This window comes from Ambystoma mexicanum, chromosome 8, assembly GCF_040938575.1.
Source record: "Ambystoma mexicanum isolate Mex_15411 chromosome 8, UKY_AmexF1_1, whole genome shotgun sequence".
NCBI lineage: Eukaryota > Metazoa > Chordata > Amphibia > Caudata > Ambystomatidae > Ambystoma > Ambystoma mexicanum.
Window position 1 is genome coordinate 922063923 of NC_090929.1, and position 576716 is coordinate 922640638.

The following is a 576716-nucleotide window of genomic DNA, read 5'->3' on the forward strand; positions in this document are numbered from 1 at the left end:
AGAACATGTAGAATGCCTTTTACAGCAGATAGTGGGGCTTCTTGGAGTGGTCTGAGATGTAGATGTAGAAGGAAGAGTAGAGTCGAAGATGACCCCCAGATTTTTAGCCTCACTGGTGGGTGAGGGCGCTGAACCAAGAGAGGCCAACCAGAGTGAAAGTGGGAAAGCGGGAGCAGTGTTCCCAATGAGGATGATCTCTGTTTTACTGACATTGAGACAGAGATCATTAGCAGCACACCAGTACTGAATTGTGGTCAGACAGTCAGGAATGAGTGAAGAGGAGGAGGAGGCCGAGGGTAGCCTGAAAGAGAGCTGTGTGTCATCCTCATAGCCCTGACAGTTGGAGGTCAAGGCAGAGATCTTGCGGGCCAAGGCGGCCATGTAGACATTGAACAAACAGGGGGATAGATTAGATCCCTGGGGAACACCACAAGTAGAGAGAGTGATAGCAAAGAGAAAGGACGCAAATTTCACCTGGGATGGATGGTCACAGAGAAAGGACGCTAGCAACGCCAGGGTCTGATCTGTGATGCCCAGAGTATCACAGAGATGGGAGATCAGGATGTTGTGGTTTACCATATCAATATCAGAGGAGATCTCAAGCAAGAGGAATGAGGACAGAGGGAGAGTTAGATTCAAGGTTTCAGAGAAGGTCTTCACAGGTGTTCAGAAGAGCAGTTTCTGTGCCTCTGGCTGCTCTAAAACCAGACTGATGGTCATTGAGACAACCAACAGATTCAGTTTGGAGGGTAAACTGAGAGATAGCTAACTTCTCCAGGAGTTTGCCCAGGAAAGGAGTGATAGATAATGTGCAATAGTTTGCTGGAATAGAGGGGTCGGAAGATGGTGCTTTGAGCAGAGGGTGTACAAGAGAATGCTTGAGAGAAGTGGGGAAACCTCCAGTGGTGAAAGAGAGGTTGCAGAAGTCTGCTAAGACTGGAGCTAGAGAGTCAATGTTGTCCTTGATGGTTTTGGAGGGGCAAGGGTCTACCTGTTTGGATGGTATCAGGTAATATTATCCCTTTAAATAATGTCACCATAAATCTAGTTGCTGGGAAAAGGCAAAAGCAACATTATTCAGGGGGATAATATGTGGGGTAAATGATAGCAGGTTTTGCTTGGGTGTCCCCTGCTCCGTTTAAAAAAAATGTGGGGGTTGCAGGGGTGTCCCCCACACATTCCATGGGCTATATTGCTGCAAAAAAGGCGCTTTCTTGCATGGCTACCTTTTTGTGGGGATATTATCACATGCAATGGTTTGGAGGAGATTTTCATAGACTGGACTTGCCTAGAGACCACCTCAGCAGTGGTCGAAGTGAGCGGGAGCGGTCAGGAGCGGTGCTCCTCTACTTTCTTTAATTACCTTTTACAGCTCCTATACCTTTATTTTAAAAAGAAACCGTTCTGCAATGGTTTCGTTTTAAAATAAAAGTGTAGGAAGAAGTTGAAACTTGCACTTTCAGTGCACTGCACGCAACGTTCCCTTAAACAGCAGGTTCAAGTTTTTGGGGGGATGTATTGTATTAGGGAGGGGACGTGGCGATGGGGTTTGTGGGGGTGGGGGTCAGGCCAGCTGGGAACATAGCTCCACTACTTCTTTTCGTACACTTTGACCACTGCTCCTCAGGTGTGACAGGGGAAAGGAAGGAGAGAAGAGGGGGAATGGTGGGGTGGCCATGGGTGGCCCAAGAGATGATAGTGCACGAGTGGGTGCAGAGGAGAGAGAGGACAGCAGGTTGTCCTGTGTTTTGACAGTCAAGTGTGCAGTCAGGGCTTGTTAGGCAGAATTATATGCAGTACCCTTTAGGAACACTACACAGAATTAAGACTACAAGTGACAGTACAAATTCCGCTTTGTACAAGCCTGTACTACACAGTAAAGTGGTAGCGATGGCTGAGCAGCCAGACTTATCTCAAGAGCAAGTGAGCAGTATAAATAGTTACACAAAGGACAGCAATTACTAATATTCAAACAAACACTGACTCAAGGTTTCTGAGTAAAATAATGTACATTTATTTACACATCAGTTATAAAAAATGTCACTATTATCAAGCAGTTTAGAAATCACAATCTTAATACACCACACCACTCCCAATAGATTCTGGACAAGTTAAGCTCAAAATGAAGTGTGAGTAAAATGGCACTCCAATAATTTAAAAGGGAGGGAAAGACAAAGTTAGACAAAATTGAGCAGCACCAACAGGTAAGTAAGCAGGGCAATCTAGAAAAAGCAACTACAGTGAGGGAATCAAATCAAGAGGCTTAGGGCCAAAGTGAATGGGACAAAGGTCTCTTGCTCAAGAACACACCGTTCAGGGTAGTTTGCGGTTAAGTCTTTGCCAAGAGTTCAGAACAAAGTTGGTCAGGTGAAAAGTTACTGTAAATAATAGAGAAAGACAAGCCCTCGGATTGGTAAAAGCTTTGACACACTTGCACCGTGGATGGACGAAACGAACAACCGGATTTGGAACAATACCTTAAATGGAGAAGAAGCAGTAGCTGAGGCGGACGTTCCTGGCAGGTCCTGCATGCTCACGGTTCCTGAAGCGAATGTCAGACTGACACAAAGTACGAAGATTGGAGGGTCCTGCACTGCCCAGGGAAGAAACCAGCAGCAGAGCCATACGACAAATAAAAGGTGCGCTCCTTAAAACCCAAGCAGGGTCCGACTTTCCTGGCTATCCGGCTCACTGTAGCTCTGTACAGCAAAATCGACCAGAGGAGGGAGGCCTGGCTTGCAGTTTGGTAAACTGGTTGTTCCTACCAGCTCAAGGGGAGAAGATTCTTTGCAGATCTTCCCTGTCAACGAAGTTTGAAGATTCAGACCTGCAGCATGTCTTCACCGGGAGGTTCAATCGTGGTAGAGGTACTCTTCTGTCTGCTTCTCTTCGGGTTCTCTCGATCCAGTGGTGACTCTGCCTTTCCAGCCCCAGCGACCTGCTTTTTATGCAGTTTTCCCCCATTAACACAGCCTGGCTGTCAATCAGACAGCAGGGTGCTGTCCTGGCGGGACAGTCATCTAGCCAATCAAATAGGAGTGCGACTTGGGTTACCAAGGGAACCCATGGCAGGGGTCCTAAAACCCCTCTCTCACACCCTGCCTACTCAGACTTTTAGGTGCCTAAGGAGGGCTTCTGGGCAGAAGCCCGTGAAAGGGTGGTGAACAAAGGAACCAAACCTGGTTTGGCGCACAAAGAAAAACACAAGAAAGACTTTTACAAAAAGAAATGGCGAATAAACCCAGCCAGAACCAAATTAAAACACATATGGTCCAGCGGGTTTAAGTTCGAGGCTACCAAGATAGCCTAAAACAATATCAGGGCTATTTACAATAACTGCGATAGGAAAAATAGGGTAGTTACCACTGCCACCAGCCAAGTCTTAATGAAAAGGGAACGAAACAATGTTCCATGAGAGACACACAAAAAGGGATAACTAGTAACCCTTTCCAGAACTCTATGTAAGATAGTTTGTGGATTTAAAGAGACTAATAAAGTCAATGGCAACTTTACATGTTCTGAGAGACAGTAGTCAGTCCCAGAAAAAGGAGTCTGAGTTGTTAAGTCTGAAAGACAACCCTGTGTCACTGCACTGAAGGTGCTGTGTAACACACAGTAAAAGGATGATGCCTATGGAGTAGGTGAGGCTCCACAGTCTATGAACACAAAAATGTTAAACACACACAGCAAAACACATGTAAGAGTGGGAAAAAAGGTTCACATTCTTATCAGGTGAAAATATTAAATCCTAGAAATCCAGCAAAGCTGCTGAGGGACTCGGTATTTATTAGGACTCGGAACTTATTATTATTATTATTAGTAGTAGTAGTAGGTAAGTTGAATTAGCCCTTTTGGAAAATTCTCCCTATCAGGGTTTAGCAAAGGGCCTGGTTGGATGCAATAGGGTTGGCCAGTTCCTTGCAGACTTTGAAAAGTTTGGCCGTGTTTCTGAATGTCATGGAGATGCAGGCCTGAATATCGACTCTTTTCTCGGCCTGGATGCAGAGTCTATATTGGCTTTGCAGAAGGCAGTAGGCCAGATTGTTAGAGGGTGCGCCTTAAGATCCCCCTTTCCGTTCTGCTGCCCTGCAATTGCTTTTAAGGTCAGCCAAGTCAGAGTTGTACCAAGAGTTGCACTTTTGGCAGGCTTCAGTTGGATCCTCATGATAGGGGCAAGGATGTCCAGAGTATTGGAGATGGAAAGGTGAAGGTTAGAGAGGGCTGTGTCAGAGAGGGAGTCAGCCACAAGAGTAGGAGGAGGCGAGTAGGTGGAAGCAAAGGAAGCCACTGATACTTTTTTCATGGGTCGGGTGATCATGAAGGTGGGAGGCAGTGCAGAGTGTAACAGTGCTAAGGGAGAATAAAGCTTCAAGTGAGTGGAGAGAAGAGAGTGATTGGTCAATAAGAATGAGGAAATGATAGGGATAGAGAGAGGGATGTGTGTGGAGATTTGATCATTCAGGTGGTGGCCAGAGGTGTGCATCAGACCAGATGGTAGAATGGAGAGAGAGAGAGTCACATAGGTTGGGGAAGGCTCCTGAAGAGTCAGGAGAGCCAAGATGGATGTTAACATCCCCCAGCAGGAGGAGTTGGAAGGAGGGGGGAAGGAGAGAAGATGACATGTCAGCGCTTTCCAAGAGGAAGAGGGTGGAATGGACCGGTGTCTGATATAAGGTGGCCATGGTAAGAGAGGAGACAGAATAGAGAATAGAGATCAGGCATTCGAAGGAGGAATATGCCTGAGTGGCAATGGTGGAACCAGGGATCCACTCTGGAAAGATCAGGGTAACTCCCCCTTCTGGCATGTTGAGCTCAGGCTAAGAGAGGATCTTTTAGCCTTCAGGGAGAAGTGTGTAAAAACTTGTGACAGAGCTGTCCTTAAACCAGGTCTCAGTGAGAGCAAGAACTTCAAGGTTCAGGTTTACAAGTAAGTGGCATATGTCAGAGGAGTGCTTGACAGCTAAGCGAGAGTTAAGTGTGGCAACATGGAGCTGATTGACATTTGTGAAAGACCTTCAAGGGGGTGCACAGGATTTACAGGGGGTTGCAGGGGACAGAGCCCCCCCCCCATAAGCGGTGAGGGTGCCTGAGAGATAGAGGCAAGAGAAGGCAGAGGGGCTTTCTCTTGCCTCTAGAGAGGCAGTATGACCAGGTAGAGGAAAGGTAGCCAAGGTGTGCTTAGCAGGTAGGGAGCCAGAGAGGCCGTAGGTGCAGTTGGCAAGGGAGCCATTAAGGAGGAAGGTGGAAAGTTCATAAGATGAGGGAGGAGCTTATAAAAAAGAAGGCAGTTGGTTTGAGACCCTTATTCCAAGAAGGTATCATTTCGATAGACATTTATGATTACCCTGGAAGTCGAGGAGAAGGTAAGACGGACCTCCCAGTGGGTGCCACCATTGATGTGTGAGGAAGAGTGGGGAGAGAGCAGAGTGACTATATGTAGAGTCCATAAGTCAGGAGAAGGAATGACAAAGAGGATTATCGGTGAGAGTCTCTCTGGCGGATGCACTTACGTATGTGTCAGTGATAGGAAGGCCTGGGCTGGAGCCAAGTGTGTCCCTCTTGAGTTTCTTCTGGCCAGACTTAGTGAGTGAAGAATAGGAGATAGAAAATCAGTTAGAGAAGATAGGAGAGATAGAGAGCAGCATAGCGAGGGGGCACCAATTGTGGTACACTTAACCAGGCTGAGCAGCTGGGGCACAAGGGATGGAGTTAACATGAGGGCACAGGCACACAAAGGAAGCACCAACAGGAATTGGAGGAACAAAAATAGTAAGAGGGCAAGGGAGTGAAGTAGGATTTTTAGCTGGCAGGGCAAAACACGTTCATAATGAAAGCACACCTACATTGTTTATTTTTAAACTGACAGTCACAGCAAAACAGGACACATGCACACCTAAATTCGATGTGTAGACTAACAACAGCAAAACAGGATGAAAGCACACCTACATTTGATTTGTATACTGACAACAGCAAAACAGGATGAAAGCACTCATAAATTTGATTGCACATTTGCTGTTATAATCTGTGGGTGTCTTTTATACCCATGGCGGTCCAGCCTGTGTGAACTTTATCAAAAGCGATCTCTATGCCCCCGCAAATCTGCAGGAAACTTTGGTAGGAGTTTGGGCAGGTTCAGGCTGATTCTTGGGGGACCAAAATGCACAAAATGACACAAAAGGCTTTAAGAAGTGAGAGAAAGGGTAGAGAAAAGGGAGGGGTTGAGTGATGCTGGGTGGTTGGCTGAAGGAAGTTAAGTCTTGTTCATCTATGAATATTGTCCCAATACGAAAGCAAAATAAACATTTTAGCAAGATATTTTAGTAGATTATTTCACTTTATTGCAGCCATCTCTGAGTAACATACAGTTCCCGGTTTGAATATGGGCAAGAAGAACTCAGACTTGTATCTTTCTGAAGGTGATCAAATTAGTAAAGTTTGAATAGGTAATTGCATGATTGCATGCCAGTACAGCAGTCGCATGCCTGGGTCTGCTTCTGACCATTCAGATGTCAACACATTGAGAACTATATTGAGGTTTACAATACTACAATAAAGAGAATTCTTAACAGACATGAACCTATGAAAAGTCCATAGGGCTGCGGAAGAGTATGTCATCCATCAGGGTTGCATTAAGTTTCATCCTTTTGAGTTTGTGTCCAGGAGTACTGAGGTTGTCACATTAAATAATAGGGTGAGTCCAAGGGTTCACGTCAATGATGTCAGAAAGGCCATCAGGGCTGAAGCAGCCTACATCAAAAGTCAATTGTTCCTGATGCAAGTCTGTGATGTTCCTTTAAGTCCTATTCCCCAAGCTTTTATTGGCCCAAGTGGTAAGATGTGCTAGTACATTTCATCACGTGCACGCACAAAAGATGTGCCCTATTCAAAAAGTGTCTATGACTGTGTGCTTCATAGATGCACTCATAAATATTCTGTATTGTGCCACCTTCTCACATTTGCAGAAATATGGGGGTGTTTCTGGGCCAGAATATCAATAACACAGAAATGTGCATATCTGAGATGTGCAACAAATGTAACAAAAATAAATGCACCAGTTTTGCAGAAATTCACATGTCAGAGATGTGCTACATCGACACACAGGTTCACATCCCAAAAATGGTTGATCCAGAAGGTATCATGCTGCTGTGCTTACTGATAAGGATCAGGAGAATGAGAAGGGAATGCATCTCTAGGAGGAGAGTCACTCTCTTTCAACTGGCTGGTGACATTGTTACCCAGAGGTACCAATTCCCACCCTAGGTCATACTGGAGATGCTCACTGTATCACCTACCTGCACTTAAAAATGTCTAATGTGGACTGTCCTTAATCTATGCTTGTCCACCTATGCATCATCCCTGGTGAGTGTTTCAATTACTTGCTTCCACAACCTGGTCATAATATAACTGGAACCCACCCCTTTGTAAGATGCACACTATTTCCAGTCAAATCTGATATTTTATCAATCGTGCATGATATTTTATCTATGGTATGTTTTTGTGATCAAAAGAGCATTGTTTGTGCCTGTACATAAATGAATACATAAAATATGGTGAGTAAGTGGGGGGTGGGCCCTTACCACACCCACAATGTGAGACCATGTCATACCTCCTCTAGTGAAGGCATGTCAGCCTTGCATTTATTTGATCCAGGCTCTTACCAGAGGACCATTGATATTGATATTGATATTTTATTTCTATTGAGCTCGTACACAAGTGTTTCAGAGCATGACAAGGCAAGGGAGGGGAACGGGGGAGAACAAAACAGCGATCTTACTATGCCCAATGACATTGAGAACATGCAAGTGCATGGGAGAGGGGGAGGGGAAAAGTGCATGGAAGGGGGGAGTAGTGGAAAGTGTGAAGCAGAGGAGAAACAGATAAATAACAATAAATAATAAAGGCAACAAATATTGGTAGTGCAGAAAGAAATTTGCAAGTGCTAGGTTTAAGGCAGCAGACATGATAGGTCTGATAAGTGCATGAAAAACAAGGGGGGGCTGTATGGGTACAGACACAGACCCCAGTGCAAGGGGTGGCCCAGAGGCAGTGCGGGAGGGTGGCAGGGTGAGCAGGTACCTGGGCCTGGAGGATAGAGGGTGGCCAGGTGCCAGGTGCCAAGAGAGAACAGATCAGCATGGGAGAGGGGGAGCGAAGGCAGAAGAAAAGAGGAAGGTCTTGAGGTGCTTCCGGAACCGGAGATGGTTCTTCTTATGTTTTAGAGTAGCAGGGAGGCTGTTCCAGAGTGAGGCCCCAGCCGAAGACAGAGATCTACCCCCAGCTTGTTTCTTTGAAAAACGACTGACCCCGTGGAAGTTGGAGGTAGAGGAGCAAAGAGCTTGAGAGGGGGAGGTATTTGGGAAGGGATAGCTGAAGGTATTTTGGACCCAGGCTCCAGAAAGCCTTGTGGACAATGCAAAGGGTTTTGATTGTAATCCTTGCATCCACTGGGAGCCAATGGAGAGATTTCAGAGCTGGAGAGATACAATCCTAGGGCTTGAGGCCAAGGACAAGTCTCGCAGTCCTGTTCTGGATTAGTTGCAGGGGGCGGAGAGTAGAGGCAGGTAGATTTAGAAAGAGGCTGTTACAATAGTTCAAGCTAGAGAGAACCAGAGCGTGGGATACCATGAGCTTCTGGGGGAAGGAGAAAGAAAGGCAGAGTACCTCTGAGGAGGTGCGGTAGGAAATTTGACTTTTTAGAGACCTCAGAGTTGTGGGCGGAGAAGGAAAGGGTGGAGTCAAAGATGACCCTGAGGTTCTTAGCCGCACAGGTGGAGGTAGGAAGAGGGCCAAGGGAGGCCGGCCAGGGAGTAAGTGGAAAGGATGGTGAATGTGTGCCGATGAAGAGGATCTCTATCTTGCTGGCATTCGAAGATCATTGGCGGCGCACCAATCTTGAATGGCAGTTAGGCAATCAGATGTGAGAGAGGGAGAGGAAGTGGCAGAGGGCAGCCTAAAAATGAGTTGAGTGCCGTCAGCATAGCACTGGTGAGCAGAAAGTGGCAATGCTCTGGGTGAGAGTTGCCAGGTATTGGTTGAAAAGCCAGGGCGAGAGGTTAGACCCCTGGGGAATACCACAGTTAGAGAGAAAGATAGATGAAAGGAAGGACCCAAGTTGGACCTGGGAGGGTCGATCTGAGAGGAAAGAGGTCAGCCAGGCCAGAGCCTGATCAGTAATACCCAGGTTTTCACGGAGACGGTTGAGCAGGATGGTATGGTTGGCCAGGCAGAAGAGAGATTGAGGAGGATGATGGCAGAGGGAATGTTAGAGTCAAGGTTGGAGAGCAGATCTTCACGGATGTTCAGGAGAGCAGTTTCCATGCTTCTGGCAGCTCTGAAGCCAGACTGGTGGTCATGGAGACAGCCAACAGAATTGGAATGAAGGTTAAGCTGAGAGATGGCCATCTTTTCCAGAAGTTTGCCCAGAAAGGAAGTAATGGAAATTGGGCGATAGTTCGCTTGACAAGAAGGATCATCTGTGGGTTTCTTGAGAAGAGCATGCACAAAGGAGTGCTTCAGAGTGGAGGGGAAGGATCTTGAGGCAAAGGAGTGGTTGCAAAAATCAGCACGGGCTGGAGCGAGGGTGTCAATGTGGTCCTTGATGGTTTGAGAGGAATAAGGATTAACCTGTTTTGACGAGGCTTTCATAGATTGGACTTGTCTAGCCACCTCGTCAGGGGAGAAAAGAGGAAAGGACGTGAAGGATGTTGGGTGAGTGGCTGAAGTAGGGTCAGCAAGCAGAGCTGGAGAGGGGAGAGAAGGGGTGTGGGTGGAGAGGGTGGACAAGATGTCCTGGGTTTTTTAAATGAAGTGAGAGGCAAGTGCATTGCAAAGAGCCTGGGAGGCAACAGGAGGGGTAGAGACTGCAGCAGGGTTGGCCAGCTCCTTGCAGATTTTAAAGAGTTCGGCCGAGTTGTTAGATGCCGCAGAGACACAAGCTTCAATGTGGACTCTCTTCTTGGTGAGGACAGAGAGTCAGTATTGCCTTTGTATCAGGCGACAGTCCAGTTTGTCAGAGGATGAACAGGAAGTCCTCCATTTCCTCTCAGCCGCCCTACACTCACGTTTAAGTGTAGCTAGGTCAGAGTCATACCAGGAATTGCATTTGACTTTGGACTTCAAACGGATCCTCATGACAGGAGCAAGAGCATCAAGCGTATCAGAAATTGAAGAGTAGAGCAGAGACAGGGCTGTGTCAGGATGTGAGACAGCCAAAGGTGGATGGGGGGAGAAAGTGACGGCAAAAGTCTCAACTGACACACGCTTCATGGGCTGGATGTCCGAGAAGGTAGGTGGCAGTTTTAGGGTAGGCTTGGCTTGGGGGGAAGAGAGGGAGAGATGAGTGGAGAGGTGGGAGTGATTGCTCCAGGAGAGAGGAGAGGTTAGAGGGATGGAGAGGGGGAGGTCAGAGGAGATCAAGACATCGAGTGTGTGCCCTGCAGAGTGATTCAGGCCAGAGGGGAGGATGGACAGGGAGAGGGAGTCGCAGAGGTCACGGAAGAGTACAGAGGAGGAGCACGGAGAGTCTAAATGTATATTGAGGTCCCCGAGGAGGAGGAGTTGGGTGGTAGAGGCCAGGAGGGAGGAGGAGAGGTCTGCCCACTTAGGGAGAAATTAGGTGATTTGACCATCACCTCAGGGATCCCCCAGTCATCACAGTCAAGGGCAATACACCAGGTCATGAAGGTGATCCTTACAACAGCCAGACAACACATCACAACGCCCCATGAGGCATGCACAAGTGCTGCCATACTGAGGCAATTCTATGATAAAAGTGTCCCTCAAACCCCTTGCAGATAACGAACATAGTGGCACTAGGTGACTGTACATGGCTACACATGGATCGGCAAAGCTGGTAATGCATTAATTTACTGATGGTGTGAGATGTTGCAAGTATCATCATGATTATGAATGCCAACTATCCTTTATCTACACATAACAGCTACATCTACTGACACTCCTCCATTGCACGACAATTTGATCCTGGAGAATATAGAGAAACCTGGTTTCTAAATAAGCTCAGACAAACCAGACACAATGCATCTCCATTCACACCATTCATAAGGATATCACATAAAGCCTCTTTCATTTACAGGTAATAATGGCTCTCCTCTGAGAAAACACCTTCTGATGAGCTATCGGAACCCTGCGACTGGAGCCCAGCAGTGATACAATGCAGTAAACACATCCTCCCAGAGTTCAATTGAGTGTACCTTTGGGATTCTCAAGTCACAGTTCATGTGCCTGGACCACCCTGGGGGGCTGCTACTGTACAATACCCTGATCTTATGTAACAAAATGGTAACCTGTGCAGTCCTCTTTAATATCATTTGCAGATGTGGTTTGCACATTGAAAGCTGTCCTGAATTGCAGTCACAGCCACCAGTCCCACATGATCATGCTGATGGCCACAGGGATGTGGCATCTGCATAATGTACTGATGTGGTTGTCAGGTATTTGGCACAAGCTGACATGAGTGCTGGTCTGGCCCCCCTTCATGTAGGCCAAGTGCATGTATGATGAACAGATGGTCAGGTACCAGGGCTACATTGTGTTCCCGGGTGCCTTGCCTTTCTCTACTGCATCCTGACTGTCCATGGTCATTGAATATATTTCCCACTTTATCACCTGCTCACCTACCTCTCACTTATTTACATATCCCCAGCTGGCGAAACACAGTGTGCCCATCCACCAACATGTGCTACTACACTGGTGCTTGTCTTGTGGGTTTTTGTATGGCAAGGCATGTCACGCTACAGTGTGGAGTGGTTTGACCACTGTGCAGGTAATGCAGTACTGGATTGTAAGTTTGCTTGCATGGATCTTATTGCCTTATAAGGGAACAGGGAGTGCATACAGACTGCCATGATATTGATTTACTCACTTTGATCATGTGCAGATGTGTCAGGTCCACCAATGCACCCAGTTCCACTATGTTAATCTTGCCTGCTACTGTCTATTCTGCTGGGGTCAGGGTGTTGTGTGGTAGTGGGCCACCTCCTGTGCCATGCCATGCACATTATGTTCTTGAACATAAACAACAGACACACTGTGGTTGTCCTACTGCATTCTAATTGAGTAATATACTATATCCTGGGATCTTCTGACTTGTTTAAGAACAGTTTTGTTTCTCTTCAATGCTAACGAAAGTCAAAAAACAGAAAATAAATAACCTGATTCGTTCACCATATTTCATTTCATGTGTGCACATTTCATAAAGATGTCATACATGCATTCAGCAGAAAAAAAATGTTTGGTTAATACATTATGCTACTCATAACAATAATCTTTTGCCATTGCCTGCCTGTATATAGTTCAACGTTTCAATGGTAGAAATATTCTTCCTTATGATTCTTTCTACTCCTTCAAAAATATATGACCATTTTTGTCTTGTCCATCGGGTTTTGAATATTCATGCATTCGTGAACAGGGGAGCCGTCCTGTATGTTAATCCTACAACTAATAAAATAACTATTTAATAACTTCACTTAACTTAGGTTGACAAATAAAATGAAAACTCACCCTTCACTAACCTGATGAGAAGTATTTGTATTCCCTCACTGGAGCAGTCACCTTATTGACATGAAATATATTCTGTTAACAAACATTCATAAGTATTCATCAAACCGCCATAAGTATGTCGCTATACATGATGACACACACATCCTAAGAAATATGTCACTCGCTAGCGGTTGTTGTAAGTGTCATGTGCTCACATTTCCATAATGCTTTTTTGTAGACAGCTCCATAGGATCAAGTAAATATGTTCTATTCTCGTGTTAACAAACTAGGGATAGGTCTTAAATCATTACTTAGCTCACAGTCAAAGTTAACAGAACATTTGATTTTGTCTTATTTAGAAATGTCTGCACAAATGACATGCTTTCACATAGAAGCTGCGCTGGTAAAAACCAAGCGTAGAATACAGAGATGTTTAAATAGAACAGAGATGAGCATGCCAGCGCCATTGCCGAATATACATATAGTAAAGCCGAAAAAGGTCTTCTAATTCGTGGTGTTGCTACAAGCTACATACTATCAGCTTTATTTTGGAAGGGATTCAATAACGTGTATTTACAGCCACTTTAATATTAACAGCACTATTTACATTGTTTAGAGATTCCCTTCCAAGTCGGAAGTGTTGTTTTCCAATATGTACAAAGAACACAATGGGCCTCATTAGGAGTTTAGAGGTAGCCATGCCGTTCTTACCGGCATGGCTACCCCCAAACTGGGTACCGGGTCTGGGTTCCAAAAATAGGAAATTACCGGGCCATCCCGATTTAGCGGGCCCGGTAATTCCCATTCTCGGGACCATGACCCGGTACATCCCATTCCCATTTGAACCCCCATAGGGCTCAATGGGAATGGGGAGGAGCTAACAACGGACCTGTTAAGTTAATGACGGGTTCGTTGTTAGCATCCTGGTTGCTCGCGGGTGGCAGTATGCACATCTTGTCTGGACCAGACGTCCATTCCGCCACCCGTGAGGAAACCCGTAATGTGGCGGCCCGGAATGAACGTGCCGGTACCTTACCAGTACCATTCTTTCTGCAGCCGCCAGCCTCCTAATGAGGTCCAATGTATTTTCAACTATATTCACATTTAAATAAGTTAAGATCCCCCTTTCGTCTGATTTTAACGCTAATCATGTTGAAACGCTAAACCTATTCCGTATATATCAAAGGTCTCAAAAACTTAGAGGAAATTATTCGGTCACTTCACTAAATTTACAGAGCAGTTCATAAACAATCCTTAAAATGACTAAGTAACACTTGAGTATATTTAGCACAGCAAGACTACTCCTTAGACTCACTAAAATAGAACACATCACACGAGCACTGAGAAACCCTATATTGGCTACCAGTCAAAAAAATAATCTTCTTCAAAACACTCTGAATAACACACAGAGCAATCCACGGCCAAGGAGCAGAATTCATAAAAACTGAACACTGAGGTCCAGCAACATTTTCCTTTGTCTAAAACAATACTCAAAGTGCAAACTTGGTGGATCAGCATTCTCCTCCATCTCAGTAAGAATTTGGAACTCATTCCCAAATACACAACACAAGAGAAATTGCCAAAATAACCGAACCGAAACCCAATTAAACTAAAACTGGATACCCCAACAAAATAAAGCATTTTAACACAAACCATCATAGAAGAATATTAACCATGCCAGACCAACAACACCATCACATAAAAGGACACAGTCTACTAACATTACTAATGAACCCTAACAAAAACTTTCCGAGATCATGTATTTTACCCTCAAACACCAAACAAAACACACACACACGTCTACTGCAGTAGAAACCTAAAACCACCACAAAAGGTGCATACTCAGTAACACCCAACTAGACACAACTCATTACAGAAAACAATATTACACACAATCATCCCACACACACTCATAAAACAATCACCACATAACCATTACCAACTATAAACAAACCCAGCACACAGTGACCATTTTTTCCGAGCTGAGCTACCAACAGCATGTCAAAAATCTCTTGCACTTTCCCTCTCTTTCACACTAACTAATCCTTCAATGTGTGGTAGAAATCACAATAACATTACATAAAATAACATATATGTTCACATATAAAACCTAATGGTTTGCATGAATCTGTGCCTTATTACCCCAGAGAACACAGTCATCAATACAGACACTTTACTTCAATAAAGGATATTAAAGCAACACATCTAGGTGTAAAACAATCTATATCTCCTCATATATGAGAATCAGTGTTTGAATAGATTCAATCATAGCTAAATTCATTCAAACCTAGATAGATCGTATGCCAAATTCATAGCTCTAGGGGCTTACGAATTAAGATTTTAATCAAGTGTTTTAATCCAATAGATTTCTTTTCTGGCCAACTTTTGTTAGATGTTATCGATTCTTAATGGTAATTTCGTGTTGATTCAATATGATAAATCTAATCTGTGAAATATCTTGTCTCTTCTATATCAAATGTACTCACAATGGGGATTTGTGTTTTTTGTATTCATATTTGACCTACATTCACCCAATCAGATCTTTACTTTCCCAGTTATCACTGCTTCGTAGTAAATGCCACATGGGTATTTAATTCTGTACATGACATTACTTTTTTTTTTTTTATTTAATTTGGTTGGTTGAGAAAATCAACCTTTCAAATTTACAAAAGATAAAACATTTCAGCTCAATTCAGTACTACTATATATAATACAATTCATTTTTTACAAACATACAAATTACAAACATCAATATCAACAATCGAAACAGTTAAAAGGTATGACCTAATTGTGATTTTATAATTTAGCAAGATGTTTGAGGAAAAATCGCGTCCAAAAAATTGACAATTGTGATTTTTATGGCTAGACTAGGTGAGGAAAATAGTCGAGGCCAGATGTCAATTACAGGAAAATGATTCAAATCAGCAAAGAAGTTACCAAAAAGAAGTGATCGTAAGGGAATGAGATAAGAGCAATGAACAAAACAGTGCTGTAAGGTTTCTTTTTGGTTTAAAGTCCTGCAGAATCGGCAAATATTTTCTTCCTGTGTAATCAGTTTCCTTCTAGCTAAAACATCTAAAGTTGGCCATAGATTTAAACGAAAACGTAGTAGTTTATTACGAAAAATGGGTGATGGAAATTTTAGTAAATAGTCTGCAGTGCTCTTATAGGGTTTGTGGCCAAATGTTCTGCGGTTAAAGTCCTTATATCGTAAACAATTAGATTGATTGCTACACCAATCATACTGCAGAATTTTAATTTTGGCGCGATTTTGGTGAAATAACAATGTATCAAGATTAACTGATGCGTCCGCCATGGCATCTAAAGTGAATTTACACCAGCTCTTGGTAAAAGCGGATTGTTGAGACAATAGATGAGACGCCACTTTACCAAGTATATCTATCTGGGTGAAAGATAGCAAGCATTTCCAAATAACATATGAAAACATCGATACAGACCCCAACTCAAACCGAATTAGAGGGAGAGGGGTACAGTTCGGAAGATGTAATACTTGTTTCCAAAAACTGGCCTCTAAGCTGTTCCATAATGATACATTTTTCATAGGTAATGATTCTGCACCATAAGTAAGCATTGGAATAACTTTTTGCTGATAAAAAATAAGAACAGGTTTTATTGAAAATTTGCCAAACTTTCCCAACAGAATTTTAGCTTGAGAAATTAGGGAACGAAGTTTACCACAAAGATTTAATTCATGGTCAAGGCTGGTGACAGATGTTGAAATTAATAAGCCCAGATATTTATATTGTGCAACATTGTCTAACACTACGTCGTATATACTCCAAGTAAAAGGTTTAATCTTCACAGACTGGAATGCTTAAAAGATAAGTGTTTGGGTTTTGGTTGTGTTAATCACAAGTTGATTATACATTACATAAATATCTAGACCATTTAATAATTTTTGTAAGCCTATTGGAGTTTTTGAAATAAGAACAAGACCATCAGCATAAAGTAAGTAAGCAATTTTATGAGTGCCCAAGGAGGGGGCATCACTCTGGATGTTATTCAGGGTTATTCCAAATCGTAGATAAATAAATTGAATATTATTGAAGCTAGAATACAGCCCTGTTTAAGGCCTCTATGAGTAGAACATTTTGACGAGAGGGCACCCGCCATGGTCAATCTAACTTGCATTGATGTATTAGTATGAAGCAAAACAATTAAGGAAATTAAGGATGATGGACACTGATATTCGACTAATTTGTTGTACAAAAGCAGACGGTCTATTGAGTCAAAGGCGACTCTAAAGTCCACAAAGGCTAAGTACAAATTTTGTTTCCTAGCGGCATAGTCAGCCTGGAGCATGTGTAAGGATATAATGTTGGGTATAGTGCCTATGCCAGCAATGAAACCTGCTTGATTGGGGTCGTTAAGATGAATTTTAGATGTCCATTTTCTCAACTCTCTGAGAATAATACGACAAACATTTTTTGCTGGCGCATCCAATAGGGCAATTGGCCTGTAGCTCGATGGCTCTTTCCTATCGCCTTTTTTATAAATAGGCACAATAATCGAATGAGTCCATGTGGGTGGTAAGGTTTGGTTTTTAATAACCATATTGAAAATACTGAACAAAATCTTTGACCAAATTACGGGATGAGCTTTAAACATTTTGTTGGATAAACCATCCGGGCCACATGCTCCAGACTTACTAGGGTTATTAATAAATAATCGAATATCTTCTAAATCAAAATCTAAATGAAAATTGTGTGAACGATTAACTGTTTCTAAGGCGAATCTCCCATCAGGGATTTTGTAGAGGTTGGTAAAATGGGTTATCCATTTGTGTTCGGACACTTCATTTGTTTGAGCAACAACTTGATTGCCAGTTGCGACTCCATTAAGTAGTGACCATGTTCTAGCAACATTTTTACTGGAAATGGTGTTAAGCATCAGTTGGCCATCAACTTGATAGAGTTTTGCACGATGATACTTGAGCCAGTTTTTGTATTTAGTTTTAATATTAATCAGGGATCTTATCCTTTTTTCCATGGGCAGGGACATTGCTTCACGCTTTTGTTTTCTATATGCCTTTTTCCGGAGATATAACTCCATATTAAACACATGTAATTTGGGGGTGTGTTTTCCACATGTTAAACCTGAAGTAATCGGAGTAGTACAAAATGCTTGCATCAAGTCAGAGTATACTATATTGTTAGGTTTGTCATTGGCACATTCTCTAATGGCGTTAAAACTGAAACAAGAATAAAAATTACTCAAAGACTCGGCTGACCATCAGAGTCTATCCCCTGCATTATTTACAGTCAAAAATTCTTGAGGTAATTTATCTCGAGTTTGAGGAAGATGACATTACTAGTGTCACAAGTAAATTGTCAAGTCTAAGAAGGGATGAAAGGGTTTCAACCCCCTCTCCCGAACCACAGAAGCCGAATAGATCGACCCTCCCACTGTGGTTGGCACGGGCGTCTGAATGTAAAAACACAGATAACCACGTGGCAGCCAATGGGGGGAAGACAGAGTTAGGGAAAGGGTGTGGATTGACAACGGGAAGATAGGGAATAGAGAACATGCATATATATATATATATATATATATATATATATATATATATATATATATATATATCACACAGAACACCAAATACTGAAACCCCTGTATACCTGTCTCCTGCCTGAATGTACTAACGCATGAACTTGAGTTCTTAATTACCCTAAACCATACCCCTGACCATACTCATGACTCTGACCATGGAGATATCACATATAGCAGACATAAAGCAACACCAACTGTATGGTACACACCAGGGAATACTCCCTACATGAATTCAACATGACACATGGCCCTGTGGGCTGACATTTAACAGAAGCAAACAGAAGCAAAGCACAGACATCGTGACATTCCTGTCTTGCCCCTTCCCATATGATAGTGAATCTTCTCTGCAAGGAGAGTATTGCCTCATACTCCCAGTGTAACCCGTGTAACTTGCACTGGTTTACATTAACTCATAAGTCTCTCAAACGTAGCACACCATATAGTGTTCTCAAGATTCACATGAATACTACGAGGTACTTATCTTAGCGCCCGGGTGCCTCGCAAGAACACCCGGACATCAGGATCTGTCGCCGTGAAGCGCCGTAGCCTCAACGTGCTACTGCCGCGCATAGTCTGCAGGCAGCGATAGTAATGAAGTCACAGCCGCGGCCCGTGTAGACAACAACTTGCCGGAGGCTGCTGCGGGACTCACGAACACTAGAGTCAGACCACAAGGGTCCGCGAGTGTGTACCAGCAATGCTCGCTTTCCCTGTCATGTTGCCTTTCGTTCAGTTCACCTCCGTGAACACTTCTTCCCGCTCGTCATCAGCTCATCCAATGCTCCTCAACCGCCATCATGACCGCCCGTGCTGCATAACCTTAATTATCGGCACCTGTGGCCGGGCGGTCAACGGCTAAATACTCTCTTAATGGCTCAGCTGTTCAAGGGCGCGAAGTGCATAGACTACAACATCGCTCATTAAGCATGCTGGGAATCGTAGTTATTTTCTCGTATAATGTCTCCTGGGCTTGCCCCAGACCCTACTCCTGACATAAATGCATGATTCAGACTGATCTTTTGACATGTGTATGGATATTGGATGGTGTTTCCTTTCACAACATTATGACAATTTTGGCAATTTTGACACAATATATTGCTTTCCTTTCCTATTAACTATTCTGTTCCGTGAAATATGCCACTTGTACCTAAATATTTAACAGGTATTGTCATTTTCTATATGCCACAGTCAGTACATTTTGAAACAACATGCAAGGTTTAAATCAATTTCAAGAAGGTTCCAATTTTCTTCAATACTTTTACAAATTTCTTTACTCTGCTACGAAAATGTTGTTATACGCACCATTGCTGGTGTGGTTTTCCATATCGGCTATCATCACATCCAGTTCTTGAGGGTATAAGTTTGGTGCACGGCATGCATTCTCACCTTTTTATCTACCTTCACAGTTGGTGGATGTACATTTGGAGCTCTGAATGTTCCTCGATGGAGGTAGATGACTTTTCAGTGGTCATGCTGGTGTTCTTGGACTTCTTCATGCTTCTTCATCTTTTTCACCATTTTCCGTGGTGAGTTATGCTAATTTTTTTAACAAATAAGATGACGCTCAGGTTTTTAGGCCTGCATCACATTTTTTGCCTTACTTTTGCGCACATCTACTATTTGCAATTCAGACATGCACATTCCCAGATACTGCCTTTTTTCTTTATTATTTGCACTTCTTTTGTGAAACCTTTTGAGTTCTGGTGCAACTAGAACATTTTTAATCTTATTTTGTGAATATGTGCAGCACAATGAGATGCGTAATGGCACAGGCAAGTCTTTGCCATTGCATAGCTCATTGTGATGCCCACCTTTTGAGAGTCTGACTCAAAAGGCGCATGCTGCATTTAGAAACAGAATGCATACTAACATGTGCAGAAACCAAACACATTCCCCTGTGCCTCTATGCATTGGAACCCGGGGAAGTGCAAAGCATTACAGGGTCATTTCTGGCAAGCGTTCATGAATTGTTTTCAGTGTGGAACAGCAGAAGCATGAACTGGTGCTATTCCAATAACATTACGATCACTGAAATAGGAAAATAAATACTTTTATCTTTGTATGCACAAATTTACAAAGACAAGCCTTTTAAGGGTCCATCATGATAAAATGCACTCTCAACATCTATGTGGGTGCAGGGAGTGCCGTACATGCTCCCATGATTAGTATACATGAGGGGCTGTCCAATGCAACATTTGTGCTGCATCAAAGCTCCCTGAAACTATGCAGTGTACATTTCTCAAAGTAATGCAAACAAAAAATGCTTCCTCTTCACAATTGTTATTTGAATTAATTTATGTGAATGTGGCATTTTTTTTTTTTTAAAATCACACTTTTTTGTCAGGTGCAAACAAACATTTAATTTTGGTTTCTACATTCAAGAATCATCCATGCAAAAGTAATTTAGGCAATGTGCTCTGTTTGAGCAACCCTGGCAGTAAATGTTCTGACTAACCCACTACATTTCTATGTATGTTGCTTTAATCATGAACTAGTAAGAAAAGGTCTGACTTCTTCAACAAAATGTGTACAACAACATTTCATCAACACTGAATGTTCAGGGACTTAACCAGAATATGTTGTTTGACTCCAAATAAATCCAGAAAACCATAACGAGGTGCACAAATTGCAGAAAAATGGATACCTCTAAACTCGTAATGAGGCTCATTCTCTTTAATGCATGCAATTATTGCTGTGAGATCAATCAGTCTCAAGTGAACAAAAGGTTAAGGGCGTTCGACCCATGTATGCTGCTGCACCCCGTTGGATGTCTGTGAGATCAATCGTCCTATCACACTGTTTGCTAGTGCCCACAAACAGACTGCCATTGCTTCTGAAACACAAGGTAAATTGTGTAAGTATTATGATATTTGTCGGGGGTTATGTCTGATGTAATTTTCTCAGATAGAAGACCATGTTTCATTTATTTGTAGTACTGCACTCTTTGGTAATCAAAGCAACACTCTTGTTTTGCTCCCAATCAGCCTTTGGCCCATTCATTTTTGTAAAAAGTAGCACCTTTTATCGTAATCGTTGCCTTTTACTGTAGTGAAGCTACCCCTGTTCCACTTTGTTAGGCATAATCACATGCAGTACCCTTTGGGAACACTGCAATTAGGACTACAAGTGTAAGCACAATTTCACCTTTGGTACAAGCCTGTACTACACAGTAAAGTGGTAGCGATGGCTGAGCAGCCAGACTTATCTCACAAGTTTAAGTGAGCAGTAGAACAAGTTACACAAAGGACCAACTAATACAGTGATTCAGGCAAAGGCCCTCATTATGACCCTGGCGTTGGACCATGGTGCTAATAGCACCATGGTCCATGACGGTAACTTACCGACTCCGCCATGGCGGAATAGGGAATTACCGCCCCATTCCGAGGTTGGCGAGGCGGTAATTCCCCATGCCGCCATGGCCCTTCCCCATTCCCATTTTTGCCCCATAGGGCTCAATGGGAATGGGGAAGGCGCTAAGTACGGTGCCGCAAATTGCGGCACTGTACTTAGCACCAAGGTCCCTTTGCGGGTTGGTTTTTAACGCCTGCAAAAAGCAGGCGTTAAAGTCTCCAACCCGCAAAGGGACCTCGTAATCAGCCGTTAAGGGTTTAACGGCGCCGCCACCTTTTAAGGCACCGTTAACCCCTTAACGCCTGGGTTGTAATTAGGGCCAAACACTTACTCAAGGTTTCTTGGTAAAATAATAGACATTTATTTACACAGTCAGTTTGAAAACATTACACTAGCAAGAGCAGCTCAATATCACACACTAATAAACCACAAATACACAACCAATAAGTAGATTAACAAGTTTAGCTCTCCTGAGGTGGGAGCAAAATGACACTTCATATAGTTTAAAAGGGGGTAAAAGGATAAGGTTATAGAATCAAGAGCACAAATTCATTCATAGGCAGGGCAAAGGGTTTCAGTAAACAACAACCAGTCTTTGCCACAGAGTTGAGAAGAATTTGGCTAGGCGAAAAGTTTGACAAATGTTTAGGGAAGGAAAAGCCTTCGAAGTTGAGGAAAGTTCCACAAACTTTCACGATGGCCAAAAATATTTCCGGACCGCGTTTGCACAGTATCTTGTTAGTGAAGAAGAGCTGTAGCTGAGGCAGTTGTTCCTGGCAGTTTGAGGAGATCTCGCTGTTCCTGAGCTTCAGTCGTGGGGACAAGAAGCAGGACGTCAGAGGTTCCTTCACTGCCCAGGGATGAGGCCAAAAGCTTAGCAAGACGTCGGTTTAAGGTGTGAGTGCCTTAAAGTCCACGAGCTGGTTTCCTTCCCCTCTGGCTATCCGGTTTTGAAAATTTGACCAGATGGGGACGGTGTCCAAGTGGCTTGCAAGTTTGTTGTTCCCACCAAACTCAAGGGAATAAGTTAACATTGAAGGGCTTCTCTGTCGATTGGAGTTTCAGGCAATTCGGTCTTGCACCAGGGCTTCAATGGTCGTCCAGGAGTTGCACCAGTCCTCTTCCTTCAGCTCGTCTTTGGTTCTGTTGTTCCAATGCTTGACTCTGCTTTCCAAGTCACTACACTGAAGGTGCTGTGTGACACAGAGAAATGGATGATGCCTGTGGAGTGGTTTTTAAAATGCCATAACCAAATAACACAAAAGTAAAACACATTTAAAATGAAAAGTTCAAAGCCCCAAACTATAGCAAAAGGGCTGTAGGGCTCTAAGGTAGATGGAATTATGCACTTGTGTGAGAAATCTCCCTAACACACTTCATCAAAACACCTCAATGTGGGTGGCACCATAAAAACAACTCCATTCTTCCCCTCTCCATTTGTTCGATAGCTAAGTATAACACTATTGAAACTATCTCTCTCTATCATCTTTTTCAATTTTATGTTGTTAACGCAATACACTGTTGTGTTAACTACTACCCACTGAACTTGTGTCTCTGATTCAACAGTCACACTCTAAATAAGGCCAGGTGCACTAAATACCACACCCCTTATTGTGTTCATTCTGGTGGTAAACACCATCTAAGAGTGGCTGTTGCTTGAGGGATGAATGAACAAAAAAACCAAGGTCCGTCCACTCAGTTTCTCTTTTTTCCACTGCTCGCACGTGGCGATACCACATGCTGTGATCTGCATGGTGATGTACATCCTTAGATCTACCAAAAATAATACTTGGGTTAGGAATATCGCCTCCAATTATAGTCATAATAAGACTAATGTTTACTGATTCATTTGCAATGTTAATCTCTTCATTGGACGAACCCTAGGAAGAAACCATATGAATTTGACCATGAAGAAAGATAAACATAAGAGAGAAGAACAATATAAGGCATGTATTTGTTTATTTTGCCAGTAGTTTTTGCAGGCTGTGAAGAAGCCTGTGAATTCAACTGCCCAAATGGACTAATTGATTTTAAAATAGTTAAAGGAGTGGCACTTAATTAATATTCCCCCCTCTTCTTCCGGATGCTGTTGGGAGGGGAGGGCAGATCTTTTCTCTATCCTGACAATGACGATGTAGATCCATGTTCTGCGGCCGACGACTTTGACGGGTATGTGTGTGGCATAACTGACATTGTACGGTCCTTCAACCATCGGCCCCATCCACTTGCGCACGAAGTGCCATATCCAAACACAATCACTTGGGAAGAGCTGTAGTGGCTATAGCTGTGATGAGTCTTGCTGTTGCTTTGATGAGTCGATCACTGGTGGAGCATGCTCTTTTTGGTGGGGCTCAATCTGGCAAGATGAAAGTCTGACAGATTTAGTTTGTTCCCTAAGAAACACCAAAATTCATCAACTAAAATCTCAGCATAATGATGTGCATCGGAGGCTGTGCATGCGGGTTTGAGGGGTGTATGCAGCTCATGCAGTGTAAGGTGATGATCAGACCCAGGATGGTATCATGAAGTGAATAAGATGAGTGGCAGACAGTGTAGCCAGCACTTGTGCAAAGATTTGCATAACTTAGCAAGTCTACGTTTCAATAAACCATTTAAACTCTCCACTATCCAATTGGCCTGGGTAGTAGATTGACCACAGTTTCTGCTTTATGCCCAATGAAGGGGAGATTTCTTTAAACATCTCATTGAAAAAGTGAGTACCGTTGTCTGATCTCATGACATCACATAATCCCCATTGGGGAAATACTTCATGCACTAGAAATGTGGCTGCTGATTTGGTATCAGAGTGAGCACAGGGACATGTTTCAAGCCATGTGGTAAATCGGCAACCAACAACAATTACTTAACAAAAGTTACTGTACTTTTATATATGTCCACATGATCAATGTGCAAGTGTATAAAAAAAGGCCCAGATTGGCGGGTCGATGTGGCTTTCAGGGTCCAGAGGGTACGACCTGTGGTGTAAAGTTGGCATGTGATACAATTAGATATGGAATCCTCAATGTATGCTTGAAGGTTTGGAATGAACCAGTCTTCCTGTAACTCAGCTGCAATGTACTGTTTCATTATGTGTGTTGATAAGCGCCACTGGTTCAGCTGCATGAGCAGAGTAACCTGATGGTAGGGGCTCTTTTTCCAGTAAATCGTATCCCCCTAACTCAAGGCTCACCATGGCTGCTCCTGTGTTCCTGTGTCCCTGTTCTGATTGATCATAAATTAACATCAATGAAGCATACCTTTCCTTCCATGAGGGCATTTTTCCTAACTTGGACAGTGTCGCCTGTAGCCTCTTCATATGTAGTGCAATCATGCATTTTGTCAACTGGCTGTACTGGCTGTGCAATGAATGTTGCTGAGTTGACAGTGTGGCACCTGACAATGTCAATGGAGGCGTTGGACAAAATTACCTCATACTCTGATGCTCGTTGTGTGGTGAGAGTGGATTTCGATTTTCATAATATTGAAAAAACACCATGTTCCACTGATAAGGTGACCTTGAATCCCTTAGTGATTGCGGATGACTTCTGTATAGCAAGATCAGCTGCTTCCAGCACTTGCTCACATGGGAAGTGTCCCTGCATGACTGGGTCTAGGAGCTCACTGTGATAAGCCAGAGGCTTATTTCCCATTGCTATTTGTTGGTTTGTTAGTTGAGGACATTCATCATCGCTAGGCCATTAGAATGGGAGAACAGGAAGAATTGTTTTTTGTAATCTGGTGTTGCTAAAACTGGTGCATAACTGATTGAATTTCTGAATTCCTGAAATGAATAAATCATTCCATCTGTCCAAACAATTGTTCTCCTAACTTTCCTTCAACCATTGCAATAGGAGTTTGGTGTATGTAGAGTAATCAAATATCCATGCTGAACAGTAGTTGCATAACCCTTTGGAAATGTTGCATCTGTTTGATTGTGTTTGGCTCTGATGTGTAGTGTACTGCTGCTGCCCTTTTTGGAGTTACTCATCTCCCTGCATATGATATGATCTGCTCTAGGTACACAAGGTCTAGCTGGCAAAACTGCATGTTATATTTGTCCACTATGTAGCCTTTTTCCGCCAATAAAGTAACATGTTTTACTGAATCTCATGTACATTAGTCTACATACTGAATCACTATGCTCTTCACTTGTAAGTTTCCTAGGTACATTTTCAATACTCTATTAAACATACTAGAGGATTCGCAGTACCCTTGTGGCAGCCGAGTGTGTTGTAATTTCTGGCCCTTATAAGTAAATGTTGTGAGAGGCTGGTACTCAGGATGTAATGGGATTTAGAAAAATGTATTATTGAGATCTACTACAGTAAAGTCAGTTGCTTCTGTGTGGATGTTACAAATGAGAGTGGTTGGGTTGTGGACCACTGGGAATTCTGCCTCCACAATGTTATTCAAGGGGTGGAGGTCCTGAACCATCCTCCAAGTTGTCTCTTTCACTTTTTTGACAGGGTGTACAGTTGTATTACATGGTGACACTGATGGCATAATTAAACCCTGCTGCCATAAAGCTACAATAGTGTCATAGATCCCCTCCTCTGCTGCTTTGAACATGGGATACTGCACCTTGTTTCAATTGTACATGAACCACTCCTATGCCCTTTAGCAGTCCTACTTTGTGGAGGCTACTGGTCCATAACTCACTGGGCACCTTCTCTAAATCTTTCTGTATGCGCAGTGGCAATGTCTCGGCAAGGTGCATGGTGTGGGGAACTTCTCTGTGTTCTACAATTATCTGGCAAAGTACGGAAATTTCAAATATCTCTCCTTCATCTTCGGTGTCTTTGAACAGCTGATAGATGGACACATCCCTCAATTGCTGTGTTGGGTAAAGGCCTTTATTTTTTCCAACAAAGGGAACCTTCCTTCCATAATACAGTGCTTGCCATCGCTATTTTGATCAAAAAAGCAAATGTTTGATCTCCTAGCTTCACTCCCACTTGGGGTTATTTATCCGGGTCAGCAGTTACTGATAGTCAGAAGTTTGTGTGGGCTGTCCAATTGTGGGTCACCATTCGTACCTGGGAGGAAGGGAATGCTCCCAAACACGCTTGCTCCTGTGTAGTGACTTATCATCCCCTGTGGCAAGAGTTTCTTATCCCACCTCTGAGCAGGCAACAGCTGCATGTGTGACTGGATACAATTTGGTGACGGTATGGTACAGGCTGTTGTACATTTGGTTCTGGGTATTGTACTGGCTGCGGCTACATGGCGTTTGGGGCATATGGGCCAAACTGGTGTTGCAGGAATTGGGGTATTGGTGAATGGGGGGCAATACCCTTGGATGTTAGTGTGGTGGGACATGGTCATTCTAATTCTGCACTCTCGTGCAAAATGGCCTGTCCTCCCACAGGATCAACACTGCCCCCCAAATCTCGGTCTCATGCAACCAAATCCTCCACTCTACCACTCTGAAAACCTCCAATTTCCTCTCTACTATCTATCCGCACTTACATCCTTCCCTGTATGGGGCTGTGTTCAGGTTGCACTTCCATGGTATGGGTTATTACTGCCCCTCCTAATCACAACTTTTTCTGCACTAGCTGTGCTTTTGCCTTCTGCATTTGCTCTGTTCTATCCTTATCCTCCTTCTGTTTCTGTCTGCAATGATTTATCATACGTGCCGGTATCTTGGGCCACCCCGTTGCTTCGATCCCAACCACCTTATTCAAATTGGCTTGTACTTCATCAGGGAGACCCTTGTGTAACAAGTGATAGAAAACAGCAGTATTTTTTATCCCAAATCTCTCCCGTATCTAGCTGCCGTATTTCTTGTATCTGCTTGATATACAGTGCAGAGTCCTCATTTGCCTTCATCATGCGAGTCAAGATAAAATGTATGTCAAGTCTGTCGGGGTAGATGGCTCTCAAAACCTTCCATTTGTGTGCTCCATGTTTGTTAAACAGAGCACCAACATGGGTGGTGTCACACAATGTCACCCCCCATACCATTACTTTTTCCATATTTCGTTAGCCTGCTCTCCCAACAGGGAGGTGAACAAACTCTTTATATCTCCTATAACTAAAATTATTCCTGCTGTGTGCTTCTCTAGGGCATAGATCTACTTGCCAGATCCCGCAGTGACAGAGGGCAAGGTGTGCATTAAATTGTCCCGAATCATGTGGGGCCAGAGCACATGATGAGATCTCCACAGACACTTCTGCAGCAATGGGAACTGAGTTCAATGTTTTTTGTACTGAAGTACTTTCCATTGCTTCTTATCCCTGGCTATGGCCATTCGGCCAAACCATAGTCTAAGCGTGTGGAACCATGGTGTTATTTCTCCTGGGTCCTCTGTCTCCCACCCATCATCCTTGCCCTCTAATTCTCCATCGGTATATACTGAGTCATAGTCTACACTGTGGTTGCGCCCGTCCATATCTTGTGGATCCTCTGTAGCATCCCCTAAATTGGGTATTTCCTCATTTGCAGGATTCTCTTAGGATCTTCAATAGCTTTACTATCAATCTTAACAATAATCTATCCCATCCTCCATTGGTCTTTTCTTATTGATGCACACTGCCCCTCCCCTTGCCCCTGTGCTGCTTTTGCCAGGTCCTCCTCTGCCTTCTGTAACGCTGCTTCTAAATGACGGCTAGACTTATCCTCGATTTTCAAAATCAATGGCTCTCTGGTGGTGTCCTTGGGTTTCCCTAATGTTTCCTTTGTGTCTTCAGTTGGGGTGTGAACGTGGTGTTGGTGTATTCTATGTCAGGCTGTAGGGGGTAGGATCAATTAGGGGGTGTGTTGCTGGCCCCACTCTGCATCTGACTGGATCCCTCGTTACCATTATTGGGGACATTACCTTCCTCTGCAAACGGTTACCATAAATCAAGTATGCTCTATCTATTTTCCAACTCTTTCCCTCAATATATCAACAACAAATACATGTGCAGATGGTCTAATACATATTTTATGTGCATACCCTCTTCGGGCCATGGTTCAAGCAGTGTACACACTGTCCACTGAACCATTATTTGTGTTTTTCGTTTTTTAAATCAATTCCTTATATTGTGGAAGTGCTTTACACATATGCTCCAATGGAGTATCCATAATAACAAAAGTTTCCAACATCACTCAAAGCTAAAAATGTACAGACACCAAACCAACAGTGCCTTAATTCCAAAGCTCACAATAGACCAATAAACTGGAAAAAAAATACCAAATCCCTAGCAAAACAATAGAGTTGATGGCTGCATGGTTTTCAATTAATCCTAACCTCTGGCATTGCTCTGGGCAACCCTCCAGACCATCGATCTTCGACTGCCAAGCGAATACAAAAGGGGGAAGACCATATGCAAATCAGGCTTGGTCCCTCCACAAAAGAGGTAGTCCAGCCCAAACTGCTTGGTCACATCCCTTCTGCATGAGGCCACCAGCATCCCCAAACATGCTTCAGTCTTGTTGGGCCTCATCAGTGAGGAGTAGCTTAGTTCTCTGGGCCAGCAGGCATGGGACTCACATCTGGACATAACTGTCCCACTTGGGGTGAGAACACAAAACAAAAGGGGTGATGGCTGGAAGGTTTTGAATTAATCTTAATCTCTGGCATTGCTCTGGGCCACCCTCCAAGTCATCATTCTTCACCTGTCGAGCCATGAAAAAAGGGGAAATACCATATGCAAATCAGGCTTGGTCCAACCACAAAAGGGGTTGTCCAGCCCGAACTGCTTAGTCACATCCCTTGTGAACGAGACCACTAGCAACCCAAAACAAGTTTCAGCCTTGGTTGGCCTCATAAGTGAGGAGTAGCTTGGGTCTCTAGACCCAGCAGGCATGGGACCCAAATCTGTGTGGTATAATGCCCTTGCATCGCCGGGCTTTATAACGTCTGCTTTTAAACATGGAGAAAAAGAAAAAAAAGTTCATAAAAATACATTTTTTTTGGGATGGGTTGGAAAGGGCAGATAAGGGATTTTAGGGTTGGGAATAGTTAAAAATAGGTGGGGGAGGGGAATTTAGGGTGGACCCCACAAACAAAACAAAAGTATTCAATTAACTTTTTCGTTATTTTATCAACATTTAAAAGGCAGTCATTAGAAAGCCTGACGATGAAAGAACATGGAACTGTCTGGGCATACCCGACCCACTCGGGGTGACAAAGCAAAACAAAAGAGGTGATGACTGGAACGTAAAATACCAAATCCCTAGAACACCTTCACTTGTGTAATAGCCAAAATCTCCCTACCTACAAACACCTATATATGCACGATGTTCTAACAATACCTCACAATGAATGACTCTATTTACACAGCTATTAACAATAACTGCAAAAAAAATTAATGTATTTACAGACTGTTGTAGATCCTTCCTCTGCCTCCTTACCTCGGGGTGAGGGTACTCAAACCTCCTCAAGTTCAGAGGGATAACTTGTCCCTTCCTCATAGGACCATCACTTTATATACAGTGTTGTCGTTCCCGTTTTAAGATGAGCTACCCCCACATTAATTCATCACTTTTCATCACTTTATGATGTCATATTTTCCTCCGTATCATGGGAGATTCACCTTAACACTTCATTAATATTAATGCAACATTGTACAATGTTGTCTTTCCTCATCGAGGGAGCTTTTCCCCGCTACTTCATCAACTCATAAACAATAGCAATTCACAAGCAATGGTAAAACCAAAAGAAATATTTCAAAAACACTGTTTCACTCAAAATGGGAAATCTCTTACGAGTCTCCAGATGTCGTTCCCCTTTTAACCGCCATTACATCCTGGCACAGCACCCCCAATCCGCTCAGACAGACATTTAGAGATCACAGCGCCTGCTCACCTACTCTGTGTAAACAGAAACTGCTCCCTGAACAGCAGGCACTGCGACAGAGGACGTGCGGCGGGGGGCTCCAGAGACTGGGGGGGTGGGATGGAGATCATGTCAAGGTCACCATCTGTTTGACTCCAAATAAATCCTGGAAACAATAACAAGGAGCAACAATTGCAGAAACACAGCCCTTTAATGCATGCAATTATCGGCCAGGAGATCAATCATTCTCAAGTGGCCAAACGTTTGAGGAATCTCGACCTGCTCACATCAGGCCACAGTTTGCATAGACAGACACCACAACATTACAATAATATTCCAGACATTAAGTGAATGCAAATCCCTATTCTCTTACTGGCTCTTGCCATTGACAAACTTAAAGATCAACATACATTGTACATCACACGTGACGTCCAAAATCCTTCCTCCTGCAGGAGACCTAACAGGACAATTAGTGAAAAGTGAAATCAGCAACTTGTGACAACAAATAGTAGATACACTAACATCCTTTCCCATAACACCAGACATCTTGGCACTCTAGACCATTTCCAGACCTTGCAGCTTCCTCGCTGTGAAACATTTCTTTGCAACTACCACATTGATACATTGATACATGTTGATGTCCCCATTACTCAGCTAGACCAAGGACAGGAACTGTTAGTTTTCAGGACATTCATCCTGCTTGGGCAAGAGAGATGCTCATAGAAAAGATATGTAACAGAGGTCTCACTTTTTAGAAGGAAAATCTTGTAATATGTGTACTACCAAGCCACTGTGATACAAACTCAGCAGTCTGATGACTTCATTACAGGGCAGTCAATCCAAAGCCTGATTCAGTATTTTGCCAGAGCCTCAACCTGAGGCCTAATTCTGACCTGGGCACGACTTTTTCAGTTTTTGTATTTCCGTTTGGCTAATGCTAAAAACGTAAATCGTTATTATACTGTGTGTTCAAATTCCCTGCGAAATTATTCATGAGACAGGATAACAGGAACTTCATCTTTGAGGCAATAGCTAATATGATTCATATTTGCACTGACTGGCAATCCAGCTGGGTACTTGGCAAATTTGCAAGTTGTCTTGGATGCAGCGGAAACAAGGCCTAATTCAAAAAATGGCAAAACACTAAAACAAGAGGGAACCCTCACACTTTGAGTATTCTCTCAAGCCTGTATTTTTCCTTGACGTTTTGGAAATTGCACTTCCACATTAACAATGTCAACAAAAGCAATTTGTCCAGAAGCTATTACTATTTATTCATTTTATTTTTATTCTGTATTTTGTCATGGAGCTAACACAACAAGACCAACAGAAACACACATAACAAGATGTACAAAACATTAAAGAAAACAACCAAAAACAGATTATACACAATGGACTAATCGTTCCAAACCATATCAAAGCATTACGCAGAGGTAACTACCAATTTCAAATTAGATGGGCCATGGGAAATATATTATAGATGCTAATAAAATATGGTAGGTTGCTGCCACCACATCCGGCCAACTCACAATCTCTTTTTTCCCGCATGCACCAAGGGTTAAACTCGCCTGGGAAGGGAAGTCCACACTCCTGGTTGGTGCTTTGTGAGTTATTAATAGAGGTCAAAATGTTAACTGATCCTTATGCACCAGCCATCAAGTCCCAAAATCCACTCTTAATAGCTACGGGTGGATAAAAGGGGGAAGGAAGAGAAGACGGGTGTTTAATTCATTTGTTGGAGGTAAGAAGGTGGTAGAGAAAATAAGGCATTGGTTAAGAAGAAGCAGATGAGCTTTCTGGAGCATGAGATCGACAGACGAGAGTGGTGGAATGGTGGTGAAGGAGTAAAGGAGATGTTTGGAGGAGGAGGAAGGGAGGCCCCAAGGAGAGAAAGTAATTGGAAAAGGAGTTGAAGAAGGTAGAGAGACACACAGGAAGATCAGATCATTTTTTAGGAGAAAGAGGGAAGATCACCAGTAGCAAGGAAAATAGGTGGGTGGTAGAGCTGAGATGAAATAGTTAGGAAGAATAGAAGCAGACCACATCAGAAAAGAGGGGAGCTAAAGAGTATACAGAAGCAAAAAAGAGATGTCAGGATGAAGAGAGGAGGGAATATCACTACAGAGAGGAGTGGCGCTAAAGGAAGTTGAGAAAGAACATCAGAAAAAGAGATAGATTCAGAGGAGGTGAAAGTGCTGAAAATAATCTTACACAAGAGGAGTGGATGCCAGCCAGGTAGTGGGAGAGGAGGAGCAGCACACCAGTACACAAGAGGAGAGGACAAATCAAGAGAAAGAGAGTAAATGGTGGATAGTTGAAAATCTAGTTAATTGCTAAATGTACAGAAGGAGAGGTGGAGAGTGAAAGATACAGGAGGAGGGAATAAAGGGCAAGGGGGTTAACAGTGATAAGGAGATGGAGGTGACCATTGATAAATATCAGGCTTGGGATGGCTGGCTAAGACCTGAGACATTAGGGAGGCACCTGGCATTGTGGCAGAGAAGGACCAAAGGAGATCTTTGTCACCCTGTGAACAGGTTAAACTCAATAGCCATATGTCAGATTACTGGATCACATATAGATGACCCAAGACACCTGGGTTAGTTGTGTTGGTATTTCTTTAAGGAGAGGGGCAATTTTATGAAAACAGACAAGCAAACATGTGCAATGACCTTAAAACCCCAACACCAGTTGACGACTATTTGTTTCCTGCCAAAATAGGTGGCGTCTACGGGAGAAAAGGAGGGACTGAGGATCCCACTTCTAGAGAGTAGGCTTATTTGTGTTGTTGTGCTGAATCCCTTTCCTGTATCTTCAGATATACCCAAACCCTTCATTTTCTTTTTTTTTTAATAAACACCCTTAAACCTTACAACTTGGCCTTGGGTCTCATGGTCATCCTTTCGCCCTGTGATAATTGTCACTGAGGTTTGATTCCAAAGGTATTACACTTTACTTCTATATCTCTCCAGATGCTATTTCCTGCTTGTTTTAATTCTGATGATATACCAACAATGTGCATTGACTAGGAGGTGTGCCTATATTAAGGGTGTGGAAACGTCTAAATTATTTTTATTTTATCTCCAAACATATATTCACACATATGTTGATGCAGACTCTGGAATCTGATCATCTATTATCAGACTGACGTTCAAAAAAGGCCTCACAGTATAGGTTTTAGGGCCCACATCCTAGCGTTTCAGATGATTTAAGTGTACATTAAAAAACATCTGCCACCTATGTGAAGTGATCCGCCTTAGTTCTTCCTGCTTTTCTGGACACATTTACCTCTACCCAAGTAGTAGTGGTAAACATTTCTTTACAAACCCTGCAGCAAATTAATCCTTTTTTCCAGTGAAAGAATGTGATAAGGTGCAAACCTTATAAATGGAGAGACCGGCAAAGGAAGTGAATTTGAAGGACACAATCTGGCAAGTGTGTACGAGTCCTGGATTTTTGGATTTGTATTAACAATACGATTATGTGATTAATCCATCCCATAAAGGGTGGTCTGCTAAACAAAAACCCCGTTCAGAACACTCCATGCCTAAATCATAATGTATACCTGTGCTCTGCTGCATTAGTCCTCCTGATTTGCAGCTCCTGCTTTTCAGTGACACAGAGCAGTTTCAGAGGTCATAGGTTCCCTGTTTGAGAGCTTCTGTGACAGTAAAGTCACTTCTGACAGAGGAAACATTAAAATATGTAGTTCTGATACAAAGCAATAATAATTATGATAAACAATTGCCTGTTATCAGGGTAATGTTGCAATATATAAGCTATGCCTGTGTTTTACTATGATGGCTGGTAGTTTATGCTATTAAAGCAACATCTGATTTATACTTTGAACCCAGGACATCCAGGATCTGTGAATTCTCTCTAGACTGCCTGTGTCTGTGGCAGCCAGCAGGACAATATGCAGAGGAGGAGGTCTCTGTTCGATCCTTTGTAAGGTTGGGTAACACCTCTCTCAAGTCCAAGATGCTCTCAGCAGGGGAGTCCGGAGATACAAGCTTGAAAGTGGTGCACCCTAAACAAAAGTACCACCTAAACAAACGTTCCAGCCTAACACCATGGTGCTGTACACCAAGGGCTCCTTGAAGGTTTAGGCTTGGGAAGGGGGCAGGAGTTTTTGACCACACCCAATTGGGGTTGCAACGATTTATAGAAGGCTTAGAAACATATACTGACTCTAATGAATTTAAAATGAACCCATCAAAAACCAACATTTTGGGTTTTACAAGAACTAAGGGAAAAAAATGATTGTGATATTGCTGGAAGCAAGGAGAAGTTAAATTGGTTGTGGCTGATGAACTAAAATAATTGGGGTTTGTCTTAACTACTAAATTGTGACGCAAAGTGGCACATGATAGGCTTCATAGGAAGGGGGAGCAATTCAGGTCATACATGCGATAGATTGCAGGGAGGTATTGCAGGTTCACTCTCGTTTCATTGATAAAGTATTACAATGGAAAAGTGATTCCAGAAATGTTATATGGACTAGATATACTTGTGCTCTATCTGAGGATTTTAATTTGACGTATTAGAGGGAAACATTGTGTCTAAAGTCCTTGGCACTTGCACTTCCTTGTACCAAGTGCAATATTAAAGTACGAATTTGGATTACATTCTATGAATGTATTTTATGTTTGCAGGGTTATTTCGTCCGATAGAAATATTTTAATGGCGACAGCATACACTTTGTATCACGTTGTATTCCGAGAGATGGAGAAGCCTGATTCAGGATGTATGAAGCACGTGAAAGAGATCTGTCTACAACATGTTAAATGTTTTAAATGTCAGTAGTGAAAATGTAATAATGAATCCTAAAGCTGTCAAGGTAAAGCTTTAAGAATGGGACTGGTGTGAGACATGCAATAAAAGAAGTTGTTACAAATGACATAGGGACATAGCAACTGAGAATAATTAATATGGTATTTTACCAAGATACCTGGAAATATGTCCCGATAGACGCTATACAACGTTTTTTTAAAAGGTTTAGACTCAACCTCATTGATACAAGAGAAGTGGAATACACTCGAAACTTGTGTATACATAATATATGCAGATTGTGTAACTCTGATATTGAATCTCTGCAACATGGTATTACTAAATGTTCAGCCCTACTGAATATGAGAAATGCTTTTGATGTTATGAAATGAACCTGTGAAAACATTTTTATATTTTTATAATGAAATATGTAAACCTTTTTTCTTATAAGGTTTTGTATAAACTAATACAATACAAGAAAATAAAGGTTAAAAGTGTCATAGTTTAATGAGATGGTGATGTGCTTGGACAGGTAGCATTTTGCCTTTAGTCACACTAGCAGTCAGTAGTAGAGCCCACAGACAGTCCCTTCAGGAGAGTCCCAGCTCATACTGATCTCATATGTCTCTATCACTCCCTCGTTCACTCTCTCTCCACGACACACCCGCATACTCTCTCTCTCTCTCTCTCTCTCTCTCTCTCTCTCTACCCGCATTCTCTCTCTCTCTCTCTCTCTCTCTCTCTCTCTCTCTCTCTCTCTCTCGCTCATCTAGCTCGGAAACGTTCTTACAAGTGGTTCAACTTGTATTTATTATGGAGCTGATCTCTGTTTCTGACCGTATGTGATCTGTGTTGTTTCATCAAAAAGGGCTTAGCCATGAAACAAAGTCTATAAAGCTCCAACTACACTGTTTTCATGACAGCGAGTGCCGCTCACATGATTAAGGACCACACCATGCCCAAAGTCTCACAGAAGCTACATTTATGGTGTGCATTTGAAATCTAGAACACATAGGTTAACAGAAGGCTTCTGTTCTCTGGGTCTCCTCACATTAATTGAGATCAATCACACAACTGCTAAACAGGGAAAATGTGAATAAGACATTAACCAGTAACGTGAACGTGGGTACCCCTCAACCAGATAACATACCACATTCCCGAGCTTTAAAATGGGTCATGTCTTTGGTGCCAACATATTTATGTAACAGGAAATCAGATGGAAAATCCCCATTGTTGTTCAAGAAACTAAAATATTAGCACTCATGTGTTGTGTTCAATGGATCTCACACACCAAATCTCATCAATGTCCTCCAATGCAGCACACTCGCATTCTTATTTTTTAGTGAGGAACTGATATGATGTTACTGAAGTGCCCCACGTGTGATGGAGCATATGTTTATGTTTATTGATTTTATATAGCGCTTTACACCAAAGTGCTTTACACTATAACAACAACAATACAAAAGAAAGAAGCATATTGGAGCTAACCTGCTGCTGAGAATCAAGCATACATTAGAGGGGCGTGTAGGTGTGCCAAACAAATTCTCCCATGAACAGGATATGCAAGCAAATCACCCAATCGAAACTCCTTTTCTAGTGAAACTGGTGATGTATTCATTAAACAGCAACATTGAGTCATGGTTGAGGAAAGTGATGCGCTTGAATCCATTAGTTTCCCCGTAGAAACAACCCCTGCTATTTCATGAAGTTAAGTGTTTATTGGTGACCTGGCATACATCGAATCAGCACAACCATTGAATTATAATAAGCGACATGACCATTAAGTGAAAAAGTACATTAGAGCATTCCTCCAGCATGGACACACTATACGCCTCCCAGCGAAACCACGCTTCCTCTAAGGGAAACGTTACAGTGCCTAAACATGACAATCATAATTCATTTCTCTGGATACCCTTTGGGGCTCTCAGAAAGCATTGCTGGTGTAGCACTTTATTGAAAGAACCACTCTTTTTTTCAGTATCATCCATGGGGAGCTCAGTCAGCAGAGCTTGTGTGGCAATTAAGTGACAAACGCTACCTTTTCTCAGGAGCTCCAGTGGGACACGCAGAACAACTAAAGTCTGACATGTTGTGTTAAGTAACTGGGATTGTTATCATACACCACTGCCATGTCCATGCTCTCCAGATACTTTGTTAGATTGGGACGGGAGGGGTGTTGGGCTAGTGAGCAGGGAGCGAAACGGCAAGGTAGCTTTGCAGTTGTGTTGATGCACGCACATCGGAAATACCCTCAGCACTGTTTGTGGGTTGATTCTATGGGTTCTGTGCTGAGAGGATAGATACATTGCTGGGCATTGCGGAGGCTTGTGCCCTCATGATGCTAGGTTGCATTGGCCAGGACTCTGATATTTAAGTGTAAAATGTAAATGCAATGGGATATTTATAATGTGCTTAATACCCAGAGTTTTCCAAGTGCATGCGTGGGACTCGAACCCTATGTTGCTCAGCGTTGTCTAGGCGAGCGAGTTGCCCCTGTTGCATTCTGTTGTTTGATGTCTGTTGGGAATGTTATTCAGTCAGTATCTGCAAGTGGCTTAGTTGGTATGTATATCGATTGAGCACAGAGGTTAAAAATGTGCACAGGCGTAATGGGGGGCCAAGTGGGCAACTTGGAGCAGTCACCTGATGTGGCAATGGCCAGATCTCAATAGGGATGCCTCTTGGGCGTCATTTCGTTGTGGTGCCTTTGTGGTACCATACTGTGAGAAGATGCATTGACACATTGCAGTATGGGCAGGAATGATATGATATATGATATGATATGATATGACATGATATTTATAACGTGGTTAATACCCAGAGGTTTCTAAGCGCGGACCCGAGGATCGATACTGTGTTGCTCTGCCGTCTTGCTTCCAAGTGGCATTGAAACATTTTTGATCAACTGGCACTCGACTAGTCTGGGTGTGAATGGGGAGTAGCAGTTACATAGGGAGCATTCAGAAGTGGGTATCAAGCAGAGACTTGGCAAGCATATTTTCCAAGGAGAGTTCAGAGTAGGGATTGCAGAGAGTCCTGATGGAGTCTCAAGGAGCAACTTAGCATGCTATGAGGTAAAGGTACAATATCTAGGGGTCAGTCACACAAATTGAATTGGGCAATGGCGATCAAAACCACAGTAAGACACTGATTGCAAAGGCACAACGGGACACCAGGGAGCAAAACCACAGAGTGAAACATGTATAATGGGGCAGCCATGAGCAATACCACAGCAGGCAGATTTACAGTGGTACGCACAGGTGTAAAACTACAGTGGGAGACATGGGGGCAAACTCCAGTGGCAGATTCGCAATGGAACAAGTGGGAGCAGGATAGTGTTGGATAGAAATTAAAATGGTCATCAAGGGCAGAACCAGTTAGAAAGTCAGAAATAGCAAGAAACAGAATTGCCTTGAAATGCAGAATAGGGACAAGGTAAGGAATGAAAGGCATTAGAAGTCATATCGAAGCATAATATGTTCTTATAGGACAAAACATACTGGACCACTCACAGCACTCCAACCGCTAGCCTCTGCAAACAAATCCTAATTTCCTCCCATTTTATTTTTCCACTTTGCCACTGTCAAACTCCTTCTTTGTCTTGTTCTCTTCTTCTCGCTCTCTCTCTCTATCGCTCCCCCTCTCTCTCTAGCTCCCTCTCTCTCTCTCTTCTTTTTGTTTAAAGATGCTTGATTTATTTTTAAAAAACTGCAGGCATTCACTTCACCTTACTTAGTGTGTTGGCCGCCAGGTTAAGCATAGTCTAAAAGCTCTGTATCTCTTACTTGGGTGCTGGGCTCAAAGGGCCCTGTGGTGGAATTTCTGTGATCAGGCCACAAATGGAGTTTTGCACGTGTCCTTCGATCGAACTAATCACTGTGTCTTTGTTGTACATTTTGACTTTATTTTATCTAATATAAACGTGATCCTTTTGTGCCCGAGATTCCAGACGTGACATTTCATTGAATGCTACAATAACTGTGTTTGTCACTGAAGTAGTTTGCGTTATATTTAGAACAGGCATTTGTAAATGATGGTCTATGTATGGATGTCTGTTTCAACAAGTGTTGGTATTTTTGTGTCTCGTGATTTAGCAACATACATAGATGTGACCAAATTAGGCAGGTTACAAGGTGTTTTGTATGTTTGTATTTCACGACAGCCTGGATTTATGGGTCACATTTTAATGAGCTGCATTGTGGCAAGGTAGTTGCCATCTTCATTTAAATGTGTTTATAAACAACCATTAAAGGTCAGATTCACAAAAAGTAGCACGAATGAAAGGAGCCCATTTGTACTCCTTTTAGAAACGCGAAGGTCACCTTATTCTAAAAGCATCTTTGCTCTACTCTCCAGCCCCCTTGCAAGTATGACAATCTCCCAGGATCCACGTGGTTGCTAAGAGCTCATTTCACAGATGGATCCATCTCGGTGAAATGCTAGAAAAAAATAAGAAAAATAAAAGCATGTCCATCCCTGCTTGGACCACAGCTGTTACACTTAACTTAAAGAAAAGATCATGATACGGTCAGAAATGACCCTGCAAGGATTGCGCCTCCCTCTGTGCCTGTTCGCAATAGGCACAACGAGATAACCCTCATTTCTGCCCATTCGTGAATTCGGAATGTGCTTTCAAATGTGCAGAGACACCCCATTATTTGTGCAAATGCACAAAGAGACGAAAGGGGCATCTGAATGTGCGCCTCCAAGGTGAGAATGGGCCTACTCCTTTTTTTTGACTCATCACATCGCTACCTTGCACCAAAAACAAACAAAAAAATAGATTTTGAGAATCTGAATGTAACTAATTTAACCAAAACAGTGTCTTTCCGGGCCCACATTTAGAGGTGGGATTTGCATCATAGGGATCATTAAACTGGTGATAGTCTCATCCGTTAAGGGACCTGAATCAGATGCGATGGGCCTCATTACGACCCAGGCGGTAAGTTACCGCCTGGGTCGTACCTTTACCACCACTACGTTTACGCCATGGTGGTTGGCGGACTTACCGCCGCATTGCGAGGTGAGTGGGGCGGTAAGTCCCCATTAACCCATTTACCCTTCCCCATTCCCATTTTTGCCCCATAGGGCATAACGGGAGTGGGGAAGGCGTTAAAGGATAGTTCCGGGACTTTTTTTTATTGTCCCTACGGTTCGGCCATGTGTTTTTAAGCATAAATCGGTAGATCGTAGAAAACTTTCCTATGGACCTTACCCGACTTTTCGTCCATTAACGCACTCGAAATCAGCCGCCATTTTGTGATAATCCTATCATTTCCCCCCATCGACCTGGTTCACCTGCGTTTGCGGCACTAAATCATATCCCCCGCCCCTGAAACAGACTTTATCAAAACATTCATATTCCCCGCCTCTATCCGTGACGTGACTGTGCTGCGTAGGCAAACGCGCCCAGGCGTCTTCTACGCGACTCTACACAGAACCCGGAAACAACACAGATTAGCTCACAACACAGCGCGCCACAATTCGGAATATGAAACTGTACTTTTAAATCAAACCGCAAGATTGTAAATTTGGTAAAGTACATTTATTTGACATCAAATGTTTAGAGAATATTCAGCGATTTGCATTTTTCTTTGCTCTCGATCCAAAATAGTTCGTCTTGAGGCAAGCGATGTTCGTGTGCAGTACACAGGGTGTTGGTTTACGATAAAATAAGCTCTTCGGTCGCACTGATAATCGCATGGCTGTTCCAACAACGAGGCACTAGGCCACCACAACGGTATGTATGTTGCATCTAGCCATTAGTACCGCGTAAGGGCATACTTGTACTTGGCGATCGTCCCATAAAATGGTCAGGGTGGTAACGTTGTTCACGCGGAGAAGCAACTGGCGGTTGTAAAAGCCATCCGCCGGTGTCTGGTACTTGTGACACACACAATAATGAAGGATGTACCTGTTTTAAAAACATAAAAAATGAAATTAGTCTCACCATCAGATCTTTATTAAAATTATTCATTTTATATATTAGGTCGGGAAATTATTTCATAGCTAGGACAGTGCAACTGGGTATTATACGTCATTTCCAGTAACCCACCCCCTCTCCTCCGCCTTTTTCAGAGCCACCTGAGCGCCAGTGGACCACTTTGTCACTGATATGATATAATATGGCATTTGCAACGCGCCTATACACAAGTGTTTCAAGGCGTGGCGAGGCAGGGAGGGGGGGGAACAAGGAGAAGACAGACAACGATCCTACTAGGCCAGGTGTCATTCAGATCGCGCAAGTGCAGGGGTAGGGGGAAGGTAAAAGTGCAAGGGGAAGGGGAGGGGGGAAGTGGAGTACAAGGTAAGTAGCATAAAATAATAAATACATAGGGCCAGCTGGTGGCGAGTGCAAGGTAAGTGCAGAAGAAGTGCTGGGAAGGGGGGGCTGTAGGATACTGAGACAGTCCCCCAGTGCAGGTGTTGACAGGGAGGCAGTGCAGGTGGAGACTGGAAGGGCCCAGGACCGAGGTCGCAGACAGTGGACCAGTTGTAGCAGGGGAGAGGGAGAGAGAAAGCAGAAGCAAAGAGGAAGGTTTTGAGGTGCTTCCGTAAAAGGAGATGGTTCTCCTCAAGATAGTGCGCGGTACAAAACAATATGCCACATAGAACGAACAAGTACAACTTAACCCGTCTTTAAAGCTACTGTATAGTAAATAAATTGCGGTATAAACTCATCTAAAGAGTTACTTACATTATATTTGCATTTTCCATTGTGTCTGTGCGTAGGGCAGCCCCGAAATACCACTCCTTCTATGCCGACGTTATTTCTTCTAATGAACGAACATTAAATGGCTTTCGTTTCTGAAATTATATTCATTATCGTTTCTTACGTTATTGCACCACACCCCCAAAAAGAAGTCTTTCGGGATGGTCCCGGCCTGTCAAGGTCAAATAACAATAGAACCTTATACTGAGTCGTGGGCCATTCCGGCACCCGAGCAAAAAATCAAAGCAGCTGACCTTCACTTTGAACGAGCACACATTCCTAGTTAGCTACATACAGTGTAAGGCCATCTCACAGGACTTGAAATTTACACTCCATCTTTGCATTTTGTCTGCGTGCATTTGCAGCCCCAGAGAACCATAAATACGGAGACATTCTATATTTTTTGAAAAATGATTTATATTACTGTTTGGTTTAATTTAATGCGCAAATGAACAAGGTTGGATAGACACATTGCATGTACACTGAGCAATCACTTTTATTTACACAATACATAGCTACACATATTCAATGGGCCTGCGACATGAGGAGACTCCAGAGCAAAGTCACAGGTGACACCCGGGTGGTTCGCACAACTGCACGGTGAAGGGAGGGGCAAGGGTGGAGAGACACATTGCATGTACACTGAGCAATCACTTTTATTTACACATTACATAGATACACATATTCAATGGGCCAGCAACATGAGGAGACTCGAGAGAACAGACAATCAAATTACAATCATTTAAACCGTGATGTGTATTTCTCAATGAGCTCTGCTTTAGGTGGACATGGAACAGAGGCAATGTTGGGTGGCAATGCAGTTGTCCCCTGCACAGGTTCGTTCACAACTCCATGTATGTGCCTATCTAGGACATCAACAATAAGTCTCTCAATAAACTCATATTGCATATCCTCAAACACTGGTTTGATCACCCATTGTTTACTTCTTTTAGTGAAGGCCTTATTGTAGCGAAGCGTCCCTAAAGTTCCGGTCGTCCTACTTTGTTGACGGCCAACATTATGGTTATGTGCCAAGACCACTAGAAGAGTCCGATTTATCATGCCCTCCATGCCAAAATGCAATCGTTTTGGCCTGTACTTTAGGTACATATTGTGGAACACCTCCAAATCTCCTGTGTGGCAGAATTCCGTGAGTCCCCTCAAATCTCTTGTTATAGTTTTATCAAATACAATCTTTTCAATGGCTTTGTGAGTGGGTGATGAAGGAATCAACCACTTCTTCTTCCGTGCCTCCTCTGTGGACAAATGGCCATGTTCACAATTGTGGAAATGTTGGTTTGTGGTCCAGCGGTGAACGTTGCTACAGTGTAGCATTACTGACCGCCATTTTTCCAGTAGAATTTCCAACGACCCTCCACATGTTTTTGAGCTCCACCAAAGATGGTTGCTGATTGACTTGGACCACTGTGAAATACCTTGCATATCTTTTTTTTTACCTGCAGCCGACATTTTTTTATTGATTGTTTTTGCAAGATGCCATACGTCATATTGGTGATTTATATTTTTGTACTCTTCTCTCATTGTCTTGGCAATTGAAATGTGTCTGTCCGTGGCTATCAGGTCGATCACCATTCCCCGCGATTGTAGTTCTTGCAATGATGCTACAAAGCCAACTTTCTCCATGGCCACTGAGGATGTACTTTGTGACACCTGCACGACCACCGAACTCACAATTTTCTTACTTTCCATGTCCTGAAAGTGGTAGGTGCAGTACTTGGCTGAAAATCCTGGGCTGTCGCACTGTCCATCACCAGCTAGCCTGAACCGTTTGCCCGCGAATGTACTATCAATAGACATTTTTTCCATTCTCCAAGACGACAGAAGGACATATCAATGGCTAAAAACGAAAGAAACATTGTGTGTAACAATCACGCTACAAGAATGCAAGATCTGATGATCTCCATCGATGGAACTGTCCGGAAACATACCTCGAGCATCTGAGTGACATCAACGGTTGTCGTCAATGAGTTGGACTCCTCAGCATCTCCCTGAAAGACAGTACTTCCAATATTTTGGCTAACAATAATTATAACTGAAAACAAAGACTAGAGGACGAGTACTAGGGTGTACCATTAGGTAAAATAATTACACGATAAATTAAAACTATTGATTTACATGCCTAAAACAAGTCAGTGGCAGAATAGCTAAGTAAGATTACCCGATAGGCGCTTGAAGTGGCTGATGACTGCAATAACGACACGGATGGAGAATCTTCCGCCTTCATATTGAGTGGATACATGAATGGGGAAATTATTGTTAGCTAATGCTACACACTACCACAAGGCCGAGAGCTAAATCCGTAAACTTGACTCACCAGTGGAGGGATGTGGACGAATAGAGTGGGAATAGCGGTTGAGAGCAATTTTCGCTTCGCTCGCGGTGTGTTCTTCTTTATTAGCAATGATGTGGAGTACATGTCTGAGCTAAAGTGCCTGCTGCAGATGCGGTATTGATCACCCCTCTTGCCCGCAAAGACTTCTAGGACTCTACTTTCAAGCTCAGACGGTGGATATCCGCAATATCGGACCCATTCTCTTATCTGATCTATTGTCTTAGGGAAAACATGCATTATAGTACCTTCAGATTTTTTATGGGTCTTCGCAGGGCAACCGCCAATGGAACAGGCAGGCATTGTGGAAAGTTCTGAAAAGTAAAGATCAACAATTCTCTATGAATACCAATGTGTTAAAAAATTAAATGACACATAAAAGGTTCAATGCAAGGTTCGTTTTGGTTCTTGGAACTATACACGTTATTCACATGCGGATAAGTATTTGAATAACTTTAGAAAAATAGAAAAATAATTTGACTAAACTCAGAACATGTGACTAGTTCCTTGCATGTACTGTCTTGAACGAAAAGAAAACATGGATGCAATTTGATGACTACTAGCAAATAGATATAAATTAAAAAATTGGACGCAAAATGATTATAGTACATGGCCTTACCTTAATAATAATAATTTGGCATTTATATAGCGCTACAAACCCTCAGGTATCTGAGCGCTGCTTATTATTACCCACGGTGTGTGGTGCTCATTTATCGACCTCGGAAGGATGAAAGGCTGAGTTTGGCCCCGCCGATGTCAAAGCGAGCGCTCTACTCGCTGTGCCACTTGACCGGCTAAAGATCAACAATTCTCTATGAATACCAATGTGTTAAAAAATTAAATGACACATAAAAGGTTCAATGCAAGGTTCGTTTTGGTTCTTGGAACTATACACGTTATTCACATGCAGATAAGTATTGACGAACAAACAGTTAGATGCAGGGATCAGAGTAGTTTCTTGTCGTAGAACAGGGAGCAGTTCACAGGTTGCAAACTGACGAGTTTGCTCGAAGTGGTCACAGAAGTTCACAGAGACGAAGAGCAGATAACCAGCACCTTCACGGGTTGACTAGCAAAGCGCAAAGAAGTTCTCATTAGAAATATGAAGTGGGTTATAAAGAATTTCAAACAGGGGTGTGTTTGTGAATGAATGACATGTATATGTCGTGGCATTATGCGGTTTGCAGGGGGGCGTCCAGCGTGAGGGGGGATGCTTGGCAAGAGACACGGGGTCTGGAGGTAGACATGGGAACAACAACCCATGCTCTATAGACCACTTTGAAGTGTACATGGTCTTTGGCACCTCTTGGCCTTTATCGCTCCCTGACAGCTCCACTTGCCAGCGCAAGTACCCCGGTGCGAACTGCCTTTGATAGGGCGGGGGGTGGATTGGGGCGGTGGCCGTGCAGACAAGACACAGGAAGACTTGTGAATGGAGACACACTTATGTGGATTGCAGGGGGGCATCCAGCGTGAGGGGGGATGCTTGGCAGGAGACACGGGGTCTGGAGGTAGACATGGGAACAACAACCCATGCTCTATAGACCACTTTGAAGTGTACATGGTCTTTGGCACCTCTTGGCCTTTATCGCTCCCTGACAGCTCCACTTGCCAGTGCAAGTACCCCGGTGCAAACTGCCTTTAATAGGGCGGGGGGTGGATTGGGGCGGTGGTCGTGCAGACAAGACTCGTTTGCCGCAGGGCCTCACCAAGGAGAGGCCATCTAACTGCATGTAAGAGGCAGGCTGCAGGATCTAGTACATGGAAGGCAGGGGGGTGAGTTTATAAATACCTCACCCTCCCAGGAGAATATATGGGTGCAGTTCACCCTGGAGACCCTGGATGCCTAGGCAGTTAGTCAGCAGCAGGCTGGCCTGTGGTGGCAAGGCGGCACGGGCCAGAGGGGGTCATCTCTGTACCCGGTGCCCAAAAGGATGATATATTATGATCAACCATATTGATTATTTACCTATAACCATGTTTTGTATCAATAAAATCCAACGGCCTTTTATTGCCAACGCTTGAAAAAAGTGGTGTGGTAAGTATTTTTGGGGGAGGAGGCAAGGCCGGGAGGCTTGATGCCAACCCGCAAAATAACATATGTATGTCTGCTGCATATGGGTTCAACGGTTATGTGGATTGAAGGTGGGCGGCCAGCGTGAGGGAGGATGCTGGCCGGAGACATGTGGTGTGACAAGACAAGGCACAGGAAGACTATTCAATGGAGACACACTAGATTCATTTAAAAAATCAAAACAACCATTGTTAAAATATATGTTGGGTTTTATTTTAGATCTTAATTTCAATTGAACATAAATAATAAACATTACACATTGTAAAGTTCCGGTTGCAGCACATCCAGGGAAAATCTGCGGTATTGTCCACTGTCGCTGGGGAAATGTTGTCTAATGGCAAGTACCGCACAGGCAGGTATTACTCTCCGAACGCGGTGTCCGAGCCTCCCGTGAAGCCACCAAGTGAAGCAATGATAGGCCACCAGCCTGTACCACCTGTGAAAAAGAAAGATGCAAACTGTATTAAAATGACAAAACTTTCTTATCAATGTCGATTCAGGTAAAAAATGTCATTCTGCTTTGAAAAAAATTCTATCTAGAAAATGCACTATATGGAACCAATTTACATGCGTTCGAATGATATGTAGATGTAATTTTATATGTGGGAGACGACCATGAAATAGTAGTGGCATCACTGACATCACAACCAGAGTATACTTACTCGTTACTCGGATTATGCGGACGAACAGTGCCGCGAAGTTCGTGCATAAGCACCATCATCATCCTCAACACGGTCCGTGAGAGGCAGGCTTCCCTGAACTCTGGCAGCTCGGTGATGCATTGCGGACTTGGCTCGCCTTCCGAAATGTAGGCCAAGCACCCGGAATTTTCACGGCAGCAGCAGTTCTCCTCCTCAGTTGGCATTAGCTCGCACCGATTGCACGTGCACCAGGTGGAGACGCCGTCCATGCGACATGGTCCAGGCTCTTCATCCGTTGACTGGTCCTCCCAACTGCCGTCCGAATCCCCATCGTTTTCGCGTGCTTGCCTTTCCAGTAGTTCCTCCCCGGTGTACTCGGGCTCGTACATATACGGCATTATTGTAGCCATTGTGTGGTAAAGAAAGTAAAATAATTTACAGAGATGGTACAGGTGTTCACAAGGCCTAGAAGCGGCGAAGGTAGCTGACCAGAGCACAGAAACGAGTCACAGAATACTCAAAGTAACACAGAGAGAGTAATGGAATCGAAAATCTGCTGCTGTGTGTTGTGAAACGGTGTGTTTATACTTATTGAGGAAAGAGGCGTCCTGCCATTTCCATGGCGAAACTTCATTAGCTGAGGCGCAGCGATTGTTGACACGAAACGTGCTTTGGCGTTGGGAAATGGGCGGTACGCGTCTGCTGATGTCAGGCTCAGGGGCGGTGGATTTGATTTAGTGCCGCAAACGCAGGTGAACCAGGTCGATGGGGGGAAATGATAGGATTATCACAAAATGGCGGCTGATTTCGAGTGCGTTAATGGACGAAAAGTCGGGTAAGGTCCATAGGAAAGTTTTCTACGATCTACCGATTTATGCTTAAAAACACATGGCCGAACCGTAGGGACAATAAAAAAAAAGTCCGGGAACTATCCTTTAATTACGCCACCGTAAATTACGGTGGCGTAATTAACAACAAGGTCCCTTAGCGCCATGGATTTTAACATCTGCTAAAAGCAGGTGTTAAAACCTCCATGGCGCTAAGGGACCTTGGAATCAGGCGGTAAGGGTCGGCGCTGTTTACGCCGCCGTAAACCCCTTACCGCCTGGGTCCTAATGAGGCCCGATGAGTGTTATTTGCCCCCTCCACCCAAAATATTCTATCTGTTGTGCATTGTGCCAATCCAGAATATCACACACTGATTCACACTGTCCCAATCTAGTAAGAAAGAGAAACGCTCACACACATTGCATGCCCTCTGTTTTGTAGCAGGAATGTGTATCTGGTTTCGCTACACTAGTTAATATCATAGGTGTATTCGTTGTACTTCGGTGTGCCGTAGTTTGTTGACTTCATTTGTGCCACAAACATGTTTTTTTTTCTGTGGGAATAGGCCACCGAAATGGCAGATGTGAGCTATACTTTAGTACATTAGATAAGACTGGTTTGGCTTGAAAATGACCATGCACTGAAAATGGACCAAATGGCCAAAACAAATGTAATTTCAAATGGTTTAATTATCTTCAAAATGATGCAAATGAAATGTAATACTCATTGTAGAAAGCATATAAAACTGCATAATAGTACAATTAATGGATACAAATGTGTCATAGCCATCCTTAATAAAGACGGCGGACCTTTCTCTCACTTTTTACTGGGAAAAAAGATGTCTCTCTGACTCCAGGATATCCCTGTGCAAGAGCTCACACCTTTTGCAGTTAATCCCTGACAGTTGCACCCTTTCTCAAGCTGTCTCTTGTACCCACCCTCTCACAAAAACACCCCATTAGGCCATTAAGTTAGATAATGCCTGCTTAAGAATGCATGAGTTTTTTTTAGAACTGGGAACACCTAAATGATAGCCCTCATGGGATGTGGGCATCCCTCTTTCCTTACCTGTGGGGGTAAAATGTATTATTCTCAAGTGTAATTGAATTGTGCATCCTAGGTTTTGTGCCATGGTTCAAATTTAGTTTATGGTTTAAACTTTCCAATTAGATCATTACCTAGTAAAGGGCTATAGGTATTGCAAATGCAGTACTGGAGTATCGCAGTATTGTCCATTTTAACTAGGGGTGTACCAAACTTCGACTTCGAGTAAGTAATCGGCTGAATTCCGGCTGAAAAAAAGCTATTCGGCTCGGGCCGAATAGTTTCTTGCTATTTGGCGGTTGCCGAATACTTTGTCATTCTCATTTGAATACAATACAACAAGAACTCAGAAAGGCAAGTATAGATGTCAGTTTGCAAAACTGAATAGAATTAGACCAGGCACTTAGCCAGAAGACCAGACAAATGACTATCACACAGCTGTAAAATATCTTGTATTGTAATATGATCTTTAGGGAATGTTTTGTTACATATTCTTAGACATAAAAGGTGCTCACCTTTTATACTTAGCCAACAACAATACAGGAACGTCTTTTCTTTTGGCGAATGTTTATATGCAATGTGCATTTTCTTCAGTTGGAAAAGACAATGTGCATATTTCACTTTAGGATACATTCAGTTCCTGTCATGTCACTTCCTATTGCGTACGTCATAGTGCCCCCTTCTTTTTTTAAGGACTTGAGTCCTGAGTTGAACATTATCTGATATTTTATCAGGAATTATAAGGTGCATATGTTTGTGTATTGGGGAGAAGAATTGGCGAGGATAAGTGAAAAGTGAGCAGCATTTGTTCCTATGGGCCATGCCCATAGAGAAACATTAAGAATTCACAATAGGTAGTGGAGACTAGTAGGTATTGGTTATGTCAGGCAGAGTAATATGCTCCCACCTAACAGGCCTCTCAGAGGAATTTATGTTGGGTAATCTCTCCAATTCCAAAGTAGGACAGTGTGTGACAGCGGATTGCAAATTCCAAAATTAATTTTGTTCATTGCCACTGATTCCTTTTGCATTTGTGAAACCGCCTACTTTGATTGGCACTGGTTTTGAATATGCAACAACATTCTGTACATATGGTCCCTTCATTTTGGTTAAATCTGCTTTTTTTCTGGCTATTATACTTTAAATAAAGATGATGCATTGAATACAATGAAGAGAAATAAATACATTTAAATGCATTTAAAATTGTATTTATTTAATAAGTGTGTTTTTTCAAGTTTGGAACATGTTTATTAAATAAAGCAACTATTTGGCTTGATATTCGGCTTCAGCCGAATAGTTGACAAACTATTCAGTATTCGGTCGAATACTAAATATGCTATTTGGTACAGCCCTAATTTTGACTTCTCTTCATCACTCTTTCTTTCACTTTCCTCATGGTACTCTTCACCTCCCTGCAGCATCCAAACACCCTATAGACCAAGGGATGGTCCATCCCTTCTTTGGATGCTTTGAAGAACCACAGTCAGCATGTTATCCTTCTTTCTCCTCTTCTCATCAAACTGCTCATGAATAACTCTGAAGTTGACACCAACATTCTGAAATTGAACAAAGAACCTGATCAAGTTAGAGTTAGGTTTGTGTGGCTCTTGGGCTGCAAAACACCTTATTAAGAGAAGTGAACAAAGCACCTCTGCCTTTCATATCAGGCAAAGGGCATTGTGTTGAGTGCTGCAGGTGCGCAGGAAGCGCTGCTCGATCACCCTTCAAAATTTCCCACTGTGCACTACGCAACTCAACATCACTTGATCCGCCTCCACCCTTAAAAACCTGTCTACTGAGACATTGGTGGCAAAGCCCACACAGGCAATCGTCGCTGTGTAGAGCAATACAGGTGCGCAGGAAATGTTCCCTGATCGCTCATCGAAAATTCTGCTGTGAACTACGCAATGCAATGTTGCTTAATCCACCCCCAACCTTAAAACCTGCCTACCAAACCTACCAAGCCCTCTGCAGCTAAGCACGCACAGGCAAAGGGTGCAGTGTTGAGCTCTGCAGGTGTTGGTCCAAAAACATCACAGATCTTCGGAAATGGCCATCAACACCGCACACCAACCTCTCTCAGCAAGGCCATCCTCCTTCGGCACCCGGCCTAGGCTGCAGCTACCTGCTTCCCTCATCACCCCCAGAACAAAAGGTAAGTGCCTGCACGATTCTACAATTACTTTTGACTTCTTATGCGAACCAGTCAAGCTTTGTACTAGTTATACTTTTTCATGATATACATAATCACATGTATTAATTTTGCTTGAATTATTTATGTGATTGATTACAAAACATTCCACACATCACATTCAGTTTTATCAATTAGTTTCAGGATTCATTGATAAGTTTTTTTTCTTTAGTTGTTCATCTTTAATGCCATTTATCAATTCTATTTTCATTGATTGTTTTTTCTCTCAGGTTCTATTGTCACCCATTCAATATATCTTTATTGGTATGTTCCTATAGTTGTTTTGTACTCTTAATTTTCTTTCATCAACTGCATTTTCATTGATAATGTTTTTTCTTAAGTTGTTTGTCCTTAATATCATGCACCAATTGTATCCTCATTGATTAATTGATCGCTCATGTTCTAATATCACCCATTCATTATGTCCTCATTGATTAATTTCTATGGTTGTTTGTCCTCATATTCCCTCTCGACACGTGTTTCTACATGGATGTATCTCCATGGCTCCTCAGGAGAGAAACATGTTTGATAGTTTTTTTTTAATCATATTCTTATGCTTTCCTTTTATCCACTTTGCACTGTGGCACAGGTTACATTACTCCTCCTTATGGTCAGGTAATTTTCTCAATTCAAGTATTTTCCCAGGATGCGATTGTCCTCAGCGTCCTTCCCGTGCACGAGGACATTCGCATCCTGGGAAAATACTTGAGTGCAATGGTGCCCAGAAAGCTTTCCTAGACAAAACAGCCAAACTACAGAGCAAGATTCAGCTTAAATTGACCACTATCAACACCACCTCCCAGACCACTACCAGCCCTCACCTGCAACCCGCAGTCTACTCCTCTATTCAGCTTTCACTCAGTCACAATGCTAGAGGGCACTGACATCCTCAAGGGTCTCAAACCTTCCAGATGTAAAGCAGACATCTGCCCTGCAATCCTACTCAAAGAGTGCACGGATGCCCTAGTTCTGCAAATCATGGAAATCATTAAGGCCTCATTTGCCTCTTGCTCCATACCATTCTCTCTAAAAGAATCATAGATCTCACCCCTCCTCAAGAAGCCTTCTCTCAGCCGGATCATCCCCATCAACTACAGGCCAATCACCACAGTTCCCTTTCTCTTGAAGATCACAGACTTGTCTGCCTACCTCCGAATTCAGCAACACCTTGAACAATATCACATACTGAGCCTACATCAATCAATCTTCTGTCCCGGCCATGGAACTGAGTTGGCACTCGTTGACCTCAAGAACCTCAAGAACCAGCTGGATGACACAGAGATTCAGGAAATATCTCACTCCTTATGCTTTTGGACTTATCTGCAGACTTTGACCTAGTTTATCACTCCATCCTCTGCTCCCACTTAACTGCCATCAAAGGCGGTTACATCATTCCTGGCTGATAGCACTTCACAGGTTTTTGCCGATAACTACTCCTCAAACTGCACATCAATCACCTGTGGATTTTCTCATGCTTTCTGCATCTCCCCCACTCTCTAAAATGTCTATAGTAAACCCCTCTTTGACCTCCTTGATTCTATATCAAGTATACAAATTATGTCGACAATACACAGATCATCCTCCTCCTCACTGGTGATTACTGCTGAACTCTGAAAAAATCAACACCACAAACAAAACCATCCAAGGATGGATGTCTTTGTATGACTTGTGCCTCAACGATGTGAAAACTGAACTCCTTCTCATTGGTAACCCCTGAAGGCACCCACTCCCTCACATGTGATACAAAAAGGACCAAATCAAGGATGCACTCCACTATGGAATGATATCAGGAGATGGATTGAAAGGGAAACAGGTTTATATAGATATATTGTGCACGCAGAGAACTCTGCTGCCTGGAGAGCGCTCTCCCAAACATTATACGGGCAGCACATTATAAGTCAAAATCGTGTCATTCATGACGCCACACTATAGATATACAACTCTGCAAAACAATTGGTGAGACGCAACGGTAGACTATGTATCCATACGTAGTGACCACATTGGATTGTTTGTTGCTTGGGTGTTGATCCCACAGCACGTGGTTCAGCTGGGCTCATCTCTGTGGGGTGAAGGTCGTGTCGGCAAAGTGCTACATTCCTAACTGTTTAATCTACAATAACATTATCTGAGGGCATGAGACAAATGGCAAGCATAAAAGTTTGACATGAATGGGGTGCTTTGAGAGTTCACTGACAGGTTATATGGTCATTCTACCCTGAGCACCCAGGTACCCATAAACACAGTGCCCCAGGCCCAGGTGCTTGTCTTGGGTGGTTTTGATCTATCTGACACCTCATGATACAAATAGACATGTGTTGTTTCTACGGAGGATATACTGATGCATGGGATTAAAGCTATGGTGGGTGTCCTCCTCTGGTCACTGCAAGAGGTCGGATGTGTATCTGTATCAAAGAGTAGAGGGGCATGGGCCCAGTGGACTGTGGCTGGGTGGGGTGGGGGTTGAGGGAGCACAGGCAGGTTAATGCAGCTGGATGTGTTCCTGGGGTGAGGCCTGCTCTGTTCTCACACAGGGCAGTGAGCTCATCTTCCTCGGCAATGCTAAGTGTTGCAACAATGAATAGCTGGACTCCGTGAGAACAGGACTTGTGCGGAGCTGGTAGGAGGCGGGGTGGCCTGGACTGTTTGTGCAAGGCACTGGGCAGGGGAGAGGCAGGTTTCTAGAGATCAATTTCAGGCTTAGTAGAACATGGCGCCTGGTGTGTCCCAAGATGCAGTCTTTGGCCTGCAATAAGGCTTGGTTAGGTGTCAGTCTTTGTTAGTGGTTAGAGGGTGATTAGTACATATTACACACAGGAGAGAGGGGGTGTCTCCCCCTTTAGCATACGTGGGATTTATCCAGTGCGGGAATGGTAAGAGGGGTGGAAAAGACCACCTCTCCCAAACATTCCCAACTTTTGTTACTACTAAATTAACAAATACCCCCCAATACGTCTACGTTCCTCTGCCCTTTTTACTGCCTCATCCCAGGTAGGAGTGCCTTTTATTGCCATCCAGGCTCTGCACACATTTCTTAGACTTTCCACACATCGTGCATACTCTGCAGGGGTGCATGTCATGTAAATACAGTCCACATCCCCGTCCACGTCGACCCACACCTCTTTGTAATTTTCAAGATCTTGGGTTGTTTAATGACTGTCTGATATAAATTATCCACTACGTCCCCGTTATTATATATTGCCACCATGCGATACTTGGGCTCATCACTCTCGCCAGTTTGTACTTGGGCTTCCCTAGTATCATGCGGCATCTTCCCATTACCCTTTTGGTTGCCTATAGTTACCATCCTCATCACACTACTAGGAATTGCTTCTGCACAGCATCGAACCCCGAATTGACACACACAGAAGATCAGCAGAAGGAAGACAATGATGGTGACCAGAAGCTTCATTGCAGTCCTGAGCCATGAGCATACCCAGTCGAACACCATGTTGAACAAGTCACTGGGTTGGACACCATCTTCCTTTTTCATTCTCACTTCAAGTTCATGTACTGCAGCAATTAAGTGTGAAAGTGTCCCATTATCTGCATCTGAAGAAGGAATAGAAGTGCAACATACACTCCCGATTTTCTGGCAAACACCGCCCTCCATTGCTGTGAGGAGGTCCAAGACATAGCGGTTTTGCATCGTTATCAGTCTGAGTGCTCTTAATTCTACATTGATGACATTGAACCCTTCCTCAGTATCGTTGGCCAGTTGGATCAGCGCCAAGCGAATTATCTAGAGCCACTTGGCCTTTGCTCGTGCTTGGATGCTGGGGATCAGTGATGTAAAATAATTCTTTGCAGAGTGGAAAAGTTTGTATTCATCAGGAATCTGTGCCAAGAGGTCAGAAGTCTCTTTAGAGAGGTAGTTGGAGGCTCTCATTTTGCATGACACTTGATCTTGCAGCTTGTCTTCTAACAGTATATCATAGATGGGGGGGTTTCATTTGTTGGTTGGGGTGCCAGTTGCTGTCTGTTGGGCACCCCTTCCCCCTTGATGTGTTTCTCCAGAATCATCAGCAGTGCAGACTGCAGCATTGCCAGAGCACAGTAGCCCCTCCATGATGACGGGAGGTGCAAGTATGCTTTTGCCACACACCCAGTAGTGATCCATCAGGGCAGCCGATCCTTTCCGAAGGTCAGGGGAAACAAGGGTTTATTGCAGCGACTGTTCAAACCTATGGGTACTTTTCCTTCCCCACGAAAGCACAGTTCAAATTGTTCTACATGCTGGATCTTGATCTGTTTTTCAAGTGGAGTGACCCATGTCAGCTTTGTGATGTGTTTGCTCCAGATCGGGGCCCATGTGTCATCCATCCATTTCAGCCTTTCATCCGACAAACCACACAGCGCTTCAGCTTTGCACATGACAGTTGCCTCTTGCCATTTATTTTCTGAAAGCAATGCTCCTTTTATTTCAAACAGCGGCTCATTGAAACACGTTGCTCCTTTAGGTTTGCTCTTGCATATTTTCTCATCTGGAGGAAGCAGTTGGAAGGTGCTCCTGATTCTACATAGTGCGAGATGAAGGAAATATTGAGCTTCTACTATTGGGGTCTCTTGAGGTACCAATACCTTAGGCATCCCTGATGCGTGTGGTATTAGTGAACAGACATAGCAGCTGCTGTTTTTGGCCTGTCTTCCCGTGGCACTCATGTCAGAGTATCACTTGTTAGACTGGTCTGGATGGCGGAGGTCTTCTACCTTATCCAACCCCAACCCATGATAAGCATCTTACTTGTGCTTGTATTTTTCATCTATTCAGAAATGTATATTTATCGTCAGCAAATGACCTTCTGTACTGTTTATCAACAACAACTGAGGTTTTGGGTGCATTTATTGCATTTAGGCGATAAATAGGAAAAATACCCGTATACGAGTTCACATTAGTGTCACTACTAAGCTGCCAGTATTGGGAGGTAGGAAGAGCATCTTTTGTGTCAGTGGGAGGCAGAGTACACACAATTTCAACATTTGAAGTAGGTTCTTCAGTTTTCTATGAATCAGTTTGTGGCACTGTAAACATTGTTGGGATGGACAAATCATCATTTTGTACATACATTACTCTTTCACTTTCATTAGTTACCACTAACCCATGCTGCAGTGCTAACTTTGTGTAATTTCTGTCTAAGGTAGTGAGGTTTGAGAATATGTTGTGGTCCTAAATCAGTTTTACACCATCCCATATTAGCTTCACTCCCTCTGGTATTGGTTTTCCCCCTCCCCCTTCTTTTATGTTTCCCACAATAAAAGATATACTCCAATACATTCCTAAACTTAGAAAAATGATTGAAAACACTATTGCTGTGAAGTAAAGTCTGCAGTTGTATTAATGCGCTCTGGTGGCACTTATCCGATTCCTTAATTATAAAGGGAGGAAACCTGGTTTTACACTGACTTGAATAAGTTAACAGTGTTTACTCTGTCTATATCCGGTAGGATAGTAGTCAGTATATATTGAAAGACAAAGCTATTGTACAAATGCTAGAGTTTAAAAACTATAACTCAGGTGAGAAGGGGACCAGTCATAGTTAAAAGATCAATATCAATTTTAATAATTAGTCATAAAAGTTAAAACATATAATTAAATAAGAAGGTCCACAATACAATACTTAACATCCAATATAAAACAGGGGATACTTAACAGGCTTAGCTAGCGAGTTAAAACAAGTTCACAGAAAATACATACACAGTTGGTACTTGTAAAACAAATTGTAAAGTACCAGATTCTATTGAAATTAATGTGTCATAGATTTATATCTCTGTTTTTAGTCCAGAGAATTGTCTCAATATGTTTCTGTTCTTTTAAACATTAATATAGAACATTCATCAGGAGGAAGTAGATTTTACGACATAACCTAATTCTTATTGGATTATGAATATAATCAGCGTTTGTCTCATAGCATCTGTGGGGTTAAAAACATAAACGAAAGGGTCAGTTTATGGGTAGCTAAATACTTTGATGAGTTCAAATGAAAGAACTAAGGCACCATGTAATGTGGGATAATTACCTTTAATGGTGCTGGTGGGGGCTCTCTACTTCTGTCAGTAGGTATAGGAGGATTAATCAGTCCTATAAAGTATATATTTTACACATTATGCATTTGAAATTGCTTAAAAAAGAAGCCTTATTTGTGTTCACAACACATAAACAGAATAAGTTGAACATCCTGCTATAAATAGCTAAGTCGTGCAATAGCGTAGAGTGGCGTTTAGTTAAGCTTGCAGAGAGATAGATACCCAGTGCTGAGAGGTTGACAAAGTACGGTTCCATGGCGCGCTTGTGCACAGTTGAATAAATGTGGGAAGTGTGGCTACTGTAGACCTTGTGAATAAAGTCATATTAGGTCAGAATAGTGTATAAATAGAGCTGTTAAGTGAGCAAAAAGTGAAAAGAGAAGTTGTCCCCCTGGACATAAAGTAATGTGAGGGGCATGGTACACGCATACGGTGTATCACTAGCTAGATCATTGAAAAATGCAAATCCGATACTCGCAATATCAGTGTAAAGGTCATAAACACGGAAGGTACAAGTGGTAGCATAGTCGTACCTGTAGTCTGGAACTAGAATAGTCCAGTCGGGGTAGTCACCACAAAGGTATGACAGGCGTACGGAAATAGATCCCTCGCTCGGAGCTGTAACAGAGCGGAAAATAGCACGTTTAGTAAAAGGATAAAATGAAAAGTATAGAGTTATAGGAACCGAGCCCGTAGCAATAATCTATGAGGCTTACCTATTAAGGAGCGATCATTGCGTGTAGTGCCGGTTGTTGGTCGGTGAAGCTCCGTAAAGACGACTGATAGCGCGAGCAAGCCGATGCCTCAGAGTAGTGATGGAGACGTGGGTAGTCCTTCCTTGATGATAGTCATGCAAGGAAGCGCAGGGAGAGAGGCCAAAAAGTGGCGGCCATGTTAGTCAGGAATGTGAATGAGAAAAAGTCAATGTCAGCTATGTACGAATTGCGTAGAAGGGATCTGTGAATCTGATACTAAAGGTAGTTAAACTAGCAATGCTAGATAGGAAAGGGTCGTGCAGCTGTGCCACAGCACGCAAACCAAAAAACAGAAATAGACAAAAAATGAATGAATATTAAACTTTGGAGACAGGTAGTAGGCAGTAGTGTACGGAGGCATAGTAGTTAAAAAGGAATATAAGTCGTGGTAGCGAAGAGTAAGGTACTGGATAATGAGAGATGGAAAAAATGGTGGGCTAGCGTAGGTCTCTACAGTCTAAGTGTGGAGGGTCCACACAACAAACCTGCTACTTTCCCTCAAAAATGCAATGCACGCGATTCCATACAATGGGCCTCATCACGACTTCGGCGGTAACCCTTAAATCCGGCGGTAGCGCTATTACCGCCGGATTTAAGGGTCCGCCAAAACAGGACTTTGGCGGATTTCTCCCCAGCTCTGAGCTGGGGGGAAATCCGCCGAAAATTCACGCTATTACCGCCGGCGGGAAATCCGCCGGCGGTATTAGCGCGAAATTTCCCCATTGAGCCCAATGGGGAATGGGGCATTCCCGAATGGGCTCAATGGGGAATGGGGATTGACATTACCGCCGAACTCGTGATCCAGCGCTATTAGCGCCGGGGTGTTCGGCGGTAGGGCTAATACCGCCCGCGCTAATAGCGTTACCGTTACCGCCCAAGTCGTGATGAGGCCCAATGTCATTTTCACCCGCCCAATCAACTTTTTTGGTTTTTGGTAACATTAGTGGCTGATGGCATGTTAAACTGCAGGACCGTTACTGATGCAGGAAACTCATCTATTTGTCTATTGTTGGGCTTTAGCCAGAATGAACTACATAGACTACAAGTGGTACAGAATAGGGTGGTTAGAGTCGTCCTAGGACTACCAAGGCAAAGCCATGTATCTGAGGCCAGGTGGTCGCTGCACTGGCTTCCCATCGAATCAAGGATTACATTTAGAGTCCTTGTAATAACTTTTAAATGCAAGTTTCAAATTATGCCTTCCTATTTGCAGTGCTACATTAAGGACAAAACCAACACCAGGGCTCTGAGGTCCGGAAAACAAAACTTGATAATACAACCAAGATGCAAAACCTCAAAAGCAGAAAATGGAGCGTTCTATTTGAAAGCTCCTATTCTATGGAACCAACTCCCAGAACGTATGCACAGCCATAAAACTCTTTAGGTCTTTAAGAAAGACATAAAAACGTTCCTGTTCTCTTAATATCACTACTAATTCGGATCCCATTTCAGCAACCAAAATAGAGATATCCGGCTAGACATTTCTGTATGTTCCTATCTGGTCATCCACTTTATGTATGTTATGTTCCATATGTCCGCGCCTTCATGCCTGCGGGTCTATAGTGCACATTATAAATGAAATATAATGTAATTAGAGCTATGTAGGGCACAATATATGCAAACTTTGTAATTTGCATATGGATTGCACTAACACAGTGGGCCTCATTACGACGTTGGTGGTAGCCATGCCGCTATTGGCGGCATGGCTGCCACCAAAATTGGGACTGGGTCCGGGTTCCCTGAATGGGGAATTACCAGGCCATTCCGAGTTCGGAGGGCCCGGTAATTCCTCCCTCCAGGAACACGGGCCCGGACCTTCCCCATTGGAATGGGAGAGGGAGCAAACAACAGGGCGATTACGAGCGGCCTGTTGTTTGCTCCCTCTTCCCCTCGCGGGACCCGGAAAGGATGCCTGGTTTGACCAGGCGTTCCTTACCGGGTCCCGCGAGGGGAGCTTGTAATGAGGCGGAACGGGTTTAACGGGTCCCGTTAACCCATTCCACCTCAGTTGTAATGAGGCCCAGTAACTTTGCAGAAAAGGGCATTACAGGGAGCATCATTAGTCTTTGATACCTGGAGGCACCATGAAAATTACTTCAGAAAACAGACTTCAAAAAAGTTGCCATAATTACGCCAAGTGGCAAATAACTGTGGTGCAAAACACCTATATTGCACTATTATTGAGTATGAAACAACTCAATAGCCATTCAAGTTTTTTATGATGGCGCGATATATAGTAACATAAACTATGAAGTGAATCACTTACAGAGCTGCATATAAGACACAGTGTGATCAAATGATTTGCCCAGGATCACACACTTTGATTAAATAGTGAAACCGAGATGTGGTCAATTTAAGCAACTGAATACATCTTCTCAGGTTTAGTTGATATAGATATTTATTAAGGTAATGCTTTGTATTGTACTTGTCATTTGTATAGCACAAGTTTACTAAAATTACAGCTCCAATGCATTTCAGGTGCTTAAATAATACTTTATAGCAATGCCTTGGAATCTCACCACATTTCATAATAAACTAGCCTTTCATATTAAACGAACTGTGCACTATATACATTGGGCCTCATTATAAGCATGGCGGTCCCGGAACTACGGTACCGGTAAGTATGCCGGTACTGTAGTTCCCGGAACGCCATACTATGAGCTGTGCTCGCGGGCACCTATCAGCCGCCAGGTCAGGCCTGGTGGGCAGAGCAGCACCCGCGAGCGCATCATGCCGGTGTATCTGACGTCCCCATTCCCATTGGGCCCTATGGGAATGGAGACCCTTAGGGGCTCAATGGGAATGGGGACTGACAGGCACTGGCACCCGGCAATGCAGGAATTACCAGGTCCGGCAATGTCAGAATTACCCGGCAATTCCTCATTGTCAGGTGCTGGAAAAATTACAACTCCGGTGGCACCCATGCCTGTTTTACAGGCACGGCTACCGCCAGGGTTATAATGAGGCCCATTGTCATAAAAATACGCTGGGCAATAAGAGTATGACTTTCTCCCTATCCTGCATATAAAGTCACAATAGCATTAAAGTGAGCCTAGCAAATCCCCCTTGGGTTTTAAAGCCACAGTAACTATTTCATAAAGCATGCAGCAATATGCTGCATGATGCTGCATGCTTTGTAATATAATGACTGTGGGCCTCATTACAAGTTTGGCGGTAGCCCTGCCGGTAAACAAAGTTTAATAATATCTGGCCACTGACACACCCGCCTACCTGGTGTCTGGCGGAGGAGAATCGTTCTAACTATTTGGGTAAAGCATTTGTATTTATTGTGCATTTGTACGACACATATACATCAAGAAATTGTGTTTCAAAGCACCCAAAGGTCAAAGGGGGTGGGGATAAAGGGGAATGAAAGGAAAATACAATAACAATGAGAAAAAAAGACAGAGCCGGTCCTACTAGGCCTTGTGAACATTCAGAATGTGCAAGTGCAGAGAGAGAGAAGGGACAAGAAAAGGGGGTAGGTGCTGGAGTTACCACAGATGTGGAAGTGCCAGAGAGTCAGTTGTAAGGCAACAGGTAAGTGCCTGGCAGAGACCACATGGTAAAGCGTGGTCACCTGCCAATACAATAACAGCAGACCTATGGGACAGCACAGACCAATAGATGCCAAAAGGCAAGTGCAGGGGGAGGGCGGAGACTGAAGGTGATTGACATGCAGAGAGTTGGATCCGGAAGATCGTAGGGATCTGTAGGAAAAGTATGCGGTGTGAGCAAATTGTAGATAGCATGGTCCCTGGCCCCAGACAGCCTTGTGGATGATGCAGAGGGATTTGAATTTGATCCTTGCAGCAACCGGGAGCCAGTGGAGAGATTTTAAGGCTGGAGAGATACGGTCCCTGTGCTTGAGGCCAAGGATAAGCCTTGCAGCCCTATTCTGGATTAGCTGGAAGGGTGGAAGATAGGAAGAGGGTACATTAAGGAAGAGGCTATTGCAGTAGTCTTGCCTTGAAAGTACCAGAGCTCTAGAGACATTGAGCTTCTGATAGTAGGTGCCCTGATGCAAGTGTCTGGTCCCACTGTGTGTCTGAAGGAGTTAGTGGTGACTGATGTGGCTAGTGATATTTTAATTTTACTCTTGGTGAGAACAAAATGGTGTGCTATGTGGATTTTTACAACTGAGGTGGCAAATTACTTTTTAGCTAGCAGCTAGCAAACTGAATTGTTGCGACCTGATAATAAATGAGTTGGGAGATGAGAGAAACCTCTGGGAATGCACATGCTTAATGTGATCACTAAATGGCATGCTAAAAATTGTGAGACACAGAGGGGACTGCATATCTAAGGAGGGGGAATTTGGCCAGGTCCTGAAATACCTTAAGATGGTTGTTGCTTTCTAAACTGTATCACGGCTACTCCTCTCACTCCATCCGCACCCACTCTCATTACTGGGTTGGTCTTAAATATCACTGTGAATATCTTATAGGTTAGAATTGCTTTGACGTCTGAGTTATGCGAGTGACACTTTGCAATATGCTTGTGCCTCCACCATCTATCCTTCTCCAAGTTAGGTCTGCCAAGTTTAATCATGTACCGGAAGGTCTAAAATTACCGAGTGATTGGTGGCCTCTAGTTGTGCGTAGTGTAATGTAATTGGAGAGAGACTCTAGATGCGGGTCAATTGGTTGGGGTGAAGTGAGGGTTTGGGAATAGTGAGGACTCCTTGTTGGTATATGGAGTATATGTAATTGGTTGAACTGTTAGTCTGCTGAGACATGGAGACTGGAGAATTGAAATCAGCTGAAGTGTGATGGGCAGGGATTGTGCCTCTTTTGTAAGACTGACCTTTCTTCTCTCTATGGTTTTGGAATTACTTCACTGAGAACGGTGGCTGTGGATGTCAAGACATACTACCAGATCAATTTGCAGGCAAGAGTTGAAGATCATTCAAATCAACTCCCAGGTAAATCGGTGACTAGATGGGTATACCTACTTTGTGGGCACCATGTGGTGATGAAGCATGGTTTACTTACTTGGAATCCAAGTTTATTACCTGCACTCTTCTTGCTCTATGAATGTGATTAATATTCTCTGGTTTGTCTGCTCCTTGTAAAATGATCATTTATATGAGGGCTTGTCACTAGAGTAGGGCCATGCAGTTTGCATCTATCCATCAGCCCTTTGGAGCACCTGATGGCACAGTGACTTCTCCCTACTTGCGCTCCCCTGGGCAGCTGTTTGATGGCAAAATCTCTGCAGCCGTCTTTTCTCTTGAAGGTAGACCAGTAGATTGTCTGCACCACATTCAACACCACAGACCAGGGCTCGCCACTAGAGTAGGCCCATGCAATTTGCATCTATTCCATCCCACCCATTGAAGCACCCAATGGGACAATAAGTGCTCCTCCCTTGTGCTCCCCTGAGCAGCTGGTTGACGGCAAAATCTCTGCATCAGTTTTTTTTTTGCAGGTGGACACGGGCATCATCTTCTCTTCACCCAACACAGTAGACCAGGTATTGCCACTAGTTTAGGCCCATGCAGTTTGCGTCTATCCAACCTGCCCATCGGATCGCCTGAAGGGCAGTGGGTACTCCCGCCTTGACTCCCCTGGGCAGCTGGTTGACGGCAAAATCTCTGCATCCATTTTTTTTTTGCAGGTGGATCCCGGGCATCGTCTTCTCTACACCCAACACAGTAGACCAGGGATTGCCACTAGATTAGGCCCATGCAGTTTGCGTCTATCCAACCTGGCCATCGAAGCGCCTGACGGGCAGTGAGTTCTGCCGCCTTGCACTCCCCTGGGGTTGATGGCAAAATCTCTGCATCTGTCTTTTTTTTGCAGGTGGACCCGGGCGTCATCTCCTCTAAACCCAACACAGTAGACCAGGAATTGGCACTAGATTAGGACTATGCAGATTGCAGACTTCCAGGTTGCCCATAGGAGCGCCTGATGGGGCAGGAAGTGTGCCCCTTGCGCTCCCCTGGCAGCTGGTTGACAGCCAAATATCTGCAGCTGTTTTTCCCTTGCAAGTGGAACCGGGCATCGTCTGCTTTACATCCAACACCACAGATCGGGGCTCACCACTAGACTAGGCCTCAGCAGTATTTTAATTAATGCATTTCTAAATATGTCAGTAAACTACTGGTTGCTTGCAGTAATCTTAGTTTGATTTTCAGCATCTATTTTTCAATTTCTTTATTTCTTAAAATAGTTTGGTGTTGGGGTTTAAGGGAGGTGTGAGGGCATGGGTTAGGTGGGGTGGCATTGGTGTGGGGAGTTGAGGGAGGTTGGAGGGAATGGGTTTGGGGGATTTATGGATGTGTGAGGGCTAATTCCTCAGTTTGTCACTTGTTTTACCATACACAGTTACTGTAACGCTCACCTGATTCCCACGGAGGCGCTGATCCCGGCTGGGCTGCTATCGTTTCTTCAATTGAGAAGCGTAGAGCTCGGACGACTCTCAGGACTGGGCTTCCTCTTATCGAATGTCTGACTTGCAGTGTAAGTTTTCTGCAGGTGGAAGAAAAAGGGTTAATCACCGTTTGATGGGATTCCTTCTCCCACCAATCGCCAGTTTCTCCCACAGCCTAGCTTTCTACTTGTCTCGGCGAGCTCTCACCTTAGGCGTATAAATGCTAAGCTCTCCATCCTGCGTCTGGTGCAGGGGTGCGTGGATTCCAGTTACGTCGCTGGAGGAGTTCAGTGTTGAGGCTCAAGTCTTTTGTGGCCTTACTTGTGGCACTGGTGCTGGGATGCCGAAGAGCGATGCCGCCGTTACTGCACGAGCGGATGCCTGTAAGTATACTGTAGTCTTTAGGCTTTAAAAGATGGGCACCTCAATAATGTCCCTTTTCCTTTGTTTCAGGCCTTGGGATGCTGTGGGCGTAGTTTTCAGTTGCCGCTGCACGTGCCGATGCACATAAGTATAATGTTTGTTGGCCGCTTTTAATGGCACCTCTAATAATGTCCTTTTTCTAGTTTTCAGGTGCCGGGATGCTGCGGGCTTTATATCCATTGCCACTGCACGTGCCGATGCACGTAAGTATAATGATCGTTGGCCGCTTTTAATGGCACCTCTAATAATGTCCTTTTTCTAGTTTTCAGGTGCCGGGATGCTGCGGTTGATGCGGCCGCTTCTGCGCGTGCAAAAACTGGTAAGTTAAGATGAATGCGACTGCCTTCACCCGAACCCCTTTTTAATTATGTCCTTTGCCTTTCAGGTGCAGAGAAGCTGCCGAAGAGAAGGCCGCGGTTAGCTCCATTGCAATCACGGATGGATCAGGTAAGCGGGCGCGGCTGCGAGCGAGTTGCACTTTTCTAACCTTATGTTTATTCTTTGCAGGTTTTGCCGGTGACTGGATTCCGGGATCTGGTAAGTATTGTTCTGTGTCTTTCTTCATCCGCAGGTTGCTGCGCGGAAGCTGAAGATGACTCTGGACCTGGAATGCAGGAGCCGACTCGGTGAGCGTCCTGCTGCTGCTGCAGAATAACGCGAAGCACGTGTTTTCCATCGGGCGTGGTTTAAATAGCAGAGAAGTGCTTCCAGTGTGTGTTCTTCCACCGGTTTCACCCAGGTAAGAAAAGAGTTCGTGAATGGAGGGAATAGTTCCTCCCAGTCCTGATGGCTGGGGACTTCAACCAGACTGGATTGTTCTTGGTAAATATGCAGCATGGTCTGCCTCAGGTAAGTCCACCCAAGCATTATTACACTGTTTATCAATATGAGCCCGGCGCCTATGGCGCCGGGACTGAAACCCTTCAAGAGCCTAGCGCCAAAGGCGCCAGGACACGGTCCAAAGGCCCCTGTAGGGGTCTGCTGGGTCCGGAGTAGTGGAAGACGGGTCTGCTTCCGAGGGCGCTGGGCCAGTCCTGGCCCCTCGGGAGTAGCGCCCATGACAGCACCCCCCCTCAAGGCCCCTCCCAAACTTGTCCTCCCCGGGGGTTTTGGTTTATCGGGAAAGGTTCGGTGAAATTTCTGGACTAGACGAGGAGCATGGACGTGGTCATAGGGTTCCCATGACCTTTCCTGAGGTCAGTAGCCTTTCCAGTCGATTAGGTAGAATAGCTTCGATCTGATGATTTTAGAGTCCAAAATGTCTTTTACTTCAAATTCGGGCTCCCCATTCACTTGAATGGGCTCTGGAGGATTGGTCAATCTGGTTCCAGGTTGCATGGGTTTCAAAAGAGATACGTGAAATACAGGATGTATTCTCATATGGGTTGGCAATTCTAATTTAACGGCCACTGGATTAATTATGGCCGTAATTGGATATGGTCCCAGGTATTTGGGGTTGAAGGTGCGAGGCCCTTTAAGCGATAAATGTTTGGTGGACAGCCAGACTTGATCCCCAACCTGGTATTGAGGGGCATTGCTTCGGTGTTGATCTGCTCCTTTTTTGTACCTCTCTTTAGCTTGTTGTAGATGTGCAGTCGCTTCCTTAAAAGCTTGGGTAATAACGGTGTGCAATTGATCCACGGCGGTTGTTCCAAGATCTTGAGGTGGATCAAGGTTGGAGGTTCGAGGATGAATCCCATACAAGATGTAGAAGGGACTCTTCCCGGTACCCGAATGAACTGAATTGTTGTAAGCATATTCAGCTATCCAAAGGATGTCCTTCCAGTTACACTCCGACTGTTGTAGCATGCATTGTAAATATTGCTTGAGAGTCTGGTTTGTTCTCTCTGTTTTCCCGTCGGTCTGGGGATGATGGCTGGTCGAAAGTCTTACATCGATTTGAGCTAATCGACAACAGCTACGCCAAAAGTGGGAAATAAACTGGCTCCCCCTATCTGAGATTAGTACTGACGGGAAGCCGTGTAGCCGGACGATGTTTTCAAGAAATACTTTGGCTAGGACTGATGCTGAAGGTAAGCCTTTTAGCGGAATGAAGTGGGCTATTTTAGAAAACAGGTCCACAATAACAAGAATGGTGTTGTACCCCGAACAGGAGGGTAAGTCTGTGATGAAGTCCATGGAAAGGGTATGCCAGGGACACGGTGGGCTGTCTAATGGTTGCAGAAGACCAGCCGGCCTCTTCTTCTGACCCTTGTTTTGAGCGCACACACCGCAGGACATCACAAATTCCTTTATGTCTTTTCTCCACGAAGGCCACCAGAAGTGTCTCTTCACCTTTTCTGTGGTTTTGGCAATGCCAGGGTGACCCTCAATTAATGAATCATGATAGCAGGAGATGACCTGTCTTTGTAAATCGGCGTGTGGTAGGAACAATCGTCCTTGGAAATAAGGCGAGTCATTGCTTACGGTGAAATCTTTTCCTTTTTGTAACCAGTTCAGTAAGTCTGGTGATGTTACAAGTTGTTTAGTTTTTTCTTCAATATCCTCAATGGATTGTGAAGAAATCAGACCCACGATCCTTTGTTCAGGAATTATTGGTACAGGTTCTGGATTGGCAACGTTATCTCCCATTCCAATTCGGGAAAGAGCATCCGCTTTGCCGTTCTTGTTGCCGGGGCGATAAGTGATCACGAAGTCAAATTCAGCAAAGAATAGAGCCCAGCAAAGCTGTCTGGAGGATTGAGCCTTGGCGGTTTTCAGATACTGCAGATTTCGATGATCGGTGATCACTGTGACGGTGTGTCTGGCCCCGAGGAGATAATGCCGCCATGCCTTAAAGGCTGATTTAATCGCTAGAAGCTCTTTGTCTGTGATGGTGTAGTTGATCTCAGGCGCTGAGAACTTCCGAGACCATTATGCCACAGGATGCAGTTGGTTAGTCTCTGGATCTCTTTGTGATAGGACTGCTCCCATTGCTAAGCTGGAGGCGTCGGTTTCAACGATGTAAGGGAGGTCCGGGCGTGGGTGTTTCAGTATTGGCGCCGAGGTGAATTTAGCCTTTAGCTCTTGGAAGGCTTGTTCTGCTTCTGCGGACCATTCAAAGCGTTTATTTTTTCTTGAGAAGGCGGTGATGGGTTGTACCACTCGTGAAAACTCTGGAATAAATCTACGGTAAAAATTGGCAAAGCCTAGCATGCTTTGAACGCCTTTCATGGAAGTAGGAGACGGCCATTTGAGGATAGCGTCTACTTTTCTCGAGTCCATGTGGACTCCTTTGTGTGTCAGAATAAATCCCAAAAATTCGACCTCAGTGACATGAAAAACACATTTTTCGAGCTTGGCAAAAAAGTTTATGCTGGCGAAGTTTTTCAAGGACCGCCCTAACATGATTTCGATGGTCAGCTTCTGAAGATGAGTACACAAGAATGTCATCTATGTAGACGACAACGCAGACATCAATGAGCTCTCTGAAGACATCATTCATAAAATATTGGAAGGCGGCCGGTGCATTGCATAGTCCAAAGGGCATCACTTGGTATTCAAATAGCCCATACTTAGTGCGAAAGGCCGTCTTCCATTCATCTCCTTCCTTGACCCGTACCAAGTGATAAGCTCCCCGGAGATCAAGCTTAGTATAAATACAGGCGTTTTTTACCTGGTCAAGGAGTTCTGGGATCAGAGGTAAGGGGTACCGGATTTTTACTGTTATCTGGCTTAGAGCACGATAATCTATACAGGTTCTGAGGTCACCTTCTTTTTTTGGTACGAAGAACAGAGCCGAGGATGCAGGGGACTTCAACGGACGGATAAAGCCATTGGCCAGGTACTGGTCTAAATACTGTCGCAGATGAAGGTTCTCAGGCTCGGTAAGGGCGTAAATCCTACTGCAAGGGGGAGTTGCACCGGGTAGCAAATCTATCTGACAATCGTATGATCTGTGGGGTGGCAAGGTTTTAGCCTGTTCCTTTTGAAAAACATCTTGGAACTCTCGATACTCTAGAGGTAATTGTGGACCGTCAGCCGTTACTGACGCTAGGCCAATGTTGGGTCGTGGATAACAAGTTGGTGTGCACTCTGGGAACTTTATCGTCTTTGCTCACCAATCAATCTGAGGATTGTGTTTCTCCAACCAAGGAATCCCTAGAATTACTTGGAATTGAGGAGCCTTGATCACGTCGAACACAATTACCTCCTGATGCCCGTCTTGGCCTAGTATCGTCACTTCAGTAGTGGTATTGGTCACTGGTTCAGAGGCGATTTCCGTCCCATCCACCGTGGTAATGACGTCTTTAACCACCTTTGGACAAAGAGGTAAGTTCATCCTGGAAGCCAATTCGCGGTCCACATAATTTCCAACTGCTCCGCTATCAATGTATGCCTTAATTGCATGCAAACGATCCGGTTGCTCTGGGTTTACGAGGACCATTGGCATTATGAAGTGCGAGGTCAAACAACTGGTTTTTACACTCGGCAAGCGGACCTCTACACTTGTCGGGCGAGGTCGTTTCCCGGCTCAGGCTTTTCAGAACTCTTATCAGAAGCTCCCACTGTTTTCTTAGGTGGTTTCACCGGGCAATCTCGAAGAAAATGTCCTGAATTTCCACAATAGAGACATAGTTGCATTTGTCGTCTCCTGTTGCGTTCTTTCTGGGTTAGGGGAACCTTTACAACCCCAATTTGCATATGTTCGACGGCTTAAACTCCTTTGGTGTGACTTTGAGGCTTAGGGAACACTCGTGTTTCAAACCTGGATCGATCCGCCTTTCTGTTTTGTAGTCTGTGATCCAATTGGACCACCAAATCAATGTACTCTGAACAATCCTGAGGAGGATTCACTACCTGGGCAAGGACGTCTTTGAGTTCGCCACGCAAACCCCTGTGAAAAAGCGTGATTCTTTTGTCCCCAGGCCATCTGGTTTCCACGATTAGCCTATTGAATGATGCAATGTAGGCCAAAAGATCTTGATTGCCCTGTCGTAGGGAAAGGAGTTTGTTGTCCAGGCCTGCCCCTGGGAATGCCTTGCAAAAAGTCTTTCCATATTTGCCTGGAAGGTCGGGAAATCACGAAGGATCGGGTCATCCTGTGTAACCAGAGGGATCGACCAATCAGCGGCACTGCCGCTAAGATACGAAAGCACAAAGGCTACCTTAGTCTGGTCAGTCGGAAAGGCTGCAGGTCTACAAAGAAAGTGCAATCGGCATTGATTTATAAACACCGCAAACCTTTTAGGGTGACCAGAGAAGCGTTCAGGCGGTGCCAATGGCACATTTCCGGGTAGGTTGATTTGAACAGGATTGGCTGAAGCCGCTGGGATATAGCTCCCTCCTGTATTAGGTAGCAGGGTTTGCCCCGCTTGTGTCTGTAATAACTGTCTGGCGAGATCATCAGTTCGTTCTTTTGATATTATCAATTCCCTCCTAAGGCATTCGTTTCCTGGCGGGCAGCATGAACTTCAGCTCTTAAGTCCCCTAATAACTGGGCCAGTTGGTATGTGTCGGAAGTTTCCATAGCGCCTGGGTAGGAGGTTATTGGTGGTCTTCGCGTTCTGTAACGCTCACCTGATTCCCACGGAGGCGCTGATCCCGGCTGGGCTGCTATCGTTTCTTCAATTGAGAAGCGTAGAGCTCGGACGACTCTCAGGACTGGGCTTCCTCTTATCGAATGTCTGACTTGCAGGGTACGTTTTCTGCAGGTGGAAGAAAAAGGCTTAATCACCGTTTGATGGGATTCCTTCTCCCACCAATCGCCAGTTTCTCCCACAGCCTAGCTTTCTACTTGTCTCGACGAGCTCTCACCTTAGGGATATAAATGCTGAGCTCTCCATCCTGCGTCTGGTGCAGGGGTGCGTGGATTCCAATTACATCACTGGATGAGTTCAGTGTTGAGGCTCAAGTCTTTTGCGGCCTTAGTTGTGGCACTGGTGCTGGGATGCCGAAGAGCGATGCCGCCGTTACTGCATGAGCGGATGCCTGTAAGTATACTGTAGTCTTTAGGCTTTAAAAGATGGGCACCTCAATAATGTCCCTTTTAATTTGTTTCAGGCCTCGGGATGCTGTGGGCGTAGTTTTCCGTTGCTGCTGCACGTGCCGATGCACGTAAGTATAATGTTCGTTGGCTGCTTTTAATGGCACCTCTAATAATGTCCTTTTTCTAGTTTTCAGGTGCCGGGATGCTGCGGGCTTTATATCCGTAGCCACTGCACGTGCCGATGCACGTAAGTATAATGATCGTTGGCCGCTTTTAATGGCACCTCTAATAATGTCCTTTTTCTAGTTTTCAGCTGCCGGGATGCTGCGGTTGATGCGGCCGCTTCTGCCCGTGCAAAAACTGGTAAGTTAAGTTGAATGCGACTGCGTTCACTCGAACCCCGTTTTTATTATGTCCTTTGCCTTTCAGGTGCAGAGAAGCTGCCAAAGACAAGGCCGCGGTTAGCTCCGTTGCAATCACGGATGGATCAGGTAAGCGGGCGCGGCTGCGAGCGAGTTGCACTTTTCTAACCTTATGTTTATTCTTTGCAGGTTTTGCCGGTGACTGGATTGCGGGATCTGCTAAGTATTGTTCTATGTCTTTCTTCATCCACAGGTTGCTGCGCGGAAGCTGAAGATGACTCAGAACCTGGAATGCAGGAGCCGACTCGGTGAGCGTCCTGCTGCTGCTGCAGAATAACGCAAAGCACGTGTTTTCCATCGGGCGTGGTTTAAATAGCAGAGAAGTGCTTCCAGTGTGTGCTCTTCCACCGGTTCCACCCAGGTAAGAAAAGAGTTCCTGAATGGAGGGAATAGTTCCTCCCAGCCCTGATGGCTGGGGACTTCAACCAGACTGGAATGTTCTGGGTAAATATGCAGCATGGTCTGCCTCAGGTAAGTCCACCCAAGCATTATTACACTGTTTATCAATATGAGCCCGGCGCCTATGGCGCTGGGACTGAAACCCTTCATGAGCCTGGCGCCAAAGGCGCCAGGACACGGTCCAAAGGGCCCCTGTAGGGGTCTGCTGGGTCCGGAGTAGTGGAAGACGAGTCTGCTTCCGAGGGCGCTGGGCCAGTCCTGGCCCCTCGGGAGTAGCGCCCATGACAGCACCCCCCCTCAAGGCCCCTCCCAAACTTGTCCTCCCCGGGGGTTTTGGTTTATCGGGAAAGGTTCGGTGAAATTTCTGGACTAGACGAGGAGCATGGACATGGTCATAGGGTTCCCATGACCTTTCCTGAGGTCAGTAGCCTTTCCAGTCGATTAGGTAGAATAGCTTCAATCTGATGATTTTAGAGTCCAAAATGTCTTTTACTTCAAATTCGGGCTCCCCAGTCTCTTGAATGGGCTCTGGAGGATTGGTCAATCTGGTTCCAGGTTGCATGGGTTTCAAAAGAGATACGTGAAATACAGGATGTATTCTCATATGGGTTGGCAATTCTAATTTAACGGCCACTGGATTAATTATGGCCATAATTGCATATGGTCCCAGGTATTTGGGGTTGAAGGTGCGAGGCCCTTTAAGCGATAAATGTTTGGTGGACAGCCAGACTTGATCCCCAACCTGGTATTGAGGGGCATTGCTTCGGTGTTGATCTGCTCCTTTTTTGTACCTCTCTTTAGCTTGTTGTAGATGTGCAGTCGCTTCCTTAAAAGCTTGGGTAATAACGGTGTGCAATTGATCCACGGCGGGTGTTCCAAGATCTTGAGGTGGATCAAGGTTGGAGGTTCGAGGATGAATCCCATACAAGATGTAGAAGGGACTCTTCCCGGTACCCGAATGAACTGAATTGTTGTAAGCATATTCAGCTATCCAAAGGATGTCCTTCCAGTTACTCTCCGACTGTTGTAGCATGCATCGTAAATATTGCTCGAGAGTCTGGTTTGTTCTCTCGGTTTGCCCGTCGGTCTGGGGATGATGGCTGGTCGAAAGTCTTACATCGATTTGAGCTAATCGACAACAGCTACGCCAAAAGTGGGAAATAAACTGGCTCCCCCTATCTGAGATTAGTACTGACGGGAAGCCGTGTAGCCAGACGATGTTTTCAAGAAATACTTTGGCTATGACTGATGCTGAAGGTAAGCCTTTTAGCGGAATGAAGTGGGCCATTTTAGAAAACAGGTCCACAATAACAAGAATGGTGTTGTACCCCGAACAGGAGGGTAAGTCTGTAATGAAGTCCATGGAAAGGGTATGCCAGGGACACCGTGGGATGTCTAATGGTTGCAGAAGACCAGCCGGCCTCTTCTTCTGACCCTTGTTTTGAGCGCACACACCGCAGGACATCACAAATTCCTTTATGTCTGTTCTCCACGAAGGCCACCAGAAGTGTCTCTTCACCTTTTCTGTGGTTTTGGCAATGCCAGGGTGACCCTCAATTAATGAATCATGATAGCAGGAGATTACCTGTCTTTGTAAATCGGCGTGTGGTAGGAACAATCGTCCTTGGAAATAAGGCAAGTCATTGCTTACGGTGAAATCTTTTCCTTTTTGTAACCAGTTCAGTAAGTCTGGTGAGGTTACAAGTTGTTTAGTTTTTTCTTCATTATCCTCAATGGATTGTGAAGAAATCAGACCCACGATCCTTTGTTCAGGAATTATTGGTACAGGTTCTGGATTGGCAACGTTATCTCCCATTCCAATTCGGGAAAGAGCATCCGCTTTGCCATTCTTGTTGCCGAGGCGATAAGTGATCACAAAGTCAAATTCAGCAAAGAATAGAGCCCAGCGAAGCTGTCTGGAGGATTGAGCCTTGGCGGTTTTCAGACACTGCAGATTTCGATGATCGGTGATCACTGTGACGGTGTGTCTGGCCCCGAGGAGATAATGCTGCCATGCCTTAAAGGCTGATTTAATCGCTAGAAGCTCTTTGTCTGTGATGGTGTAGTTGATCTCAGGCGCCAAGAACTTCCGAGACCGAATGCCACAGGATGCAATTGGTTAGTCTCTGGATCTCTTTGTGATAGGACTGCTCCCATTGCTAAGCTGGAGGCGTCGGTTTCAACGATGTAAGGGAGGTCCGGGCGTGGGTGTTTCAGTATTGGCGCCAAGGTGAATTTAGCCTTTAGCTCTTGGAAGGCTTGTTCTGCTTCTGCGGACAATTGAAAGCGTTTATTTTTTCTTAAGAGGGCAGTGATGGGTTGTACCACTCGTGAAAACTCTGGAATAAATCTACGGTAAAAATTGGCAAAGCCTAGCATGCTTTGAACGCCTTTCACGGAAGTAGGAGACGGCCATTTGAGGATAGCGTCTACTTTTCTCGAGTCCATGTGGACTCCTTTGGGTGTCACAATAACTCCCAAAATTTCGACCTCAGTGACATGAAAAACACATTTTTCGAGCTTGGCAAAAAGTTTATTTTGGCGAAGTTTTTCAAGACCGCCCTAACATGATTTCGATGGTCAGCTTCTGAAGATGAGTACACAAGAATGTCATCTATGTAGACGACAACGCAGACATCAATGAGCTCTCTGAGGACATCATTCATAAAATATTGGAAGGCGGCCGGTGCATTGTATAGTCCAAAGGGCATCACTTGGTATTCAAATAGCCCATACTTAGTGCGAAAGGCCGTCTTTCATTCATCTCCTTCCTTGACCCGTACCAAGTGATAAGCTCCCCGGAGATCAAGCTTAGTATAAATACAGGCGTTTTTTACCTGGTCAAGGATTTCCGGGATCAGAGGTAAGGGGTACCGGTTTTTTACTGTTATCTGGTTCAGAGCACGATAATCTATACAGGTTCTGAGGTCACCTTCTTTTTTTGGTACGAAGAACAGAGCCGAGGATGCAGGGGACTTCGACGGACGGATAAAGCCATTGGCCAGGTACTGGTCTAAATACTGTCGCAGATGAAGGTTCTCAGGCTCGGTAAGGGCGTAAATCCTACTGCAAGGGGGAGTTGCACCGGGTAGCAAATCTATCTGACAATCGTATGATCTGTGGGGTGGCAAGGTGTTAGCCTGTTCCTTTTGAAAAACATCTTGGAACTCTCGATACTCTAGAGGTAATTGTGGACCGTCAGCCGTTACTGACGCTAGGCCAATGTTGGGTCGTGGATAACAGGTTGGTGTGCACTCTGGGAACTTTATCGTCTTTGCTCGCCAATCAATATGAGGATTGTGTTTCTCCAACCAAGGAATCCCTAGAATTACTTGGAATTGAGGAGCCTTGATCACGTCGAACACAATTACCTCCTGATGCCCGTCTTGGCCTAGTATCGTCACTTCAGTAGTGGTATGGGTCACTGGTCCGGAGGCGATTTCCGTCCCATCCACCGTGGTAATGACGTCTTTAACCACCTTTGGACAAAGAGGTACGTTCATCCTGGAAGCCAATTCGCGGTCCACATAATTTCCAACTGCTCCGCTATCAATTTATGCCTTAATTGCATGCAAACGATCCGGTTGCTCTGGGTTTACGAGGACCATTGGCATTATGAAGTGCGAGGTCAAACAACTGGTTTTTACGCTCGGCAAGCGGACCTCTACACTTGTCGGGCGAGGTTGTTTCCCGGCTCAGGCTTTTCAGAACTCTTATCAGAAGCTCCCACTGTCTTCTTAGGTGGTTTCACTGGGCAATCTCGAAGAAAATGTCCTGAATTTCCACATTAGAGACATAGTTGCATTTGTCGTCTCCTGTTGTGTTCTTTCTGGGTTAGGGGACCCTTTACAACCCCAATTTGCATAGGTTCGACGGCTTCAACTCCTTTGGTGTGACTTTGAGGCTTAGGGAACACTCGTGTTTCAAACCTGGATCGATCCGCCTTTCTGTTTTGTAGTCTGTGATCCAATTGGACCACCAAATCAATGTACTCTGAACAATCCTGAGGAGGATTCACTACCTGGGCAAGGACGTCTTTGAGTTTGCCACGCAATCCCCTGTGAAAAAGCGTGATTCTTTTGTCCTCAGGCCATCTGGTTTCCAAGATTAGCCTATTGAATGATGCAATGTGGGCCAAAAGATCTTGATTGCCCTGTCGTAGGGAAAGGAGTTTGTTGTCCAGGGCCTGCCCCTGGGAATGCCTTGCAAAAAGTCTTTCCATATTTGCCTGGAAGGTCGGGAAATCACGAAGGATCGGGTCATCCTGTGTAACCAGAGGGATCGACCAATCAGCGGCACTGCCTCTAAGATACGAAAGCACAAAGGCTACCTTAGTCTGGTCAGTCGGAAAGGCTGCAGGTCTACAAAGAAAGTGCAATCGGCATTGATTTATAAACACCGCAAACCTTTTAGTGTCACCAGTGAAGCGTTCAGGCGGTGCCAATGGCAGATTTCCGGATAGGTTGATTTGAACAGGATTGGCTGAAGCCGCTGGGCTATAGCTCCCTCCTGAATTAGGTAGCGGGGTTTGCCCCGCTTGTGTCTGTAATAACTGTCTGGCGAGATCATCAGTTCGTTCTTTTGATATTATCAATTCCCTCCTAAGGGCATTCGTTTCCTGGCGGGCAGCATGAACTTCAGCTCTTAAGTCCCCTAATAACTGGGCCAGTTGGTCTGTGTCGGAAGTTTCCATAGCGCCTGGGTAGGAGGTTATTGGTGGTCTTCGCGTTCTGTAACGCTCACCTGATTCCCACGGAGGCGCTGATCCCGGCTGGGCTGCTATCGTTTCTTCAATTGAGAAGCGTAGAGCTCGGACGACTCTCAGGACTGGGCTTCCTCTTATCGAATGTCTGACTTGCAGGGTAAGTTTTCTGCAGGTGGAAGAAAAAGGGTTAATCACTGTTTGATGGGATTCCTTCTCCCACCAATCGCCAGTTTCTCCCACAGCCTAGCTTTCTACTTGTCTCGGCGAGCTCTCACCTTAGGCGTATAAATGCTGAGCTATCCATCCTGCGTCTGGTGCAGGGGTGCGTGGATTCCAGTTACGTCACTGGATGAGTTCAGTGTTGAGGCTCAAGTCTTTTGCGGCCTTAGTTTTGGCACTGGTGCTGGGATGCCGAAGAGCGATGCCGCCGTTACTGCACGAGCGGATGCCTGTAAGTATACTGTAGTCTTTAGGCTTTAAAAGATGAGCACCTCAATAATGTCCCTTTTCCTTTGTTTCAGGCCTCGGGATGCTGTGGGCGTAGTTTTCCGTTGCCGCTGCACGTGCCGATGCATGTAAGTATAATGCTCGTTGGCCGCTTTTAATGGCACCTCTAATAATGTCCTTTTTCTAGTTTTCAGGTGCCGGGATGCTGCAGGCTTTATATCCGTTGCCACTGCACGTGCCAATGCACGTAAGTATAATGATTGTTGGCCGCTTTTAATGGCACCTCTAATAATGTCCTTTTTCTAGTTTTCAGGTGCCGGGATGCTAGGTTGATGCGGCCGCTTCTGCGCGTGCAAAAACTGGTAAGTTAAGATGAATGCGACTGCCTTCACCCGAACCCCTTTTTAATTATGTCCTTTGCCTTTCAGGTGCAGAGAAGCTGCCGAAGAGAAGGCCGCGGTTAGCTCTGTTGCAATCACGGATGGATCAGGTAAGCAGGCGCGGCTGCGAGCGAGTTGCACTTTTCTAACCTTATGTTTATTCTTTGCAGGTTTTGCCGGTGACTGGATTCTGGGATCTGGTAAGTATTATTCTGTGTCTTTCTTCATCCACAGGTTGCTGCACGGAAGCTGAAGATGACTCTGGACCTGGAATGCAGGAGCCGACTCGGTGAGCGTCCTGCTGCTGCTGCAGAATAACGCGAAGCACGTGTTTTCCATCGGGCGTGGTTTAAATAGCAGAGAAGTGCTTCCAGTGTGTGTTCTTCCACCGGTTCCACCCAGGTAAGAAAAGAGTTCCTGAATGGAGGGAATATTTCCTCCCAGCCCTGATGGCTGGGGACTTCAACCAGACTGGATTGTTCTGGGTAAATATGCAGCATGGTCTGCCTCAGGTAAATCCACCCAAGCATTATTACACTGTTTATCAATATGAGCCCGACGCCTATGGCGCCAGGACTGAAACCCTTCATGAGCCTGCCGCCAAAGGCACCAGGACACGGTCCAAAGGGCCCCTGTAGGGGTCTGCTGGGTCTGGAGTAGTGGAAGACGGGTCTGCTTCCGAGGGCGCTGGGCCAGTCCTGGCCCCTCGGGAGTAGCGCCCATGACAGTTACTTAAATTGTGCATACTCTTCTAGAGACTAGAACAACATATGCTGTCACTGATTGGTCTTCTAATGTGCTGTGGTTAAAGTTCACAAAAGGATTTTGGCCTACTTTCACCCCCATTTGGAAAGTATGATGGAAAGGTGAGGTGGGCTTCTGTAGAGAGTGTGTGTTGTTATTTCATATAAACTGGGGTTATTGGGTATGGTGTGTATGATATGATATGATATGACATTTGTAACGTACCTATACACAAGTGTTTCAAGGTGCGACGAGGCAGGGAGGGGGGAACAGAGGGAAGACAGACAACGATCCTACTAGGCCAGGTGTCATTCAGATCGCACAAGTGCATGGGTGGAGGAAAGGGAAAGTGCAAGGGGAAAGGGAAGGGGGAAAGTGCAGTACAGTGTAGTGGAACAACAGATAAATAATAGGGCCAAACTGGTGGCAAGGTAAGTGCAGACAAGTGCTGGGAAAGGGTGGCTGTCGGGATACAGAGACAGTCCCGTAGTGCAGAGGTTGCCAGCGAGGCAGTGCAAGTGGAGAGTGGCCCAGTTGCAGGTAGAGTTCAGTTTCAGTCAAGAATTTAGCAGGGGAGAGGGGGGGAGAAGGCAGAAGCAAAGAGGAAGGTTTTGAGGTGCTTCCAGAACCGGAGATGTTCTCCTCAAGTTTCAGGGAGGCAGGAAGGCTGTTCCAGAGGGAGGCCCCTGCCGCGGAGAGAGATCTACCCCCAACTCGTTGCTTGGAGAAGCGGCTGACCAGGAGGGAGTTGGAGACGGATGAGCGAAGAGCTCGAGAAGGAAGATATTTAGGAAGAGAGAGTTGAAGGTATTTAGGCCCCAGAAGGCCTTGTGGACAATGCAGAGGGTTTTGAACTTAATCCTCGCAGCCACTGGAAGCCAGTATAGAGATTTCAGTCCTGGAGAGATACGATCCCTAAGCTTGAGGCCAAGGACAAGTCTCACAGTCCTGTTCTGGATAAGTTGCAGAGGGCGGAGAGTAGAGGCAGGCAGATTTAGATAGAGGCTGTTACAGTAGTCCAGCTTCGAGAGAACCAGGGCTCGGGAAGAATACCTCTGAGGAGGTGCAGCTGGTAGTTGGACTGCTTAGAGACATCAGATATGTGAGGAGAGAAGGAGAGTGTGGAATCGAAGATGACCCCGAGGTTTTTTGCCTTGCAGGTAGGAGCTGGAGGAGGGCCAAGAGAGGGAGTGGGTGTGCCGATGAGTAGAATCTCAGTCTTACTGGCATTAAGGCAGAGGCCATTGGTGGTACACCATTCCTGGATAGCAGACAGACAGTCAGAGATGAGGGAAGGCGGGGAGGAGGCTGAAGGTAGCCTAAAAATGAGCTGGGTATCATCCGCATAGCACTGAAAGTTGGGGCAGAGAGCGGCGATGTTGTCGGCAAGGAGTGCCAGATTTTGGTTGAACAGCCAGGGAGAGAGGTTAGATCCCTGGGGGACACCACAGGTAGAGAAAATGATGTAAGAGAGGAAGGACCCCAGTTAGACCTGGGAGGGTCGATTGGAGAGGAAAGAGGTCAGCCACGCCAGAACCTGACCAGTGATACCCAGGTTATCACGGAGATGGTTGAGCAGTGTACAACATGTTCGTAGTCACCAAGCAGTAAATAGAACACTATGAATTTGTGTGCAACACTTTTTGCACCATAGAAGGTTGTTTATATGTGACATAAAAAGTATGCCTCTTTTCAAGGATGGATGTATAACCTCGTCCAAGTTGACCCACCTTTCCATTGGTTATGTGGCAGGTAAGAAGAAGGACAGAGACTGGGATCTTCCATTATCAAGTATTTTATTGCTCAAATGAAAAGGTGTAAACACCTAACTCCCAAAATATAAGAGGTTAAAGTGAATGTACAAAAAACAAAGCATTCTCCCAGCACGAAGACTGCTTCCCCGCACCACCTTCTTACTCCCATGATCCCCAGTCCTAAGGTCATTGTTTCCTCCCCCACACACCCTCTTATCCCACTCAGCTTCTTCTTTTAGCTGCAGCACAAATTACAACGCCACCCCAGCCTCCATACTGAGCCATGGTGGAAATGGAAGAGGGACTGTGCATGGAGCACCACCTTCCATCTTCATGCTCACCATCTTAAGTCAGTCTTTTATTTGAATGAACGGGTGGGTGCGAGACGTCCCATTTATTCCTACAAATATCACCCTGGGTTTACTGATTGGAAAACTGAGATGCTACTGGCAATAACACCAGATCCGGCAGGCCGAATCCTGTCGTTATTTTGCCTTGGACAATTGTTGAGGCCCTCACTGTGCTTCAGTCTATAACTTGGGATTGGGGCCGTTGCCACACAATCCTGCGCACCGGATCTGGTGTTATTGCCATATTACAGTTATGTAATTATGTAACTATGAAATCTTTAATGCTCCCAGATGCCTACTGGCCCGGTGCACTCTATAAATGAATAAACAATACAACAATACAATACAGTGACATCTCTGTAATGTATCTCTCATCAGTTGTTTTTAAACAAAAATAAATTACTTTTGGGGAAGTGATTATGAGGTCAAAGATCAAATATTCAACATAGCTGTACCCTTAATAGAAAAGTATGTACAATGGCCTTGAGTTGACACCAAACATATCTGTATTGATTCTACAGTTTCAAACAATTGCCAAAAACTCATTAAGAATGATTTTTCTAAGATGAAAGGTCAACAATGATTGCCACTTGACTAGGTCAAATTAAGTGGCCGGTCTGACTATCCAGAACATTATGTTATGTTATGTTAACACATTTATAATGCACCAAAGCCCAACGGCATCCAGGTGCCCATTGATGAGAAAGCAAATACCATAACCTTTACAGTGATACCACACTTACTCAAATCAATGGTCGCTGAGAATTTACAAAAAAACAGTTTGCAAATGCTAATTTTAAGGTCAAAGGTCAAATTTCCCACCCCCCTATGCCCTACTTGATGCATAGAAGACAGGACACATGACACAGCCATGTCAACAACACCACCCTTGCGTAAATGTTAAACATGGTAGAAGAATAAAACAAAAACAATCATTTAGGTGAATAATTTAGAGGTCAAAGGTCAAATTCCAAAGCATCTCAACTGAACTGTAGCTTTTATACGAAAGAATGTACAATGAGTTTAAGTTGACACCATCTTTGTGTATATCGAACCCACAGTTACAAAGCAATTGGGAAGGATCGTTCTGAAGGTCAAAGGTCAACAAAAATGTCCACTTGATTTATGTATCCAATGCATGTGATAATACATGGCAATACATTTGTGTTGGCTTCACACTTTTCTAAACTGTTCAAGAGTTATCATAATATAACAAAAAAATCATATTTAGAATCCTTTTTCTGAGGTAAAAGGTAAAATGAAAAGGCCCCTTTGACCCATTGTGGTGATACCCCACACATCTAAATCAGATGAATGGTTGCTGAGAAATTACAAAACACCTTTTAAATGCTCATTCTAAGGTCAAAGGTCAAATGTCATACCCCCTACACCCTTCTTGAAGCCTAGAAGACAAAGCACCTAACGTAACTGTTCCAATAACACCTCTCTCATATAAATGTGCTAAATGATAGCGGAGCAACAACAACAAACACTTTTGGGTGGGAGATTCTAAGGTCAAAGGTCAAATGACAAAACCCCAGACCTTATCTGATCCATACATTAAAAAACACGAATCAGGTATTTCGAGGAGACACCGTCTTGTCAAAATCGGTACCACGGTTGTACAACAATTAACCGAAATGCACTTTGCACTTGATTATTGTGAGGTCAAAGGTCAAAAGTCATAACCTCTCAACCTGTTAGAGTAATTGATTACAAAGAGCATGTCATTACCTTTCAAAAGACACCACAATCAGGACAAACAGATCTAGGGTTAGAAAGATATGGTGCCAAATCATTTCATGTAGAGCATTTTAAGGTCAAAGGTCAGATACAACAACCATGTGACCCATTAGCTCACATGCAGAGATAGCACATCTGAAAATTGTCTGAAGACTAAACATACATAGCAGAAGAAAACATGTAAAAGCCTTTATTGAATTCCAGTTCTTCAATAGAGATTCTTGCCTGAAAAACAGCAAAGGAAATAAAGAATGTAAGCCATTTTGAAATGAATGTAAGACTAACCAGAAGCAATGAGAATATTTATTTTCACTTTGCATCACATTACCACTAAGTAAAACATGCTTTCTCTAATGATGCTTCTAAATTATTGATATTTTCCTTTTACTTTTTTATATAATATTTGTGGATTGGAAAAAAGTTTACATATGACACTCAAGGGATGCACTGACTATTTACCCCCAAAAATAAATAAATAAAAATAATACATGGACATTCTGATTTTTTTCTGAGCAGCAAACATAATGTGCATGAAATGTGGCCAACTACCTACTGAAAAAAATATGTTCTGAAAGTGCTATCTTTGTGGTCAGTGAGACATAGGGCCTCATTACACGTTAGGCGGTAGGGGTTTACCGGTACCGGTAAGGGCACCGGTACCGGTAAACCCCTACCGCCTTACTACGAGTGCCCTTTGCGGGACCCGACTTTAATGGCTGGTTTTACCAGCCGTTAAAGTAGGGTGCCGCAAAGGGACCTCAGAGCTAATTACGGTACCTCAATTTGCGGTACCGTAATTAGCACCTTCCCCATTCCCATTATGCCCTATGGGGGCAAAAATGGGAATGGGGAAGAGCCTTGGTGAATGGGGAATTACCGCCCCCGCTCACCTTGGAGTAGGGCGGTAATTCCGCCATCCACCAAGGCGGACACGGTAAAATACCGGCGGCAACCATGGCGCTAATAGCGCCATGGTTACCGCCTACCGTGTAATGAGGCCCATACTCTTTACAGTGATATGTGTCCACCATATTGAATTATGTCATGTGACCTTAGGGTGTGACGCAAAGGTGTACGTGTTGGCTCATTTTATAGAGAAACATGTACTGAAACAAAAAATATATGGTTATCGTATACTATTATCGGTTTCTAGAGAGCTACAGCAGTTTGAGATGAAACAGCTACAAATTGGAGAAAATAGCATGGTATTGAGTGTTTTCCAATGGGCACTAATAGGGTTAATGTGAGAACAGGAAAAATGACCCCTCATAATCAGGTGTGGCTGGAACGGGAGTCGTGCATATCAATTCTTTCAATGTCGTGAAGGCAGTATGCATTTCAGGTGTCCGTAATTGTGGTGTTGACTTTTTGAGCTTCCTTTAATGCTTGTAAGAGGGGTTATGTGTAGGCAGCATAGTTACATATGCCGAGCAATTTCTGCATGTCTTTTACCGTATGGGGCCTGTTTGCTGCTCACACTGTTTCTGCTCTGTCAGGTATCATTTTTTTTACCATCTTTTGAGATCAATTGACCTAGATACAACACTTCTGTCAGGGAATATTGGTTTTTGTTCGTATCTAACTTGTATCCCTTGTGGGCCAACAATTTGAGGAGAGTAGCAGTCTTCTCTGCAGGTTTCTTCCCCCTTACTACATATCAGGAGGTCATCAACGTATTGAATGGTGGTGCTCTGAATATCAATATTGTTGAGGTCATCGTGCAATATTCTTTTGAAAATGTTTGAGCTTTCGCAGTACCCCTGGGGCAGTCAGTAATGTTTGTATCTTTTCCCCCCTAGAGTGAAGGCTGTTAGACATTGTGACTCTGGGTCAAGGAGAACTGAGAAAAGGGCGTTTTTCAGGTCCACCACTGTGAAGTGTGTGGTCTGTTTTGAAATACTGCATAAAATGGATGCCGGGTTTGGGACGTGAAGGAACTCTTTTTGGACAATGTTATTAAGTGGGTGGAGGTCTTGGACCATACGCCACAACCCCCTTTCGCTTTTTTAATCGGATAAATCACAGTGTTGCATGTGGAGTTGGAGGGGTCGATGATGCCCTGTTGCAATAGTGCACGTATTGTGTCTTTTATTCCTTCCTCCGCTTCTCTTGATAAGGGCTACTGTCTGACCCTGGGCAATATTGACCCTGGTTTAAGCCTCATTTTTATTGGGGTTACTTCTTTCAATAACCCTACATCATGGGGGTTCGAAGTCCATAGACTTATTGGCACTTGCTGCAAATCCATATCGCAAAAAGATGGTGGTTCACTGACAATGGCCATGAGGGGGTTTGTCACTCGTCTTTTTTGTATCATTATATCAGATGGCATGCACATTTCCATTATTATTTCCCCACCAGTGTCATTGTCAGTGAACAGCTCTTCATCAGTTCATTCACGTAGTGGTATGTTTGGGTCAATACACAGTACTGTCTGCCCTCACACCCATGTGTGACCAGGCATATTGCCACAATTTGTTTCGTGGAAACCTGTACTCCTTGCAGATCAAGGGATAGGACAGTACCGGGCAAGATCTCGGGTGTGGCCACGGGGCAGAAAACAAAATCAGAAGGTACCCACCAGTCTTTTCCTGTGATTTCTGGCACTAATCTTGCAATTACTTGTATGCCATAAATAAACATGTCTGCATTGGTTGGTATTCCTCGTATGGCTGTCTCGTTAGCTATTGTTTGTATTAGTAGCATTGCTCGCATTCAGCACATACGAGGGGTAGAGCACGCTATCCCTCTATCTGTAAGTGAAATTGTCATATTCAGTTTACTGAGCAAATCTCGTCCCAACAAATTTACAGGCGAGTTCTCATTGTAAAGTAGGGATGATCGAACTGTTTATTCCTCCAATTTTTACATCTACCGAGTCCACCATAAAGATGGGTCTACTGTAGGGCTGCCCATCTGATTTGTAATTTTCTATGGGCAGGCCGTACAGGCTACCCGGGTGTGGGTGGCCGTGCTGTTGTTCATTACTGTACCTCTGATTATTTTGATAATTGGCCACAGGTAGAATGCAACATTACCTTGCAAAATGCCCCCACCTCCCACATGACCAGCATAGTCTGGGTCCAGTCCCCCTTGGTGCTTGTCCTCCATATCCCCATCCTCATCCCCTCAGGACCCACCACTCCCTCTTGCTGGTCTTCCTTGCCATTGGGGTCCCATGTACCGTTCCTCTCCACCTGATTGTTCCTGGCCATTGTCTGGCCATTGTCTGGCCATGTAGCTGCCATCCTAGCCTGCAGGGCTACTGACCCCTCCCCTTCTTCTCCCTGCCATTCTGGGGGAAGCACTGCACTTACTGCTGCAACCTTCACTAATTTACTATATACAAGCTTTGCTTCATCCACTAATCTCCTCTGAGCTATTTCTTTTTCCCTTTCTTTGATCATTTTGCAATGGTGTACTATGATGCTTTATATCTCAGACCACCCTTTAGCTCCTATCCCTGCTATTTTATCAAGGGCCTTCTGTACCTCCTTCGGGAGGCCTCTCTTAATGATGAAATACAATAGGAAGGTGGATTGGTCCCAAGCCGTGCCCGTCTCCGCGCGCCACATCTCCTGCACCCGAAGATTAAACTACGCAGCATCTTCCTCGTCACCCATATTGCATTGCATTACAGAGTGTAAATCTGGGGTGTCAGGGAAGGTCCTCAACAGTGCATCCCATACTTGTGCTCTTACGTTATTAAAGGATGCCCTGACATGCATGTCGTTCCCCATGGTCACTCCCGGAAAGCCCGTCTTCACCAATACTGCGTCTAATTGTTCTCCTAGTGCGGCTAATAAGAGGCTTTTAATGTCTCTGATCGCTAATGGGAGCCCCGCTGTATTCTTTTCAAATGCATATATCCATTTCCCTGCACCTCCTGAAAGTGGTGGAAGTGCTGGGAGGAGAATGTTCTTGTCCATCAGTGCCCAAGGCACATAATGGGGTCGTCCTGCTCCCTTGTGGATGACGGGCATCTGTAGTTTTGATCTCACTTTTCCCTTACTTACCTTTCCTCCTTTCTTTTTTGCCAGTGCCATTCTCCCTATCCTGCTTCGGATCCTACCCTCCCATTCTTCTTCCACTTCAGTTTATTTTCGAAGTTGCCCACTGGATCTGCCTTACCCCTCCTACCACCCCTCCGTTGGACTTATCAAGGTCACTCCAGCATTCCTCTTATCTCTCTGAGGCTACTGTATCTTATCCTATACTTTCTATTTCACCTTCTCGTTCTACCCAGACCGGTTTTAATTGGGGTACTGTCTATTCGTTAAAGGAAATCCCCAGATTTAAATTCATCTTCTGGCAACAGGGAAACACTCTTTACTGGGGGTTGTAATTGCGGTTGTCCTCCCCCAGGTAGTGGTGGTGTGGTTTCACAAAGAGTTCTCAATCGGGCCAATTCTGCCTGGGTGGGTGTTAATACAATTTCTAAATCTTGGGTGGTGGGCCCTGGGGTGACAGGAGTTGTGTTTCTGGAACATATAGAGGGGGTGGAGAAGTGACTGGCGTGGCTGGCACACTCCCCACTGGCACATACACTGGGTCTGCATACCCTTCTGCAGGTTTTGTGAGTAATGGGTATATTTTCTTTGGTTCTTCACTCTCTCTCACCTTACCTCCCATTTCCTCATTCGGCACTACCAGGGGCCCTGTCTCCTTCTCCTTGTTATTTGTAGGTGGTGTTTCCTCAGACATCCTCCACAAATCTAACACTTCTCGTCTGTTTTAGAGCTGTTTCCCTTTGTATTTTGCCATTAAATAAGTTGCTACATGGTCCAATATCTCTTTGTCAAAAGACCCATCCTCTGGCCAGGCATGAGGTGACCCTTCCTTTTATTTCAGCTACCCATTGCCCATGGTATTTCTTTATTTGCTCGCTGCACAAGGGGAAGTGCTTACAAATATGTGAGAGTGGCGTGTCTATTTCCGTATTCATCAAAGGACCTTTCTTTCCCGCCATGTCGCCTCTTTACCTTCAAACTTCAACCTTTGGTGTATCCATCCCAATTTTCTATTTTTCACTTCAAAACATTACTTGTACATTGTCATAACGGACACATAAAACATTAACCATTGAACATTTCAACAAAACAAACCAACAAATATACTGACACCAAACATAAAACCTAGAACCTGAAATATCCCTTGTGCCCTTAACCTCTTATCACTTAACCCTTTTCCCCTTCTTCCACACTCAGCACTCACATCACCTCTGCCCCCCCCTGGGCCTACCACCACAAAGTTATAGAACACTAAAAATAATAACCACTACTGTTTTCCGAGCCTACTAAATAGACGAGACTCCCACATTTTTCCTTTTCCACACTTATTTCCAGAACTGGTCGAGACAATGCTCTGCAGTGTCGCCTTCCACACCCTTTCGGGGCTAGGTTCCTGTATCTCCTCTTATTTTATCACCTTACTCTTCTTTGTATAAAAAAAAAAACCTAATGGCCATGAAGAAAGAAAAAGTGTTTTGTTTTCCTCAATCACTCTATCGATTCACTCCCAACCCTTGCATGTTCCCTTTAATTAATCTGCTCCACACCTCTCCACGTCCCCTCCTTTATTTTCCCTTGCAATCAGTACTCACATGTCCATGGTCTTCCAAGAGCTCCGTTTGCGGTCTATCCACAAACGGGTACCTCCCTTTTGCAGCCCCGCCTGGCTGTGGCGAGCACTTGGGTATTCAGAAAGACGGGACCCACAAAATCTTCTCAGCAGCGTACACGTTTTTTGTTTGGGGCCTAGTCAGCCTTAGGTGGGAGGCGGTCTTTCTGGGGAAGCCCTGGATCTCGCCGCAAGTACGGGGACGTTAAGGAATATCATGTTGGACGGGTCACCAAATAAAGGTACCCACTCCCTCACACGTCATACAAAAAGGACCAAACAAAGTACACACCCCACTAGGGAATGAGACCAGGAGATGGACTGCAAGGGAAACAGGTTTATATAGATAAATTGTGCATGCAGAGAACTCAGCTGCCAAGAGAGTGCCCTGCCAAACATTACACGGGCAGCACATTATAAGTCAAAATCGCGTCATTAGTGACGCCACACTATAGGTACATAACTCTGTAATACGATTGGTGAGACACAACGGTAAACTATGTATTCATACGTGGTGACCACATTGGATTGGTTGTTGCTTGGGTGTCGATACCGCAGCACGTGTGTTAGCTAGGCACATCTCTGTGGGGTGAAGGTTGTGTCGTCAAAGTGTTACATTCCTAACTGCCTAATCTACAATAACAGGATCTGAGGGCATGAGACAAATGGCAAGCATACAAATTTCACATGAATGGAGTGCTTTCAGAGTTCACTGACATGTTATATGGTAATTTTACCCTCTGCACCCAGGCACCCATAAACATAGTGCCCCAGACGCAGGTGCCTGTCTTGGGGGTTTTGATCTACCTGATGCCTCATGATACAATTTAAAAAAAATGTTTTATATGTTTTATTGGTTCAAACATTGTAAACATTTAACATTATTTCATCCGATATTTAAAACATTCAGTTCATTCCTTAATTATGCTACTCCTCACAAATGTTTCCCTTCTTTCAATCCTTTATCTGGATTACTTCTTCCAGTAGCTTCATCCCAGCGATTGCTATGCCAAAGTTCTCTGCTGACATTATTCCCTCCCACCACATCTCCTTCGACATTGATTGATAACGCTGCACATAAGTGGCCAGCAGTTTTCCTCGAATCACATTAACGGCATCTAGAGTCTTTCTCCTCAATCTGCTTTCTCATAAATCTGACCTCTGCCGTAGGAAGAATGTTCAGCCTACTTCTTATGAGCAGATCCCGATAGTGTGCTGATGGGAATTTTGTTTGGTACTTCAAGGATTAATTTAGCTTCTTACATTCCCAGATGATGTTAATGCCTAGCATATATCGAGTCCTTTGCTCTAGGGAATTCTGCCAATGGTTTCTTTGCAATTTCTTTTTCACTTTTAGAAGGTCGAACATTTCCTCTGTAATATAATCACTTTCCAGGAATTCACTGCATCTCTTTTTTCAGTGGTGTCGTTATTCACTTGTGGGTTATTAATGATATTATATGGTAGCAGTTAAGATCAATTATACACTTCCGGTACATGGATATAGTTTTCCACATCACTGTTGACGTCAGAGACTGTAGTCTTAACTCAACTCTAATCATATACCCTGGTAATGAATTAGGGAGCCTCAAAACCCTTCACCAGAAAAAACATTCACAGATTTCCCATACCTTCCAGGACAGATTTAATATTGGCTCTGCTCCATAAGTAAGGAATGCTACCACCTTTTGCTTATAAAAAGTCAATATGGGAATCATAGAGTAAGTACCATACTGGTTGTAGATGGGTCTGGCTTGAGTTGTCAGCTTAGTTACTTTCTCCTTAATAACCTGGTAATGGCCAGACTCATTTATATTCTTGTTAATTTTAACTCCTAGGTAGGGTATAGTATTCACAATTTCCAGCTTTTTGTTGTCCAGGAACCACGCATACAATTCTCCCTTTCTCTTATGGCCACAAGCTGTCTTCATGATCAGGATTTTAGATTTTTTAACATTTGCCTTCATTTGATTTGCTTCTAGGAAGCCTTGGAAAGTGTTCAGACGTCTTTGCAGACCGATAGACGTCTGGTCCATAAAGACCAGATCATCCATGTATAATATCCAAGGAATGGGATCTCCATTTATTTTCGGGGGGAATGCTGGTATTTGATTTTGTAAGTCTCTCATATCTATCATGTAAAGGACAAACAGAAAGGGTTCCAGGGCATAGCCTTGCTTTATACTGCGGTATGTATTTATCTTAGTTGATAGAAGACCTTCTCTCATTAAATATATACGGATTGAAGTGTCCATGTATAAGGCTTGCATTGCCCTTGATTAAATCCTTCGGGCAACCCCATGCTTCTAGCTTTTTCCATAACTTACCACGGCATACCATGTCAAAAGCCTGCTCCAGGTCGATAAACCCGAGATGACTTGGGTCTTGGTGTCTATAGCCCTCTGCTTCAGCAGGCTTAATATAAAGATATTCAACACAGTTCCTACTCCTGGCAGAAAAGCGGTTTGTTGTGGATCCAGGATACCTGCCATATGCGCCCACCTCTTTAGATCCCTCAGGAGTAACATGGCAAATAATTTGCCTATAGAGTCTAGGAGGGAAATAGGGTGGTAGTTACGAGGGTCCCCCCATCACCCTTTTTGTAGATTGGGATAATTATCCCTTCTTTCCATGATAGCGGAATTGTTTCAGTTCGTAAAATTTGGGAAAATAACAGGAAAATCATTTCTCCCCATTTCTCTTTATTCGTTTTTATTTCCATATTAGAGATGCCGTCTGGTCTGGCTGCTCTTGAAGTACTAAGTTTTTGAATGAGCAGCTTGATGTCTAATTAATCAAATTTTATACTCCAGGTTTTAGTGTCTATTCTCACATTATCAATGTCAGAGCCCGGCTTTCCTTTCTCTTTAAATACTTCTGCATAATATTCGATCCAGGTGGCTTCCGATACCTGATTTACTGACAACACAGCTTGGAAATCATCACCTCCATTAATTGTTTCCCATAAACTTCAAGCATTACTGGCAAATATCACCTTCAGCATTTTCTCCGCATCAGCTTGTTCTCTTCTCGCCTTGGTGGCTCTCATCCAATTTGTATACGCTTGCTTACACTTTCAGATTTTTCCTTTCCTAGTTTTGCTATCTTCTTTCTGAAAGCATCTAATCTCTGATCTATATTGTTTCCTTCTGGCTAGTACCTGTTGGTCATATGCATGTTTTCTTTTCACCTTCCCTTGGTTAAATGGCTTTTTTCCTATTTCATAATCCTTCAACAGCCAATGATATTCCACTGCCTGAGGGTTTTCCTTTACATGAGCTGCATATCGCTTAATCACAACAGGTATTACCTTCTGTTTTATTCTCACTCTTTTTAATCCCCCTGCAAGTTCTACTCGTCCCATCCTTCTTTTATCCTCATTAAACAAGGGTATAGCTGTTTCTATCTTCTAGAGGTTGTGATCCCTTGCTGCTTGTTTTACTACTGCAAAACTTTCAGTCCAGTGCAGCATTTCTTTTAGACATATCAGGAATCCAGACATGCTCAGCTTTTCCCCCTGCCCCATGTATCTGAACCAGCGAGATCACCGTTTATGTGGCCGTTCAGCATTCTCATATCTCTTACTGCCATTTCATCTGACCATCGTTTAGCTCTGCCCCTTAAGCTAGAATTGGGGACTAGCTTAATCTTTAGTGAATAACTTCATGTTTAAATCCCTGCATAGTAGAATCAGTTGATCCTGTTTCATTATCATTGGTTGATCTATTTCTCTAATTATATCATTTAGATAAACCTCCGACATTGGATCCTTCCCACTCCAACACATATTGATGAGCAGCAGTTTAAGGGTCTGGTTGCCTAGTAATTTGGCAATTTTCAGTATCTGTACATCAGGGTTTGGATTCCTGCAGTCTGTTATCTTTAAGTTACTATTAGTGTTTACTAAAGTTAGCAGGCCGCCTTTACTTCCTTTGCTTGCTGGATTAATGAAGACTTCATAATTTTCACAGATAGGCTTTGTCCTTATCCAAGTTTCTTGGAGACACAGGATCACATATTGACCAAGAAAATCATCCTCCCCATAGAATAGATTTAAGAAGCCACAGGTATTCCAGGATGTACAGCTTAAATTTGTCCCTTCATTTTTTGTCTCAGTCTAAAGCTTCTTTTTGGATGATAAAGCTTCTGCCATCCAAGACCAGTATCTGGATTTCGCTTTATCATCTTGTTTTGCTTTTACAGATTTAAATTACTTGCTTGAATTGTCGATTGTAAATTTCATCTTTAGTTCCAAATCCTTCTCATTTCTTTGGTCAGACTCACTTCCTCTTTTTGTAGCTGCGTCTGACCGGCTAGATTTATTATTCACAAATTCAGCTTGGGTCTTTCCTGTGCTCTTGTGTGAATTTTCTTAGCTTCGTTCTTTTTCTTCCACAGGTTTGAGTTTAATTGATACATCTTGGTTTCCCTTCTCATTACTTCGAGCATTTACATTTGATCTCTTTGTTATTATTTCAGCAGATTCCTTCCAGTGTTCTTTGTGGTTTCCGTCCCTTAACTCATAGACTAATAAGGCTATCTTCCCTTGGGCTTCCATCAATGATTCTTTAATTATCTGTAATTTCAAATGCAGCGTAACCCAGTCCAACCTTCGTTCATTGGCAAACTCCACTATCCGTATATCGTCCGATAGTATAAATTTGGTTGCTGGGATTTGCTGAAAGACTTTCATCACATGTTCTCTGTTCAGTATTAATCTTTTAGATTCCTTTGCTATTCTTTCCAAAGTTATCCTATAACCGGATTTTACCTTTCTTCTTTTCTTTGAAATGAGGGGGGGTCTTATTTGAGCTCTTCTCACAGTCGATGTTGTGGCTTTTCCTTTCATCTAACTGCTGACTTGGCCTTCTTTTATTTTCCTGCGACAATTTGTTTGAGTTTTGTGAGATCTTTCTCTTTTCCTCCATTGTTTGAAATTTCTCTCCCTTTTCTAATCTTACACTTTCCACCCCCCCCACATCTCTTTCTTTTCTATCCAGAGGTAAATTATTATTCCCTCTCTTACAGTTCTTTTTCTGGGGGCCTGCCATCGATTCTTTAGCCTCCAAATTTCAAACCTTTTTTTTCGATTTCCTCCCATTCTGAATCTCTCAAATTGCCCCATTCTTCTTCATCCTTGCTGTCTTCTAATAGCTGGATCAGATCACTCAAATCCGCACTGGATTCATCGCTACCAAAGTCTTCCTCAGCTTGATCTTTTATTTGAACTTCTACTTCATCCTCTTTATCTGCTCTTTCTTCACTTTCTTTGGGCATTGTCATTTCTCTGCGCGCTTTCTTTGTGCAGTGCACTGTTTCCAGTCTTGGAGGAGTTTTTATATTTCTTAGAAAGGATCTTGATCCGTTCAGTTTCCTTTTAGCCGGCTTTTTCATATTTTTGGTTTTTGGGAGATCTTTAGATTTAGCTTGGGCTATTGACCTTTGTACTTAGTCCGGCAAATTTACTGCATCTGTCTTTTCAGAGGGTTGGAAAATCGAAAAATGTTCTTTTTCCTTTCCATCTGAACCTGGTTAGGGTGTTGAATGGGATATTATATCGTGCCTCCCTTATTGTATACATTGGCCTAAGCCCAGTCGCTCTGCGAAGAAATCCGCGTTGCAAGGTTCTGAACTTAGATCGATTAAGCCACCATTTTAGGTTCATCCACCATTTTGATTCTCGCCAAAGTCACCCTGTGTTCTAAAATGGTGGACAGTGTTCTTCTGTTCGTAACATGGCCTTCTTGACCTTTGCTTACAAGTTAATGCCTAAACTGCCCGTAGGCCAAATGTTAGGGTCATGTAATGAGACCTTGTCCTTTGTTGACCTATAGATCGAGGATTACCTGTGCCAACGTAACTGATCCGTGAGCATATATTAAGCACAATGTTGTGTAAATATTTAACGTGAACACTTGTTGAACTGCATTGTATTAAAATATGTACTAAGGCTTATGTTAAATCCGAGAATATACTGTTGCCATTGTGATTTGTTGAACTTGTAAACTGAAGTTGATCCATAAGCATATAGCTGGGCGAGTCAGAGGTGAACTCGGCACAAACCCTAGATTGGGAATTATTAACGTACAGAGGGGCTGAACATCATGTTACAAAACTGTTTTAAAGAGCGAATATTCTGATGTACAGTCCCACTCGCTTCTCACACCGAACAGGGCTGGTATTCGCTGTGATGTACTGAGGGCCTGATAGCTATCTGTTGCTTTGTCCTTTGAAAACTGTTCAGTTATAGAATAAAGATCTGTGTATCTTTTTGAACCCGTGTTTGGTGTATTTCCTTTTGTGGTACTCAGCCTCGATATTCTCTTTTTGCTTTTATATGGGTATCTTTGCCACTGGTATTTACAGGGTCAGCGCTGAGTTTTTCTCATTTCCCTCCATTGGCTCTTTCCCCAAATGGTCAGCTACTTTTGTCTCTGATTGTCCAGCCTGAAGTTGAATTGTTTCTAATTTTTTAAAATGATGTCTCATCCACTTGCAGTCTTCCAACACTGCTTCAATTAGAATGGTCTTATCATTCTGTTAGCTTCTGGCCAGATCACATAGGCGGTTTTGCCACGTATTTGTCTGCTCAGCTTCTTTATCCATACACTGCTCCAGTTTTTTCATGAAGTTTTCCACTGCCTGGAGTTTCCTTGTAGTCATTACATTGCTGGTTTGCAGATCTTGCAATTATGTATTTAAACTCTCATAGAGTTTTAAAAAGGGGGCCACCGATACCGTTGTGGCCATCATTACCATGTTATGCATATGGGCCAAATCGTTTGCTTTTTCCTTTTTGAACTCTTTTTTGCTGTTTCTTTCCATCTCTTTATTTCTGGGGTTTCCATCTGATTGATTATTCAGTGACTTTACCTGAATCACATATAAGCAATTTGCATTATCCTTGCCTGCTGGAGTTGTTTTACCAGTTGGCAGATTTTGCGGAGCTTTGGAGGAAATCGGTCCTTTCAGCAAGCCTCTTTTGTCCTCTCTTAGAGGCGATGATGTCAAGATTTTGTAGTATAGGGCTGCAATTTTTTCTGTTAAAAACGACAAACTTTGCCATTTTTCCCCGGCTATTTTTCCATTTAAGGCAGTTACATCAAGAATACTTTTTTCGGCCAGGTGTGAATTAGAAATATTGTCTGCTGGCAAATTAGTGGAGTGTTTTCCTATTTTCATAGCATCTTCGGCCAGCTCTTTCTCCTTCATCTGTTCCCTCGGCACTGCCCTGCTTTTTGCAACAGTGCTTTTCTTCGTTGGCATGTAGCTCCTCTGTATTTCAGCTTCGCAATCACCCGCAAACACCAGTAAACACCACTTTAACTCCACTTCCTCTCCACTTACGCGGGGAAGGGAGTTTTAGTAGTGAAAGCAACAAAAAAAAGCAGCTCCTCCTCAGGTTAAAGGGCCAGCAGTGCTCAGCCCTCTGTAGTCAGTTCTCCGGTAATCTGCCATGCCAGCACCAGTAAACACAACTTTCACTCCACTTTTGACATGATACAATAGACATGCATTGTTTCTGTGGAGGACATACTGGTGCATGGGATTAAAACCATGGTGGGTGTCCTCATCTGGTCACAGCGAGAGGTCAGATGTGTATCTGTATCAAAGAGTAGAGGGGCATGGTCCCAGTGGACTGTGACTGGGTGGGGTGGGGGTCGACGGAGCACAGGCAGGTTAGTGGAGATGGATGTGTTCCTGGGTTTAGGTCTGCTGTGTTCTCACACAGGGCAGTGAGCTCTTCTTCCCGGCAATGCTAAATGTTGCAACAATGTATGGCTGGACTTCCGTGAGAACAGGACTTGTGTGGAGCTGGCAGGAGGCGGGGGTGGCATGGGCTGTTTGTGCGAGGCGCTGGGCAGGGGAGAGACAGGTTTCAAGATTTCATTTTCAGGCCTAATAAAAGATGCCATCTGGTGTGTCCCAAGATTGAGTCTTTGGGCTGCAATAAGGCTTGGTTACATGTCAGTCTTTGTTAGTGGTTAGAGGGTGATTAGTACATAATACGCATAGGCGAGCCGGGGACATATCCCCCCTTTAGCATACATGGAATTTATCACACCTCGCCAAGCTTAGACCAGACTACCAGCTGTTTACCATTGACAATCACACCATCCATATCTCGTCAGCTGTCAAAAGCTAGGCTTCCATCTCGAAGTCATGTTCACACTGTGCCGTCATCTCAACTCCACTGCCTCTTTGGCTGCCTACGTGACCAAACTCATCAACGCAAACCAACCCTTTCTCTCAACTGACAATTAACTGAACATTCTTCAAACTTAATTAGGACTGGGGCTTTTTTGGAACAGAGGACAAGACCATGCCCCTTACACACACTAGAAATTTACAAAGTGGTCTTGTTGCCTCTCTTTTGTTCCCCTTTCCAATGAGAAATTTCTCACAACACCACCATGAGGATAAGCAACATCACATCGAACAACATAGTACAAGATTGTACCCGTCAATTTAGAGAAAATATATATATATATATATATTATTTAGTTTCGTTATATCAAATTTCATGCTGTTCTTAAAATTCACCTGGAATAAGTTTCCAATCTTTTTTATAAAAATCAGAACACAAAATCAATCAAAGAAAACATTTTTATAGAACAATACAATGAAAAAAAGGGGAAAAAACAATTTTAGGAAAAAAGAGGGCCACAATTAAACCTCCAACTCGAATTTCATCTCTAACTTGAATGTCAATTTCAAAAGATCATTATTTCAAAAACACCACTATACAAATCAAAAAAAAGCAACTTTGATTACTAGCAGATCTATACAGATGTGATGTTCAGCTGTCTAGTACTTAATCCTTGTTTGTTAATAGGATAACTTAGTATCTTTAAATGGCTATAATCATTGCCATTCTTTTGTCATGAATTGTTTTGCCATGCGATACCTTGCTTTATGTGGTTACTTAAGTGTTTGATGCTCTCATTGATCTGCTCACCATTCTACTTTCTACATTTTACTATTCTGCTCCCAGTTTTCCCATGTTCTTTGTGCGCCTTGGTGCCCCAACGATCTTGCTGCGTGTCCCACTGCAGTTCTGCTTCTAGGTTTCCCATTCTTATTTTGCCTGTCATCGATTTTGCTCCTAGTTGTCCCAATCTAAAATGGTCCCATTTTGACTTTGCTCCTTGAAGTTCCTTTGTAGTTTTTCACCACTGTAATTTTGCTCCCTATTGTCCCACCGACATTCTATGTGCAGGTGCCATCTACAGGTATTTTTCACTCAAACGACTTCTCTTCAGTGTCTAATTGGTACCCACATATACCAATTTATGCAAGGGCTCCCCTATTATTCTCTAATGTAATTTTAGATCAGCAGCTGCATGCCATTCACTCCTCTGACACTAGGCCATTCAAGAGTGCCTTAGGACTTCTTCTCACAATTATACGACATAGAGTGCACCACTACCAGGAGGTCTGCATGCCTTCAGCGAAGGGGTGCCCCAGATACCTTTCAAGCTTGTCGCTGACTGTAACCCTCACTACCACACTCAAATGACATGCTTGAACAAACAATGAGCATACCAATAAGACCAACCACACATGGCGACAGAAAATCTATCCCAACAGGCATTGGACACCAGAACGCTACATCCCTCTAACCAACGTATACATCACAATCACGAAGAACGTATTCTTACACTATGGGTAAATACATGAGGCTCCTCTCTGGACCGAAGTAGAGCAAGTGCTCTTGACACAAACAAACTTAAAAAAGAGCCACAACACATTACCTTGGCAACAAGGGACATCATTTAGGGGTCCCCAGAGATCGCAACTGCAACCTCTGAGTTCTCCCTTGTGACCTCTGTGGTCTCCCGTGCGACCGCTAAAAAAAAGAATAGGAATACCAAATAATGTGTCTTTCTGGATTTCTATACAATAATTGCTAGACTCATTAAAGGTTTATTTCAGGCACACTTCAGGGGGTGAGTCACTGATTTATTCGTTCTTAAATGCCTAAACTCAGCCTTTCATCCTTCTGAGGTCGAGAAATGAGTACCAACACAGGTTGGATGATATTGGGTGTATATTTTTTCTATATAAAGCGCTTAAGCATAAGTGCTATATAATAACACATCATTATCATTTGGTCATGGACGTCTGCTTGCAATCACAGTAATTTGGTAATATAGACCTATATACACACTGATCTTAATGATACATATGGCTATCCATTCATATATGAAAAGTACATCACATTATAGTGATATTGTAACCATATTTTTGTAGTGTACAATGCTATGTGATGCCACTTCGTGTTTTGTCAATGGGTGAAAGGTGTTCCATCGCTTCCCGCGATATCACTTCGGGGTGGGGTGAAATGACATCACTTCCTGTGTTCTCATCAGGGAGTCAAGGGTCGTGTGATGTCACTTCTGCTACCCATGGCATTTTGGTGAAATGACGTCCCTGTTGGCAACTCTGAATTGCACTTTCCGTTGAAAGGGCAAAGCTATTTCCCACTTGCCAAATCCAGGCTCCTTGCTTTCCCTGTCATCCAGAGTGCCAAGGCAGCATACAAATGGTAGCACAAAAACTCAATGTCATATTATAACAGAACATTAAGCTATCACATTTCTTGACATGGCATAGCGGTTTCTCTGCAGGGTGTTGCTGCTCTTGATTTTGTGCATCATCAGATAAGGACAATCAATTCTGCACAGCGCCGCATTGCCTTTGTGTTGGAGCTATTTCTAGCACTGCTGGATAGACAGGACCGTGCTTAAATGAGAAGTGTCTGTGATCAAGAATTGGTCAAGTCTGCGGAAGACGGTCGCTTATTTTTTCAGGGAATAACATCCCCAGCGAATATAAACAACATGGGCTCCGAGCTGTGTTATATGGCTGCCGCAGTTACAGTCACTCACGTCCCCGCTCCTCCTAGCCAACCAGCATGACACGACGTCTCTCACAGCATCAACGTCATTAACTTAGCCTTCTTGACAGAAGGCTAACCGGATTCCTCCTCTGCGCTGTTAATGCGGGATGCTGTGGAATTTAGTATGCAAACGGCATGCGGCTTCGTCTTTATTGCCGTGCCCATGCCGACATCACGCCGCTACTTTATACCTACACCACAGCATTTTGACAATCCAGAAATTGGGTACTTGCGTGCATTCAGGTCAAGACAGTAAATCCTGTCTCCCAGGAGCATCACGCCGAGCGACTGACATTTCAGCATCGTTTTTCACACAGAAAGATGCAATTTGTTCTTTAAAGGCAATCGGTAACCCTTTGCTAAATACTAGTGTCCGCGCGCTGCGTCTACCGTGATGATTATTCAATTGCAACTATACGTCTGCATAAATGAACGTGCGAGGAACAATAATCACACCTTGAATTCGTTATGTGTTTAATGAAATAATAGTGTAACAAACAAAACGCCACGCAAGAGCGGTTTGAAATGACTTACACAGCCACGGCACCGGAAGCAATACAGACTTGTGTACAAATTAGCAACGCCTTTAGTCCGGCGCAGCACGCCTGCGTGGACCCATCGCGCGGGGTCCTGCAGATCAGGCTGATTTGGGCATGCCCGCTCTGGCTCTGGGCCTGTTCACCTTCAAATGTCGAGGTAATTGGATAACGTGAGGGATGTGAGCAGGAAAAGGAATATGTTAATGCGGCCCACAAATCAAAATGCTTTGCATCTGTCTCCATATAGAAGGCACAGGCACATGAACAATGCGTTTACAATGGAGGGCAAAGATGGTCAAATCAAAGAGGATTCACTAAAATAGCCAATAAACAAATTAAAACAAATGATCGCGCTTAGTGTCCAGGCATGATTAATACGCGCCCGGTTATTACCCACAGTTCCAAGGCTCTTCGTTAACAATTTACTATTGGAGCAGACGGAGCTGCTGCTCCGAGGCTTTTTCAAGGTGCTGGGATCAGTGTGTTCCCCTTTACAAGTGTGGAATCTGTAATCCTTTAGTTAATAGCACAGGCGATACACGAGCGTCTAAAAGACCCCTTCTGCTTGAAAGGGTCGACTGTGCATATCTGGTACCATGGCATTCGGTGGGGACATTAGTGCTGATCTTTAACCAGCGTGTGCACTCGGTTGCAGTTTTGATTAATGCCAAAAAGCATTCATTATATCGGCCTAAAATTATGCATTCATCGGTTCAGCATGTGGTTTTTTTAATGGTTGTATATGGAACACGTATGCAATTGTTCTTTAGTAAGCACTCACACGGTCGGCCTATATTATTCTGGCATTTAAAATCGGATCTGTTAAGACCACACATTAATTTGCAGGTGTTATTCGAGTAGCCCTACCTAGCGGGTAAACTACTGCCCGCTGCAGTGCTGTGCTCCTCCTAAAAATGTGTGAAATCTAAAGAGCAACACTTGCACTATATATTTAAAAGGAATCAAGGTACGTTAAGAACGCCGCATGAGTCCGGAGAGCTCCACTTTTAATGATAAGAGTGCTTTTAGACGCACACGATCCCCTCTGCATTACATGCCAAAATGAAATGTATTTAGGTAGCATTGACACCCTCGTTCACAGGCAAGCGTGGCCATTGCAGGGCAACCCCAGTCAAAGTAGAGCCAAGGAGAGCAGATTCCTTGTTAACAGCCAGGTGTGCTCCACACACACGGCTTTTAAGGCAATTAGTATTCCAGAATGTTGCTTGGGTGCTACTTCTTTGACATTTTTTTTTCTCTTTAAAGAAGGGGACATTTTGGACGTGAGCCTCTTCATCAGTGGGACAGTGGACCTGTCTGAAAGTGAACGCCATTAAATTGTCTGTGACTTGAGACCTAGTCCCTAATCACTGTCCATGGAAGCTGATCAATGGTGTGTGGTGGCATGGCAGCATGATGCATGAAAATACAGGCAGCAGTTTGCAGTATTCGGGGTGCCAAGGAGAAGGTGGTGCTTGCGGAATGGGTATGAAGACAGCTTTTGTGCACGGCAGGACCTGCAAGAGGAGAACAGCTTACTGTGGGGGAGCCAGCAGCTCTCTATGAATTTCGGCCGTCACTGTGTGCTCAAGCTAGGCGTTGGATTGGCTGGCACCCTCACACCAGGCGTTAATGTGTTATGCAACTTCTCTTTCATTCAAGATGATTATAACCCAAACCTCATGATCCCCAGGTCATTCCCTGACTCTTGTGAAGAGGTTTGTGCATAGTTGTGCGCGTGCGATCCAGTTACTTCACTGACAGTGTCCCAAATAATATCTTTCAGGTAGGTCTTATTGTGGTTTATAGAGTTGTTATTCTTGCATGCCTTTTCTCTGTTTGATAATGTCTCTTTTTATCTCCCTTTGGTGCGCGGGGCGTCCGCTTGGCGAACTGGGTAGGCTGGTTCTCTCCGGTAAATGATGGCGCACAATAGCGCTGTGATGTGGTAAGTAGGCGTTTTGTACAGCGCAGCGAATTCTTGTCTTCACTGACCTGTGTTTTCTCTTTTTCGTAGGTTGCAGTGTGCTCCCAGCGCGGATGGAGTTCCGGAACTATACCGGTCGATTAACCACCAGCCAGGTAAGTCTCTAAGCAATTTTTGGTTGAAATGTCTCTACTACCCTCTTTAATGATGTCTGTCTTCCTTACTCAGGTCCTTCGATCCGGGTGGCGAACCATCCACACAAAGCTGCCCAGGAGCTGTGAACAGTGAAGGATGGAGACTGCAGGTAAGATTCTGCTGCTAACAATGTTCTTTGTTGTTTTCTGCAGGTCCAGATCTTGCCAGGTTCGTGAGAGTGTCACGTTGCTAGTAGCAAAGTAACGCAAAGCGTGTTGTCTTGTTCGGGTGTGGTTTAAATAGTCTCTGCAATGTAGTCAGGGTAAAGTAGTCCCTAGTCCACCACACCCAAAACACTATACCGCATAGCTTGGTTCTAGGAATCAAGCTATGTGGATGCCTCCATGTTGGCTGAAAGCCTGAATAAAGTAGTTCCCTTAACTGATGTCTTTCCCTATTTATGAGCCTGGCACCAAAGGCGCAAAGACTGGCCCCAAGAGGGCCTGTGAAGCGGATGCCAGGCCTTATTTGCGATCCGAAGTCTGATTAAACCTGGCCAATGGGCGTGCCAGTGGGGATCTGGGCTGAGGGTCGTGACAGTGATACCCAGAGTATAGCTAACACTTTAGGTGATGAATTTCATGACTGTTTGACATGTATGAACTCTAGCATCTCTCTCATTTCAGATTAACACAAGTGCCAGGGGGGTCGGTCTCAGAACACAGATGAAGAAAATTCAAGATCCATCCCAACTGAACTCCTATAGGCCCCTAAGTTATATGTTTGGTGACCATATCCCGATCAAAAACAAAAAAGCTCTAAAGGTCAAAGCAAGACGAGCTTGACTTCACTTGGGCGATGTAAATATCTACAGAGGTAAGAGTATCCCTCGCCCCATTGCCAATCCAGAAGCCCCATTGCCAAGACAGCAAGAATTTCAGCGTGTGCAGATTTGATCAATGACGAAGAAGAATGATGACAAAGCAGTGACTTGTGAATGTTACAGATTTAGCTTGGATTAGAATTTGGAGGACATATTTTAGCAAGGACTTGCTGAGAATTTTAGTAGGCCAAAAAAATGAACTTTAGAAACACATTGAAGCATCAAAGTTATGCCTATACGTCAGTTCTCGATCAGAAATTAAATATGAGATCAGTATCCACATTCATTTTGTGATTCTCTCAGGTTCAGTTGGTTTTACACTAGGTATTATACCCTGGTCACTAGCCCACTCCTCACCTGAGGTCTCTGTGTTGAATTCAGAGTCTTAAGAGCTTGTCTCCTTTGTCTCCAGGCACTCGTAGTCTTCTTCTTTACGGTTGTTTCTTTCTTCTTGAAGAGATAGGGACAGGCTCCCCCGGAGGCGACTTTGCCAGTAAGGCTATTTGCCTGGCAGCGGGGACTCTGGGGAGCCCGCCCCAACCAGCGAACAAAGCTTTGGTTTAAAAAAATCCTGGAATGATGATGTGAAGTTGGAGGTGGCTTGATTCTGCTGTAGGCTTGAGGGTGGTGCAGGTAGCAGTAAAATCCTTGTTTTGAATACAGGTTCCAGCATGCACCAGTAGTTAAGGGAACCCACAACAGCCAAGAGATGTGGGGTGTTCAGATGGAGCAAGGAGTGTATGGATAATTACAGAAGTAGAAGACAGGGCAGCAACAGACGGGTAAATGCAAACAAAAGAAGTTAACTTGTAACGTGACTGGAAGACAGGCAGCTGCGAGTGTATTAATTCAAACAATCGCTTGTCTGCAATGATGAATGGGCTGCCCTGAGAAGTCCTTCTGCAAACACGGCAGCAACAAAGGAAATGCGAACCGAGGAGTCCGTGGTCCCAAAACAAAGGCTTCACTTCACAATGCTGCAGCAACCATAAAAAGAAATAATCTGCCAAGGTAATTTACTGCTGTGGAGGTGTGCCGGACCAATAAAGCAAAGGTCCCAAAAGAAAGGTGCCGAGCAGAAAAAAAGGCAAGCTGCTAAGAAGGGGAGTGAGTGAAAGCAGCTGGAAAAACACACAGAGGAAAGGGAAAGCTTTGGAAGAAAACACACATGAAACAAGAGTGCTGTCTCACCAAGCCTGACTGCAAAGAGGAGTTGCAACGCACCGTCTTGAACACCTGGTGCCTAATTATAGTGCTGCAGGGAAAACCGAAAAGGCTAGAGCGTTGCCACATGTTCCCTACGGAACGTGATGGGGTGCCCAGTACCTCCTCACTCTATCCCATAGCTTCCAGGAGCGAGTCATGACAGGTACATACCTGTTCTAAGCAGTTAACCCTATTGTACTTACTGATAGTGATATGCATCGGCTTGGCCAATGCCAAATGGTTACAAATTACCAGATGGGAGCTATTGCAGACAATCAACACCTCCATAAAGGGATTCAAAGCCATCAAAGAAGAGCTGAGCGCCATACGACTAATGACTCTGCAGAACAGATATGTACTTGACCTGATCACAGCGAAGGAAGAAGGAGTTTGTGCCAAAATCAGGCCATCATGTTGCACGTTCATACCTTCTCACGATGACAAAAATGGGACCTTGAAAGAGGTTATAACACTGTTGACTAACCTGCTGACTAACCTGCTTAAGCAGATGGAAGACGAGACAGCAGACATTATGGATGACACTTGGTTTGTTTCCATATTCTCATGGATTCCGCATTGATGGCAAACATTTTCAAGTTTCTTGGAGCACTATTGATCATGGTGATGTTTGGATTTTGTTTGATCAAGATAATAATCGCCCAGTGCAAGTCAACAGCAAAGAAAGCAGTAGGAATTAAGATCATGATCGATGTTGAATCAGGGTTTGGACCCAACAAATTGACTGATGAAGATGTCAGAAAATAAATAGAGGCCAGCATCATAGCACCTGGAGTGACGAAGTTCCTGTATCCGAAGAACCATATGAAGTACATGGGACAATGTGTCTATTGTAATCCGAATGGACAGTGCAACTACATGACCTGGAGTGTGGATGAACATGTCAAATCAGCCGGCACCCTGAGGAGGGTGATGAAGATCTGGACACCAAAGAAGCACTTCTACAAGAGAAAATATCAAGATGCAGTGGTAATTGAGGAGGTGTCGAGGACTTAACCAGAGGTGGGAATGAAGAGGAGCAGTTGCATGCCTCTGCAGGATGTTCCTCCCCCCTACCTCCTGTATGTTGGAAGTCTGAGATTGTGCCATGTTTCACACCAGCAGTTCTGAACATACCCTGGTGGATATTCGAGAGAAGATACCCATTGAGAAAGCCCTACCAAATGTTTTCCCGAAGAGACGATAATCTGAGGGAGGAGCTCCCTCAAGGAATATGAGAACGAATGAAAGAAGAGCTGGTGACGTCACAAGAGACGAACATGACACACCAAGAATACTGGCTGAAGAGAATGCACAAACCTAATAGAAGCTGATGACGAAATTAAGAATCGAGTAAGCTTTCATTTGCTTTCATTTGCAAAGTGAAGTTGCCTGTGTGTGACGCACTGCAGAAAATACAAGCCGTTTAATAATTATATAGATGCAGCAACGCAAGTAGACTAAGAAATTTTAGAAGCTGGCTATATGTAGTGAATAGAATTGCAAGCAAAGCCGTCATTGTATAGAAGCTGGAGAGTGGTGTCATGAATTTAGTAAGCCTGGGACCAAGGAGAGGAAAGGCCGTGAACTGAGTCGTAGCAAGAATTAGGTGAGATTGTGGAAACAAATGGCAAGGGTTTTTGGCTTGGTGTCAAAACTGAGGCAGTCAAGGCCGGTTATCTTTTCTAAAAGGCAGTGAACGTGAGAAGCTGGATCATCCCTTGTTAAGGTGCAAAGAAAGAACACCATGCGTGCCAAGTTTTATTCATTTAAGACATTTAAATCCTGCAAAATGGAGCAAATCGTGGTCTCCTGTAACGTGAGCCAAGGATGGAAACAGAGTTGAACTTGGAGTCCTAGAACAGCGATAGTGTGTGCTTACACTCCCTCATATTCCCAGAGACAAGAATACTTTGCAAGGCCAAGTTCAAAGACAATCTTCATGGCAGAAGATAGGGGTGATGAGAGATGATGGGCTAAATTGGTGGTGAGGAAAAGTCAAGTCCACCTCCTGGCACCTGGTTCTGAGCTCACGTGCTGCTAAGTGAATCGAATGTTCCAGACATGGCACGAGTGTGCCAACTAATTGTAGTAGGCCATATAATGAAGGGCCTTATAGTTTGCGAGCCAATGATATACTGTGTACTTAATAGTGTTGAAGATGACGGCCCTCATTACGACCCAGGCGGTAAGTGAAAAATGATGCCGGTAAATGATTACCGACATCGTTTTCCGCTAGGTCCGATCATGACCCGTGACCGTTAACTACGATGCCATTAGCGGCATCGTAGTTAACGCTGCCGTTAACTGCACCAAGGATGCGCGCACGCGACCTGCCACACCGCAAATACCAGCATGGCGCAAAGCTACGCGAATGACGACCCAAGCGGACATGCACCTAACGCCATCACCCAGCCCGTTAAGTACCTTACCGCCATGGTGCTGATTACGCCATCGCGAACCAACCGTAAAGGGCCTTGTGCAGTGAATCCAGCTGCCACAGGTGCACAGAATCAGCACAGGTGGAGGCAATACAGACCCAGGAAGTACAAAAAGAGCACACCCAACCCCTTCCCACACCCAGTCACACTCCACAATGATTCCAATAGGACTAGCAATGTTGGGGCTGGAGGACCTGATAGCAATGCAAGTGCTACAACTTCAACTACAACAACAACAACAACAACAACAACAACAGGCTGCACAGAGGAGACGCATGAGGAGAAGGAGGGCAAGGCAGGGCCAGCAAGCCCCACCAGCACAGCCAGTGGCACCACGCAGGCAGCCCACAATCCCACGCATCAGAGCCAGTCCATTCAATCTCACCGCTGAGCAGATCCACACCCTGTACCGTTTGGACCGGGACACCATCACCGCCATCGTAGACATGATACACAACAACATCGTCAGCATGATAGAAACACCAACCGCCATCCCACCCCTACTGAAGGTAGTGTCTGTACTCCACTTCCTGGCCACAGGCACCTACCAATACACAGTGGGACACTTGCATGGCATTTCACAACCATTATTCTCACGTACACTGATCCAAGTGCTTGATGCCCTCCTCAAGCACACAGACGACTACATCTCATTACCACGGTCTGCCCGGGAGATTGCAAACACCAAGGTGGGTTTCCATGCACTAGCCGGCATACCTGGTTGCATTGGTGCCATTGACTGCACCCATGTGGAATTGGTGGTGCCACATGCCATGGAGGTACCGTACAGAAACCGTAAACTATTTCACTCAATCAACGTGCAAATGGTCTGTGACTCTAACAGGATCATCACACATTGCTGTGCCAGATTCCCCGGAGCAACCCATGATTCAATGGTCCTTCGGAACTCCACAATACCACGCTACATGGAGCGGCATGCAGGGCCAAGATCCTGGCTACTCGGTGAGTCACATGTCATGACCATGGAAATGTGAAGTGGGTAGGTGAACGACGTACCAATGCATACTCCACCTGGCTGAAAGGGGGGGGATCATGCATACTCCACCTGGCTGAAAGGGGGGGGATGGTGCATACTCCACCTGGCTGAAAGGGGGGGAATGATGCATAGTCCACCTGGCTGAAAGGGGGGGAATGATGCATACTCCACCTGGCTGAAAGGGGGGGGATGATGCATACTCCACCTGGCTGAAAGAGGGGGGAATGATGCATACTCCACCTGGCTGAAAGGGGGGAATGATGCATACTCCACCTGGCTGAAAGGGGGGGAATGATGCACACTCCACCTGGCTGAAAGGGGGGGAATGATGCATACTCCACCTGGCTGAAAGGGGGGGGGGGAATGTTACATACTCCACCTGGCTGTGAGTAGCAGAGACAACGGAGCCAGATCATACCCTAAAGCAGCACAAACTTCAGCTGACACCACTAAACCTAATGCCCGATGTATGCAGCCCCACCACATGAATGAAGGTGTGCCCCAACCATGACACAACCATCTGCAAGTGCATTGTACCAATTCACACCACATTAACCTCAACGAAATGCACCTACATGCACGTCACCAGACACCATCAACTGAAAGGCCTGTCCGCCATAACTGCGCACGAATGAGGCACATGACGGACAGAAACATCAACACACCATCACACAGACAGCAAGGCCCACAAAATGTCCCTATCAACATCAGTATTGCTCACTGGGGTCATGATGAGGCTGACAGCAATGTTGCAATGATGTGAGCGTTGACATCACAGGACACGTGCCAGGCCACCAAAACAAACGGCATGAACGAACACAGTGGATGGGCCCTCACAAGGCACTTGACCCCCCTGCATACATTGGTTGATGGCATGCACAACATTCCATAAGAGCCATGAGCAGATACTGGTCGCATAGTGTGAATCAATTAGTGCATTTAAAAGAGGTCCGAAGTAACAGTTGGAAGCAAGCCATGGTGGCACGTCATGTTTTGAAATAGACGTCATGACTGACACATACATTCTCGCCCACATACAGGTGATGCAGGCTATCCCCTGAAGAGGTGGCTCCTTACACCAGTCCGGAACCCACAGAGCCAGCACAAGGAGGACTTCAACCGTGCACATACACGTACCCGTGTGGTGATTGAGCAGGCATTTGGCCTATTGCAGGCACGGTTTCGCTGCCTCAGCAGGTCTGCTGGGGCACTCCTGTACCGCCATGAGAAGGTGGCAAAGATCATCATGGCATGTGTCATGCTACACAATATGTGCGTCAGACGCAATATGCCCCTGCCCCCTGATGCAGAACTGCAACCACCTGACGATGAGGATGATGAGGGTGGGGATGGGGCAGCACCTCATGGAGGCGGCGATGCACAGGAGGGGCGTGAAATGTGTAGTACTCTGATCAATCAATTATTCTAGCACACTCGGATGGGGGGTGTCACCTGGAGATGACGATTGTGGCACTGTGTGCGTCTGTTATATGGACACTGGGGACTGTTTACCAATAAATCACACATACGCAATGAGCAATGTCCACACATGTGATTTGTGCAAATATGAAAAGTGTATTGTGAAAGTGATTTTGTTGAACACACCCACTCCCCCCTCCCCCCTTCCCCCTGAACTCCCCAACACACCCACTCCCACCTCCCTCCTCCCCCCTGAACTCCCCAACACACCCACTCCCCCTTACCCCTCCCCCCTGAACTCCCCAACACACCCACACCCCTCTCCACCCTCCCCCCTGGAATCCCTACAAAGGTGTGAGTAAGTCTTTGCAGCAGTGTCTGATGTAGGATTTCTCCACTGTCCGGCCACTATTGGCAGCCCCCTCCCCTGGCCCCCGGGGCACCCCTGCTTGTGCTGCGCAGGCTCCTCCCCGATCGGCGGATGGGGCTGCTTGGTGTCGAACTGGCACCCGAGGAGGTTCCTGCCTGCTCATTTGGATGCATGTCCCGAATTGTCTGCACTAGTTCAGAGATGACGTGCCGCACAGCGGCGAGTTCTGCGCAGATGTCCTTTGTGGCGGACTCTATAGCAGCCTTCACTGTCTCCGCACATTTCTCCATTGCTGCCCTTGCCCCCCCACATTCTGCAACATGCTCATTAAGGAGCGAGGATAGTTGCTGCTGCCGGGTGACGATCTCCTCAAGTGTTTGTTGGTTTCTCTGGCCCATGGCTAATGGCAGTGGTATTCCCATTGGGCTGCTCACCTCCTGCAGCGAGGATGGAGAGCCTGGCCAATCCTCATCCTCTAACTGCCCCTGTGTGGCATCTGCATGCGAGCTGCTTAGGGACAGGTAGGGGGAATGAGGGTGGGCAGTGGGGCTTCCGACATCAATCTCCTCAATGATCCCTGCTTTGCTATCGGAGGAGGCTGCAATGGCAGCAGTTTCCCCAATAGCACTGCTTGCAGCAGAGCCTGTCCCTTCTCTGGGCACGATTTGGGTAATGTCAGCTGCTGCTGCTGCTTCTGTGCTGCCTGCTGGGGTGGCTGTCAGTGCCCTGTCCTGTTTTCTTGGCACGGATTTTTGGCTGCTGTGGGGTTTTCCTCGGTACAGCAGAGGTGGAGGGTTGTGGTGTTGGCACAGTTGTCCTGGCCCTCTTGGTGGGTGTGGAGGCAGTGGTGTCCTCATCCTCAAGGTCGGAATTTGAGCCTGTGGTGGAGCAAAGGAGGGAAAGTGTTATTGATGGGTCTGCGGACATAAGGCCGGGCATTGTGACGACTGACATCTTATCAGTTAGTACATGCGGCACATTTGAGGCAGGGGCATACAGGTTGTCTCCCTTTTGTGTGGAAGTAGCATGGAGGTATGTGGGTGCCTGCAGTTAGGGTGTGCATACTGCATGTGTACAGGGTGGAGATCAGATGTGTCTGTGGGCAGTCTCCTGCTGATGTGTTGCATTACCACTATGGGGCAACATTGTACTTCACATGAATGGACTCTGGTGAATTTTGCATGGCTTGATTTGAGCCACCTACCTGCATCGCCTGATGTCGGGGCTCCTCTCTCCATTCCTCCTACTCCTTCTATGCTCTCCATTCCGATTGTGGAGGCACAGATTTCCTCCCATGGCTGCAATTTAATAGGGGACTCCGATCCTCCCCCGGTTGCCATGCCCAGGTTCCTGTTTGCCGATAGGATGCTCCTGACTCTGAGCTGGAGATCGTCCCACCGCTTGCGGCACTGTCTCACATTGCGGGGTACTGTTCCCACGGCACTAACCCGCTGAGCTACCAGTGCCCATATGGCCTTCTTCTTGGCTATGGCAGGTCTGGTCATTTGGTTGGAGAATACCACTGCGGCGTTCTCCTGGAGGGTCTCCGCAAGCATGGTAAGCTCCTCTCTGGTGAAGCGGTCTTGCCGCTGGCGGTCACAGGCTTTTTTAACCACTTTAGGCATTTTCTTGCAGGAAGAAGGTTGCTGATGGTATTTGCCGGGTCTCAGGCTCGCATGTCCAGTGGTTGCGGAGGATGCCAATGGATTGTGTTTTTAAAGATGGCCACCGTGCTCTTTCCCGTTCCGCCGCGGTGACGCTACTTCCGGTTCCGCTCATTTACGGTCACCGCTAATTGCATTGACCGCTAACTACGGTCACCGCTATGAACGGTGGTCGGGGTGGCGGTAGTGCACTTTGCGCGGCATACGATGCCGGTAGGTGCCGTTTTGGGGGCATTAACGCCATGGCGCAGTTTACATTACCGGCATGGCGTAATGCTTGTGCACAATGGGTCGTAATTTCCCGCTTTTTACGGCTTTGACCCAGCACGTAAACGTTAGTTACGCCATGCCGGTAATGTCGTATACTTACCGCCTGGGTCGTAATGAGGGCCGACGTGTTTTAGAGGTAGGCATAAGTTGTTTACCTGACAGTAGACATCCAATCACAGTCCCACACCGTATAGGAAGTATACTTAGATATTCCCCTTGAGCCTGGGCGTGGTTTGGTAGTCATGCTTTGACGACATCTTCTCGTGGAACTCCCTACGATCCATACTTATCCTGGCCTACAACTACTATGGACCCAGCTGGCCCCGGCCCATGTGCAATATAATATTGGATGTCTGATGAAAGCTGGCATAATCGTGCATCGACATATTGGTGGTGGCTTGTGTTGCGGTGAAGATCGAGCTTGTGACGATTTAAGAACCTGCTGTGTAAAACAAAATGGCAGTCGTAGCAGGATACAAAGGCAAGCAAACAGCATCAGAGAACTGGATGACAGAGGAGCAGGTCACTTAAAACCGGATTGCAGAGGGCACTGAACCTGGCTCTAACGGTGGTCCGGGCCGAAAAGAGAGAACATGGGGTGTCGGGAAGACTCGCTGTGGAAAGTGCAAGGGGTTAGATAAGTGCCATAGCAGAGAGGAGCTGATTGTTTCCACTACGGGTTCACCCACATTTAAGAGCCTCATTAGCAAGGACTGCCGCCATGGTGTAGCAGGCTCTGGGCCTGAACTAAACAGATTGCACCGAAGTTGTTTCCCTCTAGGGTCCGGCCCTAGCACACCTACAGCATAAGAAGAAGTGGCATTGGGATGCAAGCTGCATTATTCTGAAATTACAAGCCAACATCCAGTTCCCAGTGTGGTCCGCCTGCTGAAACAAAGTCCGATATAATGGTGCAAGCTCTGGACCTGCATGCAAAAAGCAGAGCAAAACGCTGTTTCCCTCCAGGGCCCGCCCTCAGCACACACCAGTGTGAGGAGAAGCGGCTATGAGACGCATGTCACATTATCCTGTAACAGTGATCAGATACCCAGTTCCCAGTGTGGTCTGCCTACATGGACAAAGACCTGTGTGTAGAGGAGGAGCACTTAACAATGCACAGAAGTAATATAGGACTTGTTACCAAATCTGGGTGCTGATTTTCTATGATAGCTCGGCCCAATAATAGAACATCCAGGACACAGTCAGCATCGCTGCAAGACATGCTGAAACACTGATGCTGCACCCTATAACATGTGGAAGGACTGCCAGGTAGTGGGCAACAGTGCTGCATCAGTGGATAGACAATTCTGGCTGTCACACAGAAGGGAGTACATGCTGGAATAGTTGAAGTCCCTGGCAGGCGTGCAGAAGTGGGGAGGCATAAGGAGGAGGAGCCTAGCTGCTCAGCTGTCCGGGGGTTGGTGAGTTAAACTATAAAATGGAAGATTATTGCCTTCTGACAATACAGGCCGATTCAGATCAAGGCCTACCACCTGGCTGCAAGTTTCAGTGCAGCTGCAATTGTATAAAAACGGCACAGAAGAGGGGATGCATATGATCAGGAAGTCACGCAAACGCTCTTTGCAGAAGTCAGACAGCTACAAATCATGAAGCCCTAGCTAGAACTGCCTGGCACAACCTAGCCCAAGTGCCAGAAGAGGAGTTGGCGCTGTTTGTCTCCCTGGTTGCTCAAACAGCCTTACACAGGAGTTGTGCAGAGGTTCTTGCAGTAGCTGGACCCCTGAGGAACATAAGTAGATCAGGGCAATAAATGGTGCCAACAGCAAAGGCAGACGCTTTCGGTAGGTGGCAGCAATATTTGGGAGCTGAGTTGGAGAGGCGAAAATCCACTGGAACACACAGGCATGAACAGGACATTGGCACATAGGTACACATAGCAGGATGCTGCCTTTCCTTTAGCATACTCACAACAAGTAACGATTGGGACACAACATCTGTACCAAGAGAGCCCGCAAGTGGGGGAGCCGCCTAGACAACTTGATGCAAAGGGGCAGCAACTAGTTACCTGGTGGGGGCTGGCAGCAGTGACGTCACTGAGCTAATATTCGTCCATGAACGCACAGTGAATAACCCACACTGAACCATTAGTCAACCAGTGGAAGGTCTGTACATATAAGGTGGCCCTGTGGAGACCAAGACAACAACAGAGAAGTATAATCATGGCATCCAAGTCACAGAAAATTAAGGCACAGCAGCCCAGATGGGACACCTTTGCTAAGTCTACAAATCCAGCAGAGAACAATGGCTCAAGTGCCTCGTCCCCCAAAGGAAGAGCAAACATATATAAAGGGAGACCGACAGGTACTGGAGGCCATAGCAGTATTGAAGATTGCGCTGGAGTCCAAAATGAATGCCATTAGCCTGGATGTAAACCTACTACGGCAAGATTTCCGGTCACTCAGAGAGCGCACAGGCGTGCTTGAGAAAGAAGTTGCCACACAAGCCACCAGTTTTAAAGATACCTCCAGGGATGTCAAAATCCTACAGTAGAAAGTGCAGAAATTAGAAGAAAGAGCCGAAGATGCAGAAGGACGAGTCAGGTGTAATAATGTACGCATAATCAGACTTCCAGAAGGCAAAGAAGGTGACAATACCGCCAACTTTATTGAAAAAGATTTGCTTCAGGAAATTGGCTCAGGTAACCTCACTCAGGGCTTCACGGTGGAAAGAGCACATAGATCTCTCACACGAAGTCCGGCACCAGGTGCCCCCCCGTGACCAATAATAACCTGTATTCTGAATTATAAAGAAAGAGAAAAAATCCTTGAATATTTCGGGAAAAGGGGAATGGTGCAAAAGGCGTTTGCGTATTTGATGGCAAATCCGGATAACAATCTGCAGGTGCAACACCAAATAATGAACTTTACGTCAGTCAAGAGGAGGCTACGACAAGGAAACTTCAAGTACATGCTACTCTACCCGGCGAAGCTGAGAATGATATACAAAGACAGAAGCACCTTCTTTGACAATCCTGATGAGGCGCATAAATGGATGGACACTGAAAATGTACTGATTGAGACGAAACTCCCGCCCACCCCAAATAGTGATGTGGTCTGAGGAGTGCAGGCGAGATTGGACGAAACACAACAAGCTGATGACACCTGAAGACAACGCAAGGCATCCTTTTATTGACATGCTCAGGCATTATTATTGTGTGCAACACAGAAGCTTACAGTGGAACCCATTTGGGAACGCACTGTGGCAGGACGTCCTACGCCCATGTGGAGATTGTTCCTCGGATACCGTTTGTTTTTGGAGTATCCACCTGCTGCACTCCTAGCAGAATATACACCAAGGCAGGAGTCAGAAGCAGGAGTGCCTGAGCATGAGGTATTGAGCTGGGCATCTGTTGGGGGTGAGGAATTTGGGGTTTTTAATGGGAAGTTAGCCTATAGAACTGCACACACAAAATATATTATGTACACTCAGAGGTGTTGCTAGGGGGCTGAGGGGGCTACAGGCCCCATGTCTTTTGGTTGTAGCCCCAGATAGAAACTCAGGAGCTTCAACCAAAATGCTAGCTAGCCCCAAGCCCGCCAGTCTTGACATTAGCTTAGCCCCTGATCTTTTCCAGACCTAGCAACACCCCTGTGTACACCGGACTGTCAAGATAAGCTAGATCACTAACCAGGGATGGGGGAACTTAAAATAGTTTTGTGGAACATTAGAGGGCTCAATAGCTTTATTAAACAAAATAGGGTCATGCAATATTTAAGGCACAAACAATAGACATCGCTCTCCTCCAAGAAACACACTTAATGGTGGACAGACCAGCAACAGTAGCAAGGAAATGGAGAGGGTGGACCCTGGGCTCGTCATAGTCTGCATTTTTCAAGAGGAGTTCTAAAATGGGTTGTGCCGTCAGTCCCGTTCAAAGTTTTGAAGACCTATAAAGTCACAGAGGGCAGTATGGTTACAGTGCTGGGTATGGTGCAAAGAAGGGGCTTTGTATTATTAACACGTAGGCACCAAATCAGGGAACGCGGACAACTTTAGGTCACTATACCCCCACCTGGCCAAGTATAGGGATGGCATGCTGATATGGGGATTAATTATTAATTGCACCCTGAACCCTTAATTGGATAGATCAGATGATAAATTGGCACGGCCAAAGTATTCAATACAATACTATGAGCATTTACATTGTCAGATGTATGGTGATCCGTACACCTACAAACTCAGGGATACTTACACTTCACTGCCCCAAAAGACTTATACACTAGATTAGAATATTTTTATTACAGGGGAGAAAACACTGGGAGAGTTTACAACAGCAAAACATAAAGCACGAGTATTGTCAGATCATGCTCCTCTTTTGATCACATGGCAGTACTCGCCCTCGAGAGCACACATCCCAACATGGAAACTGAGAAGTGAATCTATGAAAGACGTGAAAAATAGGGAACGCTTAAGGCAGGGGGTCAAAAACTATTTCAGAAATCATACAGGAAGTGTATGTTCGGCTAGCACACTGTGGGAAACATTCAAAGTGGTGAGCAGAGGGACAGTGATAGGCGCAGCCAAGGGCATGTAAGCTAAAATAGAGAGGGGTTTGATCAGAGCATAGGTCAAACTGGAGGCTCTCGGCAACATGGAAGATACAACCGCAGAGAGCGTCTGGGAGGAAACCCGACTGCAGCAAGAATGTTTAGATCACTGGGGTAGTCTGGGTAACTTGAACTATAGTAAATGCATAGAAAAACAACATGCTGAAGGAGATAAGCTTGGACGTCTGTTGGCCTGGCTTTATAAGAGTGAGTTTAAGAGGGACTTGATGCAAGAGGTCAAAGGGAGTAATGGAAACGCCTACATTACACAGGAAGGCATAAATAAATGCTTTTATGATTATTATAAGGATCTATATGCAGAAACGTTGATGACGCAACAATCAGATCAACGAGGCGATGGAACAGATAGAGATCCTCAAACTATAGGCAGAGGCAGTGTGCAGGCTGGAGGCACCTATAACGGCTTAGGAACTGGAATCCACCATACAGGTGTTGCCAACTGGCAAAGCTCCTGGAACGGATGGGCTACCCAGCAGATTCTACAAATAATTTGTGACAGGTGTGGTAACCCCATTGTTAGAAATTCTAAACAAACCGTTGGAGAAAGGCATATTGCCAACAGAATCTATAATTGTCCCATTGCTGAAGCCTAACAAGCTGGAAGACGACTGTCGTTGCTTAATCAGGACGGGAAGATACATACAGCCTTATTAGCCAACAGGCTAAAGCCAGAAATATCTAAACGTATTCATCCAGACCAGTCCGTGTATGTTCCAAATAGAAACATTATGTGTAACATCAGGACGCTGTATCATATCATAGACTGCACTCAGGATAGTACATACCAATATGCTCTGCCTTGACTGGATGCAGTTAAAGCATTTGACTTGGTCAGATGGCCATGGCTGCTAGCAGCATTGAAGGGCTTCGGTATGGGACCAACATACATAAAGTGGGTACAGCTACTCTACAGTGGTCCAATGGCTAAGATTAAGACCGGAGGGTGTATTTCAGAGCAAAGGCAGTTAAGTAAAGGGATCAGGCAGTGGTCTCCTATGCTATTTATGCTAGCCTTGGAGCCGCTCGCAATATTTCTCCGGAAGGAATATCAGGGCGCCAGTATAACTATATGTGGCAATAACCATTTGCTTTGCCTGTATACCGATGATATGCTCCTATACGTACAACATCCCGAAATTAATATCAAGTGTATTCAAGATGTTTTGGCACATTACACAGCCCTATCAGGTTTTACGATTAATGCCTAGAAATCAAGCTTGTTCCCCTTGGCAGGATACAAAGGGAAAACCCTAGACAGGTTGCCAATACTGCCCATTGCATGGGAAATAACCACATTCAGATATTTGGGGGTAGATATTTATCATGACCCTAAGACGGAACACTTGCAAAACACTGCGAAAGTGGAGGAGAAAATAGAGAAATCCATGTTTTTTTGGGGGCAGCTGCTGCTTTTGTTGATGGGGAGAGTGGCAGTGTTGAAGATGGTGTTGTTTCCAAGGCTCCTCCATTTCTTCATCAATGTGCCATACATACAGTGATGGATTTCGACACACTTGCCTCTGCCACAGGAATATATGCAGGACAATCTATCACATATGCAGCACTACTTCAGAGAGTGCAGAGCAGATGGCCTGCCCCGGATTGTCACGGCTCGCTCCCTTCGCTCCCGTTCCCGCCACTTGGGGGCATGTTTTGGGGTTTATTCCCTACTGGACATTTCCTCCGAACCTTATGCTACAGTGTCCTGATGAATTGGGAGCGCTAAAACCTTATTTTCCAAATTACTTCCCTTCCGGATCCATTCCAGGTTTTTGGCAGCCAGCATGCTACTTTAATCAAATGACTATGCTTCCCAGAATGCCTGGCTCACTGCTTCACCTCCTCCCTTGCAGGACAAGGCTGGGTGGAGGATAGGCAACACCTGTGGCTGCAGGTGCAGCAGGCGGCACGCCTGAGGGGTGTGCTCGTTAAGCAGCTTTAAAAGCCTCGGTTTGCTTCAGTCCAGCGCTGGTCATTGTTGCTGTGTTCCTGTTGTGACTGGTCCCTTGTTCCTTGTTCCTAGCTTTTGTACCTAGTACCTAGTTCTTGTTCCTTGTTCCTAGCTTTTGTGCCTAGTACCTAGTTCCTGTTCATTGTTCCTAGCGTTTGTGCCTAGTACGTAGTTCCTGTTCCATTCCTAGCGTTTGTGCCGAGTTCCTAGTTCCTGTTCCTTGTTCCTAGCTTTTGTGCCTAGTGCCCAGTTCCTGTTTCTTGTTACTCTGCCCTGGATTTCGGATTCTTGTGCTTAATTGATTTCTGCTCACTGGATTTCCTTTTCTGTCTTCCTCTGTCTGCAGGCAGCCTGTCTCTGTGCTTTACCCTTTGATGCTGCCCAATTCGCCTGTGTTTTCTGTTTCTTTGTTGCTGTCCTTTGCTACTGAAAAACCTGATGCTTTAGTCTTTCCCTTTATAGATTTAGCTTCCTGCCTCAAGGTTTCCTTTTGTGATATCATTTTCCCTGCTCCTGATCCTTACTTTCTATTGGGATCCATTCCATGTTTTCCATCTCACTTCTGCATTCATTTCCCATGGATTATTAGGTGTGGGTGTTATTGTAACTAGTCCCAGTGTAAATGCCCTTTTGTTTCCTCACTATTTTATATCACTATTTCTAATCGCCCCTTGACTAGGGTCTTATGTATTTAGTTTCCTCCACCCATTGCTGTTATAGCCTTCAGGGTTCCTGTTTGATCAACTGGGTTCGTGAGTTTACTGACATTCAAGTGGTCTTTCCGGTCCTCGTGAGTACAGTTTCTAAGTTCCTTATTCTGTATCATCCAGAGTGTCAGCTCACAGATCCTGTCCTTGCTTGCCCTCTACGTGGGTTTAGCGCTGTCAGTATCTATAATAGCATAGTTGGTAAGTTTGCCGACTTTCCTTTCAGTCATAAGGAGGTTCTAAGTGCTTACCCCACATTCCTTTTCATATATAGGTATTATTGTTTCTCCTGGGTTTTAGTATACACAAGTCTTGGGTTTTGTATGCACATATTTAGATTCAAAGTTGTACACTATGAGATTCCGTGCACATTGCCTTCTTCCTTTCTTAACACGGATGGGATATTAGAGGTGGATGAGACCATAGAAACATTGTATGACATTTCAGAGGGGGGACACGAGGTGTAACGGCTATACGAGCTGTTAATGTCACGACTGGATGATGTGCTGGTGCAGACCACGCGCAGTTGGGGGGCAGATTTACAGGAGCAACTGACAGATACAACCTGGGGCAGAGCTTTAACCTATCATAAAAAGGTTTCTAGAAACACAAAAAAACTCCAGTTGATCCAATTGTATGTCACCCATAGGGCACATCTGACGCTGAAAAAGATTGCCAAATTTAGCAGCGCAGCAGAGCATGTTTGTCCGAAATGTGGAATGATCAATGCGGATTTACTACACATTTTTTGGGCATGCACAGAGATTAGCCATTTTTGGGAGGAGATAGCTCAGGCCCTGGCCGCTACAGGTACAATTTTTGAATTGGCTTTCTTGTATAGCACCATTGGCCCATAGGCCTCAAGGCACTCAGACAGAGACATGCACACACAACATAAAGTAGCGGGAATCTAGTATTCTAAGATAGAGTTAGAGCTAAATGACTAAGCTGTCCCACCATCGAAATACCATGTCTTCAGTTGTTTTTTAAAGATGGTAGTTGACACACAGTTCTTAAGATCAGGGGGGAGGGAGTTCCAAATTGTAGGAGCCCAAAAAAAATTGAAGATGGTTCAACCAAATTTTTTAAGAGGCACATTAGTAAATTAAAAGACCTAGCATACATACTGGCGAAGCAGAGGATAGCTATGGGATGGAAAACATACAAGGGACCGGAGATGGGCCTGTGGTGGAGAAACCTCCAAAAGTGGTCTAAAGAAGAAACCGCAGTATGGCAAGAGGCGGCCCGTAGTGGCCAAGATGAACAAAGTGTATCTCTAGATTCCTGGAAGCAACTGGTACAAGATTTGTTGCTATCAGTGTATGGTGAAGCCCGAGAGGCGGTAGTTTCCCCAGTGACGTAAAAGGCATATACCAATGTATAGTGTGCAACAGATGGATGAATATGGTATGGTATAGTGGCTGAAATGGGCAGGCGGTGGGTGGGGGAGTTGGGGAGGTTATGTAGACAGACACTATTGATGCACATTGTTGTGGATAATGATGTCTGTAAGTTATTCTGTTGTTTATAAACCAATATAACGTTTTTTTTTTTAAATATTCACCTTGAGCCTATCACAAACCTTCGTAGGTTTTTCACATTAGCCACGTAGTGTGACGTGACCTATGATGAATTATTATTATATAAATGTGTTTTTATGTAAAATATATTGAGAGCTCGAACGAACGTCCGTTGATGTCTGTTGTACTTCCCTGTTTTAGATAATTTATATTAAAACAGCAACCTTTGCCATCTTCCTGAGTTGATTCAATTATTTGCTGTCAGAGTTATTTTGCATCCCTATCCATTGTATGCACGTTACCCAAAGGGCTCTACACTCGATGTGATACAACAAGGAGCATCACTAACAGAAATTGCAAGTTCATCTTCTACCTAAGAGTAACCTAAGCATACGGCATAATGCATTTGAAATATACAAAATAGGTGGCATGAAAAGCTGGTTTTGGAGGAGGTAAAGAACTAACATATAATTGAGTAATTTGTAACATCACTATCTTTAAACCTACAGAGTCATGTTCATTAACTCTAACAACCTACTCTTGAAATGTCTATTATAGCTGCTGCTGCCACCAGCCATCCGCATCCCAGCAATGGAAATGACTGCAGCCTGAGACCATGTCCAGGAACCACCCTCACATTAAGTGATCTATTTTGGACAACATCACTTTTTGGGCTTAGACAAGAGCCTCTCATCAGACCTAATCTTTATCTGAGTCCCTTGATTCAAACACCCAACCTACCCAAACCCAAGATACAGAAATATCAGGTTTCAGACTACAATTCTGTGAGTTGTTATGCCTGTGAGATATTAGGGCAGATGGCCAAGAAGTGTCCTAATACTGCAGCACCTGAGATGATTTATACTAGGTATTCACGCTAGTGATGCTGTGGAGAAAGGGAGAAACCTTGTGGTGGAATCCCAAGTTCCAGGAGTTCACAGATGACCCTGAACATAAGAAGAAGTGAGCATTGAAAGCGGCTCCTCCCTCATTGTTGTGTGGCTTGATGTCAGGATCCACACTTTGGGTCCTTTCCTCACCATTCTTCTCTCCTGTTCTCAGGTGTTGATCCGGTGGATTTGTGGATCTGTGTGTAAGTTCATAAGTATTATACTATGGAAACCAAATGGGATCACAAGACACACAAATGGATATTCAAACGGAAAAACAGTTTATTGTGCATGGCATCAGGGGAAGTCACTTGCTCACTAATAAGCCAAGCCTCCAACACTTGGCACTAGCATTGAGAGCTCCAGCAAATGAGCAATTAGCACCCTCTATCAATGAGAGCTTCCACAATACTAGCCCTCCCAGCACACCCTAGTACTGAAAGCTCACTCGCTCCCTCCCTCCTCTCTACTGAACAGAAATCCACTGTGAAACATAGTGTCATTGAGGTACATTACATGCATAGAAGCATTTTGTCATAGCATTGCTTCTACCTACGTGCACACATACGTGCATACATTTCAACATAGCCGTGTACTGTGCTGCAACATATTCTAAGAAAGCAAGGCATATTGAGCAAACATTCTTCTCTCGTTTGAGACATCCTAACTCTGCAGCAGCAAAAACATTCATGCTATCTCTTCAGTCCCACAGTCAAGGCTATATTCTCTGTGCTAAAGCATAGCTGACAGTCGGACAGTCTGCCAAGAGTCACGTTGTTATAATAACATCTCTACACTGTGTTCAGCTGCATGAACACATTTCCTTTCGCACTCAGAAAAACTTGATCCATAATGGACAAAAACAGACCACAATTAGTGATTAAAAAAACAGAATATGCGCTTTCCAAAATAACCAGTATATCTACATTATATCTTTCTGCACGACTCTCAGCAAATGTTGATCCATGATAGCTCAGATCTAACTATATTGCTAAACAGATTTTATATTGTTGCATGAATGGATTAGCTCAGGCTGACTATAAAAATATGCAGATTGACATGTGAATGAGCGATTAGATTTGGTGTCCTTTTGCGAGGCAGCCTCCTGCACTCTCACAACCGTCACGATAGCTTGGACACCCCTGGACATCCTTGGAATGAGATGAAGGAAGAGGGAAGGCAGTGCCGCTATGCGCAGAATAGAGTTCAGCTCCCAAAGCCCAGCAATGGCCAGGGGGGGTTGAGGTATTCGGGAGAATCGCCTTTGGGGGGTTTAAAGTTGACATCTATCCGAATCCTCGTGGACATGGTAAGCGCAAAGGATTTAGCAGTGTTGCCCTGCAGGGCCAAGCTCTGGGTGGAACTCCTGGGGTCAGCTGCCCACCTGTCCCCGTCTTGTACAAACTGCTCTGTTTTGGTTGTGTGTGAAGGGCCTTTGCTAGAAGGACATTGGTTAAATTCAGACGATGTGGGTATCTATCGACTAAGCTGTGGCTGGTGCATTTAACAGGTTCATGTAAGCACACCACCTCTCTCCCCTATATTCACAAGAACAGGATACCTGGCTATTGGGATACTGACCTAGGATGGACAAGTCTCCCAGCTGGCCATCACCTGTACCTCTGAAATAGCACTGACATTGTACACCCTAGTTTCAGGGATGGCCCAGAGGCCAAAAAGTACGAAAGTGGAGCCAGTAAAATGCAGAAGAGAAAAACCACCACCTCCACTCTCAAATTTCAGGGGCACAAATAAATATACTGAGTCTACAATAAAATTGGGTTTGAGAAGTCAGAGACTGCTGAATCAAAAAAGCACCTTGCTTGGAAATATTCTGAACACTCTGAATACTTTAAGTGGTTCAAATATTAATACTGATGTGCTTGATTTGTTGCACATCCCAGGTGTGGGTTTATCAGGGTTGCATGAGGATCCCCAACAGCTGCTACACCTGCATACGGAAGATATAGAAGATATAGTAGAGGAGGAGAACTTAACCAGGAGTAAAACCTTGTTTCTGGATACAGAAACAATGGATGGGTGAGATATAGCAGAGATAACTATCCATTGGGCAGAAACTGCATCAGAAAGGTCAGTCAGTTGCTCATGAAACCAGCTGTGCAACCAACGCCCCAATTGGGATATATGGAGCGCTCTAGTGACAGATTGTATGCAGAATACTGTCAAGATGATCTGAGACTGCATCCACCTGTAGCACACGCCCCCAGTGACAGAGTTTGACTTTTCTGATTTTCACTGTAGGTTCACTGTAGGTTGGTGGTTATATCATCTCCACCCAGAGGCCCCAATTGCATCATTGAGGATGTCATATCAAGGGGAAGTGTGACTCCCGCAAAGACGGAGAGTAATACGGACAAAGGGAGTCTATCTGAAAGTGCACATGCTCAAACGATTGAATTTAGATGAAGGTCGAGCTCCAAATCATTGGTCTGCCCTGGGTTGGCGACAGGCAACATCAATTTTAGCCAACAACAAGCAGTGTGTGACATTATCATGACGTTCACACCACAATTAATGGATATAGGTTCCTCCCTAAGGAACCTTGAAGGAGCTATAAGTGTTAAAAACGGCAAAAGGAACTATTTAGCCTGTGTGGACAAATGTATAGAGTATATTGAAAGGCTATTAAAGTGTCCCAATGTGACACTCCGGAGCCATTTTAATGGCCAAAAGGATGAAAGCAGATTGGTGGATAAAGCCTTCCAGACCTTGGTGGAGGCACCCCCTGAATGGTCAGGTTTGCCTAAAGAGGTGGTGCCATCAAGCAAATCAGTATCACTGAATTTAACAGGGGGAGCAAGGAAGGAAGGCCTCCCTGTCTCAAGAGAATCTATTTGGGTCTGTCGGTGCATAAATGAAGAATCCATGGGGCCTGTGGCTATTGTTAAAAGTGCCTATAATACTACTGCTTCCATTAAGGTCGACGGGCGTCATCGATTTCCTGATGCTGCTCATAAGGAAATTGGATCCCTCGATACCCTTGCTAAAGAAAGTAATCAGTCGGATGGACCTGGAAGAGAGCTGAAGCAACTAAAGCCACTGGGCCAATGGATGCCGATTCTGGGAAAGGAAGTCATGCCAGCTCCAAGTATCAGACATGTTATGTTATGTTACTTGGCATTATATAGCACCTTATGTATCATTGGTATGAACTCAGAGCGCTGGTAGGTTGAACGCCCTCGGGAACCGCAGTTCAAGTCAGTAGAGAGAGAGAAAGAGTTGTATGGTGTGAGTGCGCACTGGATATGTGTGCAGCTGGTGTGGTTGTTGCATGATAGCTGCTTCTTAGCGGTACGTGTGGTGCTGAAGAAATCAGTTGGATGTGTTCAGTCTGGACGGTGGACATCAAGCCAGAGTTCTGGCTGCATTAGGCCTAAGGCGATACCTAAGCTACCCAGTATGTGCTCAGCTAGCTGTGTTTTATTAGGAAGATGAGGTATTTGTGGGGTCATGTTAGTATGAGAGCAGCTAGGCCGAATGTGTCATAGTATAGCTGTGTTCTAGTTGAATGATGGTGTATAGGAGAGAGTAAGCATAGTAGTGATGTGATATGGTGGTTATCAGTAAAGCACCTGCGACCAAGCACGAGAATAGGGCAGGGGGTGTAGACACCGGCATACATATATAAAGCAAAAGGATGGATAGGGTAAACATGTGATACAGATAACATGGGGATATAGGTTCCATCCGTTCCGTCAATTCCATCCATTCATTCCATCCCATTCCATCCATCCATTGCATCCATCCCTTCCATCTTTCCCCTTAATTTCCCATCTTTTCCATCCATTCCATCCACTCTATACACTCTATCCTTCATCCACTCTATCCTCCATCGACTCTATCCGCTCCGTCTGTTCTATCCACTTCCCCTGTTCCATCCTCTTCACCCGCTCCATCCACTTCACCCGTTCCATCCACATAGAGTGTCAACACTAATAGACCCCCTAGAATACTGGCACAACTTAAATCTGATCTGTGTGTTCAAAGGAAGGACACATTGAAATCAAAATTCTTATAAGCGCACTTTTGTGAAAGCACTCTCAGAGATCCTGGAGGTGAACAGCATTTTGTGGAGAATCTTTACTAGGTGTCGAATTCTCTCCGGCTGCATGTTTTGTAGAGGCTGTAATGTCCATTTCGGGATAGCAAACACATACATTAGGTCTTGCTTGCAAAGACGGCCTTACAGCAAAATGATTTGAAGTGTTTCCAGAGGCCAATTTTAAACACTGCAACTTACATGACGCATGGCTGTAACCCATCACTGGTATTACCTTTTCAACCCATCTGCACAGGGGTCTGACTGGCAAGACCATCAGACACACCTTGATTGCCCTAGCTATGAGCTGGAACACACATTAAGAGAAGCAGCCCACCAGCAGCACAGTGTCATCTCGAGAAATTTAACATGAAAGTGTGTATTGCTGCATGTCTTTTGCTGCCCCCCCCCCCCTCCATCACATGTTTAATGTATGAGTACAAACAAGGAGCGGTCCTACAAGGATGAGTAAGGCTTATTGCTTGTGCCACCCATGAGAAGAGTCGACAGAGCTGAGGACCGGTTACAAGAATTCTTCAAGATGGCAAAGTATTGGGTATACAGGAAAAGTTGTTGGTGCCCATGACTTACGGGAGGTAGCCCCCCCCGCGAGTTCGAACACCTGTTGTGCTCAATCTATACATTTGCTTCTACAATTCTGAGAGCACCAAGGTGACAGAAAATGTCTTCCAGAAATGATGTGTCCCAGTTTTATGCCTAATGTAGGCTGAAAAAAAGGAGCCTGCAATTGGCTACGCAGGAGAGTGTGGTGAACGTAGGGCAAGTATTTGCCATGAAGCTGCATGGATAGATCACATCCAAGGAGTATTATTCTAAGTAGAGAAAAAAGGATCATCAAGTGTGCTAAAGGGATGTAAGGCCCAAGAAAACATACATTTTACTTGGAATGAAATTGCTACCCAGCTGAAAAATCTGAAAAAGGGCAAAGCCACTGGTCTGGATGGTTTAAGGGCCAAGATATGTGTGTGGGCCCAAGAATAGTGGTTACCAGTGCTGAACTTTCGTTTTAATTCAATTGCTCACAACCTCTTGGACCTCATGGAAAATCTAGGCTATCCAGGCTACTCATTAAAAATAATATTTGTACCAATTATTTAGGGTTCATAGATTATTTATATGACTACAACTGGAAGAGAGTCTGATAACTTATTAGGAGTGTAGCATTTTGTTCACACACCTGTGTGTGCGCACTCCGGAAAAGAAACCTGCTTGTGGTGTTGTTCAAAAAAGGCTCTGACGTCTCAAACAAGATTTCCGCAGAATGTCTTGCAGCAAGACTGAAACTTCTCCCTGATACCCAGGGTGGTTTCTGAAAGGGCTTCTCCACCATGGACCAGTGTTTCGTGTTGAACACCACTGTGGAGAAGTATACAAAAAGGAGAGATTTTCAAATTCTTTGTGGCCTTTTTAGATTGGTCAAAGGCATTCGACTCTATTAACCAAAATGTATTATATTATGGAAAACGATTGACTGCCTCTGGGTCCCTAAAAGGCTTCTCAAGTTATTGCAGCTGATGTATGTGGATACCTCACCTGCGGTCAGGTGCTCCAGAGTTAATGAGTATTCAAGGGACTTTTGTACAAACAGGGGCGTGAATGAACGATGTCATTTAGTGCCATTACTATTCACCCTGTTTATATATGAATTTAACACACACTGCGCTTTGGGGAAGCTAATCCCTCCACTTTTAAATTGGACCAAATTCATCACTCTCCTTTATTCCAATGATACCGTCATAGCGGATCTTACACCTGATAAGTTTCAGCAGAGCATCATTTACGCCAACTCCTTTATTAATGACCACAACCTGAAACTGAATATTTCAAAAACAAAGATCCTGTTTTTTGGTAAGGGAGGTTTGAAAGCAAGTTAATGTATTGACAGGGAAAATATAGAGGTTGTCTGTACCTATAAATATCCAGGCCTGATATTCTCAAAAAATAGGTAATTGGCTGAGCCATATAAATATGTTGGCTAAACAAGCTGCCTCAGGTTTCAGAGGGCTGCTCCGTTTTTACCATCTTTATTTAGGTAAGAGGCTCTATAAAATCCTTGTAGTGTCAGACGCTAAAATCCACACGGCTGTATTATGCAGCAGTGATAATTGGAGGTCTAGAGGTCTTGCAGGGTTCTAGAGGTTGGGCAGAACACCTTCCTGAAGAAGGTCTGTGGGCTATCCCCCAGGGCCCTGGGAGATGTACTGAGAGTTGAATTGGGAGTTTTGATGTTCCACCTGCCAGGCTCAAAGGACGTTCCTAGAGTTCTTTCTCAAGGTGCAGCTTGATACTCCAGCAAACCCATCTAGGCCATGTGCAGCGAAGTCGTTTCCCTATTAAAGACCCCCCCTAGTTGGTATTCTAGCGGATTAGCTCTGTTGAAAAGCTGGGAGATGGGGGCCATAGTTGCCCTGATTGAACCTTCAAACACACAGTGCAAGTCCCTTTTAAAACAAGGGGTATTTGAAATAGAGTTTAATTCAGCACAGGACAGAATTTGCACATTGTCCTCATTAAAATACTACATTCCCTTCTGTGTGCACTTAATGGCAGCTGCTTTTATAGGTAAAATAAAATCCTCTGAATATCGAAAAAAACACTGATAGGCTAAACCTGCTCCCTCTAAAAGCAAGGATGAGCTGGCTTAATCCAGACAGGATATGCAGGTGTGGCTTGGGTAGAGACTAAGATGTAATACATTTTTTACAATATCTAGATTTTTTACTCCTTTTCAGAATAAATGATCCAAGTCGTATTTTATTCAAAATAATATGAGGACATGTTCGTATGCCAGGTCTTTGTTTCTGACTTATAATGATCCCGTTTTTTGTATGATATCACGCATTATGTGAAGTCCACATCCAGGCAAGATTGATTAAAGGATGGATTTGTATGATTGCTAGTCTATTTCGTTTTATGTTTTGTTTATAATCTTTGTTAATTTATAAATTCAGAATAAAATTGTTAACTAAACGTACAAAATGGAACGGAAAAATATGTGCCAGAGAAATTAGTCCAGGTGGCATGTGTCCAATTCGAATTTGGAGGTTATTTCCATTGCCTGATTCTGTTTCTACGATGGAACCCAACCATTTAAAACAGAAGTAGGATCCAAAGGAGGTCATACTAGGAAGTGAACTGAATCATTTCAATGAGTGGGTCAGGAACATCAGCAAAGCAATCTCAAAACCATTCAACCCTTATGTGTAGCTGACAAAAAAGGTGCTCTTCTGGACAGCGATCCCTGTGGGCTCTTGTGAGTTGCCATCACATGTTCTGGGGTTCTCATAACAATATACAAACCCTGTTGTGAACAATAACCTGGGGAAATTAGTTATTCACAGCGTGAGGGAGTTTTGAGGAAAGCGTCTGTATATGTGACTCTGCTTGTCCTGGGAGCAGTGGGGTGGATCCACTGGCTTGCCCAATGCAACTTAGTCTATGGCAAAGGTTTGTCACAAGAAGCAAACGCATTGTCTGGTCCCTTTAAGGAACTTCTTCGGATGGTGATATATGTTGAAACCACAACTCTTTATGGATGTTCAGAATGTCAAATGATGCCTCACCCCACAGTTTTCATCCGTCCGCAAGACCATTTCAGAGTAGTGAGACTGCCCGGTACGGGATTGCTGGGTACACAGGGATTAGGAAAACTCAAAAGCAGTTTGGAAATAAGCATAATTGTGTGTGCCAGTCACTGTGGCAGGGAGGATATCTCAGCGGCAAAGCACTTGTCTTGGAAACAAGACAGCATGTTTGATACCTGGTCCCATGTTTAGAGGCTGGAGTCTGACAGGATGCATGTTATAAAAAATCAAATACATTTTTTTAATCTTCCAGGTTAAATCTGAGAATGGTTAAGGTGAAATGAGATGATGGAGCATGTAACTCGACCACATCTGCTCCTTCCTTCATATTTTGAACTGGAAATCCAAGAAATGCATGATCCAAGAATTGGCTGAGACCCAGAAAACCACATTACCTCAGAATTATCTGTAATGATAGAAGGGGAGATCAATGGGCTGGAGGAGGGCTATGGGTAGACCCTGTGCACTATTTCCTTATGATCTGACCACCATCCTGTATAAATACTTGTTTAAATGTTCATAATTGGCACCTTAGTGTCATTGATCTCGCTTGGCATTGTGACAATTCCAATCAAGCACTCACCTGTTGTCAGCCTGTTGTGTTGGGCTATTTCATGTTATAGCCACTTTTACAGAAACAATTTCCCCGACATGCTGCATTAATTAAATGGCGGCCCACTGGGAAACAGCGCAAGACTAGGCAGAATAGTGGATCAGGAATAGGCGGACAACAATGATAGAGGTAGCAGGTGGATTGTGTTCAGGTGTGTGCATGTGTTGGGGAGTTGGGGGATGCAGGATGGGGATAAGGAACAGGACAGGGTTCAGACCAGGACACCTGAGTTTATGGTGCTATACCCTGCAGAATAAAGGGAAATGGGTGAGTGGATGAGGGTGGGGGACTGAATCGGGGTTGCTGGGATATCCCCCAAATTGGGTGAGGGCAGACAAGCGGGTAAGCTGAGTGATTATATTCCATGCAGCACTGACACTGGGCTCAGGAAATTGGGCGTCTGTAAAAACAGCATGCGTGGAAACATAATAGATTAATATTTTAATCTGTTTTTCAGTGTACCATACACTGTTTTGTGGGTTTTCTTTTTTTCTTTTTTTATTTAATTTGATTTAGTTGATACACAACTTTTCAAATATATACGAAAATACACAATTATACAGAAGCAGTAAAAGCAGAAAAAAGGAGAAAAGAGAATAAAATACCAGGGGTACAAAAGATAAACATATTATACACAAACAATGAATAAAAACAAAAATGCTTTACATTTCTTAAAATGACCAAGCACAACGCCTCTCATGAACCAATGGGAACCCATACAAAATTAACTTGAGGCAGCTACAACAGGCAAAACCATTCTTAGTATTGGACAATGGCGATCTGTACTTTTTCTCTTGAGGTAGAAAACATAATTTGCCATTTGTAGTCACTTGAAGTGGATGTGTAAAAGGTGAAAATGTTCTGAAAGTATCTTTCTCTCACCAACATTAAAGACGGACAATCCACTAGCAGGTGTTGCAGAGTTTCCTTTTGCTGTACATCAATGCAATATCTGCAATAGTTCTGTTCCTGCGGGATCAGTTTCCGTCTAGATAATACATCTCTCGTACCCCATAGATTAAATCTAAACCGTTGGAATTCGGATCGTATAGCTGGAGATGGACATTTCAGCAGGTACTGAGCAATGATACCATAAGGCTTGAAACCAAACACCCAAACGTTGAAATCTTTATAAAGCGAGCACTTCGCTAGAGTCCCCGCCCAATCGGCGCGATAGAATTTTACTTTGGCACGGTCAGAGTTCTGAAGTAACAGCTCTATTGTTACATTTGCCTCACTCATATGGCTAACTACACACTTCCGCCATTTCCTTGGGTATGTGTTACATGATTTTAGCAAGGCCAAGGTTAAGACCTCTAGAATTGACCCACTATTTATACCCAGCAGGCACCTACGTAGCAGGGCATACTGTATCCACCTTGCCTGTGCATACAGAGACACCAACCCCAACTCCTATTACACCATAGTGATCGGGGTCGCTTTAGGTAAGCCTAAGATAGCCTTCCAATACTTGGCCTCTAAGGCCTCCCAGGCTGAGCCTTTGTCTAACACCATACTCTCCACACCATACAATACAATCAGGACGACTTTCATTTTGTAAAAATCTACTGCATGTTTCAGGGAGAATTTACCAAATTTTTTTATGATGATTCTGGACTGTGAGGTCAATTGGAGTAACTTACTCTGTTCCATTGTTCCTATGTCGCCCTTGGGTTGCCTGTTTGAAATTTCTATCCCCAAATATTTGTATTCCGGCACCTTTTCCAACTTGATGTCTTGTATCGACCATGTGTGTGTAAGGGGGGGCCTCCTTTTAATTCCCCACTTGGGGGGACAGGCAATTACTTGTGATTTACTTACATTAATTACCAATCTATTTTCGCAGGCGTATTCCCCAAGCCTTACGAGCAACCGCTGTAAACCTTGTGGGTTCTGGGACAAGAGGACAAGGTCGTCTGCGTACAACAAGTATGGGATCTGCTGGGCCCCAAGCCTTGGGGGATTGCCATTACAATGCAAAAATTAATTTCCAAGATCTAAGATGAAAAAGTTAAACAAGAATGCAGCCAACGCACAGCCCTGTTTCAAGCCACGTGATGTTTCATTTTCTGGAGACAGCTTCCCATCTAAGCTCATACGAACCCGCATTGATGTATTAGAGTGGAACAAGATGATCAGGGACAGTAGGGAGATCGGGCACTCATACGCTTTCAATTTCTTAAACAGCAGAACGCGATCCACAGAATCAAATGCTGCCTTGAAATCTATAAAGCCCATATATAGAGGTTGAGACCCCTCTAGCTGCTGTGCTTGGAGGAGATTGAGTATCATTATATTAGGAATTGTTCCTAGACCCTTTACAAAGCCGGATTGTAAAGGATCAACCAGTTTTTTTGATGGAACCCAAGCTTGCAGTTCCTTCAGAATTAGCGTACAATATAAGTTTACCGGGACATCGAGCAGCGAGATTGGCCTATAGCTGCTCGGTTTCAGTCTATCTCCTTTTTTATAAATGGGGATAGTTATTGCTTGTGTCCACAAGCTTGGGAGACGCTGCAATGCATTTATGGTCTTGAAGATTTTATAAAGGACTGTCGCCCATGTTTTAGGGAATTTTTTTAACTCGAAGTTTGACAGACCTTCAGGACCACAAGCTTTTGAGTTACAGGCAGTAACAATCAGATATATAATATCATCTAAATCAAATGCTAGATGAAAGGGCGCCAAGGGCCTGGTGACTTCTCTAATGATCGTAGGGGAGGGGCAGGCATAAAGAAGGGAGAAGTAATCAATCCATTTCTGGGTAGACACTCCATTCACCTGTAAGCTTATCTGGGAACCTGTGGTTGCATGATTTATAGTTGACCACATTTTCGCTATGTTCTTACTTACTAAGGTTTTTAGCATGCTGGCCCCATCCTCCTGCTACAGGATCGCTTGATGTCTTCTGCCCCAATTTCTATACCCTGTTTTTGCTCTCATAATCTGTGTTTTCCTGATCAGGAGAGGTGCATTACGGGCTACTCTTAGTTCATAATGGAGTCTTGATTTCATTTTTTTTACATCTTTATCAAAGACATGAAGATGTAGCGATTATTGCTTCGATTCGGTGCCTTATTTTCGGGGCATTTGTATTAAATCTGGATGTTCATTCAACCCGTTTCTAAGCAATACGGTGTAGTCATGGTGGCCTTTCTCTAACAAACAATCAAGGGTAGTTACATCATTCTCTGACATCATAGTTTTTTCCCCCCTGCATAGACTGTACAGACTGAGCCCTTGTATATATCTACTTTTGAGCCCTTTAGCAGATCCCATCTCCATTGGGTTTCCAGTTTATTATGGTCGCTCACCGCTGTTTTTGACACACAAAAGTTCAATACCGCAGGCCAGAGATCCATGCTTACATAGATATAATCAATAACCGATTAACTGTCTCCTTTTTGCCATGTCGAGCCGGAGGTATATCAGATGGGAAGGCACCATTAAGGAGTATCAAACTTCTGTCCTTAACGAGGGTGTCCCATCTTTTCCTTCTGTGTTTATTTTTGTTACCCGCCATACTCAAACAGTTTAGATTTAAATCGCCCACCATTATAATTCCCCTTATCTTTGGGTCCAACACCACGAGATCTAGAATATTATTTAGATCTTTAAAAAAGGCATCATCCGACATGGCAACGGGGTTCCAGTAAATATTCACAAGAGCATAATCCTCTATCCCAACCGTTAATTTTGCCAACAACATATAGCTATTTGGAATGGCCCAAAGCGCAGAGCTTAGGCCTCTGTCCCTTTTGCCGGCTATCAACAGTCCTGACATTGGGCGTCCCATTTGAGGTTTCACTGCCGGATTTAGGTGTAGGTCATAATTATACCATATTGGGACATGTGTGAGCCACGTCTCCTGTAAGAATACAATGTCATATTTATACAACTCTTCTGGTCGTTGTTTATGAGTTGGGAAAAACCTCTGGTGTTCCAGCTTACCATTGACAACAACTCCTCCCTCCCCCCATCCTCACACTAGTTCGGTCCAGCGGCCTTGGACCTCGAACCATGGGGCAGGCCCTCGTTTGGTGTGTTCAATAGCGGCTCAACCACAAATCCTAGTGCGAACAACTCATCCTTCGCCTGCCAGGTTACATTTTGTACCACTCTTGATTTGAACCACAAAATTACTGAATTTAAATTGGCGCGCACAGGGAACTCCACTAATGATAAGTCCGATGAGACTATATCCTGTAGTTGATGGATTTCTGAGAAGATAGCCATCACCGCCCTCCTATTAAGATCATACTGCGTGCAAGGGGGACTTCTGCATGATAACCTCAAGGGAAACGATGTAGGCAGATTTTTCATAGGTGGTTTAAGTTGGGTATTGTTCATCTGCTTTCCCCTAGCCTGCATGGGCTTTTCTTCTATATGAGCTTGAGGACCTTGCAGTCTCTTAAGGGCACTTTCAATCAAAGAAATGATCGGCCCCATTATTTGTGTCAGATCCCCAATATTGTCTTTCTGTGCCATATTTCCTTGGGGTTGATCTGCCAGGCCAATCACTTGGGGGTAATTCGGTTCCACTGCCCTTTCAGGGCTGTGGGGGACTCTAGCCTGACTTACTTTTTCTAAACTCAAATTCCGCGGTTGAAATGGCTCAGCACCCACAGCTCTTTCCAAGGCCAATTTACTTTGCCCATTGTCGGTCTTTTCGATTGCACTCACCAAGCTCGGTTTATCAGGTGGCAATAGTGTAGCTTGTGAGGCTTTTGCCATATAGGCATCTACCGCTTTCCTGATCTCTGCCCGGTGTACACTAAGGGCCAGATCCTTGGCTTCCAACTCTGACAAAGATTTAAGGGGGGATTGCCCGAGTTGGGTTCTTCTATACCTTTATCCGAGATTGCCAACTCCCCCACTAGATCGTCTAAGGGTTGGTAGTCCAAGACTTGAAGGGGCATAAATTTAAGGTCCCATTTTTCCGAACAAGGGCTCGGGCTAAGTATGTTTGTTTAATGGCCTCGGATGCAGCTATGGTAGTGCGCTTGGGGAGTGAAATTACCTTAAAAAAATGTTTGACCGACGATTTTCCTATCGTCTTAGGGGTCTGCTGGTTTTTTGTTAATTATTTCTCGGGTATTTTTGGGGTCTGTTTTCCTCGCTTGCTTTTCTGTTTGTCGGGGGATATATCTACTTCAGGCATTTTAGCTTTCGGCCGTTCCCCTGAATTTCCTCAGTGGGTGATTTTAACATTTTTAAGCTATCTTCCCCTTGAGCCAACTGCCCGCCTCCCCCTCTCATGGATACATGTATAACATCATCAAAGTACGGAATCACTGATTCAACCACATTTGATTTTAAGGTCACATTTCTAGCATGATTCTCTCCTGTGTTACAGTCGGTAGGCATGTCAGTTTTAATCGCTACAGAGATTACTTGTGGTTTCAGTTCCCTTTGTGGGTTTTCATCAAGGCTAACATTTTTAGGAGAGTGACAGAACTACAATTCCCATCAGGCACCCCAACTGTCAACGTGCCACACAGAACTTTTTGCACTTTCGCTTTACATTACCATACACTAATGTACTCATTTTCTGAGATCTTTGGCATTGATTTTGGTGTGCCAGAACCAATAGCTCCATCGGACACCTAATTGGTTGACAACATTTCTCCATCACACACCCAACATGTTGATATCCAACATGATGACATGTGTTTATATCCCTATGGGATTCAGTTCACAAGGTGCTGTTTTCCTGCTTTCCTTTGAGGAATAGAGTTCATTGTGGAGTGACACAACTACAACACTCATTCATCATTTCAAATGTCATGTTTTATGTTGGTTTGCAGACCATGGCTAATTGCCTCTTTTTCACTGGGACCTTATGCTATATACATCTGTCAGTAGAAACGGCATGCTCTTCCTTCTTCTCTGATGTTAGAAGTCCATACACTACAGCAACTATCTGCTTTGCCTATTTCTTCACTCCCAGTCTTCACTAATTCCATGAAGATGTTTCCTTTTTGTAAATCACTCTGTCTGCTGACTTTTTCAGCTCCTTGTTTCCCTTCTTGTTGCCTCTTTCTCTAGTAGGTTCATATTTTCCATCCCTTTGGAGACACAGCTCTAAATATTTGAAAAAGATTAAAAAGACTTAATTGGTAGTTGTTTTGGTTGCATTTGCAAAGTCACTTTACCCCAATATATATACTTTTTACATTGCTCTTAAATGTCCAGAATGACTCTAGTAATAGACACTTGATGTGTCCCACAAAATATAGAGGACAACCATTTTATCAACTAAAGCAAATAACAATTCACAACTGACCTGGTGGAACGCTTATTGAGCATCCATAAAATCAGGGAAAGTTGGATGTTTTGATGTCTTGCTAGATGCATGGCTGCCACTATTATTATTTTCTTCAGTGGTGTTCCTTCCTACTTAACAGAAGGGCATGTTGTTCCTTGCAGACTAAAGTTGGGTTATTGTTAGCCAGTCCTCATACCAGCACTTATGTGATCATTTTGCTTTTAATGTTTAACAAAATAAAATGCATGCATGATGATGTAAGAATGCTGTGCTTTCTTTTCTTGGAACTGTTATCCTAAAATGTTTTAAAGATTCTGTTATTTCAGAATCTAAGTTAATGTTCAAGCATTATCTTTGATTTGCTGGCTCAAGAATGTTACAGCAACATTTCTTCTGTACCTCTTAGATTTTCCATTTCTCCCCTACCACTTTCTAGGCTGATGGACTGGAGCAAACAGGCACAGCCAAGAGATATTCCAACTTCACCTTTTGTAGTAAAGTGGGCTGAGGGAAGTCCATACTCTCAGAAAAGATGTGAAGGAGAGACAGTAGCCAACCAAACAACAAAAGTACAACAGATCTAAAATAAAAGAATGCCTGATCAAGGTTATATAACAATATATATTTGTATTAAGCAAATCACTTATATAACTATTGAAAAGAATATACAATCCAATTTCTTCAAGAAGACTGAACACGCAGCACAAACACATTGTAGGCGTTATGAATACTTTATGAGGGAGGAAAAAGATAAGTAATGCAATAACGTCACTCAAAGGATATGTTTCTTACATATGGTGCACAAGGCCCGGTTCCTAGGGCCTGAAAGAGCACAGGGATGCTCGACGCTGCCTGATTCTAGGTGTTAGGTGGTTCAACCTGAGCCACCAAGTGAAAATCACCCCAAACCTCTGATACAAACCAGCAGTGGTGTCAAATCACAAGGACCCAAATAATTTTCAAAACCACTGAGATAGTATAAAAGAGAATTAGTAAATGCGAATAAGCCAGCAAACTTTCTAATGTTTCTTGATTCTGGGAAGAGGAAGATCATGTTTTAGAAGCAGTGCAACAATTACAATGCAAAGAGTGTGGAAGTAATTTGATCCATAATAGGTTAGGCTGAATAAAGGGATGGACATAGACCAAAATCCCCAAGCCAAGCTGTAAAAACAAAAGCATAACAGAAAGCAAGGACTTTACTTGAGACTTCTAGCAAGAGATATCTCTTGTAGGATGGTAAATAACATGGTCTGTCTGAAACGGATCATGATTGAGGTGGGAAGAAATACCCATTGTTGCTAAAGTGAATGCTGAGAAACCCAAGCCTGGGGGAGACCTGACGTGAATCCTGAGAAACCCATGTTCTAATAGAGACCAACAGTAAATTCCTGGTGTGTCATGGATCTCTGTCGCCAAACCAAGCATAAACTGGGGGCACCAGAGGCTGAGGAGAGTCCTGAGAAGAGAAAGATGAGAATCTTGAAACCTGAAAAAGGCTCTAAGAGATTATGTGGAACCAAGAAGACCAACAATGTGTCTAGCCTTTGATTAATCCTTGGAAACATGGAATAGCCCTTCAGGGAGAAACGTTTGTTATGTTGTGTTAGACTTTGGTAGGATTATTAATAGTAGAAATTGAGACCATTAAGCAAAATCGTCTAGTGTCGAGTCCCATGCGGTGTGTCCAGAAAAAAGCCTCTAGATCTTTCCTGTCCTCTGGGCCATTGCTTACGCCTGACGACAGACCTCAGAAACCGGCCCCTAAAGTCAGTTCAGACACGTGCATAAAAAAGGCCTTACTTTTGCGCACCGAAATACAGGCAGCGAAAGGCACTTCAGCGTCGCCTAAACATACACCGAAAATGCAAGAACTAATTAAAAAACACATCCTTGTTAAAAACAGTCACTGAAAAAGTCAGAATCCTCAACGCCTTTGTCCTCAAAGCATTCAGGTTATAGAGTCTCTCTCCCCTGTAGACCAACTCTCAGTGGCTATGCATCACAAGGATCAGGCACCCTCCCAAGCCACTCCTACCATGTCAGGCTTCCCACCTTCATGTGACTATACCCCTAAACAATTTAACAGAATTCTTAAAAGAATGTCATGCTTTGTTGACTTCATAGACCAGCATACAGAAGAATTAACCTCCCTCAGAGATGCCACACAGCCTGGGTCTTCAAAACATCAATCCCCTGCCAAGAAACCTTGGATGGACCCACCGCCTAGCACTTCTGCCCTAGGCCTCCCTGCCTCCACCTACCAAGATCTCTCTCGACATGCATGGTGTGGATCTCTCAGGGTCACGACCCTGACTCTCAAGGGGACCTATACAGTCAAAGACCAGCCTGTAGCAGATCCTCCCATAGACAAAAAACTACAATACAATGAACTACTGTTGAAGGCTGCCCAACACTTTAGTATTGATGCACAAGTAGACAAGGACTGTGTGAAGGACATTCTTGGAGACAGAGTCCGCCACTCAGTTTATCCCACGGTTACATTCTGTATACAGATGTATACAGCCCTCCCTACTTGTGCCTAGCCTCACAAGGGAAGTTAACCCCACAATTGAGAAATTATTCAGGCCAGCGCCCACAGACCCCTGTATATTAGTGGTCAGCTAAAACCTGATTCACTAGTCGTCGCCACTACCAGAAAGAGTGCGGGCACTCCTCTGCCTTCGGATGAAGCCCCACCAGACAAAGCAAGAAAATCTACACTTTCGGAAGGAAGGTTGCCTCCTCAGCGGCATATCAAGGTAGAATCGCAAACACTACACTCCTGGTAAGTAATGGCTGCCGCAAGTGGGATGACTTGGAACACCAGGTTGAAGCAGTTCCGGAACCCCTAAAATCACAATTGTTAAGCACTATCGCAGAGGGCAAGAGAGTATCAAAATGCATGCTCAAGAATAATCTTGATGCAGCAGACAATACAGGCTGCATCATCGCAGAAGGCACGCTCATCAAGTGCCACGCCTGGCTCAGTCTGGTTTTAAATTAGAGATTTAGGCCACCCTCCTTAACATGCCGGTGGAACCTAATGTACCTTTTGGTAAGGCTGTCAAAGACGGTCTCGAGTGCAAAGGAGCAGTATGACTCTTAAATCCCCCTGCCAGCTAAACAACAAGCCCTACGGGTCTCCTCAATCTTCAGAATGATGCAGGGTCAGCATTCACAATGCTCTTCAGGATACATTCAAAGCCCTATGCATTACACACCGAGCAGTGCACAAGACCGGCCCAGCATACTTACAAGAGAAGATTAAACTCTAAATCCCATCACACACTCTAAGATCAAGCACTACCCTCTTACTAGTGATTCCAGCCTCCAATTCAGCCAGGATTGGATGGTCTGCCTTCTCAACCTTGGCTCCAACTCTGTGGAACTCACTCCCTCCACACATTCAACACAACCAAGACCAAATGGCCTTCCGTAAAGCTCTAAAAACCTGTCTCTTTCCGTAAATCTGACTGTGACCATGTAGGGCCGCATCATGGATTGTGACTTTAATGACGGTGGTCAGTTATAATTTCGAAAAAATAATGTCGAATGATAAAAATGTCGGAAAAAAAAATGTCGAAAAAAAAATGTCGAATTCTGTTTTTTTAAATTATATATTTATTTTGGGGTCCGGGAGTAAAAAAAATGGGTAAAACAAAAAAAAATTTAAAAAGAGGGGTTTGGGGGGAACCCCCCATTTCGAAAAAAAAACATATTGAAAAAAACATTCGACTTTTTTTTTTTTACATATTTTTTTCGAAATAATGACTTTCGACATTATGTTTTTGAAATTATCACTATAAACCTTCAATGACATTACAATGGAAAGTAATTACAGCCTGCAGACTAATGTTCAAAGAGATACCGAGCAAAGAGACCTTGACCTCAGAAATCGACAAATGAGTCACCAAGACAGAATTATGAAATGGATACCACTGATCCTTAGCATCCTGCAGGCGTTAAGATATATAATTGCTGATTCCCTGCTTCCTGAGTCTACTACAAAGGCCTAGCAGCCTCTCAGGCCTTTTACCCAGGAATACCCGTTCGCTCCATACCCTGTCCCAACTACATACCTAAGACACAATCCCCCCTAGGCGCTAGAACACCTTGACTCTACACTCCCTCTATCCAGTCTATCCTTTAATGTCACTGCCTCGATGTTACTATGCTGGTGCAAATTAACTCCTGTACTACTACCAAATACCCTGCCTAGACCTACCCTGCAACCCACCATTAACGACAACCAGATACCTGTAGAATGAGCCCGATGTGACTACATTAGTACGAGATAGCTCCTGCCCTTTAACCAAATATCCTGCCTAATTTTCTCCTGCAACCCACCATAAATCACTACCAGTGACAAGGTAACCCGGGCCCCTGAGATGCATAGTGCTGATCCTAAGAATAATAAGCCCTGTCTGTGAAAACATATCTTACTCTGCTCCTAGCTCTGAATTCTACCTCAGAGTGCAGTGACCGCAAAACATGAAGACGATGGCTACCAGCTCATCCAGAACCAGAATGAAATCCTGAAACAGTGGGCTCATAAGAATAGAACATCCACTCCAGACACTCACTTCTCCTACCACTATGCTCACTCTCTACTTTACACCAACACACAATAGAGCGCAGCTATACCCCTCGGTCAATTTTGGCCTAGCTGTTACATATGAACAATACTCGATGAACACCTCAACATACTGCTAAAATGCACCACGAAAAAAACAGGCCTAGCTGCACACGTAACGTCTTACACAGGCCTAAAGCTGCCAGAATGCAGTCTTGAAGACCAACCACCAGACTTCCCATATTCGACTGAGCTCTCACTATCACCACACCTAATGTTAGGATACAGCTACCACCAGGCAATCGCATTAGCTGCTCACATAATTGAGTGCACCCAAGCACCCTATGCTACCCTACTCACTCTACTGACTTGGACTATCGTCCCCAAGAGCATTCAACCCACAGGCACTTTGGAATCATGCCAATGATAAATAGAGCGCTATATAAATGCCAAATAACATAACATAACAGGATTGAAAATGTCAATGGCAATGTCTTTCCGCAGGCAGAGTGTTTGGATTTTGGGGGACTCTTGGGTCCATTGGATGAAGGTGAATGCTGAGCATTGTGGAATAGCCAAAAATCTTGGATTCCCTGAATTCGAAGTGTTCTGGTATGAAGTGTGAGGCATGAAGTGGATGGACTTGCTCTCATTTTGGCAAATATGGTTCAATTGAAACATCCTGACATTATTATCATTCATTGTGGTGGGAACAGTTTGGGGAACGTGATTGGAATTTCATTGCAGTTTGCAGTGAAGGACACATTGAGAACCTTGAAGGAAATATTCGCTAATTAAAAAAAAAAGTTATCACGCATTGCGCAGAGACAGATGTGTATGCGTACCAGTTAATTTGTCCTGCAAATGTAAAATGTGAGGCACAACATCAATAAAGCTCTGTGTGCTTTTGTTTGAGATGTTGGCATGACATTGTTTCATAATCAGAAAATTACATTTGATAGGGCCAACATTTAATGGTGAGATGGAATTCATCTAATTGATGTGGTTAATCAGATTTTTGTGAAAAACATTCATAATATTTTGAAGCAGTTTTTGTGAAAGTGAGAAGAAATAATGAAATTCAGTGAAATGTTTCTTAGTTCAGTTTGAAATACCCAAAAAATTGTAAAAGCCAAAAACATGTTATTAAAGGATATTTTATTTGTTTATTATTGTTTAAATTGTAATACAAATTTTCAATCATCTCAGAATTCTGGACAGCTTGGGTAGATTAGTGACATAGTAGCATCCATGATTCATAGAATGTAATAAATATGGGTTTTAGGGAATAAATATAGGTGTTAAGATTCAATCCACTACACAAGAAAGAGCTAAAAAAAAGCTTTTTAAGAGACACTCTTTTTGAACGGAAAAACATTAAAATGATTTCAATTGTCCCACACCTTGAATTTTTAGATGTCCTTGAACTATTGTGCTGTCCACGGACTATGCAGGCTGCACAGGGGCATGTGACTTTTGTTCGCACTTCTATTTTTAATTGGATCCAAAAGGAATACTTTATAATATTTCTTTAAATTTTGTATTTTTTTATATTATTTTGCCATTTGTTTTCAGGTGTGGCAAGGTAGGGGAGGGAAGGGACGTAAGAGGCACCAAACACAGAGATGAAGAGGCAGGTGGAGAGCGGAAGATGTTGGCCGTGCCTTAATCAGGTAGGTGGCAGTATTTCTCATGCTCCTTGACCGCAGCCTCGAAAGCACTCTGTAACTGTTCCGCCCTACAGATCGGTGCTTCACAGTACATGCATAGCACTGTGACCCTCGAAAGGTAAGGGTCACCATCGTTATGTATGGCCTGTGAAGCTGCCACTTTGATCCTCTGCCCCAAAGGAGTATCCTTTGCGGTGACAGGAGCAGATGAAGATGATGGGCTGGAGGAAGTCAACCTGCCCTTACCTGAGAAAGGTTTCACTTTTTTTCTCAGAGCAGTCAGGTGGGGCGATTGGTTGTGGCGTCCTTATGATGGAAGTAGTCCTGTAGGAATACAAGCCAGGTTTCCTGGCACTGAGTACAAGTTTGCAATGAGTGCATCGAACTTTGCTTGCATGAGCCTTTGAGACATTTCCAACGGTCATCAAAAATTGCCATACCCAGGACTCCCTCCAAATACTGAAGACAGGGACTTCCTCCACTGCATCCTCTTCTTCCTCTTGATCCTCCTCTTCTGTATCACCACGCCTGCTCCCCTCTCCAGCCCCTCCAGATGATGATGGTGATGATGGGGGTGGTTGGGAAGCAGAGATGGCCATAGCAGATGCCATTGATGCAGTATTGTAAGTTATCTTCAAATGAGGTGCTGCAAGATGCTCTCTCCTGGATAGCCAGATTGAGTTTGAGGAAAAGTAATTGGAGGGTCCTTTCTGAGGAACTGTTCATGGACAGTTGTGCTGTCCATAGAATACAGAGTCGAAAATTGACTTTGAAAAGTTGTACAAAGTTGCCAGATCAATCAAGGATGGGTCTGGAAGCTCTACAAGGGTAACGCTTCTGCTTGAAACAGCCTAGATTGGCAAAAAATGCAGTTTTAAACTGTCCGCAGTCATGAACACCGTTCGCGGCCAACCCCGTCACGCCGCATTGGGTGCAGTCGGATATATTTTGTGGTTATACCGATGCCTTTGTGGTATTTTTTTATTATGGTGATAAAGAGTGGTATTCTATGGTAGTATATTGTGGTAATTTGTTGGGTTATTTCTATTGTGGTGAGACTATTTTCAGAATATTACCTAACAATTGTTTTTACCAGGGTCACTCACCATAACAGACTACTGGACTTGATACAATCTGGGCAGATATCTGATTCCTCCATCTGCAGTATTTTATGTACAATACTGCAATATGCCCTTGTGGCTGAATTTCAAAATACATGAATCATTCCACAACCACCTAATTGTACTCACACACACATCTAGCACTTCTAAAAACTAAATCCACAGAAAAACGATTTAGCTTATGTTTTTCCACATGTGGTAATATGAATTACTGTCTGCAGTAAAATAGGCTTACCACCTGTTGGACCTCAGTCTATGTGCTAGCAACAATTCAGACACATAATGAAAAAACAATCCCAATTTGTTTTCTCTTTTGTGGCTTTATAAACATTTTAACATTTTGAAAGTCCAAACAGTTGTATTCTGCTGTACCATTTAAAAGTGGTTTATACTTGGACATGGACAAAATGCATTTCATTAGAGAGCTCACACAAATTAAACAGCTTACACTTACACATTTGTTCCTGGCTGGCCAGCGCATAGTCTACCGGCGAAACCTTGAATATTTCTCACGCATTAACATGCTCCTGAATTACTGCATAATTATCTAAATTTGTTGAGTTATATTTCTGTCTCAGCTTGGCCTGGGAATCTCCATCAGCCTCCTCGCCTTTCCTACTGAGAGTCGCTCAGATAAGTACATACTCCACATCAAACGGCCCCTGGCTCTGGATTCCCGCCTTTCCTACTGAGAGTCGCTCAGATAAGTACATACTCCACATCAAACGGCCCCTGGCTCTGGATTCCGCCTGCTTACCAGCCCCTTGCCATCTCTGTTTCAGCCCGAAGAATCTCTCCTAGCACTCTGTGATGTCTGCCCCCAGGGTCAGTCACACAGATAAGGACTACTAAAGCACAAGGCAGCTCACCAGCACTGAACTCTGTTCTCCATCCAGCTCCCTTTGCAGTGTCCGAAAATGTCTGACCTGACTACACCCACTCAAAGCCTTTTAATAGGTTCTCCTGTCAGTCAATGTAACACCTCCCCATCTAGATCCACTCACATCACCCGATCTGCTCTGTGTATTTTCCCCATTATACTAACTGCATCTCTGACAAATAAATGTAACATTTATTTGTCTGCTTCCTAATTCCACAATGCTTCGCCTCAGCAGAGCGGAACTTCATATTATCAGCTAGCCACACAAGCTCCAACTTACTGCCATTTAACAATCCCATTGTAAACAGCATCATGCATTTTCGTAATGTCTTCAGATCATTTCCACATAGACTAATTTGCACTAAATGTTGTTAAGGGACAGGTTACCTGTTACTGGGAATGGATTAGTATGTTAATGTATATTAGATATTATATTTGGTAGAACTCAGTCAATTGAAATAACATCCTGAGATAAAATGCAAATTTAAGCATGTGCTTTTTGCATTTCCCATCATGCGCCTTTTGTATTAGCAACCATGTGCCTTGTGCATTTCTGAGATTCACATTCTGAGTCCAAAATAAGTTTCACCCCCTGATCTCCTATTGCAGTTCAAACACATGCTAAACTGTTTGGGTCAGAGTGCCTTCCATTTAGAGCCCCTACATTTTAAAGCCCCAAGCTACTCCTACAGGTCACATGATGACGTCTGCGGCCGTCTGCGGCCCTGACGTTCGTCCACGGATAACCTCCAGATGAGAACATGGACATTGTGGACATGCACAGTGTTGCTGGTCTAATTAAAAGTGTGTCACATAAAAATGGACATGTTCGGACATCACGCCAGTCTGGGGGCACCTCCATTTTGAGTGCAGATACACCGGACAGTCGTAGTGTCTGCGGACTTTTAATGGGAGTTTAAAAAAATTGAAAACATGACACAAAAATAAACAACACATTTATAGTACAAAATATATATTTATTCAAAAATGGATGGGGTATCAGAATGGGAAATATAAATGGGAGAATCAGGAACTTTTGTACAACAATTATGAGGGGAGGAAGGGAGTGTGGTATCAACAAAGCACATTTCATTAAAATTTTCAGATTTTGCTTGGGATGATTGCGATGATTGCTGGGACAAGGGGGACAGGTGCAAGAAGGGCAGTGATAGGGAACATTTTTAATCAGATCATTTTTCACATACTGTACAAGCTCTTTCAAATCATTACTAAGTTCATCTATTTTGTTGGACACGTTCATGATTTGATTATTTACAGTTGGGGATAGGTCTTCTGTTTGTGATTCTGGCGATTGGGTATAATTCAACTGGGGCGTGATTTCTTTATGAAAACTATGTACTGTAAGAAAAATTGTAATTACTATTTTAGGAATTTGTGTACAAATTACATTATTTGTTTACATTAAAATATATATTGTGTAGCATTTGAGATGTTATCGTCACTCATTTCTTTTTTTGGGAAGTTCTCCTGTAATTATTAAAGTGTGCTTGCCATTTCTGTGAGAAAAAAGGGCTTCTGTTTTATAACACATGTTAATATAATGAAAGCTAATAATAGAGAACTACATACAATGCACTTACTATTTAGTGAGAATGTGTGGTCCAATAAGCAACTGGTTTTTCTCAATCTGTAGGCAGAATTGTAATGAGGAGATTATATGAAGTGTACAATTATGGTTTGTGATTTTAGGTACATCTGTTTATTGGTTGCTGGTACATCTTTTTTGTTCTCCACTATGGTTCTGAGACTGTCACGCCGTCCGTGGACTCCATATTTAACATATTGGGGGGGGGGCATATAGTGGGCCTGATCACAACTTTGGCGGTAATGCCGGTGGTATTACCGTGGCGGTATTAGCGCTACCGCCGAACTCCCCGGCGCTAATAGCGCCGGATCACGAGTTTGGCGGTAATGTAATTCCCCATTGAGCCCATTCGGGAATGCCCCATTCCCCATTGGGCTCAATGGGGAAAATTCACACTCTTACCGCCGGCGGATTTCCCGCCGGCGGTAATAGCGCACATTTTTAGCAGATTTCCCCCCAGCCAGAGCTGGGGCGAAATCCGCTGAAGTCCTGATTTGGCGGACCCTTAAATCCGGCGGTAATAGCGCGACAGCCGGATTTAAGGGTTACCGCCAAAGTCGTGATGAGGCCCAATATAGGGAACTTGTAGCAGATCAATGGGGCACTAGTAAAGAACTATGAAATTCACACAAAAAAAACATACATTTTTAAAGGGACATTATGGTTAAGTTCTACTTAAAAAAACCTATGAAATTCAGTGAAAAAAAGTTAAAGGGACATTATGGTTCCAAATAAAATGGAAAAACCCTTGAAATTCGCCCGGTATGGTACGCCAAGCAACCACAAATCATGCCACCTCCGTGCACTGCTAAGACTAACACCCAGGACATCAAAGATGACATCACAAATGTCATTGAAGACATCACCGATGACATCACATATGAAATTAATTGTGATTAAAGTCTCCAAAAGGGGTTGGGTTTATAATGTTAGTAACACGATGAGAGGGGTGATTGGGAGATCCATCATGAACTACTTAATGTATTACATAATGAAATCATCTCAGCAAAACATAGTATTGGAGTGTTGCTGTTAATACGGGACCCTAATTATACATACACATGGGCAATGGCTGCAGCATGCACTAGAGAACTACAATATTGTTAATTTGGTAATTTTGAATAGTAAAATAATGAATGGTACCTTATCAGAGTTTTCAGTAATGATAAAGATGGAATACATTGCTAATAGCTAACAATTGTAGATTTACCACTTACTTATGTTAGTACAAACAACACACATCAAGACCTAGAATGCATACAAATCCGAGGCACATACAAGGAAACTTAAGTAGGAGGAAAGAAACAACACAACCGAAAATTGACAATAACATTAGGCTTCATCTTGAAGTACACAAATGATTTGTGTGTTTGAGGCTTGCTTATTTCACCATGTATGTCTACCATGATCTGAGGCCAAATACTAAGGGCAGTGCATTAACAACATAAAGGAAGGTTAATGCATACATATGTAACACTTTTTAATTTGTAAAATTGTCTCTATCAGTGAACAAAATCATGTGGCCTGAATATGCCAGTGAACAAAAAGAAGTGGGCCAGACATGTGATGTCATCGGTGACGTAATCAATGACAATTGTGATTTCATCTTTGATGTCCTAGGTGTTAGTGTTAGGAGTGCACAGAGGTGGTGTGAGTTATGGTTGCTTAGCGTACCATAACTGGCGAATTTCAAGGGTTTTTTGGTTTTATTTGTAACCATAACATCCCTTTTAACAAAGATTTTTCACTGAATTTCATGGGTTTATGTTAGTACAACTTAACCATAACATCCCTTTAACAAGGTTTTTTCAGTGAATATATATATATATATATATATATATATATATATATATATATATATATATATATATATATATATATAATTATATATATATATATATATATACATATGTTCAAGGAAAAAACTTTAGGTGCAGGGATGTTAAATTGAGAACTTAATGCAACAAAACCCTTGAAATTCAGCTAAAGCCACCTTAACTTCATGCCACCTGTTGCGCAGCCTATGACCACAATGATAACATCACAGATCACATCACTGATGACATAACTAATTACATGTTGTATGAGAACACTGATGACATTACAAATCACATCATCACATCACTGATGCCATCACTGGTGACAACACTAATTACAAACGTTTTTTTTTTAATGCATACATAAATCGCATTAATAATACAGACCTACACCTTAGACAATAGAGCACAAGACAAAATAACATTGGACTTTAAAAAAAAAATGTTCCAATAAATATGCTAGCAAAGTATAAAAGGTGCTCAACTTTAAAACCCAGCAATCTGTCATGAACTATTCCCTGGAAAACGAAATCCCAATACGAAACAAGTGCTTGTGGTCTTGTGAGTAAGCATCTGCACTGGGAACATGACAGTAAGATCCTGGTAGCCAAATACTTGAGCAAGCTTGCCAACCTAAAAAAAAAACAATGGGTTGTGTCCACTCTCTGAAAAAAATGTACGCTCTTCACCCATATGTGTCCTTTACTTGTGCCTTGAAAAACAGCCACAATCAGGGAAAAATAACTGCACCAGTGTCCAGGATTGCAACCTCTCTTGCCACATTGTGGGCAAATACTCATGACTTATTTGCCCTCTCATCATTTCCCCTCCTCACCCCCATGTCTGGCTTTCAACACTACTCTGCTTTATAAAGCTAGCTTGAAAAGTACACATACCATAGTGTCACTCAAATATATATATCCTTACAGAACTATGTTAGGCAAAAATCGTACAATTGTGTCATATTTCCCCCATCTTGACTATGAGACTACAAATAGCAGAAAGCAATTCAGCAAAACTTTCAAGGACTGACAGTAGCACAGCTTAAAATGAAAATGCGGATCCTGTGAGTCATGAGATATTTAAAACTTTGAGAACTCACTATGTTTTTAGGCAATGTGCAGTGATTATTTGCCATGGAGCACACACTTTTGTTAGTCGCGTTCTCCAAGCGGTACACCCCTTTTCGGTGCCATCATTTTAGCACGGGCTGATTTGGCATGGGCATTCCACACAGTGCCCAAATCGGTGGACCCTTTTCTTGTCCGTGCGAAAGCCATTTTGTTGCCGTTATTTTGGCGCAAGGGATGTTTGGACATGGCTGACATTGCAGATGAAGCATCACAGGACTGAATTGCAACAAACCTCACCAAATCCCACTTGCGTTGCTTTTTTAAATGAAATTAAATTTGTTAATAAAAAAAATACAGCCTTGAACATTGCTCTGCCAGAGTTCGAGGCCCAGCATTTAACCAGCAGACCATAATGGTTTGGTGATTCAGGCGGCATACATTTCATACTTAGCCTATAATTATTTTATATGTTCAATGATAAAAGGCTAGATATGAAAATTGTGAAAGTCCAAATAATAACATCATTGTAGCATAGTGGTTACGTGCTGCGTCTCAAACATCTTAAGGCCGGGGTTCTCTGATAGCAGTGTTCAACAAACATGTAATTTCTTTCATTTATTTTTTAATTTAATTTTTTCTGTTTTATAAAAATGTGGATGCCGTGTGTTAGGAGATATTTAAAACTAAGAAAACACACAGCATTCAGGACCATGGACAGTCTGCCATCCATGCAGTAACCAGGACGGGCCCTGCTTAGTTTCAAAGCGAGGAAGGATCCAGCCCTCAGGCCATGCTTCTCTAAGTTTTCTTCTAAGGGATGACTTATATATTAGGCAACATGACCTTTGTGGGCTGACCCCTTTCTCCCTTGGAAGCTAAGCAGTGTTTGTCCCAGTTACTGCAGGGAGCGACACTCACTGTTGGTGAAAAGATATCTGTTTTTTTTTTACATTTTTTTATTATTGACACGGGGACTACAAATACCAAAATGCAATTCAGCAAAAGGCAGAAAAGTTTCCCTGAGTGCAAAACATTCAAGTTCTTACAGTAGCACCGTTGCAAAAAGTTAATTATTCAGATGCCTATTCGGTCGCCTATCCATGCAGTAACCAGGATTGACCATGCTTAGCTTCAAAGCAAGAAAAGGCCCGGCCCATTCCTCTAAGTGTTCTTGTTAGTTTTGCGCATTTATCCGGCAACATGGCCTAGGAGGCTGGCCCCTTCTTCACTTTGAAACTAAGCAGAGTCTGTCCTGGTTATTGCATCAATGGATGACCTGGATCAATTGAATCACTAGCCATGGCCAATTCAGCCCTGACATCACTATTGTTATAAAAATATCTTTAAATAAAAATTAAGAAATGTAACTGCGGGTACCGAACTACACATACCTGTGGCTATCTGTAGTCCTTTGTAACTTCGGATATAGCTGTGAATATCGGCAAAACAGCTGGAAATGTTTTTTTCCGAGCCATCACCAAGTGGCCCCCCCATCTCTGCCTTCTCCCCCACGCCCCAGACAACCTCCCCTTCCCTCTCCCTTTCACCCCAGAGCACATGCTGCTTCTGTGATGCAGTTTGCTTTCACTTTTTTTGGCTATTCGAGGCTACAGAGTGCTTTGTTTTGCAAACTCGGTCCCTGGACCACCTCCAAATCCCAAATATCAGTAAGTGCTTTCTAGCCAACCCCCACCTCTACCCTGATAGTATTTGTATGCTTTTATTTAACTGAAAATAGATTTGTACTGCATTTCATTTTCCCATAACCTTGCCTATAGTTTCAAGTTTCAAGTTTATTAGATATACATATAGCCAACTTGGGCTTTGTATAACACAAGACAAACAACAATTTAGTATTTTCCAATAAAAAAAGATAAAAAGGAGAATGAACACAACACTATGGTACATGACATACATCTTAAAATAAATTATTCAATGCATCTTAATATTTCCACAATCTTCATATACAATAACACAATACAATATATTAAATTGATGTCATTCCCTCTCATAAAAAACATCAATAGATTATGGACTTCCATAGTGTCAATAGCATTATCGTAAGATTTAAAATACCTATTACGCAGATAAATTATGCTTTCACATTTCATGATCAAATGCTGTAATGATTCCATTACTTGATTACCACATAATCTGCATTTTCTTGAACCGAACGATAGTCCTAGTCTGTTGCCTTTGGTCTCCAATGCCTCAGACACATTACATTTTAAGAGTAGGTAAGTTTGAAAGGTTCTTATACTTGGGTAGGCTAGTGTATACATTGGGGAGGCGCTCTACACAGTACACGCCACTATGTGCTTGTGATGCTATCTTTATCACATTGTGTTCATATGTAAAGTCATTCAGTCTCCTGTTTAGCCACTTTTTCAGAGCACTTATTGTGCAGACAGAATCACTACCGATAGTCCACTTCTTGTGTATTATATGTAATGTACCCATGGTCCCAAGTGGCACATTGCCTTCCAACCGCAAGAATGCTTTCACATATTCTACAATTATTGTATCTATTTCCAATGTACACATCTTTCCATAGGACATAAAACATTGCCTAATATATGCATACCAAATGCCTTTTATATTGAATTCTAAATACAGGAATTCGACACTCAAGCATTGGGGAAGTCGCATGAATTTTCTCAATAGTTTTGCTTCAAAGGGTGCAAGATGATTTTTGTACTTATGGCCCCAAATCTCTACGGCATACAATAGTACAGCCCTTACTTTTGCCATATAAATAGTGATAACCGCTGACACAGAGTAGACATTATTTCTTCCAATATATATACTCAAAGCTTGTGCAGAAATAAGACACTGTTTCTTCAATGCCAACCAACGAGCTTCCCAATTTAACTTATCATTGATGATGATACCAAGGTATGTGTATGTACTGACTTGGTCAATCGCTTTCGAGTCAAGTGTCCACCTATAAATCTTTGGTTTAAATATTTTTAAAAAAAACATGATTGGCGGAGTCGGTGCAGAGTCTCGTGAGTCTGCTTTGCCTGCTGGACTGTTGGACTGCTGTTGGAACTTTACAGTCCTCTTTCTATTTCTATCAACTGAGAGGGCTGTGCTTAAAACCCCCTGTACTCCGCGGAGCGGCGCGGAGTCGGTGCAGAGTCTCGTGTGTCTGCTTTGCCTGCTGGACTGTTGGACTGCTGTTGGAACTTTACAGTCCTCTTTCTATTTCTATCAACTGAGAGGGCTGTGCTTATAACCCCCTGTACTCCGCGGAGCGGCGCGGAGTCGGTGCAGAGTCTTGTGAGTCTGCTTTGCCTGCTGGACTGTTGGACTGCTGTTGGAACTTTACAGTCCTCTTTCTATTTCTATCAACTGAGAGGGCTGTGCTTATAAACCCCTGTACTCCGCGGAGCGGCGCGGAGTCGGTGCAGAGTCTCGTGAGTCTGTTTTGCCTGCTGGACTGTTGGACTGCTGTTGGAACTTTACAGTCCTCTTTCTATTTCTATCAACTGAGAGGGCTGTGCTTATAACCCCCTGTACTCCGCGGAGCGGCGCGGAGTCGGTGCAGAGTCTCGTGAGTCTGCTTTGCCTGCTGGACTGTTGGACTGCTGTTGGAACTTTACAGTCCTCTTTCTATTTCTATCAACTGAGAGGGCTGTGCTTATAACCCCCTGTACTCCGCGGAGCGGCGCGGAGTCGGTGCAGAGTCTCGTGAGTCTCTGGAGGCTCCCGAGGCTCAAGGGGTTCAAGGGGCACAACCCTCATGGATCGAGGGAAAATATCCAAAGTGTCGACAAAAATCGTACATCGCCCCCTTATTCGTATGCAGCTGAAGCGTGCTGAAGAGGGATCGGAAGGAACTTTACCTGCGTTTTGGAACCGCTTTGCCGTGTCTACTACAACAGCGGGGCGCAATCAAGTAAGGAAATCCAAATCCCATTCCTCTCCAGTCGCACGCACAATATCATTGCCGCGCGTGTCAATGGAGGACATGAGCGTTTGTGCTGGCGACATGCAAACCACGCACGCTGTTGTCTCTTGTGTGGATCGATCGTGCAGTGAGCCATACTGCAGCCTTTCCGCCGATAGCCTATTGAGCTTGAGGAAAACGGGAAATGTTTCTGTTAGTTCTGCTTGCAGAGTGAATGAAGGGGGGCCCTGTGACGGTGAAGTGTGGAGAGAGGATGATAGTGTCCCATTAAGCGACACGAATGTGAGTGCAGGTTGTCTTCCTGGGCGTGGTGTACAAGCGCTGGGAGAGTCCTCATGTGTAGAGGACGTTCCCAGCTCTGATGGAGTCCAACTCCCATGCGTACGGTCCGTTGATTTGGCTGGGCCTGTACGCTCACCGGGAGATGTAGAACTGGCTGTCGATATGCAGGGTTCAATGAATCGCAAATCGCAACGGCTAACCTCAGAAGCCACTGGATCATGGCTTGAATGTACTTCTGATACCACTTCCCTGATAACCATGACCTCCCATGCCGGGAGTCCTTCACTGTCCCTCAAATTTTGTGCCACTATTCACTGCCAGACGCTACCAGCCCCTCGTCTTCCAATAAAACTTCCTCCAATGTGGAGAAAAGAGTCCACGTCAATGAAGCACCGTCAAGTAACTTGGCTGATATTATGACAGAAGTAGAGGAACGAGGTGTTAGAGAAGCTAAATGCAATTATCCCTCTTCTAACTGTATCAACCCTAATGTCTCGAAATCTCATTACGATGAAAAAACCAATTCCTTGGCCATAGCGAACAAACTCCTCTTAGATCTGACAAAAATGAACAGCTCATTGAATGCCAAATCAGTATCAAATGATAGTGATCCGAATAGTGGACTAACCACCATTGAAACCCGTTCCATAGCAAATGAGCTGGAGGTTAATGTACAATCAAGTAGCGATTGGCCTAGGGGTCCTAGAAAAAGAAGACGAATGGCTTCCAGTGCATCTCCCCCCATACCATGCTCCCAAAATAGAAACCAACGGAACCGAATTTCTCTGTCTCAAACCTCCCCAGCGACACCCAGAGGTTACACAAAAACCATTACAAGGCCACCTATAACCTCATGTAATGAGGAGCTGTCCGACTTTTCATCTCTGGACGAATCGCTGAGTGCCTTCCCTGTTAGACATCAGCTTCTCAAAGGGAAATCAACCAACTACAGAAAAACTGCCTCCCAAACATTGAAAGACCTCAAGCTGCAAAACATGGTGAAAGAAGCCTTAAATGATCTTAGACCGTTTGTTTTATCCTCACTGACCATAGCTATGGCTCCAATGCTCAAACTGTATGAACAATTGAATGACAATGTCAAAGATCTAACTACACTAGCAGCATTGACAAACTCTAAACTGGCAACAGCAGAATTATCGCATATTGGAGGAAATTCCAAAATACAGGATTACATCCAAAGATTTGAAACCTTAACCAAGGATCTTGCGGATCAGAAACGCTCAAACGTTGATGAGAAACGCCTAATGTCTGAAATAACATTGGAAGCGTTAAGCCTATTGAAACAGGCTCAACCACCAAGGAGAATGCACGACGAGTCCCAACCAGCTTCTTGGGAGTCTGTGACGGCCCCTCTAATGGCAGATACCTTATCAACTGAGCGGGAAGGCTGTGTCTTTCGCAAAAATGATCCAGGACAGTCATTGAGGACAATTGTTCCATCCTCTACAATGAATGGACGAAAGGAGCCAAATACCTCCAGGCCTCAAATAATGCAGCTGAATGGGAGTATTCCACAGAGGGCTCCCCTGGATGATGAAAGATCTACGAGCGAGGGAGACAATCTCTCGGATGTGTCTCACTCAGACTCGTCACAGAAGCTACCACCGACTATTCGGGTTGCAGATGTTGTTATTCGTCTGCCAGATGTAAACATCATATCATCTCATATTGAGCAATCAGAAACCCCAATGAAATCCCCCTCAGGTATTCCATCGACTCAACCTGACAACAACCTGTTGGATGTAAGTATCCCTGTGCCATCTACGTCTGCAAATACTGAAGGAATCACTGGACTTTCAGAACATGAAGCAGACCGCTGTTCTGAAACAAAAGATAAAACCTATGAAATATTCCAGAAAGCACATATTACCGATGTAAGCAAACTGCAGGAAAAAAAACAAAGAATCAAAAATGCAAACGAAAAGGCAATAACATGGGATCAAGGAAATTTCTAAGAAATCTAAAATCAGTCAATGGCCCTCATTACGACCCTGGCGGAAATCGAAAAACGATGGCGGAAATGCAATACCGCCATCGAATACCGCTCGGTGCGATTATGACCCGTCACCGTAAAGTACGATGCCATTAGCGACACCGTAGTGAACGCCAACGCTAACTGCACCAAGTACGCGCACGCGCGCACTGCGAAACCGTAATTACCACCATGGCGCAACGGTACGGGAATTCTGACCCTAGCGGACATGTACCTAACGCCATCAAGCATGGCGGAAAGTACCATTCCGCCATGGTGAGAAGTACGGCATCGCAAACCAACCGTAAAAGGCCCTACTGAGTGCCTGTACACCACTCCCTGGCCACATTGCACAACTCCTCGTAGGTGCAATGAAGTCACACAATGCAACCAGTGAAATGTACAAGTCACCCATGCATGCCAACGAACAAATGAATGTAGGGGCTCCAAGTGCCTTGTGAGTGGCCATCCATATTAGCCATGGCACCATTGCCGTACTGATGCAGCACAGGCATGTGAAGCTTCAAGTACAGCAACATGAACTGAAAACTGAGACAAACAAAAACAGGCCCCCCATCCCTTGACACCAGTGTAAGGCAACAAACAAAGCAGTATCCTGAGTGAGACTGCACCAGCCCTGTACTCCTGCCAGTAAACAAACCAACCATCAGCATAAGCATGTACCACACAAGTTGGCAGAGTGACTGAGCAGCCAGGCACATCTCAAGAGGGGCCAATGGGAGCAGCAGGGCACAGATGGCACGAATACAGAAGCTATTCCAATGGACATGACCTCAGTCTCCCTCCAAGAAACGCACGCAAACACAGGCACCTGTGACCAGCCATATTCTGAAAATCACATCATTCCACCAATCCACCTGGCTGACCGGCATCTGTTACACAAAAGCTAATCCCCCTCCCATGAGCATGACATCATCAAAACAGACATATTGCAGCCCCTATCCCTGACCTTACTGGCCTTCGTAGGCTAACGCGCCCAGTACAGTACCACGCAACTATACTCAGAAGGCCGAACCCAAAGCAGATCTCCTCACAATACATCGCTCCACAAATAGGAATATGCTACATTACTTGCAAAGAATAACGCTACACGGTCAATATCATAATCAAAATTTAATGCACAACAAAATCACCCAGGCCATACAGCTATTAGGTCATGAACTACAAATCATATCTCATAATTGTGGGCTGCATCCGCAATAAATGACCAGCTTCTTCTTGTGTGACGCCCTGTTCCTCCATGGTACACAGGGGCTACATTCACATTCAAAAAGGCAACATGGAAGCGCCTAGAACCGCAGGGCCGTCCCATTAGGTAGGCACTAGTCCAGCTGAAAGCTCGAAATGTTGCTCCTAGCCACTAGTACTGCGTAAGGGCATGTGGGCCATTGGCGATCGTCCCATAAGATCGTAATGGTGCTCCACTGATTAACACGAAGCAGCAGGTGTCGGGAGTAAAAGCCATCTGCAGGAGTGGCATACAGATGGCAGCGGCAAAAGGGGAGGAGATACCTGTCACCCAAATGAAACGAAAAAGAATAGTATGGGCATCTGAACTCCATTTGAATTACTCACTTCAAAGATCACACTAAATCCACAGCCATATGCATGCTAGCCCACTCAAAAGGATTATTCGCACCCAGAAATCACTTGCGAATCATAACTATATAAATCGAGGTGAAAACACTATTACAAACGAGTGTTTGTGTGCATGCGTCTGTTAAAACAGAATCCATTAGATGGGATTAGTAACGTGCATAGACACAAGTGTTTGAAGGCGCATCGAGACAGGGAGGGTTCAACAAGGGCAGATAGACGATGGTCCCACTATGGCAGCCCTGCATCACATAGCGCAGAGGAAGTTGATAGATTCCAAAAAGCCATGTACATGGCAAACTCTCTATTAAATCATCTGTCCATGCATCCATACATCATTCCCTCATCCCGGTATAAAAACGCCTGATCATTTACTCACATAACATTTGAAATTTCCATTGAGTCTGTGCTTAATGCAGTCTGCAAAATCCACTGTGCTTCAGGCCGGAATTCTAGTGTTGTGAAGTAGCATGTATTTGGGAACGTCCTGCCTTATCCTCCACTACGCTATTGCGCATCCCATACTATTCATATCAATCATTGCATTCTCGGCATGGCCCCTGTCCCAAGGACATTAAACAATAGAACTTTCTATCTGCAGTCAGACCTGTGGGCGTCTCCTCGCCGCTAGCTGGAAACCGAAAGCGCTGTCCTTCGAATTCCTCATTTGCAACATCACGTCGAAAAGGCATCTGTGACCGCTTGAAATCACAAATCCATCCATTTAGTGCGGCAGTGTGTGAAAATGGCAACTGGCTTCACTCACAAATGGGACGCCCCGCCCGTCGGTGAACCGCGGTACAGCGCTGCATGAGGGTCCACCGTTAATCGAGTACTACATTCCACTGACCCTTCACAAGTTTGTTCCCGACTGCAAAGATAGTATGTGAAACAATGGGACCATAGCAGAATTAACATATGAAGCAATATCTCACTGCCATCGGGATGAAATACATGATTGTAATAGCAAGATGCCATGCGTCGATTTGCAGCGTTGTGTGCGGGACGTGCTCGCCCAAAGGGGATTGCAGCTTGCACAGGTGGAATGAATCACCACAGGTGGAGGCTATACAGCTTGAAAACACATAAATTGCACACCCAACCCCCTCCCACAACCACACCCACTCCAAAATGCTACCGGCAGGACTAGCGATGTTGGCCCTGGGGGACCTGATAGCACTGCAAGTACTCCAACTTCAAGAAGAAGACGAACACCAACTACTACAACAACCGGCCGCACAGAGGAGACGCAGGAGGAGGAGGAGGGCAAGGCAGGGCCAGCAAGGCCCACCAGCACAGCCACTACCACCACGCAGGCAGCCCGCAATCCCACGCCTCCGAGCACATCCGTTCAACCTCACTGATGAGCAGATCCACACCCTCTACCGTTTGGACCGGGACACCATAACCGCCATTGTGGACATGACACACGCTGACCTTGTCAGCATGATAGATAGCCCAACCGCCATCCCACCCCTACTGAAGGTGGTGTCTGTACTCCACTTCCTGGCCACAGGCACCTACCAGCACACAGTCGGACAGTTGCATGGCATTTCACAGCCACTGTTGTCACGGACACTATTGCAAGTGCTCGATGCCCTCCTGAAGCACGCAGACGACTACATCTCTCTACCACGCTCGGAGCAGGAAATTACGAACACAAAAGTGGGATTCCATGCACTTGCCGGCATACCGGGTTGCATTGGTGCCATCGACAGCACCCATGTGGAATTGGTTGTCCCACATGCCATGGAGGCCCAGTACCGCAACCGAAAACAATATCATTCTCTTAATGTACAAATGGTGTGTGACTCAAACAGGATCATTACACATTGTTGTGCCCGATTTCCTGGATCAACCCATGATTCCATGGTCTTACGGAACTCTACAATACCACGCTACATGGAGCGACATGCAGGGAACAGATCCTGGCTACTCGGTGAGTCTCATTTCATGCATGATAATGTGGGGTATGTGATGCGGCAATGACCTGGCAGGAAGGGGGGGGGGTGCTTACGTAGCAATGTCATTCCTCAAACATCCTTTATTGTCCACATACAGGTGATGCCGGGTATCCACTGAAGAGATGGCTCCTTACACCACTCCGGAACCCACAGAACCAGCATGAGGAGGACTACAACCATGCCCACTCACGTACCCGTGTAGTCATAGAACAGGCATTCGGCCTACTGAAGGGTCGTTTCCGCTGCCTCAGCAGGTCTGGCGGGGCACTCCTGTACCGCCATGAGAAGGTTGCAAAGATGGTCATGGCATGTGTCATGCTACACAACATGTGCATACGTAGAAATGTGCCCATGCCCCCTGACGCAGAACTGCAAGCACCTGAATATGGTCATGATGAGGGTGGGGATGTGGCAGCACCTCAAGGAGTCCGCGAGGCACAGGAGGGCCGTGAAATTCGTCAGATTATCATAGATTCATGCTTCTAGCACTCACGCCTGGTGGCTGATACATGGACACGGGACTTGTGGCACTGTGTGTGTCTGGAACATGCACAATATGGACTGTACGCCTATAATGGCCTCGTACACAAAGATCAATGTCCACACATCTCATTGGATGATTGTGAAATGTTTATAGCATATGTGAAATTGTGTTACACACCCCATCGACCCGCCACCCAAGTAAGCCCAACACACCCCCTCCACCCTCCTACCTCCCCCCCGAACACCAGTGTCCAAGGATGCTCATTGTCAGTGGGCAGACGCTATTGCAAGCCCCCTCTCCGGGTATCAGGGGCACCCCTGCCTGTGGAGCGCAGGTTCCTCCCAGATCTACGTTGGGGGCTGCCCTAGACGGAACTTGCAACGGATGATGTCTCTGCCTGCTCACGTCCATGCATGTCCCTAAGGGTTTGTGAGAGCTCAGTGAGCACACGGCGCACAGCGGCAAGTTCAGCACATAAGTCTTTGGACGTCGCATGCAGTTCCCCCCTCAAGCTCTCTGTGCTTCTCTCCATTTGTACTCTCAGGCTCTCGGTGCTTCTCTCCATTTCTGCCCTTAGTGTCTCTGTACATGTTTCTATGGCTGCCTTGGTACCCCCACATTCATCAGCATGGTCCTTGAGGAGCGTGGCCAGTTGCTGCTGTTGCACGATCACCTGGTCGAGGGACTGTTGCCTCTGCTGGGCCATGGCCATTTGCGGTGGTGTCACAGAGGGGCTGATCACCTCATGTTGCTTTAACACAGGGCTTGTGGGGGATGGCAAGTCGTCGTCTTGTGAGTGCCCCTGCGTGGTATCCTCATGGTGTACGGGATGAAACAAACAGGGGGATTGAGACAGGTCATGGATGGATCGTACATCGACATCACCGTTTTCTGTGTCGGAGCATGCTGCCATTAATGCAGTGTCACCTATGGTGCTGCTGCCACCAGAAGCAGTGCCTTCTGTGGCATCCATTGGGGGGGCCTGTGGTGGTGGTGGTGTTGTGGCCATGCTGGCTGCTGGGGTGCCTGTTGAAGTCCCCTCCTGTGTGCTGCCACTTGATTTGTGCTGCTGCCGTGTCTTGATCCGTGCAGCTGAGGTGGAGGGTCTTTGGCCGTTGGTCTTGGCCCTCTTTGCAGGTGTGCTGGTAGGGGTGTCCTGGAGCTCGTCGTTTGAATCGGACCCTGTGGTGGAGTAAAGGAGGGCGAGCGTTATTTATGGGTCTGTGGAAATTGGAATGGCAATGTATCACATGCATTGGGGTGGTACCTGAGGGTGATTTGGGTCAGGGCCTTGGAGGTGGTTTCATTTTTGTGTGGATTGAGGGTGCAGTTGTATTGCAGCCTGCAGTTAGGGGGTGCCTGCTGCACGTGTAGAGGGTGTTTTTAGGAATCTTAATTATTTATGTATTTAATTTGACTTTTAATGTGCGCTATCAGGCCAATGTAAGTGGACGTTCTCCTGGACATTTGTTTCTGTTGCACTATGTGGACACATGGTACTTCACATGATTGGACATTGTGGTTTTAGCATAGTTTTATTTGGGACACCTACCTGATTCTTCGGATGTCTGCACTCCTTTCTCCATCCCTCCGACTCCCTCTATGGTCTCCATTCCAATGGTGGAGGCACAGATTTCTTCCCAGGGGGTCAACTTGATGGGTGATTCCGATCCTCCCACGGTAGCTGTGGCAATGTTACGGTTGGCGGATAGTATGCTCCGTACGCGTATCCGCAAGTCGTCCCATCGCTTTCTGCATTGCTGTGGGTTGCGGGGTGCGGTCCCCACCGCACTTACCCGCTGTGCCACCAGGGCCCATATGGCCTTCTTGTTCGCAAGTGCCGTCCTGGTCATTTGCGTCGAGAAGACGACGGCAGCATTCTCCTGGAGGGTCTCTGTGAGCACCGTGAGTTCCTCACGTGAGAAGTGGACCTGCCGCTTGCGGTCGCACGCTTTTATCGCTACTTTTCCCGTGTTTTGGTTTCACTAGGTTGGATGACGGGTTGGGATGTCTCTCAGGGTAGTATTTTTAATGGTTGTGTGATAATTCGGATTTTATAGGTGTACGGCGTGCTGTTTCCCGTTCCGGGACCATGTTTTTGCTTCCGTTTCCGTATATTTACGGTCACCGTATTTTCCGATTGCCGCTCATTACGGTGACCGCTATGTCCGGTGGCGGAATTGCACCTAGGTCGCCGTACGACGGCGGTGAGGGGCGTTTTGGGGACATTTCCGCCATCGCGGACTTTGCACTTCCGCCAAGGCGTAGTGCTCGTGCCCGATGGGTCAGAATTAGCCGCACTTTACTCCGTCGTGCAATGGCGGAAACGCTATTTACGTTATGGCGGTCAGGTCAGTTGCTTTCCGCCAGGGTCGTAATGAGGGCCAATGTATTTGTTAATACAGAAAAAGCAAATGAATCATCTAAAAAGACCAATATAGAGGTCCAGCAAAAGTGCCCGGACGATTCTGAACCGACAATTGTGATAGATGAAAGTGTCGAAACTGTTGAGCAAGAGCTCTTAAACTTATCAGTCTATGATGATGTGACAAATGCCGAAATAGACGATGAGGAGTCGGCACACAAAACCACACGTCCTGAGGCCTTGGCAAAAATTGACTGGTCAAATTCTTCGAATGGGGCCCCCCCAGCCAGCAACGGGCGAGTTTGCGAACTAATACTCCCGCCAACAGAAGTGATCGTGTTGTCCCCCACTGAAAACTCCACCAAATTTGAAACTATGGCCGAAAAAAGAAGACGCCTGGGAGCTCGGAAAGAAACCCTAAAATCTGGAACTGAAAATAGCTCAGCAGCGGAAATGTTCATAGCAAAACGCAGGCTGAAAAACTTGACAAACCAAAACTTAACATGACAGACATGGTTAGTACAATTCAGCCCATCCTGCAGGATCCCAAAATAACCACAACATCAAATCTAGCTAATAAAAACCAACGAAGCTTGCAACAAAACCTTTTCGAAAACAAAGACAAACTGGCAAAAACTGCGAAGTATATGCTAATACTGGAAAGAATATTGGACACTAAAGATGGACTAACTTTGAACCGAAACAATGTCCTTAGACTTTTACATCATGTTCCAGGACTCCGATCAATTGAGTCCAATGACATTCAAACAGTGGCCTTTATCAACGATCATCAGAATGACAAAGTTGCACTGCATATAAATTCCAGACTTGTCTGTGATTCACTCCTAAATGTCTCGTTCCTGCTATCCTTAGGCTTTGACATTCATGAGGTCTTCCAAAATAATACTTCAGACTCTAGCTCCACAAAGGCAACGGTAGCACTAGATAACAATTCGTCCTCAACCCACAAGGTTATCTTTGGAAACAATGCTAATCTAAATCCTTCCACTAAAGCTGCCATTAAGACATCGAACAATAAGCCACAAATCAATAAAGAATTAAACAGCCTTCCCCAAGAAGGAAAATTCTGTAACTTGGGAGAAAACATCAAAATTACAATTCTTGGAACAAATTCTGCAGTTGTAAGCGAGCAAAACAACGAATCACACATTTTGGATGATAATAACACGACAAAAAACTGGAATTGGTTAGCTGGCGTTCTGGGAGGGCAATCTAGCTAATGCCACCAGGGACACTGTAGTCCCTACATGAATGTCCTCTCATGGAACACCAGAGGATTCATGCATCTATTTAATGAATCAAAAATAAATCCATTGAATCAAACAGTGATTTGTCTGCAGGAAACGTGGCTGACTCTGAGCCCATTATCAGATGAGTATGAAATAGTTATGAACCCAGCCATAGTGAGAAAAAAAGGTCGCCCATCTGCTGGTCTAATAACAATGGTGAAAAAAAACTCGGGTTGGACAGTGAAAAGTGTCTGTAATTATACTCCCTACATCCAACATACAATTGCAGAGGCTACTTCAATGAATCCCGGGAAAAAAATCCAGCTCAACATAATCAATTCATACTGGCATCATAAAGAAGCCGGTACATACAAATTTATGAATACAGTATTGGATCTAATTGATGCGATTAATAGCGAGCAACAAGTACCCAACGTAATTTGCTGTGGCGATTTCAACTTATCATGCTTGAGGAATGCGCAAGATTCTGCAGCATCAACCACACCGCAAAAGTCGGCAGAAAAGTGGTGCTCGGCCCTACAAGAAAGAAACATAGTAATGGCAAATGGGAACACTTGTGGAGACATTCCAGCACAAACAACATGGAAAAGTGGAAAGGCAACCTCCACTATAGACTATTTCTTTATTTCTGACAATCTGAGCCAACGAGCTGTGGAACTAACGATACTAGAAGATCCAAATAGTGACCACAGTAAGTTAACACTCACTCTGCTTTCTCCGATAGTAGTGAAGCCAAACATCTGGAGGAACCAGGTTGAAGTAGAATCTAACAGAATTCGCCTGAAAATAAAGCCATCTGAGGTGAAGCAGATTACAGATTTATACTATAACCTCATAACAAACTCAACAGACGTGAACCCAGAATACACTGTTGTATTAGAACAGTTTACGACCATTCATAATGGTTCAATAAGACCGGACTTTGCTCCTAAACACTGTTACAATCACGAAATTGCAGTAAGAAAGAGGCAATTAAGAAAAGAGCTAAGACATCACGCATAAGTTGACACTGATCAGCGACAGCTTGCAAAAAAAGCCTCAATGCAGAAATACAAAAACTGGCTAATCTCGCATAAATCCATCCAATACCAACAGGATAGCGAAGCCATGTTAGCGGTGCTTAGCAATAAGAAGTCAGCCGACTTTTGGAACCTGATCAACAACATGAACTGTCAACAAAGCGCAATTCAGACAAACATGGTCCCACAAGCCGAATGGGTTACTCATTTTGATTCGGTATATAGAAAAAACAGCTCAACAACTGAACCTAAATTTCCGAAGCTCACCAAATGGGACTTAAGGTTCGACAAGGAGAGCATAGCACAGAGCATCCTACGAGCTTCCTCCTCAAGAGCACCGGGTCCCGATGGACTTACCAACCATCTAATAAAACAAAACCCAGAGGATTGGTCTGAGTTCCTCATGTTATTGTTCACACAGATCATGGAAGAAGCCACTATACCATCTAGCTGGAAATCAGCAATTATAATTCCAATCTTCAAGAATGGAAACAGAGCAGACCCGAAAAACTATAGGCCCATAGCATTACTAGATGTCCTAGGAAAAATCTTTGCTACCCAACTACAAAATCAACTAATGAAATGGATTGAATCTACAAATCATCTACACCTCCGGCAAACTGGTTTTGTCCGAGGTGTTGGCTGCGGACTAAATCTGCTACTGTTGAACATTTTGAAAATGGAAACTATAAGAGCAAACAAAAAAATCTATCTTGCATTCGTGGACTTATCCCAGGCATTTGACAGCATTGACCGAGAATTATTATGGAAGAAAATGGCTACCTGGAACTGTCCTCTCAGTCTACTCTTGGCTATTAAAGCACTTCATACCGACACAGTGATAAGGGTGAGATTGAATCAACAAGGACTCCTCTCCGAGCCAATAAATACTTATAGAGGAGTTAAACAGGGCTGCCCACTTGCTGCTATAATATTCAATCTGTTCATCTCAGACCTGGGGGCTGCCTTTGCAAATATCAACGCCTCTGCGCCAAAAATAAACGGAAACGAAGTAAATTGGCTTCTGTATGCGGACGACCTAGTTCTATTGGATTTAACACCAATAGGACTGCAACGGAAATTGCAGATTCTTGATCAATATGTCACGCAAAACGGCTTAGTCGTGAACTCGAAAAAATCTGTAATTCTAACTCTGCAAGATCTTCAAAAAAACTAAAAGAGAGAGGGCCGGAAAAAATTTAAATGGAGAATTGGGAACGAGGTCTTACAATGCGTTGACCAGACTATGTATCTTGGCATGTGCATTAGCTCAAGTATCAATGAGTTTCCTTGGGTTGCGAAAACAAAGGATAAATGTAAACAACTAACAGCACAGGCCTGTATACTTAATAAAAAGTTTGGTAAACATTCATTAAAACCTGTCATGGACTTCTATAAAATGAAATTCATTCCGGCAATTACACATGGAGCCAATAGTGCTCTGGGATGTCCAGACACATTATGGTCATCGCTTGAACATCACTTCTGGTCCAAAGTTTTGCGCCTTCCAAAGGGTGTACCAACAGCTTGCATAAGATACGAGCTAAGTCTCTTGTCAAACAATGCAATTGTAACGTGGACCACTCTAAATGAATTTAGAAAAATAACCTCTGAGCCAACTGCTCCTCAATACCAGATTCTAATAAGTGCCGACACAGGACCGACAAACTGTATTCTGTCCCAATGGATAACATGCTGTGACACTATCCTCAGTGATCTATGCACCAACAGAGAGTTACTCCATACAAATCCTGTCAAAGTAAAATCACTATTATGGCAGCAAGATTGGATTGACACAGGGGACATAAGAGGAACTCATAGAATTATGAAAATATGTCCAGCTGAAGCAAGAAAATTAAATGACCCTCAATCCTACTTGCTTAAGTTCCCAGACACTGCCCGTAGACTTCTTTACATGAAATTTCGCTTGAACCAATTCCCAACAAGAGAAATGTTGGCAATTCGTCAAAAAGATGGAGCTCCAATATTGACCTGTCGCTTATGCGGGGAGGAAAATGAAACACTGAAACATCTTACTTTGTATTGCACACAATTGCGACAAGAACGATCTATTCATCTGAGAAAATATATTGTGGCAAGACCAACCCTGTCTGCTGAGGACTGGTGGGATATGATGCATCAAGACGTGGAACGCAGTCAACAATCGAACTGACTTTCCTTCTTGAAAAGATGATCGAAAAGCTAGAAAAATATGAAAACGACATCAAAGTCGCCGTAATCTCTGCTCGAACATTGGCAATCTAAGAGTGCTTTGGACTCCAAACGCTCCTTACTTAGTCTTATGCCTCTCCCTTTTGCCTTCCTCCAGTCTATCTGTCTATCTATCTGTCTATCTTTGCCCTTATACTTCGATTGGAGCTCCTTCTGTAAATCTCTTTTCTTTAAGAATGAATATTTCTAATGTTTTTAGAGATTTTTCTTTTTTCCTTTTCCCTTTCTTTACTTTTTTAAAGGTTTGTAACAAACCAATAAAAAAAAAAAAACAAACAAAAAAAAAACCATGATTTTATTTTTTTCCATATTTATTACCAATCCGTTAACCTTAGGGTATAGGACGAGGGAGTCGAGCATATGCTGCAGACCAGCGGGCGTATAATCAAGTATTAGCAGGTCGTCTGTGTACGAAAGCCATCCTCTGGTGACACTATCAATCTTTGCTGGATTTGCTTCAAATAGATTAAATGCATCTTTCATATCAATCAGCCAGGTATAGGTTGAACATTATGGCGGCAATCATACACCCTTGCTTAACATCACAACAGGTTGATATATAATGAGATAATTTCCCTACTGCGTTTAGTCTAATTCGGATGGTGGTATCTGAATGGAGTAACATAAGCATTTTTAGGCGACCTTGTGGTATTCCCCACATACTCAATTTCTGCCACAGTCGGTTGCGTAACAAAGTATTGAAAGCTGCTGAGAAATCGATATATGCACAGTAGACATATAAATGGCGTCTTTCCCATGTGTGTTCTATGATAGATGTTAACATCAACAGATTGTGTGTAGTACTAGATTGGTCTATAAAAAACAATTTGATTAGCGGGTAGTATCTTTTTTTCATCAATCCATGCATTTAGTTCTCGTAGGAGAACTCTAGTGAAAATCTTGGAAGAAATGTCCAAAATAGCGAGCATGCAAAAGTTTGATGGTCTATCCCATGCCCCCTTCTTATGGACCATTAAGATGTTACTTGATTTCCACGAATTAGGGATAGCTCCTATATTGCCTATTTGCTTAAACAATAGAAGTAGCGCGGCCCGCACCCCATAGCTCGCGTTGTCGCTTAATTACTAAATTTCATAACCATCAGGTCCTGCCGCTCGCGATTTCTTGAGTTTTTCGATGATGACAATTATATCCAATTCAGATTACTTACACTCCCAAATGGCACTGAGGATGGGAAAGACATGATCTGACTGCTCAACTCTACCCAGAGCTTTCTTTATATACACCTCCCACCCATCTTCCGTGATGCAATTGATGGTCAGTTCATGTTTTTTGTTATTATTAAGTAATTGCCATATGCCCCCACTGTTATTCTCTAGTGCTAAGGTTGCAATGTTTTGCCACTGTTTCAGCTGACAATCTTTTATATGCTTTTTTTAGCCATTGTTTATATTTCTTTTTTAGATATTGGATAGAATATGGATAGAGACTCCATTTGGCACTTGCAGATTACTACCATTTTTTAGGACGTTCCTGATTTCAACACAAACGTTCTTTTTGGCATCTTTTATCATATTATCATTGCCTTTTCTACTAGGTAGAGCAATATTAGATTTTGCACCAACTGATTTATAAATCCTTTTTTCTGCAATTTGGGATTGTATAGTTTCCATCATCTTTGCAAAGCTATTCACCATTAGATTATCCGTGTTTTTCCCCAACACTCCCTCTGTTATGAATTCAGATTATAAGGTGGGTGCCACTTGACTCGCCTTCTCGATATTTTAATGGTGCCAGAGTATCCGATTTTTACCTTCACTTGCGTGAACTGCCCCATTACAATCATAGACAATATCCTCATTATTGGGACTCGGGGACACAAACAGTAGGCATAGTGGTATATGGTCACTTTCCTCCCGCTCTACAGTGCTCATATCTATATATTGCATTTCCATTTTATTAGAGAAAATGTAGTCGAGGTTAGCCGCAGATCTGCCCTCAATTCTCGTGAAGGCCCTATTTGCGTCCCCTGGGGTGTGCCCATTTAATTTCACCATAGTGTGGGCAGAGAGCATTTTTTGCCATTTCGAACCTTGCCTGTTACAGGTCATATTGTAAGAATTTACTGTCTCAGACCTAACAGTCATTTCATTCTTAGTAGTGAAATCCCCAATTTTAGCATTAAAGTCGTCCATTACCCAAATTGGTAGTTGGTGATTTAAGGTTTTCAACACTTTATCCACAGTCCTTAATGTTAGTGTTGTCATGGCCATGTTAGGGGGATCATATAGATTCATCACAATTATTGATAGGGATAAACATGTGAGTTTGGTTACTAGTACATTCTGGTTTGACAAGGACAGTTTCACTATTTTCCATGGTGTTTAAACCAAAACTAGTAGTCCACCCTTGGGTCTTCCAAGTGGACCCTTAGTGGCAACCTGGTGGACGGTACTGCGATCATCTAACTGAACCTCAGCTGTAAACCATGTCTTTTGAAGAGCTACTATTTTGAATGGCTCCATGTTTGCTATTAGCCCATCATTTTACAATAAATGTGAGTGCCCTCTAGTATTCCAAGAGTACAACAGTTCACAAGTAGTTGGTCATTGCCGAGTTTCGGTGAAATGCGATTTAAAGGTTAGCGGTAGCCATTGCCAATACCCCTCTGGCAACACTTGATGGCTGTCATTCTGCAATGACTCATGAGGGTGTGCTACCCTAGCAACCCTGAGTTCATCAGAGCTGTCAGGGCTGGGCAGGTTGGCAGCACTTCATGTAGGAAACTAGTGTCCCACAGTCACCAAAGCCTTGTGAAACCTCTGTGTAAACCTTATATGCTGTACATAAGGAGGATGTTTCATCCCTATTGCAGGCAAAGTATGCAGAGGCTAAGAAACATCAAGAGACTACATATCCCAGCAGGCCGTGTGCTTCACAAGTCTGCCGGGTGGAAAAGATCTGCACCGGAGCTACGCCCAACGAACAGCGCATGCGCGAACCGCACCCACGCTTCCCCGCTTGCTATTCCGGCTTCAGAGGAGAACGACGTGTTTCCCAGCGCTCCGCTCAGGGCCAGCCTTCGCGGGGCATTTTGCCCGCCTGAACTCAGCACAGGCCCCGCACCAACTTAAGATAAGTGCTTCTTGATATTTTCCGTGTGCAGGGAGAAAGACTAACGAAGCGGCTGAGGTCGCGGTGCATGCAGACATAGGATTTGGGCGGTTCGGACCGCAACGTATGGTTGAACAATAACCCGCATGCAGAGTGCATATGTAGGGGTGACTGAGGGTAACGTTCCGGGTTAGGCAACCCGACACGTACAATTTCAAGTCTCCTACGGGGCAGGGCAGGAGGCACGTGTGCGGAACCACGGGTGAAGACAACCCGATTCGAGCACACCAGCGGGTCACGTAGTTCATTGGTTTGGGAGCACAAGTTAGTATAAGAACGTGTAGTCTGACCCAGCACACGCTCATTGTATTTTTGGTATTTTCCAGCGGAGCTCACTACGAACGTTCAGGGACTTCCCATGCCGCGTCAAGGAGAACAAGATCACGACCCACAGCTAAGTGCATTTCTGGTTCTTTACTAAAGTATATATTGTCTAAGCTGCCAGGTACTCTGTAAAACCCCAAGGTGCTATGTAATAACAAGTGATATCGTGTAATTGCGCACGTTAGCACAAGCTTTTGATAACTGCTTGAAGCGAATGCAGTGGGAAATACAAAGCTCATGCTAACGCTATTTTGGTGCAACAAGTTGTGGTTAGAGCTCCAAGCAAAAGCTCCTGTAGTGGTTCCAAGCTCCACCACAAAGGCTCCCAATTGCTGGTTATGGTATGACTGAGGATTGAATGAGTGGGCGGAGAACTCACCACGAGAACGACCAGTGGATGGGGCGGCAGGAGCTGAGGAGCATCTTTCCCTAAAATTCCCATTCCCATCCTTAACCTCTCCCTAAACCTTTTCCCGGTGAACCTACAACCCCCTACCCATCCACTCTACAGACTCTAACCCTCTTTCCCCGGCGGGTTGCGGTAGCCTGTGTTTCCTATCAGGTCAAGGTGCAAAGACCTTACGGGGAGGCAGGTGTTCGTGCTGCCTCTGCGCCGGACAAGATTGAAAACGCCTTGACAGAATAGCAAGCCCACGTATATTCAGGCGCCCGGGCAGCACGACCAACCATGGCTGAGGTAGTAGTTTTATTACAAGAGCTCAAACAGGAGCTTGCAGCAACTAGGCAGGAATACTTAACTCTTGCAGGGCAGGTCCATACCCTAACAGTTCAAAGTCAAGCCCAAGCAACCACCTTTACCCCGCGAACCCCCGACTCCTGTCCAAGTACATGTCTCTAGCGAACCCCCGCTACCATTGGCAGCCCCAGAACGGTACCAAGGTGACCTTCAAAAGTATAACCAATTCATCATGCAATGCCAACTACATTTTTTAACCAAACCCACGGTGTTCCGGACAGAACAGGCCCGCACTGCCTTTGTAATATCCTACTTGAGTGGGGATGCAGCTTCTTGTGCTACACCATTGGTTCGTAAGGATGATGCCCTTTTATATTCTTGGGAAGACTTTCTTGAAGAATTTGGCCGGATTTTCGATCGGCGTTCAGCCGCCCTGCAGAAAGACATGGAGTTGTTGACTCTACGACAGGGAAGTAAGGAGCTGGTCACTTATGTTACCGCATTCAACAGATTAGCCGTAGAAACGGACTGGCCCCAAGATAAAAGAATGGCGCTTTTTTATCAAGGCCTTCGAGAAGACCTTAAGGATTTAATTGCGCAAGTAGATCCACAGCCAGGTGACTGTTCAGGGATGATCGATCTAGTATTGTGATTAGACCAACGCAAATTGATCGGCGTCAAGAAAGAAGGAAGTGGGATACCAAGCCAATGGTCCGTTTAGATCAGCAAAAACCCAGTAAACCCTCCGAAAGGAGTACAGGCTCAAAAGAACCTATGCAAATTGGGACAATACGGGGACCATTGTCCAAGGAGGAGAAGGACAAGAGGAGACGAGACAAGCTCTGCTTATATTGTGGTAAGGCAGGGCATTTTGTGAGAGAGTGTCCCACAAAGCCAAAAGGTAGTCAATCGGGAAACGCCACCGCTCGCCAGTGAGGGTGGTCCAGGCGAGCCTAGTAGAAGACACCCCAAAGAGCTTAGCTAACACCTATCAGAGACAGGAGGCTCATGTATTGCTTAAAGGAGAGCTGCGTTGGCAGGGTGAACAGGTCCCAGTAACTCTCATGGTCGACTCAGGCGCCACGGGTAATTACGTTGATGCACAGTTGGCACAGAAGCTAGGACTTCCCCTAGTCAAGAAAAGACCGGAAGAAGAAGTGAAGGCAGTGGATGGGTCTCCGTTATCTTCAGGACTCATCACGCACCCGACACAAGATCTACAGTTGACATGCAGAGTCCACCATCATGAGCAGGTACGATTCGACGTCATAGCAGCTCCGCATTTCGGATTCATTTTAGGCTTACAATGGTTACGCATACATAACCCTAGGATAAACTGGACCTTAGGTTTAGTCCAGTTCTCATCAGACTTTTGTGAAAAATACTGTTTGGAACCACATAGCAGGCATATTATTGGGAGTACGTACATGGCGCTACCCGCAGAATACACAGAGTTCAGGGATGTCTTCAGTAAGGCCGCGGCAGAGACTCTACCACCACATAGATCATTTGACTGCCACATTGATTTGGAAGCAGGAGCTGTGCTGCCATGTAGCAGAATTTACGCTCTCACGGAGGCTGAAAATGAACACATCAAGTCTTATATTGACACCAACCTGGCAAATGGATTTATTAGACATTCAACTTCACCAGTCTCTTCTCCATTATTCTTCGTCCCTAAAAAGACAGGAGATTTACGCACTTGCATCGACTACAGAGCAATAAATCGGATAACTATTAAAAACTGTTACCCGTTACCACTGGTACCAGTATTGCTAGATCAAATGAGGGGGTCCACGGTATATACGAAATTGGACCTACGTGGAGCGTACCATCTAGTTCGCGTAAAACAAGGAGATGAGTGGAAGACCGCGTTTCGGACCAAATTTGGTCTGTATAAATATCAAGTAATGCCGTTTGGACTCTGCAACGCCCCAGCAGCGTTCCAACATTTTTTGAACGAAGTCCTGCAAGGTTACCTAGATGTCTTCGCAGTTGTATATATCGACGATATATTAATATATTCACAAAGCATGGAGGAACATCGAGAGCATGTACGAGCTGTCTTGTACAGGTTAAGGAAACACCAACTGTATGCAAAGCTAGAGAAATGTGAGTTCCATCGGTCAACTGTAGAATTTCTAGGATATGTCCTATCGCCTCAGGGAGTCACCATGGACAAACGAAAGGTACAGGCCATTGTAGATTGGCCATCCCCTGGCTCAGTTAAGGAAGTCCAAACCATATTAGGATTCGCCAATTTTTATAGGCGATTTATAGGCGGTTTTGCTCAAAAGGTACTTCCAATCACTCGTCTTCTCAAGAAAGGAGTGGTCTTCCGTTGGGATTCAGCCGCCGAGAAAAGTTTTCAAGCACTTAAAAAGGCCTTCACCACAGCTCCAGTACTTCTACACCCAGATGCTGCTAAACCCTTTATCGTTGAAACGGACGCATCAAGCTATGCTATTGGGGCTGTTTTGTCGCAGCGCGACGACCATGGGCAACTACACCCTGTAGCTTATTATGCAAGAACTTTACTACCAGCTGAACAAAATAAAATAATAGCTGACCGGGAACTACTGGCAATCAAGACCGCATTCAGTGAATGGCGACACTATTTAATGGGAGCCAGGCATACCATCACCATTTACACAGATCACCGGAACTTGCAATTTCTAAAGTCAGCTAGAGCACTAAGCCCACAACAATTAAGATGGGCAATGTACTTTGCAGAGTTCGACTTCGTAGTCACGTTTCGGTCTGGCGCAGAAAATAAAAAAGCCGACATCATGTCTAGATATCCAGAGTCTTCATCGATCTTGGCAGAAAATCCGATTGAAACAAAACCCATAGTTGACCCAGCTCGGATAATTGGAAGTATTACAGTGGATGATATGTTCCAAGTTATCAGAGAGGTTATGACTGCACAAGAACTAGCACAATGGAAAGAACAAAATGTGGATCAAACTGTGAAAGAAGGATTACCATTCTACAAAGACTGTCTTTATCTACCCACTGCCCCATTACGAAATAAGGCCCTTCGGTGGTGTCATGACTCACCGTTCGTGGGACATCCTGGAGTAACTAAAACACTTGAACTCTTGCATAGACATTTCTGGTGGCCTCACATGACCCGAGATGTCCAAGCATACTTAAATCAATGTGAGAACTGTCTACGTAATAAGGCTGATCATCAACGACCTGCAGGCTTGCTTCAACCCTTACCAGCACCGCCGAGGCCTTGGCACACGATTTCATTAGATCTTATCGTCGAACTACCTGAGAGTTGAGGCTTTACGTCTATTTTAGTGATCATAGACTACTTAACTAAAATGGGACACTTTATACCGTGTACTGGAACACCCTCTGCTAGCGGCCTCACCAAGTTCTTTTTGAAGAATATAGTGCGATTCCATGGTATCCCTCAAGGAATTATTTCAGACAGAGGTCTGCAATTCACCTCCCACTTCTGGAATGCCTTTTGTAAAGCAGTTGGAATCGAAATGCATCTGTCCACAAGTTACTATCCCGAGACGGACGGTCAAACTGAGCGCCTAAATCAAACTTTAGAACAGTACTTACGATGTATGATACACAGCCAAGGAAAATCTTGGGCCGAGGTGATATGGCTGGACGAGTTTGCATATAACAATGCAGTTCATGCATCCACTAAGGTGACTCCTTTTTACGGCACGTATGGATTTCATCCGAGATTTCAACCAGTACCCAACCTTGCTCCAATGGCACTAGCTGTGGAAGCACGAAGGAAACAACTCATCGACATTTGGCAGGTCATGCAAAACAACCTGTTCTCAGCAAAACAAAGCTATAAGAAATACACTGACAAGAAACGCAGCCCAAGCCCACTTTACCACATTGGGGATACCGTCTGGCTGTCTACGCGAAATCTGCACCTCCAAGGACCAAGAAAACTCCAACCACGATTCATTGGCCCATACCCAATAGAAAAATTAACAAGTCCTGTGGCAGTACGTTTGACACTACCAAAACACATGCGCATACATCCAGTCTTTCACATGTCTCTTCTAAAAGCAGCACCCCCGTCCCTGAAACCCAAGAAACCCCCGCCTCTTATTGTTGACGGCAATCCCGAGTTTGAGGTTAAAGCTATTCTTGACTCACGTGTTAAACACAATGAGATCTGGTACCTGGTAGACTGGAAAGGGTATGGCCCGGAGGAACAATCCTGGGAACCTGCTTCTAATCTGCATGCTCCTCGGCTCCTCCGTCAGTTTCATCATATGCACCCTTCTAAACCTGGGCTAGCGAGAGGGAGGGGGAGTACTGTCAGGGCTGGGCAGGTTGGCAGCACTTCATGTAGGAAACTAGTGTCCCACAGTCACCAAAGCCCTGTGAAACCTCTGTGTAAACCTTATATGCTGTACATAAGGAGGATGTTCCATCCCTATTGCAGGCAAAGTATGCAGGGGCTAAGAAACATCAAGAGACTACATATCCCAGCAGGCCATGTGCTTCACAAGCCTGCCGGGAGGAAAATATCCGCACGCAAGCTATGCCCAACGAACAGCGCATGCGCGAACCGAGCCCACGCTTCCCCGCTTGCTATTCCGGCTTCAGAGGAGAACGGACGTGTTTCCCAGCGCTCCGCTCAGGGCCAGCCTTCGCAGGGCATTTCGCCTGCCTGAACTCAGCACAGGCCCCGCACCAACATAAGATAAGTGCTTCTTGATATTTTCCGCGTGCAGGGAGAAAGACTAAAGAAGCGGCTGAGGTCGCGGTGCATGCAGACATAGGATTTTGGCGGTTCGGACCGCAACGTATGGCTGAACAATAACCCGCATGCAGAGTGCATATGTAGGGGTGACTGAGGGTAACGTTCCGGGTTAGGCAACCCGACACGTACAATTTCAAGTCTCCTACGGGGCAGGGCAGGAGGCACGTGTGCGGAACCACGGGTGAAGACAACCCGATTCGAGTACACCAGCGGGTCACGTAGTTCATTGGTTTGGGAGCACAAGTTAGTGTAAGAACGTGTAGTCTGACCCAGCACACGCTCATTGTATTTTTGGTATTTTCCAGCAGAGCTCGCTACGAACGTTCGGGGACTTCCCATGCCGCGTCAAGGAGAACAAGATCACGACCCACAGCTAAGTGCATTTCTGGTTCTTTACTAAAGTATATATTGTCTAAGCTGCCAGGTACTCTGTAAAACCCCAAGGTGCTATGTAATGAAAAGTGATATCGTGTAATTGTGCACGTTAGCACAAGCTTTTGATAACTGCTTGAAGCGAATGCAGTGGGGAATACAAAGCTCATGCCAACGCTATTTTGGTGCAACAAGTTGTGGTTAGAGCTCCAAGCAAAAGCTCCTGTAGTGGTTCCAAGCTCCACCACAAAGGCTCCCAATTGCTGGTTATGGTATGACTGAGGATTGAATGAGTGGGCGGAGAACTCACCACGAGAACGACCAGTGGATGGGGCAGCAGGAGCTGAGGAGCATCTTTCCCTAAAATTCCCATTCCCATCCTTAACCTCTCCCTAAACCTTTTCCCAGTGAACCTACAACCCCCTACCCATCCACTCTACGGACCCTAACTCTCTTTACCCGGCGGGTTGCGGTAGCCTGTGTTTCCTATCAGGTCCAGGTGCCAAGACCTTACGGGGAGGCAGGTGTTCATGCTGCCTCTGCGCCGGACAAGATTGAAGACGCCTTGACAAGAGCTAACTCGAATAGTTGGAGACACATCATCCCTTGGGTTTAATTCATACGGATATGTTCGTCCCATTTGTGACCAAGGTATTATTACCTGACTGTGGGATACCAGGTGTAGGGTGCACCAAATTAGATTGCTCACTATGTGTTTTCACCACCGGTATCTCCACTCTTTGTACCACATACCCTAGACGCAATAGATCTTCTTCAAAATTGATAATGTAGTTCAAAGTTGCCTCAAATTCAAAACATATATTAGTTATGTATTGGTTTTTGAGTTATAACTGATCCACAATTCTTATATCTTTAGATGTTATGCATCTCAGAGGCACAATAGATTTAAGGATACATAGTATGGCTGACCTGTTTAAGGGTTGAGATGGCTTTTCCTAATGGACATGGGAGATTTGCAATGCCACCATCATGTCTTTATTCACATTCTTTTGTAGACCACCTTGAGGAACCTCCTTGATTGAATTTTGCAATACCCATCCCCCCGGTATAGTGGTTTGAGTCTTACCTACTGGGCAGTTTAACTAATTCTATTGCCCCAAAGTTGATTTCACATTCTTTTTGGACTTGGTTATCTTTGCTACTGGTGATACAATTTCAGCTGCCACATTCTCACATTCACTCTCCACCACATGGACCGTATGATTTAGTTTAGCACCAGATGGGATCATGTTGATGTACCCACAACCTTTGAACTCTTTTTCTTCTTCACAGTTCTTTTGCTATACATGAATGCTTGGTGTACACATACATGTTTCTTTTTCAGTGGACGCAATTCATTTACCTTACTAGTTTTTTTAACATGATTCGTCACACATTCATACACTTTAGAGTGAGTGTTTTTATTGTCACACTCAGATCCTAGTTTTCTTGGACATGTAGAACAACGTTGCTCCCTTATATTGGTGTGAATTAGTAGTGACTGCAAATCTATCTTAGTTTCCAGGTGGTCACATTTCTTAAGCAGCATGGACAACAGATTTTCCAGAGCATTAAACATATCATACGAATTCATACTATGAGGCCTACAGCCTGGGATATCTCTGGCATCGAGAAAAAAACAAGATGGCGGTCATTTAATTTCTGAAAACCGTGATCTTGCAATGCACCATGTGAGATATAATTATCATTTATGGAGAAGGGGGCACCCCCTTCTCCGTAATATTTTCAAATAATCAAAGCATGGAAAAACCCCAAACCATGCCTGGCGTGCAAGTCAATGCTTCGTGCCCAAGTAGTTTCAGACCTGATCCAAATCCGTCCGGCGGTTTTGGCTGTGTGTTCTGGGAAAAATGTCCCCTTTTTGTCTATGGAAAAATGAATGGGAAGTAGGCCACATTTTTTGAAAAAAAAACGTTTTGGATGCTTAATAACATTTTGGTTTTTTAACAAATCTTTACGATACTTGGCAGTCTCGAGGGGGGGTGCAGACTTTTATTCACTTTCGGAATTTCAGCCAGATCCGTTTCTCGAATCAAACGTTATATAGTTAAGGGGAGTCAGAATCCCATCGGAAAACCTCAAAAGTCTATCTTTAATAACTTTTGATTTTAAGTTACAAATGTGACCAACATTTCGAAAGTGATTAAGGACTTGCGCACCCCCAGACTGCAAAATTTCATAAAGATTTGTTAAAAAATATAAAAGTTATTAAGAAGATAAAAAAATAATTTTCTCCAAAAGTGCGGCTTATTTCCCATTCATTTTCCCATAGAAAAGCAAGATCAATGTTTGTCAAACGCACAGCCCAAACCTCTGGACGGATTTGAAACAGGTCCGAAACAACTTGGGCAAAAAGCGTTTACTCGCGAACCAGGCTTGGTTTCGGGTTATTCCGTGGAGTAGTTTTTTAAATATTTGATGAAGAAGGGGTTGCCCTCTTCTAAAAAAGAGATAGCTATATCTCAGGGATTCAACCAAAACTGGTTGTTTTTAGAAATGAAACAGTCGCCATCTTGTTTTTCTCTCAATGTGAGAGATAACTGCAGCTATAGCCGAGGATATGGGAAAATGAAACGCAGGAAAAAAGCTATTTGCAGGTCAAAAAATGGTTAAATGCAATCCGGATAGAGGTGGGTAATGGCTAAAGGGCACCAAGTGAAATTTGGGATTTAGAGGGGGTCTAGGGACTGAGTTTGCAACATAAATCTTTCTGTAGCCTCAGCTGTAGCTTTGAATAACCGACATCTCAAAGAAAACTTTGTCACAGAAACAGCATGTGTTGTGGGGGGAAAAGGAGAGGGCAAGGGAGGTGAGGAGGCCATCTGAGGAGTCGGGGTAGGTGGCACAGATGAAGGAGGCACTTGGTGAGGGCCAGGCAGGGGCGGGAAAGCATTTTAATTTTCTTGTGTTTTTTTATGATATTCACAGCTATATTCGAGGCTATGAAGTACTATGGATAGCCGATGCTATGTGTAGTTCAGTACCTGCGGTTACAGTTTTTATTTTCTTCGATTTTTAAAAGATATTCTGTTTTGCCAGCATTGTGGTCATAGGCTGGGCAAGGGGGCTCGAAGTTAAGGTGGCTTTCACTGAATTTGAGGGGTTTTGCTGCATTAAGTTCTCACCTTAATGTCCCTGCAACTTAAGTTATCTCCTTGAATATTCAAAGTTATATATATATATATATATATATATATATATATATATATATATATATATATATATTCAGTGAAAAAACCTTGTTAAAGGGACGTTATGGTTAAGTTGCGCTACTAAAAACCTATGAAATTCAGTGAAAAAACTTTGTTAAAGGGACGTTATGGTTCCAAGTAAAACCGAAAAACCCTTGAAATTCGCCAGTATGGTAAGCTAAGCAACCATAACTCGCGCCACCACCGTGCACTGCTAAGCCTAACACCCAGGACATCAAAGATGACATCACAAATGGCATTGATGACATCACTGATGACATCACATGTCTGACGCCCCCTTTTTTCCTTTCCTGACATATCTAGTCCACATGATTTTCTTCAGTAACAGTCAGGAACTAAAAATTGTAAATGTACTATATTTGTAGACTTATCCTTCAAGTATGTTCTTACAATAATTCTCTTATGGTCCAGTCATATCATATGAAACATATACATCGGGGAAGACACAACCTTGAAAGACAGCAATCCTTTTTGTGCATTAAAATTATCAGTAGAGTTATCAGCACTTTCTGATAGTTTTGATGTTTTTTTATTACTGTACTTTCTCTGTATGTGCTCCTATTTTTATATGTTGTACTCACACTACTTTCCTTAGAGTCTAGGCACATCATGTGATATATATATACATAGGGTAAGTAGCAGCTTTGAAACAGAGCAATCATTTCTCTGCATAAAGGTAATCAGTTAGGTTATGAACATTTTTTGCTACTACTGCTGTTTTTTTTCTTACTTCAATTTCCTTGTATATACTCATATTTGTGTGTGGTGTTCTCTCTTTGTGTTTTGTCTATAATAATGCAATTATGTAGTAAGTGGGTTTTATTATCTACTTATCACATGTTTCACAGTATGCAAAAGTCTAATAAGAAAACAGTTATCATTTCACTATTCAACATGGCAAGCTTATGAATATTGCACCTCCATCATGTATGCTGCACACAATGCCTATGTTTCTACATGAGCACCTTAGTATACTGGATCGACTAATTAGCACTTGATATTTATTACAATGATCCTTGACACTTTTTTTTTAATTAACATTACAAATAAGAAACCCTTGTACAGACTTTTCATATAAGGTAAATGCACATGTGATGTCATCAGTGATGTCATCAATGCCATTTGTGATGTCATCTTTGATGTCCTGGGTGTTAGTCTTAGCAGTGCACGGTGGTGGCGGGAGTTATGGTTGCTTAGCTTACCATAACTGGCGAATTTCAAGGGTTTTTCGGTTTTACTTGGAACCATAACGTCCCTTTAACAAAGTTGTTTTCACTGAATTTCATAGGTTTTTAGTAGCGCAACTTAATCATAACGTCCCTTTAACAAAGTTTTTTTCACTGAATTTCATAGGTTTTTAGTAGCGCAACTTAACCATAACGTCCCTTTAACAAAGTTTTTTCACTGAATTTCATAGGTTTTTAGTAGCGCAACTCAACCATAACGTCCCTTTAACAAAGTTCTTTCACTGAATTTCATAGGTTTTTAGTAGTGCAACTTAACAATAATAACGTTGACTTTATGTACATGTAATATGGAACATACTGAACCTCTTTTACTGAACTTGATGTCCGCGAACTCTTTTTAATGTCCGCGGACATGTGCGGAAAACAGTACCACTACCTAAAAACTCTGGGAGGGTATATTTGATTGTTATATCATAACATTGGAACATTTAACAAATTCAAAAAGCAGGACACATACACATTATATGTAGTAATACATAAGAAATGTAAGCCATATATGTAACACACTAACCATTCATTTAAATACAATAATATGTTCTAAAATGGAATATACCAGAAGAAGATAAATTGGCTTCCAATATAATTACCTCACAGACACTCCACAACTAAGAACAAGACCAGACCTACAGAGTACTTTGAACATATCTTACCTGAAATAGTAAGTTTACTTCATTTTACTCATATATTTATAAACTTTCTGTAGTAGATACAAAAGAATGTATTATCTTTTTTTTTTCTCACAGAAATGTCTAGTACTCTGGAATGGCTAGAGGAGCATTTTCCACATGAGGAAATGTCACAAGATAGTGAAACTAATGGTAAACACTTTACAATATAAACCATTTCATTATTATATTTATCATATATATATTTTTTTTGTACAGAGCATACCAAAATAGAAAATACCTCTGAAGAAACTGTTATGGATAACACCCTTGACAGCATAAAAGAAAAAATGGATTTATTGTTGACCAATGTTAATAATTTGAAAACTTTTGTTGAAGATCATTTTAAAACAAAAACCTCATACCATTGCCCCACATGTACGTGTCCCCCCTCACCATATCCCAGTCAATTATCCCCAAATCCTCTCCATAACTGAAAACGTTTTGATGAGACTTCATCCCTTCTTCACCTGATACCAATCATGTTGAAAGCCCTAATTCTCCTGTTTTTGTTTCCGTTCTACCTCTCCTTCTCTGTCATAAATTATTAATATATGTTAAATACAGTTACATTTTTATATTATATTAGTTTCCGTTTTTTTAAAAAAAACAATGTAAGTGTCCGCGGACAACGCGGGTGTTCTGAAATGTCGTAAATAAACGAAAATGGAGGTGTCCTGAAGAACACTATACCTGTCCGTACTGTTCGCCAGCAAGTTGAAACTGTTCTAAGAACACACGCGGTGTCCTGAAATGTTCGTAAAGAAACAAAAATTAAAGTGTCCTGAAGAACACTATACCTACCCCTAGTGTTCGCTAGCAAGTTGAAACTGTTCTAAGAACACAATTGGTGTCCTGACATGTTCATAAATAAACGAAAATGGAGGTGTCCTGAAGAACACTATACCTATCCGTACTGTTCGCTAGCAAGTTGAAACTGTTCTAAGAACACACGCGATGTCCTGATATGTTCGTAAAGAAACAAAAATTAAAGTGTCCTAAAGAACACTATACCTGTCCGTAGTGTTCGCTAGCAAGTTGAAACTGTTCTAGAACACAAGCGGTGTCCACAAATGTTCGTTTGACGTGTGACGCAATTTTAATTACTTCAGGACCTGAACAGTGTCCGTAGAACATCAACGCGCATGCGCAAACCAATGTCCGTGCATTTGGTGTCCTGCGGACAGGCGCTTCCTTCGCTGACATGTTCGCGAAGGGATCATGTGACCACGCCCACACTAATTGCGTGTTCTGAATGCAGACACTGTTCATGTCCCCGAACAATTTAAAAGTACATTTTCAAGTAATCCACAATATTTTTCAATAAAAACTCACCATAGCACAAGTCCCACATACTAATCATGAGTTTCTACATACTTTTTGAAATTTTTTGAACCCTTTTTTGTGTTCGATCTGTCTTTGGACAGCGCGCATGTCCGCGGACCGCGTACAAGCACCCCTATAAAAGACCACGCCCTACAGCTTATTCTCATTGTGTTTCTGACTATTCTTCAGAGCACTTCGATTTTTCCTGCCACTTGCGGATATCCATCATCAACCTGATGGCAACTATGGCTCCACTGTTGCCAGCTGGTGCTGTATCTGCCTCAGCACCACCCCCTTCACCACCACCACCTTCCCAAGGGCCTGAAGAGGGGAACAGGAGTGAGGATGCAGAGGAGGAAGAAGAGGATGACGAGAATGAGGTAGAGGAAATCCCTACTACCCGCATTAGGTGTGAGTCTTGGGTGTGGCGGTTGTTTACCATTCATGGGAAAGGTCCTAAGGCTTGTGCGAACCGTGTCACCTGCAATGAGTGCAAAATGATACTCAGTCGCGGGAGGCACGGTTCGTACAGCTTTGGGACCACGACCATGAAGCGACACCTGAGGTCATTTCACTCTGGGGCTATTCGCAAGTTGTACCTTGCGAAGAACGTAGTAGGTTGATTTCCTCTACTTCATCCTCCGTTTCTGATCCTGTCACCACAAGGACCACCTCTGTGGGACAGCATCTTCCTCAAGCTGCCTCACAGGCCATACAGAATTCTGATGACCCTTACTTTTCGAGGGTCACAGTTGTATGTATGTACTGTGACACATTACTCTGCAGGGGGGAGCGATTTTGGAGTGCTTTTGAGACTATCGTCTCAGAGCACGAGAAGACCTGCTCACTACCCAAATAAAACCCACTCTACATCTTCCTCTCTCAGCTCGCCCTTTCTTATCCCTGTGGTTGGTGTCCCCCCCTTTACCCTCCTTTCCCCTCTTCTCCTAGTGTGTCGTGTATAAAAAACCAAAAAAATACAAAATAACAAAAATCAAAAAGAAATAAGGCTCTTTTCAGAGCCGCCTTTCACAGTTAAAAAATAGAAGTGAAGATAAATGAAGCAGGGCCCTTTGTATTTTTTAGAAGTCCGCGGACAGTTCGCGAACATCTAAAAAAATTGGGGTGCTACCTTATTATAACCATTGCAATTTTCTCTGGGAGGAAGTGGTGGCTCTGAAAAGAGCCTCTGGGAGGTGTTTGTATGTCAAAAATTATAAATACTTAACAACTACTTCAAAATGGATGCTGTAATTCTAAAAAAGGTCGCAGTGCATTTTGAACATTTCTCAGAAAAATCTGATTGCCAGCATAAGTAAGATGGACTCCATCTCTGCGAAAAATGGATGTACAACGAAACGTAATATTTTCATTGTGAAAAGAGGACATGCCAAAATCTCTTAGAAAGGCACAAACAGCCTTATTGACATTGCACCTTGCTTTTTCCATTTGTGGACCAAATGAAGAAGAACGAAGCCACATTTGTCTCTGCGCAATCCGTGAAAATATTACTTGAGAATTAGGAAACATGTACATAACCTTCCCAAGTCCTTCTTTCATAGCAAATTGTAAAGAAATTCCAGACACATGTCCTAAACTGTTCCCTCCACAATGAATTACAATTATGTCTGGATGTTGCTCTGTCTCCAAAGTAGCACAGAGAGGTAGCAAGTCCAACCTCTTCATTCCACATACTCCATGCCAATGTACTTCCACATGTGGAAATCCAAGATCTACAGCTACTCCACAGCTTTCTGCATGCACCTTCATCCAACGTATCCACGAATCTCCCAAAATCCAAACAATCTGTTTTCTGAAACACACAGCCATAGCTATCTGTTGTTCTCTCAGCAAAAAGAGTATCTGAGAAACTCTCTCCTGGCACAACACACCCACAAAACTTTCCTGACCAATCCCTTTCAGTGCTCATTCTCATTTGCATGACTTCTGAACCCAGAAATCCCCGGATGCAACACCCGGTGCAACACCCGATGTCCGCGAACTACCGCCATGTCCGCGGACATATCGTAACATGAACAGCCCTTCTACCATTTCCAGTTCACTCTCTGTGCCATTCCGTCATTGGATGTAGCTAAGAGGTCACATGACCATCCACCAATCACATTCAAGACCTCTACATCTAACTGCATCATCATAGATCAGCACTGAAAATGTATTGTGAATCTCTCTGAGTACAAGTGTCACATCATTGGCAAGCCCCATCTACAAGAAATACTGTACAAGTCTCCAAGATTTCTACTTGCAGCTCCATGCATATCCATATGCATGAACACAAACTACATGTATGCATATTTTCTGTACAGTACATGAACACATTTTCAAACTGACTTAATATTTTTTTTATTTCTTTATTTATTTAATTACTTTAATTTAAGCATGACATTGAGGGACTATTACCTGCAAGAGCTTAGTTATAGAAATAGTGGTATTCAGTGTTACAAAAGAAAGTTATTTATTTTAGTGTTAAACAAAATGAAACTACTAACAAAACTATTAACTAAATTACAAAAAAGACTTCTCAATAAACGAAAATGTCAACAGAAAGAACTTCTTAAGTATCTGCAGAGGTGAATGGAATCCCACTACAAACACAGAACCATACTTTAATGAAGAAGCGTACAAACAAAAGCAAACGAATACAATTGCCATACATAGCAGTGGTCGAGGTTATGAAAAAGTGAATAATACCATAATGGAACAAGAAGTACTCTTTACAAAAATATGCCCTGAAAACTTCAAACTGACTTAATATTTATTTTATTTCTTTATTTATTTAATTACTTTAATTTAAGCATGACATTGAGGGACGATTACCTGGAAGAGCTTAGTTATAGAAATAGTGGTATTCAGTGTTACATTATCAATTTCACAAGACATAGTAAAGATATTTTGTTTGCTACAGTTAGTCATTGCAATACAATTTGTTCATTAAGAACATATCATATGTATTGAACTGGTGCGACGTATCTTATGTAAATAAGATAGTTTTAATGGTTTTGAGGAAGGCGCTGAGGATTTCAATAAAAAAAATCAATGTATAAATTAAAACAGTGATATATACAAACAAAATTACTAATTTGTTTCTTCTACAATTGCAGTGAAGACCATTCTCCTGAAAAGAAGCAGCCGAATTTGAAGAACAAAGAAGAACTAAGAAGTAACCTGTTCATTTTAGAAAAAAAGTAAGTAGAATATCACCATAATATTTATATTATTACTGAAACACACTGTAAAGTTAATTCATACTATTTCTGTGGCTAAAAATAGAGATTGTGCACCATTCTGTCCAAAAGTCCCCATGTCTTAAACAGCAATTTACAGCCAGAATGGCCCACAAATTCCTACTTTTGGACACACAAATTACCCAACTCAACCGCTAGAATCTTGATATTATAGAACAAACAACTGTTTTAATTGTATACATTAGATTTACTATTTGTACTTCTCCACACCACTAGCTTACTTTTTTCTGTCATCTAAACCCCAGTTTAGTAGCACATAAATTCAAGAATACCCATCCCTACTAGTTGTAGTTCCCAATGCACAATCACACACCATTACATACATCTTTATCATCTTACTCAAACACTCATGCACACAGCACACATACATTACAGAACACCCCAACCCATACCTTCTTTATTTTTTTCAACAGACCCTAAAGAATCACTACCCAAAGTCAAGTCTGTATAAAGCAACACAAAAGTAGAGCAAATGAAAATAAAAGTGTCCAGCATAAGCATCCATCTCCAGCAGAATTTGTAAAAAAAAGTTGAAACAAAACAGCTAAAACAGTCATTTAGTGAAACACAAGAAGTTTCTAGTACAAAAACTTTGCCTCCTCTATCAAAATGTAAAACAAACCCAAACACAATTAACAGAAAATCAGCTATCACTACAGAAAAAACTGCTTCTTTAAATTTTGATATAGTGCAAAGTAAGCATACCAAGAAAAGTATTTTAGCCAAAATGTACCGTCACAAAGTCCTTCAAAATCTTATAAAAACTGGAGAGAAATCAGGTTCAAGCTTAAAACCTATCATAGGAAATTAATCTTAGAAGCGTTGATAGACAGTGCAATTCTTCTCAAAAGAAAGTTATTTATTTTAGTGTTAATCAAAATGAAACCACTAACAAAACTAATAACTAAATTACAAAAAAGACTTCTCAATAAACGAAAATGTCAACAGAAAGAACTTCTTAAGTATCTGCGGAGGTGAATGGAATCACACTACAAACAGAGAACCATACTTTAGTGAAGAAGCGTACAAACAAAAGCAAACAAATACAATTGCCATACATAGCAGTGGTCGAGGTTATGAAAAAGTGAATAATACCAAATGGAACAAGAAGTACTCTTTACAAAAATATGCCCTGAAAACTTAGAATTACCCCTCCATTCAACTGAATCAGAACATCTAGTGTACAAATGGCCATGCACGTCAATGTGTAACATTCCCAAACAATTTTTGAAGTCTTTACGCCAATTCCTCAATCAATATGTAAAAAGCAAAGACAAAATCAAAATTAAACTACTGCAAAATATGGATACCTGTCCAGTGCGCAAGTACATAGGACTACAAATACATTCATTGGCCTGCATTACAGGACCTACTTGTAAAACCACCTTCCATGATATCAAAAGGATATCAACACATCATTCAACTATAAGAAATATAGTCTATAAACTGTACTATGATAAAAGTCCTGCTTTAGCACTAGCAAATTTAAATAACATTCTTCTACATGGTACAGCAAAATACCTACTTGAAGAAATTGACTATATCCAGAAAAAATATTTTGGAAGTGAAAGCCACTTACAGAATGAAATAGCTTTAAACCAAATTAGCAACAATTCTACACATGGCAACCGTTTACTAAACACATACCAAAAAAAAATACTAAAATTTAAAAGTACATCAGCTGAAGTACCAAACCATGTGTGTGTATGTTGCCGCAGAACTTTTTATAAAAGTAACACAAAAATTGTAGACCTATCATACAAAATAGAAGACAATGAAGATTCTAAATGGTTTGAATTAGCTCTCTACCTTGTAGCAGAAAACAAATACGAAATAACTGACCCCTTAATACTTTGCAGTTACTGCACTACAAAACTTGACAACAACCAAACTCCTTCATGTGCTATCACAAATAATTTGGAATTATACCCACTACCAAAACCCCTACAACAACTTAATTTATATGAGAGCATCATAATTCAAACAGTGCACCCATTTCAAGCAATAATACGCCTTCAACCAAAAACAGCAAAATTACCTCCCTCTGAATTGGTAAAAGGCATTTGTGGAAAAGTAGTTTATTTACCATTAGATTTAAAAGAAAATGTGCATACTCTAGGAGTGCAACTTCCAATGCAGCAATCTTTAATTATCTTAGTAAATGGAGTACCTACAAAAGACAAAATAATATGGCAGCAGCTGGTAGATTTACATAAAGTTAGACATGCCTTGCAATATATTAAAGAGAATAATGAATATTACAAAGAAATTAATATTGAAGAAAAGTTGAAGGATACAACTGAAATGATTCAAGAAACACAAGAAGCTGGTCAATTTGAGCTCCTAGATCCTGCTACAATATCAAATACTTTAGACCATTAGACAATTCATCCTTTGCACTCTAATGACACCATAGAAGATGCACTGGAAACGTACCAAATGTGTCAAACAAAAGGATCACCAATCAGCATATGGGAAAAAAGTATAGAAGCACGTGCTTTTCCTCTACTCTTTCCTACTGGCAAAGGAGGAAGGTACGATGATAGACTTTTTCAAATATCAGCTTCAGAATACCGCTCATTACGGATGTATTCTGAAGATCCCAGATTTAGACAAAATGTGGAATACATATTCCACCTACTCTTTGAAAGTGAAATAGCAACTTTATGTTACGGAGTTGCACACATATCAAAATCAGGATCACACTTTCAAAATATGACAGCTACACAATTATTACAAAAAGTGCAACAAAAGGATGAGGTTTTACAATCAAATATTACAAATCTATTAGCAAATATAATAATAATAATAATAATAATAATAATAATAATAATAATAATTAGGCTTTTATATAGCGCTACAAACCCTCAGGTATCTGAGCGCTGCTTATTATTACCCACGGTGTGTGGTGCTCATTTATCGACCTCGGAAGGATGAAAGGCTGAGTTTGGCCCCGCCGGGATTCGAACCTGCGTTAACAGGCTCTGCACGGGTGTCAAAGCGGGCGCTCTACTCGCTGTGCCACTTGACGGCCGGCTATGCGTGGTACTAAAGAGTACTGGTTTCGACGTCATGGAGATATACGTTGTATGATCAGAAACCTTGGCCCACCCACTTGGTTTGCTACATTAAGTTGTGCAGAATATACATGGGAAGATTTACATGATTTTCTACGCATATCAAACAAAAACAAAACAAACATAGATATACTAACACCTGGAGAACTTTGTTCTTTGGATCCTGTTAATGTTTCAAGATATTTTCACCATCGCTTCATTGCTATGCTACATTTTATTTGTAATAAAACTGGTTCTCCCCTTGGAGAAGTGCAACACTTCTTTTGGAGAAAAGAATACCAAGCCAGAGGAGCACCACATATCCACATGCTTTTATGGATTAAAGATGCTCCTAAATTTGGTGAAGACAGTAATGCCACTGTTTTACAGTTTATTGAAAAATATGTCAGTTGTGAAATTCCATTAGAAGCAACAAATAGTGATCTTTTACAATTTCAAAGACACAAATGTGGAAAATATTGTTGTCGCAAATACAAGAACAAAGGGAAATACTACACCAAATGACGATTTGGTTTTCCTAGACCAGTTACAAATACAGGTCAAGTGAACAACCTCATGCCTTCAGTTAGACATAGGGCCTCATTAGGACCCTGGCGGAGAGGGTATTACGCCAGCGTAGTGCATGGCGTACCTCTCCGCCATACTACGAGTTCCCGTAGCGCCATGGAGGTTTTCTCCGCCTGGTTTTACCAGCCGGAGAAAACCATGGCGCTACGGGACCTCGTTGTTAATTACGCCACCGTATTTTACGGTGGCGTAATTAACTCCTTCCCCACTCCCATTATACCCTATGGGGCAAAAATGGGAATGGGGAAGGGCAGAATGGGGATTGGGGATTTACCGCTCCGCCGAGGTCGGAATGGGGCGGTAAATCCGCCAACCCCCATGGCGCTATCGGCGGCTTTCCGCCATGCTTCGCGGTGCATTTAGCACCGCGAAATCCGCCTGGGTCGTAATGAGGCCCATAGTGTTAAAGGTAAGTCACCTAAAAATACATATTACATAAAAAGAAAAGAAGAAGAAAAATGTATAAATGATTATAATGCAATCATTGCCCACTTATGGAATGCAAACATAGATGTACAGTACATTTCAGACAATTCTACTGCAGTTGCACGATATGTCAAAGCATACTTAACCAAAGCAGAAAAGACAGAGCTCCATGACCTCTGGAATGACCTGTCATCAGATAAAACAGTGTTTCAGAAATTATACAGTTTGGGCATAAAAATGCTCTCCCATAGAGAATGTGGATCATATAAAGCAGCTGATCGTTTAACTGGTACTGCATTGTATGGTAAATCTGAAAATATAGTATGGCTAAGTCTTGGTCCAGCTAAATCTAGAAAAAGAGTTCTAAAATCCTACGAAGATATAGAAACAATAGCCAAACATGATCCCAACAGCCAAGACATTTTAAGAAAACAATATATTGGACACATACTACCCAAACTGAAGTAATACTTTGGAAACCGTGTGTCTATACCACATAGCCCAAAACTACACATACAAAAATAATATAAAACCTGATGAAAAAAAAGTTAAATACAGAGTGACAAACTGTGAAGGCAGCTTAGTTAAACTCACTAAACCAAATTTAATTAATCATATCAAATTGTCATTAAAGACTCCTCAACATAAAGAAGTATATAACATGTCCCTGCTACAACTCTTTAAACCATGGAGAAAAGAAGAAGAAATAGTAGATAACTATGACTCATATGAAGATGCTTTCAAAGCAAATGAAAGCACTATAACTGATGTAAATTTTACACATTACAAAACAATGTTGCACAATGAACAGCAACACAAAGAAGAACTCCAGGCCCAACTAGATAAAGAAACTCCTGACAGTAGTCAACCTTCTGTAACAGGAAGCCAAGAACCACTGGGAGAACCACTAATAATAAATGAGGCAGAATTAGCTATGACAGAAGTAGAAAACACCATGTGTCAGTATGAAGATAAAGAAGACTTAACTATACTACAATCAAAACTAAACAATGAGCAACGTAGCATTTGTCAAGAAGTAACAAAACAAATTGCACATGGTGTACAACATGAAAATAAAGAATGATCCTGCCATAATTATAAACCTATACTACTGTACGTCAGTGGTGAAGCTGGTTCTGGCAAAACATTCCTCATCAAAATCATCAGTAAGTTCCTTCAACAATTGACAAACAAACTGTCAGCTGTTGTCACTGCCCCCACAGGTTTAGCTGCCTACAACATAGGTGGTGTCACGTTACACCGATTACTACTATTGCCAGTAGAACACCAGAACAAATTAGACTATTACAAACTTTCTGCAGAAGCTGCAATCGAACTACGCAGAGTATTCAAACAAATAAAATGGTACTAATAGATGAAGTGAGCATGGTCTCCAATCTAATGTTGGCTTTGATTCACCTCAGATTACAAGAAGTACTCAAAACAAACTATGAGGAGCTCTTTGCAGGAAAACACATTATTGTTTTGAGAGATCTTCTTCAATTGACACCAGTAAAAGGTGAGCCTATTTTTACAACATTAGGACACAAACTCTGCCGTAAAACTGTTGGCAGCATTGGAAATGTCAACCTTTGGCAACATTTCAAATAATGTTAAGTAAAGAAATGCAACCAATAATGGAAATTAGCGCCACAGACAAACTAGATGTACATGGTATGACACTACCTATGTGTGACCAAACCACCACAACAAGACTAAATAGTTTAGAAAAATCAATCTCAAACACAGCAGGCTTAGAAAAGATATTAAAATTATCCTTAAATTGCAGAGTAATGCTTAAACGTAACCTTGATGTGGACCAAGGACTAGTTAATGGAGCACTGGGTACAGTTGTTGGCTTTAAAACATACCCATGTGACAACAAAATTCAGTTGTCAATATTCTCTTTGACAAACTTTCAGAAGTAAAAAGTATAAGATGCTGAACAGCTCAATTCCTTCTCTTTAAAGACATGTATGTACGCAGAGAACCATTTTCTCTAACTCTTGCATACGCAGTCACAATTCATAAATCACAAGGGCTTACCCTAGACAAAGCAATGATAGATATTGGTAACACAATCTTTAAAGAAGGCATGAGCTACGTAGCACTATCACGCTTACGTACACTTGACGGTCTATTTCTAATCAACTTTGATGCAAGTAAAGTAAACACTGATATTCCTTGCATTTTAGAATACAATAGACTTCGCTCACTATACACACCCATCTAAACACATAACGTTATAAAAGAAAAATAAATCAAACAGAAATGCAACAGGATGTCACTGCAAATCCTCCAAAGAGAGTAAAAGAAACTAATACTTCATCAAGTACCACAAGCAAAAAAGAATCAATTAGGGAAAGTAAACCAGGTACTTCTTCAAAGAAGGAAGACAAACTCCAAAAAAAGAAGTCAGATACAGAACTACCTGGTCCATTTAAACTCTCAAATATAGTTGGTGTAAGTTGCTACGGAAATGTAGCAATGAATATTCTATTTCAATTACCACCAATTGTTGACAACATTTACTTACACAGTACAGACCCATTGTGTTTGCAAATGTTAGTACTTCACAGAAATGCAGCAAACAATCCTGATAACACATATAATGTTTATGGAATAAGACAACAATTGGACTACTGTGCTGGAATGGTGAAATTCACTATAAACTCACAGGAAGATGCACAAGAATTTCTAATGTACTTACTACAAGTACTGGAAAACAAAAACATACCTATAAATGAAATCTTCCAGATTTCATACATGTGGAAACATACATGCAGTCTCTGCAACAATGTGACACAAGAACAAATCCCCAATGAACGCTTTGTATATATATCAATACCTAATTGTGAATCCATTCCATTTCAGCAACTTGTACAAAATGCAAACCATGGTAGATTATCTTCTACCTGCAATTCGGATAACCGCTCCACGTTACTAATACAAACACATAGTAAATACGTAATACTAATGCTTCTACGTTACAATGCAGTTGGTACCAAAAACAACTGCAAGCTGACTGGATTCAAACATGGTCAAATATCACTTGGTTAGAAAACCTTCACAACAATAGGTATAATCTACCACGCAGGAGCCATAACCAATTCAGGGCACTACACTGCATATATAAAAAAGAAATGTGGATGGTTTAGAATAGGAATAGTACTATTACTGTAAAGCAGAGATTACCAGCAAATCTTACAAACACTTATTTACTGTTCTTAAAACCAAAATTTGATAACTAAACTACTTGCCAGCGAACAATACGGACAGCGTCTTCAGGACACCCCCTACGAACATTTCAGGACAACGCGAGAGTTCTTAGAACACTTCCAACTTGACAACGAACAATACGGACAGCGTCCTCAGAACACCCCCATTTTGTTTATTTGCAAACATTTCAGGACACCACGAGTGTTCTTAGAACACAATCAACTTGACAAAGAACACTACAGACAGTGTCCTCAGAACACAGCCATTTTGTTTATTTGCGAACATTTCAGGACACTGCAAGTGTTCTTAGAACACATTCAACTTGCCAGAGAACAATACGGACAGCATCCTCAGAGCACCCCCATTTTGTTTATTTACGAACATTTCAGGACACTGCGAGAGTTCTTAGAACACATTCAACTTGCCAGAGATCAATACGGACAGCGTCCTCAGGACGGACAGCGTCTTCAGAACACCCCCTACGAACATTTCAGGACACCGCGAGTGTTCTTAGAACACATTCAACTTGCCATCGAACAATACAGACAGCGTCTTCAGGACACCCCCTATGAACATTTCAGGACAAAGCGAGAGTTCTTAGAACACTTCCAACTTGACAACGAACAATATGGACAGCGTCCTCAGAACACCTCCATTTTGTTTATTTGCGAACATTTCAGGACACCACGAGTGTTCTTAGAACACATTCAACTTACCCTCGAATAATATGGACAGCGTCCTCAGAACACCCCCATTTTGTTTATTTGCGAACATTTCAGGACACCACGAGTGTTCTTAGAACACAATCAACTTGACAAAGAACACTACGGACAGCGTCCTCAGAACACCCCCATTTTGTTTATTTGCGAACATTTCAGGACATCGTGAGTGTTCTTAAAACACATTCAACTTGCCAGAGAACAATACGGACAGCGTCCTCAGAACACCCCCATTTTGTTTATTTACGAACATTTCAGGACACCGCGAGAGTTCTTAGAGCACATTGAACTTGCCAGAGAACAATACGGACAGCGTCCTCAGGACGGACAGCGTCATAGGAACACCCCCTACGAACATTTCAGGACACCACAAGTGTTCTTAGAACACATTCAACTTGCGATCGAACAATACAGATAGCATCTTCAGAACACCCTCTACGAACATTTCAGGACACCGCAAGTGTTCTTAGAACACATTCAACTTGCCATCGAACAATATGGACAGCGTCCTCAGAACACCCCCATTTTGTTTATTTGCGAACATTTCAGGACACAGCGAGAGTTCTTAGAACATTTTCAACTTGACAACGAACAATATGGACAGCTTCTTCAGGACACCCCCTACGAACATTTCAGGACACCACAAGTGTTCTTAGAACACATTCAACTTACCATCGAACAATATGGACAGCTTCTTCAGAACACCCCCATTTTGTTTATTTGCGAACATTTCAGGACACCACGAGTGTTCTTAGAACACAATCAACTTGACAAAGAACACTACGGACAGCGTACTCAGAACACCCCCATTTTGTTTATTTGCAAACATTTCAGGACACCGTGAGTGTTCTTAAAACACATTCAACTTGCCAGAGAACAATACGGACAGCGTCCTCAGAACACCCCCATTTTGTTTATTTACGAACATTTCAGGACACCGTGAGAGTTCTTAGAGCACATTCAACTTGCCAGAGAACAATACGGACAGCGTCCTCAGGACGGACAGCGTCATCAGAACACCCCCTACGAACATTTCAGGACACCACGAGTGTTCTTAGAACACATTCAACTTGCGATCGAACAATACAGATAGCATCTTCAGAACACCCTCTATGAACATTTCAGGACACCGCAAGTGTTCTTAGAACACATTCAACTTGCCATCGAACAATACGGACAGCGTCTTCAGGACACCCCCTACGAACATTTCAGGACAACGCGAGAGTTCTTAGAACACTTCCAACTTGACAACGAAAAATATGGACAGCGTCCTCAGAACACCTCCATTTTGTTTATTTACAAACATTTCAGGACACCGCGAGTGTTCTTAGAACACATTCAACTTGCCATCGAACAATACTAGTTGTCTGATCCTGGCCTTAATACTTTCCCAACTTGACTATTGTAATGCCCTCTATAGTGGTGCCAACAAAGTCACTACCCAAAGACTCCAAACCATGGGCGTAATTTTAGGGGGGGACTTTCATGGCACACGATTTTGTCCCCATTCATTTGAATGGTGCATTTTTTTTTCAGATGACATGTCCCCCCCAACATTTTCAGCAACGTTACTCCACTGCTCCAAACTTTACAAACAATGCTCTCAGAGCTGCACTTGGCATAAAGAAGAGGGAGCATATCTCCTCTATTAGGCGGCAACACAAATGGCTCTCCACTGATAACAAAATCCACCTAAAAATGATCTCCTTGACCCATAAAGCTCTTAATAATGCTGCTCCTAGTTACCTGACAGACAAAATAAAAAGAAAAACATCCAATAGACCTATGACACTTGCCAACTCTAACTGCCTGGTAGTACCCAGATTTAGACTTGCCAAAATCGGTGGCACTAGATTCCCTGTAAGAGCTGCTAACTTGTGGAACGCTCTGCCACCCAACCTAAGAGTAGACCAACCTTTCTCACACTTCAGAAGGAACTTCATTAAACACATTACCGCTAACAATGCTTAGACACCTGTAACGACCCCCTCGCACGCTCAGCCCTACTCAATGTACATAGTTGTTATTAGCTACCCCCTTTATGTTTATAACTGCTAACAAGGTATGTATAGTCCTGTACATTATATAGTTTCTCCTGGTAATCTCTCTAAATAGATTGTAAGTATGCAATTGTACATTCATGTAATATAGTAATATTGTGATATTGTACATTTATTCATGTAACATTGTAAGTCTTCCATATACTTTCTGCTGCGCCCGGTAACCTATGGGTCTGGAGCGCATTATAAATAAATTAACAAACAAACAAACAAACAAACTACGGACAGCGTCCTCAGAACACCCCCATTTTGTTTATTTGCGAACATTTCAGGACACCATGAGTGTTCTTAGAACACATTCAACTTGCCAGAGAACAATACGGACAGCGTCCTCGGAACACCCCCATTTTGTTTATTTACGAACATTTCAGGACACCACAAGTGTTATTAGAACATATTCAACTTGCTATCGAACAATACAGACATCGTCTTCAGAACACCCCCTACGAACATTTCAGGACACCGCAAGTGTTCTTAGAACACATTCAACTTGCCATCGAACAATACGGACAGCGTCTTCACGACACCCCCTACGAGCATTTCAGGACAACGCAAAAGTTCTTAGAACACTTTCAACTTCACAACGAACAATACGGACAGCGTCCTCAGGACACCCCCATTTTGTTTATTTGCAAACATTTTAGGACACCACGAGTGTTCTTAGAACACATTCAACTTGCCATCGAACAATACGGACAGCGTGTTCAGGACACCCCCTACGAACATTTCCGGACAATGCGAGAGTTCTTAGAACATTTTCAACTTGACAACAAACAATACAGACAGCGTCCTCAGAACACCCCCATTTTGTTTATTTACGAACATTTGAGGACACTGCGAGAGTTCTTAGAACATTTTCAACTTGACAACGAACAATATGGACAGCGTCCTCATGACACCCCCATTTTGTCTATTTGCGAATATTTCAGGACACCGCAAGTGTTCTTAGAACAGCTTCAGCTTGCTTCCGAAAAAAACTGACACATATTGAGTCCTCAGAACACCCCCTATTCAGTTTATTTAGAACATTTCACAACACCCGTGATGTCCACAGACAAATCGAACACAACAAGAACGTCTACCATATGAAAAAACACAACTTTCAACCTATCTCATACTCTCCCACCCTCCCCAAACACTCCTACACACCAATACACTCTACTAAATACAAATTTTGAACCAAGTTTCACCGCGCTGTCCACGGACGTCCGCGAATCCAAGATGGCGGGCGCCACCGAAAATCTGACGTGCTTCACGCTCCACACTGTCCAATCAGCGAACACGTCGCATGTCCGCGGACATGACGTAAGCTGACTGGCCAATCAGGACACTGTCCGCGGAGTGAACAGGGAAGTGTGTCCGCAGACCGAACACAGAAATCACTAATTTTTTATGACCCACTTTTTGGTCATTTTTTAAAAAACTACTAGATGGATTTTCACCAAATCTGCGAAAGCACGCTTTCGGGACCACGCCGCTGCTCCTGGTCCAAATTTGATGAAAATCCGTCCAGCGTTTTGGGCTGTAGGCACGAGCAAAGTTTTTTTCCCATTCAGTCTATGGGAAAAAAAGAAATTTTGGGACCCCCCCTATAGCTTTTTCCCCCCTGGACAAATCCTCACCAAACTTTGCAAAGAAATTCAGAGTGGGCCATATACTTTATTTGCAAAGTTTGGTGAGGATTCGTCCAGGGGGAGCAAAGGTTTATATATATATATATTCAGTGAAAAAACTTTGTTAAAAGGGACGTTATGGTTAAGTTGCGCTACTAAAAACCTATCAAATTCAGTAAAAAAACTTTGTTAAAGGGACGATATGGTTCAAAGTAAAACCGAAAAACCCCTGAAATTCGGCAGTTATGGTAAAATAAGCAACCATAACTCGCGCCACCGTGCACTGCTAACACTAACACCCAGGACACATTCAACTTGCCAACGAACAATACGGACAACGTCCTCAGACCACCCCCATTTTCTTTATGTATGAACATTTCAGGACACCGCGAGTGTTCTTAGAACACTTTCAGCTTGACAACGAACAATACAGACAACGTCTTCAGGACACCCCCTGCAAACATTCCAGGACCCCACGAGTCTTCTTAGAACACTTTCAACTTGACACCGAATCCATTCTGTTTTTTTACGAACATTTCAGAACAGCCGCGTTGTCCGCAGAAAAATCGAACACAACAAAAGTGTCTAGTACATAAAAAAAACAGAATGTTGAACCTATCTCATACTCCCCCACCCTCCCCAAACACTCTTACACACCAACACACTCCACTAAATACAATTTTGAATCCAAGTTTCACTGCGCTGTCCGCGGTCGTCCGCAAATGCAAGATGGTGGGCACCACAGAAAATCTGACGCGCTTCACGCACCACGCCATCCAATCAGCGAACACGTCGCATGTCCGCGGACATCAAGCAAGGCGCTCGGCCAAACAGGGCACTGTCCGAGCAGCGAACCGGGAAGTCCATCCGCGGAGCGAACGGAGATATCACAAATTTTTTTGGCTTAAATTTTGGTCATTTTAAAAAAAAAACTACTGGACGGATTTACACCAAATTTGAAAAAGCACGCTTTTGGGACCAAGCACCTCTCCTGCCACAAATTTGGTGTAAATCCGTCCAGCGGTTTGGGCTGTAGGCGTGCGCAAAGTTTTTTCCCATTATGTCTATGGGAAAAAACAAAAGTTTTGGGACCCCCCCTATAACTTTGCCTCCCCTGGACCAAACCTCTCCAAACTCTGCAAAAAAATTCCGAGTGGGCCATATACTTTTTTTGAAAAGTTTGGTGAGGATTCGTCCAGAGGGAGCGAGGTTATAAGCCACCCAAAAAATGCTCTTCCTATGGAAACACCAATTTAACCATAACTACATGGACGCTACTGCGTCCATGTAATAACACGCCCCACAGTAGCGGGGTGTAGTTATTGTTAAGTTGCTAAACCCATAGGAAGGCCACTTTTTCGGCGGCTTATAACTTTGCTCCCCGTGGACGAATCTTCACCAAAAAAAGTATATGGGGCCCGCTGAATTTTTTTGGAAAGTTGGGCGAGGTTTCGTGGAGGGGGGAAAGTTATAGGGGGGATCCCATTGACTGAATGGGTTAAAACTTTGCGCATGGCTACAGGGCAAACGGATTTTAACCACATTTGCAGCAGGACCGGGGGCTTGGTTCAGAAAGCGTGTTTTTGTGTGTTTGGTGGAAATTCGACCAGCAATTTTGTTGCAAAGAACTGAATTTTACGTCTCAATAAATTAGTGATATCTGGCTCCGCTCCATGGACCCATTTCCCTGTTCGCTCCGTGGACAAAATGATCATTGGCTTGCAGTACGCCGTGATGGAGGGAAGCATGCCGTGCTTCAACATTTTTGGGAAACGCCGCCATGGTGTATCGCAGGATAGTGCCGCGCTGTAAGGGGTTACAAAACATGGTTTGCAAGATTGGGTGGGTGAAAGAGGGGATGAAAGGTTTGGGGGAGTGAAAAGAGGAAAATATGATATATTTGTTAGGTCAAAGAAGACAGTGGTGTGTGAGTGGTGTATGCAAACACTGCAGCAATGTTGCCACACCAGAAGGGGTTCCAAAACATGGTTTGCAGGATTGCGTGGGTAAAAGAGGCATGAAGAGTTTGGGTGAGTGAAAAGCGGAAAATATGGTATATTTGTTTAGGTCAAAGAAGACGGTGGTGTGTGAGGGGTGTACACGAGTAATGCAGCAATTTGCTGGTAGCACCTCAGGCGACAACTTTCTCTGGCAACTGCATGGATGCTCCATTGGGAACGGGGACTGCATTGTAGAAGATGCAAAGAAATTGACAAAGTGTTGTGCTGTTGGCTAGGGGTGTCGGTGCTTATGTTGTCTTTGTGGGTTTCCATTGTACTATGGCGGTGGGTGGGGGTGTCAGTGGCAGTGGTAGGTTTGGCAAGTATGGTACGTGGCCAAATGTTCCCATGCATGCCTCCATTGCCTTGTAGTGGTTGTGGGCAAGGACTAGGCTTTTGGGTGCATCCGCATGTACCCAAGAGGCTAGGGCTTAGGTACAACCTTGATTCAGGGAGGGCAGTAAGACATTGCCATATGGAAGGATATTTTACCATCACAGTTTTGCGATATGGACCATTCACGCAGCTACTCACATATACTTAATTGGCGGGTAGCTGCACAGGCGACTATCATTTTTTGGTGAGTGCAGGCAGACTCCATATGGGATGGGGAGTGCATCGGAGAGAATATGAGGATATTTCCAGTTAGTGTACTATGTTGTGTTGTGCCTGCAAAGCCCCTACTGCCTTGTGTGCAGGGCTAGGGCCCTTGGAGCTAACAGTCTGGCCACTGGTTGGAAGGAAGTTTGAGAATGTTGCTTTGTTTGTGTCCCTTACTATACCCATACGTACCTGTAGTCCGAAAGCTATGTGACCACATGTTCCCATGCATGGCTCTATTGCCTTCTAGTGGGTTTGTCCAAGGACTAGCCCTTGGGTGCATGGGCGGAGTCCATAGGATGTTGTGGTTCCCATTGTGTTGTGGGAGTGGGTAGGGGTGTTGGTGGCTGTGGTACGTTTTTCAAGTATGGTATGTGCCGCCATGTTCCCATGCATGCCTTCATTGCATTTTAGTGGTTGTGGGCAAGTCCTAGGCTTTTGGGTGCATGGGCAGAGGCCATAGGCCTCTGCATGTACCCAAGAGGCTAGGGCTTGGCCACAGCCAGGGCCTTGCTTCAGGGAGGGCAGTAAGACATTGCCACATCACAGTTTTGTGATATGGACATTTTACGCAGCTACTCACATATACTTCATTGGCGGGTAGCTGCAAAGAGGACTATCATTTTTTGGTGAGTGCAGAAAGACTCCATTGGGGATGGGGAGTGCATTGGAGAAAATATGAGGATATTTCCAGTCAGTGTACTATGTTGTGTTGTCCCTGCAAAGGCCCTACCTGTGGTCAGGAAAGCTGCGCGACCACATGTTCCCATGCATGGCTTTATTGCCTTCTAGTGGGTGTGTCAAAGGATTAGGCTCTTGGGTACATGGGTGTAGGCCATGGGCCTCTGCATGTACCCAAAATCCTAGGCCTTGGGCACAACCTCCGCAACACAAGGCAGCCATGTATGGGACTACTGTGATATTGGTATGTGGATTGCATACATATGTATAAAGAGTGCATTCCCTTTGCCTTAGCTCATTTGGATAAGTTATTATAACAATACCTTCTGACATCGCACAGACTTTTAAATATGTAAGTGTCCTAAGGTACTCACGTTTGCAGATTCATTGTGGAGGACATGTTAGACTTCTTACAGCAGCAGTGGTGAGACATGCCACCATTTGCCATTGGTATCGTGTGGCCGTGAATAGAGCTTTGCTTCAGGGAGTGCAGTAAGACATTGGAGAATGCATGGGAGCACTGTGATAATGGTATCTCGATTGCACACATATGTAAACAGAGTGCATTTAATTTGCCTTCGCTAACTTTGGTAAGTTATTATAACCATACCTTGTTCCATCCCACATACTTTTAAATGTGTGAATGTCCTAAGGTACTCACATTTGTAGAATCATTGTGGAGGACTTGTTACACTTGCTACAGCAGCATTGGTGAGATATGCTACCATTTGCGTTTGGAATGGTGTGGCCATGAACAGAGCCTTGCTTCAGGGAGTGTAGTAAGACTGAAGTGGGAGAATGGAAGACCAGGCTCCCGTCCTTCACCTCTCGCGCTTGGCCTAAAGGGTCACGACCCAGACACCCGCCACGAGAAGAGTTTGTCCATTTACCAGACGACCAGATACCCTGGTACAGGAACATACGGATGTGTCCATCTGCCTGCCCAGCAGCCCGCACTGGCCATGCCGACACCTGCGGCACGGACCAACTAGACTAAAATCTACACGTCGTTAGAGATGCCATGACGACCTAGACAACGGGAAGCACATCTGTACAAATATACACACTGGACATTCCCACACCGATCTACACGAAGAATATACTCAGTGCTATGACGTAGGCGACAGGCATATTCACGGACGTGCATCTTTATTATTTTTACATAGGCTTTCAGAATGCAGAAACGCAAGACGCGTCATGAACTCATCTACAAAGCTTGCTCACGCTTCTCTTGAAACCAGTTACCACCATGAGAGGTATAATGAAGACACGATACTGGTCATGGAACTATATGCTACTATAACCTAAAGCACCTATGCACCAAACGGACCACTTATGCACCAGGCCCAAGTAGGCCTCAAACAAGAGCTCCCGTGGACATTAACAAAGCAAGAGTCAGGTTGCTGATCCTGCAGAATGAGCCCAGTGAAACAACCAGCCAAGGTCGCAATGTTGCAAACCCACATTCCAAGAACAAATCATCAAAGGCACGATGTTGCAACCTCGCACTCCGCGCACCAACGTTAAGGTCACACCTGCAAATTAAACCAGACACACAGTGGAAAAGCAATATTAATTGTGCAGAATTCTGCCTCAAACACGGTCCCTCCCCATGTGACCAAGCCGAACCTGACGAGATGCCAAACCCAGGCGAGAAGAGGCGTCTGGATCCCTCGCTACGAGACACAGGCAGATACACTTGAAAGGCTCAATGGACATCTGCGACAGTGGGAGCGGTCAGCCTTCCAGCTATGAATAAATCCTCACATTGTCTGCACGTACCCATAGTGAAACATTGTTGCAAATTGCAGGTACACCGAGAGCTGGGAACAGCGGTGGTCCCAGGCTGGGAAGCTCACGGGCGCACCAATCAGAACATGGGGCTCTTATCACTGACGCCAGTAATATTAACCAATCCTCAGGAGTCTTCATGTAACAATTCTCATGTATCTAATTGTAGGGACAACCCAGATATATCACCTGACTACCCTTTGTCCACTAACATTGTTCTCTATATGTGTGCTATACTAACCCTACCACTCGAGCAACCAATTAAGAGTGGCGATAGGTTTTTTGTTAACTTTCTGATGTGACGCAAGTAGCGCGTCATAATACAGTAAAAAGGGCCTGCGAGCCCCACGATTGTGTGTGTGTCAGGACGGACGCGTACGCTCCTTGACCCATCCCTGCCGTTTTGTCTAATAAACAGCAGAGTCACCTTGCTCCTTGTGTGTGTCTCATACTCTATCTCATCTGGGATACACGGGAGGAGTTGGGGCCTCCCTGCCTGGAGGTCTGCGGACGGCCCGGCCGACCCCGGCAGAATTTCCCCCCGACAAGTTGGAGGCACTGCTGAGATCTGTTTAAGATCGACTTTTTATTTTTTACTTTTTCCAGGCACTCCCATTGCGAGGAGGCCCGGCGGCGCGGCCCCCTCTGCCGTTGCCCCCTTCTGAAGACTAGAGGACCATCGCGGAGCTGCGAGAAGACCGGACAGCGCAATCCGGATATTGGCCCTCGGGAGCCGGTTGAGAAGTATCCCGCCCGCGGTTGGAGAGTGTCCAGACGTGGTCCAGACGAGGGGAGGTGGCGAGCCGCTCGGAGGGGTGCACGCAGTCGAGCGGCCCTGCATCGAGAGAACTTGGTGAGCATGACACGCACAACAAGCAATGCGAAATTGTGAGGGAGGAGGGAGGAAGTAAATAAGGGAGGAGGGAGGTGTTGTACAGATGCACGGCGAAGGTCTAACAACTTAGTGTTGCCAATGGAATGAATGGTAGCGAAACGAGTGCGAGAGCAGTCGGCTACGTCACGCGAAAGAGGGGGGCGGAGCACGAAAACATCACGTGCGGCCGCTCGTAAGACACTGATTGGCCTAAGTCGCGACTACGTGTAAGGGTGGGTGTGTGTGGTTTCCTACGATTTGGCATTTATTGATCAATGAGTAGACGAGGATCCCTATTGTTCGAGCAAGAAACTCGATAGGTAGATGACGTTTCCCTGTAGGCGGTAGCTAGTTGCCTAGTTGCCCAATACGGAAGATAATTGGCTGGTTAAGCCCTCCTGTTGAGGGGCGTATCACACGCGAGGCGACGCAGCGTGCGCAGTCCGATTATATTATTGATTTGATTACCTTGTTCCAGGAGTGACAGGAAGACAGCTGTAGGGTTAGCGGGGGTAGATTGCAAGTGTATTTTGAACTTAAAGAACATATGAAGAATGTACCAGTAGCTCGAAGAGATCGGTGACGTCACCAGTAGGGCTTTAATAGGATATCGCGAGCACGAGGAACTTTGGTTTTGAGAGTGGTGGGGAAGAGAAATATGATAAGGGAGCGGACACGGAGATAAACGATAAACGAGTGGATCGGGAAAAGGAGAAGGGGAGAGGGGCGTGGCTGCGCACGGAGAACGCCGGCCACGGCAAGTGTAAAAGGGGGAGGAGAACGGGGAAACAGGACGACTGTATAAGAGCGTCGTAAAGGGTACGCAGCCGCAGGGGGCTGCGTGCGCTTCGGCCGCAGGGGGCCGTAAGGGAGGGAATATACAAATGTAAAACCATACATATATATATATATATTTTTTATTGCATAATTTGTCAAAGGATTGTCGTAAGTCACCACACTTGCGGGGCCAGATAAACAATATAAGGTTGTATATTGTAAACTGCTAGTGAAGGGAAGGGTAACAAGTGGAGCGCCACTATGTCATATGGGACAGGGTCGGGAGGGTGGGGGAACACCCTCACTACCCCACTACAACACATATGCACCACACTGCCACCCCATAGGGAGAAATTAATTAAGTACAGCATAGAGTGGACCCAGGGGACAGATAACAAAATGTTAACACCATGGCCGCCTAATGGTAGTTTCGATCCATATGCCCAACATTCACTGCTAAACCATCTGCACAATACATACAAGGGGAAGAAGTTGGCAAACCATGTGGAGGTGTTTAACTTATGGAGGATGTTCCAGGGGTCCCGACCAGGACCAAATGGAATGTTCACTATGGGGGAAACACCGGAAGAAAAGGAGATTAAGAAAGAAGGAGAGGATGGGGAAAAGGGGCGTGAAAGCACAAAGAATACGGGGAACGGAGGAGAGGGAGGAGAAAAGATTGATAAATCAGACGACATAAAAAAGGAACCGAGCAACGAGATACCCATAACACCGGGAGTGAAAACAGAGGGAGGAGGGTTGTACCCTTTAAGAGAATTAGGAGAAATAGAAGGACAGTTAAGGGCGGCTGAAGGATACTCGAACCCGGCATACAGCCCTCCACCATATGTGGCTCATAGGAAGATGCCAGTGGGGGAGGGGAGGATTGGAGAAGAGCAGACTGTAGAGATAGGAAATGATGAGTGGGTAGCTGCACAGATATTATTAAAATTACGAGGTTCACTAACTGGAGAAGAGAGGGAGGTAGTAAAGAGAACAGACGAGGATAGTGCAAGAGAGAGTGAAATGAGGGGGGAGGAGCTATTACGGCAAAAGGAAGAGATTTTGGAGGAAAGATTAGCAAAGCTAAGGGATGAGCAGAATGAATTGATCAAACAGCTTGAGAGGGAGGAAAGAGAGAGAGTGAGGAAAAGGAAAGAAGGTAAGAACGAATTGGAAAAATTAAGGGAACGAAATGAGGAGCAAAGGAGAGAAGCTGAAAGGGTAAAAGCAGCAGCAGACAGGGTATCAAGAGTAGTGCTGAGAGAGAAGAAGAAGGAAGAAGAAGAAAAGGAAAAGGAAATGGCAATATGGAAGAGGAGGGTACTATCAGAAACAGCTAAGAAATATGAAGAGGGGAAAGTAATAGAAAGTATAGTAGAAAGAGAAAGGGTGAAATGGGAAAGGAAGAAAGAGGATGAAAGAATATTGGAACAGATGAGCAACGAAGTGATGGAGGAATTGAAAAGGAAAAGGGAGGAAAATAGTAGGGAGATGGAGGAGAGAAGTGAAGGGGAAAGAGAAGGGAGGAGTAGGGAGAGTGAAAAATGGGGGGATGTATATAGAAGTAGAGAAGTAGCAACAACATCAGCACTAGGGGGAGCAGTTGGTAACAAAGGAAAAGGAGAAATAGACCTAATAGACTTAGAAACAGTAACAATAAAAGGGAAAAAGGCAGAGTGGGGGGTGCCATTTATGAATGATTTTTGCAGTGAGGAGGAAGAAGGAGTGGAGAGGGAAGGAAGAAAGAGTAAAAGGGAAAGCTTAGATAAGCTATACCTCACTCGAACAAACATAGACTCGCCATGGATCAGTGGGAGAAGAGAGGACATGGAGAGAAGTGAGGAGGGAGTGCAAGGACTAGTGGAAAGACAAACCCATGAAACCACACCATCCCCATCTCCATCACGCCCTCCCCCATCGCACCCTACATGCTCAACCACCGCACGCTCGCTGCGCAGAATAAAGCTCGCGCCCTTCATGGACGAACTGACACCCTATGCATGTCGGCTTAGAGACCTCCCTAGTCGCAGGCAAGACAGACAAATAAACACGCCCACATTAAATACAGGAAATGACGAAAGGAGGGGAAAGGATGGAGAAGGAGTTAGGAGCAGGGGTAATAAGGACGAAATTGAAGAGGTAAAGGAAACGGAAGAAGAGGAGGGGTGTGAGGACTCGATATTATGGAACGTAAAGGGTGACACAAGACACAACTTAATGCCACTGTTGGAGAGAGGAGGGGTTAGACCACAGTACGTCCCTTGGAAGCATACGGATAAAGAAAATATAAAATGTAGGCTCCCATCACTAAGTGGAGGTGCGGGTAAGTGGATATATGAAATGGAAAACCCACCGCAGGTCAGAAATTAGCAGTAGGAGATGTGAAGGGCCTGTTAATATCAATATTAGGGGATAGAGCGGATGACATTTGGAAGAGAGCGGGATTCCATGGGGTAACAATAACAAACACATCGCATGATGGGTCACCATTTGCAAACTGCAGACATGCGCTATGGCAGGCACTGAGAGTACAGTACCCCGACACTTCAGACATAGGAGCAATTACTTCCCGTAAGATGCGTGAGAATGAGGATCCTGTTGATTATATCCAGGATATCCAAGAGAAGTGGCGCATGGAAACTAGAGAACAATGGGACAAAACACCAGCCATATTTTATCATATACTAGTACAAGGGCTCCCAGAAGGAGTTCAGAAACAACTAAAGAAAGTAGTGGGAATGGAAGCAAAACCATGGCCAGAAATACAACTGACTATAGTACATCACTGCAGGACATGGCAAGGGAAAATGAAACAAAAGGAAGAGGACAGGAGAACAGAAGAGGCTAAACTAGTACAGAAAAAACTTACTAAATACACAATGGAAGGGGCACTAATAACTACGCCCACACCAATGGCCCAAAGCCCCACACAAGTAGTGGCTGCACAAGATCCCGCTCAAATAGCACCTCCACAGACTATAACACAACAAGTGCCGCCACTGCAATTACACGCACCAAACATGGGAGGAGGGTACCCAATGCAAGGAGCTGGGTATTATAGTTATAACAGGGGGAGAGGAGGATTTATGAGAGGGAGAGGATACGGATATAATACCCAACAGCAGGTGGGAGGACTTAGAAATTCCTACCCCACAGGGCAACCAGTATACCAGGACAACACAGGGAGCTTCCCATGGCAAAGCAGGGAACCACCCGTGTGTTGGAGTTGTGGATTATTAGGACACATGTCACGTACGTGTAGGGTCAGGCCAGGAACACCAGTCTGGAATGAACAGGCACAACCTAGGACCTCACAAGAACAGCAGGGCATACAACAACAGCAGACGTTACAACAAGGAAGTGACCCACAACAACAAATAACACAACAACAGCCACAAACATATTCACTGCCACAACAACAAATAACACAACAACAGCCACTGCCACAACAACAAGTAGCGCTAACACAACAACCCCAAACTCAACAAACGCAATTGGGTAGGGTGACGGTCTTGGGACACAACCCTTACACAGGGAATGGCCAATCATTGTACCCCCAATAGGACAGCCCACAGACGGCCTTGGTGTGTCCCATCCTGTCAGTAACACCAAATAGTGCGGAGGAGCCACGCATAGAGGTAACGATAGGTGACAAAAAATTATCATTCCTTGTTGACACCGGGGCAACCCGGTCTTGCATAAGGGAAGGTAAATTTAAGATGTCAGGCGAAGCCATGAACACCCAAGGATTTTCTGGGGCTAAAGGGTTGGTTCCCTTTACTGATAACGTTCCCTTATCTATTGGAGATTATGATCTGTCGGTTCCACTTTTATATTATAGTGCCTCACCAGTAAATATACTGGGGAGGGACATAATGAACAGGTTGAATAGGACGATCTCCTTTACAGAGGATGGCATAATTTGCTCTACTCCAGGGATTAACATGCTCGCAGCACGACAGATTATGCAAGCATACTGTGGACAGACAGCGATTAGGGCGGAACCAGTAGATGGCGAGCTCTTCCAGTATGGAACAGACATGGCATTTGCATGGATGCCAGGGATAGAAGGGAAAATATGGAGGAGGCCAGCAGCCTATCTGTTCCGACCAGAAACACCTGTTAATGAACCAGAAGGAAAGGTGTTTGTAATGGACATTGAGAGCATTATTGCAACAGCTGATTATATTGCTGTGCACGCCCAAGATAAAGAAGGGAGAGCATGGAGGGCAGTGATAGCACTAGCAGAAGGATGTAGGCTGACCCAGGTGTCAGATGAGGAGCTGTTCTCAGAAGAAAAGGAGGAAGGTGAAATGGTGTTCATGATGAGTGTAGAAATATGGCTAAGAGTGGCTCACAAACAAGTAGCACAGAAAATTGCAATGGCACTTGAGGCACCCGCATGCACCCCAGTCCCCTTCTTTAAGGAGGATATGTCAAGGGTGCCCAAATCATTATGGACTATTAGCCCTTATGACGTGGGATGCATAAAAAGCATAGGGGGTGTAAGGATAAAATTGAAAAAAGGTGCCATACTACCAAGAGTGAAACAGTACCCACTGTCAAAAGAGGCAGATGAGGGCATATATGAAACCATAACGGCCCTTATAAACAATGGCATATTGGTCCCCTCAGAGTCACCATGTAACACGGCTGTGTACCCAGTGCGCAAGGCTAAAGGGGGGTCTTGGCGCTTCATACAGGACCTCAGGCCCTTGAACAACATAGTAGAAGCAGAGTATCCAGTAACAGCAAACCCGGCCACAATATTGTGTGGCATTCCAGCAGAAGCATCACGATTTACAGTGATTGACCTTAAAAATGCTTTTTTCTCAATACCATTTCACCCAGACTCACAAGATTTGACAAGCTTCACTTACCGAAATACAAAGTGGAAACATACCAGATTGCCACAGGGGTATTGTGAATCACCCTCAATTTTCAATAGAGTAATACAGATGGATTTGGGTAACGTTGAAGTGGAAAGCACAGTGTTACAGTATGTGGATGACATAATAATTTGCAGTACAAACGAAAGTAAATGCAGAGAGGACTCCTTAAAAATGTTGACGATATTGGCTGAAAAAGGGTACAAGGTAGACATGGAAAAGATACAATACTGTCAGGAACAGGTACTTTACATTGGCCAACTGATATCCCAACATGGAAGAAAGATTGCACCACAAAGAGCACAGGCCATTTCAAGCACTCCAATGCCACAGACTGTGAGAGAACTGCAGCAATTTCTGGGGCTGTGCAACTACTGTAGAGCATGGGTATTTGATTACAGTTCATACATAGGACCCCTGCTTGAGGGTTTGAGGGAAGCCAATAAAGGGGAGAAAAAGTTGGGGTGGACTATGGAAATGAGGGAGGCCTTTGATGAATTGAAAGACGCGATATCAACTGCTCCAGTACTGGCATCCCCAGACTATGAGCGACGATTTTTTATATTTTCACATTGCGACTCAGCAGTGATGAAAGCAGTATTGGCCCAAAAAACGAGCATGGGCTATAAACCAGTAGCATTTTACAGCGGTCACTTAGACCCTGTGATGTTAGGTCACTTCCCTTGCGAACAAGGTCTCGCTGCAGCTGCTTTTGCAGTGGAAAAAGCATCAGCAATAACCATGGGGTGTCCAACTACACTGTTTGTGGAACATGCACTATTTGCAATATTGAATAAACCTAAGTCCACACTAACAATGCAGAGGGCATCAGGTTATGAGATCATTTTGTCTAGAGCTGAACTAGCAATTGTTAGATGAAGCACGGTTAACCCTGCAAGGTTCCTAGCAGAAGTAATTGAGGATGGAGATTACGCCCATGACTGCACCCAAATAACTGAAATGTACTCATGTACTAGAAAAGTTGAAGAAAACGCACTCGAGGGAGGTGAGCTTTTGTTTATTGATGGGTCATCAACTATTGATCAAGGAGATGGGATACGGAGGACTGGGGCAGCAGTGGTAAAAATGATGGAGGCGCCGGTGTGTGTGGCTATGAAATGTGTACAATTACCACAGCATTACTCTGCTCAAGCCGCGGAACTGGTTGCACTAATATTGGCATTAAAGGAAAGTTTTGACAAACGAGTAACCATATATTCCGATAGTGCATATGTTACATCCACTGTCCACTCAGGGCTATCAAAATGGAGAAGAAGAGGGTTTAGGAGAGCTGATGGCACTCCAGTGCAACATGCCCTCTTATTGGCTGAACTAATTGAAGTAATAAACGACCCCCAAGAACTAGCCCTAGTAAAATGCACCGCACACACCAATGGTGAAGACCACGTCTCAAAAGGGAATGCAGCAGCAGACGCACATGCGAAATATGCTGCATACGTTGGTGAGATATGGAACCCCACAGACTCACAGAGAGGGAGAGGGAGGGGAATGGCTAGGGAGATGTTGATAAGAGAAGGGTACACCCATCTCCCAGCCACACAGATTATGGAGCTACAAGCGGCTGCACCAATGGCCGAAAAAGAAATATGGGTAAAAAGAGGATGTACAATGTCACCAACCGACGCACTATGGCGCCAGGGTGGCACTGGAAAAGTTGTAATACCGTTGGCACTTTTAAACACCGCCCTGAGCCAATTACATCACCCAGCCCATACAGGCAAGGAAATAATTGCAGCACGAATTAGAGAAGATTGGTTCTGTCCCGAGTTAAATTCTCATGTGTCGAATTTTATCAGCAATTGTCTCACATGTCAACAGTTTACGGCCGGTCATACCCTAAAAGTGATAAGAGGTACCATACCCCGGCCAGAGGGACCTTTTCGGCACCTTCACATTGACTATGTTGATATGATCAACATATGTCAAGGTAATAGGTATATGATTGTAGTAGTATGTCCATTCTCTAGGTGGATTGAAGCAGGGCCCTGTTCACACCCAGATGCATTTAGAGCAGCCAAATTCCTAGTAAGGGATGTCTTCCCCAGGTGGGGAGTGTGCGAGGTGTTAAGGTCAGACAATGGCCCGCATTTCGCAAACGAAATGTTCCAGCATATCACATCCTTGCTGAGCATAAAACACAAATTTGCATGTGCATACCACCCACAGGCTAACGGTGTATGTGAACGCCTGAATGGCCTATTGAAGGAGGCAATTGCAAAAATACAACAAACAACAAAGAAAAGCTGGTTGTATTGCCTTCCATTAGCCCTATTTGAATTAAGGAATAGGCCAGGGTCCGACCACCACCTCACCCCTCACGAGGTGGTTACTGGACGTCAAATGCGCCTTCCCCTAACGCCAACGTCAAGGGCATTCACTGACCACGAAAGTTCAGCGAGTGTGTTCGGTGATGAAATGTATCAATATGTGTCTTCTTTGATTACTAGTGTTGTGTTTGTGTCTCAACAGCTCGAGCGCACACGGGGCGGGTCTACCAGCAATCAAGAAGAAGGCGCCAGTACAGAATTGGAAAAGGAGAACTTGTGCAAACTTGCCAAAGGTGACCACGTGCTACTTCGCAATTTCAATAGGAAGTGGAACGATAAGCGGTTCACTGGCCCCCATCTGGTAGAGGACGTATCAACAAGAGCAGTAAAACTAAAGGACAAGCGTGCCTGGAACCACCTACATGATGTAAAGATCTACAAACTGCAGACCCGCCCCAGCGCCAACGACAGGTCCATTGGAAGAACAGCAACAACATCCCGACAGCGGAAGGAAGTTCTACCACAGACAACGACCCAATTGTTCCCTTACCGTGTCACTACCCAGCTTCCCCGGAGACAATAACTGACGAAGAAAGGGGTGATCCCCATACTGCCCACCCCATGGTCACACGCTCAAAGAGTAAAAATACTTCCGCCATCTGAGCCCAAACCCCCCGCCCATTGACCCCCAAGTATAGTTATAACTGAACTGAAGGACATTGCCTGCACAAATACACATGTAAACACGTGAATGTTCTCTTTTTTCTCTCGCACATACAGGAACTGCGTATTATTGTATTGTTAAGAAAATAGCTAACTAACAAGTTCACTGCCCAGGCGTAGATGGTACTCCCAGACGATAACTACCCAGAAGAATTGTCACACCAATTTGTATACGAAATAAAAAGGCCAACGTACCTAAAAAGGAGAAGGGTACGTGTCTACTACACAGCATTCCTCTTGGCCATAGAATATTCCATGCCCCACCTCCGCCCATACTTGCCGGTCCTAAGAGACAGATCACTTAGAGTAGCGTGGGAACAGCTCTTCGCCTGGGCACTGAATGACTATTTGATAGGGAGAGCTTAAAGGAAACAAACAACTAACATTTAATAACAAGCATTTTGAGAATTTTTAGGCGGGCAACTTTAACGTCGCAAGAATACGCTGCCAGGACTGCAGCAAGGTAAGAGCAAAATGCCGGTGAGATTAGCATATGTAATAAAAGTAATAGGGATTTTGATGATCACCGGGTTCTTGGCTGCCTCTGTATGGCAGTACAGCTATGCTATTAATTTTATTGCTGCACCCAAACCTAATATACCCCCGTCCCCTGCTGCAACAGGTGTTACGTCAGGTGATAGTAGTAACATTGCACCCAAGCAAAATAGAGTTAAACGCAGCACATACTCAGACAATAAAGGTATTGATAATTATATACAAGATTCAGCACACGTCACAAACAACATATGGTACCAACACATGACCCGCATTGGTAAGCAGACAACTGAGGACAGCTGCTACGTTTGCTCATTAATACCATACGCCATGAGTGCTTCACGAACATTTGTTGCCACAGAAATAGATGAAAAGACAGCACAGTGCATAATATACTTGGCACTGTTCCAAACGAAAGGAAGATTTCAAGGGACAGTAGTGCACATGACATGGAAAACACGAGACTCATACCCATATGAAAACAACTTCCTCAAGACCTATTTGAGTACCACAAGAGCAGTTTACATGCTGAAGCATTCAGATACATAACAAGTGGCCCTGCAAAAGGAGAAACAAAGAAAGTAACACTGCAGTATCTACCATGTGATTGGTACGCCACTGAAGTTCCGGGTAAACAAGGATGTTGGGAGAGGCCGCTGGTGACGATAACAGGAAAGGTGTATCTGGACAACAGCTGGGAGATAGGAGTGATTGGCAGCAACATGGTAACAAAAGAAACTATCTCAACTATCGAGGCACACAATCACCGATGTTGGACGACGTGGATCAAGTATGTACCAATGCTCACGTGGGTAGAAACAGATGAAGACCCAATAACAATACTACCGCTGACTGCGCCCAAGGTATGTTACCAGCATAAAGGAGAGGTGGACGTAGGATATAACACCAATTGTGCAAGTGTGATGGAGTTACCTGAGGGGGGAGCAGGAACAGCAGTAATAATGGACCATTATTGGGCCTGTGGAGAAAAGGCATACCATACACTGCCTCCCCTGTGGAATGGTGTGTGCACAATGGTGCACGTCAATGTACCATCACTAGTGGTACCTAAGAAGCATGTCAATGTGGCGAACTTTCCCAAAATGGATGAAGGGGACAAGAGAAAAAAGAGATCTGCACCACTTCAGGAGGAGCAAGGGAACAGGACCAACAGCAATGATACTGTCCTAAATAGAAGAAAAAGACAAGGAGAGCCACTGACAGGAAATTACCTTTGGGGAAGGTCGGAAACGGCACTAACCTCAATACCGCCAGAACACAGACTATTCAGCAGAGCAGCAATGTTCTTCTCCTCAATAATACACCCGGGACTGCAGGCTTACGCAAACGCAAAATGGCTCCAAATAACTAGATGGGAACTAATGATGACCATCAATTCTATAGTAAATGGGTTTAACGCAATAAAAGAGGAGCTGCGAGCTATAAGGATGGTAGCACTGCAGAACAGATATGTATTGGACCTTCTCACAGCAATGGAAGGAGGAGTTTGTGCAAAGATAGGACAATCATGCTGCACGTTCATACCTGCCAACGATGCTGACAATGGTACACTGACAGAAGCAGTTTCACAATTGGCCCAGATGCACTCCAAAATGATGGATGAAAGTAACGGTGTAAACAAGGATAAGAGCTGGTTTTCACTATTATGGTCATGGATGCCATCCTGGCTGTCAGATGGACTGAAAATAATAGTGGGTTGTACTATTTTGGCTGGAGCTACGCTGATCATAATTAGATTTTGGAAGGCCCGGAAGGCACGTACCACTGACGAGTTGCTCGAAATGGTGGGAATGCACCCCTTGATGCCAGCAGATGACGGCCAACATACAGGTGTGATAATACAGGAAAGGGAGAAATTGCGCACCCAAATCATCACCAACCATCTAGACCCACCATCAGTGAAGATCGAGAACCCAAGAAACCCCAGGAGCTACATAGGAAAATGGGTATACTGTACTCCTGGAGGAACCTGTGAATATATGTATTGGTCATTTGAAGATCATGTAAACCATTATGGACATCTAGGAGGAATAACTAAGATATGGCGAGTAAGAGGAGATAACGAGAAGGATATGTTTGTGGTCGACAAGTCGACCAGAGGGGGGACTGGAAGTGGAGAATGGAAGACCAGGCTCCCGTCCTTCACCTCTCGCGCTTGGCCTAAAGGGTCACGACCCAGACACCCGCCACGAGAAGAGTTTGTCCATTTACCAGACGACCAGATACCCTGGTACAGGAACATACGGATGTGTCCATCTGCCTGCCCAGCAGCCCGCACTGGCCATGCCGACACCTGCGGCACGGACCAACTAGACTAAAATCTACACGTCGTTAGAGAGGCCATGACGACCTAGACAACGGGAAGCACATCTGTACAAATATACACACTGGACATTCCCACACCGATCTACACGAAGAATATACTCAGTGCTATGACGTAGGCGACAGGCATATTCACGGACATGCATCTTTATTATTTTTACATAGGCTTTCAGAATGCAGAAACGCAAGACGCGTCATGAACTCATCTACAAAGCTTGCTCACGCTTCTCTTGAAACCAGTTACCACCATGAGAGGTATAATGAAGACACGATACTGGTCATGGAACTATATGCTACTATAACCTAAAGCACCTATGCACCAAACGGACCACTTATGCACCAGGCCCAAGTAGGCCTCAAACAAGAGCTCCCGTGGACATTAACAAAGCAAGAGTCAGGTTGCTGATCCTGCAGAATGAGCCCGGTGAAACAACCAGCCAAGGTCGCAATGTTGCAAACCCACATTCCAAGAACAAATCATCAAAGGCACGATGTTGCAACCTCGCACTCCTCGCACCAACGTTAAGGTCACACCTGCAAATTAAACCAGACACACAGTGGAAAAGCAATATTAATTGTGCAGAATTCTGCCTCAAACACGGTCCCTCCCCACGTGACCAAGCCGAACCTGACGAGATGCCAAACCCAGGAGAGAAGGGGCGTCTGGATCCCTCGCTACGAGACACAGGCAGATACACTTGAAAGGCTCAATGGACATCTGCGACAGTGGGAGCGGTCAGCCTTCCAGCTATGAATAAATCCTCACATTGTCTGCACGTACCCATAGTGAAACATTGTTGCAAATTGCAGGTACACCGAGAGCTGGGAACAGCGGTGGTCCCAGGCTGGGAAGCTCACGGGCGCACCAATCAGAACATGGGGCTCTTATCACTGACGCCAGTAATATTAACCAATCCTCAGGAGTCTTCATGTAACAATTCTCATGTATCTAATTGTAGGGACAACCCAGATATATCACCTGACTACCCTTTGTCAACTAACATTGTTCTCTATATGTGTGCTATACTAACCCTACCACTCGAGCAACCAATTAAGAGTGGCGATAGGTTTTTTGTTAACTTTCTGAAGTGACGCAAGTAGCGCGTCATAATACAGTAAAAAGGGCCTGCGAGCCCCACGATTGTGTGTGTGTCAGGACGGACGCGTACGCTCCTTGACCCATCCCTGCCGTTTTGTCTAATAAACAGCAGAGTCACCTTGCTCCTTGTGTGTGTCTCATACTCTATCTCATCTGGGATACACGGGAGGAGTTGGGGCCTCCCTGCCTGGAGGTCTGCGGACGGCCCGGCCGACCCCGGCAGAATTTCCCCCCGACAAGACATTGGGACATGAAAGGATTTTTGTTACCGTCACACTTTTGCGACATGGACCATGTACGCAGCTACTGACATATAATTCATTGTCAGGTAGCTGCACAAGCGACTACCTTCAGAGCCCATTGGGGATGGGGAGAGTATTGCAGATTTTATTGGGATATTTCCATTTGGTGTACTGTGTTGTGTTGGGAGTGGCAAGCCCTTACTGCCTTATGTGCATGGCTGGGACCCTTTGAGCTAACAGTCTGGCCACTGGTTGGAAGTAGGTTTGAGAATGTTGCCATGTTTGGGTCTGTTACTCTACATATACGTACCTATAGTCAGGAAAGCTATGTGGTCACATGTTCCCACAGCCAGGTCCTTGCTTCAGGGAGGGCCGTAAGACATTGCCACATCACAGTTTTGAAATATGGAACTTTTACGCAGCTACTCACATATACTTCATTGGCGGGTAGCTGCAAAGGGGACTATCATTTTTTGGTGAGTGCAGGCAGACTCCATTGGGGATGGGGAGTGCATTGGAGAAAATATGAGGATATTTCCAGTCGGTGTACTATGTTGTGTTGTGCCTGCAAAGGCCCTACCTGTAGTCAGGAAAGCACCGCGACCACATGTTGCCATGCATGGCTCTATTGCCTTCTAGTGGGTGTGTCAAAGGACTAGGCTCTCGAGTGCATGGGCGGAGGCCGTAGGCCTCCACATGTACCCAAGAGCCTAGGCCTTGGACACAACCCCCGCAACGCAATGTAGCCTTGTATGGGACTACTGTGATATTTGTATGTGGATTGCACACATATGTATAAAGAGTGCCTTTCCTTTGCCTTAGCTCATTCGGATAAGTTATTATAACCATACCTTCTGACATCCCACAGACTATTAAATATGTAAGTGTCCTAAGGTACTCACGTTTGCAGATTCATTGTGGAGGACATGTTAGACTTCTTACAGCAGCAGTGGTGAGACATGCCACCATTTGCCTTTGGAATGGTGTGGCTGTGAACAGAGCCTTGCTTCAGGAAGTGCAGTAAGACATTGGACCATGCATGGGAGCACTATGATAATAGTATCTCGATTGCACACATATGTATACAGAGTGCATTTCATTTGCCTTTGCTAACTTCGGTAAGTTATTATAACCATACCTTGTTCCATCCCACACACTTTTAAATATGCAAATGTCCAAAGGTACCCGCCTTTGTAGAATCATTGTGGAGGAAATGTTACACTTGCGACAGCAGCTTTGTTGAGATATGCCACCATTTATGTTTGGAATGGTGTGGCTGTTAACAGAGCCTTGCTTCAGGGAGTGTAGTAAGACATTGGGACATGAAAGGATGTTTTTACTGATACACTTTTGCGACATGGGCCATGTATGCAGCTGCTGACATATAATTCATTGTCGGGTAGCTGCACAAGTGACTACCTTCAGCACCCATTGGGGATGGGGAAGAGTATTGCAGATGATATTGGGATATTTCCATTTGGTGTTCCATGTTGTGTTGGGATTGGCAAGCCCCTACTGCCTTGTGTGCATGGCTGGGGCCCTTTGAACTAACAGTCTGGACACTGGTTGGAAGTAGATTTCAGAATGTTGCCTTCTTTGGATCCGTTCCTATACTGATATGTAACTCCAGCGTACAGTCTTGGAAATATGCATGCCTCCTGTGGGTGCTCACCATTACAGAATGATTGTGGAGGACATTTCGCAGTTGGTACACCACCAGAGGTGGCACGAAGTGCCTGCTCTTGCATATGGTGTATGTCATTGGACTTTTTGCCGTTCATGGACTGACATGCCACCATTTGTGTTTGGTATGGTGTGCTCCTAATAATACCCTGTGCTTTGAGAGTGAAAGAAGATATTGCGACATGACACGAGTTACTAAACATTACACATTTAAAGTATGGATCACGTACAGACTGACACACATACATTTGCACTGGACAAAATCATCACACCGTTAAGTCCCGCTATATACAGGACAGCAGGCCATCTGACTATTAGCTTTCTTTTGAGTACTTGTTGAGATGGCCAACAAACGCGGTTGGCATTCCTATTGTGTGCAATTGTAATGTGTGCATCGCTTCCATTACCTATACGTGTGGGCGGCATACACCATTGCAACAGGCACTATCATAGCTGACTTTAGATGTGGAGAGTCACTGCTCATGGCGTGCACTCCGGGTATTTTCTTTACGTGCTTGCCAAACATAAGCGAAAGCAGACATGCACACACAGAGCGTACGGTTCCAGAAAATTCCCATACTTTACCTAAAACACTGTGAATTTTTGCAAGTGCTTTATTTTGCTACAGAATGCTCACCAGAACGTGTCAAGTGGCTGGAATCACTGCTCTTTTATTTCGCAAACAAATTCCAGAGTGCAATGATGTCTGTGCACTTCTGAACTTCGTTTGTCGTCTAGCAAAGTGGGAAAAGGATTACTTTGTGGTCCTTTGCGGGCCATGTGGAAGAACACGTTTTCTGTGCAAGTTAGACAAGGTACCGGCTGTTGCCTCTGGGATGCCATACATCATATACATTTGCAGGTTGGGTCGTATTGCAGGAAACTGCAAATTGACATACAGGCTCATATCGGTCGGCCCAGATAACAACGACGGAAAACACATTGACTATGGTAATCTTGCAATACTTGGTCCACCACCTGTCTGTTGGAAGTGGAAGGGGAGGCACGCGTAGTAAGGTGCAAGGTATCTGAGAAGAAAGAGGAATAAGAATAGATGTAAGTAGCCGTTATTAGTGGCAGCAAACAGGACAAGAGTTTGCAGGAAGGATGTCATAATAGGTGGCTGCCTCATGGACCATGTACTGTGTGGTATTGAATAGCGTCATATGTTAACCCACTGCCTTGCTCTCTGTTTTGTAGGTGATACTGTCCTTGTACGGCTCCACACAAGCAAAATGTCATTGAAACATTGCCACCAGACGTTGATTGCAAGTGTTTCCTTTTTACAAAAAATGACAGTGCTAGCGAATGTTGTTAGACCCACGGCACAATGTCTCTGTGTGTATCCAAAGATAAAAATAAAAAAAAACAACCCTCATGGGGGTCCCCTCGGATTGCATGAGAATGCAGGAGCTGGCTTGCTAAAAAATGCAAAATTAAAATGTGAGCTGGTGGGGTTTTGTGCTGGCTGACTGAAGCTTTCTGATCGGTCTGGGTAGGATTATACACCACAAGCAGCTATAATATTTCAATATAAGTCTTTATGCATACCATGGTTCAGAATGAGGAGACTTAACAGGATACATGTTTCAAGCCAGTTTATTCACTGGTTTCCTTCTCCTCCTTACTCGGGAAGGGGCTGATGCAGACTTCAACTGAGGCCATGCAAGACATGTTTTTACAAATACGGTGGAGATATTAAGGATCAAGGATAGAAATAACCAGTAAAACTCACTAAAAGCATGCCATTATTAATTAACTGTTTTGCAATCAATCGTAACCCAAACTGCACAAGTGGATGGGACCAAACATTATGTTTTAGGCAAGTGGATCTTAAACTAATCTCAAAATCAAAGGCAGTTTTACGTTTGTTTGAACAATGATACATAATGTTGAGTTTATGTAGGCATTCTTAAGATTTTTGACAAGTCTACCGTTGCTTGAATTAACAATGTTTAACATTTCTTATTTTGAATTCACTTGTATTTTCTTTCCTTTTTTGCATTTTAATTGAGTAGTTATTGTTGACTGCGCAATACATTTCTGAATGCACATAGTTTCCAGGTTTAATGTACTTTGAATTGTAGAATAAATATATATATATATATATATATATATATATATATATATATATATATATATATATATATATATATATATGTATATATATATATATATATATATATATATATATATATATATATATATATATATATATATATATATATATATATATATATATATATTACATGGCCACGGTAGTGGCCATGTAGTTATGGTTAAGTTGCTGTTTCCATAGGAAGAGCACTTTTTGGGCGGCTTATAACTTCGCTCTCCCTGGACGGATCCTCACCAAACTTTGCAAAAAAAGTAGTTGGGTCACTCTGAATTTTTTTTTGCAAAGTTTGGTGAGGATTCGTCCAGGGGGGGCAAAGTTATAGGGGGGGTCCCAAAACTTTTTTTTCCCATAGACTGAATGGGAAAAAACTTTGCGCACGGCTACAGCCCGAACCGCTGGACGGATTTACACCAAATTTGCGGCAGGAGCGGCGGCCTGGTCCCAAAAGCGTGCTTTTGTAAATTTGGTGTAAATCCGTCCAGTAGTTTTTTTAAAAATGACTAAAATGTAAGGCAAAAAAATTAGTGATATCTGCGTTCGCTTCATGGACGGACTTCCCTGTTCGCTCCGCCGACAGCACCCCGATTGGCCCGTGGGCTTGCGTCATGTCCGCGGACATGCAAAGTGTTCGCTGATTGGATGGCGAGGGGCGTGGAGCGCGTCAGATTTTCTGTGGCACCCGCCATCTTGTATTCGCAGTCGACCGCGTACAGCGCAGTGAAACGTGGATAAAAAATTGTATTTAGTGCCGTGTGTTGGTGTGTAAGAGTGTTTGGGGAGGGTGGGGGAGTAGGAGATAGGTTCAATGCTTTGTTTTTTTATGTGCTAGACGTTTTTGTTGCGTTCGATTTGTCCGCAGAGAACACGGCTGTTCTGACATTTTGTAAATAAACTAAATGGTGGGATGTTTAGAGGACGGAGTATGTGTCATTTTTGTTCGCAAGGAAGGTAAAAATGAGCTATGAACACTCGCGGTGTACTTAATTGTTCGTAAATACACAAACTGGGGGTGTCCTCAGGACGCTGTCCGTATTGTAATTTGTCTAGTTGAATGTGTTCTAAGAACACTCGCAGTGTCCCGAAATGGTTGCAATTACACAAAATGGGGGTGTTCTGAGAATGTTGTTTGTATTGTTCGTTGTGAGGGTGAAAGTGTTTTAAGAGCACTCCTTTTGTCCGCTAATAGTACAATTTCCTAGGGGCGTCAACCGACTTTTTGTCCACTAAAGAAACGATAAATCCGGCTGGTGTGCGTCGACATTATGTGATAATCCTATGACTGGCGCTATTGACCTGGCTGACTTGCTTTTGCGACACTAAATCATATCTCCCGCCACTAAGCCTGATATTATCAAAGCATTCATATTCCCCGCCTCTCTCCGTGACGTTACAGGGTGCGTAATGAGACGCGCTGAGTCGTCTCTAGTACTACGCGACTTTACACAGAACCCGGAAGACAACACACATTATGTCACAACACAGCGCGCCACAATTCAGAATATGAAACTGTGTAAATGTTGTAAAGTACATTTATTTGACATCAAATGTTTAGAGAATATTCAGCAATTTGCATTTGTCTTTGTTGTCGATCCGCAAAAGTTCATGTTGAGACATGCGATGTTCCTTTGCGGTACAGAGAGTGTTAGATCAGGTTACAACTCAGTGTGTCACAATTTGGAATATGAAACTGTGGTTTAAAAGTAAACAGCAGGATTGTACACTTGGTAAAGTACATTTATTTCACATGAAATGTTTAGTGAATATTCAGCGATTTGCTATTGTCTTTGCTGTCGATCAGCAAAAGTTTATTTGGAGCCGCGCGTTGTTCCTTTCCGGTAGATAGGCTGTTGGTTTATGATAAAAGCAGTAAATGGTCTCTCTGATAATCGGAAGGTTGCTCCAACAACGAGCCATTAGACCACCGTATTGGTTGGTATGTTGTTTGTAGCCGCTAGTACTGCGTAAGGGCATATTGGTCCTTGGCGATTGTCCCATAAAATGGTGAGGGTCATGAAGTTGCATATTTGGACTTGCACCTGGCAGTTGAAGACCCCATCCGCTGGAGTCTGTAAATTGTGACATAGACAAAACGGGGCCACGTACCTGTTTTAAAAAACATAAATTAGTCTCACCAGCCGATCTTCATTAAAAATCATCATTTTATTTATTAGGACGTGAAACTATTTGCTATCGAAGATAGTGCAACAGAGTATGTTAATAATAAAAAAATAATATTTTCCCATTCATATAGCGCTAAGAAATGTGAGGTATCTAAGCGGTGCTTATTATTAACCACGGTGTGTGGTGCTCATTTATCGACCACGGAAGGATGAAAGGCTGAGTTTGGGTTTGCCTGGATTCGAACTTGCGTTAGCAAGGTGTGCACGGATGTCAAAGCGAGCGCTGTACTCGCTGTGCCACTTGACAGGCTACAGTAAAGTGGCACAGCGAGTAGAGCGTTTGACTGCCTATAGACCGGTTAAATTATTTCTATTAATCCACTCTGTGTCGTCTGCCTTTTTTGAAGCCCTCTAAACGACAGGGGATCAATTCGGCGGTGATAGTACGCAGTAGAAAACATTATGCCACTTTCAACGAACAAGTTCAACTTCAGCGGTCTTTAATGCTACGCTATTGTAATTATATTTGGTGTAAAGTAATGTAAAGGGTTACTTACAGTACAATTGCAATTTCCATTGTCTACGAGTGGTGCAGTCCAAAAATAAGACTCCGCGTGTGCCAACGAGCTTTCGCATAGTGATATAATATGTAAAAGTGGTTTTGTTTCAGAAATGTCATCTTTATCTTCTCTTACGTTTTAGCAACACTCCTTCAAGAGAAGTCTTTCATCACAATCTCTGTCTGTCAAGGTCAAAACACAATACAACCTTATAGTCTGCTTCGTGAGCCTCTCCGGGGCCCGAGAAAAAAATGAAGCAGCTGACCTTCACTGTGAACGAGCATAAATTCTTACTTTGCAACATTCTGTGTAAAGCCATCTGTAGAAGTTGGTTTTTGCACGCCATGTTTGTATATTGTTTGCATGATATTAAAAAAAGTTTGTTTAAAGGACGTTATGGTTCTAAGTACAGCCGAAAGACCCCTGAAAATAGCAAGTTATGGTAAGCTATGAAAAATAACTCGCGCCAACACCATGCACTGCTAAGACTAACACCCAGGACATCAAAGATGACATCGCAAATGTCATTGATGAAATCACTGATGACATCACATGTGTATGTACTTTTCATGGAATTTGTGTACTAGGGATTTTCATTATAATGTTCCGAAAAAAGTGTCAAGGATATTGCAATAAATATCATACCGTTATTAGTGCTTTGCACGATGCATTTATATAAATAAATAGCATTGTATTATGGGATTCTATGTAGTATACTGAGCTGCTAATGGAGAAAGATAGCATTGTGTGCAGAGTACAACATAAAAGTATAATATTTGTAATGTTAATAGGTAGAATAATGAAATGATAATTGTCCTGAAATGTTGGAAATTTCACAAAATGGGGGTGTTCTGAGGACGTTATTCGTATTGTGTGATTGCTTAGCCGTATGCAATGAGGGAATGGTACAGAAAGTAAAGTGGACGCCGTCCACGGACACCGCGGCTGTTCGTGGACAGGGCGTGGTAAATCCGGGTTTTTCCAGGAAATCCAACATGGAAAGAAGACTGTACGGATCAGCCAATCAGATGTCGAGGTTGTGGATTTGTGTTGAAAGAGACTGTGTGTGGTGAAGATGGCAGAAGTGGAGAAAGTCAGGGTGTTGGTGCTCGGAGATATGTTTGTGTATGGTTTACAGCAGTATGCTGAATGCAGGCATGTTGCAAAGAACTTTGATATCAAAGGAGTGGAGGTGGTGTGGAGCACTGTGCCTGATTGCAATGTACAGGGAAGTGTACAAGTTTGTGCGGATATGGCCACGATGAACAGTCCGCATGTGGTAGTTTTGCACTATGGTGCTTTCCATTTAGGCAACGTCAGTGCCCCTACTTTGTTGGCTGATTTGGAAGGCTTGGTTCAAGCCGTAGTGAAGATCGTTCCAAATGCGAAAGTAATTTTTTCTGGATTACTACCTAGGGCAATATGGGACAATAGTTCAGTTTTTTGTCCTCAGCAAAACATTGCTAGGTGTGTCATCAACCGAGGCATGTGTGCCTTCATGCTTAGAGCTGGTATGTTCTTCTGTAACAATGAGAATATTGATGCCAGTAATGCTGTTAATTTTAAAGAAGATGGCATTTCTTTACCTTTTACCGGAAATGCCTTTTTATTTTGGAATTTAAGGGTTGCTTTGGAGAAGGTTATGTGAAGATTTTAGGAGTAAAGTAAGAAAAAAAAACAAGAAAAAAAATATAAAATAACAGGTGTCTGTCAAGCATCTGTAAAAAAAAAAACGGCTCTTTTCAGAGCCAACTTCAAAGGGGAAATGGGGCACACTATTTAAATTTACATTCACCACGCTCAGATTTTCGATGTGTCCGCGGACATGGCGGTAGTCCGCGGACATGAAAATCAATACGAGGGGGTTAGTATGTTCTATGTTACATGTCAGGGATATTATGGTTAAGTTGTGTTACTAAAAACCTATGAAATTCAGTGAAAAAACTTTGTTAAAGGGACGTTATGGTTCCAAGTAAAACCGAAAAACCCTTGAAATTCGCCAGTTATGGTAACATAAGCAACCATAACTCGCGCCACCGTGCACTGCTAACACTAACACCCAGGACATCAAAGATGACATCACAAATATCATTGATGAAATAACTGATGACATCACATGGCTGGCTTTCCCTTTTTATCCTTTACTGACATATCGAAGCCACATAGTTTTCTGCAGTAACAGTCAGGAAGTAAAAGTTGAAAAGGTACTATATTTGTAGACTTGGGTTCCTGTCACATCATATATGAAACATGTACGTAGCGGAAGATACAGGCTTGAAAGAGAGGAATCCTTTCTGTGCATGAAGATAATCATTATGGTATCAGCACTTTGTCATAGTTTTAGTTTGTATTACTCTACCTTCCCTCTATATGCTCATATTTGTATACATTATAGTCACTCTCCATAGAGTGAATGGGAAAAAAATTTTGCTCGCATCTACAGCCCAAACCGCTGGACGGATTTCCACCAAATTTGGACCAGGATCAGCGGCTTGGTCCCGAAAGCGTGCTTTTGCAAATTTGGTGAAAATTCGTCCAGTAGTTTTTTTTTTAAATGAGTAAAAAGTAGGTTAAAAAAAATTAGTGATATCTGTGTTCGGTTTGCGGATACACTTCCCTGTTCGCTCCGCGGAAAGTGTCCTGATTGGCCAATCGTCTTGCGTGATGTTCGCGGACATGCAAAGTGTTCGCTGATTGGACGGCGTGGAGCGTGAAGCGTGTCAGATTTTTCGGTAGCGCCCGCCATATTGGATTCGCGGACGTCCCGGACAGCGCGGTAAAACTTTGTTCAAAATGTGTATTTTTTAGAGTGTGTTGGTGTGTAGGAGTGTTTGGGGAGGGTGGGAGTGTGTGAGATAGGATGAAAGTTGTGTTTTTTATGTGTTAGACGTTCTTTTTGTGTTCGATTTGTTTGCGGACATCACAGGTGTTCTGAAATTTTCTAAATAAACTGACTAGGGGGTGTTCTAAGGAGTCAAAATGTGTCCGTTTTGTTCGCAAGCAAAGTGAAACTGTTCTAAGAACACTCGCGGTGTCCGGGGAGTGTTCGTAGGTGGTGTACTGAGGAGGCTGTCCGTATTGTTCTCTGTCAAGTTGAGTCTGTCCTAAGAACACTTGCGGTGTCCTGAAATGTTCGCAAATAAACAAAATGGGGGTGTTCTGAAGACGCTTCTAAGAACACTCGTGGTGTCCGGGGACTGTTCGTAGGGGGTGTCCTGAGGACGCTGTCCGTGTTGTTCTTTGTCAAGTTCAATGTGTCCTAAGAACACTCGCGGTGTCCTGAAATGTTCGCAAATAAACAAAATGGTGGTGTTCTGAAGACGCTTCTAAGAACACTCCCGGTGTCCGGGGAGTGTTCGTAGGGGGTGTCCTGAGGACGCTGTCCGTATTGTTCTTTGTCAAGTTGAATGTGTCCTAAGAACACTCGCGGTGTCCTGAAATGTTCGCAAATAAACAAGATGGGGGTGTTCTAAAGACGTTTTTGAGAACACTCCCGGTGTCCTGGAATGTTTGTAGGGGGTGTCCTGAGGACGCTGTCCGTATTGTTCTCTGTCGAGTTGAATGTGTCCTAAGAACACTCGCGGTGTCCTGAATTGTTCGCAAATAAACAAGATGGGGGTGTTCTGAAGACGTTTTTGAGAACACTCCCGGTGTCCTGGAATGTTCGTAGGGGGTGTCCTTAGGACGGTGTCCGTATTGTTCGTTGTTAAGTTGAAAGTGTTCTAAGAACTATCGCGTTGTTCTGAAATGTTCGTAGGGGGTGTCCTGAAAACGGTGTCCGTATTCTTCACTGGCAAGCTCAAAGTGTTCTAAGAACACTCACATTGTTCGCGGACATTAAAAGTTTCCCATAGATCATAGTTGAAATGTTTGACTCTATGGATGTGATATTCTGCGGTGGTTGTTGCCAGGGCACAGAGTTGGCCATGCACCCAAGACTCTATGCCCTGGCAACAACCACCGCAGCATATCACATTCATATTTGTTTATAAGTTTGGGTGAAAAACAAATGTATAAGGAACAAAGGTATTAGATACTATGGATGTGATGTGCTGCTTTGGTTGTCCTTATTATTGTATACTTACTGTTTGGTCTAGTAATGGGAGTCCATGTTTTTTTTCTTCATTTCTGTGATAAAAGAAAATAGCATGTTAGTATTAGTATTTTGTAATGACTTATTACATTGTATAAGCAATATACTTTTATTTTTTTTGACCCTCATATTTAGTAGAGTACAAATCAGAGTACTGAGCAATTTGCTCAGTTTCTGTATTTGTTGCTAAAATCATTGGGTCTGTGGTAGAAAAAAAAATCCATGTTGGATTTTAAAAAAAACCTTTTTCTGTTATGCTACAGTTTATTTGTTTGTTTGTTTTCAGTGTCACTTGTTGTTTCTGGCTAATGCTTTATACTTTGCTTTGTTGTATTTCTTTTGGAACAGTAACAGATTCTTCATTTGTTTTGATATTATAAAATTTTGGAGCAGTTAGATACCAATTGGCGTATTCTAACTTTCTATTTTTTTAATATTTAGTAGTGGTTTTCATTTACCTATTTGGATATTGTTAAATTTTGGGACAGTTAGATACCAATTAGCGTATTCCAACTGTATATTTTTTGGTCTAATTTAGTGGTATTCATTTATCTGATTAGTTGTTGTAGAATCTTTGAGCAGTTAGATAGGTTTTGGAGTATTCTAACAGTTTATATTTTTGTAACACAAATATACTGAAAGGTTTAAATACAGTTTATTTATCAAATTTTGGTTTTAAGAACATCAAATAAGCGTTTGTAAGATTTGCTGGTAATCTCTGCTTTAGAGTAATGGTACTATCATTACATTCAAACCATCCACATTTCTTTTTTATGTATGCAGTGTAGTGCCCTGAATTGGTTGCGGCTCCTGCGTGGTAGATTATACCTATTGTTGTGAAGGTTTTCTTACCAAGTGATATTTGACCATGTGTGAATCCAGTCAGCTTGCAGTTGTTTTTGGTACCATCTGCATTGTAACGTAGAAGCATTAGTATTACGTATTTACTATGTGTTTGTATTACTAACGTGGAGCGATTATCTGAATTGCAGGTAGAGCATAATCTACCATGGTTTGTATTTTGTACAAGTTGCTGAAATGGAATGGATTCACAATTTGGTATTGATATATATATATGAAGCGTTCATTGGGGATTTCTTCTTGTGTCACATTGTTGCAGAGAGTGCATGTATGTTTCCACATGTATGAAATCTGAAAGATTTCATTTATAGGTATGTTTTTGTTTTCCAGTACTTGTAGTAAGTACATTAGAAATTCTTGTGGATCTTCCTGTGAGTTTATAGTGAATTTCACCATTCCAGCACAGTAGTCCAATTGTCGTCTTATTCCAAAAACACTATATGTGTTGTTAGGATTGTTTGCTGCATTTCTGTGAAGTACTAACATTTGCAAACACAATGGGTTTGTACTGTGTGAGTAAATGTTGTCCACAATTGGTGGTAATTGAAATAGAATATTCATTGCTACATTTGCATAGCAACTTACACCAAATATATTTGAGAATTTAAATGGTCCAGGTAGTTCTGTATCTAACTGCTTTTTTTGGAGTTTGTCTTCCTTCTTTAAAGAAGTACCTGGTTTACTTTCTCTAATTGATTCCTTTTTGTTTGTGGTACTTGATGGAGTATTAGTTTCTTTTACTCTCTTTGGAGGATTTCCAGTGACGTCCTGTTGCATTTCAGTTTGATTTAGTTTTCTTTTACAACGTTTTAGTTTTTGTGGAACAGAATATGTGTTTAGATGGGGAGTGTATAGTGAGCGAAGTCTATTATATTCTAAAATGCAAGGAATATCAGCGTTTACTTTACTTGCATCAAAGTTGATTAGAAATAGACCGTCAAGTGTACGTAAGCGTGATAGTGCTACGTAGCTCATGCCTTCTTTAAAGACTGTGTTACCAATATCTATCATTGCTTTGTCTAGGGTAAGACCTTGTGATTTATGAATCGCGACTGCGTATGCAAGAGTTAGAGAAAATTGTTCTCTGCGTACATACATATCTTTGAAGAGAAGGAATCTAGCTGTTGAGCGTCCTATCCGTTTTACTTCTGAAAGTTTGTCAAAGAGTATATTGACAAACTGAATTTTGTTGTCATGTGGGTATGTTTGAAAGCCAACAACTGTACCCAGTGCTCCATTAACTAGTCTTTGGTCCACGTCAAGGTTACGTTTAAGCATTACTCTGCAATTTAAGGATAATTTTAACATCTTTTCTAAGCCTGCTGTGTTTGAGATTGATTTTTCTAAATTATTTAGTCTTGTTGTGGCTTGGTTACACATGGGTAGTGTCATACCATGTACATCTAGTTTGTCTGTGGCGCTAATTTCCATTATTGGTTGCATTTCTTTACTTAGCATGATTTCATTGAATTTGAAACAGCTTGCAAGAGTTGGCATTAAGGCCATACAATTGACATTTTTGTGGGCTAATTGTTCCATAACATCTGTAGCACATGCATTATCGCCATAAAGTGCATTAATGTGCCGGATTTTCAATGTTGCTTCTGCTTCTTTAGAAAGTATACCAACTCTCAAACTTTTTAAAATGTTGGCATAAGTGAGATCTGCAGATTGGCGCATGTTTTCTGTTAATTCTCTGTATTGGAAATGTTGCCAAAGGTTGACATTTCCAATGCTGCCAACAGTTTTACGGCAGAGTTTGTGCCCTAATGTTTTAAAAATAGGTTCACCTTTTACTGGTGTTAATTGAAGCAGATCTCCAAAAACAATAATGTGTTTTCCTGCAAAGAGCTCTTCATAGTCTGTTTTGAGTACTTCTTGTAATCTGAGGTGAATCAAAGCTAACATCAGGTTGGAGACCATGCTCACTTCATCTATTAGTAGCATTTTCATTTGTTTCAATACTCTGCGTAATTCCATTGCAGCTTCTGCAGAAAGTTTGTAATAGTCTAATTTGTTCTGGTGTTCTACTGGTAATAGTAGTAATCGGTGTAATGTAACACCTCCTATGTTGTAGGCAGCTAAACCTGTGGGGGCAGTGACAACAGCTGACAGTTTGTTGTTTGTCAATTGTTGAAGGAACTTACTAATGATTTTGATTAGGAATGTTTTGCCAGACCAGCTTCAACACTGACGTACAGAAGTATAGGTTTATAATTATGGCAGGAACATTCTTTATTTTCATGTTTTACACCATGTGCAATTTGTTTTGTTACTTCTTGAAAAATGCTACTTTGCTCATTGTTTAGTTTTGATTGTAGTATAGTTAAGTCTTCCTTATCTTCATACTGACACATGGTGTTTTCTACTTCTATTATAGCTAATTCTGCCTCATTTGTTATTAGTGGTTCTCCCAGTGGTTCTTGGCTTCCTGTTACAGAAGGTTGATTACTGTCAGGGGTATCCTTATCTAGTTGGGCTTGGAGTTCTTCTTCATGTTGCTGTTCATTGTGCAACATTGTTTTGTACTGTGTAAAGTTTACATCAGTTATAGTGCTTTCATTTGCTTTGAAAGCATCCTCATATGAGTCATTGTTATCTAGTAATTTTCTTCTTTTCTCCATGGTTTGAAGAGTTGTAGCAGGGACATGTAATATACTTCTTTATGTTGAGGAGTCTTCAATGACAATTTGATATGATTAATTAAATTTGGTTTAGTGAGTTTAACTAAACTGCCTTCACAGTTTGTCACTCTATATTTACCTTTTTTTTCATCGGGTTTCATATTATTTTTGTATGTGTAGTTTTGGGCTATTTGGTATAGACACATGTTTTCCAAAGTATTACTTCTGTTTGGGTAGTATGTGTCCAATAAATTGTTTTTTAAAATGTCTTGGCTGTTGGGATCATGTTTGGCTATTGTTTCTATATCTTCATATGATTTTAGAACTCTTTTTCTAGATTTAGCTGGACCAAGACTTAGCCATACTATATTTTCAGATTTACCATACAATGAAGTACCAGTTAAACGATCAGCTGCTTCATAAGATCCACATTCTCTGTGGGTGAGCATTTTTATGCCCAAGCTGTATAATTTCTGAGATACTGTTTTATATGATGACAGGTCATTCCAGAGGTCTTGGAGCTCTGTTTTTTCTGCTTTAGTTAAGTATGCTGTGACATATCGTGCAACTGCAGTAGAATTGTCTGCAATGTACTGCACATCTATGTTTGCATTCCATAATTGGGCAATGACTGCATTATAATCATTGATATATTTTTCTTCTTCTTTTCTTTTTATGTAATATGTATTTTTAGGTGACTTACCTTTAACACTATGGGCCTCATTACGAGGTATACCGGTAAGGGAAAAATGATGCCGGTATGTAAATACCGGCATCATTTAACGTTCTGTAGCATTCTGACCCACAAACCTGGTATTAACGGCACCGTTATTTACTGTGCTGCAAATAGCGGCATAGGCGCGTACACGCGCCTCTTCGGGCAGGAAATACCGGCATGCCGGTAATAGGTGCCAATTACAACCCACGCAAACATGCACATACCGGCATCGCGAACCCGGTAATAATGGGCTGCATGATGCCGGCAAAACAGGCATCGCGGACCACCCGCAAACAGCAACCAAGATACAAGGCAGCTGCCACAGGTGCACACAATCCCCATAGGTGGAGTCAAAGGAGGCTGTGCCAGTATGAACTGAGCACACCGACACACCACACCCCCCCCACGGGTGTAGGCAATGTAGAGTGGCCCAGTACAAAAGGAGTACACCTACACACCACACCCCTTCCTACACCAAAATGCTACCACTAGCATTTGCAATCATGGCGCAGGAGGACATGCCTATACTGCTACAACTACAGCAACAACAGCAACAACAAGAACAACTACAGCAGCAAGAACAGGCAGCACAGAGGAGACGCAGGAGGAGAAGGAGGGTGAGACAGGGCCAGCAATTACCACCAGCGCAGCTACCAGCGCCTCGTATGCAGCCACCAATCCCTCGCACCAGACCCAGCCCATTCAACCTAACCCCTGAGCAGATCCACACCCTGTACCGGTTGGACCGTGACACCATCACCACCATAGTGGACATGATACAGAATGACATTGCCAGCCACATACAAATACGCACTGCCATCCCCCCACTACTAAAGGTGGTGTCTGTGCTACACTTCCTGGCCACAGGCACGTACCAACACACAGTGGGCCAGCTGCATGGCATTTCACAACCACTATTCTCACGCATGCTGAACCAAGTGCTGGATGCCCTCCTGAAGCACGCAAGCACCCACATATCCCTACCACGGACTGCCCAGGAGATAGCCGAAACCAAAGTAGGCTTCCATCCACTGGCAGGCATGCCCAATTGTGTTGGTGCCATCAACTGCACCCATGTGGAATTGGCAGTCCCCCATGCCATAGAGGCGGTGTACCGCAATCGCAAGCAATACCACTCCATCAATGTGCAAATGGTATGTGACTCCAGCAAGATCATCACCCATTGCTGCGCCCAATTTCCTGGATCCACACATGATGCAATGGTACTGCGCAACTCCACGCTACCCCGTCACATGGAGCGACATGCCGGACTACCTGCCTGGCTTCTCGGTGAGTTGCACAACAGGCCCATGGCCATGCTGTGGGGTACTCATGTGTGCGGATGCAGAAGGGGGGGGGCTACTGCACCCGGGTGAGAAAGGGGGGGATAGTTCACCAGGGTGGGAAAGGGGGGGGATACTTCACCAGGGTGGGAAAGGGGGGTTAATAGTACACCTGGGTGGCAATAGCCAGTGAGTGGAGAATGAATGCAGAGCTAAACACTCCTCACCTGACCCAGCCAAACGGTACATGACACTTCACTGGGCCACATATCACAAATAATGCATATCGATGAGAACAAGTAAGAGGCACAACCAGGCCACCCTGGTGATTGCAAGCAATGCATGAATGAACAGGATGGCAAGTGTGGCAATGTGGGAAGTGTGACCATGCATAGTAAATAATGAACAGCATGAATTGGAGTCAAAACATTGTTGCACTACCACAGCATATCTGCCTCAGCATGCATGATTACACCCTGCATCATCTATTGAACGCCATCCAGACTACCACACCTCATGACAGTATAGATTGCACCTAGATAACATTTTTTCATGCTTACAGGGACATGTTCATGGCCACACCAAATAGCTGCCGCCATGACTGTGCTCCCTGAATGTGGCAGTTCAGAGTGACACACACCTATTTGAATCTGCTTGCAGGTGATGGAGGATATCCCTTGAGGCCGTGGCTACTCATCCCTGTGCGTAACCCGCAGAACATCCATGAGGAGGAGTACAATTGTGTGCATACCCGTACCCGTGTTGTGATTGAGCAGACCTTTGGCCTGTTGAAGGGGTGGTTCCGCTGCCTCAGCAGGTCTGGTGGGGCACTCCTATATAGGCCTGAGAAGGTGGCAAAGATCACCATGGCCTGTGTCATGCTGCACAACATGTGCGTCTGGAGAAATGTACCACTGCCACCTGACATTGACATGCATGGGCCGGGTGAGGATGTTGAGGATGGAGACGGAGGTGAAGTAGCCCCCCTGCCAGTACGTGATGCACGGGATGGGTGTGCTCTACGCCAAGAACTAATTCACAAATACTTCTGAAATACAGGGACTATGAAAGACTCGTGTCAGTCAGACACTGGCCCAATGTGGAAATGCACACAGGGAATGTTGGGAGTTAGGCACTCAACACCGTACCACATTAAATGGATGCACACAAAAATAACAATGTCCAGCCATGGATTTTTCTTATCACAACGTGTGTATTATTTACAACAGCAAAAATGTGCCCACTCCCCCCTCCAAGACTCCCCCAACAAACTCCCTGACCCCCCCAACAAACTCCCTGACCCCCCAACAAACTCCCAGTCCCCCCAACAAACTCCCTGACCCCCCCAACAAACACCAACACCCCCAATAGACTCCACAAGAGGCACCCCTTCACCCCCAACCTTGTGTCCCACTACCATTGTCCCCCACACTACTTCCGGGACTTCTTCCTGTCCAGAGGCAGCATTTCAGTGTGCCTTGCACTCCTACGTGTGTGGCGCACTGAGCTGGTGGGGACAGATGAAGCTGGTGTGGAGGTAGTAGGTGATTCGCTGGCAGGTTCCACACCTCCTGCAAGCCGTGGCCGCTGCATATGAAGCAGCATTGAGGTCAGCACCTGTGTCACCGCCCCCAGGCAGTCCCTCATTAGCCGAGCCAATATAAAACATAGTGTTTGCTTCGATGGCCGCTGTGGTCCCTGCAACTGCTGTGACAATACCCCGCCTGGTTTCCTCCCCGTCTGCTATGTCCTGGCAGAGTAGGTCTAACATGGCCTCCTGTTGGGCCTCCACCATCGACAATCCTGTCTCCAGGGTTCTGGAGGGGGCTGGAGTGGTGGGTTGTGCAGTCACGTGGTTGACATTTTCATGACTGGACTCCTCAGAGGTGGGTAGGTCACAGTCACAGAGGCAGGGATCAACTTCACTGCAGGTGGGTGACTGCAGGTGTTGGGGCGAGGGGGTGGGCACGGGGCGCGGGGTGGCCGGGCATGTCACCTCAGTGTCTCCCTCAGGCTCCACACTGGCATCAAGTTCTTCCCCAGTGGAGGCGGGTGCTTCCAGGGACTCACCTTGGAGAGGTGTGGGTGTGGCCTGCTTGTCTCCAGCGGAGGTGGTGGTTGCCCTCTTCTTATGGTGTGAGGTGGATGCCCTCGCAGTTGTCTCCTGGGTTGTTTCTTCCTCATCAGTGCCTGGGGGGTAGAAGAGATGCAGGGCATCAGTGATGGTGCGACATGGCAGTGGCGGTGCTGTTCATTATTCATTTGATCATGCTTTCATGTCTTACAGGTGTGTCACGCAGGGTATTCAGAGGGGGCATGTAAGCATTCACTGCATGGCAGGTGGCATGCCATTGATTTTGGGTTTGTGTGAAGTATCACATGGGCAAGCTCCAGGTGTGTTGGCTGTGTGTTGGTTAAGGGATGGGCACTCAGCATGCATTTCAGTGTGGCAGCCTTTGGCCCGCCATCTGTATTTGGGTATGGTCTTGTGGGTGTTCGGACATGTATTGCCTTGCCTAGACTCTCTACCACTTCACTTGTGCTACTTCATGGTCTCCCCTACTGGGATCTGCAAGGTCACTCACCTCCTTCCGCGGTTGATGCCGCACCCGTCTCCATCTCGCATAATCCCTCGATGGACTCAGGACTGATGAATCTGCTGGCCGTCTCCTCCCAGGGCATCAATTTGGCAGGGGGGTGGGCATCCCCGCCTGTGGCCATGGCCTCCCTCCGATTGGTGGCCATGATATTGTGTACCCTCAACCGGAGGTCATCCCACCGCTTCCTGCAGTCCCTCACACTGCGCGGGGTGGGACCTACGGCTGATACCTTGCGGGCTACCTCCTGCCAGATTTGCCACTTTTGTTGCTGCACCTCCCGCTTCTTGTCGTGGGATTGTATTGTCTCTGCATGTGCAGCTAGAGTGTCCACTAAATGGTGAGCTCTGCGTCTGAGTAACGCTGTTAACGCAACCGGGGGGTGGTCTTCCTGGTAGCCTTTGACATCCTCTATGGATTTCCACTGTGCTCTCCGAGTATCGGCTCGTGGTTATGGAGGATGGCAATGGATTGTGTTTTTAAAGATGGCCGCCAGCCCATTTCCCGTTCCTGCGCGATAACATAATTTCCGGGTCAGTTTTTTGGCAAACACGGTATTACCATGCCGGTATTACCATGCCGGTATTTAGGGGTTGGTATGAGGCGGTACCGCTATGGGCGGGTGCCGCGATGCTGGCATAAGGGAGTTGGAGGCCCTTTAGCGGCATGGCGGTATTGCCACTACCGGCATGGGGGGACGCGTGTACTCCCGCACTCGTAATCAACCGCTATTAGCGGGTTCATACGAGAACGGACCCGCTCATTCCGGCATGCCGGTAATGAACCCGGTTTTACCGGGCAACTCGTAATGAGGCCGTCTAACTGAAGACATGAGGTTGTTCACTTGACCTGTATTTGTAACTGGTCTAGGGAAACCAAATCGGCATTTGGTGTAGTATTTCCCTTTGTTTTTGTATTTGCGACAAAAATATTTTCCACATTTGTGTCTTTGAAATTGTAAAATATGTGCATGAAGATCACTATTTGTGGCTTCTGATGGAATTTCACAAGTGACATATTTTTCAATAAACTGTAAAACAGTGGCATCACTGTCTTGACCAAATTTAGGAGCATCTTTAATCCATAAAAGCATGTGGATATGTGGTGCTCCTCTGGCTTGGTATTCTTTTCTCCAAAAGAAGTGTTGCACTTCTCCAAGGGGAGGAACAGTTTTATTACAAATAAAATGTAGCATAACAATGAAGCGATGGTAAAAATATCTTTGAACATTAACAGGATCCAAAGAACAAAGTTCTCCAGGTGTTAGTATATCTATGTTTGTTTTGTTTTTATTTGATATGCGTAGGAAATCACGTAAATATTCCCATGCATATTCTGCACAACTTAATGTAACAAACCAAGTGGGTGGGTCAAGGTTTCTGATCATACAACGTACATCTCCATGACGTCGAAACCAGTACTCTTTAGTACCACGCATATTTGCTAAAAGATTTGTAATATTTGATTGCAAAACCTCATCCTTTTGTTGCACTTTTTCTAATAATTGTGTAGCTGTCATATTTTGAAAGTGTGATCCTGATTTTAATATGTGTGCAACTCCGTAACATAAAGTTGCTAGTTCACTTTCAAAGAGTAGGTGGAATATGTATTCCACATTTTGTCTAAATCTGGGATCTTCAGAATACATCCGTAATGAGCGGTATTCTGAAGCTGATATTTGAAAATGTCTATCATCGTACCTTCATCCTTTGCCAGTAGGAAAGAGTAGAGGAAAAGCACGTGCTTCTATACTTTTTTTCCCATATGCTGATTGGCGATCCTTTTGTTTGACGCATTTGGTAAGTTTCCAGTACATCTTCTACGGTGTCATTACAGTGCAAAGGATGAATTGTATAATGGTCTAAAGTATTTGATATTGTAGCAGGATCTAGTAGCTCAAATTGACCAGCTTCTTGTGTTTCTTGAATTATTTCAGTTGTATCTTTCAAGTTTTCTTCAATATTAATTTATTTGTAATATTCGTTATTCTCTTTAAGATATTGGAAGGCTTGTCTAACTTTATATAAATCTACCAGCTGTTGCCATATTTTTTTGTCTTTTGTAGGTATTCCATTTACTAAGATAATTAAAGATTGCTGTATTGGATGTTGCACTCCTAGAGTATGCACATTTTCTTTTAGATCTAATGGTAAATAAACTACTTTTCCACGAATGCCTTTTAACAATTCAGAGGGAGGTAATTTTGCTGTTTTTGGTTGAAGGAGTATTATTGCTTGAAATGGGTGTACTGTTTGAATTATGATGCTCTCATATAAATTAAGTTGTTGTAGGGGTTTTGGTACTGGGTATAATTCCAAATTATTTGTGATAGCACGTGAAGGAGTTTGGTTGTTGTCAAGTTTTGTAGTGCAGTAACTGCAAAGTATTTAGGGCTCAGTTATTTCGTATTTGTTTTCTGCTACAAGGTAGAGAGCTAATTCAAACCATTTAGAATCTTCATTGTCTTCTATTTTGTATGATAGGTCTACAGTTTTTGTGTTACTTTTATAAAAAGTTCTACGGCAACATACACATACATGGTTTGGTACTTCAGCTGATGTACTTTTAAATTTTAGTATTTCTTTTTTGTATGTTTTTAGCAAAAGGTTGCCATGTGTTGAATTGTTGCTTAATTGGTTTAAAGCTATTTCATTCTGTAAATGGCTTTCACTTCCAAAATGTTTTTTCTGGATATAGTGAATTTCTTCAAGTAGGTCTTTTGCTGTACCATGTAGAAGGATGCTATTTAACTTTGCTAGTGCTAAAGCAGGACTTTTAGCATAGTACAGTTTATAGACTAGATTTCTTATAGTTGAATGATGTGTTGATATCCTTTTGATATCATGGAAAGTGGTTTTACAAGTAGGTCCTGTAATGCAGGCCAATGAATGTCCTTGTAGTCCTGTGTACTTGCGCACTGGACAGGTATCCATATTTTGCAGTAATTTAATTTTGATTTTGTCTTTGCTTTTTACATATTTTTTGAGGAATTGGTGTAAAGATTTGAAACATTGTTTGGGAATGTTACACATTGACGTGCATGGCCATTTGTACACTAGACGTTCTGATTCAGTTGAAGGGAGGGGTAATTCTAAGTTTTCAGGGCATATTTTTGTAAGGAGTAATTCTTGTTCCATTATGGTATTATTCACTTTTTCATAACCTCGAGCACTGCTATGTATTGCAATTGTATTTGTTTGCTTTTGTTTGTACGCTTCTTCATTAAAATATGGTTCTGTGCTCGTAGTGTGATTCCATTCACCTCCGCAGATACTAAAGAAGTTCTTTCTGTTGACATTTCGCTTATTGAGAAGTCTTTTTTGTAATTTAGTTATTAGTTTTGTTAGTGGTTTCATTTTGTTTAACAGTAAAATAAATAACTTTGTTTTGAGAAGGATTGCACTGTCCATCAACGCTTCTAAGATTAATTTCCTACGATAGGTTTTAAGCATTGAACCTGATTTCTCTCCTGTTTCTATAAGATTTTGAAGGACTTTGTGATGGTACATTTTGGCTAAAATACTTTTCTTGGTATGCTTACTTTGCACTATATTAAAATTTGAAGAAGTAGTTTTATCTGTAGTGATAGCTGATTTTCTGTTAATTGTTTTTTGGTTTGTTTTACATTTTGATAGAGGAGGCAACGGTTTTGTACTTGAAACTTCTTGTGTTTCACTAAATGACTGTATTAGCTGTTTTGTTTCAACTTTTTTTTACAAATTCTGCTAGAGATGGATGCTTATGTTGGACACTTTTATTTTCATTTGCTCTACTTTTGCGTTGCTTTCTATGGACTTGACTTTTGGTAGGCATTCTTTAGGGTCTGTTGAAAAAAATAAAGAAGATATGGGTTGAGGTGTTCTGGAATGTATGTGTGCTGTGTGCATGAGTGTTTGAGTAAGATGAAAAAGAGGTATGTAATGGTGTGTGATTGTGCATTGGGAACTAGAACTAGTAGGGATAGGAATTCTTGAATTTTTGTGTTACTAAACTGGGGTTCAGATGACAAAAAAAAAGTAAGCTAGTGGTGTGGAAAAGTACAAATAGTAAATCTAATGTATACAATTAAAACAGTTGTTTGTTCTATAATATGAAAATTGTAGCGGTTCAGTTGGGTAATTTGTGTGTCCAAAAATAGGAATTTGTGGGCCATTCTGGCTGTAAATCGCTGTTTAAGACATGGAGATTTTTGGACAAAATGCTACACAATCTCTATTTTTAGGCACAGAAATAGCTTGTATTAACGTTATAGTATGTTTGAGTAATAATACAAATATTATGGTGATATTCTACTTACTTTTTTTCTTAAATTAACAGGTAACTTCTTAGTTCTTCTTTGTTCTTCGAATTCGGCTGCTTCTTTTCAGGAGACTGGTCTTCACTGCAATTGTAAAAGCTTCAAATTAGTAACTTTGTTTGTATATAGTGCTGTTTTTAATTTTGATATTGATTTTTTAATTGAAATCCTCAGTGCCTTCTTTAAAACTATTAAACTAATTTATTTACATAAGATACATTGCATCAGTTCAGTACATATGATATGTTCTTAATGAACAAATTGTATTGAATGACTAACTGTAGCAAAAAAATATCTTTACTATGTCTTGTGAAATTTATAATATACCAATGAATACCACTATTTCTGTAACTAAGCTGTTCTAGGTAATAGCGCCTCAATGTCATGTCTAAATTAAAGTAATTAAGTAAATAAATAAATAAAAACAAAAAAATATGAAATTGTATAAGTATTTTTTTTAAAGATTTAAACATAGATTGTGCTTGCATGCAATTTTGTTTGAATTTATGTAGTCTATATATTTCATTTAAAAAATGTTAGTTTAATATGATTTGAGTGTGTGTGTATAAAGAAAGTAAATAGTATAAAGGTTTATAAGTGATAGTTGATTTTAGGAAATTGAAAAAAATACAGTAAATTCATTTTTACAGATTACACAAGCTAAACGTCTGTTTGAAAATGTGTTCATCTACTGTACAGAAAAAATGCATACCTGAAGTTTGTGTTCATGCATATGGATATGCATGGAGCTGCAAGTAGAAATCTTGGAGACTTGTACATTATTTCTGGTAGATGGTGCTTGCCAGTGATATGACACTTGTACTCAGAGAGATTCACAGTACATTTGCAGTGCTGATCTATGATGATGCAGTTAGATGTAGAGGTCTTGAATGTGATTGGTGCATGGTCATGTGATTTCTTAGCTACATCCAATGAGGGAATGGCAGAGAGAGGGAAGTGGAAATGGTAGAAGGGCTGTTCATGTTACGATATGTCCGCGGACATGGCGGGAGTTCGCGGACATCGGGAGTTACATCCGGGGATTTTTGGGTTCAGAAGTCATGCAAATGAGAATGAGTCCTAAAAGGGATTGGTCAGGAAAGTTTAGTGGGTGTGTTGTGCCAGAAGAGAGTTTCTCATATACTGTTTTTGCTGAGAGTACAACAGATAGCTATGTCTGTGTATTTTAGGAAAAAGATTGTATGGATTTTGGGAGATTCATGGATATATTGGTTGAAGGTGCATGCAGAAAGCTGTGGAGTAGCTGTAGATCTTGGATTCCCACATGTGGAAGTACACTGGCATGGAGTACGTGGAATGAAGTGGTTGGACTTGCTACCTCTCTGTGCTACTTTGGAGACAGAGTAACATCCAGACATAATTGTAATTCATTGTGGAGGGAACAGTTTAGGACATGTGACTGGAATCTTTTTGCAATTTACTATGATAGAAGGACTTTGCAAGGTTATGGACATGTTTCCTAATTCTCAAGTGATATTTTAACGGATTGCGCAGAGACAAATGTGGCTTCGGTCTTCTTCATTTGGTCCACAAATGGAAAAAGCAAGGCGCAATGTTAATAAAGCTGTTTGTGCCTTTCTAAAAGATTTTGGCATGTCTTCTTTTCACAATGAAAATATTCTGTTTCGTAGTACAAACATTTTTCGCAAAGATGGAGTCCATCTTATTTATGGTGGCAATCAGATTTTTCTGAGAAATGTACAAAATGCGTTGTAACCTTTTTTGGAATTACAACATCCATTTTGAAGTAAGTGTTAAGCATTTATAATTTTTGACTTACAAACACCTCCTAAAGGCTCTTTTCAGAGCCACCACTTCCTCCCAGAGAAAATTGCAATGTTTGTGATAGGGTAGCAACCCAATTTTTTAAATGTTCGCAAACTGTCCGTGGACTTCTAAAAAATACAAAGGGCCCTGCTTCATTTATTTTCACTTCTATCTTTTAACTGTGAAAGGCGGTTCTGAAAAGAGCCTTATTTCTTTTAGATTTTTGTTATTTTGTATTTTTTTTGGTTTTTTATACACGACACACTAGGAGAAGAGGGGAAAGGAGGGTAAAGGGGGGGACACCAACCACAGGGATAAGAAAGGGCGAGCTGAGAGAGGAAGATGTAGAGTGGGTTTTATTTGGGTAGTGAGCAGGTCTTCTCGTGCTCTGAGACGATAGTCTCAAAAGCACTACGAAGTCGCTCCCCCCTGCAGAGTACTGTGTCACAGTACTTACATACAACTGTGACCCTCGAAAGGCAAGGGTCATCAGCATTCTGTATGGCCTGTGAGGCAGCCTGAGGAAGACGCTGTCCCACAGAGGTTGTCCTTGTGGTGACAGGATCAGAAACAGAGGATGAAGTAGAGGAAATCAACCTGCTACGTTCTTCGCAAGGTACAACCCTGCGAATAGCCCCAGAGTGAAATGACCTAAGGTGTCGCTTCATAGTAGTGGTCGCAAAGCTGTACTTACCGTGCTTCCCATGACTGAGTATCATTTTGCACTCATTGCAGGTAACACGGTTCGCACGAGCCTCAGGAACATTCCCATGAATGGTAAATAACCGCCACACCCAAGACTCACGCCTAGTGCGGGTAGTAGGGTTTTCCTCTACCTCATTCTCATCATCCTATTATTCCTCCTCTGCATCCTCACTCCTGTTCCCCTCTTCAGGCCCTTGGGGAGGTGGTGGTGGTGGAGGGGGTGGGGGTGATGCTGAAGCAGGTGCAGCACCAGGTGGCAGTTCAGCATCCAGGGATGCCATCTCGATGATGGTGTAATCTGCAGGTGGCAGCAATAATCGCTGTGTTTTGAAGAATAGGCAGAAACACAATAAGAATAAGCTCTAGGGCGTGGTCTTTTATAGGGGTGCTTGTGCGCGGTCCGCGGACATGCGCGCTATCCGCGGACAGATCGAACACAAAAAAAGTTTGAAAAGTTTCAAAAGGTATGTAGAAACTCAGGATTACTATGTGGGACTTGTGCCATGGTGCGATTTTATTGAAAAATATTATGGATTAATCAAAAATGTACTTTTAATTTGTTTGGGGACCCGAACAGTATCCGCATTCAGAATACGCGATCAGCGTGGGCGTGGTCATATGATCCGTTCGCGAACAAGTCCGCGAAGGAAGCGCATGTCCGCAGGACACCAAATGCACGGAGATTGGCTAGCACATGCGCGTTGATTTTCTACGGACACTGTTCGGGTCCTGAACTAATTAAAATTGCGTCACACGTGATACGAACATTTCAGGACACTGCGTGTGTTCTTAGAACAGTTCAAACTTGCAAGCGAACAGTAAGGACAGATATAGTGTTCTTCAGGACACGTTCAATTTCGTTTATGTACGAACATTTCAGGACACCAATTGTGTTCTTAGAACATTTTCAACTTGCTAGCGAACAGTACGGACAGGTATAGTGTTCTTTAAGACGCCTCCATTTTCGTTCAATTACGAACAATTCAGGACACCGCGTGTGTTATTAGAACAGTTTGAACTTGCTAGCGAACACTACGAACAGGTATAGTGTTCTTCAGGATACCTCTATTTTTGTTTACGTACAAACATTTCAGGACACCAATTGTGTTCTTAATCAGAGTTTAAACTTGATAGCGAACACTACGGACAGATATAGTGTTCTTTAGGACACTTTAATTTTTTTTTTTACGAACATTTCAGGACACCGCGTGTGTTCTTAGAATAGTTTCATCTTGCTAGCGAACAGTACGAACAGTTATAGTGTTCTTCAGGACACCTCCATTTTCGTTTATTTACGAACATTTCAGAACACCTGCACTGTCCGCGGACACCTACATTGTTTAAAAAAAAAAAACGAAACTATTTACAACACAATATAAAAATTAAACTTTATTTAACATATATTAATAATTTATGACAGAGAAGGTGAGGCAGAAACAGAAACAAAAACAGGAGAATTAGGGGTTTCAACATGATTGTTATTAGGTGAAGAAGGGATGGAAGTCTCATCAAAACGTTTTGGGTTATGGAGAGGGTTTGGGGATAATTGACTGGGATATGGTGAGGAGGGAAAAGTACATGTGGGGCAATGGTACAAGGTTTTTGGTTTAAAATGATCTTCCACAAAAGTTTTCAAATTATTAAAATTAGTCAACAATAAATCAATTTTTTCTTCTATACTGTGAAAAGTGTTATCCATAACAGGTTTTTCTGAAGTATTTTCTATTTTGGTATGCTCTGTACAAAAAGAAATGTATATATGTTAAATGTATACAAAATAATAATAATTAAATGGTTTATATTATAAAGTGTTTACCATTATTTTCACTATCTTGTGACATTTCTTCATTGGGAAATGCTCCTCTAGCCATTCCAGAGTACTAGACATTTCTGTGAGAGAAAAAAAAAAAGATAATATATTTTTTTATCTAATACAGAAAGTTTATAAATATATGAATACAATTAAGTACACTTACTATTTCAGGTAAGATATGTCCTATGTACTCAGTGGGTCTGCTCTTGTTCTCAGTTCTGTCGTGTTTGTGAGGTAATTATTTTGGAAGCCAATTTATTTTCTTGTGGTATATTCCATTTTAGAACAGTGCATTTAAATGAATGGTTAGTGTGTTGTATATATCGGTTAGATTTCTTATGTATTAGTACATATAATGTGTTTGTGTGCTTCTTTTTGAATTTGTTAAATGTTCCTATGTTATGATATAACAATCAAACATACACCCCCAGAGTTTTTAGGTAGTGGTACTGTTCTTCGAACATGTCCGCGAACATTAAATGAGTTCGCGGACGTCAAGTACAGTAGAAGAGATTCAGTCAGTTCCATATGATATGTATATAAAGTCAAAGTCATTATAGTTAAGTTGCACTACTAAAGACCTATGAAATTCAGTGAAAAAACTTTGTTAAATGGATGTAATGGTTAAGTTGCACTACTAAAAACCTAAGAAATTCACTAAAAAAACTTTGTTAAAGGGACGTTATGGTTAAGTTGCGCTGTTAAAAACCTATGAAATTCAGTGAAAAAACTTCGTTAAAGGGACGTTATGGTTAAGTTGCGCTGCTAAAAACCAATGAAATTCAGTGAAAAAACTTTGTTAAAAGGACGTTATGGTTAAGTTGCGCTGCTAAAAACCTTTCAAATTCAGTGAAAAAACTTTGTTAAAGGGAGGTTATGGTTAAGTTGTGCTGATAAAAACCTATGAAATTCAGTGCAAAAACTTTGTCAAAGGGACGTTATGGTTCCAAGTAAAACCGAGAAACCCTTGAAATTCGCCAGTTATGGTAAGCTAAGCAACCATAACTCGCGCCACCACTGTGCACTGCTAAGACTAACACCCAGGACATCAAAGATGACATCACAAATGTCATTGATGACATCACTGGCGAATTTCAAGGATTTTTCGGTTTTACTTGGAACCATAACGTCCCTTTGACAAAGTTTTTGCACTGAATTTCATAGGTTTTTATCAGCGCAACTTAACCATAACAAAGTTTTTTCACTGAATATATATATATATATTACATGGCCACGCTAGTGGCCATGTAGTTATGGTTCTGTGGGTGTTTCCATACAAAGAGCACTTTTTGGGTGGCTTATAACTTCGCTCCCCCGGGACGAATCCTCACCAAACTTTGCAAAATAAGTATATGGCCCACTCTGAATTTTTTTGCATTTGCATAGTTTGGTGAGGATTCGTCCAGGGGGGTAAAAGTTATAGGGGGGGGTCCCAAAACTTTTGTTTTTTCCCATAGACATAATGGGAAAAAACTTTGCTCACGCCTACAGCCCAAACCGCTGGACGGATTTACACCAAATTTGCGGCAGGAGTGGCAGCTTGGTCCCGAAAGCGTGCTTTGCTTTATTTGGTGTAAATCCGTCCAGTAGTTTTTTAAAAAAATGACAAAAATGTAAGTGAAAGAAATTAGTGATATCTGTGTTCGCTTCGCGGACACACTTCCCTGTTCGCTCCGCGGACAGGACGGTGATTGGGCAAGCAGCTTGCGTGATGTCCGCGGACATCTGACCTGCTCTCTCATTGGATGCGGTGAAAGCGTGCAGTGCGTCTGTCTTCAGAGACCCCCGCCATATTTGTTCCTCGCATGAGAGGCTTTGTCAGCAGGAGCAGGATCTGCCGCCTGCACAGCAAGTCTTTCGTGTCTGTCGCTTGTTCCTCCCACCCCCGCTCATGCCCCATGTGTCCTTCTTGTCCCTCCACCCCCACTCATGCTCCGTGTCTCCCCTGTTCCTCCAGCCCCCCGCTCACGCCATCGGCAAACGGTGGCCAGTGGAGGGCCGAGGAGCGGGATCTGCCGCCTGCACACGAACGCTGTGTGTCTCTCTCTCTCCCAAAAAACCCCCGCTCATGGCCCGTGTGTCTCTCTCCTTCCCCCCACCCCCCGCTCATGCCCTGTGTGTCTCTCTACCTCCCCCACACCCCCGCTCATGCCCCGTGTGTCTCTCCCCCTCCCACCCACCCCCTGCTCATGCCCCGTGTGTCTCTCCCGCTCCCACCCACCCCCCGCTCATGCCCCATGTGTCTCTCTCCCTCCCCCCACCCCCGCTCATGCCCCGTGTGTCTCTCCCCTCCCGCCCACCCCCCGCTCATGCCCTGTGTGTCTCTCTCCCTCCCTCCCACCCCCGCTCATGCCCCTTGTGTCTCTCGCCCTCCCCCCACCCCGCTCATGCCCCGTGTGTCTCTCTCCCTCCCGCCCACCCCCAGCTCATGCCCCGTGTGTCTCTCCCCCTCCCACCCACCACCCGCTCATGCCCCGCGTGTCTCTCTCCCTCCCCCCATCCCCGCTCATGCCCCGTGTGTCTCTCCACCTCCCGCCCACCCCCCGCTCATGCCCCGTGTGTCTCTCTCCCTCCCCCCCGCTCATGCCCCGTGTGTCTCTCCCCTCCCGCCCACCCCCCGCTCATACCCCGTGTGTCTCTCTCCCTCCCTCCCACCCCCGCTCATGCCCCTTGTGTCTCTCGCCCTCCCCCCCACCCCGCTCATGCCCCGTGTGTCTCTCTCCCTCCCGCCCACCCCCAGCTCATGCCCCGTGTGTCTCTCCCCCTCCCACCCAGCCCCCGCTCATGCCCCGTGTGTCTCTCCGCCTCCCGCCCACCACCCGCTCATGCCCCGCGTGTCTCTCTCCCTCCCCCCATCCCCGCTCATGCCCCGTGTGTCTCTCCCCCTCCCGCCCACCCCCCGCTCATGCCCTGTGTGTCTCTCTCCCTCCCCCCCGCTCATGCCCCGTGTGTCTCTCTCCCTCCCCCCCACCCCCGTTCATGCCCCGTGTCTCTATGCCTCCCATCGCCCACCCCCCGCTCATGCCCCGTGTGTCTCTCCCCTCCCCCACCCCCACTCATGCCGCGTGTGTCTCTCCCCTCCCCCCGCTTATGCCCAGTGTGTCTATTCCACCCGCCGCCCACCCACCGCTCCTGCCCCGTGTCTCTATCCCTCCCGCCGCCCACCCCCAGCTCATGCCCCATGTCTCTATCCCTCCCGCTGCCCACCCCCCGTTCATGCCCCGTGTCTCTATGCCTCCCGTCGCCCACCCCCCGCTCATGCCCCGTGTGTCTCTCCCCACCCCCCACCCCCACTCATGCCGCGTGTGTCTCTCCCCTCCCCCCCGCTTATGCCCCGTGTGTCTATTCCACCCGCCGCCCACCCCCCGCTCATGCCCCGTGTGTCTATCCCTCCCGCCGCCCACCCCCCACTCATGCCCCGTGTGTCTATTCCTCCCGGCCACCCCCGCTCATGCCCTGTGTGTCTATCCCTCCCGCTGCCCACCCCCCGCTCATGCCCCGTGTGTCTATCCCTCCCGCCACCCAACCCCCGCTCATGCCCCGTGTCTCTATCCCTCCCCCCGCTCATGCCCCGTGTCTCTATCCCTCCCCCCGCTCATGCCCCATGTCTCTATCCCTCCCCCGCTCATGCCCCCTGTCTCTATCCCTCCCGCCGCCCACCCCCCGCTCATGCCCCGTGTCTCTATCCCTCCCGCCGCCCACCCCCCGCTCATGCCCCGTGTCTCCCTACTGTTCCCCCCACCCCCGCTCATGCCCCGTGTCTCTCTCCACTTCCCCCCACCCCCCGCTCATGCCCCGTGTGTCTCTCCCCTTCCCCCCACCCCTGCTCATGCCCCGTGTCTCCCTCCTTTCCACCCACCCCCCGCTCATGCTCTGTGTGTCTCTCCCCTACCCCCCACCCCCCGCTCATGCCCGGTGTCTCTCTCCCCTTCCCCCCCATCCCCCGCTCATGCCCCGTGTCTCTCTCCCCTTTCCCCCCACCCCCCGCTCATGCCTTGTGTGTCTCTCCCCTTCCCCCCATCCCCCGCTCACGCCCCGTGTGTCTCTCCCCTTCCCCCCACCCCGCGTTCACGTCCCGTGTGTCTCCCCTGTTCCCCCCCACCCCCACTCATGCCCTGTGTGTGCCCTGTTCCCCCCACCCCCGCTCATGCCCTGTGTGCGCCCTGTTCCCCCCACCCCCGCTCATGCCCCGTGTCTCCCTCGTGTTCCCCACCCCCCCCGCTCATGCCCCGTGTCTCCCTCGTGTACCCCCTCACCCCCCGCTCATGCCCCGTGTGTCTCCTGTTGCCCCCACCCCCGCTCATGCCCCGTGTCTCCCTCGTGTTCCCCCAACACCCACTCATGCCCCGTGTCTCCCTCGTGTTCCCCCCACCCCCGCTCATGTCCCGTGTCTCCCTCCTTTCCCCCACCTCCCGCTCATGCCCCGTGTGTCTCCTGTTGCCCCCTCCCCCCACTCATGCCCCTTGTCTCCCTCGTGTTCCCCCACCCCCGCTCATGTCCCGTGTCTCCCTCCTTTCCCCCACCTCCCGCTCATGCCCCGTGTGTCTCTCCCCTTCCCTCGCTCATGCCCCGTGTCTCTCTCCCCTTCCCCCCCACCCCCGCTCATGCCCCGTGTCTCTCTCCCCTACCCCCCACCCCCCGCTCATGCCCCCTGTCTCTCTCCCCTTCCCCCCACCCCCCGCTCATGCCCCGTGTCTCTCTCCCCTTCCCCCCCACCCCCCGCTCATGTCCTGTGTCTCTCTCCCCTTCCCCCACCACCCGCTCATGCCCTGTGAGTCTCTCCCCTTGCCCCCACCCCCGCTCATGCCCCGTGTCTCCCTCCTTTCCCCCCACCCCCCGCTCATGCCCCGTGTGTCTCTCCCCTTCCCCCCAACCCACTCATGCCCCGTGTCTCTCTCCCCTTCCCCCCACTCCCCGCTCATGCCCCGTGTGTCTCTCCCCTTCCTCCCCACCCCCCGCTCATGCCCCTTGTGTCTCTCCCCTTCCCCCCAGCCCCCGCTCATGCCCCGTGTGTCTCTCCCCTTCCCCCAACCCCCGCTCATGTCCCGTGTGTGCCCTGTATCCCCCCGCTCATGCCCCGTGTCTCCCTCGTGTTCCTCCCCACCCCCCGCTCATACCCCGTGTCTCCCTCATGTTCCTCCCCACCCGCTGCTCATGCCCCGTGTCTCTCTCGTGTTCCCCCACCCCCGCTCATGCCCCGTGTTTCTTTCCTTTTCCCCCATCCCCTGCTCATGCCCCGTTTGTACCCTGTTCGCTCTCACCCCCCGCTCATGCCCATGTGTCTCCCCTGTTCCCCCCACCCCCCGCTCATGCCCTGTTGTGTTCTCTTTATACACCCCACCTTCCCTTTCCATGGTGGCCATCTTGGTAAAAGATTTTCCTTCCTACACCTACATAACATTTTTAGTTTCTGACTGTTACTGAAGAAAACCTTGTGGCCTAGATATGTCAGCAAAAGAAAAAAGAGTGAGCCAGACATGTGATGTCATCAGTGATGTCATCAATGACATTTGTGATGTCATCTTTGATGTTCTGGGTGTTAGTCTTAGCAGTGCACGGTGGTGGCGCGAGTTATGGTTGCTTAGCTTACCATAACTGGCGAATTTCAAGGGTTTTTCGGTTTTACTTGGAACCATAACGTCCCTTTGACAAAGTTTTTTCACTGAATTTCATAGGTTTTTAGTAGCGCAACTTAACCATAACGTCCCTTTAACAAAGTTTTTTCATTGAATATATATATATATATATACATACTATAGCTAGAAATTGGAAAAACACTTGGAACCAGGTCTTTAGGGGCATTATAATACAACCAAGGAATTGAACATTAAAGGACACACCTTTAAAGTAGATCGTTAATGTATTGTGTTTATGTTAAACACAACTGTCATTTCCACTAAGGTGTTTCATTTAGCAATGAAATGACCCATGTTACACAATTTTGATATGTGCTGCATTCATAAAAGTGAATGCATTACAAGCAACATTATGGACATGAACATTGATACTGACTTTAGTGACTCACAGATATGCTCTTTTACTTAATTGTTCCCAACTGGGGATGTTTTTAAAAACATGTATCTTTCCCATGCCTGTTTTTAGTGTAACTGGAATGCAAATGTCTTTGTTCTTCATTTCAGCAAGTATCTTTTTCTGATTTCTGTTAATAGAGTGTATTTTATTTTCTATCAGCTTGTATGTCATTTCACCAAACTAGTTGATATCTGTGAACAGCATTTGCCAGTTACTTGACACCATCACTTTGAAAATATGATGCAAATATTTCCAGTTCATAGTTCACCTTAGTGCAACTCCTAATTAACCTTAATTTTCTCCAGCATCAGCACTACGTGCAAAGCAGCAGACCTGGCACTTTAAACTATATCATATGAGTCTCAGCAAAGGAGGTGCATGGATCACGTAAGGGATTTGTTTTTTGGCTCATTACTAGACATTTTCAGATACTTTTTGCATTCATCAAATAAAGCCTGATTTGATTTCATCATGGAATAATTATGGTGCAGGTTTGTGAAAATACTGCCAGGAGTTTCTGAAAGACAGGAAGGAGAAATCATATAAGGAGAGGAATAGAAGAACTAAATGAATAACTTGCCTAAAGAGCGCGAGCACAAAGTGAGGGTGTGCCAGGTGTAGGGACTGTATGAAAACATAATCTTTCTTGTCTGCCCTCAGATTTAGTCGGTGGCAAGATCAGCAACAATTGTGAGATGTAGTTAGCAAGTAAGGCCCCACTTTGCCCATCATATAGGAACAACATAAACTATTAATGCACTTAAAAGTAAGGCATTTGGTTTTGAAAAGGACAGGGCTATCATCTGTAAGCCAGTGTTAAGAGCAAGCAAAAGGGCCGATAGTGCTAGACCACCAAATTCTGCACATTCTGAAAACTTTGTATTTGGTAGGCGAGAAGGCCCACATACATGTCATAATGGTAGTTAAGTTTAGAATTGATAACATTTCCCACAAGACAGTGGTGAAGATTGGTGAGAATATAGGGCAAAATGAAGATGGGTTAACAGGCTTGAAGAAACATCTCTTGGGAATAGAGTTGATTTGATCATGCATTTCCAGACAACTCACACATTATTGACCTTCTCTACGAATGTGAGCACTAAGTCAACATTTTTAGGAGCAAAAGGAAAAAGGAATGGGTTCAGTGGAATATGATGCAGCCCTTATGAGTGCACCTCCATTTTAAAGGATTTACATATTAATCTTCCATCTCTTATCATCTTGCCAACCATTCAAGTCCAGAGAAGAATGAAACAAAATCCTTATATGAGCTATCAGCATGCACATTAATCTGCAGGTCATCAATGTTTGCAAGATACCAAATGTTGAGAGAAGCCAGGAGATCAAGCAGGGGAGAAAGATAGATATTAAAGCAAAGGGAGATCATTGAGCCCTGTGTCACCTCACAGCTCAGCTCACCATTAAGGTACTTTGGCAAGGACCAGTAATTCACTGTTTTGGCCCCATGAAAGCTGTACTGGAAGAGGTTCAAGATCGATGAATTTTCTGATTGTGACCAACAACAGCAGGTCTAGAATCATAGAGAACCACTAGAGCCCTGCAATGGAACAGATGTTATTTAGAACAATAGGATCTGAACACTTGTTTTAAAGAAAAGTCAACATGGCATGCTTGAGAGAATGAGAAAACTCCTGTGGACAAAGAAAGATGTGTCAATGCTGTGACATTGGTGGTGGGGGGGGGGCAGGATTCGGGCATAGTAATGAGGAGCAACACATCGTGTAGCATATTCAGGATTGATGGTGGGACCAAGCTCTTTTAGCAGAATAGTAGGCAATGTTCTTTTGACTTGAAATAGTGGGGACAAGAATACGTTCCGCAGGGTACTCATTAAGGCACTTGTCTGGGATATCTTCTATGCTCTTGAGGAAATAATAAATGACATGCCTCATAGTGAACTTGAGAGCGGTTAAACTCCCATCAAGTATCGGGACAAGCAGGAAATCCTGGATAACTTTAAACAGGTTTTTATGATTATTTGTAGTCCAGGATTTAAGTCAATAGGAATGTTTTGGTCTTCAAAGGTGTATTTGTGTGTATGTTGTTTGGCCCAGTATAGCTTTGGCCTTGTCTGAGTCAGATACTGTCTTCCTCCATGTTATCAAATTACCTATACAAATTTGTTTCTGAAAAAAATCCAAGGCATGAGCAATAAGGAAGGTTGGCTTCGGTTCTGGAAAAGGCTCAAGGGAATTGGTGGCTGTCTCTGTAGACGTGAGTCCAAAGTATATGGATGTTATGCAAAGTTACAATTGTGTTTCATGCCCAGAAAGTTTCATAGATGCCTTCACAGTAATGAAAGATCTCTGATATGTATTAGCAGCACTGTACTGAGAGGTGTTGCATATTCTAGCAAGTACACAGATGAAACTTAAGGGCCTTTATGGAACTTAGATGGACCTCAAGTTGTTGTACAGCAGGCAGTAGCTAACTCTAGCAAAGTGTTTCCTGCTTACTGTTCTCAACTTAATCATGCATTTCTGAAAAAGGGTGAAGAAGAGCGAAGTTTGGGTGAGGAGATATAAAGGGGAAACTTTTTGGTAAGCTGAAGAACAGGCATGGGTCGCCATCCAGTGAGAATGAAATGTTATCATTTTTTGCACCAGCAGCCAGTACAGAAAGCTGAGAGTTGGATGATGTGCTCTTGCTGTTCAAGACAGAGCAGCTCGTGAGCAGCTGCCTTCTATATGTGGTGCAAATTCTAAGCCAAAAAGGCTTAGAGACCCAGATAGACGTTATTGGCAAAATTGACAATCACCATTGCCGATTGTACTTGTTGGTTAAAAGCTAGAGAGGGTTAGATCCTTTTAAACATGTGCAGGGTGTAGGTTGCAGCAGCAGCAACCTGTGGGGGCAGAGAGAGAGAGAGGAGCATCATAATTTCAAATGACTTGAAACACACAGTGCCAAAGAAGAAGAATTGATGCAAAACATCCCTATTAACAAGTCATGTTATGTTCACAAATACACTGGAATAGTTTGCAAAAGAAAATGTAATCAGGTACAGGACAGCCGACACGTGTTTTGAGCTAAAAAGGTCGTTCTCAAGGCTGTGTAATTTAAAACACAAGAGTGATAACCAAAGGTGATTGAAGATAAGCAATGGATGGACAAAGTAAAAAGACAGCAATTCACATGTTGGTTGTTATATGTAAAATCCATTACAGATTGACATGCACATTGTACATCAGAAACAAGAACAAAAACAGAAAGATAGTTATCAGGCTAATTTGAAAATAAAGACAAATGCAACATACCGCACAACAGAGGTTGGGTTCAGGGGATGCGGGAGGCATACATGAAAAACAGAACAAATAAAAGAGAAAAGCAACTAAAAATGGTAATCATGTAGAGAATCCATCAGTACTATGATAGATCTGTGAGAAAGGAAATTGCAACTCATTTGCCCCAAAGTCACTGGCCCTCATTACGACCCTGGCGGAAATCGCGGTGCAAAATGCACCTTGGAGCACGGCGGAAAGCTGCCGATAGCGCCATGGGGGTTGGCGGATTTTCCGCCCCATTCCGACCTTGGCGGGGCGGTAAATCCCCATCCCCCATTTTACCCTTCCCCATTCCCATTTTTGCCCCATAGGGTATAATGGGAGTGGGGAAGGCGTTAATTACGCCACCTCAAAATACGGTGGCGTAATTAACGACAAGGTCCCGTAGCGCCATGGATTTCTCCGCCCGGAAAAACCAGGCGGAAAACGCTCCATGGCGCTACGGAATCTCGTAGTAGGGCGGACGGGTCCGCCGCGAATAACGCTGGCGTAAACCCACTCCGCCAGGGTCGTAATGAGGCCCACTGTGTTAAAGGGGATTGCAAGTCTAACAATTGGACAAACCCTGGTTGGCGGGCTCGGGCCATTGTGCTAGGGGATGGTGAATGATAGACTGTGGATATGAAGAGTAATGCGAGAGAACACAGACAAACAATCTCTCGTTTACGTGAAAATAAGTGCAGCACCTATTTAAAACATGCAGCTGGTAACTGGCACCTGGTTTCAAGGATGTAGGCTTACCCTTGCCAAATTAAGGAATAAATACCTGTGTGTCCACGAGCACCAAAAAGAGAGAAGGAAAGGAAAAAGGAGGGTTAAAGGATTACTGATTGGCTAGAGCAGAATTGCCAAAAAAGTGTAAACAAGAAAGCCCAGAAAATCAGATGACACGTAGCAATGGAAAATACCAAATAATGGTGTTGTCAGGAAAATGACTTTAAATAGCCTCTGTAAATAATTGGTTGAGGAGAAAGTTGGTCACATAAGACACCTGTCAGCAGCGGAGTAACTTTACTCAAAATGTTGGGGGGGACATGATAACTGAAGGAAAGGGGTGGGGTGGAGGAAGGGTGGATGGTGGCTCTGAGGGATAACGTTAAACTACGACACCACAAGAGTACTGTGCTGATGCTCTGTTGTAACTTGCATAAGATTGATGCTGTATCTTTAAAATTAAATTTTAAAGACAAGAATTCACTGCATTGACAACACAAAAAAATGCCAGTCTAGCCAATTAATAACACAACCATACTTGCTTTATCAAGATGGCAAGAATAAAGTTATGTCACAGAAAGAAAGGGCTAGACTGGCAGCCCAAAATCCCAGTCTGAGTCTAGCCATAAAATATATTTCATATTTGCCTTCTCAATGCCCATAACCAAGTGCTGCACCTACCTACATACCTATACACACACTAAAAATGCATGCCAATTCACCATGGATGGCATCCGGTCCTTTCAACCTTTTCAAATAAAAGAGGACTTGAGCCTCAGGGGTGGCCCCCCAGCACCTGCCCCCATGTTGCCAGTCAGCAATCAGCGGTCGTGTAACACAGCATTATATTCATTTCTCTCTATTTTAGTTCTAGGGCTATAAATGTGCACTTTCCAGCGCTTGCATTACAAACTGCATTTTTTCACCTCTTTGCCTTCTAACACTGGTTCCTCCACATCAGCCACATGCTGTCAAAGAAGGGTTTAGAGCTCTTCAGTAGGCATTTAGCTGCCATGTTCGCATCAAGATAATTGACGGCTATTAAAATTATCTTTGTCACCATTTTAATGTATGCACCCCAGGGGTGCCTCATACTGTTTTTGTTCTGATCAGGGGGCCCGAACCATCATGTTGAAAATGGGCCCCCACACATCTTCATTCCTGTCTGCCAACCACCTAGTGACACAACATAACATTCACAAACTTCATTTAACCCAGAACAAACAAACCATGTATTATTGCTCATTCATTCAGACACAAAAGTCAACACACATATGCTTGTACACAACCACCTACTCACACACACATGCACCCAGCCCCTCCATTGCAATGCAGTGTGTGTCCACAACATTCATATGTACATTACATACACAATAACACATGCAAACTGCGGCACAACAGCCATTGAGCAGACCATGCTATACCCCCCTGGCCCTTCCACCCAAAATTTTGGGTACATTGACTTGACCTGGCTGAACTACACTGCCACAGCAGGACAGGACCTGACAAACAGTGCTTGGGGGGAGGGGTGCACTTTTAACAAAGGCTAAGCAATTAACAACAATTTAGTGCATTTGTTAGCACCTGGATGTGTATGTATACATTTTTAGGCAATTGAAATCACGATGATTGACTTGGTACTTGCATGTCAGGGGAGTGAGCAGGACATGGGAGAAAGAAGGCAGCTCATTCTCACAGTTCTTGAGTAAGTGTGTGTTTCTGACACAGAGAGTCAACATCTTTTAACAATTAAGCTGACTAGAATAGTCGCATTCGAATATGCAGAGGCACCCACAAAGTTTGTCCCTCTCCCGGCGACTCACTACAAGGTTAGCCCACCGTCCGGGCCAACCCTAGGATTTGCGGGACCCTGGGCGGCAAAAGATGTGTGGGTCCCCTTGTAAAAAATTATGTAAAACATTAGTCATTAATATCTGTAGGGATCAGATAAACTGGCGCTCAATATCAGAATGTTTACTGTTAATATTACGGTTGTAGCAATATCAGGAGTGAGTCTTATTTTGGAGTAGCGGACCGAGTGAGCTGAATCATTTGTAGAGATGGGGACCTCAAAAGAAAATAATGTGACGAGGAAGATGTCATGATGCCTGCCCCCGGGAAACCAGACCAGGCCCAGCAACCCCAGAAGCAGGCATCATGCCATTTGGAACAAGCCCAAAAACCCCAGCTAGGGGCTGTTTGGGTGCAGTCCTGACACCTATGGCGCCAGGCTCATAAGAATAGAGTCAGTCCTGGCGCCATGGGCGCCAGGCTCATAGTAGAAAACCTACCTGATGCAGACCATGCTGCAAGAAGCCACAAGCCAAATGAGGCTTAGGAGGGACTATTTTACCTAAGGGACTACTTTTTACTCGGGTGGGGCTGTGGAAGAATATTTACCCAGGACTACTTCCAAGGCTATTTAAACCACGCCCGGACCGCAGCACACGCTTCGCGTTATTCTGCATCCAGCAGCGTAACGCTCACCGTGCCTGCAGCAGCTTCCAGTCTTCAGGCACGCCTGCCTCGAGTCCGGAGCTCCTGGAAACAAGAAGAAAGAAGGAGGAAAGGTCAGAACAGGAGTTTTACCTTTAAACCTTACCTGAATCCTGATCCATCACGCCACGGAGCTGGAGAAGAAGTCTTTAAAAATGCCTTACTTCGCATCCTGCAGCGCCTCGCTGTACTAACCTGCCTTGCAGCACTACAGCATTCCATCACGCTCTTCTCCATCTCGCGGCCGCTCTCCGACACCTAAGGAGACAAAAACAGCAAGGTGAGCCAAGGGGATACTCTAAGACTGTACAAGCTACCCCCCAAGACTTACCTGATTTACCACAGGGGGTACTTACCTCATTTCGGGTCGGCGCAGCCTCCGCTGCATCTCCGCCGTGCCCGGCCCCTATGGGGAAACAACAGAACAGCAAGACGCAATAAGGGGAAACCGATTTTTTCCCAATAGACTTACCTGGTTTTACCGCTGGAGGCATCAATCCTCAAGACGTCATACGACATCAGCGCCTGACTGGGGGAAAAGCCACATGTTGTACATTGACACCATTTTATCGAACTGAGCCGGATAATATAAACCCTTACCTGCATCTTACCGGTTGCCACGTGGAACTCTTCATAAGGGCAATACAGCAACCTAAAAGGAATTGGACAGAGTGAAGGTCAGACGTGTTTTGAACTCTTACGAACTACAGACTTACGGCGTCTCACCGGCATTCTTTGAGTCAATACCGTTCTGGAACTCCCCAACTCCTCCACGCCAGTGAAGAAACTGGTCATCTACGTGCCCCTGCGCTCGATGCAGGATGGAGAGCTCATCTTTCCAAATCATCAGGTGAGATCATAGAGGGAATCCAAAAGTGACCTGTGGGAAGAACTACGGGAGAGGGGAAGGTGGGGTTAGCGCTCGAACTCCACAGGTGGTTAATTCCCTTTCTCCATTACAGAAGGATATTCCTACGAGTCAAACAAACGAAGCTGGGTGGGCCAGTCCAGTCCATCATCTCGGCACTACACGTCTCACTAGTGGAAACAACAGCTGGCCAGTTCAGATCGACGCCCCCGTGGGAGCCAGGTGAGCGTAACAGAAGATCAGGGCAAAGAGTAATGAAGATCACCGTTAAGTAATCCAAACATACCTAAGGTGACTGCACATTCCAAGGATGTAAGGGCTGGGATTGGTCCTGGGCCAGACAGGGCAAAGTGATTGTGTTGCAGTATAGTGCAATCGTAACAAAGCCTATTTACCCGAAAGGTACTAAAGCAGTTGGAGTAAGCAATCAGGCAGGTCTTCAAATGTCATCAATAGGTGGCAAGTCCAGAAAAAAAGTGTGGGAGTTCATTGCCATATGCATAGGGACTGAACGTATCCTACAGTGAAAGACGCACATTTAATTCAACTGCCCTTGCCTAATGGAAGAAAATTAAAAATAGAAATGAACATTGTCTTTTACAAAATGAATCATCAATACCCGAAAAAAACAAAAAAAAAAAACAGCTAGAGGAGATTTTACTAGAACATTGCTGGCAAGGTGTAAAACGTGTGCACCTTTTAACCCAAAAATGTATATTGAAATATTCTATGGAAAGCAAAATACCAATACAAGATGTGTGCTTTGGGGACACTTTCATGTGGTTGTGGGGGTTCAAATCCTGGTGGGTGAAAACTTGAGCAAACACGTTTTTTTGCATGCTGGCTTCAAAAACACCCCAGGGGGATGGAGTCGGCACTGTGAAAAAAGTGAGCGGACACAGTCATCCCACATGTAATCTCAACTTGTATCCTGAAAATCAACACAGAACCAGTGAACATCTTCAGTCTGGCAACCTCTCTTCCCACATCGATGGACCTGGTAAATCATCACAACAAATGTGCCCTCTGATCCTTTCCCCTCCTCACCATGACATTTGGCTTTCAGCAATAAGATTCTGGTTTATAAATCAGACCTGAAAAGTATACACATCATAAATACTCTAGCAATATAGGAATCCTTATTGAAATATGTCAAACAATAAAAGTACAAATGTGTTATTTTCACACCATCTTGAAAACTACAAATACCAGAATGCAATTCCACAACATTAATAAGAGTTGCTTGTTGGCTGTCTTTCAAGACTTAATCATAAAAAAAAAGATAATGTGAAATGGTAACCATTTGAATCTTTTGACAAAGGCATGCTCCCCAAAAAATAAAAAAAATGTATTTAACACACTAAATGCGAACATATGAACACTAACAATGGATACTATGAATTCCAGCCAGCTCAGCACCCTGGCAGTGGCTGCTGACTTTGGGAACTCTAGACTCATTTATTTGTTTGTGATGTTTGTGAGGCACAACCTCTGGGACGCTTTTGCTCATCTCCCAGCACTTTAATTTAACCTGATGGGTCTTGTTTTCATCCCTTATGGACATGATGTTATTTATTTACAAATGATGTCACACGCCTGCTGGCGTGTGTCACGGCATGACGTTTTCCTCTTGGTACCAAACCCATCTCATACGTACATCGGTACTGGTTTCAGGCTTCCAGAGTGACCTGTTTAGGGATCTAACCGTTTTACTCTGTCTCAAACTCTACCCAAGACGCCATCAGAGGTGAGCCTGTTTCGTCCTGTTTCACCCTATCCTTAGCAACAATCTTATTTTGTCTCATTTTGGATCTCCGGGATCTGCACATCCCATTGCCATGTTGTTAGGGCCTGAGCTTACTCCAACCATCATCTTATACTGTACAAACTTTCATCTGTTTGCTTTGAACAGGCACGACATTTGTTTTTTCACACAACTTGAAGAAACTATTACTTGTTACCACAAGGGTTCTTCCTACCTGTAATTACCAGACAAGTTCCTTTTGTCGCGACACAATTGGTGAGGAACCTCATGAACTATAATATGAATTGGTTTTATGATGCGTTCTTTGCCAAGATTCTAGTGTTCTTTTCCAATTTGGAACTTTCAGGAAACTGATTCTGTTCCTTTTGTTTTGTTTTTCCTTCTTTTCCGTTTGTGGCTTGACTTGCACAGAACCTAATCAGTAAGTCACCAACTCCTGACAGGTCTCTTATGGGACCAACTTTTTCCTCAACCAATTATTTACAGAGGCTAATTAAAGTCATTTTCCTGATGACACCATTATTTGGTATGTTTCATTGCTACATGCCAACTGATTTTCTGGACTTTTTTGTTTACGCTTTTTTGGCAAGTCTGCAATAGCCAATCAGTAATCCTCTAACCCTCCTTTTTCCTTTCCTTCTCTCTTTTTGGTGCTCGTGGACACACAGGTACTTATTCCTTAATTTGACAAGGGTAAGCATACATCCTTGAAACCAGGTGCCAGTTACCAGCTGCATGTTTTAAATAGGTGCTGCACTTATTTGCATGTAAACGAGAGATGGTTTGTCTGTTTTCTCTCGCATTACTCTTCATATCCCCAGTCTACCATTCACCATCCCCTAGCACAATGGCCCTTAGCCCGGCAACCAGGGTTTCTCCAATTTTTAGACTTGCACTTCCTTTTAACACAGTGACTTTGGGGCAAATGACGTGCAATTTTGTTTCTCACAGACCTATTATAGAACTGATGGATTCTCTACATGATTACCATTTTTAGTTGCTTTTCTCTTTATTTTGTTCTGTTTTTCATGTACGCCTTCCGCATCCTCCGGACCCAACATCTGATGTGCAATATGTTACATTTTCATTAATATTTTCAAATTGGCCTTAATACTATCTTTCTTTGTTTTTGTTCTTGTTTCTGATTTACAGCTTGTATGCCAATCTGTAATGGATTTTACATATAACAACTAACTTGTGAATTGCAATCTTTTTACTTTGTCCATCCATTGCTTATCTTGAATCACCTTTGGTTATCACTCTTGTGTTTTAAATTACACAGTTTTGAGAACTACCTGTCTAGGTCAAAACGCGTTTCAACTGTCCTGTACCTGATTAAACTTTATTTTGCAAACTATACCAGTGTATTTGTGACCATAATATGACTTGTTAATAGTATTGTTTTGCATCAATTATTCTTCTTTGGCACTGCACGTTTGAAGTCACTTCCAAACCAATCCTACTAACTTCTTTCAGATCTGGGCTTTGTTTGGGGGAGCCAACTGGAAGTACCTACGCAGCAGGCCGCCCCTTCCACCTAGCTTTTTTCTTCAGACAATTTTTAAAGTGGTGATCCTAGCGCACCGGTAGCTTTTGGCGAAACCCTTACTTCTTCAATCCTTCATCATTTCAAATATCTGTGCTTCAAAACTGGGTGGGGACAAACACATACTACTTTAGGCCAATTCTCCAAGGACCACAGCTGTGCAACAGTTGGTGTGCCCACTATCATAACATCCATTTCACGGGTATCTAATTTCAGTTTTTTTATCTGGCAAGCTGGGAGTTAATCTGGAGAAGATATTTGAGTTTTGTGGATTTCAAAATAATTTTTGAATTATGTAGGGTACGGAAAGGATATGTTACGCTCACCTGGGCATCCACAGGGGCGCTGAACGGAGCTGGATGGTCCGGTGTTGAGTGGTTCCTTGTGACCCCCTCTGATTTCCCTTTTTTTCACGAAAGCAGGTTGCCTAAAATGTTAAATCAAATGTTACCCAACAATAAAGAAGAGGGCAACTCCCGCCTCCCGTGACCTCTTCTTGCACCCCTTTGCTATGTCTCAACTTTATGTTATGAATGGCAGACTATCCATCCTGCGACTGTGTGCAGGGGTGCATAGTAGTTCAAGGATATAGTTACTTCACTGATCCTGCAGAGTTCCAGACAACTGTAACTCAATGGGTAAGCCTTTATTCCAAAGTATGGATTGCTTAAGAGTCCAAGTTGCCAAAGGTTCACTCCTGTGCCTCTTCCTTACAGGTTTCCCCTCGGTACATAATATGGAGCGGGGTCCTTTCCGGAAATGGTAGCTGGCTTACAAGGTAAGTCTAGCGCCAGCGTTATGCAATAGTCTTTCCACACGATATTGGTTCTCTGCGCAACTAACCTGCTGTTCTTTGTATTCTGCAGGTGCGGTATATCCAAGGCTGAGATTGCGTGGTGATGTCTTGCGGCATCGCGAGGAAGTGCTGCTTTCAGGTGAACCTTTCCCCACTGCGCGGCTAACCTGATGTCTTCTTTTGTGTTCTACAGATGCGGCAGCTCCGAGCTGCGATCGGATGATGGAGCGGTGATCGAGTGATGGTGCTTCGATGGATTGCTGGAATGAGCAGCCTTCTGGTAAGTATTAGCGTTACGCAGCTAACCCGGTGTCTTTTCCTTTGCAGCTCAGCAGAAGCAGAGATTCCAGAGTGACCGTGATGGAGCATCAGGTAAGAGTCCTGCTCTGTTCTCTTCTCTCTCTTTCTTCCTTGCAGGTAACTCGAGAGGACTGGACGGGCGTGGCTGAAGACAGGCCTGGAGTTTGCAGACACGGTGAGCGTTATGCTGCAGGAGTGCAGAATCACGCAAAGCATGTTCTGTACTGAAAGCGTGCTTTATATAGCCTTTAAGAAGTAGTCCCTAGGTAAAGTAGTCCCTCCAACCACACCCTAGCAAGTAGTTCCTTGGTAAAGTAGTCCCTTCAGCCTGCCTCAGACTGGTCTGCACGTGGTTCTCGCTCCTTGGATATCATGAGTGGCAATTAAATCTACAATTCTGCCAACCTATAATTTATGAGTGTAGTCCAATGAGAGGTTAAACTCATTATGGCTCACAAGTTGGGGATGTTTAGAGCACTAAACAAAAGGAGCTGGGGAAGCTGGACAAAAGGTTGAATTTGAAGAGGAAAAGGCTATGTCTAGATGTTTGCTAAAGAAAACCACCATGACCAGCCCTCTTTATGCTACTTCTTAATCAAGTGAACAACATAGTTGTGGAGTACCAACGTGGACAATACCGTGAAATAGGCATCTTGAAATCAAACCTCTGTTATAAATAAGATTCCTATGGCATATAGATATGAGTCTGTTTTTTCTTTCCCTGATGTTATGTAGCTCCGGTAATGATTTGGGTTTTTAGTCACAGTTCCCATTATTGAGACAATACAGACACTTTCCGGTTAAAAAGAGAAAGATATTCCATGTCAAAAACATGGTGACAGTTCATACGCAAATAATACTGCACCTATCTGGACCAACAAGGGTTTGTCAGTTGAGACCAGTTAGAGTAGTGGCCAGTGTGATGAATCGCGGGAGTCAGTTGCTTCTCCCCAGGTGGGATCCTTTCCTTATGAGGATAAGGATGTGAGCTTGCAATATTCCCGCTAGGGGTGATGGCAAGCGGTATGTCAAAGGGAGAGACTTCCTTTCTGCTGAGGTACTCCCAAAATCCCTCACTATTGTAACAACAGAAATATCATAGCATCAAAAAGACCCAGAAGGGCAAGCAACTGTTTATTATTGTGGCATAGTATCCATAATCCAACCTGAAGAAATACCTGGTAATAGAAGAACAAGATTGAGCGAGTAATACTGATCGCTCACAGGATGGAAACCAGCAATACTATGTGATGAGGAGGAATGAGCAAGTGATGGAGAGCACTCAACTGGAAGAGAAAAGGGACTTTAATACACGGCTTGGGAGGACCCAACAATTAATCATAGAAAGGAAAGAAGGAACATTATCAGTGAGAAATGAAACCAGGGAGTTTCAAACCAGCGTTGCTGTGGATGCTGATCATAATTTGATGATCCTCCATGTTGAGGAAGCAACCAGTTGGTGTGCGAGGGAAGCACCAGGATAGCTGAAGGAAGAGGAGAGCAGGGGAACGAAGCCATCAATAAAAGAGAAGGTTATGAGTGGTGGGTTCACCCAAGAGAGGTGGATTGTTCAGTTTGGGAACTACGCTGAAACCACTGTAATGCTGGCACTGCAGGGTCGTGGACCAGAAGGAGAGAGAGTTGGTGAGAAAGCAAAAGGTATCCTGATTGAATGAAGAGAAGTCTCTATCCAGCAAGCAGGCCTGGTGATGCCAAACCATGGAATGGAAGGTAGCAGGGATGGCGGGAGACCATGAAGGGAATGAGAGTATTATGTGTACCAGAATCATACTCATTACAGTAGCAGTGATGTAAGAAAGGCAAGCATAGCATATTATTGGCACAATCCTCACTGGACTCGTCCTACTTGTCCCAGTGATACGAGAAAAGAACTGAGAGAGGGAATCACCACAGGACTCAGCCTACTCATCCCAGCGATATGAAAAAAAATGAGAGACTGAGAATCATTACAGAACTCATCTTCCTCATTTCAGTATTACCTGAAATAACCCAGAGAACAAGAAATATTACTAGAGTTATCCTGCTTGTCTCAGTAATACACAAAGTGGCCAAGGGAATTAGAATAATTATCGGGTCTATCATACTTGCCCCAGTCAGAGAATCAGTGTAACAGAAACAGGGAATACTGATACAGGATATCTTATTCAAAATGAGTGAAGCAACAAGAGGAAGACTTAGGATTGGAACTACATAAAGACTGGTTCTATTTCCCAGTGATAAGCGAGAAATAGAGACATCGGGAAAAGCACAATAAAAGAAATTCAAAGTTGTATGAAGTTGTGGACCTCGTTTTGGATGGAAAATGATTCTGGTAAATCAAAAATTGTGTTATGGATTTTGTGATTTTTAACTCTGATTTTATATTGTTAACATGACTGTATTATGATGAGAGTCTGTGTGTATATGTATTTATGAAAGGTTTGTAATAAGCCAACCACAATAATAAAAAAATAACTAAAAAAAGAAACTCAAAAGCCAAGAATGCTGAAGTAAAGGACTTTACAAAGTCAAGAGACAGGAGAACCAGGGCGTTGGAAAAGTCTCCAAAATGAACTGAAAGAGTTGTCACAACAGATAGCCTAAAACCATTTAAGAATTATATATTAAGGATTGGGATGCATTTCCAGGAGTAGGTAGTCATTCCCCTGGGATTTAGCTGTTTTGTCTTAGTGGTAGGGTCAGTGCAGCTTAGTTTTGGATGAAGGACAGGCTGGTTACTTTGGACTTCACAATCAACGACAAGCACCCTAGTTAGTTGTGTTAGTCAGAAAATTCCACAGATTAGGGACAGAAATGCCCTTTACTTTTTATTTTCAATAAAACATCTTGTCATGATTCCTGCCCCTCATGTCCCCATCCCTCCAAGATGTCAGGCTGGAGCCAGGCCACAATCACCTACATGTCCCTCAAGGTCCTCTCCATCCCTCCAAAGACCCACTTGGAGTCAGACATGGCGCTTGTGGCACCAGACTCACTCACTCCCATAGGGTAACATTGGGGATTGGACTTGTAGTGCACTGATGGGGACAAGATGGATGTCCCCACATATTTTGGTTCCCAGAACTGCATGTGCAGTCTAGTCTTTTGGGTGTGGTTCAGCCCAGAGGCATCTTGGATACCCAGAGACTATTTAAGCCACACCCAGGCTGAAAAACATGCTTTGTGTTTTCTGCACCTGCAGCGTGACACTTACCGTGTTCGGATCGGTCTCCAGTAGGCCTGCATCTTTCTTTTGCGCTCTGCTCCTGCAAGAACAAGAAAACCGTTAGGAACAGCCTTACCTTGTGGCGCTTCTGCCCATTAGTCATCGCTCCTTCTGTTCTGCTGGCATCTTCGGCGGTGTCATTCCCATCCTGGCACGCCGCTTCCTAAGGAAAAGGGAAAAGAACAGAAAAAAGGCATTAGTAAGCATTCTGCAAATCTTCACTTATTTTTAAATACTTTACAAGCTTCAAACGCTTACCTGAATCCCAGCCGCTCTGGGGGAACTCTGTCTCCGGAACATCTCATCCATCTGCAAGAGGGAAAAGACACTCCAGGTTAGCGTGGAAACATCTAGAGGCGCCGCATACTGCGCTTACCCACCGCATTTGTTCTTCATAACCGGCATCCATGCTGAAAACGTTGCGGCACCTAAAAGACACAGAAAAATAACTCAGTTCAATGGAAATACGAAAGGGGTGAATCGCACATCGCACTCTCACTCACCTTCAGCACTACTCATCTCAGCAGCACGCTGCCACCCTGGGAGGCCAGCCATCATCTAAGGAAAGAAAGGAACTAAGTTGGAGAACTGTTCAAAAGACTCATTATACTTACCTGTCAGACTGCCAGTGAAGTAACTAGGCAGCAACGAGCCCGCATCAATCAACGCGCCCCGCGCTGAAGGCAGGATGGAGAGCACACTATCCAAGAAAACAAGGTGAGCTGTGGATCAAAGGGAAGGGTTGGACCCCGGGGAAGAAGGGGTTCAAGCACACAGAGACAATAGGGAGTTAAACTCTACCAATCTTGTGTTTCAGGCCCAGTCTCCAGTCGAACAGCCTCCAGGGAAGGGTTAGAGTTTGTAAGAGCTCAGAACAGGCTGAGTGACGTCCCCGTGGATACCAGGTGAGCGTTACACATCTGCAAGAATGCCACAAACTGGTCTGTCTTCTCCTTCTGACCTACCACACCAGGAATGGGTAAAGCAATAGCTGGGGCAGTGGGTGAGAGCAGACACAGCTATTGTGACAAGTCAACACTGCATTGTGCATATTTAGGCTTTAACAGGCTTTTTAAGGGAGCTCCGCATGTGCATGTCTCTTATATGGCCTTCAGGTTCCTGAAGAAGGCTGAAGAAAAGGACTTTACAAAGCCAAGAGAAAGGGGAACCAGGGAGTTGATAAAGTCCTTAAAAGGAGCTGAAAAAATGTAATACACCAAATTGCCAAAAACTATCTAAGAATTATATATTAAGGCTTGGATAACCTTTCCAGGAAAAGGGAGTCATTCTCCTGGGCTTTAGTTGTTTCATCTTAGTGGTAGGGTCAGTGCAACTTAGTTTTGGAAGGGGGACTGACTGTTTACTTTGGACTTCACAATCAATGACAAGCACCCTAGTTATTTTTTATTAGGCAGGGAAATCCACAGATTAGGGACAGTAAGGCCTTTTACTTATTATTTTCAATAACTCATCTGCAAGAATGCCACAAACTGGTCTTTCTTCACCTTCTGATCTACCACACAGGGGGCAGCGGGTGAGAGCTGAAATGGCAATTGTGACAAGCTAATACCACATTATAACCAAATAGGCTCTAATAGGTTTCTTATAGGTGCTCGGCATGTGCATGTCTTTTATGGCATTCTGGTTGCTGAAGAGGATGAAAAGCCAAGTACTCCTGCAGGATCTATGGGAGAGTATGTTTATTAGGTCCACTAGTTGAAATCCTGTGACAGCAACACATGCCAACGCGATTGAAAATTCAATGGTCTCTAGTGACAGCCAAAGCAAAAACAAGCACTTTGTATGATAATGAATGCAGTATTACAAAACCAAAATAAAAAAATGCAGATAAACTATAAAATCAATTACAATGACTAAAAATGAGGACTAACATTTTAAGAAACACAATGCACTTCATCAGAAGGCAGCTTCTGCAAATTCCTCAACTCACACAAATGCCACAAACCATTCTTGGTACTGCGGGAGCTTGAACTTTTAGAAAGCACTTGATACTTATAATAATCTCGATAACTGCATTTTTCGGAACACACTTTATTCACCTTAAATCACTCACTTACCCATGCTTCTTCAGAGAACATTTTATCTTGCCTGCAACTAACTGTATTGTTCCATCACCTTCCACATAATGACATTTTGAATGCCCTCAACTAAACTAAGTTGGTTTACATACTTCAGTAACTGTGTGCACATGAATTCAATTTTCATTAATTTCATTTCATTTAAAAAGTTTTATTTGGTTTAACTCTTTAGCACAAATGCTTTACAACAATCCCAAGAAGAAGGATAAAAAAAAGTTAATTATACATTAAAAAACAGATAATCATTCAGTTAAAAACCAGTATCATTAAATAATCAATCAAGTTTATTCGGAAACACATTATGCATCAACTGCAAATACAAGATAAAAATACATAAGACACTACAAAGTTCAATTCTACATTTTAAAAATCCATGATATAAACTTACAAACATTGCATATAAAAACATTTAAGAAGTGCATGTGTGTATTTCAATTAGTATCTACGAAGAGAGGTCTAGATTATTCATTAAGTTTTCAATGTTCAGTCAAATTCTGAGAAATAAATTTAGTTCTCCAATGCCAGGGCCTTCTCAGATAGTCCACCGAAACCCAAACCACTGGCATCGTGGCAGCTGAGAGCAGATAGCATAGAGCAGGCCTAGCCTGAGAAATGCCAGCAGACCTGAGTAATGGCAAGAGTGTTTTCAGTCTTAGATCTGCATAATGTGGACAGAACAAAACAAAGTGTAGAAGGTCCTCCACGGGCCACTGACAGCAGGGGCAGGCTGTAGATTGTACATTGTGAGCCCAGATTTTTGTTCGAGCCCCTAACCATAGGCAGTCAAATCGGGCTTGAGTCAGGGTCCAACGGTCTGTTGGTTTGTCACTGTGGAGCAGGTATTGTTGAATGGCATCTACGGTTGTCAAAACAATGTGCCTTCTATTTGCAGAGATGCCCAGGGTGGAGAACTCCCTATTCACCACAAGGATGGATTTAAAAATGTGCTTATATGCCCTTACATTGCACAGGGTCAAGAAGGTTGAAGGGCAAATGAGGTTAACAAAATGTAGCTGTCTGATACATTTCTGGATATATATGAATCACAGAATGTTCTTTACAGCTGGGCTTCTCACCAGGGCTCATATGATCTTATGTGAGAGAGTGGCTTTCTGGTTTGACCATAAAGCTAACCAGCGCGAAACTGGGGCCAGTAACCACTCATCAGGAGTGTGTGGGCACCCCAATTCCAAATCTATACCATAATTTGGCGTAGACTGCGGTAGCCCAAGTAGTTTTTTTAGAAAAGAGTTCTCCACATTTGCAATATCTGAAATATTGTCCATACCCCACAGTGCAGCCCCATAGTTAGTAGCATTTTTTGTTTGTGCCCTATACACTTCAAGGATTAGTTTGATTGTGTGCCCCACACAGTTATGTTGAAAACAGGAAAAGCACCCACGAGCTTGTCTCATCCTCATGCATTGTTTATCAACATGGCCAAACCCTCGCCAATTCTAGGTAAAACAGATTCCCAGGTATTCAAAACTAGTAACCCTAGGAATGGGTTCACCTCCACTCCATATCCTGTGCATCTTGAGGTGTCTGACACCCGTGCTCCTATATGTTATGACGGCTGATTTTTTGGAGTTCACCGACAACCCATGGATGGCCATAAATTGAGTGTAAACATCCACCAAGCATTGTAAGGCTCTGGGTGCATGAACAATTAAAACCATGTCATCGGCATAGCCTAGTACTGGAAGGGGGATGCGTCCTACCCTGATATAGTCAGTGTTGTATTGGCCAATGCCTGATAAACACAGTTTATGTGGAGGGAAAACAATACTGGTGGCACAACACAACCCTCGCAAATGCCCAAAAAGGTTTTAAAAAAAGCTGTACACTGTCCATGGTCGCCAAATCTAACAGAGGCTGATGTGTGTTCATGGATTATCTGGAGGACCTTGACCAAATCCTCTGGGCAACACATGGAACTGAGCACCGGCCAGAGCATAGCCCTGTCCACTTTATCAAATGCGGTGCTCAGGTCCATGAATGCTAAGTATAGTGGCTCACCCCGCACATAAATAGAAGTAGCAGCCACCAAATACAGGTTCAGAGCCTGGTCCCTAGTTCCCAGACCCGGACGAAAACCATATTGTGTCTCTGTAAGGATCACTGAATCAAAGATCCATTGTTTCAGCCATGCCAAAACCGCGCAGCCGAAGATTTTAAAGGAGGTGTCCAACAGAGAGATTGGTCTATAAGAAAAGGGGCTACCAGGGTCAAACTTCTTAAAAATGGGGAAAATGATTGCCTACCTCCATGTTACCGGATAGGTCCCAAGCTCCAAAAATACATTAAAGCACTTGGTCAATGTTGGGGCCCATAGGTCCACCTCATTGCAGAAAATATCCGCGGGAATGGCGTCTGGTCCGGGAGCTCGGTTTGGTAGTTGCTTATTAATAGCCATCTCTACCTCTTTTATGGTTAAACGCAGAGGAGAATCACTGGGACCGCTATAATTAGTGGGGGGATCTGCTTTATACAAGGTGCTAAAGTGATTAGACCAGAGCAACGCACTTACATGGTTCTCTTTATGAGTTTTTACTCTTTTGTGGGGGGGGGCATTGGCCACAAATTCCCAAAATCTTTTGGAATCCTTTGACTGTACAGCCTGAATGAGATCCACCCAGGCTTGCTCTTCTAATTGGGTCTTCCTTTTGGCCAGCACCCATTTATAATACGCCCAGGCAATGATTATCTCACGTCTGGTACTATCCTTTGCATCCAGAATGCCTTTGAGGTTTTTCTGTGCGGTTCGACAGGATGCATCGAACCAAGTTTCTGTGTGTTTTTCCCCTGTTTTAAAGTCTCTTTGAAAAATAGCAGACATGGTGTTCCAAATTTTTTGTGACGCTAGTATTATGGAACCTAGGGGGCATCCATTTGACAGGATGGTAGTGAGTTCCTCCATATTTAGTTTGCAAACAGACGATTGTGTGTCCGCACGGTCCAATCTGGGCCATTTAATTCTGTTTACATAGGGGATTAATGTCACAATGGCCCAGTGGGGGAAAATTAACAATTGGGAACACCGACAAATCTGTTCCCATGACCAACCACAACGCGTGCTGGTCACTAAATAGGTTCTTGAGGACCTCAAACTCCTTGATTAGATGGCAATCCCTCATGTGGGCACAGACGTAATCAATCGTAGACGATCCCTGTGTGCCCACGAAAGTTGGCTTCCCAGATCGATCCACTCCCACATGGCCATTCAGTGACAAATGCCTCACTCCAAAAACCACTCACAGAACTGCAGTCCCCTTGCACATATTCTTTCATCCACCAATTGTGCAGGAGCTACCCCATATAGAAAATGTTCACCAGGGTCTGTGTTCTCTGTCCGGATCCCCACCCCCAATTTTGCATTAAGGTCACCTCCCAGAATTAGCAATGATGCCTGGCTCCCATTGGCAATTCCATATGCTTCAATAAAGTCTCTCAGCGCCCCTGGCCACCCTTGATTAGCAGTATGCGGGCTATTGTAGAGGTTAACCAAAAATATGGGGCGATCACTGACAGGACCGGCAATAATATATTGTATGTTCAGATTTTTGGTTTCTCTCACAATTAGAGTTAGGTCTAAAGACGTTTTCACCGAGATTGCCAGGCCACCAAAACATCTCCCAAATCTACCCTTTTCCGCTGGGACACACTCTACAACATAACCATCAAAACAAATTGGAGAGAGTGCCCAAGTTTCCTGGAGGAATATGATATCATATTCCTTCAGGATGGTGGCTAACTCCCTCTCAGAGAGCTTGGACGCGGCACCAGCTATAGGAGAGAGAAGTATGGGAGAGCATCTGTTCATTTGTAGAGGGGTTTTGACCGGGTTCCCTTCCTTTTCCCGATTTGTCCTCGGTCTGGGCTGCCTCCCCATCGGTAGTTAGTCAATCCAATTCTTCAATTTCCTCAAGTGCCTGAAATCGATTTGTCAGATCCACAGTAGCCACTGGTATTGTTGGTACCAACATGCTCCCTCCCCCAAGGCCCTCCAAAGCAACACGTGGGTTTGGAGTTTAAGTAGTGGTCCAGGGTTCAGACAGAGGGGGTTTGTGGGATAAACTGCTCCTAAGGGGAAAAAAGCACTATTTTGTAGATAGAAATTGAGAGAACGTCACTCGGGGTTAATAGATGAAACCCAATAATTAAGCATGGCTGGAGCAGTCATAGACACCACCACACTGTCCCCCTCTGCCCATTTAGGTTTCTTCCCCAACCATGAAACCCTTCTGGCCATGAGGATGCCTCTAGGGTTCACCTTCATCCCTGGCAAGCGTGTATTGATCCATTGTGCTGTTTTGTTTAAAAGAGAGGAAGTAGATTCCACCTGGCCTGGCTCCAATTCGGGGAGCCCCATAATTACTCCGACCAGTTGGGCAGCCTCTGGGGGGAGGTTCAGCAATACTTGCTCACTGGTGGGATATTTGTCCTTTAGGATCTTATGTGTGCCCACAGCTGAGACCCCCAGACGGCTCTTAGTCCTCTTCCATAGGGTGCCCTCCAAAAGGGAGACATTATGACGTATTGAGTGCGAGATTGGTGTGGCTGAAACTATGGTATTATGAACTACGGTCCCACCCATGTGTGGTTTATTGGGAATATGTAAAGGGTGGTGAACAAGCTTTTCTGGGAGAATCCCAGGTACTACTGGCCCTGGTCGTTCTGCAACCAGATCTTTAATTTCCATGATATTTTTTTTAAGACCTCTTATTAGGTCATCCATAATGCAAAGGGTTGTACTTAAAGAAGTTTCAAGAGCCCCTGTTTTATCTAGGACTGGTGCAAGCTTTCTATCCAGCACTGCATCCAGGATTTTTATGTCACTTGATGCTGACTCCATGGAGTCATTTAGAGATACCACCAGATTGGGATTCTGTCATATATCCACCGACTGTCAGAAGGTGCAATTATGTTTGGTTCCTCAAATGCAGGATCCCCACTTGGGGTCCCCACACTGCCACCTCCCAATAAGTCCCTTTCTGGAGGGTTATTATTTAGTGTGGTTTCAAGACATTTCGAAAGGCTGGGAAGTGAGGAGCTTGGAGAGAGTGGGGGGCATTCTTTTTTCACCAGTTACACTAGATTGTAAGCTTGCAACTTCAATGGCTGTGTGTAGGATACAATCTTTGAGTTTTCCTGCCATTTGTTTAAGGTATTCATTAAGAGTTGATTTACCTGGTGAGATCTGAACACCCTTATTTTTCTGGACTTTGGTTTAGAGATGTGGTTGCTTAGCTTACCATAACTTGCACGTTTCTGGGGTTTTTTGGTTTTACTTCAAACCATAACATCCCTTTAACAACATTTTTTTCACTGATTTTCATAGGTTTTTAGTAGTGCAACTTAACCATAACGTCCCTTTAAAAAAGCTTTTTTCACTGAGTTTTGTCGGTTTTTAGCAGCGTAAAATCACCATAACATCCCTTTAACAAAGTTTTTTTCACTTATTTTATATATTTATAAACTTTCTGTATTAGGTACAGTAAAAATAATATATACATTTCTTTTTACACAGAAATGTCTACTACTTTGGAATGGCTGGAAGAACATTTTCATTGTGATGAAATAAGTAAAAACAATGATGCTAGGGCCAGTCATTGCATAAGGCCATGCAGGCGGCTGCCTGATGTGCCAGCCTCCAGGGGGCGCCACCACCAATAGGTGTGAATGGGAGTGTGAATGAGTGTGAATGGGAAGCAAAATTAACACACAGCATTAAAGGAAGTGATTTTAATCCTGCAAGTTAATTTTAACATTTCAAAAGTACATGGCCTGATGCAAAGCCTGGCATTGCCCACACACACACACACACATGTGCACACACACACACACACACACACAAGCACATGCACACAAGCACAACACAATACCCACACACACTCTCAGACAAATGTACACTTGACGCACTTCAAAACTCTGACGCCTATGCTAAACCTTCAGACACGAAGGAACGCCTGTGGCATAGAACCAAAATGCTGTGTGGAGACTCGGAATGTAGCACCGGACCACACGTGTGTCTGGGGAGCAGGACTGGGTCCCCATCACGTTGAACCTGCCTAGTCACGTGTCTCGTAGCACTTAACTTAAATCTCTGTGCCATCTAGAATATGTACTATCATGCATTTATAACCGGAAATGAAAACCCTAAGAACCTGAATTTACACTGATAGGACTTAAGAAAATAACTATTTACCGAACGTCTCACTACTGTGGGAACCATGAGGTGTTCTCAGAAATAAGGGACAGTCTTCTTAAAAATATAGGGCACACACATGCTTTAGTTTACCTAATAATACACATGTGGTAACACATCTGCTACAGGAGCATTTAAAAGCACACAACTGGGCATAGCAGAGTGTGAAAAGCAGTCACAAAACCTGCCGGGAGCATGAGTTTTTGATGAATCCTTGCATAGCTGTCAAGTGGTCCCATATCATGCCCAATAACATGAGCCTGTCCTTGCTTTTGACTTTACATGCTTGAATTTGTAGGCCCATACTTAGCAAGGGAAACATGAAACTACAAATCCAATCATGCAACAAGAAAAGCCAGGAATGGCTCTTAGTGGCTCACATCGCAGTCATGCACTTGGACATCAAGTAGTGGCATGGAGTTTAGAAATGCAAGCAAGGATCAAAAGTGCACTGACTGGACAGCAGGATACAAAGACGACCATTAAATGTAGCGAGGAGCATATCGGACTGAAACCAATGTTTGGCAGCCTAGTTACTGATACAGTGATTGGAAGCATGTGTGTATTTATGCATTGAAAGGACTTCCTTTATAGCACAGAAATCCTCCTTCGTCGTGTTTAAAAATTCCACCATACTCAGTTGTATACAACCTCTTAGCAGAAATCTGCTAAGCAGGCTCACAGTGTGCACCCTCTCAAGCAACAATTCAGTGGCATTCCTTTTGTAAATGCCTGCGCATTTTAAAGGTATGTGGACATTGGACCTATAAAAACACCTGCGATGACGCTTGTATCACAGTATTGCCAAGCAATATGATTTACCCATACCTTTTACCTCTCTCCATTTTACGAACCTTACATTTAGTTGATGTAAGATCCACATTTGTATAGTGAACTGTAGAATTGAAGTCAAACTAACATGCCTCTTTTTATAACCAGAATGGATAACATATTTATATTGGTGAATAATGCATTGTATAGTGGGAATATTATGCAGGGAAGATCATGCAGGTGTAATTAGTTTATTAATTCTAAACATAGCCCACCCTGAATCATGCCTCTAAAATACTATAGTAAGAGGGTCTGTGCTCATCTGCACCCAAGTTATGTTGTTGTCATTTTTTGTTACGGGGAGGGGCAGCAATGATGGTTCCCTGCCTGGGGTACAATCAGGTGTAAGAACGGCCCTCCTAATGGAAGACACCACACTTCTCTATATAAACATATTATTACCCATTACTTTATGTGTATGTTCCAATTTTCTTTTTTAAACACACCATGCAGACATTAAAAATAATACAGAAACAGACCTTAGAAAATCTTCTGCAACAAAGGAAGCAAAAAATCGATCTATTAAAATAATAGTGCACTCAGAAATATTATTTTCCCAAGTGTTCGGGCATGTACTTCTAAATATACATTGATCGATCATACAAACATTTCCTATGCACCTTACCATACTTTTCCTATTTTTTACACATGTGAAATCAGGCAGCAGGGTCCGGCCATCTTGTGATAATCTTATCCGTTCCCGCATCGCCCAAGGTGGATGGCCCTGGCAGCACTAATTCATATGCCCCGCCCCTGAGGCTACCATCACCAAACCTAGTGATATGCTCCACCTATCGCCAGAACATTACTATACAACGTAGTAAAACAAACTGAATCATCACCTACGTCATAACGCTACTTGACGCAGAACCCGGAATATCAACACACATCATCTCACAACACAGCGCGTCCCAATTTTGAATATGAAACCATACTTTTATATGAAATAGCGAAACTGTACAATTTGTAAACTACTTTTATTTCACAATAAACGCTCCAAGAACATCCAGAGACTTACATATGCAAGCAAATAGGTAATAGTTTTCTTCGTTCTCGACCCACAAATGTTTATCGTGAGTCACGCAGTGTTCCTTCTTGATATAAGAAAGCATTGGACGCACTGTGAATCGCAAGACTTTGCCATGATCTTTGCGCTATGCCACCATAAACAATATCAGGTTGCTCCTTATCGCTAGTATGGTGTACGGGCATATGAGCCTGGTCGATCATCCCAAAAAAGAGTCACTGTGATCCACCAACTGTTGTTAATCTGTAGCTGATGGTTAAATAAATTGTCAGTTGGTATCTGGAATCCATGACAATCGCAGAAAGTCAAGATGTAGCTGTTTAAAAAAAGATAACAGAAATGTGTCTAAGTAACCAATCTTATTACAGTTTATCATTTCAACCATTAATTTGGGCCCCTGTTACAACTATTGATAAACACGGACGTCAAACAATGATAACTCAAACAAAAAAATGTGCGAAGTACTCTTCAGTTTGCTGTACAAGTTACTGCTTCGGAATATGGTCAGCTGTAAATGGGATGCTAAAGCTGACGCTGCAATCAGCGAGCTAAATAAAACTAAGAACAACACATACATGAAATTTTAATTAAATATTAGCGTTCAATTACGTGTTTGTGAACCTGGAGGAACCCACTACTGAACTACACCCATCTTGATGCTGCACTGCCCATGTGCCCACAACAAAACAAACTACACACACAACCTGTAATTGCGTGTCATTGCAATATACCACACACAACAAAAAATACAATTTACCCCACCAATAATGTCACTGAATGATAATTTGACTAGTTCGTGTATAAAATTGTCAAAAGTAAAACTTACATAATATTCAGCATTTCCATTCTATCGGTGTTAAACACACAAGCTGTTCACTTCAACATATTTTTGTCAAATGAAATTACATGTTCCTTTGTCCAATTTTTGAATGGTCAACATTATCATATTTGAAAGTCTTACATCCCTCCCTTCATGCATTCCGTTCACAATCCTCCTTTTGTTTCAAGGTCAAAAAACAATTGAACTGTGGGTTTGCTCAGCTATGATCCAAAAATGCAACGGCGCTGACCTTCACTCAGAATGGGAACCGATATGCACTTCACACCACAGTGGCATTACAAATATTTTTGAAAAACATATAATTTGTTAACTACCATGCACCAATGCGGACAACATTTGTACGTATTTATTTTGTTCCTCTGGAGAACTTCGCATTCTCCCAGCAACTCCTGCAGTCAGGCCACACCACCTGTCACCTCATCGCATCTCCTCTTCACACGGCAACTCACGTAAACATTTTTGAAAGAAGCAAGTCTCGAGCCCTGACAAATGTGGTTGTATGAGAATGTCCGAACAAACCCTGCTACAAGCCCCTCCACCCATGCCACCAACCCTGACCCCAATGACCGCACTTATATATTAATGGCCTATAATATTCACACGAGTATTTGTACTATCCCACTTTCGGTCACTAGCGAAATTAATGGTGTGGGCATCTTACCACCTTACAAATACAGACACTTAGTAAATACATAATAGTAATGCTTTCACGTTAGGATGCAAATGGTACCAAAAATAAGTGCAGGCTAACTGGATTTACAAAGAGTAAACTATCACTTTGTAAAAAAAAAAACATCACACCATTAGGTATATTCTACCACACACCACCCACAACCAATGCACGTCACTACACTGCATATATAGAAAAGAATTGTAGATGGGTCAAATATGATGATACCAACATGACTGTAAAACAGAGAATAAGATGTTCTGCCACCTACCTCAATAAACCAAAACCATACTTCTTCTTCTTTCCACCTACTGAGCACAAAAAACATAACTATTGTCCCATATTGCCCTAGGTACTAAACCAGAAAAAATAACCTTGTCATTTGGAATTATTTTCATTACTCCCTGAACCAAATATTCAAAATCTGCCAACAATGTAGGGGCACTGATATACCCCAAATGCAAAGCACCACAGTGCAAAACAACTACATGTGCAATGTTTACCCCGTCCATATCTCCACAAAGTTGACCAATTCCCTCTGCATTAAAACCAGGCATAGTGCTCCACACCACCTCCATTCCTTTAACATCACATTTTTTGCCACATTCCTACATTTAGCATACCACTCCAAACCATGCACAAACATATCTCCAACCACCAACATCCTGCTTTTCTCCACCTCTACCATCTACACTACACACAGCCTCTTTCAACACAAACCACTACCTCAACATCTGATTGGCTCATCCCCACAGTCCCCTTTACATGCTGCATTTGCTGATAACCCCATATGTAGCACACTCTGCCCGCGGACACCCACGATGTTGGAGGAGAGCGTATCACTGGGCAACCCTTCTACTCTTTCTACTTCACTCTCTGCACCATTTCCTCATTGGATACTGTTAAACAGTCACACAATCATCCACCAATCACATCCAAGAACTCAACATCTAACGCTATCATCACACGTCTGCACTTTAGATGTACTATTGATCACTCTCAGTACAATTCCGCTGTCACTGCAACAGACCTACAGCAACAACTACTATAAAACTGGCCAATATTTCTACTTGCAGATTCATGCATATCCACATGGATGAACACAGGGTAAATCTCTTGTAACCAGGACTAATGTCTGGCAGAGGGACTCCCAGGACCCCCCTTGTAAATTTGCATATTTAAATAACTTTGGGTCTCACCCTAAGTTACTAGGGGAATCCAGACGTGGACCCCTTGCTCAGTATTCTTAGAGAGGCACAGCTCCACCCTACTGATGAGGTCCAACCAGACCGAAACACGTGTCTGGGGTTGCTGTTGGTACTCTTGTTCAGAAGAAAACTGCCTAGCATTTTGGTGATGGATTTCCCCAGGGCAGGACAAAGACTGATATGTTTGGGATATTTCTTCTCTGTGAAAGATAGTGAGCTAAAGACTCTGGGTAAGTCTCTCGTAACCAGGACTAATGTGTGGCAGAGGGACTCCCAGGACCCCCTTGTTAATTTGCACAGACTACAGGCATGAATATACAGCTCTTCTAAGAATACATATAAACAGAGTAAATTCCACTTACCCTGCATAAACTGTAAAATGACCTTACTTAATTTATCCCATCTGGTATAATGAAGTATCAATTGCAAACCTGTCTCCTCTTCAAAGTTTTGTTTACTCACAGAGCTATCTAAAAAAATGCATTTCATATTAACAGATGGGAGAAATTACAGTATAATTATGAAGGTCCAGTGTGTTATAAAATTACATGCAGCCAGGATGAGTACATGCATGTTCATTCAAGCACACACACAGACAATATAATTAAAAATGATCCCTGCTCAAACAACACCACTGCCTCTATTTGAAATCCTACTCTTTATTTCCCATCACACCTTCACAAATGCATACATTGTGTGCTTCTCTGTACAATCTCTGCCATTTACCCTGTAAAAATAGCAAAAAATGCATATGATTATTTCTTCCACCTCTTACCATCCAATAACATAACATTAAAAAACAGGTGTGCTCTATATGTTTACTATTATACTCATTTGTAAAACATATTCAACTAACAGATTTTAAATAAAATATACAAAATGCACATACACAAAGGAAAGTGCATATGCATACTATGCTCACTTGTAAGAAAACACTACTACTACAACAACAACAAAAAACAATGTCTACATTAACAAAAGTGCTACATCACACATATTCACTAACTTCTTTCTTTTACAATTGCAGTGAAGACCACTCTCCTAAAAAGCAGCAGCGTCTAAAGTGCGAACAACGACTTCGAAGAAACCTACTCTTTCCATACAAAAAAGTAAGTACAATACATACTTACATAGTTTTCTAACTATTACTCAAACACACTAGCATTTTACTGTGGTAGAACAAAGAAGTGTATTTACCCTGTCCCATTAGATGTATTATTACAGCTTCCCCTTACCAGTTGCATACTTTATATTGTCATCTCAAGCCCAGTATACTAACACACAAATACAAGAATAACCTTCCCAACTTAATACAGCTGCCCATTGCACAATCACACACCTCCACAATCATACTTACCATCATACTCAGACACCCACGAACAAAGCACGCATACACTGCACAACAACAAACCCCAAAGAATGACTACCAAAAAGCAACTCCGTAGAAAGCAATGCAGAATTAGACCAAATCAAAACAAAAGTGTCCAAAATAATCATCCATCTCTACCAGATTTAGTGCAAAAAGTTCAAACAAAACAGCTAATTCAGTCTTTATGTGAAACAAAACAAGCTTCCAATACAGAAACTTTCCCTAAAAATGTAAAAGAAAACAAAAAGTGATTAACAAGACTTCACTTACCACTACTACTAACGCTGCACCTATAAATCTTGAAATAGTAGCAACTAACCATACCAAAAAAAATATCTTCAAAAAATGTCCTGCCACAGACTCCTTCAAAACCTTATAAAAACAGGAGAGAAATCATGGACAACCCTTAAAACCTACCATAGAAAAGTAATGCTAAAACCTCTCATAAACAGTGCAATCCTTCTGAAAAGGAAGTTATTTATTTTATTTTAAACAGAATGAAACCACTAACAAAACTAACTACAAAATTACAAAAAACACTTCTCAATAAACTGAATACAAACAAAAATAACTCCTTAAACATCTATGGAGGTGAACAGAGTCACACCACGACCACAGAACCATATTTTCATGACGAAGCATATAAACAAAAGCAAACAAAACCAATTACCATATATAGCGGTGGACGAGGTTATGAAAAACATAATGACACTATTATGAAAAAGGAAACTCTGCTCACAAAAATATCCCCAAAAAACTCAGTATCACCTCTCCATTCTAATAAACTAAAACGTCCTGTCTGCAAATGGCCGTGCACATCAATGTGTAACATTGCCAAAAAATCTTTCAAATCTTTACGTCACTTCCTCAATTAGTATGTAAAAAATAAAGAAAAAATCAAAATTAAACTACTACAGAACATGGATACCTGTCCAGAGCACAAATACACAGGACTACAAGCACATTCATTAGCCTGCATTTCAGGACCTATTAGCAAAGCCAACTTCCATCATATCAAAATGATATCAACATATCATGCAACTATAAAAATCTGGTCCATAACCTCCACTATGCTAAAAGTCCTGCTTTAGCACTTGTCCGTTTAAATAACAATCTTCTACATGGTACAGTCAAACAACTATTCGAAGAAAGAGCATATCCAGAGAAAATATTTTGGAAGTGAAAACCACTTACAAAATGCATTAGATCTACCACAAAACTTCCAACTACTGTACAAATAGCAACTTCTACTAAATACATACAAAAAAGAAATACTAAAGTTTAAAAGTACCTCCGCTGAAGTACCAAACCATCTGTGTGTCTTGCATAACACACCTATAATAAATACCAAACATTTTGACTATGGTATGTGAGCTCCTTATTGGGGATATTAATTACAATCAATCCTCTACTAACAACCCAAAATCAACATCATACTAAAATGAAATAGCCAGTAGTGCATTGATTTTATCCGCGAATAGCAGCTATGACTGCAGACATGGCGAACACATCAAGGACACCTGACACCTAAACGAATACAGTACTTGACCCACCTCTTACTCCCCAACCCTCCCCAAGCACTTCTGCACACCAACACACGCCTCAAAATTGCATTTTGCCCCTGTTCGCCGCCACGCTGTCAATACGCCTTCAACAAAAACAGCAAATTACCTCCCTCTAAATTAGTGAAAGCCATTCATGGCAAAGTAGTTTATTTACCATTAAATCTCAAAGAAAATATACACAATCATACACCACAATACAAAATATTTACTTCCAAAGGTATCTTATAATGCAGTCCTATTACAAACTCTACAATCTTAACTGCATAGCCTAGCCAAAACTTTACATACAAACTCTACAAATAAAACAGTACACAAACTTTTGCGTTCTGGATATTGATGGGTGTTTGATTCTATGGGTGCTTTATGCTGTGGTGGTTGTGTCCTACGGCCTACGGCCTTCCACCATGCATCCAAGACTCTAGGCGCTGGCCAAAACCACTGCAGCAAAACACACCTTTAATAACAAACATTTTCACTGTGGTGTGTGGGCTGCTTTTAGGGGATATTAATTACAATCAATCCTCTACTAACAACCCAAAACTAACATCATATTAAAGTGAAATAGCCAGTGGTGCATTGACTATATCCGCGGACAGCCACTATGACCACTGACTTGGCGAATACATCAGAGGCACCTCTCACCTAAACAAATATAGTATTTGACCCATCTCTTACTCCCCAACCCTCCCCAAACACTTCTGCACACCAACACACGCCCCAAAATTGCATTTTGCCTCTGTTTGCCGCTATGCTGTGGCGGATCCAAGATGGTGAGCACATCGAAACAATGTGATGCACCTCACGCCTAACCCCAGCCAATCTGAAAACACGTAGCTTGTCCACGGACATGCCGCAAGCCGATTAGCCAATCGGTGTCCTGTCCGTGGCACGAACAGGGAAGTATGTCCACGGAGCGGACATAGATATCACTAATTGGTTTGAGGTCTGAGTGCCTTAAAGACCCCAAACTGGTATCCTTCTCAGTGGCTATCCAGTTTTCAACAGCACTCAGAGGGAAATTCGACCAGCATAGAGATGGTGTCCAGGTGACTTGCGAGTTGGTTGTTCCCACAAAACTCAAGGGAAGAAGTTAACCTTGAAGAGCTTCTCTGTCGATGGAGTTTCAGGCAATTCAGACCTGCAACAGGGCTTCAACGGTGGACCAGGAGTTGCAGCAGTCGTCTTCCTTCAGCTCATCTTCAGTTCTTTCGTTCCAGTGGTCGACTTTGCTTTCCAAGTCCCAGAGGCCTGTTTTTAAACACTTTTACCCCATCCATTCCAGCCTGGCTGTCACTCACACAGAAGGGTGGCTGTCCTTGCCAGACAGCCAGCTGGCCAATCACATCAGAGTGCATTCAGGTCTCCTAGGAGACTCAGCACAGGGAGTTTTGGACACCTACCTCAGATCCTGTCTACCCCAGACACTCAGGCGCCAGAGGAGGGCTTCCAAAGCCCGCCAAAGGCCAATGAACAAAGGGACCAAACCTGGTTTGGCACGCAGAGTTAAACACAAGAAGGACCTTTCCAAAAAGAAATGGTGAAAAAAGTTGACCAGAGTTTTTACAGATAGGTCTTGTGCGCCATATTGAAAAACATGGCTGCCCTGATTTTTGGCTACCAGTATTCGCTGTTGGGAAATATCATGGTAGCTTGTTCTAAACCACTGCCACCAGCCATTTCAAGAGGGAAAGGGTAACATTTGACTGTTACGTGAGTTTTTATACTCACCAGATGCTAGACAACCCCTCCTGCACTATATAGGAAGATAGTGTTTGCTGGGGCTGTAAATTTAGGTGCTGTGTGACAAACAAGAAAAAGATGATGCCTATGGAGTTGTTTTAAATCACCATATCCAAAGAACACAAAAGTAAAACACACATCAAAATACATGAAAGAGTTGGAAATAAGGCTCACACTCTTTCCAGGTAAAAAAATAAAATCCTAGAAATGCTGGGGGTCTCAGAAGGTAAGGGAAATTAGCACATTCTTGACTATTCTCCCTAACAGTAAGCAGACAAAACCAATAGCAATGCTGATAACACTGCACTCAGACAAATATTCTTGTATCTATCATACTGGGGCTATTCAATAATTTAAGGATCTTGCCTTGCCAAAGGTTTTCAATGGTCTGTCAGCAATGGTTTTTCCCATGTCTACATCAGCACATAGAATAGACCAATGTTAAGATATGTCTTATTTAATTTGCTTTATTGCTAAATTTGCTATTAAAACTAATGGGTTCTGCATCTTGAGTCTTAGGCAATTTTCTAGGATTGTCAATGCACTAGCAATTTAATTGCTATCCATGTACATGTTATTGGAATGTTGGAATGTTTAACTGCAGCCCACTTGATTTCTTGTTGATATAAGAACATATGTTTAAATATGACAATTAATACAGTACAGGTGCAAAATCCTCCGGATTAGGAGGCATGTTAGCACATTGACACTTTAAATGTTTCATGTTATGCATTTGCCAACACATGGTAGAATGACCATGTGTTGTTTTATCCTTCTTTTTAGAAGATGTGGATTTAAATTGAACATTTTGTTGGAATCCGGTAGTTGCAGCCCACTTGATCTGGATTTGCTGAGCTCTGATACAAGAATATTTGTCTGAGTGCAGTGTTATCAGCATTGACTCGGTTTTGTCTACTCACTCGTGCACAATTTTTGGGATTATTTTTTGATTGAAACAGGCTTTGTGTTGGTGCGAGTCTCTTGTTTTTAAAAAGGTTACAGTGGGCAGAACCACAGCCGTGCAGGATGCACTGCATTGGTTGAAATTCTAATAGCGATATTATACCTTTTTGGGCTATATTGCCAATAATATATTAATTCATTGAATTTAATGTGCAGGCTTTTTACTCAAATTCCAACTTACATTATTATTTACAAATTGCATATGATAAAGATACTCACATATACAAGATATTTAAAACATACACTAAGGACTATATCTAAACTTGCATTCATTACATCATTTTTTTTACAAAGGAATTTTTATAAAATTCAAATCTTACAACAATTTTGAAAGTGTAATAGACAAACAAATCTCCTTTCCATCTGACAGCCTATGCCAAAAATCCTGTGTAACAATTCAGTCTATATTATATACAAAATTCAAGTATTTTTCTCTAAGTGCCGGTGTAGATATACACGCTATTAACAGATGTTTCATGTCCTGAAGGAACCCTTCGTCACACAGAGTACACTCACCAGCAGAGTACTCTAGATGTTGCCAAATTTGTTTAGTTTCTTTTGTTTTAATCAAGTTTAAACGAACACGTAATAGTTCTGCATGCCAGATTGAATTGGGAAATCTTCTTATGTACGGAAGTGAAATCTTCTTACTAGATTTCTTACATAAGGTTACATTTTTGGTGTTTTTTAAATCGCTAAATGCAGCTCTGTTTTGTATCTAGTCAGCGCACATTAGTGCAAGTTTCACCATATATGGACTTTCTATCAAGATTTGACTGGTAGATTCACACTCCTGTAAGATCCTGTTGGCATCATTTTGAATTTTGGCCAGATAGGTACTCTTCTGCATGAAAATATGATCTTTAATATCCCCATACAGAGGGCGCTCATGGGGGATTAAGATTGAGCTATAAAGGGCGAGGACGTTCCAGTTGAAATACGTGTGTAGAGATTGCAAACCCGACTCATATCTCAACCTTGCTATAGGTAGGGACGTAGGCAAAGATAGTGTATTTTTCCATAAAGATCCCTCAAAACTATGCCAGTTAATATTACGAGCACTGGGATTACACCCCATTCCATATAAAATAGATGGAATGACTTTGCTCTTGTACAATTGATCCTGTGGACGCTTTCCCGTGCAGTCTCTTTTCACTGCTCATTGCTTAAAACCTCTGTGGTCCGTGTATGCGGACTCTGATGTCAAGTCTTTGTGCTGGTCTGTGCTGAGGATACCCTGTGGACGCTTTCTTGTGCAGTCTCTCTTCACTGCTCCTTTCTTAAAACTTCTCCAGTCCGCCGGAGCGGACACAGAATCTGATGTCGAGTCTTTGTGCTCGTGTGTGCTAAGGATACCCTTTGGACCCTGTGGACGCTTTCCCATGCAGTCTCTCTTCACTGCTCATTGCTTAAAACATATCCGGTCCGCAAAGCTGAAGTGGAGACTGATGTCGAGTCTTTGTGTCTTCGTGTCAGTGTGGAGGCCGGGTACCGGAGCACTTCTTAGCACACAGATTTTAGCTCATCTAAAGGTTTGGCACTTGGGCTACATTGCCCCAATTGTTTACTTTTGCCCGCTCTATCCGAGGAAAAAGCGAGAAAGAAAGCAACAATCCAGGAGGCGGGTCTGCTAACCCGCCAGAAGCTTCTACTCCAGCAACGTAGGAGAGATCTAACCTGTAACAGCAACAGCGATGCTACGTGTGACCAAGGTGAGGGTGAGCGAGATGTTGATAACAGTGTTTTAGAACAGCTTGAGTGCTTTCACACTGCTTTTCATTCTACCACTGGTATGCTTCAGCTGTAGCTCTGTGTTGCCCAAATTGCATTGACTTTAAAGAAACGTTGAATAAATCCTGCCAGCCGCCAAGTAAAGAAATGGCTAATTATAATCCAAAATCAATATCCGCTCAAGAACAACATGGGCCGACCCCTCCTTCTTCCTCGTCCTCCTTGTCAAACGAGGAAGAAGTAAGTAAATGCATTGACGATCACATAGGTCGCACAATTGTACAAGATTAACTTGTTTTACAGATCATGCCACTCAGTGCAGTGGAGAAAAATGTGGCTCTAGACAATTGCGATGACCGAATCGATCTTATTGGGGGAAGCAACAGTAGGGTTTCTGTGTCCTGCCTCGACAGTCCAAAGAATGGGCATGACATTGAAAATGAAGTAAATGTTCCCAAGGAAGACGCCATTTCTGTTGCACATACGCCACATTCAGAGGTTACTGTGAATACTATAAAGCCAAATAATGCTGTTGAAGCCAATTTAACTTCAAAGACTGCTCAACCAGCAGACACTGGCCAACGGCAAAGGACTTCACTAGCAGGAATAATAAGCGTAGTTTGACCAAAGAAATTCATTTTGATAATTCTGCATCGCTTTTGAACACTGCTCAAGGAGGCAGTGATGCAAAGCTGCTGCGGTTTTATTTTGATGACGCAGCTGCCAGAGAGGCTTGATTGGCAGAGCATTTAAAACCTGACTTCCTCAATATCAAACACACGTTAATAAGCTTAAGTGTTTCTGCCGCCAACATAAACGAGCAAGAAGTGTCTGCCACTGCAGGCCATCGCTCTTTTCTGACAATCCCTGCTATTGTCAGTGTGGGAAACCAAAATTCTCCATCTGTCAACTCTGGTCACAAACCTAAAGAGTTGACCAGTATGCCGTTGAGTACCAAAACCTTTGTTTTCCCGAAAATAACAGAAAATTGCTTGTTACAACCGGGCACAACGGAAATCCAAAAGACTGTCAACTGTCTGCTCAGTTCGAAAAGCTCCAATGCGGACAAGCCTATTATCCACTCTAATACATCAAAACAGGATATAACTGAGAGTGAGCAAGCTAACAAACATCACCTCTCTGTAGCATCAGGCTTGCAAATCTACAACAATCTACAACAATGTCATGGCAGCGACTTCAACAGTCCTGATTCCAGTTATGAAACTGTATGAAGCCTTACATGAATCCTTGAAAGACCAGAACGTACTGCTGGGAGTGGTAAACTCTAGGATCAACGGATTGGAATCATTGGCAGACCACACCTCTAGATGGTTAGACCTGGAAGCAGAGCTATCGTCCAAGTGGCAACATCAGTTGAGGAACTTAGCAAAAAACAAATTAATCAAAAACACCAAGCTTACAGATGTGGTCCTTGAATGTGAGAAATGGATGCAACACAAAACCACAAAACATCTTCAAACAAAGTGCATTGCTGATGCAATTGTAAATGGATCCCCTTGCGGATGACATACCCTAACACAAGTTTGGTACTGAGCCGCTGGTGCAGCCTGCTCGAGATAAAGGATCTAAAATGCAATCAACAAGCATTTAATCTCTTGATTTGGGGAATCAAATGGGTGCAGTCTTTGCATCTCCAAAGACAGCAGGAACTAGTACATGTATGGTGGTCTCAACGAACCAGAGTCAGTGTTGAGTGCTTCTAATTCCTCTACTCAAATTCAAGTTAACAATCCGTTCCCATCTACTGTTGGTTATACAGCTCTGGCATCTTCCAAAAGTGTGGGGGTGGCCATAGGAGGACCCCAAGTGCCTCAATTCTCAGCTGCTGATCAGATGATTAACTCCAAAGTAATTTATTTTGTTATCTTTGCCGATGGCAAAAAAGCTACAGTTGCGAAAAGCAGTGATTACAAGACAAACAACAAGGTCAATGCTAAAACTGCAGATCGAGTGAGAAGAGGCGTCCTTACATCCAAGTCGAATGCTTCAAAGAAATTTGTTAGGATGTTAACGGCCCCCCACCGATTTCATTATTTAAGCGACCTGAAAAAACATATCTTTATTGGACAAACCCACTCAAGACAATCAACTGCTGGACAATGTGGCAGAGACACATCGCTGTGCCATCAAACGACCCTGCATTGAGTCAGATGTTCAAGAGGAGTCATTTACATCAGAAGACCTCGCAGATCTATCCACCTCGATGATGAAATGGAAGATGCCTGCTAGATGACTAGCCTGCTCTGATGACGAGGATGGAGACAATGCTTTTCATGAATTGATTGAAACCAACACACAAGGTGGCTCTATACACTCACTAGCGTGAGAAAAATCAAAAGGCACAAAAGGGAAATGTGAGGTTGACCATATCACAACCTAGTTGCTTACCAAAACGAAGAACAAAGTGACAAAAGTGTCTGAAGACGAGCGTCCCCCTCATATTGGTTTGAATTTGAATCCCAAATATACAACCTCTCAAGCGGAAAAAACAGGGGGGTCAAAGAGGCCTCATGTCAGTGAGTTTGTGAACAAAACTCTTGTATTAAAAACTGCAACTCGAATACGTCTTACATGATAAAAACACAGTCACTTTAAAAAAGACGAAACATTATGAAGCTTCCAAACTGTGTTCCAGCCTTGAGTTCATTCTAGTCTGATGACATTCAAATAGTAGAAGACATGTCGGAACAACGTTTAGACTGGGTCATGCTCCATGTATTCTCACTCCTCGTGGCCAATACCTTGAGAGCTGCTAAGGTTGATCTTTTACTATTCGGCTACGAAATAAATGATTTTACAGGCCCTGGAACAAAGCTGAATATGGAACCCTTGGCTTTGACTCCGTCAAGTTTGAACAATCTTTAACAAAATTAAATAAGAAGGTGTTCTTTTCAGGAGCGCCTGAGGGGAGGAAGAGAGGACCGGGATCAATGAAAATTGTCTTGTGATCGGAATCAACAGTCAACTGCTCCAAGAGGATCCTACCCAAACCATCAGTAGCTGCTCTGACAAAGTGAACGGGCAGCCTGTTCACTAATTTCATGGAACACCAGGGGCTTTATTCATTTATTTCAGGACAATGAGCTGAATAAGGAAACTAAACACCTGATCTGTCTACAAGAGACTTGGATGAGAACTGTGCCGACTTGTGAAGGATATTCGGCCATTTTTAACCCAGCATTGAAAAATGCGACTGGCCGCCCCATCTCAGGGCTATTACTTTGGTTAACAATGTGCCTGTGTGGATAGTTCTTAAATCTTTCCATCCAAACGCCTTTGTACAAGGCATCATTATCCAGGTTTCTTGTGGGACGGAAGGCTTAGATGAGTTCCTTTTATTGGTTAATGTCTACTGGAATCCTGCCAAAGTGTCATCAACTAAATTCATGACTTCAGTCACCCTTATTATAGACAAATTTATGTTGGACCATCATAATTATTTTGTCATCATAGGTAGAGATCTGAATTATTCATGAATGGATCCAAGTGGACATGTAAAAAATGTCAGTCAAGATCTCCAAGGCAGCCGGAGCAAAAAATAGAGGAATGAACTTGCAAATAGGAATCGCGAAATGTTGAATGGGTAAACCTCTGGCGACATTCCTGCAAGTTCTACCTGGCATGGAAATACCACTCATAAAACAATCGACTACATTTGGGCCTCACGTGAATTTATCACTAAAATAAAGTCCCTTGAGATTTTAAAGATGAGAAATAGTGATCATGATGCAGTTAATCTTCATTGGGTAATGGAAACAAGAGCCTTGATTATCACCTACAGTGTACAATTGGAGATACATCAAGGCTTAAACTGGCTGCAAATAAGAGCTTTAGAAATCTCCAAGCTCACTTTTGCCTTGGGTTTGGGACTTGTAAATGAGGCAAGTACTGCTGAGTACATGCTGTTACTAGCACAATTTGTCACAGTCAAAACTGGATTTAGCACTGACAACCTAAAACATAAATATGTGTTTAGTAGAAAAGTCAATCACAGGAAGTAAAAGCTACATGATGATTTGAAAGTTCTTCAAATGACGCACTCATCTGCCCACTTCCAAGAAGGAAAAGCACTTCTCTATCAAAGATATAGAAATTGGTTGTTTTCATTTAAATGCCACTGCGAACAAGAACAGGCGGAAACAATGTTAAAACTAATCTCCCCCAGAAGAACCGCAAAACATGGCCCATCATAAATGCTGAGTCCGAAACCAAGTTGGCCAATTTAACAGTTGGAATAAGTGCCGCCGCTTGGGTGAAGCACTTTACGGCGTTTTACAAATACCCAAACACACAGGATTTGAAACAATGGAACAATTTGTCTATTGCGTGGGTGCTGGATTATAACAGGGCAAACATAGAAGTGGCGATTGAAAGGCTCAAAAACTCTGGAGCCACAGGTGCAGGTGGCATTTCTAACATAACCTTTAAAAAAAAAAATCCAATGGGCTTTGTTTATCGAAACCCTGTTTAAGAAAATAGTCGAGACCCTGAAGATCCATCCTCGTGGCAATTGGTGGTAATTGTGTCCATATTCAAAAAAGGTGATCGATCTGATCCGGCCTACTACCACCCGATTGCCCTGTTGGATGTACTCGGAACATTTTTTGCTTCCTTTTTACAGAAAAGACTGATGAAATGGGCAGCGGAGTGTAACATCATTGATGAAAGACAAACTGGCTTCACTAGTGGTGCAGGTGTTGAATTAAATCTTACCCTACTCAACTTTTTGAAGCTAGAAGCTCTAAAAAACAACAAATCACTCTTTTTTTCCTTCTTTGAACTACGACATGCATTAGGTAGGGTAAATCGGGCAATTTTGTGGGAAAAACTGTCAAAATCACAATGCCCGGCTGACCTGTTACAGATAATCTATATGCATACAAATACATCGATCATAGTCAGACAGAATTCTAAAGGTGAATTGTCGGATGGTATTGTGACGGAGAGGGGTGTTAAGCAAGGCTGCCTGTTGGCTGCTCTAATTTTTAAGTTAGTCCTTGCTGACATGCCTGAGGCATTGATAACTTGACTCATTTGCTCCAAGCATCAATGGCCACCAAATCAGCTGGGTCACTTATGCTGACAACGTGGTGCTAATTGATTCCACTCAAATTGGGTTGCAACATTTATTAATGAACATAGACACCTATTTGCAAATGATTAGTATGGAGATCAACGCTGACAAATCAAAGATCATTGCATTTGGTCCACAACTCGGCTCAAGAGGAAGAAATTTCAAGTGGATTGTGGACCAAAAAATTATTGAAAGAACAGACAACATTAAATACCTTGGAGTCCCTTTCAATAAATCAATCAGAGAATGGGAATAGACAAAAGATCTGAAATCTAAAATGGCTAACCTTGCCCTACAAGGTGCTAAACTGCATTGTGAATTTGGTAAATGTACGTGTATGCCTGTGATTCTGTTTTATCGCCAAAAGGTGGTGGCAGCGATCACATTTGGCAGCGAATTCGGCCTCAACATAGATTCTTCCTTGTGGAACAAGTTAGAAGTGCAGTTTTGGAGGAACGTGTTATATCTGCCAAAATATGTATCAATCACCTCAATTTGTTTTGAGTTACGCCTTCAATCACTGGGCAGATCAATTTTATGGGAATCCTTGTTGAATTACTTTGCAATAATCCTTTTGCAATGAAAAATAAAAGTTTGTAATTGTGATTGGGGCACAACTATTGAAAACTGACTAAGAATGAAAACAAGCCTAATACAAAGCAGTAACTTCCGTTCAGCAAATCCGGTTCCGAAATACTTACAATTTTTTCCGTTGAAATACCATTGTGATAAATTCATGCAGATGAGACTCAATTGACTGCCAACAAAAGAAATGTTGTTCCTAAAACATGATAACAATACTATTGACAATCGCTGTTGTTTCTGCAATAAACAAGTGGAGTCTTTGCAACATTTGGTTGCTGAATGCTCAGCGTTAATCGCAGAAAGAACCACAGCTGTGGGGAAGTTCGCTCTGCGAAATGATGACATGGCTGAGTGGTGGTCCACACTGATAGCTGGGCATAACTATATGTTGATCTGTGCTACCATTTACTTCTTGGATAGATTATTGGTCCCAGAGTGTGGAAGTTGAGTTTAACTAGTCCTGTTTGGGGAGCTAGTTAGGTGTTTACATTTTTAAGATGATGTGTGTAAAAATTGTTGTGATGTTGAATGGAATGATAAATGAAAGGTTTTTATAAAAAGTTTCACAAGAAACTATGACAATAACATTTTTTTTATTAATGTCATGAGTGAGAATCTACAAAACAAATGTAGATGTTTTTACAATGGGCACATACATTGATGTATTTTTCTCTTGAGGTCTGCTGTAACATCCTTTGCTGACTGGGTAGATCTAAAATGAAAAGCAAGATATTTTTCCTTTTTTACTACTGGGATTACCTGTTGTTCGGTTCTCCAGGGTATTGTGGGTTTCCTTACCGTTTGCTGAACAAATCTTAGTATATTTGATTTGATTTGACAGTATTGCTAACTAAGTCATTTTCTTTGGCATTTACCTCCATTGCGGTGATTAGGTGTTGAAGCCCTAACGGAGTGTTATCAATGAGAGCTATATCGCCAGCATAAAATAGGACATTGATTTTACATTGACCTATGGAGGGAGAAACTAAGATATCATTTTTCAAAAGTGTGGCAAGGTCAGCAAGGTACAAGTTAAACAAAAAAATTGCTAAAATGCATCCTTGCCTTACACTCTTTACTGTAGGTGGAAGATAGATTGCCCATTAGATTTAATCAAACTTGGATTATATAGGCCGATGATGATTTGCAACAAACCTTCAGGGATGATCCAATATTTTATTTTACACCAGAATTCTGTCATGTTGACTAAATCGAATGCCTTTGATAAGTCGATCATGGCAATATAGGTCAGCACCAACTTCTTTCTTGAACTTTGTTCTTTTTAGGTGTTAAGAATGACACTATTCAGAATAGTAGAAAGCCCTTTCCGAAAACCTACTTGGAATTTTGATAGTATCTGATGATTAGTCACCCATTTCTCTAGTTTTTTTAAGACTAGACCGGAAAATATCTTGCTATCATAGTCCATCAATGCAATTGGGCAGTAATTTTCCCGGCAGTAATTTTCCAGGTTAGATCTTTTGCCTTTTTTGTAAATGGGAATTACTATTGCAAGTTGCCATGAAATCGGTAATTTGTGTGTCTCAATGATGTTACTAAAAAGTGTACTCAATGTAACTGCCCACATTAGTTACACCATCTGGGCCCGATGCACAGGAGTTTGCAAATTTTATAATTAATCTTAATATTTCATCTTCGACTCTATATAGCTCCCATGAGATGTTATGATCTATGTAGGTCTTATCTGCCCCCTCATGCTAATTCCACTTTTGTTGCAGTCTTTGTATAACTTGCAGCTGATTTACAATTCCGCTTTACCAACCTGTTGATAGTTGGTGACTTTAATATTAAGGTTAATGCCTCATCTGAATCTCAAGCCAATGTCTTACTTTCTGGTATGCACAACTTAGATTTCCCACAGTTAGTAATGGAACCTGCACACATAAATTTCTAACAAGACGTGTTTTGATAACTGGTTCCCCCCTCACATTCTAACATGTATGTATGAGCTATGCTTTTTAGACAAATATTTGCCCCACTTTAGTACTCCATCTGGTAAACCTGTTTATCTCGCTCACCTAAATGCATACAAATTCTAACCCTGAATGCCAAAAGAATATTCTTTACTATGAGGATTTGTCGCTCCCCCAATACTTCTAAAGATCTCATCAAACTCCTAAGAAAACTCTCAACTCTAATTTCCCCACTTCACCCCCTTCACATCCACTGCTATGAGTGAAGAGCACTGCACCTTCTTCATCAGCAACATTTCAACCATTCACCACAATAGTATGCTGACAAATTAGTCATTCATTCCCCAGTGAAGCAGTGCCTTAATTTGCACTTACAGCAAGCAACGGCCCTTCTGCTGTCAGTCAACCTTATCTCAGAACTTGAACAACTGGATCTTCTCAACTTCAGAAGGAACTATCATTCTGCTATTGGCTCTTGCCTGCCCTCCATATTCAATAGACCATATCTTTCATTCCCTACTCTATACAACCCTACTGAACTCCTTCCTTGCATTTGGTAACAACCCCACTCTCATAAAGCAGGATGTTGTTAATCTTCATTTAAAATAGCCTTCAAAGTTCTTGGCAATGCCTACAATTTATTACCCAATCCTCTCCAAGCTGAACTACTCAGAGGAATTGCAACAAACCAACTTCAGTTCTTCTTATGAGGTACTGCAATTCAGATGACAATCAAGTTGCATTCCACTGCCTCCCTCTAACATGGTACCAAAGTTCTAATCATCTCGGATTACACATATATGTTGAGCAATAGTGGGGGTGCCAGCACATTAATACTCCTTAAATTGATGGATACTGTTGGCAGTGCAGACCAGTAGATTCTTCTGTCTTGCCTTCAGCAATTGCTGGAAGCCTAAACTATGAACTCTCCTAAGTGATTCCTTCTTCTCAGCCATAGCTCAGATCATCACTTCCCCAAGTTGATTCCAAGTTGAAACTTGTATCCTGCAGAGTTCCACAGGGTTCCCACACTCCCCAATCATGTTGTGATTTATCTTCTCTGTTATGATGCATTTGCTTGTTTGGTTTCATCATCCCTACTCCTACGGCAACAAGAATTGGGTCAGCAAGTGCAAAGATCCCAAAGTCTCCTTCTGCAAACTCGACCACTGCATGTCTGCAATCCATAATTCAAGGCTTTAAACAGAACAATTATAAAACAGTTGAGGTCTTACTCTTTAACCACAGCACCCAACATTGACCTAAGCCAATGTTTCCTTTCACTTTGATCTTCCGCACCCAGCTCACCATTAACCAACAGGGATCACTACATAAAAACAGGACGTCTCATGTACATCTCAATATTCCACGGTGCACAGGCCGGTTTAGTACAACTCTGGCATCATCACTTGGGCCCTCCTCCAAAAAACCTATCAGCATGAGGGATTGGGTATTGAGAGTTCAATAACCTATACTGTCACTTATAGATGGTATTCTACTGGCTGTTGCATGTCAGGTGGCTGGCCTGTCCCATCCCCAAGAAACTATCTATTACAGTGTTGCAGAGTAGTGGGCTTACCATTGGTTCTTGCCCCTTGCCATCCAGCCGTGGGATTCTAAACTGTGGTTGGTTAGAGCTGACATCCCAAGGCCTGGGACTCAGTTGAGTTCTCAGCTCGCTGTGCACCTTTTCAAGGTGATGTGAGCGACTATGTGTTCGTATTGTAACGTTTGTGTACCACCTTTGCCTATGCGAATATGCTCCTTATGTTGCAACATGTGTTAGAGTCTGTGTCTGGCTTGCTGGGATAGGCTCCTCTTTCCCAGCACATAAAACTGTCCATTGTCTCATTTGGCTGCACCATGTATTTAGAGAACACAATATTGAGCTCTGCAGCTCACAATTATGAGAATGTATTCTGCTTTTCTGCAGCTGGTCCCTTTGTCGTCTGGAGATTGGAAAGTGTCCTCGTATTTCTGACCTTGGCTGTGCGGTTGTCTTGCACGTCTTTCTCCCTGTGCAGCCTGAATCAGCGTGGCTCATCTCATACTCAGGGGCTTTAAATCTGCTGTAATTTTCCTAAACCTTATAATATGGCTTCTACATGATCAGGCTCTATATGCACTCCTTTATGTCCAACTGGCTTTAACCATCAGCAAGCTTGCTCAGGATCTCTTGTGTTATGCGGTTCTGCATTGCGGCATTTGGCTAATGGCAAAAATAATAAAAGTGATGACAATACGTATATATATATCTGTCCTCTAGCTATAGGAATTTGTACTCATGTTTTTCATGTATACAAGTGTGTGCATGTGTGGAGCAGTGCAGGACTGTGAGTGTGCTTCATGTCTAATGCTGCTACGTGGTGGTGTCACTAATATTGTCAAGAACATGGCTTCTTGGTGCTTAGTCGAGGCTGTCCATATAGGCAACTTTGTCCTCGTCACAGGCTCTTCTCCAACACATGAAAAGATTTGAATTTTTTTCAGTCTATATGGCTGGCTGAGAGGATAACTTTCAGTGTACTTGTCAATCATTGGTGCTCTCATGATCTGCTCGAAATAAGACGGGTGGCTGCAAGCATTTCTGGCCTTTCATTTCATCATGAACTTAGAAGGGGCGAGGGGGGTGGTCTTGGAACTCTGACCCCCTCTTCAGTCCCTCCTCTGGTTAACCTGTCAAATCCCAATATGTTAAGTCTTTAGCTCTTGTCTGCCATATCTTAGTAATTCCTTAGAGGTTGTCCAAAGTAATTCACATGATTATCAAAAGTCTATTCCATATAACAGCACACTCCTTCCGGGTTGCACCACACCCATTTTCCTTCATAATACTTTTCATCAAATGGATTATCTAATTTCATTGCCTCCAGTGGGAATATTACACTGTTTGCTATTCTCTCTCTTAGCTTGTCTCCTTCCTCCACTATCTTCTCCTTTGCTCTTCCTATGTTTACATCGATCAGGACCTTCATTCTAATGGTCTGCTAACTATCCGCACTGGATGATACAAATCCTAGGCATAGTGTCACTTCTGCCAATATTAGTGCTCCCAATAGCACCTTCAGACCGTCTGTTAGCCATGACAGCATCCATGACCATATGTATGCTGTCCAGCTCTGGTCCTTTACAGTCCCCTTGGCTTCTTCCTCCATCTTGGCATGCAGCTGAGATAGCTGAGTTATCACTTCTGCCAGTGTACCATCATCTTTGTCATTGGCAGCTATGAATATGCACCAGGAACTCACAATTTTTGCACAAACGCCTCATTCCATTGCTGCAAGTAGATCCAGAACATATCTATTCTGGAGCGCCACCAGCCTTATTGCTCAGAGCTCTTACTTTATTGCATTGAACCAATTCAATGTGGAGTTTATCATCATCATCAACTCCCACCAGGTAATCTGAAACCACTTTGCATTTGTATATGTCTGTACAGATGGAATAAATGATGCAAATAACATTTTCATTCTGCTGAACAGGCTGTGTTTTGCTGGCACTTCATCCAGTGCTGTTTCTGATGCTTCTGCAAAGTAATTACTGCCTCTCTTTACTCTACTTCATTCTGCCGGATTTTCACTTTTGCTTATCTCTTCTCCTTCCACAGACCTTTTCTTTCTTCTGCTGGTGCCCATTTTCAGTAAATCATCAAGCTTCACATCTTTCGTGGCACGACCAATGACGACATATTTATGTGTACCAATGAGTAAACTCCTCCCCAGTTGGGTGGCAGCTTCTCGTATGCCTTGGATCCACCTGCAAAGTAGTGATCCATTAGTACTGCAGTTCCTATCTTCATTGCTGTGTGCTTTCCTATGCTTCAGCATCCTGTATTCTCCCCAACTTCTACTACACCATCATTTTGGTAACAGAGTGTTGGCATCTTCAAGGGTATTATATGCATTGGTCCAACTGCATTCTCCACCCAAGTGAGAAACTTTTCACTTGCATCCCATTCCTTCAGGCATTTGTCATTCTCCTCTTGTATATTGTTCACTGGTGATTGTGCTTGGGTCAGTGCCTTGCTTCGCACCACTCCATCCTTCCATCCTTCCTCTGTGTATACTTGACCATACACGAGAAGTTGTGGTCTTTCCCAGCACCCAGATTCTCCTCCTATCTCTTTTTCCCTTGTCCAGGGGCAAGGCAATGGTTTCAACGTTATAGTCCTTGTGTCTCCTTTCTGAGGCCCATCAGTTATGTATTGTATTGCTTCATCTAACTGCCGGTAATTGTTCATCATATTGAGAGTCTTTATGTAACTGTCCTCATACGGGAACGTCGCTTGAGACATCCATCTGAGTGTCACTGTTTTCCCTTGAAATTTCCCTCAAGTTGTTACCATTGCCAGGCACATCAGGCATTGTGCTCTTGCTGCTGGTATTTCAGTTGCTATAAACTATCTGTTGGCACTCATGGCCTAGGGGATTAATGAGCAGACATAACAGCTCTCCCCAGTGGTTTCCTCACCTAATTTTGTCATGCGCTTATACCACATGTTATTAGACACTCGAGCAATGTCAGTGAGAAAGATATCTACCCCCTACATGTCTGTGTCCACACTGCACTTACCTCTTCTTACTGTGCTTGCAGTGCTCTCTTGTCCACCTGACATGGTTGTTCCACATGCTTGGGTTGGGGCAACCAGTGATATTCTCCTGAAAATAACTACAAATAGCCCGCTTGGAATAAAGAGACTGAACAATATAATCACACTTTTTATTTTATTACCTATCTTTACCTGTGCTTCTTGATCCTTGCACAGCTTGATTAAATAGTTGCCCACCTGAAATGCACAAAAATTAGCATTATTTTTAGTATTGTGTTAGTCTTTAAGCCCCATGCACCATATAATCATTAACAACGAATATGAATAACTGCTCCCACATGCCTCTAATTCCAGGTTCCCTAAGTATGGAAAGAACAGAAGGATTCCTTCATCCAAGATGTGAGTACACTTGGGTCAAATATTCTATAAAGGCAAGATAATATACACTGGATTAACTGGCCTGAAATCTGCTGTGTTTTTTCACATTGTGAAAAAATTGGTTGGAGAAAGTATCAATGTGATAATCAGCAGGTAACATAAACAATCATCAATTATTACAGTCGGTTTTCTCGAAGAATGAATGTAGAGAATAAAATAACAAACAGACACTTTATGCTCACTCTAGGTGTATGAGTAGTTTGTTCCCTAGTTCTGCTGCCCTTGAGCGAGTAACCATTGGGTGTTCTTCACTCAGCAGTGTAATTTCAAAATCGTTGTTTTGCTGCTCTTGCTGACGGCCGATGGCCCTGTTGAACTCGTTGCCAGGCGAGGCCGCTCCATGGTAGGGCTTGAAGTCTGAGAGGTGATTCCACACTGTCCTTCCCTCGAGCTTCACATCTCTGTCTGCTATTTTCTCCATGGTTTAGGGACCAGTGAACCTAGGTATGACGTTCCTCAGCAAAACCAAGTCCTCAAAGCTAAACTGTCTTTTAATCTCAGTGTCTTTTGGTTTGTTGTCGCTGTTGCCTTCTCCACCGTCTTCTGGGCTTCCCCGGTGTCGCTCTATCTGGCGAGAGATAAAAAGAAGCACTAGCAATCAAGGAAGTAATGTAATCATACATTTCCTGACCTAACACAGCTGCACTACTCTCTGCATCCTTCTATGCCCTTGTGGGAGGAGCCAGTGCAAGTTACATGCATCGTCCTGTCACCACCTTGTGGGGTGTTAAATGGTGGTCATACCTGGGATTATTGCGCAATGCAAACAATGCATAGGTAGGCAGTGAAGCCAGGTCTTCTTTGTGCTCTGCTTTGTTTTAGCTATTGCCTCCTTCAAAATGCCATTCAGGCATTCACACATCCCATTTGCTTGTGGGCTATATGCACAAGAGAATTTGTGTTGAATGCCCAGCAACATAGTGATGTTCTTGAACATCTCATTGGCGAAGTGAGGGCTGTTGTCATACCGCAGGACCTCACACATGCCCCATCTTGGGAATACTGCCCGGACCAAAAACTTTGCTGCTCTGAGAGCACCAGGTTGTGAACAGGGACCTGCCTCATTCCATCTCGAGAATGGGCACACAACCACTATCTTGTAGCGGTACCCTTGACAGACTTGATCATGTTAACATAATTGACATGCAGATGTTGAAATGGGCCTGCTGGTCGGGGTATGGCTCCTCTCGCAACTCTCGACGCATGTCCAACAGTGAATTGGTTACAGATTAAACAATTGCTTAAAAATTCAGCCATGTGTTCCGCCAAATTAGGACAGAACCATGTTCCTCCTATATGGGTAGCAATGACCTCTTTTCCTGTGTGTGTTCTTTCTCCTCCCTGGGAGCAGCTTCATGCAACTCCATTATTGGTGTCTCTGGTAATGCATTATACACTTCCTTCAGTACCATGTTCCTTGCATAATTTTAAGCATTTGATGCAGTCTCAATTTCTAATAGTTCTCAAAAATATGCTGCACATTATGCTTCTGAGTCTGCTGCTTCATTTCCCCTTGAGATAGGATCTTCCCCTTGTGTGTGTGCCTGGCACTTCACTATTGCTGTCTGCACAGAGTACTGAATAACTTCAATCAATTTGCCCAATAGTAGTGCATGCTGTACGTGTGTCCCATCTGCTCTCCTGAATCCTCTCCTCATCCATTGATACAGGGCCACTAACTCTGCTGCTTGTGCTGAATAATGTGATGGTAATCATGCACTGGCCACTACCTCACTTGTGCCATCTTCCCTCAACCTTACCACTGCAGTTCCTGTATGCCTGAACCCATCTGTCTGGTCAATTGTTGACGACCCATCAATGTACAGCATGTCTCCCCCTTCAAGTCCGTCCTCATGTACTTGGCGAGTGTCACTACATTCCTATATGTTTTCTGCACAGTCATGTGCACAGTCACCTTCTGGTAAAATGTCATCCAGGAAAATTGCTGGGTTAACAAGTCAGCACCTCACTACCTTTAGTGATTCATTTAATAGTAGTACCTCGTACCATGATGCTCTCTGTGTTGTCAGTGTGCTCTTTGGCTTCTGCAGTATCGCAAAATGGCATGCTGCACGTAAAGAGTGGTAGTGCACCCCATGGTAATTCCTGCTGCTTTCTCTAATGGGAATATGGCAGCAGCCAAAGCCTGTTTGCAATGGTAGTGTCCTTTAATTACTGGATCCAGTTTCCCATTGTAGTATGCTATTCGTTTGTTTCCCAAGCTTGTTTTCTGTGACAGTACTGCTTTCATCACTACTGCATCAGTCTGTGAGAACAGGAATAATTCCTTTTTGTAGTCTGGGATCCCTAACACTGAAGCTGTGTGTATGGCTTCTTTCAGCTCCTCAAATGCCTCAGTCATCTCTGTCATTCAGTTTGTTACCTTGTGTCCCTTTTGTGCTTCTTTCAGAGTGCCCAGTAAAGGCCTTGTGTATGGACTGTAGTCAAATACCCATGCTCTGTAGTAATTGCACAACCCCAAGAACTGCTGCATTTCTCTCACTGTTGTGGGTTTGGCTGTCTTGCCTATTGTCTCTGCCCTTTCTTGTGTGATCTGTCGGCCATTGTCCACCTTGTATCCTTTGTCATCTAACACTGTCAGCATGTGCACTGAGTCTTTTCTACAATTGTCTTCTGTTGTGTTGAAGATCAAAATATAAACTACGTACTACTGGACCATGCTCTCCATCTGTATATTGTGTAACTCCATCTGGACGACCCTGTTAAAGCTAGATGGTGACTCACAGTACCCTTGAGGAAGTCTTGTATGTATTGACTTCCGGTTTCTATACGTAAAGGAATTCAAGTTTTGTGATTCTGGATTTAATGGTACTGAGAAAAATGCATTTTTCAAGTATATGACTGTGAAGCAGGCAGCATCTGCCGGAATGCTGCACAAAATTGTCACTGGATTTGGGACCATGGATTTGCTGCTTCTACAATGTGGTTTAGGGGGCATGAATCCTGTATGAAACGCCACAACCCGCCTTTTGATTTTTTGACTGGGTATACCACTGTGTTGCATGGGGATTCTCATGGTACTAAAATGCCTCGCTCCACTAGTGCTGCAATTGTTTCATAAATGCCTTTATCTGCCTCTTTTGATAGTGGGTACTGTTTTACTCTGGGTAACATTGCTCCTGGTTTTAGCTTTATTGTCACTCCCCCTATTCCTTTCAGAAGCCCCACATATTAGGGACGTGTGGTCCATGGGATGCTGGGTACCTTGAACAGATCCTCCTCGCAGAAGGATGGTGGTATTCCAGCACCATTGCCATCCTCTGTGGCCCCTCTCTGTAATGTATTTTCTGCCAATACTCCACACTGATTTCTAACACCATAACTCTCTATGATCTTACATCCCTGAATAGTTCTTTGTCTGTCACTGTGGTTAGCCTGCACCCTTCTGCCACTGCGATCACTGCTCGCCATGGTTGTCCTGTCATTCATCCCATATACTGCTATCCACTTGTCCCTCACAACCAATGTCTCAATTTCTATTGGCACTATTGTCCTTTCTGCCTCGTCCAATGGTATTTCAGGTCTGAACAGATACTCGCTTGGAACATGCCACATCTTCCATGCAATCCCTGGCAGCCAAGCATTAGCAATCTCAGTCCCATACTCGAGCAGCTCCTCGTCCACTGGCACCTCCATCCGTACCTTACATCCACAATAGGCTTGAATTGTTTCTCTTACATTGAGCAATCTAACTGTTCAATCTCGAATGCTGGACCTAGTTGTCTCTCTATCTTCAAGAATGGAAAATGTTTTGTCACCTATCGCCACCCCTTGCGAAGTTAGTCCACAGGGTTGCGGTTAGCGACAGGATGGAACACATCAAGTCCTTCTGTGATTTTTCTGATTGAGGGTATCAGGACATCCCATTCCCTGAAAAGGGGTTGTTCCCCACCATGGTGGCCCCTCCCAGTTTTTTTAATGGGGACTGGTGCCATGGACTCCATGTGTGACACTGTACTGTCATTTTGCTGCATGCTGTCTTGTATCTGTGGCAACTGCTGTATGATTCCTCAGATCTATGGTGCTTGTAAGTATTGTGGTGCAGGTGCTTGCATCTGTGGTGTCTGCTGGTGTGCGCTCTGTATCTGTGGTGCCTGCTGGTGTGTGCTCTATATCTCTCCTTGCTGTTGTTGTTGTTGGTCTTGTGTGTAAGAGTCGTCCTGCTCCCCCTGATATGCATGCTGGTACTTTGCTCCCCAGTTCTGCTGCATCCCACTGCTTCTGCAAGCTCTCGAAATGTGTCCTAACTGTCTGCACATCCAACACTGTGGTGACTCACTCCCTTGCCCTTGGAACCCCCTGCAAAATTCCCTAGGGCCTACTGTACCTGTGGCTCATTTCCCCGAAACCCTCCAGGTAAGCTCCCTTGGTTTTGATGTATCTGTGGCCCATACCCGGATCCTCTCAATGCCCCCCTCTTCTTCAAAACACTTGCTGCATGTTCCCCTGCCCCATGAACCCTCTGCCATGGGTGGTGGTGTGTACTGCCACTGCTGTGTCCCCAGTGTGCTCACGCTGGTTAGTACCGCTGCTTCCATTGTATACTTCGAAAGTTTTTCCTGTTCTAGTTTAGCTTCCTCTAACTTCCTTTCATCTGCCTATTTCTTTACTTTCTCTTGCAACAGCCTACAATGATGAGCAATTGTAAGCTGTATTTCTGGCCAAGATGTTGCTTCCATTCCTATTAATTTCCTTAGGTGTTTCTGAACTGGCTCTGGCAGCCCCTGAGGATCGCTACCAACAGTCCTTTCACATCCCCCACTGGTAACCTCTGGCCTGCTGTCCTACTTTCCATCTCATTTATCCACGCCCAGGCACCCACTGATAATGATGGTAACCTACACCTCACGTTTTCCTTGTGAATGTGGTTCCATGTTATATATTGAGGTCGCCCCCCTCCATTTTCTAGTGGGGCATCTGTGTGAACCCTACCTCCCCATTTGCGCTTCCAGTCAGTCTGACCTGTCTTTCCTCGTTCCTAATGTCAGTGTACATGTCTACTGGTTTTGTTAAGGGTATTCGAATGTCATCATTGTGCCTCTCCGGTATCCTTTCCCGGGAACATACTATAGCTGTCTCCCCCTGCCTTCGTCCTGGGAGGTCTCTGAGTCTCATTACATAGCTCATCTACTGACCATGGTGTGCGCTCATCCTTACTGCTTCCTGTTCAACCATGTATCTGGTCCCTTTCTCCCACGTCACCCACTTGTCTGTACTTGTCCTTGTTGATTGGAGCCTACCTTGTTCCCTCTTCTTGTCCCCACTGTTTCATCCTTCGTTGTTGGACCCCAAGCGCATGTTACTGCAAAAGTAATCTACAAAGCTCAGTCTTCTTGTGGTTGTGTCCGTGTTGGCTTTCATGTTAATGTCGAGGTCACAAAAGTCATACCTGCTACCTCCCACCCAGCACCTTAGGCCTGTCGTCTTTGGTTCTGTGTCACCCCTGCTCTGTACTGTTGTGCTATCTGGCTCTGCTTGTCCGCCCCCTCACGTTTGTCATCTCCCCATTCCATTGTCCATCGTGTCTTTACTGCCCTTATTGTGCGCTCGTCCTCCTCTCTGCGCGTGTGCTCTCTTGCCAATCTATCCACCTGCAATTTTCTTTGTTTCCTCTCTATCAACGTTTTTCCTGCTACACTGCCTCCCTTCACCTCTCAATCTCCACCAGCTCTCTTATCCTCCTGCCCCGCTATTCCCCTTTCCTCTCACTTCTTTTCAATGTGTTCCCTTTCTATCCTTTCTTTTCTTTCTTCTCTTTCTTTCTTCACTTGTTCTTTCTCTTCATCTCTTCTCCTTTCCCTGTTCTCTCTCTCTCTAATCTCTCCTCTCTTTCCTTGGCCTTGTTTTCCGCTTCCTCCATTATCTCTGCCCAATCACCAGCTTCTCTGCCCCCTCAAACCTTCCATTGCCTTAGTTAACCCATCTTTCTCCCCATCTGCCATCCCTTCTAGTTTCAAAAGAATCTGTCCTCCTATCCATTTTTTCGTGGCTATGCTCCCTGCCTCCTCCTTCGTGTCCTTCAGTGCTTTGCCGCTTGCGCCTCGCCCACTGGTAAGCTGCCCTTCTCCCCAATGCCCCTCTTCCCTAGTGTATGGTGGTGGTTTATATGTCATATTTGAATACACCTCTGCTGCTCTTAATTCTCATAATGGGTTCTTCCCTTTCTCATCATCTGTGTCATCAGAGACCACGCTCGGAGGGACTGTGTGAGGGAGAGGAAGGTGGGGTCGAGGGCCCCTGCACCTCTTGCTGGCTCAGCATCCACTGACGCCTCCCTTTGCCCCCCTCGCCCTCTTGGATCATTCTCCAGAGCTCGAATATAACTATGCGGCTTGCTAGCTTCTACCCCTTATAGGCGCCCTGTATATGCGTCAGTAGTGATTGCTGCACATTTTTGGAGAAACTTCTGCAAGGTGGCCATGGTTTAGTTAGCTTCCCATCAGTGCCTTTAGACCACTCTGTGCTATACTTGAAAATGTTGTCCTTATAGGGTGGGAACATCTTAAACAGGTGCTGTAGGGGTGTGTCAGCCCCGCACTTCCCTCAATACGTTGCTCTTGCATTTACCTGACCTCAACTTGAGGGTTTTGATAGTCCACTGTTAAGGGAGGAACACCATATAATCACAATACTTTGATAATTCACTACAAACCTCTCTGGTTCTTCAACCTGTCAGGCGTGCTCCGCGCACCACCCTCCTTCACACTCACTGCCTCCTCAGACACACCCACACTGTTGCGCGTGCACCTTCTACGCACCGCCACTTGTTCACCTCATCTGCCAATCCCATGTTTTCCAATGCTAGCTCCTCGCCATCTCGTACTCTCTGTATCATAGGTGCAATCCTACAGGTGATGTCACCTATTTACTAAACATGGTAGTGCTAAGACATCAATCACAGCATGCACAATGCTATAACCCATTACCCCCCAATACACACAACCCCAAAACCAACCCCACAGCTGTCTCCCTGCCTCCAGGCAGAGTATACCACTATCTGCTTATGTTCGAACTTTACCTGCTGCGTTGACTAGCAAATAATATGCCTCCTCTCGAGACTTAACTAGTCAAATCACCTTCCGCAATCTTGGTCAGCTCCCTTGCTAAACCTTATGGGGACACCGTCATCTATGACCCCAGCTAAAACGCCTAACCCAAAGGAAACCAATATTTACATACTTCTGTCATCTGTGCTTTCGAGTCAATAATCTAGGTTGTTGAACAGAACTGTTTACCTCTAAACACGAATTTGCCCTTACCACATATAATGGCGTGGATTACAAAGAACCACAAATAATGACGTCTACCTCCGCTCCTGTCCCTACTAAGTGCAACAATGCCAAATAATACTTTGACAATGCTCGAAAAAACTAAACAATACTCCACAATACTCAATACCATCCCTCACAACCACATTTCCTGTGTAACTGTGTCAATATTTACACTCTGTAGTCTGCTGGCGCTGCTTGGCTGCCGCGACCCCCAAAGCTGCCACTTCCCCCTCCTATTCTGCCTGGATGCCTCGCTGACCTCGGCCAGGATATTTTCCAAGGTAGCTCCTGATGGTCTTTCCATGGAAACCCGTTCCTCGTCTTTCTCGAATATGTGAGGGTCCTGCAGCCTCTAAGGTTCTGGACTGGAGGAGATGGCTTTTTGCCAGGCTGTCGCAGCAAACCATCAACTCTGCTACCAACATGTTGGGTGGGACTCCCAGGTATACGAGAGCGATGCTGGGGGTCTGTGGACTCAGAGGGTCCAACACCCTCCCCAGAAAAAATGGAGGACTCAGTCAACGGCAAGTAGAAACTGCGGTTTATTGCAAATAAAAGCAACAGGGATCAATACACGGAAACAGGACGTCTCAGGTACATCTCAATATTCCACGGCATGCAGCCCAGTTTTTTACAACTCTGGCATCATCACTTGGGCCCTTCTCCAAAACCCTATCAGCATAAGTGATTGGGTATTAAGAGTTCAATAACCTATACAGTAACCTATAGATGTTATTCTACTGGCTCTTGCATGTCAGGTGGCTGTCCTGTCCCTAAGAAACAATCTATTACATTGTTGCAGAGTAGTGGGCTTACCATTGGTTTTTGCCCCTTCCCATCCACATCTGGGATTCTAAACTGTGATTGGTTAGAGCTGACTTCCCCAGGCCTGGGACTTGATAGAGTTCTCAGGTCGCTGTGCATCTCTTCAAGATGATGTGAACAATTATGTGTCTGTATTGTACCTTGTGTGTACCACCTTTGCCTATGAGAATATACTCCTTACGTCGCAACACTTGATGCAGTCTGTGTCTGACTTGCTGGGATTGGCTCCTCTTTCCTACCATGGAAGACTGCCCATTGTCTTATTTGGCTGTACCATGTGTCTAGAGACCACAGAATTGAGATCTGCAACTCACAATTATGATGATTTATTCTGCTTTTCTGCATCTGGTCCCCTTGTCGCCTGGAGATTGGAATATGTCCTTGTGTCTCTGACCTTGGCAGTGCGCTTGTCTTGCACGTCTTGTTCCCTGTGCAGCCTGAATCAGCGTGGCTCATCTCCCAAAGGCTTGAGGCCTGCTGAAATTTTCCTAACCCATTAAATACGGTTTCTACATTGTCCATGGTATGCTACATTCCTTATAGGTTAGCTATACATGTTCGATCAGGCTCCATATGCACTCCTGTGTGTCCACTCGGTTATTGGCTTTAAGCATTAGCAAGCTTGCTAGGATCTCTTGTGGCGTGCGGGTCTGCATTGCCGCATTTGGCTAATGGCAAAAATAATAAAAGTCATGACAGTAGGTATATAGACAGGTGTTACCTGTTTTGCTTGATTCTTCTTTCCTTTTCCCCCTCCCTACCCTCCAGCCTACTTCTGCAGGAGTTTGTCCTAATAAATTCTGGTTTTTCCATCACCGTCTTGTGGCCAATGCTGGATTTGACTTTTATGGACATCCTTGATTCATGGTGCGTCGCCCTTTCTCAACTATAATGCTGGACTTCCTTTGCATCTTGTACTCATGCTGGCCCTGAACTCATGCTGTTCTTATCTTCATTGTGTATCCTGGCTTGCAACATTATGTGTTACTACTGATTTCTGCAATTGTATTCGCTCACCCCTTGTTCTTATCCACTCTCTCTCACTGCTTACTCTCTGTTCTCTCCTCCTCTCCCTTTCTCCCTTTTCCTTTTTCCTCCCATCCTCCCCTTACTTTCTTCTACGCACTTACTCTATCAGAATTGTTCCTGGACCTAGTTTGATAGCAACGTTTGCTCTCTCCCCCCCCCCTTGCTTGTTCCCCCACCAGCACTATCTGAAATGTTGTCAGGCCTAGTATGATAGTTGCTTGTTTTGTTGCTCCCCTCCCTTTCTTCACCCCACTCCCTCACCTTTTGTTTTTCTGTGGCTCTACCAGAAATGTTGTCAGGCCTAGTACGGTAGTCTCCTGTCTTTTTCCATTTCCTTCCCACTCTCCCCTACCCTTCCTTATCTATGTCTTAGCTTTTGCACTATCTGAAATGTCGTCAGGCCGAGTACGATAGTTATCTTCACATCCTTACTGTTGGAATGTCTTTGTATTTTCCCTTGTTCCCTCCCTTGACTTGAAGCACTTTGAAACACATTGTGTATAGGCGCTATATAAATAAACTATCATATCATATCTGTCCTCTAGCTATAGAACTGTGTATTCATATTCTTCAGTGTTTAATTGTGTGGAGCAGTGCAGGACTGCGAGTGTGCTTCATGTCTCACGCTGCTATGTCGTGGTTTCACTAATGATGTCAACACCATGACTTTTTGGTGCTTAGTCGAGGCTGTCCATATAAGCGTCTCTGTCCACGGTCACAGGCTCTTCTCCCACACATGGAAATATTTGCATTGTATTCGGTCTGTATGGTTGGCTGAGAGGATACCTTGCAGTGTACTTGACATTCATGGGTGCACTCGGGGTCTGCCCGAAATAAGATGGGTGGCTGCAAGAATTTCTGGCATTTCATCTCTTCATGAATTTAGGAGGTTAAAAGGGCTGATCTCGGGACTCAGACCCCCTCTTCACATCATACAATGTTGCCGTCATGCATAAACAGCACACTTTCAGATACCCTTTTTCCACTAATGTGCATAATTGTGCAAATCAGGGCTATGATGGTAGAGTTTCTGTGCATTGAACAAGTGCCTTGCAGTTCACAATGGGGCTCACTTTTAAATGATAATACATCCACCTATCCCTGCTCTGAACATGTGTATGTGCAAAATTGCCAGAACTATGATTCTTTTACCTTTATGTGCATTTGTTTTTCAGCGGAAGGCAGCAGTATGAAACACTTCTTTCCCAGCTTCACTTTTATCACTCAAACAGGGAAAGACACCATTTTGTCTGTGGCCATTTCACAATGACAGGCTCAATAAGTGCCAATCATTGTGATATGTGCTCCCAGCATCTAGGTGGGTTCTGGGATTTCATCATATATTACGGTGAGGCACACATGCCCACAAATATTGTATGTAAGACCAGCACATTATTTGCATTGTAGCAGGGCCCTTGGAGAAATGTGCAGGTCACCTTTCTGACGAGCACAATGCTTACAATTGGTGATATAACCAAAAAAACATGCTTTGGGCAATTTTTTGTTTACCAAGTCTTTACTATTGTAATTGGTTATTCATTAGGCGCTTAATGCCCAGAGGTTTCTAAGCGCGAACCAGGGATCGAACCTGTGTTGCTTCCAAGGCGAGCGCAATGCCCCCTGGCTATCCTCCCGAGACTATCCTCCCGAGATTCGGTTACATGTGTTGCATGCACTCTCCCTTCTACAATGCATGCCAAATATTTACCTCTTCAACAACATCTTCCCTCCACCCTGATTTCGACAGATCGCGCTCAGAGTTTGAACATGCATTGGGGCGTTATGCATTATAAAGTCAGCTAATGGTTTTGTGCATTAGTTTTGTACTTTGATAAAAGCACATGGAATGAACAATATAAAAATAGCCCAAAGACTCCACATACGCTGTTTAACAGGTTTAACTTCGAATCTACAGACTTTGATTGAGAATAACATTTTAAGATACTTATCTATCAAACAGAATGAGTGTCATGCCTCTGGATCTAACGTCATGAAAGTGTTTTATGTGAATTTCTCGAACGGTAGAAATGTGAATGAAAACATGTAATGAAGGGTTTCAGGTATTTTTCTGTGTTGCCATGAACTTTCCATGAACAGTTGCGGGGCTAATGTCTCAATTATAATCGGGGAACCAGAATCTGAACGCCAACTAACAAGATCCATCAAATTATTTGCTTTCAGAATGTCGGCTATTCGTTCGTGGGCCTCCGTTCATGTGATCTACCTGTGAGAAAGTTGTGTCCCAGTAATAGTGTTTACTTGCTTTTATACCCTATCTATAAGCAATGCTAGCATTGAAAACACAACTTCTACTTACCAGAAGCAAGTGTTTTTTTAATCGAAATGATTAGTAAAACCCTACCCCGGGGTATATAAATAGTGTTACCCACCAAACAGGTATTTGCACTGGATTCCTGAATTAATGCTTTTCTAGAGAACAATAACGCCTGTGTAATTGTTGAAATTAGAGTTTTCAGTGAGGAGAGGCTCAGAGCCAGGCATAATCCAGGAAAGACTTGATGGACATGCATTCTGGAAACGACAAGCTGAGCACATTTAGACTTAGATGTTTGTTTTCATGCAGGCTGGTGATGGAAAGGGAATAAGGGGGTGATGTCCTTGGATAAGACAGCTGGTTGGTATTGATTCAGTTTTGAGTGTGGGAAGGACTTGCGGTAGTCGCTGGTGCAAAGGTTTGTCTATGGCATCTTGATTCTCTGGCATGGAGCTTTCATTCAGGGTGCAAGGCTGTTGAAGAGATATTGGGCCTCATTAGGACCCTGGCGGAGAGGGTATTACGCCAGCGTAGTGCATGGCGTACCTCTCCGCCATACTACGAGTTCCCGTAGCGCCATGGAGGTTTTCTCCGCCTGGTTTTACCAGCCGGAGAAAACCATGGCGCTACGGGACCTCGTTGTTAATTACGCCACCGTATTTTACGGTGGCGTAATTAACTCCTTCCCCACTCCCATTATACCCTATGGGGCAAAAATGGGAATGGGGAAGGGCAGAATGGGGATTGGGGATTTACCGCTCCGCCGAGGTCGGAATGGGGCGGTAAATCCGCCAACCCCCATGGCGCTATCGGCGGCTTTCCGCCATGCTTCGCGGTGCATTTAGCACCGCGAAGTCCGCCTGGGTCGTGATGAGGCCCATTGTATCGAAGTTTGTGTAGAATGAATGCTATTTGAATGACAAAAGAGACAAAGAACATATCAGTGTACTCATTTCCTGTGCAGAAAATGTGGGCCATTCTCAACGAAGTTTGTGTAGAATGAATGCTATTTGAATGACAAAAGAGACAAAGAACATATCAGTGTACTCATTTCCTGTGCAGAAAATGTGGGCCATTCTCAACTACGAACCACCAAAAGCTATAATAATCTGTCATTTGGGCTCTGCCTCACTTGAGGGAATCTAAATCACGTTCTGGTTCGGAAGATTGGACGTTGGCTGAGACTAGTGTATGTGGTCAATTAGACACAGCCTTTTTGCTATCAACTAAGAATAGCAGGGGATGCACATTGAGTGTTCCTATGGAATTCCTGAGGGAATCTTGGTGTAAGATTTGCAAGCTATTGAATGTTGACATCTATGGCGGGAAGGAGGCCACTTTGTGTCTTAACCCTTTGTTTAAGGTTAATAAAATGTTACTTTAGTCCACCTGGTATGCGGCAGGTTTACTTTGAGTTGATGATCTGCTTCAGGATGAGAGATTAATCCCTGTTAAGGAAATCAAAGAGGTCCATGGGCTTCAGAGCTGCACGTATGGGGAATACAGGACCCTAAGGTCTGCTTTGAGCTGCAGTGTCGAGGTGATGATGCTGTCTCAGTGAGGGAGGCCATTAAGCAATTGGGAAACCAGAAACATATGGCCTCTTTGTTTACACACTTGTGAGCAGTTATCAGAATGATAATGTCAGGTTGCTGGAAGCCTGGACAGACGTCCTTGATTCTGAAATGACCCAGGCCAGATGGCCCGCTATTTGTGGGAACATTGCCAGAATGTCCTTTAGTGTGCGAGAACGGGTGAGGCAGGTCAAATTGATGAACCAAGTTCATTGGACAAAGAAATGTAGTTTCCCCCCAGAATGCTGGGGTTTCAAACATGTGTTTAGCACGTTAGAGCATGTGTTCTGGGATTGTCAGAAAAGTGCATAACCTGTGACATTGGGGATGTGTTGAATAGTGTTTTGTGTGTGGATCAAGAATATGACTTTGTCACGTTAATGTTGGGAGAAGGAACCTTGCTGGAGGATCTTCCATATCCACAAAAGTGCCTGGTTTTTAAGGTGTCATTGGGCCTCATTACGACCCAGGCGGTAAGTTACCGCCTGGGCCGTGACTTTACCACCATGGCGTAAACTACGTTTACGCCATGGTGGTTGGCGGACTTACCGCCCCATTCCGACCTAGGCGGGGTGGTAAGTCCCCAATCCCCATTTACCCTTCCCCATTCCCATTTTTGCCCCATAGGGCATAATGGGAGTGGGGAAGGCGTTAATTACGCCACCGTAAATTACGGTGGCGTAATTAACTCCATGGTCCCTTAGCGCCATGGATTTTAACACCTGCTAAAAGCAGGTGTTAAAAGCGCCATGGCGCTAAGGGACCTCGTAATTGGCGGTAAGGGGTCGGCGCAGCTAACGCTGGCGTAAACCCCTTACCGCCAGGGTCGTAATGAGGCCCATTGTCTGCTAAGAAGCTCATTCTATGACAATGGGAGTCTCCCACCTATGCAGATTGATCGGCTTGGTTACAGGAGATGCATGCTTTATCTCTCATTGTGAGGGTTCTAATGAGACAGGAAAGGAAAAGCAAGGTTTTTGATGAGATCTGGGGGAGATTTTTGGACTTAGATTTGGGATGAGTGTTGTGTAACCTTTTGCCCTAATTTATGCTTTGATTTTGGGTTCTGATGAGAGGGGATGTAGGTGTAGGGGCTGAACGGCTTTTTAATTGGACTTTTTATGTATTTATGTATGATTTTTCCTCTTTTTTCTCTCATGTAACTGTTTATGGAGAGGCCTCCTTCAACACAGGAAGTTCAGTCCCTTGCCACTCAAGGCATCATGCAACAAACTGTGTAATGGATTCTTTTTATTCAGCCCTACTTCAGACGCTTATCATGCCCCTTTGATCCCTCCGCCAGTGAGCCAAGAACCAGGCCGGTGTACAGAAAATATATTTGTATTTTTTTAAATTAAAAGTAATAGAAATCACACTAAACTACATGTGCCACCTTCTTTGTGGCTCACCATTAACCTTCTTGTTATTCAAAACAATTACACCCATTCTCCAAATTTCACTTCAAGAAATAATGAAACTGATTAAGAACCAAAACAATTTTAAATGTTGTGCTGTGCAATTCTGATTTTCCTGCACACTTAAAAGACTAGCAGAGGGTTTCAAGATTAGTACAAATACATATGGCAATTATGATTCCACCCAAATGTTTGGTTTGTTTTTCAAACACCCTTTACTTTGGTCTTTGTTGGGGAAGTCAGACAGAAACATTTAAATGATTTGGGGAATTTTGGATTTCAGTCCTCTTCCACTGAAAAGCTGGATGGTAAACATTGGGATGATTTGAGAATGCAGGATTTTCAGCCCCCGCCCCCTAAATGGGGAATTCATTAAATTAATCTTTTAGTCAAGTAGGCTAAGGATCGACATAGTTTTGCCCCCCATAAAGGGAAAGGATTTAAGGTAAGAAGACTCCTCCACCTTTCAGTTTTCCAGGGCTCAGTTCTACTAACATAGAAAGTCTCTTTTTAAAGTTCAGGAAAACCAGCTGCATTTCAGGACACTCTGGAAAGATAGGGCAGGGGTCTGGTCCCTCCACTCTAAGGATGGCCTCCCACCCTCCACCATAGGCCCCAGTCAGCAACTAGGCCTTCCTAGAAATAGACATCTCCACCCAGTTTCACTCTCAGTAATCTCCTCTGGTGTTTCCTTGCACTTCTCAGATGGTATTATGCAGCAGCACTCTTTGGATGGTCAATTTCAGCATCTCGGTCTCTTCCACTTATTGCTGGCCCCCTTATAAAGCAGCAATAACACCACCAATTTTACAATCTTGGTGAAGTACCATGCAAGAATTCTCACAACTAGGATTGGGCAGTTACCCTTCTCTCTTCTCCCAAACCCAGCCTCCTCAACGGATTTGTTAAAGAGTCCAGAGCATACATATGGCAGCCCCATTTGCAATCCCCAATTGTTTTCCTGTCATTTTTTGTAAAGAAAACTAGTTATGTAGCAAAACTTCATAACAAAAAAAATACCCTAGAACAGGGAAAATCGAGCGGGTTGCACTCCCGAGAGTAGCTTGAGAAATGGAATCCAGTCTCAGCAAGGAAAAGGCGCAACATAAGGAAAAACCCGGAATGCAGACGACTCGTTTTGCGGTGTTCTGACCGCTTGTTCACGAGGGTAGGGAATAATATAGAAAAAGGACTCCTTAAGAATGCTTAACAAACTCTATGATAGCAGTGCATAGAATGTCCCCATTCACAAACAAGTAAAATGTAGGAAACAATTGGCAGCCATGTTACAACAGTAAAAAAACACCTCGGTTTAGTGTGTACTATAGAAATAAAGTACACACCACAGTCATAAATACATTATAACAATGCTCTATAATTCAAAATATTACAACACGTGCGCAGATACTATAATTGCATAGACTGAGGAGCAAACAGTGCAAAACGCGGGGGAGTGACAGTGGGTGAAAAAATAATAAGAATGAATCAACCGCACTAAAAGTAAAACAGTGATATCAAAAAGCTCATACCTCGAAAGCTGCGACATAATAAAATACTATGTCTATGGATTCTAATATCTCCAGATAGCATCAGCCAATGAGGAGCCTCCGAAATAGAGTGATGCATGCTGGCTGTACTTGCTGCTGCTGGCCTCTATGAAATAAACAATATATAATATAAAATATTCAATGCAAGAAGCCTAGCCAGAAAACCCAAAGCATGTATGTGTCCCATCTTGCCAAAAATATGCACAACCGCTGTAAAGCAGCCATCTTCTCAACTCAGTCCTGCAATCTAGATATTGTACGTGCAATTTACTAACTGATGTAAAAACATGACAAATGATCACCTCAAATCTTAAAAATGCATAGAAGCACATTCATATTGGTCTGAATACTCATATGCATGTTGGACAAGTCAAGCTGAAATATGCAGTATAGTAGCAGTATAAAGTGCATAGTGCTTAGCAGCAGAAAAAGTGCATAGTGCTTAGCAGCCAAAGAAGGGGAGTGGGATAAGGGGAAAAGTTGTTCTTTCAACAGTAATAATAACATGCACAGTGCTCTACGACCATGGATGCACATATGCATTCCAAAATACGCATAGATATATATATATTCAGTAAAAAAAAAACTTTATTAAAGGGACGTTATGGTTAAGTTGCGCTACTAACAACTTATGAAATTCAGAAAAAAAAACATTGTTAACGGGACGTTATGGTTCGGAGTAAAACCGAAAAACCCTTGAAATTCACCAGTTATGGTAAACTAAGCAACCATAACTCGCGCCACCACCGTGCACTGCTAAAACTAACACCCAGGGCATCAAAGATGACATCACAAATGTCATTGATGACATCACTGATAACATCACATGTCTGGCTCCCCCTTATTTCCTTTATTGACATATCTAGGCTACATGGTTTTCTTAAGTAACAGTCACGAACTAAAAATTCAAAATGTGCTTTATTTGTACACTTATCCTTCAAGAATGTTCTTACAGTAATACCCTTAGGGTCCAGTCACATCATATGAAACATATACATAAGAGAAGACACAGAATTGAAAGACAGAAATCCTATCTGTGCATGAAGATAATCAGTAGGGTTATCAGCACTTTCTAATAGTTCTGTTGTTTTTTTTTATTACTGTACTTTCTCTGTATATGCTCATATTTGTATACATTGTACTGACAGTACTTTCCTTAGGATCCACTCACATCATGTGATACATATACATAGGGGAAGTAGCAGCTTTGAAACAGAGCAATACCTTCTTTGAATAAAGATAATCAGTCACGTTATGAACACTTTCTGATACTACTGCTGCTTTTTTGCTGAGTTCACTTGCCCTGTATATACTCATATTTGTATGTGTTGTTGTCTCTTTAGGGGTAATTCATAGAATTTAGCGCACAAGTGGCTCACGTGGCTGGCGCACAGTGTGCGCAAGCGAATCTCTGCGCCAGCCACGTGCGCTAAAATCCATTTCCGCGCACAGCGTATTCATGGATTTCAGCTACCAAAACCAGCCGTGGCACACAGTGGCGCAGCGACCCTGCAGCAGCGACTATTAGGCCCCCAAGAACATCCCTCGCGCAGGGAAAAGCCATCAAAATCCCCAATCCAGAGCAAAGGGCTGTGCTAACCCTGTACCAGCACGGCAAGCGGGGTATGTGTATTACTGGGGTTCGCGGGAAGTTTCACACGCGATTGGCCCTGTGCGAGCGGGGTACGTGTATTACAGGGGTGTGCGGGAAGTTTCACACGCGATTTCAGCAGGGTACGTGTATTTCAGGGGTGCGCGGGAAGTTTCACATGCGATTTCAGCAGGGTACGTGTATTACTGGGATTCACGGGAAGTTTCACACGCAATTGGCCCTGTGCGAGCAAGGTACGTGTATTACTGGGGTGCGTGGGAAGTTTCACACGCAATTTCAGCAGGGTACGTGTATTTCAGGGGTGCATGGGAAATTTCACACGCGATTTCAGCAGGCTACGTGTATTTCAGGGGTGCGTGGGAAGTATCACACGCGATTCCAGCAGGGTACGTGTATTTCAAGGGTGCACGGGAAGTTTCACACGCGATTTCAGCAGCGTACGTGTATTACTGGGGTTCACTGGAAGTTTCACACGCGATTTCAGCAGGGTACGTGTATTTCAGGTATGCGCAGGAAGTTTCACATGCGATTCCAGCAGGGTACGTGTATTACTGGGGTTCACGGGAAGTTTCACACGCGATTGGCCCTGTGCGAGCGGGGTACATGTATTACAGGGGTGTGCAGGAAGTTTCACACGCAATTCCATCAGGGTATGTGTATTTCAGGGGTGCGCGGGAAGTTTCACACGCGATTCCAGCAGGGTATGTGTATTTCAGGGGTGCGCGGGAAGTTTCACACACGATTTCAGCAGGGTACGTGTATTACTGGGGTTCGCATGAAGTTTCACACACGATTGGCCCTGTGCGAGCAGGGTACGTGTATTTCAGGGGTGCGCGGGAAGTTTCACACACGATTCCAGCAGGGTATGTGTATTTCAGGGGTGCGCGGGAAGTTTCACACGCGATTTCAGCAGGGTACGTGTATTTCGGGGGTGCCGGGGAGTCCTACACGTGATTTGGCATTGTGGGTCCTCCCAGGTGTTCCCTGTACACCCTCCACAGCCCCTGCAGGCAGCCCACACCACAGGGCACTACCCTGCACCCCTGGTGATGTACCGCAGACAGCCCACCCAACATGGGCATGCCCCCCAGCAAAGGCACATGTCTCCTTGCATTACTGATCACCAACTCATGTCCCCTTGCACCCCCACCCCCAGCAGTGTGGGGCACCTGCCAGCAGGCCCCCACTCATGTCCCACTCATGTCCCCTTGCACCCCCACCCCCCAGCAGTGTGGGGCACCTGCCAGCAGGCCCCCCACTCATGTCCCACTCATGTCCCCCTGCACCCCCACCCCCCAGCAGTGTGTGGCACCTGCCAGCAGGCCCCCACTTATGTCCCACTCATGTCCCCCTGCACCCCCACCCCCCAGCAGTGTGGGGCACCTGCCAGCAGGCCCCCACTCATGTCCCACTCATGTCCCCCTGAACCCCCACCCCCCAGCAGTGTGGAGCACCTGCCAGCAGGCCCCCACTCATGTCCCCCAAACACCACACCATGACTATACAGACCCATGGCCCTAATGCCAACCCAAATCCCACCCCACCACCCCCCAGTGCAAACACACAACGAACCTCTGCACCCACTCCCTAGTAAATCACCCATTCCATGATAGTCTGAAAAGAACTAGCATGCCCATCAGCAAATGTCCTACAGAGCCACACAGTTGCAACACATGACTGTGCCAATGCTCATGGAGACATGCACCAAAATCATCACTGTACACCACACCAATAATGTTGAATAAAGAAATGTATTAAAAAGTATAACAAATGTCAAAATGAAAAGCACACATGCAAATGAAGAAATAATATTTGAAATAAGAAAAAGAAAGTCAAATCCAAGCAAGAAAAGAAATCCAAAACATGAAAAAAATAAGTGGTGCATCCCCAAAGTCCATAGAACAAAATCTAAAAATGGAAAGCATAAAAAAACATTACTCCATACAACTATAACTATATACAAAAAGTGGAACAAAGTCTGTGGACTCCAAATCATAATAATAAAGAAATGAAACCTAAACCTAAATAACTATATACAAAGGCGGCGGGCTAGTCTGATGGCTCACTGGTTGATGTCATGGGCCAGGGCATCATCGAACTCCTGTTCAATGGCTTGGAGGCGGGCATGTTCCCTGGCCCCGAGGTCTCGCAGGGATAATGCGGTGTCCAGCTCCAACTCCCTGCGAATACCCTTGAGGCACTCAGCCGCCCTCAGCATGGAGTTCTCTGCCCTGACCATTGTGAGCCGTTCCTCCTCCACCCGCCGCCGCTCCGCACCTATCTGCTGGCACAACCGCTCCCACACGGAAGACACTCCCATTCCAGGGTTCTCCTGCCCTCCGGCTGATGCCTGCCCCCCTGATGTTGATGTCCCCGAGCCATGATGCCTCCCACCTCGAACCTGCCGCTGCCTCCGATGCAACTGCCTCTGCCAGCACGACGGCATCCAGGCTGATGGAATCCACCGACGCCGTCGTGCACGTGCCCTGCCCGATGATGCCGTCACATCCTCCATCTGCTGGGGTCCAGTTGCTGGTGTGTCCACCCCTGCTGGACCTCCGACTCCCGACTGTGGCAGGGATGGGATCCCCACTGAGTTTGCTGCGTTGGTCAGGGCAAGGTCCACAGGGGGCCCTGGTGGCATCTGGGCCGGAAGACAGCATGGAGAACGACTGGCGCATAGCCTCCACAGAGGAGGAGAGGGTTGACAGAGTGGCCGACACATGTACGAAACCCCCGACCATGGGCGCTCCCAACTAGGCCATGTTGGCACGGTGCTCTTCGTGATGACGTGCGTGCTCCCCCTGGGAAGCACGCACGTCATCACGAATGTCACGCGTGCGCAACGCGACACCAATCAGGACCTTCTCCATACGGCCAGGGGTCCCCTCGTCCGCAGGTGGAGGGTAGTGAGATGACATGGACATCCCCCCTACCTGCGGACAGGCCTCGGATGGGGCATCCCTGCTGGTGCATGGGGGTCCAGTCACAGTGTCAGGGACAGTAACATGCAGAGGCCCCTCCAGGTGACCTGTGCTGCCTCCTGCCCCTGCCCCTGGACTGCAGCACTTGCACCAGCAGGGATGCCCCCACCAGGCCCAATGTGCGGCTCAGTAGCGGCCTCCTCCTCCTCTGTGGAAACCACCAACCTGGATGGCTCCACACCGTCTTCCGCCGTTGCAAGCCCCTGTGGGGGCTCAACCACCCCTTGCACTGCAGCCATGGGGGCAACCCCGCTGCTTTGCTCCACAGCGCCTTCTCCGCCCTCTTCTTCACTTGGCGCTGTGTAGAGGGAGACATAGAACACAAGCATCAGGGTACTGTACAATGGTCCCCTAGACAGGAAGCAATAGCAGATGAGTGGCACTGTCAAAGATCACTTCCATTATGTCCCTCCACAACACATGGGCCAGTGCAGGCAAAACACATGCAGTAACAGGCATGGCGCATGCTATGGACATTAGCATACATGTCCAAGGGACTCTTGAAACATACAATGTTGTTTTGGAACTCACATGCATCATGGGTCATGCCTATCACATGCACAGAATTCACCGTAGTTTCATCCATCTGGCCTTGTACACCCCAGACACAGTGGATGCAAGGATAACTAGGCTTCATCAGTGAATCTGAACATTGTCACAGACATGTGTCATGCATCCATGGCATTCACAAGTCACAGACACGTAGGTCAGACACACAGACATGGACCTCATACATGTACATGGCATCAGCCCCCATCGCTCACCCCCACCCATGTCCAGGAACAGAGATTGGCATGCTCTCATGTGTCCATTCCGCATAGGGCTCCCCATGTTGCATTTAAACACATGCACCAACCGTGTGGTTCACACATTACTGGTCTCACATGCATGACCATGATGTCCCTGCACACACACATGCGTACATGGCCTATGTCACACATACAGACATATCAGACAACCAGCACATTGCAACACGCCCTGTCTCACACAGCAATGCTTGGCCACTTACCGCTCGACTCCAGACGGGTCTGCCTCTCAAGGATCTGGGCATAGAGCGCTGGGCGTATGCATTCCAGGACCCTCATCTGGATGGTACTCATGCTGCCCCGGCCCCCCTCCACGAGGCGCCGGGCTTTTATGAGGGTCCTAGACCTCAAGTCCTCCCAGCGCTTCTTGACTTGCTTGATGTTGCGGGTTGCCACCCCCTCCGCGTTGATGGCAACCACAAAGTCGTCCCAGATCCTTTCCCGCCCTTCCTTGTCGGCGCGTGATGATCCGAAGAGGGCATCATAATGCCCCAGGACAAACTCCACCAAGACACCAACTTCCTTCTGACTGAAGCTGGTGGTCCTCTGCCCCTCTGGCTGGGGGTCGCCAGTGGTCTCAGATGGTGTTTGCCCGACATGGCGACCCCGGAGGCAGGCGTGGGTGGGCAACTGGGTCCTGGGGCTGGGCTGTGTAGCGATGGTATCCCAGTCGGGAGTCTTCTGTTCCAACAGGGGTGGGCACCGCAACTGGACCCCTGCAGATGGCTGATGTGCAGGCACCAAATGGCAGGGCACGAGGGCAACAGGCAGTCAGGAAGCAGCAGATGGCAGGTGGGAGCGTGCTCGGGGCTCTGGGGGGCAGTGATTCGGCCTTTTGGGCAGGAGCGTGGTCTTCCGTGGGTTTTTGCGTGGCCAGCTTGATACGGAGTGATTTGGCACATGAAAATTACACAGCGTGTAATTCGTGTAATTCGAGGAAAGGCCATCAGCGCGTAAGCGCGTCTGCACGCATACACAATTTAATTGGACCAAAGGCCCTTAGCACGTAAGCGCGTCTGTGACGTATCGCGCACGGGCGTTGCCCTGGCAGGGCTTGAATATCCCACGTGGATTTCCATTGCTCTCTACATGCTTTCCGTGGGGTGCGGTGCATGTGTTTTCCAGGCGTTGGGGTTCACGCGCTATTACTTCACAGCGGGTGGGTGTTGGCTACGCATTCTTGTACACACAGATGGTGAGTGGTACCCTGCTCGTTCAAGGCCTATCGCGTGTGAAACTTCCCGCGCACCCCCGAAATACACGTACCCCGCTTAATCGCGTGTGAAACTTCCCGCGCACCCCCAAAATACACATACCCCGCTCAATCGCATGTGAAACTTCCCGCGCACCCCCGAAATACACGTGCCCCGCTCGCACAGGCCCAATCGCAGTATGGGACATTCATCATTGCTGTTTATTGCCACTTTTGTAATGCGCAGGGACTCTACCGCCTGCCTTCATGTGGCGGACGTGTTTCGGCTTGTGCTAGTCTTTGGCTGTGCGCGGCTTTGCCCTATTCGATTCCATGAATACGTGTGGTTCGAGTGCGTGTGGGCGTTCCGTCTGCTTCCCTGCAGTACATCCCCAGTTACGCCCTTATTTTCGCGCGTTTATCCCCATTCCGCACATTACACCCCGTGTTCTGCCCACTTTCTGGTGTATGCGCCGAGGTTGTGTGCTTTCACTGTGCGCGTCGTGCATGCTGTTCGGGATGTTGCAGTGACGTGTGCGCCATGAACGGGTTTGGTGCACATCCCGAGGAAAACACGCGCAGGGACTTCCATGAATCGCAAGCGTGCGCATGCGCCTGTTTTTTCACGCTTGCGCCTGCTTGATCCTGCTTGCGCCAAAATTTTCGGCACACGTTTGTTCCATGAATCGGACCCTTTGTGTTTTGTCTGTAATGTAATTATGTAGTAAATGGGTTTTAACAGCTACTTATTACATGTTTCACAGTATGCAAAACTCTAATAATAACGCAGTTATCATTTTAGTACTGAACATGGCAAAATTATGAATATTGCACCTCCATCATGTATGCTGCACACAATGCCTATGTTTCTACATGAGTAGCTTAGTATACTGAATAGAACTTCATAATAGAATGCTATTTGTATCAATGCATTGCTTAATGCACTAATTAGCTCATGATATTTATTCCGATGACCCTTGACACTTTTTTGTCAACATTATAATAAGAATCCCTTGTACAGACTTTTCATGAAAAGTAAATGCACATGTGATGTCATCAGTGATGTCATCAATGACATTTGTGATGTCATCTTTGATGTCCTCTGTGTTAGTCTTAGCAGTGCACGCTGGTGGCGCGAGTTTTTTTTGTGAATTTCATAAGTTTTTAGTAGCGCAACTTAACCATAACGTCCCTTGAACAAAGTTTTTTTACTAAAGTTCATCGGTTTCTGGTCATGTGGCGGAGAATGCCACATGACCATATGCTGGCGCACAGCACGGTGACGTGTCTGAAAATCCGTACACACTTAACAATAACATGTATTCCTCTTGGACAGTGTGGAAATACATTTTTTACTGATGTAGGAACTTCCACCTTCAACATTTCCCTTGCACAGCTCCAACACGTATTCGTAGTCAGCCATTAACAATGTAGTACAAGGTACATACTCTTAGCAAAAGTACTATTTATCTGAAAACGACATGAGCTAAGGCCATCCCTCCTCCCCAAGAAATAGTACCACTGCTGTAATGAAGGAGCATGAGAAACACTGCCCCTACCCTACTAATAACACACGCACAACATTTTCCCCCGTCCACATACCCCCCCATATTACTGTTTGGTGCCTCTTTGCTCATTTCCGTCCGCAACTTTCCTTCTTAGCTGTCCTTGCAAAAAAAAAAAAATCCGTAAACAAAGTAAATGTTCCTTTAAGAACCACCTTTCACAGTTTAAAAATATATATTTTTTTAAATCGCATACACTCCATCTATTTTATATCTCTCAGTAAAGGACATAGACGGAATAAGATTTTTCCCATATTACGGTTTGGTGCCTCTTTGGTCATTTCCGTCCACTACTTTCCTTCTTAGCTGTCCTCCCAAAAAAAAAGCCATCCGTAAACAAATTAAATGTTCCTTTAAGAACCACCTTTCACAGTTTAAAAATATTTTTAAAAAATGTCATACACTCCATCTACTTTATATTTAGCAGTAAAGAACATAGACGCAATAAGATTTTTCAACATTTCCATTTGCAGTTTGTTTTATGCTAATGGGAATATTGTAGGGTTCGTCCTCCGTTCCAGGGACTGGAATGGTGAATAAAGGGCCAGCAGGCCAAGTTATCAGGCCAATCGAATCGAGAGTGCATAACGCGATCTCTGGATCATTACCCCCCCTTCCAACCCTACAATGGGGGATGAATGCCATTAACAATCTAGATTTGCAAAGCAGTAACGTGTGGTACTAAAAAAGAGGATTTGTCGTTCTAACCCGAGACGCCTGTGGCATCCTGGATTAGAAAACAAAATCCTTTTCCAAGATGGCCACCATAGAAAGGGAAGGCGGTTGTTCCACACATGGCCCCTCTTTGCTTTCCATGGCAGCCTGCAAAAAGCAAACCCTGTTAACATATTACCACAAGAACTTTTTTCCTCCCTTTGAAATGTATCCTAATGTCGAACAACTTTACCACAAAGCCAGTCCCAGGTGAACATGGCCACTGTAATCCTATCTTTTCTCCCTTCTGGTCATGGCCAGTAGCCACATTGTGCGGATCATGACCTTAAACCATGACACGACATTCTGCCCACTCCCCATGGCTGCAGCCTACCCCTCAGTCAATAAACGTATATCGCTACGTTTTTTAACTACATTACGACACTTGTGTAATACAAAAACACTCCCACATCTCGTCACATAACCAACCCTAATAATATTGTACACCTTTTTTCGGATGAAGTTCCTCTCCATCGTAGCCAAATGCGCCCACAAGCACCTACGTGCCGTGATGCAAAACCTGAAAATGAACACACAGCGACATACAACGTAGCCCGTTACATTTTGAAATAATAAACTGGTTTTTAAAAGAAAACTTTAACATTTTAGAATTTGTAAAGTACTTTTATTTTACAATAAACAGTCCGAGACCATTGGACTATTCGCATTTTCAATCAAATAGTAACTTTGTTTCTTCGGTCGTCATCGAAAATGTTGTCCTTTTTGCATACACAAAGTGTTCGTTTTCGAGAAAGCTACCGCTTCGGTCGCACAGTGATTTCCAAGACGTCGGCATGAACTTCGGCCTACACCACCATGAAAGATGTTATGTTACTCCTAATGGCCACTACAGCGTATGGACAGATGGGGCTGGCCCGGTCGTCCCACATAACAGTGACGGTTAGGTAGCCGGTCATGAGTACGTGCATCTGGCATGCAAAGAAGCCATCACTTGGCATCTGGAATCCATGGCAATCGCAGTACGGCAGAATGTAGCTGTTCGGAAAACATAACAGAAAATACGTATCAATACCCAACCTTTACCAAACAATTTCAATAAAGAAATAAAGAAAAAAATGGATGTGGTCATACATGACATTTTAAAGAAATATTAGCATTGAACATGGGTGAATCTAGTGATAGCCTACAAACGCCGAAAATCTGCACTCTCCATAAGTTAAAAAAAAAATGACAACTACACAGAAAGATATTACCTCAGTTACATTGCCAAAATTATTGTTCTGGTAATAAAAAATTAAAACTTGTTCCGGTGTAGAGTCGTCAAAAGTAAACTTACACGATATTTACTGTCTCCATTGTCTTCGTTAAACTCAGACAGCAATGTACTTGCACCAAAGATTCTTCTTGAACTAATATTACATGTGTCTTACAAACATTTTGAATACATAACCTTATAAAATGGTATTTTTTACAAACTTTCACTCCCTGCATTCTTACTGAATTTTGCCTTTCGCTCAAGGTCAAAAAACAATTGACTCTTATGGGTTCAATCTGATGCGTGGGCCTACTGAGCTTGCAACCAAAAAAGCAAAGCAAGTGACCTTCACTCAGAAAGAAAATACATTCTGATTCATCAAACAGTGCAGGTGGCTGCCTCAGATTTCAAACTCTCGGACACCAGTCTGACTGCAATATCATTTTAAATACATTGTAACACAGACGCTGTAAATCTTCGCCTGTACTTAATGGACACTATATTGAACAGCAACTTCCAATTTACTGTATGACTATGGTGACAAGAAAACACCACTTTTTGACTTCCTGCTGCCACATCCCATCCCAGCCTCATTAACCCTCACCTTCTGAAACAGTATTTCATAAGTTTAACAAGTGCAATGGTGTGTTGTTTTATATGTGTCTGTGGCGATGTCCGCGTACACCAAAACACGAATGAAAAATGGCGGGCGCAGCAAAAGAATCTGATGCACTTCACGCTGTTCAACATCCAATCATTGAAGCCGTCACATGTCCGCTGACATAACGCTACAGATTAGCCAATCAGAATCTTGTCCGCGGAGCGACAGAGAAGTGTGTCTGTGGAGCAGACATAGATATCACTCATTTTTTTAGACCTACTTTTTGATGGTTTGGACAGATTGGCACCAAATTTACAAAAGCATGCTTTCGGGACCATGCTCCTCCCGCAAATTTGGTGAAAATCCATTCAGCGGTTTGGGCTGTAGGTATGCGCAAAATTTTTGCCCATTCAGCCGATGGGAAAAAAAGACGTTTTGGCCCCCCCTATAACTTTTCCCCCCGCGACCAAACATTGCCAAACTTTGCAAAACAAAATCACAGTGGCCCATATACTTTTTTTGCAACGTTTGGTGTGGATTCATCATGGGGAAGCAGAGTTATAAGCCGCCCAAAAAGTGCTCTTCCTATGGAAACAGCAACTTAACCATAACTACACGGCAATTACCATGGTCGTGTAATATATATTCCTTTTTGGTTAATCATGGGGAATTAAATAATACAACAGTCAGGTCTGCATCATGTTGCATGGCCATTTAGAGAAAGAATAATAATTGTGAGCATGTCATGTATTACCCATATTCCTAATTTTATCCTCTGGCCGTTCACCAACTCTCACATTTGGAACATTTTCAGATTAGCCAGAAGCCCATTTTAGATGGCCATTACAGTTTCCTGAGTCGCAGGTGGATGGTTTTTATAGCACTACAATCACCTGGAATTTATATTTAAAAAAGTATGGTTGCTGGGAAAAGGGGCTAAGTTATATTAGTCCTTTTAAATTAATTGTAAATCTGTATAATCAGCAAATGGGTGATCTGTTTCATACAGCAATTTGTCTCTCTCGGTCAGCCTGTGAGTTTTTTTTCTGAGTCTCTTTGTGTTGGATGCTTGCTCTTTGAAGTTGGCCATTCAGCCTCTCTTAATGGTAGCCCCCATGCTCCACACCTACTGTCTACATTCTGGTCATGCATTAGCCAAGGGAAATGGTCCTGCAGAGACAGCCAGTCTAAGTAATACGTGATTGTCCACACCTTCCAGAGCAAGCCACATTGTATTGCAGTTATAAACGTTAGGATGCCAGCCTTCCAGTATTTAAATTCTTTGTGACAGGTGTGCCAAAGTCAGCAATATGGTTTGCCTCTGGCCTACAGAACCTTTTCCATGGTAAACAAAGTGGCCTCAATGCCTACATGCTGTATGTGCCCTTTACAAATGAATTAAATGAATAAATACGTCTGTTGGTATTTTGTATGCTAAACATAATATCCATTACTTTTTGTCAACACGCACCATGTCTTTTTCCCTGATAATTTTCTGTTTACAGTGGTACAATTTTCACATTTCAAATGCAAACACCCAAAGCTGTTTTTATGTCAGTGTTTAAAAATCCTGTTTTTCATGTGAGAGGGACATTTTATTCCTTCTTCTTTTGTGGATTAAAATGCTGTTTCTTTGGGTAGTGACAGGTAGGCCTTTTCCACATGGCCCTTCAATTTTTACTTGAAAAACACAACCATTTTTGAGTCAGTGTTTGAAATCCTGCTTTTCATGTGAAAGGGGCCTTCAGTTTAGGGCCTTTGAATGCACACCACACTCACATGACTTGTATTGCATTTCATCTTAATGTGACTGTTTATGCAATTTTACTGCACATTTCTAGAAATTGCTAATGCAAAAAAAAACATGTTTTAGCTCTCGGTAACTTCACTGTCTGCGTGATACGCATTGCTGGGGTTCAAAAATGTATAAGTCATGAAAAATAAAGATCACCACATACTTTGGAGGAGACAGCACCAGTTCAGGAACATAGTTACAACTGTTTATGTATGCACTATGAACTGTTATGTTAAACTTTTTGTTGGTATATCTTTTTTTATTATGATGAAATGTTGTAAGTTTACACATGCACAAAAATTGTTATACAGAATCAAAGATTAGGCTATCCACATGTTAGTTTTGCAATTGGGCTCAAGGTGCTAAATAACGTGTTTATGATATTAAGTAGAAGGTTTTCTAATTAAATGTGTGGACATATTAATCAGGTTCATGCTGAATTATAACATATCTGTACAGCTTAAACAATGTATCTGAATGTTAAGGGACTATCAGTGGAGATTTCGTTTTTGATATAGTAAATTCCACCCTGAAATACAGGAAGTTAAATAGGTACACCTGTATTTTGATTTTGATGTTGCCTAACGTAGCCTCAGTATATCAGAAGCTAAAGCTCCATGTAAGTCACAATACTTTTCTTAAGTTATGACACAGTTGTATGCACATGCTAAAAAAAGTCCCTCCAACTGCATGATGTTCCAGAACAAGGAAGGAATAGCAATGGCCAGTTGTTGACCACCTCTAAGAGCAATTTATTTGAATATAAGATGGCTGGTGGGTTAGTGTGTCACTAAGTGAGTGGATCAATAAATTTGAATTAAGGAATGGGAAAAATGTAATTAGAATGACACTTAACGATAAGTGAAGCAAATGTGAAGCAGAAAAGCTAGCAGTGCTTAGTGGTAGTATTGGGCAGGATTGTGAGGCTTTTTGGGGGAGCCTTGACAGAAGTTGCAAGTATACCTTTTTCAGCCTCAGAATATTTACATGAGATGGGCAGGCAACCTGTCATCCAGCGATGGAAGGAGAAACTATAGCTGTCATATCCTCAGAGAGAGTGACAGAGTGAGTGAGAAAACAAGTCATATTCCTAGATACCCTTGTGCAAAGGTCTTTGCCTAATTGTTTATCTCCCAGAGCAAGTTTAAATGTGAAACCACCATCATTGTGGCCAAAGTAGGGTGAGTCTGCTAACAAAGGAAGGAAATGACCTATGGGCATTATGGGTGAATGAGAGAGGGCAACAAACCAAAGGAGTGAAGTAGGACAAGAAGAGGGATGTGGGCAGTAAAATGTGGCAGCAGAAGATGAAAAGAGATAAATGGTGAAACGATGTAGAGACCATATTCTCTGAGGATATGCATTTGAAAATGACAGTTCCTATTGTATACAAATAAAGGGCGCTTAGTTCCTTTTCCCCATGGCAGCGGATATTTTCCCCCCACCCTCCTCATGAGATTTGCGTCTCTGAGGGAAAAGAAAAAAACAATTGCACGTTGAGGTGAACACTTTTTACTTATGACTATGCTGACAGTGGACATGTCCTGAGAAATGGTGATGGCATGCTAAACTCTAAAGGCAGGCTCATTTGCAAATCTCCACCAAAGTAAACCAGACATGGCTGGCATTAGATGCACTTGACACAACATTAAGTATCTGTTAAGTATCTTTATGCCTGGTGGACACCTCATGTTCTGTGTTTCCTCTGCAAGAATATCAACTAATATATATTTGTATGAGTCTCTGATTGATGTTATAGTTTTTTTTGTTTTATTTTATGGTTGAAAATCTGCTTTGTATTTTTTATGTACTGTTCTGTTTTTATGGAATGTGAATTCTGAAAGAAATGTGAATTGAATTGAAACAAATATAATTTTGTAAAAAAAGAGAATTCCCGAAAAAAAGTCTAAATATCCCTAGGTGTAACAGTAGATAACAAGAATCAGAGTAAATGTTGACATTTAATATCTAAAGTGCAGGCACAATAATTACAGCATAAGTCAGTGCAGATGTCATGCAAGGATACAACCATCCTGGCTCTACGTTTGGCTATTGCATGGGCAAACATGCATTTTTCTGCCATACAAATCAGGCAGCAGGCAATGTCATGTTTGCACTGGGTACTGTCTGATTTCTCTGATGGTCCCTGGGCCTGACAGAATCCCCCTTCCAACCAGTCCTATGCAAACATATGCTATTCATTCGCCTCTACTTTGAAATGTCTTTAATGTGCTAGCAAGACAATTGGCATACCAGAGACTTGAGATTTAGCTGAAATGCTTTGGCTACACTAACAGGTCCAGAAGAATTACACACAATGCTTCAAGCAAATATCCCTATTAGATTTCCATGGCAAGTTAGTTTGGATGCTGCTTTTGCTCAGATTACTAAATGGGGCAGAAGAGAAGGTTACCATATTTTAGTGTCAACTAGGTTTTCAGAGAGGAAAACATACAATGGGCTAGTGTTCAACTCCACAATGTCCAGTGTTGAAGTATTGTAACATGAGAAATGAGAACATATTGCTTGAATTCATGGATCTCGCTAATGTCAATAGGGACAAGCTTTAGTCCTCCATCAAATTTTGGGGGTGCCAAATGGCCTATTGAACTGTATTCGCACCCGGTGAAGGGCACTGAGCCAATCTGGTTGCTGGAAACCAGGCGAGAATAGACCCATCCAGGGCACTGGGACTTAACCCAAGATATACTGCATTAGAAGCAACGCTTTATCATGATTGGAATATTAAGCATAATAGGAGGTGGGCTTAACATTGTACTAACTGCATGATATCATGCACAGAGAGTTAAATACAGTGCACACTTACTGACAATATTATATTTTAAACACATATTTTGAAGTTTAAACATAGGACAAGGGTAAGAGAATCACCAACACAATGGATAGTATACAGGGGAGCACTATTTGGGTGCCACATTTAATTCGGATTTAAGTTTGGATTAAGTTATCACCATGAGGGTTTGGGAGATTAAGAACTTGGATAATGTACAAATGGTAGATGGTTGCATCAAACGCATGTTCCCAAAAAATGGATTATGGACCTCGTTATTCATAAGCTAATAAGAATGGACACATGCCACTAGACAATATTTCATAAGAACTGTGTGAAAATGCATGCAAATTCCAGACGTAGTTAACTGGGAATGCTTTTATTTTGTTCTTCGCCGTGATTGCAATGGATGCTTGCATTTGCCAACCCGCAACAACCTGTGTGGTATGTTTTTGATATGGTTTTGACAATTTGCTTACTCTTTTAATGTTGTTAATTATGATTTGCTTTTATTGGGCACCATCATATGGATTTGCTTTGAATGATAATCTTCATCATTTTTTTGGCGGTGCTTTAGCATGGTTTTCATGGACATAAATAGCCTTGAGGACGACCGCACTGGTCGAAACACGTGTCGGCTATACTATTGTTGTAATACACGACAACGATATAAAGAAAACATAATTTTGATCTCAATGTGTGGACTTTATTGCTTTGAATGGAATAATCTGATGACTTGTCACTCAATAGAGTTTTATGGATGAGGAATACTAGTTTCAAGCGCGGTAACAGTCTTGCAACAATTTAGTAATTATTGTCATTGTAGGATGAATATTTTGTGGAGGATTCTCAGACTGTGAGACTCCCGCAGCTAGATGACATATAACTGACAATTACAATAACGAAATAGGCCGGGTGAATAGCGCACAGGACTAAGTATCAATCCACTGCAATTTAATAACTCTGTTTCTTGGATACAATATTGTGCCTGCTCACAACCTTTGGCAAACATGACATTATATGTTAAACAGGGATGAGGACAGGGCTGCACTTTTTGCACAAATCGGTAGCATGGCAAATCCATTCAAGAGCAATTATGACTCAGTAGAGACATTGAAGCAAAAATGCATCAGATTGGAAAGACTTTCCAAAAAAGAAATAAATAAATACTGGGAACAAGCATCACTAGCTAATTATTTGGAGAACAACATTGTTCCCCGTGGTTTAAGGATCCTCATTTTTCCAAACTTTGATAAAGATGAGGATGCAGATTTAGCAGAGAAATGGGAACACAACTTAAGTTCCAGTTCTAAAAACATGTTGGAACTATTTATTATGCATGCCACCAGAGAACATACCACAGAACAGATTAACCAAGTAAAGGAGGAAATAAAGAACATGACTAATGCAGAAACAACCAAACAAAAAAAATATGATAAAATGAATGAAATCCTTCGGGAATATCAAGATGAGATTAAAATGAGCAAATTTAGAAAGTTTTTCAGGAAGGAATGATAAGGACTATAGACCTGATAGGATCTATACTTTTCAGACCAAATACGACAACAGTGGCCCTAAAGCCAAACCCAGTTCAACTCACACTACTCCTGTCAGCTCTGACCCCGATTCAGAGGAGGAGATCCGAGATAATCCAAATCAAGATCTGGCAACTAATACAGCAGATAAATCTGAACCAGCAAACCAATGCGGTTTTACTTTTTTAGAAGAAATACAGAGGCACAGAAAAGGAGATCAGAAAAGATTTCTCCAGAAACAAGTCAGATTCCAGACCTCTCCAGGAACATCTACTCCAATAGCCAATACCACACAAAGGGCCGGCAGGGGGGGAAATGCAAGCGGAAGTGGCAGCTCAGATGAAGACACAGGCCGACCAGGAATCTTGATGAGATCAACTGTCAAGAAGAGACTAGCACAGCAGCAACACCAGATTTAGTCATTAACTTATCAGACCACAATTTGACCAAAGATGAGATTGCCATACTCAACAAGGGACTTTCCTTTGCACTAGCAACAAACACTAACTATGTCAATTTTCAAATTGATCTGTTTAAATTTGTGTGCAAACTTAGATAAAAAAAAAAATTGCAACACAAGTTTGCACATTTATACCATCAGCAACAGAAGAAACTTTGAGTACCTTAACTATGGCAGATCTTAACAGTATAGAAATGTTGACTTCACTTTGTACAGAAGGGAATTCAGACGTGGATTCAACTTGTTTGGATTTGGGAGTACATCCTAGGAACTTGGAAATTCGGGAATTAAAAAACCCATCTAAATTCACTCCACAAATTACTTTAGATAACGTTATAGATATTTTTCATAAATCTATGATCAAGGACATACATTGTATAATGGATAAATCTTTGAATCACAATCCCAAAAAAATTGACAAATCAAAACATAATTTCACCAAAGATGAATGCAAAGCGCTGAATTCCCTTTCTAAGAACCACTTGATTACTATTAAAGAAGCAGACAAAGGGGTAATATTGTGGTGCTCAACACAGTTGACTATCTAAAAATGGGAATGATTCACTTGAACACACCGCAATGCTATAGGACTCTGAAGTGCAACCCCACAAAAAAAATAGTCACTGAGTTGGTCAATCTAGTCTCTAAATGGCATACTATGGGACTTCTTATGGATAAAGAAAAAATGTTTCTAATTGTTACCAATCCTACAATAGCAACCATTTATTTTCTACCGAAAATACATAAAGCGTACCAAAAACTGCTATAAGTAAGGCCTATCATCAGTGGCATAGGATGGGCCACAGAGGGCCTTTCACAATATTTAGATGAGGCCCTCAAACCATTTGTGGTGAAAATAAGATCATATATTAGGGACAGCACGCATGTACTTAAGTTTCTAGAATCTATTGAATGGCACACAAGCTAGTTATTAGCTACTTTGGATGTTACAGCGCTATACACTAGCACTGGACTTAACTTAGCAGTGAAGGCATTGGAATTTACCTTTAGAAATTGTTCGGCTTCACATTGGAAGCATGTTGAAATGTTGAAAGAATTTTTAATTTTCACACTGAAGAATAACATTTGTCTATTTAATGACCAATTCTTTTTGTAAGAAAGAGGAGTAGCTATGGGCGCTAAATTTGCACCCTCTCTGGCAAACCTATTCATGTCACAATATGAAGAAGAGCATATATATAAACATTTTCAGGCCGTTTCATGGAATGAATGTGCGCTGAAAATTCCCGTGCAAGCATGCGACACCGTGCGAATCGCAGCGCAAGTGCGGAAATCGCAGCGAAACCCACACACAGCGATTCATGGAAGTCTGTGTGCGTGTAAATCCATGGATGTGCGCTAAAATCCTGCGTGGCGCATGCGGGCACACACGTCATCAAACAGCGTGTGCTATGCGCACAGCAAAAGTGCACTTAGCGCAGGGCACACAACAAAAGTAGGTGGAACACAGGGCGTAACACGCGGAATGGGGAACAATGTGTGAAAATGTGGGTGTTACGGGGTAATTGTGCGGAACGCCCACACACGCGCCTACAACATGTATTCATGGAATCAAACGGGGCTAACGCGTGCGCCAAAAAAGACGCGCTAATCCGGAAACACGTATGCCAGCAGGAAGCAGGCGTACGTGGACCCGCGCAGCATAAAAGTGCACGCAAACAACAAACAAGCTCAGACACTACAATGAATATACCGTTCCTCGCAGCAGTGGTCGTGAGATACCGCAGGAGGAGGATAGTCAGGGCAAGAATTTTTACACCCAGAACCAGCCTTTTGGGATGCCTGATGACCAGGTGAATGGGAGGTACAGGTTTCCACCTCAAATAATACTCGACCTGCTGAGTGAGTGGGAGGATGACCTCACGTCACCCAACCTGTGCACCCAAGCACTGAGCCCCTTGGAAAAGGTGCTCAATGTACTGCACTTCTTGGCTACTGGGTCATTACAGCGGACAAGTGCCATAGTGGGGGGGGGTGTCACAGGCCACGCAGTCACGCTGCCTACACCAGGTCTTGGCCATCATGACTGCACGCCCCTCAGTCCGCAGGCACATATACCTGCCCAGAACACCTGCAGAAAGGCAGACGGTTGCCCAGGATTTTTATGGGGTGGAACACTTCCCCAAAGTGCTAGGTGCCATTGATTGCACCCATGTGGCTCTACGTCCTCCCAGGGCATCAGAGCACATCTATAGAAACTGCAAGCACTGTCATTCCATCAACGTGCAGGTAGTATGTGATGCCAACGAAATCATCACCTCAGTATATGCCAACTGTCCAGGGTCCACCCATGACAGTTTCATATACAGAATGTCACCCCTAACCCGGGACCTAGAAGCTGGGCGGCATGGCGATACATGGCTGCTTGGTGAGTATAAATGCTACTGCACATGCCTGCATGTCAGATACTGAGTAATGTCACAACCCCACTAATGATACCCATCATCACCTCCCCAGGGGACAGTGCCTACCCTCTGAGCACCCACATGATGATGCCAATTCGGAACTCCACCACACCACCCGAGGTAAGATACAACACAGCCCATATTGCAACCCGGGGCATAGTGGAGCGCACATTCGGAGTGCTCAAGTCACGCTTTCACTCCCTTGACCGTTCTGGTGGGCAGCTGCTATACCCTCCCCCAGTAGTGTGCAGGATCATAGTGGCAGCATGTGTCCTGCACAACGTTGCAACACGCCGGGGCCTGCCGGTGGACATGGTGGTGCCCCCACATCCCCAACCACATGCACGGCGCATGGGAGGGGAAAGGGCACATGGTGAGGCAGCCCGTACGCAGCTGGTGGCTAATTACTTCACCTAAAATCACACCCCTGTGGAGTGCACACAGCCCTGGCACATACCAGCTGACAATCAATGATGATGACATAAGGGACAGTCAACTGTCACAACCATACCAGCCTGAGATTGGTCACCTGGAAGTGTGACATTGTGTACATCCCTACATACCCAAAGACAACCAATGCTGTGTCATTAAAAGACATACATTCATGCTGCATGAATAACTACCGCCTATCAAAATACAACATGAAAATAGTGCCATGTCACCCAACCCCTCCCCATCTCCACCACCCAACACACCATGGCATATCATGCAATGTGAAAGCAAACAAAGCAATGCACAAGACCTGACCAAGTGTCAGAAAGTGCTCTGTCCCAAATGGAAACAGCCCACAGACAATATGCTCCCAGTAATTAATCACAAACAGCAAACATGACCAAATGCTTACCACTGACACAATACATCAACACAGCATAAAACATTGCAAAAACTTGGCAGTACAAAGTCAAAGTAGTGGTAGTCTTGCAAACTAAATAAGCCAGCACATTGACCCCTTCCAACTGCAGAGTGTTGCTGCCACGCAAATGTGTCAGTGTACTGCATACAACATGAACTCCATCTGCAAAGGAGATGGCCTTGTGAAGACATGGAGAAAGTACCTACAAATTTTGAGGAAGACATGGATGCACAAGCACATATCAATACACCATGCAGTGTTAAATACAACAACAATACCCACTAGGGATGTCCACACAGTATTGACTACAGACTGCCCACACAGCTCATGGGATCCCAATGTCACCATGTAACACCCTTTGCAAGCCCATGGAAACGGGAAGCAGGAGGGGTGTGTGTGTCACGAACCCAAGCATCTAACCCAAACTCAGGACAAGCTTGCATGTGCCCAGCCGGAATACACAGTGGATGCCCACGGGAGCCACACAAGGCAACACACTGTAAAAACAACAAAAAACAAAAAAATGGCCATGTGGGGGCAAGGGGGGGAGGCCACCCAGGACGTTCGAGGACAGGGTGCACACCAACACCCACCTGCGTGGATGTTGGGAAAAAAAATACCTCCAGGGGCTCATGGCCTGCACGGCTATGCCATTGTGGGAGAACTGCTGTCGGCCACTTCACCCTCTGCTGCTGCATCAGGAGGTGGTGGTGCAATGGGAGGCAGCCCACGCAAAGCCCTGGTATGGTCCTCCATGGCAACAAGCATGCAGGTGTTGAAGGTCTGATTCTGGAGGATGATAGTGCAGAGATCCCCATGCAGCACCTCACGGGTTGCCTGCATTTCTGCACGCATGGCCTCGCATGATGCCCGGATCTCCTCACGGGTTGCCTACAGCTCAGCTGAGAGTGAACGTGTGAGCTGCTCCAGCTGCTGTTCTGCCCTAAAATTTCAGGAAGCCTCAAGTTCAAGCAGAGTCTCCCTGATGTTATGGAGTTCTACCCTCAGGGCTTCCCTGTGGCCCTGTGACTCTATTGATATGGCTTCACGCAGAGTCTCCAGTGCCGCCCGTCGGTCCCTGTTGGACGCCAGCATGTCTTCCCTGTGTGATTGGCAAATGGAGTCTGTTGCCTGCTGTTGTTGTTCCATCTGCCTTTCAGGGGGGATAATGGAAGTGGCCACCCTCTCCATTGCCTGACCATCATTTCAACTGATGCTGCCTGTTGGGTTGCCATACCGTACATGGAGTTTTCCCATACAGTATTGCCTGGTGGCGCACGCCACCGCGTCGGCGGGCACCGCACCTGTTTGGGGCAAGGCGATCTGCACCTTGCTGTGCTGGCACTGCCTGAGGCTGTAGGACTGCATACCCCCTCTGATCTGCTGGCCCAGGAACAGGATCAGATGTGAAGTGTGACCCTGCATCCGTAACCGCCAAAGGCAGACCTACAAACACTGACACCCCAATGGAGAGTTCTACCCCTGGTGCAGGTGGGTTGGACAGAACAGAATCCCTGCCAGAAGCACTCACCTGCGACAGCACATAAGTCTCATCATCCGATTCAGCACCTGAATAGAGGTCTGGGGAGGTGCACCCAGAGGCACCCCTGGACAGAATGGTCTGCAGTAAGATTGGGTTTTCACCCACCACCACACCACGTCCTCCACTGGTGCTCGGTCGTGGCTGAGATCCCTCCTGGGTCTGCACCATCTCCTCAACCTCACCAGCATCAAGTGCATCATCACCTGCAAAAACATGAAATACAACAAATGCAAACAGGCATGAGCACCATAGCACACACATAGGCCTGACAAGACAGAGATCCTGTACATGATTTTTACATGTCCCACATGACTATAACTCTGGCATGCATGCACTGTCAATGAGTTGGAAGGGGAGGCAAAAAGCAGACACTGAGGACACCAGGATGGAAAAGCAACACACTTGCTGCATGGTGGGTAGAACTGGCACCACACATTAGCCTGTGAGTGGCATGTCCAATACACATACAGTCACAGTCAAACACCTTTATTCGGCCAGAAAAAAGACCATCAAAGTACATCCTGCAAAAACAATTCTAGAAATAAAGATGCAAATCGGGAACAGAGTTACAGAGAAACAACATTAAGGAAAACAATAGGGCAATATGAACATGCCACCCCCTCCAAAAGAGACCCTAGACAGATCTTTGAGACAATGGTCTAAACCCACCAACCCCTTACTTCAACCATTTCCCATGGCACCTCTGGCATTGCAAAAGACCGCCCCCCTAATAAAGGCCCCAAACAGATTGCTAAACAGGTGGTCAGGCCCCGCCCGCCCCTAACCCCTGGTGGTTTCTAGACCGCCTCAGACCCAAGGTGGTCAGGTTAGCCCCTGAGAGGGGCTTGTTGCCAGGAGTGTCCACGGTGTGCCACACGTGGGCATGAATGGGAGATAAACTGGCTGTAATGCCACTTTTCCAAGACTGCCTGTGACCATTACACTTTTCCAAGACGGCCCTTGCCATTTGGCCGTCCCCAAAGACTAATTTAACAGTATCCAACTTTCCTGAGGAGTTGGGCAGTCTGATAGACTCCAACAAAGAGCCCCCGGACACAAACCCACATTCCCCCACTGTCCACAGCCAATGAAGACATTTATTCCGAAGGGCATCCCTTGGTTCTCTTGAATCGATGGATAGTTTTGGGACACCATGGAGGAACAGCCTATAGCTACTGCAACCTTTACGTAAATGGTGCCCAGACAGAGGCTTAAAGAGGCCAGGGGTTGTGGCACCGGCCTCCCTCCCCGCTCGGCGTGAAGGGCCCTGGGCTCTCCTAACGGATTTCCGCAATGGTGTGGACTCGGTCCCCAAGTCTGTACATCCGGTGCATTCACTGGTCTCCCTTCGTTCGGGGGGTGCTAGGGAGAGGGCTGCCTCTGGTCGGCTCCTCAAAGTAGGGGGAGGCCTAACCACATAGGCATGGGGCAGTCCAGGGTACGAGGAGTGGTTTCCTTTTGCAAAGCCAGGAGTCGTTCGGCCTGGGCCGACCCCTGGAGAACCCATTCCTTCCCTTCCCACACCTCCTTCCCCTTTGTCCCCCAACAACCTCTTAATCAGGACAAGAAGAAGGTTTTTGACCTCAGCCAGCTCAGGGAGCAGGAGGTGACAGGGACAACTTTGCGGCTTGGTGGAGTCGATGGAAGGTGGAACTGAAGGGGAGTGTACTCCTTTCAAGGGGGGTTTGGAAGACCTAAGAGGGCTAAGACAAGACAGAGAGCCAGCCCCGCGCATATGCTGGCTCCCAGGGCAGGGTGGAGAGCTGGGCTTCACCTCCACGCCCGGCCCCAAACCATCAATAGCCACACCGCCGGCATCCAGAGTCATGGGCACGGGAGGCGGACATGAGTATACTTCGGGAAAAACCAGTGTCGGGTGCAGAACTTGGGTATCAGGGCCTGGGCCAGAGGTTGAATGAAGGGGGGCCAGTTCCAAAAAGGGAATGCTGCAAGGGACCAAGGGTGGGGTCAGCAGGTTCAGCGGCACAGGGGCAGGACCACCAGCAGGACCACTGGTCAACTTCATTATGCCCATTGAGATTCTCTTACAGCCATTAGCCAGATTATTCAGAAGATCAGCAGAGGCCACACAGTCAAAACCCCCGCCGGGAGTAAGCAGGTTTAAGGGAGAAGCAGATCCCTCCCGGGCGGAACATGCCGAGCTGATAGTTGGGGGAGGGGGCAGCATGGTGCCACAAGTCCCAAAGGGCCGAGATAGAGGGCCTGCCAACAGGCTGTGGATGGGGGCATATAAAGGTAAAGGCTCCCCAAAGGCTCCTTCTACGGCACTCTTTATCCCACAGGCAGTGTCCAAAGGTGCTCCACTCCCACAGAGACTCCCGTTACACGCTCCGCTTCCCTGCACAGCCCCCGGAGCCGTGCACTGCAAACCCCTTTTCATTCTTCTTCCCACAATAGGTTTGCGATCTGCCTGAGGGACCGGAGTACCCTGGATTCTCGAAAGAAGAGTGGATTGAAGCAGATGGTGGGGGGAGAAAGGGGAAGAGATTTCTCCTTCGTCCGAAGCTCCTAGGGAGGGGTCCCTAGGAGGGCCAACCATCATGTGAATTGAATAGTGGAAAGCCCTGCGTGACCGCTCCAAGAAGAACAGAAAAGTTCCAAGGCACTCAAAGTTTGTTTCGTAGCTGTGCAGCTCCCCCAACGCTGAGACCCACCTAAGGCTCACCCCAACAGCAGACTCACCACAAAAGCCAAGCCCAATCCAATCCAGGCTGGTCCAGTCCAGTCTAGTGGGTCAGATCCCCCGCGGAGCGGAGCCGCTAACAACCCCAGCGGGCCGCCAACACCCCGCGCCCTTTCCCCGCGGGCTTCACCCGTTCGGGCTGGGGTCCGCGGCAGAAGTAGGTGAGGGGGCGTGGCCAGGAGTACGGCGTCCCTCCAGGGACAAAGAAATCAGCAGCGGGCCGCCAACACCCCGCGCCCTTTCCCCGCGGGCTTCACCCGTTCGGGCTGGGGTCCGCGGCAGAAGTAGGTGAGGGGGCGTGGCCAGGAGTACGGCGTCCCTCCAGGGACAAAGAAATCAGCAGCGGGCCGCCAACACCCCGCGCCCTTTCCCCGCGGGCTTCACCCGTTCGGGCTGGGGTCCGCGGCAGAAGTAGGTGAGGGGGCGTGGCCAGGAGTACGGCGTCCCTCCAGGGACAAAGAAATCAGCAGCGGGCCGCCAACACCCCGCGCCCTTTCCCCGCGGGCTTCACCCGTTCGGGCTGGGGTCCGCGGCAGAAGTAGGTGAGGGGGCGTGGCCAGGAGTACGGCGTCCCTCCAGGGACAAAGAAATCAGCAGCGGGCCGCCAACACCCCGCGCCCTTTCCCCGGATGGCATGTAGTATAGCTATGGTACATTGCACAACTACAGCGATATGTCAGTGAATGTGTACTGTCACCCATCCATGTGAGATGGACATGATGAGATGAAAAATGGTAAATAGTGTGTCAAAAGATGCATGTGCCACACACTGAAACACATCCAGTGTACAATAATACAGTGATTGTAGGCAGATGTACACATCAATGGTTGGTCACGTTAACATGACAGCAAACAACTATCATGTTCCACATTCCAACAGGCCCCAAAAATTAATGTGAGCAGGCCAATACTCAATCAGCCTGAATGGTCTAATCATTCACATAACAAGGCAACAAATGTGGACCAATGTGGGGTGTAATCAATGACAGAAGCATGTCACATTTGTGGCATTAGTGCTGAAAAATGTGTAGCAAAAATGGGTGAATTGAAACAATCAGCCAGAATGAACACTGAAAAAATCTGAACAATGTTGTTGCAAGATGACAGGTCAAGGGCAACTGCAGTAATGTGGCGCTAATTGGCTACTGTGGGCAGAAGGGATACTGTCGGTGTCCAGTCAATTCGTCGACCTCAAATTGGTCGTTTAGGCAAAAAAAGGTTTTTTAAGTCAAAAAAGGGGGGTTGGGTGAGGACCCCCCCAAAAAAATAAATAAATAAAGGGTTAAAATAGAAAAAAAAAAATTTCGACGAAATGGTTTTCGACCAATTTGCTTCGACCATTTGTCTGGTCGACCAATTTTTTTCGACGAATTGACTGGCAACCGATACTGTCATACCCAAATCCAAGGCACGTTAATGTATTGGAGGAAGCACATGGGTGACCCATACTACTCTGGAGTACACACCCTCACCTGGCACTCAATCAGAACCCGTCACCCAAACAACATACACATGGATTACACACACATGCATAGGCACTCACCGGACAATGCGTCGTAATCAGGTAGGTCTCCCACTCCTTGGATCTGTTCCTCTGTGACGAAGGTTCCAGCAACAGACTCATGTTCAGTGAGTTGGTTGTCCTCTGGTGGAGACCCACCGCCAGTCACCAGAGTAGAGACATGATTTGAGGCCAGCTTGTTCTTTGCTCTGCGTTTCAGGTCATTCCACTGCTTGTAGCAAACATCAGCTGTGCGCCTCACAAATTGAGGTCCACGATGGTCTGCCAGTGTGCCCTACGTTGATCAGGTGTGGTCTTGCACCCTGCAGTCACCACCATTTCGCGGCTATGTTCCGATACATAGATCACAAGTGCATCAAGTTCAGCATCATTAAAGCTAGACTTCCTCGACGTGCCAGAGTGTGTAGCCGTGTCTGGGGTCTCAGCCTGTAGTGCCAGAGCACCCTTATTCTTCTTTTTCAAAGGTGGTGCGGATCCTGAGTGGCTTACGCCGCTCTGGTCAGTAGGGGCAGAAGTGACGGTGGACTGTGTACTAGGAGTGTGTGAAGGCACAATGACCATAGGTTTTGGTGCAGGCATTGGCTGCAGGGTGATGTTGGCAGGGGCAACGTCGGTCTGATGGACCTGGACCGACACTGTCCCAGCTGGGAGACTCAGAGCTGGGGTGGATAGAGATGCAGCTGCCCTGCAGCCTCCGCACCCTGCCTACTTGGGGCAGCAGATGACATTGCTGCCCCAGATCCACGTCGCCTGGTGACAACAACTTGCACCGCCACACGTGGCTTAGTCTTGCTGACCTGGAAGTCAGCCTGGGAGTCTTCCTGTGCCAGTTCAGGTGCCACAATGGGCCGGTCCAAAAAGGGCTGAGCTGGGATGGTGTCAGCTACGTTTCCCACAACGATGGGGGGGTGGGGCATGGGTGTCCCTGATTGGTCTTCCACACATGGGGGCCTAGGGGCACCCTGCAAATCCTGGCCACGTCGCCTACCGTGCCCACCACGCCCACCTTTTGAAGGTCGGCCACCTTTGCCTCCCTTACCGTTTGGTCGCCTCCCAACCATGGCACTGATGTTGTTGTGCGTATGGGAGTAGCAGTAAACTATTGTCCTGAGGAATTGGGGATGAAAGGGTAGGTTACTAGATGGAATTCGTACCCTAGTGCTCTACAAGGCTGCCTGTGACCCCTGGGGGAAGATGACGGGTCACGCAATGCACAGGCACCCCGAAAACAAAAATGAACATGCACACAACCCCTCATAGACCACGTGCATGGAAAAATAAACCTGCACTACGCTGTGGCACCCAGAAACACAAAAATAAGCGTACACGTAATACACGCAGCCTACAATGACCTCTGAAGCGGTACGCAACACACGGGGCAAGCACAGTTGGTAAATACATGCGCGACTCACCGTATGCCTGGAAAAAGAAAAGTTATCTCACGCGCTCTGAACCACTATGCCCACGTCACGAGGGAAATGCCAGCGCGCTTAACATCACAGAAGCGCTTACGAGCTAAGGGCCTTTCCTAGAATTACACGGAGACGTTCAAGATTTTCATGTGCCAAATCACTCTGTATCAAGCTGGCCATGCAACAACACACGGAAGACCACGCTCCTGCCCAGAAGGCCGCATTACTGCCCCCAGAGCCCCGAGCACGCTCCCACCTGCCATCTGCTGCTGTCTGCCTGCTGCCTACGTGCCCTGCTATTTGGTGCCTGCACGTCAGCCAGGATTCCAGTTGCTGTGTCCACCCCTGCTGGAACAGAAGACTCCCGACTGGGATACCATTGCTCCACAGCCCAGCCCCAGGACCCAGTTGCCCACCCACGCCTGCCCCGGGGGTCGCCATGTCGGGGAAAACACCATCTGAGACCACTGGCGACCCCCAGCCAGAGAGGCAGAGGGCACCAGCTTCAGTGTGAAGGAAGTTGGTGTCCTGGTGGAGCATGTCCTGGGGCATTTTGATGCCCTCTTCGGAACATCACGCACCAACAAGGAAGGACGGGAGAGGATCTGGGACAACGTAGTGGTTGCCATCAACGCGGAGGGGGTGATGGCATCAAGCACGTCAAGAAGCGCTGGGAGGACTTCAGGTCCATGACCCTCTACAAGGCCTGGCGCCTCGCGGCAGGGGGCCGGGTCAGCATGAGTGAAATTCCAATAGGGTCCTGGAACTCGTATGCCCAGCGCTCCACGCCCAGATCCTTCAGAGGAAGACCCGTCTGGAGTAGAGCGGTAAGTGGCCAAGCATTGGTGTGTGAGACAGGGCATGTTGCAGTGTACTGGTAGTCTGATACTTGCCTGTATGTGTGACATAGGCCATGTATGGATGTGTGTGTGCAGGGGAATCATGGTCATGCATGTGAGACCAGTAATGTGTGAACCACATGGTTGGTGCATGTGTTACAATGCAACATGGGGAGCTGTATGCCAAATGCACACATGAAAGCATGCCAGTCTCTGTTTTTGGACAGGGAGTGGGTGTGAGGGATGGGTGCTGCTGTCATGTACATGTATGGTGCACATGTGTGTGTGTCTGAGAAGTGTGTGAGTAACTTTGAAACACCATGGATGCATGACACATGTCCGTGATGATGTGTACATTCGCTCATGCAGTGCGGTCACCGTTGTATGCACAGTGTCTATCCACTGTGTCTGTGGTGTACAAGCCATGATGCATGATCCTCCGGTGATGTGTGTGCATGGGATCAGTGTGATCCATGATGCATGTGAGTTTGAAGGCAACATTTTGGTTAATAGAGGCCCTTGTACATGGATGCTGATGTTGATTGCAGGCGCCATGCCTGTTTCTGCATGTGTGTTGCGTGCATTCGCCCATGTGTTGTGGAGGGACAGGATGGAAGTGACATTTGACACTGCCACTCATATGTTATTGCTTCTTGTCTAGGGGAATATTGTACTGTACCCTGATGCTTGTGTTCTATGTCTCCCTCTACGCAGCGTCAAGTGAAGAAGAGGGCGGAGACGGCGCTATGGAGCCAAGCGGCGGGGATGCCTCCACCGGGCAGCGACACAAGGCCCAGTCACCCTCCCAGGACTTGCCATCATCCGGGAGCGAGGGGGCTGGTGCCGCGTCTGCCACTACAGCTGTGGCAGAAGGTCCGGGTGAGCCCCCACAGGGGCTTGCAATGGCAGAAGACAGTGTGGAGACATCCAGGTTCGTGGTTTCACAGAGGAGAAGGAGCGTGCTACTGAGCCGCACATGGGGCCTGGTGGGGGTAGTACAACTGGTGCAAGTGGTGCAGTCCAGGGCCAGGGTCAGGAGGCAGCACAGGTCACCGCGGAGGGGCCTGTGCATGTCGCTGTCCTTGACCCTGTGACTGCACCACCATGCACCAGCAGGGATGCTCCGTCCCAGGCCCATCCGCAGGTAGGGGAGAGTGCCATGTCATCTGCCTCTCCACTACCTGCGGGCGAGCTGTCCCATGAACGTATGGGCTCCGTCCTGATTGGTGTCGCGTTGCGCATGCGTGACATTTGTGATGACGTGCGTTCTTCCTGGGAGGAGAACACACGCCATCACGAACAGCAGCGTCACGACGTGGCACTGTTGGGAGGGGCCCTGGTCAGTGTGTTCCTACATGTGGTGTGCACTCGGGCGGACCTCTCCTCCTCTGTGGAGACTATGCGCCAGTCGTTCTTCCTGCCGTCTTCCGGCCCAGATTCCACCAGGGCCCCCTGTGGACCTGGCCTGACCAACACAGCCAGCTTGGTGAAGATCCCATCCCTGCCACAGTCGGGAGTCGGCGGTCCAGCAGGGGTGGACACCACACTGGAGACCAGCTGATGGAGGATGTGCAGGAATCATTGGACAGGGCACATGGACAGCAGCAGCAGCAGCAGGGGCAGGCTCTAGGTGGGAGCAATCATGGCTCGGGGCCATCGACATCAGGGGGGCAGGCATCGGCCAGAGGGCAGGAGGACCCTGGAATGGGTGTCTCTTCCGTGTGGCTGCGGTTGGGCCAGCGTATAGGTGCGGAGCGGCGGTGGACGTAAGATGCGCGGCTCACCATGGTCAGGGCGGAGTTCTCCATGTGTCGGGCATTGAGGCGGGCAGAGTGCCTCGAAGGCGACTCGCAGGGAGTTGGAACAGGCCATGATTGCCTCCCTGCGAGACCTCGGGGCCAGGACAGAGGGCCGCCTCCAGCAAATAGACATGGAGTTCAATGATGCCCTGGCCAAAAACATCACTGAGTGAGCCGCAGGACTTGCCCGCCGCCATTGTAAATAGTTTATAGTGTTAGGTTTCCTTTTCTTTTTTTTTTTTTTGGGGCTTTTGGACTATGTCCCACACTTTTGTATATAATTTATTTGTTAGATAGGTTATTAGATAGGTTTCATTTATTTCGTTGGGCTCATGGACCCTTGAAAATTGGATTGTACATAGTTGGACGTTGGATTTATTTGGACATTTTAATTTCATTTCACCATGGATCAATGGATTTACCTTTTTGCGTTTAATTTGGATTTGGTTTGGTGGACAGAGAGTTTTGGCCATTTTTCTTTTGGATTATTTGGGATTTTTTGAGGAATTTTTTATTTTTTATTTGGACATGCATTTCATTTCAAGGTTTGCCATTATTTTATGCTTTAATTACTTTGATTTTCATGTTAATACATTTTGATGTTTTTCTTCAATGTGTGGGAATCGCTCATTGGGTTCATGCATGTCGACATGTGGATTTACTCAATCAATGGCAACCTGTGTGTGTGTGTGACGGACATGTGTTGATGTACATAGTTGACTTTTGGTTTGTGTCATGAGATGGGCATGTCACTGCTGGGTGGGTGAGTGGGTGGGGGGACATGAGTGGGTCATGAGTGGGGGCCTGCTGGCAGGTGCCCCTCACTGCTGGGGGTGGGGGTGCTGGGGGACATGAGTGGGACATGAGTGGGGGCCTGCTGGCAGGTGCCTCCCTCTTTGCTGGGGGGTGGGGGTGCTGGGGGACATGAGTGAGACATGAGTGGGGGCCTGCTGGCAGGTGCCCCTCACTGCTGGGAGGTGGGGGTGCTGGGGGACATGAGTGGGACATGAGTGGGGGCCTGCTGGCAGGAGCCCCTCACTGCTGGGGGGTGGGGGTGCTGGGGGACATGAGTGGGGGCCTGATGGCAGGTGCCCCTCACTGTTGGGGTTGGGGGTCCTGGGGGACATGAGTGGGACATGAGTGGGGGCCTGCTGGCAGGTGCCCCTCACTGCTGGGGGTTGGGGGTGCTGGGGGACATGAGTGAGGGCCTGCTGGCAGGTGCCCCTCACTGCTGGGGGGTGGGGGTGCTGGGGGACATGAGTGGGACATGAGTGGGGGCCTGCTGGCAGGTGCCCCTCACTGCTGGGGGTTGGGGGTGCTGGGGACATGAGTTGGTGATCACTAGTGCAAGGTGACATGTGGCCTAGCTGGGGCCATGCCCATGGTGGATAGACTGGCTGCGGGACATTAACAGGGGTGCTGGGTAGTCCCCTGTGGTGTGGGTTGCCTGCAGGGTCCGTGGATGGGGTAGAGGGCACACCTGTGAGAACCCACACTGCCAATTGATGTGTGGGACTCCCCGCGCACCCCCCTGGATACACGTACCCCGCTCTGACAGCGAAAGCACATGTGGAACTTCCCCCGTATCGCGTTATACACGTACTCCACTCGCACAGGCCCAATCGCATGTGAAACTTCCCGCGCACCCCCCAAATCCACGTACCCCGCTCGCACAGGGCCAATCATGTGTGAAACTTCCCGCGCACCCCAGTTATCCATGTACCCCGCTCGCACAGGATCAATCGCGTGTTATACTTCCTGCGCACCCCACTAATCCACGTAGCCTGCACACACAGGGCCTGCCGCTTGTGAAACTTCCCGCACCCCCCCCAAATCCACGTAGCCCGCACGCACAGGGCCAATCACGTGTGATACTTCCCACGCACCCCAGTAATCCACGTAGCCCGCATGCACAGGGCCTGCCGCTTGTGAAACTTCCTGCGCACCCCCCAAATCCACGTACCCCACATGCACAGGGCCAATTGCGTGTGAAACTTCCTGTGCACCCCCCAAATCCACGTACCCTGCACGCACAGGCCCAATCGCGTGTGAAACTTCCCGCACACCCCAGTTATCCATGTACCCCGCTCACACAGGCCCAATCGCGTGTGATATTTCCCGTGCACCGCAGTTATCCACATAGCCCACACGCACAGGGCCTGCCGATTGTGAAACTTTCCACACACCCCCCAAATCCATGTACCCCGCACACACAGGGCCAATCGTGTGTGAAACTTCCTGCGCACCACCCAAATCCATGTACCCCACGTGCACAGGGCCAATCGCGTGTGATATTTCCCGCGCACCCCAGTAATCCATGTAGCTGGCTTGCACAGGGCCTGCCGCTTGTGAAACTTCCTGCGCACCCCCCAAATCCACGTACAACGCACGCACAGGGCCAATCACGTGTGAAACATACCGCGCACCCCCCAAATCCATGTACCATGCACGCACAGGCCCAATCGCGTGTGAAACTTCCCGCACACCCCAGTTATCCAGGTACCCTGCTCGCACAGGCCCAATCACGTTCAGTTCAGCATCATTCCGTGCACCGCAGTAATCCACGTAGCCCACACGCACAGGGCCTGCTGCTTGTGAAACTTCCCACGCACACACCAAATCCACGTAGCCCGCACACACAGGGCCAATCGTGTGTGAAACATCCTGCGTATTCCCCAAATCCACGTACCCCGCACGCACAGGGCCAATCGCGTGTGAAACTTCCCGCACACCGCCCAAATCCACGTACTCCGCGCGCACAGGGCCAATCAGGTGTGAAACTTCCCGCGCACCCCAGTAATCCACGTAGCCCACACGCACAGGGCCTGCCGCTTGTGAAACTTTCCACACACCGCCCAAATCCATGTACCCCGCACACACAGGGCCTGCCGCTTGTGAAACTTCCTGCGCACCCCCCAAATCCACATACCCTGCACGCACAGGCCCAATCGCGTGTGAAACTTCCCGCACACCCCAGTTATCCATGTACCCCGCTCACACAGGCCCAATCGCGTGTGATATTTCCCGTGCACCGCAGTAATCCACATAACCCACACGCACAGGGCCTGCCGATTGTGAAACTTTCCACACACCCCCCAAATCCATGTACCCCGCACACACAGGGCCAATCGTGTGTGAAACTTCCCGCGCACCACCCAAATCCATGTACCCCACGTGCACAGGGCCAATCGCATGTGATATTTCCCGCGCACCCCAGTAATCCATGTAGCTGGCTTGCACAGGGCCTGCCGCTTGTGAAACTTCCTGCGCACCCCCCAAATCCACGTACAACTCACGCACAGGGCCAATCACGTGTGAAACATACCGCGCACCCCCCAAATCCATGTACCACGCACGCACAGGCCCAATCGCGTGTGAAACTTCCCGCACACCCCAGTTATCCAGGTACCCTGCTCGCACAGGCCCAATCACGTGTGATATTTCCCGTGCACCGCAGTAATCCACGTAGCCCGCACGCACAGGGCCTGCTGCTTGTGAAACTTCCCACGCACACACCAAATCCACATAGCCCGCACACACAGGGCCAATCGTGTGTGAAACATCCTGCGGATTCCCCTACTCCACGTACCCCGCACGCACAGGGCCAATCGCGTGTGAAACTTCCCGCACACCGCCCAAATCCACGTACTCCGCGCGCACAGGGCCAATCAGGTGTGAAACTTCCAGCGCACCCCAGTAATCCACGTAGCCCACACGCACAGGGCCTGCCGCTTGTGAAACTTTCCACACACCCCCCAAATCCATGTACCCCGCACACAAAGGGCCAATTGAGTGTGAAACTTCCTGCGCACCCCCCAAATCCACGTACCCCGCACGCACAGGGCCAATCACATGTGAAACTTCCTGTGCACCCCAGTTATCCAGGTACCCCGCACGCACAGGGCCAATTGCGTGTGATTCTTCCCGCGCACCCCAGTAATCCATTTAGCCCGCATGCACAGGGCCTGCCGCATGTGAAACTTCCTGCGCACCCCCCAAATCCACGTACCCTGCACGCACACAGCCAATCACGTGTGAAACTTCCTGCGCACCCCCCAAATCGATGTGCCAAGCAAGCACAGGCCCAATCGCATGTGAAACTTCCCGCACACCCCACTTATCCAGGTACCTTGCTCGCACAGGCCCAATCACGTGTGATATTTCCTGCACACCCCAGTAATCCACGTAGCCTGCACGCACAGTGCCTGCCGCTTGTGAAACTTTCCACACACACCCCAAATCCACGTACCCCGCACACACAGGGCCAATCGCGTGTGAAACTTCCTGCGCACCCCCCAAATCCACATACCCCGCATGCACAGGGCCAATCACATGTGAAACTTCCCGCACACTGCCCAAATCCACGTACCCTGCACGCACAGGGCCAATCACGTGTGAAACTTCCCGCGCACCCCAGTTATCCATGTACCCCACTAGCACAGGTCCAATTGCGTGTGATACTTCCCGCGCACCCCAGTAATCCACATAACCCACACGCACAGGGCCTGCCGCTTGTGAAACTTTCCACACACCCCCCAAATCCATGTACCCCACACACACAGGGCCAATCGCGTGTGAAACTTCCTGCGCACTCCCCAAATCCACGTACCTAGCACGCACAGGGCCAATCGCGTGTGAAACTTCCCGTACACCTCAGTTATCCATGTACCCCGCACGCACAGGGCCAATCGCGTGTGGTATTTCCCGCGCACCCCAGTAATCCATGTAACCCGCATGCACAGGGCCTGCCGCTTGTGAAACTTCCTGCACACCCCCCAAATCCACGTACCTCGCACGCACAGGGCCAATCACTTGTGAAACTTCCTGTGCACCCCAGTTATCCATGTACCCCGCACGCACAGGGCCAATCGCATGTGATACTTCCCGCGCACCCCAGTAATCCATGTAACCCGCATGCACAGGGCCTGCCACTTGTGAAACTTCCTGCACACCCCCCAAATCCACGTACCCCGCACGCACAGGGCCAATCGCGTGTGAAACTTCCCGCGCACCCCTCAAATCCATGTACCACGCACGCACAGGCCTAATCGCGTGTGAAACTTCCCGTACACCTCAGTTATCCATGTACCCTGCTCGCACAGGCCCAATCGGGTGTGATATTTCCCACGCACCCCAGTAATCCATGTACCCCGCATGCACAGGGCCAATCGCGTGTGATACTTCCTGCGCACCCCAGTAATCCATGTAGCCCGCATGCAAAGGGCCTGCCCCTTGTGAATCTTCCTGCGCACCCCCCAAATCCACATACCCCGCACGCACAGGGCCAATCGCATGTGAAATTTCCCGCGCACCCCCCAAATCCATGTACCACGCACGCACAGGCCCAATCGCGTGTGAAACTTCCCGCACACCCCAGTTATCCATGTACCCTGCTCGCACAGGCCCAATCGCGTGTGATATTTCCCGCGCACCCCAGTAATCCATGTAGCCCGCACGCACAGGGCCTGCTGCTTGTGAAACTTTCCACGCACCCCCCAAATCCACGTACCCCACACACACAGGGCCAATCGCGTGTGAAACTTCCTGCGCACCCTCCAAATCTAGGTACCACGCACGCACAGGGCCAATCACGTGTGAAACTTCCCGCACACTGCCCAAATCCACTTACCCCGCTTGCACAGGGCCAATCACGTGTGAAACTTCCCGGGCACCCCAGTAATCCACTTAGCCCACACGCACAGGGCCTGCCGCTTGTGAAACTTTCCACACACCCCCCAAATCCATGTACCCCGCACACACAGGGCCAATCGCGTGTGAAACTTCCCGCGCACCCCCCAAATCCACGTACCTCGCACGCACAGGGCCAATCGCGTATGAAACTTCCTGTGCACCCCAGTTATCCATGTACCCCGCTCGCACAGGCCCAATTGCGTGTGATACTTCCCGCACAACCCAGTATCCACGTAGCCCGCACGCACAGGGCCTGCCGCTTGTGAAACTTCCCGCGCACCCCCCAAATCCACATACCACACACGCACAGGGCCAATCGTGTGTGATACTTCCCGCGCACCCCAGTAATCCACGTAGCACGCATGCACAGGGCCTGCTGCTTGTGAAACTTCCCACGGACCCCCCAAATCCACGTACCCTGCACGCACAGGGCCAATTGCATAAGAAACTTGCCGTGCACCCCCCAAATCCACGTACCCCACATGCACAGGGCCAATCATGTGTGAAACTTCCCACGCACCCCAGTTATCCACATAGCCCGCTCGCACAGGCCCAATTGCGTGTGATACTTCCCACGCACCCCAGTAATCCACATAGCCCGCACGCACAGGGCCTGCCGCTTGGGATACTTCCCGCACACCACAGTAATCCACGTAGCCCGCACGCACAGGGCCAATCGCCTGTCAAACATCCCGCACACCCCCCACATCCACATACTCCGCACGCACAGGGCCAATCGCGTGTGAAACTTCCTGCGCACCCCAGTTATCCACGTACCCCACACGCAGAGGGCCAATCGCATGTGATACTTCCCGCACACCCCAGTAATCCACGTAGCCCGCATGCACACGGCCAATCGCATGTGAAACTTCCCGCGCACCCCCCAAATCCACGTACCCTGCATGCACAGGGCCAATCGCGTGTGAAACTTCCCGCGCACCCCAGTTATCCACATACCCCGCTCGCACAGGCCCAATCGTGTGTGATACTTCCCGCGCACCCCAGTAAACCACGTAGCCCGCACGCACAGGGCCTGCCACTTGTGAAACTTCCTGCGCACCCCCCAAATCTATGTACCCCGCATGCACAGGGTCAATTGCGTGTGAAACTTCCCGCGCACCCCAGTAATACACGTGATTTACCCCAGAAGTCTTTTGCAACAACATCATAGTTTGGAAGAGATTTATAGAAGATATTATTGTGATATGGGACGGGACATCTAACTCCTTTGAGGAATTTGTTAGTTATGCCAACAAGAACAAATTTGGTATCCAATTCACAGGGCATGTGAATCCATCACAGATAGACTTGTTAGATCTTCACATATTCATTTCAGGGAATTCAATACATACTACGACGTATCGCAAACCTATTGAGGTGAATTCAGTCCTGCATGCAGACAGCTGTCACCAACGGAAAACTATTGAGAATATACCTGGTGGAGAATTCTATAGAGCACGCAGGAATTGTAGCGATGAAGACTACAACTAGGTTTCTTGAGAGGGGATACAGCCCGAAATGCATTAATCATGCAGGCAATAAATATAAGCATATCAAACAAAAGGAATTGGTCACCAAGAGCACTAGAGATAGATATGATATGATATGATATGGCATTTGTAACGCGCCTATACACAAGCGTTTCAAGTGTTTCAAGGCGCGACGAGGCAGGGAAGGGGAAACGGGGGAAGACAGACAACGATCCTACTAGGCCAGGTGTCATTCAGATCGCGCAAGTGCAGGGGAAGGGGGAAGGGAGAAAGCGCAAGGGGAGGGGAGGGGGCAAGTGCAGTACAAGGTAAGTATATATAATAAAAAGAATAGGGCCAGCTGGTGGCAAGTGCAAGGTAAGTGCAGACAAGTGCTGGGAACGGGGGCTGTAGGGATACAGAGACAGTCCCTCAGTGCAGGGGTTGCCAGCGAGGCAGTGCAAGTGCAGAGTGGCTGGGCCCAGGACCGAGGTCGGCAAGAGTGGCCCAGTTGCAGATTCGGTGCAGATTCAGCGAATAATTAGCAGGGGAGAGGGAGAGAGAAAGCAGAAGCAAAGAGGAAGGTTTTGAGGTGCTTCCGGAACCGTAGATGGTTCTCCTCAAGTTTCAGGGAGACAGGAAGGCTGTTCCAGAGGGAGGCCCCTGCCGCGGAGAGAGATCTACTGCCAGCTCGTTGCTTCGAGAAGCGGCTGACCCTGAGGGAGTTGGAGACGGATGAGCGAAGGGCTCGGGAAGGAAGATATTTAGGAAGAGAGAGTTGAAGGTATTTAGGCCCCAGGCCCCAGAAGGCCTTGTCGACAATGCAGAGGGTTTTGAACTTTATCCTCGCAACCACTGGGAGCCAGTGTAGAGACTTCAGTCCTGGAGAGATACGGTCCCTGGGCTTAAGGCCAAGGACAAGTCTCGCAGTTCTGTTCTGGATGAGTTGCAGAGGGCGGACAGTGGAGGCAGGCAGATTAAGATAGAGGCTGTTACAGTAGTCCAGCTTTGAGAGAACCAGGGCTCGTGAGACAGTGAGCTTCTGGGGGAAGGAGAGGAAGGGAAGAATACCTCTGAGGAGGTGCAGCTGGTAGTGTGACTTCTTAGAGACGTCAGATATATGAGGAGAGAAGGAGAGTGTGGAGTCGAAGATAACCCTGAGGTTTTTTGCCGTGCAGGTAGGTGCAGGAAGAGGGCCAAGAGAGGCCGGCCAGAGAGCTGCAGGGAAGGAGGGAGTGGGTGTGCCGATGGGTAGAATCTCAGTCTTACTGGCATTAAGGCAGAGGTCATTGGCAACACACCATTCCTGGATAGCCGACAGACAGTCAGAGATGAGGGAAGGAGAGGAGGAGGCTGAGGGTAGCCTGAAAATGAGCTGGCTATCGTCCGCATAGTACTGAAAGTTGGGATAGAGAGCGGCGATGCGGTGGGCAAGGAGTGCCAGGTACTGGTTGAACAGCCAGGGGGATAGATTTGATCCCTGGGAGACACCACAGGTGGAGAAAAAAATGTCAGAGAGGAAGGACTCCAGTTGGACCTGGGAGGGTCGATTGGAGTGGAAAGAGGTCAGCCACGCCAGAGCCTGACCAGTGATACCCAGGTTATCACGGAGACGGTTGAGCAGGATGGCATGGATGACAGTGTCAAAGGCAGAAGAGAGATCAAGCAGAATGAGAACACACAGAGTGTTGGAGTCAAGGTTCAAGAGTTGGTCCTCACGGATGTTCAGGAGAGCAGTTTCCGTGCTTCTGGCAGCTCTGAAGCCAGATTGATGGTCATGAAGACTGCCAACAGATTCAGCATGGAGGTTAAGCTGGGAGATGGCCAGTTTCTCCAGGAGCTTGCCCAGGAAGGGAGTGATGGAGATTGGGCGATAGTTAGCCGGACAGGAGGGGTCAGAAGAGGGTTTCTTAAGAAGAGGGTGCACAAGGGAGTGCTTAAGGGGGGATGGGAAGACTCCAGAGGCGAAGGAGTGGTTGCAAAAGTCAGCCAGGGCAGGAGCCAGGGCGTCGATGTGGTCCTTGATAGTTTTGGAGGAACAGGGGTGAACCTGTTTGGATGAGACTTTCATAGATCGGACTTGTCTGGAAACCTCATCAGCAGAGAAAAGGGGAAAGGCAGAGAAGGAGGGAGGAGGGGTTGCTGCAGAAATGCCAGAGGAAGAGCCAGGAAGAGAGGGAGGGAGGTGATAGGAGGAGAGTGAGGACAGGATGTCCTGAGTTTTAGAGATGAAGTGAGAGGCAAGTGCAGTGCAGAGGGCCTGGGAGGGGACAGGAGAGGTAGAGACTGCAGCAGGGTTGACAAGCTCCTTGCAGATTTTAAAGAGTTCGGCCGAGTTGTTAGATGCCGCAGAGATGCGGGCTTGGATAAGGGCTCTCTTCCTGGAGAGAACAGAGAGACGGTATTGCCTTTGGAGCAGGCGGCAGGCCAGTTTGTCAGAGGATGAACATGAAGCACGCCATTTCCTCTCTGCTACCCTGCACTTGCGTTTAAGGGTAACAAGCTCAGAGTCATACCAGGAGTTACATTTGGCTTTAGGCTTCAGGTGGATTCTCATGACAGGGGCAAGGATATCAAGAGTATAAGATATAGCAGAGTTGAGCATGGAGAGGGCAGTGTCAGGTGGGAGTCAGCCGAATGGGGAGGGGGAGGTGCGAAGGTGGCAGCGAAAGCCTGAACTGACACGCGCTTCATGGGTCAGATGACCGAGAAGGTGGGTGGCAGTGGTGAGGGTGGCTTTGTCAGTGGGGTAGGGAGGGTGATGTGGGAGGATAGGAGAAAGTGATCACTCCAGGAGAGAGGAGTGGAGAGAGGGACGGAGAGGGGAAGGTCAGAAGAGATCAGAGCATCAAGAGTGTGCCATGCAGAATGAGTAGGCCCAGACGGGAGAATAGAGAGTCGCAGAGGTCACGAAAGAGTCCCGTGGGGGGACAGGAGACATCCAAGTGGATGTTGAAGTCACCAAGAAAGAGGAGTTGAGTGGTTGAGGACAGGAGTGAGGAGGAGAGGTCAGCCCACTCAGAGAGGAAGGAGGAGATTTGACCAGGTGGCCGATAGATAGTAGCCACGGTAAGGGAATGGCTAGGAGAGAGAGAGAGACGGCAGACAAGGCATTCAAAAGAGGAGTATGACTGCGTAGGAGTGACAGTGGCAGGAATCCACTCAGGGAAGATAAGGGCTACACCCCCACCTGCACCTTTGGGCCTGGGCACGGAGAGGATCTTGTAGCCGTCAGGTAGGAGTGTGTCAAAGCTGGTGACAGAGCTGGCCGTGAACCATGTCTCAGTGAGACCGAGGACGTCAAGGTCCAGTTCCTCAAGAAGGTGACAGATATCAGAAGAATGCTTGATTGCAGAGCGAGAGTTAAGAGTGGCAATGTGGAGAAGGTTGCCATCCTTGAAGGACTTCTGGGGAGGGGTACAGATCAGAGGTACGCTCTGTGGAGGTGTAGAAGAAGGAGCAAGAGAGGGGGCAGGGAGGGAGGGTAGAGGCAAAGTAGCCGAGGACAGAGGAGGGGGGACAGCAGGAGCGGAAAGGAAGTTAATGAGGCATGGGAAGCGTCTGTCAAAGAGGTGAAGGTTGGCCTGAGGGCCTTGGACCAAGACGGTCCCGTTAGCGAAGACATTAATGATGGCCTTAGAGGAGTGGAAGGAGGCCAAGAGGACATCCCGACGGGTGCCACCATTAATGGGAGAAGAGGAGAAAGGAGAGAGCACAGAGACCATATGAAGGGTCCATAGGTCAGGCAAAGGCACGAAAAAGAGGATGTCAGTGAGAGTTTCCTTGGAGCAGGCACTAGTGTAGGTGTCAGCGATAGGGAGACCTCGGTTGGAGACCAGGATGTCCTTTTTAAACTTTTTCCTACCAGATTTAGTGAGGAGAGCAGGGTAGTCAATAGAGAAGCAGTTAGAGAAGATAGGCGAGAAAGAGAGCACCATGGAGTAGGAGGGAGAGGGATCTCAAATACAACCAATTGCAATCATAACACAGTATACCAAATATAGTAACACTCTGTATCGAATGGCAGCCAAATATTGGGATATTCTCAAACTGGATAAATACTTGGTCCCTTTTCTCACTGATAAGCCAAGATTCAAGTTTACACAAGCACCAACCATCAGAAAAAAACTATGTCTGTCTTTTCTGGACACTAGACTGGATATACAGACACAAAGCTGGCTAAAAAGTGAAGGGGGCTTTTATAAATGTGGGCATTGCAACCAATGCAAATACGCTTGGGATCAATGTGAAACCTTTAGAGATCAGTTTGTCAATGTAATCAATATCAGGGATCACATTAATTGTAAAACATGTTATGTTGTATATTTAATCAAATGTGTTTGTGGAAAGAATTATGTTGGCAGTACTATCAGGCAGTTACGTGTATGCATCAGGGAACATTGGTCAAGTTTGAAGAATACTGAGCCTAAGACATCACTGGCCATACATTGGCAAAGTCTACATCAAATGGATGATATAGATGATTTAAGGTTTGTGGGGTTTATGAAAGCTTATGAAAGCTAAGAAAGGAAAGAGAGGGGGTGATTTACAATTGGCATTACGGAAAATGAAAGCTAAAGTCATTTGTCTTCTACGATCTACAGAACATAGACTTAACTCAGGTCATGAGATGTATGTATTTTTATGATTGTAATATTCCGATATATATGCATAAATATTGTGGGAACATGTCGTTGGCAACCAAACACTATATTCTTCGGTCAAAAGGTTACTCACTTTAAACTAAATTTAGGTTTTCTTGTTATGCACTACCAAGCGCGCTAAAATACAGCGGTAACAACCAATGATATTACATATATTTAGGTTGCAAATAATCTATACTGGCTTTTGTAAGTATATTATGAATGCAGAGTGTATCTCTATACACAAGTTTGATAAATAACAAATAATATATGCATCATATATGTACTAAGACATTTACATTGCAAGTGCATTCTTTGGTAATACATAATGTGAACAAGACATCGCATTAGATTCAGAGAACTACATAAACATCATGTCATTAATGACATACACTGTTTACACTGTGATGTCACGTGCAACATAACGAGTGACGTCATCACGCTACGCGCGGCTGCCATTTTGTTTTGCCGCGGGTATTTTAAGCGAAGACAAAACGGAACAGACTTTTCAATTGATGGGGCCAGGATGCCGGTCTAGGGATTGACCCTTACACAACAGGTGAGATGAACTTTATATTATGGCACACATATAATTTGACTTGCAGTTTAGCAACAAATATTAGCAACAAATTATTTACATGTTCTTTTGACCCATCCAGGGCACTGGGACTTAACCCAAGATATACTTGTGACTGCATTAGAAGCAACACTTTATCATGATTGGAATATTGAGCAGGATATGAGGTGGGCATAACATTATACTAATTGCATGATATCATGCACAGAGAGTTAAATACAGTACACACCTACTGACAATATCATATTTTCAACACAGATTTTGAAGTTTAAACATAGGTCAAGGGTAAGAGAATCACCAACACAATGGATAGTATACAGGGGAGCACTATTTGGGTGCCACATTTAATTTGGATTTAATTTGCATTAAGTTATCACCATGCGGGTTTGGGAGATTAAGAATTTGTATAATGTACAAATGGTAGATGGTTGCATCAAATGCATGTTCCCAAAAAATGGATTATGGAACATGTTATTCATAAGCTAATCAGAATGGACACATGCCACTAGACAATATTTTATAAGAACTGTGTGAAAATGCATGCGAATTCCAGACATAGTTAACTGGGAATGCTTTTCTTTTGTTCTTCGCTGTGATTGCAATGGATGCTTGCATTTGCCAACCCGCAACAACCTGTGTGGTATGTTTTTGATATGGTTTTGGCAATTTGCTTACTCTTTTAATGGTGTTAATTATGATTTGCTTTTATTGGGCACCATCATATGGATTTGTTATGAATGATAATATTCATCATTTATTTGGCTGTTCTTTAACATGGTTTTCATGGACATAAATAGCCTTGAGGACGACCGCACTGGTCGAAACACGTGTCGGCTATACTACTGTTGTACTACAAGACAACAATATAAAGAAAACATCATTTTGATCTCAATGTGTGGACTTTATTGCTTTGAATGGAATAATCTGATGACTTGTCACTCAATAGAGTTTTATGGATGAGGAATAAAAGTTTCAAGGGCGGTGACAGTCTTGCAACAATTTAGTAATTATTGCAAAACAGCACTGCAATCCAACTTGTCAATGCAAATTGCTTGCTTTACATTTGTATATCCAATACACTATTCAGCTAATTTATTTATAACCACAGTATTGTATAACAGTAAGAATACGCAAGCTCAAATGTAAACATATGACGTCATGTGTGTGACACCACACGCACTCACATAACAGTGCGTGTGACGTCACACGCATGGATTGGCCAAATCGCTCGGCATTCGTGTGCGATGCTGAAGGTAGATAGACCTCTGACTACATCACAATACTGGTTAGTTAAAGCACTTTAGTAACATATGCAGTTACTTCTCGTAAGGTCTAAGGATACTTACGTGGGCAATGCTCATGAAGCTTGCTATTTGTTTTACTGGCACAGGTCATGGGCCATTACTGACAAGACATTTCACTGAATCATACCCATTTAAAATTGAACACGCAAACCTGAATAATTTTAAATAAGTGCACATACGGTAAGCGAATATTCACAAATATTGTTAGTTTAAGATACAATAGCTGTTCCTTACACTCATATACAGCACATCGATTTCAACTTTTTTCTGAATTTTACCACAGAAAGAGTATAAACTCTTCTTGATACAATCGCAGACATTCCACATGAGACGTGATTCACTTACATCTTATCACTAGCATGATATTTGGATTCCATATTGTTCTGACTTGAGTGTCGTGTAGACCGATGAGACCTCCGTCCCCAAGTGACGCACAGGGGAACAAAATAGAAACCCGCTGTGCGACCCTTGAGGCCACAGGTGAGAGATGACTTCCCAGATCCACGGAACCTCTGGAACACCGATGCTGCTGTCAAAAGGGAATGAGGTTAAGTATCAGGCAATCACAGTACAGTCAGTTATACCAAAGAATCTAAAAGGTCTTACCTATCTGGTGTCAGAATAACCCAGGAAACCTAGGAGAGGTTCGAGACTCAGATGATGCAACGGTCCCTGGAATAATAGAACCGTGAGTTTAGCGTGGACGTGGGATCTGCCACCTGTAAGGCGTGGAGGCGTGATTCGAATCCCCGGGAGGGGAATGGCGTAGAAGTACAGCAAGGTACCAAAAGGGCAGTTCCAAAGAGAAGTCAGGTTACAGTCCAAAATCCGGCAACAGGTAAACAGTTCCAAGCAAAGGTACAAAGGGGTATCCAAAGGAGTCCGAGGCAGAGTTCCGTGATCACAGGCAACAGTGGAGCAAGGTGTAACGCCAAACAGGGTCTGAAGACAGCTGAGAAGCAATGAGTGGTTCTGTCCCTCAGGCCTTTATACTGTGTGTCTCTGGGTCATGTGACGTCCAACAAGGTCACGTGAGGAACGCCACGCTGGATCACGTGATCGACGTGGAGACATAACAGCGCCCCTTCTGCTATACGCTCTCCAAGGCAATTGCCAATGCAGAAAGGGTTGCAGTCGAGCCCGTACACCAAAGCTGGTACGGAGTAGTCGGTTCTCTGGGTTCACCGCATCACCCGAGCCTCGAAGCGTGGGTGGGGACGTTGGGGGTATGTGAGCAGTGTTGTGTTGTTTGTCGGACTGGTGTGCAGGGGATCGCCTAACACATATCCAGGTTAGTTTACAATATTTTGATAAATCAGCAATACTGTAATTATATTTACATATTACACTACCAGGTATGCATATCAGTTTGGGATTAAGACTTATGTATAGATCATACTCACAACATCACTGGATGAGGGATTTCACAGGGTGTTAATATGTCCATAACGTATCAAGATACAATAAACAAAAAGTACAAACACATCACATGGTGAACACTCAAAACAAACTAAAGAGCATGCATGTACAAGCAATGTAGAGTTGATAGCCCTAGGACTAATCGGTATGATGCGGGTGAGGCGCATCACTCATTTTAGCCATAGTTAATTTGTGTGAGAACATTACTATTAGGACTTTCATGAAAATGTATCTTTGTTTTGTTTTCCTGTTTCTGGGCTACACCCTGCTGATGTAATTTTCATGGGTATGTAACCATCTGATCTAATTTTTAAATAATTGTCACAATAATGCATATATTCAATATATTGTAATAATATATGATATGCAACACTCATGCACACTTATGGTCTATCATCCTATAATACATATTTTTAAACCTTGATGTGATCGCACATGGTTTGCGTTTACATTTTCATGTTCTACATTTTCTGATTTGTTTTGCGATCACATATATGTTTATGTTCTGTTATGTCAGCATTGATGACGACTAAAGTCAAAACACGTGTCGGCTGACCTTCTTTGCTAAACTGTGCATGAATGGGAGAAACCTGCTTAAAAGGCTAGGGTTTTGAGACTAAAGACAGAGTCGGCCACTGGGAAGAACAACGTGATGAAGAAACCATGAACAAAGCTTGCTGCATCCTCCTGGACCGTTGAACTGGCCGTTGAAGCCCTGCTGCTGTGCTGAAAGTCCTTTTTCTGATCAACAAGAGAAGCTCCAGAGAGACGACTTCTTCCCTTGGGTTAGTGGGACCAACTATCCCTGAGACAAACTCTACTGGACCATCTTCCCTGACTGGCAGCACTTCTTTGCTGAGGCAGGAACCGAGTGCCAGCGGTCGAGAAATCCATAGACGAGTACAACGTCTGTGATCCGGCCAGAAGCTCCAGAAGTCTCCCCAGGACCTTCCAGAAGCAGGACAACCAGAGCTCAAGTCCCCTCATCAGAGTGCAGGACTCAATGAGTGATCAGGAAGCCCAACCAGTGTCCAAGATCTGCGTTGGTGCTGTTGATCAAGCGCTGAAACCGCAAAGTGCCACTGATCCGAAAAGAGCCCATAGCTGCCACCAACCTCTGAATTGCTGCCACAGGAGTCCCCAGATGTCCTCTCTCATGTCTGCATGACTGAGGCCCAGGAACACAGGAACTGCATCGCTGCAACTAGACAGATGTCAGTTGGACCACTCTTCTTCTAACCAACGGTACAGTTCTGACTTGGGGTACTTACCTCAGTCTCTGTAGCTTGCTCTTCTCAGTTGAGACTTGCAGTAGCTGCTTTGCTGGAGTTGATTTCATTTCTACTCTTCACAAGTGTAACAGCTTGTGATCCTACAGTGATATTTCTTCAACAAACTCTCTTAACATTGTGCACGACTTTTCCTATCTAAGAAGGGCCTCAGCTCCATAGACTTTGCTCCAATTGACTTTAACTGTCCTGACTCCCTGTAGAGTCTTCTATTCCATTTGACTTTGGTACTTATTGTCCCCCATAGGTGATACATTGTTTTTTAACTAATATTGCTGGGAAAGATGATTATCTAGACTTCATTGGAAGATTTAAAGTGCTTGCATGCTCTGAGAACCTGTTTAACGTGTTTACTTCCTTTAACCTTTCCTTTCTACAAACCTCAGAATTTACAAAGTGTACTAGTGATATATAAATGCAATTACTGTCGTAGTTAGTGAAGCCACCCCAGGGTGTAGAAAGTGTGTAAGATACATCTCTAAAGAGTATCTACTCGTTGTGTGTTGATACTGAACAAGTATTTTAAAGTGTATTTGATTGCTTCATATAGTGCCCTTTTTAAAGAATGCTTATTTAAAAACTACTGTTAAATAAATAAATAATTATTTATAACATAAACCTTGAGTGCAAGTGTTACTTGACTACTTGTATTTGTGATTTTCATTGCTACAGCTCTACAGCTCACATTTACCCCTCTTGAGATAATCCTGGCTGTGTAGTCAAACTACCAATCTGTGTAGTACAGGCCTATAAATAATAGATGGGTTAACTAATAGCAAGAGGACAAATTTTGTATAGTCTCCCACAGGGTTTCTACATCAATTATTGCCTAACATCCTCTGATCGTGAAATTTGTTGCATGCTGCAGCTTTACTTGGTGCGCCCCTGTGGGACCGCGACGGCACGCTATCATTTATGAAATAATTAAATGTATATGGATGAGGCGCAAACATCTTGCATCTCCATGATCTCACGATGACGGTAGTCTGCGGACATCAACATCTTTATAGTCTGCAGACTTCCAAGCTGTGTTCCAAAATAAATTCCAGTACAGTCATTCAATCATACAACATTTTTACATTTGGGTCATTTGAAGGGGAATGACTGTGGGAAACACAACTAGGGGAATTTGGGGGTGCAACATTTTAATGATTGGGTGAAATTGGCACAGAAATGTCATCATCACATTTATTAGTGTATTGTTCTGGGCAGGATTGAGGGTTATCGTTCAGGGAAAGAGTCACAGGTACAGGTAAGGCAGTGAAAATCAATCTTGCGTGTACCATGATTTTTGACATATCTTGAAAGTTCAGCCACTTGATTTGTTATTTCAGACATTTGTGTACATAATTTGGTCTGTTGATTTTTAACAGTGTCTAGTTAGTGGTCCCTGTTTTGTAGTTTACGTTCCTGAGGAATATTTTGTTGTTGCTTTTCTTATTCTACATTGTGGAGTATAACATATATGAGTAAGTTGTATTTTAATAGTTTATGTATAACTTGTATTATTTTATTGTGTTACACATTTATATTTCCATAGTTAATGTTTATAATAAAAGAGAAGGACATGTTTAACTACTAAGATTTGAGAAATTGTGTTCCTGTATTGAATTGTCGTGTTTCAGTGCCTTCAAGTGTTGAAGTGAATTGTTTAGATAAGGTGTACAGTTATGTGCAGTATTTGGTATACTCTATAATATTGTGTAATGATTTGTAAATTAAGTTTTATTGTGAAAGGTATAATTTTTTGCTTTACAGATAATTTGTGTATGCGAAGAAAACAAATATTGTCTACCCCCTGCTACATTGATGCCATCTGGCCCCCAGGTATGTCTGCCAACCGGCGATAGAGTCCATGGAGGTTTCAACTATTGAACTGCTGGGGAGAATGAGTTTTAGATATAAAGTTTCAACAGTTAGGGAGTTGCAAGAAATTAAGCTACACTGGTAAAGATTTATGAAATTCAGTAATACAATGTTGTTAATGGTATGTTATGGTCAAGTTGCATAAACAAAACCTATGAAATTCAGTGAAAAAACGTTAAAGGAACCTCATGGTTAAGTTGCACCAAACAAAAATATAAAATTCATTGAACACAATTGTGTTAAAGGGACATTATCGTTGCAAAGTAAAATTGCAAGCTTTGCAACCATAACAAGCACCTCCTCCAGGTACTGCTAAGACTAACACCCCGGAAATCAATGATGACATCACAAACTGGTACATTTCTTGGTTTTTTCGTTTTTCATAGTTTTTTTTTAGTGCAACTTAACCATAATGTCCCTTTAGCTGAGGTTTTTTTCACTGAATTACATGGCCATGATAGTGGCCATGTAGTTATGGTTAAGTGGCTGTTTCCATAGGAAGAGCACTTTTTGGGTGGCTTATAACTTCGCTCTCCCTGGACGGATCCTCACTAAACTTTGCAAAAAAAGTATTTGGGTCACTCTGAATTTTTATGCAAAGTTCAGTGAGGATTCGTCCAGGGGGGGCAAAGTTATAGAGGGGGTCCCAAAACTTTTTTTTCCCATAGACTGAATGGGAAAAAATGTTTGCTCGCGCCTACAGCCCAAACCGCTGGACGGATTTCCACCAAATTTGGACCAGGAGCAGCGGCTTGGTCCCAAAAGCGGGCTTTTGTAAATTTGGTGAAAATCCGTCCAGTAGTTTTTTTTTAAATGACCAAAAAGTAGGTAAAAAAAAATTAGTGATATCTGTGTTCGGTACGCGGACACACTTCCCTGTTCGCTCCGCGGACAATGTCCTGATTGGCCAATCGTCTTGCGTGATGTTCGCGGACATGCAACGTGTTCGCTGATTGGACGGCGTGGAGCGTGAAGCGCATCAGATTTTTCGGTAGCGCCCGCCATCTTGGATTTGCGGACGTCCGCGGACAGCGCAGTGAAACTTTGTTCAAGATGTGTATTTTGTAGAGTGTGTTGGTGTGTAGGAGTGTTTGGGGAGGGTGGGAGTGTATGAGATAGGATGAAAGTTGTGTTTTTTATGTGTTAGACGTTCTTTTTGTGTTCGATTTGTTTGCGGACATCACGGGTGTTGTGAAATGTTCTAAATAAACTGACTAGGGGGTGTTCTAAGGACTCAATATGTGTCCGTTTTGTTCGCAAGCAAAGTGAAACTGTTCTAAGAACACTCGCGGTGTCCGGGGAGTGTTCATAGGGGGTGTCCTGAGGACGCTGTCCGTATTGTTCTCTGTCAAGTTGAATGTGTTCTAAGAACACCCGCGGTGTCCTGAAATGTTCGCAAATAAACAAAATGGGGCTGTTCTGAAGACGTTTTTGAGAACACTCCCGGTGTCCTGAAATGTTCGTAGGGGGTGGCCTGAGGACGCTGTCCGTATTGTTCTCTGTCAAGTTTAATGTGTTCTAAGAACACCTGCGGTGTCCTGTAATGTTAGCAAATAAACAAAATGGGGTGTTCTGAAGACGCTTCTAAGAACACTCGCGTTGTCCGGGGAGTGTTCATATGGGGTGTCCTGAGGACGCTGTCCGTATTGTTCTCTGTCAAGTTGAATGTGTTCTAAGAACACCCGCGGTGTCCTGAAATGTTCGCAAATAAACAAAATGGGGGTGTTCTGAAGACGCTTCTAAGAACACTCGCGGTGTCCGGGGAGTGTTCGTAGGGGGTGTCCTGAGGACACTGTCCGTATTGTTCTCTGTCAAGTTGAATGTGTCCTAAGAACACTCGCGGTGTCCTGAAATGTTCGCAAATAAACAAGATGGTGGTGTTCTGAAGACGCTTCTAAGAACACTCCCGGTGTCCTGGAATGTTCGTAGGGGCTGTCTTGAGGACGCTGTCCGTATTGTTCTCTGTCAAGTTGAATGTGTTCTAAGAACACCCGCGGTGTCCTGAAATGTTCGCAAATAAACAAAATGGGGGTGTTCTGAAGATGCTTCTAAGAACACTCGCGGTGTCCGGGGAGTGTTCGTAGGGGGTGTCCTGAGGACGCTGTCCGTATTGTTCTCTGTCAAGTTGAATGTGTCCTAAGAACACTCGCGGTGTCCTGAAATGTTCGCAAATAAACAAGATGGTGGTGTTCTGAAGACGCGTCTAAGAACACTCCTGGTGTCCTGGAATGTTTGTAGGGGGTGTCCTGAGGACGCTGTCCGTATTGTTCTCTGTCAAGTTGAATGTGTTCTAAGAACACCCGCGGTGTCCTGAAATGTTCGCAAATAAACAAAATGGGGGTGTTCTGAAGACGCTTCTAAGAACCCTCGTGGTGTCCGGGGAGTGTTCATAGGGGGTGTCCTGAGGACGCTGTCCGTATTGTTCTCTGTCAAGTTGAATGTGTCCTAGGAACACTCGCGGTGTCCTGAAATGTTCGCAAATAAATAAAATGGGGGTGTTCTGAAGACGCTTCTAAGAACACTCGCGGTGTCCGGGGAGTGTTCGTAGGGGGTGTCCTGAGGACGCTGTCCGTATTGTTCTCTGTCAAGTTGAATGTGTCCTAAGAACACTCGCAATGTCCTGAAATGTTCGCAAATAAACAAGATGGTGGTGTTCTGAAGACGCTTCTAAGAACACTCGCGGTGTCCGGGGAGTGTTCATAGGGGGTGTCCTGAGGACGCTGTCCGTATTGTTCTCTGTCAAGTTGTATGTGTCCTAAGAACACTCGCGGTGTCCTCAAATGTTCACAAATAAACAAGATGGTGGTGTTCTGAAGAAGCTTCTAAGAACACTCCCGATGTCCTGGAATGTTCGTAGGGGGTGTCCTGAGGACGCTGTCCGTATTGTTCTCTGTCAAGTTGAATGTGTCCTAAGAACACTCGCGGTGTCCTGAATTGTTCGCAAATAAACAAGATGGTGGTGTTCTGAAGACGCTTCTAAGAACACTTGCGGTGTCCGGGGAGTGTTCGTAGGGGGTGTCCTGAGGACACTGTCCGTATTGTTCTCTGTCAAGTTGAATGTGTTCTAAGAACACCCGCGGTGTCCTGAAATGTTCGCAAATAAACAAAATGGGGGTGTTCTGAAGACGTTTTTGAGAACACTCCCGGTGTCCTGGAATGTTCGTAGGGGGGTGTCCTTAGGACGCTGTCCGTATTGTTTGTTGTTAAGTTGAAAGTGTTCTAAGAACTATCGCGTTGTTCTGAAATGTTCGTAGGGGATGTCCTGAAAACGGTGTCCGTATTGTTCGCTGGCAAGTTCAGAGTGTTCAAAGTGCACCCAAGACTCTATGCCCTGGCAACAACCACCGCAGCATATCACATTCATATTTGCTTATAACTTTGGGTGAAAAACAAATGTATAAGGAACAAAGGTATTAGATACTATGGATGTGATATGCTGCTATTGTTATCCTTATTATTGTATACTTACTGTTTGGTCTAGTAATGGGAGTCCATGTTTTTCTTCTTCATTTCTGTGATAAAAGAAAATAGCATGTTAGTATTAGTATTTTGTAATGACTTATTACATTGTATAAGCAATATACTTTTATTTTTTTTCGACCCTCATATTTAGTAGAGTACAAATCAGAGTACTGTGCAATTTGCTCAGTTTCTGTATTTGTTGCTATAATCATTGCGTCTGTGGGAGAAAAAAAAATCCATGTTGGATTAAAAAAAAAACCCTTTTCTGTTATGCTACAGTTTATTTGTTTGTTTGTTTTCAGTGTTCACTTTTTGTTTCTGGCTAATGGTTTATACTTTGCTTTGTTGTATTTTTTTTGGAGCAGTAACAGATTCTTCATTTGTTTTGATATTATAAAATTTTGGAGCAGTTAGATACCAATTGGCGTATTCTAACTGTCTATTTTTTTAATATATTTTAGTGGTTTTGATTTATCTATTTGGATATTGTTAAATTTTGGGACAGTTAGATACTAATAGCTTTTGGAGTATTCTAACAGTTTATATTATTTTACCACAAATTTATAATTTTGGGACAGTTAGATACCAATTGGCGTATTCTAACTGTGTATGTTTTGGTCTAATTTAGTGGTATTCATTTATCTGATTAGTTGTTGTAGAATCTTTGAGCAGTTAGATAGCTTTTGGAGTATTCTAACAGTTTATATTTTTTTAACACAAATTTACTTAAAGGTTTAAATACAGTTTATTTATCAAATTTTAGTTTTAAGAACATCAAATAAGCGTTTGTAAGATTTGCTGGTAATCTCTGCTTTAGAGTAATGGTACTATCATTACATTCAAACCATCCACATTTCTTTTTTATATATGCCGTGTAGTGCCCTGAATTGGTTGTGGCTCCTGCGTGGTAGATTATACTTATTGTAGTGAAGGTTTTCTTACCAAGTGATATTTGACTATGTGTGAATCCAGTCAGCTTGCAGTTGTTTTTGGTACCATCTGCATTGTAACGTAGAAGCATTAGTATTACGTATTTACTATGTGTTTGTATTACTAATGTGGAGCGATTATCTGAATTGCAGGTAGAGCATAATCTACCATGGTTTGCATTTTGTACAAGTTGCTGAAATGGAATGGATTCACAATTTGGTATTGATATATATATGAAGCGTTCATTGGGAATTTCTTCTTGTGTCACATTGTTGCACAGACTGCATGTATGTTTCCACATGTATGAAATCTGGAAGATTTTCATTTATAGGTATTTTTTTGTTTTCCAGTACTAATAGTAAGTACATTAGAAATCCTTGTGGATCTTCCTGTGAGTTTATAGTGAATTTCACCATTCCAGCACAGTAGTCCAATTGTCGTCTTATTCCAAAAACACTATATGTGTTATCAGGATTGTTTGCTGCATTTCTGTGAAGTACTAACATTTGCAAACACAAATTGTCTGTACTGTGTAAGTAAATGTTGTCAACAATTGGTGGTAATTGAAATAGAATATTCATTGCTACATTTGCATAGCAACTTACACCAACTATATTTGAGAATTTAAATGGTCCAGGTAGTTCTGTATCTAACTGCTTTTTTTGGAGTTTGTCTTCCTTCTTTAAAGAAGTACCTGGTTTACTTTCTCTAATTGATTATTTTTTGTTTGTGGTACTTGATGAAGTATTAGTTTCTTTTACTCTCTTTGGAGGATTTGCAGTGACGTCCTGTTGCATTTCTGTTTGATTTAGTTTTCTTTTACAACGTTTTAGTTTTTGTGGAACAGAATATGTGTTTAGATGGGGAGTGTATAGTGAGCGAAGTCTATTATATTCTAAAATGCAAGGAATATCAGCGTTTACTTTACTTGCATCAAAGTTGATTAGAAATAGACCGTCAAGTGTACGTAAGCGTGATAGTGCTACGTAGCTCATGCCTTCTTTAAAGACTGTGTTACCAATATCTATCATTGCTTTGTCTAGGGTAAGACCTTGTGATTTATGAATCGTGACTGCATATGCAAGAGTTAGAGAAAAGTGTTCTCTGCGTACATACATATCTTTGACAAGAAGGAATCTAGGTGTTGAGCGTCCTATCCGTTTTACTTCTGAAAGTTTGTCAAAGAGTATATTGACAAACTGAATTTTGTTGTCACGTGGGTATGTTTGAAAGCCAACAACTGTATCCAGTGCTCCATTAACTAGTCCTTGGTCCACGTCAAGGTTACGTTTAAGCATTACTCTGCAATTTAAGGATAATTTTAACATCTTTTCTAAGCCTGCTATGTTTGAGATTGATTTTTCTAAATTAATTAGTGTTGTTGTGGCTTGGTCACACATGGTTAGTGTCATACCATGTACATCTAGTTTGTCTGTGGCGCTAATTTCCATTATTGGTTGCACTTCTTTACTTAACATTATTTCATTGAATTTGAGACAGCTTGCAAGAGTTGGCATTAAGGCCATACAATTGACATTTTTGTGGGCTAATTGTTCCATAACATCTGTAGCACATGCATTATCGCCATAAAGTGCATTAATGTGCCGGGTTTTCAATGTTGCTTCTGCTTCTTTAGAAAGTATACCAACTCTCAAACTTTTTAAAATGTTGGCATAAGTTAGATTTGTAGATTGGCGCATGTTTTCTGTTAATTCTCTGTATTGGAAATGTTGCCAAAGGTAGACATTTCCAATGCTGCCAACAGTTTTACGGCAGAGTTTGTGCCCTAATGTTTTAAAAATAGGTTCACCTTTTACTGGTGTTAATTGAAGCAGATCTCCAAAAACAATAATGTGTTTTCCTGCAAAGAGCTCTTCATAGTCTGTTTTGAGTACTTCTTGTAATCTGAGGTGAATCAAAGCTAACATCAGGTTGGAGACCATGCTCACTTCATCTATTAGTAGCATTTTCATTTGTTTCAATACTCTGCGTAATTCCATTGCAGCTTCTGCAGAAAGTTTGTAATAGTCTAATTTGTTCTGGTGTTCTACTGGTAATAGTAGTAATCAGTGTAATGTAACACCACCTATGTTGTAGGCAGCTAAACCTGTGGGGGCAGTGACAACAGCTGACAGTTTGTTGTTTGTCAATTGTTGAAGGAACTTACTAATGATTTTGATTAGGAATGTTTTGCCAGAACCAGCTTCACCACTGACGTACAGTAGTATAGGTTTATAATTATGACAGGAACATTCTTTATTTTCATGTTTTACACCATGTGCAATTTGTTTTGTTACTTCTTGAAAAATGCTACTTTGCTCATTGTTTAGTTTTGATTGTAGTATAGTTAAGTCTTCCTTATCTTCATACTGACACATGGTGTTTTCTACTTCTATCATAGCTAATTCTGCCTCATTTGTTATTAGTGTTTCTCCCAGTGGTTCTTGGCTTCCTGTTACAGAAGGTTGACTACTGTCAGGAGTATCCTTATCTAGTTGGGCTTGGAGTTCTTCTTCATGTTGCTGTTCATTGTGCAACATTGTTTTGTACTGTGTAAAGTTTACATCAGTTATAGTGTTTTCATTTGCTTTGAAAGCATCCTCATATGAGTCATAGTTATCTAGTAATTGTTCTTCTTTTCTCCATGGTTTGAAGAGTTGTAGCAGGGACATGTAATATACTTCTTTATGTTGAGGAGTCTTCAATGACAATTTGATATGATTAATTAAATTTGGTTTAGTGAGTTTAACTAAGCTGCCTTCACAGTCTGTCACTCTATATTTACCTTTTTTTCATCAGGTTTCATATTATTTTTGTATGTGTAGTTTTGGGCTATTTGGTATAGACACATGTTTTCCAAAGTATTACTTCTGTTTGGGTAGTATGTGTCCAATAAATTGTTTTTTAAAATGTCTTGGCTGTTGGGATCATGTTTGGCTATTGTTTCTATATCTTCATATGATTTTAGAACTCTTTTTCTAGATTTAGCTGGACCAAGACTTAGCCATACTATATTTTCAGATTTACCATACAATGAAGTACCAGTTAAACGATCAGCTGCTTCATAAGATCCACATTCTCTATGGGTGAGCATTTTTATGCCCAAGCTGTATAATTTCTGAGATACTGTTTTATCTGATGACAGGTCATTCCAGAGGTCTTGGAGCTCTGTCTTTTCTGCTTTAGTTAAGTATGCTGTGACATATCGTGCAACTGCAGTAGAATTGTCTGCAATGTACTGCACATCTATGTTTGCATTCCATAAGTGGGCAATGATTGCATTATAATCATTGATATATTTTTCTTCTTCTTTTCTTTTTATGTAATATGTATTTTTAGGTGACTTACCTTTAACACTATGTCTAACTGAAGACATGAGGTTGTTTACTTGACCTGTATTTGTAACTGGTCTAGGGAAACCAAATCGGCATTTGGTGTAGTATTTGCCTTTGTTTTTGTATTTGCGACAACAATATTTTCCACATTTGTGTCTTTGAAATTGTAAAATTTGTGCATGAAGATCACTATTTGTGGTTTCTGATGTGGCATCACTGTCTTGACCAAATTTAGGAGCATCTTTAATCCATAAAAGCATGTGGATATGCAGTGCTCCTCTGGCTTGGTATTCTTTTCTCCAAAAGAAGTGATGCACTTCTCCAAGGGGAGGAACAGTTTTATTACAAATAAAATGTAGCATAGCAATGAAGCGATGGTGAAAATATCTTGAAAAATTAACAGGATCCAAAGAACAAAGTTCTCCAGATGTTAGAATATATATGTTTGTTTTGTTTTTATTTGATATGCGTAGGAAATCATGTAAATCTTCTCATGCATATTCTGCACAACTTAATGTAACAAACCAAGTGGGTGGGCCAAGGTTTCTGATCATACAATGTACATCTCCATGACGTCGAAACCAGTACTCTTTAGTACCACGCATATTTGCTAATAGATTTGTAATATTTGTTTGTAAAACCTCATCCTTTTGTTGCACTTTCTCTAATAATTGTGTAGCTGTCATATTTTCAAAGTGTGATCCTGATTTTAATATGTGTGTAACTCCGTAACATAAAGTTGCTAGTTCACTTTCAAAGAGTAGGTGGAATATGTATTCCACATTTGTCTAAATCTGGGATCTTCAGAATACATCCGTAATGAGCGGTATTCTGAAGCTGATATTTGAATAGGTCTATCATCATACCTTCCTCCTTTGCCAGTAGGAAAGAGTAGAGGAAAACCACGCGCTTCTATACTTTTTTCCCATATACTGATTGGCGATCCTTTTGTTTGACGCATTTGGTAAGTTTCCAGTACATCTTGTACGGTGTCATTACAGTGCAAAGGATGAATTGTATAATGGTCTAAAGTATTTGATACCGTAGCAGGATCTAGTAGCTCAAATTGACCAGCTTCTTGTGTTTCTTGAATTATTTCAGTTGTATCTTTCAAGTTTTCTTCAATATTAATGTCTTTGTAATATTCATTATTCTCTTTAAGATATTAGAAGGCTTGTCTAACTTTATATACATCTACCAGCTGTTGCCATATTTTTTTGTCTTTTGTAGGTACTCCATTTACTAATATAATTAAAGATTGCTGCATTGGACGTTGCACTCCTAGAGTATGCACATTTTCTTTTAGATTTAATGGTAAATAAACTACTTTTCCACGAATGCCTTTTACCAATTCAGAAGGAGGTAATTTTGCTGTTTTTGGTTGAAAGCGTATTATTGCTTGAAATGGGTGTACTGTTTGAATTATGATGCTCTCATATAAATTAAGTTGTTGTAGAGGTTTTGGTACTGGGTATAATTCCAAATTATTTGTGATAGAACATGAAGGAGTTTGGTTGTTGTCAAGTTTTGTAGTGCAATAACTGCATAGTATTAAGGGCTCAGTTATTTCATATTTGTTTTCTGCTACAAGGTAGAGAGCTAATTCAAACCATTTAGAATCTTCAATGTCTTCTATTTTGTATGATAGGTCCACAGTTTTTGTGTTACTTTTATAAAAAATTCTACGGCAACATACACATACATGGTTTGGTACTTCAGCTGATGTACTTTTAAGTTTTAGTATTTCTTTTTTGTATGTGTTTAGCAAAAGGTTGCCATGTGTAGAATTGTTGCTTAATTGGTTTAAAGCTATTTCATTCTGTAAATGGCTTTCACTTCCAAAATATTTTTTCTGGATATAGTGAATTTCTTCAAGTAGGTCTTTTGCTGTACCATGTAGAAGGATGCTATTTAACTTTGCTAGTGCTAAAGCAGGACTTTTAGCATAGTACAGTTTATAGACTAGATTTCTTATAGTTGAATGATGTGTTGATATCCTTTTCATATCATGGAAAGTGGTTTTACAAGTAGGTCCTGTAATGCAGGCCAATGAATGTCCTTGTAGTCCTGTGTACTTGTGCACTGGACAGGTATCTATATTTTGCAGTAATTTAATTTTGATTTTGTCTTTGCTTTTTACATATTTATTGAGGAATTGGCGTAAAGATTTGAAACATTGTTTGGGATTGTTAAACATTGACGTGCATGGCCATTTGTACACTAGACGTTCTAATTCAGTTGAATGGAGGGGTAATTCTAAGTTTTCTGGGCATATTTTTGTAAGGAGTACTTCTTGTTCCATTATGGTATTATTCACTTTTTCATAACCTCGACCACTGCTATTTATGGCAATTGTATTTGTTTGCTTTTGTTTGTACGCTTCTTCATTAAAATATGGTTCTGTGCTCGTAGTGTGATTCCATTCACCTCCGCAGATACTTAAGAAGTTCTTTCTGTTGACATTTCGCTTATTGAGAAGTCTTTTTTGTAATTTAGTTATTAGTTTTGTTAGTGGTTTCATTTTGTTTAACAGTAAAATAAATACATTTCTTTTGAGAAGAATTGCACTGTCCATCAATGCTTCTAAGATTAATTTCCTACGATAGGTTTTAAGCTTTGAACCTGATTTCTCTCCTGTTTTTATAAGATTTTGGAGGACTTTGTGACGGTATATTTTGGCTAAAATACTTTTCTTGGTATGCTTACTTTGCACTATATTAAAATTTGAAGAAGTAGTTTTATCTGCACTGATAGCTGATTTTCTGTTAATTGTTTTTTGGTTTGTTTTACATTTTGATAGAGGAGGCGAAGTTGTTTTACTTGAAACTTCTTGTGTTTCACTAAATGATTGTATTAGCTGTTTTGTTTCAACTTTTTTTACAAATTCTGCTAGAGATGGATGCTTATGTTGGACACCTTTATTTTCATTTGCTCTACTTTTGCGTTGCTTTCTACGGACTTGACTTTTGGTAGGCATTCTTTAGGGTCTGTTGAAAAAAATAAAGAAGATATGGGTTGGGGTGTTCTGGAATGTATGTGTGCTGTGTGCATGAGTGTTTGAATAAGATGATAAAGATGTATGTAATGGTGTGTGATTGTGCATTGGGAACTAAAACTAGTAGGGATAGGTATTCTTGAATTTATGTGTTACTAAACTGGGGTTCAGATGACAAAAAAAAAGTAAGCTAGTGGTGTGGAAAAGTACAAATAGTAAATCTAATGTATACAATTAAAACAGTTGTTTGTTCTATAATATGAAAATTGTAGTGGTTCAGTTGGGTAATTTGTGTGTCCAAAAATAGAAATTTGTGGGCCATTCTGGATGTAAATCGCTGTTTAAGACATGGAAATTTTTCGACAAAATGGTACAAAATCTCTATTTTTAGAAACCAAAATAGCTTGTATTAATGTTATTGTATATTTGATTAATAATACAAATATTATGGTGATATTTTACTTACTTTTTTTTTAAATTAACAGGTAACTTCTTAGTTTTTCTTTCTTCTTCGAATTTGGCTGCTTCTTTTCAGGAAACTGGTCTTCACTGCAATTGTAAAAGCTTCAAATTAGTAACTTTGTTTGTATATAGCACTGTTTTTAATTTAGATGTTGATTTTTTTAATTGAAATCCTCAGTGCCTTCTGTAAAACCATTAAACTAATTTATTTACATAAGATACATTGCATCAGTTCAGTACATATGATATGTTCTTAATGAACACATTTTATTGAATGACTAACCGTAGCAAAAACAAAATATCTTTACTATGTCTTGTGAAATTTATAATATATTAGTGAATACCACTATTTCTGTAAGTAAAATGTTCTAGGTAATAGCGCCTCAATGTCATGTCTAATTTAAAGTAATTAAGTAAATAAATAAATAAAAACAAAAAATATGAAATTGTATAAGTATTTTTATAAAGGTTTAAACATAGATTGTTTTTGCATGCAATTTTGTTTGAATATATGTAGTCTATATATTTCATTTAAAAAATGTTAGTTTAACATGATTTGAGTGTGTGTGTATAAAGAAAGTAAATAGTATAAAGGTTTATAAGTGATAGTTGATTTTAGGAAATTGAAAAAAGTACAGTACATTCATTTTACAGATTTTACAAGGTAAAAGTCTGTTTGAAAATGTGTTCATCTACTATACAGAAAATATGCATACCTGAAGTTTGTGTTCATGCATATAGATATGCATGGAGCTGCAAGTAGAAATCTTGAAGACTTGTACAGTCTTTCTGGTAGATGGTGCTTGCCAATGATATGACAATTGTACTCAGAGAGATTCAGAGTACATTTGCAGTGCTGATCTATGATGATGCAGTTAGATGTAGAGGTCTTGAATGTGATTGGTGCATGGTCATGTGAATTTTTGAGGTACATCCAATGAGGGAATGGCAGAGAGAGTATAGTGGAAATGGTAGAAGGGCTGTTCATGTTACGATATGTCCGCGGACATGGCGGTAGTTCGCGGACATCTGGAGTTACATCCGGGGATTTTTGGGTTCAGAAGTCATGCAAATGAGAATAAGCACTGAAAGGGATTGGTCAGGAAAGTTTGGTGGGCGTGTTGTGCCAGGAATGATTTTCTCAGATACTCTTTTTTCTGAGAGAACAAAAGATAGCTATGGCTGTGTGTTTCAGAAAACAGATTGTTTGGATTTTAGGAGATTCGTGGATACATTGGTTGAAGGTGCATGCAGAAAACTGTGGAGTAGCTGTAGCTCTTGGATTCCCACATGTGGAAGTACACTGGCATGGAGTATGTGGAATGAAGTGTTTGGACTTGCTACCTCTCTGTGCTACTTTGGAGACAGAGCAACATCCAGACATAATTGTAATTCATTGTGGAGGGAACAGTTTAGGACATGTGACTGGAATTTTTTTGCAATTTGCTATGAAAGAAGGACTTAGGAAGGTTATCGACATGTTTCCTAATTCTCAAGTGATATTTTCACGGATTGCGCAGAGACAAATGTGGCTTCATTCTTCTTCATTTGGTCCACAAATGGAAAAAGCAAGGCGCAATGTTAATAAGGCTGTTTGTGCCTTTCTAAGAGATTTTGGCATGTCTTCTTTTCACAATGAAAATATTATGTTTTGTAGTACATACATTTTTCGCAGAGATGGAGTCCATCTTACTTATGCTTGCAATCAGATTTTTCTGAGAAATGTACAAAATGCATTGCGACCTTTTTTGGAATTACAACAACGATTTTGAAGTAGATGTTAAGCATTTACAATTTTTGACTTACAAACACCACCCAAAGGCTCTTTTCCGAGCCACCACTTCTTTCCAGAGAAAATTACAATGTTTGTGATGGAGTAGCAACCCAATTTTTTTAATGTTCGCGAACTGTCCGCGGACTTCTAAAAAATACAAAGAGCCCTGCTTCATTTATTTTCACTTCTATTTTTTAACTGGGGAAGGCGGCTCTGAAAAGAGCCTTATTCTTTTTTGATTTTTGTAATTTTGTATTTTTTTTGGTTTTTCAGGCACGACACACTAGGAGAGGAGGGTAAAGGAGGGTAAAGGGGGGACACCAACCACAGGGATAAGAAAGGGCGAGCTGAGAGAGGAAGATGTAGAGTGGGTTTTATTTGGGTAGTGAGCAGGTCTTCTCGTGCTCTGATACGATAGTCTCAAAAGCACTCCGAAGTCGCTCCCCCCTGCAGAGTACTGTGTCACAGTACATACATAAAACTGTGACCCTCGAAAGGTAAGGGTCATCAGCATTCTGTATGGCCTGTGAGGCAGCTTGAGGAAGATGCTGTCCCACAGAGGTGGTCCTTGTGGTGACAGGATCAGAAACAGAGGATGAAGTAGAGGAAATCAACCTGCTACGTTCTTCGCAAGGTACAACCCTGCGAATAGCCCCAGAGTGAAATGACCTCAGATGTCGCTTCATAGTAGTGGTCCCAAAGCTGTACTTACCGTGCTTCCCGCGACTGAGTATCATTTTGCACTCATTGCAGGTAACACGGTTCGCACAAGCCTTAGGAACATTACCATGAATGGTAAATAACCGCCACACCCAAGACTCACGCCTAGTGCGGGTAGTAGGGTTTTCCTCTACCTCATTCTCATCATCCTCTTCTTCCTCCTCCGCATCCTTACTCCTGTTCCCCTCTTCAGGCCCTTGGGCAGGTGGTGGTGGTGGAGGGGGTGGGGGTGGTGCTGAAGCAGGTGCAGCACCAAGTGGCAGTTCAGCAGCCAAGGATGCCATCTCGATGATGGTGTAGTCTGCAGGTGGCAGCAAAAATCACTGTGTTCTGAAGAATAGCCAGAAACACAATGGGAATAAGCTCTTGGGCGTGGTCTTTTATAGGGGTGCTTGTGCGCGGTTCGCGGACATGCGCACTGTCCGCGGACAGATCGAACACAAAAAAAGGATCGGAAAGTTTCAAAAGGTATATAGAAACTCAAGATTGCTATGTGGGACTTGTGCCATGGTGAGATTTTATTGAAAAATATTATGGATTAACTGAAAATGTACTTTTAAATTGTTCGGGGACACAAACAGTGTTCGCATTTCAGGACACACGATGAACGTGGGCGGGGTCATAGGATCCATTCGTGAACTAGTCCGCGAAGGAAGCGCCTGTCCGCATGACACCAAGTGTACGGAGATTGGTTAGCGCATGCGCATTGATGTCCTACGGACACTGTTCGGGTTCTGAAGTAATTAAAAGTGCGTCACACGTGAAACGAACATTTCAGGACACCACGTGCGTTCTTAGAACAGTTTAAACTTAGTAGCGAACAGTAAGGACAGACATAGTGTTCTTCAGGACACGTGTAATTTAGTTTATGTACGAACATTTCAGGACACCAATTGTGTTCTTAGAACAGTTTCAATTGGGTAGCGAACACTACGAACAGGTATAGTGTTCTTCAGGACACCTCCATTTTTGTTTACGTATGAACATTTCAGGACACCAATAGCGTTCTTAGAACAGTTTGAACTTGCTAGCGAACAGTACCGGACAGGTATAGTGTTCTTTAGGACACTTTAATTTTTGTTTGTTTACGAACAATTCAGGACACCTCGTGTGTTCTTAGTACAGTTTCATGTTGCTAGCGAACACTACGAACAGTTGTACTGTTGTTCAGGACACATCATTTTCGTTTATTTACAAACATTTCAGGACACCAATTGTGTTCTTAGGACAGTTTTAAGTTGATAGCGAACATTACGGACAGATATAGTGTTCTTTAGAACACTTTAATTTTTGTTTCTTTACGAACATTTCAGGACACCACGTGTGTTCTTAGAACAGTTTCAACTTGCTAGCGAACAGTACGAACAGGTGTGGTGTTCTTCAGGACACCTCCATTTTCGTTTATGTACGAACATTTCAGAACACTCGCACTGTCCGCGGACACTTTTATTGTTTTTTTTAAAAAAAAAAACGGAAACTATTCACAATACAATATAAAATTAAACTTTATTTAACATATATTAATAATTTATGACAGAGAAGGTGAGGCAGAAACAGAAACAAAAACAGGAGAATTTGGGGTTTCAATATGATTGGTATTAGGTGAAGAAGGGATGGAAATCTCATCAAAACGTTTTGGATTATGGAGAGGGTTTGGGGATAATTGACTGGGATATGGTGAGGAGGGACAAGTACATGTGGGGCAATGGTACGAGGTTTTTGGTTTTAAATGATTTTCTACAAAAGTTTTTAAATTATTAAAATTAGCCAACGATACATCCATTTTTTGTTCTATATTGTGAAGGCTGTTATCCATAACAGGGTTTTCTGAAGTTTATTCTATTTTGGTATGCTCTGTACAAAAAAATAATATATATATGTTAAATGTATATAAAAAAAATAATAAATAAATGGTTGATATTATAAAGTGTTTACCATTAGTTTCACTATCTTGTGACATTTCTTCATGTGGGAAATTGTCCTCTAGCCATTCCAGAGTACTAGACATTTCTGTGAGAAAAAAAAAAAGATAATATATTTTTTAATCTAATACAGAAAGTTTATAAATATATGAGTAAAATGAAGTACACTTACTATTTCTGGTGAGATAAGTCCTATGTATTCAGTGGGCCTGGTCTTGTTCTCAGTTCTGTTGTGTCTGTGAGGTAATTATGTTGGAAGCCAATTTATCTTCTTGTGGTATATTCCATTTCAGAACATATTGTATTTAAATGAATGGTTAGTGTGTTACATATATGGGTTACATTTATTATGTATTACTATATATAATGTGTTTGTGTGCTGCTTTTTGAATTTGTTAAATGTTCCTATATTATGATATAACAATCAAACATACCCCACCACCCCCCGCCCCCACAGTTTTTAGGTAGTGGTACTGTTTTCCGAACATGTCCGCGAACATTAAATAAGTTCGCGGACATCAAGTTCATAAGAAGAGATCTAGTCAGTTCCATATGACATGTATATATAGTCAAAGTCATTATTGTTAAGTTGTGCTACTAAAAAACTATGAAATTAAGTGAAAAAACTTTGTTAACGGGACGTTATGGTTAAGTTGCGCTACTAAAAACCTATGAAATTCAGTGAAAAAAACGTTGTTAAAGGGACATTATGGTTAAGTTGCGCTACTAAAAACCTATGAAATTCAGTGAAAAAACTTTGTTAAAGGGACATTATGGTTCCAGGTAAAACCGAAAAACCCTTGAAATTCGCCAGTTATGGTAAGCTAAGCAACCATAACTCGCGGCACCACCGTGCACTGCTAAGACTAACACCCAGGACATCAAAGATGACATCACAAATGTCATTGATGACATCACAACATATACATATGGGAAAACACAAGCTTGAAAGACAGCAATCCTTTTTGTGCATAAAGATAATCACTAGACTTATGAGCACTTTACAGTGTACATGCTCACTGATTGGTCAACTAGAAAAGTGAGTGCGTCAAAACTTTTGAAATGAACGACATGTTGGATTTGCGAATTGCGCCCATAGCCATGGTAAACACATATTCAAAAACACAACAACATTGGACGTGTCAAAAAATGAAAGAATCTTTCATGACGAGAGGGGTGATGAGATGGCTATGTTCAGAAAAAGACAACAATTGAGGACATTGTTGTGATGTTTGCAAACTTGACAAATGTTCAACGGCACCAATTAATATTTGTGCATTAAAACGTCAATGAAGAGCAGTTATTAGATGGCTTATAACTTTGGTTCTGTTCAATGAAACTGCACACCATTTTGCAATCAAGTTATAGGCACAACTGTGAATGATATTATAAATATGAAAGGCTTGAAAGGGAAAATAATTCTGCTTGAAGCTGCAGCCCAAAGTGATTGACAGATTTACAACAACTTGTGCAGGGAGCATTGGAAAGGACCCCAAAGCATGGTTTTGTAAATCTAAACTGTGTTTTATTGTTTGCAAAGTGTCAATATGTAGGTACAAAAATAGTGATATTACTTTGGTGACTGAAGCATAGCTTGTGGCCAAAAGACAGTGGCCAGATTCACCCGGTGATGATCAAAGGCCATTCCCCAGATAATCTAGCAACTGGCCGTGGCCACCAGGGACCGGCAATGGGGATAAAGCGGGCATGGCCACCAGGTACCGGCTTTGTCGTAAATGTTTCAAAATCGGGTTAGGCTTAAAAATAAAATGGTGTACAGCTTTTTAATTAGGCGCTTTTCTTTTTCTTTATTGTAAGCAACTGATATGAAATGTTTTAACTTTCTACTTTGATTTTCAAAATCTATGCATGAATAATTGTTATACATTGTAAAGTTGAATGAGTTCAGCTAAATCAATTAAAAAAAAATTAAAAGAAATGTTTAAAAATATCTGCTTGCGGCTACAGCCCTAAGTGCTGGATGGGTTTGCAGTGAACTTTCAAGAGGAGAATCAGCAAGGACATGAAAGCATGCTTTTACAAATGTATACTGTGTTTTATTTTTTCCAAAGTGTCAAAATGTATGTACAAAAAATAACTGCATTGCATTGTTGGCTGCCTTCCTTAAAGTCAAGTTTGGGGTGTGCTACTAAAACCAAATTAGGGTGTTTACCATCACAGCTACACCATCTGAATTGCATTGTTTGCTGCCTTCCTTAAAGTCGAATTTGGTGTGTTCTCCTAAAACCAAACGTAGGTGTTTAGCATTACATGTCCACCATCTGCATTGCATTGTTTGCTGCCTCCCTTAAAGTAAAATTTGCGGTGTGCTCCTAAAACCGAATGTGTGTGTTTACCATCACAGGTACACCATCTGCATTGCATGTTTTGTCGTCTCCATTTTCAAAATCAATACTATGTGTGTATAGTAACATCTCTGTGCCAGTCTTCCATTGTAGTTCTATTCCTGCTGGGTTTCACTTATTCTCTCCTCTTAATCTACTAGGGCCCCTAGTGAGTTTAGTCAGAACTGTGCAGTGCTTCCATTCCTCCCTCCTTCTTTGGCTTTACGCTCTGCCATTCCATGGCTCTCTCAATCTCTCCTATATTCTCTAACTGCTACACTATCACCTATCCCCCATCTCTCTCCAGGTCTGGCAGGAAAAAGCACAACAAAGACTTATTGAGTGCAAACCCTGGACTTACCATTGCAGACATCTATGGCAGTGCTTCCTCTAGAGAGGTTTTCACTGATATCCTTTTCTCTGTCCCTTACCCTGGTCTCTGGTCCCCCATCTCATCTCCACTCGCTCTCCATTCTCACACTCCTCTATTAATGCACCAAGTGGGAAGTCCTCTTGGCTGGCTTTGTGTCCTCTCGTTGCTTCGGTAATGTCCATCACACTGGCATCATTCTGTTTCAGGGTCCACAACCCAACCTCCTTCTCTTTGATGGCATCTTGCCATCTCTCATTAACTTCCTTCACCTGCATCTTCACCTTCTACTCACCCTCTCCCTCCTCTGAATGGTGTACCACGCCCTTGTACCCCACCTCACAAAACCTTCAAAAGTGCTGACCACCTCCACCTGGCGACTCTTAACGCCCAGTCAGCCAACAAACACTCCTCTGACATAAGTCCCCTTCTTGAAAACTTGAGCATGACATTCTCGCTCTTACAGAGGCTAGCTTCAATGCCAACTCAGGCACTGCCTTCGACTGCCTCCTCCCTGACGGCTTCAAGATCATCTCCAAGCCTTGACTTCACCGCACTGGCGGGGTGGGGGTAGTTGCTTTAATCTTGTCTGAGTGGGTTCCTGCTTCATTCTTACCTACCATACCAATTCCTCTTTTGCAAGCCTGGTTTGCAAGTTGGTCACCTCTCCCTCCTCTTCCATGACCATTGCTACCATCTACCGGCCTCTAGGTGCCACCTCCCTTTTTCTCTCTGAATACCCTGTCTTCTGCTCTTTCTTACTTTCTTCCACCTCTAACTTTCTCCTCTTGGGTGATTTCAACGTTCAGATGGACTGCCTTGGCTCTGCATCCACTCTATCGACTTTCCTCTGCTCTGTGCTTTACATCTCCATTCTGCCTCTGGGTCAACACACACAGCTGGACACACTCTGGAAGCCCTCATGCACTCTAACCTCTCTCTCTCCCCACCCCTAGTCACCCTCTCTCCTGGTCAGATCACTCTTTCCTCTTCTCCCATCTGGGTCCCATTGGCCCTCTGACCCCCCCCAAATGTCGCACCAACCTCAGTCACTAACACCCATCCGATGAAACGAGTGATGGGAGCTGCCTTCGCCTCCACCTTCATCCCCTCTGACCCCCCACCACTGACTCTACCTCTGACTCTTCCCTTACCAACCTCCATCTTTCCATCACCAACACTCTTGACATTCTTGCCCCAGTCATGAGGATCTGTCTGAAACCTGCCTCAAAGCGTAACACTTGGTACGCCACTGAACTTGCAGCCCTGAAATGAAAGTGCAAGGGAGCTGGAAGAAAGTGGCAAACCTCAGGCTCACCCTATGACAAACTGGCCAGCCACCTGCTCCAAAGACAATACAGACTCGTCATCCATGCAAAGAAATTAGGCCACATTCAGTTAGGGGTATCTGCGCATCCAATAACACGGCTGAACTTTTCAAAATCTGCAGGGAACTAGTCAACCCCTCTGCAGTCTCCTTCTCCCCTTCCCAGGCCTGTTGCAATGCACTGCCCCCACACTGTGAATGAAAACTCAGGACATTCTGACCACTCTTTCCACACTCCCTCACAACCCATCAAACCCTTCCTCCTTTTCCTCCTTCTCTCCTGTCACACCTGAAGAAGTTACCAGAGTTGTTCACTCCATGAAGGTCTCTGCTAAACAGGTCTCCCCTTGCTCATCCAGGTCTATCAAGCATAACATTGGCTCTCTTGCCCCTGCTCTTGCTGATTTCTGCAATCACTCTTTTTTCACTGGATCTTTTCCCTCCCAACTAAAGCACTCGCCTGTGCACTCACTCCTGAAAGAAACCTCCTCTGACCCTAATGTCATGATTCCTGCCCCTCATGTCCTCAGCCCTCCAAGATGTTAGGCTGGAGCCAGGCCACAATCACCTATATGGCCCTCAAGGGCCTCTCCATCCCTCCAAAGACCCACTTGGAGTCAGACTTGGCGCTTGTGGCACCAGACTCACTCACTCCCATAGGATAACATTGAGGATTGAACTTGTAGTGCATTGATGGGGACAAGATGGATGCCCCCACATATCTTGGTTCCCAGAACTGCATGTGCGGTCTAGTCATTTGTGTGTCGTTCAGCCCAGAGGCATCTTGGATACCCAGAGACTATTTAAGCCACACCCAGGCTGAGAAACATGCTTTGTGTTTTCTGCACCTGCAGCGTGACACTGACCGTGTTCGGATCGGTCTCCAGTAGGCCTGCATCTTTCTTCTGCGCTCAGCTCCTGCAAGAACAAGAACACCGTTAGGAACAGCTTTACCTTGCGGCGCTTCTGCCCATCATTCATTGTTCCTTCTGTTCTGCGGGCATCTTCGGCGGTGTCATTCCCATCCCGGCACGCAGCTTCCTAAGGAAAAGGGAACAGAACAGAAAAAAGGCATTAGTAAGCATTTTGCAAATCTTCGCTTATTTTTTAAATACTGTACGAGCTTCAAGCGCTTACCTGAATCCCAGCCACTCTGGAGGAACTCTGTCTCCGGAACTTCTCATCCATCTGCAAGAGGGAAAAGACACTCCAGGTTAGCATGGAAACATCTAGAGGCGCCCCATACCGCGCTTACCTACCGCATTTGTTCTTCATAACCGGCATCCACGCTGAAAACGTTGCGGCACCTAAAAGACACAGAAAAAGAACTCTTTCAATACAAATACGAAAGGGGTGCATCGCGTATCACGCTCTCAGTCACCTTCAGCGCTACTCATCTCAGCAGCACGTCGCCATCTCCGGATGCCGGCCATCATCTAAGGAAGGAAAGGAACAAAGTTAGAGAACTGTTCAAAAGACTCATTATACTTACCTGTCGGACTCTTGCCAGTGAAGTAACTAGGCAGCAACGAGACCGCACACTATCCAAGAAAACAAGGTGCGCTCTGGATCAAAGGGAAGGTTTGGACCCCTGGGAAGAAGGGGTTCAAGCAGACAGAAACAATAAGGAGTTTAACTCTACCAATCATGTGTTTCAGGCCCAGTCTCCAGTCGAATAGCCTCCAGGGAAGGGTTCGAGGTCATAAGAGGTCAGAACAGGCTGAGTGAAGTCCCCGTGGATACCAGGTGAGCGTTACACCTAACTGCCTTCTAGCTATAGCCCTATATCCATAACCCCCTTCCTGGGGAAGCTACTTGAGAAGCTGGCCTTACCCAACCTTAAATCACACACTGAACTTGTTGGTGGTCTCCACTACCCTCAATCTGGATTACCAGCATCCAGATGTACGGAAACTGCTCTTCTGAACACCCATGAAGAACTGCTCACATCTTTGGACTCCAACTCTCAGCTGTCCTTATCCTTCTCGAATTCTCTTCTGCATTTGACACAGTTAACCATTCCATCCTCATACAAAGGCTCCATGATACAATTTGTATCTCTGAATAGGCACTGGATTGGCTGTCCACCTTCCTCACTAACCTTTCCTCCCAAGTCATCATAGCACCTTCTCCTCTCCTACTTCCATCTCCACCTCTGGTGTCCCCCAGGGCTCTATACTCTCACCCTGGTTCTTTAACATCTACATTGCTCTCCTTGTGTGCCTCATTTCCTCTTTCTCCTCCAACTCCCAGTGTTACTCAGAAGACACACAGCTCTTTTTCAGACTCCCTGCTGACCCTCGGACACCCTCCATCATCCCTGACTACCTATCTGCCATCCAGTCATGGTGCCTTTCCAATGATCTCTGCCTCAAATCCTGTAAAACATAGATCCTTCCGATTGCGACCCCTGCTCCCTCCTTCTACCCTTCACTCTGGCTTTCCTCCTTGGGCACTCACCCTGCACCATCAACTGATGCCCGGAACCTTGAAGTCATCTTCGACTCCTCTCTTTCCTCCCTCACACTCAGGACATTGCCAAGAGGTCCAACTATCAGCTCTTCCTTCTCAAAGGAATTCTACCTTTTCTCACTTTCCCTCAGAGGCACAATGTGACTCAATCCCTGGTTCTCTCTAGACTTAACTACTGTAATAGCCTTCTCCTGAATCTTCTTCCATTCCTAGACACCTGCAGCTTATCCAGAATAGGGCAGCGAGATTTATCCTTGCCTTAAGCCCAGGGACTGCAACTCTCCTGCACTGAAATGTCTTAATTGCCTATCGGTTGCTGCACGGATTACATTTTAATCCCTCTGCATCATCCACAAGACTGTCTGGGCCAGGAGACAACACTATCTTCAGCTCTAACTAAATACTCTCCCTCTAGACCATGTCACTCCTCTGGCACCAACTCTTTGGGTGTAAAGTGTTTTTAAAAACAGAAGGCAAGCAGTCGCTCACTGTCCTCTGTTGCCTCCCTCACATGGTAACAGCCTCCCCCTCCCCTGAGCAGGATCTTCTCAAATTCGGGAAGCTCCTTAAGAATGTCCAGTTTTCCTCATGCTTCACTCCCTCTCTTCTCTGCTAATCCCACAGTTGCTGACTCGGTGTCCTTGGCCCTCATGCATCTTTGGGGCCTTGACCTCCCTCACCAGTTCTTCCCAGCCCCTATCTCTCTGCAACACTTGCATCTGCACTCCCTCAGGAGACTTGCACTTACACCTTCTTTGACCCAAGCCGTGTAGCACTCAACATTCCTAGCACTTCATCCATGACTCTCCCACGGGCTCGGACTCCCAAACACTTACCCCTCTTCCCTCTTCCTTTCTGCACTTGCACGTTTTTAATTCTCACAAGGCATAGTAGGTTTGTCCCCCTCCTTCTTCCCCCTTTGCTCTTAAATATTGTGTTGTAATGCTGTGATGTATTTCCCACTCTCCCTCCCTCCTTCGCCTGTGGGTTCTTTGAAACAATATATTCTGACTGAGCAAGTGCCTAAAAAGCAAATAATAAATAAAAAATAAAAAAATACACAGACGGTCTAATTAACTACATTTGTACATTTCACTTTAATAAATATGTTTACTTTCTGAGCGTAAATTCATGGGTGTCATCTTTTGATTTTTGCTATGGGGGCAAAAGTACCTGGGTATATGTTATTCTTGCAGCCAGCATTTTTTTCTCCTTTTCAGTGCTGCTTATATGTGGTTAGTTTGGGGTTGTGGGAAGTATCCCAACAGTCACCAAGAGACCAGACATAAAACAAGGGTTTTTTAGCACGCTGCTTAACCAAAGTGAGAGATCCTCTACAATTAATTTAATCTCACTGCGCATTGCCTGAAAATATTGCGAGTTCTCAAAGCCTGCAAAATTTTACACACACCAATACCACTGTCAAAACAAGTCAAGATCAGTTTGTGATTCATGAACATCTTTGGGTGATGGGTTGCAAGTGTTTTAAAATATAGAGTGGCCTTGCCAACCGGCCATGGCCAGAAGCCATGACTAGTCATCTGGTAGAGTTCTAAAATGGACAGTCGGCACCTTAACATCATGCACCCTCTTGCACAGCCTATGACCACAATGATGGCATCACATATATTTTAAGATTTCCCTATATGGGTATTGATAAAAAGTGATGATTACTCTTAATTTATATATGTATAGAAAATAAATAAAGTTTTAAATTCAACATTTCCTTCAAACCATTTACATATATGTGTATTTCTTTCTGTGTGTCTTTTGTAAGTGGCTAACATGTTAACATTACAAAAATAAACACATACTGGACAAAGTAAAAGTAATCTTTAAATAGTATCACAATTTTTATTACATTGCTTTTGTGTATGTCATAGATGTTGTCATTAGTGATGCCATCAGTGATGTCATCAGAGATGTCATCTGTGATGCCAAGATTGTGGTCATAGGCTGCACAACAGGGGGCACAACGTTAAGGTGGCTTTAGCTGAACTTCAGGGGATTTGTTGTGACCTCCCGGCAGCTAAAGTTTTTTCTTTGAACATATATATACACAAATATTCAATACCAGATAGTTCAGATGGTACAACTGCATGTATGTTATGCCAGTGTATGCATTTCAGAAAGTGTCATTGTCATGATATCCCTGGTGCTTTTTCCCATATGTTTATCGTGTAGCTTGGAGGGAGCCTGTAACCGTCAACAAATGAGAACATCTACAAATAACACCAGTTCTCTTCTATATGCTTCAGTATAGTTTTAGATCGCGAACAGGGATATTGAATGTTAAAAAGAAAAACTTTCCCAACACTACACTCTGACATTGAGAAGCGAAGAGTTTTCCTTGTGCCAATTAGTCTCTGGGGAGGCTACCTAATGAGCTACCGGTAAAGCTGAATTACAATGATGCTTCCCAGGTCTTTTGTAGCTGTAAAACATGTGTAAAATAGAGTAGGGCTCAGCTCCATTACTGGCATAAAAACAATCACAGTATAGGATGCAGATCAGATGAGAAGGCCAGAATGTGGCGCACAGATGCTGCCGCACGGAAGGGCTTGCTAATTGAAGAAATCTGAACTATGTTGGTGGGAGCTTGTTAAACCAAGAGACTACCTTGTCACTGTCACATTAAATTAGTTGCTTTTCCGCTTCCAGCACAAACTTGTCCAACAGATTAGTGGCTTTGCTAGACACATAGAGGACGAGGTTCGACAGAAATGCTTACTTTTCAATGAAGTGGACGTCATTAGCGAGCTGAACTTAGCAGACCACAGATGCACTGCGCATTTAAAAGGGCCTTCAGTCAAGATTACAGTGGAGTAAGTCAAAGAGAAGTTTCCACTCTAGCTACTCCCGTGTGTGGTTACATTTATACATATTGGATACCATACACACCCCACATGACTTCACTGTGGGGCTGCCAACGCAACAATCCCCACTGCAAAAATATGCATCTGTCTTTATTCGTTTTTCATTTTCAAGTTTCAAGCAACCGCTTTCAAAGTAGCAATATCTGATTTTGGGTTTAATATGTACTTGTAAATTAAGTTCACAAGCACGTTCGATAATGCCTTTATATCTGCGATTAAAGAAGCCAGGCTATAGCAAACACATGCACGACACAATACACATGTGTATTACTAGGCTGGGTGAACTGTACATTTATACATGTGTATTGATCATCCGCGGCTTCATATCTATTGCCAGTACATCAATTGTATTATTTTTCAGTGTACTTAGGGTGTTTGTTTGCATAAACCTGTGCAGTAGGAGTAGCATAGATCTTCAAAGTAATAGACTGCATAGCCTACGAGAAAACAATATATATATATACATATATATATATATATATATATATATATATATATATATATATAGTCATCATCACACAATAACCTAGCTGCACACAACACACACTACAAAAGAGACTATGAAGGTAAAGCATAACATAGCAGTGATTGTCATTGAAAAACATGCAAGCATGCAAGGTATTCTATGGAGGACTTCATAGTTGAATACAATGACATAAGAGTACACAGCAAACTGGGAAATGTCCTGACATCTCTCAAACATCTTTTGCAAGACACCAAACACACATATAAATACAGTTCACATGGCATTATGGTCAGTAAATATGTAAAGAAAATGGCTGCCTGGAAAATATACCTACAAGCAGAACCATTCATTCCTTTGTTTATGTCCATCATGTTTGGACACACTAGATATATGGCGTGCAAGCCAGCACACAGGTAGTATTTGTTTTAGTTACAAGACTATTGAACTGTTCGATTTTAAGACACACGGGAATCAGGTGAGAACGGGTAAAACTGCTGAGCATAATATAGGAGGGGGGTGAGCACAGGGTGGTTACTCAGAGTGTACTAAGGGTTGTGCTTTCTTTTTTTTACACTGTGAAGACGCTGTAAGCCAGTTAGGCACTGATGGGAGAGATGCTGCATTACAATTGTGCTAGAGAAGGCGAGTCACAAATCCCATGGTGGTCATAGCTGTGCAATGAATAATTTTATAGCAAAGTCAATGCTTTATAGTCCATCCAGAACGATGACAATTGGATTTCTCCATTTAAAGTATATTGAGCTGTCACGTTCTGATTTAGAAACCATCATATAACAAGCTTCACCACCACGGGTTTATCATATTTGGATCAATGTCCCTTTTGAACAGTGGAATGACATGACAGAGTATTGTTTACATTTTTATAAGTTTTTTTTTTACATGTACTGACATTGTTTTTGTTTCCTTTTGGTTTATCCAACAGAAGAAGAGCTCTAGGGTCGAAACATGTACATGTCGTGGCAGATAACATGTATACAACACATTTGAAGTGCTGCACCTCACATTTAACACCAAGAATACAAAGATTAAAGAATACATTTTTTAAATCACATAACACATTGACTGAATTTTTGGAGAATAAAGATGGTTAAACACCACCACATGGGAATTTGCCTCACTAATTACAAGTAGCAGATGCGGTGTTACTTTATTGTGTTGATTTGGATAGGCCTCATAATAATTTTGTCAATGACAGGATCCCTACATTTTAGAAATCATTGTAAGACGAATAACCCCACACCTCACAACCGTCTATTTCACAATCCCTTCATTGTCTGAGTGAAGTCTGAGAATGACATCAATACATGTTTTTACCCAGAATTATAATGGAAATGAAACATTGCCATTCTGTTGCTGTATGTTTAACGCTTGTTTTACAAGCGTTATACAATTCTCAATGTATAGACCTATGTCTCTGAATGGAGCAAGAACATCTCATCAAAATGTTGCTATTGCCAAACTCATGATGCAACCATAATGCACTATTTGTTTCAATACCTGTTTTATGCTAAATCTACAGAGCCATGGATGAAAGCACTGTTCTACACAGCATAAATAATATAAGTGATTCTCTGTCCTAATGTAAGGTCACAGACAATATGAAACACACAAAGGCAATGGGCCTCATTACGAGGTTGGAGGTAGCCATGGTGCTACTAGCGCCATGACTGCCTCCAAACTGGTTCCGACTCCGCCCTGGTGAATGGAGCAATTACCCGTCCATTCCAAGGTTGGCGGGACCGCTAATTCCCCATTCACCAGGGCCATTCCCCATTCCCATTTGAGCCCCCATAGGGCTCAATGGGAATGGGGAAGGCGCTAATATCGGTACTGGAAATTGCAGTACCGTTATCAGCTCTAGAGTCCCTTTGCGGGTCCCGTCCGTAATGCCTGAAAAAACCAGGCATTAAGGAAGGACCCGCAAAGGGAACTCGTAGTAGGGCGGTAAGGGATTACCGGCACCGGTGCCCTTACCGGTGCCGGTAATCCCTTACCGCCCACCTCATAATGATGCCCAATGTCTACGTATTTAGAAACAGCATCGCACATCACATCATGCAACACAAGGAATATTGTAACCAATAATTCCATGTTATCTGATCAAAGCTATGTTTATGGACTAGTTAACTGCAAAGTCATAAAGTGATTATTTTAATGAAATAATTCCTTAAAATAAGTTGTGATTATATGTAAATATGAATAAGATCCTTTTATTTATTTGATATCCTAGTATATAAGACGGGGTTTATAATATTACACAATTTTAAATGTTTGACATTATCGATCAGAATAATGTTTGTTATATGTATTATGCATCATGAACTATCATTGTTTTCAAGATTATTGATTGCATAATGCATATGATGATGATGTTATATTATACACAAGTTTCAAGGCTTGTGTGAAGTGTGGTCTTGGTGAAAACATCCCCACCATGTGGAGCTGGTGGGGAGCAGGTTAGACATGCTATAAGACATGCTATCAATAGGAAGTGAGTGTGTCCTCCGGCTCAGCTATACTGTTTACACTGTGCTAATCACAAGAACACCAAAGGCATTACATGGACTAATAGATTCTCAATTCGGTTCAATTTGACAGGATTTTTTATTGTTTTTATTTGGTGATTTTGTTTTCTTTTTCTTATTTCCGTTTATATATGTGTATTGTTCAGGGCTCTGACACAACCTTGACCTTACTATGCTAAATAAAAACTATAAATAAAAAAATGCATACACGCACTCCATAGATTTACCCATTCAAAAACCAAGATTTTCATGGCGGGTGGTGAACAGAATCTCACACAGTCCCTTTTTACCAATGTTTTAAAGTCGGAGATCATAAAAAACGGCTCTTCATTTGATGATGGAATTTAACGGGAAGGTTACAGCCACAGCGCCCCCCCCACCCCACCTCCTTGTAAAACTCTAAACATCCTGAAACATATTTGTTCACTTAAGCTTTCCACTTTCACTATATCTGACCATAGTATTGAAAGCCAACTCCTTGGGCCTCATTACGACCCTGGCGCTCCGGTAATGAAGGGGGCCGGTACGGGAACGGCCACCTTCATTACGGGAGCGCCGATTACGAGGTCCCTTTGCGGGACCTGGATCAGACATCTGGTAAAAGCAGACGTCTTTTCCGGGTCCGACGAGGGGAAGAGGGAGGTAACAAAGGGACACTTGTAATGTGCCCGTTGTTACCTCCCTCCCCATTCCCATTGAGCCCTATGGGGGCTGAAATGGGAATGGAAATGGTTCCTGCAAGGAGGCATTACCGGGTCCTCCTATGTCGGAATGACCCGATAAATCCCCATTGCAGGAACCCGGTAATGGAGCCCGGGCAAATAGCACCATGGCTACCTCCAAACTCGTAATGAGGCCCCTTGTGTCTCTGAAGGAGGGTACATATTTATTTTGTACTGAGTCACCCCACTCCTTGACTGTTACCAATAGTTAATGCACATTATTATAAGATAGGGTTCAACTCCACTACCCATGAAGATCTTTCTGACTGCCATTACCTCCATTGTCCTGAAGCAAAAGTAAATTCACTGCATTTTGTTCTCCTCTTTCTCAATAATAAATGGTTTAGTAAAGAACATCCATTCCACCTTTAAGAGGAAGAGGCTTTACACCATGTAAATCATATTCTTTATAAATGTAATTACATAGGGGCATAGGCTTTATAAGGCAACACACTTCCTTCCATAAATGTGGAGTCATTCTAAAAATGAAGATGGAAACCAACGGGTACATTTAAAATGGTTGTTATTTTTTAAACTCATTTTAAAATTGTTTGAATGGAATTTACTTACTTTTTATGCACACTACTTATGAAGGTAGGTTCTTATTTCATCATATCACATTTTCAAGTACTTTCTAAATGAACCAGAATGCTTTTTACTGGAAACAAATGATGGACATCAATCACACGTTGTAGTCATTGTAGCATCGATTGTAGTTGTGTGGGGAATGGCAGAAAATTCAATTGTATTGATTATTTATGATCATTCTTGTTTTATAAACACTTTGTAGACTGTATTTTAAACATGAATGTAATTGGTAATGAGTGTTTTATGAAATTCTTCCTTCATTCCAAATATACTTTGAATGAATGACTTGTGTTTAATAGTATTGATCACTTCATTGATGATGAACTCAAATCTAACTAGTACACAGGCTAAGGAAAGCATCCAGAATTTACCTCATCTGTGCCCCTGCTCCTATGTTTCTGCCCAATTATAAATATTAAAGAGTAAGTCCAATAATATACTTGGTAAATCTGTATATCCTGGCTCCTAATAGAGTATAGCATAAAGTAATTGCCAATAATTTCCAAAATGTCTGATTATTATCTTCCACACAAACTACTTCATCTACATCTACCCATGAAGACGTTGACTATTTCCTCTTTGCTATTGTGCAAACTGATTTATATATTTAATGGTAATGAGTAATACGAGCACAGTTGCAAGGCTTTGATTCTAGGGAAAATAATACATTCTTTGCAGCAAGACTGAACTTGGCGAGTACCATGAAACACAAAATACAGTTATGATCTACATTTGGGCTTCAGAGTTACAAAAAAATAAGTTTGTTTCCCTTAAAAGTTGGCAAAAGCCTTCATACGTATAATATCATGCTCATTCATACATACATAAGAAGTCCCCTTGCTAGCAATTAGAAACACGTTCTTCAATATGCTAGTTGGGTCAATGCAGAGCATCTCATCATCCAATCATTGTTACTAATGTCCACCTCTTGAGGTAGTTCTGCCACTGAGGTAACTGGATAAAATGTAATACCAGTCAACTCTCCAATCTTAAAAGAACTTCAAAGACCCTGAAAATGCAAGAATCATCATCCCATGGGCAAAAAAATAATATATAGTAGTGACCACCCATAAAGGTGTGGAATTTGGTTTCCCCAGCAATCCCAAAGAATATTTCCATTTGCTGCCATAAAACCCCACTCCACCAAAATGTTCTATTAGTGCAACCCTCTTGGATCGCAACACATCACAATTTTGGAGAGTTCCTATTCTGATTATTGTTTCATGTCAAATATTTCCTCAGGTGGACCTGCAACCAATTTCAAAGTGAAATCTCCTCCAATGAAACAAACCTTTTTCTCAGGACATCAGCTCTTTCCTTTAAGAAATTGTCTTTACAAACAAATCATTCAACGCCTTCAACGGACTACAGTCAGCTTTTTCCAAGGAGAACTACAGATATGAATGACTAAAATGTCAAGATCTTTGGAAAGCCTAAATTTAAAAATCTGAATAATTGAAAAAAATGTTTGTTATCTCTTCAATATAAACATTCAATTTAACCAATGCTTCCAAATTCTGTCTTGTGTGATGTGTAAATGCTGGCTTAAAATAAAATGCCTCATTTAGAGTATTGCAAAGGCTAAAATGTATCTCTTTTCTGCCAGCTGAATGAAGGCTAGCACTCCACTCCACCAACTACACAGGATTTCTGCTGGCACAAAGCTGACAGAAAATCTGCCAGTCCCCACAACAGTGCATAAAGATGGCGAATATTTCATCAGCCTTCCCCCAGCGGCACTGTACATGTCAACCCCCAATAGCTTTCCTCGCATCCCAGTAGCCATGTCCTTCAGCCATGGTCACTCTACATGTTGCTTCACTAGGTTTCCTAAACGGGCCCACTAGCCATGGACTTCAGCTGTAGCCACATAACTAGGTTTATTTTGTGCACAGTAGCCATTGCCTTTGACCGTGGCCCCATGCTGCATTGCCTGAATAGGGATTGTTAGGGCCTACTAGCCACAGCCTTCCATATTGTACTATTTGGTTCCTTAAAGTAACCGACTAGCCATAGCCTTTGGCCACACCCATTACCCCCCTCACTGTAATAAAAAGGCTGCTTTTTCATTTCTGAAAAGCCTCACTGATTGTGGGAGGCATATATAGCTATCATTTTGGGAGAAGGGGGCACCCCATTCTCCATCAAATATTTAAGCAACTGCTGGACGGAATAACCCCAGACACCGCCCGGAAATTCAGTCAATCCTTCGTGCCCAAGTTGTTTCGTACCTGGTACAATTCCTTCCAGCGGTTTTTGATATGCGCTGAACAGAAATGTTTCTCCATTGGGAAATTGAATGGGATAAGCCTGAAAACAGCATTTTTTGGCTTTCTAAATAACCTTTTCCCTTTTTAATACATCTCTCCCAAAATAACGACTCTAGGGGTGGGAAGAGGGCCAGGGGGACCTTTGCAAACATTTTGTTTGCAGAATATCAGCCAAATCCGTCATGCAAGTCAAAAGATTTTAGCAATTCAATGTTCGGAATTTGCTATGGAATTTGCTACACAACTTAACTCACACTATAATATGAAAATAATTTAAATTTTCCTGTTATGCATTCTGATGAGACGAAGATAGATTTGCATTATAGCAGATTCAGATATGAATCAGTATCATATGTGAAGGCATCATGAAGTAGACTCAGACAATTGAATTCAAGTTTTGGGCTATAGACTTTCATTCAACAAAAATCAGGTTAGAAAAAGACCTAACTTGCTGTATGCTAGTGTGGAATACCCCTACCTAAATAAAGTAAGGATAGTCTGTGTTAAGATGTTCAACGTAAAAATCTGTTTGTGTCCAAAACCTAAGCTTGCCCTCACAGCTATTTGTTTACAATGTGGGATATCAGCGCCAAATCAAGAAGTGTTAAAAGAAAAAGTTCAGAATGTCTTCCAGCTCGTAATTTTGGAAAGGGCTTTCCGTTCCCCGTGTTTTAAGATAGTTCCCAATGCAAAGGGGTTTCTTCCCCAAGCTTCAAGATAGTTCACAATGCAAAGTGATACCCTTCCCCACGCTTTCAAGTCTTTTAGCTTTTCCAAAACACAGTTCTTTGCAATACTTTCCAGCTCCTCTGCATTGTTTACCTTTTCGCCAATTTCACAAAGTACATTTCCTTAACTTAAGTTCATCAGATTTCCTTTATATTCAATTACAAGCTTCTGGGCAGGTATGTGAAGTGGCTTTCACATAGGTAGAGGCCCTTGCTCTAGGCGAAGTTGTCTAACCACACAGTCCACCCACTACAGGTCATGTAACCGAGACATCAGTCTTGCCTCTTTTTCTTTATATACATTTTGCCACAGTTTCAGCTCTACACTGATACTTGGATTCTTCCTATTTCACATCTGCATGATGCTTTACAGGCCTCCCTAAATCCACTCGTCCCCCCTGCATTGGCGATGATATTTTATGAGTGTCAAGCATCAATTTCAAAGCACTTGCCTCTTTTGACAAGCTACTGTTCAGAGATGCTTGTTTGCAATTGTCATTTAATGGTTGCGCTGTACTTGGTTCTCACGTAGTGGAAGCAGCGTGCACAGTATTTTATATATAAGGGTCATGACTTTAAAATTGATTGAGGGCTGATTGCCCTGTTTGCTGGGTTATGCAGGATGGAGGAGGTCGATCTCCTAAGCAGCTGGCATTCACTGTGGTAATTATTGAGGAGACTGATTGATTGTTTGGAGTCTCTATCCATCACAAAACTCAGTATGTTTGTATTGCAGCCCCATGCCGACAGCAGGCTCATTTATATTCCTAATATTCCTAAAGTGCGGATATAGGAGTTCCAGTAAGAATCATTACAATTTATCACCGGTGCTCTGATTTTTTTCTCAGACTTGGCAGGTTGTTGAAGGTCCTCAGAGGTAGGTTTTCATGTCATTGGTTCGGGTCGAAGAATCCCAGCAGCTGTGGATGTAAGAAGAGGTCCGATCGGGTACAGGAGCTGTGTACAACCTCTTCTCGTGGAACAATGAGGCAGGCACCAATGCAGGACTCTTCAGACTACATGCAGGAAAGCCGGTTACAGTGATTGCCTCTGATGCACGGCAGCAGCAGGTGTCACAGTTTTCACAGTTGAAGAAAGCCTATCTCAGGACCCCTCTATGCTGAGACCCCAACATCTTGCAGGAAGGCTACTTTCCCGACAAGCGGAAGAACCGTGACATTTCCAAGTCAAAACACAGAATGACGACACTTCTACCACGGGAGCCCAAACCGGAGTTGGACCGGGGAACTTCTGAAGACTATATACGCAGGACACAAAGAAGACATAGATACTGTTGTCAAAGGGTCGAAGCAACAACACAGGTCTTCTGAGATCAGTAGCCAGTCAGGGCTACAGCAAGAACTGGTCACCAGGAATCTTCAGGGATCATCTACGGGACTTCCACTGTCTTCACAGCTACAGAGGATACTCTGCACCTCTTCAGATCTACTGGAATGGCTGTAGAACTCCTCTTCTTTTTCCAAAATCAGATGAGTGATCAGACTCAGCCCTCCAATGGAAAAACTTACCACACACCTGATACACACCAGCAGGGTGGTCTGACTCATACATGTTCCCCAGACATAGCAGAAAGTCCCAACCTAATTCCTAAGACCCACCAAATGTGGTAGGCACTAGCCCACAAAAATCAGGGCTTTCCTGGGAAATTGCATGACCATAAAAAAAATTCTTCACCAGGCAAGGTAGGAATGAGGCTAAAAGACAAAATGGCCAAAGAAAAAACAAAAAACCTCATAGCAAAGCCATGTTAGGATACTAGTCACAGTCAATACACAAACGTGATAAACATGAGAAGACTAAATAAAAATACAGTAAAAATTGTAAAAATGCAACTGCTGCCACCACTGTGTCTTTAGACTTTGTCTTTAGATACATTTTAAAGTAACCAAAAAAATAATTTGTGTGTAGTCTAGTGTGATACAAATGTATTCCCATTACACTGCATTGGAATATGCATTGTGCAACATGAAAAAGTTACCCAAAACAGATAACATTTAAAAAAGGAAAAACCTTCCTAATGCCCTCATTATAAAAGTCCAATCCTTTGTTGGAGGATTGTTGCATTTCATGGGTGAACTAGGGGAGCCATCATGGTCTCACCATTGGGTGAGTGGAGGCTGGTGTGTGGTGAATAGCTTTACTGACTGCTATGTGGTAGCTCCAGCCCCTGTCTCTGTTACTTACCTGCAATGGCACTGTGATTACTCCTCAAGCGTAGGCTTTCACATCCTCTCACAACGATGTCCCTCATTACGAGTGACCTGGACCAGAAAAAAGTGTCAGTAACATTGGTTACCGGCATATTTTCCACACCTGGTCAGTCTGAGTCTGCCTTAAAGGGGCTGTGAACTACCAGCAGGCCTGACATGCCTGTAGTTCAGGCCCCTAAAGGCAGATAAATAGCTGAAGCACTGGCACCATTGCTAATGATGCCTCTGCTTCGGTGTTCGCATTCCCGTGGAGTCCTAGGAATAGGAATGGGGACCATTCTGCCACTACCCGTAATATCGTAGCATTACCGGGCTATCGGTTGATTAGACAGTGAGCCGAGGTTGTCGGTAGGCCGCTGGTACTACCGGCAGCCTACCGGCAACCTCATAATCAGGGCCAATGTCAGGATACTGACCTTGGGCCTCATTCCGAGATTGGAGGTAGCCATGGTGCTATTTGCGCCATCGCTGCCTCCAATACCGGGTCCGTGTTGGGTCTGGTTGAATGGGGACTTACCGGAACCTTCCGATCTGTGCGGACCTGGTAAGTCCCCATTCAACCAACCATTCCCCATTCCCATTTGAGCCCCCATAGGGCCCCCATGGGCCTCAATGGGAATGGGAAGGCGCTAATTACGGGCCTGCTAGTAGCAGGCCCGTAATTAGCGCCCTGTTCCCTTAGCAGGACCCCTAAAGAACATGTGGTCAGACCACACGTCCTTTGCGGCTCCCGCTAAGGGACCTCAGAATTGGGCGGTAAGGGTTTAGCGGCACCGGTCTCCTTACCGATGACCGTTATCCCTTACCGCCCAAGTCGGAATGAGGCCCCTTGTCACACTTTCCATTCTGTTTCTTTACTGATTTTTCTAACACAGCCCATCAAATGTTGTAGCACATTGGCCAGTCACCCACTCTCATCTAATATAGGGATTTCCTTCATCCATATTACTTGCCTTATTTTGCTCTTTCTCCCCCTTAACCTTCATTCACATTGATCACAAAGATCTTCTTCATGGTATTAACAATCTTGCATGTATCAGCTAAATGTTTAAGGGATGTTATACATTCCTCCACTGAATTGCCTCATTCTGTTAGTCCATCTTCTCAAAATCACATCCTTCTAAGGTTATGCTGTCAAATTAATTTAATAAATCAATATCACCACCACCCATCTCTAAATTCAGTGAGACTTTCTAAATCAATACATCTTTTTGCTCCTACACAGCGTAGTAGAAATGCTGTCTTTCTTACTGCTTTAAATTAATGTTTGGTCCACTGTCATGAAGCACCAGTGGCATAATCAAAGGTTGAGACACTTGCTCGGGATTCATCACAGGTTTATTATAATGAAATAGGAGACATTAAGTGATTATAAATCCAATGTGTATTTCTTATGGCTTTTTCAGTGATCCTTGTACTTCAAATTCTTAGTATGCCATACCTTGGGGATATAGTGGAATCAGTCTGGTTTGTGAATTGAGTATTTGTGAAGTCACTCACAATGGCAGCTAATTGGGAAAAGCAAAGGGAAACAAAATCAGCCTTTGTTGAACAACATCCCTTGACCAAGATATTACCTTCAGATGAAAAAGTTTGTGAAACACAAAGACACATGCATGGTAAAAAAACAAGAACATGGGGAAATCAATTTCTAAAATCAACAAGGTCTTTTCAAAGTCTCTTTGGTCTCCCCCAGCATCTCTCATAGTCCTTGGTTTTCTTGAGTCCTAAAAAGACAAAGAGGTTACTGATTCTTTCTTAGCCAGTGGTAACTGACTGCTTAAAGCAGTGTCCATGGGCCATTGTACTCAAACTCTTCGGCACTGCTGGGCCAGTCCTGGAAAATAGTTTGGATGTATGGCAAACGTTCAGACCACCAGAACTAGGGAGGCATTGGCCTGGGTAGTCTATACTGGGAGGCAGGCCCGGCTGGGTGAATAAATGGGGCCTGTTGTGTACTCCATGGAGAACTCCCTTTTCCTCTGTTTTAACATAGGTGGATTCTATGTACCCGCCGACTCTGCTCCTTGCTTCCATGATGTAAGCGTATGCCTGATGGTGCCTTCTCTACTCTAGCTTCAACATCCCAACATCTGGCCATGATACTTAGATTTGTGCCATCCATAGATCATAGACATCATAAGACCCTTTCCTCACTTTGCTTCTTCATTAAACTACTACTCCTCCCTTCTTGCTTACTACCATGGAACTCCCTACCCATGACATTAAAGCCATAGTCACTGCACAGGAGACTTACATTGGTCACATCTGTCCTCCATAAATCCCAAAACTCGCCCTGAATCCTACCTGAGTGTACATAAATGTAATTCTTGTACAAAGTGTATTGCAGATATGTGCTGTCCCTGGTCCATATTGCCGCTTGTACATTTGACCCTCCATCACCTTCATCAGATCCTGCTGACTAAGCTTCTGTTGTAAAGCACTGTGTGATAGGTTTACTCTGCTGAACATTATTATTTCTTATCTTCAGTGTTACATATAAAAGCATTCACATTCAGTAAAAAACAAATATAAAATAATGAAAGTCATCACAGAGTTCTACGCATTTGCAAATTACTAGGTCTATGACTTGGCATTTGTAATGCAGAGTCAGGGGGCCTCATCGTGAGTTGGGCTGTAGAACTTAAATGCGGCGGTAATGGCATTACCACTGCATTAAGAGCTGGCCCTATCAGGAGTTGGGCACTAAATGGGGTGTTTTACCGCCAGCTGTTTTTCTGGAGGTGAAAATCCCATTTAGCACCCTGTGCCCATTTACTTTTACCGTCGGCTGTATTGGCACCAACAAAATGCCCCATTGGATCCAATAGAACCAATGTGGAATGGAGATTTACTGTTAGCGCCCAACGCGTAATCCGCTGGTAATACCGCCAGACCAGTGGGCACTAATGCTATTACAGTTTGGAGGTATTGCCGCTGGGATACCGCCCAACTCATGATGAGCCAGTGACTTTTTTTCTTTTACTAATGTGTATTTGGGGGAATACTCTTCATCTCTGCACTCCTTTTTTATCTCTGTCACTCTATGTTAATCCCTCTATCTCTCTCTCTCTTTCTCCCTCTCTTGCTCTCTCTCTCTCTCTCTCTCTCTCTTTTTGGATGTCAGGAGCATGGTTTTTGCTAGAACCACCCGAGTCATTGAAGACAATGGTACAACTAGAGAAACATAGAGGTATCTTGTTCTGGAAGGGGGAACATATTTCTTTATACTTAAGAAGTAGAAAGAGAGCAGCAGTGGCACGGATCACCTAGTATTGAAACAGGGAAGATATTTGGAGCCATATGCATTTTTCGGTTCCGACAGTAGTAGTTAAGTTTGCAGTAGTAGTTCAATTTATTTGGATTATTATAATCCATTAAACAACACAGGTAAAAGCAATAATACAACATGAGGTATTAAACATGTCCATCCATTTGAACAGATTGAACACAATCAGACTGTATCAAAATATGCAATTTCAGATTCATGAAACACCAGGACTGGTCATTGAAAGCACAAATCTCAATAAAAACCCATTGCACAAAAAATAAATAAAACAAAAACTAGTTCATGAGCTAAGTGGCAAACCATACAAAAGGCATACAATACAATAAATAGTAAAGCACCACTGAAAATAGTAAAGCACCACTGATCAATGAAAAGCAAAGCAAATCCAACAGCATAAATCACAGAGAGCTAAAAGAGCATGCTCACAGAGCAGAGGCTAAAGAGCGAAAGAGGGCTGCGAGCTAAGGAGCTTGGATCTACGAACCCAAGCTGCTTTCAAGTAGCTGGCAAGGGAAAATATAATTCCCACATAGGGAAGGTGCAGCTGTCAGGCTCTGATTGTAGTGGTCCTGTATTTCCCAGTTACCCTCCTCCTCCTCCTCCTCACCTGTTAGGGCTTTGTCTTGACTTTCTGGGGTCAAGGATCGTCTGGCTCTGTGTTTCTTGTTTGAGGCGTGCTCCTTCCTTGAATGGAAGCCCCCGCAAAGGCTTAGCAGGGAGCCTTGTCGGTGACCCCCTCCCGAGAAGGGAAAGATTGGGGAAAAAGCCAAGCAATGGCAGCAAAAAACCCCAAGGAGCAATCAACCGGTGGTCTTCCTCTGGAAGGTAGGCTACGTGATGGAATGTAGACAACTCTTCAAAGTTGCAAAAACTAATACAAGGTCGAGCTTCCACAGCCAAGGAAGCGGAGAATCTCCAGGAGAGACTAAGAGGGAACAGGAAGATGAAAGGAAGAGAGGCGGGGAAAACTGAAGAAGACAGGAAAGGTAATTGAGAAAAACAAATGCAGAAGAACTAAGCCAGGGAAATGTCAGAGAAGGAAGCACGCCAGAGCGGGGGGCGGAAGGCACCCGCACCGGGAGAGCGAGGAAGGCAAGCAGCACCGACAAGAAAGCAGGGGTCGGCAGCAGAAATCACAAGAGCAAAAAATGTAAACAAAGGGGGAGAGAGAGGAGCATATGCAACAACAGGTAGCAAGCGTCAGGGAAGCTTACAAAGCAGTTGCAACGCGGCGGCTGCAAAGGTGGGCGTGGCTAAAAAGCCTTTGACCGCACGCGTAGAACACTAGACAGCTAAAGCGGAAGACGTGGTGGCAACTTACATCTTCCAATGCAGAAACGCGGCCATATGCGCCAGTCACCAAGGTGGCGCATAACAGCATGCCCCCCCCCTAGCTCCACCCCCTCCGGCTTACCAGGATGGGCATGGTGAAACTTTTTAAGAAGGATCGGAGCCTGAATATGTGACAGGGGCTGCCAAGAGTCTTCCGAACTGGGGTATCCCTTCCAATGTATAAGGTATTCCAACCTACCTCCCCTATACTGTAAATCCCACACCTGAGACACCTCATATTCCTCGTCAGTAGACAAAGGCCTTGGAATTGTAACCGCTCGAGTGGGACGAGATAATTGAACATCCCTTAACAAGGAGGAGTGGAGTACTGGGTGAACACGATTCAGACTAGGAGGTAGTTTGAGATGAAACGCTACCGGGTTCATTCTGGCAGCAATGGGAAAAGGCCCTTTGAACCGTGGAGATAGTTTAGAGGGATGTACCCATCATGGCAAGAATCTTTGGAAAGCCACACCTTGGAGCCCACTTTCCAGTCTGGAACCTCGAGGCGATGCTTATCTGCATAAGCTTTTGCAGTTCGCAGGCTGTCTGCAAGACTGAGTTTAGCTGCAGCATGTGCTTCTTGTATTCTGGATAGACTATCTTCTACCGCAGGCAAAGATGATTGGACCCTGGCTACTGGAAGAATAGAACGGGGGTGTACCCCGTATGTACAAAAAAACAGTGACATGCCGGTCGCAAAATGTTTCCCATTATTGTATAAGAATTCTGCTGTTGGTAATAAGGACACCCAATTGTCCTGTTGCATTTTGACGTAAAAGCGTAGGTATTGTTCAAGGGTACCATTCAGCCTGTCCGTCTGACCATTGGTCTGCGGATGGTACCCTGAAGATAAAGCTTGTTCGATTCCCAGGTTCTGACAGAGGGACTTCCAGAACTTAGATATATATTGACTCCCCCGAGCCGGGATTATTTTGTCGGGAAGACCATGGAGTCTAAATATATCTTTGGCAAATGTTTCTGCCATTTCTCTTGCCGTGGATAAACCTGGAAGTGGTGAAAAGTGGGCCATCTTTGAAAAGGCATCTATGGTCAGCATGATACAAGAGCACCCTTCGGAAAGGGGCAAGTCCACTATAAAATCCGTGAAGATGTGACTCCAAGGACGTTCAGGTATAGCGCTCTGTTCCAACAGACCCACAGGTTTGGAAGTGTTCTATTTGCTTTGATTACAGGTATTGCAAACTCTTACATAGCGTCGGACATCAGCCGACAGACCCGGCCAGTAGAACACCCTTTGTACCAGATCTAATGTAGTCTTATGACCTCTATGACACCAGAACAAGGCTGTGTTGCGGAGCGCTGCAGTGGGAAGGAATTCGTGGCCTTTATAGAATAATAAGTCGTCTTTCTCCAATAATTCTTCCTCATAGTTTTGGACTTTTCGAGTTGTTAAGTCCTCCTTGACTTGTTGCAAAAAGCAGGTGACGTTGTTGATTACTATGTTTCTGGGAAACATTCTGTGCTGAGGAATGGAGCAGGGCTTTGTTTCTCTGGTCTTCCTGGAGAGGGCATCTGCTATTGTGGTTTGGCTTCCTGGAATGTATGTGATATGGAAATCGTACTGGGCAAATAAATGTGCCCAGCGGGCTTGACGTAAGTTTATGCCCTCCATCTATCTTCTGTAATACTTGTAAGTTTTTATGATCTGTTCGTATAGTAAACGGGTGCCTACCGCCTTGCAGTAGATGTCTCCATTCGCTGCAAGCCATCTTCATAGCTAGGAGTTCCCGTTCAAGAACAGAGTAATTCCGTTGGCTGTCTGTAAGCATTTTAGATAGATAAGCATTCGGGTGTTCTTTTTTGTTGTGTTCCTGTAAAAGTACTGCTCCGATGGTGGCGGCCGAAGCATCTGTCTTCAGTATAAAGGGTTTTATCTGATCTGGATGTTTGAGAATAGGAGCACAGTAAAAAAGACGTTTTAGTGCTTGGAAATGTTCTTCCACCTTGAGGCTCCATTGAAATGGTCCGGAAGATTTTTTTAGCAAGTTGGTGATAGGTAGAACCGTTTCAGAGAATCCGGCAGTAAACCGCCGGTAGAAATTTGCTAAATCCAAAAATCTTTGTACCTCCTTGACTGCGGTCGGAGATGGCCATCTCTCGATAGCTTTAATCTTCTTCTTGTCCATCTGTACCCCTTAAGATGACAGAATAAACCCCAGATAAGGGATGGATGAGACACCAAACATGCATTGTTCTCTTTTGGCGAGGAGTCGGTCTGTTTGAGACGTTCCAAGACTTGTGAGAGGTGTTCCAGGTGTTCTTGCCAGGTACGTGAAAATACCAATATATCATTCAGATATACTACCACTGAAATGAATAGAAGATCTGAGAAAATGCGATCCATGAAGCGTTGAAATACAGCTGGCGCATCACAAACCGAACGGCATCACATGATGTTCGTATAGGCCGAAATGCTGTTTTGCACTCATCCCCCGATCGTACTCTGAGTAAATGGTAAGTACTGTGTAAATCCAGCTTGGAAAATATAGTGGCACCTTGAACCACTTCCAAAATATCCGGAATAAGTGGCATGGGATAACGATCCCTGACAGTGACTTTATTAAGCCCTCGAAAATCAATACACGGTCGAAGGTCGGTAGAATCGTTTTTGGGATGAAAAATAATGAAGCTCCATCTGGTGATTTGGAAGGTCTTATCAGCCCATTCTGTAAGTTGTCATTGAGATATCTTTTTTAATACTTCTCCCAAGGCATTGGTACCAAATCTATGTTACAATCTTCTGGTCGATGAGGTGGTAATGCCAGGGAATTCATTTCTGCAAATACTGCTTTGTAGGTCTCCAGGATACCAGCAATAGAATGGACTCAGATGGTTATGTTAAGTATGCTAGGTAGCATTGTGGCTTCTTGGTAGTAGACAGTCTGCAGGCAATGCTTTTCACAATAAGAAGAGTCAAATCCCAACCTGTTGGTCGACCAATCGATGTGTGGCTTGTGTTGTCGCAACCAGGTAATAACCAAAACAATAGCAAAATGGGCTGCACGAAAATCTCAGACCGGATTTGTTCGGTATGTTGTTGGATAGTAACGTGAAGTAATTCTGTGGTCTGTGCAATGGGGCCTGAACTCAAAGGTTTCCCATCAACTCCCTCCACTCTTTGGTCTTCAAGCGATGCACATGACTTAGACCCATGTTATCTACCCATAGGGTGTCGATGAAATTTCCTGCGGCCCTGCAGTCCAACAAGGCTAGTGCTTCCACCTGATGATCTCCCACCTTCACCTTGACGGGTATCACCATTAATCGGGAGTCTTCTGAGCATTCAGCTGAGCCGATTGACATGGACACATAGGGACTAGTACCATCCCCTCAGTTGCCCGCCCTTCTAGGTCCGAGGGCTGTCATTTTCCGACTGTCTGGCTGGTAATTCGGGGCAGGTCTGAATACGGTGTTGGTCTGAACCACAATAGGCACAGAGGCCTTGTTCTCTCCTTCTCCTTCGTTCCTCGGAAGTAAGCAAACGATGAGTATACCTATTTGCATAGGTTTGTCGGTCTGTTTGGACATAGGCAAAGGAGGAGGAGGGGAGAGGTTCCTAAGGAAGACCGGTCGGTTACAACGCCTTTCCTGTTGTCTTTCCTGCATCCGAAATTCAATTTGAATAGTAGTCGACATAAGATCTGCCAATGTTGTTGAGCGAGCGGCCCGAGTAAGCTCATCCTTCAGCTTCTCTTGCATCCCGCATCTAAATAATACACATTGAGTCTGTTCCGACCACCCTGTCTCAGTGGCCAACTTTTTGAATGAGGAAATATAGGACAAAACATCAGCTTGTCCCTAACATATGTTCAGAAGGTCTTCAAATGCTGATTAGGCGATCTCGGGTCTTTCAAAGGTGCGTTTCAATAGCTCTACAAATGCTCCAAAATCTTGAAGTACGGGATCTTCACCAGTCACTAACGGAGTAACCCAAGCTAGGGCGTTACCAGACATATTTGAGACTAGAAAGACCACCTTGGCGTGGTCCATGGAATAGGTGCGTTTCCTGAAAGTAAAATATAGTCTGCATGCATCTAGAAACTCCTTAAGCTTCTTTGAGGCCTCTTCAAACTTCCCGGAGGACAACACCATTGGAGGCAAATCAGTGTTAGGAGGTTCTCTTGATGCCACCTTTTGTTTTAGGAGGTTGTTTTTGGCCTTCATGTTCTGCATCTCCACCGAAAGATTCTGAACTGCTGCGACCAGTTCTTGTAATTGTTCAGCAGTTGCCATTGCCTATGGCTTAGGGTCTCAGCGTTGCAATCTGTCAGGCTCTGATTGTAGTGGTTCCTGTATTTCCCAGTTACCCTCCTCCTCCTCCTCACCTGTTAGGGCTTTGTCTTGACTTTCTGGGCCAAGGATCATCTGGCTCTGTAATCCCTCTCTTTTCTTGTTCAAGGTGTGGTCCTTCCTCGAATGGAAGCCACCGCGAAGGCTTAGCAGGGAGCCTTGTCGGTGACCCCCTACGCAGAAGGGAAAGATTGGCGAAAAAAACCAAGCACTGGCAGCAAAAAAAACCCAAGGAGCATAAAGCCGGTAGTCTTCGTCTGGAAAGTAGGCTCCGTGATGGAATGTAGACAACTCTTCAAATTTGCAAAAACTAATGCAAGGTTGAACTTCCATAGCCAAGGAAGCGGAGAATCTCCAGGAGAGACTAAGAGGGAACAGGAAGAGGAAAGGAAGAGAGGTGGGGAAAACTGAAGAAGACAGGAAAGGTAAGTGAGAAAAACAAACGCAGAAGATCTAAGCCAGGGAAATGTCAGAGAAGGAAGCACGCCAGAGCGGGGAGCGGAAGGCACCCATACCGGGAGATCGAGGAAGGCAAGCAGCGCCGACAAGAAAGCAGGGGTCCGCAGCGGAAATAACAAGAGCAAAAAATGTAAACAAAGGGGGAGAGAGAGGAGCCTATGGCAACAACAGGTAGCAAGCGTCAGGGAAGCTGACGAAGCAGTTGCAACGCGGAGGCGGCAAAGGTGGGCGTGGCTAAAAAGCCTTTGACCGCACGCGTAGAACACTAGACAGCTAAAGCGGAAGACGTGGTGGCAACTTACGTCTTCCAATGCAGAAACGCAGCCATATGCGCTTGTCACCAAGGTGACGCATAACAGCAGCAGCCTGAGAAATATCTGTCTTGAGTGACAGAGTCTAGATTCATGAAGGACATTTAAAAGGAAACGTTTGTGGATGTCATTATATAATGGGAAAAAGAGGACAACATGTTCAAGTGATTGCCACTCTCTGCAGGTACAGATCCCACCCCCATTTTCTTCCCCAGACCACTTACAAGTCACAGACTTGAGCTGGACACCATTTAACCTGATCCTGATTACCAGGAACCAATGAAAAATATTGGGATCCTTTCCCAAATAATTAGCTGGACCCCCTGCTGGGGAGAGCAGGATATAACGCTATATTCCCAAGTGTCTGTAAGGACCTAGGCATCTGTGCCATCAACACTGTGTCATCTGCATAGTTTAAGAATACAACGTCTTGCCCTGGCAAAGAGGGACATCCACACTAGACGCAACTAGAGTCAAGACAGCAGAGTTTGTAGAAAGGTTAAACATCAAGGGGACAAGAAGGCACCACTACCTCAATCCCTTACCCATTCTAAAATGGTCACTCAATTCACCACCTGCCCCAGTGCAAACCCTGATGCGAGTATCAATAGTCAAAGCCTCCAGCATATGTATCAGGGGCTTCAAAATAGGGTAACACAAAGGAATCTCCTGTTCACGTGTTCGAAAGCAGAGCTAAGGTCCATGACGGCCACATAGATAGGAGAGCCCAAAACTATGCAGCTCCTGGCAAGAATAAGGTGAAGGTTAATGCACTGATGGACCATATACAGATCTGCTCCAAAGGACAAATTGAGTGTCTGATGAGAGGCATCCCTTACTCAACCCTCCAGTCTTTTCAATAAAAGCCATGCAAAAAGCTTGGACTTCCAAGAGTGTGACTGGAAGATAGGATGCTGGAAGTGATTTGCTACCCATTTTAAACATAGACACAATTATGCCAGTATTCCAGCTAGTGGGGATCAACCCTGTACAGATAATCATGTAAACTCTTGGGTCAAGAAGCATGCTCAGACCTCAATATTGGCACAGAAGACAATATTAGGGAATCACATTGTGCCCAGGTGCCTTGCCCGACTTTTGTCTGGCAATGAGCTGAAGGATTTCAGACACATATAAAAATAGTTTTTATTGGAATTTCTGTTTTCACTGACCAATGGTGGTTTGTCATGAATTTGAATTTTAATAATTTCTATTGAAATATGTAGGACAATAATGAAATCATTGTTTATGAACAAAATGCAGTAATCCATAGGAAAATCTGTTAACAAAAGATACCAAGGAAAGGAAAAATACTAAAGAGCAGATAACAGGATGTGCTGTTATCTTGTTTAACATATATATTGTTATAACTATAATGCATTATGGATACATATGAGAAATATGGAACTGTATATTGTGAACAACTTATCATTGAAAGATGCTGCATTAAGATTGATTAAGTAGGGGGGACATACAAGTAACAAACATGAGACAAACACAGAACAAACAAGAGACAAGGGTGAGATGGGAGAGTATGAGGAGCAGATTAAAGAAGATATGGCACATTTGAATATAATAAAATATTTTCAAATTGGCATCAGAAATTATATACACATAGTAATATACAAGGAACATCCAAGAAGTGTTAGAGACATGAAGAAGTCACATTCCATGCGTGGTAACAGTAATGTGTTCCAAATAATGGATGAAGAAGGACCATTTAGCGTAGCACTTGGGAATAGAACTTATATTATTTGCCATGCACATTTTCATCCTTTGTATGTGACATATGTTATTCCACCAGCTTCTGATGCACAAGGAATGAGAGTCTTTCCAATTGGCAGTAATGCTCTTCAAAGCTATACTGATGAAGGGATCATAGAGTTTGGTAGTTTCCGATGGTAGGAAGGTGGTTATAGCAATGCTTCCCAAAACAGTGTTTATGAATGAAAGTGGGATGTCAATGTAAAATATAGCTTTGGGATATTTCCATACTTGTTGCCAGAACTTAAAAGTATAGGGACATTCAAAAAACATATGTTTGTAAGAGGCAGCAGCTGCACCACATGTCAAACAATTATCATTGTTACCATTCTTAGATAAAGATACTTTAGCTGGTGTGATGAATGTTCTATGTATAAAGAGAAAAAACATTTTGAGAGATATTTGCTGGTGTGATGAATGTTCTATGTATAAAGAGAAAAAAACATTTTGAGAGATATTTGCTGATGTAGATATATGTTTAATTCTAGAGAAAACGGTAGACCATGTGTGATCATCTAAAATGTGACCAAAATCATCCTACCATTTGGAGCGCACTGTACCCATCTTTAGGGATGTTATAAGGAAGTTGTAGAATCTTGAGGCCTTTATCTCAGAAAACATTGTTAACTGTAGTAGTCTGAAGGTGTCAGGAGTTAGTATGTCATTAGAGGAACTATGAAGAGCAACACATCAAGAATTGACCAGTTTGTTGTAGAAATTAAATTCTGCATTGGGAATGAAAAATTGATGTTTGAGTTGTTGAAATTATAGAATAGAGGGCCCGTCTATGATTTGTTGTATAAATCTGATACCCTTTTTCAACCAGGATTTTCTGTTAAGGGCTCGATTATTGATCAGTATCTTTTTATTGTGCCATAATAAAAGGGAGAGACATTTTTTCGAAAATGTTTTGTGAGAAAAAAGAACGAATTGAAGGGTGGATATATATGCTCTAATAGGGTCCGAGATGACCGATGATTGAATACATAAATAAGGTCAGTTATTTATAAGAGATGAACCAACTGTTTCTCAATGTAACATCATGTCGGAATGTCTGTTAATTTGGGACATGCAAACCAACATCTGGATTGTTTCAGGAGAAAAGCTGTGGGATGTAATTTGAAATCAGGAAACTTAACCCCTCCTTTATCATATAGTGCCTTCAATTTGATCAAGGCAATCCTTTTACTTTTACCCTCCCCCCATAGGAATGTTAGTAGAATAGAGTAAATACATTTAAAAAACGAAGGAGACATTGAAACACACAGAAGTTGCAGGTGATATAAGATTATTGGTGACAGCATCATCTTGATCGTGTCAAGTCGTCCCCACCATGAAAGATACAAGGGAGACCATCTGGAGGTTAGCTCTTTTAATCTTTCCAACAAGGATTGGGTATTACGTTTAATGGTATCCTGGATTGTAGGGGCAAAATGCATACCCAGATATTTTATATAGGAGCTACACCATTTAAAACCAAAGGAGTCTGTGGGCCTCATTACGACCCAGGCGGTAAGTTACCGCCTGGGTCGTACCTTTACTACCATGGCGTAAACTACGTTTACGCCATGGTGGTTGGCGGACTTACCGCCCCATTCCGAGGTTGGCGGGCGGTAAGTCCCCAATCCCCATTTACCCTTCCCCATTCCCATTTTTGCCCCATAGGGCATAATGGGAGTGGGGAAGGCGTTAATTAGGCCACCGTAAATTACGGTGGCGTAATTAACAACATGGTCCCTTAGCGCCATGGATTTTAACACCTGCTAAAAGCAGGTGTTAAATCCGCCATGGCGCTAAGGGACCTCGGAATCAGGCGGTAAGGGTCGGTGCTGTTTACGCCGCCGTAAACCCCTTACCGCCTGGGTCCTAATGAGGCCCTATGTCTTGTTTAAGACAGTAGGGATTAAGGGGCATCATCTCAGATTCATCTTTGTTATACCCTGATACAAGACTAAATTGAGAATGCGTTGAGTAAGTAAGGTAGGTGCAATTTAGGATTATTCATGAGAATGAGGATGTCATCTGCATATGCAGTAATTTTTATGTGGGATGTACCTCCTGATATAACCAGAATATTTGTGTTAAATCTAATTAGTCTAATAGTGGTTCTAATGAAAGGATGTAGAAGATGGGTGAGAAGGGGCAACCCTGCGTAGTAGCTCTCTGGAGTGGGAAGGATGGGGAAGTTAGACCATTAATACATATTGAAGCTTTGGGGGAGGAGGAGATGAACTTATCACCACATCCGTGCCAATGTAGAGATTGAAACATGAAGTCCCAATTGATGTGAATAAAGTCCTTTTCAGCATCTAATGCTATGGCAGCAGAGCCCTACTTATCTTTTTTTGTTTTTGGCTGAAATGTGGATAACATTCAAAAGTAGTCTGGTATTGGAAGAAATATTGCGCCCTTTTACATAACCAACGAGATCTGGTTTTATTAGGGTGGGAGGAGAGGAATCAATCCTATTGGCTAGGATTTTTGCAAAGATTTTGCTTTCAATATTTATAAGAGAAATGGGCCGATAGTTGCCAGGGAGTGAAGGATCCTTTTCTGGTTTGGGGAAGAGTGTGAGTAAAGCTTCTGAAAAAGAGTCAGAGGAGGCTTTTTGGGATATAAAGTAAGAAAATAGATTTTGAAGTTTAGGAGTAAGGGGTTCAGACAGCTTGTCAAAAGAGTCAGTGGAAAAGCCATCTGGGCCTGGGGCTTTTCCTTTACCCAAACCTTGAATTGCTTTAATGATTTCAGGAAAGGTGATGTCATTATCTAGTTGGGATAGATCCAATCGAGGGTATGAGGATCTGTTAATGTTATCAAAGAAGGATTTAATGTTGTTATTGGGAGTGGAGTTCTCAGGAGTGTATAGATTAATATAAACATGTTTGAAGCAGTTTTGAATATCGTTGGGAGGATGATGTACAGTTCCAGATGAGTCTTTGATATGGGAGATTGGAAATGTCTTTATGTTTTCAAATAAGAGGCTAGAGCTTTCCCTGCTTTATTGGATGGTTGATAAATGTTTGTTTTATATCTAATAATTGTCCCAGCAGCTAGGTCTGTGATCTCATTATTAATTTGGAAGCGTATTGCCACGACCTGACAAAGATTGGTAGGGTTGGAGTTGTGATAATAATGTTGTTCCGCTAGGGTAAGCTGAGAGTAAAGGTCATCCAGATGCTTTTTGCACAGTGCATGCTTTTTCCCTGAGTAAGCCATAATGTGACCTCTTAAAGCAGCCTTGAAGGCAGCCCAATTACTCACTACCAATGTATCACTGTCAAGATTATCTGCATAATACTGTAGGATGAAAGATTTAACACATAGAATAAATTGAGGATCTTGTAGGAGAAAGTTATTAAGTTTCCACCGTGAAGAAGGTTTTTGCACGTCAGAAAGACTAAAGGAAGTACAAACAGGGGCATGATCGGATATAATGATATTTTCTATTTTAGAGTCAACAACTGAACCAGTAAGGGTTTTAGTAGAGAAAATATAGTCTAGACGGGATAGAGTGTTATGAGGGGATGACTGGAAGTGTAGTCCAGTTGGTGGGATTAGATAATCTCCAAATATCAATAAGGCCAGTTTCAGCCAAACAGCCCAGGAAGGATTTGTGTGATTTGTTATTTTTGAACAGACTACTCGATTTTCTATTAAAAAAAAGGATCAAGGACCTGATTAGTATCCCCGCACATGATTAGGTTGGTGAAATTATTTTGAGGTATTAATTGTTTGATTGTGACCCAAAAGTAGGGGTCAGGACTAGTGGGACCATAAATGTTTAGAATGGTAACATGTGTAGAGAGGAAAATTATATGGGCAGTAATATATGCACAGATTATGTGGAGGTGTGCTTTAATACAGTTATTTATAAATGAAGGCACTGATATATTGAAGCATTACAGTTTTTAAGGAAGTTGCTTTGCGTTAAGTAAAGAGGAAGTTAACAGTTAATTCAGTTGTTTTTTTTTTATTTTTTATGTTGAATAGGCTTTCCACCCATGTAATTGTACTTATGTACCAGAGGAGGCGATGTTCTTGGACGGTGGGCCGACCAGGCCACAACCGCCGCTTTACAGTGGGTGTGATGCCGTAACTTACTTCATCAGGGGCGGATGCCCGCTGTAGCAGCTGCCGGGGCCTGAGAGTCAGAGCTCGCTTCGTAGCGAAAGGAGATATGCAGCAGTGCCGAGCCAGAATCAGCCACTCCAGCAAGAGGTCCGGGCACCAATGCTGAGGGAGGAAGGTAAAAATAATGTCGGGGGAAGTAGATAATGCCTAATTTAATTTATTGTGTGGGACGGAGCAACAAGGCTAACCGGCCATCTTCTTTGTCGTCTAGCCACGCCCGCTGTCATGAATTTTAAATTGCATATTTTCATACATTCTGATTGTGTTTAGACGTTGATGGACATGTTTTTACATCATGTTTTATTCTTGCTTTTACTGTTGTTGTTCAATGGATTATAATAATCCAAATAAATGTAACTACTACTTGTTCTGACAGTGCCTTGGTGCTCACAGAAGCAATAAATCATTGGTTTGAATCAAAGTGTGCCGCTTTCCAAAAAGTTAGGTCATGTTGTGAGACAAAACGGTGTGCATTCTTGGCAAAATAAGCTATAACAGAAAAGATCAGTATTTAATTGTGCTAACATTGTAAACTGTCCCTTTTCAGGAGGCTAATTTCTAAGGATCATTTCCAATATACACTATTGTCTTAATAAGATCATTACACCTCACTCACTGAGCAAGGCATATTGATATACAAAAAAAGGGGGGTTCTGGGAGTCCCTGTTCGTGCTACTAGATGGACTCCCAGAACCCCCCTTATTTTGCATATTAAGTAACTTTGGGTTTCACCCTAAATTACCAGTGGAATCCAGACGTGGACCCTTGCTCACTGTTTTTAGAGAGGCACAGCTCCACCTCACTGATGAAGCCCGACTAGGCCAAAACATGTGTCTGGGGTAGCTATTGGTATTCTTGTTCAGAGGAGAATTGCCTAGCATTTCGGTGCTGGACTGCCTCTGGGCAGAACAAAGACTGATATGCAGGGATATTTCTCCTCTTTGAAAGGGACAGTGAGCTAAAGACTTGGGTGAGACTCTCTTGGGGGCCAACCACCCAAGAACAGATGAATGGGCTGTGTCCGTTCCAGTAGAGGGACTCCCAGAATCCCCCTTGTTTTGCATCCTTAATAATATTAATATTTTAAAGTGATGTACTATTAACCTATTTAGTGGCACTCAATTTAGGGAACTTTTAAGCATGAATGGCTAAGGAAGCCCTGCTAGGGTTTGAACTTGCAGAATGTATGTTAGCTCGCTGTCTGGCAGTGGTTATCTTGCTGCGCTATTGTTCCTACCATTGATGATCTCCGAGCTGGTAAACCGAAAAAAAATAGGAAAATTATGAATGAGCATTTCCACATTGCACTGGGTGACAAAATATGTGCAGCAACTCAATTTGCATGATTTTATTTTATCATTGTATACCAACCGAGATTTGTAAAATAGACGTATAAAATGCATGCAGCTGATACATATTGGAACATTCTATCAAATGCAATGGGTTAGGGTACACTTCTTACCAAACCTATTAGTGTAGACTATTGCATACAGATAAGACATGTATAGAAAGAGAGCTAACATTAGGTTAATCTACATGGTATTAAATACTTTATTACTTTGTGCAGCCATGTACAGATACTTGAAGTAGCTTTTGCTATGCTAGCAACAGATACTGTTTAATGGACGATTTCTAAAACGTCTTATGTGTACATATGTTGTAATATTTAGCATGGTATTAATAGAACTATTTTCTTTAAAAACCCTTGATCAAATGTATGTCTATATTATATAGTTTGCTCTGATTTTCAGACGTTATCGGAATAAATGAAGGTTTGCAATAGTGCATCCTCTTTATTATTGTCAGGTAAATGTGTACCCTGTTCACAAAGAACATCAGAATGGATTCATCTTAGCTCTATAATACACCTGCCCTGATATGATATTCTATTTATATAGTGCCTATACACAATGTGTTTCAATGCGCTTCAAGGCAAGGGAGGGAACATGGGAAAATACAATGACATTCTTATAGGCCAGGAACAGTAAGCATGTGAAATTAACTATTGTACTCGGCCTGACGACATTTCAGATAGTACAAGAGCTAAGACATAGATAAGGAAGGGAGGTGGGGAGTGGCAAGGAAATTGAAACAGACAGGTGACTACCATATTAGGCCTGACAACATTTCTGGTAGAACAGGAGAAAAACAAAAGGTGAGGGAGAGGGTTGCAGAAAGCAAGGGGAGGGAAAAAACAAGCGACTATCGTACTAGGCCTGACAATATTTCAGATAGTGCTGGGGGGCCAGGGGTACAAGGAAAGGAGAGGGGGGATGAGAGAGACGAGGTTGCAGGAAATCATGTTGCACCTTTTACCTCCTATATGCATAATTGCACACATGCCATGGAAGGGGAGCGTATGCACATTTCAAAGCACATTTTGAAATTAGAAACTGTGAACGGAGGATAGCACAGGGCAACGTGTTGGTCTTGGAAGCAAGACCACACAGAGCAACAGAGATTCAAATCCCGAATGTGTGTTATTAACAAACTATTAAATAAACAATCTACAGAAATCAAATTCATGCCTACTTCCCTATTTCAAAGAGTTGCAGGGGAAGGGGAATGCATGAGAGGGTTTAACTCGTTCATGCAGTTGTTTTTGAATAGCAGTTATCCCCCTTACATTTCAAACAGGGATATTTTAAGGGATCATAACTGTGAAATACTCTCCCAGGTTCTGTGTGAACAAATTATATGCTAGAATTGAGATTTAGCTCCCTACACTTTTGTAGGCAAGTGGGGCAGGGCAGCAACCTTAGAAATTGCACTGAAGGAAAATACTTCAAAAATGTGAAGGTAATCTTTATAAATATTTCTTAAAATCTGCACATTTCCTACAAACATGAAACTAAAAGAGCTCACATTGCACTTTTTTTTGCTTTCAGGATTCTATCATATTAGGTATTTTGTGGTTTAGTGCACCAGGCAGAGTACATTGCCACCTGCTCTGTACTTTCAAGGCACATACAAAGACATTGTATAATACGGTAATCTGCTTGTAATCATTGTTTGACAAGGGCATGCAGCTTGTTGTTGTATTTAATGTGACAAAAACATGGAATTGCTGTAAAAAAAGTAAACTATTTTTGTATTATTGACAAGCAAACATTATGGAAATAAACTAAAAGCAATTTAAAAAATAAAAGGGTTTTACTCTGTTGTTCAATTTGTTGTCTAACAGTGGAGCGAGGGACTTTGAGTCCAAATGGTTCTACTGGAGTACAAATTACTCAGAGGAATTGCCACAGGCATAGGGATAACTGTCACAGAAACACATTGGGCACAGTTTATTCATTTATTAATGGCATAAGATGAAGGAGGTGGACTTGACACAATTTAAATATAAAAACAGAACATGGAAAAATGCTCGCAATGGAACTTCTGAAAATAAACATTCTCAAACTTCATGATGTTAGTAGTGAAGAAAATACACTATTTAATGTTTCACTTAACGTCGCTAATTCATATGCACTTGTATTCCTTAAAAATATGCTGAAATTAAGCTGTCAAATCATGTTGCGTAAATCATGACATTTTGCATAACTGTACATAGTGTACATGCAGGGCTACATGTCCCATAATAAAAAAAGCCACTATGGGTTTATCACTTCATATATAGCACTGCACAATTTGGGGTCTCTGTAAACTACCTTGTGGTTTCACTACTTTCAGATTCACACAATCCATGCTGTGTGATAATTACGTGCTTCTACGGTCTAGACTTTTTTGACACATGAAAGCATCTTAACACTTACCATTATGCACAATGTGCATGCCATTGTAAATCAACAAATACCGGTATTCAAAATCATGTATAGAGACGGCCAGATAAACCATTCTGCTCGAGTCTAAGGGACTATTCACAGTTATAACTGTTCTTGATTTGCATTTGTTTTTAGCAGCAGGGTATTTTTGCAACTGCTTCCAGCGCTTTCCTTTATATCGCAAGCATCCACTTGTGGAAGGCACTTAATATGAATGTTCATCTTCAGATGCAGAGTGAAAATCCAATATCCCCCAGTCATAGAGGGGGAAAGAGTGCCCAGAAAGATGTGAATGTAATCCTGTGCTCAGGCTCCATTTCCATCGATGGAAGTTACAACATTGGGTGAGAAAAGGGATTCATTTTCTGAAAGCCGTTAGGCATGAGTAAAATGTATGAGTAACACAATGACGCAGGTTTTATTTTTTCACAAACCACTTAGTGTTAGTTGTTTTGTATTGGGTAGTGGAAACGAGGATCATATTTGCAGACTCCATCATCCCCCAGCCACTTAGCAATAAAAAAAAAATGCGTTGACACCCCCATGACATTTTCATGCTGACATTCACGTCCTGGAGTCCTTTAAAAATCTGCCTTTTTATACAACCTGCAAAAAGAAGGTGGATTCCAAAGAAATCTATTGTAAAGGCCACCTGCCATGCATACATTTGCAGGTGGCATTCACACTAACTGCTCTACAAAGTCCAATATGAAAGTATAAACGCAGGTTTGCATCTGTTTACATCTGTTTTCAATTCATTGTGCAAATGGTTAAAATTACATAAAGGCCAGTGGGTCAATTGAAAGTGTCCATTAATAGATACTGACTAGAGTTTAGCTATCTTCATTCTGTTTATATTTCAATTCTTGTTTTAGTCGGCTTACCTGTGAATTAGTAATTTTCACATGTCGATTTACTTTTAGTCTCCTCATCTAGATGCTGGTTTTTATAATTTTTCGTTTCCTGTATTGGCGTTTAACCGGAGATACGGGACAGAACCGAATGGAGTAGCATGTCAGTTGAAGCTCTCCATTAATACATACTGGCCCTGATTCATGGAATTATATGCGTCTAAAGCTGGTAAGATAGCTCAGCAGTTTGAGTGCTCGCTGCTGCAATCTATCTGCAGGTCGCAGGTTCTATTCCCGGCAAGGCCAACTCAGCCTTTCGTCCTTCCCAGCTCGATAAATGAGTACCAACTTCGGTTAGGATGATAAATGTATGTAAATATGTTCTCTGTAAAGCGCTTTGGCTTAAGGTGCTATATAAATAACATATTATTATCATTATTTGAGTGCCATTCTGCCAGCAAATCCCCATTCATCAAACAGGGATTTGCACACAGAATGGCACGCAAATCCCCGTTTTACACACAAATAATTCCATGAATGACAATAGCTCAGCTATCTTCATTCTGTTTATATTTGAATTCTTACCTGTTTAGGTGTTCTGCAGAGGCCCTCTGTATCTCTGGGTTCTAATACGGCACTGCATCCGATCCGTGTTTACACTGGAAGCAGCCCTTCTAGTGTCTATTGTAAAAAATGCACAAACTTGATCTGTTTCTAACATAAACGCAAATAGGTAAGAATTCAAATCTAAATAGAATGAAGCCAGCTAAGCTGTAGTCAGCATATGTTAATGGAGCGTTTCTTCTGACGTGCTGCTTGCTTCATTCTGTTCTTGTCCCGTATCTCTGGTTAAAAACAACACAGGAGACGAAAACATGTTAAAAATGAACATCTATTTTTATTTATGAAATTTTTGTAATGCCTAGACCTGGAGGTATCACAGCATTAGTTACAGTGCATGTGCAAAAAATATACATGTGCCATAGTTACAGTAACGGAGGACAAAAATGAAAGTTATAGAACATTGTCTGGAGGCAACAAATTACTTGTTTGTTTGTTTGTTTATTCATTTATAGTGCGCGCCAGACCCGAAGGTATACGGGCGCAAGAGCAGCAGGGTTATTCTCAGCTTGGTTACAGTGCTGTACAGTAATTACAGTGTATACATGGTTGCAGAAGTTACGACAAAAACAGTAGAAAACAGTTTAAAGATATACAGATTTACAAGTATGCATAGGATAGTTATTGGTTGTTGTCTTTTATCCACTGAATGTAATTGTGTCTAAAGTGGGGGTACAATTGAGGTGTCCTTAAGGTGGGTGGCAGGGAGTTCCAATGTTGGGCTGCTTTCACCTGGAAGCTATTGCCTCCCGTTTTGGATCGTTTGAACCTTGGGACTGAGAGCAAGTTGGTGTTAGCAGTTCTGGTGAGTCGGTTGGGGGTGTATCTTTTTATTCTGTCGACTAAGTAACAGGGGGCTGCGTATTTGAGGCATTTATGGGTTAAAGAGGCTACTTTTAGTAGGATTTTATCAGAGGTAGTGAGCCAATTATGGGCTCTCCTGATGTTGGAAATGTGTTCTCTCTTGGGAATGCTGAGCGCTGCTCTGAGAGAATTGTTTTGCAGAGTCTGTATTTTATTTATGACATATGTGTTGGCTCCTACATAGAGGGCGTTACAATAGTCCAGTTTTGATAGTATAAGGGCTCTGGCTAAAGTGGTACAGCTCTGGGTAGAGAGGAAGGGTTTGGCTGCTCGTATTAGTTTGCATGAGTATTCTGTGGATGAGGCCATGGAGCTAACCTGTTTGAAGAAGGAAAGGGAAGAGTCTAGGTGGATTCCTAGAGTTTTGACTTCCTTGGCTACCTTGATAGAGTTGCCATCAATGATGAAGCTAGCGTAGTTGTGATCCAGTTTGTTGAGGTTGGGGGTGGAGCCGAGGATCATTGTCATCATGGTCTTGTCATCATTCAGGCATAGACTATGGGAGGCCATCCATGCCTGCCTGGATGATGAGGTACACCCTGTTCACCAAGGCCAAATCCTTGTTGTAATCTCCTGTCAACGGGATGAGGATCTGGGTATCATCAGCATAATTAGTGTAGGTGATACCCAGACCATCTAGATCATCAAACAGGGGCTTCGTGAACACGTTGTACAATGTGGGGGAGACGCATGACCCCTGAGGGACCCCACACGTGATCGGTATTGGGTCAGCGGATGCCGAAGTAGAGAAGACACGCATAGACCTGTTGTTCAGGAAGGACTCAATCCAGCCGATAGCTTCTTGAGAGAAGTGGGCTGCTGAGTCTAGGTGGTTGCAGATAATTTTGTGATCTACTAAGTCAAATGCTGCTGATAGGTCAAGCAGAAGTAGTAGAGCAGTTTTCCCGTTATCTCTTAGGGTGTCAATTTGGGCTTTGAGATCTATGAGAGCAGTCTCAGTCCCGTGTTGGGGTCTGAAGCCCGATTGCTGGATTCCCAGGAGATGGTTTAGTTCGAGGAATCGTTGTATTTGTAGGTAAGCAGTCTTGTCTAATATTTTGAGTAGGAAGGGGACGGTGGTGATAGGTCTGTAATTAGTAGGTATCGATGGGTTTAGAGAGGGTTTTCTGAGTAGAGGGAGAACCCAGGACTCTTTGAGATTGTTAGTGATAATGCCTGACATGAAGGAGGTGTTGATGAGTTTGGTAATGAGTAGTGAGAGGTCTCTTGCAGCATATTTGATGATTTGTGAGGAGCAGGGGTCACTCTGGCAGTTAGAAGGTTTGAGGCCAAGGATCATTTTTTCCACCTCTAATGTGGAGACTTTGGAGAAGCTGAAGCGGGAGAGAGGGTTGGGTTGGGGTTGTGGGGTGAGGGGGGCAGAGGGGTGTTGGTAGGGTTGGTTATGGATTCTTTCTTGTTATTAATTTTGGATTGTAGGCCTGCGACTTTGTTGGCGAGGGCGCTTTGGACACTGGTGCACCATTGTTTATCCTTCACACATGTGTCTAGGACAGGGATGGTTGATTCCAGCTCTTTGATAATAATAAACAATTCTTTGGTACTAGATTTGGCTTGTGAAATTCTCTGGTTGAAGGACTTTTGTTTAGCGATTATGATTTCTTTTCTGTAAGCGGCAGCTATTTTATTGAGGATCAATTTTGTGTTGTCTAACGGTAATTGTCTCCAAGCTTGTTCCTTTTTACATTTCTCTAATCTGAGAGCTTTTAGGTGGTAGAGAACCAGGTGTTCAGGTGTTTTTTTGGCTTGCTTTTTCTAAGTTTTAGAGGTGCAATAGAATCCAAGGCTGATAGCATGATTTTGTTGTAGCCCTCTACGAGGTGATGGGGATTAGAGGTACCTGTTAGTTGGTTCAGGGTTGGGAGAATGAGAGGGATTCGTTTTTCCGATGTGATGTTTATCTTGTTTCCTGTAAGGGTGGCTGTGGCTAGTGGGTTATTGGAGAAAGGTCTTGAGGCTTCAAGGGCGAAGGTAAGGAGATGGTGGTCAGACCACGGTTGGGGGGAGATGGCAGTGATGGAGGCCACGCATTTGCGGTCTGCAACCCAGTCAAGGGTTCTCCCTTTGTTGTGGGTGGGGGTAGACACTCTTTGGGTAAAGCCTAATTCTGACAGGGTATTGTCAGTGAGGGCAGCCTTGGGGTCTTTAGGGTCTTTAAGGCCTAAGTTAAAATCTCCTAAAATGAGACTCTGGCAGGTATATTTTAGGTTGTTAGTAAGGATGGTAGTCAGGTCTTCCTCGAAAGAGCCTATGGGCCTTGGAGGTCTGTAGATTAAGTGGATGGTGATAGTTTGGGAATTGGCAGTAGGCAGCTTAGCTGTGAGTGCTTCGTAAGATGTGAGGATGTTTGCGGTGTGAAGTCTAATATTGAGGTGTGCTTTGGCAATTATGGCGAGACCTCCGCCTCTGGATTCTAACCTGTCTGCTCGGATGATGGTGTAGTCATCAGGGATAGGTAAAGAGAGAGCTGGGCCCGCGGCTGCATGGAGCCAGGACTCGGTAATGGCTAGAAAATCTAGTTTTTCTTCAAGGATGAGGTCTGCTATATCTGAAGCATGTGCTACTACGGATCACACATTGATTAGGGCGCCTCTAATGGGTGGGGTGATAGATTTATTGTGGGTAGGTGTGGTCTCTGTCTTGTGGGAATCATACTTGGTTGTAGTATTAGTGAGGTTATGCTTAGTTTTATTTGTGGGACGGTTGGTGGGAGAGACTATGTGTATAGGTGGAGTCCGGTTAGTCAGTTTAGAATGGGTGGTGTCCCTGGCACGAGGTTCATATAGTTTGGGAAGTCTGGCTCGTAGTCTGACATTTCTGGAGGTTGGACTACATGGCGTGGAGAGGTGGGACCAAGTGGGTGTGGTGGTGAGTGTAGTCGGTAGCGGGTGAGCATAGGCCATGATGGGAGGAGGAATGGTGCCTGTGGAGGCAAAGCTAAAAGTGGGGCTTGAGTGGCTAAATGGATGGATAAGGTGGATAATTACTCTCAGCAGTGCTGAATAGATGCCTGGTTGGTACATTCTGTTAGGTGTAGTGAAATGCAGTGATACAGGCAGATAGAAGCTAAATACAGCAATCGGGTGTCAGGGCAAGTAGCAGCTAAGTGCAGCAATCAAATGGCAGGGCAAATACAGGCTAAATGCAACAATCAAATGTCAGGGCAGGTAGCGGCTAAATGCAGCAATCAAATGGCAGAGGGCTGAATGCAACAATCAAATGTCAGGGCAAGTACAGGCTAAATGCAACAATCAAATGGCAGGGCAAATACAGGCTAAATGCAACAATCAAATGTCAGGGCAGGTAGCGGCTAAATGCAGCATTCAAATGGCAGGGCAGATACAGGCTAAATGCAACCATCAAATGTCAGGGCAAATACAGGCTAAATTATGCAAAAAAAATGGCCGTTCGAGGTGGATTGGGTCTAGAGTGCACTATCTATAACCTTGGTGCATGTAATTAATACAATCGAAGATAGGTGTGTAGGTGTGGGTATGAGGTGCCAGGCATGCAGGGGTAAAGTGCTCGAATTTAATAGGTTGCTAAGTTAAACTATACATGTAGCATTGCCAGTAATAGTTTCAGGACGCGGTCTTACCCAGCGTGATGAGGAGCAATGGATGGACAAACCATAATTGACTGTTGATAATTGCTATCAATGAGTTCATGGTGGCCTTCCGATAGCTGGTGCCTTTGGTTGTAGGGGATAACAGTTCAGTCTTAGGGCACGTGTTCACAGATTACTGGGGTGTCTGCCGGACTGGTGGAGGGGTCCTAGCCTTGGCGAGCCGTGTGATAGGAGAGGAGAGGAGCTGAGGAGCAGAGGTTCCAGGCCTGTTCCAGGCAGTGACAGGCAAGGACAGGCTAAGAGCCTTGCACTGCGGGCATTTTGCTGCGGATATTACGGCTCACGCCTTCCGGTGGTAGGGCCGTCAGGAAATAGGGAAGGATAGCCAATCTGTGGCTCGTGCTGCTGGCTTCAGTGTTGCTTAGCAACACCCCAAAAAAGTGGGGGCGGCCATTTTGCGGGCAGGTTTTTCTCCGCTCCACACGGCGAGAGAAGGTGAAAAACAGCTGATCAGGGAGTATTTGGCAGAATTAGTGCAGAGATAGAGGAACAGAGTCAGCGATCCAATGTGCAGCAATGCTGGTCGTCGGATGTAATCACTCCGTGAGTCTTCAGGGCTGGATGCTGGATGGCCTCCTCCTGGAGCATATTTGTCGAATAACCATGTATTGAGGGAATGATTGCTTCTTTCTAATCGATGGTAGGAGGGAGCCCCATAATGCAGGTGTTGTAACGCAGAAACTCAACTCCACCTGCTTTTTTCGTTTTGAAGCAAGGAGTATACGCGGAAATGCTGGAGCTGGACCTTAGGACATGACCGTTGGCCGTTTTGGTGATGCAATTGTTCAGGTATTGAGGGGCCAAACTGTGCACACAGTGGTGAATGAGAAAAAGGGTTTTGAATTCGACTGGAGCTTTGATTGGGGGCTAATTTGCCACACGTCTGGTAGCTGAGTTATGATTAGAGCGTTTAAGGCCAAGGGCACAGTGGAGAGTCTTGTTTAGAAGCAGTTGGACTTTAGTTAGACTTTAGTTAGATTTGCGGAGGGCAACCATCAGCAGGATGTTGCAATAGTCATGTTTGGATAGGATAAGAGCACGAGCGAGAGTGCGGCAGTTACGGGGGAGAGGAACGGTCTGCTAAGTGAGATAAGTATCACTGTGTAGGCAGTAGATATAGAGAGGTCAGCTTCAATACACTCCTAGTATTTTTATATTCTTCAGGACTGGGGTGGGCATGCCATCAATACAGAAGGATGAGAAAGAGGCATCCAGGTGTTTAAGGCGGTGTTGGTGGCCTATGCTTAGGAGCTCTGTTTTCTCATGATTGAGGCAGAGGTTGGGCATGGTCATCCAGCTCTGGATAGTGTTGTAAACCTCATTGGTAGTTGTAGAGTCCGAATTAAGATCACCCAAAAGGGGATGAGGATTTGCGTTTCATCTGCAAAATGGGTGTAGATATCTCTTGCGTCAAGGAGATCAGATCAGATCTAGATGCAGCGACTAAAAAGAAACCCACTTGTGAAAATGACTAATGTAAAGGTGAGACAACTAATTTGCGTAGTATTCCTTGAGTCATTCAAAATAAATAAAATGTGTTTGGATAACTTCACATCTTTAAAATAGAAACAACATAGATATTTTAAATGTCTTTTTGTAAGTATTTCTGGGAGTGTAACTACTAGAGACCAAATCAAAAAATCCAACTACATGGAAATGCATCCTTTAAAAAAATAAAACGTCAATTTGTGAGTACAATTGCATTGGCAAGCATGGGGAAGCATGGGAGGTCCAACAAGCTACTGTTTTAAAATTGATGAGGATAATTAAATGTATCCTTACAGGTGAGCAAATTGATCAAATTGGATCCTGTGATACAAAAAAGAAAGGCATTTAAAGGGAAATAGTTTACTAAGTTTATGAGGAACCTGTTTCAAGGTACTTCTTGGCTAGAACTCTGTTCTAAGGATGGAGGATACTTAACATCGTTTTATTAAAACAATGTTCTAGTCATACTACATTAAGTGGTTAGAATGGGAGTAACGGTATGTACAAAACATGGAAATGCATGCAGAACAGCCCAAAATATGGCGACCAGAATAGAAATAGTAATAGGAAGAGGTTGCTACGCGACCCGACCTGATAACAACATGGCCAGCGGACAGAGTTGAATGAGGACTGAATAGCACAGAACACGCAGAACGAAGGTAAGAGCCAAATAGACCCAATGACTTTGCTTAAAGCATTTTTGCCCAAGTATTAAAAGTCGCACGTGGACCCTCGTGGATTCTGCCTTAAGCACGTACAGAAAGATCACTTTGTCTGCATTTTTTTATTTATGTATCTTTTCTTACTGCGCGCCAGCAATTAATATATGGTATGGCCATTTATATGTGCAGGCAAGATTAGAAATCTTATCACGGCTTTTATTTATAAAGAATAGAAAGTAAGGAAATCAATTTCAAGCTAGAAAAAACAGTCGCACCCTTGGAAATCAATGGGTACGAGGGAACACACTCTAGACAAATAACACAGAAATATAATTTGCGCTGTAGCGTGCGGTATATTATTTGCTGAAGTATCAACGCACTGATATGAGTTGAGGGTCTCTCCAATAGGCAACTGGGATTATCCCGAGACTGGATGTCAAAGCTGTGAAAATATAGAAGGAGCATCGAAAATACTGGGTAAGAAGCACAAGCATACTGTAACGCAGCGCTATTTTTGTATAAATGGAAGTCATCGTAAACAAAGTTGATTTTACACTTCAAGAATGATCTTTATATTGTGTGGTATTGGTTTATTCAATATAATTTGTCTCTTTCTTTTTCTCTCTATTATTGAATACCCATAACCTCCTACCATTCACCCCTCCCTAAAATGGCAATTTTTTGTTTGTTTTACAATGTGCACAAACAATTGTTGGATTTTTTAAAAACACAACATGAATATACAAATGTGAAACTTCTTTTCGTTTCTGACTTGGAAATTGCCAATGATTATAATAATTGTGATCAATTATGTTTTTATTATTTTGTATTTAATTTTTGGTATGTAGCCCTGATTTGAAAAAGACGGTTTATACGGTTTATACATTGAAACACGTGTCATCACTAAAGGGCACTGATTACATATAAAAAGCATTACTGTCTAAATCTGTTTCTTTGGAACCTAATTCAGGAAATGGGCACATTAGCAGAAATGTGAGTGTAACTACGTCTTGATGGCATTTAAAGGGAAGCCAGATCAAACTAGATTCAGGTCATTCCTGTATGTATAGTTGTCATATGAATACAGATGTTAATAATAAGCTGCATAAATATTATAGAAATAGTAACCGATAATCCATATTATACTGATTCTTTCTAGGAGAGGGAACACTCGAAGAATGTTCACCGCAACACTAAAGAAAAATCCTTGTGTATTCAATATAAAATAAAAGAGGAATAAACTACTTATTGCGTGACAGTACTAGCTCCTTAAGATTGTAGGGCATTCTTGAAAGCCCGGAACATGAAACATGCCATGTAGAGCAATAAGGCAATGGACTATTCACTGCCATTAAAACACGCAATTGTTAAACTAATCCGCATAAAGGTGCTAATAGCTATTTTATTGGTATATCTATATAACAATGGGGGTCATTATGAGTCCGGCAGTAGCTGTGCCGGTAAACACCGGCATGGCTGGCGAAGGAGTAATTTTTTTTCTGGCCCCTGGCAATGGGGATTTGCCAGGGCATTGCAGCCTGGTGGTCCCAGTAATTCCTCATTGCTGGGCGCTGGAAAATATTACTCCCCATTCCCATTTGAGTTCCATTGGACTCAATGGGAATGGGGAGGACGGATGCACCAGCACCATTCATGAATGGTGCCGGTGCATCCGTCAGGGTCTTCGAGCGGGTGCCGTTCTGCCCGCCAGGTCAGACCTGGTAGGCAAAAAGGCACCCGCTCGCAGAACTCGTAGTTTGCCGGTCTAGAAACAATGGTACCGGCAAGCTTACCAGTATTGTTGTTTCCGGACCGGCAACCTTATAATGAGGCCCAATGTATTATATTAAAGAAGTTTGAGTCAGACAGTAGTTGGGTCACAGATTTTATGGTGCCGGTGAAGTAAATTCTACTTTTAATTCATACATATGTTTGTATTTATGTCTCGAAGATAAGGAATACAATTGATTTTATGTCATAAAGATGAGCTGGAACTCCTCCATCTGAAAGAACCAAATGACGCTCAAACCTTATTTTGTCTATAGTATAGCATTTACAGCCAAGAGAAAGGTTTAGGTCAACTGAATTTATACAACTGATGAGACCCCGGCATTCCCTAAAGTGTTTGTAAATATTGAAGTGGCAGCTGGGGTCATGGATATTGAATCCAGTGACACTCCCAATATATGTGTTTTCTCTGTGACAATGCGATTCCTTGCATATAGTGATGATTATGCAGCAGCCCTAATGGCAGCAACACCTATTCTTACAGATAGTGATAATGCCCCATTAAGTTCAGCAACAAATGATTTGGATAAAGTAGTTCAACTTAGAAAATGTCTCAAAAGAACGGGCTCCATGGGGCAGTCATGTTAGAGTATTTAAAGAATCAGTCCATCCCACACGGTCTATTGATTAAGGATGAACCAAGACTTTTCTTTAATTACTCTGAATTTAAATTACAATGGCGTTACATCACCAATAGATGTGGGAGGGATTAGCTCATTTCAGTAATAGACACAGCCAAAGAAACTTCCCAAATTTTTGTGAAAGTTCAATAGAAAATGGAGGAAGAGATCAAAAGAATTGTTTCCATAGAGGGTTATAAAAAACAGCTAGAAGAAATAGAGGAGTAAAAGAAAGATGACAACTATAAAAAGAATTAAATGTCTAAAAAAAGACTTATCCAACTTCAAACATGAAAAGGCTTTACACTAAATACAAGAGGAATACCCTAATGAAGCCATACAACAAGAGTATGGATCAAATCCCAAAGAGTTAAGTCTGAGAGATATCCTACAGTACTATTAAGGATATCAGTGGAAGGAGTGAAATGGAAGATGTAGGAAAAAGGTACATACAATATAAGCCAGAATAGTAGAAGAGGGAGAGGTACCAGTAATAACAGAAGAGGAAACACAAATAGGGGCAACCAAACCTTTTTAGATCAGGGCCAAAACTGAAACGAGCTGCAATATAAGCGGCGACAAACAAGGACTAGGACTCACTCATGATAATCATCTCAGAATATTCACTGAGTGAGATTGGCAGGGAAAAAGGGGAACACGTGTTGCCAGCATTGTTTTAACACCCAAAAATAGCAGGTTCCATATAAGCTCTCATTTCAGATGCAGCAGAAAGTGTATCTCATACTACCAGCACTCAAAAACATGTAAGTCCCACATAAGAACTAGCACACTACATTACCCAGGAACACTCTGAATCTCCAACACAGGCTCCAGCAATGGCCAGGACACACCCTAACAACTGCGCATGCACACGCAGCTGTGTCTGAAAGGCGCTCACGCTTGAGAATCCTAGCTGAGCAGATGCATTTCCCCAAAAGCTCCAATCCAAAGCAAGCTTTTAGTGAGGCCACGCCCATGTCTGCATCCATCACAGGCCCTGCTCTTGCAAAAGATAAGTAATGTGACTTCAACAGCTCCATGAGCACAGATTGAGGAACCTAATATATAACGTGGCAAATGCTGTTTAGAACCCCCGCTGACATGATTCCTAAGTGTATGTCTTGGCTAATCACAGTGTCCACATATGTAATCACAGTGAGGCGCAAAACTGCCATATTAATCGATCCACCTACCAGAACGTGCAATCCAACGCTAAAGTGGCTTGTCTGATAACAGTTTTTCTTTTCCTAATTCGCTTGTCATAACGCTAACATATTATGGAAAAGTAGCTGTTGATTTTTGTTGCCATATTGAACATGTTATGTAATTCATTATTCACAGTAAGATGCCTGCAAAAGGTAATGAAGGGTAGTTCAATTTACATCAATATATCCTGCATGAGATAATGCAAGGTTGCTCACACATCCAATGTATACTGCTTCTCATAACATCAATGTATCTCGTATGAGTTAATGCAATGCTTCTCATATATATACAAATATACCTTGCATGAGGTCATGCAAGGACCCATATCTAAGCAAAGAAATGAATCTCAGTGTTCAATCTCAGAGTGTGTTTGTGTGCATGTGCCAATATAGTACTAGTTGATTGATGCATGTATCAGATCTGTGTAAAGGAGTTGACGAGCATTACCCCCCCTAACCATCCTTCCAGTTACCCTAATTTCCCTACCCATCCCATCTAATCCAACAAACCATAACCCTATTTCCCTGAAGGGTTGTGGCAGCTCTGTGTACAACCGAGATGCAGATGCCAAAACCGGGGAGGCCGGAGTTTGTGCTACCTATGTGCAGGAGCCCACACGAGCTGGGACAAGGATAGAAGAAAAAGTACTAAACAAATGTCTGGGCTTCATCCTCACCAAACAAGATGACCAATTCTAGTTTTGAGGGGAGTTCTACAAATTCATGCATTAAATATACCTTCAAGATTGTTTTGAAGGCACTGAATATCAAGAATCTCAGAATGTCACGGGCCTCAGAAGACTACATGTATGCCCCCACACACACCTTTTCCCCAGAGTCACTAATTTCTGTAGCTAAATTAGAATGGACACAATCTAAGAACTATGTCAACTTTAAAAGAGAAGAAAAACACTCTGAAATGCCTATCCAAACATGGGATCACCAAATAAAGAGCAGATAGAGGGGGGGAGGGATATCATCCAAAATACCAAAGACGACATCACAGAATGTCTCAAACAACTGAATGATGCTAATTACTATGTACTACTAGATATAGATCTCACAACCTTGTTGAAAGAAACTATAAAATATAAAGTTAACAAAGCAGAAGAAAGAAAATGGATAAGCTTTCAAGAGGCAGACTTTCTAATTAGTGACGCATCGAGAATGCCCAAGTTCTATTGTTTACCAAAGTTACACACAACTCCTTCCACCCCCCAGGGTGTCCAATTGTTTCCGGCATAGAATTAGTTTTAAAACCCTTATCTCAATATGTTTACCACTACTTGAAAGGGTTTGTAATAAAACTTCAATCTTATTTAATAGATGCTAGAGCAGCTATCACTCTTTTTGAAAATCCAACTACACATCTACTCATTGGGCTAAATATAGTATTCCTCTATACAAATACACCTCAATCAGCAACACTAGAGATCATAGAGGAAATACTATGGAGTTGAACAGATAAAGATCCTTTCCCTAATTCACCCCTAAAATGGTGCACAGAACTAGCACTTACAGAAAGTTATTTTGAATAACTTGGACAATTCTACTACCAATGGGTGCAACCATGGCCCCTAGCTTTGCAAACCTCCACAAACATTGGCTCGCTACATAGATGATATCCTCATAATATGGGAAGTTCTGGAAGAGTCAGCTACACATTTCAGTGAATAGTTGAACACACAGAACAACCATTTGAAATTCAAATACTCCATGACCAATAGGGAAATAAACATCCTGGATATCACTATATATCATGAAGGAGGAAGATTAGTTATTAAACACTTCGACAAACTGACCAATAAAAATTGACTGTTGCGTTATACCAGCCGCCCCATCAAACAAATTCAAGATAATCTGCCTTTAAGCCAATTTTTAAGGCTGAACAGAAACAGTAGCCAAAACGAAACATATGAGAAAGAAGTGTGACAACTAATGATCAAGCTAACAGAGGATAACCCAAAAAAACAAGTTAAAAAGGCAGCCAAGAGAGCCTTCAATAATAACAGAGAGGCACTGCTAGAAGAGCAAGAACAATCTAAGGAAGAGATTCCAATAGTATGTGCAATGACATTCAAAAACCAGAGTCTCAAAATTAAGAATATAATTACAAAACATTGGAACATGTTCCATAAAACAGACAAACAAGTGCCCAGACCAGTAGTTGTAATTTTTTGTAAGAAGTACTGTTATAGGGACTATCATAGGTACAAACATGATAAGCAATCAACTGAAAGACAACCCACACTAATCGAAACATGGGCGATGAGAACCATTATAGGAAATCACCCATCTGGAATGTCTGTAAAATCTGTAAAAATACTATGACCACACAAGAAATCGAGGACTGGCAAACAGTTCAAATTCACAAATTGCAACTCTGCACGTGTGATGTATATGATCACATGCCCATGTGGTCTACGGTTTCTAGGTAAAACCAATCTATGTATATAAAAGTCAAAAAATGTTGTTTGTGGGTTTGTGGTTTGGCAAAGCGTTGGTGTATGGGAGCCAAAAGTGAGGGATATGGGAGGTGCATGGACCTGAGAGGCAAAGGTGAAGGCAGGAAGCATTCCAGAAGTTTCCAAATTGTTGCTATTTAAAAAGGTATGATAGGCATTTCTGTTAGTCTCTTACAAATAGTGCTAAAGTGCAATTCAAGCCTCTGTTGACAATTTAAATAGTGCTTTGAGATTCAGTGTGGAGTATATTGTAGTAGTGCCTAGTGATTCAGTCTGGTCACCACAGTTGTAGTGCTTTAGTGCTTTTGTATTTAAGTCTGATGGATTAAAAAAGCCTCCAGAAAAACAGAAACACATTGTACAAGTTCATCCGAAAGCAAATAAATCAAAATCACTGTGAGCCAGCGAGACAACCGAACAGCGTGAGACTGCCTTCAAGAAGACACGGAAAAAGCCACTACAACAGTGACAGAGAGCACAGAAAAGCATGAGACCCGACTTCAAAAAGAGTGGGTAAGAGCTAGTACATCAAGGGCAGCAACACGTTCTGAATTGTTTCTAGCAGGTTTTCAGTATGATCATCACATAAGGTATTTCTAACACATAGTACCTATGAGAAAATGAAATCCCAGGCAACACCAATTGTATGTGCTAGTTGGAAAAAAAAAGAAGAATCTGTGATCATCAAAGCTGCCTGAATAAAAAATAGATAGAGCACCTACGGTAAAGCATTTTATTGAAAAAAGATATCACTGTAATAACTTCTAATGGACAGTGCTACAACAAATAAAGAAACATTTTAGGGACAAAAAATACAGTAGGAAAGAAGAAGAACTGATCTATGTCAGAAATAGCCACAAACTGGGCCTCAACGAGGCCCTAGAATGGCACACACTTAAATAACTATCAGCAGAGATCATCTCCAAGCAACAAGAGAAAGACATTGTTTGTTATCAAATAAGTGGTCAGCTAGAAGGGAGTCAAAAATCCCTGATAGGAGTCAATACCAAATAAAGAAACTGAGAAGAAACAAATAGTAATGAACACCATACATAAAGAAAGTATATTACCCATATAGATAACCTCAAAAAAATGCTGCCCGCAAAATTAATATCTAGCAAATGAACAAGAGAATCACAAAAACATGAAATACTAATCATTGTTTAAAAAGCAGTAATATTTAGAGAATTCATAAATATATAACATAAGGGTGCACCAGCAAGAAACTAGCTAAATGTCTTTTAGAATATACAATCTCTATCCCTTTACAAATGGCACCCAGAATTATCTGTTACTGACTAGGTACAAGTGTAGCAGAAACCACTAACCTGGGCAGATTTCAATCCGTGGATGTGTGGAGAAACTCCCCTGCGAACCTTGCCCCCTTCTGCCTGACTGGAACATTTAATGGAGAGAAGCAAAATCCCCAGGGAAACCCTCTGGGTAGAAAACCCTGTGCTAGACTGGAGCGGGACAACAGCAGCGGATCCTGGGTCTTCGGACGAAGAAACTGCTATTCTTCTGTTGTGTTGGCTAGGAAGTTGTCTACCAAACACAAGAGATTGGGTAAGTATATTTGCCAGAAGGAGGAGGGTAAAGAGATAGATAGAAAATAATGATTGGCACCTGTAATGGAGGTACTTGGGATAAACCTCCATAGAAGACGAGCTTGGAAGAAGAGAAGTGTTTCCTTGATCGTGACGTGTCTACTACTCAGGTAGTAAAGAACAATAAATGTGGCATTCCCTTAATTTGTAAAACTCCCTCTTTACCTAGAACCTGCTTGTTCCAAGTGGTGTTGTGGAACTGCAAGTGGTGAAAATGGAAACAATCGGGTGTCTCTGAAGGGGGGCATGTATTCCCTAGAATGCGAACTGAAGAGAATGGAAGTTAGATATAATGTCCTCTGTTAAAAGTGGAACAGTTTCTATAATTAAGTATAATCCCTACTGTATCTCTATTGTATCACTTGTTAAGAAATGGAGAGCGTGAAGTGGAAGAGAAGCCCTACGTAGTGTAGTGAGATGATACAAAATGCCAAATCTTGGAGAGTGCCTGACCGCGAGCGGTACAGTTGGAGCGTTTGAATCTGGAGTAGCGACGCAGAGGAGCACCGGCTTCAGCTGTTTAAGAACAGACATGACCACTAGAGGGCGGAGATAGTATCAGATTGGCACAGTGCACCGCCATTTTGAGCATAGTCCGTGTTGCAGACTCCCAGGACATACGGGCGCCAGCATAATTAAGCCAGCCACAGCGCCACCACGACCAGCGGGAATAGTGAGATGCGACACGCAAGATATATGTATTTGGGAATACACACAAATAGAAGTCCTTTTTGATGTCTAGAGATGTCGCATTAGAAACAAATCACGTTTTTACGGTTTCTACAATCAACACAAGGAGAGCTACTACCTGTGTAAACGCGGATCGGATGCAGCACCATGTTAGAGCCCAGAGATACAGAAGCCTCTGCAGAACACTGACATGAAAATATAAATCGCATGATGATAGCCAAGCTATAGTCAGAATGTATTAATGGAGAGCTTCAACTGACATGCTACACCATTCTGTTCTGTCCTGTATATCGGGTTCACAACCAATACAGGAAACCCAAATAAAATATAAAGAATCAACATCTAGATGCAGAGACTAAAAAGAAACCCACTTGTGAAAATTATTAATTCACAGGTAATCAGAATAATTTGTGTAATAAGACTTGAGTCATTCATAATGAATACAATGTGTTTGAATAACATCACAACATCTTTAAAACAGAAAACACTTAGGTATTTTCAATGTCTTTTTGTAGGTATCCCTGAGTCGGTAACTGCTAGAGGCCAAATCAACAAATTCAACAATACAGAGAAATTTCCTTTCCTAAATAAAATAAGAAAAAAAATCAATTAGCATGTGCAATTGCATTGGAGAGCATGGGGAAAGAAGGGAGGTCCAACAAACGACTGTTTTAAAACTGACGTGGATAATTGTATCCTTATAGGTGATCAAATTGGACCCTGTAATACATAAAAACGCACCACAGTTAAAGGGAAGAATGATACAACTTGACACCCGTAATTTCAGTAACTATATTATCTACAGTTGTCATGTGAAAAGAGATGCTAATAAAAAGCTACCTAATTGTATTAGAAATAGTAATCTATAATCCATATTATATTGGTTCTTTTCTAGGGGAGGGAACACTCGAAGAAAGTTTGCCACATGGCTAGAGAAAAATCCTTGCATATTAAATGTAAAATAAAAGAGGAATAAAGCACTTTTTGCATGACAGTAACCAGCTCCTGAAGTTTGCAGGACATTGTTGAAAGCCTGTAACATGCAACATGCCACGTAGAGCAATAAGTCAAAGAACTATTCATTACCTATAAAACACACAATTTTTAAACTAAACCCTGTTAAGTGGGTAATAGATATATCATTGGTATATGTCTATAACAATGTACTGCATTAAAGAAATGTGGGTCGCCAGTTGGTTGAGTCACGCAATTTATAGTGCTGGTGAAAAGGATTCTACTTTTAATTCATATATATTTTTGTATTTATGTATTGACGATAATAAATACAATTGATTTTATGAATTAAAGATGAGTATGAGCTCCTATATTTGAAAGAACCAAATGTATTTATGTATTTATTTTTGCATTTGTAAAGCGCACAAAGCCCAAAGGCATCTCTGCGCTGACACATAAGCAGATGGTTACACAAATGTTCAAGTATACATGATACAACAATCACAAAACGATAGTGGAGTTAATAGAGTCCATTACCTTAACAAGAAAGTACTGTTATTAACAGAGTATATTGCGTTGTGGATCACAAAAGTAGATTACGTAGATAAACATATTTACATTGTAATTATTTTAGGACAGTAGCTCTAAGGTCGTCTGTAAAGTGCTTGGGCAGTTTGTCTGTTGTGTGGTGTCTCACCAGAGTAGAAGGGTTTTTAGGTTTTTCCTGAATGACCAGAATGAGGGGTAATTTCTTAGATGTATGGGAAGTGTGTTCCAAAGTTTTGGTGCAATTACTGGGAAATGTACACCTCCCGCTTTCTGTCTTCTGAATCTGGGGGTGATGAGTAGGTTAGTGTGCTGGGAGCGAGTAGGTCTGTTGGAGTGTGTTTTACTAACCAGGTTGTTAAGGTATGTGGGTGCCTTGTTTGAAATGCACTTGTGAGTGAGTGTCAGTATTTTAAATTTATTTAAATTTGATCCTGTCGTGGACTGTAAACCGGTGGATTTTCCTCCTGTTGGCTGAAATGTGTTCATTGATGTTGATATTTAAAGCTGCTCTCATGGTGTTATTTTGAACAGTTTGGGCCTCATTACAAGTGAGGCGGTAAGGGGTTAACGGCGCCGGTAAAGGTGTTGGCGCCGTTAACTCCGTACCGCCTCATTACAAGGTTCCGTCCCGGGGACCCGCTCTGGACGTCTGGTCAGACCAGCCATCCTTTGCGGGTCCCGTGAGGGGACCAGCATGCTAACAACGGGCCCGTCATTAAAGGGCCCGTGGTTAGCATGCTCCCGTATGGGGGCTGAAATGGGAATGGGGATGGTCCGGGTTCCCTGAATGGGGAAATACCGGGTCCTCCAAAGTCGGAATGGCCCGGTATTTCTCCATTCAGGGACCACAGACCCGGAACTTGTAATGAGGCCCTTTGTCATTTTTTTGTCTTTCTACTGCTGGTGCCAGCAAATAGAGAGTTGCAGTAATCGATCCTGGAGAATATCAGGGCTCTAGCCAGGTTGCTAGAGGAACCCAGTGATAGGAAAGGTCTACTGGCTCTTATGAGTTTGGAAATGTAGGCGGCAGAGGAGACCATAGCGTTGACATGTCTTAGTTTGTTTGCCGATTAGGATCAACTCGGTTTTGTCGTCATTCAGACACAATTCATTAAGCGCCATGCAGGCCTGGATTGCAAGGTACATTTTGTCTTCATTGTTTTAGTCTGTGTCATAACATCCTGTGATGGGATGAGTATTTGTGTATCATCTGCATCATTTGGATACGTAATACTCATTTGTCAAGCTCGTCAAATAGTAGCTTACTGAATACATTATATAGAGTTGAGGACACACAAGATCCTTGTGGGACACCGCAGGTCACAGGGACAGAGGGGGCCGAGGAGATGTCCGAGAAGACCCTCATGGTCCAATTGGAGAGAAAGGATTTAATCCCTTTAATAGCAGCAGGGGAGAAGTGAGCAGCAGTTTCCATGCGTTGGCACAGGATATCATGGTTTACCAAGTTGAATGCTGCTGAGAGGTCTAATAATAGGAAGATGCATAGATCCCCTTTATCTATATATTGGTCCATTTGTGTTTTCTAATAAGGCCGTTTCCGTCTCAAAGCCGGGTCTAAAGCCTGATTGTCTAAGACCCAGGAGGTTATTACATTCCAGGAAATGTTGGATCTGCAGGCAGAGGCATTGCTAGGGGGAAGGGGGGCTGAGGGGGATACAGCCCTGAGTCTTTTAGTTGTAGCACCGGATAGAAGCTCAGGTGCTACAACCAAAATGGTACCTAGCACCGAGTCCCGACTGTCCCGACTTTAGCTTAGCCCCTGATCTTTTCCAGACCTAGCAACACCCCTGTCTGCAGGTAAGCCGCGCGGTCCAACATTTTTAGTAGGAACGGTACTGTTGTTATGGGACGGAAGTTAGTGGGGATGTTATGGTCTAATGTGGGTTTTTTGAGTAAAAGAAGAACCCATGCTGTTTTTACATTTTCAGAGATGTTGTTGGTAAAAAAAGAGCTATTAATAATGTCATCTCACACCATGATACAGTTACCATATTTCAAACACATTACTTTCCATTCATGCGTATTGGGTATAGGTAACATAGGAGGAGGTTGGGTGGAGGTGGCTAGAAGAGAGGAAGCAATAGACGTGGAAGAGTGTGATGCAGATGTGTTTTTCAAAATCACATGCATGTGTGCAGGTTATAGGCCATGGGTTTGTACATTAAAATGGAAATTAGCCTTCTTATAGGGTTCCTCTATATTGTCATGGTTGTTGGTGTTTATTTTATTCATATTTTGAAATATGTCAGCAGGATATTTAGTTGAAGATTTTTAAGCTTGTGATTTATATAAAAATAAAACAAAACAGAACAAGTAAGAAATGTTTGTTTTTACCAAACTGGTGTTTCTTAAATAGGGGATGGACAAAGTCTGAAAGAATGAATTTTTTGATGAACGATTTGCTAAGTAATTTGGCCTTGGCTGTTGCTGTCTTCAAAGTTGTTAGCTCACTCAGTTTAGGATACATTTTTACTATGATGAGGCTTTTCCGTTATGTTGTAGTTCTACTGTTGGCATTATGCAGTAGGCCTATGGCTTTCGGGGCCCATCTCATCAGAACAGTAGGGTCTATGCTCCCTTTTTCTCATTTGTTTTATCAGCCAGGTGGAATATCTTTGTAATTGGTTCCAACACATTCAGTAATTTTTCTTGGTGTGATTTCCAATATGCATCAAGCCATTTCTTGATGCATTTAATATATTTGCCCGTAGAGGTGATCATTTGTCTGTCTATTTCAGGTATTTCAGAAATTCCTTCTGGCAGATATGGTCTGGGACACTCAGTCCGTAGTTTGTTTTCAGCTTTTTTGGCCAGTGGTTTGCTCAACCTCCTCATCGGGTACTCTGCTATTTTCATTGCCGGTTCCTATTCTGATGACCAGGGAAAAAAAGAGTGTCTAGGTCAAAGTCATCTCCATTCTCCATCTGATTTTACTCAGTCTTATTTTTCTTCAAAGCTCTTTTGTCTTTTTCTTCATTGGAAGATGGCCGTGTTTCCACCTCATCTTCACTGGTCTGCTCCTGCCAGCTGTTGGTTTCCTCGACGGAGCTGGGTGAGCATATTTTCTATCGTTGGCTTTCTTTCATCCTCAACCTCAGTGCTATTCTCTTGCCACCTTTCTCCTTCTGTGGCGTATTCAGAGGTTTGTGGCCATCATGTCCACTGTAGGCTTTCTTTCTTCCCACTTTTTCTCTTCAAGGCTCAGCTGTACTTCTGATCTTGACCATGCATTGGGAGAACTTTAACCAATTCTACATGAGGGATGGATGCTGTGAACTATGTCTCAAACTAGCACCTAGCGCTTTCTGGAAAGTCTGCCTCATACTGTGCTGCAGCCTTTTTTGTCTTACATGTGGTCTTATCTCTTCACTGGAGCTGTGAGCGGTGATTGTGCAGAATCAATCTCTACCCATTAAAGGCACTGCCAGCAACAGCCAGACCCTTGAAACACCTGCATCACTGGAGCACTCCTTTCGAAGAGTCATCAGACATGTTACAGAGGTTCAGAGAGGAGGCTTTTGATGTAGTGTCAAATCATGTGTCAGGAAGAGAATGTCACATGGAAAACCACTGGAATTGTATGCAATATTAAACAGACTTCAACTGGGAGGCTGAAGGAAGGCAAACTCAGAACATCACATACCACAAATAATCAAAATAAACAATCTTTATTAATATCTCATAAAAAAAATATTGAGTCAGAAATGATCACCCACAATTCATATTGGGCTTTCATAATAGAAAGGCACATTGCAAATAATAATGCTAATGTAGTCTATTAAATGCACTGACTGAATAAACAAGATCACCCAAAAGGATGCCGGAGAGGCAGAACTGCCTCCAGGTGATGGGGATCACATGGAAGGAGTCTGTCTTGCATGGCAAAATCACAAGTACACAGTCAATCAAGAATGTTAAACAGTCAATGTAGGTTGGCAAGTGGCTAAAGTGAAAATAGTACATTAGAAAGCCACTGGGGGCAATTCTTAGTTCGACACATCACATAAAAAAACTTTTAATTAAACTTCAGATTCAATCAAGAAACATTCAATCAAACATATGAGTGAAGTGCTGAAGTCAACTACAAATTCTAGGGACAACGATGGTAGATTCAAAAGGTGTCAATCCAACAGATCTTTAAACTAGTAGTTTCAACTAGTTAATGCATCTAGTTGAAAATGCTGATGCTCGTCTTACTCAGGACGAAGCATTCTAATCAAGCAAGTGCCACAATGTTCAACTCGGTACTGACCGATACTGATCATGCGCAGCTCATTCTAGAATAAATAATATTCTTAATTATAAAACAAGCATTTTACTATAAACAACACGCAAACAAAAGCGAACACTAATAACAGTGTATTAAAAAATGTTCAGAGAGAGCTAAAACGAAGTTCAGTGTAATATATAGTGGAAGGGAGAACAAAAGATAAATATCATGTTCTTGACCCGATTGTGGAACCTTGTCAAAAAGATTACTTCAACAGGCGATTGGAAACCACAATGAACAGACATCAATTATTAAGTCTGTGGATACAAAACAAGGACAATGAATTAATTGGGATGAAAAACCCCTAATTCCAAGAAAAAACCATGAGAGAATCGACTAGAGACCCGAAGGCACTGGACTATAATAACCTCACGCAGCCATTCAGAAACTACATTGTTAACCTGTATATCAAAACAGGGTGGAATCTATGAATTCCAAAATGCGACATGAATTTATCGTGTCTTGAATTTAATTCAGGAAAACTGTTCTGTTCGTGGAGCATTGTAATTCGCTGCCTCAGTTGTCATTAGAAGCAGCTGCAAAGGGACATAACTTGCAACCGTAAGAAGTGGTCAGTGTATGAGATCTGACGGTCGTGCATATGCATATGTCAGAAAAGGCAAACCAAGTAACCACCAAGGCACAACTACAATCATGTTTCACAATGACAGTTACAAAGCAAAACAAACTGAACCGTATTGAGTCTGAACTTGGACCGATAGAGCCTGCTAATGGACAACACGCTGCATTTAACTGAAGGTGCTAGCACTCGGCAAAATAGAAAATATGCATAGTGCCGTGAGTGCTCAAAACCACCTCACTTTTAGGTGCTGCAGCCATGCCACTATAAAAGTAGTCCATATCGTGCTACAGCGGTAGTGAAACCACAATGAGAACCAGCCTCATTACCCAAATGCCATGGCCGCGAAACAGAACGACACAGCCTCACTACGCGGGCTGAAAGAGTGGAGTAAAGGACCCGCGTGATCTAACAAACATAAACATAGCCGACGTGCGGATGCGAACATCGCCCGTGTGACTTAGCGAACCATTGTGGACCGCCCAGGTCGAAAGTGGCCTTATTTGCTAAAATGGCCAACTGCTATTGGTCAGCTGGCACACAACGCACATGCATATCCTTGTGTAAAATGCCTATGCCATACTGAAGATGATAAAATATGAAAAATCAAAATACAATAGAATACAATGAAAAAGAACGGAAAGGGGGAACGCCACCAGACACTAATAATACAACATATAATGGTGACCGACCTACAATTAATCGCAATAGACTGGTGTGGTCGAACACCATAGACCATATCTCTTTTGACAAAATGCGATACAGCCAAAGCTAAGCGAAATCTTGGCCAAGAGCTGAAAATAAAATTCAATTTGGCGAAAACTCTGCAAGGGAAATTACCTCGAAATTCATTACAAATGGTTTGACATAGCAATGGATACTGAAAGGCTGATCTGTCTCGTGCGGTTTAACCATACTGGTAAGGAAGCATAAAATGCCCAATAGTTGGAATAAGCAGAAAAAAGCACCCCATATAAATGAATACAACTTAGTGGTCCGCTCAAAAACAGGACAGCCATTCCTCCTGAAGATTGAGTCCGACTTGATAACTCTATGTATTATACATCCACCATTGTTCGCGCTGGGATAGCCTGTTAGCAATGGAATACAAGTCTACACCTCTAATTAATTCAAGAGCCCACCATCTGAGATCATCATAACTGTGATTTTTTTCAATAAAGTGGGAGACCAACAGTGATGTAACACATTTTGTCCTAATCTTGGATTGCTCTGTGGTTCTAAGTTTAACAGGTATGGATGTTTTGCCTATGTATGATTGAGGACATGGACATATAATGACATAAATGACATTATTAGAATTACAGGTTGTATGATCTTTAAGGGTCCAAAGTCTCTTGTTAATGGTGACTGTACTACATGCCATGATGGACTCAAATAGGCAACAGTATCTACATGGAATTGTTTTTAGAACCCCAAAGACCAGGAATGGTCTTAGAACCTTGTTTAACTCCTGTTTAACTCCTGCTCTCTCTGTCTTTGTTGTCCCTAGAATTGGTAGTTGACTTCATGAACTTTACTTATATGTTTGATTGAATTTTCCTTTATTGAATCTGAAGTTTAATTTAAAAAAATGTGTATTTGATGTGTCGAAATTGCCCCCAGTGGTTTTCTAATGCACTATTTTCACTTTAGCCACTTGGCAACCTACATTGACTTTTTAACATTCTTTATTTACTGTGTACTTGTGGTTTTCCGTGCGAGACAGCCTCCTTCTATGTGATCCTGTTGGATATGTTGACCCATTCAGCTGTGCTATGCTATATCACTTTGCTGCATTGGTGTCAGAAACAACACAAAATGGCAGCGCTGACTCCTGTGCACTCCACAATCTCGAAATTGCGTTTTTGTAACAACCAGAAAATGGCTGCACACCCTGCCACACACATTTCAGGTGGGGTGGAACAGAGTACTCACTGCAGGAATGTGCCAGTGTGCTCTGCAACATTGAACATGGAGTGAAGTGAAGGAGGCAGCTTTATTTTGCTGAAAACCCAAAATGCCACTTTAAAATGATACTTCTCAACCTTAAAAGTGCTGCTTTGCACTAAATTCATCAATTTCTCATAAACCACTGTGATTAAAAAGGCCCTGCAATGCCCAGGATCATTCATTGTGTCTCAGAAGAACCGGGCCTCATCTGAATGACAGCTCTTGTCAAATGTATCCTTGAAAATTCAAAGCAAAAACAAAGAGGTGATGGCTGGAAGGTTTAGAATGAATCTTAACCACTGGAAATGCTCTGGGCAACCCTCCAGACCACTGTTCTTTGACTGCCAAGCCATTACAGAAGGGGAAAGACCATATGCAAATCAGGCCTGGCCCCACCCCAAAAGGGGCAGTCCAGCCCAAACTGCTAGGCCACATCCCTTCTGCACGAGACCACAAGCATCCCCAAACATGTTTCACCCTTGTTGAGGCTAATCAGTGAGGAGTAGCTTGGGTCTCTATGCTTGTGGTCTTGAGCAGAAGAGATGTGACCTAGCAGTTCGGTCTGGACTGCCCCTTTTGGGGTAGGACCAAACCTGATTTGCATATGGTTTTTCCCCTTCTGTAATGGGTTGGCAGGCTGAAAAACGATGGTCTGCAGGGTTTCCCACAGCTTTGACCGTGGTTATGATTAATTCAAAACCTTCCAGCTATCATCTTTCTGTTTTGCCAAAGTTACCCCGAGTGGGATGGGTATGCCCAGACGTGGGTCCCGAGTCTGCCGGGCCTAGAGAACCAAGCCACTCCTCACTGATGACGCCAGGAGTTTTGTTTTCATTTTTCACGGGAAACACGTCTATTTTCTTTGCAACAGTATCAACAATCAGCTGTCCAGAGAAAGACTCTAAATAGATGCCTGTACCTGTATCCAAGCTGCAAAACAACTCCAGCACTCAAGAAAACAACTATAGCTGCACAAAGTGTATATTTGCTGGAGATGAAAACTGACTTTAAAGAAATAGTTAAATATGCTTTTTCGTGACTGAAGGGGGGAAATCGCCTATTTTAATGAACATTGTTGTGTAAAGGCTTGATTACTTAGAAATGTAAAAGGATGTGTTACTTTTAAAAATACACCTATACACTGTTTTAATTCTATAGTTTTAAAGTTAAGATTTAAAAGGAGAAAATCAAAGCTAAAACCCCGGCTGAGTTGGCAAACTATATGTTAAAAAACCCAAAAAACTTGCTCTGCCAATTGCTAGCCCTGAGAAACTTCTGGAGCAGGAAAGGCTAATTGCTAGATTGGAGGCTTTGAATACCCAGGACAAAGGGACTTCCCAAGTTGCATCAGACATTCGTCTTTGCTCCAGGCTGAGACAATAGCAGGCTAAGACTCTCGCCTGTCAAGTGTGAGGGGCAGTAAGCTTCAATCAAGAGAGAGGCCCCTCATCCTGCTTCAAAGGAATGGAAATTTGCTTGCAGTTGGGGAAAAGAAAAAAAAATGGATTAAGTGACAATAGACTTCCTTTTAGTTTTAAAAAGCCTATTTTGTAACTGAACTTTAAAGACATTTAACTTTTCAGCAAGAATGAGGAAATATATGAAAAGTTTGTAGTTTTAAATCTAATTTTAGGCTCTTTCTGTGAAAACTTGGTAGAACTCATTACTGCATAAAGAACAGAAGTTGTAAAGAATAAGAGATTGACGGAAAGTATTGATATTGTACACGCAATCCAGGGGTAAACACGCATCTGTGTACAAAGTTGGGACATTTTAGGCCAAATATTTCATGGTTAAAATTGCCAAAATGTAGCAGAAAGGCAAAACCGGCACCCACAGACTAGGGGTTTGGATTGAAATATGACCCACAACATATGTAACCTGGGTTTCTGATTTTCTCAGAGGTTATAACTGTATAAATATGTATTTGTGGGAAAGTTAGATTTTGGTTCCAGTGGCTAGGAGAGGTTTGTAGTCATTTTAAAAATCATCCCATAAACATGATATCCTTTTCTGGGATCCAATCAGTGAAGATCAAGGAGGAAACTATGCTCTTGCCCAATCCTAGCATTATGGGTGTGGGTAGTAAGCCTGCCTTTGCCATATACTATAGTGATGCAATTTGGCATGATAAGTAGGGGAACCTAACAGCACACAGGGAGAGACTGATTCCTGACTTTCTTCCTAATTTCCTGCATGGCGTCCTGTTCCTGATTTCTTCATCCTACTTGATCCTGATTCCAGATTTCATTGCAAAGCCAAGGTCTATGCATTGTTAAACCCCTTTTCAGCTAGGCCTCAAATTCTAAAAATCCCAAAAACCCAAGGGAAGCATCCTGATCCAATCTGGCTTGCTACTGCCAGATGAATACCTGCAAACTCGCCATCCCACTGATCTCCAGTCTCCGGTAAAAGGCCAGACCAGTGCAATCCGGTGACCAGAACGACCTAGATGATCCTGTCCCACCCGGTTGCCCAGACTTCCTTGGTTAGACCTGATCCGTGTGATGACCAGATCCCTTGACGGTCTAAAATCCTAAATTAAAGTGGACTGTAAGTATTAATAGGAATCATAGAAAACCATAGCATACCTTGCCTTGCCTTGTCTTATCCCAATCTCTAAACCATTCTATCCTTACCTTAATAACTTTTAACATTGTCAGAATCCTTATTGCAATCCTGTCTTGGATTTATCTTGCTAAGCGTCATTTCTTTAGTCATTTTTATCTTATGTAAATCTTAAACTCTCAATCCTACTTCGAGTGATCCGACTGGTTCCGCTGGAGTGGACACTGGTAATCTGGTGTTGAAGTCATGAATTAACTCTAGAGTTTACTGTGTCCCTCATTGGTATTCTGGCCAGAATGCTCTAGCATAGAGTAAAACTATAGTAAATATTTTCTTGTCCAAACTGAGTTTCTTTTCTGTTTTCATTACCCAATTTTTCTAAAAATGCCTCTCATTCAACATTGCATATCTTCCTCAGTTTAATAGCTATAGACTTAATTTCAACTCTGGATTATACCTAACAGTTATAGCTACATCCCAACCCAAAAATTGTAAAAACCGTTTGGTTAATTTTAGGCAGAATCCACAATTTTGCATGTGTGATTTATATTCTAAATTATTTTCAACCTTCCATTCAGATTCAAAGTGTTAACATTTACTCAAACTATAACTCTTGATTGTTAGTATCTTTCCATTGTTGCTCCCATAGTGATTTGTATTGATTTAAGAATTTTTGCACACATTCACTGTGTTACCCAGCCATTCCCGAATGTCATTTTAAAGTGTAAGATTTCAAATCCATTTTACTCTCTTGTTTGGGGAGGGAAGGTTGGATTCGAATTCTGTCTTCTATTCATTATTCGTGATTACCTGCTGCTTCCTTATATCTAGTTAGAATTGTTTGTTTGTGGGTTGAGGAATATTGCAAGGGGAAATCATAACTTAAGTGTTATCTTACCAAACAAGCCAAAAGTGTTCTTTTCTGTGGGGTTTGATATTTGTGTTGCTAAGTGAATTTAAGTGCATTACATACCTTCCTATCTATTATTGTCACCACATTGATGATTGCTGCTCCCTATTCAAAAGTAAATGTTTGATTTGAATTTTAAATAAATAAATAAATAAATATTACCTTTATCAACCAGCCTGATTCCTGGTCCATTGTGACCCAGGGTATTTGCATAAGGGGTGTGATATGACTGGTATATCACTCAGAATATTGAACCTATATATATATATATAAATAATAAAATAAGCATTTCAGCTGTGCGCTGCATGCTAGGCTGGGACCAGGGTGTATCGCCTGCTTGAAATACTTATGAAATTCCCCTTCACCTGGCGGCAGTTCTGCCTTTCTAACATCCTTTTAGGTGATCTTGTTTATGCAGTCGGTGCATTTAATAGAATACATTAGCATTCATTCTTGCAATGTGCCTTTCTATGATGAAAGCCCAATATGATTTGTGGGTGATAATTTCTGACTCAATATGTTTTTATGAGATATTAATAAAGATTGTTTATTTTGATTATTTGTGGTATGTGATGTTCAGAGTTTGCCTTCCTTCAGCCTTCCAGTTGAAGTCTGTTTAATATTGCATAGATTTACAGTGGTTTTCCACGCAACATTCTCTTCCTGACACTTGATTTAGTACTTTCCCCCATGTCCGTGATATAGGGGAGACCCATCTCCTTTCTTTTGATGAAGTGTCTACAGATGTGGTTCTCCCACCTCCAGCAGTACCACTTGCATGAGTGAGAGGTCTTGCCAGTATCTTTTATTTCTGATGCAATGCATCTGCTGGAAGTCTTAATACAGTTCATCCCAATTTTGTGTAGCAAAGTTTGTTTTTAATTAGATCACAGAATTCATTTTGCTGATTTTCATGAAAAAGTGTAAGCATCATTTCCCTCAATTTGTATACCTAAGAAATCACTTGATCTCTTGTGAGCCAAAAAACCTCTGCCTGCAGTAGAAGCTTTTTAAACCTTGCCCACATTTATTCACAACTATGAGCAAATAACCGTGATTGAAGAGGTCTACTTTTAATGTAATTGACAGTTTGAAACACTTTGTCCAGACAGGGTGCATGGCAGTGGGTAACCGCGAATAATCACTCCACCTACGAAAAATAAGTTTATATTGATCATTTCTACTAGTGCTTGTTAGTGAAAGGTTTACCAAGTAAGTTCCAGAACTTTTGATGCTTTCACCCTTTAATTGTTCCTCCTTTTTACTCACTTTTATGCTAAACATATTTTCTCTTGTATTGTCATTTGTTCAGTTTGTATATTTTTTGTTTTACATTGTTTTTCTTTTTTGTATGTAACAATTTTGCATTTCCACTATATCTTGAATGTGTTCATTTTTCTAATGTTATCCGAGTAGACAATTAATACCCGACAAGGGATAATCAGATTGTTACAAATGATCTGATTGGGCCAAATCGGGTCTTTAACAGCCTGACAAGGCTCCGGTCAACACTACATCCCTCTGTGTTCGTTCTGCAAGTGTCTATCATGGAAAGGCAGAAGGGAATACGTGTATCCCCTTCTCTCTTTACATGGTGGTAATTTTATATATTTTTTCTATCTTTTTAAAGGCCGCCATGGAAAAGGAGAAGAGAATATAACTTGTTCCTTCTCCTTTGTCATGGCGGCCATCTTCTATGTTTCATTTTTTATGCTGTTTTAAATGGCCACCATAAAAAGGGTGAACAGACTTCATATCCCATTCTATGGCCGACATCTTTTTTTTGTTTTTCAGTTGTGAAATGCCAGAGTGCCTTGCAACCGAATAAAAACACTATTAGTACCAGGGGGCCAGAGTATTAATAGCAATAAGCCCTAAGCCAGGGAGGTATTACTGCATCAGGTAATGCCCCAGAGCCTGGGTCCCCAATCCATCATGACCCAGGAAGAAAGGACCAGGACTAAAAAACCATGCAGACAGTTGGAGATATTTCAAAGAATACTGCTTTAAAAAGGTGACGGAGGATGTTCAGTGCACATTTTGCATGAAGACTCTAAGATGTGGACCATCAAAAGGGCCATCGCAAAGCCTTGGAATATCTTGGATGATCAATTATCTGGTGAGAGTGCATTGGGATAATGTGGATGACACTTATTGTAAATCGCAAAACTAAAATTCATGGGACTCATGTATTATGTACACGGAAATCGGCACCTCGTCCAGCACCAGATTTCAAGAGTGCAACACTACCAACACTGACTGAACCTTCCACTTCAGAAGCAGTGTCAACTGCACATGTTCCAATTTTACTGGCTTCCAATGTCTAAGTTATAAGAGTCATGTGTGATCTATGCCACCAATGGACAGCCATTGGAGGTGCCGCAACTTAGGATTGGGACAAGTTAATAGCTGAACGTTTTCTTTATGTGGTCATGTTTTTACCCCTTTTTTAAATAAAAAAATAAAAAATAAATACATAAGGAATCGGTGAAAACCACATACAAATGAAATCATTCAACTAAAGTCTAAAAAAACAAAACTTGCAAAATAAAACTTTAAAATTGGAGAATAAGGTAATATGTGTTTTATGTAAAGTATAAGATAGATTGTTACTTGAATGTATTTTAAAATTAGCATGAACAAAATGTAGAGAATACATTCTGAAGATTATATACAAAAAACAACATTCCACAATCTTCTATGTCTGTTTATTGTGTAAAACAGTGTATATTTGAATGTGTACAAGTGTTCACTATAAGTACTAGGTTACATAAGTGGTTCCATGTACCTTATTTGAGTGTTAGGCCGTGTAGAAGTGCATGGATGTTTACATATGAAACAAGTAAACAGTAGGATGTAAATACAAACAAAATGAAATATAATGTTTCTAAAATAAATTATATCTAGCTACTAATATGAGTTTTAGGGAAGGATTTAGATACACTTTGTCTTACTCCTTATGTGTGTAGGTGGTCAGAATAAGGACTCACACATCATTCATAAACAGTTTTCCAATTGAATTAAACAATTAAAATAGCCAAGTTTAAGTTTTAGTTTGTTCAAAGTTTAAAGATGTGTTATTTGCAGTGTGGACATTTTATATCTGTAGCCTCTTGATCTGTCTTTGAACATTATTATTGAAAATAGATGACTGTGACGTTTGTGAAAAAACAGAACTTATGGGTCACTCTCTAGCTTGACTTGATAAAAGTAGATGTAAGAGTCAGTTCCATCATATACAGATGTTGGCTGCACATCATACTACAATGAGATACCCTTTAGTTAAACTGTATGAGTGCAAAATGTATGTCTCTTGCACTTTTAAATCAAAAACTTCTGACTGGAACTGTAGTAAGTTTAGTTTCTACAGTGCAAATGATAAATATCAGGCATTTTAAAGATTATGGGCCTCATTATGACTCTGGTGGTAGAGTGATAACGCCGCCATATTACGAGTTCTGCTCACAGGGCCGCTCTTCATGCCTGGTCAGATCAGACATGCAGAGTGGCACCCGCTAGCAGAACAGGTTGGTAGCAACGGTCCCATTCCCATTGAGCTCTATGGGGGCTCAAATGGGAATGAGGACATACCATGTCCGGGTCCCGCGAATGGGAATTACCGGGCCCGCAAAGGTCAGAATGGCCCAGTTATTCCCATTTTGCAGGACCCGGACCCGAGTTTGGGGGTAGCCATGCTGGTAAAACAGCATGGCTACCTCCAAACTCGTAATGAGGCCCTATGAATATGTAAATTAAATGCAGGAAGTGGACATGATGATCCTAGGCTTTCAAAGGATCAGATTTTCAATAGTAAAAAATAAAGTTATTCAATGTTTGAGGTGTCTTCTTCTGAAAGACCTGACATTGATGTTTGTAGACATTGGTACTCATCACGAGTTGGGCGGTAGCCCTTAAATGTGGCAGTAACAGGTCAGTCAGGATGCCACCCAACTCGTGATGAGGTCCACTGTGTTGCATTTTATAATCAAACAAGTATTACTCCATGAAGTTTCTTGAATGACATGATAGTGCCTGTTATCCCTGTTGTGCCACAAAAAATGAACATGTTTGCATTGATTGCATTGCAAAGCGTTCATCCTTTCCAAGGTATTGTTAGATTGCAAACAAATATGTCAAATCTGCCTACAAAATCATCAATGCAAGGTGTGAGAGGCAAAGTTGCGTATTTACCTCTCAATTTGGAAGAAAATGTCAACACTCTAGGAGTGACGTGTGTCATTGTGGATTCTTTGTGGTGTTGCCAAAAAAAGTTAAGAACATTTGGCAACAGCTTATAGATATTGGAATGGTGAAAAACGCTTTGGTGTTTCTATAGGACCACACTGATTTATACAAAGGCAGTCTGACAGTACCAGACTTGTTTATGTTGTGTCAACAAACAAAGTCAGTGAAGGTTAGTTCAAACACCTATCTGTTGCAGAAGGGAATCATTTGTATGAACATCACACTATTCATCCTCTACACTCATGTGAAGTCATGGGTGACATTTTGGAATTGTATCCAATAAAAGCAACGGAAGGTGCACCAATCAGTGTCTGGGAAAAGAGTTTGAAGATTTCAAAGGCACTAATGTGGTAAGTACTGTCAGAGAAAATACAAAAGTAAAGACAATTACTACACTAATAGCAACGATCAAAAGAAACTTGTTTTCTGTGGGTGGGCTGATCATTCATGGATACGCACTGCTGTGTGTCCTGAGTGGTCACTTTTGCACACATGGATTTTGCAATACAGCATGGGTGTAACCGTGTCAACAAAAAAACGTGTTCCAGATATGCGATGTCATCAGTGATGTCATCAATGACCTTTGTGATGGCATCTTTCATGTCCTGGGTGTTAGTCTTAGCAGTGCATGGTGGTGGAGAGAGTTATGGTTGTTTAGCTTACCACAACTGGCAAATGTTTTTATTTTATTTTACTTGTAACCATAACATCACTTTGACAAAGTTTTTTCACTGAATTTCATAGGTTGTTATTAGTGCAATAGAACCATAACATCCCTTTAAAAAAGTTCTTTTACTGAATTTAATAGGTTTTCACCAGTACACCCATAATTTCCTACATGTCCCTTATATTATACTCACGCCCCCATTGTACAGTCCGCAGATGGTCAAACGTCCGTGGAAAAGAAGGCAGCATTCACAAAGCCCAGAAGCACTAGGAAGAACACAAAATGTTGTACCCTTTAACCAACAAACACATATACATGAAATATTACATAAATGTACTACACCCAAATATATCTTTTTGTACAAAATCATCATTTAAAACTGCACAAATTGCATTTTCATTTAGCACACAAAATAATGGAATGCAACAAGCACAAATCATACATCTCTGCAGTATATCTCTGCATATAGACTCACATACAAAATAGTAAGTGCACTGTATTTATTTCTCTATTATTACCATTCATTATATAAACATGTCTTATAAGGACAAATCACTATTTTTTCATTTTGACAGAAATGGCAAACACACATGAGTGGTTGGAGGAGAAATTCCCAAAAGAAGAAATGAGTGATGATAACATCTCTAATGGTATACAATACATCATTTAATATAAACAAATAATGTAATTTGTACAGACCTCACTGAAATAATAATGAATGTTTTTCTTACAGTAAATAGTTTTCATGAGGAAAATACACCCCAATGTAATTATATACAATCCCAAGAATCACAAAGAGTAGCCATATCCCCAATTGTACATAACTCGTTTCCTCTCTCTCTCTGGCCGCACACTCTGGGCCCTTTTTCAGCTCCTTCCTGTGAGGCTAAGAACCATGGTGTCATCTTCGACTCCACCCTCTCCTTCTCTCCTCACATCTCGGATGTCTCTTAGAAGTTAAACTATCAGCTGCATCTCCTCAGAGGGTGAGACGCTTCTCCAAGCAGAGAGTTGGTGGCAGATCTATCTCCTTGGCTGGGGTCTCCCTCTGGAACAGCTTCACTGCCTCTCTCAAACTTGAGCATAACCACCTCCAGTTCCGGAAGCAACTCAAGAACTTTGTTTTTGCTTCTGCTTTCTCTCTTTTCTCCCCAGCTAATGCATCTGACTGCTCCGCGCACTGGTCACCTCGTCACCCTCTGAACTCAGGCCCAGGCTCCTGCATGTCAAGTTGCCCTTGCACTGCCTCCGGGCTCCCCAGCACTTAAGGGTCTGTATTTGCAATCCTACAGTCCCTTCTGTCTGCACTTATGAGCCAGCAGCTTGCTGAACTTGTGAGTTAACTGCACTTCCCCCTTCCCCTCCCTCCTGGCACTTCTCTCCTTCCCTCTTCCCTGCACTTGCACGATCTGAATGACACAAGGCCTAGTTAGATAGTTATTTTGTCCTCCCTTGTTTCCCACCCTTGTCTTTTTGCGCCTAGAGACACTTGTGTACAGGCGCGTTAAGAATGCCACATCATATTATATCATATCATATCATGAACATGTCTGCAAAATTGAATGACTTTAAGGAACTTTTACATTATGTCAACAATGTTTACTATCACTGTCGTTCTTGCACCTGTCACTCTTGTCCCCCTTGTCCCCAGCAATCATCGCCATCAAATTCCCAAAATTTTAATGAAAAACACTTTGATGAAACTTCACTCTCTTCCTCCCATAATCGTTATTGTACAGACATTTGTAACTCTCCCATTTATGTTTCCCGTTCCGATACCCCATTCCTTTCATAAATAAATGTATTTTTTTTAACTATTAATGTGTTGTGTATTGTTTTGTGATATTTCTATTTTTTTTTTAAAACCAAATTAATTTTCTGCGGACTATGCGACTGCCAGGAGTGTGCATTTTCACATGACACACTTTTAATTAGTCCGCAGACAGCACTAATTAAAACGAACACTTATGTGCATGCGCACGGCATCTCCGACCATATGGGTGTCCGCGGATGGCCGTCAACACTGCCGGCGTCCCCGGACATCATTGTGTGACCACACTGGTACGGCATTGCGATCTGCCCATGAACAGTGTTTGTGCGCTGCGGACAGTTTAAAACTGTATTTTCTAGGGTGTTTCAAGTCAAAGCTTTACACTTTCAGAGCTCCTAAACCCCTTCTTAGTTGTTCTGGCAACTTTTTACTTTTTAACTTTTCAAGGCCTATTTTCAACTCAGTAGTCTGTCGACAGTCGCACGGTCTGCGTATGGCTCCTCTGAAGGGGCACACCCATTACCTTTCCTCATTTTCAATCTGGCAGTCCTGGAGAGAGCACCTGCTTTGCAGACTTGTTTTGCAGACCTTGTTTTGTGCAACAACAGAATCTGTCATGGCCATGCCTCCTCCCTGCCTCCTCCCTAGCGACCCCCAGGACCCCACAACCACCACCATCACCGTCTGGAGGGCCTGGAAAGAGGAACAGGTGCAAGGATACAGAAGAGGATGATGAGGAAGACAAAGATGAGGTAGAGGAAGTCTCTATGGTGCCCGTGGTGACTCCTGGGTGTGGTGGTTGTTCACCACCATTGGAGAAGCTCCAAAAGCCAAGGGTCAATGCACTCAGGGATCGTACTGAGTCATGGAAAAGTGGGGCTGTACTCTTATGGGACAACCTCTATGTGCCGCCACACCAGATCCAATGACTCTGGTGCTATGAAAAAAGTGGCACCTTTTTCAGAGAGAAGCAGGCTGTCTGCAGAGGATCCCACCAGCTGCCTCGCAGGCCTTACAGAATGCTGTTGACCCTTATTTTGCAGGGGTCACAGTCCTATGTCTGTACTGTGAAGCACTGATCTGTAGGGGGGATCAATTTCATGCTTTCGGGGCAGCGTTCAAGGAGCACGAGAAACACTGCCCCCCACCTTTATTTATTGTTTTTATTGTTTGCTTGTTAGGCGCTTAGGCAGGAAGTAAATACTGTTTCAAAGTGCCCACAGGGCAACAGGGAGAGAACAAGGGGTTGTGAAATTAAACAATTAATACAATTACATAAATAAGAAATGTTAAATACTGTGGTGGGGGGACAAACCTACCATGCCGTGTGAGTGCTCAGAACTTGCAAGTGTAAAAGGCAGGGGGAATGGGATTGGTGCTGTGGTGCTCATGCCTGAGAAACAGGTGAAGCGAAATGTAGGGTAAGTGTGAGCCACCATGGAGGAGGGTAAACCGAGGCAGGTTCTGTGGAAGATAGAAGCTGGGAGCAATTTGGTGAAGGAGGTCAAGGTCCTAAATATGCATAAGGGACCGCACACTAAACACGCAACTGTGTGATTAGCAAAGAAGAGAGGGGGGAAGGAAGAGGTAAAGAGGAAAGACTTGAGACGTTTCCGGAATTTAAGAAAATCCTGCTCAAGGCAAAAAGAAATGGGAGGCTGTCCCAAAGAATGGAACCAGCAGAGGAAAGTGATCGACCACCTGCCCTCTGTTTAGCGAAATGCTTTGCACACAAACAGTATGGTGCCAGAGGAGTGAAGGGGTCTGGAGTGTTTTCTGCTTCAGAAGAGGGAGCAGGGGGAGAACCCATGGAGGAAGGCCGGAGTGAAGGGAAGAAGTCGGGAGCAGGTGTCCCAATGGAAAGGATCTCTGTTTTGCTAGCATTTAGTCAGAGATCGTATGAGGTGGCTTAAATTTAAGGCCCGCCCAACATCTTCCTCTTTCCACTAGCCCTTGCATCTCTGTGATTCGTGCCCCTTCCCCCCCACCTTACCTTCCCTCTCCTAGAAAGAAAATTAAAATGTAAATAAAAATACAAAATGTAAAAAAAACACCAAAAACGTTTCTTTTAGGAGGCACCTTTCCCAGTTAAAAATGATAACTGCAAAAAACCTTACAGGACCCTTTGCAGCCATCATAGTCAATGGACAGCATGTTAGTCCACGGACATCTAGAAAATTCCAGGCGTGAGGTGAGGGAATTAAAATCATTTTGTTTTTCATGCAAAAATTTAGTGCTTGGCTTGAATGTAACAACACCTCCATCACTCCAGAAACATAGGTTACCAGCAAAAACCTAACAAATGCTTACTAAATATTCCTTCAACCCAAATGTACTAACTAAACTGCAGCACAATAAACAGTTAGAATACGCCAACATGTATCTAACTACATCCATAATACTACTTTAATACGTAGAATTCCTTTGAGAAGGAAGAGCTGAAAGTGGGACCTCTTGGGAATGTCATGAGTGTGAGGGAGGAAGGAGAGAGAGGAGTTGAAGATGACTCCAATGTTTTCTGCTTCAGAAGAGGGAGCAGGGGGAGAACCCATGGAGGAAGGCCGGAGTGAAGGGAAGAAGTCGGGAGCAGGTGTCCCAATGGAAAGGATCTCTGTTTTGCTAGCATTTAGTCAGAGATCGTATGAGGTGGCTTAAATTTAAGGCCCGCCCAACATCTTCCTCTTTCCACTAGCCCTTGCATCTCTGTGATTCGTGCCCCTTCCCCCCCACCTTACCTTCCCTCTCCTAGAAAGAAAATTAAAATGTAAATAAAAATACAAAATGTAAAAAAAACACCAAAAAAGTTTCTTTTAGGAGGCACCTTTCCCAGTTAAAAATGATAACTGCAAAAAACCTTACAGGACCCTTTGCAGCCATCATAGTCAATGGACAGCATGTTAGTCCACGGACATCTAGAAAATTCCAGGCGTGAGGTGAGGGAATTAAAATCATTTTGTTTTTCATGCAAAAATGTAGTGCTTGGCTTGAATGTAACAACACCTCCATCACTCCAGAAACATAGGTTACCAGCAAAAACCTAACAAATGCTTACTAAATATTCCTTCAACCCAAATGTACTAACTAAACTGCAGCACAATAAACAGTTAGAATACGCCAACATGTATCTAACTACATCCATAATACTACTTTAATACTTTTAAAAGTCAAGATAGTTAGAATACTGCAACAGGTATCTAACTACTAAAAATGACCCTACACTGCAATACACTTGAAATAAACCATCACAATTTTCTTGTTACTACAAAACTTCTTATAAAGTTTAATGTAGTTAGAATACCCCAACAGGTATCTAACTATGTTAATTCCCCTAATAACAACACACTTCAAACAAACATACTATCATACTTACACTGACATCATTGTGGGCGTTTAAAAAAAAAATCCTCTATGAATATTTTTCCCAATTACCCAATGATTATTGAAGTCAATACAACAGTGTAGGATGCACTAATGTTGTACCAAACATAGTACATGGAAAGTACTGTTTATGAGAGCAAAAAAAGTAAATCTATATGTAAAATTATATGCAATCAAAGCTTTTCAACTATCCTGCTACATTATACTGTTTTTGTTCACAGAAAACAAAGCAGGGATTCCAGCTTTACTACTGTATACCACTAAGTAACCATCCCAAGTGTAAACAAATACATATTCCATAAGCGCTATCCTCAATTGGACTACAATCATATATACCAAATACTTTCTACTCCCCTACAGAATCTATAATTACTATACTCATATTACTATATGAGCTGTAAGCCATGGGCCCAAGAATCTGGCCACTAGCCACAACCACCTCAATATAATTAAACTATATAACAAGTACATACAATACACCTTCCAATAACAAAGCTCGCCCTAAATCCCCTGCCATTGAATTGTTGTCCGTGGACATTGAAATTGACTGCGGACTCGGCGGCACCTGCAAACTATTTTTTCAAATACAAAAACCGCTCCATATCATCTTTTTTTACACTCCCCTACCCTTTCTACACCCTCTTAAAACAATCAAATAACACCAAATGTGTTTTTCAAACTGTCCACTGACAGCGCTCTCCACAGACTACTGCAGTGTATTTGCAGACTACCGCATCACCTGCATGCCCCTTTTCCAGCTATAAAAACAGACCCATGTCATCTTTATTCCACTCCCACACCCTTTCTAGGCCCTATTTCAGCCACCATCTAATCCAAAATGTATTTTCCAAATGTTTTCCTCGCTGCGTTATCTGTGGACACTGGCCTGTGTCCGCGGATCCAACTTGGCGGACGTTTAAAGAAATATGACGCAACTCATGCTTTTCACTATCTAATCAGTGGGTGCGTCTGATGTCGGCGGACATCATGTCCCCTCCTGGTTGACCCAGGGGGGTTGTCCGCAGACCGAATAGGGAAGTGAGTTTGCGAACCGGACCTAGATATCCCTCAATAATTGTAACCTATTTTTTGGGCCATTTTTAAAACAACTACTGGACAGATTTAAACCAAATTTACAAAAGCATGCTTTCCGGACCAAGCTGCCACTACTAGCAAATATTTTGTGAAAATCCGTCCAGTGGTTTGGGCTGTACGCATGAGCAACATTTTATTTCCATTGCATCTCTCTCTCTCTCTCTCTCTCTCTCTCTCTCTCTCTCTCTCTCTCTCTCTCTCTCTCTCGCTCTCTCACCCCTGAAGAACAAAACAAGCACCTGTGAGTTGCCAGGTAAGAAAAAGGGGTCGGGTGGAAATGCAGACATTGCCATAACATTCTAAGGCATATGGAAGGTAAGATGCTAATGTTCAGTGGAAGGGCAATTTGAAATTTGAAGACCACAGTCACCCATTTCACCTTCCTTAGTAATTTGATTTGCTAAATGAAAGATTCTTCAAACCTAACTCTAACAGTCTTAAGTGCTACACTAAGTGGCTGCTGGGACTTTTGACCTTTTAGGGCAAGGTCCGTCAAGGCATGGCAAGGCATTTCTCAGGTGTTTGTCAGGCATTGGTTGTGGTAGCGGTCAGAATCCATGTCCATTCCACCCAGTGGGCTACACTGCTCTCTCCCAAAAGCCCCACACTCTTCTAAAAAAAAAATTCCAAAATTAGATCCCGTGTGGTGAAAGTTGGGCTTAATTAGTTGTGACAAATCCCAGGATGTCGTCCCTGCTACCAAAGGGGGAGCCCTTTCCCACGAGGCCACGGTGATGATGCCACTACCTGATAGTCCCCATAGGGATGATACTCAGCGGGTGGTTCCTATGGTAGTATAAGCAACCTTTGGGACTAGTGACAACCTTATAGGGAGAAGATGGTATTCCTATAAAAACCCTGCCTCTCCTTCACTTCCCCCTCTCCACCCCTACTCAGATATGCCATGTATTTCTGTAGTAACGCAGAAGTAAAGAGTACTGAGATGAGGAAGATCCTTAATGAGTTACAACACCATAATTCAGTCAGTACTGGGATGAGGAGGAGGTGCGGAGCAGTACAGAGTGCCTGCCAGAACCACTTTGCCCATTCTAGTGGTTCTCGACAGTTGATTGGAAGAAGTCAAGTTAAAGGCAAAGAAAGACTTGACACAATGTCAGTGAAGAAGAAAGACATACCAGGGATCCGAACAGGGAGAAGGTCGCTGTCCAGCTGGTCCGGTGTGCAGGGACAGAGCAGAGTGCAGCAAGAAGGACACTCCTGATGTCACCGAATGTTGGCAGCTGTGGGAGCACCGTCCTACACTGACAAGGAAGAAGCAGGCATGACAGAGCTGGCGGCTGCCGGAAAAATACAGACAAAGGGGAAGCCCTTTCGCTAAAGCTAGGCATATGGGACATCATGAGAACATCACCAACTGCAAACCCAGGTACGCTGATGATCGGGGAGGCAAGGAAAATCCAATAGGGCAAGTAAGCCCACAGAACCACAAAAATGGGTCTGGGACCCTAAAAAACTGAAATGACACTTAGAAAGCCTAATCAGGTAAAGAATACTTGGTGGAGCAGTGAACCACATTTAGCAGGCACCAGAGGAAACCCACAGTGCGAGTCTGGGACCTGCAGCCATATAAAGAGATATTTGAGACAGACAAACAATAAATACAGTACTTGGCAGGTGACTAAACCAAGTCTGTATATAATGCCAAGGCCTGGGAATACTTTCATGCTGTTCTTCTTTGCTGCAGTGCCTAGCAGGAAGAAACCAGGTCTGCAAAATTAGGGTCAGGGACCCCCCCAACGCCTGGGAGTGCATTCTGCTTGCCTTCTTTGTCGCAGTACATGGTGGGAGGAGCCCAGGGATGCCAACTACTGTCAGGGACCTACCAAAGCCTTGTTGTGCATCCAGGCTGTTATCTTTCATCACAGTACCTGATAGGAAGAAACCAGGTCTGCCAACCACGGTCAGGGACTCACCAAAGCCAAGGAGTGCATCCAGGTTATGCTTCTACATCGCAGTAGCTGGTGGGAGGAAACCAGGTCTGCCAACCAGGGTCAGGAACCCACCAAAGCCTGGAAGTGCATCCAAGTTGTTCTTTGTCACAGTGCCTGATGGGAGGAAAGCAGGTCTGCCAGTCAAGGAACAGCGTTTTTCCCAACAATTGTTGAACTTTATCTTTGTTTTTGCAACTGTGCTTGGTGAAGAGGAGCCAATTCTGCCAATCAGTGTCACAGACCCATAAACAGACATGAAGCCCGAGAAGGGACAATTAGGCAAGAGCATTTTCCCCAACCATTGTTGAACTTTGCAAGAAGCCTGAACAATGCCAGGGAAGGGAGATCTTTCACAATACTTCAAGGTCTTAAGATTCCAGAACTGTATTTTTCCCAAGGGAAGGGTGCCATTCCTTTTGGGCTGTAAACACTTAATTTTAATTTACTTTAAACTGAGATATGAGGGAAAGAGATACGATTCTGACATTGGACATTGGGGCTTTTGCTTTGGACATTCTGGAACTAGTTAATTCAGTTAAGGCAGGGAGATCCCTACTAGAGTTAGGTTTTTCTATTTGTTTTTACATCAAAATAAAGGTTTTTAATAATCACCATGACCCCTCCATTTCAGAGTCTTATTTCTACACCCTTAAATAGTCCAAATACATAATTTAACATAACATAAAATAACAAATGTCCAGAAATGTGCACCGGACAGAGGGAGTTTTTGTTGCTGTGTATACTCTTAATCCATCAAAATTTTTTAACTCTTAGAAATTATCTCAGGAGTCTGAAATCTTCTACCACACTTGTAGGAGTGCAAAACAACAGAAGCAGAAAATGAAATATCAAGATGATTAGGTCCTGTACTTTTTCAATAAGAGGTGAGGATGTGGTGGAATTGTACTTAACACTAACATTTCACTTTGCTGTACTGTACTGTGCATTTACATGCTTTTGTGTGATTACGGACACCCTTCAATAGGAATGTGAGAAATAGGTGAGAAAATAACTGCATCACAGTTCGCTTTATGGCTGTCATCAAGCACTTGATTGGAAATTACACACTATAAACTAAGTGAAAATGTACTGCTTTGTCAAGCTAATACCCCTCCCCATTCATGTTAAGGAAGACTTCTGTACCCAAAATGAATTTGTTTGTGAAAGGAAAGCAAAAGACATTGAAAAATGTCCTGGCATACTGGAATAGTCTGCTGTGGGTTAGGAAACACACATTAACAGTGGCTAGTCACATTTGTTCCACGTCACAAAGCTGACTACCCCCACGCAAGTGTAGGGATACTTAGAGGAAGTGGAGGGCATCATGTGCACCCTCTGACAAACTGGCCTGCTGCCTGCTCCAAAGGCAGTACAGACTCTCTGTCCCTCTAAGAACACAGCCTTCACCCAAGCCTGCATCTCTCTGTGCCATCTAACAACTCGGCCAAACCTTTCAAAATCTGCAAGGAGCTGGCCAATCCTGCTGCAGTCTCTACCTCTCCTGTCCCGTCCAATGCCCTCTGCACGGCCTTGGCCTCTTTTTTCACTACTAAAACTCAGGACATCCTGTCCACTCTCTCTTCCTCTATCTCCTCTTCCTCCTTCTCTACCACCACTAGCCCGCCTGCAGCCACTTCTCCTCTTCCTTTCTCCTGTTCTATGACAGTCTCGTCAAAGCAGGTTCTTCCCTGCCCATTCAGAACCAATGGTCCCATTGATACCCCTAGTCCAGCCTTGGGCGATTTCTGCAATCACTCTTTTGCCACTGGAACTTCCCTTCCGCCCTTACGCACTCCCTTGTGCACCCTGTTCTTAAGAAACCATCTGCCGATCCATCATCTCCGGCTAACTATTTCGCCAGATCTCCATCACTCCTTTCCCGTGCAAACTCATGGAAAAGATGGCCATCTCCCAGCTTAATCTGCATACCGAATTTGTTGGTTGTCTCCACGACCACCAGTCTGGCTTCAGAGCCGCCAGAAGCACAGAAACTGCTCTCCTGAACACCTCTGAAGACCTACTCTCAAATCTTGATTCTAATCTTCCTTCTGTCCTCCTTCTCCTTGATCTGTCCTTTGCTTTTGATACAGTCAACCATGACATCCTGCTCCATCACCTCTGTTACAATGTGGGTATCACTGGTCAGGCTCTGGCATGGTTGACCTGCGTTCTCACAGACCGACCCTCTCAGGTCCAACTGGGCTCTTTCCTCTCTTGTATCTCTCTGTCTAAATGTGGTGTTCTTCAGCCTTTCTCCCTGGCTTTTCAACCACTACCTGGCACTTCTTGCCCACTGCATTGCTACATTCTGCTCTAACTTTCAGTAATATGCGGATGACACCCAGCTCTCCTTCATGCTCCCCTCAGCCACCTCTGCTCCTTCTCTCGTACCAGACTGGCTGGCCACAATTTTGAATGGTGTGCCGCCATAGATATCTGCCTTAACGCCAGTAAGACTGATATCCTCTTTATTGGGACATCTACTCCTTCCTTTTCCCTCTCTCTCTGACTGCCCACCCTAGGCCTTCTTACTGCTCCTTCCTGTGATGCTAAGAGCCTGGGTGTCATCATCTCCTTATTTCCTCACATCTCTGATGTCTCTACGAAGTCACACTTTTAGCTGCACCTCCTCAGAGGTATTCTGACCTTTCCCACTTTCTCCCAGAAGCTCACTGTCTCCAGAGCACTGGTGCTCTATAGGCTGGACTATTGCTACAGCCTCTTTCTAAATCTGCCTACCTCTACTCTCCAACCCTTAAAACGTATCCAGAACAGGACTGCAATACTTGTCCTTGGCATCAAGTCCACTGATTGTATTTCCCCAGCTCTGAAATCTCTTCACTGGCTCCCTGTGGCTGCAAGGATCAAGTTCAAGACCCTTTGCATCGTCCACAAGGTTTTCTGGGGCCTGGGACTGCACTATCTCCAACTTTCTCTTCCTAAATATCTTCCTTCTCGAGCTCTCTGCTCATCCAGCTCCAACTCTCTGAGGGTCAGACACTTCTTCAATCAGAGAGTTGGGGGCAGATCTCTTTCCTCGGCTGGGTCCTGCCTCTGAAACAGCCCCCCGGCCTCTCTCAAATGATTAGAACTACCTCGGGTTCGGGAAGCAACTCAAGACCATCCTTTTCGCTTCTGCTTTCTCTCTTCCTCTCCCCTGCTGATGTCCCTGACTTCTCCGCGCACTGGTCCACTGACCACTCACTGAACGGGGCCCAGGGTCCAGCATTTTCAGTTGCCTTTGCACTGCCTCTGGGCACCCACCGCAGCACTTAACAATCCATATCTGCAACCCTACAATCCCTCCTCACTGCACTTATGAGCCACCCTCTGGTAGCTCTTATTGAGTTACCTGCAATCCCCCCTTGCCCTCCCCACCTAGCACTTCTCCCCTCCCTCTTGCCTGCATTTGCACCATCTGAATGACAAGGCCTAGTAAGATTGGTGTGTTGTCCTCCTTCTGTTTCCCCCTCCTTGTCTTGTTGCGCCTAGAAATACTTGTGTAAAGGCATGTTATAAATGACATATCATATTGTATCATATCATAACATAGCCAATTTCAACAAGCCCACAGCGGGCTGACAATGTTATAGTCACAAACAAAATATTAGCCTATGCAAGAAGGAAAGTAACAGAAAAATCATCTTAACATTATCATTGGCTGGTGTCACTAGTCTCCTATACAATCCTCTACATTGCTCAAAAACTACTGGCATTTGTTTTTTCATCACAAAAAAGAACACCACAGACCCAACATGATCTCACCCCTCTTAGTCAGCAAAAATGCACCAATCCCATCTCGGGGAATAGTTCAATAAGGGCTTTATTCTAATTGGACCATCATCACATCGTCCCACCGAGATTGACCAATGAGCCGCAAACCAAAATGCTAAACACCTCCTCTATTCATTTCCCATTTCCAATGTGTGCACCTGCTCATTATGCAGCTACTCATCTCCATACATGTTGCCAATCCCAGTTTCTTGACTGCAATAAATAGCCTTCTAGAAACAATGTGGCTTGTCCACTGCTGAGCACCGCTCCTGGACCATCATGTCTGCTAATTTCTCCATATTGTTCAGCCAATTTCACATTGTGGCTCCCTGAGAACTGCTCCCACCCTTCACCATGGCCTTCACAATTTTGTGTACTACTTCCCTATCGGATGCACCAGCAGCTACTGTATGGGACTGGGCCTACGTCCCTTGAAAAATGCTTCCCTTGCAATAATAAGTTGTTAACTATCTCATACCCTTCCCCATCTGCCCGTGAGCTATCAGCCTGCTTGTAGGACAGGAACAAAATCGATCAAGTGTTCCCAACTAACGACTATGGCCTAATACATCATAAAGGCAGTTATTCCCCTCTTGCTGAGGCCTACTCAAAAATATGCAAAGCTGATTTTCATTATAACTAATATCCCTACATACATCATGCACAATAATCCAGTGAAATGAGTTGCACACTATGTACTCTTAAAACGGCAGAGGGTACAAAGTGCATGTTTTCGTCATGGAAAAAATATATACCTTGATGAACTGTGTGTGTTTGTGTCATGTGGTGAGTGAGTAACTGTACGTGCTGTGAACCTTCTATCCAGCTGCCATATAATTTGGCAATGATTGAGGGCAGGTGTGCTACGCAATGTGCTGTGTGTTTTCTGTGAAATGTGATGCATGAAGGAATGTGGTGCCATGCACCACGTATTTCCTGCAATCATATTGTGCATGCAAAGTGTTGTAAGTATGGTGCCATACAGTGTGCTGGTCACAGACATGAGGCAATGCGCTAAATAATATACTGTCCTCTCTGTGATGAGCAGTGCATGCAAGGAATACAATGTTATGTGCTGCAATGTTGGGGAAAAAGCAAATGTACATGCAACTATTGCCTGTTTTATGTAAAAACTGAATATAGTGCTGTGTGCTATATTGTGCCACACCTTAGCTACTAATCTACCTCTGCACTGCTACTGTCCCCTGTGGCATGTGGCCATTACATCACTGCCAGGGACCTGGTACACTGTTAGATAACCTTTCTCAGATGATACTTGCACTCATGTTGTGGCAGGGACACCTGCACCTGAACAAGACTAGTGCATTATCGCTGACATTGAAAGAGAACCAAGGAGAGCTTTTTTCGGATTATGGTTTTATAACATCAAGAGACTATTTCAGTGCTGCTGTCATACAAAATAACACTAAAAAATTGCATGTTTGGATTTGTGATTCTGAGACTCTAAGGCCCTTATTACCGTTCAGCGTAAAATTGTCTGTGTTTCCGTCATTCCAGCAGCCATAATGGAATCACTGGCACATTACAATTCCGCGGGAGAATGCAAACCATCTTGCCGGAATCGGTGCCACCAGCATGACATAAACATTGTAATTTTGCCGGTGTTTCTGTAAATAAAATTGCCATACACACTGAGTCCGGCAGGCAAGCAACACAAACAGCGTTAGTGGAGCAACCGATGATGGTAACACCGGCAACGGAAACACAGAGACTGGAAACAGCGTCACCGCAGGGTCCATTTGAAAAAATGCAATCCATATAAAATCGCCCATTTCATGTAGCCATCCACTTACTGAAACTCTGGCATCATGTCAGGAGGAGAAGGCACATGTCCGAGGGCTCCTTCAGAGGAATCTGCGTTTTTCTGAGCCAGAATGAACTGTCCAAACAGACACAATTGTGTCAAATGCTGAAGAAAATTTTTCCACTCACCATAGATGAACAAGCCAAGAATGTGTCAGCTGTGGGCTCTGTCCCCTGCACCCCTAAAGATTGTCATAAGTGGTGGGACAACCTCCGCGTCAGAGTGTCGAACTTGCTCTCAGCCCACAGGAGGGAATGCCTTGCAACCGAAGGCTGGACAGCCTCCCCAATTAAACTCACGTCCTGGGAGGAGACATGCAGCACAGTGCTGCACCTTGAATGCATCGAGTGAGTAGGAGCAGCAGGGGAAGGTGCAGGGGCGAAAGCATCAAAACAAAAAAAACAGAGTTGACAGTGAAATGTACTACACACATCTGAAGTGTCTGTGTAATGGTGCATGGCAGTGGTATCGGATTTCACTCTGGTTCACACGCAGTTGTGGTGTTCCCATGCATGCTCCTTGTCTCATCAGGGCATGTGTCACATGGGCGTAGGTGGGACTGTGTAGAGGTATGCTGGGATTTGTGATATGGCTGTGTTGCATTCTGGTACCTGTATTCCAGTGCATTTGTTTGTCCATCTGTGCTCAGATTGGGATGATTTATGCCAATGTTGTCTTGTTTCGTTGATGTAAGTCATGGCCACTTAATTGTGTATGCCATGTATGGCCCTGCAGTGGCATGGTAGCTGTGGGACATGAATTGGTGCCAGACAACCCCCTACCCCCTTGGTGAGTAACCCATTCAGCAATGTGTGTGTGTGTTTATGCTTTCACTCACCCAATAGCCAGGTCTGCTGTCGCCCATAATGCACCATGTACGGTGGCAGGGTGCTGTTCCACAGGACCATGGAGTCGTGGGTTGATGCTGGGAAATGGGCACAGCAGTGAGTGATGGTGAGGTCAGCATCACGGGTCACATGGACATTTAGTGAGTGGTACAACTTACAGTTCCTGTATAACTCTGTGGCGTGGGGGACCACCAGCTCAATATGTGTGCAGTCCACTGAACCCAACACATAGGGCATTCCTACAAGTGCATGGAAGGGCCCTTGGTGGGGTTGACCTATGCCTGGATGGTTGGGAGGGCAATGTTCTTGGACACAAGGCGCAGGAGGGCATCCAGTACCTGCACCAGAACTCTTGAAAATGCAGGCTGTGATAAGCCATTCAACTCGCTGACTGAGTGCTGAAACGTGCATGTGGCAAGGAATTGCAGCTCTGACACCAGCTTCAACGGGGTGGTGTGCCTGTCTGGGTGACTATGCTGCTCTCAATGTCATCCTGGATGAGTTCCACCAGGTCCAGGATGGTTTCCCTGTTTAGACGGTACATGATATGGATCTGCCCATCAGTCAGAGACTAGGGTGTTGCCCTTGTGTGGGGTATTGCTGCACGCCTCTGCGTTGCCATCTGCATGTCGTTGTTCATCATCATCATCCTTCTCCTCCGCCTACTCCTCCTAATTCTCCTCCACTGCTTGTCCCCCATGTTGCCACTGATGCAGCTCCTGCTCATACAGCTGCACGCCAGCATGCAGCACCTACAGGTCCATTGCTATTACTCTGAGTGGCAGTATGGTTGAGTTGGTCAGTGTGTGTGGTGTGGGTGTGGTCAATTTCAGCAGTTTCAGTGCTTATTATGTGGACCTGTTTACATTGGGTGCACCTGTGGCCTGTTCTTCCCCACCTGGGCCGTTTTCCATGTTCTATGCAGTGCTGCTGTTTCCGGCACAGATTTTCCAGTAGTACTGGCAATTGTGCTGGTGCTTCCGGAATAACCACTATCGTAATGCCACTGTATTTCCATTGTACTGGTGTTTCCATCACTTCTTATGGTAGGTCCGGATATTTACATTGACTGTGTTACCAGCAACAGTGCCACAGTGTGCAGGGTTCCCGGAATTGGTGTAAACAGCATTACGTCTTACAGTAGTGCAGTCTCAAAAAAGTGCTGGTAAATTAATTTACTGCCACTTTATTTCCACACTACCACACTTGTAATGACCCCATAAGTATTTACTAGTATGACACTGGCAAGTCAAAGTAAACTAGAACAGTTATATGTTTGGAAGTATGATTCTAGTTCTCCAGGACACAATGGGATGTCACCAACAAGCAAAAGAGAACTATCAATAATAGTTGGAAATGTGCTGCTAACACTCATAAACCATTGCCAGGCTGCAAGGCTTCTGACAACAACAAAAAGGACCAAAAAAAAGCTGAATAATTGCCAAGGACGAACAAGACTTGAATAGCGTTGCTCTGGAAAGTCCTTTATAGTAGAACTGTGGTGCTCATAAACATTATAGAACGAAAAGAACTGAACACTAAAGATTGTGTTTCTAAAAATAATTACAAAACTACTACAAAATCAAAACATGTACTGTTTAAAGATGTAGTTCTAAATATAACAATACTAACAGTGCAAGGTAAATCATAACTACCAAAGAACTAAGAAAAATAAATTGTAATTCAAGAATCCATCAAGCGTAGACTTTGATAGACAAACATGCATTATTCCCCATCACAATGTTATCTTCATTACAAACCAACAATTTCTCTCTTCCTGGGTTTCGGACACATACAAACACACGTTGATAGAGTTATCTAGGACTTGTGTTGTCCATGGACTCTGTTTAAGTGTATTCGTTTTTAAACATGATTGGTTACTCTGTGCAATTACTAAGGAAATCACTGTGTCAATGGCCCCCTCACTGCAAATGATACCGGGGTGTGAATCCATAATCATCACACCACCTCACCATCATTTTACCCCATGTCTCCCCTCAATGGCATTTCTCTTTGTTTTAATGCACTCTACCTCTTCTACTTCAATGAAGGAGCCTTATGCTTATGCCATAAGCAGGCACAGGGTCGACATCTACTAAAATAAAAATAAGAATTGCTTGACCTTAATGATACATTCGAAGTACAGAAACATAGCAATATTTACTCTCATATCTTAGATTCTAGTAAGGAAGGCCTCTTCTCAGCTGCATTCTCAGCTGCAAAAGCAAATCTTTTGTAATAACATCATGGATCATTATGAATCTGTTTTTGTTTAAATCATTGGAACACATCAAATTTTTCAATGGTTTGGGACAATGCTGTCTCAGCTGATGATGAAGGTAGGACAACAGCTATTTTCTTGATAAAAATGTCTGCCACCTTGGGCATGGTAGACCTTAGGATACTCCTCAATCATATAATTCATGAATTCCATTCATCCCCTGCGGCTCCTCTTTAGGGCTCTTCCTCTTCTCTCCAGATTGTCTCAGCAGGTGACTCTGGGAACCTTTTCACTCCAATATCTCCACACCACTTGTATGGTTACTGTTTATCAAAGCTCTTACATAATGTATATTTCTTTTCACCTCTTTAACATGTGTCAGCATTTCAATTTAACTTGTAATTGCTATGTGAATGATATGCAGCTTTATATTCACATCTGTAACCCCCATTCATAACTCTCCTGGTGAGGCCTCAATCTAGACACCATCTAACCATGGATGCCTATTAACAAAGGCAATACCAAAATCCCTGTCCAGTACCCCAATAGAATCACCTTTATCTAGTCGTTTTCTTTTTTTTGTAACTGAAATTCTCCCAGCCTTGTGAAATTTCTAAAATCTGGTTGTATTAACAAACTAGATTATTCCCCTTGCCCCAAGATTCTACCCTGACTCCTCCCCTGCGGTCCACGCACAGAGGAGATCCTTTGCAGGGGTCAAACACAGCTTGTAGGATAACAATCTGTCCTACTCAATGATCTTCCCGGCTAAACTTCGGATCCAGAACAAGGGTAGGACCCACTTCTTCACCTAGCCTGAGGAGGCCAACACCTTCCTCGATAAAATTGGCTGCAGACTCCCCAACAATGACCAAAGGGAGCGGGTGAGAAGGAGCCTGCAGTGAAGCAGTGCTACAAATAAAAGCAGTCCACCTTCAATACCATCGATCGCCACCAATGGTACATATAGCTGAAATGCGAGAGGAGTGTGACTTCTTGGAAAGCCACTAGCGCCTCAAGCACAGCCTTGTTACAAGTTATGGTTTTGGGGATGGGAACCTTCTCGGGCCAGTTGGCGGTTGCCTAAGCTTGGGAGGGGGTTTTTCCTTTTTTTTTGCAAGTGCAGTGGGGATATGCCTCTGGGACTCGGTTCCTCACCACCCCTGGTACCTCAATAACTGAAAGTAGTAATGATACACACCAAGAATCCAGATTTGACGATGAGCTTCATGCGCCCTGCCTCAAGCTAACATTCACCTCCGCAAACATCAGAATCCAAGATCAGCGTTATCCGGTTGACAACCCAGTAAATTGACAGTAGCCACCTGGAACATCAGAGGGGGCAATAAACCAGTAAAAACACGTAAGATACTACAATACCTCAAGAGACATAAGATCGAAGTGGCCCTAATTCAAGAAACTCACCTTCTCCTGGAGTCAGAAAACCACTGGGCACGCGAATGGGGTGCCACCGGTACTTTTCCTCATACTCCTCGTATGCAAGGGGGGTAGCTATCCTGATAGATAAGAAGGCCAACTTCAGTCTAATAAATGTCAAGAAGGACACAGAAGACAGAGCACTCCTGGTAAGAGGAATCCTGGTGGGCAAAGATGTGTTCTTCGCAAATTCATACGGCCCCAACGTTGATGGCCCGAACAACTTCAACTGGATTCAATCACGTCTTAGTAGACTAAGCCCTACACCATTATTTGGGGCGCCAACTTAAATAGAACGCTGGACACCCAAATGGACAAGTCAAACAGCGCATATTTGAAACCATCCAAGGCAAGCCTCAAGGTCAAAGAAATATGTCAAGCTCATGACCTGATAGACATATGGAGACAGTCTAATTGGGAGAATCAGGAGTGTACATTCCATTCAGCAGTCCACAACACTAGTTCACGCATCGATTATCTCCTTGTGTCCATGTGGGGTCCCTTCCAGTGGAAAACAAGTCAAATACTTCTCAGAACCTTCTCGGACCACTCAATGGTAACATTGGATTTTGGCCTTTACGACAACAAGCGGAACCCTCCACAGTGGTGATTCAAATCGGGTTCCTTATCTGACCCGCTGTTCGCAACCGAGCTTCGACAGGAGATCATCACATTTTTGGAGCTTAACCAAAACTCTGTCAACTCAGCGGGAACACTATGGGAGACACTGAAATGTTTTGTGAGGGGAGTTTGTGTTGCAAAGGAGAACGGGTTCCTCAGATTGATCAGACGCGAACTAGATGCCAGCGAAACTTGCTTAAAAGTACTTGAATCCGAATATGCGAACTCGAATAACCCACACGTCCGAGCTCGTCTCAAAGAAGAACTCCTGAAATTCGAATCCACGGCAGAACGCGAGCTTAAATTCCTCGCCACAAGCATCGGATTCGACAGTATGGTGAAGGTCAGAAACCAGGAGCCCTACTAGCGCATCTGATAGCTGCTGATCGGAAACCTACCTATGTAGAGAGAATACGCAACGCTCAAGGCACACTGGTGTACACACAAGAGGAAATTGTCAACACTTTCCACTCATTTTACCAAAACCTTTATAGCTCCCAGCTTACTACTCTGACACGCTCCGCACCTACTTAAATGATATAGAACTCTACTGGGTGAAACAAGATCTTCGTGAACCCCTGAATACACCCATTTTACTGGACAAGATCTTAGAGGCTATAAAAAAACTGCCTAGCACTAAAGCCCCCATTTCTGACGGCCTCACAGGAGAATTTTATAAAGCCTTCGCAAACATAGTGGCCTCGCCTTTGCTTCAGGCCTACGAGGAGGCGGTGGAAAGGGGGGAACTACCACTGACCCTACGCGAGGCAAACATTATCCTGTTGCATAAAGACGGCAGGCCCCCTGAGGAGTGTGCCTCCAGAGGCCAATTTTGCTAATAAATCTTGATAATAAAATACTAGCGAGAATAATATCTACTAGGCTATTGCCCCTTATGCCAGGTTTGGTACTAGGCGACCAGTCGGGGTTCGTGCCTGGATGGAACACTTTGTTCGGCATCAGAAGGTTATTCGGCATAACGGCAGCTCTTGATCCAGTGAGTCAGGCTGTGGCAGTTCTGTTACACAAAGAAAAAGCCTTTGATTCTGTTGAGTGGCCCTATTTATTCATGGTATTACAATGTCTAGCCCTGGGGAACTACTTTGTTGCACTTATTTCCCTACTATACCACAACCCACAATCTACAATCACCCTAAGCTCAATGAAATCAGCTCCCATTTAGTTACGGCGGGAGACCAGACAGGGCTGCCCTCTCTCAGCCCTAATTTTCACACTGATTATGCAACCCCTAGCGTCGGGTCTCCGTGCCCGACAATTACAAAGGGGCCTTACGCTGGGACCCCACAAACTGGTGGTCTCCTTTATGCTCATGATGTCATACTCTACCTCCAGAATCCCCGAGAGAATTTGAATGACGTTATGCGCGATGTCATCAAATTCAGGTCCATATCAGGCTTAAAAATTAACCAGTCCAAATTGGTAATGTTCCCCCTTACACATGAGACCACATACTTTAGCGACGATTACAGATTCAAATGGGAACAGTCCCACGTGAGATATCTCAGAAATGTTATGTCCCTCAGCCATCACAATGCATTTAGGGACAACTACGAAGTGACATTAGGAGCGCTTCAGGAGCATATAGCCAGGTGGAAAACCCTCCCATTGACGCTATTGGACAGAGCCTCGCTCGTGAAGATGGTGATTCTTCTGAAATTCCTTTATTGTTTCACTAATATACCAATACTACTACCACTCTCGTTTTTCAAAAAGGTCAAGAGCTTAATTCTAGAACTTCTTTGGCAGGATAAACCTGCAAGAGTCGGGTATACGACACTCACAAGGCCAACAACCAATGGGGGCATGCGCTCCCCGATCTGGAACGATATTACTGGGCAGCCCAAGCACAGTACCTCAGTCACTGGTATGCTACGCACTTCATTCACCCACATGTGCAGGTAGAACGCGCCCTCACCCTCCCCCCACCTGCTACAGGCCGTTATCATCGGTCACATGACAGTACTGCATAACACGATGAACATAGTACTGTCCACATACACAATCTGGAAGAGGATTGCACGGAAATACGGGATCCAAATTAGGTTTTCTCCCCTACTGCCAATCAAATTTATACCGGGAATCCCTCTCACCTTAGAAAAAGTCTTTCATCAATGGGTGGACAAGCTGGGCATTAAGAACATGGGGGATCTATTCCATGAAAATGTGTTCTTGACACCCCAGCTAGTCAAGGAGAAAGGGGGTAACATATCTCTCGACACCTTTGTGTATTTCAGACTTCGACATACACCACAAACTCTGTTCCCATCATTCCCACAACAACCATCCACGTGGGACCTCATTCACGGCATGATCCTTGCAGAGGGCAAGGGTAGACTGGTGTCGCAAATCTATAATGCCCTACTAACTGACACTACACACACGGACACCCGGACGAGGACTCGCTGGGAGAAAACATTACAAACCACAATAGCTGATGAAGACTGGATGTATATCCTTCGACAAACTCAAAAAGTGTCACTAAACACACGTCTAAAACAGGTATACTTCAACTACTTACACCAAACCTACTACACACCAGCTAAAAAACACCGACAACAACCTGATGCCCAAGCTGTATGTGAAAGATGCAGGACACTAGCGGCCGACTTTCTCCATCTCGCCTGGAGATGGAGAAAGTCGGCCCGGTTCTGGTCCCAGGTTCTCCAAACAATGGCCATGATCATTGGAGAAGAGCTGTCCCCTAAACCGGCCTTGGCTCTTCTTGGACTGACGAAGCATCTACCAGTGGCAACGAGGAAACTTGCAGGGGCTATGCTGGTGCTCGCACGTAGAAGGGTTGCAATGACGTGAGGACATGGGCCTGCCCCGAGCCCAGTAGAGTGGGTAAAGGACATTCTGTACTGCCAGGAAGTGGAATCTGAATTTATTAAAACCCTGCCCCTGCATGCACGATATCCCGACATATGGGGCCCCTATGTGACATATTTGTTATCCACACCGACTAACTCTACTTCACAATTGCCGGCATAGCAAAGGGGAGGCAGTCACATAATGAACACTTGAATTTACAATATTGGCATCATACCGATCACGTTTACCACAAAACAGCAAATTATCAGCGGAGAACAGTGGAGGGGGGGGTGGGTGGACCGGGTAAAGGTACCTAGAGGCAACTGTTATTGTTTACCCACTGTAAGTGGGATTCACATGTTGTTGTTTGAAAATACCAAAAATACACTTTTTTTTAAAAAATGCGCCACACAGCGGATATTGATTAGCAGTTTGGGAGCATAGTCAGTTGTATTCTCTCACGCCCTGCCTGCAGCTGACTCCTAGCATGAACAGTTCAGGTCTCCACATCTGTTGTGGTGACAAGCACCAAGAGGTGATCTACTTTTCTTTTCAAGCTGCACAAAAGATGCCACTCATCAGTCATCTAAGAGGGTGAAATGTGGCCATTTTGACTGGTGGAAGGTCAGCCTCACAAAGTCTTCAGCAGTTTGGCTCCAAGCATCGTTCACATTGGGTGGAACAAATTAGGCAAACGTAGACTACTAACACCCTATGTGATTCTGTGTGTCAGGTTGTAAGTACTTAAGCATCTACTGTATATTGTTCACACTGATGAAAGAGCATTTATCATATAGAATTTCACAAGAAGGGAGGTTTTATTTCATATCTTCTTAAATGGTTTAAAACAAATGTCCTATAATATGGCTTTAGTAACCCATTCTATGGGCTATAATAGGGGTAATGGTCCAGCAGCCCGAATTAAAGGCCCAAGTGAAGTGAGGACCTTTAATGAGGGCACTGGGATGTTACCCCATGTTATAGCCCATGGAATGGGTTACTAACACCATTAGCACCGCGGGTTGCTAATCCAGCAACCCAGGGTACTGATACCAGGGTCTTTTCTATGAATGAATGGGACGCCTCATGGCCCCCGATTCAATTATAGAAAATACTGTTCCAAGATGGCCAACACAGAGATGGAAGGTAGGGCTCCTTATGGAGCCCCTCTTCCATTTCAATGGCAGCCAACAAAGGGAGAAAGAGAGAAGCTGCGGTGGTGGCAGGTGGTCCCACCTCAACAATCAGGAAAGTAGGGCTGGGGAGGGGGTTTGGGGATATAAAAAAAATGTAGGGAATGCAGGGTGGGAGAAGATGGCGGTGCAGGGTGGGATGCAGCCTGTAGGTACCCTAGAACGTGGGCTGAGCTTAGCTGTTTCAGCTTGTGATCCACGGTACCTGATTGGCTGCTCCCCCACCCCACGCACGGTAGAATGATAAGTGGGATCAGCTCGGAGTCATGGGCACTCATTGTGAGCATGCTGGTATACAGTAAAAGTGCCAGTAATACTGTTTACCAGCACTTTTACCATTCTGGCCAAGTATGAGTGTGCTGGTGCCAGTATCACCTCATCCAGAATTACTGGTGCTGGTAATACTGGCAAAGAAAATACTGGATGGCCCGGAAACCTGCTCTGGTGATATTTGCACAATGGTATGACCGGCATTTCATGAGATTAGATTTGTCTGTATTACTGGCAGATATTTGCCGGTAATAACAGCAAAACCAAGGTAGAGATTACATCACCTCAGAGCAGCAGGTAAATGGACACAGGTGAAGGAAATTAGGCCAAAGGTGCACATCATTCACTTGGGTGCACCCTATGCACACAGGAAAAGTACAGAAGGGCCAAACACTTTCCCCAAAAGCACATCCCAACACAACCATGGTGCTACTAGTCATTGCTGCAAACATGGAGCTGGAGGCTCTGCATGCCAATCTATTGCTGCAGGGGCTGGAGTTCCAGCTGAGGCATCAGGAGGCCAGGGAGATAAGGAGGAGGAGGTTGATGAGGATTTTGGGGATGAAGGTGGCAAGCCCTTTGCGTGCAGTGATCCCTCCCACAAGGGCCACACCCTGGGCTCTCACTGCCAGGCAGATACTAACCCTATTCTGCCTAAACAGGGATCCCATACTTGACCTCCAGACCCACATTCAGGAGGACATTGGGAGCAAGATCGGCATCAGGCCAGCCATACCACTGCTGGTAAAGCTGGTGTCGGTCCTGCACTTCTTGGCCAGTGGCACATTCCAGCACTCTGTGAACCAGCTGCATGGCATTTCGCAACCTGCATTCTCCAGAGTGCTGGTTTAGGTACGGGAGGCCCTCCTGCACCATATGAGCCAGCACATCACCCTCCCCACCACCCAGTCATAGTTCAATACCACAAAGGCCTGCTTCTATGCAATTGGAGGCATGCCCAATATTTTGGCAGCATTAGACTGCACGTATGTTGAGCTGGTGCCCCCCCACACCTCAGAGGAGGTCTACAGGACCCGGAAGCAGCTGATTTCCCTTAATGTCCTGGTCACCTGTGACGCTGAACTTACCATCACACACTTCTGTGCCTGATTCGCAGGATCAACCCATGATTCAATGGTCCTGCGGAACAGCATGCTGCCGATCTACAAGGAGCGTCACAGAGGACAAGCGATCTGGATGTTGGGTGAGTACATGTACATTACTATCTACAGTGCAGCATGAGTGGCAGGCAAAGTGGGGGAGCAACAATGCATGTCCGGAAAGCACCATGTACTCGCAGGATCCACCAGGCACACCTCAATTGACAGGCCACAGCACAAATTACTATAGCAGCCTCTTTCTAAATCTACCTGCCTCCACGCTCCGCCCTTTACAACTAAACCAGAACAGGACTCCATGACTTGTTCTTGGCCTCAAGACCTGGGATCGTATCTCTCCAGCCCTGAAATCCCTTCATTGGCTCCCAGTGGATGCACGTATTGCATTTAAAACCCTCTGCATTGTCGAGAAGGCTTTCTGGGGCCCGGGTCCAAAATTCCTTCAACTGTTCCTCTGTAAATACCTCCCCGCTCAAGCCCTTCACTCCTCTACCTCTAACTCCCTAGTTGTTTTGCAAAGAAACAAGCTGGGGGTAGATCTCTGTCTTTGGCTGGTGCCTCCCTTTGGAACAGCCTGCCACCACCTTAAGACTTGAGGAAAACCATCTCTGGTTCCGGAAGCACCTCAAGACCTTCCTGGTTGCCTCTGCCTTCGCCCCTCTCCTCCCCTGTTGATCTGTTTCTTCTCTTGGCATCGTGCAACTGGCCACCCTCTGTCATTCAGACCCAGGTACCTGCTCACCCTGCCACCCCCCTGCACTGCCTCCAGGCCACCCCCTGCACTGGGGTTCTGTATATGTACCCATACAGTCCCCCTCCAACTTTTCTTCTGCACTTATCAGATATACCCTATCTGAATAACCTTCACCTGCCACCTGCTGGCTGCCCTACCATGTTTATCACCCTTATTTTTTTATTCATTTACTTATTTATTTATTTAATTTAGTATTTATTCTGTTCTCTCCTCTGTTCCGCAATGCCACCCCCCCCTTCCATGCACTTTTCCCCTTTTCCCTTTCTTAAATGTCACTGGGCCTAGTAAGATCGCTGTTCTCTTTTTTGTTCTCCCTTGTTCCCCTCCCTTTTGCCTGGTCGTGCTCTGAAACACTTGTGTACGAGCGCGATATAAATCAAATATCATTTCATTTCATTTCACAGGATTAGTACATGACTGGAGATGTAGCAGTCACTGAACAGGACTTTTCAAACCCAACCGGGCATCCACACGCAATGCACGACAGGTACCCTTGGGCCATTACATGTATGTCCTGGAGCACCTCAAGAGCCCATGGTCAAGAATGCAAATGACATGCAGCAAGAACCAAGGCAGAGGAACAGTTAGAAGGAACAACACAGTCCAGTGATGGGAAATTAGCTCTGCCTATCCAAACACACGTCCATAACTGGAGCAGGCGTCCCAGGCACACACACACTTGGCATAGCCCTGAGGTTCAGGCTAAGGCAAGGTGCAGTACTCACAAACAACAATGTTTTCCATGGTGTTGACATTACACGAGGCACCCAAACACACTCCCATAGGATGAGAGATTGCTGAACACATGCCTTCTAGAAACACTTGTTTACAGATGCGTTATAAATGCCATGTCATATCCTATCATAAACAACTACTGAGGTACACTACCCTGCCATCAGACCTCCTGGCATTCACCCCGTCCACAATGAATGACACACACTGTCAAGGATGCCACACAGACCATCTGCACATGCAACCCAAACTCCCGTTAGGTTCCATACATGGTGGCAATGCACAGGCCCAGACAACCACCCTATCGCATGACGCACTCACAGTCAGATACCAAATTACAATGAGCGTTGGCTGTGAGCCATGTGCAGGTGTTAACTTGTCAGACTATACCACCCCCCCCCCCCCCCCGAGCAATGCAATATGCATGCAAGGACTGGAACATGAAACAGTGTGGCCAATGAGACATGGGGCATGCATGCACTGACTGACCATTGAGATGCCACCATCATAGGCAACACCACTGCTGAGCATCATTACTCACACCTGTATCCTTACTCATTATAGGTGACTCTGGATAACAACTGCTTCCATGGGTGATAACCCCCCTGAGGAATCCCCAGATGTTTCAGGAAATGGCATACAACAGGGCCCATGTGAGGACCAGGTTGACCATCGAGCGGTCCTTTTGATTCCTAAAGGCATGTTTCAGATGCCTACACCGGCTGCGGGTTCACTCACATATAGGCCAGAAAAGGTGGGGCAGATAGTCCTGGCCTGTGTAATGTTGCACAACATCTGCATCAGGCACAACATACCCCTACCCCCAGATTTAGCCATTCCTCCAGGAGAGGATGACGATAATACAGCGCCAGCCGGGCCCATTCACATGTGCATTTATGCCAGGGATGGGTGCATGGCCCACCAATAACTGACTGACGACTTTTTTTGAGTTTACCCTCCACTCTGTACACCCCTTGCTCCTTTTTAGTCCTCATGTACTATCACAGTAAACACTTGTTTTGAAAAATGGAATGTCCAGTAAGTGATGCAGGTGAGAATTATGAATTAATTTACAATGTGAATACACACAAGCCCTCCACCTTGCTTCCATTCTCTCCAAACACTCCCCTCCCCTTGCCCAAACACCTCTGAAACATCTCCTCCCAAAACACCCCCACCCCAAGCAGCCCTTCCTCAAACACCCCTCTTCCCAACAACCCTCTCCCCAAAGTCCCCTCTCCTCCACTCCCCAAACACCCCCATTTAAGCACTCAGTCAGTGTACAGTGTCACTTGCTGGCCCTTTTTGGTAATGGTCTATTCCCAAACTCCTTTGGGGACCTGAGTCACTATGAGAGGCACCTTGGGCTGCCATGATGGAAGCTCTTGATGTTGGTGACCAATGTCGGTGGGTCAGACCCTTGGCTCTGCATGTGTTCCAGGGTCAATTGTATGGCATAGCTTATGTCATCAGCTTTGACAGAGGCAATTTGATTGCCCTCATGCACCCTTTGGGCAAGGGTGAAGAGGGCGGTAGTGTCATGGCCTCTAGACCTGGCACTCCAGCAGCTGGAGGCCTGCATGCATTCAAGTCTCATCTTCTCCAGCTGTTGGCCTGCAATTCTGGTCTGTTCCGTGTGGCGATACTGATTGCATACAGGCATGCATCAAAGGAATGGATGCTGGGCAGTGGCAATTGGGGCGAGGCTGTGTGGTGTTGTGGGTTGAAACACATTGTCAGGTAGGATGTGTAATCATCCTCCTCCTCCTACTCCTCATCAGTGGTGTCCCTGCCATGATGGCCTGGTGGCTGCTGTGCCTATGGTGGTGTGGAGGGAACAGGAGGGGCAGGGGGGCCACTGACCAGAGGTGTGGTGATGGCCGCAGTCACATGCACTGCTGCTGTGCCATTTCCAGTGGTTGGTGGCAATGGTGGCAATGATGGTGGTGGGGCTGCCACATATTGTGATGCTGGGGCTGCTGCAGCTTGAGGTGGTAGGGCTGCTGCAGCTGGAGGTGGTGCTGCTGCTGCAGCTGGAGGTGATGTGGCTGATGGTGGTTGTGACAGACCGGTAGATGTGCCCTGCTACCTGTGCCTGCTAGAGAGTGGTGTGACCTTTGCAAGTCTACTTGCAGCTGCTGGGCATGACAATGATAGTGAAGGTGCATCACTTTTAGAGGACTGTGTGCCTGTTGAGGAAAGTGAGCATGCCGTTAGTCTTCTTGGAGTCATGATTGTGTGGGCTTCAATTACACTCATGCAACATTGTGTTTGTGCTGCGGCATCTTTGGTCTGTGTGCTCCGATCTGTGCTTCTACATGGGGGTGGTGGGATTGCACATTGGTTGTTGGTCTGCCAAGGTAGATTGCTGTTGTGTCTGCGGGGGCCCTATGATTCCTATCCTGTTCTCCCTTGGCACACATGGGCACTCATCATGTGTCCATGTGTGGGACTATACATTTGCATTTACATGGGGTTTGTTGTACTTAACACCATCACCTTGGGTCCCAGCTCCCGCTGTCCCAACTCCTTCTATTCCCTCTATGTGCAGGATGGAGCTGCAACTCTGATGGAGTTGCAACTCTTCTGCCAGGGCATAAGGTTTATGGATGCCACCATCCCTCCTCCTGTGGCAGCAGATTGCCACCTCTATGTTGTGATGAGGTTGCAGTCCCTCAGGTGCAGACCATCCCATTGCTTGTTGCAGTCCCTCAGTATAAGGGGAAAAGTCCCCAAAGCCATGACCGTTTCTGCTACTTCCTACGAGATGGCTGTCATCCTTTTCTGGCTGGTTCTTCTGTGGCCAGCCCCAAACAGGGTCTCAACATGCTGTACCACAGTGTCGGACAGTGCAGCCAGCTCCGCCCCTGATAACTTTGGTTTGCACAAGTGGACTTCAGGGACTCTTGCCTTTTTGCTCTCAGACATGTTTGGCACCTCGTGTAGCAGTGGATGGCAGTTGGAAGTAGGAGATTTAAAGTGGATCGAGTTTTAAAGATGGCTGCTGGTGAGCTTCTGTTTTGGCTGTGGTGCTAATTCCGGTGCCGGTAACTCCGGCAGTTTGGGTGCCATAATCATTATAGCTGCAACATTTCTACCTGTAACAATGACAGATTTATGCTGCCGTTGGTATCACCATTTCTGACATGGGGTGTGCATGTACCCAATGACTTGCAATTTCCGACTGTCGCACTGCCGGAGATGGTAATATCAGCATGCAGGAATTACTAGTATTTTACCAGCAAACTCGCGATGATGGCCATGGACTAACACCATTCCTCATTATTTGGGGTGGGAGTAAAAAACATCCACATTTGGACATGTTTCTACCATGGATCACTGAACTGCAGGTGGTTAAACAAATGCAGAAAAAATCAATCAAGAGGTAGATGGAATTGTTCTCCTTGAGCCAGCAGAAATAACCTCCCATCAATTTACAATTTACGGTAGTAATCACAACTTCATGTCCCTGTTTTTCTCTGGGAGCTTGTGCCCCAACAGATAATGCAACACTCCTGATTTCCACATTATGAATGCAGGACTACATGTCACAGAATGCAATGCTGAATCTTGGCCAATCATCAGAATGAAAACAATTATTTGGGTGTTCTGAAAAAACAAATGGCTGTTTATATTGCACTAAACATAACATAATTAAATACACAATGGGAGAACAAGTAATATTATCAGATCATTGATTGGAAAGATAGAGCGCACAGCTTCTGCAGCTACACACCTCCCAGAAAAGTATTCTAACCCTGGATCAACTTCTCAGTGATATGCCTGAGTGCAAATGAATGATTGGATGGTGCACAGAGCATGCCTGTATATGGATGAGAGCCCATTGTGAATAAACCCTGTTGAATGATAAGGAAACAGTGGTGATACAGTAATCAGTGCAATAGGCTGTGTCATGAGGCTGTTTTGGGGCCTAATGGTGGTGAGATGTGTCAAAGAATTTGGTATTTTGGGCTAGGAAAAGCGAGACATACTGTCAGTCTAAAGTCCAGTAACCTCTTCAATCATACACTATGTTTTCCTTTTATTACACTTTATTAGCTCTTCTTTATCCATAACCTCTTCCTCAGTCTGCAAGTCTTTTTTTCCTTGAGGTGCCTTGAGGAATCTGTCTTCCACAACAAAAGACCCTTGTTACCAGCATGCCCTGTACCTGAACACAAATCTCACGATATCAGGATGCAAATTCATCCCACAAAGTTGCATCATTTTTTAGGCTTGAAACCAAAAACAACATTAGATTACTGAAACGCCTTATATGCAGGTGCCAACAAAACCATGATAAACAAATTGCAAATACTAAAGAACAATGCTCTTAGAGCAGCTCTGGACATACCCTGAAGAGAGCATATCTTTAACACCAGAAAAAACCACCACTGGCTAAAAATCAGTGACAGAATTCTCCTCAAGACGCTTTCTGTCAACCACAAAGGTCTGAACAATACCGCGCCACCATATATTTCGGCTAGACTGACCAGAAAATCCTCCAGTCACCAGACTAGAGCCTCTAACCATCTGCTGCTAGAAACACCCAGATTCAGACTCACAAAATCAGGCAATGTGAGCTTCCCTATCAGAGCCGCCTGTGCATGGAACGCACTCCCTTCTGCACTAAGAGTTGATCAGCCTTACTCCAGTTTTAGACATAAAGTGAAAAGTTGGCTCTGGACTAATGATACCCACCAAATAGCTCCCCGACACTAGACATTAAAGCTTTGCATGTAAACATCTTGAAACCTGTACTACCATGAAACCTGTACTATAGACAACTGCATATCTGTATTGTAAACACTGTAATAACATGTAAATGTATTCACTGTATGAAAATAAGCTTAAGTATTCTTGTCACCGCTGCGCCCGGCTACCCCAGGGTTTTGAGCGCATTATTAAATAATAAACTAAACTAAACATCTAGAAGGTGTTCTCTTGCCATTAGACACAATTTGAAAAAAAGTGTATATGGATAGGGTGCAAGATAGTTCACTCATACACTTCAGAGATGAACTACAGATACTACTTTACAAGCAAATGCTCACATAAAGCTGAAATTGCTACTACCCCTTATGTCCTGTCAACTGGGTATCACTGCTCCAACTCCCAACGTATGTACCACTTCACCTGCATAGTGCGCCTTTCTTCTCCAGGTATGTTATCACTTCAGAAATCCCCTTACTTACGCACATACATAATTGCTTGTCGTTTATCAGTGTTTAAATGCTTATTGCATTCATCATTGAAAAACTTACATTAATTATTCATCCTGCCATATTTAGTTTTGCATATGCAGCTTTCCTCTGCATTTGTTGAGCACATGTTTTCCTTAGTGTAGCAAGCAATTTCTCTGTATGCTGCTGTCTGCAAAACAGCCGCATCTTCTTACCACCGGTATGGACTTCTGATGACAGCTATGGCAAATTAAAGCCACAAATTGAAAATCGCCAGGAGATTTGCAGTATGAAGAAGCAGGGTTAATTGGCTGTGTCAATATCAGCATTTTCTGCAAGACTAATTGTGAGTAACTAATTAATGTATTAATTTGTGAAATATGCGCATAGCAACCCGTAGAGAATGTTTAAGGCATTAAATGAATGCATAGCTTTGGATCCCACTGTGAATCACCAAGCAACGCTGCTGGTCTCTGACTGTAAGCAAGTGCAGAAATACGATTGCTCTGCTCAAGATTACCACGCAGCTATTAAACCCGTTCCCTTCTCATCTCAACATGCAGCACAGTATTTGTGACAAAGGAAACTATGTATGCTTTTATTGTTTGTGTGTGTCACACAAACCTCCCCAGTTGTATCGTATGTCTACTTCAACACCATGTGTACATATTTTCATTTTGACTTCAATCTGACGAGAGCTAGAATTCACAAACAGAGATAATATGAGTATCTCTGGTGAACCCCTGACCTATTGGCAGTAATACAGAAGCATGGGAGGCAGCACTAAGTCAGAGCTAGTCACATCAACTACTTTGTAAATCAAATTACCTTGTCTAAACTCAAGTCAAAAGTAAGAGGGATGTATATTAAGAATTGACCCCATGAGGCTCTTGTTCATGAGAGCTGTAGCGTGAATGGAAGGCATACAAGCCTTGAGTAAGGTTTCCATTCATGCACGGGTCATTTTCAAGCATGTGTATGGCAAAGAGGAGGGGTGGAACACAACTTGCATTGCCGCCGCTCCATTTCTCTCCACCATATCAATGCTCCAGCATCTATGCCGGCATAGATTTTCATTCTGGCACAAATGCTGGAGATTCCTTTGGGGCCCAGCATAAAGCAGCCGGGCTCCATTGGGACCCATTGTACTTGCTTCCTGCCATGGCAGGTAGCTTGTACAATTACAATTAAACCATCCCCGAAATGCTTGCATGCTAAGCAGTGTTCACAATTGAAATGAAACCCTCCCTGACATGTCAGCAAGGGTGTCATTGTAATTGTGAATGCTGCTGCTTGCCATGAGAGCATGGCAAGCGGCACCCGCAATTAAAAGTAAATGCTCCCAGAAATGCCGCTATGCCAAGCACCGTTTACTCAATTTGCACTTTGGAAATGTGAAGAGTAAAAGGTGGAGTACACGTTTTACACCACCTTTTGCCCTTTATTTTTTTAACCCCGCCATCAAATTATGTCTGAGAGCATAATAAGCTCCCATTTCTATTTGCTAATGCGCGCAGTATGGACTGTAACACCATCAAACAGTCAAATTAAGTGCAGGTTCGATTTTATGAGTATATTGGCCCCTTCATTGAATTAAAACATTGCTTGAATGCAAATGTACTTTATTTTTCCAACAAAATATATCAAAGTACACACCACATATTGGAGTCAATTTAGACCAGGGAACGTTCAGAATACTCATACAGTAGTTGACTCTGTAAAACATTTGCACAGCACATATGAAATGATCAAATTTTAGCTCCAACCTACTTCCGGTGTGCAATCACCTCATAATTTTGGCGACTGCTTGTATGTGTTAGGGAGAATTCTCCAGAATGGCCAATTTCCCTTACCTATTGAGTCCCTCAGCAGCTTTGTTGGATTTCTAGGATTAATTTTTTCACCTGGTAAGAGTGTGAGCCTTTGTTTCCCACTCTTACATGTGTTTTGCTGTGTGTTTGACATATTTTGTGTTCATAGACTGTGGAGCCTCACCTACTCCATAGACATCATCTTTTTACTGTAGGTCACACAGCACTTTTAGTGCAGTGACACAGGGTTGTCTTCTTTCAGGCTTTCCACTTTAAACTCCATATTCTGGGACTGACTACTGTCTCTCAGAACATGTAAAGATGCCATTGACTTTATTAGTCTTTTTAAAGTCACAGACCCAGTTCAAACTATGTTACATAGAGTACTGGAAAGGGTTAATAGTTATCCCTTTTTGTCTATCTCTCATGGAACATTATTTCGTTCCCCTTTCTTTAAGATTTGGCTGGTGGCAGTGGTATCTATCATATTTTCCCAACCGCAGTCTATGAAAATAGCTCGGTACTGTTTTAGGCTATGTTAGTAGCCTCGAACTTAAATCCGCTGGACCCCATTTACTTTTATTTGGTTCCGTCTGGGTTTATTTGCCATTTCTATTTGTAAAGGTATTTCTTGTGTTTTAATCTGTGCACCAAACCAGGTTTGGTTCCTTTGTTCGCCGTCCTTCGGTGGGCTTCTGCACAGAAGCCTTCCTTAGACGCCTGAGAGTCTGGGTGGACAGGATGTGAGGGAGGGGTTTTAGGCCCCCTGCACAGGGTTCCCTTGGAAACCCAAGTCACACTCTGGTTTGATGGGCTAGATGACTGTCCTTGGCAAAGACTTAACCACAAACTACTCTGAACTGTGTGCTCCTCTGCAAAGACTCTGAACCATTAACGTTGGTCCAGGCCTACTGATTTGAATCCTCATTGCAGCAAGCCTTTTCTAGATTGCCCTGCCTACTTACTTGTTGATGCTGCTTAATTTTGTATAACCTTGTCTTTCGCTCCCTTTTTTATTGCTGGAGTGCCATTTTGCTCAAACTTCATTGTGAGCTTAACTTGTCCAGAATTCATTGGGTGTTGTGTAGTGTATTAAGAGTGTGATTTTTTTGCTGCTTTATTTAGTGAACTGTTTTACAAATGAATGTGTAAATAAATGTATATTCTTTTACTCAGAAACCTTGAATTAGTGTTTATTGGAACCATAGTATAATTACTGTCCTTTGTGTAACTTCTGATACTGCTCACTTTACTCTTGAGATAAGTCTAGCTGCTAAGCCATCACTACCACTTTACTGTGTAGTACAGGCTTGCACCAAAGGTGAATTTGTACTTGCACTTGTAGTTTTAATTGTGTGTGTTGTTCCCAAAGGGTACTGCATATGATTCTGCCTAACAGTATGTCTAGTCGAGCTTTATAAATCACTTTTAATTAGGCTATGTAGACCCTGCTGGAGAACCATACAGGTAGCTATGGCCCTAGAAAACCGAGTGAAAGTCTCAAGCACAAAGATTGAATTTAACACAGGTTATGGACCCTTGACTCATGATATCGGGAGGGAGTGGTAAAAAAAGAAATATTAATACAGAAAAGGACCAAAAACTATGCATTGCATAATAAAGGGATAGTGCTGGACCGAGCAGTTGGGTTGCTGGAACTAGTGGAGCAGCAGCTCAGTTTTCTGTGTGGACCCTTTTTTCAGGCAGATCCACATCTGAAAAGAAAACCCAGTGCAGAACACTGCCAAGTGCTGCAGAGTGCTTTTGGGCTGCAGGAACTAGTCAATCAGCAGATCAGTTTTCTGTGTGGGTCCTTTTTTCAGGCACACCCGGATTGGAAAAGAAATAAGTGCTCAAGCCAAGATACTAACTCTTGAGGCCATAGCCCCTTGGTTAGTGTAACAAAATCTTCAGGAAGGCCCCTGAATTATGAGCAAATGTACACTTAATTGTTTTACAAATAGTGAGTTGTAGACCAACACCCAACTGGTGAAACAAAATTATAGGCCTATTATTCTGTTTGATGCAGACAGTAGGAGCTTTACATGTTTGATCCTAAGGGATCTGAAAAGGTGAGCAATCAGACAGGACACCTTAAGAAATTGAAAGTGGTTTTCGTCTGGGGGGGGCGGGGTGTTAGGGTTGGAACTTCATTAAATGGATATATCATTGATTGCGTGCAAAAGGCAGCATGGGAACAAAGATGTTCTGCTAGTTTTTATGGTATGCATAGATTTGTGATTAGCTGTTGACAAAGTCTACAGTCAACTTTTCTGGCAAATGTTAAACACTTGGGGCTAATAAATAGTCTTGTTTTTCCATCATATTGACACTGCATTAAGAACGAGACTTTATTTACAGGGCAACTCTCAAGAGAGATATAAACCCATAGAGGTTTAAGACAGGGATGTATTTGTGTTCCCTGTCTATTTAACTTGTATATCTCTGGTATGGGTGAAGGAGTGGAGAACACTGCCTTTATTTCACCAAATATAAAAAGACTAAAATGATGCTGGCTTTCCTACGCTGATGGCGTGGTACTCTGAGATATTACTTAGATATTACTCACATTGGCCTAAAGAGGCGTTTTAAGGCATTTCAGGAATGGTGATGAATCTGTAAAAGACAAGGGAAGAAACCTTTAAGTTGTGTGTGGATACTTGAAAGCCAGAAACTAGAGATATTGAAAGAATTATCTATTTGGGCTTTTGCATCTCTGCCAGCCCTTACCAAAATATGATTCTGAGATTATTTTTTTTAAAAGGCAGTCCTATTTTCATCTCAAATGAAGAGAATAAACAATAAATATGGTATATTTTCTTGTGTATGTCTCATAAAATACTATTAAGCGGAAGTAGTGCAAACGCTAATTTATGGGCTAGAGATTCCAAATGTTCTATATGAATTGGACCTAAATTCAAACATATGGCTTTACTTTGGCAAAAAACATTATCACTTCCTAACTGTCCCCCCACTGCAAGTATTAGATCTGAACTAGGTCTTGTGTTGCTAAATTCGCGAGTGATTTGGACTTTTTATTAAAAAAAATTATTATTATATACAAAATATATGCATCCTTTGCAAAACACATTATTTGAAGAATCCCACGGGCATATGAAAAGCAGATCAAATCAGTACATGCCTAAGTGTGAAAAGCTTATCGTATAGATTGGGGTATTTAAAATATCCAATTTCGCAATGCTGGTTTATTGAAAAATGTATTGGGCAGTAGGGCTGGTCCAATATCAATAAGACAAGGAGCTAGAAGCATGAACATAACAAGTTGCGGAATTGTGGCGCAATATTTAAGTACGTTTCTGAGTCACTGATTAAGGGCACATGTTATGAGTTCAGATTCAGGGGCTGATTCATGGAATTATTTGTGCCGAAAAACGGGGATTTGTGCACCATTCTGCCCGCAAATCCCTGTTTAAGAAATGGGGATTTGTGGGCAGAATGGCGCACAAATCCCTGTTTTTCGGCGCAAATTATTCCATGAATCAACCCCTTAATCTTTTGTTAACAAGAGAAATAATTTGTTTTTGTGAGGGGAACAATCAAAGCCACGATGAGTGTAGGTATTGTTCAAAAGATAAAATAATGTTGCCATACTTTAATCTTCATTTGCTGAGTCTGTGCATTGTATTTAAAATGTAAATTTCATTTGTTCTGATAATCTATGGGGTAAGAGTATTTAGTGAAACTCTAAAGTCTCTAAATTCTCTGACTATAGCAGTTTTAAGTAAATTCGTTTTTCAATACTATCAGGATGAATTCAGGAAATACTTTTGACTTTTTACGTATTTTAAATGGTTAATTATTTAGTTTTATATTATTCAAGATGGATTTTCCTAAACTACTTTAATATGTATGTGTAATGCGCGTGTTGCTTTATGGTGATGTATAGTGTTGATCTAAGTGTATTTAAAATCGTGCTTGTTCCATGTTGAAGTTATGTTTATATTTGTGTAAGGTTTTGTAAACCATAAACACAAAATACATTAGAAAACATAATAATAATAATAATAATAAATTGTAGAATGGTTTGTAAATCTGCCTGTGAGAATATGGAACATTGGCTGTATGTATCAGCAGCATGGAAAATGTGCCTGCCTGACGGAGAGGTAATGCTAGAAGAAAGTGGTGATAAGCGAAGAGGCAGATGGAGTGAAGAAATGATAACAGAGGCACAAACGGTGCTGCACACAAGTTGGCCCCAGGTGTTGCACAACACAGCAGATTCTGGAATTGAAGGAAGGGGGGTGGGGGGCAGGCGAATGTGGTGTGGTACATGGCAGAGAGCGAGAGCGTAGACAGCTCCCAGTAAGTGGTGCAGCATTCCTGCATCAGTCCATCTGCAGGCTGAATGACATTTGCATAAGTGGTGCAGCATTCCGGCATCAGTCCATCTGCAGGCTGAATGACATTTGCATAGGTGGTGCAGCATTCCCGCATCAGTCCATCTGCAGGCTGAATGACATGTGCATAGGTGGTGCAGCATTCCCGCATCAGTCCATCTGCAGGCTGAATGACATTTGCATAAGTGGTGCAGCATTCCTGCATCAGTCCATCTGCAGGCTGAATGACATTTGCATAAGTGGTGCAGCATTCCTACATCAGTCCATCTGCAGGCTGAATGACATTTGCATAAGTGGTGCAGCATTCCTGCATCAGTCCATCTGCAGGCTGAATGACATTTGCATAAGCGGTGCAGCATTCCTGCATCAGTCCATCTGCAGGCTGAATGAATGACATGTGCAAGCCACACTGTCTTGTTTAGCCCGTAGATTAACCAGGGGATGGGTGGCTTTGGTATGATTCTAAGTGAAATGATATTGGTAACTTACTTATTATGGACATGTTGTTTATTCTTCTATCCTTCATAATGTTGTCATTCAAAAAACGTTATACTGTAATTTGCATATCTAATATATCTCGGTCTTGTGTTTGTATTTTGTAGCTGTTTGATGAACCTGATGTCAGTTTCGATCAGAAATTACTTAAATTAACACATGTACAGATGTTGATAGAAATACCCCAGAAGGGTGACTATGCAACTATGCAATAGGTCGCAGGTGAGAAAAAGTGGCAATCCAGCTAATGATGGTGTGAACAACCTAGGGCATAAAACATGGACAAAAACATAAACATGATATAATCTTAATAAAAGTTTACTTGCATAACACTTGCTAAAAAAGCAGATGGTAAGTAGTGTTCGGTCGCTGTTTCACATTTTTATATCAGCATGCAAATATTATCTAATATACATATTTTGTATCCTAGTCATGGCTGAGTAGGGCTTTGGATATTCTTACACTAGGCATTCTGTAACCATTGTGCTTGCTTAGTGAATGCTTAAGAAATGACTTTCATTTTGATTGCTTACACAGGACTCTCCAGTGCTGCCTTTGGCACTTATTGATCTTCCAACTGCTGTGCTGCACATGCAACCCAGTTTGCCACGAGACAATGCCAGGTGAGCATGCCATTGCCTGGCTCAAACTTGAAGTTTATTGCTGCAGCTGCCACATTTGAGCCACCTTCCAAACAACCACCATTTACCTCACCAATCCAGGCAACCGTCGAACTGTCCTTGGTGGCTTCATCGTACAGTAACCCTCAAAATCTGCATTGAACTTTTTCGTCTCCAGCTGTTCCTCCATTGACCGCTGAGCAGCCATGGTTGCCCTTGAGATCCGCGCACTTCCAATACTAATTTGAACTGCAGAAAACTTGCTTCTTGTCCGGAACACCATGACCTTTCACATTCAGAACAAATTTGAACTCTTTGCATAGCACCAAGAAGCCTGGTTTGATGTGGTCAAAATGCCAAACGCAGTAAGATGGTATTATTGACTGCTTACTGCCCACTGGTCCATCACTGTGACACCAAGAGACTGGTTATGACACGTCTGATCTCCTTTTATGCTCAAGTTCAATCCTTGTATACACATTGTGGATATTGATTAGGCAATATAATCCGAGGAGGGGGGCATTACCGGTAGCCTAATGCCCTTGGGGCCATAGTTAGAAGCCTGAGCAGAGCGAGGGCTTTAACAAACCCCTAGGGGCATTACCTTACCAGTAATGCCCCCCTCCTCAGGTTATATTGCCATTAGTACCCCAGCACATCGTACCGGGGTACTAAGAGCAATTTTTCTTGCATCGAGAAACAGTTCTGCGACTGTTTCTCGACCCGAGAAAAAAAAGAAAAAGAAAAATGACCACCAGGAATAGGGGATAAGGGACTATACATAGTCCCTTCTCCCATTCCATGGTGACTGTTGCGTGGAACGCACAGTTACAGAAGCAAGATTACCAGTGAGGTACGTCTTGCAAAAGCATCAATGGGCGTGTAGAGTTCTCTAATAATATGCCGCACTGAGTAGTAATTGCCTTTCACCCATTTTTCATTAGTCAAAGTGCTGCTTGTTTCTACCTTTTGCATATTCGTTTTTTCTTTCCACAGGGGTAGGTTTGTGTAGTTATTTTTTAATATGCTGTGTTTATTGAAAGTATATATGTTTTTGTATTAAACGGTGATTGGACATACTTTTATTTTGAAATGTTGTACAATGCTGTTTGGGTTGCTCTTGGATCAGGAAATATACAAAAATGTTGCCCTCAGTAGTGCTCCCTACAGTTACTGCGACTTTGGGGGCGCACAAAGTACTGACTCCCATTAAGGCACCCAAGCAGAGCAGACATTGCAGGGGTGTCCCCCGCTCTCCTTGGATGCAGTAACGGGAGTCAGGAGTTGCAGGGGTGTCCCCTGCTTACCATTGTGGTAAGCAGAGGACAAGAAAGTAAAAAAAAAAAAAAAAGCACCCTGCTGCGTCAGCTCCATCTCACGTAAGTGGGAGGAACAGACGCCGGAGGGGTAGCAGGGAGTCAGCAGCACACACAAAAGTGTGCCACCGTATAGGTAAGTGGGGTGGGGGTGTTGGTAAAAGGAATACAGGCTGAGGGACATGGGTAAATTGATCTATTTGATCACTTTGCCAAGCTGTTATTGGCGTTGACATTTTCATCAGCGCAGTTACGGGTGGCGCAGTGATGACATAGATTCCTGGTTCACTGCCACACCTCTCTTAAGAGTATACCTTGCCTTCGATTCATATTGCCACAAAAAAGGAGTTATATTACTTACTTTGGCATGATTCTCCTTTATAATTGGGATTACGCTTGTTTTGTAGAAGCGTGAGTGCTGAGTAGGCGGTTTCACCACTACTCTTCATTGTACTCCTGTGGGACAGAACTCATTTTGTAACAGCGTAAAACATCAGTATTGTGATAGTTAGGACATTTGTTGTGAACAGAATCTAATCTAAAATGAGTTAATTTAAGTGTTGAGGTGACTCAATTAAGCCCTCAGAGCCACTTGCCCTTTGTATACTCCTACCTGTCCCTCATCATGCATCCTGGGGGTTTGAGTAAACAGATTGGGTGTTACACACTTTTGCTGAATGGCAATTTCACCACATTTTACTTTGCCACATTTTTGCTGCCCTGTTTTCCAGGAAAATTATAGACGGTATGTTTGGGTAAGATGTATAGAAAGGGGGCTACATAAGGTTTGGAAGGGTTGGAAGTGCAGGGGAGGTCTCCCATTTTCTATGGTAAAAAAACAGTAACAATCAACCAAATGTTTTGATGAAGTTGCCAGTCGGCAGAAAAAATGGTTGAGGAATGGTGATAGATTTGTTAGCTGCACTAATCAGAAAACCGTTTCTAGTGAATCCTTACTGTGGCGCATTTGAAAAGCAAGGCTCCATCATCCCCGACATGAAGGACCTCCTGGCAATGTTCTCACTGCATATACCATCAATGGAACCACAAGTGCTTCCAGAGTGCACAAGTCTCTAGAAATCAAGGGTAACTTGGTGCATGCAGAAGGCAGTCAGTCACTAGACCTTTTGGAGTTACAGATGGGGCTGCTCTGCCTATTTAGAAACTCCTCTTTACAACTGCATTGGCACTGAATCAATCAAATTGCAGCTCACAAGCTGACAGAATGCATTTTGATTATCCAATGTTTGCTGTGCTTGGATTGCTGAAATAAAGACCTTCACTGTCCAAACAAAATTCAATATTTTATCTGTTAGCTATTGTTAACTAAAATTTGAGATCCTGAACATCTCCTGTTGTACTCAGAACTCTCTAACTGTTTCTCTATTAAGAAAGAGATAAGGAAACAGACATAAAACATGGTGCATCTTCTACTAACATCATGGGACTGCTTTTTGGCATGTAGGGGCCCTTTTCATGTGTTTCTTTTGTTCACTTAAGATAAAAAGACTCTTGCTTAGAGCTGAAGATCTACAGGATCAAGCAGGTAGAGCATCATTTTAGGATTCCATGCATGTACGAGAAATGCAGCATGGCAGGAGAAGTGGAAGCGCGCCGTACAGATGTGGGCTAGGTATAACACAGGTAGCCTCAGTGCATGTTTCTGTAGAAGACATAGCAATTAACATGTCCCTTTACAGAACCAGCACAACAGCAGGGTATAACTGCATTTCTCAAACACAGAACAGGTCCAGCTGTACAAAGCTTTATTTATTGAAAAGGGAGATAACCCACAGACAGCAACCATACAAGTTAATCTCAACCACAAACAGCGGCCAGAAAACAAGCATCAGCAACAGGGTCAACCGTTCTGCAAAAATATGTCTATGTGGTGGGGACCTAATGGATTCCAAAATGTTTACGTTTATGTTAATCTACTTTGTAGAGTGCAGACTGCTTAATTTTATTCAGGTTCAAAATAATTGCCCCAGAGAAATGCAGTGCTATTGTGGACATTTCAATTAAATAATGGTCAACATCAAATAAAAACAACAGCATCAAACAATAAATACACATATAAATTGACAGCACTTAAAATTCTACATAAAAAATGCTTGCAGAAAATATGCCAGTCGACGTAAATAAAGTTGACTTCTGTGAATTCCATTCATGAGGGTACTGTGACCGGGCAGAGCGAAGGGGATCAGCTATAATACCTAATTTTGCAGTTATGAAAAGAGCAGTTCAGCTTTTTTTTCCAGACTTACGTTGGGCCCACAAATTAATCATTCATTTGTTGTGTACTGCGTACACGAGGTACGCATGCGCGAGCCTCTACGGAGCTCGTGCATGCACGTTAGAATAATAAATGCGGTGCCCGGCAGTTCGTGCCGGAGACCGGAGCCATCACACGTCGCCGGCGTGTGTTCTCTGCGTGCATGGGTGCGTGTGGTTGCATGCATGTGTGATGGCTGACGGCCGACCCCCGCACATACAAAATTGGCGACGAGGCGGGATCGGAGCTTTTCTTCCCGTTTTCTGACTACATCGGCAAAACGGAACACAACTCTGCAGTCGCGGACCCGCTCTAACAGCCGGCGGCCATTTTGAGTGCTCGTTCACTACAACATACGCAGTGGTTGCGGCCTGTTTCAGGTGCTCGTGCGCCATCTGCCCGTTTCAAGCAGTTGCAGCAATTTTTGGACACTCCACAGCCCAGCTGGTGCAGGGCTGTGACACAGGAAGTGGCAGAAGAGCCAACAGGAAGACTCTGCCACAGTTGGGAGTCGGATCACCCATCAACCTGCCAAGACAATACTGTGAGTACCTATTGTGATGGGTGAAGAAACAGATGATGAGGGCGCCGTTGCCCCAATACCACGCAGAGTGCGCACCACTCTGGCTCCCATGCCTGAATTTGATACCACAGGGCCCCCATCGAAACTTGGCCCAAAATGGCTCATATGGGTCAAAAGACTGGAAATTGATTCCAAAATGTTTACGTTTATGTTAATCTACTTTGTAGAGTGCAGACTGCTTAATTTTATTCAGGTTCGAAATAATTGCCCCAGAGAAATGCAGTGCTATTGTGGACATTACAATTAAATAATGGTCAACATCAAATAAAAACAACAGCATCAAACAATAAATACACATATAAATTGACAGCACTTAAAATTCTACATCAAAAATGCTTGCAGAAAATATGCCAGTCGACGTAAATAAAGTTGACTTCTGTGAATTCCATTCATGGGGGTACTGTGACCGGGCAGAGCGAAGGGGATCAGCTATAATACCTAATTTTGCAGTTATGAAAAGAGCAGTTCAGCTTTATTTTCCAGACTTACGTTGGGCCGACAAATTAATCATTCATTAATGTTTCAATACTAATTTAATCTCAGTGGAACATCCCAACGCGTAGGCACTTGGAGGGGAAAATGGCAGCCATAGGGTTAAGGGAATGATTTCATTATGTGGACATGGATATACTCATTGAAGCCAACATGCAAATAAACAAGGAGAAATGTAGAAACGAGATGCCAGAATGTTTTTTGTGGTGTTTTTATGGTATTCACATTGAGATTTAATGGGAGTATAAATGGGGCTGCATTAGTGGGATAGCTTTTTCATGGGATGGAGAAATTAGCATGTGGGTGCGACTTCATGTGCATCAACATACTATGTTGAATGCCGAAAACATTATGTGGAGGAAACATAATTTGGATTAGGCAGAATAACTAAAAGCATGCCGGTTCTGACTAGGATGCCTCACATAATTATGTTAATATTACCCATGAATTTATATGTTCACATTTATTTTGAAGAAAGATAAATAGCTTCTTTAAATTATTTGAAGAAAAACTCCATGGGGCTATCAAAATACGAATCAATTGGATCCACTAAACTGAAAAGAAACACACCCAAATAACCTGTTTAGTGGGATTGCTCTCACTTAGGATAGTCGACAATTGCTTTTTTGCTCACTGTATGCTTCTTCGAAATGAAAAATCCATTTGACTATCAGTCTGGTTCCGCACTCAAGGCCAGCACAGCACTGAAATTCTAGACAATTGTCGTCAATACAGCAGCATGTTTTTTCTGGGCTGGTGTAGGTCATCAGAGAGGTGAAGCTGATTAATCTACAATAAAATGCACTATTATAATAGACATTTCAAAGTGGGAACCTTCCCCTAGAACAGGTTATTTAGCCGTGTTCATTCTCAATAGTGGAGTTCAAACATATTTGCAAATATTGTCATAGTTGCTTAACTTTTTCCTATCATTAGAGTCTAAAATGGTTACCTGAACTATGGTAATATATGTGAGAAAGTCACATTTTTGCACATATATGAAAACTTAAACACTATTATGAGATGTGTAAATAACATCCTAAATGTATATGTCTTGATGTTGTTATGAGAGTTCAAAATTAAAGAAAAATACAAGAAAAGGTAATGAAACTTGAACAAAAATGTCTTGATATATATGGAGGCGGTTAGTGTTGTAGATCGTGATAGGTGTTTAGAACAAAGATAGCTGTGCACTTTAAGAAAGATTATGCTCTTAGGGAATATGTTGTTAGTATAGAACAGGGGTGCGCAACAGATTTTGACAGATGGCCGAAAGTACCTTGCATGATGGCTGTAGTGGGCCGAAAGGTAAATATGGGTGAGGCGGTAGGCGTGGCGGGGCATGGCAGGAGGCTTTTTCAACTCACAATTTTTATTAAACACATGGAAAAAGAATGTTTTTGAGGTGTAACGATTTTTATTTGTATTTCAAACTTACATTTTGCACTACACATTTTCCATTGTTATCATTTATTTCTATTTAGTTATTGCATATCGTCTGTTTAATTAAATTATATATATTTTATTGACCCTTCATTGGATATTCCGTTATTTTGGACTGCTAAACTTTGCTGTTTGGCTTGCCCAAGAGGAGTATGGCCTTCGTTGAATCAGGTTTCCACAAAAAAGCAAAGGATGTACATCTCCTAACTGTGCCTGTTTTAGCTTTATTATTGGGTTCATACTTGAAGTGTGACATTATGCCTCATGGCCCCCAACCAAACACTATGCCCATGGCCCCCACCCCTCAAGCAAACACTATGCACCATTGCTCCAACCCCTCAAGCAAACACTATCCCCATGGCCCACACCCCCAACCAAACACTATGGCCCATGACACTCACCCCCAACCAAACACTATGCCCCATGACCCCCGCCCCAACCAAACACTATGCCCTATGGCACCCACCCCTCAACCAAACACTCTGCCCCATGACACCCATCCCTTAAGCAAACACTATGCCCCATGGCTCCCACCCCTCAAGCAAACACTATGCCCCATGGCTCCCACCACTCAACCAAACACTATGCCCCATGACACCCACCCCTCAACCAAACACTATGCCCCATGGCCCAACCCCCAACCAAACACTATGTCCCATGGCCCCCATCCCAACCAAACACTATGCCCCATGGCCCCCAGCCCCCAACCAAACATCCCAACCAAACACTCGCCCCATGACACCCACACCCCAACCAAACACTATGCCCCATGACCCCCACCCAAACCAAACACTATGCCCCATGGCACCCACCCCTCTACCAAACACTATGCCCCATGACACCCACCCCTCAAGCAAACACTATGCCCAATGGCTCCCACCCCTCAAGCAAACACTATGCCCCATGACACCCACCCCCCAACCAAACACTATGCCCCATGCCACCAAGCATGCACCATGCATACAGACCCCAAAAGCCCCACCCGCACCCCTGCATACAGACTAACAAGCATACACCATGTATCCATACAGACCCGAACCCCCCACCCCCAACTCAGCACACACACTTACAAGCATACGCCAATATACCATACACCCATACAGACCCGAAACCCCACCCCCCAACTCAGCACACAAACTCACAAGCATACACCATGCACCCATACAGACCCGAACCCCCACCCCCAACTCATCACACAAACTTACAAGCATACACCAATACACTATGCACCCATACAGACCCGAACCCCCCACCCCCAACTCAGCACACAAACTCACAAGCGTACACCATGCACCCATACAGACCCCTACCCCCAACTCACCATACAGACTCACAAGCATACACCATGAACCCATACAGACCCGAACCCCCACCCTCCTACTCACCAAACAAACTCACAAGCATGCACCTATACAGACCCAGTCCACCCACCCCTGCATCTCAACATACACTGAACGTGCACACAACAACAAACATTCAGGCAGACCCAACACCACCTTCCCCTCTCAGCATCTCAACAGACGCTGCACTTGCACATAAACACATTCAGGCAGACCCGAGACACACACCCTTTGCATCTCAACATACACTGCACTTGCACACAAAAATATTCAGGCAGACCCGACACCCCCTCCGCCATCTCAACATACACTGCACTTGCACACAAACCCATTCAGGCAGACCGGACACACACCCCACCCCCGCATCTCAACATACACTGAACGTGCACACACAACAAACATTCAGGCAGACCCGACACCTCCCCCACCCCAGCATCTCACCATACACTGCACTTGCACACAAATACATTCAGGCAGACCTGACACCCCCCCTTCGCATCTCAACATACACTGAACGTGCACACAACAAACATTCAGGCAGACCCGACACCCCCTCCCCCAGAATCTCACCATACACTGCACTTGCACATAAACCCATTCAGGTAGACCCGACAAACACCACCCCCTCCGCATCTCAACATACACTGAACGTACACACAACAAAAAACATTCAGGCAGACCCGACATCCCTTCTCCCAGCATCTCACCATACACTGCACTTGCACACAAACACATTCAGGCAGACCTGACACACCCCTGTCCCCCCTCCCCATCTCAACATACACTGAACATGCACACAACAAACATTCAGGCAGACCCAACACACCCCCCCCAGCATCTCACCATACACTGCACTTGTCCACAAACACATTCAGGTAGACATGGCACATACCCCCCACCTCTGCATCTCAACATATACTGCACTTGCACACAAACACATTCAGGCAGACCCGGCAATCCAATGTCACAAGCCTGGCTCTATGTGTTAAAATCGAGGAATAAATTGCCATTTACACAAAAAATCGTGGCAAAAATGCTGTGGTTTTGCTGCCACAATCCATGTAAAGGATTCAGGGGACACCACGTGAACCCCCGACACCCACTATACCATTTAAAAGGAATGGGGGACAACCCCGCGACGACACCCCGCGACCCATGCTCCCCTTAAATGGTATAATGGGGTACAGCTTTACAGGGTCAAACCACTGCATTTTTGCCGCAATTTTTTGTACAGGCGACATTTTTGCAGCAATTATATTGCTGCATACCAAAAGCCCTTGTTGGTGGCTCATGATAGCACATGGTTTGACATTGGTAGAATATAAAAATAACCCCTGAAGGCAACAATCCATGATTTCGCCAGTTTTTATATATTTGCAGTTTACATCTGCAGCATGTAAAATGATGCCAGATAGGAATGAGTCCATTATTCTTCTGTCATGGATGGAAGACACATCCCCCTCTGTAACTGGACATTTAGATTTTAAGGTTATCTTTAATCTTTATTTATAATATGCTACAACATAAAATGCATACATAAACACATAGCCATACAAACATCCAGTGTCAATTGCCATATATCATAAACTGACACAATAAATACAATCACAACATCAATAAAATCACAATTCACAAAAAGGAAAACAACTTAAGATATACAGTTATACATTTCTAACATGTCCTGATAAAATGTAACCATAAAAAACATAAAATTATTATCATCTCCTTGCATAAAATTCCACCGTATCAATGTTACATCACTGTGATCAATTGAATTGTTAAAGGAATTTAAACAGCTAGTGAGAATCTTGATTAAACTTTCACAATATACAAATATATGTTCTAAAGATTCAAACACAAGCCACCTACATAGGCGGCACGTTCTTTCTAAACAACATATCCTATGTCTCGCCCCTTGTAGCTCAAGTGTTTCACAATGATTGAACTTCAACGTAAGATAACTTCTAAAGATATAAGGGTTCGGATTTGCCATTATATATTTAGGGAACGATATACGCGATATCCAATATTGACAAAACTGCCCACAGTTCAATAAGATGACACTCCTGCCTGAACACTTGCAATTTCTTTTTCAACCAACTTTTAAACTGGTATTGGTAGCCATGTAAAGTTGTGCATTCATACCCTACTGACCATGTATTATATAGGCTATTATTTTTACCTATTGTACCCAAAGAGTTATAATGGTCAATCTTCAAATAAACATGCATGATTATTTGAAGATACGGTACTATAATAGTGTTGTTGTCAATCAACTTTAGATTTGCAAAACACATAAGCATTCTACGTATGCACTCGATCACAACAACTTTGAGTTCAAATTCCAGATAGATTAGTTCATTTGATACATTATGCAGCATTCTTAGCAGTTTTCTGAGGATAAATGCTTCAAACTTTTTAAGAACATGAAAGTAATTATGTTGCCAAATCTCAATCCCGTACAATAAAATCAGTATGATTTTTGCAGCAGACAACATCAGGTTGGCATGCGTTGAGAATGCAACATTTTTCCCAATAAACACACAAATTGCATTCACCGATTTTGAACATTTGTCTTGTGTTGCTAACCAATGTGCATCCCATTTTAACTTTTCATCTACTAGCACACCCAAATATTTATACTCTTTGACCTGCTCAAGTCAAATATTTTCAAAAGTCCACCCATATTGTTTTGACACTTTTCCCACAGAAAATACCAGTTTTACTTTTGTCTATATTAATTTTCAGGCCATTAAAACAATTTTTTTTTAAAAATCTGACAACGCATTTAACATATTATGCAAACGTCTATGGGTGTGGTGCAGCAACAACGGGTCATCTGTATAAGCGACTCAGCTAACTGATGCAGATTCTAAGGTTACGGAAAATGCATCAGGCAAATTAATCCATTGTTGCTATATTAAGTGGGATGAATCCAAAAGAAGCCAGCTAATTAAAATGTTCACAAGGATGTGCTGTGATAAATATACACACAGACAGTCTAATAGGAATTACATCATGTTTGGCTAGTTCTGCAAACCTGACATCTTGTCATTGAAGAGGCTGTTTGTGTTTTTGTGTGAAATAATTGCTCAGATGGTTAGAGTTTTGGCAGTGTACAAGAAAGCAGTGAATGCTGTAGAACATGAATATACATACTAGTGAATGATTACAGTTGAAACACCTTGGACTAGAAACTGGCATTACTTTGTAGGAGAAAATATGAATGAACCATTTATTGGCATACAACACATGATAGTCTCCACTGGAAAAGGATGTGTGTTTCAGTGCTCGCTGATCATCAGCTGGTGCCCAAACTCAGTTGTTTTTGGTTGTAATTTAGCAAGGACGGACGTACCAACAATTGCCATGTCTGCAGCTCTAGTTTAGTAGGGATAACTCCTAGAATGTACCAATACAATGTCTGACTATTTTGTAGGAGACTCTGCATGCTACTGTGGTTATAAAATAAAATAAGCACAAATAGAATATCAGAAGCACAAATGCTAACAGCATTTCATACTTTTACAGCCGGTCACTGTTAAGTAAGAATGTATAGAGTCCAACTCGTGTGGGACTTTACAAGACTCATTTTGTGGTATTAGGTAACTCACATTTTAATATAGGCCTGTACTGCACCAGTTGGTAGTGTGACTGAGCAGCCATGCTTACCTTAAGAGTGGTAATGTGAGATGTAGAGCTGTTCAACAAAATCAGTAAACACAGGTATTTCTGCAGGAGTCTGTCCTGTTACATTCTGGTTTCATCATCATCGTCTTGTGTCCATTGCTGGATTTGATTTGTATGGACTTCATTGATTCACTTTGCATCACCCTTTCTCTTGGTGGCCCTGAATCATGCTGTTCCCATCTTCATCTTGTATGCACGCTTGCAACATTATACGTTACTACTGACTTCTGCAATTGTATTCGCTCTCCTCTTTTGCTTTTCCACTCTTTTTGACTGATTACTCTCTGTTATCTCCTCCTCTAACTTTCTCCCTTTTCCTATCTCCTCTCCTCCTCCCTTACATTAATCTATGCAGGTACTCTATCAGAATTGTCCCTGGACCTAGTATATAAGCAACCTTATCTGTCTCCTCCCCTTCCCCTTACTTGTCTGCCTTCTCCAGCACTATCTGAAATGTCATCAGGCCTAGTACGAAAGTTGCTTGTTTCCTCCCCTCCCTTTCTGCACACCTCTCCCTCACTTTTGTTTTCTCCGGCTCCACCAGAAATGTCGTCAGGCCTAGTACGGTAGTCGCCTGTCTGTTTCCGTTTCCTACCCACTCTCCCCCTCCCTTCCTTATCTATGTCTTAGCTCTTGCACTATCTGAAATGTCGTCATGCCGAGTATGATAGTTAATTTCACATCCTTACTGTTCATGGCCTGTAACAATGTCATTGTATTTTCCCTTGTTCCTTCCCTTGTCTTGAAGTGCTTTGAAACACATTGTGTATAGGCACTATATAAATAAACTATCATATCATATCATATCCAAGTACACACGTATACACTTAAAGTTATAGCATACATATTTATTTATACATATATACACAAGGATAATTAGACAATCTTTAAAAAGCAGAAACTACTAGTATCATGAATCCCAAAAGTTAGGATTCAGTTCCACTAAAGCAATAAATGAGTTGAGTAACTTTTCATGTTATACATATTTCAACACATTAAGTGATGTCATTTATTCATGATCACCATTGCAATATTGAGTTATAAGGAGGGAAAATATATAGTTAGATCAGAACATATTTTTTACTTTGAAAAACAGGTAGATTCTCCCAGAGGGATGTAGGTAGTATTTTATCTCAGCAATAATACTGTTCAACAATTAAAACCTCTAAGGGAACAAGCACTGCCAATGCCAATAGGTTCAGAAGGAGTTCCGTAGGGAGCCAGGACAGCTAAAGTCAATGTGCTAGTTCAAAGTTCTGATGCTCTCTTTTTAGAAATGTTTAAGAAAAGTCAGTAGTTTGAAAAGAAACTCACAGAAGCTCAAGAGGAGCCACCTTGAAGAAGCACATTCTGGAAGCCCAGCGCAAGTGAGTTGAGGTGAACTTTAAAGAGGGTAAACTTGCACTCCCCAAGTGAGAAAGCACTAAAATTGACAAAAGATAGATGTACCCCAAACCCAATAGTACCTGTGAACTGAAGGAAAGTAGAATCATACAAGCATGGCCTAAACTTCTTCAATGACGACACAATGGCAAAACCCTCACATTCTATGGTTGCCCACCTTGTTTCACGGTCCTTCCATTTTCTATTGATGAAGCAAATAGGGTTTTCCCTGCCTTGCTCTTCCGGTATTCTTAAGACTGCACCTATTCCTGTATTTGAAGCATCTGTCTGTACAATACAGGATTGAGTATCGTCAGGATCTCTTAAGACTGAAGCTTTACAGAGGGCTTGTTTGAGCACTTCAGATGCCTTGACACACTCTTCATTCCATCTGACCTTCTTAGGAAATTTTGGAGAAGAGATGACATTCAGGGGTGAAGCTATTCTCCCATAGTTTTCAATGAAATTTCAGTAGTACCCATTGAGACCTAGAACGGCTCTCATTTGGTTTTTAATAGTGGGGGTGGATCAGTCCTGTACAGCTTGTACTTTACTAGGCAAGGGCCTATTCTCACCTCCTCCTACCAATTTGACATATACTTGCCTTTATGGTCCGATGGGCCTGTTCAAGAGCCTGCAATACATATGCTATGTGATGAAGATGGTCTTCCCAGGTGGGGCTGAACACTGTAATGTCATCCAAGTATGACATGCACACCTCATCTAACCCATTCAGAACCTGGTTCAGTATCATTTGGAATGTAGCCGGTGCATTTTTTAGTCCAAAAGGCATACCCCTAAACTGTTATAAGCCTTCTGAGTTGGAACATGCAGTTTTCTCCTTGGCATGCACTTTCAGTGCTATTTGCCAATAGCCTGAGGTCAAGTCAAATGGATGGAGGAATTTGCTTGCTCCAAGTTTATCCACCAGTTCATCTGTCCTTGGTAAAGTATGGGCATCCGTCTTTGCGACTGCATTCAGAGCCCTATAGTCCACAAAGAAACTCAACTCTTTGGTTCCCCCTGTTGGCACTAGTACAACTGGACTAGCCCATGGACTAGTAGATGGCTCTATAACCCCAAGGTCAAACATCTTGTTGACCTCTTCCTTTATGTGAGATCTGACAAGATCATGCCTTCTGTAGCCCCTGCTTTTGACAGGGAGACTTTCAAAAGTGAGTATATCATGCTAGCGCCAAGGGGTCAGGCCTGGTGTCAGAGAAAACAGGGAGGCAAACTGAGTCAACAGAGATTTTCCCTCCTCCGAACTGAAGAGTCAGATCTAAAGAGAGTTTAACTCCTTCAATTGTCTCATCTGAAGGGTGTCCCCTGAGGAGATCAGGGATAGGCTCACTCTCCTCCTCCTCTTTATCAGATGCTAGAAGCAAAGCTCCAAGTTCTGGTCTAGAGATATAGGCCTTCGAAAGGTTAGTGTGAAAGGGCATAGGGGCCTCCTTGGGGTTGCCCAAGTCCACTAAGTAAGTAACCTCTCCAGGTTTTCCTAAAACTTTGAAAGGTCCAATCCATTTGTCCTGTAAGGCCTTCAGCCTTGTAGGAACCATGACTAGTACTAACTGATCTTGATTAAACTCCACCATTTTGGCCTTCTTGTCATGCCAATGCTTGACCAGAGCCTGACCAGCTTTCAAGTTTTCTGTTGCTTCAGTCATCAATAGTACCATCCTCCTCCTGAGGCCTATTACGTAGTCATTGACAAGGACTGGCATTAGGGATGGAGCACTCTCCAAGCCTTCTTTGATCATGGCCAGAGGGCCTCTGACAGGATGACCACAGAGGAGCTCAAAGGGGCTGCCACCCACTCCAGCTTGAGGCACCTCTCTATAAGCAAATAGAAGGCACAGCAGTTGAAGGTCCCACTTTATTCTCAGGGGGTACTCTAAGGCACCTATCAAGCTCTTCATCGTCCAGTTAAACCTCTCTACCAGTCCAATTGTTTGAGGGTGGTAGGTAGTTGAGAACTTGTAAGTTACTCCACAAGTTTTCCACATAGTCTACATGTAGTGGGACATACAATGTGACCCCCTGTCAGAGATAACTTCCTTAGGAAACCTAACCTTGGTAAAATACCAAGCAGGGCCTTAGCCACTGCTTGGGCAGTAATAGTTCTCATAGGTATTGCCTCAGGAAACCTGGTAGCATGGTCTACTACATCCAATATAAATCGGTTGCCTGAGGAGCTTGAAGGGTCTAGGGGACCAACAATGTCAATCCCCACCCTCTTAAAAAGAACCCCAACCACTGGGAGGGGCACTAAAGGTGGCACATTCTTGGAACCACTTTTTCCAGTGGTCTTGCAGGTGTGGCAGTTTCAACAATGTTTGTCAACATCTGTACCCATCTTGGGCCAGTAAAAGTACAGAGGAATCCTCTCTTTGGTCTTCTTGGAACTCAAGTGACCAGCCAGAGGAATCTCATTTGCTAGTGGTAGGAGCTTGGATCTCACCTTCTGGGGTACTACAAGTCCCCTTAAGTCTCCTGGGGTAGATTAAGTAGGCTCATTGTAGAGAAGACCATACTCCCAGTAAAGTCTATGCTTAGCTGGCTCTTGCCCTTCTATCTGGGAAGCTGTGTGTTGCCTCAGACCTTCTATAGAGGAACACTCTCTTTGTCCTCTGCTAAAATCTGTCCTAGAGGGACCACCTTTTGCAAGCAAACTCTGCAGCTCAGGATGGGTTCTAGGATTCAGATCCTTCAAGCAGGGAAGGACCTCCTCAAGATCTGTTTCACCAGTAGCTGGGTTTTCAGGAGTTGGTTCGTCCACCCATTCAGCCTCAGATGGGGATGGGGTCCCTGGGGTGACCGGGAACTGTCCTCTAGGGGAAGTACTTGTTTTCAGAGAAGGTTTGGGTTTGAGACCCTTTTTCTAACCAGAGACTGTGGATTTCTCCTTGGTCTCGTTCTTCTTTCTTGAAGTGGAAGGTTGGCCTACCTGCTGGTTTGGCATACTGGATTTCTCCTTGATCTCAGACCGAGAGTCTCTCAAGGTTGCCTCTCTGGCCAATCTTGTCATTCCTGTTTCTTTTTGCTTGGATGCCTGGGGGTACTGGAGACTACTCCAAGAGTTTCTAATTCATTTCCCAACAGAACTCTTCCAGGTACTTCTGATTGCACATTAACAGGAATTCATAGAGTCATGTTATTGCACTGGATACATGCTGGAAACATGGGAACCATTTGGATGGGGCCTCCAGCAGGTTTAGTGGGACCTTTGGGTGCCTTAGCTACATCTTCAGGTCTGTAATCCTGGCCCCAGTGTTTCTGATGTGAGGAGTCTCCTGGCCATCTACAAGTAAACTGTCCTTGTAATATGTGTTTGTGTTGTCAGTTATGGTAATATACCCATCTATATTATGTTGTTCCTACAGACCAAAGGACAGTAAAGAAACACTAGCTTGAACTCCAAAGGGTGAAAGTGAGCACTTGTCATTGGAGCTTTTTTATATCATACTCATGCTGCATTTCCCTTTCTCTGTGCCTTCTCTGCTTGTCTTTGTCCTCAGACTGTACTGCACGTTTCTCGAATTCTAGTTCCAGTCTCGTTCTTTCAAGTGAGAGATTTTCTGGGCTTACATTGTGACCCACGGGGTCATGATATAAGGTTGTTGGAGCACAGGAAAAGGCTGTAGAGGGAAGTTGCTTACTCTATGATGATTCTCCTAACCCTCTGACCCATTTGGCAGATTGGAGCTAAACTCTAAACTATAATTTTCATCAATTTCCTCCACATCAATGCTTGGAGTAGGGGATATGCGCCTACTCCCAGTATTTTGGTGAATTAACAATTGTGTAACTCTTCCCTTTAAACTTAGTCTCCTTGCTCTACACAAATCTTTCAGTTGTTCCATTGTGAGTGCAATAAGGAACTGTTCATTAAAATTATCAATTTCTGGCATTATTTTGTTACAAGTTTATTTAAAATTGTGGTAGAGTTAGCCTTGTTGATGGGTTATTTGGGCACATGTACAACCAATAGTCACTGTCATCCACTCTACACCAATATCACCACAGTCACCAGAATTTGTACAGTCCAACTGGTGTGGGACTTTGCAAGACTTTTCTCTTGGTATTAAGTAACCCACCTTTTAATTTAGGCATGTACTACACAAGTTGGTAGCGTGACTGAGCAGCCAGGCTTACCTTAAGAGGGGTAATGTGAGCTGTAGAGCTGTACAACAAAATCAGTAAATGCAGGTATCCAAGTAAAGACTTACACACTTAAAGTTGTAGTATACATATGTATTTATAAATACACAAGGATAATTAGACAATCTTTAAAAAGCAACTACTAGTAACATTAATCACAAAAGTTAGGATTCAATTCAACAAGAGCAATATAGCAGGTGAGTAACTTTTCATATGTTATACATATCCCAGCACGTTAAGTGATGTCATTTGAGGTCAGTAATAACACTTAATCATGAAATAACACTTAATCATGATCACCATTGCAATATTGAGTTATGAGGAGGGACAAGATATATTTAGATCAGAACACACTTTGTACTTTGAAAAACAGGTAGATTCTCCCAGAGGGATGTAGGCAGTCTTTTATCCCAGCAATAATAGTGTTTAACAATTAAAACCCGTAAGGGAACAAGCACTTCCAAAGCCAATAGGTTCAGAAGGGGGCCTTTAAGGAGTCAGCACAGCCAGAGTGAATGGGTTAGTTGAAAGTTCTGATGCTCTCTTCTTAGAACATGTTTTAGAAATGTCAGTAGTTCATAAAGAAAATCACAGAAGCTTAAAAGTAGCTTGAAGAAGTACAAACGTGAAGGCCAGTCCAAGTGAGTTGAGGTCAACTCTAAAGATGGTAAAATAGCACTCCCCAAGTGAGGAAGCACTGCAATTGGTAAAAGGTATGAACCCCAAGCCCCACAGTAGCTGGAACTGAAGAATGTGTTCCAGCTGGAAGCCTTCCTGTTTTAGTGTAGCTGACCCTTGTTCCTGGTCCTTGGTCATGGTGATAAAAGGGAGGACGTCTGGTGGGCTCTGTGCCAGTACTCAAGAGAGGAATTCTGCACTAATGGATTATCATTGATTCCGCAGCCGTTGTTGCTTTGGTGTCTTTTTCTCAGTGCCAAAGGAGAACGAATAACTGTGGTTAGAAGTTACTTGATCCCTCGGTGCTGGACTCTGTATGAAGATGTCCTGCTTCTGTAGGGTTCACTCGACGCCCACACAATTTTTTCTGGATCTGCACTTCCAAAGACAACACACTCGATGATAGTCAGGGGTCCCCAGGCATTGGGATTCTGCTTCCTTGGAAAGTCAAAGCAAGTCGGGGGTTACACCAAAATGAAGCATGCCTTGTGACTAGTTGATCCCACCAGCCTAAGGGAGGAGGTCATTCCGTACAGGTCTTCCCAGTCAAAATGAAATGAGGTCACCACAGCTACAAGGCTTCACCTGGCATGTTGTGGTCCAGGAGGGTGCTGCTGGCGTCTCTTCATGTCTTCTTCATCGGATGTTGTCCTCCAGTGGTCGACTCTCATTTTAAGCAGGTTCCCATTCATTCACAGCCTTAGGCTGTCAATCAACCAGCAGGGTGGCAGTCCTCCTGGACAGCCAGCCAGTCAATCAGAACTGTCTTCATGTCAGGCACACCTAGACACAAAGGGCAGGGACCTTCCCTCACTTCCTGCCTTTCCAGACACACTGGAGCCCCAGCGGGCTTCAGGGTTGAAACCTGCCAAAGGCTAAATGCACAAAAGACTCAAACCTGTTTCAAACAACAGAGTAAATGCCCAGAAGGAACTAATTGACTAGAAATTGAGAAGAAAGAAGACAGGAGCCATTTTGAGAAAATGGTCACCCTTGGGTGCTTTACTGCAGCTGAGCTATCAGCCTGCAGATTCATGGCACAAGGTAGTAAAAATGAAGACACTACTACCAGACATTCAAGTTAGTTAGTGTAAAAGAATGTTATGTGAGAAGTGGGATAAAGGAGTTACTATGTATCCCCCAGCATTATACATAACGTGGTGTGTGCTGGGTCCACAAAACAAAAGGTAAGTAAGACAGGAGTCATCTTACTATTCTTGGGAACAGTAGTTCACCCAAGAAAATGTAGTTAAACATTAAGAGAAGCCCAAGGGACTTCTCAGTGGCATTGTACAAAAGGTGTTGTGTGTCACAATGCAAAACATAGATGCCTATGGAGTTTACCAGCCTCCTTTAAACAGTAAGAAACACAACATTTCTAGGCAGAAAAAAACACACGAGAGAGTGAGAAAAATGTTCCACTCATCCAGGAGTTCAAATTTAGGTGCAAGGAAAGCAGAGAATGCACATTTCTATTGATGAATTGTCACAGCATAGCTACTAGGCCGTGCTGCATCTATGGTGACCGTAGGCCTGTGACATTGTGGGAACAGAGTTGCTGAAAACTGAAAGCCTTGCCACTCTTGCACAGTCCTGGGATTATTCCAGGAGGAAATACATGTGAAATTCGGAGAAGCGGAGGGGGAGGTTTAGCATGATGCTAGGTATTAGGTTGATTGCTGCGGCATGCCAAGTATGAGGACTAGGGGGGAGCAGGATGGGCAAAGAATGGCAGATGTTGTTTTACTTTTTGGTGAGGGGATGAGGAGAACACAAGGCATTTGGGGGAGGGCGACAGGGGTGCAATCATTGTTTATGTCCTTGGGCAGGGGAGGTGTCCATCCATGTTGTGTATGGTTCCCATACCTTTCCACTCTCCAGTGTTCATGTGAAAAGCCAGATTTGGGGAAAACGAATTGAGGGTTATGCAAAACATAAACATATAGATTGTCAACTAGTAAGGATTGGGGGATTTTCACCTCATTATTCTATGCAATATCGCAGACAGATTTTAACTTGTCAATTATTTGCAACTCATCACTTGAATATAGCCCTTTTGTATTTTTCATTGTGTAACTAACCACTCAAACATATTTACACATACTACCATCAATGTCATTTGTATTCATTATTTTAAAGCAAACTCCTTGTCCTTTGAGTGTCTAAGTAAGATTTGAATGTACAGGTACACGTTGCAAGTTGCAAGCTACTATTGCAATGTGCTCAGCTGGCGTAAGTATTTCAAACAATATTCAAAGATGTGCCTCTGGTAAGTATTTAGTATATACCAAGAAACCTGATGTGCACTCGTTAAGGGGTCAATTAAATACAGTTACTGATGGAACACTACCTGTATTGGTAACACCCTGGTAGTATACACTACTGCAATTCATACATTGACACATAAACTAATTTGGAATTGTTCATTTTCTTAAGTGTCTTTTATTGGTGTTGTCCTATTTAACATTGATTGGATGGGAGAACACTTGGTCAATGCATTTCGGACTCTGTGTCCATCGTCAGGGTGGATTCTACAATATATAAATAAATGCAAAAAACAAAATAGTCTATACATAACATCAACAATTAATGTAAATCAAAAAAAAAATGTACAGTATAAAATCACTACCTTTCAACAGTGCAAACAATGGTTCCGATGAAAACATTTATAAAGTGAGATGAAATATATAGCCTATAGTCAAGGATAGACAACCTGTGTTCCATTGTTGATGAAAAACAGGTTTGATTAAAGAGGAGTTTCAATTGTATGAAATATATTGTACAAATCATGTTGCCAGTTGTTAGGGGAGTTTTCCTAAAGTCCTACTGGCAGTAAGACTTTAGTAAGCTATCTCAGTGATTTGTAGATCGCCAACTCTTAGTATCAGTCTGTACTAGCTCAGGACCTTGGTAGAGTGGCAGAGCAGTCAGGCTTTAAAAGGAAGATGTGAGCTGTAGGTAAGTACACTGAATCTTAGCTAGACAGGCACAACACATAAGCACTTACACATATAGTTATATAAAATGTATATATTTATTTTATTTACACCAGAATCTCTTTAAATACTTCAGACATTCAAACTAGGACACTTAGAATCACTTGATAATACACTTCGAAGGGCACTTTCACTTTTGTGTTGGTTTGCGGTTACATTTGTAACAATGTTAGAAAGGGAAAAGAGAATGTTATTGTATTATTAGCTATTGCACACTCATGTGGTTATAAACAGTTTATATGGTAATACAAACACATATGGTAAAGTCACTTAAAGGGAGGAAAATGGTTAGTTATTGTAACATAAGCTTAGTTCAAGGTTTTAGAGACGGGTTCTTCACCTAGTAAGTCACGTAAGTCCAAAAACGCAAACCTATCTAAAGGCAAATTATGAAGAGCTCCTGTAGATTTCTTCCAGTTTCTAGTATTGTCGAAGCAGCAAGTTAACAACTAACGAAGGAGACCTTAAAACGGACTTGAGAAGGGGATATATGCACTCCAATGCTCTGGAGAGACTTCTTGGAATCAGGTAAGCAATACCTTTTTCCCCACAGTGCCTTAGGTTAGAAGAAAATGTTTGTGCTGGATGCTCCATGATGCCCTGTGATGTTGCAGCTCTGGACCTGACATCTGGATTCCTTGGTCTGGTGACTGAAGGCAGGACAATGGACAGGATCTCTCAGCAGCAGTCTAGAGGGAGGACCTGTGGCATGACGTTCTGCAACTTCTTGTTTGACTCTGTGGTTTTGGCACCTTTTCTGCAGCACGGATCTCCCGGTCAATCTTCTTTGCTTCCTGCTGTCCCACACTCTGGTGTAGGGGTCTAGGCGAGTTGGATCGGATCTCAGGTGTGCCCTAACAGGTTCAGCAAAAATTTGGATGGATTGGGTCTTTACATATCGATGCACTCGAAATGGGCAGCAGGTCTCCTGGTATTGGGGTTCCACAACTAAGGAAGCCCATTGGACCTCAGGAGATGCCTCGGTTCAAAGTTTGTCTTGGGATTGGTTGTTCCTAGCAGCCAAAGAAAAAGGGTTTGCAGGCGTCTCTCTTCTTCTTCTTTGGTCATTACTTTTTCCAGTGGTCAATTTCCTTTTCACTCAAGAAGCCGCACCTTTTATACAGTTCAGCACACACTCTTCTGCAATCTCTCTCAGCATTTTACAGAAAGGGGCATTTGGCTGTCCAATCAGTACAACCAGATACACTGTGGGAGCTTGATCTGTTCAAGCACTCTGGCAGACAAAGGACAGGGGATGGAAAACTCATCCCTCCCCCCACTTCCTGCCTGGTCAGACACTCTCAATCCTAGTCAGAGATACCTAATGGTTCCCACCAAAAGGCAAAGCGCATACAATGACCACCCCTTCCCAGAATGTTAGACAAAGGGCTAGCAAAGAACAACAAAGCTAGTAACGGTAAAAAAAGAAGGGAGGCCCCAAGTTGGAACTTGGGTGCCCCTATTGTGCACTACCGCGGCTATGGACATAGCCTGTGGTACAGAAAATACACAATACTTGGTAGAACACATCCACTGCCAACAGCCATAACTAAGTGATGGTCTATGTGACCAAAAGGTCACTGGAGCAGAGAGATGGTGGCTACTAGGTTTCCCTTTGAGACGCCACTGAAGGTGGTGTGTGCTAATCTCTCAGATTACAGCTTTTTGGGAGAGACTATAGAGTTTTGTGAGAGCTACTAAGTATCTCTATCCTTAAGTACTGTAGTTACTTGAAGATACAGAAACATCATCTTAAAGGATGACCCTAAGTGTCCCCAGCAATACACTCCATAAGGAGCTGTGTGCTGCAGTATTAAAAACACAGATGCCTTTAAGAGCTATGGAGCAGACAGACTCCATAGTACAGGTAGAATACAAAGGATAGAGTTGCAAAAGGCAGAGCCCACAAGAAGGAATGAGAAGAAAAAGACTTCACTCATTCAGATTTGAAAGAAAAAAAGGACCGGAAGTCCAGCAAAAAGGGCTGGGGGTCTCACTAGAAGAGGGGATGATGTATAAAAATGATTAATCTCCCTAACATTACTTAACCAATTTTCGAAGGTGGTGGAACCCTGTGCAGACACTAGATTGGAAAAATGGTCTGCACATAGCAAAACCTGTGTTCATATATGTGTTTTCACCCAAATTTGCAGGTAGTTCATGATTGTGTGACATCATAACGTGCTCAATGATACCAGTACATGTCGCACCAACATCAGTGCATGTATATATGAGACGTTGCTTGGAAAAATGCATAAAAGCGCTCCCAGACCACCCGCGTGATGACTCTTTTTCAGACTCTCCTAGGAACATTTGCCCATAGACACTTTTTGATAACAGAAATGTGGTTACACATTTGATTACTTTATTCATCATTTAGGAACCAGTTATGTTTGTACATGAATTAACATGAAGTAGCAGGCTTTACATATACCAGCGTTCTATCTTAAGCTATCTTTTTTTTTCACCAGAACCATTGTTTCTAATGTGGACCGTTATGGATCTTATACTACATGTTTTTTGAGTTACATCAATTTTTGATGTTAACTATAGACTACATAATTTTTTCTGTTCATATTGATTGTAGAATCAGCCCTGACGATTGGCCCAGTGTCCAAAATGCATTGACCAAGGGTTCTGCCACCCAAGCAGTGGTGAAAAGGACAACGCAAATACAAGACATTTATGAAAATGAAGCATTCAGAATGTGTTGATATGTCAATGTATGAATTGCAATAGTTTATTCTACCAGGGATTTACCAATACTGGTGATATTGCATCAGTTTCTGTATATAAATTACAAGTTACTAGCCAGTTCCTAAATGTTACTTACACCCTGTCTTAAATGTCAGTACTCAAAATATACACAGCATGCATAGAGTGCATTGTCACTCATCAATTGATATTGTGAAGTACACCATTTAAACACTGTACATGAATTCCAAATATGTCCACGTGTTTGAGCCAAGGACAGATGTACCATAATCTGCATTAAGGTGTGCACTGCCATATGCCACCGCCTTAGAAGGAGGAGTTGGCCTTCTGCAGTGAGTTGCCTCTTCAGTGCATGCACCAAGCAACTGCTCTTCCTTAGACTCAACGGTCTGGTGGGTGCTTGCTTAACTTGAGCATAGATAAGAGTTTTCCTTGATTCCAGCCCATAACTGGAGAGGTACAGAAGCCTTCTCCCAGAAAACAGTCACCTGTGTCAATTACCGTAGCCATATCTTGCAAGAGGTTGTGGCTTGAAGTCCCATGTGCATTGCAACATGCAATGAGCGATGGAAAATCAATTGACTGGGATGCAGATGAGCCCTAAAGAGACACTTCTTCCGTGCAGCGTGCGGTTCTTAATTTCTTGATATCACATGTTCACTTCTCCTTGAATCCTCTGATACTTACCTTTTTTTCCCAAGTGCTACAGAACTATTATGCAACACTGCTTAATGCTATGCAAAAAATAAATAAAATAAAAGGAAATACATGTGTAATGGGAAAACGGTATCAGGTAATATTATCCTCATAAATAATGTCGCCTTACACATAGTTGCTGGGAAAGGCCTGTGCAATATTATTTATGGAGTAAATGGGAGCGGGGGTTGCGTGGGTGTCCCCTGCTCCCTTTAAAAAAATATGGGGTTTGCGTGGGTGTCCCCCGCAGGTTCCATGGGGTAATATCACCGCAAAAAACAGCGTCATTCATGTATGGCAACATTTTTGCGGTGATATTATCACATGGAACGGAAGAAAACTGGATTGTCCGATGGTCATAAGACACGCAAAGGGCAAACATATTTTTGGGTTGAGCTACTCACCATGTCTATCTCTGCATTTCCAATTACGCAAGTGTTCAAGAAGGCACACTCAGTATAACACAGATTTTTGTATCTGTCGAAGAAAATTTCTCAGCTCTTTCCACCAACCACCAGTTCACTTTATTTGATCTGAAATGGAAAGCTTAGCAGGTCATGCATTCAGTAATTGATTTCAGTATTTCCAGTGGGGATGTTCCCAATCTTCAAATATGAAACACTCAAGCGAGGGATTGTTTTCATTAGCATACAGCATGCAAAAGAGAAAATATTCATTAGCAAAAAACCAAATGCAGTGCTGGAGTTCATGAAATTACACACTCGTCTCCCTTTTAGTAGATCAGTTAACTCCTTGCAAGTCTCACTTTTAAATATCATTGTGTATTTTCTTAATTAGATATCAGCAATGTCCTTCCACTCGTACAACTGTAAAGCCAAGAGGGCACAAGGACAATGCGGGCTGCGAATGCAACGACGTATTCGGTTGCAGCCGATGATGTCATGGTAAATGAACGCTGAAAAAAAAAAAAAGCTACAGTGGTGTGACTCAAACATACTTCCCCAAATTGCAGACAACGACGTGCCATAATAAGAGCCGCTGGGAACGACATTTTAATGTTCCCTTCCATTAAATCTGGGCCGCTCAACCATGTACAAGTAAATAGTTTCTATGCTGAGAGATTCGAATTTACCTTCTGTTGTGCAGGACATGCTGTTCCCGTGCTGCGTCGTTTTGTCTTCTGCGACCCCGATTTACTCTCTCCTGTTGTTTGCTTCCAAAAGCGTTTCATCTAGGGGTTGCCCTATTTTGCCATCGCAGCAGAGGAGGCATGCTGTTTGCCTTTGGTGGAGTCGCAGGGTGTCCATCTGTTAATGCAGACTGCGCAACACCTCGGAGACAAATCGTTGAGCCGACATTGTACGCTCAGGATTTCAACTGTGAAAGTGCATGTTTAGAATACTGACTGAAGTCGTTTTTTTTATAGATTGAAAAGAAAGGCAATTAAACTAATAGTGTAGAAAATGGGGGAAACTCGAGATAGTGTCCTGTCACACAGAACAGTAGGAGTACCTCAAGTGGCTTAAGAAGCAAGTAACAAGGGTACCTTTAAAAGAGACTTAGCTTATGTAATGGAGCAGTATTGTGGTGGCTTTGAGATTGTGTTTACAAAATATATCTGATCTTATAAAACAATGTATAAAAAGGTGCGTTCAACACAAATTAGTTAATAGGTAGTCAATATTTCAACTGAAATGAAATATTCAAATAATAATTCAAATCAAATAAAAAGAGATCCATGCAAGTTCCAATGCTTATAAAATCCCGGCCAAATTCCCTTCAATCCCGGCAAGCTATCGCCCGATCTCTATCACTCCTTTCTCCTTTCCTTGGCAAACTCCTTGCGATATTAGCTATTTCTCAGATTACCCTCCAAACTGAATCTGTTGGTTGTCACCATGACCATCAGTCTGGCATTAGAGCATCCAGAGGCACGGAAACTGCTCTTCTGAACACCCATGAAGACCTGCTCTCAAATCTTGACTCTAACTTTACTTCTGTCCTTATTCTTTTTGATCTCTATTCTTCCTTTGACATGGTAAACCACAACATCCTGATCTCCCGTCTCTGTTGTACCCTGGCCAACACAGATCTGGACCTGGCGTGGCTTGCCTCCTTTCTGTCTGACCGCCCTTCCCAGGTGGAACTTGGGTCCTTTCTCTCCTCTATCACTCTTTCCTCTATTACTATTTCTACTTGTGGTGTCCCCAAGGGATCTAACCTATCCCCTTGATTCTTCAATGTCTACATGGCCCCTCTGGCCCACAGGATCTCTATTTCACCTCTAACTTTCAGTGTTATGCGGATGACATGCACCTCTCTTTCAGGCTACCCTCGGCCTCTTCCTCCTTCTCGCTCATTCCCAACTGTCTGTCCGCGATTCAGTCTTGGTGTGCTGCTAATGATCTCTGCCTTAATGCCAGTAGGACAGAGATCGTCCTCATTGGAACCCCTGCTCCGGCCTTCCCAATTTCGCACTGGCAGGCCTCCCTCGGCCCTGCGCCCCCACCTGGTAGTGTGGCAAAATTCTGGGGGTCATTTTCAACCCCAATCTCTCCTTCTTCTCTCAAAACTCAGACATATCCAAAAAAGTCCCACTACCAGCTGTAACTCCTCATCGGTATTCTACGTTTTCTCAATTTCCCTCAGAGGCTCACCATCTCCAGACCCTGGTTGTCTCTAGGTTGGACTACTGCAACAGCCTCTTTCTCAATCTTCCTACTTCTATGCTCAGTCCGCTACAATTCATCCAGAATAGAACCGCAAGACTTAACACTTGGCCTCTGGTCCAGAGACCACATCTCTCTGGCACTGAAATCGCCCCACTGGCTCCCTTTGGCTGCTAGGGTCAAGTTATAGACCACAAGGCTTTCAGGGACCGGGGCCAACATTATCTACAATACTCTCTTCCTAAATACTCTGCTTCTAGAGCCCTCCGCTTGTCCTCCTCCAAATCTTTGAGTCGTTTTTCCAAACAGAGATTTGGGTGTAGATCTTTATCCTCTGCAGGTGCCTCTCTCTGGAACAGCCTCCCTGCCTCTCTCTACCTTGAGCCGGAGCTCCTTAAGATCTGGAAACTCCTCAATACATTCATCTTCTCTTCCTCTTTCTCTCTCCCTCTCCCCTGGTAACTTCCCCTCCTTTACTCTCCTGCCTCACTCCTCCTTTTCTTCCCTAGTTCTGTTTAGCTTTTGCTGAGTTGTCGCCTGGTTCACCTACAGAGCCTCACAGGTCCCAGTCTCCCCTGCCAGTCTTTGCACTTGCCTCCAGCTTTCTGCTCGAATTCAGCACTACTGCACTTTCAACATACGTTCCATGAGAGGGGTAACCTCTCTGCACTTAACCCAGGGCCCTTTTTGGGCCCTGCTGGACTAGCCGCACCTGCCCCCCATCCCTCGCACTTCCGTCTTTACACTTGCTTGACATGAATTTACTAGGTCTAGTAAGTTCTGTCTTGTCCCCCTTTGTCTCACCTCTTTAGTTTGGTTGCGTCTGAAACACTTCATGCACTTGCAACAGGAGAAAGGCTAAAAGGCCTAGTACACTAGTTACTTTTTTGTTACATCATTCAGAAACCTCAAGGCCTAAGAATGACTGCTGTATTCCCTTGCTCCCTTCCCGCCTCAAAGCACTTGAAAGCACTTCACTTGTGCTTATGCACTGTACAAATAAACAATTACAATTACTAAATGGTTGATAAGGTCTCAGTACACATTTGGGAATAGTGTTAAAGAAAGCAGTATTTCTGAATGCAGAAAATCAAGCAAAACAAAAAAGAATCCTTCTGTCTAGAGTTATAGCTTACACTCGCAGAGGCGGCATTGGTGCATGTGGTGTTAGTGCATGCAGTAACACCACCACCCTCCACTGTGGACGAGGGAGTGGAGAAGTGGAGGAGGGGGCAAGTGAATGTGCCAGCACACAGAGACCACCCCAAGAGCAGTCCACATGTCAGGTGGCCCGGGTAAAGGCACATTGTCTTGTGATGCTGAGCCAGCTCCTCGCGAGTAGCTGACACAGCATCTCTAATCATCCGTGTCTGCCTCGCCAGACCAGCCAGCAGGGCCTGCACAACTTCTGGGGTGGTGGTTGCTCAAGGTAGGCCCGGTATGGGTGGAGGAATCCACAAAGGTGGGTACGGCCACAGCAGATGGAGCAGGGACAGGAGGTTGTGCAGCTTCCTCCACAGTGCACTGCACAGCTTTGTGCCCTTGGCCCAGGGGTGCAGCCTGACCGCCCTCCTGGATGCCCCCACCAAACACTGTGTGCTGGCATTCATTTGCCTCCTCCTTCACCACCACATCCATCTCCCTGGATGACTCCCGAGAGTTTTCATCCCTCGATGGCCAGTGACCACTACACAGACTTATCCGCCCACATGACCTGCCCTGATACAATTCCACATTTTGCACACACATCCATTGTCAGGTCTACACTTCCTCAACTGCTGCCCTTTATGGCCTTGCCTGTATTACCACAAATCTTCCCATTTCCTTCCATTGACTACACAGGGCAGGGTTGGCACACTTGGTGCGTCTAGGGTTTTACTGGTTCACACATGTGTACCGCTGAAAGACTTTACCTATGTTCTGAAATCAAGTCACTTGTTGTTCACTGTTGTTTTTGATGCGTTCTCTCTAACACATCAAGTATTGCATGACTTTGTTCGGTAATTATTTGTTGTTGAAATCCAGCACTATGAGTGACATGCATGTGGTATGTTGGCCCCTCCCCCAAGATTCTGTTGATCTGTTGTCCCTGTAGGTGTTGCCAGTGAACCCCTATAATCCCTGCACAATTTGCTGGTACTGTGTTGTCCAGGGTGCGTGGTCTGTTGGAAGGTGAGGCAACAGTTGGGTGTTGCTGTCATGTCCATTTTCTCTAGTGTCCAACAGGGGGTTTGGGGGTTGGTGCAGGGTCTGGAGATGTGGTTGAATTGACGTTTTTGTGTGGATGGTGCAGAGATCGGTGTCTGTCTGGTTTACATGACATGGTGGGTTACACATATGGTTTTTGTGATGAGAAGCTAATGATTGCCTTGTTTGCCAGTCTGCCTTTCCACTTCACCCACTAGTGTCCTTCCACGCACCAAACATGTCCTATTTTTCCATCTATGTGCCTTCCAGGCTCTCAGACCATGGTGCATTTTTCCCTGTCTTTCTGTCTTTGTCTTCCTCTCTTCACCACCATCTCTCTACCCTCATCAGCTGTGACGGCTGGCATCTCTCTCCTCATCTCCCCAACAGCCAATCTCCTCCTTGCACCCTGATTTCCCTATCACTCCCTCTCTCTCGCTCTCTACTCTGCAGCTCCACATTCATCACTCTGTGTCTTGTCTCCCACTTGCCCTCTGTTATCCTTCATATCGGCTTCAACACTTGAACTTAGACTTCCCAGACAGTTGCCTCGTCACTTGGTGTCCTTTTCCTCCCCTGCATCCATTGGTGACCCAAAGTCACACATGACACCTGAGAGTGGATGTGTGGAACTTGTATACCTGCAAGTAATGGCCCCACTTGTGGCCACATCACAGGTCTGACTGACACCTGTTTCCACAGTGAATGTCATGCTGTGCTTGAAATCTTTTTGTTTCACTGCTGGTGATTTCTCTGTTGGTGAGTTTTGCTGTCAGCCGATTGATTGTTGCTCACTCTCTGGTATTTATAGTTCTGGACATTGACACTGGATGGTCCCTGGCAGTTGCCTTGTTCCACACAGTAGTTGTGAAGGCTGTCCAGTTTCTTTTACTTAATGCAATGCATGTCTTTGGTAGCTAAGAATGTTGTTTCAGGGGTGATGATGTGGATGTGAGACAGGTGTGTACCTTGTGCAGGTATGTTGAAGGCACTCAGGAGGGTACTGGTTGTAGTGTTGTTGGTGGCAGGGATTCTGGGGTTGTTTCTTTGGCTTGGACTGAGGTCAGCAGATCCGGCTTCATGGGTGCGGGGACACATGGTGATGGTAGGTTGGTGAGTGTGTGTTTTTGTATGGCAATCAGAGGTGCACTGGTTACGGGGTGGTGGTTGTGAGGGAAGCTGTCACTGTGGGTTGTATAGGTATGCCAGAGAGGACCAAGGTTCACACTACATGCTCACTGTTCAAGGCACCCAGGGCCCAACAAACCATCCCCTGCCATACAAACTGAGGACTTAGCCAAGGGCAAGTTAGAAATGTCCTTTATTTTCCATAACAGACAGGGATCATACAGTTTGTTCTTTGCCTGAGATATTACCCGACTTCAGTCCATAGTTCTAGTGCCTATTCTTAAGTACTCTGAGTTTCCTGAATACCTTGTATTCACTTTGTTGGCAGCGACCTGTCTTGCCTGAGTCCTTTGCCTTGTGTATTGTGATTTTCCAGTCTCTGCTTTGTTCTTTGTGTCTATATCCTGTCCCGTACCTGGTTATTTCTTTAAACGCTGGTTTCTACCTGTATCACATCTTGGCCCACTGTTGTGCCTCCGCTTTGAATATATTTACAGTGTGATCGCTGGGTTGGTCTCTGTTCATATCAGATAAGGGAAAGACTTCTGTTGCGTTTGCCTAGTCCGTTTAAGTCTTACCCCCTTCAGTATATGGTCTCTAGTGTTGCCCTTGCACTGAGTACAACAGTCTCTTCAGCATGCCTAACTCATGAAGCTGCTGTAGGACCATTGTTAAGAGTAATCTGCTGGTACCTATCCCAAGGGCTTTTCCTAATCCCAGGATACCCCTTATCATATTCCAGTACACCCTTTTTCTGATCATCCGTGTTGCCCAGTATATTTGCATATCTTTGCTTTCTCTTGGTCTCTTTACTTACAGCCAGTTCCTGCCCTTGTAGTTCCTATGAATACCTGTTTCATATCAGATCAGCAGGGTATTTAACCTGTTTCTGTTATATGCTAGCAATGCCTCAGGTATCTCCCTGGATCTACAGTGCATACTGTGAGATATAGCCTTTTCCCTGTGCTCTCCGCCAGAACCCTGACACCTCTCTGCCATACAAACAGGGGACTCAGCCAAGGGCATGTTAGAACTGTCATTCCATTTTCCATAACAGACAGGACTCATACAGGAAATAATTCTATGATAATCACTGCTCCTAAGCCAGTGTCAGGAGTTTTGGTGCCATTCTGACATCACAAATCAGGGATCTTCCCCAGAAACATGAGCCCTCCTGATTGGGTGATTTGGGTGGTATCACCTATGGCCGGTTCATATAGATGTTATTGCACTGGCCCACGCATGTCAGGTGGCTTGCCTGACCCTTCCCCAAAAGCTATCTATTACATTGTTGCAGGGCCGAAGCATTACCATTGTCCGTTGCCGTCTGCCATCCACCCCTGGATTTGGGTTCCCTGATTGGCTGGAACTGATCTCCCCAGGTCTGGGAAAGAGCTCTGTTCTCAGCGCAGAGTGCACCTTCTCAAGCTGATGGGAAAGAATATGGGCCTCATTACGACCCTGGCGGAATGAATTTAACGGCGCCGGTGAAGGTGCCGGCACCGTTAAACCCATTCCGCCTCATTACGAGGTTCCCTCGTGGGACCCGCTCTGGACGTCTAGTCAGACCAGACGTCCTTTGCGGGTCCCGCGAGGGGACCTGCAAGCTAACAACATGCCTATTACTAACCTGCCTGTTGTTAGCATCATCCCCATTCCCATTGAGCCCTATGGGGGCTCGAATGGGGATGGTCCGGGTCCGGGTTCCCTGAATGGGCAAATACCGGGACCTCCTAGGTCGGGTCGGAATGGCCCGGTAACTCCCCATTCAGGGAACCCGGACCCAAGTTTGGAGGCAGCCATGCCCTTATTAAGGGCATGGCTGCCCCCAAATTCGTAATGAGGCCTTATGTGTTTCCAGTGTTGCAGTCAGTATTACCACTTTGCCTTTGAGAGTGCCTTCAGGGCTACAACGTTGTAACACACTATATGTAACTCTTTTTAACTGCTTTGCTGGGATCTGCTCCTCATCTCACCATATGTAAATAGCCATTATTCAGCTTGGTTGTACCACATGGGTGAAGACCGCAAAATGGAGCCTTCTTGGTCTGCAATTAGTGAGGATTTATTCTGTTTTTCTGCAGATGTCTCCTTGTCTCTGAGCTTTGGAATGTGCTGCTCGGCTCTGACCTTGCCTGTGAGCCCTGGCTTGGTGTTTCATGCAGCATGATTCTGCGTTGTATAGCTTTTCATTCTGAAGCCTGTGGCGTCATATAACTGGGCTGTGGTGTGCTATAATTGCTATATGTCTATATTGGGCCATTTTTCTTATAGGCTAGTAGTATTGTAATCCTTCCAGGTGCCTTATATGATCCTGCAGTTCCACATGGTTAGTTGCAATAAGCTGCTGAAAGCTTGCTCTGCATCTCTTCCTTGCCTTGCATTTCACATATCTGCAATGAGAAAAATACTAATAGCTTTACGAGTATGTCTATGTATCTGTCCTCTGTCTACAGAAATGTGTAAGCGTGTTCTTCTTGTGTGCACGTGTGTCCACGTAAGTTTGTGCGTGAAAGCTAGTGTGCTTCATAGCTAACTTTACTATGTCTTGCTGTCTCTAAGGATGTCGGCACCGCAGGATATTTGTCATTAGTCGATCATGTCCATCAGAGCGGTTGGATCCACGATCAGTATTGGGACACCTGTATCTGTGATGACGTTAGCAGGATAGGGTTCGACTCGTTGTCTGTGAGAATATCTGTTTGCATAAGCATTTGTCACTGGAAAACCTGGGGGCAATCCAAACAATGACTGGCATATTGCATCTCTGGCTCTTAAGGCTGTCATGCTTATGGGGTCAAGAGGGGCATTGTAGGGATGCTCTCTTCAGGGGTGTTTATTGCTGAGTTATCCTGAGGTGAGCAGGTTTGGCTGCATGGGTGCAGGGGGACATGGTGATGAGAGTCTGGTGAGTGATTGCTTGCTGGTTTTGCATGTGTCTTGCCTTCTGCTTGGCATCCAGTACACTCGGCCATGCTTACTGTACACTCAAGGCACTTCTACCCCTTCAGGGGGTGCTTTCCTGAGACAAATCCAAACACAACACAGCATTGCAGCCCATTTGGGGGATGACAGGTTCACCACAGACACCAGGCACATGCCATTGGCCTGGTGTTGTTTGCCATGGGGACATGCATCATGCACAGTACGTCAGCAGGTATGTTGCTGCCTATTGAGAGCTGATCAGTGCATCTCAACACTCCCTTCAGTTCCCAGCACATTTGTCCCTGTTCAGTCCAATCCCTACATCTTGCCTGTTCTCTGCTCCCTTTTGTGTGTCTGTCTCCTTGACCTCCATTTCTCATTCCTTTCTCTTGTCTGCTTCTCTCTTTTATACCAGCTGCCTCTGTGCCCTGTCTTCCTGTATGACTGCCGCTTCTTTAACCAGCTGCCTTCTGCACATTACTGGCTTCTCTGCAAATGTTGCTGCCTATTGAGAGCTGATCAGTGCATCTCAACACTCCCTTCAGTTCCCAGCACATTTGTCCCTGTTCAGTCCAATCCCTACATCTTGCCTGTTCTCTGCTCCCTTTTGTGTGTCTGTCTCCTTGACCTCCATTTCTCATTCCTTTCTCTTGTCTGCTTCTCTCTTTTATACCAGCTGCCTCTGTGCCCTGTCTTCCTGTATGACTGCCGCTTCTTTAACCAGCTGCCTTCTGCACATTACTGGCTTCTCTGCAATTGATGAGATGTTTGCATTCTATAGTTTTGCAGTTTCCATCATCAGCTCCCCTGCCAGTATTTACTGCACTGTCCTGATGCCACGTTAAACAGGGGATGCCATGTTGTGGCATTGGGAGTGCTTCCAATGTTATCCTGGGTTTCCAACCTCTCAGCAATCTCTATTTGGGAGTTGTCTCAGTATCATTCTGACTACAGCAGGATCTGCATGTTCACAATGTCTACCAGAACGAGAAGTACATGGTACGTGGTCCTTCACTCCATGGCACACAGGGGTGCAGGCAATGTATGTGTTGAGGGTGGGGGAGGTGTCTCTGTGTGTGGTTTTTACTTGCAATGGCCTGGGGCGGCCGGGTCTTGTTGCATGGGTGCAGAGACAAGTGGTGATGGGTGGCTGTTGATTTCTTGCTTGCATTTGTTGCATGACACTCAGGGGGCACATGTTGCAGTCTAATTGGGTGCATGGATGTGTTACCTGATCTGACCTTGTGTTGTTTTTGCATACTGAGGCATGGCATTCTGTGTATGAAGATGTTTTGTGGTATTGTGGAGGACAGTGCTGTTTGTGATACCTGCATATGACACATCGGCAGAATAGGCTGGATTGTGAGCCTGCCAAGGGGAGGAGGAATTCATTCCAGGATATAGCTGCAGCAGTCTCCCAAAGGGAAAGGTGTGAGGTGAGATGTGCATCTTTCTTCAGGTGAACCTGTCATTTTTGCATTCTGTGTGACTATTTTGATGCAGATGGGAATTGTGGGTTATTGTTGTGAGGAAACGGGGTAGCCACTCAAGCTGAATATTGTTGTCAGTCATGAATAGGCTGGTGGGGACAGTACACACAAGTGTTTTTGTGGATTACATTTTGCCTTCCTACTTGTGTTCTCCTGTGTTTTGTTGTGTGTCTGCATGCAGTATTGTTGGTGTTGGGCATGTGACTGTGGTCGCAGATTGTGTTGCTTGTGTTGTGTACTTTGCTGTGTGCAACATGGTTACTGGTGTTTATAGTTGCAATGACTGTGTCTGTGCTGTTTGCAGTTGATTATATGGCTATGACCAAACACAGTTTACCTCTCCCAGACACAGATACTCAGGGTTTTGTTATGGGCATGTAGGACTGACCCCAAGTCATCATTGAATGACGGCAGGGATGTGGCTTCACTGCGTGTGCTCCTCATGAACTAATTTTCATGAGAAGTAAGTCTGAACAAGCAGATTTCATGCAGTATTTCCCTGTGCCCAGTGGCCAAACAATGGCAAGGGAGCTGCCTCTGGCTGAGGCCATTGACCCTCCTTCATGTTGTCTGGTATGACATGCAGTGTGGCAACATTGTGCAGGCCACATGCTGCCAGGATGATTTTACATTCTACCGGTGGGGCACATAGCAATACCCAACCAGAGTGGTTAAGGGAGCGGAAACCTGACTTAAGCACCCCAAATGTGCACTCCACTATGACCCTAGTGGCTACATGTGCTGCATTATATCTTGACTCAACTGGTGTTGCCAGATTCCTGATTGGCGTGAGCAGGAATATTGATAGCGGGTAGGTACTGTCCCCTGCAAATGTGTTGATGGTTGTTCATGGCATTTATTGTCATGGTCAGTTGCCACGATTCCACTAAGGGCACAAGGCATGGGTGGTAGGACCAGGAGTACATCCCCCCATGACAATGTAGGGAGATGGTGGACTTGTATGGTGCCTGGCTTACATAGGCTTTTGATGGGAATGGCATTAACCCACACCAATATGGCTGCCAAAACGGTACCCACTATGGAACCTAAGATGGCTCCTTGTAGACACAAAGATCTGACCTCCCTGGTGGTCTATTGTTAACAGGGCGTGGCCCGAGGCTATAAAACCATGCCCTGGGCCACACCCTATGCTTAGCGTTTCGTCTGCTACATACAAGAACAGTGTAATGCTTACCGCTCCTGTTCATCCACATGCAGTGAACGCCCAGACTTATTTATGGCATACTCACCTGATGACTGGGGGCATCAGTGCAAGAATTCCACTGCACGCTCTTGTCCTGACACTTACCTGGATCATCGTCGACACGTAGCTGCACAACCCGATAACTTAATTCACTGTAAGAACTTCTGTTTCGAGATTCTGTTCTCCAATTGAAGCCCACTGCAACTGCAGCTCCTGAAAACGAGAAAGCAGAGAAAGACAATAGTAAGAGACTGCAATTACTAGCTAATCCTCCCCAGTTCCCAGTGGTGCACAGACTTACCCTCTCCAGAGTCCAACTGCATCGCTTTTCCTGCACGCCGCAGAAATTCCTGCAAAGTCATTTGTGATTCCGCACCTAGGAAGAGAGAGAGAAAGAGACTCATTAAAGTGCACCGCAGCATTTGAGAAAACAGTAAAAAGTGAACTGCGCTTCGCACGCAAAGCGGTACAGCTCCAGAGCAGCATTCTGCAAAGACTCACCTTCATACTTTCAGCATCCAGTGTGTGGCATTCGGCCTGGACCACTACCTTCAGTGAAGTAACTGGAGCCGGATGCTTACCAGATCTCCCCTGCCTGCCTTCTTCATTCTTAATACGGTGAGCACCAGCATCAGCATGCCATCCAGCCTACCCACAGGGACAAAGGGGGTGAGGGGGGAGAAAGAAAAGGAAACAGTTACTGAATACCTTTACTTACGTACCTTTAGGTCTTCATCCAGACCACCTATCACACCTTACAAGAGGGTCCCAGTTCATCCGGGTGGTTGTAGGTCAAATGATCAAATCTAAATGGTCGACAGGACAAATAGTCGACACCAAAAGGTCAACAATTCAAATGATCGAATTAATTTTTTTGTTTTTTCACATTTTTTTGTTTTTTTGGGGGGTCCCCCCAACCCCCTTTTTCTTTGCTAAAAACCAAGTTTTTTTCCCTAAACGAAAACCTAAAAAAATATATATAACTAAAAAATAAATGTGATCATTTGTCCTGTCGACCAAATTGTGTCGACCACTTGTCTGTCGACCATTTGTCTGTCGACCATTTGGTTAGACACCCATCCGGGTCCCTCCCAACCTCACTGTCTCCTGGGGTTTGATTCACCAGCGACCAGTGGGGAAAGGAGTGGCTGGGATATTCATTTTAGCACAGTTATTCCATGGAGGCAACGCTTTGGAACAGTCTGGGCCAGGCACTCCTGCAGGGCACCAGAGGTAAGCATTGCAGTTGTTCACTGTGTCACATGAGTGCCAGTTAATACTCACCTAGGAGCCAGCTGTTTCCAAACTTTCCCGATGCCAGGGCCCGGTACAGTGATGACTGGTGATACATGGAACTGTCATGTGTGCTGCTCGAGAAATTTGCGTTCACTTGCATAAGCACTCCTTTTGCATCACAGATTACCTGCACATTGATGGAATGCACTGATTCCGGTCACGGTAAATGTGCTCTATCAATCCGGGTGGGCGTAGCACAACATGTGTACAATCAATGCCTCCAAGTACATGTGGGAAGTGTGCTGCCACATAGAAGTCCTGCCACTCTCTCTGCCATGTCATATACATGTTCCTACGCAAACGTGCATGCGATGTTATGCAGGCCAACACTTGGTGGAGACAGGAGAATTATGTGGATTGAGATATGCCACACACAACAGCTGTGGTGTGATGGAAGGAGCCTGTGGCTTTGCAATGGAGTGTTGTCAGCATCTTTTCCAAGGGTATAAGTGCATGGGAGCAGATTATGGGGGATGCAAGGTTTTCTTCCGACTCATTGGGCCTCATTACGAGGCTGACAGCCATGGAATGAACAGTGCCGTTAAGGGACCGGCACCGTTCATTCCGGGCCGCCACATTACGAGTTTGCTCGCGGATGGCGGTAGGCACGTCTGGGCCAGACCAGACGTGCATACCGTCACCCGCGATCAGACCAGGATGCTAACAACTGACTCGTCATTAACGGGTCAGTTGTTTGCACCCTCCCCATTCCCATTGAGCCCTATGGGGGCTCGAATGGGAATAAGGATGTACTGGGTCTGGGTCCCGAGAAAAGGGAATTACCGGGCCCGCAATAGTCGGAATGGCCCAGTAATTCCCTTTTTTTGGGACCCGGACACGAGTTTGGAGGCAGCCATTCCACTAAGAACAGCCTGGCTACATCCAAACTCGTAATGAGGCCCATTGTCTAGTTCTAGTATGACATGGGGTGGGAACTGGTACCTTGCATAGACCTGGTTGCCTGGCATCCCAAATAGTGCGTTGCATGTTGTGACTATCCGGGGTCTGTGCAGCCTCCTTCCAACTATGATGGTTCCGAGTTTCCCTGTATTCATTGTGGCTGACCAACGTTGGAATGGTGTGCATTGCATGCTTTATATGAGTTGTTTCCTTTGCACGTTCTACGCATGATTTACTTTTCCGTGTACTATCATATAACAGTGAGATCAGGAGGTCGGTACGTGACTTTGCCTGACGTGATGTTGTGTGTGAAATCCATAAATTTGGTTGTGCTTGCACTTTTATGGGCGCATGGTTTCTCTTCCTGCCCTGTCCTACAACAAGTCAACGTTCTTCCTCATTCTGTGGTGAAAATGGGGTCTATGCATGTTCCACCCACTATTTATTTCCTTGTCTAGGCCCGCCCCACTCTTTGCGCACAGCCTCACGCACTGCACTTGACTTCACGCAGAGACATGACGGGCCCACGCAAAGCCACGTAAGGCATACCCCACGCAAAGCCACGTAAGGCACACAAAGTCGGTTCCATATTGATCTAAGTAGTTTTGCATGCCGATTAGTGTGTTAAGTCTCTATTCAGCATGCACATAATTCTATAAATCAGGCCCTTTGGGTGTGATGTCCGAAATGCAAAGTTCACTTACTTTAAGAACAAGATTTGTTCTGGTAAAGCAGGCTAGTTTTAGTCCAATCACCTGTGGGCTTTTTCCTGTAAAAGAAAGGGTCTTCACAAAATTATGGAATCACTTTTTTACAATCCCCTAAGAAAAATGTCATTGTACCTACGCTTAGTTAGTTGATCTTTCCAAAGTCCTACGCCAGTGAGGTGACGACAGAGTGACAATGGCAGGGGGGGGGCTCTGTCTCCTAACCATTTCTGTGGATAAGAGGGGTTGAACTGCTGTTGGGACAAAACCTGTCTTACTGCCAGCTACAGTGGTACCCAGAAACTCACCATGTTAAAGGACTCCTGCAGTTGTGTGTCAGCCTCCACCTGTTTGGGAGCCCAAGAACAAGGACCAATCTACTCCTTGAATCCTTGGATATTGATTCTCAGCATGCTGAGAGACAAGACAACCATGATCCTGATTTTCATTGGATCAAACTGGTCAAAATGTTTTCAAAGTGGGTTCACCACATCTTGAAAAACAAGACCAGGCTGTGCTGTATTTAAAATTCTACCAAATTCTTTGAAGCAGAGACCTTGCATCTCAAAACAGCGCAATGCTTCATCGCGCCTCACAGAGGCTATCACTGGTTCAGCTTGAACCAACTGTTTATCATCAGACCTCCGTTCAATCCTCTTGAGTGCCACTGGCAGACACAAACCACCAGTTACACAAACGGCTCAACCTCAAATTGCTGCTTCATCGAACCACACACCAGAGCATCAGGAGCACTGCTTTAAACAATTAGCAATCACTCACTGGCCCGACCCACAGGTTACAACCCTGACTCAAACCGACTTGACCCCGGATCCAAACCGAGTGAGTGCTCAAGCCTGCATTATTCAAATGACACCTTCGAAACACTCAGAGCCACTGCATTCATCCTAGCTTGAGGCAAGCTTGCCACTTGGATCAACATGACTCGCTGCATCCAAATGTTACTTTTACCTCTTGCACAGTGGCTCAAAGCATGGTCTGACACTGCTGAAATGCAAAGAACTGCAGCATGGTATTCGTGACTGTTAACTGTCCCCTTGGTTCATTTTTGGGCCCTAGAGACTAACTAGGTAACTTTTATGCATTTATCTATTAAAGAACATTGTGGCATTTACTTGCCTTTCACCCCCGATTCATTACTCAGAGTGCTGCATCTTGCTATCTTTATTTATCCAGTGTGTTTTCCTCAGCAGTGGGTTGTGTGCAGTGTTTTCTATTTAGGTCTAATTATATATGGTGTGTTTGATCAAAGCATAACATTTGATAGAATCTTGATTAGACATTATTTTATTTTGGACTGTTATACATCAGTGTTATACATCATTGTTTTGGTCACTACTGGATCACGTTCACACCCCTCTTGAGAGTATAGCCTTCACTAATACTATGAACTAAAACATGGCACTGGTGCTAGGGGTGTCACGGTATTAGTTTTATGACGGTACGATAACATTCTTGCCAAATGGCGGTATATCATGGTTATCGCGGTATAGAAGGTGGAGTTAACTAATCTTAACAAATATTTTCTAAAAGGTCATACATTGTCAGATTTATCATCACAAATAAAACCAGGCGCCCAGGGCCACAATTGGGCTTTTCAACATACCTTCCACTGAAATGCCTCCCCTTGCTTCCACCAAACACAAACACACGTGTAGAGAGGAGAAGGGGGGTGAGCCCTGTTGTGACTGGCAAGCAAACTGAATAGCTTTTCTTAAGTGGTCATTTAGGCTTTTAGCTCCCCCACTGGCTACTGGTGAAGATGAACATGTTACCATCTATATAACCTGCATGCCACAGAACAATGGAGGCTGATGGTAGTATACACTTGTGCGCATAAACGCATACACGCACACGTGCTCTCTTTAGGTTACAGCCTTTAGTTTACTTGTGGGCCAAAAGGTGTTCAGTAATCACGGACATGTTACCATTTGGTATGGCAGCAGGGAATACCCACAGAGATGAGTGAATATCGCAGTGTGACTTATATGTAAATTCAATGATAGAACCAGGGAAATCCCCCATTGTTGTATGTTTAGAAACCATCCTTTATAAATATATAAACAACAAAGCTGCCAACCCAAAGTAAAGCCTCTTCCTTCGTGGCACTGTATTTATTCTTCCTATTGCTAACATATTGATTTTGTGTCAGGCACGTGTGGTTTATGGAATGGCATTAAAAACTGCTTCAACTGAAACTACTTGGCAGACGGCACATCCAACTGTGCAAGACCAAGACTGTGCAGCACTTGCTTACTTCAGCCTTTCCAAATCAGATTGAAAAGCACACTTAACGGTATAAACGGTATACCGGTATAAACAACGTGACGGTTATTATTGTTCAATTAAGTGGTTCACGGTATCTTTAACGGTATACCGTTATACCGTTACATCCCTAACTGGTGCGCAGTGCATTCCGGTGCACTCAAAGCCATAATGGACATTTCCTTCATGCTCCAGTGGAATGTGCACTAGCTGTGAACTATAAACATATTTTCAGCATCTTTCGCACTATTTCACTGGAAAACATGTTTTCAATGGTATTTGTTGCTTATATTAGTTTGCATTGCTCATCCAAGGACAGGGTACATGAAGCGCCTCGGTTAAGCAGATGCCCTCTGCTACCTGATAGGGTTACCATGGACATTGTCAAACCTGAGGATGAGTTACAGAGTTATTTTTGCTGCTTTCTTGGGAAAGGGAAGAGTCCTGCTTCTTGGGGTTACCGTCGGTCACTCCAGCCAGGGGTGCACAAGAGCTAATAATGTGTAGAGATGAGGCCAGAGATTCTAGAATGTGTCTCCCCATGTTGGCTGAGGGCTTAAATTGGTCAGGCAGAACACTTCACCTTGGAGGGGTGACGCCTTGCTTCAGGCCCGTTGGCTGTCAACGTCTCTCTGCCTAGCTGTTTTATGGGCTTTTCAGTGGATTCTGATGAGATGAGGGCATTCCTTAAATCTGCATCAACAGTGATGTATTTTCTTTAGACATCTATAATTAATTTCTTCACTGATCATTACTGTTGCACTTATGCATGGTTTTGATGAATAAAGGGCTGTATAAGAGCGGGGTTATCCCTTAGCTTAGTGTGTATATCTGTGAAACATTGCCTCCCTGCGTTCAAGGTTTTTCATTCAGTGTATTGGTGAGAAAAATAAGATATGTCTGTGCACTCTTTGAAAAGCAAAACACCTTCCCTCAGTGCCCATTACCACAAAAGGCAAAGTAGGCATGTATCTTTGCTATGCCTGTTTTACCTTTATGATTGAGTTTGCTATTGGTTTGTAGAGGTGTAAAGGCTGAGTATGCACTTTAGCCTCAACTCACCCTTGTACTCCTGCAGGACAGAAGTCAATTTGTCACAATGTATTTATTTGGCTACTTTTCTCTGTCATGGCGGACACCCTGACAGCCCATGCAATGCAAGTTAGCCTCCACTATGCTATGGCCCCTTTTTCAGTCCACGGCTTTTGTCTGTCTGCGGGTAATGGAATAACACCGTTTTTGTTATATTAGGTACTGAGATTAAGACCTGCTTTGACATATGTAGTAGAATGTCACCAGAAGGGCGTGGAATATAAACATACTGTCAGGTTATACCGGGCAAAAACCCATTATACCAATCTCGCGCGATGAGCTGAACATTATTGGCAATATTTGGCCTTCCTGCAAATTCTCACAAGACCTGTTAGCTGCCCCAATCACAAGACCCTTACTAGAGATTCAACAGATGGGATATGCACCAGTTGACTAAATTTAACCACCAAACACCCGTCAGAGCTGCAGTGGCCAAACTAGAGATCCTGATTCTCTGGAGGTGTCTCATGACCTGTAAAAAGGCCCAATACACCTCAGGCTTCTCTCTAGGTTGTTTGTGGTTTTTATTGGGAGGAATATGGATGATCTACACAGTGGGATAAGAGAAGAACTTGTACTGTAGCTACTGACAGCATTTGGTGTGTGTAGTTTTTACATTTCTTTCTCTATTAGTGCCCTGATTATTTTTTGAAGTTCCTTATAGTCTGCCTCTATCTTTGAGAAGCCCTACATAAATCAAATTGTAATTTTTATCTGCTCCCTTTCACTCCCTTTTATTTGTTCTGTTAATAAAACAAAACAAAAAAAAAAGAACAGAAAAAAAAATCAGCAAGAGGAATGGGAGTAGGACAAGTCTGACAAAGCTGATGCAAGTGACAGACATCATTTGGAGGTGACAAGTTGGACCAGAGGATTGGTTATCTGAAAGGGTGCTGAACAAACACTTTCTATTTTAGTCGTCTTCTGGTTGTGGCAGAACCTCCTCCTGCCTGACGGGAATGTACAGGCAAAGTTTTGTGCAAGAGTGTGCAAGCTATGCAAAACAGAAGTATTGCAAGGCAAGCAGACTAAGCAATACTCATTTGGAACAACTGCAACGAATAAACACATTATGCAGTGATATCCCCCAATTGTTTATAAACAGCTGTTATCGGTCACCCCTCTGTCAAAATATCATCATCCAGAGGTGTAGAACAAGCATCTATTAGCTTTTATGGAGATGCAGGCAATTTCACCCCACAACATAGAGAACAGCAGCAGGAGGCGGAAGCACTGCAAGTCAGTGGCACAGGCTGCAGCTATTTTATACCTGTGCTGCATCAGTTGGCTCCCCATCCTCCCCGTAGTGGACGATTTGGCAACATACAGGAGCAACTAACATGATCCCTTGTTCCAGCATGCAGGCATATATTTCCCACTTTGCAGGGTGGTGTTCAGCCAGTGGTAGAAGGCACAGCCATCTAATATGCTGCGAAGTCTCACATGTGTGCCTGTCACACCAACACCTAACTATATTGAAAATGGAGAGAAGGATTAACCAGCCCACCATATCTTTGCATAGCACCTTTACCCTGGCTACTCCTCTTGAAGAAAATACTGCATACACACTTCCCACTCTCTCTTTCTCTAGCCTACCCTCTGCATCTTCTCATTTTTTCAATTTCATTTTATAAACTTGGAAGGAGCTTCCAGATTTCCCAGCACATGTTTTCCATCCTTGAATCCATCACCCAAACTACCATTCTCAATACGGATTCTGCCATCTCCCTCTGAGCACTACTCTAATGTTGCCGGTTCTAGGCCCTATCTCCAACAATCAACTCCTGGGAGACCTTGAAAAATATGTTATATCTCGATCTCTTTCATGTAGTAAAAACACAACCAAAAAAATGCTCATGTTGCAGCTCCCAGGTTGTGAGAGAGAACACAAAATGGTCTCATATTGGTGGCTCTCAGTTTGTGGGAAGACCTACACATTTCCCATGTTGCGGCCCTCTGGAAGTCGGGAGAACCCAAACAATTATCATATTGGTGGCTGTCAGGTAGGTAGGAGAACTTAAATTATTCCAATGTTTTTGATTTGCAGCCCTCTGGGAAGGTAGCCTTCCCTTAACCTAGTCTGGTTTTAAAATAGCAGGAGCAGGACCTAAGTATAGAAAATAAAAGTGGAAGTACAAGTACTAAAGGATATTAGACTCTAGTCCTGTTTTGATGGACACATCACATCTACAAGTGCTGTCAATTTCACAATCACAAGCCCCACTGAAAAACCTGCTCCAATTTTCAGTGTGTGAATTGGAGCAAGCAAGTCTTCATGAACGGGGTTGCTGTATTGGTTACTTCTTGGCGACTTGACACAGACATCCTCAATATAGAGGTGGCTACTTTTCTAATGTTAATTGTTCAACATAGGGCACTGCCAGTTTGACAGAATGACCATCTGCTGAGCACAGAACAGACTAATATGTATGCCTTTTATAAACATAATATTATGAAGGTGGTTCTGTTTCTGAAAGAGTGGTCTGCGAATCGGACCCCCGCCCCCTCCCCCGTTTCATAAATGCACCAAGCAAAAATGATTGTGAAGTTATGGGCCTTTGCTGAGACAGTCCACAGGAAGCTTCGACCTCAGCTCTGCAAAGGCAAGGGCAGGTTCAAATCTCACATGTGCATCCTTGACATGTGTTGAAACATATGTTCCTCAAGGAAGAGATGGCTTCTGCAAATTTGATCTAAATTAAAATATGTGTATGCATTAATGAGACTGGGGGCAAGTACATCTCTAAATATAAGCCATGCCTAGTTGTGATATGGTGACTGATAAAAACATACAATTATAACCACAGCAATTTGATAACATACTATTGTCAGTTGGGTGAGTAGTGCCAGCCATGACAGGACGGATGTGACTTGGTAGCTGTTCTGTCTCCACTGCAGCCACTGAACTATCTTTCCTACAAGGATTTCTAAGTATTTTCATTCGCAGCAATGATTTTAAGATTTTACTTTCTTAAAAATAATTGAAGGATTTATTATTATTTGGGACTTCACAAGAACCTGGATTTCTGCTGGACACAAATAGATTGTACACTCACTGACAGAATCCAAATGTAATCCCCTGATTATTGCTGCCTTGAAACTATGCTATGATATTATTCTCCTCTATCATCTCTTCTCTACTATGACTATGACCTCCCCCTGCCTCCAAATGAACTGAATGACCTGCCCATGCAAGGAACAGGTATATGGACTAGCCACAATAAGACAGCACAGTCAGGTATATGATCTCTACCTGCCATCAAAGACCAAAGGTGTTCCTATGCAAGCAGCAATAATGTGAAATGCCCACAACCATCTGAAGCACTCAGATAAGCAATTAAATGCACCCTCTTTCTTAGAACTGTTTCCTAGAAACGTATTTTTGTTGTAACCGTTTATTGAATTGTAACGCGTTATACACTTTTGTCCATCATCACCATATTAGCTCTGTGGTGGCTTCAGAAAAACGATATGTACTGTTTACACTGTTTAAGCCATTTGACCAATACATGTCTAAATCACAGCAAGAAAAATACCCTCCAGTGGCTCAGAAATTGCTAATATCAACAACTAATCACTCAGGGGTTGTGGAACAACCCATTGGCAATGGGACAAGTAGGGAAAACAGTGGCAATAGAAACAAAATACCTTAAACAACTAGGCATATGCATCATTAAAGTAAGATCATACAAATTTGATTTCTCCCCCCATCCCCCAAGTTCTCTGTCTAAACTATCTTTTCAAATGTTGATAGATCTGTCATATCCTGGACCTGTTCTCTCATGCTTCAATTTACCCTCATCTTCCAAAGGCCCAGAATCTGTGTTTAGCAACTGCCAATCATTGGTGTGGCCATACTATTTAATTCTATGTCAGCCATGGCAACCCAGCCAAATCATGCAACTGAAACTGGGATTTCTAGGGATAACATTACACCGAACCATGTCTATTCTGCCAGATGCCTCACGCCATAACTGCACGCATGTCTGTGTATTGTTTTATTTATTTAGTCTCTTACAGTTTAATAACTTTCCACACAGGTGTTCACAATGCATGCACGTTTACATAATTCTGCAGCATATGCAAGCATGAACAAGTCTGCTAGTTGTACACCCAGCAACAGTCACTATTCATTAACTGCAGACCAAACACTTTCATGGGAGTCCAATAAGGCCTATATAGAAACGTCTGCATCGTCAATGTAAGATTCATGTGTAATTTACTATCACGGATTGCCCCAAACAACCTGTCCTATGTTTCCTCTGAGATGGGGACTAGTTGGTCCCTCTTACTTGATTATCTCAGCCTCTTCTCCCATTCATGTGGAATGCTACCTGCTTTCCAGCACTTAAGAAAACTAGCAACGGTGGAAGGACAGCCATAGTCAAGTCAGACAACAGGGGTTTTGTGTTGATCTTTGCCATTTCCAGCACAATTATGCTCTTTGCGGTCCTGCCTAGGTTGCCATATCTGCTCATGCATGACTACTCCCTCAAAGCATCAGAAAGGTCAATTGCTCCATCTTTTTATACATTCCCAATCTTTTGCATATTCACACACAGTTGGTATGTAACAGAATGGCCATCTGGCGATGATGGAATAGCCAGAGCTTTTTGAATTTTTATTAACATAAAATGATGCCGGTAATTTTGATGCTTAAAGGAAAGTCTGCTAATCGGACCCACCTTTCATAAATGCTTCATGCTGAAATTATAATGCCACTTATGCCTTTGCTGAGAAGACTGCAGACAACGAAATTTGCACGAGGGAAAGGAAATTGCACACCCTGTGCTTTGATGAGAAATCTAATTTCATATAGCAATTAAAAGCTCCGATGGCTTGTCACTGTGTCGGATAGTCTTATGGGGTGCTGGGGAGAAAAACAGTAGACCCTGGTATCATAGGTCAGTGAAACTATGAAAAGAATGGTGTTCCCATTAACAATGGGAACTCCCGTCCCCTGCACACCTCTGGGTATTGGATAACAAGATCCAAACAAAATATACTTTTTGTTCACTTGTTGATTTTTAACATTGCAAAGTATCAATTAAGCCACTCTTTTGTACAAATATTACATATGAAAACATACAATAATTTGTTTCAATATACATAAAAGTTTCAAAAAGTCTTTATGAAGGCATGATAGTATTTTAGTACCATATACACGATAATAAAGAATTTTCGAGTTCAATTCACTCAAAAAGAATATACAGTAATTCAAGAAAAAATTCAAGAAAAAAGGGGAAAGCCTTCCTAATTCAGAGGTCTACGCGTTTCGAGAGTGTGCCTCTCTTCTTCAGGAGCAATAACTTTTCAGTATGGACACAATGTTTTCTTATCCTGTTATTAATTCACAGTCAACAAATAAATTCAAAGTATGTCCATTTCATTTTTCTTTCATTTTTTCTATGTCTTTAGAACTTCGAACATCCCTACTTGTTGTGGAATGGTGAAAACGTCATCTAGTGAAGTAGCAACATGATGTGCTGTAAATGACAATAATATGTATATTAGCTAGTGATTTAAACGGGGAATTAAATAAATATAAACCCGTGTGGGAAACGGTATTCCTACCTGTGTTTCTTGTTCATATCCTGTGTATTTCTCAATTCAAAGATGACCACTGTTAATGGCTGGCATCTGTGGCTTCTAATCAGCCTTCGTTCTGTCACAAATAATGATTTGATAATTTCTATCAGAATGTAGTTTGCACATTATGCTTTCATCTGATTCCTTAACTTAAGTTAAAAAAATTACCTCAATGCCCTGTTGGTAATGTTTGTTGTAGTGCTGAGCCCCTCGTGGTCCCGTCACCAGCTTTTCAAAGGTAACCTACGCGAAAAACATTGTGTCAATGTCTGTAACTTTTCCCATGTCACTAATAGATGTTGTAACCTCTCTCATTTCTTTCATACCTTATTAGTGATGTTCCTTCACTCCAACACAAGGTCTGAAATCTCTGCCCGAGCCGCGCGTGTTTTCGATCCTCTCTCCCTATTTAATGTCATGTGACTTGAGGTCGTATGTCTGTGTAGATCATGTGATCGGATTAGCATTCTGGGAGTCGTAGTGTTAATTGCAAAATAATGCGCAAATGCATGCTGACCGTGTGTATTTAGTTTTAATAGTCATTACCCTGTGAAATCTATTGCTTATCTGTGTGTGTCGTTTTACACTGATTACCAGACTGAAATGAGGTGTTTCCTTATTGTCAACGAGCTAAATCTAGCCCCAGTGTTTTCTGGGAGTTGTAGTGTCAATTTAGAGGTGTGCAGGTGATGGGAGTTCCCATTGTTAATGGGAACACCATTCTTTTCATAGTTTCACTGACCTATGATACCAGGGTCTACTGTTTTTCTCCCCAGCACCCCATAAGACTATCCGACACAGTGACATGCCATTGGAGCTTTTAATTGCTATATGAAATTAGATTTCTCATCAAAGCACAGGGTGTGCAATTTCCTTTCCCTCTTGCAAATTTCAGTGTGACATCCCATTCATTTGGTGTGGTATCAATACGAAATTAGCACCCCACCTTTCCTGAAGTTATTATTTCTGTTTCCTCACTAGAAAATGTCATTTTCGAAAATTACTGCATTAACGAATAAACATGCAAAAACTCTAGCATTCACGGAAGAAGAAGCTGTACGAATATTAGGTTTAATTAAGAGTGCAGGTAAATTATCTACAAGTCAAGATAAACCGGTTAGAATTATTAACAATCTAGAAAAACTCATCAGACGAGAAATCGCACAGAAATTGCATGCTACAACCCTAACTGAATATTACAAGTCACAAAAAATACCTAGAGGACTTTGAATTTATTTAAAACCCACACTCTGTAAGGACAATATTGAATTTGTGGCTAGGTGGGAACGAATTCTAAACAAATGTTCATTAGATCTCATTTTGTTGACGATTGAAGAATTAGCTGCATCATTATCTAAATTGGACACGGAAATAACAGAATTAAAAGAACAACTTGTCTCGCTAACCTCAGTAGATGAATTAAAAAACATCTTGGCCTTCACAAATGAGAAACTTGATTCATACAAAAAGGACATAGAGCAGAGAAAGATCCGAAAATACCGTCGTGACACATTGGACTACTCAAGAGACATAGTCTATACGTGGCAAGAGTACTACCAGCAGCAAAATCAACAATTCCAGAATTCAAAACAAAGAACACCACAACAGAAAATACCAAGAAGAGGAAGCAAGAGTACAGAGCCATCAAGTGACGCATCCAGTGAGGGGAGAGACCCAGCTCCAACACAACAACCATCAACATCAGGGACTGTACCCACAGGATTAATCCCAAGTGCTCAGAACGAAGAAGGTTTACTAGACGCACCTGATTTTTTAGAAGACGGCGGGCGCGAAGAGGGAGGAAGAAACCTAAGGAGCAAGAAGAAAACTCAAACTTGATCATCAATATTTAGAGCAAAATCCTTAATAAACAACAATTGGACCTACTGAGTCTAGGCCTTTCTTTTGTACCAACAAACCAAACAAATCTATTTTCAGAAGAAGTGAACTTATTCAAACCGGTAAGGAAAATGAAATTAAAACTATTTTTTGATTCCATACCTGCAATACAAGAAAGATCAACAACATTTGAATCACTTGAAATGAAGTCAAAAAGTATGTTTACTCCTAATGTTAAGAATTCAACATTAGATTTGTTTGAAATGAAAATGAAGAAAGATTTACGCTCAATGAAATTTGCTGACATGAGACAACAAAATCTCCGGAAACACCAACATAAAATACTCAAAGAGTTAGCAAATGATAGAACAATTGAGATCAAACCAGCGGATAAAGGGGGTGCTATTGTAATTATGGATGCAAATTTGTACAAACAAGGATGTCTGTCTTTACTCGAAGACACCAATACATACATGACTCTACAACATGATCCGACAAGAGAGACCCAACAGATGATTGAGGAAGTGGTAAACAAAGCAGCAGAAGAAGGCTGGATAACAGAGAAAACTAAGGAATTCCTAATAAATAAAAATCCAATTCTCCCAGTATTCTTTGGACTACCGAAAGTACACAAAAATTTAAGAAATCCCCCTTTCAGACCAATAGTTGCAGCAACTGAAAGTGTCTTTGACTCGTTGTCCAAATATTTAGACAAACTTCTTCAGCCCATTATCCAATATACATCAACGTATCTAAGAGACACGACCCACTTACTTAATATACTGAACACGTTTCGTGAAGTAGAAGATAATTGGATATTATTTACACTGGACGTACAATTCTTGTATACCTCAATTCCCCATGAGGAAGGACTGGAGGCCTTAGAGTGGCTATTACTCCAACAAGAATTCTTCCCATCTAACAAAATGTTTGTCATCCAACTTGCTAAAATGATCCTTTACAATAATTATTTTAGATTTCAAGGCCAATATTATTTACAGATTGCAGGAACTTCAATGGGGGCAGCCATGGCCCCAGTGTATGCCAACACATTTATGTTTTATTTTGAAACTCAGTACATCCTAGACAACCCAAGATGGTCAGAGAAGTTAAAGATGTGGAAACGTTACATTGATGACGTGCTTGGCATATGGTGCGGCACTAAAGAAGAACTGGAAAACTTTTATGTATATCTAAACTCATGTAATGACCGGATCAAATTCACATTAGAAATTGGAACACCAGCAGTGCACTTTTTAGATACAAAAATGTATTCTGAAAATGGAAGACTACAAACAACAGTTTATAGGAAGCCCACAGATGTGAACAACAGCTTATTTTTTATGAGTCACCATCCTCAACACTTGAAAAATAACTTGCCCTTGAGCCAATTACAAAGAATCAAACGGATAGTCTCAAAAGAGGACACTTTCTTGGAAGCAGAAAAAGATCTTATGTCACGATTTGAGGAGAGAGGATTCCCTCAAAATATTCTTACAGAAGCAAAAGAAAAATGCCATCAAAAGACAAGATCAGACTTGTTAATGCACAAGACCATAAAGGATAAGGACAATCCTCCACTGATCTATTTATCACAGTACTCTACCAAAAGCACACAAATCAAAAGGATTTTGCATAAGAATTGGAAAATTACCAGGTTGGACACAAAACTCAGTAGTTTATTCCCAAAACCACCATTAATGGCCTATACCAGAGGGAGAAACCTACGGGACTCACTGGTCAAGGCAGAGAGGGCAAACACGACACAACAACAATTCTTGTTTAAAACAAAGAAAGGTACATTTCCCTGTTTGAATTGCAGTCAATGTAATAATGTTCAGAAAGGACCAACAATCAGACATCCATACACAGGCCAGAAAATTAATTTACAAAATGTTGCCACTTGTGACAATAAATGTGTAATTTATGGACTTATATGTCCATGTGGTAAATATTATGTGGGTCAAACATTGAGACGTGTAAAGGATCGTATCTCAGAACACAAGTCTAATATAAGAACAGGAAACCTAAAGTCACCAGTCACAAGACACTTTAAGGAGCATAAACACACAATCTCACAGCTTAGATTTGTAGTTTTGGAAACAATTACACGCCCAGCCAGAGGGGGCAATTTACAGCAAATTCTATCTCGTAGAGAGATGTTTTGGGTGCACAAATTGGACTCTCTTGAGCCTAGAGGTATGAACGAGAAGTATTGCCTGAATGTATTCTTGTGAAAAGAAAAAAGCAAAAATAATGATGTTAATGTTCCCTGTATAAATTGTCAACTGTCTTCATAACCTCTTTGTTCTACTACTGTCACATTCATATAGCGATACACACTTGAGAAATTTCTGGAGTTGTTATTATAATATATACCTGTCTCCCACTTACTAATGTGGAATGAGGAAAAGACAATCTACAGATAATGTCCTCGACTTTAAACATGGATCTAGCTGAGCCAAGAAATTAATATTGTATGGCACGTATAGGCATTTATAATTGACATTACCATTGGCATAAAACCTACCTGACTACATCACTATAAAATTAGCGTAGTGAGTTTCTCAATTTTTGACAATAATAGTGCTAGGACTACAACTCCTATAAGTTGACCTGGCATTGTTAAGTGGCCGTTTTTACTAATGAGTGGGGTGAAAGTCACATTCACTCGAGAGTGGGGCAAATAAAGATACATGAGCTGCAGAACCCATTTGAACACTAAACACATCTTGTGTATTATCTAAATTGACACTACAACTCCCAGAAAACACTGGGGCTAGATTTAGCTCGTTGACAATAAGGAAACACCTCATTTCAGTCTGGTAATCAGTGTAAAACAACACACACAGATAAGCAATAGATTTCACAGGGTAATGACTATTAAAACTAAATACACACGGTCAGCATGCATTTGCGCATTATTTTGCAATTAACACTACGACTCCCAGAATGCTTATCCGATCACATGATCTACACAGACATACGACCTCAAGTCACATGACATTAAATAGGGAGAGAGGATCGAAAACACGCGCGGCTCGGGCAGAGATTTCAGACCTTGTGTTGGAGTGAAGGAACATCACTAATAAGGTATGAAAGAAATGAGAGAGGTTACAACATCTATTAGTGACATGGGAAAAGTTACAGACATTGACACAATGTTTTTCGCGTAGGTTACCTTTGAAAAGCTGTGGACGGGACCACGAGGGGCTCAGCACTACAACAAACATTACCAACAGGGCATTGAGGTAATTTTTTGAACTTAAGTTAAGGAATCAGATGAAAGCATAATGTGCAAACTACATTCTGATAGAAATTATCAAATCATTATTTGTGACAGAACGAAGGCTGATTAGAAGCCACAGATGCCAGCCATTAACAGTGGTCATCTTTGAATTGAGAAATACACAGGATATGAACAAGAAACACAGGTAGGAATACCGTTTCCCACACGGGTTTATATTTATTTAATTCCCCGTTTAAATCACTAGCTAATATACATATTATTGTCATTTACAGCACATCATATTGCTACTTCACTAGATGACGTTTTCACCATTCCACAACAAGAAGGGATGCTTGAAGTTCTAAAGACATAGAAAAAATGAAAGAAAAATGAAATGGACATACTTTGAATTTATTTGTTGACTGTGAATTAATAACAGGATAAGAAAACATTGTGTCCATACTGAAAAGTTATTGCTCCTGAAGAAGAGAGGCACACTCTCGAAACGCGTAGAGCTCTGAATTAGGAAGGCTTTCCCCTTTTTTCTTGAATTTTTTCTTGAATTACTGTATATTCTTTTTGAGTGAATTGAACTCGAAAATTCTTTATTATCGTGTATATGGTACTAAAATACTATCATGCCTTCATAAAGACTTTTTGAAACTTTTATGTATATTGAAACAAATTATTGTATGTTTTCATATGTAATATTTGTACAAAAGAGTGGCTTAATTGATACTTTGCAATGTTAAAAATCAACAACAAGTGAACAAAAAGTATATTTTGTTTGGATCTTGTTATCCAATACCCAGAGGTGTGCAGGGGACGGGAGTTCCCATTGTTAATGGGAACACCAAGACTGCAGACAACCTGAGGCCCAGCTCTGTAGTTGCACTTTCATAGTCCACATGTGCATTCCTGGCAACTGCTGCCACAAAGTTGCTGAAGGCAGATGTGGCTATTTAATCTCTTGCGTCTCTAATCTAAATTATGACAGTAGCATGCCTTAGTCAGTCTGATGGCATGTATATCTTTAAATATAAGAAATGCCTAGCCATAAAATTGCTAAGGCAAAGCATCAGAAATTCTCCACCACCCAAAGCTATCTGAAACGGTTTCCAACCAAAGATCACTGTCATAAAAAGCCAGCATTATTAACTACTAATATTGATTAACAGCTCTCTCTGGGATTAACCCCATTCAGGTATTTGTATATAGTATATCTTTGTTGCCTTGTCCACGTCCCAACAATGTATCCTCCTGCTGTGTCTTCACCTACTCATGCCTCACATGACTTCACAACATTGGTGGGGAATTCCATGATGTGTTCACTCTAGTGTCATAGGTGCACTTATGTGCAGCTCCTACTCTCTCCCTAAGATTGCCGCATCAGACACCTGGGTACATACATGTTCAAAGGAGTGTAGGTTAACACATTTCATGCTGCCAACTTGCATTTGATTGCCAGGTCCCTATGGAGACTTTTTGTCAGAGGTCAGTATTATCTATCCAATTCGTTTAAAATTGGTAATTAGCTGTGTATCTGCTTCCACCAGTGGCTCAGTGCAACAGATACATTATTTTTATATGTATTTGCGATGCTAGACTGGGGTGTTTCGATGCAATGCAGAAGAAAATTAATTCTGTATGAGGATCACGAAAAATCTGACTCTCCCTCTTCCAGGCATGAATGTCAATCACTGATTTAACACTAAACACACGGAACACAGAATTATTTTTCCTCATAAATCCTACAAAGCAGGAACAATTCCATTCTTGACTTACAGACATATTAAGATCATGTGTTTAGATCCCCCCAGCTTGGAAGTACATTAATAATAGATGTTATTATTACCTTATAATGGTACTCAATTTGACCACCTTAATATGATGACGGACAGTTTTAGACTTGCCAGGATTTGAAATTGTGAAGTTCCAGATTGCACCATTCAGAGGAAAACATTTATCCCACGAGCTAGCTGCCCAATGCTATCAGCATGGCACAACAAACATATACCTCAACTCACAACCTTCGCAAAGTCCCTAAGATATAACATTGGGAAAATTCGAGACTTGCATCACCAAGAAAACACAAATGGCATAGTATTGCTTGTCACCTCTTTGCAACATCAAGACTTTCATTCCTGTAGCAAATTTCAGAATTGCTATCCATCCCTTGGTCTTCTTCTTCATAGAAAGTGGAAATTGTGTCTTAATCTCTGACTTGCCCCTAGCCCCTATGAAGGTTGTCCTCTAGGACGCAAAACCTCTCATCACTGGAACAAAGACTTGTGACCACATGGCCAGGTCCTGCCTGATGTTCAAACAGCCTACAGCATTTAGGTTATGTTATATGGCATTTGTATAGCGCCATTGGTAAGGGCTCAAAGAGCTGTGGGGTGAATGCTCTTGGAGCCCGAAGTACGAGGTATGAGAATTGAAAGGAAGATTTTAGAATGCAAGGTACGGGGGGTTAATTCCCCGTTAGTGACCCATGGAGATCTGGCTAGAGGATAAACTTCTCTGGAGAGTAGGCAAGTCAAGGAGAGAGATTACATGCCCACCTGGATCCCATTTCTTTGCGGGATTCAGCTGCATTCTAATGGCAGAGGTGATGTGCAATTATGAGGTTAATTAGTGAACTATTCCAGATGTATGCAGGTGGGTGGCCATGCCCCAGGAGGAATAAAGTGATGACCCACTGATTTGGAGTGCTTTACATACCAGAGAAACAGGCTTATGTCTAGTTGCGATGAGGGTATGCAGATCGTTTGTTACAGATCGACTGGAATACTTTCTGTGCAGGTTATCTACTGTCTTGTCTCCTAAAGTCACTCATTGGTGCCCCCCAACAACCTGTTTGCAGGTGATAGTTCACCCAGGAGGTGGATTAGGTCTGTCAGAATGCAGAGGGGAAGAGCCAGGTCTTGAGTGCATTCCGGAAAGCGAGCGATCCTCTATGCAGCAAATGCTAAATGGAATTGAGTTTCAGATGGTGGGAGCTTGGACGGTATTCATTTACAATGGGCCTCATTATGACCCAGGCGGTAAGGGGTTAACGGCGCTGTAAAAGGTGGCGGCGGCATTAACCCCTTACCGCCTAATTACGAGGTCCCTTTGCGGGTCCCTACCTTAACGGTGGGTTTTTACCAGCCGTTAAAGATTGGACCCGCAAAGGGACCTTGTAGGTATTTACGGTACCGCAATTTGCGGTACCGTAACTACCACCTTCCCCATTTCCATTGAGCCCTATGGGGGCAAAAATGGGATTGGGGAAGGGCCAATGGTGAATGGGGAATTACCGCCCCGCCAACCTTGGAATGGGGCGGTAATTCCACCATTCACCATGGCAGAATCGGTAAAATACCGGCAGCAACCATGGTGCTACTAGTGCCATGGTTACCGCCTGGGTTGTAATGACCCCCAATGAGCGATCCATGTGAAGACCAGCCGAACCTGAAAAAATACCCAGGCAAAGCTAGGTTGGAAACCAAGAATTGCAAAAAAGAACAGAAAAGTCTGCTTTGTACCTGAAACCAGAAACAACCAAAAAATGTACATTGGACAGCCCCCCCGCTTCCCAAGGGGATGTATGTCAGCCTTCACTTCACCATACATTCTCTTTGCCACATTTAACTCTTCATACCTTTACTTCTTTGTCTTTCAATTCTTCTAACATTCACTTTGTCACTACAGGGGATACACGCTGCAACCCCCTTTTTTCTCACCCATAGTCTTCCTCCTAATCCCCCTTGACTCCAACTCTAGGATTACAACTGACCTACCAAATCCATTGTCATCTTGACACGATGAAGACGAACTAGAGGTAAGAGGAAGTACATGCATGAAGAAGTAAATGAATGACAAAGTGAATGTGGAAGAGGCAAGTGTGGAAGAGGTTTTATAGGTGCAGTAAAGGAGAGATATCGTCCCCCCATACTGTTCTACAGAAAGGAACCAAAAACCCTTGTCTTCAACAACACCTTAATCAATCTAAACACTCACAATCTGAGCCCGGATCTTGCACATTTCTCTGTTGCTGGCAAGCCAGGTTTGTGCAATATATATCTCTTTCCTTTCAAACATTCATACATCGAGACAATCCTCCCAACATCATGGCTTAGTGTACCGCATAAGATGAAGGTCATGTCTGCTGTCACTCTGTCCTTAAATTCAAGTAGACTCTGGGTGATTTGATCCAGGTATTGAATGCAGTACCATCCACACTTGCGGTATATACATCGCTGATGAAGCTGCTAGTAGTATCCCCCCATCTTAACATTTTGATCCCTCAAAAGAAGTGTCTTTTTCACAGCCAAGAAAAATGTCTGCATTATGGAAATGGGCTCACGCCTTCCAGAAAAGATTGAATTATATTACTGCTTAGCTTGTTTTCGTGATACTCGGTGGATGCACGTCTGTCCTGGACATGTTAATCGCGATATACGATATTGAGATATTTGGCCTCATTACGGGTTTGGCGTGAACCCTGCCGGTGCTATCAGTGGGTTGCTGCTGGACCCGTAATATCTTACTGATGCCTGACTTCCCGGTGCCACCAGGAGATTACAACTCCGGTGGCCCAGGAGGTCAGGGCCAGTAAATTGTAAGTCCCCATCTCCATAGAGTCAAATAGGAGTGGGAACACAGAAACACCGGCACTGTTGCTAATGGTGCCAGTGCTTACGTGACTGGTGTGCCTACTGTGGCCACTGTGCCTGGCAGAGTCAGACCTGTCAGGCACAATGGCTCCAGCAGGCAGACACAAAAGTTGGCCGAACTGGAAACAAGGGTGCCGGTGAGCACACCGGGACCCTTGTTTCCCGACTGGCCAACTCCTAATGAGGCCCAATGAGATTCATAGTCAAAGCAGTGCATAAAGTGATACTTGTCTGAAATTAAAGGATGCGACTGCTTCCCTGCCTCCCTGGCTCAGGAATGGACGCATTGAAATTGGACATTTTGAACTGTACGTGCGACAAAGGATGTCTTTCTGTGATTTGTTTCCTCACCTGTAGATCTTTTTGTTCTGTTGCAGGTAATTGTACTGCCAGTATCATAGAAAGACCGATACATCGCAATGGCCTTGTTGTGGTTCAGTATCGATGAAAACTGGACTCACTCCAGCATTCTCTGTTGCTCTTAGCCTTTAATGCGACTTTCGTCTCCTGCATTCCCATCTAGCCAGCAAGTCATTCCGCAGCCCTTTGATGCAGGAAGTCGTTTTCTAATTTATTAGCTGGCAGCTGCCCCTGTTATTTGTAGCACCAGGTCTCCTTATCTTACTCAACAGCCATGAGGATGCCCTCCTCCTGCCTTCTGGTTCTGATAGCCACTCTGTGTTCTCTGACTCACAACACTGGGAGAGGATGTATCATTCTCTACACGGATGGCACTGGAGAGTCTCTCCGCCAGCAGAGTTGGCAGGGACTCCATCTTTCATTGATGCTTTCTTGGCCATAACAAATGCACACCTTTCGCTTTCTGTAGCCAGCCTAGTGCGGACACAGTCGATAAACCTACCTACTGAGGCAGTAATAAACAGACGCTTGCTCTGCTTTAGACATTGTCCTCAAATAGCTCAAGCGTCTGACTCTGCAGTTCTCGCTAGGAGTGATTCACTTGCATCTATCTCCATTGGGAAAATGTAGTTTTGTGCATTTATTTGGATGGCTGATCAGATACTTCTACCAACCGTGCTATACACAGAGCAACAATACAGACAACCGAGTCAGTCGCGTGCCAGGGGACCTTTACAAAGATGTTATGCCAATGTTCAGCGACTGCTTTGTTGTCCAACAGTAGCTGGAAATGTCGCCATGAGCTCAGCTGCCACACAATTAGGAGCCACAGGCTGCGATTCTACGTGATGTCAACATGACAATGGAGGAAATGATCCAACCAGCTCCGCAATCCGGAGAAGATGGATGGTGCTAAATCAATATTTTGGAGTTCCTGCTATGTTTTTTTAATATTTATTTTTTATTGCGTATGATGGCTTATTTCTAGGTTTAAACATTGTTCACATGCACACTCACTCCACACACATCCTCTACCATTGTTATCCAGATAACACATCTCCGATCAGATTCAGTGCCCAGAGACTTTGCCAGCAAAACTGTTTGCAAGGACACAATCAAAAATGCACAAATGCCTTGATAAGTCTGATTTTTAAGTCTGGTGGAGGACAGCACCTGCCGGTCTCCATGGCAATGAGGACCAGCAAATGTTATGCCTGCCTTTTGCTGGTAAATTCCGGGTCTAATGTCGGTCTAGTGCAAAATACCCCAGGTGGAACACCAGCAGAGTTTATCCTTCGCCGGATAATCAGGCCTGAGACATTGTAATCAACTCTAACATAAGTAATCTATAATAAAGTTAGTTAAGTAATACATGATTTATTTGGATGTCTCATGCACATGTTAAAAGTAATTAAATGAAATGCATTTTAAAGTTAAATGAGAAGCTAATAAAACAAGCATTGACATTGCCAACAGTTTGGGCTTTTGTGTAGGCATGGGAAAGGCACTTGCCAGGCACTGTTGTAGTGTTATTAAGTATCTATTGTTGGTAGCAGGCCTAAAATGGTGCGAGATCCTGGGCATCTATTAGCAGTGCCTGGAAAAAACTCATAATATATGCCAATGCTTCTTTTAAACAAGACTTCACTGGCTTTGCCGATGCTTGTTTTTAAAAGGGCTTCAGAGAAGGACGTGCGGAGTGCTTATAAATCGAGTGGCTGAAGGAAGAACTGGTTGAAATGTTATATTACACCAGTAGTGTGTTTACAACTCCATTTAAGTCATAAACTCTCAGAAGACTGCTTTGAACGAACACTGGCAGGAACTTTGAATGCAAGGCCTGCTTAAAGTGAGCCCAAAGAGTTCCCACGAGGAGGAGATTTGGGCGGGCAGAGGAAGGAATGGGTGGGAATGTCCCTAGGGATTAGCATGGCCATGGGAAGACTATGGCTGGGCACATAACCAATCAACTCCTATACACTCCTATAGACTGTGTGTCCCTCTCATATGTCATACCTCTGTGTCCCTCCTCATATGCCATTCCTCCCTATCAGTACCTCAATGCAATAGTTTTGGCTTATAGGCGTCACAATTGCATGGAAAGGACCAGGTGGTCCATCAGTGAGAGATTGGCTGCATGATGTGCACATGTGGGGTCTGGCCAAGATGGAGTATTTGAACAAGCATAGAGACCCGGAGGGGAGTCTGATCTGATGATGGACTGGGGACAGTTGTTAAATGAGCTGGTGTCCCCCAAGAGCTAAAAATTCAGTGAGCTCTGCATTGTATTATGGTGTATGACAAGGGGGAACAGACATGTGGAAGGGGGTGAATAACATCTGGGAGGGGCACGCAGAGGTAATGGCAGTTGGAGGAGACAGGATCCAGGTGGCAGTGGGGGGGAGAGTTGGGCGTGGGGAGGAGGGGAAATTGGAGGATGGAAAGGGATGTGGACAGAGGGTGGAGGGGTAGGGGCAGTTTGTGTTTAGTGTTCATGTTGAATTAAAAAAAAAAAAAAAATACATACTATGCACATGTCAACTAAGCCACTTGGACATGACAATTGAATTATATTTTATATGTTTATATTATATTTATAAGGCACTACCTATGAATCACAGTTACTTTGAGGCACCAGGATAACCAGGATAACCCTCCAAAGAGACATCCAACAGTAGAATTCCACACCTGTACTTGCACATCCCAGTCCTGGCCATAACATTCCAGCAGAATCTCCATGCAAGGATTGCCACTGGAAACAATGCCTCTGTTCTCTGGTCGCATGACTCAAATAAACAAACATGCACGTAGATCTCTGGATAATTATGTCTGCAAAAATCAGCACAGCAGCTATCTTATGTTGTTCTATTTCCCCACTAAACTGTTCAACTTGTTCACTTACTGTTCAAAATATCAATCGAAGCATACTTACAAAATAAACAGAGAAAGGGTTTGGCGCCATGTTAGTCGAGTTTCAAAAAAAAAACAAAGCACATGTTTTGATAAATTGTATTGGAGTAACTGACAATATTATGCTAGGATGGTAGTTCCATTAGCTCTCGAAGTCCCAGAGAACTCTTCATCATACGTTGGTCTCAAGATAACATTGTGAGACCACCTTCTGATGAAGAGGCCTCTGGGACTTCGAAAAATGAAGAAAGCAAAACTGTCCCAACTTAAATATATTTAATTAAAAAGTGCAAATAATTGGCTGTGAGTTCAACTAGGTTGGTACGGTGGGGTTTACCTGGTATTGACTAATCAACAGAAACCAAAAGCCATTTTTAAAATGAATAGAATCATTTTTTTAAAGAATTACAATTCTTTCTTATTGATCGTTTTATCGACATATGCAGACGTTCCCCAAAACTAAAAATGACCACAACATAAATGAGGAGTGCTTCCGACAAATAGGTTGGTGCCCATAATTTGCAAAGGGTACCCAGTATGAAATACTCCAGCATACTTTCACAAATAAAATGAAAAAGTATGACTGGGCCTGCAATTATTCTGCTTTGGAAAAGCTGTGGAGCTATGGATCGGTGGTGGGAGTATCACATACATATTTACAAACACAGTCTAACCTCTTTAGAAACCCAAGCCCCCTGGTATGTGATTTTAGCCTATGGCTTAGTATAAACCAGCTGCCTTTACTGACTGTCCAAGGGGTAGATGCCAAAATGCCCACGAACTAGCAAAATTGTTTGCCTGATTTGCAGGGCATTGTTCTTCCTGTGAAGTCTGTCTTTGCCTTGGCGGGTGGTTGGCTGGTGTTTGAATTAGCTCTATGCAATAGCCCCCACCACGGTTGAAAGTACCCATTTGTCTGACGTGATCCCATTCCATGCATGGGTAAATTGTGAAATATGACCACTTAGTGGAGTGGCAGGGGATGTAACCTGCAGTGGGTGGTCATTGCTTAGGAGGGGTTGAGCCCCCTCTTGAGGAGGAGGATCTGCCACTACTTCTAGACCTTCTTGGGCCTATTTGAAAACACTGTTGGGAGGACTGCCCTTGTGAAGAATCCCAGGATGAACTTTGCCCACCCTGGTTGTAGTTAGAGGACCTCTGGGAGTTTTGTCCTCCAAACCAGCCTGTGTTTGAGCCTTCTATCTGCCGAAAGGGTTTGTTGGTAAGCTGTCCCGGGTATTTGAGAGTATCATATTCCTCCTTTGCACTTTTAAGTGCATCCTCCACTGCTTTGCCAAATAAAGCATTAGGCTCAATGGGCATGTTTAAGAGGGCAGCCTGGGTTTCCAATTTGAAAACCAATTGACAGAGCCATACGTGTTGTTTGATCAGTGTGCCTTCTGCCACAATTCTCCCTGTGTTGTATTCTGCATTTAGGCTATTTTTAAGAATACAGATCGCTACCTGTCTCCCCTCAGTGATGGTGTGTGAAAGCTGTGCCATTAGGTGCTCTGGGGCTGAGTCTATTTGTTGTGTGATCTCGTCCCACTTGTGGCAATTATAACTGGCTAATATTGCAGCATTTTCTATTCTTGTTTCATAGGCAGCCAAGGAAGCTACTTATCTGCTCAGCGAGTAGATCTTCTTACTCTTCTTGTCAGGAGGGGCTTCGTCAGAGGGGTTACTGCTCTCTTTCTTGTGATGATGACTACTAGAGAGTTAGGCATTAGCTGCCCCCTAATGTATAAGGGGTATAAGAGGGCTGATCTAAACATCTTTTCAATGCATGTATTGACTGCCCCTGTCAGATTGAGGGCAAGTAGAGAGGGCTGAATACACCTCTGGACCGATGGAAACAAGGGATAAACCGTGTTGCAGATTTCCTATGCCCAGGGATGTCCTCCACAAAGTATTTGTCAACCTGGGCTTCCTGGCTATCTATCTTAAAGTGCTCTGCAGCCTTTAAGAGCAGGTCATTGTATTACGATTCGTTGACTACCGGGGAGTCAGCCACCGGTGGGACAATGTGGTCTGGGGATTGAATGATGTATACGTCATCATCGTCATCATCATAGTATTGGTTTAAGTCCCCTGTGTCCCCTTGGTCCTCTGTGTCTGAATATGAGCCAGGGTCATGTGAGCCTTGAGTGTCATAAAAATAAGGCTCTTGACCTATATCTTGATATGACGAGGTAGTGGCCTGCGTGGTGTTCATGCAGGCTTGTTTGGCTGCGGGATGTATGCTTGCTGCCTCGCCTTTTGGGGGGCCTGAAGGTTGTGGGGCGGTTCAGGGTGTTTATCAAAGAAGTTTATAAAACTGGCCATTCTTCTCATGACCCTATCGAATTGTTCTGGGGGCCAGGCCACAGGGAGGAGCTTGGCAATACAGAGCGAGCTGGTATAGGTGGTGATTCTGGGGCAGGGGTCTTCTTATGATGAATTGTCCCTGAAAGGGTGTCACCAGGAGTACCGTAATCCCTACTTTTTGAACCTTGTGACTTTTAGACTTGGGGCATCAAAGATTTAGAGATTTTCGATGTCCTGGCCTTTAATAGGGTATTGGGGATGTGTTTCTTTATTAAGTCGCTCATTTTAGAGCTTTTTGCTGGGGCCGTCGACGTGTTTTTCGATGCCCAGTTGCCGGAACCCGAGGATTGCCCAGATTTAGACGCGGTGTCGGAAACGTACTTAGGCGTCTGTTTCGGGAGCTTGTCATATGGTGATCGCAACCGCAACGGCCTAAAGGACTGGGAATGTTCAGACCTTCCCTTTAACACCGTGTGTGGGCTATCGGTCGACGACATGGTGGACTTTCGGCAATGGGGAATGGTCTTGGTGTGGTGCGAACTGGGGGTGCTTGAGCCTCTTGGTTTCGTCCCCGTAGCAGCACCATTGGCCTGCCGGTTGGGGGCTTGCACGCGGGAATTTGCTGGATCCCGATCGCCTTCAGCATCACTAGGGATGCTGATGCTGCCATCACTGAGGCTCCCTCGACGTCCATGGCAGCCTTGGCTTGGATGGTGTGGTGGGCCCAGCATTTAGTCTTTCAGTTCTTTAAAGTTTTGGGCCTGGACAATTTGCAAAACTTGCAAGACTTGCACTGTTTTTCAGCCTGGTCCCTAGTAAGGCAAAGGTTACACACCCGGTGTAAATCCTTACGGGCAAACTTTCTGTTACAGGAAGGACAGAATTTAAAAGGTGTGTTTTCTACAAACCTCCAATATCTAATTAATTATTTCTGCATCTATACAGTTTTTCTGCCTCTTACTTCCCTGCGGTGCCTGTACTGGCTAGCAACACATGTTAGGCCCCACCAGCAAATTTCTGCCACTGTCATGCAGGGCTGTAATGGGGCATACCATTGACTTGGCTACCAATGACAAGATGTTCACAGACCCAGACAGAAATGTGCTCTTTTTGTGGCAGGAATGTTTGAGTTTTTGAAAAGGGTAAGTTGCTTGGCAAAATGTGCTACACATTGTGCATTTAAAAAAATATTTCTTCAGTAACGCTGGCCAAAAGTACTAGCTAACTTGTCAAAGATGCCGTTTGGGCCAAAAAACTGCCCCACTTTTACTAAAAGAACAAACTTAGCATGTTGACCTGCGCTTTAGGCAATGCCCTATTACCTTATAGGCCAGTCTGAGCCTACTTTTATGCATAGAAACCCTCGTATGTATATTGTCCTTTCAATGCCTATTCTATACTCAAATCCAATATTGTCATTCCTTCCATTCTCTATCAGACCCTTCCTAAACTCCACAGGCCTTACTGTGACATCTTTTATTTTTACTGCTTCAATCTTAAATGTAGCATAGCCTAGGGCCCCAGTGCAGTTTGATTAAACAGTTATGTGGTTAATCAGAGAGAGGGAGCCTGGGCTGCAGCACTAGTATAAACACAATGTTTGTGTCCTTAAGCTTGTGCACAGAGTATGGCTGTATTGAATTCAAATGTGCCTCAATATCACAGCTTTTTTAGATTAAACAAATATCAGGGGATTAGGGTAGATTGCGAGTTGAGAAAAGCATCATACTTAAACCGTGATTTGCTATCTGAAGTTCTGAGCAGGAGGCTTGCATTGCTAAATGTATTACTACAGAACAAGTCAGCGAGGATGGCTTTGCCAATGCTTTTTATACTATTTTATTTTTATAGTTCAGACGATTCGTTTTCTTGTTTTACTTGTGTACTCTTTAAGGTAATTGATACTTAAAGAATACGTGGTAACATTTGTTCTTTCTATGTTATAAATGTGGGTGTTTTATTCTACAAATTATTTTCTAAGAAGAGCTGATTTTATCGCTGTCCTATAAGACAAAGGGCCTCATTCCGAGTACGGCGCTAACCAATGGCGCTATTAACGCCTTGGTTGACGCCGTACCCGGACCGGCAGCGCCTTGGTGGTTGGCGGAATTACCGCCCCATTCCAAGGTTGGCGGGGCGGTAATTCCCCAATCCCCATTTACCCTTCCCCATTCCCATTCTTGCCCCATAGGGCATAATGGGAGTGGGGAAGGCGTCAATTACGCCACCGTAAATTACGGTGGCGTAATTAACATCAAGGTCCCTTAGCGCCATGGTATTTAACGCCTGCTAAAAGCAGGTGTTAAAAGCACCATGGCGCTAAGGGAACTCGGAGTATGGCGGTAAGGGATTACCGCCACCGCTCTCGTTAGCGGTGGCCGCTATCCCTTACCGCCATACTCGGAATGAGGCCCAAAGAACGTTTTTAGTGGACAACAGCAGGGTTTGAGGGAAGCGCATACACTGGTGTCTGCATTGATAAAGCTATGTATTACATAGTCTTTCCATATTAGACAAAGATAATGTTCTGGTGCAAGAGGTGCAGTGGGAGGTGGGATTTGTTGCGGTTTGGAGGTCCTGGGACCTGGTGGGATATGTGGGGGAGCTGTTTTACAGCACCATACGTAAACCACAGATATTCAGAGATCACATTTTGCAGATTGTGTCTATTATACCCAATGTCCATACACCTCAAGGTTTAATGGCATCATAAAACTCAATTTCCAAATGCATCATCCATCTGCTATGATTTCAATTGTATGTGTGTTTAAAAAATGAATATTTAAAAACTTAATAGGAAATTAATTCCCTTTAATCCCTCACTTACTTTTTATAATCCTTATCCAGTGACTGGATCCCAAAAACCTGCACATCTCTGTTCAGCACAAATCTTTAACTAGAAAAGCACAGGCTTACAAAATATTCTGGTCCTCATTTGTACAAAGATGGCATGCACACTGATAAACAGGAGTGCTGTGCAGTTTTTGATAGCCTAACTCACAAAGATGTATTAAGTATTGGGCGTGCACACTAAATACTTCAATATTTGATTTCTGCCTGCATTCAAGTTGGTTGTGGACTGAACCAATGAAGCATGTGTCAGTCGCTTTGACTCTTCTATCGACTCAGCACTTTCTAACCTCCATCTGTCCATCTCAAACACCCTGGACATCCTTGCCCCTGCCATGAAGATCTGCATGAAGGCTGCCTCTAAATGCAACTCTTGGTATGACTCTGACTTAGCAGCTTTGAAACGCAAGTGCAAAGCTACTGAGTGGAATTGGCAGGGCTCAGGTACATCCTCTGACAAACTGGCCTGTTGTCTGCTCCAAATGCAATATTGTATTGCCATCCACCCCAAGAAGAGGGCTTATGTCCAAACCGGTATCTCTGGGGAAACTAACAACACGGCTGAACTTTTTAAAATCTGCGAAGAACTTGCCAATCCTAGTGCAGTCAACTCCACTCCCCTTCCCTCCCAGGCCCTTTGCACTGTTCTTGCCTCCCTACTCTCCACAGAAACTCAGATCATCCTGACCTCACTGTCATCAACTCCCCTACCAACACCCTCTTCTCTTGCCTCCGTTGGCCCCCATCAATACTTTCCCATTTTCTCCTTCTTCTTTCCCACTGCAACAGATGAGGTCTCTAGAGTGGCCCACTCCATGCAAGTCTCCTCCAATCAGGTGCTCCCCTGCTCTTCCAGAACTATTAAGGACAACATCTCCTCTCTCGCCTCTGCCTTGGCGGACCTCTGTAACCACAACTTTGCCACTGGCTCTTTACCATAACCCCACAAGCATTCTCTTGTGCATTCTCTCCTAAAAAACGCCATCTGTAGATCTATCATGTTGGGCCAACTATTTCCTTTCTTTATCACCCATTTCTTGGGCAAACTAATGGAGAGGTTGGTCCTCCCCCAACTGACCTATCACACCAAATTGGTTGGTTACCTCCACGACAACCAATCTGGCTTTAGATCATCCAAAGGCATGTAAACTGCTCTCCTGAACACCCGAGAAGTTCTGCTCTCAAATCTGGACTCTAACTCTCCCTCTGTTCTGATACTTCTCAATCTTTCATCTGCCTTTGACAGGGTCAATCATTCCATCCACATGAATTGTCTCTGTGATACCTTAGGCATCACGGACTGGGCACTGGCATGGCTGACCTCCTTTCTTTCAGACCAACCCTCCCTGGTGCAATCATGCCCTTTCTTTTCCTCCACCTCACTCTCTACCTGTGGCTCTATCCTATCGCCATGGCTCTTCAAAATCTACCTTGCCCCCCTGGCCCACCTTATCTACTCCTTCTCTCCTCACTTCCAGTGTTATGCAGATGACACTCTGTTTTACTGTAAGCTTCCATCCTCTACATCCTTCCCTTCCTCTCTCATCCATGACTGCCTGATTGCTTTTCAGGCGTGGTGCTCTGCTAACAATCTCTGCCTTAATGCCAGTAAGACAGAGTTCTTTCCCCTTGGGACATCTGATCCCTGTTTCCCCCCCTCCCCAATCCCTGGCCACTCTCCTTAGGTTCCCTCTCCACACCCTCTTGTGAGGCTAAAAACATTGGGGTCGTAATTAATTCCTTTCTCTCCTTCCCTCTACACATCACAGATCTTTCCAAGAAGTCCAACTTTCAACTCCACCTCCTCAGAGGCATTCTCCCTTTCCTCACCTTGCCCCAGATCTCAATGTTTCCAGAGCTCTGGTTCTCTCTAGGCTGGACTACTGCAACAACATCTTCCTTAACCTTTTCTAGTCTTTTTCCTCCCATAGACCTCTTCAACTAATCCAGAATAGCGTTGCAAGACTTAACCTTTGCCTTAAGCCCAGGTACCACATCTCTCCAGCCCTAAAATTTCTCTGCTGACTCCCGGTGACTGAAAGGATCAAATTCAAGACCCTGTGCATCATCCACAAGGCTGTCTGGTGCCTGTGACCTCTCTACATCCAGCTTTCTCTTCCTAAATACCTCCCTGCTATTGTCCTTTGGTCCTCTAGCTCCAACTCTATGCAGGAATCTCCCTCTGGAATGACCTCCATGACCCATCTCAGACTTGAGCCTGATCATCTTAAGTTCCAGAAACTTCTCACGCCTTCTCTCCTCCTCCTTCCTACTCCACCTCCCCTGCTAATGTCCCTCTGCCACTGCGACTGGGAACTGGTGCCTTATGAGTCTTAAAGGGGCCAGTCCCCCTTTCAGCATCCCTACCAGCACTTTCCTGAGGGCACCCTTCCCTGACTATCCTGAATCTGCCCCCTTACACTTCTCCCTTTCCCACTTCCCTGCACTTGCCCTTTGTGGCTCCCCTCAGCACTTACTCACCCCTCTGTGTCCCCCACTCCTGCACTTACACCCTCCCCCCTGTTCCCTTGCCTGCCTGCCCCCTCGTCCACTGCCCCCTGCACTTTTTGTCTCTGCACTTGCAAGGTATGAATGCCACATGGCCTAGTACGACCATTACTGTTGTTTCCTCAATGCCCCCATCCCTTTTTGTTTTCCTTTTGGCACCTGAAATCATTTGTGTATAGTCGCCATACAAATGTACAATACATAAATATATAAATAAGTACATATCCTGGGAGGACAATTTAGCAAGATGAGCCTAAAAAAAGAGGTCTGCAACCTTTCACTCAGTTTGGGATTATAGTTCCCATCAACCCCAGCCCGTATAGTCAATAGAAAGGCATTATGGGAGTAGTAGTAGAACATCAAGACAGCCACACGTTGCGTATCGCTAGCCTAAAAGGTCATGTTATGCTGAATTGCAATAATGGATGAAATACATTTTGACATGAAGTAAAGATTTAGACATATTTTTGAGACTGGACGTCCTAATGCTCCCCTTTTCCCAACCTACGACAACGCATATTACACATGGTTTTCTCAAATTGTAGAGCAATTCAACAACATCACCTTTCCAAGTCGAGTGTGAAATTCTACAGTAGTTTGTTAATAAGCTAAATTCTACTCAGCTCCTTGTATTGTCTACGTGGAAAGAAGTTCAACAAAAGTAGTAAGGCTCACATTTCAATGTCCAGGAAACAATACAGCTTCTGCATAAAATCATCTCTAATGGTTTTCAAAGTATTTTGTCTGGTTCAATAAGGAATTATTCCAACTCTCATAAATGGAACATCACAAGCTTGAAAGCGGTAGTACCCAAACTGATCATTTCCAATTGATTGTATGGTAAATCTGGCCGAATTCGCCCAGTACCATTCGATGGTTTTGGAAACAATCAGATTGGGCAATCACTACCAAACCTAACCCCGGTCCCCATGTTTGGTAGTGATGGCCTTTTGAGGTAGCAGAGGTGTCCCCGCTTCTGGACGTTTGGAGGCAGGGGATGGGAAACAATAAATTAAAAAAATGAAAAACTGACCCTACGGAGTCCGATCTGACCCACGTAGGAGGGACGGATCCGATGCTGCAGGGTCATAAGATGAGCAAACCCCAAAAAGGTAAGTATGCGGTGGGTGGGGGAATGAATTGGGGGCCGTTGGAGGTTTAAGTTTGGTTGGATCGGGCCGTGGCAGAATTATCTTTGTGGCCGAATTGTCCACGGTCAATTCAGCCACGAACAATTGTGCCACAGCCAAATCGTATTCATCCTTGAAAACCACTGTTGTGGAACACTTATTCACTTATGGTACAGTCCATGAGTTGTGGGATGGTCATTTTTCAGTGCAGATGCTTCACATGGTAGTCTCTTAATATCGGTCAGTCTTATTATGTATGAACCCCAGAGTAGGGATGTTGCAAACATGTATGGCATCTTGAACAGTGTTCACTTATTAGTCCTTTCAAATTGACGGGCCTGAGGAGATGCTTGTACGGAAACCCTAGCACCCTTTGCAGGCACCCACTGAGGGTTGTGTATAACCAATTTGGGGGCAAAGTATCCCACAAATTGTCTCAGTCTGCAGTCAAGGATGGTCTTTCTTCCCTTGCTGTGCTTGCTAGTGGAGCTGCTCCCCACTTACCTGTGTTGCCTTCAAATTGCTGTTTCTACTGCAAAGCGGCCACAAAGTGTCCCGCAAAGTGTCTCAGTCTGCAGTAAATGACGGTCTGTCTTCCCTTGCTGTGCTTGCTAGTGGAGCTCCTTCCCACTTACCTGTATGCCTTCAAATTGCTGTTGCAACTGCAAAGCAGGTGCAAAATGTCCCACAAAGTGTCTCAGCCTGCAGTCACGGATGGTCTGTCTTCCCTGTCTTCCCTTGCTGTGCTTGCTAGTGGAGCGCCTCCCCACTTACCTGTGCTGCTGTCAACTTGTTGTTTCTATCGTGAAGCGACTGCAAAGTGTCCCACAAAGTGTCTCAGTCTGCAGTCAATGATGACCTGTCTTCCCTTGCTGTGCTTGCTAGTGGAGCTTGTCCCCACTTACCTGTGCTGCCTTCAAATTGCTATTTCTACAGTGAAGTGGCCGCAAAGTGCCCAACAAAGTGTTCCAGTCTCCTGTCAAGGAAGGTCTGTCTTCCCTTGATGTGCTTGCTAGTGAATCTGCACCCCACTTACCTGTGAGGCCTTCAAATTGCTGTTTCTACTGCAAAGCAGCAGCAAAGTGTCCCACAAAGTGTCTCAGTCTGCAGTCAATGACAGTCTGTCTTCCCTTGCTGTGCTTGCTAGTGGAGCTCCTCCCCACTTACCTGTACTGCCTTCAAATTGCTGTTTCTACAGCAAAGTAGATGTAAAATGTCCCACAAAGTGTCTCAGACTTCACTCAAGGACGGTCTGTCTTCCCTTGCTGTGCTTGCTAGTGGAGCTCCTCCCACTTACCTGTGCTGCTTTTAACTTGCTGTTTCCACCTTGAAGCAGCCACAAACTGTCCCACAGTGTCTCAGTCTGCAGCCACAAATGGCCTGTCTTCCCTTGCTGTGCTTGCTAGTGGAGCTCCTCCCCACTTGACTGTGCTGCCTTCAAATTGCTGTTTCTACTGCAAAGCAGCTGCATAGTGTCCCACAAAGTGTCTCAGTCTGCAGTCCGGGGGCCTGTGGTAAGTGTGGCTGGTCCTCCCCACCTCTTGCTTTTCAGAGGCCTGAACATGCTATGCGCTGAGGATTGGCCACTGGCGGAGTCTGTACAGCGTCTTATGGCTGGTGCATTGGGATGACCACGCGGCTGGTGAGAAGATGCACTGTGCGGATTGTGTTGGAGTGTCCATGTATGGGCAGCGAGGCTCCCTACTAATTTTGAACTCTGCACATGGAGAGAAGAAGGCTGATCTAGCCCCACTTTTGAGAATTAACTACAGACAACAAGCCAGGGAGATTTCAAGCATGGTGAGCCCTACATAACTGTTTACTGTTATTTGCTGGCAACGGCTCCACCATGGGCTGCCCACACTAACTCAGAAGTGTCTGGATACTGGTGCTAGCAGCAGCCTCTGAGTGGGTGTGGAAAATGAGTGCAGTTTATAATAAAATAACTGAGTATGGGGGTGGTAGCAGCATTATATCTTTGGTATGCCCGCAAGCTCTAAACACTATTCCCTGTGTAGTAGGGAACCGGTCGCATGTAAAAACTAAGCAACTATCAGTAAACCCACAAAATAATTTGCAAAAAAATTAGGAGGGAATTGGGTGTGGAAGTCCTGATTGTGTCTGTGAGCAGCCTGAAGGGCAATAGTAACAAAGTGCAAAATACAATTACAGAATACCTAATACTTACAACAAATAGTGATATGACCCCTGACCCTCCACTCCCCTGACCCCTGTGGGGAACACCAAGGAAAATGCTGACTCTTCTGGTTTACCACCTATAGACAATAATTCTCTCCTGATGCTAGAATTTGGGATTTCAAGGGGAACCCCTGACACAAGCTGAAATAATGTTATTTAGCGAGCTGTGCTTCTGACCCATTGAAAGAACGAGAAAATATCGAGGCTTAGTAACACAAAGGAAATACACCAATCATGGGCTAGAAAGATTCACAGATCTTTTATTACTGTACAGTTTACAAAGCAACACAGATAGCTATCTGGCTCTCAACACCCCACAATGTGTACCAGAACGGCAGAGAGAGGCGAGAGAGTGCTGGACGTCTAAACAGTCGTACTTTTATACAATTTCGAGTAATATTTTCCATCCCCTCTTCACGTTAATAATTCATGGGGCCTCATTACGAGTCAGGCGTTAAGGGTTTTACGGCGCCGTAAACGGCGCCGACCCTTAACGCCTGATTACAAGGTCCCTTTGCGGGATGGTGATTTTAACGCCTGCTTTTTGCAGGCGTTAAAAACCATGCCGCAAAGGGACCTTGGTGCTAAGTACGGTGCCGCAATTTGCGGCACCGTACTTAGCGCCTTCCCCACTCCCATTATGCCCTATGGGGCAAAAATGGGAATGGGGAAGGGCCATGGCGGAAGGGGGAATTACCACTCCGCCAACCATGGAATGGGGTGGTAATTCCCCATTCCGCCATGGCGGAGTCGGAGAGTTACCGGCATGGACCATGGTGCTATTAGCACCATGGTCCATCCGCCAGGGTCATAATGAGGCCCATGGTGTAGAGTTTGTGCCTAGTTCACATACATTTTAAGCAATAATATGCAAAGGATTACATAGGTTTGCATTTCCATAGAGATACAATGGCGATGTATGTTCACAAATCCTGCAGTAAGCCTTGTTCTATATTCCTACACAATGTAGTTCAGCCTGTGTCTACGCTCGAGGTTTGTTCTACATTGTCCCCAATGTGTATTCATGAGTCTTGTGAGCGCAGACAATACTTAGACAACAGTTCAATTGCAGTGCAAGGCCTCATTACATAGTCTAAACAGTGGGCTCTCGAACAGTCTAAACATTAACAGGACTTAAAGGTCAGGAAGCCTATTTGCAAGTTGAAAACATAGTCCACCATTTTAGAACGAAGAAACATACGAGTAGAAATCAAAATGGCGAATGAATCTTAAAATGGTGGCAAAGTTAAACCAAAATCGGAACTTCGCAACACGGTTTTCCTTGTAGAGCGGCTAGGCTTAGGCCAATATAAATATAAAGGAGGCACCATATATTTTTCCATTTAACACCATGTCATCTTCAGAAGATGGCCCGCGCTCAGCCATCAACCTTTCATATACCCCTAATCTTGAAGCTATAGTGACAGAAGCGCAGGTTATCCAGTGAACCAGATTAAATGACTCTTCGTCCTAATCTGATAATTAAAAGGAAGAAGGACGTAGAGACCCAGAGAGGATCATAAAACTAAAAGCATTATATACAATCTGTGCAAGAGAACAAACACATATAAAAGAGACCCTAACAATTCTAATGGATGCTGTTGTAGCATGTTCAACAGATGAGGAAAAACCCAGAGACATGCGAGAGAAACCAATACTCTCCTCTTCAGTTAAAAGCATAAGAGATACCCCGTTTATGCAGGAGATCAAGGAGGTGCCCCAAACAGTTCAGACTGGTCCAGGCACACATACCACTCTACCTCTGGGCAGTAACATAGCCAAAGATAGGAGGGCGATCCCAATAAAAGTCTTGCCACCCAATATAGGGACAATTCTATTCAGTAAAAAGATAAAGGCAAGCACACCTATTCAGGCTCTAGCACATACTCCGCTAGAAGATCATGAGATGGAAAGCAGATATGAATTATTTCCAGACAGACCACAGAGGGTCGGATGGGAGAGTCCAGACAAAAATAACCTTCAGGGACCACTGGACAAATGGATCGAGAGCCAAAACGAAAATGGCAGGATATATGAAGGCAACACACTGCCAAACCCTGTACCTTAAAGTATGAGGGAACCTGGGAACAAGCAGAGATGTACCTATAGCATCTCTAAACTTTCTTTGACAGAGTCCTCTAGAAGTACGGAGCAACTATTGGAAGGCATTCACAGAAAGAAATGCAAAATCAGAAAGATCAAGGTTGTGGATATGGACGCAACTTCCAACATTCCGTATTTCAACCGGGCAAACATGCTGTAACTTATCCATCAAATACCGCAATTCAGAGCAGTTTGCTCTGGTGAGGTAGAATTGGTGGAAATACCACAGGCAGCTTCTGAGGCTAATTGGGCCTGGATACATATTGTTTCCCCAATCGTGTATGAATTAATTTTACACTATTCAGCCCAATTTCTGTCCATTGGTTATGAATTTCAGAGATTTGTGGAACAAAATGTACCAGGAAGGAAACTGCAAGACAAGATAGAGAAATGTGAAAAAAGGAATGCCTTAACAGAAATTGACATTTAAAAAATCATAAGAAGTGTGATAGGGGGCAATTAATGTAGCACCAACCAAATATTGTATGGAAGCACACGGTACACATGTAGAGGAGGTTGATTGACTCCACTGTTATATTCTTGACTTATACTTCCTTTCCTGGAATACCTGGGGACATAACTCTAAGAGATGTGGCTCCAAGATAAAATTGTAATTGGCGGGTATCATGTGTTACATAAGCCTGCAAGAAGGAATGTGATAGGTAGACAATATGGAGGATTAATACTGGGGCGAGTAATTCCCTGAGGCTAACAATGATTCCTAATGTAACCCACCCCCACATTCTGGCAGGACACATGGAAATTGAGAGAAAGGGGTCTCAAGAGTAGTTTTGTTTATCAACATCTACATCCCTACGGGCAATGGTGAAACAGCGACAATCATAGAAACACATTCAAGTTAATTATTGAAAAATGCCTTCAAGATCACAGAGAGGGGCTATACATATAATCATGGGAGACTTGAATTACCAGCGACTATATGTCCCGGACAAACTATATATGAATACACATGGAGTGGAGACGGTTTCCCCTTATGAAAACAGTAAATCTACCTCGCTGGACCAATGGTTTAACAATTATGTTCCCCCATACTTGGAGTAATGGTAGATCCACTTCATGGTTGGATTGTTGCCTAACCCCTTGGTCTAGTTATTCTAATATCACGCGTGTTGAACTCCTCCATATAAAGAGCAGTGATCATGTAATAACCAAATTTACTCTACAGCATGAGGGCTCCAGGAAGGCTAGGTTTAAGGGGGACTATAAAGCTAATGCTGCAAGATCTAAGATCTCTGGGTTCAGACAAAAATATTCAAACATGTTTAATAGTAATTGTCCTTTTGGGCATATGCTGGCTGTGGAGCCTGTTTAGATAACAAGGGGGACTTAGACTCAGCAAAGAGAGAAGGTTTGAACAAGGTTAAAGCTATAACATAAAAGGTAAGGCACTTGTGGAGAGAGCACATAGGGTTGGTATATGACGATAAGATTGCAGAAATGAAAAAAAACAACAAGAAGAAATTAAGGAAATGAAGAGCCGAGGGGGGATTTTATCCACCACCCTCAGAAAGGCCTGCATGAAACATAAGAATAGACTATAAGAATATAAAACTACATCAGCCACTACTAGTGGTTAAACCTGTATAGGGTATTCCAAGATAAAGATACACACTTGTTTTGGTGGCTATGCAATACGTGGGCGGCTGGTGGAAATAAAGATTTGGATATTAATCCCATTACTAGTAATAATTGGGTAACCCACATCACTGAACTATATCATTCTGGTAGTGAAAATGGAGTGCTCCCCACGGGGGGGGCAGATGCATATGGAGGATATTCGTCATGATATGTCCATTGAGAGTCTAATGTGCTTTATATCTAAACCTAAGGCATCAAAAGCAATGGGACCCAATGGGATCCCAAATATTGTGATCAAGGCAAATCCAGATTTATGGGCCAAAATATTAAGTGTGAAGTTTCAGAATATATTGAAGTCAGGTACGGTACCCCAAAGTTGGAAGGAATCTATCCTCATCCCAATACACAAAAAGGGATCTAGAGAGGTGTCATGCCTGTGCCATGGGCGCATACATTGGCAATCAATATGGACTAATTGTTATTCATTTATCTGCGGAAAACTCTTGATTCAACCACTATTCCCTTCTTGGACCTTATTTCCCATTTGCGAGACTTTGGTGTTTTTCTATTTTTCCCAACAAACTACACTTACCACAATGCACTTGGCTATAACTATCTATTCCTGGCTATTCCTATTTGTTATCATCGGAACTACAACCCCCAGAAGCCCTAGGGATCAGCTCTGATTCCACCAGCTCAGGAACAGAGAGGGAGGAGGCAGATTGTATGCAGGTGTGCTGATCCAGGTGCGACCAATTAGCCTGCCTCTGTGCTGGGCAGGGCGATATAAAAGCTGCTGCCTGCAGGGGCTCAGTCTCTTGCATTAAGAGTCCTTCCAGCACTTTTTTGCTTCGAGCTACGGATCTTTGTATGCGGTTCCTCCTTACTCCTGCTTTGGATCCAGTGCCCTGCCGGGCTCTCTGCATAGCAGCCGATCACGCTCCGCTGCTACCTTCTGCCCTTGCCTTCCAGGCTCCTGCCTTGCAGCCGATCACGCTCCGCTGCTACCTTCTGCCCTTGCCTTCCAGGCTCCTGCCTTGCTGCCGATCACGCTCTGCTGCCTTCAACCTACATTCTTCGTCCGCTGGGCTTCCAGTCTAGCAGCCTTCTACAGTCCTCTGCAGCCTCCTACAGTCAGCGGCCCTGCTCCTCTGGGCTCACTCCTTGCTGCCCGGCTTTCTGGGCTCCTTGCCGTGCAGCCTGCTTCACTCCGCTGCCCTAAGCCCTTTCCCTCTGGGCTCCCTTCCTTACAGCCCTGCTCCTTTGGGCTTGCTCATTGCTTTCCTGCTCCTCTGAGCTCTCAATCTTGTTTCCTTCCGTCCTCTGCTATCCACAACAGTTTACCTACATTATTTACTTTCAGTTATTGCAGTCCCCCTGTTTTCCTGACTGCTGCTCCCTTGCTTTCTTCCTTGTTTTCAACCCTCTGTTCTTTATCCCTAACCAATCCTGTTATACGGCTTTCCCTTCATTTCCTTCTGCTAGTTTGCTATCGACTTTCTTTTTCCTGGATTTGTCTGTTAGTGTCTTCTCTTGGTCTGTTTGTAGACCCATTGTACAGAGCTTGTCTGTTGGTTTCTGTCAGGCAACCTCTGCCCTTTCCCTTGTCTCGTTTCTGCGTTACAGTCACCCATAGCTGTTGTTCCAAGCCATGAGCAAACAGCGTGGGCCTCTGTTATAGCAAACTGTGCAGAAGGCTAAAGTTTTCCTAAGGTCCGTGGAATACTCTTTTCCTATATCTGCATACACCCCAAGAGGGAATCCATTCTGTTGTACCTTATTTCCTTGCTACATTTGCCTACTCTTCGTTCTCTTACTTTCAGCTGTGTGTGTACTTATCTGTCCACCTTACTTCGGCACAACCACCCGAACCATTTCTGGGTGTCCTGTGCTACTCTTAACAGAGTGCCATCCTTGATAAGAGGCCCCAACCAATTATCGACTGCTTGCTATGGTAGATGCTTCTTCTAAGCTATTTGCTCAAGCATTGATGGCAAACATCCATGGATGGATTGCACAAAAAAGCATGTTAAAGAACCACAGTCAGGTTTTAGAAGGGGCTATAGTACACTTTCTAACTTATGGATACTGAAGTACCTGGAAAGAAGAGCTAAAGTAAGTGGATACCCTGTATGTCTGCTTTGTATATTACAAAGCAGCTTTCAACATGGTCATGAGAACTAGACTGTGGTCAAAATTGGAGAAGTGGGGTATGGACTTTGCACTTGTTAAAGAGATAGTGCTCAGATATGATTGTGAAGATCAGACAGAACCAAGAGGAAGAGCTGAGTAAGAACATCACCACAAATCATGGTCTGAAGCAGGGCTGTGCCTTGCCACCCCTCCTTTATATCTTATATATTGTGGACTTGAGTGAATATATGATGAAGTGTCAGAATATACCACCCTGCATAGGTCCTCAGCAGATTTCATGGCTAACATATGCGGACAATACAATTTTAATAGACCTCATTGTTCTTCTGGAGCAATAAACAAAAGAAAATTACATGTGGCGGGAGAATTGGTGACCATCACATTTAGGTGGTGCACAGCTATGTGTACTTAGGCTCCCCGATTTTTACCCTAGATTAGGGTGAAAACTTGTAGTGGGTTTAGTAAAGAAAACTGTGAAAAAAATCCATGCCATTAGAAATTATGCAAAACACAGAGGAGGCTTCTCCATCGTAGGCTTATTGAAACTATACAACACTAGTATAGAGACTAAGATACTATACGGCCTTGAGATATTCACGGATAGTGAGACATCTTGGCTTACGGCAGTGGAAGCAAAGTTGTGCCGCTGAGCTTTGGGATTGCCTAAATGTACTCCCATTGAAGCAATTTGAATTGAACTAGGATTTACTGCACTAACCACACAAACAAATATTAATAGTGCTGCATTTCTTGCAAACATTAAAACGGAAGAAGGAAATGTTGAATCAATGTATATCCACTTTAAACTGATTTCCAAAAACACTTCTTGTAAATCTGCCCTAGGGTAGTGGAGGGAAGACATATATTCCTTCTTGACTGACATTGGCTTTGTGATAGATTGCACCACACAAATCACAATAGCAACCCAAGAAATTAAAGAAAAGAGCTATGTTTGGGACAGAAATAATAACTTTGTTTGGTTATCCTCTAAAAGCTTGTACAGGAGGTACGTCTTCCAGGCATTCCCCTATAGACTTCCCCTTGCTTATCTAAAAAAATATATGTAATGGAAAAGTATGACATTTTATGATGCTATTACGGCTCAGCCTATTCCCTACGTTATCTATAATGGGAACATGGCAAAAGATACCATATGAAGAACGTTGGTGTAGACTGTGTAAAGAAGCAACTGAGACTCCTAGGCATCTCCTGATGGAATGCACCACTATTAAACCTTTTTTTTCCATAGAGGATATAGGAAGATACGATTCCCTTCGGAAGTAATTAGCTTTGACCAGGTATGGGCATTTTTGTGTTCAGTCCTGGTACTTAGACATACAATGTATTACATCTGGATTGAAGCTGAACAACGATTGAAAGCAGTTTAATACATAAGGGTCGTTTGACACATGGACACATTACAATGTCAATGGCATTGCTTAGATATACTATGATAGGATCCAGAAAGCCTGATAAACTGTGAATGCTCACTTTAAGGATATGATTAAATGTTTTTTTTTGTTTTTTGTTTTGTTACTGTATGTCCCAGAAAAGAAGAAAAGGGGAACACTTTTGAACATTAGGTTTGGTAGCAGACAGCTGAACTCTGCACCAGCTTCCCTTTGATATACCCCCTCCGATTTCCTTGAAATCATTAAGAAATTATTACCAGTTCCATCAATGGTGAAAGACTCTACTCTTCAAATTCTCTTGTGATGTGTTGGCATGGGGCATTGACCAACATTGTTTTATAAGACCCACCTGGATAATGAGGTATCTGCTTTATGTTGATTGATGTATTGCTGCACTTATTTAAACGTATACCACGCATATCCACTTGGTTGTGTTACTTGCCTCTTTGCCCGTTGCCTTACAATTTAACTGTTCCAGAATGTTGCAAGTCTTTTAAGGATCAGTTCCTACCTCTCATCCCCTTCCCTTTACCTTTTCCCTTTTTTCCACTTGTGGTTCTAAGAAGTGGCTGTGGTTGTGTTTAGCAGATTATAAAACAACAATACATAACGTAACACATACGTATAAGAGCCTGTGTGACATTTCATAGAATACTGATTGGTCCTTGTATATTTGCAGTAGATAGTGGGGATACTTTCAATAGTACAGCGCAGAGCATTATTCCTCCTACTCTTGTCCTTCTTCAATGATATATGTTTGATCATAGAATTCAAATGTTAATGTTTGATTCAGATGTTAATTTGGACGTTCCCTCATAATTCAGTCATTATTGTTAGGAACTTCATGTGTCATAATATGCTTGGAAAATTATGGTGTGATGGCGAGAGTGACAGGCTGAAAAGAGGCCATTCTGCATTCAAAGAATGCAAATGTTACTGAATAGAGAGGTGCTAATTAAGCAATAGAACCCGAGCGTCGGGGGCATTACCGACTCAGGTAATGCCCCGGGGCCCATAGGTAAGGACTCAAGCGAAGCGAGGGCCTTACCGAAGGCCCCGGGGCATTACCAGAGTCGGTAATGCCCCCGACGTTCAGGTTCTATTGCTATTAGTACCCCGGCCCGCATAAATTGCATGACCGGGGCACTAAAAGCTTTTTTAAAAAAAGAAAGAAAATGGCCGCCACCATGAAAAGGGAAAACGGAGTCCGTTTTCCCTTTCCATTGCCGCCATCGGGAGCGGACGCGCTGGGAACACAAGTGTTCCCAGCGCGTCCGCTCCCGAAAAAGGATCAAAAAGAAGGTAAGTGGGGCCACCAGGGGGTGCACGGAGAATGCTGTGCCCCGTTTCAGCTCGCCCCTCTATGGTCCTTAATACGGCCTGAGCCCCCACTTTGAGGACCCCCCCATGGCTAAGAATCGATACGGAGCTTGGTGAACGCCCCCCCCCCTGTGGCAAAATTTCAGTGAAAAACAGAGGGGTCTTCGCCCACAACCGACCACCTGAAGCTGGCCTCCCTCCCTGCGAGGAAATCAAAAGCAGCAAACCCGACGCAGGCCCGCCTGATTGAGGCCCCAAGAGTTCCCGGTGCCATGACAGGCGCGGCCTCGCGCTCCGAAGTACTGCGGAAGCGCAGTGAGTCTTGTGTCCCCCGTGCCCTCCGCCTGGATCTATAATGCTGCCCAACGAGAGACACCCTTGAGCGCTGCCGGAGCCTGGAGGACTGCCTGCGGCCTGCGGTAGGCCCTGCCCTGCGTGAGCGCGGCCCGCGAGGAGAGGAGAGATCCGGGACCCACGGTAGGACATCCCCCATCCCCGAACACCATTCCGCACCGGGCAATCGCGGGCGGAGCCCTGGGAGAGGCTGCTGGGCCCGAGCCTCACTGCGTGCATCCCTTGGTCGACCACCACTAAGCACGTGGGCGCGGGTCCCTGCAGGGCCCCATGGCTTAACACGGAAAGTCTGGAGAGATGCCTGTCACCTTCCATGACTGACACAGTCAACAGGAATTAACACCAAACTGACCTCCAGCCCTACGAACTGCTGAGGGCACGGCTGTCGCCTGCCCTTCGAGACCTGCGTACAGGTCACAAAATACAAGAACACTAACAGGTACCCCTGGGGCCCTTCGACCTCCACTGTTTCCTCACCCAATGCAGTGGTCTCAGCCTAACAACCATGCTGCTCATTGCACAGCCTGAGGGGTGGGCCCCCAACTCCTGGGGCGTGTGCCCTCCTCAGTCGCACTACATATTCCGGACCTCCCAACACCAGCAGGGGAAATACAGCTCTCCCAGTCGGACTCTCTTCAATTAACAGCACAGGGCCCTGACTGCTGCCTCCTCAACGCATAGTAAATTTGGCATCTCTAAGATTGGGGTTCCACGCCCTGGAGCACGTGCCCCCCATGGTTAGAACAGGCACCTCACCTTGACTGCCAGCTTCACCTGGAACCCCCCCTGCAATGGGGTAGTGGACCCCTCACACAACCTCTGCAGTCACTCCACTACCGAGTCAGCTCTGCCCAACCTGAATGGGTTACCCCACTCATGGTATATGCATGATATAAGGTATAAATCCACGTCTGATGCGCTTGAGGAGTCCCCACTGTGATAAGGTATCTCCTTCACCCTCCCTCTTTCCCATCCCCAATCTATCTCGGGACCCTTGGGGCCACGCACAACGGATCCCCAGCACATGTTGGCCTCATGCCCCACACATAAGGTACAGAAACAAAGTCGCTGACGCTTTGTATCCCCAGGGCTCAATTGTGGTGCAGAATCTCACCTGTCCCACTTCCGGTCTGCACAGGCAGGCCTGGTGCTAGCTGAGTTCCGCTTCACGGCCCGTTGGTGCACTTCGATTCTATGGACATAAAACTGAAACTGGCCAAATTCAAATTTACTCAGCCTTCTGGAGCACCCCACCTCCTCGATCCCTCCGTCATGGCGTCCAAGAACGCAGAAGAAGCGTTGACAAAGGGCGATATCGCTGACCTCCTCTCAGAAATGAAAGGGATGAGGGCGGACATTGGGAATAAAATTGATAAGATTACAAACAGAATCGATAAAATGGAGGAGAGACTCAAGGAGGTCGAACACAACCAATCCTCTTTAAGCACGCTTGAAATGCAATTCAACCACCGCCTTGCGGAAATTGAGAGCAAGGAAGAAGAACTCCGGTTAAAAGTTGATGACTTGGAAAATAGAGAACGCCAGAACAATATACGTGTTTTCGGCATTCCTGAACTGGAGGACGAAACAGGAACGCACCTGAAAAAATCGTTGCATGACATCCTGAAACTACTATTTGGAGACGAGGGAATAGATGAACCGAAAATCGATCAAATTCACAGAGCTGGGGGCAAACCAGGTGGCTCGAGATTGGTCTTGGCCCGGTTCCACAATTACGCGGACAGGGCTCGGATCCTAGAGAAGGCCAGACTTGCACCACAGATCTCCCTGGGACGGTCACCCATTGTCATCTTTCAAGACCTGTCTTCCCTTACACTGGCATTGCGAAGAAAGTGCCTACCGATTACGAAACTTCACAAGGACAAAGGTATCAGATATCGATGGGGTTATCCATTCTCCCTCTCTTTCGACTGGGAGGGTAAAGGAATTAAGCTGACCTCTGAAAAAGACATTGTCAATACCATTACAGATCTACTAGGCCCTCAGGCAGATGGACCCCACGCATCAACACACAAAAACGCTGAAGGCTCATGGCAAATTAAAGGCCCTCGAAGAAGACAGATGCAGGGCTCCAGGAAATTCCGGAGAATGAACGCTTCTTCAGATATGGACCATTAACTCTTCTACCGTCACAACTGCCCACCCTATTGTGACATTTCATCGGAGAAGAAAAAGTGGGTGAAGAGTAAACTGCAACGAACCCCGGGCCGAATTCATGCATGAACCACGTGAGATAAGGTACAGGCCAGGGTCGAGGGGGGGAAATGTTTTTAAACTCGATCACACCTGGACAGAGAGCTACCGTTGAATCAGTCTTGACTGATACTATGGAAAGCCTCATGCTTCCAGGTCTCGAGTGACACGAATTAGGGGCTCAACAGTTAAAGTTAAGTGACGTTTTATTGACTGGTGGACCGAATGTTGTGCGGTTCACACTGGTGGTTCGACTTCGGTTTGGTGATCTTAACCCGACTGAATCGGACGCCGCAGGTGGAGATGGATGCGGGTGGCCCCACATTGGGCTGCCCTGTCCCTGGAGGGTGGGGTGGGGGATGGGAGGGAAATGTTGCAATTTTGCGGAATATTTGTTTACAACACGGGGCTGAACTGCAAAATGTGATGGATCTAATCCGACTTTTCTTTAATGGCAAAGGACAAACACTGAACTTATGGACAAAAGAACTAGAAGCGGCAGCACGACAGGCACAGAGACCAACAATATTAACGCTAAACATCCTCAATGACAAACACACCTAACACTGATTGTTTACGCATACGCACACTTAACGTTAAATGCCTAAACTCCCCCTCAAAGCGCTCCCTTGTGGCCAGAGAATTTATGCCTTCTAAAATTGATGTTCTTTTCATCCAAGAGACACACTATCTCAGGGGCACGGAAAGGACAATCCCGAGCAGAGCTGTTGGTTTCTCCCTGTGGAGCTCTGGATTATCCAAAAAGGCTGGGGTGGGGATACTGATAAGAAAAGGCCTCCATATGTCGACTCTCAGCACGTGGGTTGACGTGGAAGGGAGAATAGCAGTTATAACAGGGACCATACAGGACACCCCCGTCACCCTGGCCACGGTCTATGCCCCGAACCAGGGACAGAAAAGATTCCTCCACAAAGCGGTTGAAAAAGTGTTCCAGACGGCACAGGGACACATGGTCCTGGGAGGTGACTTCAATTTGTGGATGGACAGCTCGCTAAACAGGCAAAGTAAGACCGACACATCCAAGCCATCCCACATGAACGACGCAGCAGAAGTAAAGGCAGCCCTCTCAATGTTTGGTCTAACAGATAGCTGGCGTCACCTCCATCCCACGGATCATGGCTTCAACTTTTGTTCTGCTCCGCATGAAACTCTCACACAAATCGATTATTTATTCTTGTCTGAAGGCCTTCTGCGGGAAACCACTGTTGCAAACATACACCCGATCTCATGGTCGGACCATGATATGGTGACGGCACACTAAATTAACCACAAGGTGGAGGTGCAACGATTCCTTGTGGAAGGACACGGTGTTTAGGGATGACTTTGAAAACGAAATCAAACAATATTTTATGTTAAATGACACAGGAGAGATCTCAAAGACCACAGTGTGGGAAGCAGCCAAAGCCACCTGGAGCGGCATCCTCATCAGAGAAGGCGCCCGCAAAAAGAGAGAACGATCCTTAATTGAGAAGAATATTAGAGAGAAACTATATCTGGCTGAGAAGCAAGCCCAATCAAAGCCGCTTGAACGAACAAAATACATCAACGAAGCCAGGGAACTTAGAGAAGAACTCAAAGTTTTGGAAATTGGCAAAATAACACAAACCCTACAACACCTAAAGCAAAAATTCTACAAAAAAGGCGATAAGGCGGGTGCCCTCCTCGCGGCAAGGCTGCGCACACTGAGAGCCGAGAGATGGGTGGATACCATAGAAAGGACGGACGGTACACTCCTGGATACTACAGAAACATCTCCCCAGGGGATTCAAGAAGCCTTTCCTTCTTCTATGAAGATCTATACATGAGTGACCCGCCCTCCCCACCAAATGCCATAGAGACATACCTCAAAAATGTAAAACTACCGTCACTAACAACCGCAGAATCCGAGGCGCTTGATGTCCCCGTCAGTGAGGAAGAAGTTGCTGATGCGATTAAGCAGCTCAAAACAGGCAAGTCCCCTGGAGATGACGGATTCACCCCGGGTTTCTATAAATCGTTTTCCACATATATTGTCCCATTCCTGACAACTCTTTTCAACGATATCTTTGATACAGGCAAAGCACCTCCCTCCTTTGAACAAGCCCTCCTCACTGTCATTCCAAAAGAAGGCAAAGACCCAAAACTCTGTGGATCGAATCGCCCCATATCGCTTCTTAACATTGACGCCAAAATTTATGCAAGAGTGATAGCAGCCCATATAGAAGGCCACTTACCGCGACTGGTGAACCCGGACCAGGTTGGTTTCATATTAGGAAGACAAGGTGCTGACACAACGAGGAAAACGCTCCACTTGATTCACGAAGCTCAAAATATACCAGCAGATCCGACCCTTCTCTCCTTGGACGCTGAGAAACCTTTTGACAGGGTGGATTGGGACTTTCTGGAAAGGGTTCTCGTCGAGGTCGGCTTTGGCCCAAAGCTACGCCTAGCCATAAAGGCACTCTACACGTCCCCGAGAACATCAGTCTCAGTCAACGGTGGCTATTCTAGATGGTTCCCCCTGGAAAGAGCAACAAAACAGGGATGCCCGCTATCTGCCATTTTGTTTGTCCTGTCACTTGAGCCTCTTGCGCAGCGACTGAGAGCAGACCCCGGAGTCCGAGGGATCAGGGTCGGGGACAAGGAATACAAGCTTGGCCTCTATGCCGATGACATATTGCTACATCTTACTCACCCGCTTGAATCCATTCCAACGGCCCTGAACATCATTGAGGAATATGGGCAGATGGCAGGCCTGAAGATCAACACTGGCAAATCCATCCTCCTTTCCGCTCGACAAGAACAAAGACTCCGAAGTGGAGAGATTCACCCCATTGGGAATGAAAGTCAGCCTGACCACCCTGCGATATTTGGGCATCAATGTTACACGAGACTTGAACACCTTATACGATGCCAACTTCCCTCCTATGCTATTGACACTCCGAAGCGACATGGCAAAATGGACCAAACTTACAATCTCATGGATGGGGCGCCTAAATGCCATCAAAATGGTGATCCTACCCAAAATTCTGTACTTGTTCCAGATGCTCCCCATAAAAATACCCAAGGAATTATTTTCTGAATTGACGAAGTCCATGATGACTTTCCTATAGCAAGGCAAAAAACCAGGAGTCCCGAAATCCCTTCTGTACCTCAAGAAGGACGATGCGGGAGTGGGTCTCCCCAATCTCGAAGCATACTACAAAGCGCCCCAGTTGCGAATATTGATCCCACATCTGAGACAGCAAGCAAACTTACATTGGATAGACTTGGACAACTTCCACCTCCGCCCGTACACTGTTGGTGAATGGCTATGGGTCCCTGGACCTAGGCTGTGACACAGCATCCGGAACCATCCCATACTCGGAACCATTTGGGCAATTTGGAAACCGGACAGCTCCATGAAAAGAATCACAACCTGGCCTTCTCCTCTGGGACACATATGGGTCCCAGGGATTCTTGACGATATACCTGAAACACTGAGCTACCAGTCCTAGTACGAAGCTGGGCTGGAACGACTGGGGCAACTGTGGAGAAACAAGTCCTTCATATCCATACAGGAGTTCGAAAACGCACTCAACATAGACCCCTTGTCTGTCTTCCAATATCTAAAGCTGAAAGGGGTCATGTTTCGAGAAAAATGGAAAGATCAACTACAGAGGGACCTTACAGCTTTTGAAAAAATACTGGACATCTTCGTAGGCTCCAGAGGCTTGATAAGCTCTATGTATACCGCTCTGATATCAACGGATCTAACTCCCTCTACCAAGCTGCGGAAAAAATGGGAAACCGATTTATGTGGACCTCTCCAGGATGAGATGTGGCTACGCATATGCAGACAAACGTCCAAAGTGTCAATATCATGCCAATACAAGCTCCACGCAATCAAACTCCTGTACAGGTGGCAGTACGACCCGCTTCAACTGGCGAAAATGTACCAAGGAACAAATCCGCATTGCTGGAGGGGTTGTGGACAGGAAGCAAACTACTGGCATATGTGGTGGGGATGCAATAAAGTTCAGACCTTTAGGGACGAGGTACTCAGTTAGATCAAGGATCTTGATCAAGAGGAAAGGGAGAAAGGCCCCCTATTGATCCTCTTCGGCCTTTCCCAAGAAGAAGACGCAATCCTAAAAGCTCCCAAGATGGTCATAGGCCTCCTGATGGCCGCAAGAGCCTGCCTCACAATGACCTGGAAGAGACTATCCCTCCCCTCCAAGGAGGAATGGGTGACCGTTGCGCGAACCATCTTCAGAATGGAGGTCCGGACCGCTGCTCTACATGGAAAAGGTGCTTCTGCCGAAACGGAATGGGCGGAGTTTCTTGCAAAATACGCTTCATGAGAAAATTTGTGCATAATGATGTATTACCATCACAACAATCCATTCTCCGCTTGTGTCACTGTCAAAAGGTCTCAAAGTTCTCAGTCTGTCGTGCATAATCCTGCCATATAAATGCTTGAAAGAAAAGTCACAATGAATCTAGAATACTGCCTCTGCTCTCATGATGGACACAAACCGAATGGGAAGGGGGTACAGGAGATACTTAAAATGTTTTTCTAAAATCAACATGATGTATGTTGCACTCCTATGTTGCTCTATCAATGTTACATGTTATTATCTTTCACTTCTGCTCACATGTGGAATTGTAAAACTTTTTGTTGCAAAACTAATAAAAATTGAAATTTCAAAAAAAATAAAAAGAAGGTAAGTGGGGTTGGGAGGGCGGGAGTGGGATGGGGAAGAAGGAAAAAAAAAAAAACATACCTGCGTCCCCGGCGGGGGACGAGGGAAGCCCCCACTGGGGATGGCCCCGCTCTGAGTCTCCACACGGCTGGAGGCTTCCCTCATCCCCCGCCGGGGACGCAGGACCAAGAAGGTAAGTTGGGGGGGCGGTGTTGGGGGGGCAGGTGTTTCGGGAGGGAAGGGAATTTAAAAATAAAAAAAAATAAAATTTACCCAAGTCCCCGGCGGGGGGGGGGGAGGCAGCCTCTCAGCCGCGGGGAGGCTCGGAGCGTGGATGGCCCTGCTTCGAGCCTCCTCATTGGCTGAGGGGCTGTCACGCCGCCCGCCGGGGACAAAGGTCGTGGAATCCCGACAGAGGGATTCCCGGCCGGGTAGGGACCTGGCAAGAGCCAATCAGAATGCTTGTTGAATTCAGATTGGCTCTCGCCGGGTTACTAATAGGGGATACACAAGGGAGAAGCCTACATTCAATGGATTGTCGGAGTGGTAGTTTATTTCAAAACAAACACAATTTCTTTGCAGATATTTCAAAATAAAGAATCCAAACAGTGCAAATGCTGACCTCCTTGCCATTAAGATAACCATGACTGCCATTGTAAGCTTTATAGGACTAGTCAGCATGTCAGTCATTTCCTCATATTGGACCATCATTTCCAGCAATTGCTTCACCATTTTCTAGATCATCCTTCTATTTGTTGTTATGTATAATACATTTGTTATGCAGTTGCTTATGTATTGCATAGTTATGTGTAGAGGTTATTCTTTAAATCGAGCTATAATGGTACAACCTATCTCTGTGATGCCACTTCTTTCAGGATTCGTTTTCTCCTTTGCCCCCTCGTGCTTCTCTAGCAACTTCAGAACGCAAGAAAGGGTATCTTGTCATTCTCTTGTTACTGTCTATATGTATGCATCTTTGACTTGAAGCTTGTCCCCCCCACACGTGTGCACATCTGTTGCCAAATGGTAGTTGACGTAATCTCGACTTTTTCTAAATGTTTATTGGTGTGTGCGGAATAGCATTATTTCCAGAAATATCTCTAGCATCCATTCTGGTTTAGGCTTACAATAGTCCTGCAATTACATGTATCTAAGAAATGTATATTATTTGCAGCTGCAGGTGAAATCTTTGTTTAACTCCCGTGTACAGTATAACCCTTGTCATCGATCATTAGACGTGTTGTTCAGCTTTCACCTGGTTTACTTATGGGGATAGCAAACCCACTGGAAGTGACATCAGAGCAGGAGAGCCTCCTCCCTGTTAAAAATACTATGTTCTCAGTTCTGTTGTGAGCTGCAGGCACTCGGATCCGCTAAATTGAGAGACATGATAGGTCTCAAAGCAGGACAGTGCCTTCACAATGAGAGAGCACTTCATACATCAGTGAAAGAAGGCGTGCTGACACGGCCTACGAATAGACTTTAGGGGTTTGATACTGAGCTCTGGGGAAAAGCAGTGTGGACAGTGGTGCTGCATTCTGGAAATGGACTGCTTTCAGAGGAAAGACTTGTGCAGGTGGGCTTAACAACATCTCACAGGTGCCATATTTCAACACCTTTTTCAAAACGCAGAAATAGGACTTTGCAAGGGGAATACCCTTGAATTGTTGACTGTCACTGGGACAATTTTCTGGCTGTAAATCAGGGACAGATATGAGTGGATGCTTTGATGCTAGTACATCCCAGTCTTTCTTTCAAAGGATATGGTACTTTTAGGACAAATTGTTTTCCTCCGTGTAACAACACGTTTTAATGTGTATATGGACCTCTTTATTGGGCCCTCTGTGGGTAAATATTTCGTCACTTGAAGTCGTTGCGCATTGGTGTTTGACTAACTGTCATTGTTAATGTTAAAGCTGTCATAAATGTACTTTTGTTGGAAGGCTCCATGGCATTGAATCAAGCAGACAACACAAAGACAATTAAACAGTTATAAGAGACAAAAGATGGTTCACACATGCTTGTGGATGATTAAAATTAAAAGCGGACAGGAGTTCCAGAGGGAACAGCATCCTCCCAAAAGGCATGTCCTCCAGTTTGGCCTTTTTAAATATTGTTGATGTAAGCATAAGCAGAACACAGAAGCTGGGAATGGTGAAGCAATTAAATTCTTGAGCTAAAAGCGAAGTACTGTAGCCATGAAAGGACGTGTTAAATAAGCAGGAGACTCTAAATGCACTGTATCATCAACAGACAGCAAGTGAAGGTAGCTGAGCCTAGAAGGGGTTTGAGCCTGTAAGCAGAAGCCTGAGACCATCAGGGCAGCCAAAGCCTGAACTCTCTCTAAGCTTCAAATAAAATACTTTGGAAGATTAGAGTTCCAAATGTTGCCATAGTCCATGCGTTGTCTCAGGTTGGTAATAACCAGGGACATTGACTCAGAATGTGGGATTAATGGCAAACCCTTGTGCAATACATTGATGCAAACAACAAGCTTTATAGACTGTGACTACTCAGCAGAGGCCGAAAGATCAGCACCCTGAAAAAAAAACACCCTGAAAAAAAAAACATATTTCTTTTTTGTTTGATCGTTTTGTAGACAGAGTCCCATGACTGTAGGCCATATGACAGGTGACCAAAGTAAATTGAATCACTAACTATCAAGACCTCAATCCTCGGAGCAAATACTTTGACACATGTGCCACCGGCCAATGACAAGCCTGAAGTAAGACATGTGTAGAACTATGATTTTCCTCTCTCTCCTCCACACCACATCATACACTGCCTGAAACACTTGTGTACGAGCGCAATAGAAATAAAATATCAATCAATCAAAACCTCTGGAACCTCCCCCACCACTTCTCCTCTCTTCTCTCACTCCGTTTAGACCTGATGAGGTCGCCAGACAAGTCAGGTCTATGAAGGCTTCATCCAAACAGGTGGACAACATTGTCGCTCTCGCTCCAGCCTTGGCTGATCTCTGCAATCTCTCTTTTGCCACTGGAGTTTTCCGTACTTCACTTAAACACTCCCTTGTGCACCCTCTGCTCAAGAAACCCACTGCAGACCCCTCCATCCTGGCAAACTACCATCCTATCTCTATCATTCCCTTCCTGGGCAAACTCTTGGAGAAGTTGGCTATCACCCAGCTTACCCTCCACACTGAATCTGCTGGTTACTTCCATGAGCACAATTCTGGCTTTAGAGCATCTAGAAGCACATAAACTGCTCTTCTGAACACCCGTGAAGACCTGCTCTCAAATATTGACACTAACACACCCTCTGTCCTCATTCTTCTTGACCTCTCCTCTGCATTTGAAACAGTAAACCCTAACATCCTGATGAAACATCTCCAGGACACCCTGGGAATCACAGGTCAGTCTCTGGTGTGGTTAACCTCCTTTCCAACTGCCCATCCCAGGCAGAACTCGGGTCCTTTCTCACTACTATCACTCGTTCAACCTGTAGTGTTCCCCAGGGTTCTAACCTATCTTCCTGGTTCTTTATTGTCTACACGGCTAACTTGTAATGTGTGATTACCACCTTTATCTCTAACTTCCAGTGTTATTCGGATGGCACGTAACTCTCCTTCAGGCTACCCTCAGCCACCTCCTCATCCTGTCTCATGTCTGATGTCTGTCCACAATTCAGTCATGGTGTGATACAAACAACCTCTCCTCAATGCCAATAAGACTGAGATTGTTTGCATTGGGACTCGTGCTCCCGCTTTCCCACTCTCACTCTGGCCAACATCCATTGGCCCTGTGCCCACAACAATTTGTGAGACATAAAAACCTTGGAGTCATCTTCGACTCCACTCTCTCCTTCTCCGTTCAGATTTTGCACAGCTCTAAAAAGTCCAACTACAAGCTACACCTCCTCAGAGGCACTCTTCCTTTTCTCACCTTCCCTCAGTAGCTCATTGTCTCCTGAGCCCTGGTTCTCTCAAGGCTGACTACTGCACCAGTCTCTTTCTCAACCTCCCTACTTCTGCTCTGCGCCCTCTGCAACTCATCCAGAACAGAACCGCAAGACGTATCCTTGGCCCCACGGCCAGAGACCGCATCTCTCTGGTGCTGAAATCCCTCCACTTGCTCGCTGTGGCTACAAGGATCAAGTTCAAAACCCTCTGCATTGTTCACAAGGCTTTCTGGGGCCAGGGACCTACCTATCTGCAACAATGCCTACCTAAATACTGTCCTTCCTGAACCCTTCACTCATCTACCTCCAACCTTCTGTGAGTGAGCTGGTTCTCCAAACAGAGATTTGGAGGGAGATCTTTATCCTCTGCAGGGGCTTCCCGTTGGAACAGCCTCCCTGCCGCCCTCGGTCTTGAGCCAGATCTCCTTAAATTCTAAAAACCTCTGAAGACATTCCTCTTCTCCTCGTCCTTCTCTCTACGTCTACCCTACTAACCTCTCCCTCTGCTCTATCCCTCTCTCCTGCCTCTTCAACACAGCTTGCTGACTGGCTACCTGGTGTACCTCAGAGTCGCACAGGTCCCAGGCAACCTCAACAGTCCTCGCACACTTGCCTCCAGCCCTTGCACTTGCCTCACTGTTACTACACATGGTCAATGACCCATGAGAGTGGCATCTCTCAGCACTTACCCCAGCTTCTGACTGACTGGGCACACTTTGTCCCCCTTACCTCTCTACTTGTCCCCCTCTGCTCTCTCCCACACCTGTTTGCACACATGCACAATGTGAATGTACCATGCCTTGAATACTATCTATCTGTATTTCTCTTGTTTCCCCTCCTTTCATGGTTGTGCCTGGAAACACTTGTCTATAGGCACATTACAAATGAACAAAAACTAAATACATGATTCTCAATCACTAGTAATGTGATACGTGTATTTCACCTTATATACAGAAGGTAAAGCCAACTGGGAGTATAAGTACACTAATAGGCAAATATACAGATTTAACATAATTGTTGAAAAGGAAGATCTTTACAATCTGGACTATTTCAACACAATTTATATAGACCATACAACTGACTGATCAAACAACTACAACCAGTTTGAGGCACATCAGTAAGTCATACATGGATTAAAGAAATCTGACCATATTAAGCCAGCATGAAGATGCCACAAATGGACATCAGTCAAACACATAATACAACTAACTCATCTGTAACCTTCCAAAAAAGTTTCTGAAAAAGAGTTCAAGATATCTTGATAAGCAACTCACACAAAGAAAACAAGGGTTAGCTCTAGGCTACTCACATCAAAGGGTGCGGCTCTCTGGAAAAATATCTTGACACATCTGCACCAATAATAGAATTTCCTAACTCTTAAAACAGCTGT